Source organism: Perognathus longimembris, chromosome 4 (genome assembly GCF_023159225.1).
Source record: "Perognathus longimembris pacificus isolate PPM17 chromosome 4, ASM2315922v1, whole genome shotgun sequence".
In the NCBI taxonomy this organism is placed as follows: Eukaryota; Metazoa; Chordata; class Mammalia; order Rodentia; family Heteromyidae; genus Perognathus; species Perognathus longimembris.
In genome coordinates, this window is record NC_063164.1 from 29,193,033 (window position 1) to 29,746,817 (window position 553,785).

At 40.4% G+C, this 553,785-nt stretch overlaps 11 protein-coding genes and 2 long non-coding RNA genes across 34 annotated transcripts; 5 read left to right on the forward strand and 8 right to left on the reverse strand.

The window, feature by feature from the left end:
• Positions 1-891: 891 nt before the first annotated feature.
• Ndufb3 (NADH:ubiquinone oxidoreductase subunit B3) lies at positions 892-8,047 on the reverse strand. The gene is made up of 3 exons (XM_048344985.1): positions 7,850-8,047; positions 4,039-4,192; positions 892-1,158 (listed from the first exon to the last, which is right to left on the reverse strand). The coding sequence occupies exons 2-3, from the start codon at positions 4,188-4,190 to the stop codon at positions 1,002-1,004; spliced, it is 309 nt and encodes a 102-aa protein (XP_048200942.1). The 5' UTR covers positions 4,191-4,192; positions 7,850-8,047; the 3' UTR covers positions 892-1,001.
• Positions 8,048-8,193: 146 nt separating this feature from the next.
• Fam126b (family with sequence similarity 126 member B) lies at positions 8,194-58,758 on the forward strand. Of its 7 annotated transcripts, none has more exons than XM_048344980.1 (14): positions 8,248-8,299; positions 10,241-10,291; positions 18,179-18,273; positions 22,810-22,891; positions 24,355-24,456; positions 30,552-30,731; positions 35,861-35,941; positions 37,714-37,829; positions 39,561-39,656; positions 43,268-43,384; positions 44,333-44,420; positions 50,560-50,719; positions 51,423-51,590; positions 55,869-58,758. In XM_048344980.1, the coding sequence occupies exons 4-14, from the start codon at positions 22,841-22,843 to the stop codon at positions 56,468-56,470; spliced, it is 1,761 nt and encodes a 586-aa protein (XP_048200937.1). In that variant the 5' UTR covers positions 8,248-8,299; positions 10,241-10,291; positions 18,179-18,273; positions 22,810-22,840; the 3' UTR covers positions 56,471-58,758. The 7 variants fall into 7 exon arrangements, with proteins under 7 accessions (XP_048200935.1, XP_048200937.1, XP_048200939.1 ...); XM_048344982.1 differs by lacking the exon at positions 8,248-8,299 and adding an exon at positions 8,760-9,158 and having other exon boundaries at positions 18,179-18,276; positions 22,812-22,891; XM_048344979.1 differs by lacking the exon at positions 8,248-8,299 and adding an exon at positions 8,760-9,158.
• A 10,067-nt stretch (positions 58,759-68,825) lies between these two features.
• Positions 68,826-114,872, forward strand: Orc2 (origin recognition complex subunit 2). 2 transcript variants are annotated; one of them, XM_048344986.1, is made up of 19 exons: positions 68,826-69,062; positions 73,106-73,154; positions 75,282-75,385; positions 76,087-76,230; positions 81,438-81,527; positions 83,610-83,702; positions 85,452-85,483; positions 89,127-89,187; positions 92,049-92,242; positions 94,727-94,825; positions 98,062-98,171; positions 101,627-101,759; positions 102,596-102,692; positions 105,687-105,716; positions 107,117-107,263; positions 108,123-108,294; positions 111,562-111,623; positions 112,605-112,723; positions 113,763-114,872. In XM_048344986.1, exons 3-19 carry the CDS (start codon positions 75,289-75,291, stop codon positions 113,847-113,849), a joined length of 1,767 nt encoding a protein of 588 aa, XP_048200943.1. In that variant the 5' UTR covers positions 68,826-69,062; positions 73,106-73,154; positions 75,282-75,288; the 3' UTR covers positions 113,850-114,872. The 2 variants fall into 2 exon arrangements, with proteins under 2 accessions (XP_048200943.1, XP_048200945.1); XM_048344988.1 differs by lacking the exon at positions 105,687-105,716 and having other exon boundaries at positions 68,828-69,062.
• On the reverse strand, positions 111,685-112,280 carry LOC125350411. Its single transcript, XR_007210738.1, has 2 exons — positions 112,021-112,280; positions 111,685-111,780 (listed from the first exon to the last, which is right to left on the reverse strand). It is a non-coding gene; the product is annotated as an uncharacterized LOC125350411 (long non-coding RNA).
• A 2,404-nt stretch (positions 114,873-117,276) lies between the features above and the next one.
• Positions 117,277-133,680, reverse strand: Nif3l1 (NGG1 interacting factor 3 like 1). Of its 5 annotated transcripts, none has more exons than XM_048344990.1 (7): positions 133,578-133,617; positions 130,506-130,966; positions 128,891-129,053; positions 126,979-127,105; positions 124,699-124,837; positions 120,481-120,564; positions 117,277-117,800 (listed from the first exon to the last, which is right to left on the reverse strand). In XM_048344990.1, exons 2-7 carry the CDS (start codon positions 130,939-130,941, stop codon positions 117,616-117,618), a joined length of 1,134 nt encoding a protein of 377 aa, XP_048200947.1. In that variant the 5' UTR covers positions 130,942-130,966; positions 133,578-133,617; the 3' UTR covers positions 117,277-117,615. The 5 variants fall into 5 exon arrangements, with proteins under 5 accessions (XP_048200947.1, XP_048200946.1, XP_048200950.1 ...); XM_048344989.1 differs by lacking the exon at positions 133,578-133,617 and adding an exon at positions 133,264-133,559; XM_048344993.1 differs by having other exon boundaries at positions 117,278-117,800; positions 130,506-130,920; positions 133,581-133,680.
• A 260-nt stretch (positions 133,681-133,940) lies between these two features.
• On the forward strand, positions 133,941-146,117 carry Ppil3 (peptidylprolyl isomerase like 3). Of its 3 annotated transcripts, none has more exons than XM_048345001.1 (7): positions 133,941-133,983; positions 134,952-135,023; positions 136,061-136,135; positions 138,319-138,412; positions 139,440-139,507; positions 142,728-142,846; positions 144,897-146,117. In XM_048345001.1, exons 2-7 carry the CDS (start codon positions 135,021-135,023, stop codon positions 145,021-145,023), a joined length of 486 nt encoding a protein of 161 aa, XP_048200958.1. In that variant the 5' UTR covers positions 133,941-133,983; positions 134,952-135,020; the 3' UTR covers positions 145,024-146,117. The 3 variants fall into 3 exon arrangements, with proteins under 3 accessions (XP_048200958.1, XP_048200955.1, XP_048200956.1); XM_048344998.1 differs by lacking the exon at positions 133,941-133,983 and adding an exon at positions 134,183-134,367; XM_048344999.1 differs by lacking the exon at positions 133,941-133,983 and adding an exon at positions 134,218-134,313.
• Positions 146,118-152,237: 6,120 nt separating this feature from the next.
• On the forward strand, positions 152,238-161,060 carry Clk1 (CDC like kinase 1). 2 transcript variants are annotated; one of them, XM_048344994.1, is made up of 13 exons: positions 152,238-152,382; positions 153,367-153,527; positions 154,206-154,434; positions 155,372-155,462; positions 155,850-155,916; positions 156,841-156,957; positions 157,045-157,211; positions 158,158-158,252; positions 158,342-158,471; positions 159,055-159,137; positions 159,682-159,761; positions 160,121-160,211; positions 160,716-161,060. In XM_048344994.1, the coding sequence occupies exons 2-13, from the start codon at positions 153,367-153,369 to the stop codon at positions 160,857-160,859; spliced, it is 1,455 nt and encodes a 484-aa protein (XP_048200951.1). In that variant the 5' UTR covers positions 152,238-152,382; the 3' UTR covers positions 160,860-161,060. The 2 variants fall into 2 exon arrangements, with proteins under 2 accessions (XP_048200951.1, XP_048200952.1); XM_048344995.1 differs by lacking the exons at positions 152,238-152,382; positions 153,367-153,527; positions 155,372-155,462 and having other exon boundaries at positions 154,296-154,434.
• Bzw1 (basic leucine zipper and W2 domains 1) lies at positions 153,375-182,078 on the reverse strand. Of its 3 annotated transcripts, XR_007210739.1 has the most exons (13): positions 181,921-182,078; positions 180,665-180,738; positions 177,662-177,838; positions 174,427-174,521; positions 173,165-173,230; positions 172,543-172,678; positions 171,886-171,995; positions 171,506-171,676; positions 170,917-171,063; positions 169,874-170,012; positions 167,752-167,874; positions 166,032-167,427; positions 153,375-153,394 (listed from the first exon to the last, which is right to left on the reverse strand). XR_007210739.1 is itself a non-coding variant. In XM_048344996.1 (12 exons), exons 2-12 carry the CDS (start codon positions 180,726-180,728, stop codon positions 167,396-167,398), a joined length of 1,260 nt encoding a protein of 419 aa, XP_048200953.1. In that variant the 5' UTR covers positions 180,729-180,738; positions 181,921-182,078; the 3' UTR covers positions 164,987-167,395. The 3 variants fall into 3 exon arrangements, 2 of the variants coding, with proteins under 2 accessions (XP_048200953.1, XP_048200954.1); XM_048344996.1 differs by lacking the exon at positions 153,375-153,394 and having other exon boundaries at positions 164,987-167,427; XM_048344997.1 differs by lacking the exons at positions 153,375-153,394; positions 180,665-180,738; positions 181,921-182,078 and having other exon boundaries at positions 164,987-167,427; positions 174,516-174,521; positions 177,662-177,739.
• A 10,381-nt stretch (positions 182,079-192,459) lies between these two features.
• Positions 192,460-274,317, reverse strand: LOC125349936 (aldehyde oxidase 2). Its single transcript, XM_048344201.1, has 36 exons — positions 274,261-274,317; positions 271,819-271,876; positions 269,942-270,038; positions 269,013-269,121; positions 267,456-267,582; positions 265,013-265,074; positions 261,750-261,839; positions 258,114-258,194; positions 256,456-256,600; positions 254,435-254,527; positions 251,112-251,263; positions 248,896-248,989; positions 245,928-246,037; positions 244,278-244,462; positions 242,905-243,102; positions 240,730-240,817; positions 239,265-239,434; positions 238,529-238,643; positions 236,153-236,275; positions 233,933-234,029; positions 232,836-232,960; positions 231,974-232,107; positions 229,183-229,270; positions 225,497-225,583; positions 225,143-225,334; positions 222,638-222,865; positions 219,816-219,911; positions 215,838-215,966; positions 212,468-212,542; positions 211,311-211,363; positions 208,999-209,113; positions 206,028-206,093; positions 205,728-205,916; positions 204,391-204,558; positions 196,738-196,813; positions 192,460-193,073 (listed from the first exon to the last, which is right to left on the reverse strand). The coding sequence occupies exons 1-35, from the start codon at positions 274,315-274,317 to the stop codon at positions 196,760-196,762; spliced, it is 4,050 nt and encodes a 1,349-aa protein (XP_048200158.1). The 3' UTR covers positions 192,460-193,073; positions 196,738-196,759.
• A 9,582-nt stretch (positions 274,318-283,899) lies between these two features.
• On the reverse strand, positions 283,900-417,216 carry LOC125350417 (aldehyde oxidase 4-like). The gene is given in 62 exon segments (XM_048345002.1): positions 283,900-284,917; positions 286,121-286,288; positions 288,600-288,785; positions 289,491-289,556; positions 289,750-289,864; positions 290,262-290,314; positions 291,401-291,475; positions 293,188-293,316; positions 294,890-294,985; positions 297,805-298,032; positions 299,206-299,397; positions 299,595-299,681; positions 299,995-300,082; positions 301,215-301,348; positions 303,412-303,536; positions 307,469-307,565; positions 310,118-310,240; positions 310,756-310,870; positions 311,438-311,607; positions 312,309-312,401; positions 314,272-314,434; positions 316,276-316,460; positions 319,013-319,122; positions 320,353-320,446; positions 321,690-321,841; positions 324,142-324,234; positions 324,469-324,613; positions 325,998-326,078; positions 326,640-326,723; positions 329,412-329,473; positions 332,609-332,735; positions 335,083-335,191; positions 335,762-335,858; positions 341,442-341,499; positions 359,617-359,784; positions 362,897-363,085; positions 365,533-365,598; positions 370,832-370,946; positions 374,767-374,819; positions 376,232-376,306; positions 385,388-385,516; positions 386,268-386,363; positions 391,428-391,655; positions 392,186-392,377; positions 394,335-394,421; positions 394,786-394,873; positions 396,965-397,098; positions 398,527-398,651; positions 399,403-399,463; positions 399,465-399,500; positions 402,618-402,740; positions 403,125-403,239; positions 403,837-404,006; positions 405,768-405,806; positions 405,808-405,861; positions 406,166-406,328; positions 406,629-406,813; positions 408,719-408,828; positions 410,754-410,847; positions 412,839-412,985; positions 416,617-416,710; positions 417,162-417,216. Coding segments are annotated over 60 exon segments (6,855 nt in total). The 5' UTR covers positions 412,845-412,985; positions 416,617-416,710; positions 417,162-417,216; the 3' UTR covers positions 283,900-284,863.
• A 24,995-nt stretch (positions 417,217-442,211) lies between these two features.
• LOC125350418 (aldehyde oxidase) lies at positions 442,212-519,925 on the reverse strand. 2 transcript variants are annotated; one of them, XM_048345003.1, is made up of 35 exons: positions 519,785-519,923; positions 513,629-513,686; positions 512,154-512,250; positions 507,898-508,006; positions 505,758-505,884; positions 504,015-504,076; positions 502,053-502,142; positions 499,385-499,465; positions 498,705-498,849; positions 498,106-498,198; positions 497,124-497,275; positions 496,845-496,938; positions 493,271-493,380; positions 491,767-491,951; positions 490,181-490,343; positions 489,054-489,146; positions 484,845-485,014; positions 484,408-484,522; positions 481,784-481,906; positions 478,172-478,268; positions 468,382-468,506; positions 466,928-467,061; positions 465,775-465,862; positions 463,308-463,394; positions 462,558-462,749; positions 458,392-458,619; positions 456,235-456,330; positions 453,545-453,673; positions 452,837-452,911; positions 451,041-451,093; positions 449,724-449,838; positions 446,360-446,425; positions 444,400-444,588; positions 443,307-443,474; positions 442,212-442,642 (listed from the first exon to the last, which is right to left on the reverse strand). In XM_048345003.1, exons 1-35 carry the CDS (start codon positions 519,827-519,829, stop codon positions 442,592-442,594), a joined length of 4,005 nt encoding a protein of 1,334 aa, XP_048200960.1. In that variant the 5' UTR covers positions 519,830-519,923; the 3' UTR covers positions 442,212-442,591. The 2 variants fall into 2 exon arrangements, with proteins under 2 accessions (XP_048200960.1, XP_048200961.1); XM_048345004.1 differs by lacking the exons at positions 442,212-442,642; positions 443,307-443,474; positions 444,400-444,588; ... (1 more) ...; positions 449,724-449,838; positions 451,041-451,093 and adding an exon at positions 448,651-448,662 and having other exon boundaries at positions 452,760-452,911; positions 519,785-519,925.
• Positions 519,034-520,180, forward strand: LOC125350419. The gene is made up of 2 exons (XR_007210740.1): positions 519,034-519,154; positions 519,228-520,180. It is a non-coding gene; the product is annotated as an uncharacterized LOC125350419 (long non-coding RNA).
• An 8,022-nt stretch (positions 520,181-528,202) lies between these two features.
• Sgo2 (shugoshin 2) lies at positions 528,203-549,579 on the reverse strand. 5 transcript variants are annotated; one of them, XM_048345006.1, is made up of 10 exons: positions 549,471-549,579; positions 545,625-545,720; positions 544,376-544,504; positions 543,166-543,341; positions 542,188-542,265; positions 539,993-540,072; positions 539,456-539,730; positions 534,845-537,649; positions 533,676-533,826; positions 528,203-528,523 (listed from the first exon to the last, which is right to left on the reverse strand). In XM_048345006.1, exons 2-10 carry the CDS (start codon positions 545,647-545,649, stop codon positions 528,508-528,510), a joined length of 3,735 nt encoding a protein of 1,244 aa, XP_048200963.1. In that variant the 5' UTR covers positions 545,650-545,720; positions 549,471-549,579; the 3' UTR covers positions 528,203-528,507. The 5 variants fall into 5 exon arrangements, with proteins under 5 accessions (XP_048200963.1, XP_048200964.1, XP_048200966.1 ...); XM_048345007.1 differs by lacking the exon at positions 545,625-545,720; XM_048345009.1 differs by lacking the exon at positions 549,471-549,579 and having other exon boundaries at positions 545,534-545,712.
• Between the last annotated feature and the right edge of the window lie 4,206 nt (positions 549,580-553,785).

Below are 553,785 nucleotides of genomic sequence, written 5' to 3' on the forward strand. Positions count from 1 at the left end.
AAACTGTAAGTGGGGCTGTGGCTCAAAGTGGTAGAGAGCTAGCATTGAGAAAAAAAGCTCAGGGACAGCACCCAGGCCCAAAGTTCAAGCCCTAGGACTAGCAAAAACAAAAACAAAAACAAACACCCAAAAACCAGAAAAACAAAAAGCAAGTAGTAGAGTGCTTGCCTGGAGAAAAAGCACAGGGACAGTGCATAGGCCCTGAGTTCAAGCCCTACGATAGACCGAAAAAAAAAAAAAAAAAAGATACAACATGGGAACAATGAGGACTCAGGGAAGAATAGCTAACAGCATAATAAAGACAAATGAACATGACATATGAATGTCAACCAGAACTAGGCACTAAGGTGGCAAGGCCAATTCCAATTTAAAAATCTACTAGAAGACATCTGTTTGTTTAGTCAAATATATGATGGCTACTTGCTACATGCAGAATGCATTGCTGCTGTTATCCACCTACCACTCCCTTATGTTACAAGCAAAATCTGGCATAGCTTGAGGTACTTGGGCCTCTACTTTACATATCCAGTCCTGCTTTCTGCTGGTTTTACATACACATACACACACACACTTTACAACTGAGTCTTACAAACTTCATTCTGCCTAGGCTGGCCGTGAAGAGTAACTAAAATTACAAGTGTGAGCCACCATTGGCATCTACTTTTCTTTTTCTGAGTTGAGAGTCCTGTGACGTAGCTCAAGGTGGCCTCAAACTCATGATGCTTTTGTCTCAGATTCTGGAGTGCTTGGGATTACAGATGTGTACCCCCATGCCTAGCAATTTTTTTTAGAATTACAAAAACAGTGGTAGAATGAATACCTACCTAGTGAGCACAAGACCAAATGCAAACACAAATTCCACCAAAAAAGAATTATAAAAGCGGACTTGCATGTTTTTTACTACTTTATTAAGGAACAACCACAGAGATAAGCAGGCTTCAGTGAGGATATATTATTCTTATGAGAGTTATGAAGTCATAAGATACCCCCATGTATTATCTTTAGTGGTCATTGTTGTTGTTATTGTGAGATTCAAACAAATATTCAGCCCCAGCTGCTATCACGAATGCAGCAAATCCCAACTTGAAACCTTTAAATATCACACCAAGAAAGGAATAGGTGTTTGCAAAGCCACCCATGTATCTCCAAGCTTCATTGCTAGAAATAAAGGGAAAAAAAGATAATTATACATAATTCATGTGCATTCACTGAGTAAAACAAATTTAATTTTCATCTATATAAAACACTTAAATGTGACATTTGATAAGATAATCTAAGTAGATCACAATAGTAATCTTCATGTGGCAAAAGATAATTAAGAGTATTTTGACAAAGTTTCATATACAATTTTTTTGTTTTTGTGGCATGGAGTTTGAATTCAGGGCCATGTACTTCTAGGTAGACACTCTATCACTCCAGTCATACCTCCAATACTCATGAATAATTTAAAATTTTTAAAAAGTTGATTTCACACTTTGTTGTTATTTTATCTATGATTTTATAGAATTCTCAAAAGGATCAGCTTACTTTGATTTCACAGCCCAGCCAAGTGGCTAATCCAAACACCATTGAAATGGAAAGGTAAACTGAAGAGAACTAGACATTAATTTTTGCTCTGCTGAACATAATCATATAGGCTGGGAAAGATGCATAACTTCTCAGGATTTGCTTCCTCTTCTAGTGATTACTATCTACTTTATAGTGCCATAAAGATCAAATGTATAATATATATTTTGGCAGTTGAGGGTGTTAACAGTTAACATTAAAATATTACTATTGGGGCTGGGAATGTGGCTTAGTGGTAGAGTGCTTGCCTAGCATGCATGAAGCATTGGGTTCCATTCCTCGGCACTTTTTTTTTGGCCAGTCCTGGGCCTTGGACTCAGGGCCTGAGCACTGTCCCTGGCTACTTCCCGCTCAAGGCTAGCACTCTGCCACTTGAGCCACAGCGCTGCTTCTGGCCGTTTTCTGCATATGTGGTGCTGGGGAATCGAACCTAGGGCCTCGTGTATCCGAGGCAGGCACTCTTGCCACTAGGCTATATCCCCAGCCCCCACCTCCTTAGCACTTCTTGAGCCATGATAGCATTGAGCAAAAAGAAGCCAGGGACAATGCTCAGGCCCTGAGCCCAAGTCCCAGGACTGGCCAAAAAAAAATTGAAATCATTATTCAAGAAGATCACAGCTTTTCCTTGTCATAGAAGCTTGAACTTCAGAAGACTAATTTCCTGTTGTGGCAAACATTCTCTTGAGTAACCTGCTTAGAAGTTATGTTTGAGTAAAGAGAAGTCAGAGACCTACAGAAAAAAAATGTTCTCTTTCACAGGTAATGGTAAGTCAGTGAAAAAAATTGTTGTAAAATACAAAAAACATTTAACACTAAAAATATGCTCTACTAGAAAATATGAGAGCTAATCAAATCAATAATTTATCTAACAGACCCCTATAAAGGCGCTATAAGAAAACTACACAATATCCCTTATGAACACAGATGGAAATACTCATAACAAAATTTGAGAAAAACGGGGGGCTGGGAATATGGCCTAGTGGCAAGAGTGCTTGCCTCATATACATGAAGTCCCGGGTTGGGTTCCCCAGCACCACATGTATAGAAAATGGCCAGAAGTGGCGCTGTGGCTCAAGTGGCAGAGTGCTGGCCTTGACCAAAGAGAAGCCAGGGACAGTGCTCAGGCCCTGAGTCCAAGGCCCAGGACTGGCAAAAAAAAAAAAAAAAAAAAATTCTTTTTTGAGAAAAACGGAATCCAGCAATACACACACACCCTCTCCCTCTGCATTTCGTGTAATATTTGAAAGTCAATAAAAGTAATTCACTATACTAACAGAAAAAGAAAAAAAAGTCAGCATTTCAGTACAGAAAAGGAGCTGACAAAATTCAACAATCATGATTAATAATAACATGAGTAGGGTATAAAAGTGCAGTCCCTCCAGTTCCAGGATACTCAGGAGGCTGAGCTAGGAGAAGTGTTTGGGACCAGGAATGTGAGGTCAGCCTAGACAACCCTGCAGGACTCTGTTCCTTTAAACAAGTGCAATAACAAAAACAAACAAACAAAAAAACCTTTGTAGAACAGAACAGATATTCCTCATTTTGATAAAGAGTATCTAAGAAAATCCTATAACAGGCCAGGTATTGGTGGCTCATGCCTGTAATCCTAGCTACTCAGGAGGCTGAGATCTGAGGATAGCAGTTCAAAGCCAGTGCAATCAGCAAAGTCTGTGAGATTCTTAGCTGCAATTAACCACCAAAAAGCTGGAAGTGGAGCTTCAGGAAACTCTATGTCCCATGTGAGGGTGCAAGCCTGTTCTCCTAGCACTCATAAGTTCATATCCATAAAGAAGGCCATAAAGAAGGATTCTATTTTAAAAACAAAAACATAAGAGCTTCTAGAAGAAAGCACAGGTGAAACATATTAGGGTACAATAGGCACAAGCCACAAAAGATATCCATAAGCTAAATGAAAGAGGTCAGAATTAAAAACTATATACTTATGATTCCAATTGCCTAAAACTTGAAAGCTTAAGAGCGCGAAGAAGATTCCAGTGATAACACAATATTCTATATTATGATTTTGGTGGTGGCACCATAAGTGTGTATTTGTAAGAACTAGAAAAATTATTATATGAGTTACCTTTAAATTGGGTGATTTTTAGGGAATACAAAGACAATGTCAATACAACAGACTCTAAAACATTAATGTAAAAATCCACTTTTCATAATTTTGTTGTTGTTGTTGCCAGTCCTGGGGCTTGAATTCTGGGCCTGGGCGCTGTACCTGAGTTCCTGTTGTTCAAGGCCAGCACTCTACCACTTGAGCCACAGCTCCACGGTCTGGCTTTTCTGTCATTGTTTGGAGCTAAGCGTCTTACAGACTTTGTTGCCCAGGCTTGCTTTGAATTGGGATTTTCAGATCTCAGCTGTCCTGCCTTTTCATGATTCTTTAAGGAAAATATGCTGAAAAGGAACATAAATATTGGTTCTCCAAGCTCAATTCTATCTAAACTACTTAATTCATCTTACCGGGCCCATGGATCCCTTAGTCCTTGTTGAGCCAGCTTCTTCTGCATAGCTTCTAGTGGTGTCCCTTCTATTTTCCACTGTCTATGATCTGGAAGTTCAATTTTACTATGTCCATGTCCATGTCCAAGTCCATGTTCATGTCCAGAGCCCATTTCTATAGCAAAAGAGTAATGTAAGGGAGAAACACAGGTTGTTGACATCCAAAAGGAAAATTTAAGGTTTGCATTTTACATGAAATATTTATTTTTTTAAAAGACATACTTAAAAATAGTTAAAATATTTTCTGAAAATGCTAATTACATAACTGGCATATGTCCAGAATTAGGCAATATACATATACAAAACATAACAAAGATAACTATTACACAGACACAATCATAAACGCATGCTAAAATTACAACACTCACAACTTGGAAGACTTAATCTGCTACTTCACTGTTACTTTGGTGAAGTGAATAATATTAAAGTAAACCAGGTATGGAGGTACATGCTCATTGTTCCCAAGATGATCACTTGAGCCCGAAGGTTCCAGATTAGCCTGGGCAACATAGACCTTGTCTCAAAAAATACACACATACATAAATAATATGAAAAGTTACGGCATTATGATTCTAAAATGAAGCTGAGGCCCAATGGCTCACTCCTGTAATCCTAGCTACTCAGGGCTGAGATCTGAAGTTTGTGGTTTGAAGCAAGCCTGGGCAGAAAAATCTGAGACTCTCATCTCCAATAAGCTATTCAGAATAAGCCAGAAGTGGCACCGAAGCTCAGGTGGTACATACAGCCTTGGGTAAAAGAAGCTCAGGGAGAGAAGAAGCTCAGGGAGAGCGTCCAAGCCCAGAGTTCAGGCCCCACGACTGGCACAGGCATGCAAACACAAACACAAACAAACACACACACACACACACACACACACACACACATAGATTCTAGAATGACTTTTGAGATTTACTACATAATTGCCAAACTAAGGCTGTTACTATCTATATATTGAGTATAGCAACGAGGTGCTGGTGGCTCATGCCTGTAATCCTAATTACTCAGGAGGCTGAGATCTGAAGATCAAAGCCAGATCAGGGAAGGGAGGTCCATGAGACTCTTATCTACAATTAATAAACAGAAAACTGGAAGTGGTGCTGTGGCTCAAAGTGGTAGAGCTCTAGCCTTGAGCTAAAGAGCTCAGGGACAGAGCCCAGGGCCCGATTCAAACTCCATAATTGACAAATAAAAAATGATGGTAATGGCTTGTGTTCTTCATAGTATGTTTTCAAAACAATACATTTGTTTCCTTTTGGGGGTTTGAACTTGATAGGTAAACATTTTACCACTTGAGCCATACATTCAACTCTCAAAAAAAAACTTCATTAAAAATGTTTATACAATTATAAGAGAAGTCATTATTTTGTCAAATGTTATTCTAGAATATTAACTCTAGTTGACTGCCCTATAAAATGATGAGTCAAAATTTTCATAATATACTTTTTGAAAGTAAAAAATAGAAACTTTAGGATAAAACACTGTTATCACTGAATCTACACTATTATTTAAAATTTTATGTAATTTGGAATGTAAATCTTTGAAAGAAAACCTGAAAGTATACATATTCCTATTTCTCCTATACAAATTTCTTTTTAATAAAAGCATTGTTTTCTCTTCTACCTAATTACCATATTTCAGAAAGGATCCTTCTATAGGAATTTCTTAAGTATAAGGAGCAAAAAATTGGGGGAAATGGCACATGCTGATAGTCCCAGCTACTTTAGAAGCTGAAGGAGGAAGACTGCTTGACCCCACAAGTTCAAGACCAGCCTGGGCACAACAGCAAAACCAGTGTTAAAAACAAAACATACAAAAATTATTTTTATTTCAGAATTGCCATAAATCAGTAATAATCTGATCACTTGAAGGAAATTTGGAATTCTGTTTTATTCCATGAATAACTGTAAGTTCCCAAGAAATAACTTTTTCTCTTTGAGCTTCAATGTGTAGTTAAGTCTTCTTCATATGAGGTTAAAATCTATGTGGTGAAACTGTGAGAATTGGGGAAAACACATTGTGCTGTAGCTTCCATTTTCATACCCAGGTGTCAAAAATGTGACTGGGCACAATCACTCTGAAAAAATGTGTGACCTAGAAAAGTTGTACATTCAAGTAACTTATGGCCAGAATTCATAAGTTTATATACACTAAATCTGCAAAGTCTCATTCATTTAACAGCCACTAATATACAGGTAAAATGTGGTATATAAGAGGGGAAATGGGAATTTAAAATTCATCTTCAAAGTGGATTCTTAAATCAGTTACTAGAAAATATTAAAGTGTGATCGAAACTATTTGGGTATACAAATCTACTTTTCTTTTGTTTAAGATAGTCTTAGCTCAGGCTGGTTCAAATTCAAAATCCTCCTGCCTTAGCCTCCCAAGTCTTGTAGTTGTAAGAATGCAGTCCCATGCCCAGCTTTGAAATATAAGCAAAACCAATTGTTTATACTTACAAAACCAGCATATGAACAGATATCTTATAAGTGTAAGGTACATCAATTGTGAAAAACATATGGAAACATAAAATTATTTTAATAACAATACTGATGGCATTAAAATATTAGAGCTCTTAAGGTAGTGTTTTCAACAAATTTTAAGTTATTGTCTTTTTGAGGAGCCTTTTTAGTTCCTAAGCATACTCCCTCACCCTACTGAAACTTTATATCACTAATATTACAATATTGTACTGTATGTGCGTTCATGTCCTGTGGTTCTTTGGAAGGACAGAAAACACTCTAGCAATTCCCTCCCAGTTTCCTTGACCGATTTCATTCTTGAAAGATCTTCTTTATTGTGAATGTACATTCTAAATGCTTTATTATCTGAGTGGTGGTTAGGTGTTTGCCTATTTGTGTTTCTTCAAAATATCCTTTACATGTTATGTATCCTTGACAATAAAACATTAGGAAAAATGAGTTATATTGTGCTAAGACATAACAGATAGTAGTTCTACTTTCAGAACTGCTTAAGAACAGCAAGAAAAAATAGTTCAAAAAATAAAAAGCACGTAATTATGAAAAAAAATGTGTTGTGAACTTAGTAGTTTTGTGGAGATCAACATCCGCTCAGAGGTACACTTTCCACGAGAAGGCAGTAAGAAGATAATGCTACATCTACATGTTGTGATAACCAGCGGGGGAGGGGGGGAGCACACAGTCACACTGACGTCACAGCCACGCGGGCCAGGCTGCTAGAGAGGGCGGGGCATTATGGATGGAGATATATATATATATATACCTCATAAAAGTTGAGACTACTGTAAAAAAGATGGGAGGTAAACAAATGAACTGTAATGATATATTTAGTGCCTAGTCCCTGACCTTAGATGTATGCAATGGATAGATTCTGTAGCCCGTTCTTTTTCCTTTAATATGGCAACATAAGCATTTATACCAGGAAATTCTTACATTAAGCTATTCAAGCAGCGAGGCATATATTGCAGTAATTGCTTTTTATGCACTTAAGGTTTGAGGGCTGTTCTTTCGCCTCTATTCGATTCAAATGCAAACCAAAGATCACAGGATGAGGAGGGGATTGCTGTGGCAGAGACGGAAGCACCAGAATTTAGCAACCACTGTAACTGAGCATCCTTCCCCAACCTTCCCTTCCAATCCCAGTAGCAGAGCTACTTCCTCGACTGCCTTCCTTCCCTGAGCGGCCCCCCTCACATCCTCCTTTTCCTTTTCGTCTCTCTTTTCCTCATCTTCCACACAACAGATTCCACTTTTTAATCCTACCCCAGAAATCTCCCGCCAATTCGCTAATTTACCTGACAGCAATCTGACCTCTCAGGACACACACTATTCAACCTTCCAGCCGGAGCGAACCGGAAACGGAAGTTGCCATCTGGAGCTCTCCACCTCAAGAAAAGCCGAGGAGACGTTTAACGTTCCGGATGTGGGTCACCGGTTTCTGGGCCAGATTGCATAACATTAAGGAGTCTGAAAACATATATATAGAGATGTTTTTAAACCCCATATGTGCGTTCTAAAACTGTAGAGGGGAGAGGGATGGCGAAGAGATGGTTCATTCTACGAAGACGGAACCTTTAGGCAGTGCACAGGGGGGGCGGGCCAAAGGGCGCGCCGCAGCCACCAGAGGAGGCTGTTATTGAGAGCGCGGTCTCAGCCAATGAGAGAGCGTGTTGTTGCGCTGCAGTTGGCCAGAGGCTGCGAGAGGCGGTGGCGGTGGGAGCCGGAGGCAGCCAGCCGGGTGACAGGTACGCGGCGGCGCTGTGTCTGGGGGCCGCGCTGGGCTGAGAGAGGGCTTTCTCCTCACCTCATCTCAAGCTGTGAGAACAGTAGAGGGGAGCTGGCGGGGGGTGGCCGGGGACGGCGGGCGCGGGAGCCCTGACTGGTTCCGGAACCTCGTCCACCCGGCGACAGCCTGGAAGGGTCGTGAGTGGAAAGCGGCAGCCGGAGCGGGGGGCGGGGGGGGCGGGGGTCTGAGGCTTGCGGGGGCGACTGGGGACCGGCGTCGAGTGTGGGGGCTGCGGCGGCGCCGGCCGTGGAGGGAGGCGACCGGCGGGAGCCAGACGCTGGTTAGTGAGGGTTAGAGGGATTCCTTGCACGAAAAGGACGCGGCGTTGCAGACACCTGAGCGAAATCCTCGGAATTGCTTCTCAGGTTCATTTCCCGGGGCCGGAGGCAAGGACGGAGTGCGGGGTCGAATTTTAAAAAATGTATTTATTTTTCCTGGTGGCTAGATCCTGGAAACTGTTTGTAGCGAGCTGTACATTATGTAATCCTTGGCACGACGAGGTTGACCCCCTTGAAAGATGTCTCGCAGCCTGTTCCTGGTCGGAACACTTTTTCGTTCGTCTGGATGCACTTTCTACCCTGGCAGGCTTTTTTGTAGGCGAAGGGTTGGTAGCGGGAGGGATGGAGTAGTCACGAAGAGCTTATCCCAAATATGGACTTGGTTTTGAGAGATAACGCTGTTGGTTTTAGATGACTGCGGTCAGATTCGTGTTTCGTAGTTCATGAATTTATTTGTTTTGAGGATTAAAACTGATATCACACACATTAAAAAAAATTTTTAACCTTCAGAAAGAGAGCCATAAAAGCCTGTAGTAGGAGGTAAGGACACGTTGGAAGATTAAGATAGTTGACCTCCTCCCCACTCCGCCGCTCCATCCCCCTCTTCAGATATTGTATTAGGGACTGTGAAAATAAGGTAGAGGTCTGGATAATGGAGAAGGGGAGGGGTATCAACTTTGAAATAGTTTGCTCTGTAAGTCTGAGAAGGCGGGTATTTCTTAGGTTTTAAAAAGTGTGTGCTTTGAATCTCCTGAACTTAAGTGAAAACATGAAAAAAAAAACCCAACCCTTATAATTTATTGTTTGTACAATGAAATGGAGAATTAGCACAGCAATTCCAGTTTGCACGTCTGAAAAGACTAGAAAACGATTTTAAAGTAAGCATTGTAAATTGCTAAAATATACTGTTTATAGCTTAGAAGAAAAGAATAAATTTAGGACTGGCATGTGTAATGTTTTTACTGAATTTGTTTTAATACTGCCTGAAAACTTCCAAGGGTGATTTTCCCCCTATTATTATTGGCGCATATAAAGCCATATCAAAATTTTATTTTTTTCTTCTCAAAATATTATTTGGGGAGACAACTAGGATGTGTTCTGAAGTGTTCAGAATACTGAGATGTTTATCAATATTTTAATGAAATATTTAAAATGGTGCTTGGTGTTCAGTCTTTGATTTATCTATTAACAGAATAATGCTGTCTCACTCAAAGAAAACTTACCTTTCTGTTTTAGGTGAAGTTCTATAGTGGTTTTTTTTTTGGTACTGGGGATTGAACCCAGGACATTGCACTTGCTAGGCAAGCGCTTTGCCACTGAGCTACATCCCAGCCCTCTATAGTGTTTTGACACATCTTTGCCTTTTTGCAGTGTGGTGAGGGGCTGAGGTGTGTGTGTGTGTGTGTGTGTGTGTGTGTGTATATATATATATGTGTGTGTGTGTTATGTAATCACCCTACTTGAGCTGTCTTAGAGAAAGAATGGGTGGTTTCCAGTGGCCAGTAGGTGTCATTGTAGAATGCCATAAATTGAGCTTGGAGTGGGAAATTACCAAGTTGTTTAAGAAATATTAGTTCAAATTAGCATATAACCGTAATTAAACGATTGTTTATAAATTCTAGGAATCCTCTCATGGAGCTGTATATAAGAAATTGAAACAGTGGCAGTAAAAGGTATAATTATTTGCTTTATAATTGGATCTTGAAAGTTTATTTTTTAATCTAACTATATATTGCATTGCAATGTGGACTTAAGTTGATTTAGCTGTTTTAATCATACAATTTTGGCTCTTCTCTTCCCTCAGTAATAGGGATTGAACTCCAGTGCTTATAAGGCAGTTGTTCCTACTTGACCTATGCCTCCAGTCTTTTTGTTTTATTTTGTTTTGTGAAGTAGAGTCTGACCTCTTATTAACTTTTGATCTTCCTGTCTCTGCCTCCTGAGTAGCTGGGATTGCAGCCATTTTCTACCACTCCTGGCTCAGTTTTGGTATCATATAGTAATTTCTTAAGTTGTAGAATCATTAAGATCTTTAGCTAGATTGAGCTTTACTAGAGAAAAATGAAGTGCTTCATAATGAAAAATAAAGTAATAAGCTATAGACAAATCTTGAAACAGGTTATCAATTACATGATATAGTACTTTTTTTTAAAGGCCAGAACAGAATTTTTATGGTTCATCCGGTGGCTTCTGAAGTTTTCCCTCCTATTTGTTTAATTTTACATTTTATCTGGTTAATAGGCTATGCTTTTTTTCCCACAGGATAGTAAGCTGAACATTTGTCACTGTCTAAAATGTAGGAAGTAGAGAAGTAGAGCTGTATCTTAAGTGGTAGAGCACTACCTTTGAGTGAAAACATTGAGAGCATGAGGCCTTGAGTTCAAGCCCCAATATAATTTAGTGGATTTTAGGGGTAATTGGCATAAAATAATCTCTGAATGCTAGGCTGAGGACATGGCTCAAGGACATCTGGCTAGCAAGTACAAGGCCCTGAGTTCAATCCCCTCTATTGCAAATCACAACACACACACAGACACACACACATCTAAAGATGCTTTACAGCTTCTCTTAATGCCTCCATAGCCTTCTACTGAACTTTTGTCACTTTTTTAGCTCTTTTTCTTATATGCTTGCTATTGATACAGTGTTTAGTGTGTGTTCCCTAATTTGAAAATTCTTCATGAAAGCAGAGACAAAATAGATTACTTCAAAATAATTGAGTTGTTTATTTTAAAGGTGCTCATACATCTTTTATGTTACCTACACATTCTTTTATAATCTCAGTGATAATATGAAGGAGGCAGATGTATTTGGAAAAAGAATTACTTGGTCATTTGGTTCACTTCTGATTTTCACTTTAGAATGATTGACTTAATTCAAAGCTATGGCACTTATGACATGAACCAGTAACAGCAGTTTTAGCTTGCGAGAAAGGGCTGCCAAATGTACCAATATTTTATATCTCAACAAAGTGTCACTGTTTAATGTCATAGCTAAGACACCTTTTCTAGCCAAGAACTGAAGTTTCCAGAAATAAAAATTGTGCTGAAAGTTTTGGTTTGGATTAAGTTTTAGTTGGTCCTTAACTGCTTTCTGTTAAAGTAAGCTACTTCTCCTTTACAATTTGATCTTAGCTAATTCATTTGCAGAGATAATCACTTATAACCTGTTCTCGGGGTTTTGGAAAGCTTTCTTGTTCTAGAATTAAAATTGAAAATAAGAATTTGAAAGTGTTCCTAAGTAAAGATCTTTTTTAAAATAGTGGATAAATACATCCACTAGTATTTACATAAACAATTTATCCACTAATATTTATATAAGCATTAATTCAATAATATTATTAAAACCTGAATTGCAAATGTGTTGGCCTTGACATAGGTTGAGAAATTCATGGTTTGCTGGGTGCCCGTGTTTCATGCCTGTAATCCATAGCCACTCAGAAGGCTAGATCTCAGCCTAGGCAGTCCCTGAGACTCTTTTCTTCAATAAACTACTCAGAATAAATGGGAAGTGGTGCTATGGCACAAATGGTAGAGCACTAGCTAGCCTTAAGCACAAAGAGGCTCAGGGACAGCACCCAGGCCTTGAGTTCAATCCCCAGTACCAGCAAAAAAAACCAAACAAACAAAATTCATCCTCATGAATTTTAGGTTTTCTTCATGGTGATTTGGCTATTATAGAATCAATTATGAGAAAAAAATTAATGAGAAGACTTTGGAGAAAAGAAATGAAAACCACGTAATGTATTAGACTGATTATTTATAGAATTATGAAACAGCTGCTGTAGTAGTCAGAAAATGTGGTAAATGCCAATAACTTACTGAAATTGTGAAGTATGGGTTATAACTGGTCATTTTGGACACCAAAAATATTTAGATCAGATTTACCCAATCTTCTGAAACATCCTTTTTGTGTGTGTGGGGAGAACATTCAAAACCTTTTTGTTTAAACCCAGGCATTTTTGAAATAATACCTTTTCATTATGTGCAATAGAATGCCAGTACTGGGCTGGGAACGTGTCTTAGCAGTACAGTGCTTGCCTAGCATGTGTGAAGCCCTAGGTTCGATTCCTCAGCACCACATGCACAGAAAAACCCAGAAATGGCGCTGTGGCTCAAGTGGTAGAGTGCTAGCCTTGAGCAAAAAGAAGCCAGGGACAGGGCTCAGGCCTTGAGTTCAAGCCCCAAGACTGGCAAAAAAAAAAAAAAAGCCAGTATTTTATGCCTGTGAAAACTACAACTCAGTTATCTAAGCTTTCTCTATGCCTCCCTCCTGTTTTCCTGTATTATTAACTATACTTCAATGAATCAACTAATTAATTAATTAATGTTTTTTATTATCATTAGGCAGTTGTACAAAGGAGTTGTCATTTAACCAAGTAGTTGATGACTACAGTGCATCTTGATTAGTGAGTGTCACATCTTTCAACATTTCTCAGAGATCAACTATTTTAGATTCCACATATGAATAAGTTCACTCAGTATTTGTCTTTTTGTGCTTCATTCATGTCACTTAACATAATGCCCTCCAGGCGCATCCATTTTATTACAAATAACAGAATTTAATTTTTATCAGTAAAACTCAATATTCTATTGTGTACATTTACCACATTTTGTTTATTCATTCATCAGTATTTAGATTCTTGCTTTGGTTTTATTTCCTTGCTCATGTAAATAGAGCAATAAAAATAGAGTGCATCTGTTTCTTCTTAACTGAAGTCCTTTCTTTGTCTCTATATCCAGGAATGGAATTACTGGATTGCCAACTGATCTTTTAGTAAAGACATTGAAACTTTGTATTTGTAATCTGTAACATCAGATTATTTTTAAATGCAGATCTTTAGGATAAGCCACAGGAAGAACAGGTGTTTTCCATTTTTAAGGATGAAAACAGTTCAGTTACATGCGTGCTACTAGTAAATGCACTCACTTTTTTTCTCTTTTAGTCAGCATCAGGGCTTGGATTCAGGGCCTGGGCACTCTCCTTGCACTTTTGTGCTCAAGGCTAGCCACTCTATCACATTGAGCCACAACTCCACTTTTGGCTTTCTGGTAGTTAATTAAAAGATAAGAGTCTAAAGAGCTTTCCTGCCCAGGCTGGCTTCAAACCGCAATCCCCATATCTCAACCTCCTGAGTAGCTAGGATTACAGGTTTAAGCCACAGCGCCCGGCCTGCCTTGTCATCTTTTTAAAAGCCTTTTTAGAATTCCCATGTAGTGCTGGCACTGGTGGCTCACACCTGTAATCCTAGCTACTCAGGAGGCTGAATTCTGAGGATTACAATTCAAAGGCAGCCCTAGCCCTGGTAGGAAAATCTGTGAGACTCTTATCTCCAACTAATCACCAGAAAACTGGAAGTGGAAGTGGCACTGTAGCTCAAGTGGTAGAGCACTAGCCTTGAGCTGAAGAGCTTAGCAATAGTACCCATGCCCAGAGTTCAAGCCTCAGGACTGACCCCCCCCCCCCAAAAAAAAGGGAATTCCCATGTAGTACTTTTCTGATATCAGTGACCAGAATTTAGTAGTCATGTGTTTTACTTAGATGCAAGTAAAGATCAGATAGCTTTTATCTTCAGTGAAAAAAAGTGGAGATGGAGTGAGGATTAATCCCTTGTTTTCTATGCTGTGTCTGCCTCTGCAGCCCAGCTCTTCCTTTATTCACTACACATAAATTAAGTGTAGTGTGCTAGGTCCTTTTAAGGACTACTAACACAAGATATACATCCTTGTCTAGAGAAGTTATAGTTTATTAAGAGAACTAGTTTACTAATAGAACTAACAGGTTTCTGAAAGCAGAAGGTATTAGTACTAAAGATGGTTGGAAATTGCTACTACTGAGTTTGCTATATCCTAATTCTCAGATGGTAGCATATTTTATATTGTTAGCATTTGAGAATGCCTTTTCTTACCTAAGACACTATTTCAGCCAGCCACTTTATGGTTTATTCAGGAAATGAGGCAGAACAACACATTAATATATGGCTTATGTTATTTCTAGAGTTAAAACAGGCCCACCAGATACCACGCTTCTTTCCAAGTGGTGGTGATTGACTGAGCTATGGCAACTTATCCTTCATTTTGAAGGGAATATTTCAGCATAGTGCAGGCCACAGCACCTTAAAAATGTCAGCAGAGTGAGAGGCTTTTAAGATTTTCTGCAGTTCTACTACACTGTAGCATGCATGTACCTTTTACTACAATATCTGCTGACCAGGCAAAATAAGTAAGATGTTCTCAGTATAATGAATAAGTGTGGAATTCTGTAGAATAGTGTTCAGAGTCCTTTTAGTCTTTCTAGGCCTGGTGGTACATGCCCATAATCTCAGTGCTTGAGAAGCAGAAGGATTGCAAGTTCAAGTCCAGCCTAGGCTGCATATGAAGCCCTATCCCCCTCAATAAGAACTTGTACTCTAGCTTGACACAGACTTGACTTCACCACTTACTAGTTATGTGATGGCCTTGGACAAATGGTTTAACCTCTTAGTGCATATCTACAAACTAAGTATAATAACAGTATCTATCATATAGAGTTGCTATACGTGAGTGAATTATGTAAAATGTTTAAAATGTCAACATATAGTATATGTTATAAAAATATTCACTAACAGTCTGGGTGCTGGTGGCACATGTCTGCAATCATAGCTACTGCAAAGGCTGAGATATGAAGATCAAAGCCAGCTTGGGCAGAAAACTCTGTGAGACTCTTAACTGGAGAGTTAACCAGCAAAAAGCCAGATGTGGAAATGTAGCTCAGGTAGTAGAATACCAGCCTTGAGCACAAAAGACAAGTGAGAATGCAGGCCATGAGTCCAAACCCCGTCTCTCTCCCTCTATCTCCCCCCCTTCATATTTACACACATGCACTCTCTGTATATACACATATGTGTTATATATATATATATCACACATATATAGTAATAAAAATAAGACCTTTAAGCAAGGTGCTGGTGGCTCATACCTATAATCTTAGCTACTCCAGAGGCTGAGTCCTGAATGATCACTGTTCAAAGCCAGGCTGAGCAGAAAAGTCTGCAAGAGTCTCTCTTCATAAACTAGAGATGTGGCTTAGTGGTAGAGCGCTTGCCTAGCATGCATGAAACTCTAGGTTTGATTCCTCAGTACCACATATATAGAAAAAGCCAGAAGTGGTGCTGTGTCTCAGGTGGCTAGCCTTGAGCAAAAGAAGCTCAGGGATAGTGCCCAGGGCCCTAAGTTCAAGCCCCAGGACTGGCAAAACAAAACAAAACAAAAATGAGTCTCCTTCCAGTTAACCAGCAAAATTCCCAACTAGAGGCATGGCTCAAGTGGTATAGTGTCAACTGTGAGCAAGAAAGTTAAGCTTTTGTGCAAGGTCCATGTTTGAGAAACCTGGCACCAATAAAATAAAATAAAACAAAGGGAAGGAAGGAAAAAGATGGATGGTGGGAGGAAGGTCTATAATAATAAAACATCTTTAGAAGAAAATGCAAGTTGAGTATGTTAATATCCTTGGAATAGAGAAGGCATTTATTTGAAAACAAGCACAATATCCTAAAAAAACATTAATATATTTGACTATTTTCTGAATTTGTAAATCTTGTTTTAAAGATAAGTTGCCTTACATACATACACTTAATCGCATTTAAAATGAGAAAAAAAGTACATTAAAGCTTTTCTAACACTGTTTAAGAAGTAATAATGGCCTTGATAAGAAAAAAGAGGGATAAACATATTGGCACTTAGGTACTTGCTTGATTTACCCCCATCTATTAAGTTTCTTGCTTTATCTTTTTATTGATTACAGTTGTGGATTATAACTATGGTACCATCCATATATACCAAAAAGAATTGAAGCCAGGTGCCAGTGGCTTATACCTGTGATCCTAGATACTCAGATTTCAGCCTGGGCAGAAATGTCTGCTAAACTCTATCTCTGAAATCATTCTCAAAGAGAAGGGATGGAGGTGAGGCTCAAGTGGTAGAGTTCTAGCTGTGTGCAAGCCAGCCAAGTGAGGCCCTCAATTCAAACTCTAGTTTGAATTGAGAGCAGGATCTTCATGAGATTTGTATACTCATAACATAAGCATCATTCACAATACCTAAAACATGAAAAGTAACTCATACCTATTAACAGAAAAATTGGTAAGCAGAATGTATATAGATGCAATGGAATATTCTCCAGCCTTGAAAAGGAAGGACATCCTGCAGTATGTTGTAACTGGAATAAACCTTGAGGGCATTATGCTAAATGACATAAGACAGTCACTAGAAGACAGAGTAAGCTTGCCTTAGTCACAGATTTATGATACACAGTTTTGACCAAGTATGGTAAAAAAAAAAAAAAAAAAGCCTGGGGCTGGGGGTATAGCCTAGTGGCAATAGTGCCTGCCTCGAATACACGAGGCCCTAGGCTCGATTCCCCAGCACCACATATACAGAAAACGGCCAGAAGCGGCGCTGTGGCTCAAGTGGCAGAGTGCTAGCCTTAGCAAAAGGAAGCCAGGGACAGTGCTCAGGGCCTGAGTTCAAGGCCCAGGACTGGCCAAAAAAAAAAAAAAAAAAAGCCTGAAAAAGACATGCTGCCTTTCAGTAAATCTAAAATTTCACTTTATCACTTAAAATTAAGAACAATTAACTTTTACCTTGCTTTTTAGTCACCATTTGCCTTTAGGAAGGCATATTTCCACAAAACTAGGAGCAAATTGTACAATAATTTATAGCAATAACAGAGGACAGTAACACAGGACTGAGAGCTGCTACAAACTGAAGTACATAATGTGTAGATGGGACATTACAATTTTTGTGCTTAAAACTTTTTCAGACTTTTTTGAGACTTTCTACTTAAAAAATAATTTTTGCTGTTTGATAAAGGTATATAAGTGTGCTAGTTATAGAAAATTTTGCCTTTGTTTTGTGGTACTAGGGGTTATACTGGAGTCCTATATCACTTGAGCTATATGCCTCCAATCCCTTTTTGCTTTGGTTATTTTCCAGGTAAGGTATTGCTTTATGTCTGGGCCAGCCTGACCTATAATCCTTCTACTTGTGCTTCCCCACATTCCTAGGGATTGCAGGCATGTGCCATAGTGTAGTCATTGTGTCTCCTCCACAGATGGAATAACGATTATAGCCATTGGTTGAGGTGGAGTTGCACAAACTTTATTTTGGCCTGGCCTGGTCTTGAACCTTAATCCCACAATCTATGCCTTCCAAGTAGATAGGATTACAGGCTTTATAATTTTTTTTTTTTTTTTTTTTTTGCCAGTCCTGGGGCTTGGACTCAGGGCCTGAGCACTGTCCCGGGCTTTTTTTTTTTTTTTTGCTCAAGGCTAGCACTCTGCCACTTGAGCCACAGCGCCACTTCTGGCTGTTTTCTGTATATGTGGTGCTGGGGAATTGAACCCAGGGCCTCATGTATACGAGGCAAGCACTCTTGCCACTAGGCCATATCCCCAGCCCTATAATTTTTTAATTAGATGAGCTATAATTATAAATGCATCATCAAAACAATTCTTTGTATTATATATATTGTTGAGCATATTAGCTGAACATTTTATGGTTTTTCATTTTTATTTTTTATAGAGCTGGAAAACATTTAAGTATCAACAAATGAATTCCACACTTGAACTCTGCTGCATTCCTGTGCCGCCACCTCCTTTAGAAGACTGATCTTAAAACAGGTAAAATTATTATGTTAACTTTTTAAAGGATAAGGAATGAATTTCCCCTGTGGTTAGACTGTTTAAGAGTTTTTGGTGGTATTGAATGAATCGCTGCTATTATGTAATTTTACCTGATATGTTTACATTTTAATTATTGTCCTTGAGTTCGGTTTTTTTTTTTTTTTTTTTGGCCAGTCCTGGGGCTTGGACTCTGGGACTGAGCACTGTCCCTGGCTTCTTTTTGCTCAAGGCTAGCACTCTGCCACTTGAGCCACAGAGCCACAGTGGCAAGAGTGCTTGCCTCTCATACATGAAGCCCTATGTTCGATTCCCCAGCACCACGTATACAGAAAATGGCCAGAAGTGGCGCTGTGGCTCAAGTGGCAGAGTGCTAGCCTTGAGCAAAAAGAAGCCAGGGACAGTGCTCAGGCCCTGAGTCCAAGGCCCAGGACCGGCCAAAAAGAAAAAAAAACAAAAACGAAAAAAAAGTGAAGCTAGCTGGGTATTTTTTACCAGTCCAGGTATATAGAATATGTCTAGTCTCTTTCCTTCCCAGAGGAGAGGGAAATACATAAAGTTTAATCATTTAAAAAGCTACTGTAGGGGCTGGGAATATGGCCTAGTGGCAAGAGAGCTTGCCTTGCATACATGAAGCCCTGGGTTCGATTCCCCAGCACCACATATATAGAAAACGGCCAGAAGTGGCGCTGTGGCTCAAGTGGCAGAGTGCTAGCCTTAGCAAAAGGAAGCCAGGGACAGTGCTCAGGCCCTGAGTTCAAGGCCCAGGACTGGCCACCAAAAAAAAAAAAAAAGAAAAAATAAAGAAGCCAGGGACAGTGCTCAGGCCCTGAGTCCAAGGTCCAGAACTGGCAAAAAAAAAAAAAAAAAAAAAAAAAAAAAAGCTACTCTGGCTAGTAGTTACTGGATTAGTGAGAAAAGCTTTAAATTCTTCTTTGCAGAATTTGGTCTTCATAATAACAATATATTTTAACCTAAGTTTCATATAGTTTAAAATATCTTTATAATTTTTAAGAAAGTTAAAACTTTTTGTGCTAGTCCTGGGGCTTGAACTCAGGACCTGGGAGCTGTCCCTGAGCTTTTTTGCTCTAGGCTAGTGCACTACCACTTGAGCCACAGCTCTACTTTTAGCTTTTTGGTGGTTAATTGGAGAAGAGTCTCATGAACTTTCCTGCATGGGCTGGCTTTGAACCATGATCCTTACATCTCAACCTTCTGAGTAGTTGGGATTACAGATGTGAGGGAATTGAACTCAAGGCCTCAAATTTGCCTACCAAGCATTCTATCACTTGTGCTACATATGCCCTCAATAATAAAGTTTTTAATGTGAGAAGTTTTATAACATAAGAAAATTACAGGCTGCTGCTTTAAAGTCACTAGGTTTTATCACTAGGTTTTATTCCAAGTGAAATACAGAAAACATTTGTTATCAGACATGTTGACAGGCCCAACAGTAATTTGTTTTCTCACTGTTTTGTACCACATTTTAACATTCTGAAATCAAAATATTTTCTCATCAGAAGAAGCTTTTTATGGCAAATAAATGATGAGATAGCAGTTGTCATTTTTATTTGGTATTTCAAGAATTAGCTTTCTGGGGCTGGGGATATGGCCTAGTGGCAAGAGTGCCTGCTTCATATACATAAGGCCCTGGGTTCGATTCCCCAGCACCACATATACAGAAAATGGCTAGAAGTGGCGCTGTGGCTCAAGTGGCAGAGTGCTAGCCTTGAGCAAAAAGAAGCCAGGGACAGTGCTCAGGCCCTGAGTCCAAGCCCCAGGACTGGCCAAAAAAAAAAAAGAATTAGCTTTCTTTTTTTCCACTTATTTCCTTTGAGGTTATGGCAGATTTCTGGTAAAATGATAGTTAAACAGGAATTTAAAGTCAAATATCCTGGGTAGAAAGGTAGCGTGTGCCTATGGTTCCAGGTACTGCCTGAGGCTAACACAGAAGAATTGTTTGATCCCAGGAGTTTATAGCCAATCTAGGCATCATACTGAGACTTCTCAAACAAACAGATAAGAAATTTAGCTTGCATATGATGTTATTTTTTAAACGGAAGATGATCATTAGGATTACTCATATTTTGGACCTTATGTCAGATGGAGACTTTTATGCAGTATGTATTACATTAAAAGATTTGTGTTGATTTGTAAAAATGGTGTTTGGGTTTCTTTTAAAAACAGTTTGTGGGGCCGGGAATGTGGCTGATTGGTAGAGTGCTTGCCTAGCATACATGAAGCCCTGGGTTCAATTCCTCAGTACCACATAAACAAACAAACCAAAAAAAAACGGAAGTGGTGCTATGACTCAAGTGGTAGAGCAAAAAGAAGCCAGGGACAGTGCTCAGGCCCTGAGTTAAAACCCCTGGACTGGCGCGCGCGCGCGCACACACACACACACACACACACACAGTGAACAGCAACAACAAAAACAGTTTGTAAGATGGGTCCCTGTGGCACAAACCTGTAAACCTAGCTACTCTGGAGGCTGAGATCTGAGGATCATGGCTTAAAGCCTGCTTGGGTTGGAAAGTGCTTGAGATTCCTATCTCCAGTTAACTACCAAAAAGCTGGAAGTAGAGTTGTGGTTCAAGTGATAAAGTGGTAACCTTGAGCAGAAATGCTCAGGCCCTGAGTTCAAGCCCCAAGACACACACATTAAAAAATAATAATAATAACAGATGCTGTTGGCTCACAATTGTAATCCTAAGTGTCTCAGGGAGCTGATATCTGAGGGTTCCAGTTTGAAGTCAGCCGGGGCAGGAAAGTCTGTGAGACTGTTATCTCCACTAACCTATTTTTAAAAAAGCCAAAGTAGAGCTGTGTCTCAAGTGATAGAGCACTATCCTTGAGCTAAAGAAGCTCAGGGACAGCCCTAAGTTCAAGCCCCAGGACCTGCACCAAAAAAAAACCCAACACACACACACACACACACACACACACACACGCACACGCGCGCACGCCCACACATGCAAAGAAGCAGTTTGTGTTCTTTATTTTAAAAAATCTGCTAAAAACCATGATTAATTGTAGTTAATTTTTCTTGTCCTTTATGTAAGGTAGAATGCATTTAAATAATCTTTGAGTTGCTTAGCTAAAAGATGACTTACAAGTATACATATTCCCATAGTTCCAATGTTCTTTACGGAACATTTCAAACTTATAAGAATGTTGAGAGAATGGTGTAGTAAAATTTGTGTTATCAGTTACTAGGCTTCAATGGTTATCAACCTTTGATTAATCATTTTATCTATGTCTACTATACTCTTCCACACACCCCCAACATGTCAGATTTATGTGCCAGAATCAAAACAAAGTTTAAGGGAGGCATATTTTCAACAACACCTTGAGAAACCAACCAACTATGAAAAGGATCATCTATGATTTTAAAGCAAATCCCAGACATTATTTCACCAATAAATGTTTCAGTATGCATCTCTGAGACATAAGGACTATTTTGGAAAACATAATTATAGTGGTTACCAAATGTAAGCATAAGCAATGATAATTCCTTAATTTAATATTATCAAACTTTTTCCAGTTGTGTAATGTCAGTTATTTGAATCAGGTTCCAAATAAAATTCATACTTTGGTGTATACACACACATACTTTTTTTTTTGAGACAGTCTTGGTATGTAGCCAAGTTTGAAATTCAGCTCACTATGTAACCCAGGCTTGCTTGAAACTGCCTCAGCCTCCTAAGTGCTTATTACTGATGTAAGAGATGTAAGCTGCCACACTTAGCCATGACATGTATTTATGTATGTATAATATATTTTTATATCTTTTAATTTGAATTTCCTCATTATTTTCTTTTTTTTTGTTTTGTTTTTTTTGTTTTGTTTTTTTTTTGTTTTTTTTTTTTGGCCAGTCCTGGGCCTTGGACTCAGGGCCTGAGCACTGTCCCTGGCTTCCTTTAGCTCAAGGCTAGCACTCTGCCACTTGAGCCACAGCGCCACTTGTGGCCGTTTTCTGTATATGTGGTGCTGGGGAATCGAACCCAGGGCCTCATGTATACGAGACAAGCTCTCTTGCCACTGGGCCATATCCCCAGCCCTCATTATTTTCTTTTATCTTGCAATTTATTTAAAGAAATTCATCTATATCATAAGAGCAGAAAAAAATTCAAATTGCAGATTCCATTTAAAGTAAAGTGGCATGTTTTAATTTACTTTTGTATTTGCTTACATAGTACTTCAAAGCTGTGTGTGTGTGGGTGTGTGTTAGTTGGTACTGGCTTGTATTCAGGGCCTTGTGCTCTTTGTCATTTATAATCTATTACATGATTTGTTCTGTGATGTATAATGTACTCATTTGATAGACTGCATTTGACTATAATGTACAATTTGATTTCACTCAAGACATTTTCTTTGCCACTTTGAAGAGGGAGTATATCAAACCATTAGGATAATAGTTTCAAGTTGAGCTTCATCTAAATTATGAGCTAGATTAGTTTCTCCGTTAGTGAGAGGTATACATTATACCCCTTTGGTAGGATTTTATGCTATCTTGAGATTCAATTTTATTTTAGAGATAAGAGAAGACTAAAGCTAATAGAAGATGCTGGGATCTGACCGTGGTGTTGTGGAAGAATGGTTATCAGAATTCAAGGTAAATTGCCTTGGGGATAATAATACATGATTGTATATGGCAATAATTCAGTGACCTATGGATATATAACAAGTATACTGTGGAAATGGAAATGGAAATGCTTGGGCTGGGAATGTGGCTTAGTAGTAGAGTGCTTGCCTAGCATGAATGAAGCCCTTGGTTCTATTCCTCAGCACCACATAAACAGAAAAGGCCAGAAATGATGCTGTGGCTCAAGAGGTAGAATGCTAGCCTTGAGCAAAAAGAAGCCAGGGACAGTGCTCAGGCACAGAGTCCAAGCTCCAGGACTGGCAAAAGAGAAAAAAGAAAAAAAAAATGGAAATGTTTTAATATGAGATTTTTTTCTAGTTACAATTCTTTAAAGAACATTAATTGAATAAGAACTAGAGCTATTAGGTAAAAATGAACATAATTTTTAGGATTTTTTTCCATGCCAGCTTTATTAATACTTAACTCCATAGTTTAAGTGTTGTTAGGATTCATGAGATATTTTTGAAATATATTCAGTAGGATGCTTTGTAATCTTTAATAAGGCACAAAAATTTGGTTTGTACCTCATTTTTATTTTCTGTCATTAAGCCAAATAGTTTTGTTTTGTTTTGTTTTGTTTTGCCAGTCCTGAGGCACTGTCCTTGAGCTACTTTTGCTTAATCCTAGCACTCTACCACTTGAGCCACAGCACCACTTCTTCTGGCTTTTTCTGCTTATGTGGTACTGAGAACCCAGGACTTCATGCATGCTAGGCAAACACTTTACCACTAAGCTACATTCCCAGCCCATCAAATAGCTTTTATTGAAAATTATATGATTTATGAATACAACAAAAATGGTTTATTAGAACATAAGTGGAAGAATTGAAACGTGCTATTTTGTTAGATTGAATTAGTTTAATATAGCTCATTTCTTCAAATTTATCTGTGATAATATTTATATAATATGGGCTGGGGATATGGCCTAGTGGCAAGAGAGCTTGCTTCGTATACATGAGGCCCTGGGTTTGATTCCCCAGCACCACATATACAGAAAACGGCCAGAAGTGGCGCTGTGGCTCAAGTGGCAGAGTGCTAGCCTTGAGCAAAAAGAAGCCAGGGACAGTGCTCAGGCTCTGAGTCCAAGCCCCAGGACCGGCCAAAAAAAAAATTTTTTTTATATAATATAATACATATTACATAATATACATTATGGTATATATAGTATATTATGTATTATACATTTTTATATATTACACATAAATAATATCTGTGATAATAGGTTTTGTATTCAGTTTTCAGTGTATTTGTTTTCACTGTTGAGTAATTGGAAGAATTGCATAATTTGTTTTATTAACTCATGGTTATTTCCCATATTATTTTTTTCTCATTTGAGTCTTGAAAAGTTTTCAAGAGCACTTAGGAAAAAACAAAATAAAGTTCCTTATTTTCCAAATACTAAGTTCACTTTCTTTGTCTTCTGATTTCTTTTAGGCATTACCTGACACTCAGATCACCAATTATGCAGCAACTTTACACCGGAAAAAAACACTTGTACCAGCCCTCTATAAAGTTATTCAAGATTCAGATAATGAGGTAGGAAAACTTTTAAAAAATAATTTCTGCATAATGACATGTTAACATGTACTAAAACATATAAACTTAAGTTTTATAGTTTTCTGTCTTTACTGCAGATCTGGAAATTTTCTGCCTGCTATTTTTCATTCTGATGGTTGCTTTGGCGTTTCCAGTTCTCTCTTTCTATTTTCAAAAACATTTTAGTCATTTTATTTTTTCAGTTGAGCCGTATGTTTTGATTCTTGATTTGAGTGACCATCATCTCAATGGATTATTTATTTAATTTGAAACTTTCCTGTTCTTGTTCCTGCTCTGGAAAAGAGATTGTTAACAGTATGCTGATTCTGCTTTATTTATTTGACTATTGTTTACTGTTATTTTATTGATAATAAAGAGCTGTTTTGTAGTCACTCTGATCAGTAAAATCAAATTCATAATGCATAATCTGCTGCTATTTATTATGTTTACCCTCAAATCATAGGACACACTTTTTTGTCTAAACTCTTGACATCAATATACTTAGCATAACAGTTTACTGTTATTCAACTTTGTGACAGAGGGTAATAATGCATCGGTTGAATCTGTATGTAACTTATTTATGCCAAATACACACATTATCTTTCCATTAACACAGTAGTATGACATAGAGTTTTAGCCCACAGGATTCATGTATGCTTAAAATGAATATGAAAGGAACACACAGGAAAGTAGCTTCTTATCTTCCCAGATACAGCCTCCAAGAGTGCCTCAGCTGTGTACTGGAGTGAGTTTGAAGAAGTTCAGGTAATCGTCTTCTAACCAGCAGCTTAACTCAAAGTGCATCTTCAGTTTTGTCCTATCACTAAAGCTTGCTTATTGACCTCCTTCTTTCCTGTCTCTTGAATTTGAATTGGCTTGCACCTGTTGCTGTTTGTAGCAGCAATTGCAGGATTCATTTGTTTCTTTCTTCTTGCTTAATGTTTTAAAACTAGGTATGGGTAATGTATTATATATATATGTATATGTATCTTTCTTACTCTCAAGTTTTTGGAATTGTTTGAATAATACATGTGTGTATTTTCCTACCCATTGTCTTGTGCTGTCTTAACATTTAAGCTTTGCATATTAAAATCTATTTTATGCTTTCTCTTTAGATTGTAAGCTCTACATGGGCAGTGGTCATATATTCTATATTTTTACTTTTCTAGAATGTACTATTTTATTACGTGTACAGTGAACGTGTAATAAATACTGATAAAGCTGCGATATACTCCTTGTTAGAGTGCCTGCCCAACATATGAAAGGCCTCAGGTTCAATCTCTAGCATGCTATAATTAATAGATAGATAGATAGATAGATAGATAGATAGATAGATAGATAGATAATTGAAATTATCTTTTTGTGACACACAGAAAGATTCTAATATGCCTTCATTTCCATTAGGACTCATAAGAACTCATGAAATGTGTCTTTTTGCTTTTAAAAAGCACTTGAAAGCTATGACTTTTTAAAAGCTTTTATTTGTTGGCCATGGGGATTGAACTCAGGGCCTGGGTATTTTTTTTTTTTTTTTGAGCTCTTTTTGCTCAAGGCTAGAGCTCTACCACTTTGAGCCATAGTGCCACTTCTAGTTTTCTGGTAGTAGAGGTAAGAGTCTCGTGGACTTTCTTGCCTGGGCTGGCTTTGAACTGCAATTCTCAGATCTCAGCCTCCTGAGTAGCTAAGATTACAGCGTGAGCCACAAGTGCCCAGTTAAAAAAGTTATTCTTAATACTCGGTCATACTTCATAATATTAGTGTGAGAGACCTTATAGTCATGCCTAGAAATTGAAAAATTACAACTTATAATGTATTATTACAATCAGTATAATTATTAGAGCAGAGTTGAGTTTCCATCCTTTTTTTCTGTCAAATGAGAAGGTTCTAACCATGTTTTGGACTTCAAGAAGAAAAGAAAAGAATTAACTTTTGTATAACCTCAAAATAGTTCTGGACTTTAATTACTGAAGGGAGGGCCTCTTTTAAATCCTGATTTTGCTATATTCTAAAATGTAATCAATTGCATGATTTGATCAATAGAAGTTAGTTCATAAAATGATGATATACAATATTTATGAATTGGAAGTTATGACAATTTTACAATTTTTAAGGACCTAAACTTTCTTAAGAATACATACACACACACACACACACACACACACACACACACACACACTCATTTCCTAAGCAAGGCTTAGTGGTTTCATACCTGTAATCCTAGCTACTTATGAGACTGAGATTGAGAGGATAGCAATTGAAGCTAGCCCAGTCAAAAAGTTTGTGAGAACTTATCTCAATGAATGAGAAGCTCGGTGTTACGGTTTGTGCGTTATCAACCCAGCTACATAGAAAGCATAAAAAGAAGGATCACTGTCCAGACCAGCCTGGCCATAAAAATAAGACCCTTGAAAAATAATAATAAAAGTAAAATGGACTAGAGACATGGCTCAGGTGTCAGCACATGTCTAGCATGCACAAGGACTGACCTGCATTCTATCCCTATTACAGTCAGAAAAAGAATTCTGGAAGCTTATCTATTACATTGTCATAGACAACCTTGTTATATATTCAGTTTTATTATGAGCAATAATCTTTATCATTATTTTTTCCTCCTATCAGACTCCATTACTTTAGCCATTATTCCACTTTAAGGAATTCTCTAATCTGTAACCTATTGTGGTCTATTAAATCATGGCTTATCATTATAGTCATTCCTTTGTGAACATTCTTAGCTCTTTTGCCTCTTATTCTCTTAGTTCATTCTTTGGGCAAAATCTGGACAAAAGATGTCAATCTGTGTTCTTTATGCCTATACCCAAGCAGCTGAACATGCCCAGAAAAAGTTTTCTTGTGTTTCGACTCTTTAAATTCAGGACTACACATCTTAAATGAGTACATACTATGTAGCTTGCAGTCCTTCCTTCCTCTTTTGTTATACTGTTCCACTGTTGATTTTCTGTTCTCATATACTTATTTTCCTTCTTCGTTTTCAGCTTGCTTTTCTAGGTCATTAAATAACAAAATTGTTGACCATTCTCTTCTTTTCCCACTCATATTTACTACTCACGCAGCATCTCACTTACAGTATTGTTAGTTTTGCTATTCAGTAGCTGAAATAGTAAATATATATATATATATATTTTTTTTTTTGGTAAGTTGTGGGGCCTGAACTCTGGACTTGGGTGCTGTCCCTGAGCTTTTCAGCTCAAGGCTTGAGTCCCAGTGCCACTTCCAGTTTTCTGGTGGTTAACTGGAGATTAGAGTCTCACATACTTTCCTGCCTGGGCTGGCTTTGAGCTGAGATCCTCAGATCTTAGCCTCCTGAGTAGCTAGGATTACAGGCGTGAGCCTCCAGCGCCTGGCAATCTTCTTTAACCTTATTTCCTAATATCTACTCCATTCTTCTGTTCCTATTTATAGATGAACTTTGTGATTGCAGACTCTCTTCTGATCTCCATTTCTTCTTCTTTTTTTTTTTTTTTGCCAGTCCTGGGCCTTGGACTCAGGGCCTGAGCACTGTCCCTGGCTTCTTCCCGCTCAAGGCTAGCACTCTGCCACTTGAGCCACAGCGCCGCTTCTGGCCGTTTTCTGTATATGTGGTGCTGGGGAATCGAACCTAGGGCCTCGTGTATCCGAGGCAGGCACTCTTGCCACTAGGCTATATCCCCAGCCCTCCATTTCTTCTTATTACATTTTTTACCCTTAGGGCTCATTTTCACCCAAGATAGTCTCAGCTTGTCCATTATTAAATAGCATATCTCAGTAATTTAAAACAGTATTTGATTAATTTGGGAAAGGTGTCAGTTACTATTGAGCATCAGTCTTTCCCCAAAGAATATGATTTTTACTAATGTTGATGCAGATGATAGTACCATTTAGTGTAGGGTCAAGTCATTTTACTATCTTGAGCATTTGAAGAACATGGTGGCATGATACAAATGCTTAGAATGAAAGGTTTTAACATATATGTTGCCAATTTTTAATAGCCATATTTTATACTGGTATCTGAAGAAGAGTTTATTACTTGTTCACTATTGGTACTTAATAGAATATACTATTTGTAACTAAACAACTTTGACATCTATTTCAATACAGAAATGTGGTAGAGAGGATATATCAATTTCATGTCAACAAAACCTAAACTTAGCGTCTACCTCTACCACCAGTTTCTTTGACCTTTGACATAATCTAATTATAGCCTACACCTTAAGTCAGAGGACAGTTAGAGTGTTTCTTAAGGCTTTTAAGCTGTTATCTGGTACTGATTTCAAATAAAGAGTTTAGTATTTACAAGACTTGGATGGTGTGTGTGTGTGTGTATAAATGTAAAACTTCAAACTTTGGAGTTGTGCTTCAAGAACTCATTTTGACTTATCTAACATTAACAGTACAATTGGCATAGATTTGTTGGCTTAATTTACAGTTGTAAAAGCATAGTGCTTAACCGGGTGCTGGTGGCTCATACTTGTAATCCTAGCTATTCAGGAGACTGAGATCTGCGTGTCATGGTTCGGAGCTAGCAAGGGCAAGAAATTCCATGAGACTCAAATCTCCAATAAACTACTCAAAAAAAAAAAAAAAAAGCTGGAAGTGACCCTGTGGTTCAAGTGGTAGAGTGCTTGCTTTGAGCAAAGGAAGCAAGAAGCTCAGGGATAGAGTCCAGGCCCAGATTTCAAGCCCCAGGACCTGCAATAACAACAACAAAAAAAAAAAAAAAAGAAAAGGAAAGGAAAGAGAAAGAGAGAAAGAAAAGTATGGTGCCTTTACTCAGAGAGCTGGGTTACTAAAGGCATATCTAACTATATTTAAGCAGTTTCTAAATGTTAATTTGTTATTTTAGCCAGTTAGCTTAGATGTAAGAGTATGAAATGACTGCACTATTATTCATTTTTAAAAGAGGCTAAATTTTAACCTAAAAATATAGTTTCTAATCATTTTTATATACATAAATGCCACAGCTAGTTTTGTTTAGACTTTAGTTACGCCAGCCAAACCATGTTCAAGTAACAAAGTCCCTCAAAAGACATTTCTTGCGGTGGCATATGAACAAGTAGCCAATTAAACATTGAAAAACTATTTCAGCATACTTTGCTCCCTCTCAGAACCTTTCAGATAATTAATCTTTCATATAGTTAGAGTTTTAAAACATAAAGATAATAGTGTGCTTTACTTGTATATATTTGAGATATTAACTAGAACTTTGGATGCTCAATTAGGATGGCAAAATCTCTGGAATGTAATTTTTTAAATTATAATCTGACTTGAGAATTAAAATTTCATTTCCAATGAGAATGTTTAAAATTATGTTATTCCAATAGACACTTTTTTTTTTTTTTTTTTTGGCCAGTCCTGGGGCTTGGACTCGGCCTGAGCACTCACTGTTCCTGGCTTCTTTTTGCTCAAGGCTAGCACTCTTCCACTTGAGCCACAGCGCCACTTCTGGCCATTTTCTGTATATGTGGTGCTAGGAAATTGAGCCCAGGGCTTCATGTATGAGAGGCAAGCAAGCACTCTTGCCACTAGGCCATATTCCCAGCCCCCCAATAGACACCTTTAAAAATGGAAGATAGTAAGATTCATAAGAACAGAAAGGGAAATTCATGAAATATATATGTGGTATGTTGGCTAAAGGACTAATAATCAGACATTAAAAGGTATAGGAGGCTGGGGATATGGCCTAGTGGTAGAGTGCTTGCCTTGTATACATGAAGCCCTGGGTTTGATTCCTCAGCACCACATATATAGAAAAAGCCATAAGTGGCTCTGTGACTCAAGAGGTAGAGTGTTAGCCTTGAACAAAAAGAAGCCAGGGACAGTGCTCAGGCCCTGAGTCCAAGCCCCAGGACAGGCAAAACAAAAACAAACAAAAGGTATAGGAATATTATATAGCATAAAGTTCTTAAAGTTAGTGCATTGTTCAGGTTAGTATATGATGATATCTTTACATAAAGGCTTTGGTTGAATTAGCCCCAAATAAAGAAAAATTAACTTGAGGCGTTGTCTTTAAAATATTATAAAAGTATGTGTGTCTATAAAAAAATACAGTTCTAGCCAAAAGAATAGAAGTAACTAATGCACTTTTTTTTTCCTTTTAGCTCCTGGAGCCTGTCTGCCATCAGCTGTTTGAGCTCTATCGTAGTTCTGAAGTTCGACTTAAGAGGTTCACACTGCAGTTCTTGCCAGAATTAATGTGGGTTTATTTACGGCTTACAGTTAGCCGAGACAGACAGAGTAATGGCTGCATTGAAGCACTTCTCTTAGGAATTTATAACTTGGTAAGTTGAAAATGATAGTTTATGAAATTTAAAATATTTTTAAAGTCTTATGAAATAATACTTAAGATATATATCAAGAAAAATAAGTTGGTATGTCTGTTGAATAATTGCTTTTTGAATTAGTTGAATACAGATAGATATACTGATAAACATTTTATAAAGTCAGTGAAGCTATTGAAAATTGTAACACTTTCAATGTCTTAAGACATGTTCATGGGTTGGGAATGTGGCTTAGTGGTAAAGTGCTTGCCTAGCATGCCTGGGTTTGATTCATTGGTACCCCCAATTTTTTTTTAAAAAGTCATTAAATAAATCACATTAAAAAAAAAAAGACTTGGTTCTTCACAATATTATGGGTGCTTTCTGTATAAGATATGTTTTCTGTATAAGTTGTCATAAAAGCAAAAAGTTTCTGGTACAAAAAGCTTAATATGTGTTTGCTTGTATGACAGCTTATATTCTAGTAGAAAGACATGTTTATTATAATGACTAATCAAGGTTTTCATGGAAAGAGGGTTTCAGAGAAAAATGCAGAATATTAGCTAAAATTATGACAGCCTTTTTTGAGGAAACAGTATCTAAGCTATGCCTCAAAACATACAATTTTGACAGATTGAAATTATGAGTAGGCAAAGTAGACCCAAGCCTATCACCATGCACCAAGATCAACTCAAAATGGATCAAGGACCTCAATATCAGATCTGAGTCCTTGAAACTACTGAAGGACAGAGTAGGAAAGATGCTAGAACTTATAGGCACAGGAAGGAACTTCCTGAATAGAGTACCAGGGGCACAACAAATAGGGGAAAGACTCGACAAATGGGACTACTACAAATTAAAAAGGTTTTGCACAGCTAAGGACATAGCCACCAAAATAGAAAGACAGCCAACGATATGGGAAAGGATATTTACCAGCACAGCAACAGACAAAGGCCTGATATCTGTCATCTACAGAGAACTCAAAAAACTAAGCCCCTCCAAGCCCAATAAACCTATTAGGAAATGGGCAAAGGAGCTAAAGAGAGACTTCACAAGAGAAGATATAAAAATGGCAAAGAAACACATGAGGAAATGCTCAACATCCCTGCTAGTAAAGGAAATGCAAATAAAAACAACCCTGAGATACCACCTCACCCCAGTTAGAATGGCCTATACTCTGAACTCAGGCAACAACAAATGCTGGAGGGGGTGCGGGGAAAGAGGAACCCTTCTCCATTGTTGGTGGGAGTGCAAATTAGTACAACCACTTTGGAGAACAGTATGGAGGTTTCTCAAAAAGCTCAATATAGACCTACCCTATGACCCAGCCATACCACTCCTAGGCATCTATCCTAAACAGCAAACCCCAAGATATCAAAAAGACATTTGTACTTCCATGTTTATCGCGGCACAATTCACAATAGCCAAAATATGGAAACAACCCAGATGCCCCTCCACAGACGAATGGATCCAAAAAATATGGTACTTATACACAATGGAATACTATATAGCGATTAGGAATGGTGAAATATTGTTATTCACAGGGAAATGATCAGAACTCGAACAAATAATGTTGAGCAAGACAAGCCTAGAACACAGAAAACAGAGGGGCATGATCTCCCTGATATATGAATGTTAACAAAGGGAGACGGAGAGACAGTAGAGACCAAGTCTGTGAAACCAAAAACTGCTTGTCAAATAGTACTCCCCACAGGATTGGGGCAGCGACCCAACAGTATGTAACTAAAACCAAACAATTACTCAACATATAAAGGTCAAAAATTGACCTCTCAGGGGAATACAATAGCTCAAAAGCTATGTATGTACGTTCATGTAAGACTACTGTCGACATATGGTCTAATATCGAGATTACATTTAAAGCCCTAGGCGAACTTTCTTGGGGGTGGCCATGTGGCTACTGTGTATGTTCTTGATACATTGTATGTTGTATATATGACTACCTGACCTACAGAAGGGGTAGAAAAACAGGACGTAAGATATCACAAGAAATGTACACACTGCCCTACTATGTAACTGTACCCTTTTTGCACAACACCTTGTCAAAAAATTTGTGTTCAATTAATAAATTGAATTTAAAAAAAAAAGAAATTATGAGTAGGTAAGATTTCAGGAAGAATTAATCAAATCAGCATAAGCAAAGAAGCGGAAAACTCTAGTTGTGACCTGGGAAAAGGGAATGGTTCTGTGAAACACAAAAAATAAATATGCAAGCTAGGAAAGATTTTTTTTTATCAGTTTTAGAGAGTCTTTTTTTTAGAAGTGAAGAGTTTAGGTTTTATTTCATAAGCATTGGGTAACTAATTGGAGAGTTTAGAGCAGAAGAATTTTATTATGTATTAGGAACGTGAATCTATTTACTATTCAGAGACTGTTATAAGTAGAATATAATTATTTTGAAAGTTTAATGTGTAATTAAAATGAGAAGTAGAAATGAATTTGAAGACTGAGACTTGAGTACTTTAGTTTTTCTTTGTATGAAGACCTCAAATTCTTGTTTTCATTCACAGCAAGTTACTCTACCACTTGAGCCATGCTTCCAGTTCTGGCTTTTTGTAGTGTAATTAGGGATAAGAGTCTCTTGGATCTGCATCGGCTGGCTTCGAATTGTGATCGTTTCATTTCAGCCTCCTGAGTAATAACTAGGATTACATAGGAATGAGCCATCAGCACCTACCTTGATTATTTCTTTTTTTTATTATTATTATTATTTTTTTTTTTTTGGCCAGTCCTGGGCCTTGGACTCAGGGCCTGAGCACTGTCCCTGGCTTCTTCCCGCTCAAGGCTAGCACTCTGCCACTTGAGCCACAGCACCGCTTCTGGCCGTTTTCTGTATATGTGGTGCTGGGGAATCGAACCTAGGGCCTCGTGTATCCGAGGCAGGTACTCTTGCCACTAGGCTATATCCCCAGCCTGATTATTTCTTATAGATGGGAATGGTACTTTGAAAAGGAAGAACTTAAAAGATTACAAGGAAGCAAGGTTAAAGGTGGAGAGAATTTAGGAACATTCACACAAGACACTTGTGAAAATTTAGTCAGCAAGTGAATAAAATAGAACATTGTGATTATACTTTTACATACCTCTGTTCAGAAGTGAAGAGTTACCAGAACTCGCTGAATTATGACTTTCATGACTGTGTCATTGAGGAAAGCATGATTAACAAACCAGTTAAATAGGCTTCTATTGAATTTTAGGATATATGGTTTGCTTGTATAAAATTTCAATTCAATGATAGCATTTTGGGTCGGGAATGCTCAAATGGTAAAGAACTTGTGTAGTAAGACAAGACCCAGAGGTCAAACCCTAGTATGAACGATCCCACCTCCAAAAGTATAGTATTTTTTCAAAGTGTAGTTTGATCATAAAAATTTGACATAGCAATTTATAAACTAATAATTATATACTTGATACAATATTGCTTGAAATTTTCCTTCAGAAGATTTCTCTAATAACTTGGTTATATAAATGCCTTGATGTAAATCGACGTTTTTAATCTTAGCAAAACATTATTTGAGATACAGTGGTCCAGATGTAATAGTAACTAGTTTGACTACAAAGAAGCTGCATGAGCTCTCTAGAGACTTTTTTCTGCCAAAATTAGACATATGGTCACTGTTTACCTATAATTGGTACTCTCCTGTGACATAAAATGACCTCTGTTGGGAATTCTTTGAGGATTGTGTTTGGTGCTAATACTTGTTGTCCTTACTCTCTTTAAAATTTTTTTATCTGTGTAGCTACTCAGTCTCTTGACTGCCTACTTATCCAGGTCTACTAGGAGAAATCTCTGTATAAATTTTACTAACTTGAGTTGGAAAAGAAATACAAAAGTAAGGTAGTGGGGAAAATAAGAGTTGCAGTACTACTTTATTCCAGACTGATTTAGGCTGATACTTGCAATACATGAGCTAGACTAGAGGTTCAAGAGACTAGAGAAATGAATGCCTTTGATCTATTATGAAAAGAAAAAAAATGTTTTAAAAAGAAAAGGATTTCATTGTGATATTTCTGTACTTTCATGTTAATGTACCCCAATCAAGTCCCCTTCTCATTCACTCTTCCTTATCCCTCCTCCCTTTCTATTAAATAATTTCAACATGAAAAAAAAAAGATGCTTTAAAAAAAATCATAAGGAGCTGGTTGTGGTGTCACACACCACCTGTAATACCAGCAATCAAGAGGCTGAGGCCGAATGTGATTTTGAGGCCAGCCTAGCTACATAGTGAGATCTTGTCTCAAAATAACAAACACAAAAATCCCATCAGGAAAAAAAAATCACAAGAATTTTCCTTCAATTTAATAGAAATTATCTAGATATGAATTTACTTCAATCGCACAGACTAATTTTTTTTTGTATTAACATGTAGCTTATTTCAGGTCATGGTTTATTGCATCATGATTGTTAAGAGTTTATTTTATGCTGTGCACTAGTTAGCTTGATTATAATAATTTCATAAGTGTAAAAATACCACATTATACATTATAAGTACATGTAATTTGTGTTGATTATTTATGCTTCAGTAAACCTAGAATAAATTCATTGTATATTTGAATGTGTCTTCCTTGTTTTAGTAAGTATTGATATCTCGACTAAGTTATTTAATTGTAATGTTTTGCTCAATGATGCTTCCCTTAAAAGATCTAATCACAGGCTAGGAATATGGCTTAGCGGTAAAGTTCTTCCCTTGCATGCGTGAAGCCCTGGGTTCGATTCCTCAGCATCACGTAAACAGAAAAAGCCAGAAGTGGTACTATGGCTCAAGTGGTAGAGTGTTAGCCTGAAGCAAAAAAGAAGCCAGGGATAGTACTCAGGTCCTGAGTCCAAGCCCCAAGACTGGCAATAAAAGAAAAAAAAAAAGCTGATCATTTTCCATCTCCCTATTCTGTGTGTACATTTAACAAAAAAATTTTGTTTCTTTGGTGTCATATTACATTTGATTCAGTAATGTGTTCAACTTCTCTGGATTATAACTAAACTACCAAAGTACACAAATTTACTAAAGTTAGAAAATATTTATTTCTAAAAACCTTCCTTAATTAGCAACAATATATTCTGTAAATTAAGAAAGTAGTATTTTATAGTCTAGGTCTGAGATTATATCTTTATCTTTGTATATTTTTGACTGTAGGAAATTGCTGATAAAGATGGAAACAATAAAGTGCTGTCTTTCACTATTCCTTCCTTATCCAAGCCTTCAATATACCATGAAGTAAGTAGTATTAAATAAGTAATAAGAATAGTTCAAAATTATATTCAGTAAGGGATTAAAAAGTTAGCTTTTACTTGACTTATTTCTTAAAAGTAGATATTTGTTCTAGTAGTGATATCAGACTGCTTTGTGGCAGGAGAGGCTGAAAGTAATGCAATTTTTCTCTAGTTTTTGTTTCTTTCATTAACTTCCTTTTTATTATATATTATATAATTATTGCATAATTTGTGCTATAGAAATGTTAGAAAACAAAATCTGTCTTTTTAATGTATTTTTATTTTACTTGTCTATCAGTATCATTAACTTTTAAATTCATTTTTATGACTTTTCAAAGATATTTTTTATTTCCTTAGTCTTCTATATTACTTAGGAATTGCCTTTGTTAAAATAAAAAATGTTAATCTTTGTTAGACTTATTTCTTTTTATTATTCCTTAGAAAGAAGAATATAAACACTGATCTAATTGATACATGATAGCTGTTTAATAACATTATGCTTTCTTGGTTCATATTTACTTGACTGAAGAAAATGGGAACATTGATGATTATATAGGAAGGAAATGTGGTTAATCCAAACCCTTCCTTCTTACCTTCTCCAAGTAAAATGCAATGAGGAAATGTGATATGAACTTGTCTCTTGGTGGTCTTCAGTGCAGAAAGTTGTGAAGAAAGCATTAAGGAAGTTTACTCTAAAAATTGTATTCCATTTTCCCATGAGCACACAGTATCTTCTTTGTCTTAGCTCCATTCATCTTAAACATTTCTTGGGCTAGGAATGTGGCCTAGTGGTAGAGTGCTTGCCTCGTATACATGAAGCCGTGGGTTGAATTCCTCAGCACCACATATATGGAAAAAGCCATAAGTGGCGCTGTGGCTCAAGCCGCAGAGTGCTAGGCTAGCCTTGAGCTAAAAAGAAGCATGGGACAGTGCTCAGGCCCTGAGTCCAAGCCCCAGGACTGGCCCCCCCAAAAAAATCTTAATTAGTTCCCCTGGGACTTTGTTTTGTGTTAGAAATACGATGTTTCTTATTAGTAAGGACTCATTTTATCATAGTAAAAGATTTTGTATTATGAAATAAAATGGAAGCTAATAAAGCACTAATGAATAGATAATTCTTCTAACTTGAGAGGCATAACATCAATATTACATCAGCAATAAAGAGACTTTAGATAAAGTCTTCAATATTGTTTGTATTATGTGATTATAAACACTTATATTTTGTATTCCGAAATACAAATTAAAATTATTTACTTTAATCCTTAAGTCTGTTTTTTTTTTTGTTTTTTTTTTTGTTTTTTTTGCTGATCTTAAGACTTAAACTCAGGGCCTGGGCACTGTCCCTGAGCCTATTTGTGTTCAAGGCTAGTGCTCTACCATTTGAGCCACAGTACTGCTTCCAACTTTTTCTGAGTATTTTTTTTTAAGATAAGAGTCTCAAAGGCTTTCCTGCTTGGACTGGCTTCAAACCATGGTCCTCAGATCTCAGCCCTTAAGTAGTTAGATTACAGGCGTGAGCTACTGGCGCCGATCTTTAAGCATTTCAGCAAGTATTATTGTTTCCAGTGTACGCATAACCTTCTAAAAATAAGTATTATACGTATAACTTAATGCATTTTACCCACATAACTTCCAAAAAATCTGTGTGGTATAGTTTTAAAAAGAATTATTTGAAACTGCCTTTTATTTAAACAAAATTAAATATAACTACATGATACAGATTTTTATGTCATTTTAGAGAAATGATTTCACTGTTATTACACCTTATTTTTGTAGCCCTCAACAATTGGATCCATGGCTTTGACAGAAGGGGCATTGTGTCAGCATGATCTCATCAGAGTTGTTTATAGTGATCTTCATCCTCAGAGGGAAACATTCACTGCACAAAACCGGTAACAATCAAAACTGTAAAAAATAATAGTTTTGAATTTGTGCTTAATAGTTCTAATTACTTTAGTTCAAGTTTGATAATAAGAAGAAATCCAAGGTTGATAGTATGGCCTAGTGGCAAGAGTGCTTGCCTCGTATTCATGAAGCCCTGGGTTCGATTCCCCACACCCACATATATAGAAAACTGCCAGAAGTGGCGCTGTGGCTCAAGTGGCAGAGTGTTAGCCTTGAGCAAAAAAGAAGCCAGGGACAGTGTTCAGGCCCTGAGTCCAAGGCCCAGGACTGGCAAAAAACAAACAACAAACAAGAGATCCAGAGTTAAATATGTCATATTATAGTGAAATATAGTACAGATGCAGGTCCCTAATTTAAAAAATGTGAAGTCCAAAATGCTGAATTTTTGGCCTAAAGGCTAATAAGTGCTCTGCATCTTGAGCCAAAGCTCTACTTTGAGCTTTTGTTGTTTACTTGGAGATAAGAGACTCAGAAACTTTCCTGCCCAGGCTTCAAACCATGATCCTCAAATCTCAGCCTCCTGAGAAGCTATGATTACAGGTGTAAGTCTTTTACATAGCTAATGTGCAACCAGATTTAGAAGCCTTTTAGAATTTGTATGAAGAGTAAGAAAGCATTTATCCAATAAATACTTATTAAGCTGTTATGTTAGACATTGCTGGTCATTAACAATAGAGAAGGCAAAAAAAATCTCAGGATCTGGCTGGGAATATGGCCTAGTGGCAAGAGTGCTTGCCTGTATACATGAAGCTCTGGGTTCGATTCCTCAGCACCACATATATACAAAAAGGCCAGAAGTGGCGCTGTGGCTCAAGTGATAGAGTGTTGAGCAAAAAGAAGCCAGGGACAGTGCTCAGGCCCTGAGTCCAAGCCCCAGGACTGGCAAAACAAAAAAAGGAAAAAAATCTCAGGATCTGTGTTCTACAGTTATTTGCTACTAAGTGGTTGTAATGGAAGTGGAAGCAGCGAATTACAGTTCTGTGGGATAAATGTCCTTTTAGAGCTACACAAATAAGGGGACCAGTCCCTTTAGCTGGAATAACTGAAAATGGCTTTATAACTAAGTTAACAATTTGATCTTGGGAGTGTAGCTCAGTGGTAGAATGCTTACCAACAGGCACAAGACCCTGGTTTTATATCCCTAGCACTACCAATCCCTGTGGCTCACTGCAAAAAAAGAAAAATGAGGCTAGGACTTGAAACTTGAGCAGGAATTCCAAAAAAGAAAAATTATATTTTAATAGGAAGGAACGGCATTTATAAAAGCAAGAATTTACGAAAACTTACGGCATATTCATGAAATCCTAAGTAGAGTGATACTGTATGGTACTTGAGGTAGACAGTGGAGGGGGAATAAGGCTGGGAAGGTAGGTTGAGGGTAGAGTTTAAAGGACCTTACAATAAGGAGTTTATTATTTTAAAAGATTGTGGGAGAAGTTTGTATTGTATCTTGTAATTAATGGAATATAGTAGACTTCTGTTGTTGGGGAGGGAAGTCATCTGCTCAAGCATGATGATTTGTTAGAAGAAAATAATAGATGGCATCAGGGTTTATGACTTAAAATAAGAACAAAAACAGAAACCTTTGAGGAGGATGTGGTAATTTAATTGAGAAATCATGAAGGCAATATTATAACCACCCAGTGAATAAATAATTTACTATAGTTGCTAGTAAAAATAGTTTTTTTTTTGTAATTATTTTCCATTATTTTTCTTAGGTTTGAAGTCCTGAGTTTTCTCATGTTGTGTTATAATTCTGCCATTGTGTATATGCCAGCCTCATCATACCAGTCTCTTTGTCGAATGGGCTCCAGGTGAGAGAAATAATGATTGTTAAAGTTCATATACATTTAGTTAATTGACAAATATTTACTGACCATATTCATACTAGATACTGCTCTAGTGTTTTGTGATGTAATAGTAAATAAAACTCAGGGAGCTTACATTCTTATTGGACTCTGTTATCTCATGACTTCTTAAATTATTTTAGTATTAAAGGAGAATTTCCTAGCTGAACAAGAAATTAAATTATGATATCTAAGTTGTCAATTGCTTAGTGCTATATCTAATTACTTGATGATTGCCACATTTTATAACTCATTTTAGAGTTTTGAAAAATAGACTATTTGAGGACAGTCTTTTGGAATATGAGCCTTTTCTTTTAGATTTTACAAATAACTGTGGTGGAGAGAAAGTGAAGCAACTGAAGCAATTGTCTTTTTTGGTATAGGAGATATTCTGTGTATCTCATAGATTATAATCTTTATTAAATCAGAACTTGTAGATAAGCCTAGATAAAATTTAAAATTCCGTGATGGAATAAAATTTAAGTAATAATTTTGAGCCATAGAATTTGAATCCTGAGCTCATTTTTTTACTGGAGGAAACAAACCCCCCACCTAGAGTTAAATAATGTGTTTCTGTTGCTGCATGGTGAATCACCATAAATTTAGTGGCTAAATATCACACATTTATATCATTTTTTCTGTGGGCTAGAAATCTAGATCTGGCTCGGTCCTCTGCTTATGGTCTTTCATGGCTACAGTTAAGATATCCGATGCAGATATATGACACAGTCTTATCAGAGGCTCAGCCTTTTAGTTGTCAGACTTCTGTTCATAGGACTGAGGGTTTCAACTTGCTTTTTTTCCCAGTCCTTTTTTAAAAATTAGTATATATTATATAAAATAATGGGCTTCATCATTTTTATACACATACATGCAATATACTTTGATCATATTCATCCATGCTTTAGTTACTGATTGGCTCTCTGCTGGAGTCCATCTTCAGGTTTCTTTTGGGGGTGGGGGAGGTGGTAGGGTAGAGGGATTGGTCCTGAGGCTTGAATTCAGGACCTGAACAAAACCTTAGCAATAACTGAGCTCATGGCTACCACTCTACCACTTTAACCACAGCTCCACTTCCAGCTTTTTTGGTGCTTAATTGTAGATGAAAGTCTCACAGACTTTTCTGTGAGGCTGGCTTTGAACAACAGTCCTCAGATCTCAGCCTCCTGAGTGGCTAGAGCATCACAGGCATGAGCCACCAGCTACTCAGTTTTATGGCACCTGGTACCTACATGGGACTTCCAACATCGGCAGCTTATAACATGGCACCTTGCTTAGAATTCATCCCTTTTGCCTTATTCTTTTGGTTAGAAGCAAGTCACAGGTCCAGCCCCCAGATGACAAATGGAACATTCATACTAGAAAGAAGGGATCATAGGGATAATGGCGCTCCAGTGCTGTACTTTGCTGTTGTATTAGTGGGAGGAGAGTTCAGTCCTAATTATAACAAAATATTAATTTTGCTAATTGTTAGAAGTTTAGTCAAAATTAGTTATTTTGGTTTTTTAAAGTTATTCAGATAAGCCTATTAAATGACTATTTTGGTTCATTGAAAGAAATCTGCCATCTCTCTTATTAGCAAAATTATTATGGTATTGATAGAGTTTCTTAATAACAAAAATGGTGGCAGGGTTTTTAATAATCTTCAAACTTGATTATTTCATGGTGAATTTTGAAAAACTTAATATGTTAGGTACATTTTTAAGTTGAAATTTAATTTTTTTCTCCCATTTTAGTTAGTTGCAAAGGATAGAAGATCCAGTGGTTGAATACTGATAAAATTTAAAAATTGAAGCTGGGTGCCAGTGGCTCATGGTTGTAATCCTACCTACTCTATAGAAGGCTGAGATCAGGGGATTTTAGTTTGAAGCTAGTCTGGGAAGACAGGTCTGAGACTCTTACCAGAGTCTCCATTTAAGCAGCACAATCTGGAAATGGAGCTATGGCTCAAATGGTAAAATATCAACCTTGAATGAAAAAGAGGGAGCTCAAGGCCTTGAGTTCAAGCTCCATTACTGACATAGAACAATAAAATTAAAATTGGGTTATTTTATGTATGTAATGCAAATGCCACAGTGATTTGATAGATACTGTTATCCATTGAGGAATAAATGAGCCAGTCTATTCTTTAATAGTCTAATATTATACTTTATTTTGTCAGTCCTGAGGCTTGAACTCAGGGCCTGGCCATTGTCCCTGAGGTTTTTGGCTCAGGGATAATACTCTACCACTTTCAGCCAGCTCTACTTCCCTTTTTGATTTTTCTTTCTTTCTTTCTTTCTTTCTTTCTTTCTTTCTTTCTTTCTTTCTTTCTCTTTCTTTCTTTCTTTCCCTTCCTTCCTTCCTTCCTTCTTTCCTTCCTTCCTTCCTTCCTTCCTTCCTTCCTTCCTTCCTTCCTTTCTTTCTTTCTTTCTTTCTCTCTTTCTCTCTTTCTTTCTCTCTTTCTTTCTCTTTCCCTCCCTCCCTTCCTTTCTTGACAATCTTACTAGTCTCAAAAACTTAAATTTTTGGGAAGCATCTCACAGTTCTCTCTCTTCTTTGCCACCTACAAAGGTGGCAGCTTCTACTTTGCATCATGGCTACTTTTAGAGCTCTTGTGAAGTCTAAGATCCCCAAAAAGGGGACCAAGAAGTTCGTCTGGCATCAATGAGGCTGGTAACTGGCAGAAACCAGAGGGTTTTTGTTTATTTGTTTTGTGCTAGTCTTGGGGCTTGCATCTAGGGCCTGAGTACTGTCTCTGGGCCTTTGTACTCTAGGCTAGGGCTCTACCACTTGAGGCACAGCTCTACATCCAGGTTTTTGGTGGTTTTGTTGGAGATGAGAACCTTACAGACTCTCCTACCCAGGTTGGCTTTGAACTGTGATCCTTAGATCTCAGCCTTCTGAGTAGCGAGGATTACAGGTGTGAGCTCCTGATGCCTGGTGAAACCAGAGGTTTTATCAAAAGGTTAACTGTCTTTGAAGTCTCTTGAAAGGCCAGATCTTAGTTATGGGAGCAACAGGAAAATGAAGAACATGCTGTCTAGTAACTTCTGGATGGCTGTGGTCTATAGCATATGGAGCTGCTATATGCAAAAAATCTTCCTGTTTGAGATCATTCACAGTGTATTCATTATTGGAGGAACAGTCCAAATAGTCAATCCCAATGTTAGGCTTTACAACCAAGAATATTAATAGACAGCTCATATGTGTGTTTTATTTCACTTACATAAAATTATAAAACTGTCAAAGTAGTAATAGTCAACAGACATTAGTATTTTTAAATGTCATCTAGTAATTCATTCTTATAACTTGAGATGAATAAAATGTATGCTTTTGTGTATAGAAAGATGTTTGTGAAAGAGAAACAGTTATCTGAAAAAATAGTTTGTTTTATTGATATAACTCATTAGAGTGTATACTTTATGAATGGGGCAGAGATACATATGTTTGAAGCCTTTTATTTGTTTTTGAGTGTATTTGAGACCCAGAACAGTGACTAGTATTAGGTACTTGAATGAATGGAACAATGTAAGAAAGCAAAGCCTGCTATATTGAATGAACCAGGGAGTTACACATACTGTTTTATATTTTCCTAGGGTTTGTGTGAGTGGGTTTCCACGGCAACATGAAAAACCCTGGAAGGAAATCTGTGGTCGAATAGTAGTGGATCCTGAATTTATGGTGCAACTTCTCACTGGGGTTTATTATGCCATGTAAGTTTATAGAATCTGAAATTGCATGAATTTTTCCTAATGTTTGAAACCTTTAAAAAATTTTTTTCTTTCTGCCTTAGCTGACACAATACAGAATCTACTGTTCTGTTTATTTGTTTTGGTTTTGTTGCCAGTCTTGGGGCAAGGACTCAGGGCCTGGGCACTGTCTCTGGCTTCTTTTTTTTGCTCAAGGCTAGCACTCTACCTCATGAGCCACAGCGCCACTTCTGGCTTTTTTCTATGTATGTGGTGCTGAGGAATCAACCCCAGGGCTTCATGTATACAAGGCAAGCACTTTACCACTAGGCCATATTCCCAGCCCCAGAATCTACTGTTCTGCAATGAGCATGTTACTTTTTTTTTTTTTTTTTGCTGCCAGTATTTTAGAAATAGGCAGTATATTAACAGAACTCATCATTAGCTGGAATCATCTTAGAAATTTCCCGATTTTCCATATTGAAAACTATATGTCTATTTGGTTCATAATACAAGTTTTCATGAATGCATTAAATAGATTACTCTGAATACCAACACTTTTTATGAAGAAACATCTGTACCTAATTTAAACATAGTATTTGCAATTACCTTTAACTTGTTACTATAAACCAGGCCTTTTAAAAACAGATGTGAAATCTCATTTTACAACCAAAATAGTAGAATATTAAAGATGTTTACTAGCCAGGCATCAGTGGCTCATGCCTTTAATCCTGATTACTCAGAAATCTGAGATCTGAGGATCTTGGTTCAAAGCCAGCTCTGGCAAGTAAGTCTGGTCTCTTATCTCCAATTAACCACTCCCAAAATGGAAGTGGCACTGTGGCTCATAGTAGTAGAGCACAAGCCTTAAGTGAAATAGCTCAGGGGCAGGGTTCAAGCCCTGAGTTTAAGCCCCATGGGGGGGGGGGGGGGAAGATACTTACTAAAAACACACAATCTGCTTTTCCACAGGTATAATGGACAGTGGGACCTTGGCCAAGAAGTACTCGATGACATTATTTATAGAGCGCAATTAGAACTCTTTTCTCAACCACTATTGGTAAGTTATTTTATTTGCTCTTTTTTTGTGTTTCTGAGAGCTCATGCTCTCATTTGGCTTTTTCACTCACACCTCCACTTCTGGTTTTTTGGCTGGTTAATTGTCTCATTTGTCTGCTTGTGCTGGCTTTGAACTGCAATTCTCAGATCTCAGTCACCTGAGTAATTACGATTATATTCATGAGCAACTGGTGTCTGGCTTACTCTTTTTTTTTTTTTTTTTTTTGCCAGTACTGGGGCTTGAACTCAGGGCCTGGGCACTGTCCCTGAGTTTCTTTTGCTCAAAGCTAGCACTCTACCTCTTGAGCTATAGTGCCACTTGTGGCTTTTTCTGTTTATGTGGTACTAAGGAATTGAACCCAGGGCTTCATGCATGCTAGGCAAGCCCTCTACCAATAAGCCATATTCCTAGCCATAAAGATCAGAGGTTTAGCTGGGTATTGGTGAATCACACCTGTAATTCTAGCTACTCAGGAGGATGAGATCTGAGGATCGTGGTCCATAGGCAATTGGGGCAGAAAAGTTTTTTGTTTTGTTTTGTTTTCTGCCAGTCCTGGGGCTTGAACTCAGGGCCTGAGCACTGTCCCTGGCTTCTTTTTGCTCAGGGCTAGCACTCTGCTGCTTGAGCCACAGCACCACTTCTGGTTTTTTCTATATATGTGGTGCTGAGGAATCGAACCCAGGGTTTCATGTATACGAGGTGAGCACTTTACCACTAGGTCATATTCCCAGCCTGAGGCAGAAAACTTTGTGAGACTTTTCATTTTTTGTTTTGTTTTTTGCCAGTCCTGGGTCTTGAACTCAGGGCCTGAGCACTGTCCCTGGCTTCTTTTTGCTCAAGGCTAACACTCTGCCACTTGAGCCACAGTGCCTCTTCTGCTTTTTCTATATATGTGGTACTGAAGAATTGAACCCAGGGCTTCATGTATATGAGGCGAGCACTTGGCCACGAGGCCATATTCCCAGCTAGTTTGTGAGACTTTTAAAATTTCCAATTAACAGCCAGAAAACTGGAAATAGTGCTGAGACTCAAAGTGGTAGAGTGCTAGCCTACTACCTGCTCAGCCACCTGCTAGCTAGCTACCTGCTCAGGGACAGCTCCCAGGCCCTGAGTTCAAGTTCTATGACCAAAAAAAAAAAAAAAGAATAGAGGTTTATATTTCCGGAGGCTTATTTATTCTTCATTAAGCATATCCGTGCCTAAAAGTGGCACTAGTGTATTTAATAGAGAATAAAAGTAAAGTTCAGATAAACTAAAGAATTAATGTTGTTTGGTTTGGGGCTTTTTTTTTTTTTTTAATTGTTGTAGGGCTTGAACTCGGCCTGGGCACTGTCCTTGAGCTCTTTCGTTCAAGGCTAGTGTGCCCTGCGCTTGGAGCCACATTTCCACTTCCAGTTTTCTGATGGGTAATTGGAGATAATAATCATGGACTTTCCTGTCTGTTCTGTGTTTGAGCCATGCTCCTCAGATCTCAGCCTCCTTAGTAGCTAAGATTACAGACGTGAGCCACCAGTGTCCGGCTAAGAATTAATGTTTTGAAATATCTTAAGAAGTGAGAGGAAAAGGTAGTATTTTGTTTGAACAGGGTTTGAACTCAGGGCTTTGAATAACATGTTGCTTAGCTTTCCTGGCCCATGGCTAGCACTCTAACTTCCATTTGACCATTTTAGCCATGCTTCCAGTCTGAGAAATGGCTTTAAATATTTATACAAATCTCTAGAATAGTACAGACTTCCTAAGCTTAAATGATAGGACAAGTCACTAAAAATACACACTTAAACATACCCTTTAGATTATAAAGCAGTCTTTTTTTCTTTTTGGTGCTAGTCTTGGAGCTTGAATTCAAAGCCTGAGTGCTGTTCCTGAGCTTTTTTGGTGCAAGCTAATGCCCTACCACTTGAGCCACACCTGGCTTTTTTTTTTTCCTTTATTTTTTCGGTAGCTTATTAGAGATAAGAGTCTTGTGGACTTTCCTGTCCAGGTTGGCCTTTAACCACAATCCTCATATCTCAGACTCCTGAGTAGTTAGGATTATAGGCATATGCCACCAGCACCTGGTTTAAACCATTCATTTTTACAGCCAGTTATAACTTTATTCTTTATTAAAGGTTCATATTGCCCTATATAATTAAATGTCACAAATGTAAATGAAAAATTAAAAGACAAATGTAAACATCCAGTATGGATGTAAGGAAGGCATTGTTTGTGTTATGATCCCAACCCAGTTTTGGAATGGTTGCTTGTTTTCTTTGATTCTGTATTCTATATCTAGGAATGTATCCCAGGAAATGTTTTTAAATACAAAAGAGATACTATATGCACAACATTATACAGTACTGTTTTTTAATTGCAAAGAAATAAAAGTATTAAAAATTTTCCATAGCAGAGAATTATTAGAGTTTTATATTTGATGAAATCATACATTTGAGTGGCTTCGTTAAAGAAAAAAGCTAGTTTGTGTCAACTGGAGAAGTATTGTGCACCTATTTTAAATGGAATCCAAATAGTAGAAATATAAGAGGTTCACAGTTGTTTAGGTGATTTGACTGGATTTGTATTTTTTTTAGTTTGCTTTTGTTGTAAAGGTAATGTACAGAGGGATAACAGATACATAAATCAGGTAATGAGTACATGTCTTTATTTTTATTTTTTATTTTTTTGTCAGTCCTTGGCCTTGGACTCAGGGCCTGAGCACTGTCCCTGGCTTCTCTAGCACTCTGCCACTTGAGCCACAGCGCCACTTCTGGCCGTTTTCTATATGTGGTTCTGGGGAATCGAACCCAGGGCTTCATGTATACGAGTCAAGTACTCTTGCCACTAGGCCATGTTCCCAGCCCCTACATGTCTTTTTGAACAGTGTTACCTCTTCCTTTGCTCTCTCCTAGTTTTTCCCTCCTGTCCCCACCCACAAGTTGTATAGCTCATTTTCAACATAGTGTTTAGTGAGTCTCACTGCTGCATTTATTCACCCTTTGTCCCATCCTTTCTGTGCTGCCCCCATTGCTCTCCCTGAAGCAGATAAATTTACATATAAGACAAAAGGTACATAAATCAAAAACAGCAACAACAGAGAAAAAAAAACAAAAACATTTAAAAAAGCAAAGTAACAAAACTCATTTTCATTTCTTTTTTTTTTTTTTTTTTGGCCAGTCCTGGGCCTTGGACTCAGGGCCTGAGCACCATCCGTGGCTTCTTCCCGCTCAAGGCTAGTACTCTGCCACCTGAGCCACAGCGCCCCTTCTGGCCATTTTCCATATATGTGGTGCTGGGGAATCAAACCGAGAGCTTCATGTGTAGGAGGCAAGCACTCTTGCCACTAGGCCATATTCCCAGCCCTCATTTTCATTTCTTGACATTCATTTCAATAAACATAATTTTATATGTTCATAATCATATAGCTGTTGGGCCTTTGTGATCCTTTCCTAAGAATGTCCTCCATTGGTCTCACTGAATGTTTAATTAAATATTCAAGTGTAATTTTTTTGTCTTGTACCATCCATTGTATTTACTTGTAGACTTGTGGGCACATTCTAATTACCACAAATGAAGGAACCTATGCAACCTATGTTTTGGGGGGGTTGATTTCTGATGGGATGAGTAGAATTCCATTGTGTATATGTACCACATTTTCTTGATCAGTTAGTTCACTGAAGGGCATCTGAGTTGATTTTGTATCTTAGCTATGGTAAACATACAGCAACGAGCATGGTTGTGGTGGTTGCTTTAGTATGGTTTTGTTTGTGGCCTAGTGGACAAATGCCCATGAGAGTAATTTCTGGATCATAGGGAAGCTCTATGTTTTGAGAAACCCTCCATACTGCTTTACAGAGTGGCTGAAGAAGTTTACATTCCCACCAACAGTGTAGTAGAGTTCCCTTTTGGCCATATTCCTGCCAGTTTCTGTTACTGTTAGTTTTCTTGGTAGTGACCATTCCAACTGGGATGAGGTGGAATCTCAGTATTGTTTGGATTTGCATTTTTTATGGCCAGAGATGTTAAACATTTATCCATGTGTCTATTGGGTGTTCTTACAGCTTCTTCTGAGAAGTCTCTCTTTAAAGTCTTTAACCCATATGTTGAGGTGTTGTTTTTTTGAGGGTTTTTTGGTGGGGGTTAATTTTTTTGAGTTCTAAGTATATTTTACATATGAGGCCCTTGTCTGAGGCATAGCTAGTAAAGTCTTCTCCCATTCTGTGGGCTTTCTGTTTATCTCCTTAGCTATGTCCTTTGCCATGCAGAAACTTCAGTTTAATCTCATTTATTCCGATTGGATTAGTTTTTAATGTCTTACTTTCCTCCCCCCCTCCTGTTTCTCCCCCCTCCGAGCCCCCATCTGTTTCAATTTTTGAGTGAGGTTAACTTCATACTTGTGATCTTCTTTCCTTAGTCTTTCAAGTGCTGGGATTATAGGTATGCCTCACCATGCCTGACTAGATTTTTATTTCTGTCCAATTTTGTGATATAACTTATTTTAAAATATAGTTTATATACTTTCTACTGTAGGACTTTTATAAAAGACATTTTATATATATTTTAATATTTTAACCTTAATACAAGCTTATTGAAGTAGTATTTGTGATATTATTTAACACTTCAATTCCTGTTTTTCTCATCTCATTATCTAATTTTACCTTAAGGATTACATTGAGACAAATAGAAAGTAAGATAAAAATTACATCATCATAGGGAGTGGCACTGTGGCTCAAGTTATAGAGCACTAGCCTTGAGCAAAATAGAAGCTCAGGGACAGTACCCAGGTCTAGAGTTCAAGCTCCAGGACTGGCAAAAAAAAAAAAATTACATCATCATAAAAATACCCATATTTTTCTTTATAAATAAAGTAGGAGTGATCATTTCTTTGGCAATATAGATGAAGAGATAAGTAATCTTTTGTCCTAGAATATTCCTTTATTGTTAATGATCTCTGAGGTACATATTACATAATAAATAGCCTCACTATTCAAATCTTGAGCCACGTGTTAAGCAAAGTAGGTATTATTTATATTACTGATAAGGATAAAGTCAAACACTTCTTACCTGGTCATGGAAATCCCATGGGAGAAAAGATATGAGTGTACACCTCAAGTGCACCTCTCTAGGCAACTACATTCCAAATGTACTTGTTCAGATGAAAGATGAGAGAAGAAAATCCTCTCACTCAAGATCTATGCTACATTAATACTACCCAGTTTAACTACCAATTCAAATGGTAGTTGGATACTATCCAGGCTTCTTGATCTACTGGGGAACAGAAAGCAGTGAGACACAAAGCCAGAAAGATTTACGAAAAATTTCTCCTCATAGAAGCAGGTAGTACATAATAATTTGGTGATAATTAGAGGTTAAATTTCCTATGTTCTTTCTCATTTGCAGATATAAAAACTTATTCTAACTTCTTTTATATCAGGTAGCAAAATGCTAAGCATTCTTTCACTTTGGGAATTCTTTTTTTTTTTGCCAGTCCTGGGGCTGAACTCAGGGTCTAAGCACTATCTATGCCTGTCTTCTTTTGGCTCAAGGGTAGCACTCTGGCAGCTTGGGCCACAGCGCCACTTCTGGCTTTTTCTATATATGTGGTGATGAGGAATCGAACCTAGGGCTTCATGTATACGAGGCAAGCACTATTGCCATTCGGCCATATTTCCAGCCCCTGGGAATTTTTTTTCTCTTTGAATGACAACAACTTCAAGGGATCAGTGAGGTATATTTTAAAAATAAATTCCCCATTTGAAAAGTTTGTTCTTTTTAAAAGAATTCAGACTGTGGGAAATACAAAAAAATTTGTACCAGTACTGAGGCTTGAACTGAGGGCTTAAGTGTTTTATCCCTTAGCCATTTCACTCCAACCACAGCTCCATTTCTGGTCTTTTTATGGTGATTATTTGGAGAAAAGAGTTTCATGGACTTTCCTGCCTGGACTGGCTTCAAATTGTGATCCTCAGATCTTAGCCTTCTGAATAGGTAGGATTTCAAGCTTGAGCCACTGCTACCTGGCCAAGATATAAATGTTTCTGATACACTTGCACTTTTATGATACAAGTTTTAAGTAGCTATTTAAATAATTATGAAAACATGGTATATAATAAGCAAAACCTGTATGTTGTCTGTAAATTTGTATAGACTTATATTATCATTTTAGGTTGCCAATGCCATGAAAAACTCATTACCATTTGATGCTCCTGATTCTTCACAAGAAGGCCAGAAAGTACTTAAAGTAGAAGTCACTCCAACAGTACCGAGGATTTCTCGGACTGCAATTACAACTGCTTCCATCCGTCGTCATAGATGGAGAAGAGAAGGTGAGTACAAAATCCCAATAGTCTGCTTATGATCCGAGTAAACTTATCATTGTTTGTACTAAAAGTCTTAAACATCACATCATACTACTTGGTGTAATTGAAGTAAAATATTTTAATGTTTAAAACAGAATTAAAAATGTGCTTGTACGATTTTAAAATAAATATACTTTATAAAGTAGAAAGGTATTAGACTGCTCTATAAATGTTATAACAAAATAAAACCAAGTTAATTTTTGTTAATCTTTGTCACTTTAAGCCTGTTAAATGGGGGAAGAAAAGGTGCATGTATGAGCATTGTGGGAGAAAACTATACAACTGGCCAAACTAACAGTACAATACAAGATATCCATAAGAGAATTGATTCTTGTTTTTGTATTTTTATCTTGTTTTCCTTTTTGTGTAAGTGCTAAAAACAGCAGCATTTCATAGACATTTGGTACTTGAACAGCCAACCTGTCTTGCCTAAGAGATATTAATTGCCATTGTAATGATCCCTATATTTTTGTCCTATTCATTTGCAAACCTCACATTGTTCATCTGCTGCCTTATGTGTGTGCATGCTGTGCACACACATGTAACTATATAAATAGTATTTGTGTTAATATCATATCCATATATACATTCTCTTATCTGCCTGGGTCAAAATGCTCCGAAAAGAATAGAGCAGCACAAAAGCACTAAAATTTTATATGTTGAATCCCAGATGGCTTTGACTTCTCAAACGAGGCTGACTCGAGTATTCCTGGCTCCCCGATCCAACACGGCTCCACTGACCTAGGGATCAAACGTGTGCAAGAGGGGGAGGTGCTGGTGCGCAGGACCCCTGAGCATGGCTCGCCGGAGCCCAACTCAGCAGCAGCCACAACAGAGGGTAGGACAGAGATGAGGAGGCAGAAGTCAGTGAGGCAGTTACTGGAGAAGGATCCTGGCTCTCTGTCCCCAAGCAGAACTTCTTTCCATTCTAGTGTGTGTTTCCACTATCCCAGGGCATATTAGCTACTCCTTGCAAAGCACCCCTCCTCCCCATACGCCTAGCACCAGGTTAAATACAATCTCTAGTTGCCATTTGTGCTGGCCTGGAATCTGCATCCCTGTGTAATCAAAGAACAGCTTGGCATGGCTACTAACAAAGCAGGGTCCTGTATTAAAAGGTCTGCAAATGCTTGGAATTTTTTCATTACTGAGCATGTTTATTCTAACATTAGGAAAGAAAAAAATGCACCCAATGAACATAATCCTTTTTAGTCAATTTTAATGTATGTATATGATAATTCTTTAAAGATCTGTGAAGAAAGTTTTAAAACACTCTAGTGTATTTGGGAAATTGAAGTGGAGCTGGTCATTTATATATTGTCTAGAATATTCAGCTAATTAGAATTTCTTGTCTTTTACAGAGTATGTTGATTAACTTTTTATAATCTGTGGCTTAAGTTGCCTAGGTCCAACGAATGCTGACATCTTTATGAATATGCTATCCTGGTACCCAATGCATTTTGTAATTTATTGTAAATAATGGTTACAATATATAGCTCACAAGTAAAATTGAAATGTATTATGTAGAGGTAGGTATCTTAAAATGAGAATGCCAACCCTTCTGCTACTATCTAAAAAAACAAAACAAGACATCTCTCCGACAGGAAAATATTAATTTGCTATTTTGCATGTAATATCATAGAAATTAGCTATGTGAAAGAGGTAACTACAGTCAAATAGTAATGTCCTCTGTGGAATCTGCCACTGTTGAAGTTTCATACTAATTTATGAAATAAAATAAGTAACTGTAAAGGTGCTTACATTTTTTAATATATTTTAAAGATGAAGTGTACTTAAAACATTTAACTTCCACCTTAAGGGAGTCTCTTTCACTTTGGTGCATTAGAACTTTGAGCATGCTCAGTAAGACTCTAAGACCACCCTCTGTTCTTTGCCCATTTGTCCTAATTGGCCTTATTTTCTTTAACAGTGTTGCATGTGCATGACCTGGTAACCCAGAGAAGTTGGTATTAGTTTTAGAGATCCTTCTTTATATGCCCATGAAAGATATGCAGCCTTATTGGCCTTTTAAAAAATATTTTTGTATCTCCTGATGTCATCCCTAGCAGTTGGTTTCATCTTGTCTATATGTATAAGAAATAAGAATAGAGTATGTGGAGAACCCAGAGTTGACCTCGATTGAGTAATGGTCTATTTCTCAATATTCTGTGTGACTAAATGAACTACTTAATGTGTATCTATTACTTTTGTTAGAATTTTGGGAGTATTTGTGGAGAATTTAGCACAATGTTAATGGTTAATAGAATTCTAGATAGTGTGTAATTTATCTGAAGCATTGCTTCTAGTTCTTAGGAAGTTGCACATTTTGAACAAGAAACCAAAATAGTAACTTTTTAGTATCTTAGTATATCCTATTAAATATTAAAATTAACTGTTTCAATAATCTGTTAAGGGTATGTAGCCATAAGGAAAGGAGAATGTGTTTGGGTTTTCTAAAAAATATTTTACCTTTTATTAGTAGTAGCTAAATTTAGAGGAAAGTTAGCTGTTAAAAATTCATTGAGAATCAGTCTCAGTTTTTTTTTTTTTGGATCATAAATGATATTAAACTGTTAAGAAGAAAACTAGAAACAAAAACTGGGTGCTGGTGGCTCACATCTGTAATCCTAGCTACTCTGGATGCTGAGATCTGAGGATCACAATTCAAAGCTAGTCCAGGCAGGAAAGTTTGTGAAACTCCTATTTCCAGCTAACCAACCAGAAAACTGGAAGTAGTGCTGTAAGTTCAAGTGGTAGAGCACTAGCCTTGAGCAAAAGAGCTCAGGGACAGCACCCAGGCCATGAATTCAAGCCCCATGACTGACAGGGGAAAAAAAGCAACTAACAAAACTACAAACAAAAAATGTTATGAGGGCTGGGAATATGGCTGAGCTGTAGAGTGCTTGCCTTGCATGCATGAAGCCCTAGGTTCGATTCCTCTGCACCACATAAACAGAAAAAGCTGGAAGTGGCGCTGTGGCTCAAGAGGTAGAGTGCTAGCCTTGAGCAAAAAGAAGCCAGGGACAGTGCTCAGGCCCTGAGTCCAAGCCCCAGAACTGTCCAAAAAAACCCAAAAAAGTTATGAGACAATTGCCTTTTTTATTCATTGAAAAAAATTTTAAATGGAAGGAAATTACTAGAACCTATGAACAATTTTGGTAATTCTGTAGTTTGCTGCAAATTTTGAATTAATAGAAAAATGTCCTTTTTTTAAACAGAAAACATGTTTTATAGCACAGTGGTTTGGGTTTTATCATTAAAGTTATGTTTATTATGCTTGAAATTGAGAGGAGAATATAATCCCTATCACCTGTAACGAAACTAAAGGCAGGGGCTATGATTGGAGTATAGTCAGGATTCCATTAGCCTGAAATAGTCATTCCCATTGTATAAAATACCAGTACATTCTCTTGCATGGTGGCTTTTATGTTCATAGTGGCTTTTATGTTATCATCATCCCTTTGATGGCCATGTTGCTTGGGTATCTGATCTGCATGTAGCAAGATTCAGAGCTAGCACTAAATCTCTCAGTCTCTTTTCCTAATTAAATAGATGATAAGCCCAGTGTTAAATTTCTGCTTCCTCCCAGTTTTACATTACTAATACTACTTCTAACCAATAACTACTTATTCTTGGGCATTTTGGAGTACTTCATACTAATAATGGTAAATAAATTATTAAATAACAATATATGAACAATATAAGAATATACTCTAAAATTTTGAGTTATGTATACTTTTGAAGGGATGAGAGAAGTAGTGTCAGTTGCTATTACCATTTTAGTAAATGCATTTTTACATGGCTTTGCATGATGATTAAACATTATTAAACTGCTGGGTATATATATTCGTTTGTGTATATATACATATATATATACATATATATAACAGGATATCTTTTGCTTTAAGGATAGACTATTCTTTTCTAGAATGAAAGAAATAATCCATGGAAAAATATTCCTAAGAAAATATTTTTATTTTATATTCCTGAGAAAATATTTTTATTTTCCTAAGTACTGTGTTAAATAAAAGATTGTGTTTAAATATTTTGTATACATTTTTGTTTAGATAAACTGTATCTCAAAGTAATATTTTTATATTGTTTCCTAACATTGTACCTTAATTATAATGTTGATCTCTCTTTTACAGAATCCATTTTCTTTCAGTATTGGAAAAACATTTAATAATGTAGTAAACCAATGCCACTTTTTGAAAGAAAAAAATTACTTTTTAAGAGAATGTCTAATCATACTTTCAGTAAAATTTAGGCTATGTGAAAACCACAAGTTCAAAGTATCATATGCTTCTTTTCCCGGAAAACATCAGAATAATAGTTTTTTTTTGTTTTTTTTTTACTAACTGCAGTTTCTGAATAGGTATTATAGTAGTCTGTGAATATGACAATGATACATCTCATTGCTAGGAATCTAAAATATAGAAATATATAATATAAACAATGAAAGTTCTTAAAAATCCAACAGTTCTCTATTGCAGTTCTCTGATGATAAATTCTTCGTATTGATCAAGAAAATATGGAAAACAGTATATAGATTTAAAATTCCTAGAAGTAATATCATTTTATTTTGAGTGATAAAATGTATGCATTCCATATTACAAGTGTTTAAAGTATATAGATGTAGGTGGCTGTTGAGTAGATATAAGATTTTTATTATAGTTAATAAAAGAATTTGATGAGTAGGCCAAATAACTTGATATAATTCCAGATATCTGAAACTAGAAGAGAATCTCTTTTGCACGATCTATTATATGATGGATTACAGAAGATAAGAAGGAAAAGTTTGTTCATTTTTGAATGGGTCAAAAGATAACTTGTGTTTAGTTAATGTACTTAAATATTCATAATATGCTAGGTTTTGTTAAAATAGTTTTAGAAACTGGGCTTAAACAATTAAAACTAAATAAACACAATGAATAATAGAATATAGATTACTAGGATTCTGTATAGAAGTTTCTTTTCTTAAACTAGTTAGAAAAAGGATAGTAAGGCCATTATGAATCATTAGCAGACATTTGAGAGATTAGGTCATTTTTGTTAATTCACAACTGCCTTTTCACTTAATTGACCTATTTCTGAGCCTGTCTGGTTTGTGTTTTAGGTGCTGATGGTGTAAATGGAGGAGATGAGTCTGTAAACCTGAATGATGCAGATGAAGGATTTTCATCAGGGGCTTCCCTCAGCAGTCAGCCAATTGGAACCAAACCATCCTCCTCTTCTCAAAGGGGAAGCTTAAGGAAAGTAGCAGCTGGGCGTTCAGCCAAAGATAAAGAAATAGCATCTACCATCAAATCCAATGAGAGTCCTCGAGATTCAGTAGTTCACAAGCAGTATATACAGCAACCAACTGATCTTACTGTAGATTCAGTTGAGCTAACACCGATGAAGAAACACCTGAGCCTGCCTGCTGGCCAGGTGGTGCCAAAAACCAATAGCTTAAGTCTAATACGGACAGCCAGTGCTTCCTCAAGTAAATCATTTGACTATGTAAACGGCAGTCAAGCAAGTACCAGCATTGGAGTTGGCAATGAGGGAGTTACTAATTTAGCTACTAACAATGCTAATCGATATTCAACTATCAGTCTCCAGGAAGACCGGCTAGGTCAAGCTGGTGAAGGTAAAGAGCTCCTCAGCCCAGGAGCTCCTTTAACCAAGCAGTCTCGATCCCCAAGTTTCAATATGCAGCTAATATCCCAGGTGTAGTTCTGATGTCCTCTCTTTCTGCTTAACCTTTAAAACTGCACATTTCATTGTGCAAGAAGACACTTCATCCCATATTGTGAAAATATTGGTCATCATAATCAGATTTGATTTAGTTTAGGATTCTTCATACTGTATTTTGTATGGAAAAAGCAATAAGGTTTTCTTTTCCCTCTTCCTATATCTTCTCTTTACCTATTCTTTATAAATGTGTTTGTGAAACGGTATAAAACATTTGCCTTTTCCATGCCTTCCTTTCTCCTTGGGTGATGTGCAATCCATTGTAGGCTGATGGGTCCCATTTCAACACTGTGAGACTGAGGATATGTCAGAGGAAATGGTATATATGATCCCTATGAAATGATTCTTTGGCTTTCATTTAAAAACAAAACGGGTTTGTTCACATAATAAGAACTATGAAGACGGTTGGATCATATTTTTTTCTCTCTTAACCAGGAGTGCCTCAGAGATTCTGCTGTGACTTTGGGCTTCTCTGAGTCTGTGCAAACATGTTCTTGAGAAGCATGGGGAAAGAAGGTAGACTGCTGCACTTTTTCATTAAAATGAGGGTAGCTTTTTTTTTTCCTCTCCTGTTTTGTTTATCCCAAGGATGTAAATGTTCAATTACTGAGGCATTCAAATCTGTTTGTGATCACCTTCATTGGAGGGTGGAACTCTTAAATTGATTGTGTAATTGATAATGCACTTTCTCAATGGCTCTCTAGTCATTATTAACATGTCTTCCCTCTTCCCACAAGGACTTAGGTCATTCTGTCTTTCAAGTTTGAAGAACAAATCAGAGAATCCAAGGGGCATGTTCTATTTTCCAGGAATGATTGACACTTGGTGCTGGGGTTTTATGGGGGGAGGGGCAGTTTTTGTTTAGCTTGTGTGGGATTGTGTGTGAGGGGATGTTTTGATTTTTTTTTTCCTTTGTGCGCTGGTGATGACTGAACTGTAGTACTGTACGTCTTCAGGTAAAGAGAGGGATTTCTCAATCCACTTTCTATGATGTTAGACTATTGGAGAAACCCTTTCAGCTGCTTTCTAGATGTACCTAAATTCAGTCAAGATATTTTGGATTAAGACAAGTCCTGATGCATCATATATACTCCAAGGAAATACATCAGGGACAGATAATTGGCTGGAAACATTGACACTTCAATATGACACATTTTTATAGAACATTTCTACCAGGGGGTACTGACTTGATTTCTCTTATAAGGACCACACTGCCTTTGTGTTAATGTAATGCAATTTGTGTATCTTCTAGTCATATATTTGCAAAGTTTTTCATTTTTATAAAACTCCGGAATCATGCCAGTAAGCTAGATGTTGAATGTATGTAAGTAGCATTTGGTAACTGCTAAGAAGCTATAAAAGTATATTATTGGTTTAAGAATTTTTGTTCTGATTTGGTTATAACCTCTTCTGGGTCTCAGGCTCTAATGTTTGAAAAAGAAGGGATATATTGGGGTTTTGAAAATCAGTATTGTAACTTGAACTTCTGTAAATTATCTTTTCCACAACATACATACATGGGTTATACATGTCTTTGTACTTTTAGACATTTTTACTTTATTATTGTGCAAGAAAGAACACTCTGAGTTTATAGAAAGTATTCTCCTAATTAACCAAGTTAAAATTTTTATCTCTCTCAATTAAAATTACAGTAGATTTTGATAACCAGAAGATGCCTCTTGTTTTTTTCACACCTAAAATTCCCTTTTTCCTTCCCCACTTTTTTTTTTAATTATTAAGAGCATTTTTAAAAGAAGACCTTATCTTAGACTCTTCACAAGAAGAATGATTACGTTTAATGGTCTGTAACATTTTTCAGCTCTTACGAAAATGGGAAAGCAGAAGCTGAGCTAGTATCCACTTTGCCAAAGTCCAAGCTAAAGCTAAAAGTTGCTAGGTGACTTTAGTGATTTGTGTGTGTGTGTGTGTTTGTGCACGGATGCCATGTGTGTCAATGATCACAAAGGCATATTATAGATATCCCTTCTTTTCATTTTAACTAGGGATGTCAAGTAAATGAAAAGATTTTTTAAGAATACAGCCAGAATACATGAAGTAAATGTTTATAACATACTAAAGAGGACAGAGTCTCAAGTATGTAATGAAAGTAACATCATTCTTTCAGTGAGTGAAATCTCCACTACAGCTGGAGGTCATTCACTTTATGGTAGAAATAGCTGTCTTTATAGGAGCTAATGGACTGTTTTAACTTAAACAGGTTGTACATGTACTGGCATCTGAATCGAGCAGATTTTAAAGCACAAAGAAAATAACCAAAAGTTATAATAATCAATAAAATCAAATTACTTTGACTAGTAATCTTACACTGCACCTGAAAAAATAGCTTTATTTTTTTATTTTAGAATTTCCTTTATTTGTATATGTATGTATGCATATATTTTGTATGCATATGTACACATCCATTAATATTTTATGACCCTGTAACCTTTGTTTTCATTCTTTGAGTTATTGTGACTTGATCCCAGTAAAGAAATATTTCACATAGTTTAAGCTTTACCTTCAAGGTTTTGGAACCGATTTCCTGTATAACAAGGCAGTTGAAATGAGTTAGTTTAGCAAGCTATCAAAATTGAAAAAGTATATCCTTTTTTTTTTGGCCAGTCCTGGGCTTGGACTCAGGGCCTGAGCACTGTCCCTGGCTTCTTTTTGCTCAAGGGTAGCACTCTGCCACTTGAGCCACAGCTCCACTTCTGGCCGTTTTCCATATATGTGGTGCTGGGGAATCAAACCCAGGGCTTCATGTATAAGAAGCAAGCACTCTTGCCACTAGGCCATATTCCCAGCCCCAAGTATATCCTTTTTGTAGTTTTATTTCAGGTGTCCAGCAGCTGTTATAAATATATGCAAGCAATTTTTTAAGCTTTATCCTCTTAAGAACATTTTGTTTTTATATTTTATTAAAAAAGTTGTCCACTCATCTATGGAAAGTAATTTAGGGAGAAAATACTTTCTGTAGTAAAACAATTTGGTTCCATCTATTCCAGAGTGGATTAAAGAATACAAAGAAGTATCTGAAATTTTGGGAGCTCTTCTTATGACATTAATTCCACTACTAGAAAGCAAACTAAAATGTAAACTGAAAGTTTAACTTAGTAGTAAGATTTTTAAATATGAAGATAGTTTAGGTCAGGCACCAGGTAGCCATGCCTGTAGTCTGAGCTATTCCAGAGGTGGAGACCCAAAGTATCATGGTTCAAAGCCAGCCCACACAGAAGAGTCATTGAGACTCCATCTTCAGAAAAACTAGAGGAAAGTAGGGCTGGAGGCATGGCTCAAGTGGTAGAGCACTAGCCAAGCAAGAAAGTTGAGTGAACATGAGGCCTTGAGTTCAAGCCCCAGTACCATGTCCATGTCCCCTGTCCAGTGTCTATGCTAGGGAGAAAAATGGTTTCAATTTAAAATTCTGACCCCTTACCACTATTGTTAAATGTTCCTACTCTTCTGTACTGATTTATTATTGAGTCATAATTCTTGTTCTAGAAGAGTCCCTATAGATAATTTGTATAGTCTTTTCCTTTCCTCTCACCACTTAGCCATTCCTCCTCAGGAAGTTGAGACTCAAAGAGGTTGTGAAATAACAAGTCACAAAACTAAGAAGCAGAGCCAGAATCAATCTTACCCCCATCAAATATATTTTATCACACCACTGCCTTTCTTTGTCCATTACATGGTAATTGGTACATAATACTTTCCACTCTATAGTTTCTTTACATTTCTTGTCTAGTAGTTGGTGAATATTGCACATTAAGGAAAGTATTAAATCCAGAAATGTAGAGTAAAAAATATAGATGGGGGAACTGTTAAAAATTTAGGTATCCCTAGAGATATAAGGGTAGGTATATTAATTTATGCCTTAATAATTTTCTGCCACATAATAGTTATATGCTGCCATGTTGTTTATATCTGTGGGGATTTACTTAAATGAAAAATAAACCCAGTGGAATGGATTTCATCAGTGTTTCTAGCTATTTTTGAATCACTCAGCTTTCATTTAATTGTATTGCACAATGGAATATTGCAAAATAAAAGAAGTAAATCCCATTAATTTGTAATGTAGAGAGAGATTGGACCTTACTGTGCATAGAGCAGCTAAAAGCAATATTTCCATGTGTTTAAGAAAGGATCATAGTATAAAGCTTATTATTCCATAATGGAACAATGACCATAATGTGATTTAAGTGTATATACCATATAAAATGTCATTAAAGTGATAGTCTCAGCTATATAAGCTTAATATTTCCAACATGTATTCTCAAATTCTGCTTCATACCTTTAAATTTGTTATAACTATTTATTAGACACTGGAATACTGAGAATAAATTCAGATTGTTTTGTTTGCACTATTTTGTGAATATTTCAATGAAGTGTTTTTCTTCCCTCACTTTGTGAGGTTTGTATGAGTCCATTTTTAAGTACTTTAATTGTTGACCATCAGTTGTCTCATTTAATTCTCTGCATGTTCATTTGTAAATAAAATGTCTTTATGAGTAGCATACTGTACAAACACTGGAAGATCTCTCAATTTCTAATCTTGGATTACATCACAAAGTAAGTTTTGATTGTCTGAAACAAACCAGTATTTCAGTTATGTGTTTTGTTTTTCAGTTAAAAAAACTTCAATAGATCATAGCAGTGATCAGATAAACAGAATTTTTGAGAACTTCTCTATACTATGGCTATGTTAAACAGTTTGTACATGACTTTTTATCTTTCAAGTTGAATGGTTACTGTCATTGTTTGACCACCACGTTGGTTGAGACACATACATGTAATACTTTAATTTTTTAAAGTGCTTTTTGGGAAAAAATTGTTTGAAAACTAAATAGATATTGATAGTTTAGTCTTAAAATTTAGAGCATTTGTCAGATTATAATAATATGGAATGCAATGTAAAATTATTATGCTAATAAAATTATAACGCGTCCCCAGACTGGTACAGTTTTCATGCTAAAATGATCTTAATTGATAATATAAGACAAATTTTAATATTGCTTGAATTATGTGTATCTAAAGGATAGGATATATCATGCTGATTCTAATTTATAAGAAGTACTATTTGTAGGAGTCATCATCCAGTGATGTATACACATTTCTTCTAACCCCAACCACACAATCACAAAATTTTAGTCAAAATTTTGGTCATTTCTTCAGTATTTTTGTAATCTTAGCCATGAGAAATATACACAAAAGCAAATTTAACTTAGGATAGAAGTTAGCAGATAGCTAAGAAAGATGTGAAGTAACTGACAGCATAGTACAGAAATGTGGGTTCTGTGTTTTGCTTCTGAATTTTGAGAGTATGTATCCATAACATATTTAATGTTGGGCTGGGGATATGGCCTAGTGGCAAGAGAGCTTGCCTCTTATACATGAGGCCCCCAGCACCACATATACAGAAAACGGCCAGAAGTGGCGCTGTGGCTCAAGTGGCAGAGTGCTAGCCTTGAGCAAAAGGAAGCCAGGGACAGTGCTCAGGCCCTGAGTCCAAGCCCCAGGACTGGCCAAAAAAAAAACATATTTAATGTTTACAAATTTGTGGCATTATCTTGCTGTTATGTTTAATGCAGATTTTACAAAACACATAGAATTAGATGTGGCTTAAGGTATAAAGGAACCTTTTTAAAAAAGTATGTGGAGGTAGGTCTAATAAATAGATCTTTTTATTTTCAAGGAGAAATGCACTTCATTGGACAGTCCTCATCCACAGAATTGGTATTACTCTGGTTTGCTATATTTGAGTGTAACGAGCTCAGTGTTAATCATATCAGAGAAAAAAATTTAAATCTTTATTGATTACAAAATTTACCAAAGAAGATGTTATAAATCAGATACAATTTTAGAACACCTGTTATGGAAGAAATCCCCCCTCAATGTTAAGAATTGCTTTTTAACCCCAAGAGAAATAAAGATTAAAAGATTCTTTGCCTGAAAAATACCAATATATAAGCTACCAGATTCTACCTGATGTTTTTGTTAGGTAAGTAAGGCATCAACATTTCAGCAAAAGTACCAGTTAAAGAGTAAGTTCCACATGACACATTTTCATAGCTCCTTAACTAAAATTAATAGTTTTGCTCAACAGTATTGAATAAAAGGGAGAAATTGTTCTATTGTATAATAAAAATTAAATTGTGGGGGAAATTAAGGAAATGGACCTCTTTCAATGGTAGTGGCAATTTAAGTATGATATTGTTTGAACTGGTACTGTTTGTTTACATAATTTATATAATCTATGATCACTCCAGTGTTTTTGTCTTTGTATTAAAAACAGGGTTGGGTTAAGAAAAAATACATAGACTAAAAAGGAGTAAAAGTTTTACTTATTAAGTAATTGTTTAAATTATGGAACAAGCCAGGCAATGGAGGCTCACGACTGTAATCCTAGCTACTCAGAAGGCTGTGAGATCTGAGGACTGCAGTTCAAAACCAGCCTAGGCAGGAAAGTCTGAGACTCTGTCTCTCACTAGAAAACTAGAAGTGGAGCTGGGGATCAAAGTGGTAGAGTGCTAGCCTTGAGCAAAGAACTCAGAGACAGCACCTTGGCTTTGGGTTCAAGCCCTGTTACTGACAAAAATGCAATAAAACAAATCATAAAGCATAATTTGATGTTCCAAACATATTAATTTTTTCATTTCAAGTGGTAGTTAAAAAATGAATTAATGTATTGATCAGATGTTTTGGAAAGAGAAGACTGGCTTTCTAACAATCACTGATAAAGATTTGGGTTTATTTTTCCTAAGCTTTTATCTAAACTATATTAAGAGTTACATTCCATGTGGTGTCACAAAATGTTTGTTGTGAGTTTATCCATTATTTTACACTGAATCTTACTTATTCTTAACCAAAAAATATTCTTACACAAAAAATTTAGGCCTTACCCTCCATTTATTGGCTAAATGGAATTATTTTACAGTGCAGATTATTTTCCTACTGCCTTTCTCAATATAATTTGGCACTTCTGTGCTATGCAATTTCTGAAGGTTTTTTTTTAAATTTTACTACTTTGACTTTATGTAATCTTCTCTCTCTAACAATGGACACGAAAACAAATATCTGACTTTCATATATTTGTTTCATAACAGGACAGGGAGTATATACGTAAGCTTAAAAAAAACCAGCATTAAACTATAGCTTGGTATAAAACTCCTAGGTATTTGGAGAATGGTACTGGTGAAACTTTAGGGTAGGCATGTAGAAATTATGATCGCTATTGAGTGATCTCCTTTCAAATTCAGACTAGTGAGTATTTTTCTAGCGCTGAAGAAAAAACCTGCACATTTAAGATATTTCTTGGTGCATGTAAGCCATTATCCTGTCTTACTGAATTGATTAATGCCATTGATTGTTGAAATGTGAAATGTAGTCACTGTTGACATTGTAAATATCTGCCAGAGATTAAAAATATTTTAAGTCATTGTAAATAAAGATGTATAAAATTCAATATAAGTCTGCAATGCAGAAACGTATCTCAGATGTTAAATATTGTTTCTTGAGGGATGTGTAATTACCCCTATGTGTATCTAGTTAAGAATGTACATTTTCTTTTGTACAGTATAAAATATAGCTTTATTTGGCTTTTAATTGGATTTCCCTGAGTTGATTTTTCTGTACATAAATTTTTTATACTTTACAAATATTTTCATTATATTTTTCTAAAGCATGCCATTTTATGTATGTGTGAACTTTTAATTCATGCAGTACTGTACTGAAATGAAATAACACATAAAATAACATACTAGGTATAAGTGGTTAGGCTTAGTGGTAAAGTGCTTGCCTAGCATGCATGAAGCCCTGGATCCTGGATTCCTCAGTACTACATAAACAGAAAAGACCATAAATAGCACTGTGGCTAAAGTGGTAGAGTGCTAGCCTTGAGCAAAGAGGAATAGTGCCTAGGCCCTGAGTTCAAGCCCCAGGACTGGTAATTTTTTTTAATTTAATTGTTTTTTTTTTTTTGGTTTTTTTTTTTGGCCAGTCCTGGGGCTTGGACTCAGGGCCTGAGCACTGTCCTTGGCTTCTTCTTGCTCAAGGCTAGCACTCTGCCACTTAAGCCACAGCGCCACCTCTGGCCATTTTCTGTATATGTGGTGCTGGGGAATCCCAGGGCCTCATGTATACAAGGCAAGCACTCTTGTCACTAGGCCATATCCCCAGCCCTGGTAATTTTTTTTAAGCGTATACTATAAGTAACATAAAGGTGGTCATTATATTAATATATTTAAAAAGATTTCATACCTTTCTGTTTATTGTAGGGACACAAATTTAACACTGTACTAAAACTGGAAATTTGGACATAAAAAACCCTGCCTCTGGGGTTTTGGGGGGTGGGAGTTGGAAGTGTCTCAATTGGACTTTCCAACATATTAGTTGAAGAGATGAGATCTGTTGAATGGCAAAGATTTGATTGAGTTTGGCCTTGGGAACACACAGATACTCAGGAATACTAAATTGTCTTCAGGGTATTAACATAAAGTTTAGGTTTAAGTAAGGGAATTGTTGGGGCAGGGGCAGCATTATTTGTAATAGTCTTGGTCAAAGGTGTGCAGGAGGATATTCTGTTTGGTGTCCCTCAAGGTCACAATAAGACATTGTTTCTCTGGGGCCAGTTTCTGCTGTTGTCACAAAAATGTTTACTAATTGATTCTGTCCTTCCTGAAGTCTCAAGGAGCCTCAGTGAAAGCTGTTAATAGGGAGTTGTTGTGGGCTGGGAATATGGCCTAGTGGTAGAGTGCTTGCCTCACATACGTGAAGCCCTGGGTTCGATTCCTCACTACCATATATATAGAAAAAACCAGAAGTGATGCTGTGGCTCAAGTGGCAGAGTGCTAGCCTTGAGCAAAAAGAAGCCAGAGACAGTGCTTGGCAGGCCCTGAGTCCAAGGCCCAGGACTGGCAATAAACAAAAGAGTTGTTGGAGGCAGAGGAAGAGAAAGCATTTTATTCTAAGAAAAACATGTACATCTGAAATACTATAGTGAAACCCCATTTGTGCAGTTATGACATTAAAAACAATTGAAAAGTGACAAAAACAGATGGGAGGAGGATGGGCACTAGTAGGAGTAGGGATGGGATCATGATTGGAGAAACAAATAGGAAGACTTAGTCCAGGACAGCAGAAAATGAGACCCTATCTCAGAATTAACATAAAAAGAGGTTGGAAGCATGAGTCAAGTGGTAGAGGAGCTACCTGGCAAGTGCAAGGCCCTATTTGCAATGCCTGAATCATTAAAAGTGTGTGTGTGTGTGTGTGTGTGTGTGTGTGTGTGTTAAAGTTGATTGTAAACTTAGCCCACAGAGGCCAAACAAAATGTCTTTCATCTACTTGCTCTCCTACATACCCCAGTTCAATATTTCTTTCTTCACTTGTAACTCCTCTAGAAATTTCTCCATAACTTCTGTAAACTGTTCCTGTGTAAGTAGGTCAAGAGAATCCAAACTCTAATTTGTTTTTAGCAGCTAGTCCTCAGCTCCAAGTTAGATCCTTCTCCCTCTCCCCATTTGGGGAGGTTGTGTTTTGAATTCAAGGCCTGAGGCTTGCTTGCTAGGAAGGTGCTCTGGAGCCACACTTCTACCCTTTAAAAAAAAGATAGTCTCTAGACTATGATCTATTTTGGCTTCCCCTGTAGTTGGAATGACAGGCATGGGTTACTGCTGCAAACTTCTTGCCATTGAGATAGTCGCACATACCTGGAACCTTGATCCTTCCATTTCAGCCTCCCACCGAGCTGGGATGATGGATATGCACTGTGCCCAACTATTGGCTGAGAAGGTCTCGAGCTTTGTGTCCACACTGACCTTGAACAGCATTCCTCCCAATCTCAGCTTCCCAAGAAAGCTAGGAATGCCTGATGCTGTTGGCTCATGAGAATCTATGATCCTAATTATTCATGAATCTGAGCTCTTCAGATTAAACTTTGAAGCCAGGTATTCAGACAAGTCCATGTCTTTTATCTCCAGACAAGTCCAAGTCTTTTATCTCCAATTAACTAGGAAGAAGCCAGAACTGAAGGCATGGTTTGAGTAGTAACTAGAGCACCAACTATGAGCACAAAGCTAAGCAAGTGCACAAGACCCTAAGTTCAAGACCCAAAGTTCAAGACCCAATATTAGCTAGCACATATGAACTTGTGCACAGAAGCATGCGTGCACATACAATCTAAATGCAAAACTCAGCTCCTCACACAACTCACATCAGGCCTAATCTGTAGACAACTTAAAAGAGGTGGAACACAGTTGAACATATTCAATACTTTCACTGCCTAAGCACTCAAGTATTTCATGTAAATTGTTAGCCTGTTTTCTTTCTCAGTCTCATTGGTCTGATGTCCTACTTAAAATATTTGTGACTGCACAGAGTTGTCATTTATGGTCTCTTTTAGCATCAATTATTTTCTAACCTAGAAAATTACCTTTTAGATTTAGAACCCAGAGCTTTGCAATGCTAAACACAAATGTTATCCATTAAGTTACATGCACAGTCCTTTCATTTTCCTTCTTCCTCTCTCTTCTTTCATAGATCGTGGGGCTTGAACTCTGGGCCTGGATGCTGTCCCTGAGCTCTTCAGCTCAAGGCTAGCACTGAACCACTAGAACCATAGGCCACTTCCGATTTTCAGGCGATTAAATGGAGATAAGAATCTCAAAGACTTTCCTGCCTGGGCTGGCTTTGTAACGTGATCCTCTCAGCCTCCTGAGTAGCTAAGATTACAGGCGTGAGCCACCTTGCCTGACAATCCTTTCATTTTCTTGATACAAGCTAAATGGAATACTGGGGTAGAAAGAGTATCATTTCTTCTTTTCGTAACTAGATTGCCTAAACCACTTTAAAATAATGTGAGTCCATCTCTTCCCTATTTCATCCCACATATGTAGTAACTTAGTTTTTAGTGACAGTAGCATTTAAACTCAAGGCCTTATGCTTTTAAAATATATATACCTTATTGGCTCAAATAGGGTCCTGCTTTTTTGCCCCTCAGGTCTGGACCAGGATTCTCCTGTTTAGCAATTTTCTCGAGTTGTAGGTCATGGTGCTTGATATTTCATAATCTTTCCGTTCTAATTTGGCCATTGTCCTAAGAGCCAACCAGCCTTTCATAATGACAGACTAGACTCCTGCCATTTTGTTACCTGTCATAATAATCTGGACCTTCTACCTAGAAAACTTGATCTCTGGCTTACATCTATTCAATCCTCAGGTTTCGGTTTAGATATTTTTTCCTACAAGTCAATTGTTCCCCATTCTGTCTGGCTTTGAATTAGGCTCTTCTCCTACACACCTCCCATATTACAGCATTCTTTCTCAATGTTTTCCTTTCAGTGTTTTTCAGTGAAAGCAGACATCATGTTTGTCTAGTTCAGTACTATATCCTTACTATCAAGTATTCAGGTATTGCTCCAGTGTTCTGATTAGAACAAAGTTGGACTCAATTTTATTTGGGGCCAAATAAAATTCTATTAAAAATATTGTATGTGAGTCAGGCATTGGCGGCTCACAGCTGTAATCCTAGCTAATCAAGAGGCTGAGATCTGAGGATCATGGTTTGAAGCCAGCCTGGACAGTAAAGTCCATGGCACTCAATCGACCATCAAAAAGCCAGAAGTGGAGCTGCGGCTCAAGTGGCAGGGCATTAGCTTGGAGTGAAAAAGCTAAGGGACAGTGCTCAGGCCATGAGTTCAAACCCAAGCCTAGCAAGTGCGACACTGAGCGACACACACACACACACACACACATACACACACCCCTGAGTTCAAACCCATGCCTAGCAAGTGCGACACACACACACGGTATGTTTTCTCGCCAGGCTCATTCCTTCATTTTCTTTTTCTGCGTTAATCATTGTTTTCCTTGTCTCTTCATGAGTCGTTCAGCCCCCATCTCCGTTACTCCGTCCTGTGGCTACTTTTTTCTTTTATATAAAGGACAGTCTTCTCTCACTGTCCTCAGCCCTATATGAGACGCTACCTTTCATGCCACTTGAGGAAAAGTTTGAGGGGAAAAAAAATCCATTCTCATTATTTTTTCCCTCCAAAGTTAGAGAAAAGAACGGATACTAAGATTGCCACAAGACCAAGAGCGATCATCAGTTCAGCAGGCTACACGGTCACCGCCACCCGCTGACTCAAGTAACAGTTCTTTCTCCCTCACCCGGAAACGGAAGAAGGAAAAGGAAAGCGGCGGAAGCCCCCTTTTAGGGATTTGTTTCCCTCAGATTACCCGTTAGGTGCGTCCCACTGCCCGGCGCCGATTGGCCTTTAGAACCGTCGCTCTCGGCCTTCTCGGCTTCCCATTAGTCCTTTAGGGGCTCCGCCCCCTGAGCAGGGCGGGAGATTCCGTGTGTAGCGCGCGGCCTCCTAACCTCCAGCGGCGCTCCGCGAGCTCCGCGTCTATTCCCGCGGCGGCGCGGTTTATGAGAACTCGGCATCTCAGGTTCCAACTGAAGGTTCCTTCCCGGCAACCGACCGCGGCTCGGCAGGGCGGCAGGAAGAGCGCTCCGGGGAGACCTAGCCCTGGGGACACCTGCTTCTCTTTCTTGCCGTAGCTCAGGACTCGTGAGGTGAGCCCTGGCGGGCCGAGCCCTGCGTCCAAGCTGGGGTTCCCGCGTCCAGGGTCGCGAGTCTCAGGACCTCTCCGGGCGCTCGGCCGGGGAGGGTTGCGGTGCCTCCCTCCTTCCCCTTTGCTGGGCCCGAGTGGACAACAGCCAACTGGACCGCAGGAGGAGGCGTGGGGCCCGCAGTCCGTAAATAAGTGCAGGGGTGAGACGCTGGGTCTGCGAAGACCATTTGTCAGTTTGTCTGCCTAACGGGGCTAGGCCTTCTGGGCAAACGACCTGGTAGCAACCTGACTGCCCCTGGCTGGTAAGAGCAGTGTAGGGATCCTTGAGGCAAGGAGATTGCCCGTGAGAAGGGAGGAATCACGAACCAAGGCTGCCTTTGGGACTAGAACCTTTGCTGTCATCTCAGCCTGGATGCTCCAGACGAGTCCTGCCAATTCCACCCTTGATAAATGTTGATAAACCGGTATCTTTCGGTAGGGCTTTTTAAAATGAAGGGCATTGAAGCGTTGCTTTGCATTTTAAAGTTGAAATCCTAATAGAACCATTACAGTGGTTAAATTGCAATCTCAGGATAAGTAGCATGACCCTAAGTACTGCTGTGTAATGACATGAATGTTAGGTGTGGCATGAAATGTGGAGATGTATAAAAGATGCATTTGGTTATATAGAAAAGTGAAAAATGCCAATACTAGGGAACATTTAGTGAAAACATGAAGTCAGGAAATTGTCATTTTGTTGCTGTTTGAACAGAATCTGCTTTGTAGTCCAGGCTGACCTCAAACTTGATGTTCTCCAGACTCAGCACCTTGACTACTGGAATTACAAGCATGTACCACCACACTGGCTACACAGTCTTATTTGATCTTCATGACTTTGGACAAAGCCATACAGCTGTGCAGTTGAGATTACAACCCACGTTTATCTGATAGATGTTTAACTGCTAATCTATGCTGCCATTTTTTTCAAGGATTAGATTTAAAAAGTTGTATTTGCTTCCAGAGGAAAGTGTAGTCATCTACCATGTATTTAACTACTTAAAAGAGATTGACAGCAGTTGCCAGTGGCTCACACCTCTAATCCTAGCTACTCAGGAGGCTGATATCTGAGGATCAAGGTTTGAAGCCAGACCAGGCAGGCTTATCTCCAATTAATTACCAGAAAACCCAAAGTGGCCCTGTGGCCCAAAGTGGTACAACCATAGCCTTGAGTGAAAAAGTTCAGGGATAGTGCCCAGGCCCTGAGTTCAAGCCCCCAGGACTGACCAAAAAGAAGAAACTGACCTATAAACAATCATGGTATTATTTTGAAAGGTCATAGGTGTTCATGATGTATATTTGCATTGTGTGATTGTTCGGCAGTGCTTTTTCAGGACCTTTGGATTGTTCATGAGATTTCTCCAATTGTGATTTTTGGTTTTGCTACATAGTTAAGTGCCTTACATCCAAAAAAGATGTTGTATTAATTGCATTCAGCTACAAACAAGAACTGAGTTAGGCTGTCTCTGTCTAGGCATTTAGTATACTTCAGGGAAACTACTTGGGAGGCTGAGATCCAGAGGATTGTGATTCGAGGTCAGCTTGGGCAGAAGAGTCCAAAGACTCCTGTCTAAACTGAAAGTAAGTGGGTTTGGTGGTGGATACTTGTCATCCCAGCCACAGTGGGGATTGAAAAACAGGAGGATTGCTATCTAGACTTATGCCCTGTCAGAAATTGAGACCCTATCTCAAAAACTACAAGCATAGACAAAAGGCTGAAGGTCTTCCTGACTCTGCAGTAGAATGCCTGTTCTAGCAAGCAAAAGGCCCTGAGTTAACACACACACACACACACACACACACACACACACGCACACACACGCACACACACCCCCCCCCCCCCATATACCTCCAGGCCTGGTGGCATATACCTTAATACTAGCACTTGGGAGGCATAGGCAGGAGAATCTCTAGTTCCAGGGAAACCTGGGCTATGTAGTGAGACATGAAATAAATTATCTTAGGGAAATTGCCCAATACAGTATTCATTTGCCTAGAACATTTGTTTTAAAATATTTTCCTAAGAAACTCCAAGCTTTTGCTAATAAGTATTGACTGACCTTTTCTCTTGGATTACCACAAAGCTCAAGGCCCAAGTCCTGTGTAAAACTTTGGTTTGGGGGCTAGGAATGTGGCTTAGTGGCAGAGTGCTTGCCTACCATGCATGAAGCCCTGGGTTTTATTCCTCAGTACCACTAACAGAAAAAATGGGAAGTGGTGCTGTGGCTCACTCAAGTGGTCAAGTGCTAGCCTTGAGCGAAAAAGAATTTCAGGGCAAGGGGCTGGGAATATGGCCTACTGGCAAGAGTGCTTGCCTTGTATACATGAAGCCCCGTGTTCGATTTCCCCAGTACCACATATAGAAAACGGCCAGAACTGGCGCTGTGGCTCAAGTGGTAGAGTGCTAACCTTGAGCAAAAAGAAGCCAGGGACAGTGCTCAAGCCCTGAGTCCAAGGCCCAGGCCTGGTGCAAAAATAAATGCAAAAATAAATAAATAAATAAATAAATAAATAAATAAAAATTCAGGGACAAAACCCAGGCCCTGAGTTCAAGCCCCAGGACTGGCCAAACAAAAACAAAACACACTAGACTGAGACTGTTTTTTTGCTTTTCCAAAATGCTTTTCCTAATCAAACTCCCTATTAATATTTAGTTTGTTTACCATTGGTTTTGTTTCATTCATTGTTACTAATTCAAATTCTTTGTAGAACACAGCAGTATGTAATTTAAAAATAGTTCAATCTGGCGACTTTTAAAGTATGCCTGATAGAACTAGATGTTTAATTTTATGATGTGAAAATTAGAAGAACAATAAAAGTCTTTGTATATTTGAAATACTGACATGTGAGAAAACAAGTAGATATGTTTTTAATAGTTTCCAGAGGCCAAAAGAAGCAGGTAAAATAATAGGTTTCTGTTCTGTCTAATAGAACAATCAGGAATTTAGCAATCTGAGGCTGAGTTTCAACTGTAGCACACTTTCAAGTTGTGGTTTGTTTGGTTGTGTGTGTGTGTATGCACGCGCATGTGCCAGTCATGGGGCTTAAACTCAGCCTGGACACTGTCCCTGTGCTTCTTTTGCTCAAGGTTAGTGCTCTACCACTTGAGCCACAGATCCACTTACAGCTTTTTCGGTAGTTTGTGGAGATAAGAATTTTACAGACTTTTCTGCCTGGTCTGGCTTCAAACTGTGATCCTTAGATCTCAGTTTCCTGAGTAGGTAGGATTTTAGGCATAAGCCACTGGTGCCAGGCTAATTGTGTGAGTTTTGGTAAATAATGTTTAACTGCAGTTTACTTATGTGAAAATTGGGACATTATGTATACACACACATACTCAAATATACACATACCTGAAAGACTGAGGATGTAATGAGCTGGTGGGTCGAGATGTGTTCGTATAATACAGTGCTTAACATATGACCTTCACAAAACCTGTTTCTAAACAAATATAAAGCAATTGTTACTTTTATTTTATACAAATGCCATGTAGGTGCATTAAACTTTTTCTCATATATGTACAGATTCCTCATAATAGAAAGCAATATCATGACTAGAAAATGGCCCAAGGACATGTGTTACTCTGGTGGTTGTATAAATTGTGGATGAAGTGGTAGAGTGCTTGACTAGCAAGTGCAATACTCTTGAAATTGATCCTCAGTACTGCCAATAACAATAGAAAATTGTGGCTGGTGTGTTTCTTTTCTTCTTAATGACTCTCAGGCCTGTAAATAAATTAGAATACATGTAAAGTACTCAAAACTATGTATAGCACATAATAACTGATTAAGTTTTCTCTTCTCAGTGACTTCTTGCCTGGTCTGGATCTTCTCAGTTTCAGGGCTCTCTGGCCAAAACGGTAATGGTCATTTTGTCTTTTACTATGCCTTCATAACAACTTTAGCTTTGTAGAGATATTTACTGTGTTTATTAAAACTCATGAATTTCTGCATTTTACTCTGTTTTTTTTTTTTTAATTGACCCTGACGGTTCTTTTTCCAATTACAGGTGACCTTGTCTGAATTTTCCAGCTACAGAATGCCTAGCACCTTAAGAGGTAATGAAATCTAAATTTAAGTGTGGCAGTTGTCAAAACTGTTTATCTTCATGCAAGTAACTTAGGACAGATATTCAGTAATTTTGTTAAAAGAAAAGGCAAAATCATGATTTATAAGAAAGAATGAGCCAAAATTTCAGCAAAAACAACGAATCTTCATTTACATTTCTTGGGGTAAACTGATTAAATAGCTGTAGTTGGAATTGTTTATTAGTTTTAGGCCATTAACATAACAAGTTTTTTTTTCTTCTTTTATTTATTTATTTATATTTTTTATTTTTTGCCAGTCCTGGGGCTTGAACTCAGGGCCTGAGCACTGTCCCTGGCTTCTTTTTATTTGAGGCTAGCACTCTGCCACTTGAGCCACAGTGCCACTTCCGGCTTTTGCTGTGTTTGTGGTGCTCAAGAATCAAACCCAGGGCTTCATGTATATGAGGTGAGCACTTTACCACTAGGCCATATCCCCAGCCCTTTCCTTTTTTTTTTTTTTGCCAGTCCTGGGGCTTGAACTCAGGGCCTGAGCACTGTCCCTGGCTTCTTTTTTGCTCAAGGCTAGCACTCTTCCTCTTAAACCACAGCACCATGTCTGGCCTTTTCTGTATATGTGGTGCTGAGGAATTGAACTCTGGGCTTCATGTATGCAAGGCAAACACTCTACCACTAGGCCACATTCCCAGCCCCATAACAAGTTTTGTTGTTTTTTTTTTTTGTTTGTTTGTTTGTTTTTTGGCCAGTCCTGGGACCTGGGCTCAGGGCCTGAGCACTGTCCCTGGCTTCTTTTTGCTCAAGGCTAACACTCTGCCACTTGGGCCACAGCGCCCCTTCTGGCCATTTTCTGTATATGTGGTGCTGGGGAATTGAACCCAGGGCTTCATGTATACGACGACGCAAGCACTCTTGCCACTAGGCCATATCCCCAGCCCCCCATAACAAGTTTTGAAAGCAAATTTTGTCAGAATAAAGGACAAGAACAATGGAAGGGATGACATTGATCAAGATATATTGCACTCAGAAATTTGCATTTTGAATTCAAAATTCATTATACAACTATTTAAAAATATCTAAAAAATAAATTTAATATAAAAATGTGTTGTTAGAATAGACAGAGTTAATCAAACCTTTGCTTGTCTAATTCTGAAGTTTAATTGAGGAACTGACTGTCATGCTGTAGAGACTCATATTTACTATTTAGCTACCATGATGCCTAGAAAGCCACAATTATAATTATAAAATATTTGGCAAGCATGCAATAAAAGTATAGGGAAGGGGGCTGGGAATATGGCCTACTGGTAGAGTGCTTGCCGTGCATACATGAAGCCCTGGGTTTGATTCCTTAGCACCACATACATAGAAAAAGCCAAAAGTGGTGCTGTGGCTCAAGTGGTAGAGTGCTAGACTTGAACAAAAAGAAGCCAGGGACAATGCTCAGGTCCTGAGTTCAAGCCTAAGGACTGGCAAAAAGAAAAGTATAGGGAAGTGCTTGAGGGTTATCTGAGATAATAAATTATACCCAGTAAATTATAAATATTAAAAGCACTCAAACCACTATTTGGGTATTGCTGTTCTAAACTTTCACATTAATGACCCCATTTCTGTTAGTGTAGTTGTTAGATAGATTTGAACTTTCTTTAAAAGCAGAATGCTTTCTTGAGATAGTATATTAGTTACTTGATTGGATTTGACTCTCAAATTGCACACCTCTTTCCCCAGACTGTATTTTTAGAGAATTGAGTTGCCTACATTAAACATAACAATACAATCATGTATAATACTTTTCCTACTTTAAAATGTTATATAAATATACCAGCTGTTGGTGGCTCATGCCTGTAATCCTAGCTGATCTTAGGAGGCAAATCTGAGGATCACAGCTCAAAGCCAGCCCTGTTTAGGAAAGTTTGTGAGGTATTATCTTCAAATACTCACCAAATGGCCACATGGCTCAAAGGGTAGAGCACCAGCCTTGAGTGAAAAACCTAAGGGACCATATCCAGGCCCTAAGATCAAGCTCCAGTACCAGTACATAAACACACCAAAAAAGTTAAATGAACATATGAGTTCATTTTATGACTGTTTAAAATATGTAGTGATAGGAATAGATTCTTCATCACATTTATTACTTCTTTTTAGGTTGGCCATGATGAGTAAATTGGAATTAAAGGAAGATAAGATGCTGGAGGTTCAATTTGTGGGAGATGATGATGTTCTTAATCACATTCTTGACAGAGAAGGAGGTACTGAGAGATTGATTGTACAGTTGAAGAGATGCTTATGGATTCTTTCATTTTAGAAAATACTGTAATACTTTATTTTGGAAATATAACTATTTGTTTTTGGAAATATATAGTTAATACAGTAAGGCTAAATCAAAACTGGTTTTTAGTTTGCCTCTTTCAAATTTTAATTGAAATTTAAGCCCTTGTTAAAAATGAATTGTTGAATAGTAGTAATAAATAACTACTTCTCATTGTGATTTAAAATAATATAATTTTGAACCACTCAAAATACTTTCAAAATGTATGTATTTTAATTCATATATGTAAATTGTAGGAGAGTAGAATGATCACTACTTTTAGTCAAGGAGAAAACACTGACTTATTTTCCAGCTCAAAAAAAAAAGTACCTATAAGGGTACTGGTGGCTTATGCCTGTAATCGTAGCTCCTCAGGAGGCTGAGAGCTGAGGATTGGAGTTTGAAGCCAACCCTGGGCAGTATTGTCTGGGAGACTCTTATCTCCAGTTAACCACCGGAAAATGGAAAGTGGCGATGTGGCTCAAAGTGATAGAGTGCTAGCTTTGAAAGTAAAAGCTCAGGGACAGTGCGTAGGCCCTGAGTTCAAGCCCTATGACCAACAAAACAACAACCAACTAACCTATTCAATTCTTTATAAAGAATTTATATCTGCCATATTTTAATACTTGAATGTTCTTATAGGAGCTAAAGTAAAAAAGGAGAAAACCCAGCTTTTGGTTAACCCCAAGAAAATAATAAAGAAGCCAGAATGTGAACTGGAGGAAGGCGACCAGGAAGTCTTAAAAGACCAGAACTATGTGGAAGTTTTGGGAAGAAATGTTCAAGGTATTTGATGGTGTGGGTTAGGGGCGGACACACAAGTAAAACATTTCCTTCAGGCTTTTCTTTGTTTCATTTTTAGATAAGTAACTCTTGAGTTTTTTTATTTTTTTTTACCTTAGCCTCTAGAGTTAGGATTATAGATGTGTCACCACAGACCTGTAAATCCTCATGCCTGTAAATCCTAGCTACTCAGGAAGCTGAGATCTGAGGATTGAAGTTCAAAGCCAGCCCGGGCAAGAAAGTCCATGAGACTCCTGTCTCCAATTAGCCACTGGAAAACTGGAAGTGGAGCTGTGGCTCAAATAGTAGAGCATTAACCTTGAGCTGAAAACCTCAGGGACAGCCCAGGCCAGGCCCAGGCCCAGAGTTCAAGCCCCACAACTGACCAAAAAAAAAAAAAAAATTACATAGATGTGTGTTACCACATCCAGACGTGATATTTGTACTTTTAACCTACTGAAAATATATTCATAATGCAAGTTATTATTACCTTGACTTTCTTCAGAAACAGCAGAAATATTCTTGGAAATAATATTGTTCCAATCTAGGCAGGTTTATGTTGTGATTTTGTTGTTGTTAGTTGATATTAAAAAAATTATTTTAAGTAGTTGTACAAAAGGGTTTCAGTTTACCAAGTCAGATTATGAGTACAATGCATCTTGATCAATGTCACCCTTCCCAATGTTCTCCTCCATATTGTTGTTTTTGAAACTGAGTATAGTCACAGTTGGCCTTGAACTCCTGCTTCAATCTTTGATTGCTGGGTTGTAGGCATATAGCACTGTGAGCTGTGTTGACTTTTTTTGTTTTTTACTTAAATAACATTTCTTCCAGATTTTACTTTAAAAATATTTTTTAAGACTTGAATTTTAGGGCTGGGAATATGGCCTAGTGGCAAGAGTGCTTGCCTTGTATACAGGAAGCCCTGGGTTCGATTCCTCGGCACCACATATAGAAAACGGCCAGAAGTAGCACTGTGGCTCAAGTGGCAGAGTGCTTCCCTGAACAAAAAAAAAAAAAAAAAAAGAAGCCAAGGACAGTGCTCAGGCCCTGAGTTCAAGCTCCAGGACTGGCCAAAAAAAAAAAAGACTTGAATTTTAAACTTGAATTATATTTTAGATTGTTTTGAGTATAAGGACACATCAATTCCAGATTGCTGTAAAAAATAAAGATAAAGAAAACAAATCAGTATTTTTGAGATATTGAAGGTGGAGTGATAGGGAAAAAAAAAAAAAATGGAGGGTCTTATAGCCAGACATAGTGATACATCAAAGCTACTTTGGGAGACTGAAGTAAGAGGATTCTAGTTCATGGCCAGTCTGGATAATATAGTAAGAATCTATGTCAAAAGAACACAAAACAGGCTGGGAATGTGGTCTAGTAGCAAGAGTGCTTGCCTTGTATTCCTGAAGCCCTGGGTTCAGTTTCTCAGCACCACATATATAGAAAGGCCAGAAGTGGCACTGTGGCTAAAGTGGCAGAACAAAAGAAACAAAAAAAAAAGCCAAGGATAGAGTCTGAGTTCAAGCTCCAGGACTGGCAAAAAAAAAAAAAAGAGAGAGAGAGAGAGACAAAACAACCCCCCCCCCCCCCCCCGGTTTTCCTTCCTTCTTGGTGCATTGGTACTCTTCTATTAATGCCATCTATCTTCCTCATGTATATGTTCCTGATGGTCTCATTCTTGACTCATAAGTGACTATCATAGCTAATCTTTGATCTTTTTATCATTTAAGCCATAAGGCCTATTATGTTTTAATTCTCATGGTTAAATGATCTGGTTTTTTACTTCCTGATTCTAGATTCTCAAAAGTGGATTTAGATTAAGTTCGGCTGAATAGACTACTACTTCCCATTAGGCTTAGGGGGCAGGGTAGAGGCTCCTGACTACACTGTTGACCTTTTTAGTACAGGTTCTGAATAGAACTTTGTATTCTTAACTGTTTATGCTAGCCCTAAGAAGAGAGTGAAGACAGTATTCAGTGAGAGAAACTAGTTTTTTAAAAAACAGTAAAAAATAGGGCTGGGGATATGGCCTAGTGGCAAGAGCACTTGCCTTGTATACATGAAGCCGTCGGTTCGATTCCCCAGCACCACATATACAGAAAATGGCCAGAAGTGGCGCTGCGGTTCAAGTGGCAGAGTGCTAGCCTTGAGCAAAAAGAAGCCAGGGACATTGTTCAGGCCCTGAGTCCAAGGCCCAGGACTGGCAAAACAAAAACAAAACAAAAAACAGTAAAAAATAGAAAAATATTGTAACAACACAGTGTGTCTAACATTTTTCCATACAACAGCATACATGGCAGATAGGGTGTATCAGCCCTGAGACCATTGCTTTGAAGCTCTGATTCCGCTGTCACTGTAGGCACTAACTGGCAACCACAGAGCGGTAGGAGGATCAGTAATACTCTAGACAGATGGAGCCCATGTTTTTTTTTGTTTTTTGTTTTGTGCCAGTCCTGGGGCTTAGATTCAGGGCCTGCGCACTGTCCCTGGCTTCTTTTTGCTCACAGCTAGTACTCTACCACTTGAGCTATAGCGCCACTTCTGGCTTTTTCTGTTTTATGTGGTGCTAAGGAATTGAACCCAAGGCTTCATGTATACGAGGTGAGCACTCTACCACCAGGCCATATTCCCAGCCCTGAAGCCCATATTTTATTTCTGCATACTGACCTTATTTTTGTCATTATCCTCTATGTTTTTTAGCTTTTCTTTTTTGAATCAGTGTATTACTCTATAGCTTCAGGCTGGTCTCCTTCCTTACTCTCTAGTCCTTGAGTTACAGGTTTGTGCTACCATTCCTAGCTTCTTAATTAATTTTGTGCCAGTGCTGAAGCTTGAACTCAGGGTATGGGTACTGTCCTTTAGATTTTTTGCTCAAGGCTAGCATACTACCACTTTGAGTCACAGTTCCACTTCCGGTTTTCTGGTGGCTAATTAGAGATAAGAGTCTCAAGGACTTTATTACCCCAGCTAGCTTTAAACCATGATCCTCAGATCTCAGCTTCCTGAATAGCAAGGATTACAGATGTGAGCCACCGGTGCCCAGCAAAAACCAATTTTTATTCTGTTGAGTATACCTACTGTTGCTGGGCACTGGTGGCTCATGCCTTTAATTATAGGTATTCAGAAGATAGAGATATGTGGATAATGGCTCAAAGCCAGCCTGAGCAGAAAAGTCTGTTAAACCCTTATCTCCAGTTAACTGGCAAGAAGCCAGAAGTCCAGTTGTGGTTCAAGAGATAGAGTAACAGCCTTGAATATAAAAGCTAAGGGTATGGAGAGACAAAGAACAAAAAGACAAACCATTCAAAGAGCAACACTTAGAAAACATTTGGTGTAAACTAACTACACAACTCTTGAGGGGAGAGGGATGGGGGAGGAGAAATGAGGGAGGAGGTAACAAATAGAACAAGAAATGTACTCACTGCTTTTCATATGAATCTGTAACCCATCTGTATCACACTTTGACGATAAAAAAAAAAGTAAAAAAAAAAGCTAAGGGACAGTGCCTAGGCACTGAATTCAAGCCTTAGTGTAAACACAAAAAATAAACTTGTTGGCAAGGATGTCGTTGTATACACCCATGCATTGTGAACATTTTTTGTAAGTTTTAATCTGTATTGTCTTTATTGTGAAGTTTTTACAGTTTATAATCCTTAATCACAGTGTATCTTGAAGATTTGGTTTTATTTCCACGTTTTAAAAAAATTCTTTTTTTCTCTCCTCAGATTAGGGATTGAGGTACTTATTTTGAAATTGTTTGATTTCAAAAACAAGATATTATTTTCTTAATTTTTTTTGGTCAGTGGTACTCAGTAGACACTATGTTGAAAATAACTTGCAGCGGGCTGGGAATATGGCCTAGTGGCAAGAGTGCTTGCCTCCTACACATGAAGCTCTTGGTTCGATTCCCCAGCACCACATATGGAAAACGGCCAGAAGGGGCACTGTGGCTCAGGTGGCCTTGAGCGGGAAGAAGCCAGGGACGGTGCTCAGGCCCTGAGTCCAAAGGCCCAGGACTGGCCAAAAAAAAAAAATAATAATAACTTGCAGGTACAGACAGGAGGAAAAACTGGGACAGAGAGACAGAAGGTGTGACATTGTCCAAAAAGAAAGGTAATTGCTACCTGAACTGTAACCCCTCTGTACATCACCTTTATAATAACAAAAACATTCAAAAATTTTGTTTTGGTGGGACTAGGACTTGAACTCGAACTTGGGGCCTTGCACTTGCTAGGATGGCACTGTACCACTGAGCCTAATCTCTAGTTCCTAAAATAATTTTTGTTTTTTTGTCCTGGGGCATGGATTCAGGGCCTGAGCACTGTCCCTGGCTTCTTTTTGCTCAAGGCTAGCACTCTACCACTTGAGCCACAGCGCCACTTCTGGCCATTTTCTATATATGTGGTGCTGAGGAATTAAACCCAGGGCTTCATGCATGCAAGGCAAGCACTCTACCGCTAAGCCACATTCCCAGCCCCTAAAATAATTTTTTTTTTTTTTGGCCAGTCCTGGGCCTTGGACTCAGGGCCTGAGCACTGTCCCTGGCTTCTTCCCGCTCAAGGCTAGCACTCTGCCACTTGAGCCACAGCGCCGCTTCTGGCCGTTTTCTGTATATGTGGTGCTGGGGAATCGAACCTAGGGCCTCGTGTATTCAAGGCAGGCACTCTTGCCACTAGGCTATATCCCCAGCCCCCTAAAATAATTTTTAAGTAATATGTCCCATGTGAGAGGGGACAACACAGTGATAATCCTCCCATCCAAGCACATGCTGGTGCTGTGCCTGTGACTCTCCAGAACTGTATGCTAAATAAATTCTTTTATGTGTATTTTATAGTAACAGAAAACAGATGAAGAACACCTTTCCATTATTAATGCTTTTGCTTTGTGTTGAAGCATAACCAATGGGTCCTACTTAGCTTGACTCACTTGGCTTAATTCTCATAATTTTGACTCCATCTAATCTGGAAGAAAAAAAATCATTGTGTCTGAATAACAATTTTTTTGTGTGTTAAGATTTGTATAAACAGAATCAGTCTATTTTCTATTGTGTATTTTTAAATAGTATACGTATGTGTATATGTATTTTAACTCTTTAGGCAATGTAGTAGGGAGCATAAATTTAAGTTTTGTTAAAGATTTATTTGTTTATGTGAGTTCACTTTGCCCCTTTCTCTAAGCACATCTTGATCTTGCATTTTCTTTTTCAGAATCCTGGAAAAATGGTTCTGCTGCAGATGGTGGGAATAAAGTTTACTCTTTTCAGAATAGGAAACCTCCTGAAAAGATGGCTAAATTAGGTGTGTTACTTTTCTAGTATCTACAGTGATTATAGACTAACAAGAACCACATTCCTCATGATTTTCATCCCATTATATTCTCTAAAAGAAAGATTAAATGTTCCCTAAGATTTAGGGAATAATTGCTTAAAAATTATATTAAACTTATTTAAGTTTATTACATTTTATTTTATGCTCAGCTGTCTTCTGTTCTGAGCTGGAGCATAAGCTTCTCATTGTTGGAATCCATTCTTTGTTTTTCTTCTGACAGGATGTAAGCTTAGGTTCTAGACCAGGTTTTGTGAAGTAATGAGTGACTTTGAGTTCTTAAGAACTCAAATCTTTTTTTTTTTTTTTTTTTTTTTTTGGCCAGTCCTGGGCCTTGGACTCAGGGCCTGAGCACTGTCCCTGGCTTCCTTTTGCTCAAGGCTAGCACTCTGCCACTTGAGCCACAGCGCCACTTCTGGCCGTTTTCTGTATATGTGGTGCTGAGGAATCGAACCCAGGGCCTCATGTATACGAGGCAAGCTCTCTTGCCACTAGGCCATATCCCCAGCCCCAATAACTCAAATCTTAACTAAATCTTGTCTGTACCTTTTTCTTTTTCTTTTTTTCAACCTTACAGTACTGGGGCTTGAACTCAGGGTCTGGGCCCTGTGCCTGAGCTTTTTTGCTCTAGGCTAGCACTCTACCACTTGAGTCACAGCTCCACTTCCAGCTTTTTTGGTGGTTACTTGGAGATGAGAGTCTCAGAGACTTTCCTGCCCAGGCTGCCTTCAAACTGCAGTCTTCAGAATTCAGCCACCTAAGTAGGTAGTATTACACTTGTGAGCCACTGGCACCTAGCTACCCCTTTCTTTTAAGAGAAAAACATTTTGTGATTATTTAAGTGCTGCACACCTTTGTTCTCAGTGAACAGTGTCCCAACATGAAGGTTAACTTGGAAAATACACACCTGTTCCTTCACTTAAGCTCATTTCTCAGTGTGAATGTATAATGAGAATCATTCAGGTGAAAATTAGTTGTTTTTTTTTAACCTAAAAGGTTTCTTAAACAGAAGCTACCTATTTCTTCTGATGCTTAAACAAAGAAATTGCCATCTGTTTAACAAACCATATTATGTTGTACTCATTACTAACTTGTATTGAAGAATTTTAGACCCAAAATTTTATGGGAAATATGGGCTTTGGGCTTGCTAGGCACTACTGCTTAAGCTATACCTAGCCTTTTCTACTTTAGTTGTTTTCGGGTTAGATTCTTATATTTGCCCAGGCCATGGACCACAGTCCTATTTACAATTTTGGTGTAGCTGGGATAACCAGTGTGTTCTGTCATGTCCAGATATTGGTTGAGATGAGAGTTTCATTCACATTTTGCCTGGGCTGGCCTTGAGCCACATTCCTTACCTCTTCCTCCTAAGTAGCTAGGAGTATACTATACCAGCCATTGAAGCTTATTTTAACTATGCAGTTTCTGCTTTTTTTGTTTTGTTTTTGTGCCAGTCCTGGGCTTGAACTTAACCTGGACACTGTCTCTGATCTTTTGTGCTCAAGGTTAGCTCTCTACCACCTTGAGCCACGGCTTCTCTGGCCTTTTTTGGTAGTTAATTGGAGATTTAAAAACATCTCAGACTTTCTTGCCTGGCCTGGCTTTGAATTGTGATCTTCAGAACTCAGTTTCCCGAGTAGCTAGGATTACAGGTATGAGCCACTGGTGCTTGACTTTCCTTTGTTTTAGATTCTACTTTCTGGCCTTTCTACACTTTCTGGCCCTTCTATTCACTCGTGATAGTTTGCCTCCAGCATATATGATGACATGTGGAAGCAATATAATTTGTTGATGGAGGAGAATATGATAATTAGAGAAAAAAGCAATGTTGAAGTTATTTGTATTTTGTTGAGAAATTTGTGCATAATTGGAGCCTGAAAGGTGCTGTGGAAAGATAAATGGTAAAAGTAGTACTCAGTATGGCTTGATTTATTTATGTTTTTGGTCAGTGCTAATTTTCTGTTTTTAAAAACTTACATAAGTGAAATAAAGTTGCTTCCCATTATAACTTCTTTTGTTTATTAAGAAACAATATATTTTGTGGTCTTGTTACAGCTTCAGAACTTGCAAAAACTCCAAGGAAAAGTGTTTCATTGAGTTTGAAGAATGAGTCTGAAATTACAATAAATGTTCCTCAAAGTAGCAAGGGTAAGATTTTTACTGTAATTTGTTAAAAAATTTCATAGGGCTGAGAATATGGCCTAGTAGCAAAAGTGCTTGCTCGTATACATGAAGCTCTGGGTTCAATTCGCAGCACCACATATATATATATGTAAAAAGGCCAGAAGTGGTGCTGTGGCTCAAGCAGCAGAGTGCTAGCCTTGAGCAAAAAGAAGCCAGGGACTGTGCTCGGGCCCCCAGTCCAAGCCCCAGGACTGGCAAAAAATAAAAATAAAAATCATAGTTGCTTCATATGAAATTATGTTATTTTTTTCTTATCTGAGTGTATTTTCATCTATCCTGGAAATAAATTGAACAAAATATAGCTAATGCTCCAACCTGCCTATGCTCATACTTACCAGTCAATGTGCTCTGTGCTAACTACAGTTAGTTTACAGGGCTATCTAGAAATAGTCATTGAGGCCCTCTGTCTTTTTTGAGTTAGTCAGTTGCTCATGGAAGATTTGACTTTGGCATATATGGTAAAATAAGACTTAAGGGATTTAGAAATGTATGGATTATGTAGCAGATTTGTTGTTGTTAGGTGTGCATTTTTTTTCCTTTTTTCTGTCTTTTGGCTTATGTATGAGGTGGGGGGGGGTTTCAACTAAAGACCTTGCTCTTCCTAGGCAAACTGACCACTTGAATCACACCCCCAACTCTTTTTGCTTCCATTTGTTTTCAGATAGAGAACTGAGTTTTTGCCCATCCCAGTCTTGGACTACAATCCTTCCACTTCCAGAGTAGCTGGAAAAATACCATACAGAACTTGTCTTTTATTTTTTCCTTCTATACTGGGGTTTGTACTCAAGGCCTTGTACTTGGTAAGCTGGCATTCTACTGCAGAACCATGCCCCCAGCCCAAGGTTTTGCTAGTTATTTGCCCAATACATGCCTAAGTTATGATCCACCTACTTGCAGCTTCCCTACGTGTTCAAGTCCAAGGATTGCAGCACCTCATCCAGACTCCCTCTGTGGAGATGGAGTCTTTTGGACTTTTCTGCCCAAACTGGCTTGGAACTTTCCTCCTCTCAATCTCAGCCTTCCATGTAGCTTGTGATGACAGGCATACTTCTATTCCCTTCTGTGTGTTGAGAAGGGGTCTCATAAACTTTTCTTCCCTGGATGGTCTCTAATCACAGTCCTCTAGGAACTGAACTCAAGGCCTGAGCCCTCTCTGCCTGAGCTTTTTCACTTAATGCTAGAGCTCTACCACTTGAGTCAGAGTTCCACATCCAGCCTTTGGAGGGAGATTAACTGAATGTAAGAGTCTTATGGAACTTCTTATCCTGGCTTGCTTTGAACAGCAGTTCTCAGATCTGAGCCTCCTGAATAGCTAAGATCCACTGATGCCTGGTAAACCCTGCATTCTGAAGCTTTTCCTCACTTTTTACCAGGGCTGGCCATCCTAAATAAGTTCGATTGAAAATAAGTGAGAAAGGTAAATAAGTGAGATTGCACCATTGTACCCTAGCCCTAAGAAGATTATGTTCTAATAATCAAAAAGGAAAAAAAATAGTTTCTTTTTTTTTCTTGTTAGAATGCTATAAAGATACAGAAAATAGCTATTACTAATAGGAGTAGCCATGAAATACTGTTATTTAGCCTATAGGGGAGATGGAATTAATCAAGAACTCAAGTACGTGAAACAAGGTTCTGTGCAGAAACTACTTTAAATGAAATTAGATTATGATTAAAAAATGAAATACTTGTAGTAAATATGGCTTTTTGTTTCAGAATATTCTGCATCAGACAGAGTTCAACAGAAGGTAAGAAATTACCTAAAAACAAGCAAAAACTTTAGTCTTAAGAATTAGACATAATGGAGGGCTGGGGATATAGCCTAGTGGCAAGAGTGCCTGCCTCGGATACACGAGGCCCTAGGTTCGATTCCCCAGCACCACATATACAGAAAAAACGGCCAGAAGCGGCGCTGTGGCTCATGTGACAGAGTGCTAGACTTGAGCGGGAAGAAGCCAGGGACAGTGCTCAGGCCCTGAGTCCAAGGCCCAGGACTGGCCAAAAAAAAAAGAATTAGACATAATGAAAATAGCTATCTCTTAGTTTATATAGTATTTTAAAAAATAATTTATAAGCATTTACCAGTTATATACACTTGGCTTACAGGTAAAGAATTTAAGGTTTGGATCACAAGAAATGTACACACTGCCCTATTATGTAACTGTACCCCTTTTGCACAACACCGTGTCAAAAAATTTTTTTAGTTAATAAAAAGAATTTAAGGTTTGGAGAGGTGGAATGACTCTCTTAATTTTACCTAACTTAGAAGGAATAAAGATGAAAATGAACCAGTTCTTTAGCCAAAGGTTAGATTTTTTTTTTCTGATGTGCCAACTATCTCTGGGTATTTTTTACTTAGTAGAGCTGGTCTGGGAAATTTATGAATTTTGTTACACTTTTATGTATCATGCTAGGTTGTTTGTTTATGTATGTATTTAGCCAGTCCCGGGGCTTGAACTCTGGGTCTGGGTTCTATCCATGAGCTGCTTTTTGCTCAAGGCTAGTGCTCTACTGCTTGAGCCACAGCACTACTTCTAGCTTTTTCCCCAGTAGAGTCTCATGGACTTTCCTGCCTGGGCTGGCTCCAAACCGGAATCCTCAGATCTCAGTCTCCTGAGTAGGTAGGATTATAGGCATGAGGCACCAGTGCCCAGCTCTAGGTTTTTGTTGTTGTTTGTTTGTTTGTTCTTTTTTTAAATAATCTTAATTTTTTAAGAGTTGACCATTAAATTCATTACTCTATCCTCCTATTATTTATATTTGAAAACTAAGTTCATTGAGACAGATGAATTTCAGAGTAGCTAAAAGAAATTAACAGTTCTTCCCTCTTGCGTTAGTGATTTAGTTTTTCACTCTGCCTTATCAGAGTGAAAAGCAAGCTCAGATGGTCAGGGGGACATCCACAGCATTGGGTATGTGAGTGATGTATTCAGCTCTTTTTGAGTACAGAGTTTTTTTTTTTGTTGTTTTTTTTTTGCCAGTCCTGGGGCTTGAACTCAGGGCCTGAGCACAGTCCCTGGCTTCTTTTTGCTCAAGGCTAGCACTCTACCACTGGAGCCACGGCTCCAATTCCAGCCTTTTCTGTTTATGTGGTGCTGAGGAATTGAACCCAGGGCTTCATTCATGCAAGGCGAGCACTCTACCACTAAGCCACATTCCCAGCCCCTGAGTATAGATTTTGACATGTCTGGGCTTTGTTAAGGATACCCTTAGGTAAGAAGTTAAGTATTGACTTTCAAGACCATGATTTTAGCCTTGGCAACAATGCACTATTTAGACAAGTATAGGTATAAAATTAGACATGCCTTTAATAATTAACCTTCTCTTTATTGTTGTATCTCATGTTATATCACTACTAAAGAGTTATAATCTAAGCAAGAATTAAGATATATTAGAATGTTATTTTTTACATTGTCTGATCAGTCAGGGTCTTAGTGTGCTGTTTTAGAAAACGCAGGTCAATAGAGAGTATATGTAGGACTTAATTAGAGCTCAGGTGGCCTAACTACTTGACTAGGTAAGTGGCAAACCTCTCAAGTGGTGCTTATTTCAAGACGGAGAGTTGATTTTCTGCAAAGTTGGGGACATGATAGTTTCCAAGTGGTGAACAAAGAAAAGAGGATCTTCATTAAGATGTACTTCATCTTATCTTGATGATAAGATGAACAAGGTGTTTCCCTTTGAGCCTATGCTTTTGTCCTTGTGGGAAAACAGTTGGTTCAAATGAACAAACTGCAAATGTACATAGTTTGCAAAAATTTCCAGCAGCAAACAATAAAGTATAGTATTTTTTTTTTTTTTTGGCCAGTCCTGGGCCTTGGACTCAGGGCCTGAGCACTGTCCCTGGCTTCTTCCCGCTCAAGGCTAGCACTCTGCCTCTTGAGCCACAGCGCCACTTCTGGCCGTTTTCTGTATATGTGGTGCTGAGGAATCGAACCTAGGGCCTCGTGTATCCGAGGCAGGCACTCTTGCCACTAGGCTATATCCCCAGCCCAAAGTATAGTATTTTTGAAGGTAAAAATTTTCTGAAGCATTTATTTTGATATGATTATTCTGAATTTGCAAACTTGATAATTATGTAGATGTAATTTATCTCAATTCTTTATTTTAAAATCAGTTTAGGGCCCGGGAATATGGCCTAGTGGCGAAAGTGCTTGCCTCATATTCATGAAGCCCTGGGTTCGATTTCCCAACACCACATATATAGAAAACGGCCAGAAGTATTGCTGTGGCTCAAGTGGCAGAGTGTTAGCCTTGAGCAAAAAGAAGCCAAGGACAGTGCTCAGGCCCTGAGTCCAAGGCCCAGGTCTGGCAAAAAATAAATAAATAAAATCAGTTTAGTAAGACATACCCATATTTTAAAAATGAATTAGAAGCTTGCACTGATGGCTCACACCTGTAATCCTAGCTACTCAGAAGGCTGTGATCTGAGGATCACCATTCAAAGCCAGCCTAGGCAGGAAATGTCTGTGAGACTCTTATCTCCAAAAAACACAAAACAAAAGAACCAGAAAACTGGAAGTGAAGTTGTGGCTAAGTTGTGGCTCAAAGTGGTAGTGTACTAGCCTTGAGTAAAAAGAGCTCAAGGACAGTGCACAGGCCCTGAGTTCAAGCCCTTCACCCAACAAACATAAAAATAAAAAGTGAGCAAGAAGGGCACTGGTGGCTCATACCTGTAATCCTAGGTCCTCAGGAGGCTGAGATCTGAGGATTGCAGTTCAAAGCTAGCCCGTCAGCAAAGTCCATTAGACTGTATCTCCAATTAACCACTGGAAAACTGGAAGTGGTGCTGTGGCTCAAAGTGGTGGAGCTCTAGCTTTGAGCAGAAATGCTTAGGGATAGTACCCAGGCACTGACTTCAAGCCCCATGACCTAAGCTAACATGTAAAATAGTAGACTTTATATGTGTTAAAATTTTGATGGCATTTAAGTATTCTGTGACACTTAATACTTTGTAGAAATGTTGAGTCAGGTGTGCTGGTACATGTCTGTAATTCGGACAGGAGAATCGTGAGTTTGGGCCCTGCCAGATTTAGATAGTGAGACCTTCTCTCAAAAAAAATTTAAAAAATAAAAAAAGCCAAGGGTGGGGGGAGAAGAAAAGGTTAATATGTTCATGTGATAGCAGAGTACATACATACTTTACAACTGTCAGGAATTCAATTTCTATAAATACTGCAGTAGCACTGTAAACTTCTGTACAATGTTTTTGTTATATACTTTGTTTCAGCAAATTCATTCTCATTGTCTGCTAGTATTAGTAACTGGCTCATCTAGTTCTAATGTTGTCTGTTGAAAGCAAAATATTTTTATTTTTTAGCCTTTTTCTCACAGGTCATTGACTTCCATTGTATTATTTATTTGTTTATTGTACTTTTTATTGTTAAACAGAAAAATGATAAAAATGAACTTCTCTCAACACCACCTCGTAATCTAAGGAAAAGATTAATAGGTATGTATTTCTTTTTATGTGAAGTCTTTATAAAAGTTAACATTCAAGTAGAGTCCACAATGGTTAAGTACACAGATTCTAAACTTGAACTGCTTAGATTTTTAATCTTGGGCCTGCTACTTCTAGGTCCTCCCTAGGGCTTCATGCTTGCTAAGTAAGCACTCTGCCACTCTACCATACTCCGAGTCCTTTAGTTTGTTTTGAGCTACCTTGAAAGTGCTTCTTTTGCTTTACTGGGAAATTATATAATGAAATATACAAAATATTCAAAATTGTACTAAATGTTAGTGAAAATCAAATACACAGACATGCATCTTGCCTTTTGGGAAGTTGCAAATGGTTTCAGATATTTGAGTAGTTGATTTCAGGGCAAATGATTTGTTGGCTGTTATATTTCAGAAAGGTGCAATCCTTTTTGTTAGTGTTGATTGCTTGGTAATAATCATCATCTTATTTAAAATAAAATCTTCATGTTCTAGCTCTTTTTAAAATTTGGGTTTCATAGAGCTCATACTCTTTTTCATAAGCATTGAAATAATAATGCTGAATGATTAGCTATCTGAAGTCATAGAAAGTAATATATACAATTATCATTATTACTATTTTATTTGGAACATAGTCTGTGTCCAGTATTTTCTCCTTACTCCAAAGAAGAACGCTCTTTAGAAAGAAGGGAAATACTTCCTTCTCAGTCACGGCCATAAACACCTACTCTTACATATACATACGAGACATTTCCTGGTATGTGTTGCTGCTCTTAGCCTGCACATATGCAATGAGCAACATCAATGGAAAATGGAATACCTACAAAATGAAGTCTTTTTTTTTTGTAATTTATTTATTAATTAAACACAAATTTTTTGACAAGGCGTTGTGCAAAAAGGGTACAGTTACATAGTAGGGCAGTGTGTACATTTCTTGTGATATCCAAAATGAAGTCTTTTTAAAAAATTAGTTATTTTTAATATGTTGGCTTTGTATAATCCTTCAGAAGTCATCCATTGTTAAAAATGTACTGAGTTGGTTAAAGTTATTTCACTAATATTTTGAAAGCTAACTTAAAAAGTTAGTTTATAGCCTGGGGCTTGTGGCTCATGCCTGTAATACCAGCTGCTTAGGAGGCTGAAATCTGAGGATCACAGTTCAAAGCCAGCTTGGGCAGGAAGGTCCATGAGACTCTTATTTCTAATTAACCACCAGAAAACGAAGTGGCACTGTGGCTCCAAGTGGTAGAGTGCTAGCCTTAAGCTGAAGAGCTCAGGGACAGTGCCCAGGCCCACAGTTCAAGCCCCATGACTGACCCCCCCCCCCCAAAAAAAAAATTATCTCATACGTTGGGTGCTGGTGGCTCATACCTGTAATCCTAACTACTTAGGAGGCTTAGCTCTGAGGATTGTGGTTTGAAGCTAGCCCAACCAGAAAGTATGAGACTCTTATCTACCAATTAACCAACAGAGAGCCAGAAGTGGAGTTGTGGCTCAAGTGGTAGAGCACTAACCTTGAGCAAAAAAAGCACAGGGGCATTACCCAGGCCCTGAGTTCAAGCCCCAGGTCCTACACACATAAAAAGGAAAAAAAGTTTTTCTTGAGTGAAATCTCTTCTTCAGTATAAAATTAGTTATGTCTTTATCTGGTAAGTATAAAACTAGGTTTATTGTTTCTGAATATTGGTGGCAGTAGTTGTGATATCCTTGAAAATATTAATTCTTGAGTTAATTATGGGATGGAGTAGTGTATGTATGTATTAGTAGTACGTGCTAGCTTCTGTTTACTGAATACTAGGTCAATTAGGATGACACTTTTGGTAGGCAGCAATAGAAAAATCCTGTAGTAATGGCTTAAGCTGGACATTTAAGCAACTCCGGTCACTACAAAAAATCTGAAAGTGGGGCTGGGGATATGGCCTAGTGGCAAGAGTGCTTGCCTTGTATACATGAGGCCCTGGGCTCGATTCCTCAGCACCACATTTACAGAAAATGGCCAGAAGGGGTGCTGTGGCTCAAGTGGCAGAGTGCTAGCCTTGAGCAAAAAAGAAGCCAGGGACAGTGCTCAGGCCCTGAGTTCACGGCCTAGGACTGGCAAAAAAAAAAAAAAAAATTTGAAGGTACAAGTTCCATGGATGAGGTAGCAACTCAGCAGTGCCATTATCTTTTGTGCTTCCACTAGCATTTTTTGTCTGTATATTTTGTACTGAATAATAGCTTCTAGGCACTAGTGGCTCATGCCTATAATCCTAGCTACTCAGGAAGCTGAGATGAAAAGGTTCAAAGCCAGCCAGGGCAGGCAAGTCCATGGCCGACCAAAAAAAAAAAAAAAAAAAAAAAGAATAGCTTCAGTAGCTTTAAGTTATAGATATAAATAGAGGATTTCCTTCCATAAGTGAGGAAAATCTTTCCCAGAAACTTTCAGCAAATCTCCCTTCAAATCCTGTTAGCAGGTTACACAGCCAATGTAGTTGCAAGGGAGGCTGGCAGAGAGAAAGGATTACCATAATTGACTCCCTAGGGTTGGGGCTCATTGCTACATGAGCATGATGGTAGGTATGGTTGACAGTTTCTACTACAGGTCCTATACATCATATTTTATTAGTTGCTTTACATATGTTTCTCTCTCTCTATATATATATGTATGTATATATATATTCTTCCCAAGGGCTTTTTAAGTTAGTAACAACTAGCCTCATTTGATAAATGAGGGAAATGGTGTTCAGAGAATTTATGTAAGTAGCTCTGACTAAATCATGAGCAAATAATGACAAAACTAGAATTAAAAGGCTGTTACTTTCAAGCCCACACGCTTCAGTACTCCATCATGACTCTTGTCAAACTGTCAAATCTTCCTATTGCTTTTTTCTTCCACAGTGCCACAGTCCAATTCTGACAGTGAAAGTGACTATTCTGCTTCCAACTCAGAGGATGATGAAGGTGTTGCAAAGGAATGTGAAGAAGACACAAATACAGTCACATTGAACCGAAGGATGCAAGCTCAGTCGAGAGTAGTTTCAGAAACTGTTTGCAAAAGAACACCTCCTAAGAAAATGAAGAGAGATAAAACAGTAAGTGAAGAGTGATTTTAATTTTTTTATTGTTATTATAAAGGTAATGTTCAGAGGAGTTACAATTACATAAGTCAGGTAAAGAATACATTTCTTTTTGGACAATGTTACCCCTTCTCTCTAGCTGTCTCCCAGTTTTTTCCCTCCAATCCCCACCCACCAATTGTAGAGTTCATTTTCAACATAAGGTAGTTACCACTGCTGCATTTGTTTATCATTTGTCCCTCCATCTTTGTGCCTCTCCTTACACTCTCAAAGACATAAATGAACAAATAAGACAAAAAAAAAATGAGAACAGCAACAAAGAAAAAAAACCTGTTTCCATTTCCTAGAGGTCATTTCAATAAATACTACTTTGTATGATCAGATGCACATAGATGAGAGTGATTTTAGTAATACCTCTTAAGATAGGCTACACTAAGAGAATAAGTTACAAAATGGATCAACATAGTCTTTTTCTTCACTTTCCTAGATTTTCTCATCCTTACTTATAAATTCCCAATTTGTTTCTTTTTGAGCTTTCTATTCTGACCTATCTTCATATTCATTAATCTACCATAATATGTACTAAGCATCATAGCCCAATTCAATTGTACGACAATGAACTTTTAACTATTAGTTGAACAATTGGTGGCAAGACTTCTCAGCCTATCTGTTTTCATACAGTTTTATTTTTGTGACTTTGTTGATGTGTTCAGATTAGTGTAAATAATACATGAAGTGACTGCTGATCCATGTTGCATTTGGAAAAATATTGCAGACAGCCTGGTTTAGTTATCCTGGTGCTTTCTATAAAGCTTTGGAACGGTCTTAGAAGCATGCATGCTGCTTAAGTAGCTTTCTCTTTCAACCGATCACATCAGATGTTATTTGGTCTCAAGCCAAAAGAACCAGTAGTGGTCATTTTACTAGAGTGGTAGGCAAATATTTGTGTTTTTTAAACTTGCTGTTGGTTTCCCCATCATTTATAGGTATTTTATCTGAACTAGTATTAAAGGGTTTGCTAGGATTGCTTGAGAAGAATGGAAGTTCTTTTTAGTATAAACAGAAATTTTTTTTTGAAAAAACAAAATTATCTGTTGTAATTTAGGAATCATTTTCTAAGAACAGAATGCTTGAATTAGTTATTTTTAAATTTATATGATTCTAAGAGTTATTCAGTTTTATTATTGGACATAAATATCCTTAGTTCTTAACTTATATTATTGTAAAAAGAAAATAATATCAAACAGATAAATTTAGCCAGGCATGGTGGTGTACTACTATAGTCTCATCTACTTGTGAGGCTATCAAGAGGGACACTTGATGGGGCTGGGAATGTGGCATAGTGGTAAACAGAGTGCTTGCCTAAAACGCATAAAGCCCTGTGTTCTATTTCTCAGTACCACATAAACAGAAAAAAGCCGGAAGTGGGGCTGTGGCTCAAGTGGTAGAGTGCTAGCCTTGAGCAAAAGAAGCTCAGGGACAGTGTCCAGGTCCTGAGTTCAAGCCCCAGGACTGGCAAAAAAAAAAAAGAAAGAGGGACATTTGAGCCTGGCGCTGGTGGCTCAAGCCTGTAATCCTAGCTACTCAGGAGGCTGAGATCTGAGGATCACATTTCAAGCCATCCAGGCAGGAATGTCCATGAGACTCATATCCAATTAACCACCTGAAAACTGGACATAAAGTTGTGGCTCAAAGTGGTAGAGTACTAGCCTTGAGTGAAAGAGGTCAGGAACAGCTCCCAGGCCCTGAGTTCAAGCCCCATGAGTGACACAGCAAAGGGACACTTGAACACACAGTTTTGAGACTAACTTGGACAGCATTCTGAAATATAATTTCCACCTCCACAACAAATAATTTTACGTGTGCTATTCTATATTGATATTACTATTTAAAGTGAGTGTGTGTGAGTGTGCACACTCATATGCATGCATATCAGTACTAGGACTTCAACTCAAGGTCTGTGTGTTGTCCCTTAGTTTTTTTTGCCTAAGGCTGGCATTCTACCAATTGAGTCACAGTTCTGTTTCCAGCTTTTTGCTGATTAATTGGATATGCCCAACCTTATCAAGATCTTAGAAACTTTCCTTCCTGGGCTGGCATTGAGCAATGATCATCATATCTCAGTCTTCTGAGTAGCTTGGATTATAGGCATGAGTCACCAGAGGCCAGCTCACTATCTAATTTTGATAGATTACAAATATTTGAGAAACTTTTTTTTTCTAGTCAGTCATGGAGCTTAAACTCAGGGCCTGGGTGCTGTCTCTGAGCCTTTTTGTGCTCAAGGCTAGCACTCTACTACTTGAGCTACAGCTCCACTTCTGGTTTTTGAGTGGTTAATTGGAGGTAAGAGTCTCACCGGGACTTTTCTGCCTGGGCTGGCTTTGAACCACAGTCCTGAGATGTCAGTCTCCTGAATAGCTAGGATTACAAGCATGAGCTACCAGTGCCCAGCTTATTTGAGATACTTTAGAACTTACTTATTCTTTTGTCTACTTTCAGAGTGACTTAGTGGAAGAATATTTTGAAGCTCATAGCAGCTCAAAAGTCTTAACCTCAGATAAAACTCTGCAGAAGCTAAAAAGACCTAAACTGGATCAGGTATGTAACAAAGATGCAATGTCTATAAAATACACTAAATTAGCAACAGGCATAAGCCTGTACAAGTAGAATTACTGCTCTGACCAAATAAAAACACAAATTAATGTGATGTAAGTATTACTTATTTATTATTAAATGTTAAATAACTTGCAGGAGTAGAATTTATTTGGTATAACATAGATATACATTTTTCTATTTTAGTATAGTGTTGTTTCTTTTTCTTTTTCTTTCTTTTTTTTTTTTTTTGCCAGTTCTGGGGCTTGAACTCAGGGCCTGAGCACTGTCCCTGGCTTCTTCCCGCTCAAGGCTAGCACTCTGCCACCTGAGCCACAGCGCCTCTTCTGGCCGTTTTCCATATATGTGGTGCTGGGGAATCGAACTGAGAGCTTCATGTGTAGGAGGCAAGCACTCTTGCCACTAGGCCATATTCCCAGACCCCTTGGCTTCTTTTAGCTCAAGGCTAGTACTCTACCACTTGAGCCACAGCACCACTTCTGGCTTTTTCTATATATGTGGTGTTGAGGAATTGAACCCAGGGCTTCATGTACCACTAGGCCCATGTTCCCAGCCCCTAGTATAGTTTTATTTCTTCCGGATTTATAATTATCATATTTCCCTGATGGTACCCATGTACCATGTATCTGTTTTTCATTTTACCCATATATTAATTGAACTTCACAGTAATTAAAAAATAACATCTCCAACCCGACTTTTCTTGTTAAAAGCTTTCCAGAAAGTAGTGGATGTTTTTGAATTTACTATGGGAAACTGGTATAGGGCAGTAAGGTAACAAGACTGCTTTGTACTATGCATCTAGTAGCTCATTTTACAAAAATATATCATATAACTATGCTTGTTAGAGTTTTGATGGCCTAAGATTGATTACCTAAGAGCTCTCTGAGTGAAAAAGCATCTAAGTGAAGAAGAGATTGTTACTGTCTCAAAGATGAGCAACATTTTACTATACTGATTTATCGTCCTTTCTCTAAAATGTTTGGGACCAGAAGTGTTGCAGATTTTGAATGGAGTTTTTAAAATTGTTAATATAAAAGTGATGTACTTCTGTACAGTTACAGTTCCATAAGTCAGGCAATGAGTACTTTTCTTTTTAAACACTGTCACCCCCCTCTTCCCTTACTTTCCCAGGTTTTCCTTTCCATTCCTACCTGCATGTTGAATAGTTCATTTTCAGCATAGTGTCTAATGAATGCCACTGCTGTATTTGTTCACCCTTTGTACTTCCATTTTGGTGCCCCACCCTTACCTTCCCAAAGACATAAATGAACAAAGAAGATAAAAAGAAAACAACAAAGAAAAAACTTTTTTCCATGTCTTAGAATCATTTTGATAAATATTATTTTGTATGATCAGATGCACATAGGCATTGCGCCTTTGTGTGTTCCTCTCCTAAAGTATCCTCCTTTGGTCTCACTGTGTATGAATGTCTAGAGTCCTGTAATTTACCATATTCCAGTGTATATTAGGTCTAGCTTCCACATGAGAAAACACATTAGCTGTTTGTCTCTCTGAGTTTGGCTTCCCTTATTTAAATTGATTTGTTCTAGGTCTATCAATTTCCCTACAAATGACATTTTTTTTTCTAATGGCTATGTAAAATTCCAATGTATATAGGTACCACATTTTTTGACCCACTTGTCTATTGTAGGGCATCTGGGCTGTTTCCACAACTTGACTATTGTGAATAATGCAGCAATTAACATGGATGTACAAGTGTTTTTATGGTATCCTGGCTTATGTTGTTCTGGGTAGATACCCAGCAGTGGTATGGCTGGGCCATAGGGAAAATTTATGTTTAGTTTTTTGAGGAATCTCCAGACTGCTGTCCAGAGTGGTTGTACTAGTGTACATTCCTACCAACAGTACAGTAGGGCTCCTTTTACCCAGTGGGATAGATTTTTTTGTTGTTGTTGCCAGTTCTGGGGCTTGAACTCAGGGCCTGAGCACTGTCCCTGGCTTCTTTTTGCTCAAGGTTAGCCCTTTACCACTTGAGTCACAATGCTACTTATGACTTTTTTTTATGAAAGAAATACTTGTTAACCATATGAAGGAAGGGAAGGCCTTTTATTGATTGTTGACATAGCATAGCTCACCAATACAGTAAGTCATAAAGCATTTATTTCTCATGTTCGGATGTTGGCTGATGTAGGATTTGCCCCATGTTCTCTCCCATATTGGACCCGTGGGCCTCCTGAGATATGTTCTTGTTGCTGAAGCTTTTGAGAAGTGAGAAAACATGACCATTTTGTGTGTGTGTGTGTGTGTGTGTGTGTGTGTGTGTGTGTGTGTGTGTGTGTGTTATTGGGCTTAAACTTGGGGCCTCAAACTCACACTCTACCCCTTGAGCCACTCCTTAAGTTCAGCTTTTCTTTTAGTTAATTGGGAATAGAGACTTGTGGACTTTTCTGACTAGTCTATCTTTGACCTTTAAGATCCTTAAATCTCAGCCACCTGAGTAGCTAGGATTAACATGGGCCACTTGTGCCTGGTTAACACATGACTTCTTTGTACTAAACGCTAATGCTCTGCCATTTGAGCCACAGCGCCGCTTCTGGCTTTTTCTGAGTAGTTTATTGGAGATAAGAGAGAGTCTCATGGACTTTTTTTTTTTTGGCCAGTCCTGGGCCTTGGACTCAGGGCCTGAGTACTGTCCCTGGCTTCTTTTTTTTGCTCAAGGCTAGCACTCTGCCACTTGAGCCACAGCGCCACTTCTGGCCGTTTTCTGTATATGTGGTGCTGGGGAATCGAACCCAGGGCCTCATGTATACGAGGCAAGCTCTCTTGCCACTAGGCCATATCCCCAGCCCTCATGGACTTTTCTTATTGGCTGGCTTCAAACCATAATCCTCAGATCTCAGCCTCGAGAGTAAGCTACGATTATAGGCGCAAGCCACTGATACCCAGCTTGAAACTGACTTTACATTTGAAATTTATAGTCTTAAATTTTGAAATGATTCTGGACAAAACTAAGCACATTTCCTTTAGTTCATATTTTGTAGCAAAGAGAATAGTAAAGAATTTAAGAAATCAAATATTTGAGTCATATTTGAAGTAGAGTGTTAATTCAGTTGCTTTAGTCATTTCTAAGCCTGGTTAAAGTAGTACTTTGTTACTTCCAGTAACAATCTCTTCCAACCCCAACCTCTAAGGAAGTAGTTTTAGTTTGGGTTTATTTGATGTACTTGGTTTGAGAATGATTTCTGTTTTCTTTTTTTAAGCAAACTCTGCATAACTTATTGAGCAAGTTTTCTCCTTCCTTTTCTGCTGAAATTGAACAATTAAATCAGCAACATGAAAAATTATTTCACAAATGGATGCTGCAGTTACAGTAAGTATTAATTTCAAACCCTTCTAAAATAGAGAATAATTATGTATGTGTCTTTACATTAAGCCAAATAGTTTAATAAGTTGTAGTAAACCTCAAAATTGAGATTTTCCAAATTTTATGACTGAAATATAAAAATGTCTTTTTTTAATGACTTCTCAGAAATTCAATAGTTTTGGTTTTATAAAGATTAATAAATGTATGCCAGGCATTGGTGACTCATGCCTGTAATCCTAGCTACTCAGGAGGCTGAGATCTGTGGATCAAGGTTCAAAGCCAGCCTGAGAAGACTCTTTTCTTCAAATAGCAACCAAAAAATCATAACTATAGAACTGTGGCTGAAGTGGTAAAGTACCAGCCTTGAGTGAAGAAACTAAGAGACAATTCAGGCCCTGAGTTGAAGCCCCGGTACTGACCATGCATATGTATTCAGGTGTGCAAGTGTGTGTACACATGCACACACACACAGATTCATAAATATATCACCTAGATTTTACTTGTTATCCACAGCAAAGTTTCTAAAATGAAATAATACAACAACAACAAAAAAGAAATAATATATATTACTGTATTACTTTTTTTTTAAGTCAGTAGCTCCCACTTTTTTTTTTTTGCCAGTCCTGGGGTTTGGACTCAGGGTTTGAGCACGGTCTCTGGCTTCTTTTTGCTCATGGCTAGTACTCTACCTCTTGATCCACAGTGCCACTTCCGCCTTTTTCTGTTTATGCAGTGCTGAGAAATCGAACCCAGGGCTTCATGCATGCTTGACAAGTGCTCTACCACTTTGCCCCAGGACCTCCCACTTTCTAAGCAAGTACTCTGCCACTTGATGCCCCAGTCTGGGCATATATACTTTCTTTTAATGTAATGTTAATACATGTACTTTCAAAATTCCATGAGATTTTTTTTCTCATAAATATTCTGCATTTAAAAATACTGATTAGAATATTTCTTCAATTTTATTTTTTGTTGAATGTACCTCAGATTAAAATTTAAGTTTGCATAAAAGTACCTAGAAGAGTAATTAAAATCAAATCATAAGCCAGGCACCCTCACACCTGTAATTCTAGGAGGCTGAGATCTGACGGTCGCCCTTTGAAGCCAGCCTGGGCAAGAAAGTCTATGAGACTCATATCTCCAATAAACTACTCAGCAAAAGCTGGAAGTGGCAGTGTGGCTTAAGTGGTAGAACACTAGCCTTGAACAAAAGTAGTTCAGAAACTGCCCAAACCCTGAGCTCAAACCCCAGGACCAGCAGAAGAAAAAAAAAAAAATCATAGTACTTTTTCACTTATATGAAAAAGGACCTAATATACAAAAATATTTATAGCGTACCCTGATGTAAATGTATCCTCACATTCACAGTTACAGAGACACTGGGGTAAAATAAGAATGTTGATAGTATGCCCCAGAGTTATGCTAGGAAGAGAATGATTATCTTTCCTGCAAGAAAAGCTTTTCTCAGTAACTCCTTATGGATTTCAGATTTAAAAAGTTATTTGGCAGCTCTTTGATCCCAAATTCCATTCTCTAGCTTGCCAGTTAATTCCTTCTTCCAGTGTGTAAACTCAGATTGTTTTTACTTGCTTGCTTCCCAGTTTACACCTTAGCTACTTCAGTTAGGTTGTTAGCTGTCTGAATTCCTTTCCTCTTTTTGATATTTACTTCGCTAATCCCTTGTTCTGGGCTATCACTTTTCTGTTCTTCTTTTTTTTGGCCAGTCCTGGGTCTTGGACTCAGGGTTTGAGCACTGTCCCTGGCTTCTTCCCACTCAAGGCTAGCACTCTACCACCTGAGCCACAGCGCCCCCTCTGGCCGTTTTCCATATATGTGGTGCTGGGGAATCGAACCGAGAGCTTCATGTGTAGGAGGCAAGCACTCTTGCCACTAGGCCATATTCCCAGCCCACACTTTTCTGTTCTTCTATTCCTAGACTATCCTATAGGTACAAAGTCTTCACAGTAATACTGATATCTGACCTGTGTAAACAATCATGGATTTGAATTTAGCTTGGTTTTCTGGGTGATCTCATTCAAGTTCTTGCCTTCTGTTGCTCTTTGTTTTTAGTTTACTTATTTATGTATGTACTTATTCACCGTTTATTTTATGTGATGACTTTCTTCATAACTCTAATCTCCATCGCAGACTTAGCAGCAAACATGAATTCCTGAGCATATGTTGAAATGTTTCAATATATGTAGATAATTTAACATACATAAAGTCGAATTCATTTACTATTCATCACCTGCCTCTCATCTAGCTCCATGACATTCAGTCACCTCATTTATGTATTTGCCTATAGCAGTTGACTGTTTTGTTTTGGTTTTGGTAGTACTGGGGTTAAAACTTAGGGCCTTGTGCTTCTTGGAAGTGCTCTACCATGTGATCCATACCTCCAAGAGACTTTGGATGTATCACACTCTTCTTCCCATCATTGAATTGGGAATCTTATTTTTGATTCTGAATTTTAGTTTTCCTTCCTATCCATTTCCTTAAAGCAGCCAGTGTCATTTGCCTGGAAAGAATATGCCTCGTGTAGTGGCTGTCACCTGAGATCCTCACTAGTTGTGAGGTGGAGATTAGGGGATCACAGTTCAAGATCAACTCAGGCAAAAAAAAGTTAAGGAGACTCCATCTCAACTAATGGCTGGTGGTGATGAGGATTGCAGTCCAAACCAGGACAGGCATTAAGAAAGAACCTGTCTTAACAAATAACTGGTGCAAAAGGGGTTGGGGGTATACCCAAATAGTAGAGCACCTGACTGGCAAATGTGGAACCTTGAATTCAAAGTCCAGTACTATACTTGCAGAAAAATTAAAATTTTTTTTAAAAGATCATGCTATTTTTCTACTAAAACACCTCAGTTAACACCTTGTTACTTTTAATGCCCATTATCCTTATAATAAAGGTCAGTTAACATCTTAGTATGATTTAATAATCTTTCCAATTGGTCAATTTCAACCTGCTTTAGTCTGTTAAACCACTTTAGTATCTTATCTCCAGGCATTTTTCACTCAAAGGTAATAAGAATTAAAAAGAAGTTGGGGGGCTGGGGATATAGCCTAGTGGCAAGAGTGCCTGCCTCGGATACACGAGGCCCTAGGTTCAATTCCCCAGCGCCACATATACAGAAAACGGCCAGAAGCGGCGCGGTGGCTCAAGTGGCAGAGTGCTAGCCTTGAGCGGGAAGAAGCCAGGGACAGTGCTCAGGCCCTGAGTCCAAGGCCCAGGACTGGCCAAAAAAAAAAAAGAAGTTGGAACTATAAACTTTTATATACATAATAAAATAGTGTTATTTGTATAAGTTGGGGATCAGTAATTTAATTATTTAAATGTCTTTGTTCTTTTATGCTTTCCTTTCTGTATTCTTTGTAAACTCAAAAGACATCGGTTGATAATAAAATTGGTAATGAAAGGTTTTAAGCTTGAATTTTATAAATACCGTGTTTCCTAACAGGCTTGGGTTCAACATTGTGCTTTACGGTTTGGGTTCTAAGAGGGATTTACTAGAAAAGTTTCGAACTACTGTGCTGCAAAATTCCATTCATATGGTCATCAATGGGTTCTTTCCTGGAATTGGCGTGAAATCAGTAAGTTTCCAAATGTTAAAGGAAGTAACATTCTGTCCCTGGCTCTCTCTACCGTCCGCATTAATGTGAATGCTGCTTCTCATTCTGGAACATTATATTTAAGGAGAGTTTGTTTCAGGTTTCATGCCAGTTGGATTGCATAGTGTTAAAGATCATGTTTTGGGGAGTCAGAAAAATTTTAGCTTTTGAATTTCCTAATTTGAGGCTAATATGTATTAAACCTCAGGAAATTTTAGCTTTGTTTACTATACCATATCAGTGGAATTCTCTGAAGGACAAGATTATGGGATTTGCAATTTTATTATACTTTTATGTCACTTTGATACTGTAAAAATAATAAAAGTTTGAATAATAGCCTGTAGTTTTACAATACATTTTTAGTGGATCATTTTTATTTCACATGCTCTTATTTCTTCTTCATCATTTGAGAATTAATTTAAAGCTTTTGGATGATAGTAAATGTAATATTCTGTTTTTAGTTTCATTGGTATTTCTATCCTGAATCCTTTGATAAATTTAGTTTTCTAATATTTTCCAGGGATGAGAATTTTTGTTTTTGTTGGCCTCTTAGATTATATTTACATTTTTGGTATTCTTCCCTGCTTCCTTTAAGCCATGACTCATATGCCCCACCCCTACCCCCCACCCCCCCCAAAAAAAAGAAAAAAAGAATGAAATATGTTTAAGTACCCAATAGAATTTTTAAGTGATTTTTTCAAACAATATAAGAAATAATTTTTAATTTACTTAAAAAAAAGGATTGATTTTCTGGTTGTATTTATCCTATTTACAGAATAAATTGTCATTGATTTGGTACTTGTGCTTTGATGATGTAGATCCTGAATTCTATAACACAGGAAGTCCTCAGTCATATGGGCACCTTCCGAAGTACACTGGATCAGCTTGACTGGATAACAAACAGATTTAAAGAAGGTAATATAAAGTAGGTGGTCTGTATTTTCATGGTGGCGTTAAACATTCTTCTATGTAATTCTGTAACTGTATATGAAGATCTGGATTATTTTAATATGAGCACCTAATTAGGGCTGATTTAGCTTTCTAATTTAGTAAAATGATTTTTTTTTTTTTTTTTTTTTTTGTGGTTGTTGGTCCTGGGGCTTGAACTCTGGGCCTGGGCGCAGTCCCTGAGCTCTTTAGCTCAAGGCTAGCACTCTACTACTTGAGCCACAGCGCCACTTCCTGCTTTCTGGTGGTTAATTGGAGATAAGATTCTCAGGGACTTTCTTGTCCAGGCTGGCTTTGAACCATGATCCTCAGATCTCAGCCTCCTGAGTAGCTAGGATTACAGGTGTGAGCCACTGGCACCCAGCAAGTTTTACTTTTTTATGAGATTGTTTTGTGAATGTCACTTAGCCGAAAAAACTTAAGAAATTTTTAGAATTTTTTTTTTTGGGGGGGGGTTGTTCTGTCACTTTGAAGTATCTCTAGTTGAGACTAGTACCTGGCCAAAACAAAAATCTAAATTTCTACTTATGCATTATGCAGTTCAGTTGATGCAGAGATGGATGGCATCAGTCATGCTGTGCTATCAGTTGTGTTTGAATTGTACTTTTGTGAAAATCTAGCTCCCCAAAATGAATGGTATCCCAAAAGCAAGGTAAAAGTTAACGTGTATAACTTAAATGATAGAGACTTGTTGAAAGTCAGCATGGTTTTTGTGGAAGTTGGGCTACAATATGGAAAAAAATGAATCAAGTATCTACAGCTCAGCACTGATTTGATGCATCCTGAGCATTCCTCTTTTTTTTTTTTTTTTTGCCAGTCCTGGGCCTTGGACTCAGGGCCTGAGCACTGTCCCTGGCTTCCTTTTGCTCAAGGCTAGCACTCTGCCACTTGAGCCACAGCGCCACTTTTGGCCGTTTTCTATATATGTGGTGCTGGGGAATCAAACCCAAGAATGATTCATGAATACGAGGCAAGCTCTCTTGCCACTAGGCCATATTCCCAGCCCCTGAGCATTCCTAAGGTTTCCAAAATGGAAGTCTCCTTGGATCTCCAAAGGATATGAAGGCTCTAATGTATTGGCGAGAAAAAGTCTGTTCATGTACAGTACAGGTACAATTTTTAATCTAACATTTCTGTTTGTTTGAAACATGGAGATAGAGCCAGTCAAGTATATTTTAAAATATACTTACTAATGCTTATGTGTGATCTCTCCCCGCCAGTGTTTTTGTCATTATGGCAGTCTTGTGTGGACATGCACAGAGCAGAGAAATTTGAGTGCACACATTGCCAGCTGTACTCACACATGGAAGTGTTTGGTGGTGGTTCAGCTCTTACACTATAAACTAAGTGTCTTTTTTGCAGTCTCTCTAGTGTCCCATTTTTCAGGTTTGTGATTTGATAATGTTTTGGATTTTAATATAGCTCCCAATGATAATGTGAAATATCTAGTGTTCCTAAACACGAGGCAACTAATAAGTGCCTGTGAGGTGGAAAAATCCTGTTACATAAGCCTCCTTTGGTTATTCCTTTGAGTTGCAGTGCTATTGACTGTGATTTCTTCCTCTTTTTTTCCCCCCAGCCTAGGGGGGAAATGTAGGGCCTGGGCACTGCCCCTTAACTTCTTTTTGCTCATGGCTAGCACTCTATCACTTGAGCCACAGCGCCGCTTTCAGCTTTTCTGTTTATGTGGTGCTGAGGAATTGAACCCAGGGCTTCAAGTATGCTAGAGAAGCCCTCTCCTGCTGAGCCACTGTCCCAGCCCCTTGACTGTGATTCCTATGTTAAAGGATCATCACTGTGTATTGCCAATAAAAGTGTAGTTGGGCATCATGGCATATGCTTATAAGCCCAGCACTTGGAAGATGGGGGAAGGAGGATTTGAAGCCATCCTGGACTACATAACAAAACAAAACCAAACAAAAATGAGGTGTCTAAACAGAAACACCGTTACTTATTGATTGGTTGCTAAAAATATTGTGAGCTGAAGCTCACAGGATCCTAACTCTATATTTGTTTTCTAAACAATAGTTGAAGATTCACTAATTTTGTTTGTTCATAGAACAAGAGTCAAATACATATTGGACTGAAACCCCAAATTAGCCACTTACACAAACATTCCTTACAAGTTTATAGCATAAACGAAGTCTGTTTAGTTTCAGTTCTTTCAGCCTATGGGTTTTTTTGTGTGTGTGTTTTTTGTATTTTTTTTATTTTTTTTTTGTGCCAGTCTCTGGGCTTGGTCTCAGGGCCTAAGCACTGTCCCTGGCTTCTTTTTGCTCAAGGCTAGTGCTCTGCCACTTGAGCCACAGCGCCACTTCTGGCCATTTTCTATATATGTGGTGCTAGGGAATCGAACCCAGGGCTTCATGTATACGAGGCAAGGGCTCTTGCCACTAGGCCATATTTCCAGCCCTGGTTTTTTTTTGTTTGTTTGTTTTTTGTTTTTTTGATGCTGGTCCTGGGGCTTGAACTCAGGGTGTGGGGGTTCTGTTCCTGAGCTTTTGTGCTCAAGGCTAGCATTCTACCACTTGAGCTACATACAGCTCTACATCCTGCTGTTTTGGTTGTTAAATGGAGATAACAGTCTCATGGACTTTTATGCTTGGGCTGCTTTTAAACCGTGATGTTCACATATCAGCCTCTTGAGCCACTGGTACCCTGCTTTCAGTCTTGTTATTTAAAAAGTCAGTTACTGGAATATATTGCTCCCTATAATAATTTTGTCTTAATTTTCTGGACTCTGTGATTTATAACATCTGTTTTAATGTCAAAATATCCCACTTGCAAAATATATTTTTATCCTTTTATCAAAGATCATGTAAGACATCCAAGAAAGATTGCTTATGTTATTGTTAAAAAATAGGTGCATGAGTCATTGTGTCTGTGTCATTGATATGAAATCTGGGATTTTTCTTAGACTCTTGTCACTATCTTATATTTTGTTTGTTTCTGTGGTGCTAGGTATTGAGCCTAGGGCTTTCTGCATGCCAGGCAAGTACTTTACCACTGCACTGTATTTTCAGATCCTGTTGTCTGTTGTTCCTCCTGTTCTGTTCATCTCCAGTGGAAGAGTCTCCCTGAAAGAATTGCTTTTCACCAAAACTCCTGAGAGACATAACAATATATGCATAGAAGAAAATTAACTGATTTCTGCAACACTCCATACTATTTTCCTTCCTTTCTCAGAATTTAGGAGTTTTAAAAAACAGTTCCACCAACTTTTTACTATGTGTTTCTTCATATACCTGAACCTGTGTGCTTGTTGATTACCTGTAATTTATTTTTTACTAGTAAGCTCATTGACGTTGGCTCATTTATTCGATGGTAGGTTTGGTGGCTTTGACAGCTCTATTCTATGTCCTTTCTTCAATGACTCCTACATTTAGTTCCCTGAACTTCCTGATGCTTTAAGCAGTTAGTAGCATATTGTTTTCTTGTGTCTTTTGTCTTTTGTGATAATTAGGTGGTTGTTGTTTTAAACATAGTCTGTCATTGTTTAGGGAAAATTCTTTATTGTGTCCTTCCCACCTTGCAATGCAACCTGCACCAGTTCATTGTAGTTCATTATATGTATCTTGTTTATTAAGACTGCTTGTTTAGAACTTGGTTTAAGCACTAATCATAATGCCTTGCTTACTTTATGAGTAAATGGCAGATCTTCAAATAAAATGGTATACCTCTAAGCAGTTCTTTTTTTCTAAAACGGGTCTCACAGTACTGCCCTGCTGACCTCAAACTCCTGGGCTCAAGTGGTTCTCTGGCCTCAGCCTGTTGAGTAGCTGGAAGTGTACGTACAAGCAGCCACACTTGGCTAGCTGTCATTCGTTTTTCCTGTACTACTTGTCTTTTTGTTTTGCCACTACCAACGCTTAAACCCAAGGGTCCCATGTTCATTCAGCTTGTTTGCTTATGGATGGTACTTTTTTTTTTTTTTGGCCAGTCCTGGGCCTTGGACTCAGGGCCTGAACACTGTCCCTGGCTTCTTCCCGCTCAAGCCTAGCACTCTGCCACCTGAGCCACAGCACCCCTTCTGGCCGTTTCCCATATATGTGGTGCTGGGGAATTGAACCAAGAGCTTCATGTGTAGGAGGCAAGCACTCTTGCCACTAGGCCATATTCCCAGCCCTATGGATGGTACTTTGCCACTTCAGTCATACCTTCAGCTCAGCTATTTACTAGCTAACTGGAGATGGAGTTTTTCAGACTTTCTGCCTGGGCTGGCTTGGAACCGTGATTCTCCAGGTTTCAGCCTCTTGTGTAGCTTGGATGACAGGCATGAACCTGTCCAGTGCCTAGCTTACTTTGATATATTCTTTAATATCTAGGCTTTCATGTGGTAGGACTTTACAAGTACTTACTAAAAGTAAACATTGGATTTCCTTTCTTTTCAGATTCTTCTTTAGAACTCTTCCTTCTTATCCACAATTTGGATAGCCAAATGTTGAGAGGAGACAGTAGCCAGCAAATTATTGGACAGTTGTCATCTTTGCACAACATACACCTTATAGCCTCTATTGATCACCTCAATGCTCCTCTCAGTAAGTTCAATATTATTGGTTTGGGGTTTTATTTTGAGAGATCTTCTTAGCTGCTTTTCGGTGTACTTTTCCTTTATCAGATGTTTAAAGACATAGTTTGCCAAGAACATAAGTATACTCAGTTTGATTTAGAAAGTTATTTATTCATTTGTTTATTTGTTTATTTATTTATTTATTTTCTGGTCCTGGGGCTTGACCTCAGGGTCTGAGCACTGTCCCTGAGCTTTTCTGTGCCCAAGGCTAGCACTCTGCCACTTAAGTCACAGCGCCACTTCCACTTTTTTCAGTTTATGTGGTACTGATGAATCGAACCCAGGCTTCATGCACCACTAAGCCACAATCCCAGCTCTGAAAGTAACTCTTGAAAATAAAACTTCTTATAGTGATAAATGGTATTTTCCCCTGAAAGAGGAAACCACATATTATTTTGTTCTTTCTACTCTTTGTATTATAACATTTATTGTATAAACTTCATTGACTGGGGCTGGGAATGTGGTTTAGTGGCAGAGTGCTTGCCTACCATGCATGAAGCCCTGAGTTTGATTCCTCAGTATTACATAAACAGAAAAAGCTAGAAATGACGCTGTGGCTCAGGTGGTATATCTGTATATGTTGTACAATTAAAAGTTCAGATGTTGCTTGACAATGCAATCAGATTGTGAATTTCTGATTTGGATAGCAAGGGACAAAAATGAGAAAGTTTAGGATGTTTTTGTATCTTTTTAATGTGGTACTGAGTATTAAGCCAGGGATTCATCTTTTAAAATTTGATATTTTCTCATTCTTTTTTGAAAGAAAATCTAGTAACATGATAGTATGAAAATAATTTGTAGTTGTTTTTGTTGATCATATATCATAGTGTGGGATCATGCAAAGCAGAGTCTTTATAATTGGCTGTGGTATGAAACTACTACATACAGTCCTTATAGTGAAGAAACCTCCTATGAGAATTCTCTTCTGGTTAAACAGTCTGGATCTCTACCACTTAGTTCTCTGATTCATGTCTTACGGAGCCTTACCCCTAACGCAAGGTAAGAATGAAAGCCAAATTTATTTTTGAAAAACTATGCACTTGAGGACTATGGGTATAATTCAGTGGTAGTATACTTACCTAGCATGCATGCATAAAGCCCTGGGTTTAATTCCCAACTCACAAAAAAATGAAACAAATAAAAAAATACTGTACATTTAAAGAGCAATGAGGCATACTTCTTTCAAGAGAGCAAAATTCTTTTACAGGAGCGGTTCTGAAATTTGAACTTAGAGCCTCATGCTTGCTTAGGTAGGCACTCTACCAATTGAATCATACCTCCAGCCCTGCAAAATATGTTTCACACTTAAATTTATCCCTTTTGCTCCAAACACATAGAATAATAGAAAAAAATGTATAAAACAAAAAATTAAAGCCTGTGGTCCCAGGTATTTGGGAGGCATAGGTAGGATGACTGTAGTCCAGGGTTAGCCGGCTGGGCAAAATGTATAAGACCATATTTGAAAGATAACTTGAAATAAAAAGGGCTGAAGATGTGGCTTAAGAGGCAGAAGGCCTGCCTAGGAAGTGTGAGACACTGAGTTCAAAACCCATTATAACCAAATGCATGTGTGTTCACAAACATACATATACCCACACACTTGAATGTAACAGAATTATGAGTCATTGAGCAGAGTTGAAGTCATAGCCCAGCGACATTCTGGGTAACTAGAAATTTATGTGGGATGACTGGGGTGTTACTATACGAGGACAAAGACATTTTGGGGACAGATGCTATATTGAGCAGGTTTATCATGTAAGCAATATTGCATACTATGCAAATTTTGTACTATTATGAATAAAGTTTAAAAATATGTGGAAATGAAAAATACTCAAGATCTTGAATAATAATCACTATCTTGAAATGAAATCTAATAACATGATAGTATTATTTTCATGAGGATGGGGGATACAGGGACCTTTAGGTATACAGATACACATATACATAATATATAATATATAGTATGTATAGCATATATATAAATCTAGCAATTTCTGTTCTATGTTATTTTTTTCTTTTGAAATATTTACAGATTCACAAGATGTTATGAAATAATTATACAGGGAAGTTTCATGACTTCTTTTCACAACTACTGCCCACAATATTTTACACAACCCCCATATACTATCAAAACCAAGTAATTCAGCCAGGTGTGGTGGCTCAAGCTTGTAATCCCCGCACTCAGGAGGCTTAGACAGGAAGACTAGAGGTTTACGGCCAGCCTAGACTACATAGCAAGATCCTAGCTTAAAAAAAAAAAGAAAGAAAGAAAGAAAGAAAGAAATCCAGGATGTTACTGTACTATGTGTGGTGTTTGTGTGTGTGTAGTTCTGCAGTTTGTGTGACTTGGCACACAGCTAACACAACACCACTGTGTACCCTACTGTACAAAATTTTCTTGTTAACTTTTAGATGCTAATTTTAATGAGCTTTGTGACTCTTATGAAGCTTTTTGGACAGCTCGTGGTTTCACATGTTTCAGTTGGTAGAGCAATTGCTTAGCATGAGTTCTTGGGCTCAATCCCCAGCACTTAAAAATGCTGAAGATAAGATTAGCATCATAGGGCTTGGAATGTGGCTTTGTGGTAGAGTGCTTGCCTAGCATGCATGGAGTCCTGGGTTTGATTCCTCAGTACCACATAAACAGAAAAAGGTGGAAGTGGCTCAAATGGTAGCATGCTAGCCTTGAGCAAAAGAAGTTCAGGGGAACAGTGCCCAGGCCCTGAGTTCAAGTCCCAGTAGTGGCAAAAAAAAAAAAGATTAGCATCATATTAATGTTAAAATATTCTTTAAATGCTTATCTGATCACTTTAGAAACAGAAAAGTTCTTTATCTTATTTTTCTATTACACTTACTGCTAAAGGATTATTGCAAATTGATATGCATAAAATTGGGGTCCATGCAATATAACCTACTACATTAAATATGCATTAAATATGGCACTGACTACTCTTAATACAAATATATCTTAGTTTGACATAAATGTTTGCATTCTGGCCTCCAACACATTTTTTAAAAGTATTTTGTCATTTTGATTCATTCTGTAAACTCAGTATTATCTAGTCTTTACTTGGAATGAACATGATTGATCAAAAATCTTAATCAAAAGTTGGGCACTAGTTGTTCGCAACCTGTAATCCTAGCTTCTCAAGTGGCTGAGACCTGAACATCATAGTTCGAAGCCTGGGCAGGAAAGTCTATGAGACTCTTAACTCCATTTGAAAAAAAAAAAAAAAGCCGGGGGGGGGGGGGCGGGTGGCGCAGAAATAAGAAGCAGTTCAGAAACAGTGCCCAGGCCCTGAGTTGAAGCCCTAGGACCAGCACAAATAAAAATAGAAGTTCAGCACAGAGGTCAATAGCAATACTGAGTTACAAAGCAATCGTTAGGTGATCTAAAATGCGATTTAAGTAATTGTTCTGTATGTACAAGGCAGAGTGAAAATATGGAGGTTTATTTTTGGCTTTTTTGTTTCCTTCCTTCCATCTGTCTTTCCGTCCATCTGTCCTTCCTTCCATCCATCTGTCCGTCCTTCCTTCCATCCTCCTCCCTCCTATTCATGTATACAAGGCAGCACTCTTGCCACTAGGCCATATTCTCAGCTCCCATTAAAACTTGTGTAGTAAGTTTTTGAAGACACAGTAAAAATTCATGAGTGAAAAGGTAAGGTATTAAATGGTCTAACAGTATATAAATGTGGGATTGTTTTGGTACTAGCACTGTGACATAGGGCCTCACTCTTGCTTAGCTTTTTTGCTTAAGGCTGGTGCTATACCACTTGAGCCATATATCCACTTTCAGCTTTTTACTGGTTAATTGGAGATAAAAGTAGAACACTTATTTGCCTTGGAAGGCTTTGAATTGTAATCATCAGATCTCAGCATCCTGAATAGCTAGGATTACTGGCGTGAGACACCAAGAAAAACATTTGATCATGTATTTCTACACTGTCTCATTCCACAAAGATTTTCTGCAGCAGCATATACAATATGGTCTCAATACTTAGTGTTAGTGGTTGTTATTGTAGGATTATGAGATTGAGATTTTCCTTTTTAGACATTACAGTATTATCTAAATTTTCATTAAAAGGATGACTAATTTGCAGTCAGAGGGAAAAAAATCTAACCGGCCCAAAACACTCTTTATAAGTAGACAAAGATAGTATGTTCCTTGGAGAAAGGAACAGAAGATATCCAGACCTCATATTTGACATTCTTACTATTTTCTCTTGAGGTTAACGTCCTTGACTTGTTTTTTTGTTTCCTTAGGGGGATTTTCAGGCTACTAATAAAGTATCAGCTGGATAACCAGGACAACCCTTCCTACATTGGTATGCAACATTTATGATATTAAATTGTGTGAGTTGTTTTACCCCCCTACATTCCTTTTTCTGAAATTGAATGAGCACTGCAATTTCTCACAGCAGTGATAAGCTTTGAGATGGTGTTTCTACCACATAGCACATTTGAAAGCAGGAATACAGCTTACTTTTTTTTTTTTTTTTTTTTCAGCCAGTCCTGGGCCTTGGACTCAGGGCCTGAGCACTGTCCCTGGCTTCCTTTTGCTCAAGGCTAGCACTCTGCCATTTGAGCCACAGCGCCACTTCTGGCTGTTTTCTGTATATGTGGTGCTGGGAAATCGAACCCAGGGCCTCATGTATACGAGGCAAGCTCTCTTGCCACTAGGCCATATCCCCAGCCCCCAGCTTACTTTTTTTTAATAGATACTCTGCTGAACAGGTTGTTTGCCAATAGGAATTGAAAGACAAACCCACTTGTAGAATTTCCTGTGCTGTCAGGCTGTTTATATTTTATTTGGGTGGGAAAAATATGTGTGTGCGCATGCCAGGAGGGTTATGTAATCCTTGGTCACAATTGACTACCTTCAGCAATCTGTCCTCTTTATAAGCTGTAAAGCACAATGTGTGATACCTGGGTTTTCACTAGTTTTACTTTTAGAATATTTTTATTTTATTTTTTTTGCCAGTACTGGGTCTTGAACTCAGGGCCTGAGCACTGTCCCTGGCTTCTTTTTGCTCAAGGCTGGCACTCTGACTCTTGAGCCACAACACCACTTCTGGCCTTTTCCACATATGTGGTATTGAGTTGAACCCAGAGCTTCATGTATGCAAGCAAGCACTCTACCATTAGGCCATATTCCCAGCCCCATGTGTATGTTTTTTAATCACCACTTACTGATAGCTTTGGTATAATATGCCAGCAGCACCTTTGTTCTGTGTTCTTTGATATAGGTATGTACAGCTGGGTTATAAATGGTGACTTAATGTTGATATTTCTTTTGAATTCTCCAGGACTTTCTTTTCAAGATTTTTACCAGCAGTGTCGAGAAGCATTCCTTGTTAATAGTGATCTGACACTCCGAGCTCAATTAACTGAATTTAGGGACCACAAACTTATAAGAACAAAGAAGGTAAGAATGCTATTTTAGCATTATATGCCAAGAATAGTTTGTATTATTTATTTCTGAAGCACAAAAATACTTTTGACTCAGTCAGACCTGAGTATAAAACTGAAGTCCCAGCTGGGGATATGGCCTAGTGGCAAGAGTGCCTGCCTCATATACATGAGGCCCTGGGTTTGATTCCCCAGCACCACATATACAGAAAATGGCCAGAAGTGGTGCTGTGGCTCAAGTGGCAGAGTGCTAGCCTTGAGCAAAAAAAAAGAAGCCATGGACAGTGCTCAGGCCCTGAGTCCAAAGCCCCAGGACTGGCCAAAAAATAAAAAATAAAATAAAACTGAAGTCCCACAATGGGTCACAAGGATCCAGTTAGGGGAATTTGCCACTGGAGGTTTATAGGAAGAGTTCTCTGCTTCTGACAAGAGCAAAATACTCCTTATAAATAAAACAAATGTGTGCTGGTACCTCATGCCTATAATCCTAGCTACTCAGAAGGCTGAGATCTAAGGTTTGAGGTTTGAAGCCAGCCCAGGCAGGAAAGTTGGTGAGACTCTTACCTCCAGTTAACCTTTAGCAAAGAGCTAGAAATAGAGGTGTGGCTCAATGGATAAGAATCCTAGCCTTGAATGAAAAGGCCTGGTGAGACCATGAGGCCCTGAATTTCACACACACACACACACACACACACATAAAAGAGCTGTAGTCAGAGTGTGGGCCAGGTGCCAGTGATTCATAGCCATGTCTAAAGTAAATAGGGGAAAAACCAACAAAGAAATCAAGTGTCAGATTTGAAATAGAGCAGAAGGAAGGATCTAAAGCACAGTGAAGAAAGTAAATTATTTCTCTACCTACCCTCTACTTAAGTTTTTTCTGCTGTGAAGTGGCTCTACTATATATAGCTCACTTTAAAAATACATATACTCTGTGCCCTTTGCTCTAATTTGTATATTAAAGGCATTTATTTAAAATTCTGCACCAAAGAAATCAAATTAGGAGGATTCAAATATTTTCCTTACAAAGACTAAGAATTTGTTCTTTCACTTTTCAGGGAACAGATGGAGTAGAATATTTATTTATTCCTGTTGACAATGCAACACTGACTGACTTCTTGGAAAAGGAAGACGAGGAGGCTTGAAGCTGTCCTTCACTCTAGAACCTTCCATGGGTTTTTGTACTCCAACTGCCACTCCTCTAGTCAAGCGTGGGGTTTACACCCAACATTATTTTCTCAGTTTATAAGATTTAGTATTTCGAGGGGTGCTTTCATCAATTAGAAAATTTAATTAGCCAGATTGGTGCACCATCTCTAGTACTATGCAGTGGTCCTCAAGTTGGAAAAAAAAAACAACGTGCCTTTCATTCATTACCTCTCTGGAGGCTTCTTGCTGCGATGAACAGTGTGCTCAGGGACTATTTGGAACTGGAAGTTTTTGAATTTTTTTATATTAGAGATATTATTTCTAATTTTCTGAGGGCCTTTTAACACTCTGGGGCTGATTGCAAATATGCTTGTTCCAGAATGTAGAAGTACAAGGACAGGAATTTCATAAATGTGTTCTATGTATCGGAACTGATGAGTGAATTAAGCAGACCATCTCTGTTTTTGAAAGGATAAGAAAAGGCTGATGGAAAAGCAGTAGGTGATCTAGCTTTGTCCTTTTGGATTTAGGCTCCACATTGAGGTGGGAGTGGGAGAAGTACCAGGTGTCTACAGGGTATACACCTGTTCTGAAAGCACATAGACCATGAGTGTGGTGACGCTGTCCCAGGATCTGGCTTTCATGATAGAAGTGAGAAGCCAAGCTAGAAAAAATAATCTTGAATTGCATTTTAGTTTTCAGAATGGAAAATAAAAACATGTCATTATTGTAAAAGGACACATTTCTTTTCCAAATTACATGCAGGTGGGTAGAATAGTAATGGCTGGCTGAAAAATCTTGATTTCTTTTGTCAATGGCCATAAAAATGACTGAAAAATACTTCCATTTTGCTCTTAAAGTAACTATTTCAAGTCTTCTAAATATGTGAGCCTTTTTTCTTATAAAAGGCTGAGCTTGGCCATTGTCATCAGCTTATAGTCTACACATACCCCCTGAAGTCATTCACATTTGGAAATGAAATTGGTCAAAATGTCACCAACAAAATCTGTATGACATCAGCTTTTCTCACTTGTTTATATGATTTTTTGAAAGTTTTTGTTAGTACCAAGACACTCAAGGTGAATTTCCTTCCCATTGGCTGGCCATTAGGTAGCACTAATAGTAGCTTTGTAAGTATTCTGCTGAAGACAGTCCATGCACATGTAATAATATCTGTCCTTTTCCTTTTAGAAACACAAAAGTAACATGAAACTGGCTGATCTGTACCTTTTTGCTTAATATATCTAGTTTATAACTTATAAAAATATATAAAACCTCTGATGATCTAATGTGCAAATTTCTGCATTTGCCCTTAAATATTTAGTTTTATTTTTATAACTTTTGTCTATCTGCAAGCAGTATGTGTCACTAAGCTACTATTTAAAAATAAAAAGCCAATTTGGATAGAACCAGTTTTTAAATTTATAATGCTGTTTTATTTTGGGGTGGGGGGTGTAGAGGGATGCTAGTCCTGAGGTTGGAATTCAGGGCCTGGACCCTGAGAATTTTTGCTCAAGATTAGTCTTCTACTCGAGCCACAGCTCCACCTCTGGCATTTTAGTGGCTAAGTGGAGTTAAGGATCTCACAGACTTTCCTGCCTAGGCTGGTTTTGAACCACAAACCTCAGATTTCAGCCTTCTGAGCTGCTAGAATTGGAGGCATTAGCCACCAGTGCCCAGCTATAGGATTTGTTTTTAACTAAAAATACCTTGAAGTGCTTCAAAAGAAATTTTATGAGTGCACTTTACAAATCTGGTGAAGACTGACAGAATTAGTGTGCTTCCCTCCACCTCTCACCCTAGTCCTGGGGCTTGAACTCAGGGCCTTGGTGCTGTCCCTGCGCCTCTTTGTGCTCAAAGCTAATGCTCTTACCATTTGAACCACAACGCCACTTCTAGATTTTTCTGAGTAGTTTATTGGAGGTAAGTGTCTCACAGACTTTACTGCCTGGGCTGGCTTCAAATTATGATCCTCAGATCTCAGCTTCCTGAGTAGCTAGGATTAAAAGCATGAGCCACTAGTGCCTAGCTTATACTTTTTTTTTTTAAAGCAAGTACCAGGGTTTGAACTCGGTGCCTTGCAACTGCTCAGCTAGGACTCTATTCCATCCATGCTTCCAGGCTTACTTTTTGTTATTTTGGAAATGGAGTAGTGACTTTTCTGCCCAGGCTGACTTTGAACCACTGTCTTCCAGAATAGCTAGGATTACAGGTATGAGCCAACCCCCATTTCTACCCCCTGGCTTAGAATTACCAATAGTCTTCACTAACTTGTCAATAATATTGTTCTTTCAGGTTGGGCAGTTAGGTCTTGACTTCTAAAACTAATGTCTTTTGTAGTGCCTACTTGTTTCTGACAAGATTAAAGGCCTGAAGCGAGAATATATCTTAGTAATAAGAGCACTTGCCTAGTTGGAGCAAGGCCCCGACTTCAATCCTCAGTACCACAAAACCAAGAAATAAAGTTATAGCAATACGCTGAGCCTATGTGGCTCACACCTATAATCCTAGCTACTCAGGAGGCTGAGATCTGAGAATCAAGGTTCAAAGCTAGACCTGGCAGACAAATCTGAGTCTCTTATCTCTAACCAGCAAAAAAGCTCAAAGTGAGCATGGCTCAAATGGTAGAGCATCAGCCATGAGCAAAAATGTTGAGCCCTGAGTTCAAGCCCCAGTAGTGGCACCAAAAAATTTTGTTACAGCAGTACAATAAAGGCTGCAGGTGTGGCCCAAGTAGTCAGCACCAGCCTAACATGCTGGAGCCCCCAATTGAAAACTCCAGTACTGCAAAAAATGAAAACAACAACAACAACAACAAAAAAAAACACCTTTGGACAACACAAAACTTTGGCAATATGTATATCCCATCATAAATTCTTTGAACCATTAACCTCTTCTTGAACTCTGAAGGAATCAATGTACAACATCCAAATTTAGAAGATCCTTAATGCTGTGAGTCAGAGTGAAGTGTCACAACACACCTTAAATGTGAGGTCAGTCACTGGCCCCAGCCTTTGTTCAACATCATCCATGGCCACAGGGCTGTACCTTTTCTGCCACCTGCTTTCCACTGTGACAATAATGAACTAGTAACTTGAGGTTTTTCATTTTTTGTGCCATCTCTGTTGAATAATTTGTTCAAGCTATGTCCCTTGTGACATTTTTTTCTCCCCAGAAAACCTATATATACCCCATGCTTGTCCTGAGTTACTTAAAACAGCTCACTGTATCACCACGCACATATCTATACTTTTCTTTCCATATCTCTCAGCCCAGCACAAAGAACAATGAGTAAATAACCCAATACCCTTGTCACTAGAAGGTGTCTACTAGTTCATTTACTCCATTTTTGACTGGAACCACTCTTTGAAGGTTTCAAAACTTTCTGCACTTGACTCCAACTATAATGGGGCACTTCAAAAACCAAAAAATGTAAAGCATGTTTTTAAATAGATCAGTGACAGAGATAGATTGGCACATCCCATCTCTAAGAGAAAATTACTTGAGCTACTTCCCCAAAATGTTTAGTCAACAGTTCAGTTAATTCTTCCTAAGATTTGTAGTGAATATTCATTCTTTAATGTTAAATTACATTTTTTTTAACTTTATGAGCAATAAAACAGGTTAACAAATAAAAAATGATAATACACCCTTGGACACTTCCCTGGAAGAATATCATCGCTATGTACTCATGTTAGGAATTCAAGTTCAGATCCACATGATATCGTCCTTATGTTCTGTATCCTTATGTTCATGTGTGTGTTAGACCACACAGAGAGGGTCCCGGTCAGTCTCAGACAGGATAATATTAATCTTATTCTCCAAGTGTGCACCCAGCATATCTCGAAGGTCAGAAAGAAAGCCTCGTTCAGTGTTGCTGTGTTCACAGAGGACCACGTTTATTCCCTGGGAAGCAGCATCCAGAATATCATGATGTGACATTTCACCTGACAAATAGGAAGGAACAAATACTTTAATAATAGACTGCTAAGCCCAAAATGCCAAGTCTGTATTCTTCAGGAAGTATTTGTAGTACTGTAGAATTACTTTAACAGAAACCTAAAAAACTGTGTATCATTCATGTCCTGTAACAGCAACAGACCATCCCACAGAGAATTCTAACATACTTCCTTTGGGCAGATTTAGGTTTCTTTTTTCGGTAGATGGGGAGACTTGGACACCTGTGAGCTCTTTGTTCAAGGTTAGTGCTCTACCACTTTGAGCCACAGTACTACTGGTTTTCTTATTAATTGAAGAGAAGAGTCTCATGGGGACTTTTCAACCCAGGCTGGCTTTGAACCATTATTCCCAGATCTCAGCCTCCTGAGTAGCCAGCACTACAGGAATGAGTCACCGGCACCAGGCAAAAGTTTAGATTTTAAGGCATAGCAGCACATACTTATAATCCCAACTACTTGAGAGGAAGAGTTGGGAGAATCACAAGATCAAGGGTAGCCTTGGCTACATAGTAAGACCCTATCTCAAAACACTCAAAATTCAGATTTTGGAGTATTTTTGGCATTTCAGCATTTTATCTGTAATCCTAACACTTAGGAGACTAGGATTGAGAGTACTAGGCCAGCCTGTACTATGTCAGAAAAAATTAAACATCTCAAAACCTAAATATCTCAAAATCTCATTTTGAGTGCTGCTTGACAATGCCACAAATGAAAAGTCCAATAGCTGGCCCCTCATGTAAAGGGTCACAACCAAAATAGACACACTAAGAATACCACATAAAATTACCTCAGGTTACGTGTACAAGCTGTATATGAAACATTCATATTAAGATTTAGGCCCCATCTCCTGAGATAGTTTCATTATACATACATAAAATTCCAAATTCCAACATACTTCTGGTCCCAAGCATTTGAGATAAGCATTCAAACAAGGGATAGTCTGTATATACATATATGCACATATAAGAATATATGCACATATAAACATATAGAATGTACTAATGTGGCAAACCATTAGTAGTCTAGGTGAAGGGCATATAGGAATTAATTGCATTGTTTATAAGTCTGAAATTCCTTTGAAGTAAAATATTTAAATTGTTTTCCTTTTTTTTTCTTCCACCATACTGGGGATCAAAGCCAAGGCTTTGCCTATTCCAGACAAGTGCTCCACTACTCCCTACCCTGCTAAGATTAGTTTTGAAGGTAACAAGCATGTCATGATATATTCAAACTGCTTACACACTGCACGATTACTTCACTGTGCTATAAATTTAAAAGATAATAAAAATAATCCATGCAACACAGGTAATGTGATGTACATTTTCAATTTCCTGGTTCCCAATCACTACACTGGGCTCACTCAGATGTGTCTACTTTGGGAAATCACAAAGCTTCTGAGTACAAGAAAGAAAGATATTAGCCAGTATATTTTTTGTTGTGTTCTTAAGTACAGTGTGGAAGCCTTAACAGCTGGCAAAATAATCATATACTCTCCAACAGAAATGCACAATCAGAGGTCAGAGACAAAGGCACAGAGATGAGGGTTCCAGAGGGGCAGGAAAATGGTGGTGCCAGAAAAGTCGTGTGAGTGGGTAGAGCAGATGATCTTTAAGCAGAGCAAAGAAAGGCAATGCAACCTGAGAAGAGCGGACACAAAGACTCCATGGAAAGTATTCAGGTACCATCTGCACAGAAGGAAGCACCGATGACTATTGAACCACATAGTGACACTATCATATTTTCAAAAGTTAATTCCCACAAAGAAGGTTAACATGGTCCCAAACCCATTAGCAAAGCATTCCATGTTTTTTTTTAAAGAGTTAATTGACAGAAATGGACAGAGGGTGAACAAATGCAGCAGTGGTACTCACTCACCAGATACTCTGTTGAAAATGAACTATACAATTGTAGGTGGGGATGGAAGGAAAAAACTGGGAGACAGCGAAGAAAGGAGTGACATTATTCAGAAGGTACTATTTACGTGACATGTAACTATAACTCCTCTATATTACCTCTCATAATAACAATAAAAATAAAACAAAAAAGTTAATTTTGGAGAATTACATGGAAAACAAAGATTAGAGGCATGATGCAGTACTTTGGGTAGAACATGATACCCAGATAGGTTAAGGGAAAAGGTTTAGGGAAGATTTGGGAGCTGAAGACCAGGAACTTAAGACGTCATTTTTGTTTTGTTTAAACAGGTATTCAGTTTATTATGCGTAACCTTTATGACACTTTAAAACGTGGGTATGCACTTTAATCATATTTACAGCCCATTACCTTCTTTCTCCCACTGGTCCTGTTCCTCTTCCAAAGTAGTGCCTCTTTAATTTTTTTTTCTACATGTAAGACTAGCCATTTTTGCATTTAAAAAAAGTAAACCTAGGGCCAGAGGTGTGTGCCTGTAATCCTAGCTACTCAGGAGGCTGAGATCTAAGGATAATGGTTTGAAGCCAGCTCATGCAGGAAAGTCCATGAGACTCTTACATTCAGTTAACCATCAAAAAGCTGACATGGATCTGTGGCTCAAATGATAGAGCACTAGCATTGAGCAGAAAAGCTCAGGGACAGGGCCCAGGTCCTAAATTCAAGCCCCAGAACCAGGACAACAAACAAACAAAAACCAGTTAACCAAGGCTGAGAACGCTGCACCAATGGCTGTTACCTGTGAGGTAGAGGTCGGCCTGGACCCCTTGTAGAACACTGCTTCCGGACCCAGCACACAGGGCCACCACTTCCACTCTGGACTCTTCAAGAAAAAGGAAACAATATTTTGTAATTGCCTTTTGGTTTAATACTACAATTTGACCAAGAATTCTAAACAGAATTTATGCCTTCTCTTCACCGCCATACATTTATGCTTACTTGACTTAAAAATATTTGTTTTTGAGATCAACCTAGGATTATAGGCATATACCACCCCACCCAGCTCTAAAAAGCATTTCCCCGAAAACTTACATGCAAATATACCTTTGGGGCTGCCTAAGGCAAGGGACTTACTGCTTTGGATGAGGCTGAGACACCCACAGTCCTCCCAATAATACTAATGCAGTTCTACGCATTATCCTGCTGCTAGGTAACCTCACTTAGCTTTCTAGTCAATGGAGGTAGTAGGCAGGTTCTGTCTATTCTCAGGTGACAAAGAAGAGGAATTAAGTAAGAACAACTTAGAAAGATGAGTGCTATAATTAGATTTAGTTTTTGTGGCTGTGTTTTTCTGAGATAGGGTCCTACTATGTAACCTGTAAGGACTAACCTGAAGACCTTAGTGTCTAACTGTAGTAAGTTTCAGTGTTAACATTATAACAGCCTCTAAGCCCTGGTGATGACTCCATGCTGGAGGGCTGCACCCCCACCCGTGAGACTAGTTTCTTGTAGTTTGACATTTAAAAATATAGGGAGCCCTTGTTCCCCTCTGTACCTAGGTAGCAACTATGTACATTACTATGGTAATGGACAGTAAAAAATGATCATAGTCATAGACTACAGAAATAAACATAGTAGTAGAAATGTCATGGTAACTTGGATTGGTTTACTTATGATTGAATACTTGATTGTTTTAGCCCATTCATGCTTGCTAAGTGGTAATGGGAAGCACGGTAGCAATTGTTAAAATAAAGTTGTTACTAGGTCAGCCTGACCGCAAAATTCTGCTTCTGTAAATGGGTTGCTTAACCCATTTGTGACTTGCTCTACCCCCTGCATTAACCCCCTGCACCAGTGCTACGTGACCACCTGCTGTCAGTTACTGATACTGAGGCCAGTTCCCAATATCAAAGTCAAAATAGGTAACAGTAAGGGTAGTCAATCAGGAAAACCCAAGCTGGAATTTCTCTAGTGTGAGCCAATGGTGTTAAAGGGCAGCTGTTGACATTGCAGTTTGCAGTTACTTTGCTTTAAAAGTAGCCTGTGAGATCAGGGAAGGGTGGCTCTCCAAGGAGAGGCCCTGGCCGGACAACTAGTGATCTAGATGGCTGACGCAAAATAAGCTTTGTTATACTTTTGCATTGAGTCAGTCTTGTTCCTTTGATCACGGACCCTATCATAACCCAAGCTGGCTTTGAACTTATGATCCTCTTGCCTCAGTCTCCTAAACGTCATATCTCTTAATACAGTATTTAGCTCTGAAAAGTAACAGAAACTTTGAAATTCAAATACCAATCCAAATAATTCGCATTTAGGCTCCCATTAATAATGGAGAGCAGCACAGTGTGCTAAACAGAGGCTCTGGACTTGATTCAGAGTCAAATCTTGATTCGAACACAAATTTGCTTTGAAACTACTGTGATTTGTTTAATTATATATTTCTAGATAATGTACTGATCTCTCTGAACTTGTTTTTCGCCTATTAATAAAGGGAGTGATTGGGGCTGGGAATGTGGCTAGTGGTAGAGTGCTTGGCTAGTGGTAGAGTGCTTGCCTAGCATGTAGGAAGCCCTGGATTTGATTCCTCAGCATGACATAAACAGAAAAAGCCAGAAGTGGTGGTGTGGCTCAAGAGGTAGGGTGCTAGCCTTGAGCAAAAAGAAGCCAGGGCCCTGAATTCAAGCCCCAGAACTGGCAAAAAAAAAAAAAAAAAAAAAAAAAAAGAATTATTGACAAGAAATGTGCTCATTACCTTATATATGTAACTGTGACCCCTCGGTACATCACCTTGACAATAAATTTTTTTTTAATTTTAAGAAGGAGTGATTAGCCAGGTGCTAGTGGTTCTATATAGTCCAAGCTACTCAAAAGGCTGAAATCTAAAAATTGAGGTTGGGGGCCAGCCAGGCAGACGAGTATAACACTCTTATTTCCAACTGACCAGCAAAAAGCTAGACACTCCAGCCATGAGTATAAAACCAGAGCAGTGCAATGGTCTAAATCACACCCCAGTACTAACTGAAACCAAGAAAAAGTTATCAGATCAAACCTAACAACTGTGAGCATCTACAGTAAAATGTGCCAGGCACTTACAACATTACATGAGCTGTACCTTGACCCCTGTGAATTAGTCAAGCTTTAGTAGTAAGGTACGTTTTACAGGTGAGGCAGTAACACCAGGATATCCAGGACACAGATGTGTTAAATACCTTGTCACAGTCATGCGGCAAATAGGACAGACAAATCTGACCCCAGGCTGCCTGACTTCAGAATCCACAAACCTAACCACTGTGCCTTGCTTTTACAGTGGAGGATACAGTTAAGATAGACACTGAGTACAGTGCTCACTGCAGCTATATAACATATGTATCCTTGTTCTTTCTACTAGCAAAAGCCCTAGTTTTAAAAAGGCATCAGGTACAACACTTAGTGACTGCACTGGATCAGATCATTTAGTAACATCTCACTATAAAACATCAAGTGTGGGGCTGGGGATATGGCCTGGTGGCAAGAGTGCTTGCCTTGTATACATGAGGCCCTGGGTTCAATTCCCCAGCACCACATATACAGAAAACGGCCAGAAGTGGCGCTGTGGCTCAAGTGGCAGAGTGCTAGCCTTGAGCAAAAAAAAAAAAAAAAAGAAGCCAGGGACAGTGCTCAGGCCCTGAGTCCAAGCCCCAGGACTGGCCAAAAAAAAAAAAAAAAAAAAAACCATCAAGTGCTAGGCTGGGAATATGGCCTAGTGGTAAAGTGCTCGTCTTGCAAAAATGAAGCCCTGGGTTCGATTCCTCAGTACCACATATATAGAAAAAGTTGGAAGTGGCGCTGTGGCTCAAGTGGCAGAGTGCTAGCCTTGAGCAAAAAGAAGCCGGGGACAGTGCTCAGGCCCTGAGTTCAAGCCCCAGGACTGGCAAAAAACAAAACCAAACAAAAGGGGGCTGGGAATATGGCCTAGTGGCAAGAGTGCTTGCCTCGTATACATGAGGCCCTGGGTTCCATTCCTCAGCACCACATATACAGAAAATGGCTAGAAGTGGCGCTGTGGCTCAAGTGGCAGAGTGCTAGCCTTGAGCAAAAAAGAAGCCAGGGACAGTGCTCAGGCCCTGAGTTCACAGCCTAGGACTGGCCAAAAAAACCAAACAAAAAAAAAAAAACACAAACAAAAATTTGGGTTGGGAATATGGCTTAGCGGTAGAGTGCTTGCCTAGCATGCATTAAGCCCTGGGTTCAATTCCTCAGAACCACATAAACAGAAAAGGCCAGAAGTGGTGCTGTGGCTCAAGTGGTAGGGTGCTAGCCTTGAGCAAAAAGGAAGCCAGGGACAGTGCTCAGGCCATGAGTCTAAGCCCCAGGACTGGCAAAAAAATAAATAAAACAAAAAAAAAACCCACAAAAAAACCAACATCATGTGCCAAATTCCAGCTCTCACTGCAGTACATGCTAGGACTGTACTTTATGCCCTTAGAATGAGTGAAGACACTAATTCTGGACACTGAGTCAAGGTGAAATTTTTACCTGGAATTTTTACCTGATGATTTAACACCTGACAATCTACATCAGTACCAAGTTTATATTGAACATACTTCTCTGACTTAAGATGAATAAAGACAATGGCTAAGAAATAAAAAATCATTCTTGTTGGTTAAGACAGAAAAGCTGGACACCGATGGCTCATGCCTGTCCTAGCAACTCAGGAAGCTGAGATCTGAGAATTGTAGTTTGAAGCCAGTCTGGGCAGGAATGTCCGTGAGAATCCAGTTAATCATCAAAAAAGCCAGAGGTAGAGCTATGGATCAAGTGGTAGGTTGCAGCCTTGAGCCAAAAAGCTATCGGCCAGTGCCCAGGCTCTGAGTTCAAGCCCAGGACCAGCATAAAAAGAAACAAAAGGACAATGAGATGTATTCCAAAATGTGAACCAATCATCCCCTGTGGACAGCTAAAACAATCTCTATAACTTATATTAAGAAAACTGAGAATATGAAGGCTAATTCCAAGGTAATTAAGGAGGCATATTTACCTAAGGTCTTCCCTACTCCCAGAGCTAAACGAAGGTGAGGTAGTTTTAGGTGTCTTTTGATTCGCTCAATCATGGTTGCCAGGGACACAGGTTCATCCAGTGTGCATAATCGTCCCATTCCAGTGTGGAGAAGCAAAGGCTGAAGAAAAACTGAAGTTAGAAATAGTATCTATCATCCATCCTAAAAATAAAACCTACAGAACAAACAATAAGTGCTGAAATTAATAAAATATGTATGCTGTACATTTACTATAGCAAGCTTCAGGCTAATGTTTGAGGATGCAAAGGTGAAGGAAACATTTTGTTCAAAAAGTTCACAGCCTCCAAGACAGATGTTTAATTGTAACAGGTAGGTGTTACTGCCAGAGGAGCACAAAGGATGACAAAGTAAATGAGCCGAGTCTTGGGGTGTGTGTATAAAATGAGAAAGTACAATTAAAGAAAGTTGTACATGGATTTGTATTTTACAGAACAATCAGAAAGGAATTTAAAAGGGTGAAGGTAAGTGCAGTGTGGCAGGAGAGGGGTAGATAAGACGTAGAAGAGCACTCTAAATGGAGAGTACCAAGGTATCCGCACACTGGGGGAGCAGAACAAAAAGTGACAGGAGGGATGACATGCAGAGCAGATGACAGGGAGAGCAAGGCTGCAGGTGTGGGCTGTTCATGGCATGGGCTGCCCCCTGGGGACAAGAGAGGGAACATGTGTGCTCCAACTCCAGAGCTCACAGGAAGGGGAAACACCACAGCTATAGGGATGGAAGTCGTAGATGCAGATAGGCACTGCAGAAACTTGAAACATAAAGGGAGATGATGCTAACACCAATGAAACTGAAAAGGACTTAAAGATATAACCTGGAGATAAGATCAATATTTTTATATAATGGATATTTCTTGAATACTTACAAGATTTAGAAATGGAAAATGTCCAGAAAACAGTTGGATATATGGGCTTTAAAAAAAATTTTTTTTTATTACATTCCTATCCCCTTTTCCCTTCTTTCTTGGTTTGTGCTTTAAAAAGGCTTTCTGGGCCAGGTGCTGGTGGCTCATACCTGTAATCTCAGGAGGCTGAGATCAGAGGGCTTGAAGCTCGCTTGGACATGAAAATCCATGAGACTTTTATCTCCAACAAACTACTCAGAAAAAGCCAGAAGTGGCGCTGAGGTTCAAGTGGTAGAGTGCTAATCATAAGCACAAGCTTAGGGACAGCGCCCAGGCCCTGAGTTCAAGCCCTGGACCAGCAAAAGAAAAAAAAAAACTTTCTGGGCCAGGCACAATGGCTCTTACCCATAACCCCAGCTACTCTAGAAGGGGAGAATGGGAAGGTGGTGGTCAAGGCCAGCCCAGGAAAAATCTTAGCAAGATCTCATCTCAATAGACAAGCTAGGAATGACAGTGCACACTTGAGATCCAGCTACAGAAGAGGTTCAATGCCTGAGGCCAGCCCAGGCAAAAAAATAAGGACCCTATATGGGGAAAAAAAGCACCTAAAGCAAAAGGGTCACAGCTCAAGTAATACAGTATCTGCCAGTAAGCATAGGATCCTGAGCTCAAACCCCAGTACCACCACCAAAAAAGGAACATTCTTCCTAGAAGGAAAAGATACAGCAACCATCATTATGTGAATGTCTATGAAGGGAGCAGAATGAAAAATAGTTCATCAGAGGATAACAGGAGGTAATAAATCTGTAACCTTATCTATAACCTAAGTCTATAACACTAAAGAAGTCCCAACATTTTATTTGGAGAGTACCTCTCCTTCTTAATAACTTTTCCAGGGTTTATTATGGCCGCATTACTGGTTTGTACTTCACAGTTTTTTTATTGCTGTTGTTACTTGTTTTGGTGCAAGTGCTGGGGTTTGAACTCCGGGCCTCACTCTTGCTCAGGTTTTTTGCTCACAGCTGGCACTCTGCCACTTGAGCCACACTTGCACTTCTGGCTTTTTGTTCGTTAACTGGAGATAACAAGTCTGCCCAAGCTAGCTTCAAACCATGATCCTCAAATGTCATTCTCCTGAGTAACTGGGATTATATGCATGAACCATGGTGCTCTGCCACCTCATCCTGCAGCCCTCTGACTTTGGACTGCCTTAGGTTAACTAATGTCCTGTTAAATGTTAACAGTTTACAAATTAATTTGCTGAACAAAAACAAAGACTAATACAATTAATCAGATTATACTAGGAAATATGTACAATTGATGTAACAATCTTAAATCTATAAACTTGTTAAAAATGCAGAATAATCTAAGGTTAAATATAAAATATTTTTATTACCTTCTCCAGTAATAGAATTTCAGTCTTCTGATACAGTTGTCTATTCTGGGACAGGAAAGCCACAACCTGCATCAAAGCCTTCTGAGAGCAATTCAAACTGATCCTGGTTTGTTCCTCATTATCAACCCTGGCAAGGCATAATATAACCTAAATATATTTTAAATCATCTGTAAAAAAATTAGCCTTACATGAAACTAAGGATCTGACCAGCATGATTTATTTAATCCCAAACCAATCTAACTTTCTGTGTTTCTCAAAGTGTAGCATGCATCAGAATCACCTACAAGACTTGATTACTAGCTTCTTAAATGGCAGCGGCTGAATCCTGCCACAGATCACAACAAAACAGAACATCTAGGAAAAGGGCTGGAACAAAGTGAATTTTTGGGTGGTGTTAGCATCGGAACTCAGAGCCTTAAGTTGGCTAGGCCGGCACTCTAGTACTTGAGTCATGCCATTGCTTCCTTGCTTTAGTTATTTTTCATATTTTTGCCTGGGACTGGCCCTCAGATCAAGACTGTTCTACCTACAACCTTGCAAATAACTTTAAAATCATAGACCTGTGCCATCAAGCTCAGCTCATTTATTGAGGTGAACGTCTCACTCACTTTTTTATCATCGGGCTTCAAACCTCAGTCTCTGGATTTCCACCTCCCAAGCAGCTAAGATTACAAGCATAAACCACCAGGCTCAGCCCACCAAATTGAATGTTTTGGTAGTTCTGGGGTTTGAACTCAGGGCTTTGTGCCAAATGGAACTTTTTTAAAGCATAGGACAGGGTAATTTTCAACTACCACTGAATATGAGAATCTCCTGGATGGTCTAAAGCAAATCTCATTCTAATTACATAGATCTGGGAATCAACCCAAGCCTGCATTTTCAAAAGTGCCTCATTAAAATGATTGAGGGTACTTGAATAACTTTCCGAGTAGCAATCCCCTCAAGCAGGAGGGAGCCATGTCTGGCCTGGGGGTACAAGATGGGACAGACTCATATGCTTCTTCTCCTCACTGCCAGTATTAATAATTTTGCATACACCATAATAATGTTATAAGTATCTAAATAATGCATGGCAGGAAAAAAAGTTCCTAACCCTGACTCTTGCATTCTTCTGCCAAGGAGCCTAGATTTGTACATTATACCTTTCAAACACACATACATACACACTCTTTTTTTCTTTAGTGGTATTAGGAATCAACCCTGGACCCTCACGGCACGTGCTAGTCAAGCACTCTTTTTATAAATCTTAAATTCTTTTGATTATTTGTTTTGTTTTTGTTGCCAGTCCTGGGGTGTGGACTCAGGGCCTGAGCACTGTCCCTGGCTTCTTTTTGCTCAAGGCTAGCACTCTGCCACTTGAGCCACACCACCACTTCTGGCTTTTTCTAGATATGTGGTGCTGAGGAATTGAACCCAGGGCTTCATGTATATGAGGCGAGCACTTTACCACTAGACCACATTCCCAGCCCCGATAAATTTTAAATTTTATTCTTTTAATTTTTAATAAGACAGGTAGAGTACATTTCTTTTTGGACAATGTCACCCTTGCCCTCACTGTCTCCTAGTCAAGCTCCTGCCTTATCTTTACTGATGCTCCTATGGATATTAGGAAAAATTAGCCCAAAAGAAAATCTCCTACCCCTGGCCTAGTTAACTAAGTAGACATTTTAAGAGAAATACATTTTTATTTTAAAGTGCTTGGGAATCCTTTCCTGGGAACTGATCAAAGTAAGATTTATCACTAGGATGTGTCTGAATTCTCTACAGTAAAATTTGCAATATTACCAGAAAGATGAAAAATAATGCATAAAATATATGCTACATTCCCTCCTACATACAAAGGAATAAGTGGTACCTATAAATATGAAAAACTCTTAGGAATAAATATCACAACAAGAAAACTGTATTGTACCTAGCAGAAAAAGAAGTGAGAGAAATATCTTCAATTCTTTTCACTTCAGAAATAACTCTGTCCAGGTCCTGGGTATGGTTAACACTGAATTCTACTCGGTGAGTTCCATCTGTGGGGCAGTTGGGAGCTTGGGATGGATGAATGGGCCTGGAGGTGCAAGGTCCTATAGACAAAATTATAAGAGAATGTAAATTTTTGTGATGTTTTAAAAGTTAGAATATAGAGTATTATATTCAATATTTGTAAGAGTAACTATTTTTAAGTTATATAACATACATATATATACATATATATACACACACACACACACACACATCATACACACACACACACATCATACACACACACACACCTTTTACAAGTTTCGACTTTTTTTTTTGCCAGTCCTGGGCCTTGGACTCAGGGCCTGAGCTCTGTCCCTGGCTTCCTTTTGCTCAAGGCTAGCACTCTGCCACTTGAGCCACAGCGCCACTTTTGGCCGTTTTCTGTATATGTGGTGCTGGGGAATTGAACCCAGGGCCTCATGTATACGAGGCAAGCTCTCTTGCCACTAGGCCACATCCCCAGCCCCTTTTACAAGTTTATCATGAGTTCCCACAATCTAACAGTTGGTGTGGACATACAAAACCATCATTTTCAAAAGTATTTCCCAGAAATTCTAACATTCAGTAAAACTTGGATATAAAAGACATACATTATATTACATATATATATACATATATAATATATAGTTTGCCAGTCCTGGGCTTGACCTCAGGGTCTGGGCACTGTCCCTGAGCTTCTTTTGCTCAAGGGAGCACTCTACCATTTTGAACACCACTTCTGGCCTTTTCTGTTTGTGGTACAGAGGAATTGAACCCAGAGCTTCATGCATGCCAGGCAAGCACTCTACCTCTAAGCCAAATTCCCAGCCCTGAATTTTTTTTTTTAAGGTGACGTACAGAAATCTCTACTTGGTAAATCACAGTTCTAGTTACAAATATTTATAATCTGCTGCCAAATTAATAGACATCATGTCATCATAAAAGTTTTAGCCAGGGACTGGGAATGTGGCTTAGTGGCAGAGTGCTTGCCTACCATGCATGAAGGCCTGGGTTCGATTCCTCAGTACCACATATACAGAAAAAGCCAGAAGTGGCACTGTGGCTCAATTGGTAGAGTGCTACCCTTGAGCAAAAGAAGCCAGGGACAGTGCTCAGGTCCTCAGTCTCAAGCCCCACAACTGGTTTAAAAAAAAAAAAATCTTTAGCCAAAATCAGCACTAAAATGACTTACTGAAAGTTAAAACCTACATGCTCAATTTGCTCATTAAATGCCTAAGTATTCAATAAAATTTTGATATTGCTGGGCATAATAATGCATTCCTGTAATTCAGCACTTGGGAGGCTGGGGCAGGAAGATGTAGTCCAAGCTACAGAGCAAATAAACATCTTAAAAAATTATTATTATAAGTTGATATACAGAGGGTTACAGTTACATACTTCAGGTAATAAGTACATTTGTGTTGGACAATGTCACCCCTTCCCTCACTCTCTCCCAATCGCTTACCCCCCCCACCCCCCTCCACCCCCACAAGGGAAAAATATTACATAGGAAAAAACAAGAGGCTTCTCACCAAGCCCTTTGGCCAACCAGTTGTTCACTCCCTGGGGAGCTGCGTCATAGGCTGTGTGAGGAGAATAAATGCCAACTCGGTTCTCCAGAGCCCGAATCACCAAGCGTTCCTTCCAAGTTTTCCAAGTTATATGCTTCATAGGACGGAAAATCGGTGGGTGGTAGGAGAGGATGAGATCTGCCTTCTTTTGCAGTGCCTCTTCCATTACCTCCTCAGTCAAGTCATTGGTTAGGAACAGTGTGTTTACAGTATGCGGTGGGCTGGGTTCCACCAGCAGTCCAACATTGTCCCAGCTCTCAGCAAAGGAAAGGGATGCAAAGTCATTCAAGGAGGAGAGGAGAGCCTTTAAATCCATGGAGGAACGGGAAGAACTGCGGATCTGGGAATGAACAAGCCGGACTAGCATAGGAACCAGGTGTAGAGAAGATGACAACATACAGAGACCAGGTAAAACTGAATGCCTAAAGTCAAAACACAAGAAATGGCACTTAGGTAAACCTGAGGCTTCAAAGCATGTGGGCAAAAGAGCTCTCACCATATAGACTGGGTTCACTCAACAAAGTCAACTGACCTCTGGTAGTTTATTCACATGCACAAAATGCAGACACAATAACCTATCTCACAGCTATCTAGAGGAGCTAATAAATTAATGTACCACCTAGCAAAGCCTGAAATAATATACAACATTAATTCCCTTAGCTTTCACCCTCCTCATACCCTTGTTTTTAGTCTCTCATTCTGGTTTCAATCACCTTTCTCCCTTCTCCATTTCTCTAAATAGTTAGGGAATATTAGTATTCTCTATTAAATACTCTCTAAATATTCTTCCAAGTCTCTTCAATGTTCTAATAATGGTTTTCTTTTTCAGGGTTTTGTTTTTGGTGCCAGTCCTGGGCCTTGAACTCAGGGCCTGGGTGCTATCGCTTATCTTTTGTGCTGAAGGCTAGCACTCTACCACTTGAGCCACAGCCCTACTTCTGACTTCTTGGCAGTTAATTGGAGATAAGTCTCACAGACTTTCCTGCTGGGAATGGCTTTAAACTATGATCCTCAGATCCTAAGTGGTTATGATTACATGCATGAGCCACTGGTACCCATCCTTAATGATGCTTTTCTTGACATCTTTTTCAGTGTCTTTCCTCAGCCTCTTCCAACCTAATATTCTCAACATGTTATAGTGAGGATGGTCTATATACCCTACTATGCTGAAGTTACTGGAGAATAGGAACGATTTTTAATGAATCTCAGTATCACCAGCATAAGCCAGCATTAATATTTACTGTTCAGAATGACCCAGTCCCCTCCCCCAACCACAGCATAATTTGGAGCTAGGATGGTAAACCTTGGCATAAAGAAGTACATTATCAAGCTGAGCATGGAAGCTAATGTCTGTAATCTTACCTACCCAAGAGTCTGAGATGTGAGAATTATGGTCCAAAGCTAGCCCAGGCAAGAAAGCCAGTAAGACTCTTATATCCAATTAACCAGCAAAAAGCTAAATTGGAGCTGTGGCTCAAGTAGTAGAGTGCTAGCCTTGAGGGGAAAAAGGTAAGGGACAGCACCCAGGCCCTGAGCTCAAGCCCCAGTACACACACACACAGAGTTTATTATCAGCTGAGTTCCAGTGGCTCATGCCTATAAGTCCAGCTACTCAGAAGACTGATATCTGAGGATCAAGAGTGATGCCAAATTGTGAAAACATATATCCAATTATGCAGTAAAAAGCTGTAAGTGAAGGTGTGGCGTAGGGGTTGAATGTCAGCCTTGAGCAGAAAAAGCCCAGCCAGGGCCCAAGAGTGGAAGACCTAAAGTTCAAGCTCAAGTATAGGAAAAAAAAAATAAGTGCTTTTATAAAATATATACATATATTTATACTATTAAAATTTCAAAATGCTTTACTATCAACAAAGAAAAAGAAAAACATGCATGGGTCACTGTACAAATGGGCAGGGTCAAGGCAGGCTGCTGTCCCTGACAGCACTACCTGGTACACCAAAGGCAGGTTCAAGAGATGGGAGAGGTAAAGATGCAGGGCACTTTGCCTGCACAGCCTGTAACATCTGTATCTAACAAAGGGACTAGAAAAGCTTGCCCCCTCCCCCAACAAAGGTGGGAAGACAATGGGGGAGCTACAAATTGTTGCCTTTAAAACATGAAAACTGAAAAGATAGTACAGGATGAACACATTACAACTATGCAGAATTATTAAGAAAACACAGCCAAACAGGATGTAAGGTGCGTGCCTATAATCCCAGTACTGGGGGTGTGTAGGGTTGACAAAAAGAGGCCAGCTGGGGCTGCACAGTAAGACACTACCACAAGGTGGAGGGAACACTTATGTAGAAAAGTAATGTGGAACTCTTACTTAATATGTTATTTGGAGTGATATGGGGTCCCTGAAAAAAAATCACCAAAGTCTAAGGTATAGCTTCTACGTTCTGTTACTACTCCACTTCCCTGGCTTCTAAATCGGCAAGGTGAAAAGTGAAGCTTATGCAAGTAACCACGCCGAATCTGGAGTTACTTAATGCAAGAACTGAAAATATAACATGGTAGAACACATCCCATGTCACAGAAAATAGCCAACTGACCCTACAAAACTTCAAAGCCACCGTTAGGGAAGACGACGGGAGGTGGCAGAACACTGTGGTTAAGAGCACTGACTTAAGCTACAGTAAATCCCAAAGCCACAGCTTTACTTGACCCCTCGTGCAGTTTTCCCCTCCGAAGCCCATGTCACGAGACTCAAGGGCAGTACCTGTCCTAGAAGAAGCAGCAGGCCATCGTTAGGTAGCTTTAGAACCTGCAAATTGCTCGTTCGACGTTAGCACAGCTCCTTTTAATTCTGGATCACCTCAGGCCTTTCCTGGGACAATGAAGGCAGGTGGCACAGCCAGTCATTGGCACTGCGAGTCAGGACCGTGGGCCCACGTGCTGCAGGGCAGTTTCCAAACTCATTCCCTTTCCGAACTTCTTTCTCTAAGACACCAAGAAAAACACGACGGCCTCCAAACAGGACAAGCTGTCAAAGCCACCCTTTCCTCACGGGTCTTCAAATAGCCCACTACTCACCCGTCCCGGAAACCTTTCTCGCAGGACACTTCCGGTCTCGCACGGAAGTTCCCAGCACCGAGGGAGTAGGAAGGCGGGGACAAGGCTCTAGACGGAAATGGTCCTTCCCGGTTTTTTGTCCGCCCGACTCCAAAGCATTGCATGCGATTTCCCAGTAGTTCGAGCGATGCTTCTTGTCCAATTTTATTTTTCTTAGTATGAATCCCTCTCTCGATCCCATTTCTTCGCGGTGGCGGGATAAGTTTCACCGTTCCCTTTGGTTTGGTACAGGAGGAGTGAGCGGAGAAGGTGGAGAGGTGGGGGTGGGCGTCCTCCATAATGGGTTCGGCACTCGACTTCCGGTGGCGGCGAGGAGAATCGCTACCAGCGCGCGGGCTAGCTTTGGCGTCTTATTCTCACCCCGGCGGTGCGTACGGGGACATGGCCGAGTGGGGAGTAACGCTCTTTCATTTACTGATTCCGTGCTAGCGAAGCTCTCCGTTGGTGTGCATTCCTGGTCACCTGGGTTTGGCAGGAACGTCGGACTAAATAAGGCATGTAGTGTCTTTGTGACCAGTACTCGGGAAATGCGGTGGGCCAGTCCTAGGGAAGTTGTCAGTGTTGTAACCCAACCAGCGAGAAAATAAAGCACTCCACAATTAATAAGCCAAATTATGGGAGTTTTTATTTGCAAAGGCCAGCGACTGCACGAGGTGGCGTAGGCTTCCCAAATCATGCAGCCCGGAGACTGCTCAGAGTTAGTCTTTTAAAGACAAAAGCCACATCTTTTCTTGGCAAGCAGTGTGTGGAGGTTTCTTTTCTTTTTTCTTCGCACAGCATGCACATAAGCGAAAATGAGCATTGGTAGTAAGTCTAGACTTGTTTCCTGACTACTGGGAGGGTGGAACATTTTTTTTGGGGGGGGGGGTTCTCACTGCCCGCTGAACATAACGACTGGTGGTTTCTTGTAGAACCCTCTAAGCAGACTGTAGCTCTGGGGTCAGGGGCCTTCTTCCTTGGGGGATAAATGACGTTACTTCTGTTAGGCTTCAGGCTTAAGGACATACCCTACTTCATCGGGTCACTTAAGACCTGACATTTGAACAGTGACTTGAAAGGGCAGATGTTCCAAGTAAAGGCAGCACCCACGGTCTCAACGGTAAGGTAGAAATGCATCTGGCTTAGTTGGAGGACTTGGAAAGAGGGTCTTCAGGAAATATGAGCAGGCCAAGTAGGAGATTGAGAGGCTTGAATTGGGTGCTGTCTCATTACTGCTGTAGTCAGATTTTTACTACATAGAGGCGGCTATTCGACACATTTTCTTTTAAATATACAGGTAAAGGTGAGTGGGAGTGAGTGAAGAAGATCGAGTAAAGTCAAATATTTCTCTTTTAGGAATAAAAGCTTTCCTCTGTAAGGTTTTGAGAATTGAAATAGCACTTCCTGGAAGCATCAAGGAGAGAAATGGTAAGTGTAGAAATCTTGCATGTCATTCATTGTAAGTAGGTGTTTAGAAATTCAGTCACGAGAAATAAAGCTGCAAGGAAAATCAGTAGTAAGATGAATAAATTATAGGTGTACACAATGTAGGATGATTTAAAAAACAAATAAGTAAAATTACTGTTGAGTGTGTTAATATCTTCAATTACAACACATAAAACTCACCATTTTTGAAAAAATAATTGTTAATGAGATAAAGATGGAAAGGAGTTTGAGAAGCAGAATAAGAAAGAAGCAAGTGGGAACATTTAAATGATGTACCTTTGCCCTAGATCTAAGGATAGTAACGAGAACTTGAAGTAGAAGAAAAAGACTAGTTGCCCTTCTACCCAACTCACATCCTACCTTCTTCAGTATGGCTATACATTGACTACTAGATGACTTATGAGTGAGGTCAAATAGTTTTCTTTCTCTGTCTGGACTAGTAAATGAAAGAACAAATAGTTTTCTTTCTCTGTCTGGACTAGTAAATGAAAGAACAAATAGTTTTCTTTCTCTGTCTGGACTAGTAAATGAAAGAACAAATAGTTTTCTTTCTCTGTCTGGACTAGTAAATGAAAGAATATAAAAACTGTGAAAACAATAGGTATTTTTTAAAAAAAAATTGTAATTACCTCTCTAAGTTTTAGACATATGGGGGGTGTTGGTGACACATAACCAGTCTCTAGAAGTTAGTGACACATTAACTGAGTTTTCCAAAATTGGTCACTCTTATATACACAGACCCCAATAAAAGCTTGAAGTATTGGGTCCTCCAGCATAATGCTCCTTCTTAACACTGTCTTGTCTGAAGAGTGCATGTTTGCTTTGCTTTCACTTAGCTATGCTAATGAACACCAAGAACTTTCCATTTCCCCTCAAGTCTCCCAAGCCTGATGACAGAATCCAGAATGGAGAGTGCAGTCTTTATGTACTCATCTTGACCATACAGTTAGGGAACTGATACAGTGCTTATAGTCACCTGAGGAAATTGTATTTATTCTTAAATTGTCTTTCCTTTTTAGTCTGTCACACTGCATACAGATGTAGGTGATATTAAAATAGAAGTCTTCTGTGAGAGGACACCCAGGACATGTGAGGTAAGTGCCATTGTTTACATTTTACACATCAGCTCTTATAACACAATAACCATTTTGAAATCAACTTTCTGTAAAACCACTGTCAGATTTGGCTCCTGCCCATAATCCTAGCTACTCAAGAGGATGTAGTGTGAGATCAGTCAGACAGAGAACTTCACTAATTTCCATCTCCAAAATAACTGGCAAAATCCAGAACTGAGGCATGGTTCAAGTGGTAGAACACCAGCCTAGCAAGTAAAAGGTCTTAAATTCAATCTCTAGTTCTACCTCCCCCCCCCAAAAAAACCCAGTAATTTCGATTTTTTTCTGATGTCTAAAGTAGATCAAAGAGACAGTAGATATTTTTTCAATAATTGCACAGAATGTCCATGATCTTTCTTTTGCTCATTTTCTTCAGTAAATTATTAAGATATTATATATGTGTAAGAGAACTTATGTATAAATAGTTCACCTGGTGAAGTGATAGAATGAAAGGAAGAAGACGCTATCTATATTGAAATAGATAGATAGACAGACAGACAGAACTGTCCATATGTAGCTATCAATATTTGTAAAAGGTGTAGAATTAACCAGAGACATACTTTCTTATAGAGCTAATATTCTGGCTGGGAAAATATTGGGATTGAAAAATTAACACTAAAAGGTGGTAATACCTTGAAGGAAATAAAGTATTGAAAAAAGGAAAACAAAAAGCATTACTTAAAAAAAGAAGGTAGTCAGGTGCCGGTAGCTTACAACTATAATCCTAGCTGAGATCTGAGGATCTCAGTTTGAAAGCCAGTCTGGGGAGGAAAAGTCCATGAAACTGATCTCCACCAAAAAGCGGGAAGTGGAACTATGGTTCAGGTGGTAGATAGAGCATTAGCCTTTTTTTTTTTTTTTCCCCAATCTGGGCCTTGGGCTCTGGGCCTTGGCTTGAGCATTGTCCCTGGCTTCTTTTTTTTTGCTCAAGGCTAGCACTCCACTTCTTGAGCCACAGCGCCACTTCTGGCCATTTTCTATATATGTGGTGCTGGGGAATTGAACCCAGGGCTTCATGTATACAAGGCAAGTACTCTTGCCACTAGGCCATATTCCCAGCCCCAGAGTATTAGCCTTGAGAAAAGGAAAAAAAAAAAAAAAAAAGCTCAGGGACTGTACCCAGGCCTGAGTTTAAGCCATAGGACTGGCTGGCGCGCACACACACACACAAGGCCAATTCTACTCAAAGTATCATACATTCAGTTTAAATATTATTGAAGTATTTAAGCATTACTTATGCATTTACTTTTATTTAAGTATCTTTAAATTTTACTTGCACACTTAAACTGAATGTATGAAAATGTAATACAGAAGATAGGAAGGCATTTCTTTGGAAAGAAACATAAAAAACATTCTAAGCCACGTACTGGTGTCTCACGCCTATAATCCTAGTTGCTCAGGAGGCTGAGATCTGAGGATCATGTTCAAAGACAGCCTGGGCAGGAAAGTCTGGGAGTCCCTTATTTCCAGTGAACCAGCAGAAAAGCAGAAGTGGCTCTGTGACTCAAATGGTAGAGAACTAGCCTTGAGCTGAAGAGCTCAGGGACAGCACCCAGGCCCAGAGTTCAAGCCTCATGACCAATAAAAAAGAACATTCTAGGGCACCAGTGGCTCATGCATATAATCCTAGCTTGCTGCCTAGGAGGGTGAGATCTGGATGATTGTGCTTAGAGGCAAGCCTGGACAGAAAACTTTGTTAGGCGCTATCTGCAAAATTAACCAGCAAAAAGCAGCACTAGAGTTATGACTTAAGTGGTAGAACACTTGCCTACTAAATGTGAGGAGGACAGAGGGAGAGGGGATGTAGGGAGGAAAGGAGGAGGGAGAAGAAAGAAAAGAAATAGAAGCTTCAAAGAAAACCTTCACCTTTTGGATAAATTGTTAAAATGTTGATGAGGTCAACATAGCAAGCAACAGAGAAGGGGTTATAATCTTATGAGATTTAGAGGGGCCTAGGTCATGCAAGGTTTGTTAATTCTTGTTGAAGATATCGTATTTTATTCCAAAACAGAAGAATGCTTTTGAAGGAGTTTTTAGGTAGAAAAATAACATTATCTAAAATAATGCCTAAAATTCATAGTTTAATATGCTGCTGTAGTTTTCAGTTGTTTACCTTAAGTCTGTTTCTACCATTTCTCAATCAGCATTTTTACTCTCTCTAGAACTTCTTGGCTCTTTGTGCCAGTAATTACTACAATGGCTGTATATTTCATAGAAATATCAAGGGTTTCATGGTTCAAACAGGAGATCCAACAGGTAAGTTTTTTCATTAACTAAAATCAAGATCTATTATATGATATATTATATGAAGAGGATAAAAGGATTAAAAAAAATAAAGCATGTGTTGTCTTTATAACAGGCTACCTTACAATAGCAAGAAAACTACAAGCAGAAGTTACTAGCACTTATCCTTAAAATGTTAACTATTAGTAAGGAGGAATTTATTTATTTATTTATTTTTGCTAGTCCTGGGCCTTGGACTCGGGGCCCAAGCACTGTCCCTGGCTTCTTTTTGCTCAAGGCTAGCACTCTACCACTTGAGCCATAGCGCCACTTGTGCTGGCTGTTTTCTGTATATGTGGTGCTGGGGAATTGAACCCAGGGCAAGCACTCTTGCCACTAGGCCATATTCCCAGCCCTGAGGAATTTCTTTTTTTTTTTTTTAATATATTTTTTATTTTAATTGTCTCAGTGAAGAACAGAGGAGTTACATATGTTAGGTAGTGAGTACATTACTTTTCCAACTTGTTACCTCCTCCCTCATTTTTCTCCCACCTTCCCTCCTCCTTTATTACTCCCTCCGAGTTGTACTGTTTACAACATATTGCTGTTGCATTGGTTTGTTCTTTATCCTTTGACTCACAATTTTAATGTTCCCCTTTCCTTCCCTAATTCAGAAAGACATATATAAGATACCCAGGGTACCAGAATCAAATACAGTGACAACAAGAGCTAAATTATAGGGAAGATGAACAGAAGAAAAAAGAAATAATTTCACATCATACTTTTTATGAAGGTGTTTTATCTTTCTAGTCCTTACAATTAAGTTTTGCGCAGTATTTGAGGCCATAACAACTTTTATTTGTACTTCAGACTTATGCTAGGGTCAGAAATATAGTTGTGGTAGAGAACTTGCCTAGCATATGTGAGGCCCTTGGTTTGATATCCCTACAACTGCAATCAGTCATAAAGAGTTATGGCATACAGTGCTCATTAACTTAGAAATTGGACCATTTCTCAAGTTTAATTAAATCTTTTTTGTTTTTCTTGTTTTATAATATAGGTACTGGAAGAGGAGGTAGCAGTATCTGGGGCAAGAAGTTTGAGGATGAGTACAGTGAATACCTTAAGGTATATATATATCTCAGTGCTTCAGAAGGTCATTTTCTGTTGTCTAATTATACTTGGAAATTAATACACATGTTATAATGACATTATTACTAAGTGGGTATAATTTTTTATAGTGCTTCACACTCAATAAAATGACGCCAGGGAGAAAATGTAAATGGCATATTTACCCCAAGATATGTACCATCACCTGGATCTTGATACTAAAGTGAGCTCTTGAGTCTAACCTGAAATTTTAGTAATGAATCACTGGCCTTCTTTGAAAGGCAGGGGAGAAACGACTCTTTCCTACCTCCTGGTTGCAGTATTTATTGCCCAGGCAGTTAGTGTGACATCCTCACTGGAAAACAGTCTAAGAAAAGTGACTGGGGACCTGGTTTAAGTAGTGGAGCACTTGCTAGGTCCCACATTCAGTACTGTACCCCTCCCCCCACTCTAAAAGGAAAGAATTAAGCAGCTAGGCACTGGTGGCTCATGCCTATAATCTAACTACTTGGTGGGCTAAGATCCAAGAATCACCCATTCAAGGCTTATCTGAGCAGAAAATGGTTAAGACTCTAATCTCCATTAACCATCAAAAAGTCAGACATGTAGGTGTGGCTCAAGTGGTACAACACCAGCCTAAGTGAAACAAAGAGACTCAGTTCTAGGCCCAGCTCGACACACATGCCCGCACCAAAAAAGGCCAAGGCTTCTGTGGCTCACACCTTAATCATTGCTATTCAGTATGCTAAGATCTGAGGATTGCAATTCAAAGCCAGCACGCAAGCTCATAAGATGCTTATCTCTAATTAACTACACACACACAATATGAAATGGAGCTCTAGCTCAAGTGGTAGAGTTCCAGCTTTGAGCTGAAAAAGCTAAAGGATAACACTCAGGCCCTGAGTTCAAGCCCTAGAAATGGCAGGGAAAAAAAAAGTAGCAACTATTACGAGGCAAATGAATCTCGAAACATAATAGTATTAAATGTAAGAAGCATTTACCAGAAGATGAAAATTGTATTGAATTTTGAATTATTCAGAAATTACCTAAAGAAAATAAGTCATTTCTAGGCAGGTATAACTGTTATAAAGGGTTATATCTTGACAGTGCTGAGCTAATAAAGAGGAATCAATATACATACCCAACAATTTAGTAAATATTATTGTTTTTTTCTTTCTGTTTATGTGGTATTAAGGAATAGAACCCAACGCTTCATGCCTGCTAGGCAAGCACACTACCACTAAGCCACTTCCCAGCCCTGTTAATTCTTTTTTCCTGTGCCAATCCCAGGGCTTAAACTCAAGGTCTCATACTCCTTCAGCTTGCTTGCTTGCTTGGCAGGTGCTCTGCCCCTTGAGCCATGTCTCTAGCTCTGATTTTTGTTTTGTTTCGGTTCGTTTTGCCAGTCCTGGGGCTTGAACTCAGGGCCTGAGCACTATCCCTGGCTTCTTTTGCTCAAGGCTAACACTCTACCACTTGAGCCACAGCGCCACTTCTGGCTTTTCCTATATATGTGGTGCTGAGGAATTGCACCCAGGGCTTCAAGTATGTAAGGCAAGCACTCTACCACTAGGCCATATTCCCAGCCCTTTTAAACTCAGGGTCTTGCACTCTTGCTTGGCAATTTTGTGTGTGTGTGTGTGTGTGTGTGTGTGTGTGTGTGTGTGTGTGTCAAGGCTGGTGATCGCCACACCTCGCCTTCTGGCTTTTTGTTGGTGAATTGAAGAATCTTCTGGACTTTTCTGTTTGAGCTAGCTTCAAACTGCAATCTTCAGATCTCAGCCTCCTGAGTAGCTACTAGTACCCAGCATATGCATGTATGTATATATGTATATGTGTGTGTGTGCGTGTATAACATTTGATTGGTAGTCATGTTTTTATTTATTTAGAGATGGGGTCTTATTGTGTAGCTTAGGTTGATCTCAGTCTCATAGTCCTCCTTCATCAGCCTCCCAAATGATGGGATTACAAGAATGCACTACCACACCCAACTAGTAATCATCTTTTAGGGAAATACCGAAACACTGATCTTTGTTGTTGCTCCACCTCTGTAATTTGTGCAGTTAGTGTCACCTAATGAACAACTAACAGCAAAGTAATCAGTGGAGTCACATTTATTTTTATTTGGCCATGTCTATATCACAGCTCAATTATGCCTTCAGTCAGTAAAGTCCTTTAGTACACAGTTCCTTATAAACAGGTTGTGTCATAATATTAAGGATAAATAAGATGGCTGGGTGCTAGTGGCTCACACCTGGCAATCCTAGCTACTCAGGACACTGAAATTTGAGGATTACAGTTCAAAGCCAGTTTGGGCAGAAAAGTCCTTGTGACTTTTTTCCAAGTAATCACCTAAAAACCAGAAATGGAGCTATGGCTCAAAGTGGTAAAGCTCTAGCTTTGAATAAAAAAGCTTAGGGACAGTGTCTAAGTCCTGAGTTCAAGCCCCAGTATCAACTAAAAAATAATAGATAAACTCATGTAAAATAGGTGTGATATAAGACCTTCCTTAGATCTTCTAGGTCTGAGGTTATAAAACTAAACTGATTGTGTATGAGAGGGAAAAACAGGTACATTCTCTGGCTCTTAATTAAGAAAAATGTTCTGATATCATTGGACGAGATACCCTATTGACATTGCTAGAATCCAACTCTGCCCAGTGTTTATATTTTGTCAGTTGTTAGTTTACTGTTATGTGGATGAACATCTTCATCCACATAGACTCCTGAAGTAGCCCAACCTCCCTTGTTTTTCAGATAAAGAAACTAGCAAGAGTCCAGTATATGAGACGAGATTATGGGAATATTGATTTTGTTGCCTGATGGTTTTATGCCAGCACACTATTCCTTAATAAAAATGTAAGGATTGTTTCTGTTATACATTGGTATTGCTACAAGTGTTTGGCTGTACTTCTCTAAAGTGGAAATGCAATTTATAGTATTTAATATGTAAACAATTTACGCACAAGTTTTTCAGGTATAAAAGACAATACAGACACTGAATATTTGGGGTTTTGTTTTTGGTTTGTTTTCTGTTTTGGTTTTGGTGCTGGGTATTGAACCCAGGGCCTCGCACATGCTATGCAAGTGCTTTTACCACTGAGTGACCTCAGCCCAAAGAGAAGCTAGCTGAATGTTTTCTTGATTCCTTAAATATTGGGAAGGTAAAATGCATGTCCTTGTTTCATTCCTAAATTGGGAAACATAGTTAAATTGATGCTTTGGTCTGTCTTTTTCAGCACAATGTAAGAGGGGTTGTATCTATGGCAAATAATGGCCCAAATACCAATGGATCTCAGTTTTTCATCACCTATGGCAAACAGCCACATTTGGATATGAAATATACAGTATTTGGAAAGTGAGTATTTCACTTATGGTTTCTTTGGTATGTCACTGCATATACACGGTGGTAGTATTGAAAAGAGGAGTATAAATACGTTCCTGGTGTTTGAGAGCAACACTTCTCAGCCTTGTGGCCATGAGGAAGTTATAACCTTGGCACCTCATTTTCTTGTTTTACAATCAGTAGTAATACATGCTTTCATTAAGAATAGCATTTGGTCCGGGAGCCAGTGTCTTATTCCTGTATGCCTAGCTACTCAGGAGGCTGAGATCTCTGAGTATAGAGGTTGGAAGCCAGCCCAGGCAGGAAAGTCGCTTATCTCCAATTAACCACCAAAAAGCCAGAAATGGAGTTGGCCTTTAGTACTAAAGCTCAGGGTAAGCACCCAGCCTGAGTTCAATCCCCAGGACTAGCACACGCATAAAAAATTGCATTTGGCCTAGATATAGGGATTGATTTACATCTGTAATTCCAGATCCTCATAAGGAAAGATTGGAAAGACTGTTGTTCAAGGTCAGCCAGGGCAAAATAAATGAATAAAAAGTTAATGAGAATACTTCCTTTAAAGTAACAGTTGGTTGAGGTGACATGCCTGTAATACAGCTGCATGGGAAGTATAGTGGGAGAAATAGTGCTGGCTCTGGCTCAGACAAAAACCACCAGACCAGAACGAAACAGTAACTAGGGGCTAGGGGCTTAAGTGGCTAAGTATTTGACTAACAGCAGGCCCTTAATGTAGCCACACCTTGCCCACAAGGAAGGAAAGGATATGATGTTTTTCTCACATAGATACACTGCACCCTCAATAAAATCAGGGTTATGGGAGTAAGAAAGAATGGATTTTAGGGAGATGTTCCACAATCTCTGCCAAATTTTACATTGAAAGCATTCTTCCTGAGAGCTGTTTTTCTCAAATTACGGGAAGTAAATATGTTCAATAAATACTAGTCCTCCTCAGTAATCCCAAAAAACACAATTCTATGGAATGGGTTTTTTGAAACGGGCTCTGACTATGTAGCCTACATTGGTTTTAAACTCAGTTCTAGGCCTGTGTCTGGCTAGAGTTTGTTTAATTTAGATGTTAAAGTAGCTTAAAGAAATCTAGCTTTTAAAATTGTTCCATATAAATACGTTATACATTATTATTAATAAATTAAGAAAATATTAGCACAACTAATAATCTATTTTTGGCAGGTGCCAGTCCTAGGACTTGAACTCAGGGCCTGGGTGCTAACACTAGTGCTATACCTCATAACCCATAGCTCCACTTCCAGCTTTTTGGTAGTTTTTATTGGACATAAGAGTGCCATAGACTTTCCTAACTGGCTGGCAAGCCTTTGTCCTCAGATCTCAGCCTCCTGAGTAGCTAGGATTATAGACTTGAACCACCCATGCCCACCCTAAAAATCTTATGTGTATGCTGATAATCCCTGTTCTCTTTCATTTTCTCCTGGCCAATTCTGGCAAAGTTAGCCAGACCCTATCTTAAAAACCACATAATTGAACAAGGGGACTGGGAACATTCTCAAGTGGCAGGGTACTTTCCTCTAGCTGGCTATTTCGCTACCGTTTGTAGCTTCTGTTACTATATGGATGCTACAGAGTACAATTTTAGCACTTTGGTGGGAATGTTGCTACCTCTTCATGACTAATGGTATAAATAGGAAGTTTTAATTTCTGAATTTTAACCCATGTCTGTGGCAGAAACTCCAATCATTATGTTGTATATTCAACTGGAGAATTCAAAGAACAGAAAGACATGGTCCTTTCTTTTTGAAACTATAATTTCTTCTATAGTTGCTTTTAAACTTTTTATTAAGTAGTTGTATAAAGAGGTTACCGTTCTATAAGTCAGATTATGAGTACAGTGCATCCTGATCAGTGCTACTCCTTCCATCATTTTCCTCCATTTCCCCCTCCCGTCCCTACCCTCAAGTTACACAATTCAATTTTTAGGTAATGTGCAGTGAATATAATGACAGCATTTGTTCCCCCTTCATCCCTTTTTTTCGTATTATATTTCAGTCTGAGAAAATTGTCATATTTTGCACTGCTTCTCTTTCAGAGTGATAGATGGTCTGGAGACTCTGGATGAGTTAGAGAAGTTACCAGTAAATGAGAAGACATACCGACCTCTTAATGATGTGCACATTAAGGATATAACCATTCATGCCAACCCATTTGCTCAGTAGCTGGAATAGCCAGGGCAATGCCTGGCAAACTGTTCCTGGGAACACACCCATTGTGGTTTACCCAGTTTGAAGCATGTCAGAGACATGTCATCATGCTCATTTATAGGGAAGATCATCTGTAAGCTGTTTCATACCAGAGGGCGCCCAACAGCTTCTTTCCTTATTCTTTTTTTTTTTTTTTCAATGGTGCTGGTCCTGGGGCTTGCCTGAGCTCTGGGCCTGGCTGCTGTCCTTTGAGCTTTTGTGCTCAAGGCTAGGGCTCTACCACTAGAGCCACAGCTCCCTTTCTGGTTTTTGGTGGCTAACTGGAGATAAGAAACTTTTCTGCCTGGAACAGAACACTTTCAAAGAGTTTATACTTAAGGCCTTTACCTTGCCAGACTAGTTCTATACCGCTTGAACCATGCCTCCAGCTCTGCTTTTTGTTGGTTATTTTTGGAGGGAATTCTCTTGGGTTTTTCTACTTGGATTGGCCTTGGACTTTGCTCTTCTAGATTGCTGTCTCCTGATAGGATTACAGATGTGAGCCAACAGTACCCAGCCTAATTAATGTTTTGGTTCTTTTATCTCCAGTCTGAGATAGCTTGTGTCCTCTTGTTACCATTTATACTTTCCACTAAACTAAAGTCCTTGTTAGACCAATGACTTCACATTTTGTTTCATCATGCTAGTCATTTTGGTTTGTAAAATTATAGCTACTTTTTGGCCAAAGTTTGTCTTGCCAGTTCTTATAACTCATCTTCTCTAAACAGCTTTTGTTGTTTTGTTTTAACTGCCAATACAGGTGCTTCAACTAAGGGCCCTCAAGCTCTTGCTCAGTTTGCTTTACCACTTGCTCTACTAACTTGAGCCATCCCACCAGCCTTGGCTTTTTGCTGGTTAATTGGAGGTTAATTGGAGTCTTGTGTAATTTGCTACCTGAGCTGACTTCAAACCACATTCCTCAGCCTGCTGAGTATATAGGATTACTGGTATAAGCTCCTGGAACCTAGCTAGTGTCTTTTTGAGATCATTCTTGAGGGGCCTTTACCAGTGTTTTTGTATTTACTGGCATTTCCCCAAATTTTATTCTAAACTCTTCCGTGTGTGTGTGTGTGTGTATTTTATTCTAAACTCTTCCGTGTGTGTGTGTGTGTGTGTGTGTGTGTGTGTGTGTGTGTTCCCTGTCCCTGTCCATCTATCCCCCAATCCTGGGGCTTGAATAAGGGCCTGGGTGCTGTCCCTGAGCTTTTTTGCTCAAGGCTGGTGGTTTAGCTCTTGAGCCCAGCTTTACTTCCTGCTTTTTGTAGCTAATAGGAAGTGAGAATCACTTGACTTTCCTGCCTGGGCTTGCTTCAAACAGCAATCCTCAGATTTCAGCATCCTGAGTATATAGGTTTACAGGCATATAAGCCACTAGTACCCAGCTCCATTTCTTTTTTTCATGGTGCCAATATGATGACTTGTGTAGGTTCTTTAGAGCTTATTCCTACAAGGTCTTCCTTAGAGTTGCATGGCTGCCATTTGTTTTGCTCTAGCCACCACCCTAGTGCTTTCTCCTTTAGTCTTTACAATCATTATCAGCTTGGGCCACCTGGCCTGGCTGAGGGATATGTCCTTAATACCTTGTAGCAACTTGTCATGTGCCCAAACCACAAAAAGTTTCCTCCTCCCAAACAGCCCTCTCAGTATTTTTCCATTGATGCACCAAAAAAGCCTCTGTAAGCAGTGATGAACTCTAGCTTCTCTTGGAGAAACCTCTGCAGATTTCTCTTCCCAAAAGACCTGTGCTGACCTTGAACCTTCTCTCTTTCTCTCCATGCCCTTTTCAGTGTGATGTTCTGCTCAGCTAAAGGAAGGTGTACTGGTTGCCCATATTGGGCTTAGTGCTGTGTTCAGGAAGGTCCAGGTCCAGATCAATGATTTCTCACTGCTTAGAGTTGTCTGGTTCACGTGTAGAACACTAGTGATTGGGTGTTAATACTTTACTCTGTATAAATTAACAGAAGGTGTAACTACTAAAAAAACTAAAATGATGAGAAGCCTGTTTTTCTTCTCTTTGTAAGGAGCATAATATAATTACATATCTAGGCCATAACCCTCCGGCTGGCCACCTTTTTGTTGAGTAAGCCTGTTTATTTTTATATATATATTTTTTTTGCCAGTTCTGGGGCTTGAACTCAGGGCCTGAGCACTGTCCCTGGCTTCTTTTTGCTCAAGGCTGGCACTCTGCCACTTGAGCCACAGTGCCACTTCCGGCTTTTTCTATATATGTGGTGCTGATGAATCGAACCCAGGGCTTCATGTATACGAGGTGGCACTTTACCACTAGGCCATATTCCCAGCCCAGTAATCCTGTTTATATTTACATGTTGTCTCTATTTTCTCTTGACTTCTTTACCCCGCAACTGAGGGACAAGAGACCCAATGGCCTACATGTCTTAAAATATTTATTCTCATAAGAGAATTTAAGAAAAGAGTTGATTTAGAGTAAATTCTCAAGTTGCCAGGTAAGAGCTGGGAGTATAACTTAAAGAGGGAACACATGTGTCCGAGCTGCATGATAGTCATGGTTTCACACGACCTGCCCACCCTTATTTTTATTATGTGTGCTAATAAAATATCTTTAAAATAAGCAAAGAAAACTGGGCTCTTGCCTGTAATTCCAAGACTGAAGAGGCTGAAGCTGACTCAGGGTACTCACACACACTGTTACAGGGTTTGAGGGAGGGGAGTCCCCGTCCCTCCAAGAGTCTATCACTCAGAGACAGTCTTAAGCAAAAAGATGGATTTATTGGGGAAGTAAAAAGTGAATTGACCAGCCAGGGACACAGCACAGACTTGGGAGCTGAACTGCGACAGTGAAAAGTGGGCTGACTGGCCAGGGACACAGTGCAGACACAGGAGCTGCCACCGTGACCCCGAGCAGTCCTCAAATTGGGGTTTATAAAGGTAAAAGCATAGCACAGATGTAGGGGGTTGACAGGGGGTAGAGCAAGCAACAAACAAGTTAAGCCACTTACAGAAGCAGAATTTTGGGGGTCAGGTTGACATAATAATCAAGATGCAGTCAGCTCTACTCCCCCCCAACATTTCCTACTATGTTTCCCTAATCAAGATGGAGTCAGCTGTAGTCCCTACAACAACACTAAGTATTCTACCAAAAGACACATCCCCAGTCCCTAGTGTATGATTTTATATATTTTCTACTACATTTGGAATTAATACGTGAGAATGTTTTTTAAAAATAAATTATTATAAGGGTGATTTACAGAGGGGGTTACAGTTACATAAATCAGGCAATGAATACTTTTTAAAATTTCTTCCAGTCCTGAGAACTCTCGGCCTGTGCTCCTGAGTTTTTGCTCAAGAGTAGCACTGAATCAATTGAACCATCACATCGCACCACTCCTGGCTCTTTCTGTGATGAATTGAAGAGTCTCAGACTTTCATGCCCAGCCTGGCCTCGAACCATGATCCTCAGGTCTCAGCCTCCCTGCCTAGTTTACCTTTTTTCCCTCCTGTCCCTACCCATAAGTTGTGGCTTGTGAGCATAATGTCTAGTGACTACCACTGCCCACTGCTACTGAGGATTTTTTTTTTCTTGTCAGTCATGGGCCTTGAACTCAGGATTTTCTTTTTCTTTCTTTTTTTTTGCCAGTCTTGGGGCTTGGACTCAGGGCCTGAGCACTGTCCCTGGCTTCCTTTTTGCTCAAGGCTAGTACTCTACCACTTGAGCCACAGCTCCCTTCTGGACTTTTCTATTTATGTGTTTCTAAGGAACCAACCCAGGGCTTCATGCATGTGAGGCAAGCACTCTACCGCTAAGCCATATTCCCTGTCCTACTCAGGATTTTTTTTTTTTTTTTTTTTTTGGCCAGTCCTGGGGCTTGGACTCAGGGCCTGAGCACTGTCCCTGGCTTCTTTTTGCTCAAGGCTAGCACTCTACCACTTGAGCCACAGCGCCACTTCTGGCCATTTTCTGTATATGTGGTGCTGGGGAATCAAACCCAGGGCCTCATGCATATGAGGCAAGCACTCTTGCCACTAGGCCATATCCCCAGCCCTCAGGATTATTATTTTTTTTTAAGTGACCAAGTAGATAAGGTGTCAGGATCAGCAATTTGTTAAGTCAGATGGTTATTATTCAAAAGTTGTTTCCTGAATATGCTTGTTCCTTCTTAAGGATCTCCAATTTTTTCACTGTTAAAAAGCAAAAATAGCTGGGTATGTGTGGTTCTTGCCTGTAATCTACTACCCTAACTCAGTAAATTGGAATGTCCTGTTCCACCTGTAGACCTGAGATTTCATGGTTCCAAAACAGTGCAGGCAGACAAATGCCAGGTGCTAACCAGTAAAAATCTGTAAGTGGAGGTGGCTCAGGTGGCAGAACACTATCCTTGGACAAAAAACTGAACAAGAGCTTCAAATCCCTGAGTTTGAGCCTCAGAACTAGTACAAAAAAACCAACAAAATTCAGATTTTGGGTTTTTCTGCGGACTCAAATGGATTTTAGTGTCTTGAAAGATGATATTAGGATGTGGAAAGTTGCTGGTTAGAACATCACTTTTGGTGGCTCAAACCTTAATCCCGACTTCTTAAAACTATAAACTGAGGATCTGAGTATAGATGAAACCAGCCCTGGGCAGAAAAACCGAGGAGAATCCATATCCAATTAACCAGTAAAAAGGTTGGAGGTGTGACTTGTAGTAGAGTGCTACCTGTGAGCAAAAAAAGCAGAGCAAGAGCCTGAGGCTGTGAGTTCAAGCCTTGATACCAGTACAAAAATCAAACACTATTCAAGGGCTAACACCTGGACGATAGGAGAAAATTATATCCCCCAAATAAAGACTACCCTAGGCAGCTCAGGATTCAGAGGCACTATGGAAAGAAATGTAGATGCAGGAGACAGTGTTCACGAAAGCAATGTGCTGAGTGTATTTTTGTCATCCATTGTCTGTTTTCTTCCTTGGGGTAGCAATCTGTTTGTTAATTCCTGTAATTCTTTAGACAAACATAGCATTTCCCTACAGATTAAACATTCCACTTAATTTTTTGGACATTTTTTGGCTTGTCTTTTAAAAGTATACAAGAGAAAATGTAATTAAAATATTAAGATATTCCTAAATTCTCTTCTGAATTCAATCTTGTAATGGCCTTTTTTTTTTCTTTTGCTGGTCCTGGGGCTTGAACTCTGGGCCTGGGTGCTGTCCCAGAGCTTTTGTGCTCAAGGCTTGAGCCACAGTTCCATTTCTGGCTTTTTTTGTAATTTATCAGAGATCAGGGCCTTCCCAACTTTCCCACCTGGGCTGACTTCCAACAGCAATCCTCAGATCTCAGCTTCCAGAGTAGCTAGGATTAAAGGTGGGAACCATCCCACCCCCACCGCCCTAGTAATGCCTTTTGAGTCATTTTCCCACACTCCTACCTTTAAGTAAATAACAGGCCAACCCTTGCTCACATTTGATGCTATCTGAACACCAGCTAGGTGTCTCTAGCTCTGAAAAAAATACCTAAAGATTACTGATGAAGTGTGTCAGAGCATCAGTGTTTACTAGTTCCTTTTCCTTAAACTGATTTAAGTTAGTGTATTAGCCTTCAAGTGGTTTTCTTTTGAATTAACACGTGAAACCTGTGGCTCAAGCTCGTAAGGTACTCTAGAGGCTAAAGTCAGATTATCAAGGTTTAAAGCCAAGCAGAGCAGGAAAAGCCCTTGAGATTCTGATCTCCAATTAACCCCAAAAAGCCTGAAGAGGAGCTGAGGCTCTATAGCTGGAGTGCTGGATAAGCACTGTGCAGGATAAGCCCCTGTGCTGGATAAGGGCCCAGGCTTGGGAATACCCGTAGGCATCGGGGGGAAAACAACTTTCCCAGGAGCAATTTGCAAAGTAAATGAAGGGTTAAATGAAAACGACTCTGTTCTGAGGTGTTAGCCTGTTTGTGTCTACATCAAAATATAAATGACCCTGAGCATGCTTAAGATTCAGGAAATGGTTTGTTTGTGCTAAAGCTGTTGAGCTGCCAATTCTTTAACAACCCTAAAGCCAGACTCCCTACAGCGCTTGTAAATTCCTAGAACAAAGCTGTCTTCAAGTCAAGCTACTCTGTGCTGTGCAGGGCCTTGGGAAGGACTGCACTAAGTATGAGATAAAAGGACATTAAAAACAGAGCCAGACTGTCAATCACCCCACTTGGCAGGACGTCCAGCTTGTGGGAACCCAGACAGCCAGGAAACTTCCTTGATAACCTTTGACTCCCCTAGGACGCCCCTAGCCCCGAGCCAATCAGCCTTCAGTCCATACCCTAATTCTGCCCAAACACTTGGTTGCTGTAAATTTCGTAGTTTTTGCCTTTATAAGCCCTGTAGGAATCCAGCTCAGGGCTTCCTCCCTATCTCCACTGCGTCGGTGTAAGGGACGAGGCCCGAGTTGCAGCTCGCCTGAATAAAGCCTTGCTTTTGCATTTCGAAAGGTCGGGCTCTTGGTGGTCTTCTTGGTGGGTCTCTCTCGACTTGGGCATTACTCAGTTTAAAATACGTTAAGAGCTACATTTGCAGCTTTACATCGTTTCTCATAAATGACTGTTTTGGGTCCGATCTGATTGGGCCCCTGACAAGAAAAATGGCCCTGTTTTTAACAGTTCACTTCCTCTTAGCCATAAATGGTGAAATGCTGCTTAAGTCTATAATACAATTTCCTACTACAATCACTTCTTCAACTTTTAAAACCTTCGGAAAGTCTTTATAATCTAATTTCTGTGCACGAGATACGCAGCCATGAAAAACCAGTTTTAAGGTCTTAGTAAAAGCCGAAACCAAGCCTTTATTAACTGGGAGCGACTTGATCCCGGAAGTGCCATCTTGCCTCCGAATTCCCGCATTTTTCCTGGCTTCTGGCATTCAGAGATTCCGTCTTCGGTGAGCGTGGGCGAACCCCGAGCTTATGACTAGTTAGTTGCCATCAGCCCGGACTAAACCTGGGTTTCTTTTCCTCTCGGTTCCCCACGCCCAGGACCTGCTGTTTGTGCACACAGGCCCCGACCCTGGCTGCCTGCGCGCGCGCGCACACTGCGCCAAGTGCAGCTGGGGGCTCCGCCCCGCCCCTGCGCAAGGCTCGCCCCGCCCTCGGCTGCTTGCGCGCGTGCACACTGGGCCAAGCCAGGCCAGCCCCACTCCTAGCTGCACCGCACATTGGGCAGTGTGCAGATAGGCCCCGCCCCTCTGCGGAGACGCGCTTTGACGTCATCAGCGTATTCCGGGTGGGTCCCGTCGCTAAAGCTGTCAACTCCATTTTGCACCCAGAGACCGTCACGGATACCCGTGCGCTTCTCGAGGTTGCGTTACCAGCTTTGTCCCCTCGGCTTGGAGCCCTTGCCAGGACGGTAAGACGCGGGAGTCGCGGTCTCCGCTTCCCTGCCTTTGAGGCCGGCGTTGCTTTCCCCCTTCCCCTTTTGCTTTCCCGGTCGTGCTAGACGCGGCCTCTCCCCATCCTGGATCCGCAGCGGCGGCTGCGGTTAGCCCGGCCCGGCCGCCCCGCTGCGCTGCCGCCTGCGGGTCTGGGGGTGGCGCTCGCTGCGCCGGGCGCCCCGCTGCGCTGTCGCTCCTCCGAGCTAGCAGCCTGCGGGCGCCATGTTGTCTACCGCGGCCGAGCTCTGCAAGATGGCGGCGGGGCGGGGGCCGCGCTTTGCCCTGTGGCGAGAGGGACGCGGCTGTCGAGGATGGCGTTTGCTTGGCTTCTAGAACGTTCTTGATCTTGTCAGCGATAAACTCCGCGCTCCTTGGAGTCTTAAAGAGTCTAGTACTAGATACAGGAACACCGAGGAAAGGAACGACGTAGCTAGGAGGTGTCTTGTTTTCCTGTGTTTTTTTGGGGGGACGCGGCCTCTCCGCGTTGCCCGTGGCCTGGAATTGTAGCATCCATCCTCCTCTCCCCAGTCTTCCGACCCAACCCGGGGAGGAGTAGCCGGAACTACAAGCAGAGCCTCGCGGCACTGTACTTGAAGGAGCGAGGTGGGAGAAAGAAAGCCCATAGCTGTGCAGCTGATGAAAACTCACAAAGAGTGACCGCTTTTGAGTTGGAAGCTAGCTTTCCTGGGGAAAGTTGACACGTTAGACCTACTGTTCTCTGCGGTCCTGGTTGGGTGCAAGGGTAAAAGGATAGTGAGAAAATAGGGATTCTCTCCCCAGTTTTCTTTTTCCATTGACAATAAGTCTGGGTGCGACGTGGACACCCAGAATATAGGACAATGCAGTAACTATATTTTACCATCGATTTCAGATTGTATGAAAACCATTTTTGAGTCTTAATTTAGAAGAGTAATGTAACCAAACTCTTGTCCTTTTTTTTTTTTTTAAATCTTATGTAGATGAGACACTCAAGGAGAACTTACTGTCCTGACTGGGATGAGAGAGATTGGGATTGTGGAAAATGGAGAAGCAGCAGCAGTTACAAGAGAAAAAGGAGTTCGCATAGCAGTGCTCGGGAGAGCAAGCGCTGCAAATACAATCACTCTAAAACATCTGATAGGTAAGAAAGAATATTTAGTCGCAGTACTATTATAGTTGTTTTCTGATGGGTGTATGCCCGAGTTTCAAATTCCAGTACTGCCCCTCTCCCCTTTCCCCCATAAAAAATTGACCTGTGGATTTAGGTCAGGTTGGCTTGTCTGCCAAAGGACAAGAAGCCCTAGACTCTGGCCCCAGTTCTGGGAGAATGATAAAAGCTAGTATCAAGATAAATAACTATGATTCGTTCCGTTTCCAATGACCGGTTTTGATGTGTGATATTTGAAAACTTCTGGGGGTGGTATAAAATCTTCAAGAGTGGGGCTGGAAGTGTGGCTTGGTTGTAGAGTGTTTACCATGCATAAAGCCCTGAGTTTGATTCCTCAGTATCACATAAACAGAAAAGGTTGGAAGTGGCACTGTGGCTCAAGTGGTAGAGTCCTAGCCTTGAGCAAAAAGAAGCCCAGGGACAGTAGCCAGGCCCTAAGTTCAAGCCCCAGGACTAGCAAAAGAAAAAAAAAATCTTGAAGAGTACATGTATTTTTCAGGAGGTTACCGAAAGTCTAGAGGTGTGGCTCACTAGAAGAGAAACCTGTCTTATGTGAAACCTACCTCCCAACAACAAAAGTTTACTGAAAAGTTGGTGAATATTTAGCATTTATTTTTATATTTCTATAAAACAAAATATTTTTCTCTCTAGCTATTATATGGATAGCAGATCTATAAATGAGAGAGATTACTATAGTCGTCGCTACATTGATGAATATAGAAATGACTACAGTCAAGGATATGAACCAGGACATCACCATGGAGACCATGAAAGCAGATATCAGAACCATAGTAGCAAATCCTCTGGTAGAAGTGGACGAAGTAGTTATAAAAGTAAACATAGGACTCACCACAGTACTTCGCATCATCATTCACATGGGGTATGCAAACTTATTTAAAATTTTTTGAAAGTTTGATTTCTCATATAGAACAGGAAATTTAATTTGGGAAACTTCTGATTAAGATACAAATCATCTCAACTTTAACTTGCAGGGTTCTGTGTTTGTGCAATGGATAGGAAATTTGAAATTGGGTACATATTTAGTTACATAACTAAATAATTTAATTTACTAATTGTCATTCCACTGGAATAGTGGAGTAACAGAGTTGAAATGTTGAAAGGTTTTTAATGATACTAAAAGCCTGTTTGTCATGCCTTATCACTGAAGTGAAACATTTAATTTTATGATTGAGGATTAGTGTGTCTGTTTAACTACTATGTTTTCTAATCCCTTTCTCACTAAGCAAACTCAACAGATTTGAACTGAGTCATGAATTAATTTGGAGATCAGATAATATTTAAAATGTTACAGTATTACAGTGTACCAAATGTCTTTTCCTCCCGAAAACTAGTAGGACTATGATTTTATTTACTGTCTTAATATTTGTTTTCTTACATTAAGTGGGAAATCTTAATTTGGCCACAGTCTACTTTGATGAGTAAATAGTACATCCTACAATTTTGCAGCATTAAATTTGGGACACTAGAAACTTAAAATTATGGTTCAGTAAATGCTACAGCTAAGCATTTTTTTTAAAAAGAAAAACAATTGTATTTATGTTTTGTTGACTTACACTTTGAGTATCTTATCTGAAAATCTGTTCCTTGCCATGTTTTTCTCCTGTTAACATAAACTATGTGCCCTGTGAATTTCTGGGGACTGAATTTGAAATTGCTCCTGCCAACCGTTTGTGGCCTGGCGCGTATCTGAATGCCTGAATATCTCCCCGCTGAATGAATTTCGTATTCTGCCCTGAATTCACTCGGGTATATTGATTGGCTGGATGATCTTGGTGCCGCCCACTTGACGTTTCCAGAAGAGTCACCGAAGGAAAAGAACCAGGAGTGTAGAGGATGATGAGGAGGGTCACCTGATCTGTCAGAGTGGAGACGTACTAAGTGCAAGATGTATAGAATATTTTTCAACACTTATTAACTTTTCAGATAACATTATATATAGATTAAGATTTCAGGGATTTGGAAATCTTTTCTTTCTCTGTTCTTTTGTTTTGTTTTTCCCTTTCTTTTGGTGGGGGGATTGTGTTTTTTGCTTTCTTTAGAATGTTAATGTTATACAGACTTCCAGAATAGTAAGTCAAGTTAATGAACTTAGCCTAAGAATGAAATTAGACCTAAAAATAGTAATGTTTTTTGATGGTGTTGACCAATAGAATAAATACCTAGTTGATAGGAAAAGTATAGCATCGCCTAGAATAATCTACATTGATAGCATTTGATATGATTAAGTACATTGTTTCCACTTCTTAAGATAACTGAGTTTTAATTCTCTTTTAGATGAAATTGTTGACACTTTAGGTGAAGGAGCTTTTGGGAAAGTCGTGGAATGCATCGATCATAAAGCGTAAGTTTGTTGTTTTTTATAAAGCGTAAGTTTTAAATAGTTGCAGTAAGTGGTGCATATAGCTTCTGGGATGCATTTTAAGGCAGAGGCCCTAGGATTAATCCCCAACTTCAGAAATTGGCAAGGAGGTGGTTATGCCATTGTTTTTATGCTTTCAGTATTTTAAAAGCAATTTTTTTTTTTTTTTGGCCTGTCCCTGGGGCTTGAACTCTGGGTCTGGGTGTTGTCCTTTGCCCAAGGTGAACGTTCTACCACTTAAGTCACAGCTCCACTTGCAGCTTTTTTGAGTTGTTTATTGGAGATAAGAGTCTCAGGGTGTTTCAGGCTTTGAGCCACATCCTCCTGTGTGAACCACCAATGCCAGCTCTAAATTTCTATATCTCATCAATGAATGCCTCACATCTGTGATCTTAGCTACTTAAGAGACTGATTGAGGATCATGGTTTGAAGCCAGTCCTGGCAGAAAAGTCTTGAGACTACCTCTAATCAGGAAAAGGAAGAACTGGAGATGTGGCTCAAGTGGTAGAGGATCTACCTAGGTCAAGAAAGTCCCTCTACTATCAAAAATTGCAAATTGTATTATCCTAGCATGGTTGTTAAATTCAAACTTGTCATATATTATTTAGTAGAAGGACCACTCACTTAAGTGATGATTGTCATTTGTTTTTGGGTTTTTGAGACAGGGTCTCTGGGGAACCCAGACTGCTTCCAAACTTGTAATCTATTTTTAAATTGCAGCAACTTTTTCTGTTTTTCAGTTTTGCACAGTAACAAGTTGACTTTAGTTAGGAGAGAGTACCCCAAAGGTGAACCATAACTTTTAGAAAACACGATAGATCAACAGTAGTAGAAGAAAGTGGTAGAAAAATGGAATTTGATATTACATTTGCCATTTTTAACAGATAGATGTATTTTATTTAACAGGGGAGGTAAACATGTAGCAGTGAAAATAGTTAAAAATGTGGATAGATATTGTGAGGCTGCTCGCTCAGAAATTCAAGTTCTAGAACACTTAAATACAACGGACCCTCACAGTACTTTGTAAGTATCCAATTGTAATTTCTAAAATAGCCTTAGGTAGATGAGAAGTGTGAGAGACTATACTCAATTATTTTCCTGTGTTTGTAGTCGCTGTGTCCAGATGTTGGAGTGGTTTGAACATCATGGTCACATTTGCATCGTGTTTGAACTGCTGGGACTTAGTACTTATGACTTCATTAAGGAAAATGGTTTTCTGCCATTTCGACTGGATCATATCAGGAAGATGGCATATCAAATATGCAAATCTGTAAATTGTAAGTTTGAGACTTGTGTCAGAATAATTCAAATCTCTGAAAAAGAAAAACCAGTATGTCTGGGGCTGTAGCTCATTGGTACAACATATGCAAGACCCTGGCTTGCATGGACACTAGTGGTGTAACTCAGTAGTAGAGTACTTGCCTTGCATGTATAGGCCCTGTCTTCAGGCCTCATCACTGAAAAATAAAACATGTATAAAGGGCTGGGAATGTGCCTTAGTGGTAGAGTACTTGCCTAGCATGCATGCATGAAGCCCTGGGTTCGATTCCTTGGTACCACATACACAGCTGGAAGTGTCTATACTGGTATGTTTGAAGAAGGGAAAAAATGGTGAGATGAGTGTGGATCTCCCCAAGAGAGTGCCTGCCTAATAAACTCAAGACTCTTGAGTTCAAATACTTGGATCACCAGATGATAACAAGGTGTTGGATGATCTTTAGTATTTCAGTCAGCAGTCTATTCAACACACAAAAACATTAAAGATGACAACCTTTGTTTTCCAAGATTTTTCATCTCTGCTTAGTTTTCAGTGGACATCGTAGGGTATTTTGGTTTTGTTATCCTTTTGAAATACTGTTTGAACTCACTGGCACTTTCTGTTCAGGCATTTTACCATTTGAGTCAGTATCCCACCTGTTTTTGCTTGAGTTATTTTTTTTAGGTAGGGTCTTCTTGTTTGGAATATCCTCTGCTTACTCCTACCTTTGTGTCCCAATAGCTTGAATTACAGATAGGAGACACCTGTGGACTTTTCAAGGCAGGTATTAGATCTTACTCCTTGGTGGTTTTCTGTAAGAATGATGTTATTAAGAAGTATCATGTTTTGTTTTTTCCTTCTTGTAGCTTTTGGCGGTTATTTGATTTTCAGTTTTTAGGATAGGGTCTCTCTTTGGAACACAGACTGCTTTCTGGATAACAGCAACTTTTTGTTTCATTTTTCAGTTTTGCACAGTAACAAATTGACTCATACAGACTTAAAGCCTGAAAACATCTTATTTGTGCAATCTGACTATACAGAGTCATATAACCCCAAAATGGTAAGTCTTCAATGATAGGACCTCAAGTGAATATTTAGTGCTTTTGTCTTTATATTTTGTCTTTATAACCACGATTTATGGTTTTTCAGAAACGTGATGAACGTACTCTAATTAATCCAGATATTAAAGTTGTTGACTTTGGAAGTGCAACATATGATGATGAACATCACAGCACCTTAGTATCTACAAGACATTATAGAGCACCTGAAGTTATTTTAGGTTAGTATTCATAAATGGTCTTGAGAATCTTCATTTACTATAAACAGGTAAAATTTATAGGTTTAGGGATTTTTTTGTGTGGTAGTAGTATGTTTAAATCTCCCTTTTTAAAATGAGTCCAAAGAAACTCTGGGACCTGAGAAAAGTGGGTTAAGTTTTCTAGGACAGTTCGCATATTTTAATTCAGTAATTCATTGTTTAACTCTGAAATGTGTTCTAAGAGATGAGATAACATGAGCCATGCCTCGAATAATGGTTTTCTGCTTGTAGTAGTTCACACTTTAATCCCAGCTACATATCCCAGATATTTGATGTACATTTAGTTTTTCCACAGTATAGTTCTTACTTTGTAGGTTAGGACATTGGGACTTGCATAACAAAATTTCCAGTGTCACTGGTCCCAAAATTAAACCAGACTTGAACCCAGATATTTCAGTAGTCGTATTACAAAACTACTGTGCTGCGTTTTATCTGATTCCTTTAGGACCCCTCTACCTAATAAATAGGATGCTTTTTTGTTAACTGTTAAAGTCTGTAAGAAGTACTTAGAATTTTTGACTTAACATTGTAATTTGTTTTGCAGCCCTAGGGTGGTCCCAGCCCTGTGATGTATGGAGTATAGGGTGCATTCTTATTGAATATTATCTTGGATTTACAGTATTTCCAGTAAGTTATATATCTGTCTTAATGGTTTTCAACAACAGAATTGCTTTATTATGAATGCTTTAATTCAAGGTATAAATACATACACTTACTATAGGTTTTATATTTTTAGTTCAGATAAAGGTAAGTATAAAGTAAAAAGCATGTTACGTATATATTCTGAATTATTTCATGTACATTACATGTAGAGTCTATTTGTATAGAGAGAGCTTGTTCTATTTTTTTTCAGTTGTGGGACTTGAACTCAGGGCTTTGGGCGCTATCCCTGAGCTCTTTTTGCTCAAGACTAGTGTGTTCGCACTTTGAGCCACAGCACCACTTTGGGTTTTTTAGTGGTTAATTGGATGTAAGTCTCACGGACTTTTATGCCTGGGCTGGCTTGGAATCACGATCCTCAGATCTAAACATCCTTAATAGTCACTTTTTTTTAAAGTAGTCACCTTCTTATGAGTTCTAAGTTTTTTGCCCTGATAATTGGAACTGATGTTAAATGAGAATGATGTACAGAGATAACAGTTAAGAAAGTTCTTTTTTTTTTTTTCTGTAGACCCATGACAGTAAGGAACACTTAGCAATGATGGAACGAATTCTTGGACCTCTACCAAAACATATGGTACAGAAAACAAGGTATATTTATTTTAAAACGTAATGCTACGCTTAATTCTGTGGTAATGATTAGAATTTTTTGTATCTAGTTGTAGTGATACGCACACATTTTTACTCCCAGCACAGGGAGGATTTCTGATTCAACACATAGTGGGACCTTAGTTCAAAAAAATTTTTTTTTACAAAGACCATTATATAAAAAGTTTCTTAAGGTAAGTAACAAACTTTCTGGGAAGTAGATAACTTACATTTTAATCTCTAGTATAGTATTAATGTATGATCTCTAAAAGTACAGTAACCTATACAACCAGTCACCTTTACTAAACGTTAGAAATGCTGGGGATCAGTGTTATGAACGTGAGTGAATATTAACTTTTTAGGAAACGTAAATATTTCCACCATGATCGACTAGACTGGGATGAACACAGTTCTGCTGGAAGATACGTTTCACGGCGCTGTAAACCTCTAAAGGTAAGCCTAGAATATTGCCTGAATAATAATAGACCTTGATTGCCCTAGGGTTTTTTGTGCACATTAGTTGCAGAGAGAGGGGTTTTTATTGTGAAATTTCCATCTATGCATACAATGAACACCATCAGGGACATTCTCCTTATTTTTACATATGCATAGAAAGTACTTCTCTTCCCTCATTGGGGCTTGAACCCAAGACATAGCAGTTTATGGATAACCTTCTTTCCTGTTTTTCTTTTTGTTAATTTTTTGCCAGTCCTGGGGCTTAGATTCAAGGCCTGAGCACTGTCCCTGGCTTCTTTTTGCCCAAGGCTAATGCTCTGCCACTTAAGGCACAGCACCATTTCTGGCTTTTTCTCTATATATGGTGCTGAGGAATTGAATCCAGGGCTTCATGTATGCAAGGCAAGCACTCTACCACTAGGCCATATTCTCAGTCCATGAGAACTAATAACAGTAAAAGATAGGAAAGGCTGTTAAATGTGCTTCTCTTTTTCCTTTCAGGAATTCATGCTTTCTCAGGATGCTGAACATGAGCTTCTTTTTGACCTTATTCAGAAAATGTTAGAGTATGATCCAGCCAGAAGAATTACTCTCAAAGAAGCTCTAAAGCATCCTTTTTTTTACCCGCTAAAAAAACATGCATAAGTTTGTAATTATATATATAGTTCTCTTGAAGAGATTGTATAGACTGCATCAGTCTGGTTTTTGAGTTTTGTACAGCTTTGTGAATTTCTAACTTTTTTCTATTGTGTTTATTTTGGATAATTCGGTATGTTATATGTACATAGCTAAGTAATCTTTCAGTAATTATGATTTCCTCAGAATAAATTATGTTTATGAAATTTATATGAATCTGTTTGGTTTTTGTAACAATTTTTATTCCTAGCCCTTCTCACTAAAGGATGAATGTAATTTTGGGGGAAAAAATGGAATTAGGACTTCTTATGACATATGAAATCACAATAAAGGTGACAAAGGTTTAGCCAAGAATATTTCCTTTCTTGATTCTTGGTAAGGTTGAATATCATGTGCACATCTCTTCAGTGGGATTCTACAAATAACTGTTCTTGGGTTTTTTTTTCTTTTGTTGTGAGGGTTGAACTCAGAGCCTGGATTTTTTTTTCTTTTCTTTTTTTTTTTTTTTTGCCAGTCCTGGGGCTTGTACTCAGGGCCTGAGCACTGTCCCTGGCTGCTTCTTTTGCTCAAGGCTAGCACTCTACCACTTGAGCCACAGCGCCACTTCTGGCCATTTTCTGTATCTGCTGAGGAAATCAAACCCAGGGCTTCATGTATACAAGGCACTCTTGCCACTAGGCCATATTCCCAGCCCTCTATAGTCATTTTTTGGCTCTTGTGTTTTGTTTTTAAAAAAATTAAAATGCAGTTAAGCCTGTGAGGTTTTTGTGTTTTATTTTTTGCCAGTCCTTGGGCTTGGAACTTGGGCCCTGAGCACTGTCCCTGGTTTCTTTTGCTCAAGACTAGCACTCATTGAATTATATCACCCCTTCTTGCTTTTTCTCTTTAGGTGGTGCTAAGAATTGAACCCAGGGCTTCATACATACTAGGCAAGCATTCTACCACTAAGCCACATTCTGAGCCCCAAACCTAAGATTTTAAGCATATTTGTAGACCCCTTGAGAAATCCTCTCATTGCCAAGATAAGGATAACTAGAACTACAGTACCAACACTAAAATTTTAGCCTTTACTGCAAGTGAATTTGCAGGATTATTTCCTTGCTTGCCTCCGTAAAACCAATGAGAGCTGGGCATTAGTGGCTCATGAAGCTAAAATTTTAAGGTGGAGATTCAAAGTCAGCCTAGGCAGAAAAATCCAAAACCCAGCAAAAATGCTAGAGTAGAGAGGTTTGGGCCAAGTAGAACATAAGTCGTGAGTTAAGAAGCCAAGTGAGGGCTGGGCATGTGGCTTAGAGAGTACTTGCCTAGCGTGCATGAAGCCCTGGGTTCGATTCCTCAGCACCACATAAACAGAAAGCCACAGGTAGTGCTATGTGTGGCCCAAGTGGTTGAGTGCCAGCCATAAGCAAAAAAGCTCAGAGATAGTGCCCAGGTCCTGAGGTCAAGCCCAAGGACTCGCAAAAAATAAAAGCTTAGCATCAGTGGTCAGTGGCTCATGCCTTTAATCCTAGCTACCCAGGAGGCTGAGACTTGAGGATTGTGGTTTGAAGCCAGACCTGATAGGAAACAGACAATCTCCAATAAAGCAGGAAGTGGCTGGTACTGTGGCTCAATGGTAGAGTGCTAGCCTTGAGGAAAAGAAGCTTTGGGACAGCACCTACAGTCCTGAACTCAAACCCTGGGAGTTGAAAAGAAAAAAGCCAAGGGGAACACAGTGGCCGAGTTCAACCCCCAGTAGCACACACAGAGAAAAGATAACTATTGGAAAGTTACATAATATGTTAGTATATAAAAATGTTTGAATATAGCCTAGAGTGTCTACATGAATTATTCTGTGATAAGGGCAAATATATCCTAACTAGTCTTTGATTTCCAGTCATTTTCATATATAATTAACTGCTATAAGATTTGGTATATTCATAATCCCATTTATCAGTAAATTTTATCATTAAAGTTGGTTATAATTGTAATTTTTTTTTCGTAAAAAATACCGGTTACGTTTTGAAATGTTTAAATGGATGATTTAAACCTTCTTAGGGAGCTGGGGATATGGCCTAGTGGCAAGTGCTTGCCTCATATACATGAGGCCCTGGGTTCGATTCCCAAGCACTACATATACAGAAAATGGCCAGAAGTGGCGCTGTGGCTCAAGTGGCAGAGTGCTAGCCTTGAGCAAAAAGAAGCCAGGGACAGTGCTCAGGCCGAGTCCAAGCCCCAGGACTGGCCCCCCCCCCAAAAAAAAAAAAAACCTTCTTAGGTTGCAAGAGATGGCAAACTTAAAATATTTGTTATAAAGGTGATGTACAGAGGGGTTAGATAAATCAGATAAGGACTAGATTGCAGACTAAAGAGTTTGCTTCACTCTGGAATTCCAGAGGAAGTCTGTAAAGAGGAATACTCCCTTATAGAGAGTACCTATAACGATAGGTGATAAAGGGAGTGGAGAATATGGGCCATCAATGCAGCAGTGTGTTAAAACTCATTTTGCCAGGCTAGGAATATGAATATGGCCTAGTGGCAAAAGTGCTTGCCTGGTATACATGAAGCCCTGGGTTCGATTCCCCACCACCACATATATAGAAAACGGCCAGAAGTGGCGCTGTGGCTCAAGTGGCAGAGTGCTAGCCTTGAGCAAAAAGAAGCCAGGGACAGTGCTCAGGCTCTGAGACCAAGCCCAAGGACTGGCAAAAAAAACAACAAAACCAAGCTCATTTTGTCCAGGCACCTGTGGCTCACACCTGTGATCCTAGCTCCTCAGGAGGCTGAGATCTAAGTATGGGTCACAGCTAGCCTGGGCAGAAAAGTCTGTGGGACGCATCTCCAATTATTCACCAAAAAGTGGGAAATGGAGCTGTGGCTTAAGTGGTGGAACACTAGCTTTTAGCTTATAAAGCTAGTGGAAAGCACCAAGAACCCTGAGTTAAGCCATAGTACTGGCATACAAAGAAAAAATGCTTCCATGTGTATATATATGCATAAAATACTTTCAAAAAGTTACCTTTAGTAAAATCTACAATATATGCTATGCCATCATTTCTCAGGACATGGGCAAGCTACCTTCTCAGATCGTTAGTCCTCACACCCACCAGATACAATCCATCTTAGGTCAGATTCCCTCCTAAGTGATGATTCATTACCATGAGGTCATTCCATTATCTACTTAACATTTCAACAGCCTCTTTCATATAGTTTTACTTTGTATCAGTGTGACAAAATAACTTTTAAGATCTTAAAAAGTCTATTATAAATACTTCTTACAGATTCTGTGGTTCAAGTGGTAAAGTGCCAGACTTGAGTGACTGCATATTCAAGCTATTACATGCAAGTCCACCTACACACACACACACACACATACTCCTTTCCTTAGTATTATACTTCATGATACTGAAAGATAATCAAAAATTAAAACATCCTATCAAGGCCATACAGGAATGTATGTACTGACCTCCTTGACATGATTAGCAACAGTATATGAGAAAAATTTAACTCCAAACTTTGGCATCTATTTTACAACTGAGTTTTAGTTCCCATTAAGAACTCTGGTGTTGGGCTGGGGATATAGCCTAGTGGCAAGAGTGCCTGCCTCAGATACACGAGGCCCTAGGTTCGATTCCCCAGCACCACATATACAGAAAACGGCCAGAAGCGGCGCTGTGGCTCAAGTGGCGGAGTGCTAGCCTTGAGCGGGAAGAAGCCAGGGACAGTGCTCAGGCCCTGAGTCCAAGGCCCAGGACTGGCCAAAAAAAAAAAAAAAAAAAAAAAACAACTCTGGTGTTCACTAGTAAAAATTCTGGTGAGTCTTCAATGGTTTTTTTTAGATTAGGAGAAACCCAAATGATTCTTCCTAATGACAAACTTAAAATCAAACAATCCATAAGTGGTCCAAAGCCAATGGTGAATGTCTGGCCTATGGTGGGATATGGTACTAAGCCTAAGGTGGAAAGATCCTAATATGCAGAAAAATTTCTTGTGATCCTTACAGAAAAATATTGTCTTACACCAGAGGCATCAAAGCATGTCAGTAGTACTTCCCGTTTTAACAAGATATAAATGATAGAATGCATTGTTATTGCTAACTTCACAGAGGCCAAAAACGCTTCTTGCATGTACAAAGCAGACACTACATACACAGCATATCTCTATTAAAATTTATTGGAGGTTCTATTAGGGAAAATAAAAAGGTTTCTTGGAGTACTGATAATGGAAAAAGCTCGAGAAACACTGAATTATAAATTAGTATTTGGTCACATGCAGTCCTCCTCACCAACACCATTATGCTACGTTGATCTGTTCTGTTGCATTTCTGCTATATGGAATTTTTAAACTATCTCTAGGATAATACTCCCAGTGTAAGATGAAGAAATTTATGATCAGCTCTAAATACATTATAATATCCAAGAGGTTCCATTAGGAAAATTAATGAACATTTACCCAATCATAATTAAAAGTACAGTCTTAATGTCTATATTAAGAATTACATATCGAAGGCAAAGGTTGGCAATGGCAGCCAACTTCTAAAATTATCACTTAAAATTTAAAATGAAAATCATTTTATAAAGCATTCTTTCTTTACATTGTAATAGGTGATGTATCCATTTACTAAATACTGTAGTAAGTAAATATTACTGTGTCACGAAGAAAAGAAATCATGATCAAAGATCATTGTGTAGTTCTGGAAGACTATACACAGTATATAATAAGACGGCACACCTTGGACGGCAGCAACATGCAATGAATTGGCTGTAGAAATGTCAAGGTAGTTGTGGCTACATCATAATTCTGTGTAGGTGGTTTACAGTTTGGAGTTACAGGATGAAAGGAGTTGTTCTTTAATGATTATAAAGACATCTGGCCATTCAACATACAATACACCATTAGGTCTTAAAACGAAATTTATGTTAAAAAGAAAAAGACTGATGTAAAAAACCTAAATGTAAGGATGGACTTTATTTAAAAAAAAAAAGTCTTTTGAGGACTACAAATTACAAAGTAAAAGCAGATTACTACATAGAAATCTAGTAAATACATTTTGCCTGTGCATGAAAACTTTATCAAAGTTATTCACTTAACAAATTCACCCCAGTCACAATGTTATCAATTAAAATTCTCTTAAGATACCGTATCTTTATTTCAAATTATATTACACGTTATTCCCTCAAGGTGAACTTTTAAACACCAAACTAATGAATGGTACCTTCAAAGGGGCAATTTCCACTACGTCCCTGGATGGCATTATTCTAGGCTATTTTTCTCTTTTTTGCCAATTAAAAACCTTCAAAAAAATTTAGCATGCCTTTAACACGCAAATATTTGGCTAGATTTCCCCCCATATTGACTACATTTACAGATAGATAACAAGAAGAGATGAAAATTAAAAGGCAACCATTAAAATAAATGGATCCATTATTTAGAAGATATATTTGGCTGTGGCAATAAAAAAAATGGCAATGAGAGGGTATGTTAATAACCAGGTGCTTGAGGCATTATTGAAAATGGTAATAGAATGAAGCCTGTCCAGGAAGACCAAGTGGGAATACATAGTTACATTGCACTTCATTCTTTACAAATATTCTAAACCAATAGGAAATACAAGTCATATTTAGATCCTCAATTAGAACATGCTGATCCTTAGCATTTAACAATTTTTACTGGCGTTTAATACAGCAGTCATTTCCTTACAACCCTTTACAGGTTCTTTCATATCAATTTAAGTATATTCTGAGCATAAAATATTTTAACTGATAAAGACTTCTCTAATGTATATATTTGAAAATGCTTATATGAAAAGAATAGCCATTTGCTTTGCCTGAACGATTTAAGCTGAATGCAGAAGTTTCTCAGCGGGAAAAAGCTCAACTTTCTCTTCTTCCCATCACCTCTGCCACATATGATTTCTCAAACTTCTCAAGTTTGTTCTCTATACCTTCACTGAGGATAAAAACCAGAGAGCAAACAACCTAGGGGCACCTGGGGTTCAAAAGACAAGAATATGGTAACACACAGCAATGGTCCCAATATTCAGGGATCATATTAATATGGGTTCACTTATCATGTAGATTTTCCTTGATGAACAGGGCTCTGGGCATACCAAATTATCACACAAATCATTGCCTTTTGAGACTTTGGATACTTTTATAGTTTAATTTGCAAAACAGAATTTTTCTAACAAATTATTTTTAACCAAATCATATCTTGAAAACTGTTGTATAGAAAAACCCAGGGAATAAAGAAGTCTTCATTGTGGAAGGCCTTAAATTACATTATTACAGTAGAAAATACAGGAGGTAGAAGATAACTGAAAAAAAAAAAAAAACTGAAGCAACATTAGATTCAAATCTACAGCTCCTGTAGCTACTTAAAACATGGTTTTAGAAACTAAATCCAACATTTCCAGTAACCATAGAAACAGTTAAAATAAATTTGCCATGAAAGCCCTTATATCATGCTTGATATAGGGAGGTAGGAAGATGTAAGAACCAGGACACATGAGACGTGACATTTATCTACAACTCCTGTTTGCTTTACTGAGGATGGAGTTTCAAAATTCAGTCACCTTCTTCAGCTTCAGACTCAGACTCTAGAAAAAAGGAAAAAGGTAGTCAAGCATTATCTATCTGAACATAAAAGTTGCCAAGGTTAGTTTATATTTGTCAAAATAAAGTCTCAGCCAGTATGAAGCCAGCCCAGGACCCCTGGCAGCAAGTCCTGTGAAAATGCTAAGGGACAGCATTTAGGCCCTACGTTCAAGCAGAAGTAATGGTGTGTGCACACACGCGCGCACGCACACACAGTCTCTACTGTGTGCAAAAAGTGGTTGACAAGCCCAAAGTACACAGCTTGTGTGGGCACACATCCAGCACATTAAAATGTTTCCAGTCACTGCACAAATGACAACACTCACCTTCTTCAGCGTTTTTGAGCCATTCTACGAACTTTTTCATTTGCTCGAGGAAGACACTTTTCCCCTTGGCAACGTGTGCGTCTTTATACCACTTCAGAATCGGCTCTTCACTCAGGACTTCCGCTACGAAGAAGAGCAAACCACGACACTGGTGAGTTTTAACTCATTTCTTCACCTCAGGAAACTTACAACTTCTAAGGTACTAAGTCCTGCTCTGCTTGGCAAATATCCTCTTGGAAAACAAATTTTAGTTTCTTCAACAACTTATTTCAAGAAGAGAAACAAAATCCGTATGAAACTTACAAAATCAAAACAAAGTCTTGCTATTTCCTATGATAGTACAGACTAGCCTCAAACTTACAATTCTTGCCTCGGCATCTGAGTCATTTGAGATTTGACTTTCAACTTTTATCAACTTGTTACCAATGCATGAACCTAAACTAATTAAAGGGAAAATGTAATAAACAAATGAAGTATTTCTTCCAAGTCCATTGTCTTTGCCTTCATCCTCCACTCCCCCCAACCCCCCCAGGAGACCGCTCACAGGCCTGGAGACACTCTTTGTTTTTACTGGAGAGAAATGGTACTGACATCTTCTGGACAGAAACCCAAAATGCTGTTATATTACAGTCTATGAAAACTACAGAGCAGGCACAAAGGGCTCGCTGGTTCCATGTTTGTAATGGTAAGGTTGAGAAACCTTGTATTAAACCAGTAGGGATATCAGACAGATTATACCTAACATTTTTAGGTAGAAAAATTAAACTTTTTGATTTTCAAAACCCTTTTACTTTACAATAACTGGTATGTGGACTTTCTGAGTTAATAACCCAATTTAAAAAATAATTTGGGGCAGTACTTGAGTTTGAACTTAAGACCTTGTACTTGCTACTAAGCCTTTCTTTTTCTTTTTTTTTTTTGGCCAGTCCTGGGCCTTGGACTCAGGGCCTGAGCACTGTCCCTGGCTTCTTCCCGCTCAAGGCTAGCACTCTGCCACTTGAGCCACAGCGCCGCTTCTGGCCGTTTTCTGTATATGTGGTGCTGGGGAATCGAACCTAGGGCCTCGTGTATCCGAGGCAGGCACTCTTGCCGCTAGGCCATATTCCCAGCCCCTTTCTTTTTATTTTTGTGCTCTGCTCAGGCATGTGCCTGTACGTAGCTAGATGACAAGCATGTACTAACATGCTTGGCTTCTGCCTTTGAGATGGAACTTCACTAACTTTTCTACATAGGCTGGCCTTGAACCAATCTTCTTAATCTAAGCTTTCTTGCCATGCAGCTCAGATTACAGATTAATACCAGCACTTGGCTCATAACCCAATTTTCTTTTAAAGAAAAAGTTGAAAATGGACGGTAAACTCCTAATCAGTTCAGAATACAAACACAGTTATCTTTCAAAACGAGAAGGGGTAGGGGCTGGGAATATGGCTTAGGATAGGGCTTAGGGTAGAGTGCCTGCCTAGCATGCATGAAGCCCTGGGTTCCATTCCTCAGCATCACATAAACAGAAAAAGCAGGAAGTGGTGCTGTGGCTCAGAGGTAAGAGTGCTAGCTTTGAGCAAAAAGAAGCAGGGACCAGTGCTCAGGCCCTGAGTCCTAAGCCCCAGGACTGGCAAAAAACAAAAACAAAAAAAACTACAGAGGGTAGAATACATGTATACATCATCCACACTCGCTGGCATGACTAAGGCACAATTTTTAAATGCTCTATTACCAATCAAAGTAAGCAGAGGCGTGGTTTCTGAAGGTTCCCCCCCCCCCCTCTAAATCAGGCAAGGGAGCAATAATGAAACAGCGTGTTCCGTGGTCCTGAAGCTCCACTATGAGGAGCGGGACAACGTGAAGGGAACAGGCTCTAGAGGATCTGACATGGCAACAATGAAGGAGCCAATATTTGGGCTTTGGATTTTACTTTGTGAGTAGGGGCCAAGAGACTTGATAGTAATATACTTAACAAACAAACAAAACACAGCCAATTTAATCACAGATTTCATCTTGTGACAAGAAATACAGTATATTTCAGGGACCTGATGTTGAGATAATCATCCGAACTAAAAGTATTCAAGTAATTTTAATAAAGCATTCACAAAACTCAAGATTTAGACTGTAAGATTTAGATTACCTTTATAAAAAAGCACCACTATTTTCTGGAAGGCTTTCATGAAATGAATGTTGTCATAGCAATACTCCTGAATCTTCAGCAACAGAGTCAGCTCAGATTGACCTTGAGTAGTAAAGGCAGCAAGTAGAGGGCTGTATTGCTTTTAAAAAGAAGCAAAAACTTAGTTATCCTCACAATGACCATCTGTTACAAAATTCATACAACACAAAAAGACTCATTTTTTAAAAAAATACTTCTTTTTGTGCTGGTACTAGGGCTTCACTTCAACTCAGGGTCTCATGCTCTCACTTGGCTTTTCTGCTTAAGGCTGGTGCTATTACCACTTGAGTCACACTTCTTTCTTTTTTTGTTGGTTAATTGGAAGTAAGAGTGTCTTGGACTTTTCTCTCAGGGCTGGATTTAACACTCAGATCTCAGCATTCTCAGCAGCTCAGATTATAGACATAAGGCACTGGTGCCCAGTCTAACTCATTTTCAGTCACTGTGAACTATAATCTATATATTAGGCATCAAGAACAAACCAAAGGCTGATGTCTGTAATCGTAGCTACTCGGTAAAGTTGACTTTGAAGCCAAATCAAGTCAGGAAAAGTCTGCGACTTTTTTTTATCTCCAACAACCATCAAAAAGCTGGAAGTGGAGCTATGGCTTAAGTAGTAGAGTGCTAGCCTTAAGCAAAAATCTCAGGAATGAGTTCAAGATCCAGGACCAGTACAAAACAAAACAACAAAAAACCCAGTAAAGTAGAAAAAAAAAAAAAAGCATCTAAATCAAATAAGTAAAACCCACAAGTATTCAGCTGTCCAACAATGTTGTTTTTAACATTGTTAAAAAAAAAAGAGCCTTCCTGTTTTCCAATACACCCCCAGAAGTGCCACTTTTAAACATGGTCTTGTTTTAAATCTAAGTAAAGCCCATGTCAGCCTTCAAAGTGTTACTGTCAATAGCTAATGCCCTGTCTAATAACTGGTGAGTCATCCGAAGAACGGAAGGAAGTACACTGACAGTGCTCTTACGCCTACTTAACGCACACAGCTTTACTACCTTCAAGTGCTTGATGGCTTGCTCTGCTACAAGCTCCTCTTTTTTGTTCCACTCCACGGTGCTCATCACACTTGACCAGACTATCCCAATGACAACTGGTTCTGGGATGTTGTTTTTTTTCATCTCCTCCTTGACATATAAAATGATCTGCAAAAAAAATCCAAATTTAGTACTGTCAGTTTTGATGTGTTCATCTTCACACACCAAATTTACATTCCTTTACAAAAGCGTAATAATACTTCTCTTTGAAACTGGCAACCACCAGGCATGCAGCACACTCGAACAACTCTAGAATTGAAAGGGGCCTAAGTCTCAGTCTCACTTTCCATATAGACAATTGGCTAAGAAAGGGATCAAGAAACAGCTATGTCCACTGCACTGCATCCTATGTACAAAAGTCTCTAAGAGTTATTTCTGGGCTTCAGTAAATCACTAAGTAAGCAAGCCTAAAATAATGGCTGGAAGTACAACATTGCACCATTACTAATTTAGACTCATTCTGATGAAACATTACGATTTCTCAAATGCATGGAAATTTCTACTCCAGAAGTTTACCCATAAAAAGATGGTTTAAACAAAAATATCTTACATCCTTAAATGGATCACCACGGGACATCTGTTCTTGAAGTTCTTTCTGGAGCTCCTTGCGAGCTCCTATGGTTTGCTGATTCCGAACATACTCCGAAAGCTCTTTTAAGCCTGCCTCAGTAAAATACTTCGTGAAGTGTTCCACGCTTTGCTTATTGGCTGGAAAAAGTTCCTGAAAGGGGAATTCAATTTAAATCCTTTTAAATAACATCCAAGAAAAACTGCAAGAGTCTAAGGCCCAGAGTTCAAGTCCCAATACTAGCACACGCATGGGCATGTGCAAACAACACACAAAGAAAAGGAGTAAAAAATACCTTCTCATTACATTTCATTACACTTGCGTTAAGAATCAGCAGGAATGAGAAGAAAAAAGTTACAAACCATCAGTCTATTATCCATGCTGACTTTCCGAAGACTTGCAGCCACTGCATTGATGTCTTTTTCGTTTATCCATGATTTAAAGAGCTTTACAGCAAAAGCTGCTGAAACCCCTGCGAAAGCAGAAAAAAGAAAGAAGAAAAAAGAATTGTGACACTCAGACCTCAGCTCCCTAAGTAATTATGACTATAGGTGTAAGATACCTAAGCATGCCGCCTTTAAGCCTGTCTTTGTTTATTTTATTATGCAAGTTGAAGTTGACAATTTGTACAGTATACATGGCTATTCTGAAGATGAAAATGAAGTAAGTAAGAGTAGGGGAAAAAAGCTTTTGCCAGGATTATAGCTTTCCTACATTATATTCTCCATTAAAGATGTTTCCCAATCAGCATGAATCTTCTTTTGGGCACCCAAAGTATTTTTTACTTTCATTACATTTATTCATATTTTGTGTAAATTCTAGACATTTGTTGTATGCAAAATAAAGCCATTAACTTGGATACCAGTATTATTCAATAAATGTCACTAAGTTGGACTGTCTCTCAATAAACAGTAAGCCATACACCCCCTAAGGTTTCCATCAGTTCTGACTTTCACTCATTTATTCCACCTTCACCAAACAAACAAAACGAAGACCACCCTTTACTAGAAGTCAATTACCTTCTTTAACCAAATTCTCATTATAAAGGCTATTAAGAATGGATGCATTAAGTGTTCCATTAGCCAGAAGAACACCAGTCAACATAGCCAGCTTGTTCCTCTCCGACTCTGAAAAACCCTTTAAGAACAGCAACAGCTGTAAAAGTAAATAAAGAATTAGGAGAACAATTGCATTGTATTAAGAGAAGCAGAAAAAGCGTGGAACTGGTTAAATGGATGGCTCTGGAACCTAACCATCCATGTTTGTGTCGCAGTTATATGTTCATTAATTAACTGAATGATCTTGGACAAGTTACTCAGTCTCAAAGCCTCAGTTTCCCAATACATAAAATGTGGACAGCCCTAACAGGATTTTTATGAAAATCACATAAGTTAAATTAGAAGAGTGCTTGACACTATGGAGATGTTAATATTGCCAGAATTTTTGTACATCTTTGAGACATCGGGTACACAGCAAGTCACAAATAATTGAACAAGTAAATGACAGCCTACTTAAGAACCTAAAATTTCATCACAACTATGGTAGAATTAGGATTTAGGCTACCCCTTTCTGAAGTGGATTGACTCTAAAGCCTCTTCCAAGCGAACCACTACCACTGAGCCAACCCCAGGTTCCTCCTACCTTTTTTACTTCATCTTCAAAACCTTTCTCCAGGTATTTGTAGCGCCTGATTAACTTGTTGAAAACCTATGAGGAACAACAAAGTCATTTCTGAACCGAAAAGAAGGGAACTTTCCACTGGATATAATCGTTTACATGCTTTAAGTCAAGTTAAGATAAATTCAGTAAACTCTACAAATACTATTTTTTTTAATTATTATTTTTTTTTTAATTTTTTTTTTTTGACAGTCCTGGGGCTTGGACTCAGGGCCTAAGCACTGTCCCTGGCTTCCTTTTTGCTCAAGGCTAGCAATCTGCCACTTGAGCCACAGCGCCACTTCTGGCCGTTTTCTATATATGTGGTGCTGGGGAATCGAACCCAGGGCTTCATGTATACGAGGCGAGCTCTCTTGCCACTAGGCCATATTCCCAGCCCCTCTACAAATACTATTAACACAAGCCTCAAACACCCAGTTCTCAGTCTCCTGAGTAGTTATCTACCACAAACACCCAGCCCATTAAAACACTATTAGTACTTAAAACTCTTTGCTTATAGTAATGAGAATATAATTAATAAACCTGAACCCTTCAAATGAATTATTTTTTTTTGGCTGTAGGGCTTGAACTCTGAGGCTGGGCGCTGTCCCTGAGCTCTTCAGCTCAAGGCTAGTGCTCTACCACTTTGAGCCACAGCACCACTTCCACCTTTCAGGTGGTTTATTGGAGATAAGAGTCTCACAGACTTTCCTGCCCGGGCTGGCTTTGAACTGAGTAGCTAGGATTACATTCGTGAATGTCAAATGAGATCTTAATAAGCTGTCTGTAACTTACTTTCCTTTAAAAACCAGTAATGTGCAGAAAAGCTCAACTATGGAAATCATAATACAGGAAGCTGATTTTTCTTTTGGGCTTAACACTTTTTTTTTTTCACTTCCTTAGACAGGGTCTTGCTATGCAACAGCCTAGACTAGACCTTAACTTAAACTTGTGTATTGTCCTTGCTCAGAGTGCTAGGACTGCAATAATGTACCACCAGGCCCACAATGACACTTCTTAAACACATGAGAAATTCCACACAAATAGGAAAGAAAAACTAACTTTTCTATTTTATTCTCCTAATACATCTGAAGTCCCTAATCATATTGAACTAAGAACAGTATCCCTAAAACTTAAAATCAACTCTTTCAACTTCCTACCTGAAATCTTTTCAAAGCAGAACATCCCCTAAACACAAGTCAAAGGGACAGTAGCTAACAAACTGAACACAGTGGAATTTCACTTACCTGAGCAAATGCTTGCATGGTCTCTAAGTCTTCTTGTGCTGCAAACACGCAGACATCGGTACGCATCATGTCATCTGCCAGTGTACCACCTGGGGCTAAGGTTTATTTCAAGGAAAGTTATAGAACCAAAACAAAAAAAACAAAAAAAAAAGGAGGGAAAAATCTATTATTTCAATCTTGCTCTTTAAATACGGATTTTCAACATTTTTTAAAGAAAACAATAGTAAAATTCTAAAAGATAAATTAAAAAGCTTAATGCTTGCTGGTTCTGTAAATATGGGGAAAATATTTCAGAATCAATCAACTGCAACCCCACAAACCTTAGTGAACCACTTAATAGTGCTAAATTGATTAACTGAAGATGCTCAGATGGTTTTCATTACATGTACCTTTCCACTCAGGGCTGGAGGCGTGGTTCAACTAGCAGAGCATCTATCTGCCTTAGGAAACATGAAGCAGGCCCTGAGTTCAAACTTTAGTACTGCACCTCCCAAAAAACAAATACCCTAGGAACTCCCAGCCCCCACCATTAAATTCAAATAAGTTCTTAGTACTCTTCATACAGCTTAAGTTTTACAGGAATATACAGTTGTTAAGGGTGGCTAAGAGATCAAATGTTCATTACATGATTCACTTTAGAATGTTTGAACATCCAGGCATGGTAACACACACCTATAATCCCAGCTTCTCAGGAATTGCAAACACGTTTAAGCATAAGTCTGAGGCCAGATTGGGAGATGTTAAGGAAACTTAATTTCAAAAACAGATCTGAGCTAGGAAATGGTGGCTCACACCTATAATCCAAGCTACTTATTAGGAGGCGGAGATCGGAGCTTCACAGTTGTGAGAAAAACTGAACTTTCTGTCAAAGTGCAGAGCTTTGTCCCAGTGGTTAGGATCTTGTTTAGGAAGGAGGACTCACTTTGGGATAAGAAGGAATTTATAAAATTAAGGTTTTGTCTTAAACTTGTTTCTTTTCAAGATGGGAGTACTACAACACATCCCGGACTGTTCAAAGAGTAGCAGTGGGTATGGGTATATTTTGAGATTACTTGTGAACTTAACCTAATTTCAAATTCATCTTACGTGAATAAATTTTACCCTATGCAAACAAGCCAATCAAGAGCAGATTGTGAACCCTGAGCTCAATCAATTTGAGCAGAGCCAGGGCCTGCTATGCTAGGAATATCAGAGCAGACTGCCTGCTCTGTGTGCTTGTTCGCCAAATTTTTGGCTGATGGCACGCTTTACTGCAGCCAGGTAAATCTTGCCTAACTGAGACAATTCCTTATTTTTCTGTCTTTTGTTGTGATTCCAGTGGTAATTGGAAAGCATATTTGTAAACAGTTTAAAGCCAGCCCAGGCAGACAAATCTGAGACTCTTATCTCCAATTAACCAGCAAAAAGTCAGACCTAGAGGCGTGGCTCAACTTGTAGAGTGCCAGCTACAAACAAAGTAAGTTGAGCAAGAGTCAGAAGTCCTAAATTAAAGCTCTAGCACTAATACAAACCCTCCCCCACAAAGAAAAAAAAATAACAAACACAGGAGAAATATATGGCTTAAGTATTAAAGTTCTTGCCCAGCAAGTGTGAAATCGAGTTTAACCCTAAACATGGCACGAATAAACCCATTGAATGAAAAGTAAAATAGAAAAAAATCTGTGAGTGACATCTATAGGACCTAAAAAGATTGTGTTAATTGTGAAGTTAAGCAAATAGTAAGAATGTCTAGGATTTTCTTTAGCTAAGCCACAGTGGTACAAGTCTGTAATCCCAGCTACTTAGTAGGTGGTGGTACAATAGTGAGGGGTTCAAGGCTCACTGGGCAAGTCAGGGAGACCTCATCTCAGAAACAAAAGGGCTGAGGGGATAAGTCAAGTGGTAGAGTGCTTGCCCAGCAAGTGAGAGGCCCCGAGCTTAGACCCCAGTATTGTCAGAAAACAAGAATTAAGAGGCATAGCTCAAAAGTAGAGTGTTTGCCTAGTAAGAGCCCGTCACTAGGTTCAACAACCCTCCGGCCCCCACTCATTACCACAGTAAAAAAAAAATTCCTTAGTAAACTGGTGATCTGCCCTGTGATCTGAGCTACTTAGGAGACCAAGATCCGAAGGATCACAGTTTGAAGCCAGTCAGGACAGAAAAGTCAGAAGAACTCCATTTCCAAAAAGAACCAACAAAGAGCTGGAATAGAAGTGTGGCTCAAACAGAAGACTGCCAGCCCAGCAAGGACCATGCCCTGAGTATATAAATATTGGAATGAAAAAAAAACAACAAAAAAACCTTGTTTGAAGGAGGTAACAAGTTTGACAAGAAATGTACTCACTACCTTATAAATGTAACTGTTAACTCCTGTACATCACCTTGACAATAAAATTTAAAAAACAAAACAAACCTCATTGCAGGGCGCTTGGTGGCTCAGGCCTACAATCCTAGCTACTAGGACATGAGAATGGTAGATCGAAACTATCTGGGCAGGAAAGTCTGTGAGATTCTTATCTCCAATTAACCACTAGAAAACTAGAAGTGAAGTGCCAAGCAAGTCTTTCCAAAGTTCCATTCTCCATGTATTCACACGGAGTTCTGACTCCCTCAAGCTAATTACTCAGGGTGACATATTACATCTCTGAAAATATTCTGAAATACTTATTCAAGCCCCATGGCCAGCAACAAAATAAATAAAAAATAAAAATGAACAGAACCTCAGTGATCTGTGAAACCCTAACCGGAATCTAACCCTAATTGGAATTCCAGGGAAGAGTAGAAAGGAAAAAAAATGGTCTAAAATTTCCCAGATTTGCTGGAAAAAAATTTTTTTTTAAATTTAACATGCATTTGATATATCTCAATTTCGACTGACTTCATTCCAAGACTATAATCACCACATGTGGCTAGAAGCTACTGTACTGAAGGACCCCAGTACTCAAGGCATATATAAGCATTTCACAGGGCAGAGTAAGAGATCAGAATTTTTCACGTAACTGAGTTTAAACACAAGCTAGAAAAATCCTTCATTGAGGATAGTTGTAGGAATGAATGAACATCAGACAAAATTCATCCCCAAGGATTCTGTACAGACTTCAAACATGATGCTGGACAGAATAGAACAATTTGATAACTTAATTACTTAGGAGGAAGAAGGAAAGCCTATGAAACAAAATACAATTCTGAATTCTCTTTAATTTCCACATGTTACATGTCCGTAAATTACTAAATCCCACAAAACCCAGATACCTACCCAGCATTCCACCGGCCACCAGAATGTCAAAGAGCGTTTCTGCATAGCGGCGGTAGTCAAGTTTTGCTCCAGAAGCATCAAGAAACTTAGCTACTGCTTCCAAATCAGTACCAGTTTCAGTTAAGCCTTGAATAATACAGTCTTGAAACTGAGTAGGGTCAAACCTCTCCTTTTCATCTGCGGGGGAAAAATCCAAAATACTTAGTTTTAAGAGGCTCACCAATATGTCATGAATCATGACCTTCTGAAGTTGCAATGCTTCAAGGTTTCTCATTATAAAGGCAATAAAAGAAAACAAACAAGTTACAGAACCCAACAAGCAAACAAGATAGGGGAAGAGACTAAATACACATCTTTGCAAGGTCCTCTCTGCAATAACAATGGTGTGGCTATTCTATGACTTTTCCAGACAAATCCGGGCTAGTGGTTCCTTTTAACCACAGCCACAAGGCAATTTCTAACATCTTTTGGGTTGCTTCAAACCTAGGCAATCCTTTATACCTTAGGTAAATTTTCTTCCTCTGAAAATTTGCCAAAATACAGAAGCTCTTGGATCTTTTTGTTAAATGTTCCTAACGTTAAAAAGAAAAATTAACCACTTGGTATTTACTAAGGTAATCTTTTTCTGTGCCAGTACTGGGCTTGGGCACTGTTTCTGAGCTTTTTTACTTGAGACTACAGCTCTACCACTTGAGCCACAGATCCACTTCCAGCTTTTTTGTGTAGTTAATTGGGGATAAGCGTCTTATGGACTTTCCTGCTCCATCTGATTTTGAACCATGATGCTCAGATTTCAGCCTCCTTTACAGCCATAAACCAATGGTGCTGGAGCCTAAGGTAATCTTTGTATAGTATATGGAATGACTGCCAGAGAGGTGTGATACTAGCTGCTTTGCTTTAATTCTTACAACTTTACTAGGTCTAACTTTGTTTCCATTAATAAGAAGGGAAACCAAGAAATTGTAATCAAGGGATTGGGTGCAAGCTGGGTACCAGTGGCTCACACTTGTAATGATGAGATCTAAAGGATGGCAGTTCAAAGCCAACACTGGCAGAAAAGCTCACTAAATTCCATCTTCAAAATAATATCAAGAAAAAAAAGCTGAGCTGCAGGTGTGACTCAAGTGGTTCACAGCTAGTCCAAGTTCAAACCTCAGTACCAAGGAGATACTGGTGTCTTAATTTTTACACTGCACTGTAATGAAAAAAATCTCAGCCTAGGCTTTCCTGGTTTTAGCATTTAAAGTCCCTTCTCTCCTCCCCTGGTCTCACAAGGGAATAGATTACAATAATTTTTAAACTGTTAGAGCATCAGGTTAATTGGGATACACTGTATACTTGTATGAAATGTCACAATGAAATTCTTGTTCCATTAATGTACACAGACAGTGAAAAAGATCATAAATGACATTATGTCTCTTAAGCTATGCAAATGACTGACCAGTAGCTGCTTAGTTCTCTATCTCCTTAAGACTTATTTTGAAGGGGTTGTGAATATGGACTAGTGGCAAGAGTGCTTGCCTTGTATACATGAAGCCCTGGGTTCAATTTCTTAGCACTACATATAAGAAAAGACCAGAAGTGGCACTGTGGCTCAAGTGGCAGAGTGCTAGCCTTGAGCAAAAAGAAGCCAGGGACTGTGCTCAGGCCCTGAATTCAAGCTCCAGGACTGGCAAAAAAGAAAAAAAAAAAGGTATTGTGGAAGAATAGTAAATTTAGTTCAGAATATATCGGCTTGCCTAGCATGCACGAAGCCCTGGGTTGGATTCCTCAGTACCACATAAACAGAAAAAGCAGGAAGTGGCACTGGGCTCAAGATGTAGAGTAGCTAGCCTTGAGCAAAAAAAAAAAAAGAAGCAGCTAGGGACAGTACTCAGGCCCTGAGTACAAGCCCCAGGACTGGCAAAAAATAAAAAATAAAATAAAATAAAATCTGACAAAACCTTATTCTGCTCTATCCTACCAGCAGAATGCCTTGCTAACTGAATTTAATATTTGCTTAATTACCCATTAATAGAAAAGAGTAGCTGGAACTAGTCTAATACATTTCCTAATAAACTTAAGACAAGCACTTGATTTCAAAAAACATTATAGCCAGGGACTGGTGGCTGAGGCTTGTAAACCTAGCTACTCAAGAAGCTGGGATCTGAGGATCACAGTTCAAAACCAACAAGGACAGAAAAGTCCATGAGAATCTTATGTTCAATTAACCCTAAAGCCAGAACTGAGGTGTGGCTCAAGTGGTAGAGCACAAGCCTTAAGTGCAAATGCCAAATGAGAGTGTGAGGCCCCAAGTTCAAACCCCAGTACCAACACATTAAAAGAAAAAGAAAAACATATTACAATGTGAATCCTACTCTATAATTAACTTGCAGAAGTAAAGTCTGATTTTTCTCACACATCTTTCCAGGACATTCTACATGTTAAGGAACTGTTCTACCACAGCACTAGGCTACATACTCCACAAAATAGATGGCAACTCATGATCCCACTAAAATAACCTCTTCGCTCAAGCGAAACTTAGCTAGCAAGAACACCGACCTTATTATTATTTTTTTTTTGGTCAGTCCTGGGCCTTGGATTCAGGGCGTGAGCACTGTCCGTCCCTGGCTTCTTTTTTGCTCAAGGCTAGCACTCTGCCACTTGAGCCACAGCGCCAATGCTGGCCGTTTTCTGTATATGTGGTGCTGGGGAATCGAACCCAGGGCCTCATGTATACAAGGCAAGCACTCTTGCCACTAGGCCATATCCCCAGCCCCGACCTTATTTTTTTTAAGGTACCTGTCACAGTATGGTACACAGCAATCCTAAAAAGGAAAGGTTTGAGAAAACGGTAGAAATAATAAGGATATATCTGAAATGGCAAAATGGCAGTTAAGTAAAAACTCAGCTCCAGGCATTCTCTTTCAAGATTTTAGTATCAGGCAACTGACTTTGTTAAGAGGAACCTGGATAGAAAAAGAAGAGACTGGAGATGTGAAATGACAAATAAAGCATATTTACCTCTTTTTCTGGTTTTAAAACGCTGGCCTGATAGCGTTGGCTTTTGCTGCTTTTGATTATTCATAAAAGACACCCTAGGAAAAAGAGAAATACTGCCTTAAAAGTACCTATGGCATACCATAAACATTTACTTTTTAAATCAAAGCATCAACTTTTAGTCCTGATACAGCTAAATCAAATGGAGCCTATTTTCAGCTTGGTAATATACCTGCTGCAGGCAAGTCTCTCCAAGAAACCTTGTAAGGAAGTGCTGGAAAGCACACCTTGAGATGACTTTACAGTTGTCACAGTGACTGGTGGCAAACCACCCATCACAAACATAATTGTTTGGTCTCTTCTACATTACACTTTAAATTCACCAATATCTTCCACTACTTTTAAGCACTACAGAACGCTGGATCACCACTTCTTAACCGGGAGATATTCCAAGAGTAAATGTCAATATCATAGACACCTGGTGCCGAAAGGAGAAATCCCTTCTTTAAAAAGCCCAAAACAAAACAAACAAAAAAAAAACACCAGCCCACTCTATCCCCAAAGGCGCGCGTGTAACCGCAGCGGCCGCCTGCACCATTCCAGCTTGCAAAAACTGAACGCCGATGGAGCCTCCACGGCCTGGAACGCTCCAGTCCACGCACGTGTCTCCCCTTCTACACCCTGCCCGAGTCCCCCGGCAGGAGCGGCAACCACGCCGCCGCCCCGGCCTCAGACAACCTCCCCGAGGCCGCAGCCGGGCGCCTAGAAGGTGCCCGGCTCCCTCCTTACACTGACCCTGTCGCCTGCGGTGTCGGCCGCCGCAAAGAGCGGACCACAGGCGCCGAGGCGCTCCGCGCCGGGGCCCCCGCCGCCCCGTACATCCGCCCGCCCTCCAGCGAAAGCAGCGGCGGAGGAGGCGGCCGCTGCGGTGGTGGCCGCTCCCCCGCCCCGCCCGCCGGAACCCCCACGCGTACATCACCCAACAGAGGCCGCCGTGGCTTTGTTACCCAGGCCGGGCAAGGCCGGGCAGGGCAGGGCAGGGCCGGGCCGGGCGCAGAGCGGGCCCGCTTCGCCCGCGACGCCGCCGCGAGCACCTCGGGTTCCCCTGCCCACCCGATCCGCAGGCTGTCGGCTTCCCGGGCCCAATCCAGGCCCCGGATCCGCCCGGCCTCCGCTGGGTCTCATCCCTGCGGCGCCGCACCAAGCCAGCCTCTGCCCTGAGGTCGTGCGCCGGCGGCCTCGGCCCCGGCCCCGCGGCCCCTGGGGGCGTCGCGTCTCACCGAATTTAAGGCGAAGAGAAAAGAGCCAGAAATCCCCGAGGTGGCGGCAACTGCGGCGGTGTCTCCTCTGCGACCGGAACTAACGCGAGGAGGAGGAGGTGGAGGAGGAGGGAGGAAGGGCCGCCCCCGCCCGGCCTCCCTGTTATCGCGAGACTTCCCCCACTCCCCGCCCCCTTGCACCACCCAGCCGGGATCGCGCTTCTGAGCCGCCTTCTGAGCCTCTCTGCCTGGCGGCGCGGGGTGAAGACAAGGAAGACGGGCGAGCCGGGGTTTCTATTCTCCTCTAGACCCCAGCCTGCCGGGACGTCTGTCCTAGAACCGCCTTCTCTCCTCCACCCCACGTCCTGCGGCCTCCTAGCGCACCGTGGGGAGAGGAGGACGGAGTCAGGCCCACCAGTCTCGAAGTGGGGCTCAACGTCCCCGCCGACCTCCTCCAACCCCCTCGCCATCCCCCCCCCCCCCCCCCCCGGCTCTCCACCCCACCTTCTTCCCCCTGCCCCCCACCCCTTCCTCGGGCCGGAAGTCGGGGCTTGGGCGGCCGCTCCGGGCCCCGCGTGGGCGGAGGCCGGGGCGGAGCCCCGCGGCCCGACCTTATGCCGGAAGCCACACCTGGCCTCCGTCGGGCCCGGGTTCTAAGAACTGGCTCGGGCTGCATCCCGGCCCTGGCCGGCAGGGTCGGGCGCATGGCCTCCCCGGCCTTCCTGCTTCGGAGCTGGACCTAGACCCTGAGCTCCGCCGGGAGGGCTCTGATCCCCGCTAGCGCCAGGCGTTGGACAAGTGGGGGGCCCTCAGTTTCTCCTGAGGGACCCAAGAATGCACCTTTTATTAAAAAATAAATAAATTCTCTGGGCTGCAGGAATTGCTGGGCTTTTAGAGAAACACTCAGCGATATATGCCATTAGTGTGGCTGTTACCCTAGTGTAGCACAGACTCCCCGGGACGAGGCTTCCTGGGGTTTGCCTGTGTTTGGATTTTGAGATACATGGGGGACGGAAGTCTCACAATTTAGCCCAGATTAGGTTGGAACTTGTTTGTCTCCCAGGCTGGATTTAAACTGGAGATGTTCCCATCCCAGCCTCCCAAGTGCTGGCCTTACAGGCGTGCACTTACACGCCTGGCTAGCCTTATGCTTTCGTTTTCAGAAGGGGTTTCCTTCTGCTTCCTCATTCTCCTACCTGGAAAAACTTGAGGATTTATTCCCCGAAATCACCGTTGAACCCAGCTTATCTTAATTATCGGACACACATATTGGTAAATACACTGGTTTCTCTTCAAATCATAAATATTTCACCTATTACTAAAAAATAAAAATACTGGTAAAAAAATAATGTACTAGGGGATTTGTTTTGTTTTATTTAGGAGACAGGGTCTCCCTCTAGTTCAGGATGACTTGCAACTCCCCTAATACTAGGATTACAGGAACTCATCACTAAACCTACCCTGGACTTTTTTGTGATTCTCTCCTTCCCCTGACTCTGGGAACATTATGCTTTCTATGAAGTAGAGTGGGGGTTCGCTACAATGAAACAGGGTCCCCCCAAGGGAGGGGATTCCTGGTTCCCCCGAGTCCACCACACAGTCTCCAGCTACAAGATGACAAAAAGACAGATTTATTGGGGAAGTAGAAACTGCTGACGAGTGCAGGATCAGGGACCAGACGGGAGCTGGGACTGCATGTCCATGAGTGGCCTTCCAGCCTGGTTATGAGGTAAACATCACAGTCAAACTTGCCACACGCAGGTGACCAATGAAGATACAACACTTATAGAGCATGCTAGGCCGCACGCAGGTGGCCAATAGAGTTACAGTCTGTCTCATAATATCTATTTGAACTAACCTATCATTCTAGTTAGAATTGACGCATGGATTTGGCGGGGCTCACATGATGCAGGTGGATATACCTACTCATAGCAGGTTCCCTTGAAGCTCCCAGGCCTCAGGTGGTCAATCTACATATCATAATAAAGGGGAGCTTCCCTGAATAGGGTGGGGGAAGGCAGATGGAGTTGGCTTCTGCTCTTACCTGAGCTGGAGTCAACCTGCAGTCCTTCCACAGTTAATGATGGCACTGGCCAGATCTGACCTCCCTGTTACACTTTTCATTTTTTTTTACATTAATTTTAACTGCTTTGCCAAATACAGTCATTCTTCTCTGTCCCCCCCTCCTTGTGGCCTCAGCTTTTAGCTTGTTAACCCATCTCCTGAAAACTTTGCTCCAGATAGTTACTCTTAGTAATTTGTAACTTTGCTGACTCCTTTCCTACACTCCCACCCCCATCTTCTTTCTTCACACTCTCCCATGACTGTGTCTTATAATCTGAAGATTTAATATTTACTTCTTTTAAAGGAGTTCCACATTCACCTACTGAATCATTAAACCAATATTTCTAGTGTGTATACTCAGTGCCCTTCCAAACAGAAGGAAGAGCAGTGGGAAGGGCCTTAGGCAGGAAAGAGTCTGCTGTGTTGAAGATACTATTTGGTGAGGCCAGTGTGACTGCATCTCAGCAGCATATAGGAGAGCTGGGGTGAAGGGAGTCTAGAGTTCTTAAGTTTCAACCCCCTTTTTTTTTTTCTACCTACCCTCAGTCCACACAGCATTTCTTACCGGACAGCCATATGTAACATACTCCATTCTATGGATTAGTCATCTCCTGGAACGATTTTGTGTTTCTCGAGTTTTATTAAAGGATCAATGCTTCACTATATTTCACATATATATCAAGTATTTTCTATGTTAATCTCATGTAATACTCCAGACTACCCTGAAGTCTAGACATTATATTTTACCCATGGGAAAACAAGGCATCTTGCACAGGGTCAGTAGACATATTACAGGTAGACAGGCTACACTGTAATATGCTAACAAGTCACAAAGGTGGGAAAAAGCAATCTTTTCTGTCAAACTAAAATATAATCAGTCACTATTCTGTACAGATATTTCCTGGAATTATTAGCTTCTTGGCTTCAGTTATAACTACCCATCTGTGTTGTTTGTAACCAGCCAGCCATGTCAAGGGTATGAGTCTTTACCAATAGAGTTAAAATGACACCCCCCTCCCACCAGTGAGTGAGTGGTACAGTGCTTGCTTAGCATTCATGAAGCCTTGGGTTTGATTCCTCAGGACCACATAAACAGAATAAAGGCCAGAAGTGGCTCTGTGGCTCAAGTGATAGAGTACTAGTCTTGAACGAAAGAAGCTCAGGAGCAGTGCCCAGACCCTGAGTTCAAGACCCAGGACTGGTGCCCTCCCCCCCTCCCCGCAAAGCCCCCAAACACTGTGCCCAGTGTGCTTGCCTCCCTCTGAGGAGAGGACCACCCTTCTGTATGGAAGAAAAAATACTTTGAGGAAATCTAGCTTCTGTGTATGTATTCATTTTCCAACACTGGAGGGTTGTGGGTTTCCAACACCCAGATCATTTGTTTGTTCAACAAATGTTTATGGAGACCACTAGAAAGATGCAGAGGTGACAGAACTTGGGCCCTCACAGATCTTTTATATTTGCTATAGTTCTCGTCTATCTTTCTAATGCTGTCTTGATTTAAGTTTGTTTTTTTTTTTTGTCTTATTTTTCTGAGACCAGGTCTCAGAAAATTATATAGCTCAGGCTACATAAATTTGGTATGTGGCCCAGGTTGGCCTCAAAATCTTCATAAATTTAGTATGTAGCCCAAGCTACATAAATTTGATATGTGGACCAGGCTGGCCTCAAAACCTTCATAAATTTGTTATATAGCCTAGGCTCAAAACCTTCAAAAATTTGGTATATAGCCCAGACCACATAAATTTGGTATATGGCCCAGGCTGGCCTCCCTTTGTCCTCTTCTACAACCTCTAAGTGTTGGGATTATAATCCTACACCATCAGGCCTGATCTGCTTGTGAAATATTCTATTAAACTCACCAATGAATCCATCTGGGCCTAGGCTTTTCTTTGTGGGCAGGTTTTTAATTGATTTCATCTAAATTGTTTAATTGGTATAAAGCACATAACTTTATCATTTTCATTAATTTAAGATGAATAAGATGGACCTAGAATAAGCCATGTTAAGTGAGGTAAGCCAAGCTCAGAGAAACAAATAGCCAAGCCAAGCTCATAGAGACAGATGGTGTATGTTTTCTGTCATATGCAGAAGCTAGATCTGAAATACACTGGGACATGATAAATTAGACAGAACTTTAGCCATTCACCCACAGTGAAACTAAAAAAGGAGGAGTAAGACTTTGGGGAGGAACCAAAAGATGCAATCTTGGGCTGGGGATTTAGTTCTGGGGAAGAGTACCAATACTTTCCTGCCCAGGCTGGCTTTGAGCCCAGATCTTCAGATATCAGCCTCCTGAGTTGCTAGGATTATAGTTATGAGCCACCAGCTCCAGGCTTGTTTCCTTTTCTTTTTGTCTTGTTTGGTTATCTGTCTTGGGGAGGGTAAGGGGAGCACAGAAATGGAGGGACAAAGGGTGAGCAAATGCAGCAGCAGTGGTACTGGACACTTGAAAATGAACTGCACAATGTGTGGGTGGTGATGGGAGGGAAAATTGGGAGAGAGCTAGGGAAGGGGTGTCCTGGTCCAAAAAGACTACCTGACTTATGAAACTGTAATCCCTCTGCAGATCACCTTATAATAACAATAAAAACAAAAGTTTAAAAAAAGAGTAGTAATTTCTTTCTTTCCTGACTTTGGGACTTTGGTCACTTGTGTCATTTTTTTATTCTTGGCCACTCAAGCTAAAGGTTTATCAATTTTATTTGTATTTTCAAAGCAGTCAAATGCTCTCTCTACCCCTGAGCTATACCCCCACACCCTAAAGCAATAGTATCTTTGTCATGGCTCCATTATAACTGGCATTCTACCATATGACTCACACCTCCACTTCTGTTTTTTTGCTGGTTAATTAGATATGATTTGTCTCACCTTCCTCAGCAGCAAGGACTATGGGAATGATCCAACAGCTCATGGCTATTCTCTTTAAGTTCCTCCAGTTTTTACTGTAATCTTTGTCGCTTCCGTCTAGACAAGAATGCCACAGACCCTTGTTTATTCCTTTAAGATGAGAAGTTTTCCATTAATAAACACTTGCCAATTTGTAGTTTGCCTTAGTCGATTTCCAGAGTTTTGAAATAGTGCTTTGGGACATTTTGCCTAGTTCTTTAGTAGTTTTTACAAGAGAATCTGAGAACTTCTCCCTTTGCTTTTGATGCAACTGCCACCCTGCCATTCTGCCTCCTCACTGCCATTGTCCTGTGAGCCACAGGGCAAACCAGCTCTTTGACATCTCCAAAGTCATGAGCCAAAATGAACCTTGTGGGATTGTTTTCTTTCTTTCTTTCTTTCTTTCTTTCTTTCTTTCTTTCTTTCTTTCTTTCTTTCTTTCTTTCTTTTTTTTTTGCCAACTCAGGGCCTCCTCTTTGCTCAGCTCACTTGCTGAACTGGTGCTTTACCACTTGAGCCATGCTTGCATCCTGGCTTTTTGCTGGTTATTTTGGGGATGGAGTCTAGTGAACTTTTCTGCCGTGCCTCGCCTCGAACTATCATCTTCTGGCTCTTAGCCTGCTGAATACCTAGGATTATCGGCATGAACCACCATGAGCCACCAGTGAACCTTTTACCTATCAGCTTGGTTTATTGCCAGTACTTCCTTGCAACAGAAGGCTAATACACAGCCACAGAAATTGTACTGCTACTTGCAGTACATGACTTTTTTTTCCCTGGTGCTGAGGACTGAACTTAAGACTTAGGGCCTTGCACTTGCTAGACAAGTGTTCTTCTACTGAATGAAATCCCCAATACCAGTACCTGACTATTGTTTGGCTGACAGAATGGTCACAGTAGAGTTTACATTGATCGAGGAAGTTACCACTTAGAGTATTTCTTGCATATTTTCTATAATTTGGTAAGTAGGGCTGCCTTACTCTCAATGTAAGCTAACTACAATATAATAGATTACTATTTTTCAAAAAAAAAAAGGTAACAGTCTACCTAAACATACAACATTAAGTACATTTAATGCCAACTTTTCTGATGAGAAAAAGTAGAACACTTGTTTTTTTGCTGGTCTTGGGGCTTGAACTCAGGGCCTGGTGCTGTCTCTGAGTCTCTTTGTACTCAAGGCTAGCGTTCTACCTCTAGAGCTACAATGTCTCTCCTGGCTTTTTCTGAGTAGTTTATTGGAGATAAGCGTCTCATGGACAGTTTTGCTCTGGCTGGTTTTGAACTCTGATCCTCAGGTCTCAGCCTCCTAAGTAGCTAGGATTACAGGTGTGAGCCACTGGTGCCTGGCTGTTTCCCAGATCTTTGTGGGGATAAAGTTAATTTTCTTTTGAGACACACTTTCTTTTTTCAGAATGTGACAGTGTAGAAGGCTGTGGCATACAGAGGACACAATAAAAAGGCTTACCTAGAAGCAAGTGACTAGTGATAGTAAGTGCTGAAATGAAATTAGTTTTCTGAACCTATTATTTTGAATCTATTTCACATCTCCCTTCCCTTCCCTTCCCTTCCCTTCCCTTCCCTTCCCTTCCCTTCCCTTCCCTTCCCTTCCCTTCCCTTCCCTTCCCTTCCCTTCCTTTCCCTTCCCTTCCCTTCCTTTCCCTTCCCTTCCTTTCCCTCCCCTCCCCTCCCCTCCCCTCCCCTCCCCTCCCCTCCCCTCCCCTCCCCTTCCCTCCCCTTCCCTTCCCTCTCTTCCTTCCTTTCTTTCCGCCCCCCTCTTGTGCTGCTACAAGGCCTTGAACTCAGGAACTCATGCTGTTGCTTGGCTTTTACAGCTCAAGACTGGCAAAATTTGCCATTTGAACCATACCTCCACTTCCAACTATGTTTTTCTGCCAGTCATGGGGCTGAATCTCAGGGCCTGGGTGCTGTCCTTGACCTGCTTTTGCTCAAGGATAGTGCTCTACCACCTGAGCCACAGCTCTACTTCTGGCTTTTTTTTTTTTGGCAATTTTTTGGAGATAAGAGTCTCACCTACTTTTCCTGCCTGGGCTGGCTTTGAACTGTGATTCTCAGATCTCAGCTTCCTGAGTTCTAGGCTTCCAGACATGAGCCACTGGTGCCTGGCATGGCTACCAAATGGTAAGATCAAGGAGCAGCTTGCCATATGTGGTGTAGCATATGTGTGTGAGTGGGGAGGAATGAGAGGAGAGATGGAGTTAGGGTTATCTTGAAAAGGAGTAGGAAGGGGCTGGGAATATGGCCTAGTGGCATGAGTGCTTGCCTCTTATACATAAAGCCCTGGGTTTGATTCCCCAGCACCACATATACAGAAAATGGCCAGAGGTGGCGCTGTGGCTCAAGTGGCAGAGTGCTTGCCTTGAGCAAAAAGAAGCCAGGGACAGTGCTCAGGCCCTGAGTCCAAGCCCCAGCACTAGCTAAATAAATAAATAAAAATAAATTAAAAAGAAAAGGAGTAGGAGGACATCTTAAGGGGTTTGGCCTTAACCATGTTCTGTTTCACCTCCAAAGCCTCAGCAAGGCTTACACTGGTTGAGTAGTGTCCTCCCCAAATTCATGTCTACCTGGAAACTCAGAATATGATCTTATTTGGAAGCAAGGTTTTGGTAGATGTAATTCAGTTCATACAGAACTAATGTGGACCCTAAAGCCAATGCCTATAGCTGACTGCTGTCGTGTCCACAAGCAGAGTAGCTTAAGCAGTGATTCTCTCTCAGTTCTAATGGCTGTTAGCAAGCTGTCAGCCAACCTTGGGTTTTCAGGAAGGATTTCCTGGCTCCTGGCATGTCTTGGCTTACGGATGTATCACTTCACTGATGCATCTGTACCCTTTACTCCATTTCCCCTACCCCCTTGCCCCTTGTATCTGAGCCCAATTTGTTTCTTTTCTCATTGGTGTGGGTCACATACAGAGTTAACAATAAAGTTCTTTCACAGTAAGTTGTCTGTTTGACTGCTACTCTTTTACCCAGTGACAGTGGATGATTACAGATGTTGAAAAAGATATCCTGGCAGTTATGTGCAGAATGTCTGGACAGCTAGCCAGCCATTGACATCATCAAATTACAGGAGCATGAGAGAACTTGTCCTGCTGTGGTGGTTTTGCAAAGGAATGAATGTCACCGGGTCATAATCAGAGACAACATGACATTGACTCTCCAAGCACAACTTTCTGCAATTATGTCTGCTTAATATTTTTGACATTTTAAACTTTGTCTGCCCCATTCTATAAGACAGATCAGGTGCTAATTTTTACTGTTCTGGAGTAGAGCTGGGAGCAGGCTGTTCTATGTTGGAGAGAACCTAGGCTCAGAAAGTTAAGAGTAGAGGGCTAGAGGGCTGGGAATGTGGCTTAGTGGTAGAGTGCTTGCCTAGCATGCATGAAGCTCTGGGTTCAATTCCTCAATGTCTTGAGCAAAAGAAGTTCAGGAAGCTCAGGGACAGTGGCCGGAGTTAAAGCCCCAGGACTGGCAAAAAAAGAAAAAAGCAAAAAAAAAAAGCAAGTTAAAGTAGAATGCCTCTTGTGCTTCCAAGAGCCAGGAGCAAAGAAATTGGAGACTCTGGAGAAGAGCATTACAATTGACAGTTCCTCATTAATAGGGTGCTCCTGGGGCAAGTGGTAGAGTATTCCCCTTGCAAGCATAAAGTCCTGGGTTTGATTTCTCAGCACCACATAAACAGAAAAAGCTGGAAGTGGCGCTGTGGCTCAAGTAGTAGAGTGCTAGCTTTGAGCAAAAAGGAAGCTCAGGGACAGTGCTCAGGCCCTGAGTCCAAGCCCAAGGACTAGCAAAATAATAATAAAAAAAAATAAAAAGAGGGTGCTGCCAGTTGTACTGAAGAGGAACAAAGGAAAGGGAAGAGCAAGTATAATGACGGGCAGGTTATGTGCTTGTTACCTTAGATTTTCTTCATATTCTGACATTAGCTATGTGTCCCATGCCATGACATATAATTTATAATTTTGGTCTTGACGTGTGTGTGTGTGTGTGTGTGTGTGTGTGAATGTATTTAACAAAAAAAAAACCATTAATGTCATTCTTTAATAGTGCTTATTGAATTTATAGAATTGGTTTTAAGAATGTGGCTTTTTTTTTTTTTGGCCAGTCCTGGGCCTTGAACTCAGGGCCTGAGCACTGTCTCTGGCTTCTTTTTGCTCAAGGCTAATGCTCTGCCACTTAAGGCACAGCACCACTTCTGGCTTTTTCTATATATGTGGTGCTGAGGAATTGAACCTAGGGCTTCATGTATACGAGGCAAACACTTTTGCCACTAGGCCATATTCCCAGCCCCAAATGTGGCTTCTTTTAAGAAAGGATATTAATGATCATGCCATCTGGATTTTAGTGCAACTCACAGGAATTACTTGTGTTCAGACTCCTTTATTTTTAGCTTAGCAGTATTCACCCATGCCAAAGAAAATAAATTCCCAGTAAGCATCATTACTAGCCTAACAGAACAAACTTAGCAACAAAATCACCTATTTTTCATCATTTAGGTTGATGCAAATTGAAAGCATAGGTCCGGGCCATCCCAGAGGACCATGCGGAGATAATCACAGACAGGAGAAAAGGTTCATAAGGAGGTTTATTAGTGGGGCCATAGTTCCCACGGGCGAGGGAGCTACATGGGGCCTGCACCTTATCCAGGTGGCAGCTTCTCTCTTTGGGGATAAAGGGGAAATGGTTAGGTAGTGAGTAGGAGTGGCTCATTAGGTTTGGGTGGATCTGGGGGCTATGGGAGGAGCTGAGGACCTGAGGCTAGGGAAATGCTAACACAAATGAAAACAAAACCTCAGATTCTTTAGCTTTTTATTTTCTATTTCCCCAAACTGTAGATTAAATTCAGAGACCCGCACCTGCTAGGCAAGCTCTGTATCCCTTGAGCCACCTCTGCCCCGTATTCTTCACATTTTGATTAGATGACACAGATAAAGATTTTATTTTCAAAAGAGCTTTACAATTAAAGAAAATAATCACTTTCAAGTTATTTCACCCCAACCACTCTCACAATGTTCTTTTGCCCATGTGTCTTGCATCATTTTCCTCCAGCCTCTGGCCCCACCCCTCTGGCTCCTTTCTCTTTGTGTTCCAGTCTTGCTTCCTCCCTTGGGTTCCTGTGGCCCAGGGAACCTCCAAAGTCAGCAGCTAAGCCCTAGGACAGCTAGCTGTGCCCTAGTTCCCTCAAGCCAATGTGTGCATGGCCTCCAGTGACCTGCAGCTGCCTCCAGTGACCTGCAGCTGCCTCCACCCGCTCCCGCACACCATGGCTGCACTAAGATCTGGTCCTGTGAATTCTGGCTTGTGGAATGAGTGTCAGTTTCTCCCTGATTATCTGGTTAAATGAGGCCTAATTTGTATGCCCCTGAAACTTGGATGAATGGAATTTGTTAGATCCCATGGGTTTTTATTTATTTTTTAATAAGTGAATTAAGTAGCTGGCTAGCAAGCTAGTTAGTTACTGTGTGAGGTGGAAGTTAGCACCAAGAGTATACCATGCAAACCCTCCACCCCTGAGAAATACCTCCAACCCCTGTGTATCTTTTCTATCACAATTATAGGGGTGATTACAATTTATGGCTCACAGCTCTGGGTTTCTTACTTCAGTGTGCAGGAAACTGAGTCATGTAGTATAATTTGCTAACTCGGTTAGCAAATTATGTTTTTTTATCCACAAATCAAAAAAAATTAAACCAAAGCATTTTGTGATAATGTTTTACACTGTTCCCTCCCCGCTCCATATTCCAAAGAAATGTTGAGCAGTCACATAGTCCATGTACATGAGGTAAATAGCACACCTTTGCTGTCAAATATACATATCCAGACTCTGTTCCCAGTCCTCAGTGAAAACAGAAGAAAAACTTGCAGAACTCTTATGGTGTTGCTGCTCTGTGGGTATCTGATCAAATATGTCATGGGGAAAAGTCATTGTATATTAATCTTCTAGGAAACATCTTTCATTCAATGATCATGACCTGTATGAGCCTTTGATACAACATTCACATGATATTTTCAAAACAAATCAGCATTATAGATGCTTGCTTTAGGTATTGCAATGTTTGGTGGTTCTAGGCTGAGTCCAAGTATATAATTTGTCATGATTCATTTTTGCTAATGTAATACAACTAGGATAATGTGTCCAGAATTACCAGTCTAGAATCTAACTAGAATTAGCAAGCTGTTTTTCCTCTTGCAACAGTGAAATATCTGGAAAAAAAAAAAAGAAGAGAGAACAGTCATAAAACAAAGTGTATAAATCCTTCAAGTTTTATGTTTGGAGAAGAACAATAAATAGTTGGAAATTGGATTGCTAAACTTTGCAGTTATTGGGGTCATTATTTTACCTTGGCCTGTGTGTCTTTATTTATAAAATAAGAAGCTAGATCAGATCAGACTTTTAAAAAATTAGCAGAGGATTAAAATGTTATAGGAGCTGGGAATATGGCCTAGTGGCAAGAGTGCTCGCCTCGTATACATGAAGCCCTGGGTTCGATTCCCCAGCACCACATATATAGAAAATGGCCAGAAGTGGCGCTGTGGCTCAAGTTGGCAGAGCGCTAGCCTTGAGCAAAAAGAAGCCAGGGACAGTGCTCAGGCCCTGAGTCCAAGACCCAAGACTGGCCAAAAAAAAAAAAAAAAAAAAAAGTTATAGGACACACATATGCATATGATTTAGTGTTCTATAAATTTAATCTATAAAGTCAAGTGTTATCATTTGATTATAATACAAATATGAGATTAATTATGCTATTTTGAGTAATTAAAAAAGTTGAAACTTTAGACTAAATATGATAGTCACAGACTCAAAATTTGTATTCTTTATTCTTTTTTTTTTGCCAGTCCTGGGGCTTGAACTCAGGGCCTGAACACTGTACTTGGCTTCTTTTTACTCAAGGCTAACACTCTACCACTTGAGCTATAGTGCCATTTCCAGCTTTTTCTGCTTATGTGGTACTGAGGAATCAAACTCAGGGCTTCATGCATGCAAGGCAAGCACTCTACTGCTAAGCCATATTCCTAGGCCCTGTATCTTTTTTTGTGTGCTGATACTGGGGCTTGAACTCAGAGCCTGGAGCTCTTACTTGGCTTTTATGTTCAAGACTGGTGCATTACTATGTAAACCACCCCTTCACTTTGAGCTTTTGGTTTTTGGCCAGTCCTGGGGCTTGAACTCAGGGATTGAGCACAGCCCCTGGCTTCTTTTTGCTCAAGGCTGGCACTCTACCCCTTGAGCCTCAGTGCCACGTCTGGCTTTTTTATATATGTGGTGCTGAGGAATCGAACCCAGGGATTCATGTATGTGAGGCAAGTACTTTACCACTAGGCCATATTCCCAGCCCACCACTTTGAGCTTTTTGCTGGCAAATTGGAGATAAAGAGTCTCACAGATGTTTCTGCCTGGACTAGTTTTGGACTATGATCCTCAGATCTCAGTGTCATGAGTGGTTAGAATTATAGGAATCAGCCTCTAGTTCCTGGCTCTTAAATTTTTTTTTTTTTTTGCCAGTCCTGGGGCTTGGACTCAGGGCCTGAGCACTGTTCCTGGCTTCCTTTTCGCTCAAGGCTAGCACTCTGCTACTTGAATCACAGCTCCACTTCTGGCCTTTTCTGTTTATGTGGTGCAGGCAAGGTGAGCACTTTACCACTAAGCCAGCCCTTAATTTTGTTTTGATTGCATGCAATGAAGAAAATTCTGACATAAAGTAATCATTGTAAGCAGTAAAATAGCAAGTTTCTCTTCCTTTTTCCTCTCATCTGTTTGTCTGTTTCTTTCTGAGTCTCTCATAGTGTTGAGAATTGAATTTAAGATATTATGCTAGACAAATATGGTATCATTGAGTTATATCTCCAATTTAAGGATAATCTGATTTTAAAGACTACACAAAACTTTGGTGAACTAGTTCATTTATTGGTAGTTTCTAATTTATCATAATTTAGCATTTAGCATACCTGCGCATGTATTTGTTGCTGCTACTCTATTTTTTTTTTTTTTTTTTGCCAGTCCTGGGCCTTGGACTCAGGGCCTGAGCACTGTCTCTGGCTTCTTTTTGCTCAAGGCTAGCACTCTGCCACTTGAGCCACAGCGTCACTTCTGGCCATTTTCTATATATGTGGTGCTGGGGAATCGAACCCAGGGCTTCATGTATACAAGGCAAGCACTCTTGCCACTAGGCCATATTCTCAGTCCCCCCAGCTACTCTATTTTTATTTTGCTGGGCCTGGGCCTGGTGCTGTTCTTAAAGCTCCTTTTGCTCAAGGCTATCGCTCTACCACTTGAGCTATAGAGCCACTCCCAGCCTTTTCTGTGATTAATTGGAGATTAGAGTTGACTTTCCTGCCTGGGCTGGCTTCGAACTGTGATCCTCAGATTTCAGCGTCCTGAGTAACTAGGGTTACAGGTATGAGCCACAAGCACTCAGCTGTCCCTGAGCTTTTGTGTTCGAGGTTAATTCTCTACCACTTGAGATCTTGCCTGGCTCTACTACTCTTATCGAGATGTGGTGTCATGCATTATGCTACTTATTTATATGCTTTGTCTTATGCAGAAATTAGAGCTGATGTGTCAGCATATTACATTTAATCTTAATACTTAGACAAGCAGACAGAAGCCTGCTGCTATTGGCTCTTGCCTGTAATCTTAGCTGCTCAGGAGGCTGAGATTTAAAGCCAGCCCAGGTAGGAAAGTCCATGAGAATCTTATCTCCAATTAACCACCAGAAAACCAGACGTGGGGGTGTGGCTCAAAGTGATAGAGTGCTAGACTTGAGCAAAAGAGTTCAGGGACAGGACCTAGGCACTGAGTTCAAGTCCTACAAATAACAACAACAACAACAAAAGAAAAGTACATAGAGAGAATGATTAAAGATTGGACTATTTCTTCCTATATCCTCTATGTGTGTGTGTGTGTGTGTGTGTGTGTGTGTGTGTGTGTGTGTCTTTTTTATGGGGGTTCAGTACTGGAGTTTGAACTCAGGGTCTTAAACTTGCCAACAAGCTATTCTTTAGCTTAGACCTCCAGCCTTCAGTGTTTGTTTTTAAATTTCTCTTTTGCAAAAATGTAAGGTATAATTTTGAGTGCTACCTATTTTGTTTTTTTGTTGTAAAGAAGCAACAAATGAGCTGTAGATGAGTTAAAGAATCTGCCTAGCAAGTACAAGGCCCTGAATTCAAAACCTAGTACCCTCAAAAAGATATTAAAAAAAGCAAATATTCATTAATTACTTAGTAAAATATCAATACAAGATTTTCATGATAACACACAAAATTAAACACATATATAAGTATTAATATTAATGGTTACTTTAGATACTTACTTAGGATATTCAATGTTAATGAAAAACTACTCATTCTCCCAGGATGAATTCAGCTTTTCTGGTGTTACTAAGTGTGTAGAAAAGCAGACACTTGATTTTCTAACAAATGACAATGTATTTGTTCTTATCAGGGAGTCCCTGTGGCCCTCCCCAAAGCCTTCAGTGTGTTTTGAAGTTTGTGTCAGATATCAGCACAAAACTAAAGCAGTTGAATATGATGGAATACAAAATAGATAACTCTCCCAACATAAATTCAGAAAACAATCGTTTTCAATTTGTTGTTGTGCATTCAAGTTGCAAGGAATTCTCAAACAAGTACTTTACTACCTTCTGATTTATTTTATTTTAAGAGAAAAAAACATGGCAATGTTGGCTCTATCACCCATTTTCCACTGTTATTCTGGAAAAACTTGAAATGTTGGATAAAATATTGATTTGATCATTGGGCAATTCTAGAGTTCCATGGAATACATACTGAAAACCATGGATTGGCTGACCTTCGACCCTTCCCTTCCCCTCTCCCTCTGAGGCATTAGCTTTTAACTTACTGGCCTTACCTTTTAAGAAATGACAGCAGGGTTATGCTATGGGTATAGACCAAGGCTTAAATGTCTTAGGGTCATCTCTTGGAATCTAAGGAAGAAAGCAAATCAAACACTTAATACCAATGCCAGGAAAATTATATCAAGTCTTTAGAGTTTTGAAAAATTCCCCAATGAATGAGATCGTAACATTCTTTTTATTTTATTTTTTACTTGTTGCCAGTCCTGAGGTTTGAACTCAGGGCCTGAGCACTATCCCTGGTTTCTTTTTGCTCAAGGCTAGCACTCTACCCCTTGAGTCACAGCGCCACTATTTATGTGGTGATGAGGAATCGGACCCAGGGCTTCATACATGCTAGGTAAACATTCTTGCTAAACCACACTCCCAGAACCAATGACATTTTTTTTTTTCAATGAGATTTTTTTTTTTTTTTTTTCAGTACCAGAGACCCTAAGTTCAAACTTCGGGTCTTGTGTCACTTGCTGGCTCAGCTGGCACTTAAGCTATGCCTCTAGCCCAGCTTTTTGGTGGTTATTTTAGAGATAAGTCTTAGCGAATTTTTCTGCCCCAGGTGGCTTCAAACTGTGATCCTCTAAATCTCAGCATCTTGAGTAGCCGGAAAAATAGGTGTGAGCCACTGGTGCCTGGCTTCAAATGATAACTCTTGAAAGACAGTGGGCTAAAATAAAAATAGAGGGCTGGGAATGTGGCTTTGTGGTAGAGTGCTTGCCTAGCATGCATGAAGCTCTGGATTCGATTCCTCAGTACCTCATAAACAGAATAAGCTGGAAATGGCACTGTGGCTCAAGTGGTATATCGCTAGCCTTTAGCACAGAGAGGCTCAGGGACAGAGCCTAGGCCCTGAGTTCAAGCTCCACGACTGACAAAATAAATAAATAAAATAGAAAGAGACAAACAACAAAAACAAAAGCAAGCTAGCTGGATGTGTGGCACACAACTGTGACCATAGCACTTCAGAGGCTAAGCCTAGAGGATCATAAGTTTGAGGCCAGTCTGGGTTACAAAGCAAGCTCGTCTCAAAACCAAGCCAAACAAAACCAAACCGAAACCAAACTAATAGTAGATGGATGTGATTTCTGCTCCGATTAATGCTGCTAAGTAAGAGGCAGGCACTCTGAGGAGGATTGTCCTGAGTACTACCATCTACTTCTGTGTTATGCCTCAGAGAACCTACTTACCTGAGGCTTGCCATGCTTAGTCTAAAGCCCTACCAATTATCTGGCTGAAATGTTAGCTTAACACTCTGGAGACTGTATGTTTCTATGCATTGTGGGATATGAACCACAGGAAACTAGCCTTATAGGACTAGTAGCAGGTCTCTCCATTTTAGAGAAATCCTAAGCTGTGTGTAGGATGGGAGTCAAGCATTCCTCATGCAGACTAGTATTTGTGGGGTGAAACAGATGCTCCATGTATGTAAATCAGGATCTACTTCCTGAACAATGTGATGTGCTCATGTGCCTTTCTCCCATCATCTGAGAGGATGGGCTCCCTTTACTGAACTAGTCAGTGGCACCTTTAGTGCTGCTAACTCTCACTGAATTTTTGGACATCTGGAACCACAAGAGAAGCAGGGGGAAATGGGACATGGAGATGGCCGGAGCAAGTGCTGTAAAAGCAGGAGAATTGGTGGTGAATGGAGATAGTGGTAGGGTTGATAGGGGATGATGAAGGTCTTCAGCAACAAAGCCAGACTGGAGACTAGCAGGAATAAGCCAGACCCAGCCATCTGGGAAGACTAATGTAGCAATGAAAGGCCTTTTCCCATGGTTTTAACAGGAGGCTTCAGATGGACTTCGCATAGCCCCAGGTGGAAGCTGAGAGGATTCCTTATGAGTCAGCATTGGTAGAAGGCTGCTGAACTCCTGGGAGACAAACCTGTTTGCAAACTTGTTTTTAAGCTCAGGTGTTTGATTTAACTTTCAAGAGATAGAAACAACTTCCTCATTGGCTTTCCATGACCCTCTACTATGGCAGCCCTCCTATACCACACTTTTCTTTTTCCTGTCCTTGAACTTCCAAGCTCCACATGTCTACATCCTTTAGTCCTTCAACAAATTTGTTTTTTATCTATTAGTGATAACAAGACAAGAGAGATTTTTGTTTTTATTTGTCTTACTGTCAAGTAGTGTGAGGCAGTAATTTACTCACTTTGAAGGCTGGGAAATCCTTCATGCCTCTGAATCCTGAAGATTACACACACACAAACACACACACACACACACACACACTACAGTCATTGTTTCTAAGGCGAAACACTCACACTTTGACTGTGCTAATTATGTAATTATATTTCTTTTTGTATATCTTTAAGGGAAATTGACTTTCTGTTTGTGAGTTACAAATAATTGCACAAAGTACAATTTCCAAGAAAGGCATTTTTGCTGGCATCGGTAGTTCACTCCTGTAATCCTAGATGCTCAGGAGGCTGAGATCTGAGGATGGTGATTCAAAGCCAGCCCTGTCAGGAAAAACAATGACAATCTTATCTCTAATTAACCACCAGAAAACCAGAGGTGGCACTGTGGCTCAAAGTGGTAGAGCGCTAGCCTTGAGCAGAAAAAGCTCAGGGACAGGGCCCAGGCCCAGAGGTTAAGCCCTATCACCAAAAAGAGAGAGAAAAAATTTTTTTTTCTTCTCTCTCACAACCAAAATAGGAAATGGCATAGCAATGATGTTTCTGACCATGTCTGTCTAAGCTAGTTTGCTTTGTTGGGCTTAGACCAGAAATCTTCTCCAGCAACAATGTTTCCCTAGAAATTAACCCCATGAGAGAGGACCCATTTTTGTAAAATTACCAGTCAAATTAGGTGCTAAGGCTGAGATGTGAGGATCTTGGCTCAAGCCCAGCCTGGGCAGGAAAGTTCTTGAGACTATCTAACCACCAAAAAGTTGGAGTGGAACTAACTGTAGCTCAAGTGGTAGAGCACTAGCCTTGAGTGAAAAAGTTCAAGGATGGCACCCAAATCCTGAGTTCAAGCCCCAGGACTGGCACCAAAAAGAATCAGTCAACAACTCAGATATCAGATTGATGAAATTCAAATGCATAAATAATACATAATATAATGTATAATAAATTCTTGTTCAAATAGATTTTTTTGGGTAACAAAATTGCCCTATGTTTTTGCATCAACCCTTGCTTTTTGTGGGAGTCAAATTTACCCATGAAATGTGGGTTTTAGTTATGAGTTGTTATTTGTTCTGCCCTTAGCAGGTCAGCTTGACTTAATGTGGAAGTACTTTTCCAGCTTTGTGGGAGAGGCGTGTTTTGAAGAAGGTCATTAAGAGTTATAGTGATTTAGGGAAAATCTTAACTCTTATATTGACAGAGTGAATCATAACTTAGGCAGTATTTTCACATGTATTATTTAATTCCAAGGGGAAAGTACTGAGAGTTTTACTACCATTTAAGAACTAGATCTACAGTTGGTGGTAAGGCTAAAGTAGTAGGATGCCCAGAGAAAGAGACACAAATATATGTATACACATACACACACACCTATATAACAATATAACATGTAGTATACATAATATGCTATAAAATAACATAAAATACATAATATATGTGTAATATATAATAGATAAATCATATAATACAATAATATACAATATATGTACATATATGAAAGTATAGATAATAAACATAAATTAAACACACATATTTAAATATCACAACGAATATATAAACATTGTATTACATACATTATATTGTATATATATAAATTGGTTGTTGTTTTGTTTTCCTTTGCTTTGTGCCAGTACCAGCCTTTCCTTGACCAGTCTGCCCTTGATCCTCACATTTCAGCCTCCAGAGTAGTTAAGATTATAGGTATGGGGGCTGGGGATATGGCCTAGTGGCAAGCGTGTTTGCCTCACATACACGAGGCCCTCGGTTCAATTCCCCAGCACCACATATACAGAAAATGGCCAGAAGTGGCGCTGTGGCTCAAGTGGCAGAGTGCTAACCTTGAGCAAAAGAGAAGCCAGGGACAGTGCTCAGGCCCTGAGTCCAAGCCCCAGGACTGGCAAAAAAAAAAAAAAAGATTATAGGTATGTTAACGAGGTAATGTGATGTCTTGGTACATATATGTTGTATGATGTTTAAGTCAGGTTACGCATATCTATCTTTGAAGCATTCATGATGAAAAAAGTAAACAATTCCTTTGTTATTACAAAAAAAAGATTATAGGTAGGCATGAGTCATTGATGCCTGGTCAAATTATATATATATATACATATATATATACATATATATATATTTCCAATGTATAAAGGAAAAAATTATTTGGGCTCAAAACTTTGGAGAATTTTGTCTGTAATCACTGGAGGTTCCTGTTTCTTTTGCACCTCTAGCAAAGGTACCACATCAGTGCTTGGCAGAGCTCAGTTCTTATCTCTTGCCAGAACACGAGAGAAAGGGAAAGGAAGGAGCTGGGGAATTATTACCCCTTCTAGTGTCAATGTCTCCAATGATCTCAAGACCTTCCATTAGGATATGTCTCCTAAAGGTTCTACCACTTCCCAATGGCACTGAGCTGAAGAGCATGTCTTTCACACCTGGGACTTTGGGGAATGCCTCAGATCTAAATTACAGTATTATGCATGTTAACAAACTTCTGTTCATTGAGATAAAAGGCCAAGAGGAGATAACACTGGCTTGTAGAAGGAATATAATTATTCTCATTCTTCTTGTGTCAACAAGATAGAAAACCATTACCAATTTCTCCTCTTTCCTTTCTTGTCACAGTCAAATTATATTTTAATAACAATTCAAGATAAAATCTCGAGTATCTATGTGTTTCTGATTAAGATACAATATATGTATATGAGAAATAGCATGGTGAGACACTTGATACAATTAATACACACTAAAAAGAATGAATAAGGAGAAAGCCAAACAGGCTGTGTTGGGGGTGGGTAGCAGGGAGAGGTGGGGAGGTCAAATGGAGAGGTGAATATGCTCAAAGTACTTTATATGAATATATAGAAATAGAATAAGAAATTTCTTGAAATTTTGAGAAGGGAGGAGGAGGGAGATGAGGGAGAGTGATGGGGGTTAGGTATAATCACTATAACTTCAAATTTTAGTAACACATATGGAAATATCACAAAGAAACCCCTTATCCCATGTACAACAAATATATGTTAGCAACAATATTAATTTAAAAAAGACAGCATTAGCCAGGCACCAGTGGCTCATGTCTGCAATCCTAGCTACTCAGGAGGCTGAGATTTGAGAATCAAGGTTCATAGCCCACCCAAGCAGAAAAGTCCCCGTGAGACTCTTATCTTCAATTAACCACTCAAAACCTGGAAGTGGCACTGTGGCTCAAGTGGTAGAGTGCTAGCTTTGAGCACAAAGAGGCTCAGGGACAGTGCCCAGGACCTGATTTCAAGCCCTACAAGCAACAACAACAAAAAGGTCAACACTGAGTGCCAATGTGTATGACATATTCTCTTTGTTTCCTCCCCACCCCCACCCTCCATGCTGGGAAGCAACTCAGGACTGCATATTCTAAACAACTATTCTACCACTGAGCTGCACCCTCAGCCCTGAATCATCATATATTTAAATTCAAAGCTGTTTGTCATTACATAAGTGAAATCTGATAAGCGGCAGAAGACTTAAAGGGAAAGTGCTGAATGATTGGTGTAATAGGACTACAAGCAATGTTGCTGAGTTAGATTTACAGAGGAAAAAGAGAAGTAGATTATGGGAAAGGAAATGAGTAGTTATGATACCTTCCCTTCAGCATAATTTCTATATTATTCTTTTGTCTCTCTGGCTTGCTGTTTCAAACCACTTTTTAAGTATTTGAGGTTTTTTTTTTTTTTAATATAAATTGGAAAACATACATTTCCTTTTAGGGGACAGAAAGTTTATTCTTTCCTCTCTTAGAGGCAATGTACTGGACTGGAGTCTACCAGCCTGGATTTGAATTTTAGCTTACTTGCTAGCTATGTGATCTTGGGCAAGCTAATACATTTCAGTTTCCCCAATATTAAAATAACAAAAACAAGAATTATCTGATAGAGTTGTGGTAATGACTAATGGGAAATATGTTAAAATATTCAATACGTATTCAGTCAATGTGAGATGCTAGTAGTAATATTATTGTCATTGTTATTATTATTGGCACACCTGATGGGGATTTGATCTTAGGGCTTAATGCTTGCCAGGTCATGTATTTTTACCACTTGAGCTACACCTCCAGCTCTTATTTATTTATTTGTTGTTATCGGTCATGGGGCTTGAACTCCAGGTCTGGGCATTGTCCCTAAGCTCTTTTGGTCAAGGTTAGTGCTCTGCCACTTTGAGTCACAGTATCACTTCCAGTTTTCTGGTGACTAATTGCAGATAAAACTCTCCAGGGCTTTCCTGCCTGGGATAGCTTTAAACTGCAACCCTCAGGTCTCAGCCTCCTGAGTAGCTAAGATTACAGGTATGAGCCACTGGCACCTAACTGTTTTAGTTATTTTAAAAACAGGGTCTTGTAGTCCTGGAATGTGATCTTCTCATATATGCTTCCTGCATAGATGAGATGTCTGGCAACTACTGCTATGCCCAGCTGTATATTTGTTGATATGTGTTCTTAAGATTTTTTTTTGCCCAGGGTTGGCTGCGGTTCTTCTCATGTCCTTTTCCCCAATAGCTAGGATTATAGGTATGAGCTACCATATCCAGCCTAGTTGCGCTTATTTCAATTAAGATGTTTAGAAAATTAGCAAAGCATGGCCTCAATGACCTCTCCAGTGATGCTTACTAGCCAGCAGGTTTGGGATTGCCATGGATGGTCTGGAAAGATACTTTCCAATGCTATCTCCTGAGAACTGATAACTGTGAAATGCACTGCAGAAGGAAAGGAGGGCTTGCTAATGACACAGTGTTCCTCAATGATGGGCAGACTCGATTGTTTGCATAGGGAACAGGCAAAGAGACATTACTAAAAATACTTGCTTAATATGCGGCTTGTATTCTATGTTTGTTTTTCCTTTGGGGTACAAATATTTTCGGCAGATTGGGAAAATCAATAACTTGTTCCTATTTATTTATTTTATGCAAGTTCTTGTGCTGTGTTGCTCAAGTTGGTTTAGAACTCTCCATTCTCTTTCTATCTCTCTAGTTCTGGGCTTACAGGTGTATAGCACCTTGTCTAGTTTGTCTATTAAATTTTTTTTTACCAGTCCTGGGGCTTGAACTCAGGGCCTGAGCACTGTCCCTGGCTTCTTTTTGCTCAAGGCTAGCACTCTACCACTTGAGCTACAGTGCCACTTCCAGCTTTTTCTATGTATGTGGTGCTGAGGTATCGAACCTAGGGCTTCATGTATACACGGCGAGTACTTTATCACTAGGCTATAGTCCCAGCCCCTTGTCTATTAATTTTTAAAGCTTGAATACATTCTTCTACTTTAAAACAACTGAGATGGTCAAATTAAATAGCATATGGGGAAATGCTTTTTAAAAAGTTACAACTACTGCATCTATACAAGGTATAGTTGTGAGATTTTATCCCTTTAAAATTTGATCAGCCTGACTGATTAGTGTAATTCTATAATTAGATACAGATTAAATCATAAACTCACCCAAGAGGTCTGAGAAACAAAAAACAGAAAAGTCACCTTGTAGGGAAATAGTAATTCCATACCATTTCTGTGAACCAGTCTGTGCAGGCCATTCGAACCCGCTCTGGTGTGGCTGGGCTCTTGACTGTGAAGTCTGCAGTTATGTCTCTTTGTCTGCGGGCCGCTGCAACAGCATCACCAATGGCAAAGAACACAGATGACCCCAGGAACATTCCAGACTCTCCAAGGCCCTGAAAGAAAGTGTGTTTGTTCTAGCCATTTCTACATAGACTACAAAAGGACTATTGTATCCTCAACATTTGGCATAATTGGTTCACAATTACTGTTTGTTGACTGCATAAAGTTAGGGTACTCTTAAAAATCCAATATGTAGGGCTGGGAATATGGCCTAGCGGCAAGAGTGCTTGCATCCTATACATGAAGCCCTGGGTTCGATTCCACAGCACCACATATACAGAAAATGGCCAGAAGTGGTGCTGTGGCTCAAGTGGCAGAGTGCTAGCCTTGAGCAAAAAGAAGCCAGGGACAGTGCTCAGGCGCTGAGTCCAAGGCCCAGGACTGACCAAAACAAAAACAAACAAAAATCCAATATGTAGAAGTGGTGCTAAGGCTCAAGTAGTGTGCCCAGCTTAATAAAATCTTTGATCTGGGCTGGGAATATGGCCTAGTGGCAAGAGTGCTTGCCTCATATACATGAAGCCCTGGGTTCCATTCCCCAGCACCACATATATAGAAAGTGGCCAGAAGTGGCGCTGTGGCTCAAGTGGCAGAGTGCTAGCCTTGAGCAAAAAGAAGCCTGGGACAGTGAGTGCTCAGGCCCTGAGTCCAAGGCCCAGGACTGGCAAAAACAAACAAACAACAACAACAAAAACAACAATGCAAAAAAAACCCACTTTGATCTATGATTGTCATTGCATGGCTCATTTATCTTTGGTGAATCTTAGTGTTACCTATGTGATTTGTCTTCAGGTGGTTTGGTATGAATAATCACATGTATGTATGTATGTATGTATGTATGTATGTATGTATGTATGTATATATATATGTATGTATGTATGTGTGTATCCGTCTATTTATCTAGCCAGTCCTAGGGATTGAACTCAGGGCCTGGCCTCTATCCCTGAGCTTTTTTGCTTCAGGTTACCACTCTATCATTTGAGCCACAGCTCCACTTCGATCTTTTTGCTGGCTAATTGGATATAAGTCTCTCGTGGATTTTCCTTCCTTGAGCTGTCTTTGAACTGAAATCCTCAGGTCTCAGCTTCCTGAGTTGATAGTATTACAGGCATGAGGTACTGATGCCTGGCTTATTTTTCTTTTTTTAAATTTGTCTATGGTCTTCTACTATTCACACTACCCGGTCCGTGGCAGCATACATAGTGGCAGGGTTGGTACTTACCTTGGATGAGTAAATGGTTAGTGGAGTTTGAGATGATGGCAACAAGGAGACGTTGAACTGCTCAGGGACATCAGTGATGGTTGGAATTTTATACTCATCTGGGCTCCTAGAGTACAGGACACCCTCTGGGGAATAGTGCAGCTCTTCTGTGGTATAAAGGCCCATGCCCTGAATAAATGAACCTTCTATCTGAAAAGGGACAAGGGCAAGCTTTGTGATATTATATTCTTTAAAGAAGAACTTTACCTACACTGCAACCACTCTTAGGAAGGGGCATCCACTCCATAGACCAGCACCTACCTGCCCAATGTCAATGGCCGGATTTAGACTGCAACATGCATCCATGACGATGTCTGTTCTGATTTTCTGCACAAAATAAAAATAACCTCTCCATAAAAACGTGACTCAACAAATACTCTCTTAAGGCATATTCAAAGAATCTCTAGATATTCCAGAACAAGTCTTGCTTGGTGATTTAATACTGGACTATGCCCTAGCAACATAAGAACTGGTAAAACATCTGCTGAACTCTTTGACTTGAGTGTCACGAATATCCATGACACTGGATGATCTTTGCAATTCACAGTTTTGATTCCTACTAGGTGACTTCAAAGTCCACAGTATGTGGGTGTGTATGTGAGTCACCAGACAAATAATTGAGCCTGGTTGTGTATCCAATTCTCAACCTAGCTTCCTTGCTCTAAGTTCTGAGCTCCTTTAGTCTTCAGGACAGGTTAATACAGGTGACATTGTTGCCATTTTATTGAGGAAACCATAAGGACAGAGTGCTGTGTGAGAGTGTAGGGATTTGCAAGAACTTGGGACTTATCAAGGGCCAATGCTGAGATCAAATTTGACTTTACTAATCTACTTCCTTCTTGACACAATAACCTGACATTTCCATGTTGGCACAAGGTATGTGCATTTAGGTTGTTAGGGAACAAGAGAGCTCCTATGGATTATCTCTGGGGTTTCTTTCTGCCCCCAATTTCCCCAGAGTTTATTCTGGTAATATCATTCTCAGTTTAAACTCAATATCTGGGCTCATTGTTTCTAGCAGCTTTTTAAATTTGGCAATTCACTTTTTAAATTCCCTTGGCCTCAGGCACTGAGACCTGTTTGGATAAGAAGGGAGATTACCCAAGTTCCGTGGCTCACATCTGTAATCCTTGTCCATTCAGAAGGCTGAGATTTGAGGATCATGGTTGGATACTGGCTTGGGCAGGAAAGTCTGTGAGACTATTATTTCCAATCAAACACCAGAAAACTAGAAGTGGCACAAAGTAGTATAACTCAGCCTTGAGCAATAAAACTCAGAGACAGTGCCCAGATCCTGAGATCAAGCCTCACAACTGATGAAAAAAAAAAAAAAAAAGATTACTGCCAGTTCCGTGTGGGTCTTCAATTTCCTTTTATTATGGGAACTTGGTATGTTTTGCTTCATGGATTCTGAACAGTGCAAAGATACGACAGTTGTGCCTTAGTATGGAGTGATTTAGTTCTTCAAACCTCAGTGAACAGCAGTAACATGTCATCTAACTGGCCCAATTCAGCCATATTCAGTTTCTCTGACTTCTCTTTAATTAAAAGAAATTTGCCTATTCAAAGAATAAATTGTTTTCTAACTAAAGTTATACAGAAATGACTGAACCTTTCATCTAAATCTAAATCAAATTTGAACTTTTGTGGTATCACTGTAAATTCTGGAAGAGACCTTTCCCTTGCTATTTGTTTCTTTAGGGATTTATTCCCAGGCCTTAAGATAGAATTGACAGATAAGTATGTTTCCAATGTTGTTTATCTGAAATTCAAAGGTACCCTGTCAGCCTGGACTTTTGTTTGCTAAGTCTGGCAACAGAACTGTCATGGTGATCACAGCTTCCTGTATGGAGAAGAGCCTGAAACTGGTTCTAAGTGTGCAGGGACCGAGACACCTGAGCTTTAAAGAGGATTGGGACAGGGCCTGCAGGCTGGTCTTCTGCCATACTATTCTGTATCTTTATCTATGTGTGCCATGGTATCACAAATACTAGAAAATAAAGTTCTTTTTTTTTTTTTGCCAGTCCTGGGGCTTGAACTCAGGGCCTGGGCACTGTCCCTGGCTTCTTTTTGTTCAAGGCTAGCACTCTGCTACTTGAGCCATAGCGCCACTTCTGGCCGTTTTCTATATATGTGGTGCTGGGGAATCGAACCAAGGGCTTCATGTATATGAGGCGAACACTCTTACCACTAGGCCATATTCCCAGCCCCGAAAACAAAGTTCTAAAATGATTACATGAGCAATCTGCTATGAACTTGTCTCCTCAAATGATCTAATGTATCCTAGGGAGAAATCTCAATGAGATGAGAGAGTGATTGTTTTGCACAGGTCCCTCTACTCAGTGTTAACTTCAAATATCTTACTCATGTAATATTTAACTGATAGGAAAGTTAACCACCATGGACAATAAAAAGGGCTTTGATATGATTTACGTGTTAGTATTTGTAAAGCCTTATGCACAAATTGACGGTTCTTATTTAAGGGAGACAAGGGGACTAAAGATAACATTAATTTATATGTGGAGTTCAAATGTATCATTGGTGCATCTCATAACTTTGCTAGCAATTTAGTATATGTTGGTTGTGCTATATTTTAGTTAGGACTTCGGTGATCTCTGTTCCCAGAATGGTATCTGGGGTATATTCATGGATTTATCTTTTACGATGTAAGTTGTTACCTTTGGGTTAAATGTGACTCTGACTCTGATTATTGCTTTCTTGGATGCTCAAATAACAAGCACAAAAAGTAACTTTTATTATTCTTCCCAAATCTATTTCTTTACAGGTCAGTAGTACCCTTCGGGTAATTGACCTTGGAGAAAGTACACATTGATGTGTGTGTTGAAACATTTGCTCAAGATTATTTGCTAAATGACCTCTTCTTCCTTTAGGAATGGAACTTTTTTTTTTCACGGTAAAACTTGGAAAAGTGATTTTGTTGTCTAAAATAAATGGATTGAAAAATATAATAAATTTAGACTGTCATTAGCAGCTCCTTTTTGGCCACTACCTTGCTGGATTCCTGGAAATTTGCATGGAATTCTTGTTATTTTTTGCCAGCACTAGGGTTTGAAGTCAGGGCCTCATGGACTTTTCTGCTATGATTACAGATGTGAGTCACTGGCACCTGGCTGAAAGAACCCTTGTTTAATATAACACTTGCTGTTGGGCTACTTTAAGGTACAGTTTTGTCATTTGTCACTGGCTACAAGGAACATTAGACTTGACTTACCTTGTGAGCACCTGTCAGACAGTCAACTTCAACCTCAGAACAGGCAGCTCCATAGACGTAGTATGGAAATGGGTCTCCCTCCCCTTTCTCCCAGTCCATGAAGGCCTTGTAGCCTCTGAGGGAAGAAATAAAGTTCTTGAGCTTGGTGGCGGAAGACACAAACAGGGTTGACTCATCTTAGAAATTACCAAAGGTTCGTGATAGTGTTTCATTAATTTATGTTCCTTTAAACTGACTTTTAACTCATTGACATTGCTGACTTGAATTTACAACTGGGTAGGCTATTATTTGACTCTTTTTAAAAGAGGATACTCCTTGTCGCACAGAAAGTATATCAAAGAGAAAGAAGCCAATGGACTGTTTAGGCCCAGACTCACAGCATGTCTCTATACTGGTAGTCTGCTAATGGAGCATCAGCTCTCTGCAACTTGAGAAACTCTACTGCTTTTGGTTGATATTCCTAGAGGGACCCCCATATACCCTACTAAATAATGAAACTTGGAGCTGGTAAAAGAAGGCCAGTCATTCAATGCATGATTTATAGTGCAAGAAGAATTTGTATCAGTGGCTCATGCCTATAATCCTAGCTACTCAAGAGGCTGAGATGTGAAGGACCAAGGTTCAAGACTAGTCTGGGCTGAACAGTTTAATAGGCTCCATCTCTGAAATAACAGGTTTAGAGGTGCAGCTCAACTGGTCGAGCTCCAATCTAGTAAGTACCTAATAATGCCAAAAAAAGAAGTTTTAATATTGGATTTTTTTTGGCAAATTAACTCAGGCATTTGGAATTCATTATGTGCAATAGGTGGGCAGTTAACTCTATTTTATTTTTCCTGTCCTGGGGTTTGAACTCAGGGCCTGGGCACTATTCCTAAGCTGTTTGACTCAAGGCCAGCGTACTGCCAATTGAGCCACAGTTCCACTTCCAGCTTTTTTGGAGATAAGACTCTTACAGACTTTCCTGCCTGAGCTGGCTTCTAACCTGGATCATCAGATCTCAGCCTCCTGAGTACCAAGGATTACAGGTGTGAGCCACTAGCACCTGGCTAGTCACTCTTTTTCATGAAGAACATTTCCTTTTATGTGTTCATAGGTAGTTCTGTTGATTTATTTTATTAAATTGTTAAAGAAATGTCACATACCTTGAATTTGACAATCAGCTCTTCTCTGTTTGATTTATTTAATAAACATAAATTTGCTGAACTGCCTCCCCATTTCCCTCACCAACAGGCACTGCATAGATGATTAGTGAGTATCACCCTCCTACCCTCCTGCTGCCTAGGGAGTTTTAAAAAGATGACTTTCTGACAAGAAAGGGAAATTAGTATAATTGAGTGCAAATCAGTTCTAATGATACCTTTTTACTACTTACAATAAATAATGATTTAGTGTTTTGTACCTTATATGTATAATTTTTTATTTAATCTCTCTCTCTCTCTCTCTCTCTCTCTCTCTCTCTCTCTCTCTCTCTCTCTCTCTCTCTCTCTCTTTCTCTTTTTCTGGTGTTGGTCCTGGAGCTTAAACTCAAAGTCTGGGCATTCACTGTCCTTGAGCTTTTGTGCTCAAGGCTAGTGCTCTACTATTTGAGCCACAGCTGTATTTCTGACTTTTTCGGTAGCAAGTTGGAGATGAGAGTCTCACAGCTTTATTTCCCAGCCTGTCTTCAAACCACAGTATTTTTTAGATCTCAGCCTTTTGAGAAGCTAGGAATACACGCATGAGCTACTGGTGCCTGGTTATTATGTATTATTTCTTTAGGTATAACTAGATATAGGTCTCAAAGACCGATGTGAAGTTACAGAATTTTCACCAAAAAAGAGTCCAGCAACTATATAACACAATCTTTCCTTCCTTCCTTCCTCCCTCCCTCCCTCCCTCCCTCCCTCCCTCCCTCCCTCCCTCCCTCCCTCCCCTCCCTCCCTCCCTCCTCCTCCTCCTCCTCCTCCTCTTCCTTCTTCTTCTTCTTCTTCTTCATCTTTTTTTTTGGGGGGGGGGGTCAGATATGGGGCTTGAACTCAGGGTCTGGGTGCCGTCCCTGAGCTTTTTCATTCAAGGCTGGTGCTCTACCATTTTGAGCCACAGCGCTACTTCCAGTTTTCTGGTGGTTATTTAGAGATACAAGTTTCAGGGACTTTCCTGCCCATACTGGCTTAGAACTGAGACCCTCACATCTTAGCCTCCTGAATTGCTAGGCTTATAGGTGTGAGCCACCAGTGCCTGGCTTACAATTTTACTTATAAATGAGAGAAATGAGGCTGATGACAAATTGTTTCATTTTTTCAGCTAAATCAAGGTTTTGTTTAAATTTTTACCTGAAATATCCAGTGGCAGAGAGACTGATTCTTTGTTCAAATGCTGCTTGTATCTGTGGAATGAGTATATTCAGTAAAATAAGATAAATAAGAAAAAATGAGAATATTCTGTGTATCAGAATTGCCATCTCTTCGCTATGGGCTGTAACACTGGAAATTTCTTTCTGATGGGGTTTACAAGTCTGGATGGAACAAAGTACTAATAGAATCCTGCTGTATGTCCATGGTACAGAGGGTAAGTTCAAAATTTTTGTGGAGGTACATTTCTAATTGTTAAAACTCTAGTAAGAGCATGTGTGTGAGAGAGTGAGAGTTGTTCTAATGAAAAAGATGGGAGGTATTGTTAGGTTGAGTTATATCCAATAGCAACTAGGCCTTTTAGTTTTCCTCTTCTCTACTGAAAGCATCCATTTTTTTTATTTTGTTCTTTCTTGCAATTTTATTAATGATCTATACATGGTTAATAGACAGGCATCACTGACTTGACTGACCTACCTTGGCTAGCCTGAGGGAAAAGCATTTTATATAGTATCTAGTTTACCCAACAATTGCTCATAAGATGGTTGAAAAGTACCATCCTGTACCCAAGTGTATACAATAAATAAATGCAATTTACATAATTGGCCATTATGTCTTCTTAAGAAAAACAGACAAAAAGTTAAAACAATATCACGTTTTCTCCAACGTTTAAAACACTCACCCAAATTTCTAATTGGGAGTAGAAGATACTTAACAAGAAATATGAGATAAAAGGTATCTGTGAAACTGTCCATCATTGTTTGCATCAATGTCTTTGAGTGGATTAAGAAGGATCAGTCCTTCCTCTCTTTTTTCTTTTTCTTTTTTTGTCCTTCAGCAGAGAGGGGAAGCCTGGGTATTCTTCATAGGTGCCCCTTCTTCTCCCCAGTAACTGTTATTTCTTGTGTGCTCTCTCCAATCAGATTTGGTTTAACTCCTACAGTGGCCTTTTCAAGCTACCCTATCCTCTCACAGAATTCCACTCAGTCAGGGAACTTCTCCAAAGTTGGGGAAAGCATGCAGTCTCACTCTGACAGAGATTTTGTAGGGTGTCTGGACACTGCCACTGTGCGCTCTCAGCAATGACTTAGATTGTTTTTCCATTTGTAGGAACAAATACAGAGGAATCTAACACTCACCCAGTCTTCCCATCTACCTTCTGGATTTTTCTTAATGATGGGCTCAAGGCGTTTCAGTAGGATCTGACAAGCATTCTTGAAGAAATGGAAAAATCCTCATTAAAAAAGAGCCTAGTGATTAGTCTTTGTGTGGAAGAATATTGACCAGAGGTCAGCATGTGCTTATGAGCTGCCTGTTCCTGATACTCGGGAACACAAAGATAATACAGTTCCTGCCCTTGAGAACAGTATTCCTTACTAGATAAAGGCTTTGTTTTTTTAATCCCTAGTATGTGAACCAAGGCCTTGCACTTCTAGGTTGGTGTTCTACCACTGAGCCAAGTCTCCAGTGGTTACTGGAAGGCTCACTTCCATGGGAATCTGCTTTGTCTCATAATGCCAGTCATGCCCACCCTCCCCTGGGGGACCTTCCTGGTTCTCAGGAAAACTTCACCCCTGAACTTATCTGAAAGTGCATAAAACCTGCCAAACTGGACAGCTCGGAGAATAAATCCCCAACAGGACAAAGAAATTCCAAAGAAGGTAATCACCCTAGAATGTATGAAAACCTACACCTCACCCCTCACCCCCTTTGTCTCCCTGCTCCTGCTCCACATCACATGGAGTCTCTCTGCAGCCACCAGGAAAACCTGCTCTGATCTGCTGAGGTCTCTGCCTTCTTTCTCTCCCAATATCTGTTTGCTCCTTCCTAACACTCTGGGCTCAGCTTCCGAATGGCCCCTCCCCCCACTGCCTGATTCACTTCCTTTGAAAATATCATTCAGCTGAGATTCTACTTTTAGACTTTTGTGTGTGTGTGTGGAATATTTCAGGATTTTAATCCTCTCCTTTCTTCTCTTCGTTCTTTTTTTTAATGCCAGTCCTGGGGCTTGAACTCAGGGTTTGGGCGTTGTCCCTGAGCTCTTTTGCTCAAGGTTGTCACTCCACCACTTGAGCTACTACTTCTATTTCTGGCTTTTTGGTTGGTTAATTGGAATAAGAGTCTCATAGACTTAACTGCCCAGGCTGGCTTCAAACCATGTTCCTCAGGTATCAGTCTTTTGAGTAGCTAGGATTACAGGTGTGAGCTACCAGTACTGACTTAATTCCTTCTTTTCTTTATCTCTAAAATATGCTTCTTTTTGCATTTTCCAGCCATGAATACAAATGGGACATTCTATTTCTATTAAGCTTTGTGCTTTCCAGTCTGTAACAATGGCATGTCAGAATCCCTCTAGGTATGAAACATTCACTCTGCCACTCTCCATCTATTTATCCATTCTCTTTCAAACTACTACATTGATAGCTTGACTCTGGGTTCCTGATAAGAGAATTTGCTTTATAATAACTCACATGCACAAAGTTTCTGATCTTTAAACAAAAACCTAATACTTGATACTATTGCCACCTAATTTGGACAGCTAAATGCCCATACTCACTGAACTGTGCCTTGTTTGTGTTTGGACTTACCCCAGAGGTGACCTCATAAATTTGAAGTTTTTCACAAAAAAAAGTCTCTACTTTTTGATTACTAAAAGGTGTCAACTAGATAAGATTAATTTAAAAGCAGTTCATCTTTCTGGGCATGGTGGTACAGACCTTTAATTCACTCAGGAGGTAGAGGTAGGAGAAATTCCACTTCTAAGCCAACCTCATGAAAAGTTAGAAAGACTATCTTAAGAACAAAATACAAATAAAAGAGCTTTGGGAATGGTTGGAGTAGCACTGGCCTAGCATGCACAGGGCTCGAGGTCTAACCTTTTATTGTGTGTGTGTGACAACCACACCACACAGTATACTGGGAAAATACGCTTCTTCCCAATATCCCAATGGAAAAAAAGAAATGGCTTGTAATAGAAACAAGACAAATGCAGTAGATATTTTCAAAAGGACATGCAACCAGATATCGGACTTAAGGACTGTGAAGTCATAATTCTATGATGAGATAGTGAAAATTTAGTGCTTTTAAAAATGGTAACTAGGAGGTAAGTGTAAAAGAAAGCTCTTGTGTGCTCTGGTAGAAAGCCAGTGATGATAAAAGTGTAACTGCACCACTGTACCTGCTAGTCCAGGATTTGGCCTGCCTGCCCAAAGGACATGGTGTGCCAGGGGAATCTGGCATGCTCCCTAATCCTTTGTACTGAAAGTGCTTGTGAGTTCCCCAGGAATATAGATTTCTAGTTCACTAAAGCCCACTCCTTTTCCCACAGTATATGGTTATACATTGCACAACCTCCCTTAAGATTAGTTTCGCTGCCTGGTGGGGTGGCTCATGCCTGTAATCCTAACGGCTCAGCTGAGATCTGAGGTGGTGATTCAAAATCAGAGTGGGCAGAACCATAACTGAAAGGTGTCCTCCAGCCAGCATAGACCGCAAACATAGATTAGGCATGAACAGCCCCGTTCTGTACCTCAACAATCTATAGAGCTGCAGCTGGAAAGAGCCAGAAACAAAATAGGATGCCTGTGGAGGGAGATACCAAATTGTTTATGGCTTGAAAGATCGTAAAAGGGTCTTTAGGTCAGTCCCTGGCGCCGTTATGGCTTGAGTACTGGAGAGATCGTGAAGGGGTCTTCAGGTCAGTTCCTGACCCCTTCCTGAACCCTGTCCCTTGCCTTATTTAGGCTGTCCAATCAGAATCCTGTAACTATGCCTTTAGCTTCTGTAAACCCGCTTCTGCAACCCCCATAAAAACCCCTAGAAACCGAGCCCCGGGCGCGCGCCATCCCTGCGAGGACTTGGACGCCCGGGTACCCGTCCCATAATAAACCTCTTGCTTTTGCATCCATCGTGTGTCTCGCTGTTCCTTGGAGGGGTCTCTCTGACTGATCGACTTCCCCAAACTCGGGGGGGGGTCTTTCATAACCAGAAAACAAACAAACAAACCTGGAAGAGGAGTTGTGGAAAAGCACACTAGACTTGAGCCAAAAAGCTAAAGGATAGTGGCCAGGTGTTGAGTTCAAATCCCAGTTGTTAAGTGGTACCCCCCCCTTCCCCTGCCCCAACCCCTGTCCACTAGCTCTACTAATGTGTTATGAGTGACAAGTGACTTGTCTCACTTTGCTATCTGGCCTGCAATTGTCCTCCTGGGCTTCTTCATGCTGTTTGGAAAGCAATGTGTTGATGAATTAGAACTGCCTATCAATCTGGGTGTTTGAATGGCAGAAGAAGCATTCCCTCTAGGCCAAACATGTGGTAATATTGGAGCCAGTACATTCTGGGTTTGTCTGTTACCTCAGTTATGTCTACCCCAACGGATACTCTTCTGACATTTTCATTATCTCCAATAACAAATGACTTCTCTGAGGGCAACTAGGATAGCTGTATCCATCTCAGAACACCAGAAATGTGGGGAAAGCACAGCAGGGAAAGACAGACCCAAGGATTCACCTGCACAGCTCTGCCGTTGACATCGGCGCCGATGGATGCTGCTGTAGCAATTGTATTAGGCACTGTGGCTGTGCTTGTTTCACAGATGTGCATATAGGACATGGGTAGTTTTAATTCTCGGCTGGCCACCTATGGGAAAAGATACATTCCAATTCTCACAAAAACTTCTGTGAAGATTGAAGTCATTTTTTTCTCTTAATAATTACTATTTCAATTATTGTACCTGTGAAACCATTTAAACCTTAAAATATTTTATAGGCTTTGTAGTAGGGTCTCATATTGGCTCTTTTTTGGGGGGTTTGTTCTTTTGCCAGTCCTGGGCCTTGAACTCTGAGTCTGGGCACTGTCCCTAATCTCATTTTGCTCAAGCATAGCACTTTTACTACTTGAGGTACAGCACCACTTTCCAATTTTTCTGTGATTAATTGGAGATAAGCCTGGGCTGGCTTCGAACAGTGGTCCTCAGATTCTCAGCCTCCTGAATAGCTAGGATTCATGCTGGCTTTCAAGTGGTTTTTTTTTTTTTTTTTTTGTACTGTTTCCAAGTGACTCTTTTTTTTTTTTTGGCCAGTCCTGGGCCTTGGACTCAGGGCCTGAGCACTGTCCCTGGCTTCTTCCCGCTCAAGGCTAGCACTCTGCCACCTGAGCCACAGCGCCCCTTCTGGCCGTTTTCCATATATGTGGTGCTGGGGAATCGAACCTAGGGCCTCGTGTATCCGAGGCAGGCACTCTTGCCACTAGGCTATATCCCCAGCCCCCAAGTGACTCTTTTTAAATTCTGTTCCTTTAAGATATAAGAATTCCTTTTTTTTTTCTCTAGGTCTTACATATGTAAGCCAAGTTAAGATTTTTGGGATATTTATTTATTTATTTATTTATTTATTTATTTATTTATTTATTTATTTTTGCCAGTCCTGGGCTTGAACTCAGGGCCTGAGCACTGTCCCTGGCTTCTTTTTGCTCAAGGCTAGCACTCTACCACTTGAGCCACAGCACCACTTCTGGCCTTCTCTATATATGTGTTGCTGAGGAATCGAACCCTGGCCTTCATATATATGAGGTAAGCACTTTACCACTAGGCCATATTCCCAGCCCTTGGATACTTATTTTGTTACAATAGTAGAGGACGGAGGGAAGAAGTGAAAAGAAAGAGAGAGAAAGAGAGACGGGGGGGAGAGGGAGAGAGAGAAAGTGAGATAAGGTGAGAAAGAGAAAGAGAGACAGGAGGGAGAGAGAAAGAAAGGCGGGGGGGGGGGGTGAGGGAAGGAAGGAGGGAGAGAACCAGAAGGAAAGAATTAGACTGATCTAAAATCTGAAGATCATAGACACTGCTCACACCTGTAATCCTAGCTACCCAAGACGCTGAGATCTGAGGATGTGCTTCAAAGCCAGCCTGGCAGGAAAGCCTGTCAGACTCTTACCTCTAATAAATACCAGAAAAGCCAGAAGTGGAGCTGTGGCTCAAGTGGTAGAGTGCTAGCCTTGAATGAATGAAACATGGAAATAGTGCCTAGTCCCTGAGTTTAAGCCCCAGGACTGAGGTGGGCAGGGGGCTGGGTGGGGTTAGGGGTGGGGTTAGGGGTGGGAGTGGGGGGAGTAAATCTGAATATCCTGAAAGTCTGTCTTGTTCCCAGCCCTCCTCTCTTCTCCTCTCCTCTCCTCTCCTTTCATGTCCTCTCATTATCATCTTTAGCTTCTTTCCCTTACTCCTGTTGATTCCAGGTTGTTCATGTTTTTCTAGTATTTGCTGTTCACTTTAACAGTGCTTGCTTTTTTTTTCTAGCTTCTCTAGGAAACATAGAAAATAAGATGCTTAGTAAAAAGGATAGAAGAAAAAAATAGAAAAGAAATAAGGAAGGAAAAAGCATAGTATTATACTGGCTGTTGTGATCTTTTAGTTTTTGCAAAAATACTTTCTCAAGTGTTTCTGTTCATAAATACCAATTTTCAGAATAATGATACTAAATATCAAGTTTCCTGAGAAAGATGAACTACTATAATAAAGGAACAATGCCATTGTTTCTTAGAGATGAAAACCTAGAAGCACTTTATTGGGTCCTACAACTGGGAAGGGCAGATGTAATTAGGTTGATAACTAGGATTTGATGCCATGAGGGTCATCTCTCAGCCTCTTGTATTTGCCCTTCCTTCCTTCCTTCGTTCCTTCCTTCGTTCCTTCCTTCGTTCCTTCCTTCGTTCCTTCCTTCGTTCCTTCCTTCCTTCCTTCCTTCCTTCCTTCCTTTCTTTTTTTGCCAGTCCTGGGCCTTGGACTCAGGGCCTGAGCACTGTCCCTAGCTTCTTTTTGCTCAAGGCTAGCACTCTGCCACTTGAGCCAAAGTGCCACTTCTGGCCTTTGTATATATGTGGTGCTGGGGAATCGAACCCAGGGCTTCATGTATACGAGGCAAGCACTCTACCACTAGACCGTATTCCAAGCTCCATATTTGCTTTTCTTAATCATCTTTAATAGTTGTACAAAAGGATTTCAATTCAACATATCAATTTATGAGTACAAGGAATCTGTGATTGTTTTTCTTTCTACCTGGCTGTGCTCTGTACAACAGTAAACAGGCTGTGTTCCTGGAACGACATTGCTAGCATCCCCTGGCCTCTAGCTTGGTTTCTGAACACCCACTGGGAGAGAGAATTCCTTTCTTCCAACATCTGCACAGCTGTCTGGGAAAAAGACCCTGTGGTTTTGTGTGACCACAAACATTTTCCTGCAGCCAATGGGGTTTAGAATTGGTCAGGTTGGATCATGTGTGACAGGACTAGGAGCAAGGAGGGGGATGGGGCTCAAAGGCACCTGAAAAGAGGAATCCTTTAAGCACATGGAATGTGGGAGGTCAGTATTCTGAAGGAATTTAGGGGCTGGAAAAAGAGAAGCTATGGATTTATATCATAACATCTAACACATGTGTCGTAAAGTTAAATCTGTTCAAGTTAAAAGATTATTATTTTCTTTTCCTTTTGCGGTCACGCTGTTCTTTATGTGTATGTATATGTAAAGTTGTCCTTTAAAAATGACAGGTAGAGTGCCAGCCTTGAGTAAAAAAGCTAAGTGGAAGCATTTAGACCCCGAGTTCAAGCCCTAGTACAGATACACACATACATACATGCATGCACACACACACAAACACACAAGATAGGATGATGACAGTGGGTCAAATACTTGTTCTTATGTGTCAAAATAAGACATCAGCAACCTAATATTGTTTAAAATTCCAAAACTTTATCTATTAGTGTCAAAACAGGAAAGCTGGGCTGGGAATGTGGCTTAGCGGTGGAGTGCTTGCCTAGCATGCATGAAGCCCTGAGTTTGATTCCTCAGCACCACATAAACAATAACAACAAAAAAAGCCGGAAGTGGTGCTGTGGCTCAAGAGGGAAAATAAAGCCAGGGGCAGTGCCCAGGCCTTGAGTCCAAGCCCCCGGACAGGCAAAAACAGGAAAGCTAAGAAACTCCTTCTCTTGTTAGTCTGCATGGAACACCCACCTTGGTGTCCATGGACTTAGGAAGATAGATAGTGCCTCATTAACAACCCCTTTTACCCCTAAATGCTGGCCAGGCTCCAGGAGGATTTGTACCCCAATGAGATCTCCACCATCTCAAGAAGTACACTTTGTAGGTAGGAAGCTTTTCAACTAAGTAGTCAAGGTCTATATCATTTACCTTAAAAGATGGATTCTAAATTTTAGTCAAGCCAACAAAAACTAGTGAGATTGTGGTGGGAAGGTGGCTTAGTGGTAGAGTGCTTGCCTAGCATGCATGAAGCCCTGGGTTCGATTCCTCAGTACCACATAAACAGAAGAAGCTGCAAGTGGCGCTGTGGCAGAGTGCTAGCCTTGAGCAAAAGAAGCTCAGGGACAGTGCCCAGGCCCTGAGTTCAAGCCCCAGGACTGGCAAAACAACAACAATAGCAGCAACAACAATAACAAACCCTAGTGAGATTAATCATTTAATTTTATTTCTCTTACCTGTAACATTTTGGTATGAATACCTTGTCCCAGTTCATTGCCACCATGTGTGACCAAGACAGACCCATCGGTATAGATATGAACAAGTGCAGCTGCCTGTAAGATAGCATGGAAGAAAGAGCTCAGGGCAAGCTGGAAGAAGTTGGAAGTGTACTTTGTGAAGTTCAGTACAAGAAAGGAGGTATTGAGGCAAGTGTGGGGGTGCATGTTTATAATCCCAGCTACTGGAGAGGCAGACATCAGGAGGATTTCAACTCAAGGCCAGCCAGGGCAAAAAGTTAGCAATATCCCTACCCATCTCGACAAACAAGCTGCGTGTGGTGTTATGTGCCTGCAATTCTAGCTGTGATAAAGGTTGTAGGGAGGAGGCGGCTCTAGGAGGATTTCAGTTAAAGGCTATACCTGAGCTTAAAATTCAAGACCCTATCTGAAAAATAACCAGAGCCCAAAAGTGCTGAGGGTATGCTCAATTAGTAGAGTTCATGACTAGCAAACATGAAGGCTTCAGTTCAAAATTTAGAACCTCTCCACTACCCACTCCTGCAGCCCCCAATAATAGGAAAGAAAGAAAAGAAAAGGAGATAGTAAAACACACTGTAATGGAGCAAGGAAGGTCAGACTGGGCAAGGTTTTCTGGTAGGATTCTGATGTTCTGTGCTACTAAGTCACTTGTAAAGTGCTTTCTTACTTAGGAATCTGGCTTTAGTAGAAGTTCCTTCAGATAGCTCAGGAGTTGCGAGTATTGATTCTGCCTGTCTGTCTATCTGTCTGTTTCTATCATCTGTCATTCATATTATGTGATGTTATTTGTTATTGTTATATTAGCATAAATTAGTTTTACAATGGGGGGGTCATTGTAACATTTCCATCCATGTAAAACTATTCATTGATTCCAGCTGTTTGAAAGTTAGCTCCCTGCTTGAAATTACTGACTGCAATGAATGAAGCAATTTTTTTCCCAACCTGTGCCAGCTCTGGATACTATAAAGAAGAACTGATGTAGTTCTATGCCAGTAGGTCACAAGGCAGTGGGGATAGAGGCTGGTCACCCAGTCCTTGTCACGCAGACTAGTAACTGAGGGCTGGTAATGTGGGTCAGTGGTTGAGTTGGGGGTGGGAGGGTGACAGAGACAGGAAAGTGAATCAGCTCCTTCTGAAGGCTCCAGGTTTGAAGCTACCAGATTTGGAGATTAAATACTCTCCACAAACTAATACAGAGGAAGCAAGGGCTTCTCTGAGAGTCTCACCAAAGAAAAGGTACCTGGTACTTGGGCATCTCTGTGTCCTGTAGAAAATGTCAAGCAGATCTCAATTGTAGAGACATGGTGTAAATGTCAGCAAGGTAATATTTTTCTTCCCAGGAGGAGGAGACGTTAGGACTTGGGTCTGTTCTTGCCTGGAAGAGATGCCTGGGTGGTGTGGGAGGCTAGGAGCATCAAGGGTGTTGGAGGTAATAGTGGTATCTACTCACTTGGGGCTGGTGACACACTCTGAGGACAGTGTTGCCACCATCAGTGGTAGGTGTTGCAGCTGTGTGAGTCATCGGCTGACCTGGCATAATGCTCTTCACTGCCTAGCCAAGTGGTTCCAGTGTGTGTTGGTTTAGAGCTCAGTGGGGAAGGAAGCTGGAGGCCTTTCAAAGGGAGACTTACAGTCAATGGTTGACTTAAGGCTTTAGATTATGGCTGATTTATTTACTTTTTTTTTCTTTTTGGTGGTGAGATGAGAAGTTGCCTCTCATAGATAATAGCAGAGAGGCTGTGATTTAGATAAGAAGTGGCCTTACATGGAAAGGGAAGGGAGGTAAAATAATGAATAAATATTTACTGGTTCTTGGTACACAACTCCTAAAACTGTGAAATGTATTGTCATTTGTTGTCTGCTAATAAGCTGACTCATGAGGGGCATAGATAGCTGCAGGATAAAGGTATGTGTGTGTGTGTTTGTGTGTGAGAGAGAGAGAGAGAGAGAGGGAAGAAAAAGATGGGGGAGGCAATATCTATCTACTTGTCAGTAGCTGGGTGCATGTGAAAGAATGTTTTCAATGGCATACATACAAGGTGACCTAATGAGTATATGGTTTTTCTCAGTTCCTGGCTGTTCTGATTTTGGAGGGCAGGAATAAGAAGGCAAGAATCAGTCCCAGTTTTCTAAACAGCTTTCCTGTCCACCAGCCCTTGGAATTCAAGGAGGACTCTGTTTCAGTCCTTGCACTGTTTAAAGGACTTATCTATATGCTACCCCTTTCTCACCATGAGGCCTGTGAATGACACACTTCTTTCTCTCACAAATTTGTACAGAGGATTTCTGGACTTCACTCCCTTTCCCCTAGGAGAACCGACACAGATTCCCAGAGAAGCAGCTTGAAATGCCATCTGCTTAGGGCAAACTAGAATGACTTCCATCACGGACCATAAGTCTTTCTCTTCCCCAAGTCCTGAAGCCACAGGGTCTGAGATCAGGAGCAGAAATCCCTGCCTGGTGGCCCTGTGAGTTTCTATTCCTTTGAGTAGTGGAGTCAGTGGGGTGCATTATTCTACCCCACAGCCTGTGGATTGGACACTTGCTCATGCTGTTTCTTGTCAGTATAACTTTTCCCTACAGCACTGGGTTAGAAGTGCTTGCAGATCAGAGTTGCTGTGGAGATTTTTGGACATTTCCAATAGGTGCAGGCAAGGAGGGGTCCATTGCTCTGGCAAGTATGACATTTAAAAAAATTTTTTTAAACATTTTTTTTTTAACCTGAGTACAAACTGATTGGGCTGTTTGGGCCAGGGGTGTGATGTGAGGATTACTTACTATATGCTATGTTTGAATTCTACCTGGTGATAGCTTGTTGCACCGAAGCCCACTGAAAACTTCATGGGGACAATAGCAATGCCTTTCTTCTTCCAGTAATTCTTCTTATTGAACTCTTCCACCTGCATTCTTCTACTGTGAAAGGAAGACTTGTCCAGACATTCATTCCAACATCTTATCAGGGGCTCAGGATTGAATGCTTGTTTGTAGATGGTTTTATCAACTGTTTTGTACATGTTTTTCTCCCTAATCTGAAATGAGTGGGAAATAAAGTTAATAGGTAGATGGAAACAGATTATCAAATACAGGCTTGAAAAATCTTTACTGTAAATCATAAACTTTGGTGGGGGACCAACAGTTTCTTTCTTTAAGGGATTTGTCACATATAACAACAGCAACAATAAAAGTTTTTTTTTTTTCATTAAGGTACCAATCATGTCTCTCCCTGCCAGAATGGAGAGTAGTCATTAGGGATGTGAAAGGTAATGGGATGAGGGCATAGAAAGGTGGGTTTTCTTCCTTTTTCTTTTCCTACAAGGTTTAGAAGATGGAGCAGATATGGTAGGCAGTATATTAAATTCAAAATTTATTGTCATAATAGAAGATTTGTTTTGCTTTAGAAAAATAGCACCGCAGATAATGCTAAATAGCAGATTTCCTCTAAGTCTTCCAATTGCTTTTGAAATGTGTGGTTAATTCTCTTATAATTTTTATCTTAATACATCCAAGGAAAATGTAGGCTGCATAGGAGAGGCTGCTGAGAAATTCCCAGAGGGTTTTAAGTTTTTTCTTCTACCATTTTCATCTTATTCTAATAAAAAAAATTATTATTGTCTTATTATCTACTTTATGGAAACAACTTTGTTTTTGTGGTACTGGGGCTAGAACCAAGGGCTTTGTGTGTGCTAGGTGAATACTCGATCACTGAGCTATACCTCCAGCCCAATGGAATACTATTTTAAGGAAAATTCACTTGGTTCTCAGGAACTCTGGGATGAATCATCTTGTTCTTCAGTTTAGAGATAAGGAAATGAAATCCCAAAGATGTCAACTGTGTTTGTTCCTGCTGGTCCACTTACCTAGATTACCTTTCCACTCGTCACTGTTCAAGGCATAGCTGAAATGTCATCTCATTCAGGAAGTTCTTCCTGATCCCCTCCCTGGGACCCCTGCAACATATTCTCCTTTTGTGCCCATGGCACACTTTGTATGGCTTCTGTGGGAAATCTACCCTTGGTACAGGATGTGAAGGAAGCAGCCTGACAATTACAAACCACAAACCTGGAGTTTCCTGTTGAATTTAGGGACCAAAGTTTGAGAGACAGTGCCTTGAATGTCCTTGCTAGAGCAGAGGGTTGGTACTGGGGAAACAGGATAAAATGAAAAAAAGTGTCCTGGGGTTTGATTAGAACGTGGAAGTATAAGAGTGTTACGAGCAATCATCTCATCTCAGGAGGCTGCCTGTCCCTGGTCTAGCATCTGTATCTTCTAGGATGTTGCACAAGTGATTTTGGAGGTGGGGTGAAGGCTATTGGGGTTTGAACTTATTTCCTTGTTTTTATTAAGCAGGCAGTCTACCACTAGAGCCATGTTCCCAGCCCTCAAAATAATTTTTTTCAGAGGGGTTTCCATTTGACCCTATCCCTCAAGACCTTTCAAGACCACCCACAGTTGCACTTCTCTAAGTTTACCCTGTAGATAGACCTATACAACAGAACAAAGATGTGACCTTGGTACCTATGTACCAGGGCATTATAACAACATCAGTTTAACAGCCCTGAATGTGGGTGATGGGTAGACTGGCTACAAATTATAGAACATTCATATCAATAAGTCATGAAAAAATGAAGTGGATCATTGTACTAATGTGGAAAAGTGGTTTGTGGCATACTCTCAAAGGGAAAAAGGGAGGTACAGAATAATAAGTATGTCATGGTCCCATTTCTGGCCAATAACTATATGTGTACATATGTCACTGTTTATGTGTGGGTGTATGAATACTAGTGGAAGAAGAGGAAAAGAGAACAATGAATATAGTTATCCTTGACCAACAGGAATGGGAGATGAAAAAGGGAATGTGTACTTAAGTGTGGGTTGTATTTTTGAATAGATAGAGAGATAGGGGTGGGGAGGACAGGAAGGGAGGAAAAGAGGGAGGGGGGAGAGAGAGTCTTTTGCATAATTAGGGAAGAAGTACAGGACCTGGACATTGTCCCTTAGCAAAGCTAGCACTCTACCACTTTGGCCCTATATCCACTTTTGCATTTTGGGGGGTTAATTGGAGATTCTATCTGGGTTGGCTTTGAACCATGATCCTCAGATCTCAACCTCCTGAGTAGCTAGGATTAAAGGTGTGAGCCACTGGTGCTCCTCAAGGTGATGAGTTCTTTTAGATAGTTCTTAATCATCTTGATTTCTAAGCCAGAGCTAATTGATGTGGTTCTTCTGGTGTATTTGCTTGGGTGAGCTAACTTCCCATCCCTGTTTCTTCATCAGTCTTGGTCATGTGACTTTGCTTATAACCTTACCTTTTCGGGAGGGAGCCCACATTTGGCTGCCACAGCAGTGATGCAAGATTCGGTCACTAGGGTTCCTTGTGGGAAGCCAAACCCACGAAAAGCTGTGTTCGATGGTAAATTTGTCATGCATGCGCGGCCTCGGAATCTGAGGTTGCGGATTTTATAGGCATTTTCCAGCTTCAGTATAAGAAATTCTATTACCTAAAGTGAAAGGGTATACATATAGATTGGACATGACACTCCTTCTCCTCAGCCTTCTGCATGTGGGATTTTATTTGAGGAAACAGGCTTCTTAAAGACTCATCTAGAAACTTTGCATTCTATTCCTAATCAAGGATGCATGCTTGTTTCTGATGCACTTACCAGCTCCGAGTCATCCAGCACACATCCTCCATTGATGTAGCACTTGATATCTAGAGCTTTGATGCGCCCGCTGTTCATGAACCCCACCTGTTAGCAAAAGATGGACATTTTACCGATATGTGTGAGCCACGAGTCTAGTCTCTCTAATGGGCAGGACTGAAACAGATTTTGCTCCCTGTTTGCTCTGTGGTGTGTACCCTTGCCTGCCATTGCCTGGTTTTTCAGTGCTTGATTGGAGAAGATCTCTTCAGACCGAGTTTTGCTGAGTCCTTTCCTTTACCATGCAATTTTCTGGTTTCATACTCAGAATGAAATTCTCAAGTTCTTGCTCACCTCTCAGTACATAATTGCCACCCTCATCTTCCTTAGCCTTGGAAGCTTCTCTTTTAATATATATATGATATTTATATGAAAAATATTTTTATTTATATTATATATATGTATATATATATGTTTTCTTACTGGCTTTTTTCTAAGTTAGCCTGAGGTTCTTTCTACCCTGTGGGAAAGTCTCTGGGATTCTAGAACACATGAGGATGAATCATGGTGCCTCATTCTGGGAAGGTCTCTGGAGCTGATATCTGCGAGTTTATGTGCACAAGTGGTTATGATGATCTTATTAAAGGGGTAGGTGCTTTGGAATAGTTAGGATGGAACAAGCAGGAGCTAGTGCTGCCCTAACTGTCAGGCAGGAAGTTAGGGCAGCCTACAGTATTCCAAAGTTGCTAGTCCCCTCCCACCCACCTGTACCACTTTCATGTAGTTCTACCAAAAGAGGAATGGACTGGTTCCTTTCTGTTTGTTTATTTACTTACTTATTTATTTTTTTGGCCAGTCTTGGGGGTTGGACTCAGGGCCTGAGCATTGTCCCTGCCTTCTTTTTGCTAAAAAGCTAGCACTCTACCACTTGAGCCACAGAACCACTTCCGGCCTTTTCTATATATGTGGTGCTGAGGAATGGAACCCAGGGCTTCGTGTATACGAGGCAAGCACTCTTGCCACTAGGCCATATTCCCGGCCCTTATTTACTTATTTTTAATGTTGGCATTGGGTCTTGAATTCAGGGTCTATGTGATGTTCCTTAGCTTTTTTGCTCAAGGCTTGTGTTCCACCACTTGAGCCACAGCTCTACTTCTACTTATAAAAGTCTCAAGGACTTCACTGCCCGGGCTGGCTTTGAATTATAATCCTTACATCTCAGCCTCCTGAGTAGCTAGGATTTCAGGCATGAGGACTGGAGTGTAGCCCTCTGCCTTTCTGAAAACAAGGATAAGTATACTGGAAAGAACTGTAGCTTCCATTATCTACTGCAAGGGCCATATTGGTTCATAAGCCACAGTGAAGTTATGAAGTATAGGAAAATCCACAAATTCAGTTTATGGTAATCCTGACAAATACTAGGCTAATGTAAGCCTTTGACATTTCATGAAGAAAGGAAAGGTATGCCAAATAGTGTTTTCAATAAGGAAGCAGAGAGAATTCTTTAACTAATATTAATGTCCCAAGAATTTGGGAAGAACCTATATACACATGATCATCCCTTAGCTAATTTATAAATAGTTCTGAATGATTAAGTAAAACTTTGTTAGCATGTTTGAATAAGATTATATATATGTGTGTGTATATCCTCATATTTACATATGCATATATATTATATTGTAAGTGAAATTACATTTCTTGAAAAATAAAACAAAATTTGGGTCAAGAGTGGTAGAGCATGGGAGACAGGGTCAGGAGGATTGTGAGTTTGAATTTTGCCTGGCGTCATAGCAAAACTGTGTCAAAAAACATAAATAAAGAGAGAAAGACAACATATTTGAATTTTCCAAGTCTAACCCTCTCTTTTAGTTATACCTAATTATAAAAAATATTGGCAATTAGCTATTGATAATCTAGAACCTCCTCAGTAAGTATTATTACTAAAGCAGGCTCATCAGTGTGATAAAAAACTTAATTTATAATCCTGGCCAAGACCAAAGAACTCAACAACAACTACTGCAACACAGCAACCCTGTTCCCAGCTGTTCCCCTCTACGTGGCCATTGGTCTTAAAAGATACAAAGAGTAGCCAGGCCCAGTGGCTCATGCCTATAATCCTAGCTACTCAGGAGGCTGAGATCTGAGGATCACAGTTGCAAGCCAGCCCAGGCAGAAAAGTCTGTAAGACACTCATCTCCAATTAACCAGTGGAAAACCAGAAGTGGAGCTGTGGCTCAAACTAAGTAGAGTGCTAGCCTTGAATGAAAAAACTGAGCAACAGGGCCCAAGCCCTGAGTTCAAGCCAGGCTCATAATCATCAGCAACAACAACAACAACAGCAACAACAATGATACAAAGAATAGCCCAGATTTTTCATTTCTCTACCTTTGAAGAGAAAGAAAAGTTTACCGACTAACTATGGTCACTAATTATAAAAATTACTAATGGCAATTGTTGCTGTGGTATGGAAAGCTGTAACTTAAAAAATATAGATGATGTAATAACTTAATAATCTAATGCCATGACAAAATCAGATAGGAGACCTAACTGTGTCTGTAATAAGAAAGCTGGGAATTAAATAAAGCATGATTGATATGTTTTATATTATATTACAACTGTCCTAACAATTCAATCATAGATTAAAAAGATAGCATCATAACCTAGACGCCAGCAAATATTTTTTAGTAGTGTTGTTGTAATATAGTTCATAAAAGAATGCAGTGAATGTGGTTTGAAGTAATTTTAAATTGACTACTTACTGAAATCCTAATTGGTTCACAATCAATTAGTATCAATTAGTAGAAACATATAAAATGATCGTATAGTTAAAATGCTTAAATTGTTGCCAAATATTTTTACTAAAATAATATTTTTATAGTCAAGTAGTTTTTTTATAACAATGTTTGTAGCTTCTTTAAGGGCTGTTTTAGTTGTGAAACATTAATGTAAGTCCTTATTCCTTCAAACAGTATGTCTTTTTTTTTTTTTTGCTTTGTGTGTTTGTATTGTGTGTGTGTGTATGCATGCATGCACGTGCCCATGAGTGTGCATGTGCTGCCAAGCCTGTCCTTTATGATTATGATTTCTTTTTTTATTTTATTTTCTTTTTCTTTTATTTTTTTAATTTTTTTATTTTTTATTAATTGAACATAATTTTTTTTACAAGGTGTTGTGCAAAGAGGGTGCAGTTACATAGTAGGGCAGTGTGTACATTTCTTGTGATATCTTACAACCTGTTTTTCCATCCCTTGTCTAGGTCAGGTAGACACATATGCAATATACAATGTATCAAGCACATATACAGTGTTCACAGACTTGGTCAAACAGTATGTCTTTTAAAATGAGTATTCCAAATTAGGTTTCCATAATTGAATTTCTTCATAATCACACATAAGAAGTTCCTTGCAAAATGCCACAACTATTCAAATATATACATGCTCCTTTAATAATTTAGATGCTAAAATTGTGTTTGTAATTTAGCAAAATCAAAATAACAGAACAGGGAACTGGCACTGTGGCTCAAGTGGCAAAGTGCTAGCCTTGAGCAAAAAGAGGAACAGGGGCAGTACCCCAGGCCCTGAGTTCAAGCCCCAGGACCCAAACCACACCAGCCAGACAACAAACAAACAACCCTGCCCCCCCAAATAACATAACCGGATAAAGTCATTCAAATAAAATAAGATGTTTAAGTAATCTTTAATACTCACTTTATATTTTCCAAATAATGGGTGTCTTCCCCCAGTAATTAGCATATCATCCTCACGATCCAGAACAAGACAAATGGGACGACCAGTTCTAGAGAAAACAAATGTCTGATTCTTTATCCATCTCATCCACCTGTCTATCCACCCACCCATCTGTTCAATCCCCACCCACCCACGTATCCATTTCCCTATTTAACTCCTCCATCCATATATCTACACACTATCTAGGCTTTATACTATTCATTTAACTACTCATTTATCAGTTTCATGTAGACTTATTAATTCTATGGGATCTGCTGGGCATGGATGTAAAGAAATGCTAAATTACTACTGTCTCTATGGGCTGTAACTCAGTGGTTGGAAATTTGTCTAAAGAGATTAATACCATAGGGTAGTTAAATTGTATTCTTATGGCTTTAAATTTGACCTGTATACAGCTCTAGTTATTGCACATATTCTTACCACTAGTTAGAAATGAGAAATTAGAGTGTGAACAGACAAATGAACACAACACTAGCAGAAAAATGTTAAATAGATGTACAGTTTCTGGACCCATTATCTGGTAATTCTGAATCAGTGAGGCTATTTTTCAGGTAGAAAGCAAGAGTTTCTTCTTTTTAAAAAAGTTGTTATTATAAAAGTGATATACAAAGGGGTTATAGTTATATAAGTCAAGTAAAGAGTACATTTCTTTTTGGACAATGTCACTCCTTCCCTTTCTCTCTACCGGTTTTTCCCTCCTGTCCCAACCCACAAGTTGTGTAGTTCATTTTTGACATAGTTTCTAGTGAGTACCACTGCTGCTGCATTTGTTTGCCTCTTGTCCCTACATTTCTGTGCCCCCCACCTTCCCAAAGACATATAGATGGACAAACAAGAAAAAAGGAAAGAAAACAGGAACAAACAAAAACCCTCTTCTTTCCATTTCCTGGAGTTTGTTTCAATAAATATTATTTTATATGATCAGATGCATAGAGTTTCTTCTTTTTAAAAAAGATTGTGGTGTGTGTGTGTGTGTGTGTGTGTGTGTGTGTGTGTGTGTGTGTGTGTGTGTTGGTTCTGGGGCTTGAATTCATGGCCTAGGTGTTGTTCTTTAGCTTTTTTACTCCAGGCTAGCACTCTAGCAATTGAACCACAGTTCCATTTTTAGCCTTTTACTGGTTAACTTGGAGATAAGAGTCTCAAATTTTCAAATTTTCTTGCCTTGGCTGGCATCGAGCCCCAACCTCAGATCTCAGTCTCTTGAGTAGCTAGGATTACAGACATGAGCCACCATGCCCCCTTATTTACCTGTTTTGTTTTGTTTTTGTTTGTTTTTTTGCCAGTCCTGGGGCTTGGACTCAGGGCCTGAGCACTGTCCCTGGCTTCTCTTTGCTCAAGGCTAGCACTCTGCCACTTGAGCCACAGCGCCACTTCTGGCCATTTTCTGTATATGTGGTGCTGGGGAATTGAACCCAGGGTCTCATGTATACAAGGTGAGCACTCTTGCCACTAGGCCATATCCCCAGCCCGTTATTTACCTGTTTTTGAGGCAGACATTTCCATGACTTTTCAGGAGGTTCAATCTCTGAAAACATTACTGTGGGATTACTTAGTGCGTGGCTGTCCTTTGCTAAGTAAGGCAGAGTTGCATTTGAAGGCCTTGGTTTCCACAGGTGGCTGCATGGTAGATCTATTGGGCAAGTTTAAAAAATGTTCTGATGCTGGGGGTCAGTAACCAGCTGCTGAGGTATTGAGATGTAAATGTTCCTTTTGACTCTAATGTGTAGTCAGATTTGACAGGACTAGAGGCATAAGGCCTGGTGGGAAAACAAGAATTAGCTGTCTGTTAATCATTTGAGTTCCTGATGGGTGTTTTAGAGAGGAATTAATTATAGGAAGAACTAGATATTGGGATTCTTGCTTTCCCCACCACTCACTATACTGAACAACAACCCAGTCATAGAAGCAAAGTCCTGTCATAGAAAATAAGTATGGAATAACCAGCACTAGTTAGATATGAATGCTGAAGCTTAAAGATCAAAGAAGTGATCCTTCCCTTCCATTGTAGTTAGCCCAGGAGTCCTCTTGGGGGATAGTCATCTATCCATAGAGGATACTTAGAGAAGGTAGAGGATGGAGAACCTTTGTTTCCTCATCCAATTCTGCTCTGGGGATGAAAGTAGGAGCAAAGTCAGGGGGGCAGTGAATTGGGCAGGATACCTTGCCCCACCCTGAAAGGGGCCATTTTCCTGAAGTTGAAGAATGGCCTAGTCCCAGTCCTGGAGCTAGTCAACCAACCATCCCAACCTTTAAATTTAATGCCTATTACCTTACTCAAAGTCCTCTCTAAAGCTCACTTTTACAATAACTCTTAAATGGTGGGGGTTAAGAGGGTGGGTGTAAAGAAATTTGGTGAAGAAATAGAAACGGCACCAGCGCTGGTGGCCTGTAATAATAACTTCTCAGGAGGCTGAGATCTGAGGATGGAGGCTCAAAGCCTTTCTGCGCAGGAAAGTCTGTGAGACTAATCTCCAACTGACCACCTAAATACTGGAAGTGGAGCTGTGGCTCAAAGTGGTAGAGTGCTAGCTTAGAACAACAAAAACTCAGGGACAGTGCCCAAGCCCTGAGTTCAATCCCTACAAAGGACAAAAAGAAAGAAAGAAAGAAGAGAGAAAGAAAGAAATAGAAACTGGAGGCCGATTCACCCAGGGACATGAAAGTGGCTCTGATAGCAGCCAGAATGACTGACCATCTACTGCTTGCCCTCAGCTCTGTTCTCGATACCCTCTGTCTCCCCAGGCGTACTCACTTGATAGCGCCCACTGCAGCAAGTGCCCCAAATACAGCAGGCCTTCCTACTTTCCCTCCAAAACCTCCACCCACTCGTTTTACATGGCAGGTGATCCTGTTGATGGGGATGTTTAGAGTGGAAGACACTGTTTTCTGTAAGTGTGACAGAATAGGAAGTTTTATGAGTGAAATGAATGGCAGTGAAACAGCAATGAGATTCAATACCACAGCAGGATTCATTCATGTCTACCTTCTGTGAAAAAGTGGAGATAGTCTAACTCTGTTTTGCAGGGCTCTGTTTTGTTCATAAACATCATTAACATCCACAGAACAGCTCTTCCAGAAGAAAAATGGTATTCACCAGAAGGGAAACTGTCAAAGTTGTGGATGCTCGTCAGATTCCAACTCCTAGCCAAATGCGTGGGCCTACACATCAAGGACATAAAAACCAGGAAACTCCTGACAATTTATTTAACAAGGTGACATGTTTACAGCTAAAGCCAAGAGTAATTCTTGACTGGGGAAGTAAAAATGGGCTATACTTTTTGTCTATATAAACTTGTTTATTATGATTAGGAAAAAAATCAAGTGTAGGAATCATTTAGTAATGCCATTCCGTCACAGAGTTCATGTAAGCCTGATGCAAATAAACTTTCTCTTTCAATCCAGAGTGACCATGGCTGTCCTTACATTACTTGAAATGATCAGAAAAAAGAAAACAAAAAGCTTCTTGGTTAACTATTTATTTCATGGATGTCCAATACTTTGATTCTAAATTTCTGTAGGTAAAATGACTACCATCTAGGAAGTTATGGGAACTGACCACTATGATGGGCCTTAGGAAAGTAAGGGTGGGTGGGGGGGGAAATCCTGTGGCTGACCTGCACATGGGCCGGATCCTGTGTGGACACATAAATCTCCAGTTCTTTGTCCTCTGTCTTGGGAATAACAAGGACTCTTTGTGTTTCCATGTAAAAATGTTCTTGTCCTCCAACGTGGACTTCTCCTGGTAAGCACAAGCACAGAAAACTCATGGAAGTATGGACTGGCTGGAACCTACCATCTTGGGGAACCCAAAAGCAATTAGGATGTGCATTAGCTGGCCTGCATTTGTCCTGACTGAGAACCAGGCATCTCTGCCTTGTGGCATCCAAGTAGAACTTGTGTCAGAGATCATAATTCTGCAAGTTCTGAATTTCTGGAAGTGCTAAATTCTTTTCTTTTTTCTGTTCTTGAGAGCTTGTTTGGAGGTTCTAGCAGGGGAGCCCAGCTACTCGAATACCCTTGACTGAAGACCGCTCCTCCTCTATCAGGGATGGTGGTCCTCTTCCACTGAGCACACAGCTTCAGGAGGGACGCACATGGAGCGGTGAGGAAGGAAGGGGACACCCGCCTAGCCAGCCAGATCAGCCGAATCAACCCTGGCGATCAATGGGGTGACAGATGTAGCAGCCAGATCGTCCTCACATCCTTATACTGTTCTTTTTTTTTTTTTTTTTTGGCCAGTCCTGGGCCTTGGACTCAGGGCCTGAGCACTGTCCCTGGCTTCTTTTTGCTCAAGGCTAGCACTCTGCCACTTGAGCCACAGCGCCACTTCTGGCCGTTTTCTGTATATGTGGTGCTGGGGAATTGAACCCAGGGCCTCATGTATACGAGGCAAGCACTCTTGCCACTAGGCCATATCCCCAGCCCCTTATACTGTTCTTAACTAGTCAAAATATTAGAAATTTCTCCCCCGTGTATTCTGTTGCTCTGTATGCCTCGCCATAAATACAACACAACGTGCCTACATTCATATGTGTACACACACACACACACACACACACACACGCATTAAGAGAGGAAGTACATACACATTTGGCAAAGCCTCAAAGCTTCTAAGAATGATCTTTCAGAGGGGAAATTACATATTCTCAACATCTGGGCCAGAACGTAATTAGGGACAGAGTCCATAAACTCTCCTGAGAGATTCGTGTACCTTCAACAATTTGATCCACCATTTCAAATGCCTCCTCAATGTTTCCTTGCTCAAGCTTTTTTTCAGGGCACAAGAATGAACCATGTTTTATGGCATCCTGAATAACAGAGGAAAAGCACAAAAGCCAGTTAGTTCTGCATTTGCTCCCACTAATGTTTTTTAAAAAATATTTAACAAAACTTAGCATACCTCTCCCAATCTCTATATTCTGGGACACATGAAAGGTGTCAAGCAGTCAAGCAAGCCCTAGAGCAGTAGCTCACCAACAGAGGTTAGATGGAAAGGAAAATATCTTCTTTTATTTATTTATTTATTTTTCATTGTGGGGCTTGAACTCAGGGCCTGGGTGCTCTCTCCTGAGTCTCTTTGTGCCAATGGTATAGCACTGTACCACTTGAGCCACAGCACCACTTCTGTTTTTGAGTGGTTAATTGGAGATAAGAGTCTCACTGAGACTTTTCTGCCTGGGCTGGCTTGGAACCATGATCCTCACATCTCAGCCTTCTGACTAGCTTACCAAACCATTAAGATATAGTAAATGCAATGCTAAGAGGAAAGCTTGTGTCTATAAGTTTATGGCCTATAGATAGATAAACAGACATCACAATGAAACCCACCAAACAAAAGCTTGAGAAAGGGGAAGAGAAAAGTAGCAAATAGAATACAATAAAAGGGTTACTATGTTCAAAGTGTACTCTACAAGCTGGGTATGATAGTACATGTCTGATATCTTAGCTTCCAGGGAGGTTGCTGTCAGGAGGGTTGTGTTTCCAAAAATCTCAAGAGACACTTTTCTCTATAGAAAATGTTGCTCTAAAGTTGGAACACACCTGCTATTTATGCTGTCTCATGAAGCATACACAGGAGGATCACAGGCACAACACAAGACCCTATCTCTTGCAAACTTGGCCAATGGGGATTTGGAACAGAGTTGATTCAGTTTAGAAAGGTCAAGATACATGTTTTTTTTTTGCCAGTCTTGGGGCTTGAACTCAGGGCCTGAGCACGATCCCTGGCTTCTTTTTGCTCAAGGCTAGCATTCTACCTCTTGAGCCACAGTGCCACTTCTGGCTTTTTCTATATACGTGGTGCTGAGGAATTGAACCCAGGGCTTCATGTATACAAGATGAGCACTTTACCACTAGGCCATATTCCCAGCCCCAAGATACATGTAAATACTTGAAATACTGAGCAATTTATACCTTTTAGGCACATTTAAAAATGTTCAATCTCAGGACAAGTGGTTCACTCCTGGATTTCTAGCTACTTGGGAAGATCAGTGTTTGAGGCTAGTGCAAGCACACAAGTGAGATCCCTTCTCAATCAATAGCTGGGGCCTGGTGACAGTACAGCTGTCATTCCAGCTTTGTGAGGGGCTGAGATCTGGAGGATCATACTTCCAGGCTAGCTTGGGCAGAAAAGTCTGTAAGACTCTATCTCAAAAGAAGGAGCTGCTGGTGGGACTTGTCATCACAGCTATGATGGGAAATATAAAATTGGCAGATCACAATCCAGACAAGCCTAGGCAAAAGCAAGACTTTATCTCAAATTAAGTACAAAAGAAAGGAAGTGGCATTGTGGCTCAAGTGGTAGAGTACTAGCTTTGAGCAAAAGAAGCTCAGGAACAGTGCCCAGGCCCAGAGTTCAATCCCCAGGACCAGGAAAAAAAAAGCACAAAAAGTGCTAACGGTGTAGCTCAGTAGTAGAATACCTGCTTAGCAGGGTCCTGAATTTCAACTCTAGGACCATCAAAAAGGAAAGTATAGCCAGGTGCTGGTGGCTCACTCCTGTAATCCTAGCTACTCTGGAGGCTGAGATCTGAGGATCATGGTTAGAAGTCAGCTTGGGCAAGAAAGTTCATGAAATTCTTATCTCCAATGAACCACCCTAAAAGCCATAAGTGGAGCTGTGGTTCAAGTGGTAGAGCACTAGCCTTGAGAAAAAACACTGAGAGCCTGGGTTCTGAGTTCAAGCCACAGGACTGGCACAAAAAACAAAATTAATAAAATATTCAAATGGTTTACTATTTCTATTCCTTGTTCCAAAGATAATGTCAACTCATACGAGTAATTCATAGAAAGCTGATTTTTCCAGAGCAAGCCAATGCCAAAGGGGGGAAAATGGATTCTCTAATGAGCCTTGCATTTACAGTACTTATGCAAGTACTTTTGACTCTCCAACCTGGTGGTGGGGGAGTTCGGTCCTGGGCAACTCTCTCACCTCAATGGTGAAAATGACAGGTTCCAGGTCTTCATAGGTGATCTTTATCTTTTCAGTGGCTCGTTTTGCCTGTACGTCGGTATCTGCAACCACAGCACAGATGATCTGGCCCACACAAAGTACCTGAGGAAAGCATGAGCAGAAAGGAGATGGGACATTGCAGAGGGAACTAGGCTTAGCTCAGCCCTCACTCTGGCTGCTGTCATAGGTGTCATCACTGAGCAAGAACAACCACGTTGGATTCACATTTAACTTCAAGTGCTTGCATAAGCTTTACTTAAAAATTTAGACATATGTATATCTATCTATCTATCTATCTATCTATCTATCTATCTATCTATCTATCTATCTATCTATACTGGTTCAGTGATTTAAGCCTGTGGTCCTAGCTACTTGAGTGGTAGAGATCAACTCACTGAAGTTTGAGGACAGCACTATATAAAAATGTGTGAGGTTTCATCTTAACCAATGGCTGAGGGCAGTGGTGCACACCTGTTGTTATCCTAGCTGTGTAGGAAACACAATGATCGGTCATAATGATATGAGCCCGTCTTCCTAGTAACACAGGGAAACACAAATAGGAGGATCACAGTCCAGGCTTATCTGGGCATAAAGTAACCAATACAAAAGTAACCAATACAAAAAGAGACTGAAAGTGTGGCTCAAGTAGTAGAATGCCTGCCTCCCAAGTGGTGGGCCCTGAGTTCAATTCCCAATACCACAAAAATTAAAAAAAGAAATTGAGGGTCTCTCTGTAGCCCAGGCAGGCCTGGGATTCACTGTATAACCTAGGCTGACCTTGAGCTTGAGATCTTCCTGGCTCAATCTCCTGAGTGTTAGTATTATAGACATGTGCCACTGTGACTACTGCTTAATTTTCTTTGACGGTAATGAGGTCTAATTTCAGGGTCTTGAGTTCAATTTGTTTTTTTAATGAAAAAGAAAAAAAGCATGGAAACAATCCAGCCAGCTCCAGGGTCCATTTCAAACAAGGCATGGATGTGAGATTGGCTACAACTGGAATCGATTTTTCCTCTGCTGAACTGGGCTCACACTCATCTCCTTCATGATATCACTTTATAGTGAAAGGGCATGCATCCTCATTTTGTATTTATGGTCCTTGTGGTGGACTGAAGAACATCTCTATATTCATATGTGGAAGCTGGAGCCATAAAGCAACCGTTGAATGAGGTCTTAAGGAATAGTGTGATTGGCAACCTTAGTAGAGAGGTGAGAGGCACCATAAGAATCTATGAACAGAGAAAAGGCTGCATGAGAAAGTGGCCATTTGCAAGCCAAGAAAAGATGCTTCAGGAGAAACCAAACCTACTGGCCAACACTTTGATCTTTGACTCAGATCTCAGATCTATGAAGTAATAACTTTCTATTGCTTAAGACTCCCAGTCAGTACTTTATTGTGTCAGTCCATGCTAATTCGGTTCTTACCTGACAGCCAAACTCTTCAGCTAGTGTTCAACTAAAAGAACATCATTCTTCTCCATAGCTGGAGAAGAAACTGTGGAACTCAAGGAGAGGGGACAATAATGGCTCTTCATGAACAATCACACTTTATTTATGGGTACTCGTTTAACTCCTGTAACAACACAGTGAAGTGGGAGCTGTGATCATTCCCCTTTTACAGATGATGAAACCCAAGGATATATAGGTATTTTGTGGAAGAGCTAGAACAGGAAACCAGGTACCTGAGAGTGGGGAAGCTGGGGTACAAGGAGAGGCTTTATTAAAGAAAGGAGAGAATTCAGTGTGAAGAAGAGGAAGTGGCAGTGTTTTATTTTGTAATCTTTCTAGATCTTTCGGGCGTGTTCCATCTTGATATAGACCAGTAGTTCCTTGCATTTACTTTTCAGATGAGGATAGATGAACTGAAGAGCATGTAGTGGGTGAATTAGGATGGTAATGAGTTTTCTTTTAGTTTGTCATTTTCTGACTCCAATAAAGCAAGGCTAAATAACCTAGAGGGGAGCCAGTAGCTACTTCTTCCTCCCAGAGATAGAAAGAGCTGGAAGGCAATGGACAGGTGGCTAGGCAAGCAATCTACCACTAAACCATATTCTCAGCCTTTTTCTCTTTTGTAACCGTCCTGGGGCTTGAATTCAGGACATGGACTCTGTCCTTGAGCTTTTTTGCTCCAAACTAGTGCTCTACCACTTGATCCACAGCCGCATTTCTGGCCTTTTCTGGTAGTTAATTGGAGATAAGAGTCTCACAGGCTCTTTTGCCCAGGCTTGCTTTGAACTGTAATCCTCAGATCCCAGACTCCTGAGTAGCTAGGATTATAGATGTGAGCCACCAGTGCTTGGTTTGTCTAGTACTTATTCATTCTGGATCATTTTGGACATTAATTCCCACACATACCTCATCGATGGCCAGCAATTTGTCATCATCAGTACCATTGGTGCCTGGGATGTCTTCAGCTGTAACCACATCAACCACCCCAGGTAGTTGAAGGGCCTCAGATGGATCAATTGATCTGCACATGAGAGATATTTAAGAAGTAGAAACCAACACACGTTAAGGGCCCACACTTGAGGGAGGGACTGAACAGCAGTCAAAACACAAAAACATGTAACAGCAAATCTACCCTGACCAATTAGAATAATGGGCCTGCCCTGGAGTAGGGTCCAGGAGATCCAGGAAGTAACACTGGCCAGGAAGGAACACTTCTTTTGCTGAGGGTGGTACTGTGGTGATGTTAGGGTGCTGGAGGTTGGGAGATCTCAAGGGACATTCTTTGGAAATTTAGAACAAAGGCCAATTACCATTCAGTCAAGAAGTTGGTATTTCAATGTCTTATCACCAGCTGGGTGTCAGCCCTGGGTTAGAATGTCTCCATTGAGCCCACCCAGGCTACAGCAGGAAGATAAAGTGGAACAGAGGGACTACAGCTATGATTTTAAATAATTCTTCCATGCAGGTCATTTCTAGATATTCTCCCTTCCTTCCTCCTCCTAGGCTGGCGACTTTTTCTTTATTTTTTTCCATTTTCGGTCCTTTAGACATTATAGGAGAAGTTGGCACATTACTATCACATTTCAGGGAACCTCTGGCAAGCTTCCAAAAGGCTTTTTAGGAAAGCTTCTGGTTTACTCACATGATTTTTGCATGGGCCCTGGTACTGGTCACCAAAGCCATGAAAAGTTCTTTATCCACTCTGGGGATGTCATCACAAAATATGGCTTCACCTGTGGCATGTTTAAGACCTGATAGGTGCATGATAGGGCGTCCGACAGGATCTTGGAGGGGTTGGTGAGAATCCACTCTCTACAGAGAAAGACAAAAGATGCCCTGCAAACTTTTTGTATCTGTAAGTGGCCTGGCCAATCACCAGCTCTTCTGGCTCCGGATATTAAGGCAACACACACTGCATGGGGTCAGAGAATGAGCATGGTGATTTGAATGGTGTCACTAGAATGGCAAGTTGCCCTTCCTGTTATGTGGCAATGTCTCAGAAATAGCCAAATGGTGAAGGTGGTGAAAGGGCACCCCGCCTCCTTCTCTTATGGTGTCTCTGCATTTCTTTTGTTTTCTTTCTTTTTTTTTTTTTTTTTTGGCATTTAGAGGAACTCACTGCCCTGCTTGCTTAGTTTTCCAATGAGACCTGTTCACACTCAAAGGATTATTTCTGGGCTGTGGTGGCTCATGCTTGTAATCCTAGCTACTTAAGAGGCTGAGATCTGAGGCTTAAGATTTGAAGCCAACTTGGGCAGAAAAGCCCATGAGACTTTGATCGCCACTGAACTAGCAAAAAGCCAGAAATGGAGGTATGGTACAAGTGGTAGAGCACCAGCCTTGAGACAAAAAAAAGCAAGAGTTCAAGCCCCTAGTACTAGTACAAAGAAGAAGAAGAAAAAAACCCCAATAAAAAAAGGCTCACTATAAAAAAGATCATTATGATGAGGCCTATATGATACTGCTTTTTGATAGTGAAGTGTCAAAATCTGTCAGAAACCTGAGTACTAATTTGAATAGAATTGAATGGAATTCTCCAGATCTAGTTTAAGGTGTCCAAGCTAGCTCTGTAGGTGCACAGAAACATCAGTAGGAGTATAAGGAGATGAGGAAAGAGTTTGTGTTGGAGCACTCTTGCCAGTAGAGGGGTGTGTGTGTGTGTGTGTGTGTGTGTGTGTGTGTGTGTGTGTGTGTAGGGGGTGCAGAAGGAGCTGTTCCGCTAGCAATAGTAGCTCATTTCTAAATTGTCCTTCCAGAAGGGTAAATGCAGTCACTGGAAGGCTCTTGGCTGACTGGAGATTAAACATTTGCAATCAGTGCTGGAGGCTCAACCTTCAGGCTCAACTGCTCTTCTGAGTAAATATCAAACAAATGTCCAAAGAATATCACTTTGAAGAGACTATAATGATTAATCTGTAATCAGTCAGATGCTTCAACCTTGAGTCCACCCCACGCCAACTCAGGTCTGACCTTGGATTCCAGCATCTCTCTGACTTGGATGAGGTGCAGCTAAAAAAATCACCGCCCTGAAAAGCTGGCTTGTTCCTTCAGCACAGTTTTTGTTTATCTCTTAGTGTTTAGGTTTCCATGAAATTAAACTCACTGACCTGGTATGTTTGAACTCCCTCTGGTATTGTGCCAGGGAAATCTCTCAGAGTGCTTAGGGACGAGGGTGCAATTTCAGGATAACGACGGGTGCCCTAAGACAATTCAACACAGTAAAGAGAAGTTGGTTAGTCTGGATTAAATTGGGCTTGGTTTTATGTGTGCAGGACTCCAGTAATGTACTCGGATGGCGGGGATAACCAAAGTCCACATTACCTCCCAGGGTTTCATTTTTTCACAAATGTCCCTCTGCCCTTTGTCCTCTCCCAGCCAGGGAGGACCTGCACTGAGGACGACTTCCAATCAGAACCCTACATAAGATAGCATTTCCACAGCAGCCTGTCAGGGGGCTGGGGGCTGGGTAGAGGGATTCTGGGTTAGTTAATCATGCCAATAGTCCTACTGTTCACAAAAGGGGTCAAATCTGGCATACGTTCTCAAGAGCTCAGCTTTTCTGGGAGAGAGCAGTAGAACGGGAAAGGCTGCTCTGAGTGTCAAGTGTCTTGACTCAGAAACCGAATGACAGGTCATCATTAGAATCAAGAGCATGCAGACATTTTAGGAACAGTGAAGCATTGGGGTGTGGGGGTGGCTGGGGAGCTGGGGTACAAGTTAGAGTGAGAGTTATAACTGTGGTCAGAGTAGACAGGGGTGTGTGTAGTGGCAGGGAAGGATATTTTACTTTGTTTTTAGTCCAAGAAATTTACCACAAAAACTCTAGAGAGCAATTTTAAATATTAGTGTATATATATCACGTAGATGATATCTATTACCTTTATGATATGTATCACGTAAGTGATAATACACTATATCACATATATCACATGTATGATATTGACACATATATATGATATGTATCATATATATGACATATACTATAGACACGTATCATACATACAATGTGTGATATATACTATCAGATACAGATATGTGATATCTATATCATATATATGATAGATGATTATATATCAGTTTTGTCTTTTCTAAAAATAAATTTTTATCTTATTTTTATTTGTTATGGTTTGAATATGAAATATCCCCCACAAGTTCATGTACTGACAGGTTGGTCCCAGTTGGTGGTGCTAGCAGGAGGAAGTAGGCCACTGAAGATGGGGCCTCGAGGTATCTTGTCCCTGGCTGTCTCCACCCCACCTGCTTCGTGGCTGCTGTCATGTGAGTTGCTCTGCTCCATCATGCCATCCTCATCATGACAGAGGGACCTCTCAAAAACCATGAACCCCTACAAGAAATCTCTCCTCTTTCTTGGATAGTCACAGTGATGCAAAAGTCTAATTAATACATGATTCAAATTGGGTGGAAAGTTCTAGTTCCACAAAGCAGAATGGTGGCAGACCCCTGCCTGGGCAGGGGTCTGATGATGACAGTAGAGACACAAGGTCACTCTATGGGGTGATGGAGATGTTTTATATGTAGAACATTTATATGATAGCTATAGAGGTCTACACATTTGTCAATGCACTCAATTTAATTAGGTGCAATTTGTTGACTGTATATTATACTTCAATAAAGTGTATTTGTAAAGAAGAACATCACACACGGGAGGTAGGGACAGCAAGTTTCAGTGCTCTGTGTGCACAGTGAACATGTGTGGGCTGAAGATAGTTTGGCACCTGATGCTTCGTGTAGGCCTTCAGGCCTGAGTCACACAGGAAGGCTGGGAACCAACAAGGCCTGACTCAGTAGGTGACAGGTAATGGCATAGGCTGCCCACAAGACAGTTTGCAAAAGCAGTGGGAAAGCTGGGACCTTATGGCTGCAAGGAGCTCATAAAAGCCAGATTATGGGTTGAGTTGTGTCCTCCCAAATTTATATGTTGCAGTCCTAACCCTAAGGTGGGGCCCTTATTACAGAGGTGAATAAGTTAAATAAGGTCATTAGGACAAGCCCTACTCTAACATGGCTGGTGTCCTTGTAAGCACGGAAAATTTGGACATAGACATGCACATAAGAATGTCATGTGGAGGAAGACACTTGTACAAGCTAAGAAGCCCCAAAGACTTCCAGTGAACAGCCAGAAATTAGGCAAGAAGCATGGAACAGATTCTTTCTCACTGTTCTCAGGAAGAATCAGCCCTGCTGATACCGTGATCAAGGTCTGCTAGGCCTCAGCACTGGCGGATAATGACTACTTATTATAGTAACTCTAGCAAAGTCATCTGTGAAGACTTACAGGCACAGAGAAGAGCTTTACTTGTGTCTTCAGTTCCTGTGAAACCTCTAGGTAGAACTTGAAGAAGAAGCTGACTAGCAGAGTTCTCTTGAACTCCACCTTGCCCCCGGGAGCTGAACCTGGGAGGGAGACTTCATCCAGAAGCAGCCTGCAAGCCTCATCCATCATTCGCTCATTCCAGTGCCTGGCAGGTTGGAGGCAGAAGAAACCAGTTAACGAACAGTCTTCATTGGGTGGTGAGATACACACACACACACACACACACACACACACACACACACACACACACGGTTTTATATATATATTTGCCAGTCCTGGGGCTTGAACTCAGGGCCTGAGCATGGTCCCTGGCTTCTTTTTGCTCAAGGCTAGCACTCCGCCACTTAAGCCACAGTGCTACTTCTGGCCTTGTTCTATATATGTGGTGCGGAGGAATTGACCCCAGAGCTTTATGTATACGCGGCAAGCACCCTTGCTACTAGGCCATATTCCCAGCCCCCAGATGGTGTTATATTAAAGATCCCAGAGTTTCCTTTAATTGAGCTAGAGGAAACTTTGAAATCCTCTTATTTCCTCTTGGAAAATGAAGGTATGGGAAGGCTGCTTTAAGAGTCCAAAGGGTCATAGCAGGGTGAAAATGGATCCTTTTCCATTGCAACAAAGATCAACCATGCTTGGGGCTGGGAATATGGCCTAGTGGTAAAGTGCTCGCCTCGTATATGTTCGATTCCTCAGCATCACATATATAGAAAAAGCCAGAAGTGGCACTCTGGCTCAAGGGCTAGAGTGCTAGCCTTGAGCAAAAAGAAGCCAGGGACAGTGCTCAGGCCCTGAGTTCAAGCCCCAGGACTGGCAAGAAACAAAACAAAACAAAATAAAGATCAAGCATGCTAGAAGTAGGTACTAAATAAATGCACCAGTAGGGCTAATGTTGCGGGGACTAAGGAATCCTGTATCCGGAGCAATAATTGGCTGCTACCTGTCTCCAGGAAGAAGTGGAGTGCACTCTGAGGCAGAAATGTGGGGTGTTGCTTGGACCCTGCCCAGTATGGCATTGCTGAGCGTTGATCTGCAGAAGGCATTGGGAGCCAGGTGGGGAACCCCACCTGCTAGCTGAACTAAGGCTGGGCTACTTTCACTGGGTTCCTCAACCTGGAGAGAAGCAGGCAATTCACTGAAGTCAATGAAGAATTAATTCATTCTGGAAATTTACGGAAAAAAAAGCCATGATTTTTTAAAGTCTGAGTTTCCATTTTCCATGGCTTTCTCAACATCCTACCACAGCCCAATTCCCACTTGTTTGTTTTTGTTTCTCAAACCATCAAGACACACATTCTGGGCGCAGGGCCCACCCCTTACCTGCCAAGAAGCTGACGGCAGGATTTGTGTGCACTGACGGTGGACACGCCCACTCCGCCATAGATGATGCCCAGGTCCTCAATGGTGTCAGTGCCTTCTGTGAACAGGACCCGCATGCCAGCGTTCACATCTGGCAGGGCATTTTGTTGGCACTGCGCCTGTCGGAAGGCGGCCACAAATTCCCACTGTGGAGGCAAAAGCCATTTGGGTTATCTCATATGTCAGAAGAAGAGCGCGGTTTCTGTTGTGTGCTTCTTGGAATTTTAATTAACCACTTAGATGTCCTCTCAAAGTGCGGCTAGTACAATTAGAGGGCACCTCGGCTGCCTACTTGTTCAAAGTCAGAAAGGTGTCCTCTCAAAGACCTGTCTCCCGAGCCCCAGACCCAATAGGGATCGGGGCTCATGGACAGGATGGCTGCATGAGGAATGCGGTGGACTCGCTGTCTGGCAGCACTGTGGTGGGCTTGTATTTCAGAAACTGTTCCTTCTTGTCTTTGTGTGAGGATGGCTGAACTGAGCCCTCTGAACACCAGGGCGTTGAAAGTTCCAAAGAGATTCACACCTTTTCTTGGGCTGTAGAAAGGATCATTTTTCTGTTTGACAAAACTCAAAAGGAAGTGAGATAGAACTTTCAGGATAGAACTTTGGTCTAAGGAATTCTGTGTCAGGAGCAGGAGTTGGGGGGCAATGGCAGCCCTTGCATTCTCTTGCCATCATGATTTCTGGCATAGCCAAGATGGTGCCAGAAGATGGCCTTGTGCCCTGTGCATATCCCTCCGTGCTGCCTTCAGACACTTGCACTTCATCTTCCTGCTTTCACTTTACTCCTTTGCTGCCTTTATATAGATGCACTTTTTTTTTTTTTTTGCCAATCCTGGGGCTTGAACTCAGAGCCTGGGAGCTGTCCCTGAGCATCTTTCGCTCAAGGCTAGCACTCTACCACTTGAGCCACAGTGACACTTCCAGCTTTTCCTGTTTATGTGGTGCTGAGCAATCGAACCCAGTGCTTCATGCGTGCTAGGCAAGCACTCTACCACGAAGCCACATTTCCAGCCCTCACTTACAGTTTTTGAGTGCTTAATTGGAGATAAGAGTCTCATAGGGACTTTTCTGCCCTGGCTGGCTTCGAACCACAATCCTTAGATCTCAGCCTCTTGAGTAGCTAAGATTATAGGCATGAGCTACCAGCATAGCTTTGGAGAGAGGCATAGGAAGTGGGAGTGACACAGAAGGCCACTCCATAGCAAGTGGGGTGGCCACACCAACCCCAGGGGTCCTGGAATAGCAAATATCTGAAAGCCTTCCTATTCCTATTGGGGCTAGCAAAAGTGGGGAGTAGAGAGGCCTGGACTTTGTCTTCCTGTGCCTCAGTCCCATCCACAGCCAGAGAGCTTTAACTCATGGAAAGGAGGGGCAGGAAGGAAGTAAGGCCTCACCCAACAGCTGCAACAACAAGCCAAGCCCACATTGCTGCTTGGTTGTGGATATCGAGGGGCCTCGGTGTAGACCCAACCCACAGGGGGAACAGAAAACAGGTTCTCAGGGCACAGATCTTTCCAACTTCCATCTGTTTTCAGTGTCCTAAAGATGACTGCGTTTGGTAAGCACAAGGGAAAAGCAACCTGGGAGCAAATAATGGGATTCTTACCTTTTGGGAATGAGGGATGAATACAGATTCCAAAATCTCTTCTGGCTTAAGGTCTGCACTCACCACCCCAGCAAGAAAATGATCATTGAGGGGAATCTGCCGTGGACCACCTGTGGAAGAAAAAATGGCATTTTGGCACAGTCCCAGCAAGAAACACAAGGTGGTTCTGTACATTTAAATGCTGCTCAGAAGACAAGGCTTGCTTGCAGCACAAGCCATGCAGGGGTCTGTTTCCTCCCTTGCTTATGGTGACACTTGTTCTCTTAGCAGTGCCCGTGCCCTGTACAGGGAGGCAACCTCCACTGGGCAGCCTGCTAGGCCTATGGTTTTCATCTTACAGCAGACTCTGGCTAACTAATTAGAACCCACTCCTGGTTCAGATGGAGCTGCAGGCACAACCTCAGTGGACACAGGGTTTGTTATCCATCATGAACAGAAATGCAGATGATTGGATTTGCTTTTGGTCCTTGCTGCTTGGGGAGCTCCTGTCTCAGGAGCCAAGTGATGTCTCTAAAGCCTCCTTCCTGCTCAGCTCTTAGCAGCTGGTGGTCAGAGCTGTGGCTTCAGGCTCCAAAACATGTGCTCTTTCAGGCACATGGCACAGAATGGTTCCTGATGAGTTAGAGCATGAGGTATAGGTTTCTTTGTTTTTGGTGGTGGTGGTGTGGAACCTAAAGGAGTCCATGTTGATCTTGGCCCACTTGCCATGCAGCTTATCTATGGATCAGCAGATCTACTGCCCTGGCTGAAGTACAGACAGGTGCTCACTTGGATAGAGTTGGCTTTGCAGGAAAAGTAGAGACTGTAAGCCAAAGGCAACAACTGTCATCCAGCAGAGCAACATGGCTACTGCTACAGTAGCAGCAGGCCCTGGACAGGGACAGGGACAAGGCGCCACTCCATCCTGGGGCCCCAGAATCTTGGTTTCTTCTCCTCTCCTGGTCTTTGGGGGCAGAGCAGGGTTATCCCAGGTCACAGGTCTGGGGCACTCTGTGGAAAGCCTGGCTTAGTCAGCAACTTGAGCCTTTCATTCCCTCCATTGCAAAACTGAATAGGGTGAGAGCTGTGGGGATAAATGTTCCCTTTCTGTCTCCAATCCTCTCCTCACCCTGCGTCAACTCCCGATGGTGAGAGGTAGGCTTTTCCTAGCAGCAGACATCTCAGAGAGACCAGTGGCCCTGGGTAGACAAAGCCTGGGGGCCCACATGAGCAGAGATTGTGGTTGCTCCCCTCAGATGCCTTTTGTCTGGGGCGCTGTTAGCTCCCAGGAGGGGCCAGTGAGCCAGTGACCTGCTGGAGGGATGGGTGAGAAAGAGTGGGCATTGGATGGGTGAGGGAAACAGTGCAGCACTTTTGAGCTAGAGGCACTTGGGCTAGGACAGAATGGTCTGTGGTGAAGCAGCAGCACACGCAATGGGAAATTCGATGGACTTGAGTCATGCTACTGTTTGAATTATGGTTATATCTGAAACTCCTTTGATTCATAAATGATTCTTTTTCCAGTACCCAGGTTTGAACTGAAAGGTTTGAACTCTACTACTTGAGCCATGCCTCCAGTTCCAGTTTATGAAACTTCATTGCCCCTTGAGATGAGAATGTAGTTTAGTGGTAGAATATTTGCTTAGCATGTAAGCATGGTCTTGGAGGGAGGCAGGAGGTTTCTAGAATGGGGTAGAGAGAGCAGGGGGATGAGACTCAGGTGATTGTTGCCTCCATATTATCTCTGACCTCATAGGTTTGATTATGCTGTGATAATAGGATAACTGTGGCTTCTGTTTGCTCCCCCTTGCCTTTCTGGCTTGCCTCAGGGGATAATGCAGCAAGGGTCTCAACAGAGACTACTACCTTGAGTTTGAACTTCTTCTTCTTTTTTTTTTTTTTTGCCAGTCCTGGGGCTTGGACTCAGGGCCTGAGCACTATCCCTGGTTTTTTTTTTTTGCTCAAGGCTTGTACTCTACCACTTGAGCCACAGAGCCACTTCTGGCCATTTTCTATATATGTGGTGCTGGGGAATTGAACCCAGGGCTTCATGTATACGAGGCAAGCACTCTTGCCACTAGGCCATATTCCCAGCCCAAAGTTTGAACTTCTTTAGCCTCTAGAATGATGAGATATACATTGTGCATCTTTATAAATTATCTAGCCTCAGAATTTGGGTATAGCAGCACAAGGATAGCATCTCATCTCTCTGGAGACAAGTGATCTGTGTGGACGCTCAGCTGGATGGAGATGAGATACATGCAGTGTCCAGCATAGGCTGAAGTATTGTTAGCCTTTGGTCAAGGGTGTGTTAGTGTCCCCCAGAGGCAGTATGAATGCACAGGTCCTTAAGGGAGCTGGAAGAGTGGTTTCACTGGGAGTTGCTCCAAAGGAATATTCTGCTCAGCTATAATTAAAATGAATCACTGTCTCCTTCCTGCTCTGTCTCCAGAGGCCCACAGTGTTTGGATGTCTGCTCTATGTCCTCACCAGCCTTGCGGCTTCTTACACAGCAGCTGAGGTGGGAGGATGGCTTGGGGTACGGGATGGGGGATGGGGGAAATCTCTGATAGGGTGTTGGTGGGGGGAGGTGTATGAGGAGCAGGAGGGGAAAAGCCAGGAGCGGCTCCCTAGACCACAGGGAGGGAACACTCACTGAGGTCTTGTTCCCACACCTGCCTCTGCTCCACCACTATTGGTATTTGCTGGCCAGGCAGGAACATGTGTTAACACATGGGTTATTTGAGTTTATGGCCTCCACTTGTGTGCATGTGTGTGTATGTGTGTGTACATGTGTGTGCTGTCAGAGGAAGCACTTTCATCTCTGCATTGACATGCCTTCCCCTTGACAGGTGCTCCCTAAGGTGAATGGAAACACAGCCACCTGGGCTCTGACTTAAAGTAATTCCTTTAAAAAATTCTAAAAACAATTAATAAAAGACAAAACCAAATCTTTGGGCAGTTTCCAGAATGTTCTGAGGGAGCTTACCTTCTGATAGCAGATTGAGGATAGCATTACCCACAGCGAGAACTGGATTCAGGTCCGAATAGCAGTGCCGGCTTATAATATGTCCTCCCAAGGACTAAGGAGCAAGAGTTTACAGCTCAGTCAGTTTCTCTCTCAAGTCCCCGCCTCCCTCCCCCCAGGGGTTTGTTATGATTTCAGTGCTATGGAAGGGTCAGGAAAGGGCTTGGTCAGATCCTAGAGTGTCAGGGAGACCCTCTCCACAACTCCTCTCCACTGGAAGTGGAGGAGTGGGGGTTGCTTTACAAAGGCCCTTCCCTGGCATTTGACATGATATACATGCCATCTGACCTCTGACACGTCTGCTTGCAACAAACCTCACAAAGACCCAGTGAAGTGGAAGCTGTTAGCCCTAATTTCATGGGGCAAGACAATATGGCATAGAGAAATGGTGCAACTTGACCAAGGTTCTACCAGATAGATGTGACGCTCAATGGCCAAGATGGCCAAGGCCGCCAGCCACAGAGATCCCATGATGCCTTGGTATATAGTACATAGTGTCTCAGCCTCTTCTCTCACATACTCGGAAAATGATCAGGCTTCACGTGGGCCATGTCAAAGTGCTAGCCATTAACACTGTGGTAGAAAGATGCTTCTACCATCTCTGAACTTGTGAGATAAACAACAGGACACTCAACTTGGTGCTGTCCTCATGAAAGGAAGGATCTGTGGTGAGCTGCTACTTGCTGTCTGGGCTGGAATGTTGGGAAGGCCAGAGGACCACCAGCTTCATTTTAAAGTTCTTTGGTTCACACTAAGTGGAAGTCTGTCTGCATGGACTCTCACCTATGGACCATTCTTCCACCCTGTATAGTAACCCATCTGTCCGCAGGAGTCTATGCTCGATGGAAGACGCCTCTAAGCTCCCCTTGACTGCTTCTCCTATTCCTTCTTTTGATGTGCATCCACCCCCTTATGCTTATGCCACCACCTCTCCAAAGGGGTTTGATCAGAGGCCTTCCTTCCTTCCTTCCTTCCTTCCTTCCTTCCTTCCTTCCTTCCTTCCTTCCTTCCTTCCTTCCTCCCTCCCTCCCTCCCTCCCTCCCTCCCTCCCTCCCTCCCTCCCTCCCTCCCTCCCTCCCTCCCTCCCTCCCTCCCTCCCTCCCCTCCTCCTCCTCCTCCTCCTCCTCCTCCTCCTCCTCCTCCTCCTCCTCCTCCTCCTCTCTTTTTTCCCCATGCCAGTACGAGGGCTTGAACTCAGGGCCTGGGCATGGTTCCTTAGCTTTTTTTTGCTCAAAGCTGGTGATCTATTATTTGAGCCACAGCTTAATTTCTAGTGCTTTGGTGGTTAGTTGGTGATAAGAGTCTCACAGACTTTTCTGCCTGGGCTGGCTTTGAACCATGATCTTCAGATCTCAGCCTGTTGGTTACAGTGGCATGATCCACTGGAACCTGGCTTGATCTGTGCTCTTTTTTTTTTTTTCTTTCCAGTTGTGGGGCTTGAACTCTGGGCCTGGGCACTGTCTCAGCTCTTCAGCTTAAGGACAGCGCTCTACCACTTGAGCCACAGCGCCACTTCTGGTTTTCTGATGGTTAATTGGAAATAAGAGTCTCATGGACTTTCCTGCCCTGGGCTGACTTTGAACTGTGATCCTCAGATCTCAGCCTCTTGAGTAGCTAGGATTAGAGGCGTGAGCTCTGGTGCCCCACTGGTCTGAGCTCTTGATTTCAGAGAACATTTGAAATGATCCTTGAGAGCAATTCTTCAGACCCCAAAGGTTTCCAATACAGCATTTAGGGTATGCAGCCAAAGAGCAGGTAAATTTTGGCAATCTAATCATGACCATCTTTCTTTCTTTTGTTCATTATTCCCCAGCGGTGGTCTCAACAATCCAGATTACAGAAGGCTACCCTTCTTCTTTTAGATGGTATACTCACATGAATGTAGCCCAAGATTATATTAGATTCTTCAGCAGGCTTTCCATGAAATGAGCAAAACCAACATGGCTTTTTTCACCTGTGCAGCTGCTTAGCTACTCTGTTGAATTTGACATTGACGTCTCTGTTAAATATTCTATTAACTAACATTTGTTCATTTAAAATATTTATTCACTGTGCCTGTTGTTTCGACCTGCTGAATCCTTTTACAATACTGTTTCTGCCAACACTTATATTTTAACTTTTTAAGCAAGATCAAGAAAAAAGCACAGTGTACTCGGTGATTGACATGTAGGACCTACTGCCATATTCCGGATCTGCTGGCCTGCCAGGCTCTGCAGGTGCTTCAGGAGGGCCTGGTAGGTCCGAGTTTTCTCCTCTGGGAGCTCGGAGATGCTCTCAGCCAAGATGTCCTTCACTTGTGCCAGGCTGCAACCAGCACCAATAGTCAGACCTGGAAAGCAAATTGTTTTTGTGGGTGACATGTGAGTGGGGGGGCAGCAGTAGAACTGTCATCATGGTACTGAGCCATGTTGGGTAAGAGTTCAACTAGGGTGGTGCTCTTGGCTTCTCAGAGAATTACGAGGACTCAAAAAGCATGGTTCTTTGTTCTCAGATCAACTATGTCAAGAGTCTTAAAGTCCCAAGTGTGGGGTCAGTTCTGTGAGGAGCATTGGCCAATCAGAATAAAGATGGCCCAAGCAAGCAGCCCCAAGCATTCTGTAGGTGTCATTGGGTGTGGTGAAGTTGGAGGTGGGGGGCAGGGAGGGAGCAATGAGAGAGCTTCTAGGAAGACAGGGACAAAGCTATTTGCTAACTCGCCATAAAGTGATTTAACATTTGGACACTTGTTTCAGCCAAACTTGCCAGGATTGTTGGGACATTAGCAAGAACACTAGAGTTTCAACTTTATCCTTAAAAGGAAAGTGGTTTGGTAGGCACTGGTGGGGCACAGCTGGGCGCTTGTAGCTCATGTTTGTAATGTTAGCTATTCAGGAGGCTGAAATCTGAGGATCTTGGTTTGAAGCCAGCCCAAGCAGACAATTAACCAGGAAAAAATGCTGGAAGCCTGGTGCTGGTGGCTCATGCTGTAACCCTAGCTACTCAGGAGGTTGTGATCTGAGGATGATGGTTTGAAGCCATCCTGAGCAGGAAAGCTTGTTAGACTCTTATCTCCATGTAGCGACCAAAAAGCCAGGAGTGGAGCTGTGACTTACATGGAAGAGTGCTAGCCTTGAGCAAAAAATAAGTCCTACCTTTGATGGTCTGCTGTTTTTCCATCTCCACGTGTTCTATCAGTCTGGTCTTTAACTTTGGCAAAAACCCTGACTTTATTTTGTCTTGTGGATCACAGGACTTTTAAGTATGGAAATCTCCTGCTAGCCACTAGAGGGCACTCAGGCTCTACTCTTAAGAGGCCCAGGAGCAGGTCCCAAGTTGCTTACATTTCACAAATCTGGCTTTACTTTGGTTCTGGGAGCCAAACTGAACAGGAAAAGCAAATAGCCATGGGATAGGTGGGGTTGGTCTTTGGGGGTGGCAGCGGCAGTAATTTTTCTGAGCTGGGAGAAGGAATCCTAATATCTTCAACACTGGCCAGTCTGGGGGTGTTTTGCCAGTCTACTTTTATTTTTACCTCTGAGTTTCTTCATCTAAAAAATTAAAGCTTGGGGTGCTGCGAATTTGGCCTAGTGGTAAAGTGCTCATCTCGTATATATGAAGCCCTGGGTTTGATTCCTCAGCACCACATATATAGAAAAAACTAAAAGTGGCACTGTGGCTCAAGTGGCAGAGTGCTAGCCTTGAAGGAAAAAAAAAATGAAGCCAGGGACAGTGTTCAAGCCCCAAGTTCAAGCCCCAGGACTGGCAAAAAAAAAAAAAATCCTGGTGAAAAAATTAAAGCTTGGGTTATATTGAAAACTTAAAGTAGTTCTCTGAAAGGCTCTTCTGGGGATAGAAATAGTGGACTTTATTTTTCTTCTTTTATTTTGTGGTATTGGGGCTTAAACTCATGACTTTGTGCTTGCACAGACAGGCTCTCTACTGCTCAAGCCATGACCCCAGTCCTCTACATTTTAGTTGTTTTTCAGATAGGTTTCCATGCTTTTGTTTGAGACCTCACCTGGAACTGTGAGCCTCCTACCACTGCCTCCTGCTTGGCTCCTGTTTTCCTTTATTTGTTTTAAGACTTGGGGACAGGGTTGTGGTTTTGCCTTCCTTTTGAGACAGAGTCTTGCTTTGCAGTACGTGCTGGCTTTGAGCTTGAAATCTTCCTGCTTTAGTCTCCTGAGTGCTGGGATTATAGTTATGTGCCACTGTACTTGGCAAGGTCAAGGTATTGAAGGGAAGCTTGAAAACAGGAAGGTTAACTAGAGCCTGGAGAAGACCATCAAAATCTTCCTGACTTAACTTTCTGCTTAGACTGGTGGTGTGTACCCTAGTCTACCCACTTATCTACCTCTTCCTCTATTCTCCCTTTGGCTCACACCAGGTATGAGCAATTCACACTTGAATTGCTCCAAGATTGAAGCTGGGAAAAATTCAAGGAAAGCTACCTCCCTTGTCAGTGGGTGGAGCCAGGCTAGGGAAGAATAGGCTTGCTGGTCTGCAGTGTAATCTGATTGGCTGCTGTTGGTTGGAGGCCAGGAAGCGGGATTCACTTGTGGTAGACTCCCTTCTTTGGCCACCACTGAACTTCCCTAAAACATACCTGATGACCTACAAGCCATTCTCGACTAAAGCTTTTCGTCTATCAACCTCCTTGCTACCTAATTAAAAGCCATCATTACCACTGCATCTCATTACATTCAAGTTCCATATCCATTTGCCATTTTTTCCCCTATGCACTCATTGATCAGCTATGGACTGAGCACTTACATGTTTGCACAGGACTAGGAGCTCTATGGAACAAAAAAGGGGAAAGAAAATGGATCCACTAGGTAAAGGGGTTGCCATTCATCTTGAATAAGAATTCTTATATATGTTGTGCTACTTTGTGACTCCCACCTTGCCTGACAATTCTCTACTCTTGTGGGTTCTTAAGGGGTTTGTAAGCCACTGGGGGTGATTGCCTGCAGACTTTTGTTCCATTTGTCCTTTTACCATTGTTCCTGTGAGACAAACAGCATGTAAATGCAGGATAATATTTCTCTCACTTTTCCCCTGGGGCTTGAACTCAGGGCTTGGGCACCGTCCCTGAGCTTGTTTTTGTTCGAGGCTAGCACTCTACCATGTTGAGCCATAGCTCCACTTGCAGTTTTCTGGTGGGTAATTTGGAAGTAAGAGTCTCATGGATTTTCTTGCCCAGGCTGGCTTTGAACTGTGATCCTCAGATCTCAGTCTCCTGGGTAGCTAGGATTATAGGTGTGAGCCACCAGCGCTGGGCTCACTATAGCATTTTATAAGCAAGAATCCTACAAGTGGGCCTAAGGTCTTGAGTGATAGCACTTGGATGTCTCATATCAGAGCAAAGCATTTGGATAATGGAGCTTTACATTAGGCAAATGATGAAGAGCTAGAAACAGGCCACACAAGACAAATGGATGCTGAAGTATGACTTACTCTGTGAGTGTAAGGTTAGGGTGAGGATCGTTCACTGACTTTGCTACAGTCACTGGGCACTCACCATCACTGGTCTTAGTGACCATCTTCAGCTCAGAAATCCTGCCAGGGGAGAGGAGAATCGGGTGAAAGTGTCCTCTGGATTTCATTGCAGGTCCTGAGGAGTACATATGTTTTTAGAGGCTGTTAGGGAAGAGAAAATGCCTCTACTTTGGCAAATATTTTCATAAAAAAACCTCAGATACAAATTTTTAATATTTGACAATAAACAGAAAACAATGAGCATATACCCTTGCCAAGCAAATTTATAGAGCGTGCTGTCCCACTATATGAACTCACTTATTTATACATATATTACACTTACATAGAAATAGGAAATAAAAAGGGTGAAAAGGTCTTGAAAGCTCTCACTCAGGGGCACCAGACCATGCTGTATATTGATATTTGAGGGGATGGACATGTTGCTTAGTGCTAGTATGAACAAGTCCCTGGATTTGATCTCCAGCACTGTGAGAAAGAAGAAGTAGGAGAAGAGACACACACAAAAAATTGTAGTAGCCCAGACTTGGAAATATCTGGAGCTATTAGCTTCCTTTCCATTAGGGGCAAATTGTTCTATGTTCAAGCAGTGGAATACACTACAGCTGCGTGCAGCAACAGAGGTTAATTATAAGTCAAGTATATTGAATGCGGGCTGGGATGTAGCTCAGTGGCAAAGCACTTGCCTAGCAAGCGCAGTGTCCTGGGTTTGATCCCCAGTAAAAAAGAAAAGAAAAGAAAATACAGTTAACCCCCCCCAAAAACAAACAAAAGAGCAAGTTAAAAAAAAGAACCTTAAAAAAGCTGTGTGCTGTTGGTTTCCATCAATAATCCTCGTTACTCAGGAGGCTGAGATCTGAGGATTGTGGTTCAAAGCCAGTCTGGGCAGGAAAGGTCTGTGAGATTCTTAGCTCTAATTAATCACCAGAAAACCAGAATTGGTGCTGTAGCTCAGAGTGGTAAAGTGTTAGCCTTGAGTGAAAAAGTTCAGGGACAGTGCCCAGGCCCCGAGTTCAAGCCCCATGACCAACGAAAAAAAGTACATACCTGTATGTATATATATATATATACATACACATATATGTACCTATACATATATGTACACACATATATAAAATGAAGCTGAATACAGTGGCTCAAGTCTGTAATCCTAGCTACTTTGGAGGTGGAGATTGGAGGATCACAGGCCAAGGCTCACACAGACATGAGAGTAATTTGGGAGACTCCATCTCAGGATGGGTGCAGGAGTACACGCCTGTTATTCCAGCTATAGGGGAAACACAGGCACAGTGACATATGCTTGTCATTCTGGTAATGAAGGGAAACACAAAGAAGAGGATCCCAGTCCAGGCTGACATCATGTAGAGACCCTATCTTGAAAGTAACTATTACAGAGAAAACTACTAACAGAGTGGCTCAAGGGGTAGACCACCAGCTTAGCAAGTAGGAGGCCCAGAGTTCAAACTCTAATACTCAAAATAAATGTTGACTGAACAACACAAATTGTATAATCATAAAACCAACAATAACAAAATAATGATAATGTTTGTGTGAAACTTACACATGTGCAAAACTAAATGACTTCTTGTTAAAAGATTCACATATATGTGGTAAATATGAAAACAAAGGGGAGATGGACAAACACAGAATTAGTGAAGGACTGTCTTCAAGAGGGATGGGGACAGAAGGGCAAGTTTAGGAGGGCCCACAGGCTTCAGAGACCTGGTAAAGCTTAAGTTCTTAACTAGGTGGGCAGTCAGCAAGTGTGTGGTGCGTTGTTACTATATCTACAGATACTTCAACACAATTCTATGATGTCTTCTCAATATTTAACAAAATCAAAATGAAAAGGGACAAGATAAATTAATTAGAAAACCTCTCTAATACTTCCACCCACTCTTCAAGGGTACCAGGGTACATGTCCATCTGGCTTTGGGGAGCCCTGCCGTGGGACGGGGGTGAAGTCTTCATTGATAGTCTAGTACAGAGTAGCATAGAGGCCCGGAGTCCAGCCTGGTATTCATGAGAACCACTGACATCGCTTACCCAGGGAGGTGTTTCCCAGGACGAGGGGGGCTTCAGGGTGCTTCACTTTCAGCTCCAAGAGATCCTGCAGCGTCCCTGGGGAGATCCAGGTAACCCTCTCTCCGGAAAATGTCAGGGTCCGTTTTTCTGGATTCTCCGCCATCCTCTAAGATAGGTGACAAATTCATGAACTCGTGGGCCTAGCCATTCTCCTGGGTTATGCCAGGCCCACGTGGGGTAGGTTGTTCTACAAAGATGTCAGATCTGTGCTGAAGGCCTCTGACCTCCTCTTGCTCACTCTGTTCCAGCCAGGCCTGCCTCCTCTCTGCCCCAGATCAGACCTCGGCTCTCTCAGCCCTAGGGCCTTTGCAGTTGCTGTTCCTACTGACTGGATTTTTCCTGTCCCACAGATCTTCTTTGGGAATGGCTCTCTCACTTCCAGATTTTCTTCAAATGTAACCTCTTAGAGAAGTCTTCTCTGGCTAGTATATTTCAAATGTAGCCATCAGCCTCTCTGCACAGTAACTGATTAAAGTTGTTTTTTTCTTTCTACTTAACAGTTCCGACTTGTTAAACTATTTTCTTGTTTTGCCACTACCAGGGCTTGAACTCAGGGCTTGCTCACAGCTGGCACTCTACCACTTGAGCCAGGCCCCCAGCCTGTTTTTTTTTTTTTTGGAGATAAAGTCTAACAGACTTTTGTATCTGAACCGAGTTCAAATTGTGATCCTCCAGATCTCAGCCTGCTGTGTAGCTGGGAGGACAGGAGTGACCCTCTGGCACACAGCTTCTCTATATTTTATTATTTATCTTTCTTACCAAATCACAAGCTTCCGGTACGTAGGGATGTTTTTTGTAATTCGAATCTCCTGGTGTAGATGTAGCACCTAGAACAGCGCTGGGTGTTGCTGATTGGGTATGTATGTTTGCATGAATGAATAAACAGGTCAGAACTCCATCAGCAAAAAGAGCCTCAGAGAATGGACCCTTGATATCGGAGATGAAGGATGGAGAGGCTGATGGGATAGGAGAGGAGTAGGAGTGTTTCTGAAGTGCTCCTGGGGTCACTACAGTGAGTGGCTGGGAACGCCCACTAGGAGCACAGAAACCACCTGAGCTAGTTGACAGGGACACGCTCCTGAGGACGATCATGTCAGGAGCTGTGAACTCAAGGTTTGAAAAACTACAGCTGAGAGCTAGGTGTGGTGGCTCATGCCTGTAATCCCAGCTATCACGGGAGGCTATGCAGAGAGGACCAACGTTCCAGGACCACCTGGGGAGCGAGGGAGGCACATTACACTATGTCAACCAATAAAAAGCTGGAGACTGTGGCATGTGCCTGCCATCTCAGCTATGCAGGAAGCAGAAATAGAGTGGGCTGAGTCCAGGCTGGACTAAGACCTTATTTGAAAAGTAATGAAGACCAAAAGGGCTAGGGGCATGGCTCAAGTGGTAGGGCATCTATCTAGAAGATCCAAAGCCCGGGATACACTCCCCCACAAAAACAACAAACCCCACAAAGAAACATATTGAATGTGTATGTGTCCCCGGGGTCAGCCAGGGCTGGGTGAGCTGGGGGCTGGGAGCTGGGGAGGAAGCAGGCATCTTGATTTCCCCTACTTTCCATGTCACAGGAAGGACATGGATGGATTTCAAATATATCAGCCAAGTCATCTTACCAAAAGTTCTGGGGGAAATATGAGCTCCTGGGTTGGGTCCAAGGGCTGGAACTCTTCTTCTGCAAATAACTCCGTGCATATCTTTATAGAAGGAAGCAGTGAAACGGCCTTGTCAGCTCAGGCCTGCAGGAAACAGTGTAGGAAGGACTGCCTTTCCCACTCTTCCTTGTTCAGGAAATAACTCAAGCCAGATGACCCCAAACAAGAATTTTAAGAGAATTGCTGATTTGCTACTTCTAAAGGGGAGTGCTACAATGTACTCCCACAAAGAGGCCTGGGAAAGTTCATGCTCTATGAAACATGATGAGACTTGAAGTTTGGGAAATCCTTGCTGCTGTGCTCCAAACACTGTCCTCGGCCCAGCTAAGTCAGGATTCACAGCGCGAAGGGTCTGTGAACTCCTGTAGTTTAAGTAAAAATGATTCTAAATACACATGCCCATGCCTAAGTGCAAACACACACACACACACACAAAATCTGATTTTTGTAACAGTGAACACTTACTGAGTACTTGGACATATATTGATAATTCATCGAACCATCAAGATAACTGTATACAGGAAGTAAATTATCTATTTTGTGCATCAGGAAAAAAAGCACAGTGACAATTTACCTAATAACAGAATTTGAAGGTGAGAGAGGGAGGGAGAGAATGCTGTCAACAGTTCATTGTATTTACCACGAAATTAAGAAAAATAAGGGGGGCTGGGGATATGGCCTAGTGGCAAGAGTGCCTGCCTCATATACATGAGGCCCTGGGTTCGATTCCCCAGCACCACATATACAGAAAATGGCCAGAAGTGGCGCTGTGGCTCAAGTGGCAGAGTGCTAGCCTTGAGCAAAAAAGAAGCCAGGGACAGTGCTCAGGCCCTGAGCCCAAGCCCCAGGACTGGCCAAAAAAAAAAAAAATAAGGGAAGGGGTGGGTGGAAGGGGGGTGAAAATGTTGAAGGGGTGACACAGATCAAGAGGCATTATACACATACATTACTCTGATAAATGGCAGAAAAAAATCAATGCAAATCCTACAAAATTAAGAAAAGTAAGGGAAGGGGTGGGTTGGAAGGGATGGGTGGGAATGTTGAAAGGGTGACATTGAAAGTGCACTGGATTCATAAAGTGCTTTGTTGAATGGCAACTCCTTTGTACAACTATTTAAAGATAATACAAGTATTTAAAACATTTACCTAATAAAATGACCGAGTCCTACCTGACTCAGATCTTCTTTGCTTTGGAAAATGCCTGTGAGAGATAATATCCCTGCAGAGGAAAAGGGGACCTAGGAGAGAGAGGAGGTTGGGGTGCAGGGTGGAGGCAGAGGCCGGAAAGAAGAGAACACAGACACCAGTGCAGTAAGTGCTTCCTTCTCGCTTGTCTCTCTGACTTCTAGAGAGGTACTTAACCTTTCTAAAGATGAAACGGAGCTAATGTTTATTTTGAAGGACACTTATGCTAATTAGACAAAATGGCCTGACATTTGTCTGACCCTCTCTATACTTTTTCTGTCTTTCTGAGACCTTTCCAAACTCTAGAAGAAAATGTAGAACTGTCGCTTGTAAAGGCTGCCCACCGGCCCACCGATTGAGGGGATGCAGGGTCAGCATGGGACGATGGGGATCTGGGTTAGAATTAGGAGCTTCGCCAGTACCTGAGAACAGAGGAGTGGTATCTCTCTAAAACCCAGAAATAAACACGGTACCAGAGAATTGAGATGTGAAATGAATATAACAAATCAGAGCTGAGAAATGAAAAGTTCCCCTACACAAGTTCGAGGCCCAGCCTTAACAGTTGCCCAATTGGAGGATGTGAGCCTTTTGGGAAGCAGAGACACTGGGGAGGCACCAGCCATCCAGCAAAGCCACCCTGGTTAAGATGGTCCTGTGTCCTCACTCAGCACCTGGGCTTCTCAGTAGAAGGTAGTGTTCTATGTATGTTTTCCTGTAGGAAGGAATGTGGGGTTCATAGATCCCAAGTTCTATGTAGTTATAGTTAATTATGGTTAACTCTCTACAATTGTGTTTCTTTTATGAATGAATACCAGGGTACATTTTAGTTTAAAAATCATATTCTTAGCTGGGCACAGTGGCTCACATCTGCTATTCAGGCAGGCTAGCAAGTCTGAGGGACTCTTATCTCCAAGCAGCAAGCAAAAAGCTGGAAGTGGAGGTGTGGCTCAAGTGGGTAGAACATCAGCCTTAAGCAAAGAAACTAAGTGGGACCACGAGGCCTTGAGTCATGGTTTTTTTTTTTTTTTTTTTTTTTGTATTTGGTTAATGTTAATATAAGACTGGAAATGTGAGCATTGACTTTCCAATGCTTGGACTTCTCCACGGCACTGATTGTGATTGTCTGAGGGCACGTGGCATGCCACAGCCCATCTCCCAGAGCAGCAGCCCATGGTCCCACTGCAGTTTCTTTGGACTTAAATAAGCAGACAGTGTGAGGCAAGGGTGGGAAGAAGTTAGGCGTGAAGGAGAGAAGTGGATAGAGCAGAAGATATTGGGCACACGGTGGTCTGAGGCCTGCTCTGGGCTCTTAGGTCTCCTTGCACGAGGGAGGCAGTTCTCTATTTTATCCTGCATAAAGAATCCCTTTAATATTTCAATAACACAGTAGGTGCTGGTGGCTCAGGTGAGTAATTGTAGCTACTCAGGAAGCTGAGATCTGAGGATTGCAGTTCAAAGCCAGCCCAGGCAGAAAAGTCCGTGTGAGACTCATATCCAATTAACCACTAAAAAACTGAAAGTGGAGCTGTGGCTCAAAGTGCTAGAGCACTAGCCTTGAACTGAAGAGCACAGGGACAGTGCCCAAGCTCAGAGTTCAAGCCCAACAACTGGAAAAAAAAAAAGATTTCAATAACCCAATTGCTTAATGAAGCATATCAACATGAACTCCAAGATATGTAAACAAGAGCTTCCTATTATGTCCTGTATAAAAGATTATTTGATCAGTGGAAGGGAAAGGGAATCACAGAAACAGCAGGACAAAGGATGAACCAATGCAACACTGACACTCACTTGCCACTATGTTGGATATGAACTTTACAAATTGGGGAGGTGGGGTAAGCCGGAGAAAATGAGGGAGGGGGTAACAGTGCTTAAAAACAAATGTACTCATTTCCTTACTTATGTAACTGTAACCCCCCTGCTCATCACCTTTTCAATCAAAAAGAAACAGAATGCCCTTAAGAACCTGGCACTGGGTCCTTAATAGGAAGGAATATTATTCAGAGAGCAAAGCTAGTGGCCGGAAGACTTCTGGCTGGACTCCCAGGTGAGGAGGCCCGTTGTGTGCTTCTTTGCTCTCCCGAGGTGGCAGGGTCTGCCTCCGCAAAGGAGGAGGTATGAAGGTGCAGGGTGGCTCTATGTGAGCAGAGGAAGCTGGAGAAGTCCATTTTACCTGAGGATGTGGTTCATCCTCAGTGGATTTTGTTTTCCCTTTGTCCTAGCCTTTTGGATGATGAAGGAGACAAGGAGCTCATGGCTGTTGGGTCACCACTCTTCCTAGCTGACTTGGGCGTGCTGGGATAGTTGTAAGTGGAATGCAGAATGACCCAGAAGACACCCACCCACCTAGTTTTACAACCAAACTAGCATTCAGTAGTACAGCACGAGGACAAAAGAAGCAAAGAAACTCACGTCATTTTTGCTGCTAAGTGAGGGGCAATTGTTTTCTCTCTGATCCAGACAGCATTGTCCTGTTCCTTGCTGCTGACAGCCATCTGCTTCCTAAGAAGGTGAAATGCCTTACATTAAACTTGTGTGTGTGTGCGCGCACACACACACACGTGCGCGTGTGCATGAGTGTGCTGGTCCTGGGGCTTGAATTCAGGGCCTGGGCTCTGTTCCTGAGCTACTTTGTGCTCAAGGCTAGTGCTTGCTCTACCACTTAAGCCACAGAAAGACCTCTGGCTTTTCCTGAGTGGTTTATAGTCTCATGGACTTTCCTGCTGGGGCTGGCTTCGAACCATTGTCCTCAGATCTCAGTCTCCTGAGTAGGTAGGATTGCAGGCTGTGAGCCATCAGCCCATGTCCTTGAGGTTTTTGTTTTTGGTTTTTTAGCTCAAGGCTAGTGCTCTACCATTTGAGCCACAGCTCTATTTTCAGCGTGCGTGCGTGTGTGTGTGTGTGTGTGTGCTTAATTGGAGCTAAGAGTCTCATGAACTATCCTGCCTGGGCTGGCTTTGAACCTTGATCCTTCAATCTTAGCCTCCTGGTTAGATAGGATTATACGCATGAGCCCCTGATGCTGGCACATTGAACTTTTTGTAAGTATCTGTGTATGTTCCCTAGAGGATCTATGAATTCATAGGAGACTTTAGACTTCTAAAGCCCTTTTGGTAGTTCCTATTGGGACAAGAATAATCATAAAAGAAGACATTTCTTCTTTTGCTTTATATTTAAATCAAATGGCATATCATATATATCACAAAACATACACTATATAATATAAATTAACAGAACATACAGGAGTATAAAAGAGATAAACTACCATTAACCTATTCTACTGATATTTTGACATAATACATTATTTGTGATTGAACTATATTTATATAGTATGTATTTATGTCTACTGTAGAAATGAATGTTCATATACGGAATACATTAGAAGTTTAGCTTTGTGTACATGTGTGAATTCTTTTCTTTTGTTGTTGTTTGTGGGGCTTGAATTCAGGGCTGGGTGCTGTCCCTGAGGTCTTTTTGCTCAAGGCTAGTTCTCTACTATTTTGAGCCACACTTCTACGTCAGGGTTTTGAGTGGCTAATTGGAGATAAGAGTCCAATGGGTACTTTTCTGCCCTTGCTGGCTTCAAACCATGATCCTCAGATCTCAGCCTTCTGAGTAGCTAGGATCACAGGCATGAACCACTGGCATCCAGCTCTGTAAAGTCTTTAAGATGAATTCTTAGGGTGAAATTAATTTTAAAGATACTATAATTTATCTCTTTCCTAGCATGCATATGTAAGATTCAAAACATTGCTCATTGTAACTCATACAATATCTTTAAGAAAGGGAAAACAAGAAGAAGAAAAAAGGAAAAAGCAAAGAAAAAAAGATGTGAAAGAAAACCACTGAGGTCACGGATTGGCAGCCTTTGGGGTCTGTGCAGGGCTGTCTGGGGATGAGTTGACAGTGACATTTCAAGCAGGCTTCCATTTGTAGCTCTTTCATGTCCATTTCTTCTAAATTTCAATTCTGTATCATCTCCCAAGGGTTTAGCAAGATACTCTCTCTCAGATGCTTCAGTTCCCTGTCTCTGCTCCAGTGTCTCAAGCTGCCATCTTGCCACTTCTGCCTAAGAACTAACTACAGCTGGGCGAAGTCAGCAGCAATCCCTCCCTTCCTCAATGCTCCTAGAGCTTCCATGATAGACCATGAATCAGTGATAAAAGGGAAAAGGCAAATTTGTTTTTGCCATATGTGTGTATGTCTCTCTTCTGGTGCATCCTTTCTGGGCTTGGGCTGCTTTCAAGCATTGAAGTTCCATGCTTATTGATGGTGGGTGGGGTGTCTGGTCACATTTATGTCTTTGTTTCCCCACAGTCTGTGTGCCAGGACTGGGGAGGCCATCTGCACCCATCAGGAAAGAGGTTTCCTTTAGCTTCTTTTGCATCACACAAGTGCTTTTCAGTTTCTACAAGCTGGGCTTTCACCCATCAGGCTACTCATGAGGCAGTAGAAGTAGGGACACACATGGAAGGGACACCTGCTTGGCTTTGGGTAGGGGACACACCTGCTGGCCCATCTTTACTGTTTGTGGAGATGAGGCAAGAATACAAATAGAGGGCCTCAAACTATGACCTGAAACTTTTTCTTCCTACATGGCTCCTGCACAGAGAGGGGCCTCAGACACCTGTGAGCACCCCGCCTGAGTGTCTACACATACTTGCTCATTGGCTGCCCTTTTATGTGGATGTGGGGTGCAGATGCTAAGATCTGTGCTTCATCATCTTAGGAAAGAGTTTTGTGTCTGGTTTGCATAGAGTCAAGACCATGTGTGGAGAATTGTCTACAAAAGGAGTGAAAGTTCTAGATAGGTAAATCACCTATAGCCCTAGGGGAGTAGGGCTCCCTAATATTCAGTGCTGAGGGCTGCATGCTCAGATCCATCCTGACCTGAAGGGTCACCAAATGTGCCTGTCTGATGTCTCTGTCAAACACTATTCATAACTTCAACAGCATTCTTGAAAATTGCTCTTACTATGCATTAAGAAAAATTCATTTGTTTTTTTCAGAATAGCCCTGCACATTGGCAGGAGTTGGTAGCTCATACCTGTAATCCTAACTACTCAGGAGGCTGAGATCTGAGGATTGAGGTCCAAGACTATCTTGGACAGGAAAATCCAATTATTTCTAATTAATCACCAAAAACCTGGAAGTGGAGAAAGTGTAAGTGGTAGAGTGTTAGCCTTGAGCAAAACACCTCAGGAACAGTGCCCAGGCCCTGAGTTCAAGCCCCAGGAACTTGTGTGTGCTTTTGGAGTGAATGTGGGTTCTACACTATGCATTCAGCTTTGTTGTGTGCTCGCACCTTTTTAGCTGGTTGTGTTGTTGGGAGGAATCTTGCCTTGTCAAAACAAACTTCATCCTTTGCTTGTCTCCTTGATTTGCCGAAGACCCCTTACCTGTCTTGCCTAGATGTCTTGGTACCTGATGGAAAATGTCTGGGTGCTGTTCAGGTCACCTGACTTCCCTCTGTGGTTTTGATAACATCAGAGGTCTCACTCCATCCTCAGGAATTAGCTCAAATGCCCATGAGTCAGTTGAAGTTGACTCACCCTGGCTAGTCTGCTGTAGTAATCTATAACCCGCCTCCCCTCAATTCCTGCATGCCTGGCCTTGACTAGGTGTCTCTGCCATCCGTCCTTGCTCTGTAGGGTGTCTCAGCAGTCACTACTCACCTTGCAGAAAGTCCTGCCACTCTGGAGAATTGGTCGATATCCGGTGCAGCGGCATAGATTACCTAGTCAGAAGAGAAGCAAGCAGAGTAGTCAGTGGGCTTGTTTCTACTGGCTTCTTTCAAACACTGAAATAGATTTTTTTTTTTGGCTCTCATGAGTGATCCAATACAAAGCCTTGGGTAAGCACTGCCACTGGGCAATACCCAGAGCCAGCTCCCTACCTCTTTCTTAAGACAGCCTCAGTATGCAGCCTAGGCTGCCCTCAAACTAAGATCCTCTCGCTTCTGCTTCTCCTGTGCTGGGATTACAGCACACCTGGCTTTCTCTAAACTCATTTAAAAAAGAGTATTTTGATATTTGCCAAATTGTTTATTGTTTAGTATTGTTTTCTCTGTCTTTCCTAACTCCTCAGTTCCTGAATCCCTCAGTCTTATTCTGTCCTGAAGAAGGTGGCAGGCCAGTTGGTGAGTGTACTTTTCATCTATTAACTTACCTATGAAATGTCTCCCTTCCCTTCTTTCCTCCCTCCCTTCTCCCCTCCCTCTCTCTTTTCTTCTCTCTTTCTCTCTCCTTCCTTCCTTCCTTCCTTCCTTCCTTCCTTCCTTCCTTCCTTCCTTCCTTCCTTCCTTCCTTCCTTCCTTCCTTCCTTCCTTCCTTCCTTGTGGTGCTAGGGCTAGGACCCAAGGCTTCATACTTGCTAGGCAAGCACTATACTACTGAGCTATAGCTCCAGCTCCAATGTGTGTCTATTGACAAGAACTATATTTTGGACTATGTAAGGTAGACTCTTCCCAGGAATTACAAGCACTAGATGAACAAAGCACCTGCCTTGGACAGTGTATCAGGAGTGCTTCTCAGTAGTGGCCTGGGGATACTTAGAGGCATTTGTTAATAGCAGGGATCAGAACCTCTGAGGGAGGGCCCCTGAGAAGCGTGCAGGTCATTCTATTACACAACATCAGAAAGCCTCGGGTACCTGAGGATGAAGGCTTAGGGTGGGGTGGAGGAGGGCGAGTATGCATGCATAGAGGTCGTGTGGGTTGGTTTCATTGAGAAGCTTGAGCTGGAGGGATGAGCTATGGGTTGCTGGGGAGTGGATGGAGTTCTCAGACCATCATGAGCAAGGTGCTGAGAAAAGTGCAGAGGAGATTGACCTGAAGGGAGTGGAGACCAAGGAAGAAAGTGCGAGAATGAGAGGCCTGTTCCAGGATTTAGGGCTAAGGAGCTGCTGAAAGGACTCAGATAATTTTGGAGGGGCTGGAATTTAAACTCTGCTCTGTATGTGCTAGGCAGGGGCTCTACCACTTGAGCCATATACTCAGCCTTTTTTGCTTTACTTTTTGAAGAGGGTCGCCCATTTTTGTTTGGGTCTGCAGAGGTGGGCCGAAAGCTACGTGCCAACACACCCAGTTTATTGGTTGGGATGGGATCTTGCTAACTTTTTGCCTAGACTGGCCTTGAATTGATATCTTCCCAATCTTTGCCTGCTGAGTAGCTGGGATTATAAGTATGAGCCCCTGTACATAGCTCAAGAAGATGGGGATTTTAGATGACTACAATTTTAGATTCAGTATTGGAGGAGAGAAAGGGAGAGTGATAACAAGAGAGAGTTCAGCCATAGCTGGCTGGACTTTGGTCTATCAGACTTCAGTCTAAGAATTCTAAGAATTGATGACTTGTTTAGGAATATTGGCATCTGAAGATAAGGTTTATCAGTCATATAAAAGTGATGGGTTTATGAACTTTTGTGTGGTCATTTAAACCTAATGCAAACTCTGAGGGGTTCTCTTAGTATGTGAAGAGTCTTATTAGAGATTGAACTGTGTCCCTCAAAAAGATGTTTTGGTGGCCTAACTTCTGGAACCTGTGAACATAACTTTATTTGGAAATAAGATCTCTGCAAATAACAGTTTGGATGACACTGTACTGGGCTCTAATCCAATGACTGAATCCTAAGAAAGACACAGAAATAGAAGGAGAAGGGTTTGGGGACAGAGACACAGATTGGAGTGATATGCCTATCAATCAAGAAAGGCTCAAAACTGTCAACTATCAAGCTAGGAAGAGGCTAGGATGGATTCTTCTCCGAGTCTTGAATTAGAGTGCTGCTTGTTGATACCTTCATTTCAGACTTAAAGCCTTCAGGATGGCAGGAGGCTGAAGTTCTGCTGTTTTATCTCATCTAATTTATGGGTCTCTGTTCATGAGGTTCTAGCAAGCTGATGCTACTGACTCCTGACTCACTGGATAGAGAAGTGCTGTGGTCACGTGATGGGTAATGTCTGATGTCTGATGTCTGTGTGCTACTGTCTCTGTACTTGGGTGAACCATGGCTACTTTAGAAACAACTGAAGTAGGGGCCTAAGCCAGGCAGGAGTGATGCTGAAGATGGTGTGGAGTGGCCTGAAGCCTACTTCCCACCTGGTCTTAGAGTGAGGCCTACCTCCAAGGGCTTCCATGAGCTGCCCCTCTGAGGGCTGTGGATGGTTCCTGAGCAGGGCATACATAGACATCACCATCCCAGGGGTACAGAATCCACACTGTGTGCCATGGCTCTTGGCAATTCTCTCCTGAAAAGATACATTCATGGTCACAGCCCTGCCTTCCTGCTGCCACTAGCTCTCACCGGAGCCTACAAACCGGAATCTCCTTTGCCATGGTGGAACCCACTCTGAGCCCTGTGCCCATCCTTTTAAGTCATTCTTTTCCCTTTTCCTAGGCTGTTCCCAGTAACAGTGACTCAGAAGCTGTAGGCTATCATTGTAACCACTACTGGAAAAATCTCCAGGAATCAATGCTTAAAAAATTGATTATATACACTATATACACTTACAGATTGTGTATAATGGACTTGGGAGACTATTTAATGTAATCTCCCCCCCTCCTCCTTTTCCTCCTCCTCTTCCTATTTCTCTTCTTCCTTTGAGACAAAGATCCTGTTATAGCCCAGACTCTCCAATCTCCTGACTTGACTCCCTAAATTCTGGGATTAGTAGTATATATTACCATACCCAGCCTTCTGTTGCTCAAAGGAAGCTGCTCTATAAAGGCCAAGATCTTGATCTGAGCTTTAGAGCCTTGTTATTTAAAGTGTGATCTATTGTCTGGTGGTACTGGTTTCTCCTGGGAGCTTTTAGGAAGTATACGACTTGGGGCTCCTGCTCCAAACTTCCTGACTCAGAATCTGAATTTTTAACAAGTCCTCAGTGAATCTTGGAAACATTCAAGCTTGAGCTCTATTGTAGATCTTAACTTTGTGGGGAGCATTTTGTCTGATCTAGAAGATACTGCTGGATCTGTCACATTTTCTGACCTCCTTGGAATTGAGTCTCATGTGATGGAGCTCAGAAACTCCTAAATTGCCCTAGCCCCTGTGACAAAGGCCGAGAAATTGATGTGGTGTCTGCCATCACATGTCATATTACTCTTAAATCCTATCTCTTTGCTCTGACTTTATGTTAAAATTTGGAGAAATTCAATCGTTCTAATGTTATGTTCAGGCTCCACTCATCTTCGGTTCTGATTTTATTCCTAAGACATCAACACCACAAGGAATTATCCTGGCTTTTATCTTTTTAGCTTCAGAGACATTTTTATTATAATAAATGTTATATTTGTTTCATATCAATCTCTACTCCAGTTCCATCATTGTAACCACTACTCATTGTTAAGTGATCAAACCCTTCTAGTTGGGAATTTGTAGTGTGCACCCTACACACTTCCTACAATCTCTACTCCAGATCATGGTCCAATAGGTATCCGTCAATGTTTTGATAATCCCAGCATCACTCAAGTAGAAAAAGTAACAAAACAAGATGACCCTCTAATAAAATGTGGAAGCATTTCTAGCTTTCTCTGGAATCACTTAACACATGTCATTCCCCTGACCAGCATGTATCCTAAAGTTTCTGCTTACCTAGTCACAACCCAGCCAGCTCTGGCAGTATAGTCAATGCAGCATTTGATGAAAAGGGAGTTTAGAAGTGAGACATTATCTTACCTGCACGGGGTGAAGTCTGGTTTTGATACTTCCGACACCTTCCACTGTAGTGACTGCTGCCCCATACAGAGAGCAGATGGGCACCAGACATGCAGCGACAGAGAAGTGTCTGAACAAGAAACAAAGGGAAAACCAAGGGGAGCCACATAGTCTTGCCTCATGGGGAACCCCAGAACAAGAAGAGCAGCAGAAGTGGGTAAGAGAGCTATCACTCAGCCTAGGATCTGGGTGATAGGGAAGAGCAGGTTGGGATCTTAACCTGCTATCTGTAGGTACTGGAGGTCTGTTAAGGTGACTATAGATACTCTGAATTTCAGAGAAACTAAGGAGTGGGGTGTGTGGTTGGACTTTAGTGACTATTTATTGGAACACTGACCTCCTAAGAAACCAAAGGCATACCAAAGTCTATCATTCATCGCTATATACCTGGGAACTTTTTTTTTTCTTGTTAATTAAAAATCTCTGGATAAAGTCACTTAACAGTGCTGGATAACTTGTGTTTTGAAGCCATCTCCTGATTTGGGCTAATGGATTTGGATGAATCTGGTCCTCAGTTAAAGGGTGAAATCAAGTTCCAAATCCTTGCTCTGCCAAATTGGTAAAAATCTGGAGTAGAGGGAACATTTGTTTCAGGGCCAGAAAACATGGGTTTGAGTCCTTCTTCTATAGATTACTATTTGTATGATCTTGAAGAAGCCACTTCATCTTTTCAAGCCTAAATTGGGGTTTCCTAATCTGTGGTTCCCAGATAGGCCTTGGGAGGCTCATGATCTCTCTGAAATGAAATGCAAACTTGAATTCGCTTACACATTAACTGAATAGATGACCCACAGTGTTTATGGGCATTTTCAGAGGGATCTAAGATCCAGAGACAGTAAGAATCTACAATTATTTCTTAGTTGTGAGATGAGAATGAAAGCCAGGGCTACCTTATCTTCTTGGACACTGGGTCATGCTTAGACACCATCACAGTGCAGGCACCGCAGCCTCCTCTTCCACAGGCGTACTTGGTACCAGTGAGGCATACTGGAAGGGGTGGTCAAGGTCAAGGTGCCAGGCAGACACTTTGTCTCTAGTATAGTATAGTTACTTCTCTAATGTCTACTGTCTAAATGAGGAAGTTGGGTGTGGGGTGAGGTGTATGTCTGAGAAATCATTCATCTTCTTCCAGATCTTACTTAAGGCCACTCCTTATTGGCGCAGGACCTTGTGTAGTCATCTCTCCCTATTTTCTCACCTGTAAAGAAGGAGGAGTAATACCTACTTTATCATCGCAGGCTATTACAAGCATCTTATAAATCCTGTTTCATTATAGAGTTATTTACATCTTCCTCTGGGTTCCAATCATGTAATTGGAAGAAAAGAGCTGTATTTTTAGGGACTTGATGTATAAGTTTTTGCCTGATAATAAGCCAGGCAATGAAACAGCCCTCTTGGGGCTGGGGATATGGCCTAGTGGCAAGAGTGCTTGCCTCTTATACATGAGGCCCTGGGTTCAATTCCCCTGCACCACATATACAGAAAACGGCCAGAAGTGGCGCTGTGGCTCAAGTGGCAGAGTGCTAGCCTTGAGCACAAAGAAGCCAGGGACAGTGCTCAGGCCCTGAGTCCAAGCCCCAGGACTGGCCAAAAAAAAAAAAAAAAAAAAGAGAAACAGCCCTCTTCTGGCTTGTATTGTTTTTTGAAAGCAAGGTAGTGCATCTTTAGAGAAATCTCTTGTTCTTATTTTCAGATCCCATCTTGAGCATTCCTCTGCTCTCATTGATGCAGAGTCAATCCTGCAGAGAGGCTCAGCCTCGGCCCATTCTCTGTTTCTCTTCTTCTCAGTCATGATGCATTTCCACACACCTTTATGGGATTGGATGTAATTAACTAAGCTGGCTACCAAGATGTCAGTGACTCTTTAGTACTATTATTTGTCTTTTTTTCCCCACTAATAATAGGGATTATTCATCTGACCTAATTGTAATCTCAGATGTTTATCAGAAAGGTTACATAAATGAAACGCAGGTGAGTGTGATTGGAAGTCTTGCCCTCACCGTAGAGAGAAGACGAGGGATAGACAGACCTTCCTCAGCTCTAGGCAAGAGGGCTAGCTTCCCATTTGTCAGGAAAGGGTGAAAACTCTTGATTTTTGTGAAAATGTGAAATTGCCTAATTTAAAAATATTGACAACTAATTAGACATCAGGAGAGCTTTTAAACAAAACTTGTCAAGAAGCCAATTTCAATGATTTGTAACTTCTGCCATTTTTTTGGCTTCTCTGAGGGAGTTAGCAGATTTACTAATTAACATTTACTAATTAAAATAATGTTTGCCCTTATGAAGCTCTGTTTATATTCCAGAATATAAAATGGGGAGGGAAATCTAATGTCAATAAAACCCAACAAAAACCAAACAAAAAATAGATGTAGGGAAAAAGAATCTTTTCCTCTGACACATGATCTCACACAGATTCTGGAGAATCTGGTTTCATGAAATGTCAGGAGACAAAGCCCTAGCCTCTATTACATAACCCCTGGGCAGACTCGTAGGAGTCTGCAGGGAATAGAGAGATTAAGGAAAGAGTTTAGCTTCTATTTCACCCTATTAAATCAGATAAAGGCAACTTTGGGGGAAACTTCCTCTTCTCCAAAGTAGCCCAATTAATCTGATATACTTAAATCCAGGCTAAAAGTAAATAGCAAGGGCTGAGCAGCTGACTGTTTGGAAAGAGTGATCAGTTGTCCTAAACATTGGCTTAAGTTTGAAGGTAAACATAGACATGGCCAGGACTTTGTTTTTTTTTTTTTTTTAAAAAGGATCCAGTTCTTTCGCAAGAAGGCCAGGAGGGTCACTTCTGGGTCCACATTCTTCTCCGTCACCTGAGTTGGAAACAGAGGAGAGATTATTGTGGGATTGAAATCAGTGACCAGTGGAATGTCTGTTGTGGTCTGATTTAGCGATTGGATTCCAGCTGCCCCTGAACTTTTGTGCAAACAACTCTCTCTCTCTCTCTCTCTCTCTCTCTCTCCTTCTCTCTTTCTCTCTCTCTCTCACACACACACACACTCTCTCTTATAGGGCAGAGGTCTCGAAGTAAATGTGGCAGAGCTGCTCTTCTGTGTGACAAGAGCTGGGGGCTACTCTTGTATTTAGATGTCCCTGGACTCATATTGTTCATATTTGCTCTACTATCTACCTTTGAAGACCCTTCCACAGTAGTTCTTTATACTCTGGAAATATTTCAAATCTTGGGAAGATTTGGACTGCCGTGTGTGCAGTAAAGGGGTCATGTAGGGCGGAAGACTGGGTGAAGTTTCTTGCACCTCTTAAATACTTCCTGGAAAAAAAATACCAAACATCTGAGGACCTAAGGGTTCTCAGAGTTTGTGGCAGAATAGGGAGTGGGGAGAGTTGCTGTCATCTTGGAAAGGCTTTGGGACCTTCTGGTCCCCCTCAACGGCAGAGTGGCTCCATGGTAAGCCTCGATGCTTATAGGTTGAAGTGGCTCAGATATGACACTGCTATGCCTTCATCCTCCCCCTTGAAAAGTGGGAGGGTTTGTGCTCAAAGTCATGAGGAAACTTCTCTGGTGCCTCTTCCTTGTGTATTTGCAGAGATTCCCTTTGGCTCTGACTTGAGATGGCTTGAAGACACCCCCAAGCTCTATTATATTAGAGGAAAGAAAGACCCAGTGGGTTAACAATGTTAGTTAAGGTGGTTTCTTTCTTCCCAGAAAAATTAAAAAAAATTGTAGGAAGATGGTTATCAGTTGAAATATTAAAATTCAACTGCTTTCTGGGTCTCTGGGGTCTACTTCATGGAAAAGAAAAATGACTCTCTTTATCCTCTGATGGATGTTAACACACAGACTTGTTTTTCCTGAAGCTCTTGATTCATGCTGTTTTGACTGCAGCCATGTCATTCCAGGCTCATGACTTAGAAGGGACAAGGGACAGAGAGTGAAAGAAGAAATCTCCTCTGGGCTGACTCTTTGGAGCCTATGCCAGTGAGCAAGCAAGTAGGGACTCATCTTGTAAACAATGCTTTGGGAGAGCATGGTGGCCGTTGGTTGGGGAGACTGGCCACAGGCAAGAAGGTTAGGAGGCAAGTGAGGGCATCTCGAGACTACGTTCTACCTGCTTTCAAGAAAGCAGGATCAAAACAGGTGCTGATGATTCCTGCATAGAATCCTAGCCACTCAGGAGACAGATCTGAAGATTGCAGTTCAAAACGAAATTCGAGATACTGTTATCTCCAATTAACCAGCCCAAATGCCAAACATGGAGGTGTGGCTCAAGTGGCAGAGCCCTAGCAGTGAGTAGAAAAAGATCCTGAGTTCAAGTTTCAGTATTGGTACATGCACGTGTCCCCCCACCCTCCCCACACAAAGGAGAGTAAGGTTTGGTCAGCTAAGTTCATGGAATTGGAGCAATGTGAGGCTCTTCAGAGAAGTGACAAGACCCCAAAGCACTCACGTGCTCTTAAGAGATGGAGCTCATGATAGGAAGGGGCTGGCAAAGGGCAATGAGGTACCAGTGACCTGTGCCTATGGCTGGTGAGGACAGGAGGGAGAAGTGGAAGCTGAGAGGTCCTGTCCTTGTCACATTGATTCCCCTTGGAACTTAGCTATAACTGAGAGAGAGGAAGACGGGAGGGGGGGAGAGAGAAAGAGAGGGAGAGAGAGTGTTCAAACTGACCATGTCTATGTCTCGTCTTGTAGAATGAGCAGAGAGGGGGTAGAGAGAGAGAAAGAGAGAGAGAGTATTCAAACTGACAATGTCTATGTCTCGTCTTGTAGAATGAGCAGAGAAATGAAGTTATTACATAGAAAAGCAAAGAAATCTTTACTTCTCATCTTCCTGAGGATCAAGCTGTGTTACCACTACTGTGCTCCTGTGTCTCAGGCCCAGTTTTGTAAGCATGTTGAGGCCCCCCATCAATGCAGAGAGCATCTTTCTTACTGTCTATATATTAGCCCAGGAAAGAGATTGAGCCCTAGGCTCGGGGAGGTGAAGTGACTTACACAAGGATGCACAGTCCGTGGCAGAGCTAGGCTGAACCCACAGACACCAAGGCTTTGCTGCCTCCTCACATTGCTAGGGGCTGAGCCCTGACTGAGGGGCACAGACCAAATTTGGATGGACTTCTAGTTCTGAGTATCTTGTTCCTGACTGGGCTCAACTCAGATGGCTACAAGAGCTCCCCTTGAGCCAGGGGGCTTCCTCCTGCCTTAGAGAGCCACCAAGGAATTTCCAACACTTACCTTCTTCCCATTCACAAAGAAAACCAGCTCATCGGATTCCGTCAATGGGCAAGGCATGGTGGCTATGAGGAAGCTGTTCTTCTGGATCGAGACAGAATGCTCTCTAGTACTAGCTGCAGATGTGGCTAGTGGAAAGATCGATGTCCAAGCATCTGGATTCTGTGAGTGGAAACAAGTCTGCCTGGAGCCTCAGAGAGGAGGGCAAAGAGGTGGAGACTTCTTGCTTTGTGTCTTTTTAAGCCTAGGGCCTTGTGTGGGTCAGGTTCTGATCTCAGTCTCATTTCCACCAATCCTGGCTTTGTACTTGGCTCAGGATGCAAAACACACCTCTTCTTTTCTTTTGTTTTTTTTTTTTTCTCTGAAAATTAAGGGTATCAGTTAAATAAAAAAAAAAACCAAACAAAACCCTAAACAACCATCTCAGTTTAACCCATTCTTCACAGTGCCTGGGAATGTATCCTGGATGGATTTCATTCTTCTCTAAGACAGAAGTCCTCCTATTTGTTCTTACTTGTTTTTTATTCTAGCTGTGGAAATGTCCCCCGGTGGGAAAGCAAACATCCTTTCAGTTCAGTGCATGGCTCAGATGAAGGACTTCCTCCTCCCTATTTCCTTCTAAAGCCCACAGTCATTTTGTTAGATATCAGTGATCTAGTCAAGGCAACCACTGTTCAGAGGGATAAACTGAGGTCCATGAGATGAGATTTGCACCTCAGGGTCCTTCAGAAGGAAGTGACAGAGTAGGAACCAAAACCAAGATCTGGTGGAAGTGCCTCTCAGTGCACAGATTCTAGATGAGAAGAAAATATTCACTGGGCATAGATGGCTCATGTCTCTAATCCTAGCTACTCAGGAGGCTGACATCTGAGGATCAAAGTCAGCCCAGGCAGGAAGGTCCATGAGACACTTATTTCAATTAACTAGCAAAATGCTGGAAATAGAGCTATGGCTCAAGTGATAGAGCATCAGCTGTGAGGGAAAAAGCTAAGGACTAGTACCCCAAACCTGAGTTCAATCTCTAGTACTTGCACACAAAAGATAGAAAGAAAAAGAAGAAAAAAAGTAAGAAAATATGCTCGAATATCTTAAATTAGATATCTACCAATAAAACACAGGTCTTATTCTGTTAGCTAAAGTACTGCTTAGAACTTGGGATCAAATATGGGTAAAATGGGTGGCTGCTTATAAAGTGTGGTTTCAAGAGAGTTGATAAGACATCTCTGGGCTCCATCACTTCCAGTATGAGCCCAGAGAGGCCTGGCATTGTCCTGAGAGTGGACACTTTATGTTCAGGCAGGCAGATGGCTTTCACGTTTCTTCCCAGTTTTGAAGTCTAGCTCCTCCATCATAGTCTTTGTGGACCTGTGGGTATGAGTGGGCTCAAAGGTATATGTGGGTGAGTCCCATGTAAGAAGTGGCTGCATACATTGACAGCAGCAGGAGACATCTCTGTAAATTAGCAAGCGCCTTCAAGTCAGGCTTTTTTTTTTTTTTTTTTTTTTTTTTTTTTTTTTGGCCAGTCCTGGGCCTTGGACTCAGGGCCCGAGCACCGTCCCTGGCTTCTTCCAGCTCAAGGCTAGCACTCTGCCACTTGAGCCACAGCGCCGCTTCTGGCCGTTTTCTGTATATGTGGTGCTGGGGAATCGAACCTAGGGCCTCGTGTATCCGAGGCAGGCACTCTTGCCACTAGGCTATATCCCCAGCCCAAGTCAGGCTTTTTTGATCAAGTCTTCTCTGCCTCCCAATAGCTCTCCAGGGCCTGGAACATCGGGTCCAAATTTGGCCCACTCAGATAGATGTTCTTGCAATGGTGGAAGAAAAATCTCCTGCCTAGCCAACTGGTTCTCGTGATTGGAACTTTTTGGATAATCCTGTATCTCTCTGCCCACAATCTTCTAGTGGTTTCCCATTGTATTTGGAAAAACCCCACATGCCCACATGGGGACCTCTGATGAGATGGGCTCTACCTATCTCTCTGAGTATACTATCAACCACTCTCTCCTTTGTTCATCCTTGCTATCACTGTGGCCTCTCTCCTGCTTTTGGAAGGTGCTAAGGCTTTTCTGCCTGAGGTATATTCCTGCCTTGGTATATTAGTTACTTTACCTCAACTTTTCTCAGACCAGCATGGCCAGTGTGTGTGTGTGTGTGTGTGTGTGTGTGTGTGTGTGTGAGAGAGAGAGAGAGAGAGAGAGAGAGAGTTTGAACTCAGGGTCTGGAATCTGTTCCTTAGTCCTTAGTTATTTTTTCCCTCTCAAGGCTGGTGCTCTACTACTTGAGTCACAGCTCCACTTTCAGCTTCTTGGTACTTAGAGATAAGAGTCTCATGGACTTTCCTGCTTGGGTTGACTTTGAATCATGATTTTCATATGTCAGCCTCTTGAACAGAAAAAATGACAGATACGGACCACCAGATTGTGAGTCCTGTGTTTTGTTTTCCAATTAAGTGATAAACTCTTGGCAGCTAGTTGTATCCCGAGGATGGTCAGCATGAATGACATTATCTTTATTTCAGGGGCTAATAAATACTTGGCCAGTGACCTAAACTACTACTATCACCACCACCACCACTACTACTTATTATTATTATCTTTTAAAAATGGTTATTGTACTAAGGGCAAATGTACTGTATTAAATATGTAAGGTCTTATCTATGTGGGTTTGATTACAGAAACTAATAAAGAATTCTCTAAATAATGAAAAAAATTGTTATCATAAAGGTGGTATATAAAGAGGTTACAGTTACATAGTGAGATGAAGAGTACATTTCTTTTTGAACATTGTCACCCCTTCCCTCTCTTTCATCCAGTTTTTTCCTCTTAGCCCCTCCCCCACAAGTTGTAGAGTTCATTTTCAACATAGTGTCTATCATCACTGCTGCTTTTGTTCACCCTTTGTCCCTCCATTTCTATGCTTCCTCTTTCCCCTCTCCCAAACAGATAAACATACAAGACAAAAGGTACAAGAAACAAAAACAGTGACAAGGAGAAAACAAAAACAAAAAACCAAAAGAATTTCTTGTTTCCTATTCTTGGAGTTCATTTTGATAAGCATCATTTTGTAGGATCACATGCACACAGCTATTGAGCCTTTGTGATCCTCTCCTAAGGATATGCTCCTTTGGTGCCACTATGTGAGTGTCTAGAGTCCTGTATAATTTATCATGTCCAAGTGCATGTTTTTGTCTTTTACTATACAGTGATTTATAGGCACATTCTAGTTACAACAAATGGGGAAACCACACAACCTATGTTTCTTTGGGTCTGGCTTAGCTTTACAAAGGGGTTTCAATTCAACGTGTCAGTTTAGGAGTACAATACATCTTGATCAACGTTACCCCTTTCATAATTCTTCTTTATCTTTCCCAATACCAGCCATCCCATCAATTTTTCTACTAAACTACTCAGTTTTCCTACTAAACCTGCATTCATCCATGTATCCATGATCCCCGCATGCATCCATCTGCTCTGCACTTGGCTCTGTGCAAGTGGTAAGGATGCAGTGGAAAACAGCTCTACACATTTTCATTCTCGGAGGTGTTTTATCAGACAGCAAGCGATTAAACATGTCTGCCTTTGACAAGCACAGAACAGAGATAGTAACCCCGTTTAGAGGACAAGGATCAAGGAAGTTCTGAGACAGAAACATTGAGGCCTGAAGGAAGCAGAGGAGTTGATTCCTCATGAACTGAGAATGGAAGGGAGCAGGCTGAGGGAGAGAGGAAGGCACATGGGGAGACACAGGCCCTGTCTCCATTTCAGAGCCCACGATCTGCTCTTTCCGTGTGTGTGTGTGTGTGTGTGTATGTGTGAGTGGGTGCACACAACTCACACATGTTTACTATCTGTAGGAGCAAGATACTGCCTATGACTGAAAGATGAGTTAGGTGTCTCCAAAGTATTTATTGGCATACACCCTTCAATACTGACATTGAGGATAAGCCTTTAAAACAGAAAACCAGCTTTACATTTGGATTATGGTATTAGATTATTGTGTTATTAAAGTACTTTGGATTAGGAAACCAAAGCATTCATTAATTGCAGGGAAACTGAAAACCAACCTTTATGGCTCTCAAGAAGTATTTTTTCAGACTTGTTCTTCAGGTTTTGTTTGCATGCCATCTCGAAAAGGATAAACAAGTTAAACAAAAAGCTACCACTGCAACCACAGGCCTGGGAGTGAAGTATGGAGTCCTGCTATGTTTTCTCCTCCTCCGGGGTTCCAGGAGCTCACTTTGGGAACCCACTCCTTGAGGGTGAACAAAGGATTGTGATGGGGAGAAGACATTGCAGGACTGCCAAGGTTTTTTCTCACTCTCAGGTTTTATTCCAGACAGTGGGAAAAGCCAAACACTTTTGTTCTCACTCTCAATTTTCTTTAATAAAAAAGGAGTATTAAATTTCTTCATTTTTTTTGATACTGGGGATTGAACTCCAGGCTATCACACATACTAGATGAGCTCTGCTACCACTGAGCTATACCCTTGATACCTAACCTTCTTCACTTTGAAATGAATTGTTCTAGTGGGTGGGAGAAGCTACACAGATCGACTCAGGTTGCTTATATGTCTGTTATATAAAGAAAAATCTTAGGATCTACATCAAAGAATTCTATGTTCTGGGTTGGATAGAAAATGTCCCCTGCAGGCTCATGTGACAAGGGAAGGTTTGGTGCCAGAGCTGGTGGTGCTCTTGAGGGGTTGTGGGAACCGAGTGAAAAGTGGAAAGAAGCAGGCCTAGGCAGAGTAGTGGGCCTGGGGAAGGGCAAACTTAGGCTGGATGGCAGGAACATGTTCTGGTAAATGTCACCCAAGCCCTTATGGAAACTGAACAATGGGAGAACGTGGAAGGTGGTTTTTCTACTAACCTCCTAACTTTGCTTCTGTAACTATGTGCTTTCTTGAATGGGAATAGCAGCTTTGATGTAATGACCTTTGTGACTAAAAGGAAAACTGCAAAATTTCCGGAGAAGCTGATCTGGGAAGCACAGTAAAAATGCTAAAAGTTGAGTTAATATTCTGCTAGCCTAGCCATAAAATTCCCCTTCTGTAAATGGCTTGCTTAACAGACCCAAAGAAACATGGACTCTATGATTTCCCTCATAGGGAATAATTAGTACAGGTTTGGGTTAGTCACAGCAGAAGATCACAAGAGCCCAACAGCTATGCCCTTATGAACACATAAGATGATGCTAAGTGAAATGAACTCCATGTTATGGAAACGAGTGTTATATCACTGTTGTAATTATTTTCAACATGCCATGTGAAACCATAGCTTTTGTTGTTGATCCTCTTGTATCCCCTTCCTGTGGTTGTCCCCGTGCTATCACTGTATCTCATCTGAGTACCCTGGATACCGTATATACTTGTATTAGAACTAGGCAAGGGAAAGAATATCAAAATTGAGAGACAAAGGATAAAAAGGCAACTCTAAAAGCAATACCTACAAAACCATTTGGTGTAAACCAAGTGAACAGCTCATGGGGGGAGAGGGAAAAGGGGGGGGTATAGAGGGGAGAGTGAGGGAGGAGGTAACAAATTGTACAAGAAATGTACCCACTGCCTTACATATGAAACTGTAACCCCTCTGTACATCACTTTGACAATAAATAAATAATTATTCAGAAAAAAGATTCATTAGCAGCAGAGTCAGGAAAAGCAGGATGGGGAGCAGATTGATTAGAAAACTAATCTGAAGTCAAATGAATAAATGGCAATATTCCTAAAAAAAATGGCTTGCTTAACCTGTTTTTAACTTTCTTTCATGATCTGAATGTGGTACCTGTGCTTTTTGTGCTTAAATACCCTGTTCTGTAGAGACTTGGAGCTGCATTCTAGATCCTGACTCTAAGATTCATCGCCCCCCGTACAGTGGAATACATTTTTCTTTCCCTTTTTAGGGTCTGGCTATCTCTTACTTGGCTGTCAGGATACAACAGGGTGACTGGATCATGACCACGCTAACTCCATCAGCTAGTTGGTCCATTGATAAGGTCGGTGCAGTGGACGACCCATAGGCAGGGCCTGGGTGGGGGAAGCCAATCACTGGGGGTGCTTTCAGTTGTCCTGAGGAGAATGGCTTTGGTCTACTCTGAACTCCCTCACCAGAGGGACATGACCAGGGACTGAGACCTCTGGAACAATGAACCAGTGAAATCTTTCTTCTTTTAAGTTGATGTTGTCTAGTATTACATCACTGCATCAGAAAGCTGACTAATATATCCCATGGCCCAATGCAAGAATGGCTATTGGAAATCACACCATCCTCCCCTACATTTAAACAAAACTTTTTATAGAAAAAAAAGGTAACACATCATGCTCCCTGGGGTGTTGGCTTTGATGTCCCTGGAGTGCTGCTGTGTTCTGGGCTCTTTAAAATCCAGAAAATGGCCTAGCATGGTCCTGAGTTCAAACTCTAGTACCACAAAAAAGGATAAGAAAACAAATGAAGAAACCTCCAGAGATGGAACGCAGATAGGCACACTGAGAGAGGGCAACTTTTTGGACACCAGGAGTCTGGATGGATCATTAATATTCACAGCCCAGATTTTTTGTTCCCAGGTTTTTAGACTATGAGGTCCTTTTCTTGTCTTAGCTCCAATCTTTTGCTTCTACTGAGCCTGATGGACTTGTGGGAAGCTGAGTGTCAGCAGTGCTGTGAGCTTTGCAGGAGAGGGGTCCTCTTCTTCCACAGGCTGGGGGTAATGTCTGGAGATCAGCACCCTGAAATTCTGGATCTGGAAATGAGCTTGGTCCTTGAGTGGGAGTGGATATGAGGGAAAAAAAATCCCTTAAGTGCATAGGAGGTTAGGTCTATCAGAGGGATAGTGAACCCTTCTAGTCCCCAAGTCTGGGTAAATGTGAAAAGTCAGAACTGTTAAGCCTCTTGCCTCTGCAGGACTCAGGCTACCTTCCAGCTTCTACCCTGTCAGGGTGTGAGATGGATGAGGTTCCTTTTGCTTTGTGTACGTGTGCTTGGTACCTGTGGTTGAAACACCTGGTAAGGTATTTCAACATCTAAGCTGGAGCCCGGTGATTTGACTGATGAAAAAAAAAGTTAAAGGGGCTTATAGGTTGAGCTGTGTTCCCAGTATATTCTTACTCAGGAATTGGATCTTTGTGGATAAAGTCAAGTTAAGACAACATTTGTAAGGTTAGGTTGGCTCCTAGATCCAATGGCTGGTATCATACAAAGAGAGGAAGGTTTGGAGACAGACAGATACACATGAAGGGAGAATCATGTGAAGGTGGAGGAGATTGGAGTGTTCCCTCTACAATTGAAAGAATGCAAAGAATTACTGGTAAAGACTACAAAGAAAGAAGATGGAGGGAATGAAGATTAGAGGAAGCATGGCCCTGCTGACTGTTAGAAAACCAGTTTCTATCATTTTAAGCCATGCTGTGTGTGGTGTTTTATGACGGCATCCCAGGGAAATTGAGGTAGACTCAAGAACCAGAGAAATCATGCTAACTAGACAGAATACACACCCAGCAGAAGAGAATTTCTGGAAGAGACAACTGCCAATTTAAATATAAAAAGAGAACATTAAGTGGAAGCCCGTAAAACCATTTTCTAGATCATCTAAAGAACAATTCAGTAGAGGAGGATGGTTATGGCAGAAACCCAAAAGAGTGATGTGGGAAACCAAGTGAAGTAAATCTATCTCTGCACAGAGCAGACACATAGAAGCAGAAACCACAAAAGGCAGGATCAAAGTCCAGGAAGCTACATGTATGACATCTCTTGTAAGACTAGGAGAAAGAGGCCGGGTAAAGAGAAACAGTCATTAAATACTGAGAAATTTCCTCTGAATCTAGAGACTAAAATCTTCTTCAATTTCTAGGCTGGCTTGAAGGTTTGGGACTCCCATCTGGTGTTATCTGATGCCAGATTTGATATCTGAAGGTGTTAGGCAGAAAGATTGTTTTCTAGAAATGGAATCGGCTTTGCCATGCAGTGAACACCAGGGGGCAGCACCTATGAATGTTGACAGCCAGGAAGGGCAACTGGAAATGCAGAGGAAGATGAACAACACTCTTATTTGAGGAGTAATTGTCCAACAAAAAGCAACTCAGGTAAGAAAGGTGAAGAGGACAGTAAGCCTAAAAGACTAGGAGCCACCATGTGGAAGGGAGAAAAAGTAAAAGGGCTGCCAGAGCATTATCTTATTGGAGCCAGGGGTGGAAATATGGGAACAGATTAGAACAGAAGACGAGGAAGAGCATACTTTTTTTTTTTCTGTGAGGATGGTTGGTGTCTTGTTTTCAAATGTTAGTGAGAAATATAGTGTTTTGGAGGTGAGTGGAAAATAGTGTTTGGTAGGTAAGAGGATATGAATAATGCTACAGCTGGACTTACAAATTAATGAGACGAAATGGAATTAATCATGGCTTGAACAGAGCAGCAAAATGGAAGGGGAGGGTGCTGGTGGCTTATGCCTGTAATCCTAGCTACCAGGAGACTGAGATTGGAGGATTGTGGTTCAAAGCCAGCCCCAGTAGGAAACTCTGTAAGACTCTTATCTCCAATTAACCACCAGAAAATTGGAAGTAGCTCTGTGGGTCAAAGTGATAGAGTGCTAGCCTTGAGCAAAAGGAGCTCAAGCGCCACAAGTTCAAGCTCTATGACTGACACACACAAAAATGACAATAGTAGTGAGGCTCAAGTGGTAGAGCACTAGCCTTGACTGAAAAAACAAGGGAGAATGTGAGGGCTTGAGTTCAGCCTCACTATTGGCACAAAAAGGGTGGGTGGGGGGAGGAAATCTAGAAATAATGTAAAATCTATTATGTATATGGTATCTTATTTAAATCATACATGGATGCATATAAAATAAATATAATAGGTATGAAGAAAAAAACTGAAAACTTTAATCATTATAAGAAATGTGAGCAAAATTAATTATGTCACTTAAAAATAGTGATTAAAGATTGCATTAGAACAAAAGAAGCTAAACCTAAATTCATGTTACTTTTTTTTTTAAATCAGTTGTGGGGCTTGAACTCTGGGCCTGGGTGCTACCCCTGAGCTCTTCAGCTCAAGGCTAGTGCTCTATGCCTTGAGCCACAGCATTGCAGTCTTTGGTGGTTAATTGGAGATAAGAGTCTTATGGACTTTCTTGTCCTGGCTGGTTTTGAACTGTGATCCTCAGATCTCAGCCTCTCGAGTAGCTAAGATTGCAGGCATGAGCCACCCGTGCCAACAGTTCATGTTATTTCTAAGAAAAACATTTGAACTGAGTGTCAGTAGTTTACACCTATAATCCTAGCTACTCAGGAGACTGAGATATGAGGATCACAGTTTGAAGTCAACCTAGACAGCAAAGTCTGTGAAAATCTTTAACTAATTGCCAAGTGGAGCTGTGGCTCAAATGGTAGAGCACTATCCTCGAGCACAAAAGCTCAGAGTTAGTACCCAGGCTCTGAGTTCAAGCTCCAGGACAGACACAAAAAATAAACAAACAAACTGGTCAAATATGCAGATGTTGTTAAATTATTTGAAAAACTCAACAGCTATTCCTAGAACAGTGATTTCAAAATCAAAGAGAACAGGAAGGGTTTTGGAAGTGTTTGGGAGCTTTGAACAATGCCTTGATCTATTTTGTGTTGCCATACAAATAAACATGAAGCTGGGAACTTCAAAGAGGAAAGAGGTTTATTTTAGCTCCCAATACAGAAGGCTAGGTCAGATGACTGTACTCAATGAGGCCTCTGCGGCATCCCAGCAAGGATGATAGCATCACGTACTGGAAGTATGTGCAAGGGACCAAGAGAAGAGTAGGAACCAGGCTCACACTTTTATAAGAACCAACGCTTGGGAGAACAAGTCCATTTCTGTAAAACCAGATCCACTCTGAGACCAGCATCAATCCCTTGACAAGAGTGGTCATGCCTCCGTTATCTCACTAGACCCTACCTCTGACAGACTAGAGACCCAGCCTCCGGCATATAACCCTCTGAGAACAAACCCTATCTGAACTGTAGCAGATGCTTACTTCCTAAACCCTTTCTTAATGAATTGCTGGACCAGGAGTGTCAAGGCTGTGGTGGATTGCTGTACTGGAGGCAGCTCTTACAGAGCGGACTGTAAGCATCCCTCCCTAACTCGTGTTCAGCATCCTCAAAGTAGTGAGTGCCTTGGATTTTGCCAGTGTGGGGACACTTATGCCATGAGAATTGGCAAGCACTGTCAGTTGGGGATTTTTTCCAGGCAAGTCAATCATTGTAAGCAATATTGGGGGTTTTGAGAGAATGAATCTAGAGAGTTTTGAGGGTGGACAATTTCACTGAACTTTGAGCAAATCTCTAGAGAACAAAGTACAAGTAGGCTCTTGACTTGTTTCAGGAAATGGGAAACTGTACCATTTAAAAAAATCATGAGGATGTAGGTTTTAGGCAAACTAAAATTAGAATTTCAGATCCAAAGTTTTATTATATTGTTCAGTAAAAATTTACATTCTAAAATATGGTTATACAGTAACCTATGCCACATAGAACAATTAAAAATGACTTTATCATTGATAATTGGGAGCCAACCTATATTTGGTCTTGTTTGAGACTTTTAATGCTAGTCCTGTCTTCTTTCATTTTCTAAAAAACACAGGACTACGACACATGGATGGACCAAGGAATAAATGTTGAAGGGTCATCTCTGGGAATCTAAAGAAAAATCAAAGGAAGGAAGAGAATTGTTAATGAAGTGTTTTATATGAAAAATAATTTTTAAGATGTAAATTTTTATCAAAATTATAGAATTTTCATATTTGTTTTGGTAGAAACTTCTTTATTTGCATAAGTGCGCGCGTGCGCGTGCGCACACACACACACACACACACACACACACACCACCTTTGTTTTTTGAGGCAGGGTATTGCTATGTAGCCCAGAATGGTCTTGAATTTGTAATTCTTCTACCTCAGTCTCCCAAGTGCTGGGATATCAGGCATGCACTCCATAACAGGCTCTGGTTTGTTTCTATTTAGGTGACAGGAACTGAGCCTAGAGCCTTTCTAATCGGAAGCATAAGCTCTACCACCGAGCCACACCTTTCACCCCCATCTGATAAATTTATGCTTGGGAAAAGAGGCATCTTACCCAGAAACTTTGTAGTTTTCAAGGCAAAGCTAATTTTACATTCAACATTCACTTATGGCTACAGTATGCATTTTAATAGAGGCATGTTTTCTGATGGTATTTATAGATGTATTTTCAACATCTGGCAAATGGAAATATGTTCTATTAGTGTATGATTTTTTTTACAATCCCTATCAGGGTGTGTCCAGAAAACAGATATAGTCATTCAAATGATTCTTACTAGATTGTTTAGCAAATATTTTTTGCATAATTTGCCAGGTCAGATTATTTTTTTTTGTTAAACATTCTAGTACTTGAGCAACATTTCTATCCTTCTTCTTTCCCTACTCCTCCAATTTTGGTTGATTTTCAGATCGAATCTGGATTTTCAGAAAGGTCTAGACTTCACTCAGACCACAATCCTCCTACCTATGCCTTCTGTGTAGCTGGGATTATAGGCACTAATACTGTGTCTCGTGTTGCTAACTTTTTTGCAGTCTGGCCTTGAACTGAGATCTGCCTGATCTCTGCCTCCCAAATAGCTCTGATGATAAACGCTCCCTGGTGGATCTGGTCTCATTGTAAATTTTAAGCGGAGTCTAAAACCAAACAGCATCTGAAGAGGCTTGTTTACTTGGCAGTTGCTTTGAGGCATTCAGGAAGTGGTGAGTGGAGGCAAATAAGACATTTCATCGACAAAGGTTCATCTTAATTATGTCATGGTATCAAATCTACAGCAAGAACCTTCAAGTCCGTATAAAGGACGATTAGAGCAGGGACTTCCCTTACCATGTTAGTAAACTGATCCACACAAGCCATGCGGATCAGTTCAGGAGTTGCTGGGCTGCTCAGGGGAAAGGTCTTGTCCAGGCCCCTCTCTCCGCGGGCAGCGGTCACTGCATCATATATGGCGAACAATACAGAGGATCCTAAGAACATTCCAGCCTCACCCAATCCCTGAGAGAGGCATAAAACATGGTCACTAACACAAGATCCTTTCAGGATTAATTTACACATGCATACATGCACACACACACACACACAGATATACACATGACCCTACACCTTTATCATCTCCAGAATGGGGAGCATCTGCATTAGCAGAATTGAATCTACTCAGTGATTTGTGTGTAGAGTCTTCCTAAATGAGATTAAATTGTGAACGTGCCCTACAGATACCCCAAGCCTGAATCCAGATCTTTGGGGTGTGTGTGTGTGTGTGTGTGTGTGCTTGTACTGGGGCTTGAACGCTCATATTCTTGCTTGGCTTTTTTGTCAAGGCTGGTATCTACCACTTGAGTCATAACTCCAGTTCTTGCTTTTTGCTGGTTAATTGGAGATAATAGTTTCTCAGATTTGTCTGTCTGGGTTGGCTTTGAACTTTGATCGTCAGATCTCAGTCTTCTGAGTAGCTAGGATTACAGATGTGAGTACCAGTGCTGGGAAGGCGCTGTGTGTGTGTGTGTGTGTGTGTGTGTGTGTGTGTGTGTGTGTGTGTGTCTTATTCAGAGGTTCTGGGCATGGACCCCAGGGCTTCACACATGCTAGACAAGTGCTTTCCCACTGAGCAATACCCTTAGCAGCTGGACCATTTGTCTTTACTTCACAATAAGAAAGATGACCACTATGTTGGCAGTGGAGCTGAAGGACAGTGAAGCAGTTGCTTTTTTCCCCAGTGCTCACTCGCCCCTGTTTTGTAAGCATGTGAGTGAAGGTGACTTTATATTCTGAGTAATTCACCAATCACCGCAGTAATATTTCTCTTCTTCCCTCAAGGTTATCTGGGTGGGGCCTTGATGAGGAATAAGAGAGAGAGAGAGAGAGAGAGAGAGAGAGAGAGAGAGAGAGAGAGAGAGAGAGAGAGAGAGAGAGAGAGAGATCCTCTGGGCAAGGAGAAAAGGCTTGAGTCCTATTTGGCCTAAATGATGGGGAGGCTGCTAGACCTTAAGCCAGCAGGGTTGTGTCCTGGCTATTAGACACTGAATTCTGGTCAGAGTGGAGGTAGGCCATGTAAAAAGCAAGTCAGCTCTTTCTCCCATTGGTGACCCACTCCCAGGAAAGACAGAGAAGCCCCAAATCTCTGAAAGAAAATGGGTCTGGCCAGACATGGGCATGGAACAAAACTTATGAAGGGGAAGTTGTGGTTTGTTTGTTTGCATTTGTACTTGAGAACCCTGTGTGTTGTTGGTCAGTTAAATACCATGTGCTCCAGGGCACCCGGACATCTCAAAGCAAACAGTTATGGAGAAAGCTGCTGAAAAACCATTCTGATTAGGGGAAGGTATGCATATCTAAGGGAGCCATGAACAAGAATTGAGTTTTGGGGACAAGTAGGAAGGGGCAGAAAAGTGAGCACTGGGCTATTCACATACAGGATGAGTTTATCTCCTGGTGGTCTTTATTTAGCCCAATGTATGGAAGTGTTCAGCAACTCTTTCCTCCTTGATTTTGATCTGGTGTTTTTGATTTTGTGCCAGTCCTAGGACTTGAACTCAGAGCCTGGGCACTTCCCCCAAGCTTTCTCACTCAAGGCTGGTCCCTACCAGTTGAGCCATAGTTCCACTTCTGGCTTTTAGGGAGGAGGGTAATTAATTGGAGATAATTGTCTCACGGACTTTCCTGACTGGGCTGACTTTGAACCATGACCCTCAGATCTCAGTTTCCCGAGTAGCTAAGATTACAGGTGTGAGCTACCAGCATTCAGCTTGACTTACATCTGTTTTATGTCTCCTTCAACAGTGAAGATCTTACTCAGGTTTCAGAAGCAGCAAATACCACTCTGCTATATGCTTGCTTTTCTTCTCCCCTTCTCCTCTTGGGACTTGACCGTTAAAGGAGGAGGAATATTTCATAAACTTTTGAGAGCACAAATTGCAGTAGAATAAATTTTGCCCTTCCTTAATTTCATTTTGTTGAAGTGGAACCCCAGTGCCTTGGAATGTGACTGCATTTGGAGATAAGTGCTTAAAAAGGGTAATTCAATGTTTGAAAAGGTCTTCAGTTAAAATGAGCTCAGTGTGTAGGCCGTGCTCTAATGGTGACTGGTGTCCTCAGAAGAGATGATGAAGACACAGAGAGTGGAGTGAAGAGTCAGTGAAGAAATAGGGAGAAGATGACCTTCTAAAGGCAACCAATTCTGTCAATATCTCCATCTCAGACTTTCAGGAACTAGAATTGTGAGAAAATAAATCTCTATTTCAGCTACCCAGTTTGTGGTACTTTGTTACAGCATCTCAAGCAGACTAATACAGAGGCCCTGTATTCTTACCTTGGATGAGTAGATGGCTATAGGATTTCTTGAGTGCACCAAAGTGACATAGAATTCTTCTGGTATCTCAGTGACGGTGGGGATTTTGTAGTCATCTGGACCCCGAGAGTAAAGTACACCTTCTGGGGAGTACTTCAGTTCTTCTATGGTATAAAACCCCATGCCTTGGATAAATGCTCCCTCAATCTATGGCAAAAAAATAATAGCACAGGCAAGAAGTGGAGGACCCTCCTTGAATAAGTTTCCGTGAGTGGAAGTCATTCTTGGAGTGATTACAGTAGATGTTATGAGAGCCGTCCAGGAACTGGCGCCTGCTCCCTGTCTGGCCCTATCCTTTAGGCACCTCATGTTCCTGATGCGCGTCAAGTCAAATTTCCAAATCTGCCAGGTTTTTCCTCATCTCAAAGTCTTTGTAAACCCAATTTCTTCTGATTCTCTTCACCCTTGCCTACCTCAGCTTGGTTACCTGGCAAACTCCTATGCACTCTCCAGGCTTCCGATGAAGAATGACCACTTCTTTGAAACCTTATGGATGTTCGCAATTGCCTGGAATACACATCTCATGTGGGGGCCCTTGGAAGGCATTTTTCCTTGTTGAACCTCCCTCTCATGTCCTGATTATGAACATAATTCTCATTGAAGAAATATTAGAAGGTATAAAGAATGTGGAATAAGTCACAGATGTCCTTATATGTTCTTTCAGTAGTTTATCTGTGTGCATGTGTGCATGTGTACATGTACATACACAGTATCTATGTATGGAATCTATGCAGAGCGTTCTGCATGAGGCATGGATAAGGTTTGGAGGATGCTGGAAAACAGCATTTGGAAAGACTAGCTGAGAAATAGGATGGGCCAGAGCCCCCATGGGAAGGTTCTGGAATTACGTACCTGTCCAATGTCCAGGGCTGGGTTTATGCTAAAAGCAGCATCCATGAAGATGTCAGTCCTGAGGTGCTGCGCCAAGAGGAAAAAAATATCATGGACAATCCTATTTATTTAAAATAGATGTTTCTGAAACTATATATCTCGCTATATATATCCCAGTTCTTTCATGGGGAAGATCACATTCATTATTATTTACAGTGGAGAAGCCACATCTGTGCTTGCGTGGACCTGGTGAAGGTGGTATATACAAATGTCACTCTACCTTATGAGCCCCAGTCAGACAGTCCACCTCAACCTCAGAACAGGAGGCTCCATAAACGAAATAGGGGTACGGGTTGCCTTCCTCCTTCTCCCAGTCCATGTATGTCTGATAGCCCCTGAGAAGAGAAGTCAGCAGTGGGAAGAAAGACTTTACCCCCACTAGAGGTCTTCTCACCTATGTGTGGGGCCCTAGAGAAGGGCTGCAGGCAGAATCCCCCCTTATGGTTGGAGGCCTGCTCCCCTTTTCTCTGGAGGTATTTTGGGACCAGAGATATAAGAGGACCACAGCAAACTTGGAAGAAGCTAGAGCTGGGCACCCCCAGTGGGCAGGTGCTGGGATGGGGAGAGTGGTGTAGGTAGTTATCATCTCTTTTGGCTGATAAATGGCTGCTGCCACAGAAGGCTCTGGATTGTTCCTCTCCCCTTCCCCCTTGTCTTCCTTCCTCATTTCCTCCCCCACTCCAAGGGACCCAATGATCACCCCTGCTCAAGTATGATACGAACAGTCCTTACTTGAAATATCCAGTAGCTGAGAGGCTGATGGATTCTTGAAAGGCTTTTGCAATCTAAAAGAGATGATTCGTTATGAAGGTACAGAAATTCAGCTAAAGTAATAAAAAAAAGCCTTCCATGCTGGGCTTGCTTCTTGATCACCCCCAGTTCTGTAGCCTGTCTCTGAGCTATAGGACCTGCTTTGCAAGGAAGGTCTTCAGGGTAGCTGCTGGCTTGCTTGGGGACTCTATGTATTGAGTTGCATAGTGTAAAATGTTCACTACATTGCCCATTGTGGAGCTTTTAAATTAGGGAGAGGGCTGAGACACATTCACATATGTGTATGTTTTCACCCTACTTTGGTTTCCACCCATCTTATCTGCTGTTTCACTATGGATTGTGGCTGAGTAGTGGGAGTAATAATAAATTACAAGAAATGCAATATAACAGTAATGTATAATATTATATACAAATATAGCATGTGCTATTATGTATATATGTAATTATATAAAATTACACATTTATAATATATATAATTACATATAAAATAATTGTATATAATATAGTTTATATAGACTATAAATGTATAACGACAGTAAATGTAACATAATAAAATAGTGTAATCCTGTGAACTTAGGACTGCTATTATCACCATTGTACAGACAGGAATACAAAAACCTGAGGCTCTTGTCCTATAGCAAGCACAGGGGCGCAGGCGTAGGTGGGAAGGGCCCAAGAACACCATTCTCTAGCTCTGTGAGCTCAAGCTCTGAAATAAATCAGATATCAATAAACATAGGCTTCTCTCTTACTTTTCTGGGGAAATTATCAGTAACTGCTATTACATGAGCCATCTTGAATGGACTCTGTCCATCAAACTGTCTTCCTTCCTTCCTTTTGTTATTCCTTCCTACCCTCCCTTCCCCTATCCTCCTCTCTCCTCCCTTTGCTTTTCCCTTTCCTATCGCTCTCCTTCTATTTCCTTCCCATTTTCTTATTCTCCTTCTCTGCCTTCCTCCTCCCCTCTCTCTTTTTCTGTTTATTCTTCTTGTAGAACTGAGATTTGAACTCATGGCCTTGTGTTTGCCATGCAAGCATTTAATGTTCAAGCCACACAGCCAGCCCTGCTTTTCCTGGCTGGGGGGAAAACAGGCACTCACCCATTCCTCCCATTTTCCTTTAGGATTTTTCCTGATGATGGGCTGAAGACGGTCCTTAAGAATCTTGCAGGCATCCTAAAAATAAATATTTGGTGACATCAAACACACAAGCACAAGGAGCAGAGAAATATTAATGATCTGAATTTGCTTTCCTGAGGGTTATCATTTTTGTGGATGTCTACGGGATTTCTTAAACTTGAGTCATGTGTGGACTCTTTTCAAAGGAAAGAATAACCACCTTCTTGTGGATTCTGCAGCTTTGGCTTCCTGTTTTTTTTTTATTACATTGTTGTTCAAATATATGCTACTAAAGCTAAGTAGATTCTCCTTAGAGTTATAGCAGCTCCTTTGCAACTATAAAAACCAAAATGACAGACTGTGCACACCAATGTATATCCCAATAAAATTCATAGTGACAACATTAATTTAATTGAGAGATGGTGCTGCTTTCATTACCCCCAACTAGAAAAATCTATAACCATTAAATAATAAATTTCCACTTGTAACCCCCTCCCTCCCCAGCTCCCTCAAAGGACTCTGCTAAGCAGAGCTTCTTGCAAGGTGTCAGGTGCCTCAGAAGAAAGTGACTGGAGGTGGCCTGCGGCTCAGGCTGGGGCCGCAACAGGTCAAAAAAGCTGCAGCCACAGGAGAGCCACTGCTTATGTCAGAGCTGCCCAGACACCGTCTCGAAGGCATGCCTTAGAGCAGCCATGGGGAAAGTTTGGAAGCAATGTGGCCAGACCACATCAAATGCCAGTCAGATTACATGGATGCCAGCCAAGTGAGACCTGGGCTGGCTCTTTTCTGCATAGTCCCCTTTCTCTGGCTCTGTAGGGGGGCTGAAGTGCTGGTTAGAAGGCTGGGGCTGAGGGAAACAAGCTCTTCCATCCTCTTTCTACTGGCCAGAGCTGGCAAGGTGCAGACATTGCAATTGGAAGCACATTTTGGAATTTAATTACTGAAGAACAATAAGATGGCTCCTGTGAATAAGGGTAATTAATGGACTTCGAGAAGCCATTTAAACACATCCCATTATTAAGAACAAAATCATCCTATGAGCCAGGTGCTAGTGGCTCACGCCTATAATCCGACCTACTCTGGGCAGAAAAAGCCATACAGCCAAACACTTATCTCTAATAAACTACTTAGAAAAAGCTGGAAGTGGCACTGTGGCTCAAGTGGTAGAGCACTGGCTTCAAGCATAAAGAGGCTCAGGGACAGTGCCCAGGCCCTGAGTTCAAGCCCTAGGAGCAGCAAAACAAAAATCATCCTGTGAAACAGACACAGTTGCAACAGGCATGTATGGCAGGCTGAAAGCTCCCCCGTTTCTCCCGTATTGGTCATTTTATTGCTGGGTTTCTGAAGTTTGTAGGGTTGGGAAGGGAAGTAATGGCAGTGACTTCACTTCACCATTTCTCTGACCTACCTATAGATCTCTAGGTGGGTGAAACATGGACCCCTAGTTTTTCAGGGGAGGACAACTGGATTTCCAGAGTGGTAAGCTGCCTGGCTCAGGCTCCTTGTGGAGCCTGAATGGGATCTCCTGTACCTCTTACCAAGGACAAGGGGTGCTGTTGACAGAATGCAGATTACACACAGCCTCATGCAGCCAAAGCACCAACTAGAGCTTCAGTAAATTTGGCCTGGCACCTGAGTTTTACCAGCAATTAGCAAGGGACCTAGAACTTGGTCTCTCATGGCCTCTGTTTTGTCTTCCATAGAAGAGGAAAGGGTGGGTGGGATAAAGTCATTGTCCTTGAGTGAGTGAAAACAGAAAGGAAGGTCACCTGCACAGCCCTCCCATTGATGTCGGTCCCCATGGAGCCCGCTGTGAACACGGCATTGGGCACGGTGGTGGTGTTGGTTTCCGACAGGTGTATGTACGATGAGGGGATGTTCAGTTCTCGACTCGCCACCTGCCGATGCCAAGGGAAAACTCTATTCACATCATGGGCTTTAAACTCCTTTCTACATGGAAAGTTTCTATTTCTCTTTAGAACCGAGTAGGAAGCCTACTCGCTACAGGCAAACACTGAAGCTGGATTTTAAATGCCACACTCCTTTTTGGAGACAGGTGTCAGGCCCAACAGCCTCTCTGTGCTTCCTCTAATGCAGGTTTCATGGAAGTTGTGTGACAGTATGGCCACTAGGGGATGCATGGTTTGGGGGACACATGCAGGCAAACTTGAGGTTTTGGTCTCATGGCTCTACTTCATGTCCTTCCAGTGGTTACAGCCAATTGAACAGATGTGGCCCTCAAGGGAAAATTTATAGGCATGGGGGTTTGGGCATAAGGAAGTAAGACATGTGCAAACTAGTCCCTGGGGGAGGTGTTGTGGCTTTTGGTGTGTGCTGCTACTGGGACTTGAACCCAGGGCCTCTTGCATGGATTTTCTGCTCAAGGATTGGGCTCTGTCACTTGAGCCACACCTCTACTCCCTGCTTTTTGCTGCTTAAGTGGAGACAAGATTCTCATGGATTTGTCAACCCAGGCTGGCTTCAAACTGTGATCCTCAGATCTCAGTCTCCAGAGTAGCCAGGACTATAGGCTCGAGCAATTGATGTTCAGCTTTTCTGTAGAATTTTGTGGCTTTTAAATTCCAAGAATCCTGTTGAATAATGTTCTGTCTCTCACTAAGACAGAGGCTTTTCTTTCCTACCAATATCATCTTACACAAATTCTTATTTCATATTAAAGAAGGGAAATTTTGTGCTGCAGTAACCTTTTGTTATTTCAGCAGAATTAGGGACATACTTCTTTGAATTAATATACATAATGGCCAGTCTTGTTAATGAACTCTTAAACAGATTATGAAGCTTGAGAGCTTAGGTTTTCATCCTGTTATACAAATTCATTTCTTTTCATTTCCGGAGTAGTACTAGGGGGCTGGATACTGGGTCACATGCTTGTACTTGAGCACCACCCCTGGCCTCATTTTGCTTATTTTATTTTATTTTTCCATATAGGATCATGTGCCTTTGCCGAGGCCACAAACTGTGACATTTCTACTTCTACTCTCTGAGTAGCAGGGATTACAGGCATGAGCCACCCCACCTTGCTTGTTCTGTGAGATAGAATTTAGTTAACCTTCTTCCTGAGCTGGCCTTGACCATAATCCTACTGTTTCTGCCTCCTAAAGTAGATGGGATTACAGACATAAGCCCACCATGCCCGGCCAGACACATTTATTTCTAATTGAGGAGTTCAAGTTATTGCTTTGAGATAAATGTTTTATCTTTGAAAACTGGAATTATGTTTTTCAGCAGACTTATGGACCTGGTTCTTTCATAAGCAGAGAAAACAATATAGCATATTTCCTCAATTCTAACTCCATTTCCCTCACCTGTTCCCTGTAATTTTGCATTCCTAAAAACCAGGATGAGTCTACCACCTGAATTGTGCATTCAATGTGATGGCATTTCTCCTGCTCAGCAAGAAAACAAGCTGGCACACCACTTCCACAGTGAAGGCACGTACACTTGTCTCACCTGAATCATTTTGGTGTGCAGGCCTTGTCCCAGCTCACAGCCACCATGAGTCAGCAAGACAGAGCCATCCAAATAGATGTGGACTAGAGCTGCTGCCTGGAGAAGTAATTGTAATTGCAACATCAGTTTGGAAACTGAGATAGCCAAATACTGCTGGGAGTTGAGCCGAGGTTGCTGGGTGAATAATTTTGCTTCATTGAACCAATCTCTTGTTTGTAATTCTGGAGGACAGTGCTATTATTGTTGGTTACAGAAACCCCAGACTTGACAACCATCAAGGTACCTATATGAATGTAGTCGTATTCCTTCTTATTGTCTCCTGGATTTCTCATGGTTGTCTGGGAAATTGCCTGCTCAGAACCCCAAACTGCATGGCACTTTATTGTTCTTTCTTCCCTAGACATGAAATTAATTGAAAGCAAATGGAACCTGCACAAGTAAATCCCTAGGCACAAGTTCTAAATTCTAGAGGATCTGGAAGAATCTTGAGATGTTTTATAGTTTCTAGACACTGTTTTGTCAGAATCATGGTGTGTGTGTGTGTGTGTGTGTGTGTGTGTGTGTGTGTGTGTGTGTGTGTGTCTATTTCATTCTAAAAATTGGAATTCAGTGACAGGCTGGAGGTGGAGTCTGAAGGGTACTGGGGCTTGAACTCAGCCTGTGCTCGTGAGGCAGGTACTCTACCACTTGACCCATGCCTCCAGTCCTTTTTGCTTTAGTTATTTTTCAGATAGGGTCTTAAGGTTTTACCTGGGACCAGCCTTATACCTCCTATTTATTCTATCCAGGAGCTGAGATCACAGACATATAACAGTATATCTGACTTGTTGGTTGAGATGTGGTCTAGTTAACTTTTTCTCCAGACTGGCCTTGATCCATGATCTTGCCAGTCTCTGCTTCCTGAGCTGCTGGGATTTCATGAATCACCAAGCTCAGATAAAATACCCATTTTTTAAAGTCCACAGGTGATTTTGATAGTTGGTCAGGTTTGAGATCCACTGATTTTGTCAAAATTGTTTGCTTTGTATATGGGAGACTAGACACCTAGCAAGGGAAGAAGGTTAAACTCAACTTCCTGGTGTGTGATGATAAGAGTAGAAGCTCCAGTTTATAACTTGAGCCCAGTTCTTGAATATGATGTCAGGCTGCCTTTGCCTGTAACTGCTGTTGTCTATCTTTTAGGCTGCTATCTCCTTGAAGAAGTCATAGAACACGCATGTGGCTCTACGGACCAGACCACAGGAAAGAGATGGCTGGATTACAGAAGGTGGTTCTATAAATTGGTAGAATTTCTTTAAAAGTGTAATCTACATGACACTCATGCATGTGGTATGGAACTCTACTGCTGTATTAATGCCTAGGCTCCCTGATACGTATCAACTAACTCAGCTCTTCCAGTGTTCTAGGTATGACTAACTTATCCATAGGAACTTCTTTTTTCTTAATCTCCAGTGGTACTTGAGTTTGAACTCAGAGATTCACATTTGCTTGCTTAGCTCGTGCTCCTGTGCCACTCGAGTCATGCTTTTAACCTGGCTTTTTGCTGGCTATTTTGGAGGCAGATTCTCACAGCCTTTTCATCCCAGACTGGCTTTGAACTATCCTTTTCTGGGTCTCAGTCTCTTGTGCAGCTAGAATTATAGGCACGGACCACCGGTGTTCAGCTCTATGAGAACTTTTTTTAAAATAAAATTTTATTCAGGTGTTCTATACAGGGCTTGCCGTTTCACAATTCAGGTAATATGTACATATCTCTTTCAGATAATGTTACTTACCCCTTCCTGTTTTGCATTCCTGCTCCTGCCCACAAGTTATTATTCCTTCCTTCCTTCCTTCCTTCCTTCCTTCCTTCCTTCCTTCCTTCCTTCCTTCCTTCCTTCCTTCCTTCTTTCTTTCTTTAGTCAGTTGTGGAGCTTGAATGCAGGGCCTGGGTACTGTCCCTGCGATTTTTGTTTTTCTTCTCAAGGCTAGCATTCTACCACTTTGAGTCAAAGCTCTACTTCTGTGTTTTTGGTAATTAATTGGAGATAAGAGTCTCAAGGGCTTTCCTGTCTGGGATGTCTTTGAACCACAATCCTCAGATTTCAGTCTCCTGAGTAGCAAGAATTACAGGTGTGAGCCATGAGCCGCTGACAGTTACAGTAAAAATTTGAAAGAGGACCAGTAGTCCCTGAGCCTCAATCTAGAAACTCTAGGATCTGGTGTGTATCAGGGAGCCCTATCTGTTCAGGGAGCTCTAATGTGCTTAATGGCCCTGTCTTCAAATCACACTTCTCCCCTCACTAAGAAACTAAGAAAGTGAGAAGAGATCCCTCTCTCACTCCTATTACTTCCAGCTCTCTCGTTAACTTGAAATTTGGCTTCATTCTCCAGTGTCCATGCTTGGGCCCACCTGAGCCAGAACTTCACTGTTGATTGATGCCTGAGGCCCTTAATATTGACCCCCGCCACGTCTGTTCTGATACCTGTGGTCCCCAATACTTGCTTACACCTACTCTATGTCTCAGTAAAGGGAATTACCCCTTTTTCTTTTGAGTTCTCAGAGGCTATGGCTCTAGTGGCACACAATTGCCATTTCCTTCCTTCCTTCCTTCCTTCCTTCCTTCCTTCCTTCCTTCCTTCCTTCCTTCCTTCCTTCCTTCCTTCCTTCCTTCCTCCTTCCCTCCCTCCCTCCCTCTCTCCCTCCTCCCCTCCTCCCTCCCTCTCTCCCTCCTCCCCTCCTCCCTCCCTTCCTTCCCTCATCCCTCTCTCTCTCCCTCTCTTTTTTTTGTGTAGTGTTGGGGATGGAACCTAGGACCTTGTGCATGCTAGGCAAGTGCTCTACCGCTGAGCAACACCCCTAGCCCATGCTTGTTTTGATCAGAGTTAGCCATTTGAAAAGAGCTCCTGAGAGGAGACCTCTCTCCCCACCTCACCTGATTATAGAAGGCCACGGGAAGCCCAATGGTATACTTCATGGGAATGATTGCAAGCCCCCTCTTCTTCCAGTAATTCTTCTTGTTAAATTCCTCTGCAGCCTGTTTCCTAGCATAAAATGAAGATTTCTCCAGACAATCTTTCCAGCATCTTCTCAGGGGCTCTGGATTAAATGTCTGATTGTAGGATGTTTTGCTAGGTTTCTTATACATGTTTATTTCTCTGACCTGAAAGGTAGAAAATAAAAAAGATTTTTAAAGGGTGGCTACATATGAAGCATGCATTTTTGTTAAATGTTTGAAAGCAGCTATTCAGTTGGCCACAAATATGCCAGCACAAGTGGACAAGTCTAACAGTGAAATTATAACAAGAGTAGCAACCAAAACTACTACTAAATGTTTAGGTAGTTTGTATGTTCTTGGGTATAGATGAAGTGTGTTTATTTTAATTAATAATAAGACGGGGAGATATCAGGAGTGATTATTAGCTCTAATAATGGTAAGACATAATTCTCTGGATTCAACATATTTTTTTTCTATTTATTTTTCTTTTTCTTTTTGGTGCCTGTACTTAGGCTTGAATTCAGGGCCTCTTTCTCCTGCCTGGCTTTTTCACTCAAGGATAGTGCTCTACTACTTGAGCCATACCTCCACTTCTGGCTTTTTACTATTTAATTGGAGATAAGAGTCTCATGAACTTCTCTGCCTGGGCTGGCTTTGACAGAGATCTTCAGGTCTCAGCCTGAGTAGCAAGATTACTGGCATGGGCTGCTCATGTGCAGCTTCAAAATCCTTTTCTTCAGAGGCATTTTCAAATTAGCTTTTCAAAGTCTTGAATTGTGGTGAAATGTTTGTATCAATGACTGTAACTTCCCCTCTCTTTCTGTCCTAGAATAGTTTCATACTAATTCTGTGACTAGTCTCGTGACTTAGCCCTGCCACCCTACTGAGTAATACACACAGAGGCTTGAAAAGTGCTTGTGCCTTTAGGTATGCCACGTTCTTGCCGCTCTTGGGGACGTTGACCCTCACCATGATAGTGAGTCTAGGCCAGCATCTTGGAGGATGAGAGTTGCAGTGAAACAGACTTCTTTCTAGCTGAGGTATCCCCAGATAACTACCAGAAACATCAGTGAAGCCATCTTAAACCAGAACGTTCCAGTGGAGCAAGCGCAGACCACAAGAGTGCTCCAGCTGAGCCACAGACCCATAAGAGATATTACAGGTGAAACTATGAGGCTTGGTGGTTGACTTTACTACAACAGCAAAGACTAATAATGTCACTGTATTTTTTTTCCCTTTGAAACGGCAGAGAGGCAGATATAATACTCTGTGTAGGAGCTGAAGATGTGTGAACTGATGATGATACCAGTGTTCCATCCGGGCATTCTGACTGTTTACCTCTTCTGGGGGTAGGTTACACCGTGCTGCCACAGCAGTTATGTAAGCTTCGACCACTACTGTGGCTTGAGGGAAGCCAAATCCTCGAAAGGCCGTGTTGGATGGCAGATTGGTTTTGCAAGCCCTGCCTCGGCAGCGGAAATTAGGAATACTGTAACAATTTTCAGATTTCAGCACAATAAACTGCATCACCTGGATTAAAGCAAAAATAAAACAAAGCTTCATCTCCATCTGATATTCAAAATATGTAGCTGAAATGTAGCCCAAACCCTTCATAGCACTTCTCTAACTTATATGATAAAGTTCATAAAATCCCGTGATCAAATTAGTAAAAAGGATGTCACATAACTCCCTGGGTAAGGCCTGGAAAATACATATTTCTTATTTACCAAGTCTGATTCATCAGGTGTGCAGCCACCATTGATGTAGTACTCAATATCAGCAGCTTTGATCTCTCCATTGTTCATGAACCCGATCTGCCAAGAGATCACAGGAAGACAATGCTCTCAGTGGTTGTTATGTGTAACCCGCTGTGCAGTGTACACACACACACACACACACACACACACACACACACACACATCTGATGATTATCGTGAACCCATACTTAACATAAGAATATGACTGGATGTGACATCAATAGAGGAGCACTGAGGGCAATGCCCAGCAGAAGGCTCTGCCTGGTTTTAGGCAGTATCCAAACATCCCATTCAAGAAGTGTGACGTGTAGTAACTGTCTTTACTATGGACTTTCAAAGGAGGGCTAGATGTCTTGCTGGCAGCACTCACTTTGTATTTTCCCAGGAGTGGGTGGCGGCCAGCGGTTATCAGCATGTCATCACCACGTTCTAGGATGAAGCGGATTGGGCGGCCAGTCCTATTAGAAATGACTCTGTTAAGATGCTGCATGCGTCATAATATTGTCCAAACATGGCACCGGGAGAAGTGATTTAGTTTTGTGGCTCTCGTGCCTTACCTTTGGAAAGCTGCATGATATTAAATTTAAGAAAATAACTAATTTTCTAGTTTAGTCATGCCGGAATATTTACATGGTTCAATGGTACATTATTTGGTTACAATCCCTTTTTTATTTATTTTTACATTGCATTATGGAGTTTCACGGAGATTTTGCAGTAGAAATAGGGTCTCTTACTTTGAATTTTACTTTGAAACAGTAGATGGAGAATTAATATGTTACCAGAAAGGGAATCTTCTTGTTGTATGTGTGTGTGCCTGCGTGTGTGTGTGTGTGTGTGTGTGTGTGTGTGTGTGTGTGTGTGTGTGTGTACTGGAGCTTGAACTCATGGCCTCTCTCTCATACATGGCTGTTTGACTCAAGGCTGGAGGTATACCACTTGAGCCATACCTCCACTACTGGACTTTTGGTGGTTAATTGGAGATAAAAGTCTCATAGACTTTCTTTTGTCCGGGCTGGCTCTAAACTGTGATCCTCAGATCTTAGCCTACTGAGTAGCTAGGATTACAGGCATGAGTGACCAGTATCCTGTAGAAAAGGGACTTAAGGCTAGACCCAATTTTCTGTTGAGCTCAACCCCTCCCATTTCAGATCTCTCTGATGGAATGGTCTCAGTCTCTGCAAACCAGCTGCCTACAAGGGCAGCCTTTTCTATTGTTGGCAAGTGTCTACACAGTGTTTACTTTGTGTTGCAGTAGACTGGGCAAAGTTAAGTTTACCCTCAGTGTACCTTAGTGCACTTTGGTAGATTAGTTACAAAGTTTATCAGTCATGACCATGCTAGCATCTAGATATCCCTCCTGGATGAGAAGGAGGACAGGGCATCAGAGTCAGGCAGCAGTAGAGCCCCCAGTTTATTTCAAAACATAGTATTACTTTCTAGGAGAGGCTGAGGTTTTGGCCTTTCTTTCACACAGCCATCTGGAGCTGGATGGAAGGCTGAGATCAGAGCTGGGAGGTTGGGCTGGGGAGACTCACATGCCATCTATGCTGCTCAGTCCACTGACACGTCAGTGGTCACTGTGATTCTTACTTGTGGGCTGCCACGGCACTGACGGCTCCCAGCAGAGCAGGCTTGGTCACTTTCCCTCCAAATGCTCCTCCAGCTCTTTTCATGTGGCAGGCAATTCTACTCCTGGGGATCTTCAGTGCTGCAGACACGTACTCCTAACACAGGGAAGTCCCCGAAGCCGCATCAGTGGAAGTTCACAGCTGACTTGCTTTCCATTTACCCAGGAAAAGAAACTCAGAGCTCAAGGATCTAAAACCTAATTGTCAATATCCCCTAAAGAAGCTTTGCAGTTGTGAAGCAAAGGTCCTCACCCCTGTCAGCCTCCCAGCACTTGGCAACCCAGAATCTACACTGTGTCTCTATAGAGCTGCTTGTTCTAGACAAATCATATGGATGGAACAATGAAATATGTTGTCCTTGTGACATCATGTTGTAGCATATATGACTATTCTTTACAAATTGCTCCTTTCCTTTCTTTTCCTTCCCTTCCCTTCCCTCCCTTCCCTCCCTTCTCCCTCTCTTTCCCTCCCTCCTTCATTCCCTCCCTCCCTCCCTCTCTTTCTTTCTTTTTCTTTCTTTCTCCCTCTCTCCCTCTCTTTCTCTTTCTCTCTCTCTTTCTTTCTTTCTTTCTCTCTTCCTTTCTCTCTCTTTCTCTCTCTCTTTCTTTCTCTTTCTCCCTCCTCCTTTCTTTTCCTTTCTTTCCCTTTCTTTCCTTTCTTTCCTTTCTTTCTTTCTCTCTCTCTCCCTCTCCCTCCCTCCCTCCCTCCCTCCCTCCCTCCCTCTCTCTCTCTCTCTCTCTCTTTCTTTCTTTCTTTCTTTCTTTCTTTCTTTCTTTCTTTCTTTCTTTCTTTCTTTCTTTCTTTCTTTCTCTCTGTGCCAGTACTTGGGCTTGAACTCAGGGCCTGGGCACTGTCCCTGAGCTTTATTGCACAACAGTAGCATACTATCACTTGAGCCACAGTTCCATTTCTGGCTTATGATAGTTAATTTTTCTCTCACAGACTTTCCTGCTTGGGCTGGATTCTCAGATCTCAGCCTCCTGAGTAGCTAGGATTACAGGTATGAACCAGCAGCGCCCAGCTTCACTGTGGTTTTTAAGTTGCATTTTTCCTGGTGATGGATGATAGTAAACATCTTATCACTTGCTTTATTAGTCATTTATATTTCTTCTTTGGAGAAATGTCTACTCAACTCCTTTAGAGGAATTGCTTTCCATATGGTCCTAGGTTCTGGCATATGGCAGGCTGTGGGTACCCAGTGTATGATACTAGACCCTACTCTTGCATGGAGTGGACTACCTTGGAAGATGGTAGGGGCAGGTGGTGGGGGGACTTGGGCACATACATCTTATCCTGTGGCGCCCAGAGCCACAGACCCTCTGCCACAAGGATCCTTACAGGTGATCCTTATCACTCCTTCAATTGACAGAAAATGATTTCATTGCTCAGTAACTTGCAAGAAGTCACACAACTGCTTAATTTGACAGTTCCACTCTTCTCACTCCTCCTATTACTACTTCAAAACTTGTAAAAACGTCACCCACATCCCAGCTCTGAATCAGCTACCTCAGCCTTCCATTTTGTCCTGAAAGGCAGCGGGTAGCTTCCCTCTTCCATAGAGTTGTCCCTTCAGCATCTCATGGCATCTCCTCAAAGCTTGGGGAACGCTTTCCCCTTCAGTGATGTATGTCACTATTCCTCTCCTGAATATAGTTTTTAAACAACCCCCAGGTTCTTGGCATCATTCTAGGGCCAATGCCTCCCTATTTTGAAAAAGAGGAATATGAGTGGATTTCCATCACTGGCCTAGGTGCGATGATGCTTTAGATCTCAAGCACTAGAAAGGGCTGGAATCTCCATGACTGAGCCCGGCTGAAGATGTCTTGGACATGCAATTGCTTTATATATACACAACTGTACAGAAAAACATTCATAGAGAGCAGCAATACAAATGAGCCACAAAGAGAAACCAAAGGGTAATCTTAAGGCTTTCAGTTTTATGCTATCAACTGTTATATGAAAAAGATGAACTTTGTATTGTGTTTTAGAAAGTAACAACATTTCCAGGTCACTTGGAAACGTCTTTTTTTTATTACTGCATCATTTTGTCCATGCTGGTCTTTAGCTAGTGTCAAGTATGAATGGAGTTCAAGGCGCAGGATTGGGAGAAATACCATCACATGACCACCTATCATCTCCTTTCCAAAATATCCTGTTACCTGAACATGGGTTGGAAACTGTGTCCCAAGGTGTAACACCATTTCTTTGTCTTCTGCTTTGGGGATAGCCAGGATAGTTTGTGTTTCCATGTAGAAATGTTCCTGTCCCTCTACATGTACCTCACCTGTAAAGAACAAGCAAAGGGCAATGCTTAGTCAAGGTCTCATCATGGGAGCTCCGGTGGTGTTTTGTGTGTGAAAAAGGAGCTCTTTTAGTTTATGGAGAACTGGACTTGATATCACCTCACAACACTTTTCTAATCCTGTCTGTGCTGTGCTGGGCTTCCCACCTCATCCTCACCCCCAAGTCCTATGCGGCCTCAGTTTCCCTGTCTGTGTAGTGAGGTGCTACGCTGAACCTAAGAGCACAGGTAATCTGACTATTTATGCAGGCTCAGCCACCTCTGTTCAGTGAATTTGGCTAGCTTGTTAACCCCAGTGTCCACAACCGTAAAACAAGGTGGAGAACAGTCACGTATACCTCCATTTGGTGATGCTGATGATTAATGAGACAGAAGGAATAAGTAACTTGCTCATGGACATGAAAGTATAAAGCGGCACAGTTGAAGTTGATCTTGACCTTAAAAGCAGCCTGCTCTTCTGGCTTTGTTCGGTACCTTCTTATCACTTTATAGGATACACTAAGGGAGGCATTTGGCCCTAGTTTAATTATTAAAAGATGGTATTTTTACTTGATAATCACCTGAAAGAACCATATTCTGTTAAAAGAAGTTGTTCTATTAAACAAGTTATATTAAAAGAAGTTGTTTTGCTACAAATAAAAAAAATTATCGGGCTGGGAATATGGCCTAGTGGCAAGAGAGCTTGCCTCATATACATGAAGCCCTGGGTTTGATTCCCCAGCACCACATATGTAGAAAACGGCCAGAAGTGGCGCTGTGGCTCAAGTGGCAGAGTGCTAGCCTTGAGCAAGAGGAAGCCAGGGACAGTGCTCAGGCCCTGAGTCCAAGGGCCAGGACTGGCAAAAAAAAAAAAAAAAATTATCTTCTAGCTCAGCTTTCTTGCTCACAGTTGGTGCTCTGCCACTTGAGCCATGTCCCCAGCCCATTTTTTCCTGGTTAACTGGAGATGGAGTCTTAGAGTCTTTTATGCACAGGCTGGCTTTCAGCTACCATTTTCCAGGTCTAAGCTTCCTGACTAGTTAGGATTAGAGGGTGAGCCACCAGTGCTTAGCTCACTTAAACATTTAGTTAGTTATTTAATTGTTATTTTAAAGTTGATGTACAGAGGGGTTACAGTTACATAAGTCAGGTAATAAGTACATTTCTTTTTGGACAATGTCACTCCTTCCCTCACTCTCTCCTAGTTTTCCCCTCCCATTCCTACCCACAATTGCACAGTTCATCATCAACTGAGTGTCTAGTGAGTACCACTGCTGCATTTGTTCACCCTTTGTCTCTCTAAAGGACAGATAAACCAACAAATAAGACAAAAAGGAAGTAAAAGAAAAACGACAAGGAAAAAACACTCTTGTTTCCATTCCCTGGAGTATTAAAAACAAAAAACAACAGGAGAAACGGTTTTATTGCATATACTTTGGGGGGATGAGCACTCACAGAAATGAAATAAAATCCCTAAGAGGCAGTGGGCTGGAAGCACATATGCCATTTTAACAAAATACTATTTACAGAAGTGACAAGCTCAATGAAATATGTTTGATCACCTTTGATAGGTGGTAAAATATGAGAAGATAAATATATGGGAGAAACTTCTGGAAGATAAGGTTTATTTTAGCAAGGTTTATTATGTGGCTTCCTTTCAATGCCATCTCCAGGCTGATAAGAATGTACGATTGTCTCTTATTCTGACCTTCCTGCCATGAGAGAGGGAAGGGTGGGTATCTGCACACAGGGGAATTTGTATCCTTTAAAGACACAAAAAGAAAGGTGGTCTTTTTCCCTGAATTTGCTCTTTCTCAATTGCCTCAGCTCACAATAATCCTTATGGGGGCTGGGGATATGGCCTAGTGGCGAGAGAGCTTGCCTCGTATACATGAGGCCCTGGGTTCGATTCCCCAGCACCACATATACAGAAAACGGCCAGAAGTGGCGCTGTGGCTCAAGTGGCAGAGTGCTAGCCTTGAGCAAAAAAAGAAGCCAGGGACAGTGCTCAGGCCCTGAGTCCAAGGCCCAGGACTGGCCAAAAAAAAAAAAAAAATCCTTATGCTAAAGTAGCATATTTCAAATTCAATTTTAAATTCAAATTTACCTATTTAACAACCCCATAAGGTTTATAAAATATTAGGTATTTTCTCAGGCGAAGCACGTTACTGACAGTTTAGTCCCCATGCCTCCTCTCATGAGACACAGAAGAAGTTAACTAAGCAGCCCAAGGTCACACAGGTAGGAACCTTCAGGGTTGGGCTTCAATCTCAGGTCACCTAATTCTTAGCCTTTGCCTTGCACTTTGTGTTGATGTGCTCTGTGGCTTGTGGTCACTACTGCCACGGTTCCCTTCGTGTTTCACATTTATTACTGTGCTAAAATTCTGGACTTCCACATTGGCGAAAATCTCAAATGGCATCCTGTCAATATGCTGCCCTTTGAATGAGAATAAAAACAAACAGAAAATACACCAGAGTGCTTCAAAGCCCAGGCTAGGGTTTGAAAAGAATCTACCAATCAATCAATAAACCAGCTAAATATTTATATGAGTAATTACACTAATATTCATTATATAATTATGTTATATAATTGTATTACTGATTATAATCAACTTTTACTTATAAACATTATGAAACAGCTAGGTGCTGGTGGCTCACACCTGTAATCATAGCTACTCAGGAGATTGAGATCTGAGAATTGCAGTTCAAAGCCAGTTTCAGGCAGGAAAATCCATAATAATCTTATCTCCACCAATGGTGAATATTTTCTCTCATATGCAGAAGCTAGATCTAAAATACATGGGGTCATAATAACTTATACAGGTCCTAGGCATTCAGATGTAGTGAGACCAAAGGAGGATACTCTTAGAAGAGGAACAGAAAGGCATAATGCCTTTGTATACATGATCATACAAAATAATATTTATCAAAATGAACTCCAGGAAATAGAAACAAGAAGTTTGATGCTTTTGTTTTCTTTCATTTTTATTCTGTTTGTTCATTTATATGTCTCTGAGAGTATAAGGGGAGGAACAGAAATGGAGGGCCAAAGAGTGAACAAATGCAGCAATGGTACTGGACATTATGTAGAAAATGAATTATATAACTGTGAGTGGGGATAGGAGGGAAAGACTAGGAGATAGAAATGTACTCTTTAGAAAAATGTACTCTTTAGACTTATGTAACTATAATCTTTATAGTAACAACAAATATAAGAAAAGAATATTATCTCCAATAAAATCTACTAAAAAGCTGAAATTGGAAATGTGGCTCAAGTGGTCAAACACTAGCCTTGAGAAAAATAAGCTCAGGCACAATGCCTAGGCCCTGAGTTCAGGCCCTAGGATGGGCACATGAACACACAAAAAATTAACACTGAATACTAAAGCTAGCCACATAAATATGCTATTACTTAGCAATTAATTTCTGGATATATTTCTTTTCAAATAAGTTATTTTCACTAAAGTAATAGGGATCATAAAAACAATTCCATTCCATATCTATTCAGCAGTAACAATGGATATCTAAATTGTGGAATATTTGTATTGTGAAATATTACCAAACAATAAAAAAAGAAATATCTATGCAAGAAATAATGCCATGTAAGAAATCACTTATATGATTTCAAAGTATGTCAAGCTAATCCACAATAATAAAAGTTAGAACACTGCTTTGCAGTTAGAGGATGCAAGAAGGATTTCTGAGTGCTGGAAATATTCTATACTTCAAATTGGGCTATACTTACATAGGCTTATGCATATGCCAAAATTCATCAAGCTGTAGACTTATCATGCATTTTATACTGTTACTTAACAATTATATTAGGATAGAGAGGTACTGTCTACTTCATTTCTTTTTTCAAGATTGATGACTGAATTTAGAGCCTTTGGCTTGAGAAAGCTTTTTCTTTTCTGGCTCAAGACTTGCACTTACCTTCAATGATTTGATCCACATGTTTTAATGCATGATCTACATTTCCTTGCTCAATTTTTCTCTCATCAGATAGAAAGGAATTATGCTTTAGGGCTTGCTGTAGTAGAACAAACAAAAACAAAATCATTATTTTTTTCATTCTAATAAACTATGTATTCTTCTATTGTAATTCCATGTTCCTGTTCTATCAGAGCTTCACACACAAAGTCAATCACATCCTAAGTCAGTGTGAGGAAAGGGAAGAGGTCAGATTCAAGTGGATTATAGTCATGGGTGGCTCATGAATTTTGTTCAAGACTGAGGTGGACATAAGAACAAATACAGCCCTGCCTCTAGATTTCTAAGTGGCTACCTGAGGCACTTTTTTTATTAAGGTGCCAAATCTGGGGTGAGGAATATATATGACACAGTAAAGACAGATTAAGAAGGAGGGGGTTGGTGGGGTCTGAAATGCCAAGAAATGGCCTGGAATTGGCTACCTGAACTGGATCCTGAACCATTTCAAGCCAAGGGCACATGATCAAATAATAGTTTTAAGGCAAAGGAATAAAGGGTAGATGAATAAAGAGGTGAAGGGTGGAGAATTTAGACAAGAATCCAATGTATACCCTACAACATTAAGAAGAGTGAGGGAAGAGGTGGGTTGAAGTGGGATGAGTGAGAATGTTGAAAGGGATGAAGGGATGATCAGGATATAATATTCATAAACATCTCTGTTAAATGGAAACTCCTTTGTACAACTACTTGAATATAATAATAATAATGATGATGGTGATAATAATAATAATAAAAGAACAAAAACTATAGTTTGAGGGTGAACTCAAGTGAGGGCCCAAATGAGGACAAATCTAGGCTGGCTGGAGTAGGGGTTTTCTATCAAGAAACAGTAGATAGAAAATGAGTTTGCAAATGTAGATTGTGGCTGATCTGTGGGAGACTGTTTCTCTATACCAACTTTGGACCTTAACTAAGAGGACATGGCTGATAGGAGAGATGGCCGGAAGAACTTGGTGACTTATAAGTTAAGATGGTGGGTAGATGAGCTGAAATGAGCAAGACCCACTTTTTCTCCCCTTTCTGTTGTGGGGGGATAGTACTGGAGTTCAAACTTTGGGCTCTGTACTTTCCAGACAGGCCTTCTACCACTTGAGCCACACTTGCAGCTCTTTGGGTTTAGATATTTTCAAATAGGTTCTGGGATTTATTTTGAAGCTGGTCTGTACTGTGATCCTCCTATTTATACTTCTTGCACAGGCAGGATGACAGGCACATGGCACCAAACTCAGGTTTTTATATTGGATAAGATGAAGTCTCACAATTTCGTTTCTTTTCTTTGTTTTTTTTGATCTGGGATGGCCTCGAGCTTCAACTCTTCCACTCTCTTCCTTCTGTGTAGCTGGAATTATGGACACAACTATGCCAGCCTGGCAAGAGTCTCTTTAAATGATTATTTTGAACACAAAGTGCTATTGATCAGATTGAAAGGTAGAGTGAATGTGAGGATGAAAAGGAGATTTAAGGGAATTTAAAGCATAATCAGGAAAGTTTTGAACTTGGCAACTGTTGGGAAAGACAGGAGAGTCAAAGAGGATGCTCAAGGCTGCCTCCTACTTATACATCTCTCTATCCCTCCATCACCTTCAGGACACACTCTAGGTAAAGCACTTTGGTTGGTACTGGAGGTTTAAACCAAAACCCAACATATCCTCACCATCATCAATAACAGTGCTATCAAAACAAAATGATAACTAAAACTTACTGAATACATTCCTGGTCTCAGGTTCCAGTCTAAGCATTTAACCTAAAATTTCTTATTTAAACCTCACAGTGACCTTTGGGTATGATACTTTAAGGTTCCCGCTTTACAGATGAGGAAACTGATGTATGTGGAGCGTAAGAAACCTGGATAAAGTTGTCACTGCTATTAAGAAGCTATTGAATGGCAGAGTCACATTAAGATTTTAAACAGTCCATCTCAATAGCTTGTGTAGTGGAAGCAGTGAGTGAATGGGAGACAGAGGGCCCAATAGTCTATAATACAGTAAATGCTATAACTTTGTTGTTGTTGTTATTGTACAGGGGGCTTGAACGCAGGGCCTGAGCACTGTGCCTGAGCTTTTATGCTCAACACTAGTGCTCTACTACTTTGAGCCACAGCTCCACTTGTGGTGTTCTGGTGGTTCATTGAGGATAAGTCTCGTGGACTTTCCTGCCGGGTCTGGCTTCAAACTGTGATCCTTAGCTCTCAGCCTCTTGAATAGCTAGGATTGCAGATGTAAGCCATCGGCTCCTGGCATGGATACAACGTTCATAAGTTTCCAGGCAATGCTCTAGTCTTTTCCACTGACTGATTTTCTATATGATCTCATAAAGACATTTCTCTGGGGTAATTTATCTTTTATTATTATTATTTTTTGCCTGGTTTTGGCAGATTCCTCAAGGAAACAGGCCCAGGATACCTCATTCCCCCAGGTTCTGGAAGAGGCTTTGGTGAGAAGATAGGGGTTCAATAGGAAAGATCTTAGTGTTCTATCATGAAGTACAGTTTCCTGGAGGCTTTACTCTCAAAGTGTGGCGCTGGATGAAGTGAAGAGGGAGGCTGACATATAGTTTTGTCAACGCATACCACATTATTCCTGGTCTAACTACCTCTATGGTGATGATCTTCGGCTCCATGTCTTCATAGGCAATCTTCACTCTTTTGGCTGCCTCTTTTGCATGTGCGTAAGTATCTGCAGCCACAGTGCAGACGATCTGACCCACGCAAATTACCTGTGGAGAAGCCACATGTTGTCAGTTAGCTAAACCATAGCATCATCAAGAAGAAATTATGACTCCAACATCCTTAATTTTACCTACTGCATTTTTGTGGCTCAAAAGAAGACTATTTGAAAATAGAGTTAAGACAAGGGCTTGAGTAGGGACTTGAGAGACACAAAATCCAGAAGACAGCTTGATTATCTGACTTTACTGATGTGCCTTCTGTTGCCTCTGCTTGTACTCCTCACTCTCATGGCACAAGCCATGATCCAATCAACCTGGTATTCTGCTCTGCAGTGCTTCTCTGACTTTCTCAGCTACTTGGGAGGAATCTCCCTTGAGAGAACTTCCGGCTTTTTATCAGAATTTCAATGGGATCCATGATTTCTGAAGGGAGTGGAAAACCTACTCAGAGTCATCAGCTTCTAGTAAGTCTCTGTGACCTGACCATGCTGGATGTCATAGGCCTGACCAATAATCTTGTTGAACAAAGTATTGAAATAATAAGCCATTGGTCTATCACATACCTGATGCTGTGCATATAAAATCTCCCCCTTATGGTTATTATCCCCTGGGACATCCTCTGCCATGATCACATCAACCACACCTGGAAGTGACATGGCTTCTGAAGTATCAATTGATCTAGGAGGGAAAATATGAAGGCAAGTATGAAAGTTGCAGGGGTAAGGTCTCTACAATTTTCTTTAGATAGGGAAAACAATAATGGGATCTATAACCAAATCATAGATTGAGTCAATGGGTTCCAAAATAGTCTATTTTGGAAAAAATGGTATTCATCAGGTGTTCTGATTCTTGGGCATAGAATCTTTTTGGTACTAAGGTTTGAACTCAGGGGCTTGTGTTCTTTCTCTTGTTTGGATTCTTTTTTGTTCAAGGTTGCTTCTCTAGCACTCAACTTATATCTCTATTGCCAAGTTTTTGCTGGTTCACTGGAGATGAGAATCTTTTGGATTTGTCAGCTTGGGCTGGCTTTGAACCTTGATCCTCAGATCTCAGCAACCTGAGTAGCTAGGATCACAGGAGTGAACCACCAGGGCCCAGGCAATAAAACTATTTCTAAATGTGTTTGCAAAATGATTCTCCTTGAGAAGAGGAGCTGACTTAAAGAGATGGCTGTAATTAGCTCTCAATTTGAACATGAAACTCTGGATGCATTGCAGTAACATAGGTAGATCACTTAGTTCCTACATGATCTTCGCATGAGCCTTGGTGCTGGTGACCACCGCCAGGAAGAGCTCTTGGCTGATGGGTGGAATGTCATCAACAAACACAGCTTCCCCTGTGGTGTGTTTAATGGCTGACTGGTGCATGACTGGATGTCCAACTGGATCTTGTGAGGATTGATGAGGATCCACACACTGTTAATGAAGAAAACAGGTTACTTTTCACCAGAAGTTCTCAAGCTCTAAAAACTGGGTCTGCTATATGTAGCTTATTCACAAATCAAGACTAAGTTTAGGTAATTGGATAGTTGTTTCTGTGAACCCAGGTTAGTAACTATTCCTTGAGTACTATGGTAGGGGATCTATTATGGTTTCAATGCATTTTCCCCTAGAAAAAAAGAAAAAAACATAGAAGACATGGTTTTTGTCCTCAAGATTGCAGTCTCTCTGAGGAAGCAGAACACACAAAGACATATTAAAGTAATGTGGTGTATAGCAATAGAGAATGATTATTTTTCTTTATATAATTGCTATAAATCAGTGGAAATACACTAGTTTCTGGGAAAGCTCTTAGAATCAAGCAATGAATACTTCCCAAAGGCAGAAATATTGAGTCAGACTTAAAGGAAGGACATTGTCCAAGAAAAGTTTTAGGCTATAAAACTAAAAATAAACAGAGAAGGAAGATTCTGCGGTCTAGTTCTTTGTGTAGCCTTAAGTAAAAGCAAAGGAGCTAAACTAAGGAAATTGTCTATAATAGGTAACATTGGTTTCTTTTTTAAATAGACTTATTTATTGTTACTAGTAATACATTGTTAAAGAAAAGAAGGAGATGTATACATGCAAATATCTTAGAGCAAAGACAGATTAAAAAACCCCAAACCCTACCCACTGACCTGGAACATCTGAATTCCTTGAGGTGTTTCTATGGGGAAATCGTCTAGAGCACTCACAAACTTTCCTGGGATATCAGGGAATTTGTGAGGATCCTGAAAAGAAGATATTACGTTACGTTTAATTTTACAATCTGAGCTACGAGCTTGGAAAATTGTGTAGAAATAGGGCTAACCAACCTATTTTCCCATCTGTTCTCTAAGCTGGCAAGACTTGAAGCCTTGAGTTTTAAGTTTCCTAGACTAGATAGTAGCTGTTTGAAGAATAACGATGACATCTGTTTATGCAAATAGAAAAAAATAAAAGGTATTTCCAGGAAGTGAAGCCTTCCCTCCTTAGCAAGCTCCTGTTTTTGAATGAATGGAAATATGTTCATTTCTAGACAGAGGCTGTGCTTTCCTACCCAGACCAATCTTCCAGGTACATGTCTCAGAAAAACCATCAAGAAGTAAGAAAATAATTTACAAGGATGTTTGATTACAGATTGTTCACAACAGCAAGTAAGACAGAATTAAGCTAAATATTTAACCACAGGGAAATGGTTAAATTATGATATATTTAGAAGCAAAATTCTTCAATCATAAAAATTATTTTGAAGAAGGATATTTATAAGCACTGAAAAAATATAGTTAAGTTTGGACTTGGGCAGGACTTAAGTGGCAGAGTGTTTGCCAGGCAAACACAAGGCCTTGAGTTCAATCACCAGTAGTACCACCCTCCCAATATACATAAAACATGTATATCTATATGTATACTTCCACACACATATATTGGAATATAGCTAAATAAAAGATTATATTTTCATAAGAAATAAATATACTTATATAAATATAAAAAAGCACATAAAAGTATATATTTCAAAATGTTAGTATTTATTAGAGTATGACCACTAGATTATAATTGATTTAAAACTCTTTTGCTTCTGTCTGAATTTTCTATAATGATGGGATATGTAATATAATAGAATATATGTTATACAAGACAATTATAATACTATAAAACATAAAAATGATACTTAGTGGATTATATGTTACAGGTGCCTGATTATATATTTATATACTGAATGTGCTATACAGTACATAATGGGATAAATAATAATATATAATTGAATAGAATAATGGCAATGATAATAAATAACGTTAATAAAATAATGAAGAAGACTGGCTGAGCTAGCAGAACAAAGTTCTTAGTCATTGAATAAACATGGGTGTGTAGTCTTTCATCTGCTATACTTGGATCCATTTGTGGATTAAGTTTATCAAAGGAACTCATAGGCAGGGATTATATTCTAAGAAACACTCTGGAAGATATTTTCCTTTAGGCTAGGTAAAAAAAATACAGTTAGCAGAAGACTGGAAACAATTTAATGTCTGAAAACAAAAAACATATTAAATGGTGGTACATCTCTCCATAAATAGACTATGAGACTTTTATGTCATGATGGTATTGATGTGTGTGATCTTAAGCATTTATGAATATAATATATACATATGAACATGTCTATAAGGAAGGGCTTAGAAGGATGCACACTGAGATATTAATAGTGGTTGGTTGTGGGTGGGGGGATTACAAGTGACCATTCCCCTCCTTTGGGGCCCAATTCACATTTTCTAAATATGAAGCTATTACTTTAATATGGAAGTTGTTTAAAATAGGAAAGGGTACAATTTACTTCTTAATGACTTTTTCCTCCTATGCTTGGTCAACCTTATATTGCATTCTAATATTTGTCCTACAGATTATAAGGCAAAGGGAATGACAAAGCTCTCTGCTTCTGATCCCAGGATTGAAAGAAGAAGGGAATAAAGAACCCTACAGGGGAGCTGCTGGGGGGCGGGACGCTCCATTCTGAGACCCTATCTCAGGTACATTCAATGGATTATCCAAACCAGACAGTGAACCTTCATCCAGTGCAGACTCATGGCCATAATATCAAGGCACCCAGACACCCAGCAAAGTCATTACCATTTCATTCAGTCCTTGACGCACTTGGAGGTAGAACTTGAAGAGTAAGCTGATGATGAGGGTGCGCCGGAATTCCACCATGCCGCCCTTGGCTGTGGGTGGGATCTGAATCTCCTCCAGCACCCATCGACATGCATCACTCAGCATTTGGTCATCCCATTGCCTGGTAGGGAAGAATGGGAGCATTTCACAGTGTATGACAGTCTGTCCTCTCATGTGGAAATATGGTTGTGGTCAAGTTGTGTTGGAGGTAGGCCTTCCACTTTTTCTATGGGCTGAAACACGCCCATGCTCTGCCACCAAAGAGGCTTTTGCTGAAAGCATGCTCTTGGCTTTCCAACTTCCAGAATCATGAGCTAAAGTAAAACTTCTTTTCTTATGCATTACCCACTCTTGGGCATTTTGTTACAGTAGCAGAGAGTATACTAAGACACTAAACTGGTAGGACAAGGAAAGGTGGGTTTTAACTGTAGCCACCTTTGAAGTCTAAACAAAAGACCTTCAAGTATTTACTTTGTTTTTTTCAGCAAAGGATGCAGTGGCTCACAAATATTCCTTACTGACTGCACTTTATTATTGTTTACAATAAATGAGTTAGGAATATGAATTAACTCAAATAACTTGGGTTAAAAAACAAACAAACAAACAAACAAACAAAAAAACAAACAAACATGGGCTGGGAATGTGGCTCAGTGGTAGAGTGCTTGCCTAGCATGGATGAAACCCTGCGTTTGATTCCTCAGTACCACACCACATACAGAAAAACCCAGAAGCAATGCTGTGGCTCAAGTGGTAGAGTGCTAGTGTTGAACAGAAAGAAGCTCAGGGACCGTGCCCAGGCCCTGAATTCAAACTCCAGGACTGGCACAAAACAAACAAAGAAAAAACCCCAAACAAATCCCTCAAACCAATTAGGAACCCACTAAAATCAAAGCTTTCTGAGATGTGTAACTTTTACAGTTTGGTTGCTTGCTTTATCTCAACAAGATATGTCCCCCCCTCCCCCAGTTAGCCAATGACCAAGTTATTGTAGATAGTTGCAAAACAGTACACAAATGAAAGTTTCTACATAACTTTTTTAGCAAGCATGGTTTTATTTCAGCATTGGAGGTAAAACTTGCATTACGTTCCAGATAATGAGCATAAATGAGCAAATAAAATTATTATAATATCTCTAGCTAGAGGAATTTTAAAAATACCTATTTCTCAAATGTTTCAGGTAATGAGAGGGATGGGAGGAAGGCTCTGTAACCTTCATGACTATGTCATCTTCATTAAAAGGATATTTCAGATTTCTTCATTTGCAAGATCCAATGTGGGGGACACTCAGTTACATTTCAAGTTAATTACTTAAAAGTAAGATCTACTCAAGCCATGTGATTTATGAATTAATCTTACTACAGAAGCCTGTGAAAAAACAGTTATTGTATCTTGAAGGGGTTGGCTTTTGGAGAGCTTATACTACATACACACACACACACGTGTGTGTATATATAATATACATATATACACACATATTCACACACAACATATATACAGCATACATATGCTTCATGTGTATATACACACATATATTTGTATATATTTCTGCAGTGCTTAAGTTTTGTGGATAAACATACATATTTCTGTGTGTGTGTGTGTGTGTGTGTGTGTGTGTGTGTGTGTGTGTGTGTGTGTGTGGTCCTGGGGCTTGAACTCAGGGCCTAGGCACGGTCCCTGAGCTTTTTTGCTCAAAGATAGCACTCTACCACTTTGAGCACCACTTCTGGTTTTCTGGTGGTTAAATGGGGATAAGAGACTCATGGACTTTTCCTGCCCAGGCTGGCTTCAAACCTCAATCCTCAGATTTCAGCCTCCTGAGTAGCTAGGAATACAGGTGTGAGCCACCATGCCCAGAGTAAATGTACATATTTTTTAAAAACTAGAAAAAATTTGTAAGAATAATTATATGAAGGAATTAAAAACATAAGGGTCTGTTTTTTGCCCCAGATTCTTATGGCATACCTTGCAATGAGCTGGCTGCAGGTGTAGCTTGCAGACACAACAGTGGGGCCCACATTTCCATAGAATATTTGAAGGTCCTTGATGATGTTTGTGCCATCTTCAAACATCACGCTCATGCCAGCATTGACTATGGCAAAGGCGTTTTCTTGGCGCTGAGCCATCCGGAGCCCTGACACAAAGTGCCACTAAAGACAGAAAAATAGAATTTTTAGTGCTTATCTCTGATAATTGTCATACAGCAGCAACTCTGATGATTTTTTTTTTTTTGGTTGTATGGATTGAACTCTGGGCCTGGGTGCTGTCCCTGAGCTCTTCAGCTCAAGGCTAGCACTGTACCATTTGAGCCACAGTGCCACTTCCTCTGATGACTATAGATATAGGTAGATATATGAATACATATATTTTTTGGCCAGTCCTGGGGCTTGAACTCAGGGCCCGAGCACTGTTCCTGGCTTCCTTTTGCTCAAGGCTAGCCCTCTACCACTTGAGCCACAGTGCTGCTTCCGCCTTTTCTGTTTATGTGGTGCTGCGGTATCAAACCCAGGGCTTCATGCATGCTAGACAAGCACTCTACCACTAAGCCACATTCCCAGCACTATCTGATGAATATTTTTGACAAAAAGGATCCTGTGAATGATTTTAGTAATCTTACGAGCTGTGACTATCATTTGAATGTTAGTATTGTCTGTCTAATGTACTCCGAGTTTAATCTCAGCTGTTCTACTCATTTCCAAGTTTCCAGTGAGAAAACAGATAGATAGTAGTGACTTGTACAAGGTTCACATTGAAACTGACAGAGCTGGGGTTCAAACCCAAGCTGTGTGGTTCCAGAGTCTAGACTTGAACCCCACCCTCATGGCCATTCAGCTCTGAATCACAGGTAAGTGACTTGAACTGTTTAGATCTTTATGTTCTTTAAAATAAGAGATTGGGTTGGATAGGATGGTGCCTCAGGGGCTGCTGAGTGGGCTGAAAGGAAGAGTAGGAGATGAAGTGCCTTTAAGGGCTACCACAATCTTACCTATATCTTAACTTTATATTCTATGTAAATGCCATTTGAATGAAGAGTTGAAGAATTCATACTGTTATTATTATTTTTTTAAAGGTGAAAACCACTGGAACACGTGGTCTCCAAAGCTCTAAGTCTGCACCTGCTGTTCCAGGTGGAATCTCACCACTGAAGAACACTAGAGTGAGTTAGTGAAGAACACTGGCTCATGGTCAACACAATGGTGGGGGTGGGAGAGAGAATCAGTCCAACTAACTGGGCCCTAGCCGGCACGACTATTTTGGTATAGGAAACACTAGTGATAAAAGGCATTGGAAACACTGCACTGTTTCCTCTCCTCTCCTGCTCCTACTATGCCGCCTGAATTGATGCATCAGCCATCTACCAATCTTTTCACCTTCTGTCCTCCTTAATAAATACATTTTATTTGCCTATGAGATCAACTTTTTAAAGTACCTCCTTCATTTAGATTTGGACTTGTTTGAAGCCTAAAATGGTGGCTCTCTGCTAACAGGTGAAACAGACACCTCATAGCAGTGATTATGCTTGTGCTTGGTGATGGAGGCAGCCACCGTGCTGGCTTCACTGTACCTGGCTGCTCCAGCTGCCCTCATCTGCTCTTTGGTCCATCACAATGTAATCATCCTGCCCGGAAGGCCATCTGTTCTCTCCACAGATTCAGAGGCTGTCCCCTTCAATGCTGGACCCAAGCTGCTGCAACATTCCCTTCATGACTCCAATGCAGGTTTTCCCCCATCCTTGGATCTTCTAGCCCAGAACTATTGTAGTTCTTTCTCTAGTCATTTCTTGTTCTAGGTGATTAAACTTTGCTTCCTCTTTCAGACCCTTCCTGTTACATTTGGAGAGCTAGGTGGACAGGATATCAGGCATTAATACCCTTCTTAAAAAATTAGTTTTCAGTAACATATATTAGTATCTTATTAACACTTGTAGGCTATTCCAGATGTAACACTGCTTTGTGAGCTAAAGTGGTAGATAGATGGTAAATGCATAAATAATTTTTCCCCAGTTCCAGGGATCAACCTTGGCCTCATACTTGCTTGCTCACACTGACATATTTGCTTGGCTTGTTTGTTCATGGCTGGTGTTCTACCATTGAGCCACACTTCTAGCCTGGCTTTTTGCTGGTGAATTAGCAATGGAATCTTGAGGACTTTTCTGCTCTAGAACACTTTGAACCTTGAGCCTCTCGATCTTAGCCTACCAGCACTTAGGGTATAAGTATTTTATTTCAGTTATTTGGTTAATAAATCTTGACTTTGGAAATACATGTATGTTAATAAACTTTCAGTTTAAGAGACCAGATGTTGACTGTAAATTCATGGAATCTTGACTATGATGCATATTTGTCTAAAGCCTAAAATTCCTTTTCCATAAAAAGTTGTTTTTTCACAGGGTTAGTATACCTTTGAGAGAGGGGGGCGGGGAGAGAGAGAGAAGCTATATTCATTTCTATACAAACACAATTGTATTACCTATTTGATTTTTTATGGAGAAAGAGAGCCATGTAGGCAAAAATGCCCACAAAAGTCATACTATGGTCCTGATATGACAGCAAATCAAATGGTTATTTGGGGGAATTTGTCCTTCCCTGGGAACAGCCCTGAGAAGATATCTGAAGCAATTAGGTAGGAGTAGAGTGGGGGCATTTCTTCTCAAAGTCTGTGTGTGATTTCCTTGGCTGGGAGGTGGGTCTGGGAGTCTCACCTGAGAAGAGTGAGGAATATAAATGGACAAAACCACCTCGCCTGGTCTCAGGTTGGCCTCAGGTGATCCCTCAAGGAAAGGGCCATTTAAAGGAATCTGCCGGTCTCCTTCTGCAGAGGAAATGGATTAGGACAAGCTTAACAAACAGCAGAACATGGTACAAGTGCCGGATGTATCAGGTGGGAAGAGGGCATGTAGGCTGGGAGCTGGGAGGGAACACGGGTTCCAGCTTCCAGCTTGGGCCACCCCAGGGAAGTCCCAGGAGCTCTGGAGGCTTAGTCTGCATGATGACAGGGTGGGACCAGAATAGCTGAAGAGTCTTTTCAGGTTTTCCTAGTCAATCATATGTCACTTATAGATTGGGGCTTGAAGTTTTATACAGTTATTTGGAAACACCTCTGTAATGTTACTATTTCACAAATTGAAAGACTAAGATCCAGCGACTTCAAATGACCTTTTTGAAGTTCCAGAGATGACACTAGTGGAAGAAATGGTCTCTTCACATGCATATGTACACATGCACTTTTCTTAAGAAGTTTACCACATTATCTTGTGTAGCATTTCTTCTTAGAATGTGATTGGAATCAAAGAGAAAATATGGACCATATCAACTTGCTTCTATTTCTTTAAGCTTAAATTTTTTTCTCCTGCACAGTGCTCAAACTGTGTTTGAATAAGAGAGAAATACAGACTAATATGTCCCACAAATTTGATTTAGTTTAAAGTGAAAAATCCTGTAAGAAAAACTGCCATCTTTAGGAAACTGTGCAATAAATATATCATAACTTTTTTTTTTTTGGTGCCAGTCTTGGGGCTTAAACTCAGGGTCTGGGTGCTGTACTGAGCTTGTTTTGCTCAAGGCTAGCACTCTATCACTTGAGCCACAGCTCCATTTTGGCTTTCTTTAGTGATAAGATTCTTTGGTCTCATGGATTTTTTTTTTTGCCTGGGTATCTTGGAACTGTGATTCTCAGATCTCAGACTCCCGAGTAGCTAGGATTATAGACATGAGCCACTGGCTCCCAGATATATAGTAGCAAAGTCACAGGGAGACGTCTCATTAATTGTTTTCAGGTTCTTTGACATTACAATTTGGACTAAATGAATATACATGAGTCAAACACTTAAGAACTTGTTAGGCATAATGAGGTATCTGATCAATAATATAGAACAATTGGAAAGCAGGACCGTTGATCAGTTTCTTCCATAGGTCTAGGGTAATGCAATTATAGTATCTACCAAGGTAGATATACCTGGGTTCTACTTCATAATTTATAGCAGAAGCCACATAACTGACAGTGGTCCATGTGAAATAGAATGCCTAAAGCTTGGTCTCTTACCTTTTGATACCAGATTGATGATTGCATTTCCTGCTGCTAAAATGGGATTTAGGTCAGAAAAATTAGGCCGACTCACCACATGCCCTCCTAAAGTCTAAAGAAAAAATGACATTTAAAAAGCTGCATTTAGTTATTTGACAAGAAACTACATAGAAAGATACTTGCATATGTTTTTAATTCTCTGTTTTATTTTACAGAAGGATCTGGCAGAGTTGGTGAGGAGGTAGCTAAATAGACTCAGACAACTTATCATGCTGGATTCCCAGTCTTAACCCTGTCTCAGGGTTATTTCTCTTCTACATGCAACAAGGAGGTTTAATGATTTCTTAGAGACTGAGGCTCATCTGCATTTGCATTTGTGGGAAAGCATTTTTTGGGGTAAATGTATTTATTTATGAAGATAGACAGTGAGATAAATGAATAAGAGTTTGGGGGCTGGTACAGCAGATTAGGGCAAGAGAAGAGAGTCAGAAAGTCCGGCCAAATGTGAAACAAATTTCTCAGCCCCCTGGGGGAGGTGGTAAGCCTGCAACCAGAGTAAACTCAAAAGAACTGGGATCCAGGGTATGTGCATTTGAATGGGTGCATGCTAGTGTGGAATAAAATGCTTCTCTGTGGCTGTATACCTGTAGTAAGGGCTGCTTCACATAGATTCAAACAAGGGATCTTTGGAGGACTTACGGGGACAGGTTGATATTGAGAGGAGTACATCAGTCAGGCAATGGTGAGAACACCTGGCAGGAGTGCCAGAGACAATCAAGGAGAAATGTATTGCCAATGGAACCATACCAAATCCATCTTGGATGGAACAGGTAAGTAGTGATGAAACCTCAATTAGCTAAACAACTAAATAGCTGGTGGACTCCAAGAACGCACATGTGGGAAACTCATGTTTAGTAACTGACCCTGGTATGAAGGTCTAAGAGGAAAACAAGCTACGAATATTTGGGAAGCGTGGGCTCTCACTATCTGTACCATCCCTATGGCCCTTTGAGCTGGATTGGACCTTAGAGACAGTCCGCTGTTTGGTTTGCCCTTAATTTCCAAAATCAAGAGGCAACGATTTAGAGATGAAATGGCTTCTCCAGTATCATAAAATTCACACACGATGGATTCCAATTTGAGAGTCTTTTGTTTTTTAGTATGAGAGTCTTGTTAAGGCACTTTGGACTCAACACACATACAATGTGACACCTATCACTTTGAACAGACACACATAAATACGCACACTCATACTTATATTGTAGAGACCTTTTCAAAATGTTATTTGCTAAATGAGCAGAAGTGAAGGATTGTCCACAGCTGTGGCTTGTTTTATGAAACAATAGTGAACTCACAGCCATATTCCTAATCTGGGCCCCTGCAAGAGTCCTCAGATGCTTCAGGAGAGCATGATGGGTCTTGGTCTTCTCCTGTGGTTGCTCCGAAACAATGAAATGTAAGATGTCATTCAGCTGGGCCAGGCTGCAACCTGCTCCTATTGTCACCCCTGACAGCAAGAGTGGAACATAAGTTTAAAGTGAACTTTAACAAGATAAGGTTGCATGGAATAGTCTTCTTAAATATCTCCTCTTACTATGTTTATTTAGAATGGCAACAATCAAATATAATGAGAGATATTTCTGGAAATTTACTTTTTTTTTTTTTTTGGTAACCTTAATTGGATTGAGAAGTGTGTAGGAGATTAATGTGTCTGTGAACAGATTTCCAGAAACAATTAATTACCTAAGGGGAATGTGAGTGGAACCTACTGTAGATCAGGGCGCTGCATGGGATAAAAAGAGAGAAAAGAAAAAGCTGGCTAGTGCAGACATATGCTTATCTCTCTGTGTCTCCCTCCCTCTCTCTTCCTCCATCTCCTTTCCTTCTTCCTTCCTCCTTCCTCCTTGCTTTGTCTGTCCGTCTTTCTTTCTCTCTCTGACCTGGCTGTCATGTTAGCTGCTCTGCTCTTTCACATCTTTTCTGCTGCTATGGATGGGAGCTTCTGAAACTGAGCCCCAATTTGCCCTCCTTTTCAATTCTTTCTCCCAAGTATTTTGACACAGTGACAAAAACAAACACAAACTTTGCATATTAAGAACCAGTGTTCCCTCCCTCAGTCACACATGTCAGAGATTTTAGCAGACTACAACTGAAGATAACTGAAATTTGGAACTTAACTGAATTTCCCTGAATAAGTCAATTAAATAATACATTGGTAATCTTGTAAGATATTTTTGTTTCTGAGACAGGGTTTTGCTATGTAGCCCAAGCTAGCCTCCAATTTGTAGGAATGTGACACTATACCTGGCCTTGTAATTTTTTTTCAACATTAAAAAAAAGATGAGTGGGGATTGATTTGAAAATTTTCCCTTGCCTTTTGACATTCTTCCCCAACAACCTTCATCTCTTCCTATTTCTCCTTTGTCAAAAATATAGTGAAGAACGGGGTGACCTTGTCTAAAGAAAGCAATGTACTCATTATCTGACTTATGAAGTACTGCTCTGTGTATCACTTTAATAATATAGACACCAGCCCCTTCCTTGGGTCAGTTTTATTTGAAGATATGCCCACAGGGTAAGATTTGAATAGTGATGTCATACACCTTCAGCAACAGGCAGATTTTTCTTGAGAGAATGAAAAAAAGTCTTAACTTATTTTGTGTATAAATCACCAATACACATCCTGTACATAAAAACACACAGTTTACCTGTGGTATTAAAATTTTATGGGTGGCTGGTTAGAGAAATTGTCTATTGTTCCTTAGAGGGATGACAATGAAGAAAAGGTTGAGCAATATTGTTCTGGTTCTATAGCTCCCTATCTTATTTTATCCTCACTATACCCTAACCAAACACCGTCCTAAACTTTCTTTGAACCCTCTCCTCAATCTGGCTGACTTCCCTTACTCTGTCTTTTCTCGTGAATCCATTCATAGAAACCTTCCAACAGGCAAAAAGTGAATGGACCAACTGCCTTAAGATAGGCAGATCATGGGGGATAACACATTATCCACTTGATTCCTGTTTATTCATTTTGGGGAATCCCGTTTCATGTTGTTTTTTAGCTTCTATAGCCTATTATCTATTCATATTCTTGATATGAACAGAGACTGAGGGGACATGTTTTCAAAGAGCATTATTCAGTTGGCTGTATATGCACTAAGGAGACTAAAGGTAGATTCTTGTCTTGGCCTCACATTAGCTGTGTGATGTTGGGAGGTTACTTAGGCCCTGTGGTTCTGCATCTTCTGTAGGATAATGGAAATCCCAAGGCTACCCATTCTGCTTGTCCCCAGGACTGTCATAAAATTCAACTTGTCAGGAAGGTAAATTATGAAAAGAGTACAAAAATAAGAAAAGATGGTTGTTCGTAGTTGCTTTTCAAATCTCGTGGCCAAGATTGATCTATCCTTTTTTTTGTTTTGTTATGTGTGGGTGTGCATATGTGTAGATGTGGGGTGAGGCATGAGAAAATTTGTGAATTAAGAAGTTAAAATGTGTCAAGACCCATTCCTATTGGTCAGCAACTGCCTTTCCATACCTGGCTGTGCAACATGGTGTCTTCTTACTATTATGGCTCTCTGACAACATCATAATCAGTGATAGCACCACTCAGTGGTGCAGCTGAGGGAGTCAGTTGGAAAATGCTCACTGAGGACACACAGTAGGTGACCAGTCAATCACTTTGAACGAATAAATGAAGTCAGATTTATGAAATGTTCAAAAATCTCCCAAAGCATCTCATAGATGACTAAAGGCCCTCAACAGTCAGTGGTCATGTGTTACTGGAAAAAACAAAATGCTTACCATCATCTGTGGTGTTTACAAAATACAGTTCTGGAAGCCCAAGTGGAGATAGAAAAACTGGATGAAATTCATCTTCAAATTTCATGTTGGGTCCTTAAGGGGGAAGATCACATAAGGTAATTAGAAAAAGAAGACAACAGATATAATAGAAGTTACTCACTGATAAGCTAGAGTGAAAACCATAATGTATACAACTTATTTGCAAAAGGAAACTACAAAGCCTTGTAAAGGACCATAAATATTAATAAAAATGAAGAGTCTAAGAAGAGACATGAATGTTTAGATTCCCTAATCTAAATGAATATAAAATGTGTAATGACCACCTACCCACTGTAGTGTTCCCCATGATGAGTGGAGCTTTAGGGAAACTGGCTGTCAGCTCTAGAAGGTCATCCAAGGTCACAGGGGTAATCCAGGTAGTCCTTTCACCTTGGAATGTCAGTCTTCTTTTATTTGGATCTTCTGCCATTCTCTGTAGAGAAATCAAGCCAATGTGATTTCAAGGAAGGTTTTTGAAGAAGCCATGAGTGTAGCCTCTGCCTTGAGTGTCTGGGTAGTCTGCTAGTCATTGTAGCTTTCTGACGAGATTCACTTTTATGGGCCAGGAAAGAGTGGACTGTATAAATACTAGCACAAACTCTCTTTGTGTTTGTGAAGCTGGTGTGTGAAGAAAGTTTCTTAGTCTGGAATTAAAATGCCAGGCTTCTTGTTTACAGTTATGTCATGTAGTGACTCAGAGGGGACCCATCTGTGGGGATTACAACAAAAATGGCTTATAGGTATAACTTGTCTTGCAAAACATCCATTAAATCATTCAACAAGTAGAGTATAAATGGAGGATTTTTTTACACTACTGTATATGTCTATATCTATCTATGTGAATCTGTTTTTATATACATTTTTTTTGTGTGCCAGTCCTGGGGCTTGAATTCAGGATCTGGACACTGTTCCTGTTTTTCTGCTCAAGGCTAATTCTCTACAATTTGAGCCACAATTTGAGTCTCATGGACTTTCCTGCTAAGAGTGGCTTTGAACCATGATTCTCAGATCCGAAGTATGAACTACTGGCATTCAGTTTATACATACTTTTAGAATACTAGTCATACTTAAAATGCTCAACTTCTCAGATTCTGAGAGGCCCAGGGGACTGAGAGCTTCTGAGATACCATCAGAATCATCTCTCTCCTCTCCTTGTCTCTCTGGGATATGACAATGGAATAGGGTGTACTTTTTCTATTCACGTTCTCCCTACTGTGTTGACCTAGAAGTTAAAAGTAAGAACATTGTGATTCCATGATTGTAAATATCACTTGATTCCTACTTTACTGGGCTTACAAGTAGGACCTTGGGTAGCTGTGTGACCTTGGGTGAGTCATCTATATTCTGACTCAAAATCTTTAGCTGATGGGATTTAACCAAAGTGTCTCTGAAGTCCAGTCATTTTTTTTATTATTTATTTATTTATTTATTTTGCCAGTCCTGGGCCTTGGACTCAGGGCCTGAGCACTGTCCCTGGCTTCTTTTTGCTCAAGGCTAGCACTCTGCCACTTGAGCCACAATGCCACTTCTGGTCATTTTCTATATATGTGGTGCTGGGGAATTGAACCCAGGGCTTCATGTATATGAGGCAAGCACTTTTGCCACTAGGCCATATCACTAGCCCCTGAAGTCCAGTCATCACCACACTTCCATCCTCAGATCTCTAGGAGAGTGGAGCAAGTCACTAGATATGGATCCATTATCTCAGTGGACACTGTTCCAATTTTTAATGCCTACAGCTCAGTAATCCCATAGCATACCCCAAGAAGCTGAATTAGCACACAGTGTTATGAAACAACCAAAGTCAAGGATCTTACTATCAGTTCAGGAGGGAATATTGGCTCCTGGGATGGATCCAAGGGCTGGAATTCAGCTTCATTATACAGTTTGGTACATATCTCAACAAAACAAAACAGAAAAGGAACTTCAGACTTATGGAGAAGGATATAGGAATCATTCATTATGAGACTTCAGAATCAAGACTTTTTCCCCTCTGACACCCCTGAGACAAAGTGAGGTGCCAGAGCCCCAGGGTGAAAATTTCCATGCCCTCCTAGAGTGGTGGGGTAGCTTCTATCTTCTATAGCACATTTATTGGGCTTTGAGTTGTTTTCTACAGTGTCAGAACTGTGCTTTGACTTTTACAGTGAGTCTCATGCATTATTTGCATGTTGAACTGAGCATGAAGGTACACTGCTGGTTTGGTCCCCCTTACTGTTTGTTGTGGAGCTGGCAGACCCAGACTAAGGCACAGAGTTGCAATTCTGCTGTTCAAAAGCAGCCTGTGTACCGCCCTTGTGGAGGCCATAGTCCCCCCCATCTGTGGAGCTCTATGAAGCTTTTGATAACCAGAATTCACTTCATTTGCATGTTATTACTAATGAGATTTTTAAAAAGTATGAATGCATTCAGATTCATGTTAGTGAGTTTTAGAAATTACTAGAAAATCGGATACTTACTTTTTCCTGTCTGCTCACCAGAGATTCTTTATCTTGATCCATGCAACATTTTCCTGATCCTTTCAGTTGACAAAGAGTTGATTCCTTAGGAAGCAATAGAGCTCAAATCAGTTTCCTTGGCTGGTTCTTCAAATACCCACCTGAGTATTCTGGTAATGTGCTATTCCAAAACTGAATAATTAGAGAAAATTAGAGGGAATGTGCAACTATGCTCATGGTTCAGGCTTGCCAACAGTGTCACTCTAGTGTCCTAGAAAGACAAAGGAGATTGGAGCGGGTGGGGTCAGCCAGCAGAAACTACACACAGTAGTACAGTGAGAATGTGCCAATCAATCCAAATAGATTGCTTCTCTCTCTCCCTCTCCATTTTCCTTGTGGAACTGGGGATTGAACAAGGGCCTTGTACATATTAGGCCAGTGCTCTACCACTGAGCTACCTCTCTATTTCCCAGATTGTCTCTCTTTATCATAATGATGAGACAGCATATATATTTAGTAAAGTTCTGGGAAGAAAAACTACATCTTAGATTTTCTATATGCAAACAGAGCACTAATGACTCATGCTGTAATCCTAGCTACTTGGGAGGCTGAGATCTGAGGATTTCCATTTGAAGCCAGCCTAAGCAGACAAATACAAGAGACTCTTATCTCCAGTTAACAAGCAAAAAGCTAGAAGGGAACCTGTGTTTTAAGTGATAGAGCACCAGCCGTAGGCAGAAAAGGAGACTGACTATCCTTGTTTGTCTCTTTTAGCGTGAAATCCTGCGCAGGGTGAGTGGCAGTGTGGAGATGCTGTATGTCTCCAAATACAGATCATATAGAAGGCCAAGGTGACCTGGCTCTAACTCCTGCTCTTCCCCTCAGAAGCCAGGTTGAGCTTGTTAAATTAGAATAATAAGACCCATCCCAGACACACTGCTTAGATTAAGTATGACAAAATCTCTGTAGAGTATCTGATGCATGGAAACTACTGTAGAAGAGATAGCTGGAATTTTCTCCTCATAAGAATTAAAATTTAGATTTTGTAACAATGCTGTGGCTAGGCACAATAAAAGATCTAAAGCTATAATGTGGAGCCCAAAATAAGAGAAGAAAAGTATGTACTTTTGATAATACCTTTGTTTTCTTATTTCTTGCAGGGCTGAGTTTTCAATTCAGGACATACCAGGCAGGCATGCTACCAATGAGCTACATCCTCAGTCATAATTTTTGTCTATATCTTTTCATTGATGTATGCCTACTGAAAATTATCTTCTAGTATTAGTTTGAGTCCTATGAAGAAACTACTGTTTCTACAGATCAAAAATGGTAGACTATTGACTATATATGATCCAAGATAAATAGCATCTTAGTCAAGAATTAAAATAAACTAGCTTCCACTTTGTAAAACCTCTTGAAAACGGAGAGACAAAGGATAAAATGACAAACCATTTCAAAAGCAATACTTACAAAGCCATTTGGTGTAAGCGACTGTACAACTCATGGGGGGAAGAGGGAGAGGGGGAGGGAGGAGGCAGGGGAAAATGAGGGAGGAGGTAACAAGTTGGGTAAGAAATGTACTCACTGCCTTACATATGAAACTGTAACCCCTCTCTACTTCACTTTGACAATAAAGAAAAAATAAATAAACTCAGATGAATTATGCTAAATAACCTTTTAAAAAATTTTCAATAATGGCACAAAAATATATTCTTTAATGATTTTATATCACTTATAGAAATGAATTGGTATACCTGAATTGCTTTTGATAAATAAAAATTATATCTAATTTTAGCATAAAATGGCTCCTGGGAAAACATTATACTAATATTTTGACATTTAACTACCCCCAAATAATTCATTTCCAAATGACCCCCATGCCATAAATCATTTTTTTCAATTTCCTTTGTCTTTATGTGGTTCCTCAGTTTCTTATCTTTGAAGACAGTTTAGATCATTTCTGACTATTCATTGTCTGCTGGTTATAAGCCCAGAAGTCTCTTTCTCAAAAGCTATCTGTATGTTTTGTGTATGCTACACCACTGTAGGATACATGGCACACTGCCTGCATCAATCTATATGTATTTTCACTTCCCACCATGCCTCTCCAGGTTTGCCCTTTTTCCAGGTGGGTATCAAGAAATTTCCTTCAGAAATATTGTTCTCATTGTATTAGTCCTGGTTTGGGAATAGACAATGAGTGCACATTTCTTATTAGCTTTAAGTTTACATTGTTTCACCCCAAAGATTACTTTTCAATATCTCAGTCACATCAATTTCTTCTCTCTACTTAGAAATTTCTGTTACCTCTATCCAGATTCATTTCTACACATTCTTTTAGGACTAAGCTCAAAACTTCCTTTCTCAGCCAAGTTACCTGTCTTTTCTCTTTCTACCCTTTCATTCTTTTTAGTTCCTGTTCCTTTGAAATTTGTATGCATGTGTACAGGATATATTGAGCTATTAATATCTTGCCTTCTATTGTGCTTTTATTGTTTCTGCACTTCATTTTCTTCAATAGAATACTCAGTTATTGAAGTTATGGACTAAATTATATATGCCTTAGGAAAGTGACAAGTTTAGAGATATAAACAGATAAACATTTAGATGTAAACATATAGATATAAAGAGATAAACTATATATGATTTAAACATGATAAACAGTGGACATTTAATAGCATTTGATAGTTAGAAAGGGCATCACAGGGTTGTTTTAGAGGTTGTTGAAAGCACTAATTATTTCATACAAAAATTTATTAACATAGTCAACAGAGTGGGTAATTTTTTTCTTACCTTACAGAACGTTTTTCCACTTTCCACAATGGGTCGGTATCCAGTACATCGGCACAAATTACCTGAATGGTAATGGATAAAGTTTTAGGGAATAATATAGAAATAAATAAAATATCTGTGCCTAATGCTTTTAGTGGAATAACTATCTTAGCAATCAGATTTTTTTTGTGGTACTGGGGTTTGAACTCAGAATCCTGTGCTTATCAGGCAAGTACTCTATGGCTTGAGCCAATAGATTATGGACTAGAATTCTAAAACTATGAACTAAAAGAAACTGAACATAGACTATGTTATTTAATAAGTAGCTGGAAATGTTTTGGCCCAACAACATTGCCTAAGTCTGGCAGAAAAGATGAGGAAAACCAGCATTTTTAAAAAAGTGTATTCCAATTTTGTAGCCACTATGAATGATATTTATGAAGAGAATTTAATGATAGAAAAATTTCTTATGCTATACTGTTAAAATTGTTCCTTGTTTTGTCTTGTTTTTGGCAAGTCCTGAGGGTTTGGAAATCAGGGCCTGAGCACTGTCCCTGGCTTCTTTTTGCTCAAGGCTAGCACTCTACCTATTGAGCCACAGCACCACTTCTGGCTTTTTCTGTTTATATGGTGCTGAGGAATCAAACCCAGGCTTTCATGAATGCTAGGCAAGCACTCTACCACTAAGTCACATTCTCAGCTCCAAATTGTTCTTGTAATAAAAATTGCATATAATAATAGTTGCAAGTATTTAAACTAAACAAAACCTATGCAGAAAAGAGATAGACGGATGTATGGAAGTAGTAAGTGTGGTTGCCTGATGGTGGCAGAATTATATGTGAGTTGCTCCTTGTCGTTTTTGGGTGGGTGTTTTGGAAAATCACTTTTATATTATGCAGTATATTTCAAATGGTTTTGTTCAACTTTAGTTAAGCAATTTCCGAAGCCATATGTATATGAGGTTTGGGCAGGTTGGAACACCTGCAAGGAAAGTGTTGCGTGGAACCATTGACCCTGAGTCCTTTGGAGCACTGGGCTGTGGGCATGCTCTTTCCTTTTTATTCCCATGTGAAGGTTAGGAGGAAACTAGACACAGAAATGGTGACAGACTCCATGAACTCTCATTCCTCCTGAGAGTTCAGGGAAGAAGCTGAAATTTCTAGAACCTAACTACAAGATAAGAAAACGAAGTGTTCCAGAGGCAATGAATGCCTTCTCTGATAAAACGAACATTAAAGGCTTGTGTGAGACAGTACCAGGTTTTTGTTGTCATCAGCGCTGAGTCTACAAACTCTACTAAAGATCTACCAAAGAAGGACAATGTCTCCTTACTACTTTCTTCTAATTGTAAGAAAAATAGCTAGAAATAAACAATTACCCGTGAAAAGGAGAGACTACTTAACACAAAGCAGAGGCTTATACCAGCTGCCCATTTGAGAATTTGTGGGCCTACCATGAACACATTTCTTTGAACTTTATTTTATATGACTGCTTGTTATTAGAATATAAACATAGAAGTTGTCAATGTGGCCAATATTTTTAAGTCTAGAAAGATTACAAGTAAATAGCCTACAGCTAACATACACGCTTCAAGTTATCTACATCTAGAATACCGTTATCTGTCTCAAGCTGCTGAACTCAACAATACCATCTCTTTCTTGGTGATTGTTATATGAATTTTAGGCACAGAATCTTGGAGGAAATAAAATTTGTACCTAAGGCTCTCTGTATATAATCAGACAAGCAAGCCATAAAGATATCTCATTAATTGCTCATTACTTCACTGAGAAAAGATGATCAATTCCTCCATCCACTTGGGTTTGACTAAAATTTGAATAGTACTTAGTCAGAAACTAAAAAAATTTTTGAGTGAAGTTGTTGAGTAATAAAGGAAAGTGTTAGAGGATACGTATTTGCCAGTTCCACAAATACTTAAGTTGAATTTTTACTTAGCTTTATTTTGCAGCTTTTCACAATACTTTTGAGTTCCTTTCCAGATTTCTTCATAGAGAGGTAGAGAGTTTTTCCATAATATTTAGAGTCTGAATTAAAAGTTTGCCTCTAATAACTAGTGGTGAGTTGTCTTGAAACTAGCTAAGGGGGTCATGGAAAACATTATTAACATGGCTTCCTTTGGATAGAAAATTGTATATATATATTTTTTTTCCACTTAAATTTGCTTAGCTTAGCCAGGCACTGGTAGTTCATGCCTATAATCCCAACTACTCAAGAGATTGAGGTCTGAGGATTGCAGGTTGAAGCCAGCCCAGACAGCAAAGTCTGTGAGACTCTTATCTCCAATTAGTCACACATACACACACACACACACACACTCACACACACACACACACACACACACTGAAGTGGTGGTGTGGTTCAAGTGATAGAGTGCTAGCCTAGAGCAAAAGTTGCTCAAGGACAGTGCCTAAGCCTAGAGTTCAAACCTAGGATGGGCAAAAACAAACAAAATCGATAGACACAGAAATGTCTATAAGACATTGAATCATTCACTAAATTTGCTTATGAGAACAGATTATTATTTATGATCTCCCTGACTGTAATGCAATGATCAGCCAGGACATAAGTGTAAAGTATCTGAAAGTCTTTTCTCTGCAAAATTAATTTTAGTAAATAATGTTAATGGATGACACTAACAGATTAAGAACCCAACAGCAAAATGTTCTTTCACCTGATCTGAATTTCCACCTTTGGACAAGGTTGTGGTGATAGCTTTCAAAAAAACCCACTGAGGGGCTGGGGATATGGCCTAGTGGCAAGAGTGCCTGCCTCGGATACATGAGGCCCTAGGTTCGATTCCCCATGCACCACATATGCAGAAAACGGCCAGAAGTGGCGCTGTGGCTCAAGTGGCAGAGTGCTAGCCTTGAGCGGGAAGAAGCCAGGGACAGTGCTCAAGCCCTGAGTCCAAGGCCCAGGACTGGCAAAAAAAAAAAAAAAAAAAAACCCACTGAAGTGTCTTTGCAGGGAGACAAAGGGCCAGGAAAAGGGAAGGCTTTGTAAGGGAACTAATATTGCCCCAAGTCCTATCATCATTGCTGCTAAAATGAAGACAGGCCATTGAGGGAAAGCCTTGCTACAGACAGGTACCAAGGAGTCATCCACACAGCTCTTTCATCATGAGCTGAGAGGGGTGGAGGCTTTCCAGATCCCTGTATTCCTTCCACCCAGGCTGGCTGCACAGGGCTGAGGAGGCTCACCTCCAAGAGCTTCGGTGATCTGTTCAGGTGTAGGCTCTGGGTGGTTCCTGAGCAGTGTGTAGATGGACATCACCATTCCCGGGCTGCAGAATCCACACTGTGTGCCATGACACTTGGCAAGTCGTTCCTAGGAGACAACCATATACTCTCTATACTTAAGGCCACTTGCCTCCCTGCTTTGCACACCAACTAGCAGCACAACATAGGAAACTTAAGCTTTGCACAACACTTTAGTTTTGGAAATCCGACGCATAGTGTGTGTGTGTGTGTGTGTGTGTGTGTGTGTGTGTGTGTGTGTGTGTGTGGTATGCTGGCCCTGGGACTTGAACTCAGGGCTTTATGCTCTTGCTTGGCATGCACTCTACCACTTGAACCATAGCTCCACTTCTGACTTTTTTTGGCCGGTTAATTGGAGATAAAAGTCTCACAGACTTTTGTGCCCTGGCTGGCCTTGAAATTTGATCCTCAGATCTCAGCCTCCTGAGTAGTGAGGATTACAATTGTAAGCCATCAGTGCCTGGAAGACTTATATTATTTTGGCCCCCAAGAAAGACTAGAGGGATTAAGATACTTCTCTATACATTCTGATTTCCTTCCCTGTGAAATGGGAAAGATAATTTAGAGGAATTAATCAACAACAAAAAAACCTTGGAGTCATTTTCTGGTGACGTTTGGTTCTTCCTGTGGCTGGTTTGTTATTTCACTTTGGATGATCTGCTTGACTTTTCTTCATTTTAAAAATTAGTGTAGCAATGGTTATGAAGGAATGAATGTGCACACATCATTTAGTATTTTGGCAAGTTATTTTAATCTGCATCTATACTCTAGAATATTAGACTATAGAATTTTTGATGGATAAAATGACATCATCTATATAAATGCTTTGGAAATTAGGAAGTGCTGCTTAGTATTATTGGGCTCCTCCACATAAAGCTAGGTGTTAATGTGCTGGTGGAGTTAACAGCTGGTCTCTGAAGTGGGGGCAAAAACCCTGGTTAAGATCCTCATTTCCAACTTGTACAAATACTACTGCTACTGTGGCTGACATAATTTAATCCATTAAAGAATTATAAATAGATATAGTTTAATTCTAACAACAGATACGTTTAAAGACTAACTTGAGAATCTCTGCAAATTTTACAATGAGCTCTTTATTACAAGCCAAAGCAACAGGAAAAGCCTGCTCCAGGGCATAGGGAACATTCTAGCTTTTACTAACAAGATTTGAGAGGAACTAATCAGACAAGTTGAGCAGGAAGTATATATGTAGTTACAGTGATAATCCAAGTGCAGGTTAAGATGGTAAAGAGAAGACAGTCATAACGTTTTTAACAAGTGTCAATCAAAGGTAAGGAGTAGCTATTCTAACCTGCTAAGAGGAACAGTCTCAAGAGAAAAAGATTATCTTTTCCCTCCTACCCTCTCTCCCTCAGCGTTCTCTCTCTCTCTTTCTCTCTCCCTCTCTGTCTCTCTCTTCTCCTGTCTGTCATTTTTATTTTTATTTTTTTTGCCAGTCCTGGCCTCAGGGCCCTGGCTTCCTTTTGCTCAAGGCTAGCACTCTACCATTTGAGCCACAGCACCCCTTCTGGCTTTTTCTGTCTATGTGGTACTGAGGAATCAAACCTATTCCCAGCTCCCTCTCCCCGTCTTTTGAGACAGGATTTTTTTTTTTTTTTTTTTTTTTGCCAGTCCTGGGCCTTGGACTCAGGGCCTGAGCACTGTCCCTGGCTTCTTTTTGCTCAAGGCTAGCACTCTGCCACTTGAGCCACAGCGCCGCTTCTGGCCGTTTTCTGTATATGTGGTGCTGGGGAATCGAACCTAGGGCCTCGTGTATCCGAGGCAGGCACTCTTGCCACTAGGCTATATCCCCAGCCCTGAGACAGGATTTTGATATGCAGCTCAGGTTGGTCTTGAACTCTTAGTCCCCTTCTTCCTGGTTTTCTCTATGTTCTATGTTCTTTCTATGCTTCTATGTTCTGCCTTTAAAACTCACTCAAAGTAGAAGTTCCTATTCTGGTATATTAATGTAACATTGTCATTTCTTTAGCAAACTTTAGCAATGCCTTGCTAAGCCAGCTGTGTTTTGTTGTAGCCAGTATGACGTTACATGTCAGACTTTTGGAGGGCACTGGACGGGTTCCTACACATAACTGGCTTTGCTGTCAGAGTTCAATGAGTTTGAAATGTGAGGGTTGTTTTGTGATTTCTTGTTTGCTTTTATTCTCTTGTCAGACTAGACAATTATTTTAGTTTAGGGCAAATATAGAGACAGGACTGAGAAGATCTCTTGAAGTTATGATACATCAAAATAAATGAAAGAATATCTGAAAAGACCCCCAGTTATGAAGCATGGAACCTTACAAAACCGAAATTGAAAACATAAAGGATTTCAAGTTTGGTGACTTGAGGGGAGCATACCAGTCTTATAGGGGATGCCCATTCTAGTTCCTGCCTTCAGTCATGTGATTTCTTACCTGCACAGGATGAATTCTGGTTTTGATGCTTCCTACACCTTCCACGGTGGTGACAGCAGCCCCGTGCAGAGAGCAGATAGGCACCAGGCAGGCTGTTGCTGGGTAGTGACTGCAATGGGATTATGTAAGGAGAACATATTGGAATCCTGGGAAGTGGGCGACATAACTCACAGTTATTTTAGTCTAAAAAAAAAATCACAGGATGTTACTTTCCTAAGCACAGAGAAGACTAGCTATAAAACTACAAACTGTAAAACTAAAACTATAAAACAAAAATGAGGAAGACTTTCATGTGAGACCTCTCAGAGATCCTCACTCCCCATTGTTTATTTCCCATTCTAGGTCAAGAAAGCCATTCTAGGTCAAAGTGATACTTGCTCAGTTCTGCAGCAGAATCAGCTCTTGGGGGCCAGTAATTCTTCTTAGCACATGACGAAGAACAAAATCTCCCACCGAGACTAGCACTTGCTTGCCATTCTGTTTTTACCTGACACGCACACTGGAAAGTCCCATTCATTTTGTGGCAATAGGGAGGAGAGCCCTAAGAGCTCAGCATGAGGACAGTTAGGTTCTTCCGGGAAGAACATCCGTGGGAGAAACTTGGAGGTAGTCTCTGCCTGGAGGCTCTCTTCCCTTCCCAGATGTGCCCAGAGCAAGGCCACACTACTACAAAGGATACTGGATCTTCTTGGTCTTGGGGTTGTACCTCGAGAGCATCACTGTGCAGGCGCCACAGCCGCCTCCCCCACAGGCATATTTAGTGCCTGTGAGATGTACTGGAAGGAAGAGAGTCAAGGCAAAGGGCTCAGTAGCTTTGGTTTGCTTTCGTTTCTCTCTGGTGGGCAACACCGATAATAAGCAACACATTTTCTTGAGTCTTGTACCAAGTTGGCTACCATTGTTTGCTTAGAGAGATGGCCTGGCCTTTTGCTTGTACATGAACTCATTAATGAAAATGAAGAGACATCCTTAAGATTCCTCAACTTACCTGAAAACAAAATCTCAGGTCCAGAGAGGCATTTCTGAATATAAAAATACATTCCGAGTTTAGAAAGGTATTGATATTTACTGCATTTCCTTGTGAATGAAAGAATTGGGGCAAAACCTTGTATTCAAGCACATCACAATTTCTACAGTGAACTGGATGGATATTCACAGTAAGTAGGATCTGCAAAGTCTTCCTGTGCCTCAGGTCTGTTGAGTCAGGGCTTGCATCCAAATGTGTTTTGTAAAAGCTCATGAGTTTCAACAGAACTCAGCGTGGTTGGCAGGGAATTCGGTGTCTATGTAATGTTACTCCTGTGAGGGTGGTGGGAGGTGGGTTGCCAGCTAAAGCCCCTGAGGCTTAACTTTGTCTGGAAGAGCAATTAGTACTTTTATCTTCTTATGGGATTAGAAAGATTAATTTAAAAAAATATGGTTCTCAAGCATGTCAATAATCTCCATGTATTTTTATTCCTTTAAGACTACATTTGCATTTTTTTTTCACAAAGGGGGGATAAATAATACATGCAAAGACTTTGCTTTAGGCTCCACTGGAATTACATTTAAGAATCTACCAGAATTTGCTTGGGACCTTTGCTGGGTGAAGTTTCAAAAAGATTTCATGGGTAGAGTTCATCTTTGGCTTATGGGGAGGCTGAGATTCCATTTCTTTTTGGAGATTGCTACCTGTGAAGAGGATGATACAGGGTCAAGATTCTCCCTGTTGCTGGAATAAAGAATTGGGCCTCCATTCTGTTCAGCTGCCCCAAAGGGCTCTATACCACTCTGTTCTCTAGTTCCCAGTCTGAGTCAGTTGAAGCAGGTCAGGGCTGATGAATGCTAAGGCCAGGTAGATGTTTGAAAGTAGTGGGAGTCTGGCCTCCCTTGATTAGGATGTGAAAGGCAGGGAATCCTTTGCTTCTGTTTTTGGTGTCCTGCAATTTCCAAATTAAGAATCCAATCCGAGTGGTGTCTGGCTCAAAAATGAAGGTCACTGTTCACATTGTCAGAACTTAAAACAGCTCTGTGATGTGCATTTTTAAAGCAGCTCTGAATGAAAAGTGAAAAACAAAAAAAGGATTCCACTGGCGATTTGGACCTCTGAGATCCCAGCTAGTTTGCTGCTCTACCTTCCACTCTCTATAGACAGGCAGACTCAGTTCCTTTTGCATTCTGTGGGCTCACTGTGAGCTTAGGTGGCTTAGGCCAGCAAAGGTAGAGGATCCTCAGTTAAATTTGAATTTCAGATAAACATACTTTACTGTATGTGTGTTATCTGCATTCAAATTTAAATTTAACTGGGTATACTTTAACTTTATAAGCTAAGTTCAGGATTCATACTTAGACTGAGTAAAAACAATATAAGTTACGAGTTTTGTTTGTGGTCCTTTCTGTAGAAGAGCTCTGTGAGTGTTGCTGAGGCACACAATTTGGCAGTACAGAAGTTCCACTTTAAATGAGCAGCCAACAAGTGCAGTCCTGATCCCTGGCTTCATTGTTTATTTCTCCTTCCTTTCCTGTTACATCCTCCTTCTTACTTTCAGCTTTTATTATCCATAGGGATAAATTTCTTTTAGCTTCTCAGAAGCAATGTATTCTCGTGAGTGTGTGTGTGTGTGTGTGTGTGTGTGTGTGTGTGTATATGTGTGTTTGCACACATCCTAGTACTGGGGCTTGAACTGAGGGTCTGAGTGTTGTCCTTGAGTTTTGTGCTCAAGGCTACCGCTCTACCACTTGAGTCATAGCTCCACTTCCTGCTTCTTGGCTAAGTGGAGTTTTATAGACTTTCCTGCCTTAGCTGGCTTCAAACTACTATCCTCAGATCTCAGCTTCTGAAGCAGCTAGGGTTACAGGTATAAGCCATCGGGGATCAGCTAGCAATATATTCTTTTGCCTCTGGCCCCTGTGCTGGTGACTGAAACTCACTTGATTCAAATTTCATTTTACCTTGAAAACTCTTATTCGTCTCTTGTGTTTCCTCCCTCCTATGTTTGCCAAGTGCCCCAGCAGGGCACTTATTACACTTCCCCTGCGTTCCTGGTCAGGGCTGCCCTTCTGAGAGGACAGAGGCCCTGCCTATCTAGCTCACTTCTGAGTACCCAGTGCCTGATAGGATTTGTTGGTTGATTGGAATAGTTGTTTTGAGAATTGCATGAAAGGTCAGGGTTGTGGTGAAGGTTATGTGAATGCCAGGTGTTTGGGGATCCTTCTGAGACATCCTTAACACTGTTTTATCAAAAGCCAGCATCTCCCAGGAATTATACAACTATATCATGCCACACCTTCCTTGCCCTAATGTTTTGTGGTACATCATTTGGTTCTGCTGATCAGAATGCTGAAAATCAGAATGATGAAGATCAAGCTGTGGAATGTTGTGGATCAAGTGGAGCAGGCCTTGCAGAGCTTCTGGGAGGGGGTAGTGACTCAGTGGGATGCTAGAGCCTCTGAAGGACCCTCTGGCCTTGGGCAGGGAGGGAGTAGAACAGTAGAAGGGAGATGAAGATGTCCCCAAACAAGTTTGCTCTTTGTGTGACTATGTCCTCCTCTGCCAGGGACACCTAGCCAGCTCCCAAGTCAGCAATAAACTAATGTTTTGTGGGAACCTGGTGTTTTTATGGTATGGAGACAGAAATGAAGGGAAAATTATAAAATTATGAATAGGAGCCTATGTACAGGGTTTTATAAAGGGTCACAAGAGTTGAGTGCTGGTGGCACATGCCTGTAATCCTAGATGCTCAGGAGACTGAAATCTGAGGTTCTAGGTTCAAAGCCAGCCCAGGCAGGAAAGTCTGTGTGACTCTTACTTCCAATTAACTACTAGAAAACTAGCAGTGGCGCTATGGTTTAAAGTGGTAGAGCATTAGCCTTGAGCAAAAGAGCTCAGGAACAGTGCCCAGGCCCTGAGTTCAAGCCCTATGACAACCACCACCAGCAACCAAAAAGAAATGGTCACAGGAGTCCTGTGAAAGTACAGTAGTCTTTTTAGTAGAAAAAAATCTGTGGTTATTTGCAAATATTCATCTCTTATATTGGCCATTCATCGGAACCACCCAGTTCAGGAGAAATATATGGAAACTAATACCACCTTCCCCACTTCAGAACTCTAATTACAATTTGGGATCTGGAAGTGTCAGGAGAGTCTGATTTATGCAGACTTGTACATTTATACATGGCAAGGAATGTACAGAGGTGGGTGCTGAGGAGATGGAGTGCTCTAGTAACTATGTAGGGCTGGTTGGGGCCACGTTTACTTGGGAGTCTATGAGTTTTCAGCTAGCCCCTAAGAGAGATGAATTTCTTCACTTTAGGACGTGTAAAGAAAGCAGGGTGGCATGTGTGAGGAGTTTGGGAATGATATGAAAGAGGAAAGGTAAGGCTTGCTGACTCATAGTGAGATCCTGAATCTGGAAGAGGATGGAAGGTCCAGTGAAGGAACGTGGATTGTCTGGAATTGGAGTGGAGTAGGGGTTTAGGAGGCTGTACTGACCACAGGGACAGTGATCCAGGGAGGAAAACACATTATGAGGATCAAGTAGAGGTGACAGAGTTTGTACAGAAGACAAGGTACCAAGTAGAAATTATTTCTTAGATAAGTTTATCAAGACAAGAATAGAGAGTCATGAAGTAGTACTTTTACATGTGATCCCAGGAGACAAAAGGGTTAGTATTATCTTGTTCTCTCGGTCATCTCTGGATCCCTAGGGCCTAACATAGTTCCTGGCATTTCCTAGATTCTCTGTGAGTATATATTTTAATGCATATGCATATGCGTGTGTGCGTGCGTGTGTGTCTCTGTGTGTGTGTGTGTGTCTGCTGGTACTAGGATTTAAACTCAGAGCCTGGATCTTGTCCCTTACCTTTTTTGTTCAAGGATGTCACTTTATTACTTGAGCCAAATCTCTATTTCTGGCGTTCTCATCTTTTTAGAGATCAGAATCTCACAGACTTTTTTTTTGCCCCAACTGGCTTTAAATTTGCAACCTTCAGACTCAGACTTCTGAGTAGGCAGGAATACAAGTGTGAGCCAACAGTGCCTGGCTAATTTTAATGTTCTTTTTCTTTTCTTTTAAAGCTAATTACAGTCTTATTGGAAGTTTTGAAGTAGTAAGTTCCCTAACTAATGGCAGAACAACATTGAAACCAGCAAACTGATATCAGTACGATATTGATAATTAAATACATGCATTTATATTCGAGTGTAGTACTTGATCCAATTTTATCTCATACAGATAATCATTGACACAATTTCTTCTTTTTACCATCCCTTTATAAGTGCACCAAAACTGAAGCAATTTATTCTTGAATAATTATTTACCAAAGATTATTAAAGGTCGTGGAGGGTGGGGAGTCAGGATCAGAGGTGGAGAGCTTGGAATACATTAGCTACTGTCTGTATAGGGCTCAAGCTTACTAGAAAGCTCTGAACTACTTAAGCTATCATATAACCCTTAGATTTTATCTTTTTTTTTTTTTTGCCAGTCTTGGGGCTTGGGATTCAAGGCCTGAGCACTGTCCCTGGCTTCTGTTTGTTCAAGGCTAGCGCTCTACCTCTTGAGCCACAGCACCACTTCCAGCCTTTTCTGTTTATGTGGTGTTGAGGAACCAAACCCAGGGTTGCATGCTAGGCAAACACTCTACCACTAAGCCACATTCCCAGCCCAGATTTTATCATTTTCAAATATGTTAATTAAACTTTGATAAGGATGTTGCAAGGGTGTAGGATAAATCAGTAAAATGTCTTATGGTATAGTATTGTCAGTAATGTGCATTCCTGAATATTTGGCTAGACAGATTTAGGTTTTTAGTGTGTGTGTGTGTGTGTGTGTGTGTGTGTGTGTGTGTGTGTGTGTGTGTACCAGTCCTGGCTTGAGCTCAGGACCTCACACTCTTGCTTGCTTTTTTCACTCAAGGTTGGTGCTCTACCACTTGAGCCATACCCCTATTTGTGTCTTTTGAGCTGGTTAATTGGAGACAAGAATCTCATGGACTTTTCTGCATGGCTAGCTTTGAACCCAAATCCTCAAATCTTAGCCTTATGAGTAGCTAAGATTACAGGCATGAGCCACCACATGGCTAAACATGTATATATAAATATTCCTGAGTATGACATTAACATTACCCTGGGGCTCAAAAGGCATCAATTATTTCCTAAGTGGGCATGCTCACGGTTTGCTGGAGGTTTCTTTTATTTTTTGGTAAAAATTTTAACATAAAAAAACATGGATAGATAGATTTGTTCTCTGAACTCCAATGGGATTCTGCAATGAAACAACGTTATTATCTAGGGTGAGCCCAAGTGGCCTTCTTGATAATTTCTAGCATGGTGACATTTTCCCCACCCGATTCAGATTGATGAAAGTAAAATGAAAGGATACAGACGTCCCTCAGGTAGATCAGTAGATTGACTTCTGGATCAGCATTCTTCTCTATGACCTACATTGTGAAACAGAGGAAGGAATTGTAGAAAGGTAGAATCAACATATTACAGCAATTCTATTCATTACCTGAAGACATGTTTTTGATGGGGGCAGCTGTTTAGGGCTAAAAATACCAAAGGTATCCTTTAGCACAACTTGGAACCAGAATTTTGAAGAAATAGACAGTGAAGCATTATTTCAATGTCCGAGTTTTCTAATATGTATGACAGTCATTCACCTGACTCACCTGGAAGGGACCCAGGTGGAGAATAGATGCAAAGAGCCCCTGCCTCATCTACTGGTCTTGGAGGGACCCAGGCAGGATTAGGGAAAGTCAGAAAACAACTTAACTGGAAGGGAAGCAACACTGAACTCAGAGAAAGGAACACCATTGTAGTAAAGTGTTGAATTTTAAAAAGAAAATTCTTATCACCTCAGAACAAGGCAACAAACCACACATTATTTCTTCATAGGATGCCTCCTACTTCCAAATTCTATTCTGAGTACTCAGAAGAAGATTTGCTAAGCTAGAAATAAGCTCAGCACCCACGTGCTGGACATTGATGGGTTATAGGACTACTGGTAGAGAAACCACAGAAGTAAAGCATTCACGTTCTTTAATATTGGGATTAGGTGGTTATGGAGATTATTTCCTAGGTGGGGCAAGAAGAATTACCATGCCTCTGCCAGTCTCCCTGGCACTGGGGGAGCAAAATCTGTTGGCACTAAACACTTGGATTTCTAAGTCAATAGTAAACACTTCTCAGTCACTCAGGAAACCCAATGGGGTCACACTTAGTTTACTCCCATTAGTCCTACAGCACAAATTATGACAAGCTTCCAAAAGAAGCAGGAGAAAGGCAAGATTTGACTTGTAAGAAATTAATCAAGGCTGCCAGTATAGTTTTGTTAGAGTAAATAGCTGGTATTCATAGATGTTTAAATATTTCAGGGATCACATGAAGAAATAAATCTCCCTTACCTTAATAAATAATCTATTTATGATACTAATCAGAGAGGTGTAAATGAGGCCAACAATGAATTAGAAAGCATTTTGCATCCAGAGACAAACAAGGTGTAGAAAGTCTGGTTTGTAGCAAGTATTGGTATATCTATATTGACAAATCATGTCTTTGCAAAGGAACAGCACTCATTATTTTGTTAACTGTGGGGAATATTACTTGTACTGCTTTCTCCAAAGTTGCCTGGCAGGACCCGTGAAGTCATCTTGCTCCAATTTCACACAGAGTCACTTCCTAGTGTTGGTGAAGAGGTACATTGAGGGTGTTCATGGAACATTTTGGGGTTGGTGAGGAATTGGAGGCAACCATTGTGCTCATCACCATGGTAGTGTGTTAGGAAGGATATACACACCTTGGATAACTATGCCTTTCAAGCATGGCCTGCATAGATCTCAGAAACTGTAGTGAGTCACAAACAAACAAAAGGAGAGTTACAGCTTATGACACCATTTGTGTAAATTAAGAATACACACATTCATGGACACATAAGACATACATTTCAAGAATATATCTATATGTAGAGGGAAGCATCTAGATCTTAAATGCACAAGAGTGAAAACACAGGGGAGAAAAGAGAAAACATAAAAAGACAAAATGAAATAGTGTGAAACACAAGGAAAGCTGTGTGTAGCTGTGTACAGGTGTGGTCATTATGTGCATTGATGGCAGGTGTGTTTCAGCTGACCTGCACTCCCAGGTCTAAAGGAAAAAACAACCACAGCATCTTCAAACAGGGGTGAATATCACTTCCTTTTATAATCTCTATCTTACCTTAGAAACTTGTGAATTTAAAAAGGCTAAAACTACCAAAGCAAAAGCTTTGAATCCAGAAGGCTGGAATCTCAGAGAGAAGACTGATCATTCTAGCCCAACATATAAGGATAAACATTTTTTCCCCCTCAGCAGGCAGAGCAGTGAAGGCATTCCCTCACACAAAGAAGATTTCTTAGCTTTGACCTTGCTACAAATTGTTCTTTAGCAATGATTTCTCTGATGTTCCATTTGGGGTTCAGGTCATCCAAGCTGGCCAAACCCTGGCTTTCTTCGTACTTTTGACTTTCTTTTTCATTTTATGTTTATAAGTCCATAGATTTGGGCTTTCTTTTCTTTTTTCTTTTCAGAAATGATCATTGATTGCTATTGATGGTCAAAACCACCAAGAATTTTAGCCTCTATTTGTTTCATTTCCTCCTCCAGAAATTCATTTTATTATTTTACTTTTTTTTCTAATTGCTCCCAAATCAACTCAACATTTATTATGACATTTATTATCCTGCGTTGGGTTTGCTCATGAAGCACAGCATTGAGAACAAATGTCATCTCTGGAGAACACAATCACTCACTGACTGCACAGCCCTGGCAGGAACGTTTCTGCCTCCAGGCTGAGGGAACTTTCAAAAAGGTGAAATGGCATCACTGTAGTGCTCCATATCCCCTCCATTGAAATCGCACTGGCGAGCTCAAGGACAGCTGGCACTTGAATCTAGGGAATCATGTTGTCTTCTGCACCTATATGCAGAGCCAGCTTTCAGAATTCATTCTCATGGTAGCATAACAAGTAAAATAGGAGCTAAAAAACCCCACAAAACAAAACAGATCCCAAAAGAAAGGTAAAAATCAAGCAGAGACCACCCCCCCAAGATCTCATAATTTGGCAGAAAATCGTAAACTAATGACTCATGTCCAAATTCTCACCACTACATATGACTTGAAAAAAAGACTGAAGAGAGAAACAGAGATAGAGAAAGAGAGAGACAGAGACAGAGACAGAGACAGAGAAACAGAGAGAAAAGAAGTGAGAATAGTATCATAGTAAAAAAAATCCTTGGCTTTTATCCTTGATTTATAAAGTCATATTAATCATGTCATAAACTTACCTTTCTTCCATTCACAAAGAAAATCAACTCATCAGAATTGGAAAGGGAAGGCATTGTGCCAGCTAACAGAACAAAACAAAACAAAACAAAACAAAAAACAAAAAACAAATGCCCACACTGGGATAGGCTTTTTTTTTTTCTTAAGCAGAGGTGATAGGGCACTAACTTGGATGCCTGTAGGCCTGGAGGAAGCCCAAGCTGATGTTACAGACACATTCAAAGTGTTTTATAGTTATAGTGTCAGCTGACAAGCACCAACCAACCAGGGCTCTCCAACTGCTGGGCACATGGAAGCTCAGACGTGCCCTTGGCAACAGCAGAGCGTCCTTCTCTTCCATCAGTGAGTCAAGTCAGCATGTCTGTGTGCTGCCTTTGAAGTCTATGACTAGTTTTCTTCTCACAGCCTGCCACTGAAGTCACATCCTCTATTCCCAAAACAGGTTTAAAGCCAGAGTCGACCAAATAAAAAGTGAATTTTAAACAGGCTGTTTTTTTTTTTTAACCTAACAAGCTATAGATCTATACAATTCAGTAACAAGCCTTCAATTCTCAAAGACTTTAATTCTCAGGGCTTTTGGAGCGTGTGTGTGTGTGTGTGTGTGTGTGTGTGTGTGTGTGTGTGTGTTTTAAAAGGCAAAGGAGATATCATGTTGCACATAAAAAGATTTCATAGAGATAATGTCTTTAGAACTTGCTTGTCAAGGACTTGGGATATAGCTGAGTGGGAGAAAGCTTGCTCAGCATGTGGAAGGCCCTGGGTCAGATCCTCAGGCTTGAGGATGACAATCTACAAGTACATTCTCTTTCCTTAGTTGGGTTATTTTTTGTATTCACTTTTTTTTTTACAAATTTAAATTTTCACAACATGAAAAATTGTTTTAAACTGATAACATGTACACAGGCTTGGCATAAATCGGAGGCTGATCTCAGGGACTCAGGAAAGTATTAGCAACATCATCATTCTTTTCCTGATGATGAAACTGAGGCACAGAGCCAATGAGTGGCAGGACTGCGCTGGGGTCTGTGTCTGTAACCTCCTTTCTGGGCTCTCGATGAAAGGAAGTGAGGCTAAAGTGGAGGTAGTGGTTGGAATACAGAGGGTTTTGCTGGGGCTTCTAAGCGGAATGTAAAGCCATGAAAGAAGGTTTTGAGCACAGGATGACAGCTTTGGCTGCTGTGGAGAATAAAAGGGCTGAGGCAAGTGTGAGCAAGAAAACGGCAAGTTATGACAGAAGCACAATTAAGAGCTGGGGAGGTATGGCCTGGGGTGGAGTGGGGAGGTGGCAGGTCAGAGGCCAGATGTGTGGCAGATTGGACATGATGAATGTGCATGGTGTATGCATGTGTGAGTCAAGCTTTAGTGTGGAACTGCTTGGTGAATGTGGCTATTGGGACATATTAAGTTTGAGCTATTAAACAATTGTTCAGGCTGCTGGATTGTCCTGGCTGTCTTCTTTACTTTCTGGCTTGAGGGAAGCAAGGGTTCCAGGCTTTGGGCAGGATTTCAACCCATTCTTCCATCAAGTTCCTACTTCTAACCTCCCCAGCTGGCTGCATACTCCTCTGTCCTGCTGCCCCAATCATTCTCAGCCTCATCCCCTTTCAGTGCTCATTGCTGGAACAGGATTCTGAAGGATGAGCAAGCACTCACAAGAAAAACAAAGGAAGGAAGTTTCCAGTAGAGTTTCCATCATCTGCATGAGGACGAGAGAAAGTGCACATTGTGATTCAGAGAGGTGCAGATTATAGTTAGCTTTATTCTTGCACATGAATTGCATGGGGATGCTTAACAGGACTTTGACTGTCAAATTAAAGCATTCATTTGAAAGTATTTATTGTTGCTTAACAAGATCCATTTTCCATGGGGCTGAGGTGTGTGTGTGTGTGTGTGTGTGTGTGTGTGTGTGTGTCCTATGGAAACTGTAAAGTACTAGATAAAATGTCATTTATTTCTAATGTGACCAGATGGCAAACACCTGGAGAAACAAAATCTAAAAAACAAACAACAAACCAAATCAAGATATGGTTATTCATGTAGTCAGATGGGTCGTTTGGTAGAAAGTGACTTAAGTTCAAGTTTAGGTAACTGGTGCTGGGGCACATCTGTGCAATGTCCTAAAGGGAGAACTCCCCCCAAGAGAAGGTTTGGAACCAGAGCATTTCCCTAAGGAAGAAATGAACTAGGCTATGGAAATGGCAGAAGGAACAAACAACATAGCTCTCTGTGTGTGTGTGTGTGTGTGTGTGTGTGTGTGTGTGTGTGTGTGTGTGTGTGGGAGTAGGAGTAAGGTGATGTGGGAGAAAGTCAGGGACCACAGGGCCAGAAAAAAAGGCTTGAAGCCCTAGGTTTCCAGCTAGGATATAAGAGGATGTGATTTAAACTTGAGTAGTCCATTGGATAGAAAATGAATTACTCTTGGTATCCTGGAGACTAAATCTGGAGAGGACAGCCTTGGTATGAGTTGTGCACGTAAATCCAGCAGGACTAGTTGACAGGTAGCTCTGCAATGGGATAATGGGAAGAGGACTCAGGATGAGTCCCAGTGATCTGACTTGAGCAACTGCGTTGAGTAGTGATGCCATTCACTGAGATGAGAAGACTGGTGATGCGATGTTGGCATCAGAAGCAAAGGGAGTCAAACTTTCTTTGATTTGCACAATTAAATCTGCCTTTGATTTCTAAGTGCACAAGTGATCTGGATGTAGAAAGCTGGAGGTCAGGGGAGGACCTAGACTGGAGACGTCAATCTGACTGTGATCAAATTGATGACACAAGCACAAACTGCACAAGAATTGTAAAGTGCTAGGGTTCTGTTGTGCTGAGAGAACATTCTGAACTGTTAGTGCATGTACCCTCCTATAACCACTTTGCCCACTCTTCAGACATTAGTGAGGGCAGTCCAGCTGTCTGCCTTCAGAGTACAGCTCTACAGCAGAAATGCAGGAAAGACTAGATGATGCCTAGGTGCTTTTCTTTCCTTTCCTCTCCCCCTCCTCTCCTCTTCTTCCTCTTCTTTCCTCCTTCTCCTCCCTCTCCCACTCTTCCTTCTCCTTCCCTTCCTTCTTCCCCCTCCTCCTTCTTTGTCTCTCTGTCTCATTGTCCTCTCTCTCTCTCTCTCTCTCTCCTTCCTCTCTCTCTCTCTCCTTTCTCTCTCTCTCTCCCTTATCCTGGGGCTTGAGCTCAGGACTTAAAGCTCTCTCTTGGCTTCTTTTATCTTAAGGCTGACACTCTACCACTTGAGTTACACCTGCACTTTTGGCATTTGCTGATTAATTGGAGATTAAGAATCTTACATCCGTCTCTGTCTGGGCTGGCTTAGAATCATTATCCTCAGATGTCAACCTCCTGAGTAGTTAGGATTTATAGGTGTAAGCCACCAGGGCCTAGCTATCAAGGCTTTTTCAAAACAGGCTTAGAAATCTTGGAAGAAATTCTAAAAAACAGACAGGTGAGCCTGTAGACATTCTCCTGATGTCTGGGAGGGTGTCCAGAACCCTGAGTCTGCGGCAGGGTTTTCACACGGCTGGGTTTCATCTCATTCGAGTAGGGCTGGGTTTTTCTGCACCTAGTGGAATGCAGTTTGAGAGTGGAATGGAGTTTGAGATAAAAATTAAATATGCATGCATGTGTTTAAATTTGTATAATAGCTAACTTTTGCTCTGTATTCAAGCACATGCTGGATAAAATGCCTCCCTATGTTAGTCCATGTACTCTTTATAAACTTTGAGGAAAAATAGATCTTTCCTTTTGCAAGGGAGAAATCAGAAACACTTGAAAAATAGTGACAAGTTTTACCAGTCTGAGTCTGAGCCCTATGGAGTTCCTATTTACAATTTCACTTGACTTGTTTCTTTAGCCACTTGGTAAGACAGTGACTGATTTTCAGCTTCCCTGGAGGGCTAGAATAGTCTACTCTAACAGAGTAATAAAGCTTCCATGGCACATGAAATAGAAACTATTGCAGCTTTAAAAATGTCAGAGCAATTTATCGCCCACCTTTCATCCATCACATTTTCTAAAATTGGAGTGTGTGACCCTGAACACTTCTAGGCACTGACTGAGCTGGCTTGGTTTTGCCACTGATGAGAACGTAGCTGGTGGGCAAACCCAGTGTGAACCTCTGAGATGTGTTGACAAGTCTGAATCCAGGCTATTTTGATGGTTTCCTTTTGAGGCAGATGGAGTGGCAGAGCCTCCCTGGTGAACAGAAATGTGTATATAGAGAACACCAGCTGTTCTGGAAAATTGAAGAGTATGGAGACCCTGCCAGAGCCTTGGGGCTCTTTGCCCAAGCTTGCAATCATAAGGATGACCTGGTCACTCCTAGCATATGAAATCTGCAATTACCCCTTGGATTTTGATATGTATTGAGATCTTGTGTTATCAGTAGGTTTAGATCTCATTTGTCCATTTTTTGGGTGAAATTAGGGACTCCCCATTGTCCTGCTGGGGAAGCCCATACTCCCTGGAAACAAAGGTTGTTCTGAGAGCCCAGTAGCCTTGTCCTCTGGGGACTTCCACAAGGGAACATCCATTGCTTAAATACTTCGCAATTCTCCACACGTGACAAATAGAATGTGCAGGTGAAAATTAGATTTCCTGTAATAGAATTAAGGGATAATACTTCCCTCAAATATTCCCATAGCTCATAGGGATACCTTACAGTCTATACTTGATTTGAGTGTTTCTCAATTCTCGTTGAGAATGGAGTCTTCCATTCTGCTCCAAACGGATGGAGACTTCTCTTGGGTGCTTGCTGCCATGCAACTATTTAACCCAAGAATAGAAATCCTCCGCATGGATGGCTGAGGATGGGGGTTCAGCCCTGTTCTCTTTATCCCAAGCCAAGTCCTCTCCCAGCAGGTCTCTGTGGGTGTATCAGCCTGAGAAGCAGTGCAGAAAATTCTAGCACTTCTGTTCTCCCATGGTCCAGCTACTCCACAGCTCCCCACATGAGCTGAGCTCAGCCAAGGGAATTTCTAGCAGGACATGGTCTCTTGTCAGTGGACCAAAAATGTTTCTTAAAATTTTTTTTCAGTGTGTAATTATTGCAGTTGTGACCAGGTGGACTGGGGAAATGTGTTCTGTCTTCCTTTCTCTTTCTCTCTTTCTTCACACAGAGAGATTTCTTCTTCTCAGACTGATCCTGTGCTTTCTTTTGATGAAAGCAAGCTGGGTGATGGTTTGGAGACAACACAAAGAAGGCAAAGACAAGGAAATACTGGCAGATAAACTGGACTTGGGCTAGCGTCTGGTGGATTTTGGAGAAACGGAAGTCACAGGGATTGAGACATTTAGAAGAAACTTAAAAAAATTTAAATTACATTTTTTATTCTCTAAGTAATTGTACAAAGGAGTTACCACCTAACAAATCATTTTTATAAGTACAATACATCTTGATTGATATCATCCCTTTTGTCATTCTTCCCATTCCTCCCCAGCTAACCCCTGGCCCTCAATTTTCTTAGTTTTATAGGTATGCATTGAATATCATGAGAACATTCTCTACTCTCCCACTTTGAGGAAAATTTTAGTAGTCCTAAAAAGAGCTGTGATGAGTTATAAATTAGATTTCAAGTTAATATTATTTGAGAGACATGAAGCCAGAAAAATACAATAACATCATTTTGTTTTGTTTTCCAGACTATTCTTCTTGGTGAAGCTTAGTACATAGATGAGTAGGAACAAAGACCTGTTTAGACATGAGTCTGGCCTCTTATAGCCTGCACATTTAATAGAGTCCTTGTTTCTTTTTTTTTGGCGGGGGGTGCAAAATCTAACACTAAGTTGCTGCCTCAGGTGCAACACAAGCACTACAGAGTAAGAAGATAGCAAGGAATGGTTTACCAGTAGAGTGCAACTACACCTCAAGATCAGAAAGTTCAAATAAGGACCAACTGCCTCAAGCTGTTGGGTTGGGGCTACTAGAAGGTATGAAACTAAGCCTTTCCTGGGAGCTCCTGCCTACAAATGACTGCAAATGGCTGCTTTAGCATAAAAAATTACCTACTTGTGCTTTTGAGAGGGTGAAGGTAGGCATCTGTGAATTTGATCCTTTGGGTCTTCTTGGTGGCATTGCCAATGGATGGCCAGAGTGGCAATTACACCTCTTACACACATACATAGCCTTGGTATAGAAAAATAATATTCTTAAAAATGACTGACTCCATACTGTAGTAATAACTTTAATACTAAAGGTCTCAGTATTTGTCATCAAGTTATTTTTGTTCTTCCTTCCTTCCTTCCTTCCTTCCTTCCTTCCTTCCTTTCTTCCTTCCTTCCTTCCTTCCTTCCTTCCTTCCTTCCTTCCTTCCTTCCTTCCTTCCTTCCTTCCTTCCTTCCTTCCTTCCTTCCTTCCTCTCTCTCTCTTTCTTATAAACCTAATCAATGTGGCCTAGAGAAAAGTTTGTGTTCTTTCTAGGCCTTTTTCTAGGTGGTTCATATTGTGATAAGTATTTTCTATGAATCCCTCTAATCACATTAGGGAGCCTTGTGTTCCTCAGAGGAAGTGAAAATGTTTGAAACTGGAAAATGACATGAAGTTGTTAGTATTAGCTTTATGATCGTAGTTCTAGCCACAACTCACAAGAACCTCCATAGTATATATATTGCCTCCCTAATTTACTACTTCTAGCTAGGCTACCATTCTTTGCCTCCCTAATTTACTATTCCTAGTTAGGCTACCATTCTTCATTCTTTTCGTTTGACCCTCAAACAAACTGCTCATGTATTAGAAATGGGAGTGGAGAGGGGAAAGAAATGAATAAATATCCTAAAAGGATTAACTGGGTTGAGTGGATTTATGGTGATGCTGTGTATAAAATCATCTTGATGAAAATCATGGCTACTAAAAATTCTGTATATATAAAAATTAGACAAAAAGAAGTCTGTGTCTGTTCTTGTGTATTTTTTCCACATCTGGAATTAGTATTAGAATATTTTCAGCTGGACAGCATTTGAATATGCTTTGGATACTGAAATATTGAGTGTTCATGCATTTTGAACTTAACCTAAAGGCATATTTACTACTGACTGGCCTCTTTCACAGGTTTATCTTGTACAATCAAATACAACTAATCTTCATTTTGAACACAGAGATGGTGGGAAATTCAACAAATAGAATTAAGCTCAACACTGCCTCGTTGATGTTATGGTAGCAAATATTTTTATTGTTTCATGACACTATCTTCCCAGTTTCCCAATTGCCCTCCAACAAATCATGGTAGGAGGTGACTATCTTGTTCAACAACTCATTGAGTAAATTAATAATTCTTTGATAAAGGAGATCCTTCACACATTAAGTGAATTTTTAGCAAATGTATGCAATAAAATAAGCAAGTGAATACTCACTTTGTAGGCACTATGGATATCACTTATGATACACCAGTATTTAATGCAGACTGTCATCTTTTTTTCTTTTTAGTGGTTCCTATTTATTTCACTTAAAAATTAAATTTGGTATATTTGATTTAGACCTAAGTTGCATTTTCAAAATAATCTAGTTGAATTCAGCCAATTCACTCAAGATACTGTTAGACTGTCATCTTAAATAAGAAACTTCACAAGCTGCCAGCAATCAACCATCCTGATTTCTTATTTTCTCTCAGAACAAGATCATTGTAGATTAGGCCTTTATCTTGTCTGAATCAGAATAGAAGAACAGTTCACAACTGAAAAATGCTATGCTGATTACACTGAACCAAAGTTGAGGTTTCAGAAACATCTTGCTTATACATGTATAACTGGGGATTACAAGATATTTTGTAAATATGAAATAGGAAGGTGTAAGAATTGCTCCCAATTTCTTATGTAAAAATTTTCTGGGGGCTGGGGATATAGCCTAGTGGCAAGAGTGCCTGCCTCGGATACACGAGGCCCTAGGTTCGATTCCCCAGCACCACATATACAGAAAACGGCCAGAAGCGGCGCTGTGGCTCAAGTGGCAGAGTGCTAGCCTTGAGCAGGAAGAAGCCAGGGACAGTGCTCAGGCCCTGAGTCAAAGGCCCAGGACTGGCCAAAAAAAAAAAAAAAAAAAAAAATTTTCTTACATAAAGCTTCCAATTTCTTGTATAAAGAATTTCTTATATAAAGCAATTGTATCTTTTAGATAAAGATGCTTACACTAGTGACCGGTGAGTCTTAAAACCCATCAGAAAATTAATGTCTCTTCTTGAACACAAAACATTAGGCAACAGATATGGACCATGGTTTACCGCCTTTAGAATCAATTTGCGGAATCTAAAAGAAAAATTCAGAAAAGATTAAGGAATATGCTTGAAAAACAAAAAAATTTAAATTACTTATATAATTAACAGCAACATAGTTTCTTTAAGTAAATATTTAATCATTACATTATTAAATTATTACATTATCTAATATAAATATGATAATATAAATTCTTGAGCTTAAATAGGGAGTAGAATTTTTGAAACAAGAAGGTATGAAGAACAGAAAATACTCTTCAGGTACTTAATATCTCTGCATCTGATTATTTATAATTTGGTAGACTTTTAGAAAACTGTATATAAAATGAAGGGTAAGCTCACTGAATTCACCATGTTTTCAATGTTAGTTTTTTGCTCTAAGATTGAGGTTTTTTTTTTAATTGTCCAAGGTTTTTTGCTAAGGAAAAAATAACATAAAATTAAATGACCCTAATATAATTTTAACTTTAAATAAATTTAAATTTAGCTTCTAGGTTTTAAAAACTCAGAAGGTATGCAAGTAAAAACTAAGCACTCACTTGGATATGGAAACTGAGAAATGATTAAATGTGTAATAAGTGGGGGAAAAGCTAAACATACCTAGCAAAATAGAATTTCTATTTAGGCAATCAAATTTTTCTTCAGTCTTTCATTTAGTAAACTGTGTGCATATACGGAAATGCCACAATGAAAACCCCAATGCTACAAAATACATTAATTCAAAAATAAAATAGAAGTAATTTTTTTATCTAAGTAAGAAAAAAATTGCAGATGAGTAACTGGAATTCACTAATGTTCAGTAGTGTTTATCTAAATTTATCTAATTGTTTAAATTTATCTAAAAAGAAAATTTATACTTGTTGCACAAAATAGAATTCCCCAAATCTTTTTAGTCTGTTTGATAAACCCAAATCCCCTGTGGAAAGTTTCATAGCATAATGAATTGGAAAGATATTTTCTTTTTTTAAATCTTTCCTAAATTGAGGAGCATAATAAAGAAGCCATGCACAGACATTTATCATGTTGTCATCTTGGTTTACGTCAGGGGAGAATCATTAAATTTAAAGAAAGTATAATACATTTGCAAAGTTTCAACTGATCAAATTCTCCTTTTCTTGCACTTTGTAGCTGACAAACACAGGCAGTTTTCCTTTTTTGTGATATGTGTGGAAAATTATAGCAGACACACCAAGACTAGAATTTTGTTGCCCCGCCTATATGCTCTTGGTGTATTCCAAGAATGAGGATTTGATTTTACCTTTCTAAATTTGTTTTTCTGATGCCATAGAAAGAGAGGTGAAAGTAATCTGAATGCTGATATCTCATGGTGGTAGATGCACATATATATCATAGGGCTTATTCAGCTTCTGGGGCTAGAAAAATAATTCTCACCATGTAGGCAATTAACCAGTCCAGTCCACTGGGGCTTACCATCTTCAGGGGATCTTCCTCATAGCAGATCATTTCCCTCCATATTCTCTCAACTCATTTTCAGGGTCCTGTCCACTTCTATTCTTAGCCTAGCATAGCAACACTCTAGAAAGGAGGACAGTCCTTTCAATGATGACTTCCTGGTCACTGATACTCAGGAACGTTAGGCAGCTGGTGATAAAGTCCTCAAAAGAACACAAGTAATTTTTGCTTCTGTTTAGTTTCAAGGACAGCATCATCATTCATTCTGCTCTTTGGGAAATGGGTCTCTGCTTCAGTTACACTCTTTTACCTGCACAGAGCAAGCAGCAGAGGAAGAGACATTCATTTCTTTTTCTTTTTCCTTTTTTTGGCCAGTCCTGGGGCTGAACTCAGGGCCTGAGCACTGTCTCTGAGCTCTTTTGCTCAAATCTAGCTAGTGCTCTACTATTGGAGTCACAGCTTCATTTCCAGAATTTTTTTTTTGGGGGGGGGGCCAGTCCTGGGGCTTGGACTCAGGGCTTGAGCACTGTCCCTGGCTTCTTTTTGCTCAAGGCTAGCACTCTTCCACTTGAGCCACAGTGCCACCTCTGGCCTTTTCTATATATGTGGTGCTGAGAAATCAAACCTAGGGCTTCATGTATAAGAAACAAGCACTCTTGTCACTAGGCCATATTCCCAGCCCGAGACATACATTTCTTTGAAAGCAGAATGCCCATCCATTCATTTGTACTTGCATTAAGACCATGTGAGTGCACGTGCTGCTATGATACTGGGACTTGAACTCAGGGCTTTGCACTCTCATCTGGCTTTTTTTTTTTTAAGCTCAACATTGGTGCTCTACCTCTTGAGCCACAGCTCCACTTCCTACATGAAGATATTTACTGACTGTGTTGAAACCAGTGGGTGACAAAGCATCAAGTTACTTGAAACCATATTTAGTGTGCTTTTCTTTCCAGATGAATTCTTTAAAATGTTCCATCTCTTGCTTTCTGAGAACACTGGGCCTAGTGGAGAAAATAGCTGGAATGGCCTGAACATGTTTTGTACATATTCTCTTCTGCTGTCATCAGGTGACCACCAGCTTGGGTGGGGACAGCTGAGGCTGCTCCTAGAGTCTTGTTATTGTCCATGCCCTGGTCCCCGGCCTCTCCAGGACTGTGAGGCAGTGCTGGTGCTTCAACCTTGCCGGCCACTGGGTCCCAGAGATCATAGCAAGGAAGGGTCACCACATGCGGGCCTATGAGAGGCTGAGCGGGCCTCCTGGAGAAGAGGACCCGGTTGCCCTCCTCAGCTGGGCATCTCCCCAAAGCTCTCTCTGGGGTTAGAGTGGTGGGAGGGGATGATGTGACCTTGAGAAAGAAGAACCTTCCAGTCTCCTCATGGAATGGATCCTGTCAGTGGCACAGAGCACGGGCACATGATATTCTTACAAGTTCAGATTTACTGGGTGGAGTGAGGTTGGGGCACCAGAAGACTTGGATCAAAATGGCCAGCTGCTTCTGCCTAGGGCTGAGTTCACAAACAATGACCGGTTCCTGACAATGACCTTCCAAGGAGGCAAACAGTTTGAGATGGCGCACAGTTCATCTTCAAAATCGCCAGATGTCTCCACAGCCCACCGCACCCACACACCGCCAAGGTTTCCACCTCCTGTTCCTGTCAGTGTGGCTGTGAAAGGAAGAAAGGGCCAGTGCAACCTGGAAGGGATGGCCTCCTGTCTCCACTCAAACACTGGGAATTGATGGAGATTTGGGGACACTGTAACAGGAGGCCTCTTGGAGTTTGGGGTGCCTTCCTCCATGGCAAAGTTGTGTGTTGATGGAGTGGTCTTCAGGTGAGTGGAATTTGTTGTTTAGGTAGGTGTAGGTGTAGGTGGGGGATGACTGGCACCCTCTAAATCCTGCTGTGTCATTGTAACCGCTTTCCCATGCAGATGGTCAGTCCTATCTGAAGGTGCCTCAGGCCTAGGGTACAGGTGTTAAGGTGTTGAGAGTTTTCTGTCTTCTCTTCTCTGTCATTCCGTGTCTGTCTTCCCATTTCTTGGCTCATCCCTGCCTTGCTTTCCATCATTCTTCTCTTTTCCTTCCCCTCCTTCCATTTACATCTTGATCCTTCTTCCCTCTATGTAAGTTCACCCTTTGGTGAGGTTTATCCAGTTTCATGAGCTGTAATTACTGCTTTGTACTAATGACTCATAAATCTGTCTGCAACCTAGTTCTCTTGCCAATCCTGCATTAACTGCCTGTTGGATAAATCCCTTGACTAACTACCACGCTATAGAGCTAAAAGCAACTTCACCATCCGCCCTTTGAAACTGGATCCTCTGTTGCCCTTGAGCACCCACTTCCTCCTCTATCACCCTGAACACAAATTGTACTTACCTTTCACTCCTCTGCTTGTTCTAGCCAATCATATGACAGGCAGTATGGCTTGACTATGTCTTCTATGCCCCTCATATGGACATGCCCATGCTTTTGTCACCTCTGAACTATTATAGCAGCTAATTCTCACCCAAGATAATTTGTTACACAATCTGAAGATTGGTCTTCCCAATTATGTCATTCTTATCATTTCATTATCTTCAAAGTTCTGCCGTGTCTATGGAATAAAACCCATAGGCTTTAATTTACTTTGAAGACAATCTGTGTTCTATTCCAGACTATTTTTCTGGTTTAATCACCACAGGTTCCCTTTCAGACTCTGTCCACTAGCCAAACCAAATGATCTGTGTTCTGAGACATAACTGATGTCTTTCTACCCTTCTTCACCAATGCCTTTGTCTTAGCTTTTTCCTCCAGCAGGAATTCCTTTTCCTTTATGTCTAATTTTCTAGAACTCTCCCCCTAGCTGGATACTTTCCTTCTTGTCAGTTTGAAGGGCTGGTTTTGGGCTGTGTTTGGTAACTGTGCTCATACCACTTTCACGTAAAGATCCTATATCATTAATTTACAAAAATTCCCTGAATTAGCTCCTTTATGATTTCTTTTGACCATTTCTTAAGTTCTAGCCAGTTTTTAAGTGCACCATAAAATTTGTTTTTGAGCACTCACTGGTGGCTCCTGCCTGTATTTCAAACTACTTAGGGGGCTGAGATCTGAGGACCATGGTTCAAAGGAAAGTCTGTGAGACTCTTACCTCCAATTAATCACAAAAAATAGCTGGGACTCATGTGGTTGAGTGTTAGCCTTGAGCAAAAGCAGCTCAGGGACAAAGCCCAGGTCCTTAGTTCAAGCCCCAGGGCTAGCATAAAAACCACAATAACAACAATAACAACACAAAAGTCATAAGTATTGACTGCCATATGCTGTCTTTAGTGTAGAACTATAATAGTCTTTTCACATGCATTTTAGAATATATTACTATTTAATCAGGTCTGTCAGGGAAGTTTCAGCTGACCCAAGTTAGCATAATAGGTCAGTAGCACCCTTACTAAACCCCAGATACTTATCTCCTTCTGTCACTCACTATGATTCTCACTTGGCTCAGTTTTCCATTAAAGTGTGCAGCAGGTTAAGAAAAATCAGAAAACATATGGCTGGATACCCACGATTTGGTTGTGGTGTAATAATAGTTGTCATTACAATGGCCATCACTAACATTGATTCAGAGGTTAATAGATGCCAACACTACATTAAGCACTCTTAGAACTAAGCCTATTTAACACTCACTTAATATAAGTAAGAAGGTATTTTCTCTATATGAAAGATAAAAAATTATGGGTCAAAACTTGTCCAAAGTCCCACTTCTAGCTAGTAAATGTCTGAGCTGGAATTTGAGTCCAGTTATCTCAATTCAAGGCCTGGGTATCACTCTGTTCTTTTCTAAGCAGTCAGCATTTTATGAAGCTCATTGATGAAAGAAAAGAAAATAACATGCGGCTTGCCATCTAGCTAGAGACAGAGAGAGAATTAGGAAATCCTGTGAAGGAGTTCACAGCTCCCCATTGCTTATGCTGTCTTGGTGTCCTACCATTGGATGGTTTGGATGGTGGTCATTGGTTTTCATGTCTGTCTCTGGCTAGACTTTGGACTTCTTTGGAGAGCAACTTGCATTGTGCTTCTGATTCAGCCCAGTACAATGCTTTGGACATAGTGGGTACATGGAGTGTACTTGGAGAGCTGAGTCATACAGGTTAATGGGGAGTTGTTGAGAAGTGAAATGTAATAACAGGACAGATGGACAGATGCAGGCTGGTCTGTTGGAATGGAGTCTTTGGAAGGGTTCAGAGAGGAAGGCGACTTGATGGATGAAGAAATTTTAAGAGTCTTTGCTCCACGATTTCCTTCTCTCATCCTTGTTTCTCCTCCTTGGTATGTATTTTTAAATTTGGAACTGGGTGAAACGTTATTTTTTTTAAGCAATTAAAAGGTTGATCTCCTCCCCTGCTCCTGACAGGTCTTAAGTCAGTCCCAAGTGCCCATACCTGTAAGTCTTACCACTTTTTCTGTCTTGTTAAGAGGTAAAAAGACTGTTCACAGCAGAAACAGTCTGATAGAATTGTGATAAAAGCCACACTTAAAGGAGTGTGTGTGTGTGTGTGTGTGTGTGTGTGTGTGTGTGTGTGTGTGTGTCCAGTACCAGAGCTTGAACTCATGGCCTGGGTGCTGGCCTTTTCTTGAGCTTTTTCCATTCAAGGTTAGGACTTTATCACTTCACCCACAGCTCCACATTTGGCTTTTTGGTGGTTAGCTGGAGAGAGAGGTTTTGTGGACTTTCTTATCTGGGCTAGATCCTAAGATCCTGACTTCCTGAGTAGCTAGGACTTCAGTTGTGAGGCACTAGTACCTGGATCAACACTTAGGCTTTTAAGCCCTCTTGAAGCTACATTGAAGAGTAAAATATGTTGCTATAGATGGCATGTAGATTGATGGCAGGGCAGTGGGAAATGGTGGGCAAACTTAGGTGCAAGCCTTTAGGTTAAATTAATTTTAATAATTATTATTCTACATTCTGATGTATGTACAATTATTAACAAAGACTTTTTATATTCTTTTTTAATAATTTATCTTCAAAATGCAGAATGCATTTGGCACTTACTGCATATATGATTTATGAAAGTGATTTTAGCACAGGTTTGGGGCCACAGGTAGGCTTTCCAAAGTGTTTGGAGTCATGCCACACATTCCAATTATTCTAAGAAATAATTTTATGGTAAATAGAGGAGGTGGGCTGTGGCTGGATGTAGCTATACAGCTACACAGCTTACAGCTTACAGCTATACAGCTGTAAGGCCAATGGCCAGTCCACTGTTGCCATTGCAGGACCTAGATGGAAAAGATCTTTTTGTTTGTTTGTTTGTGACAGGGTCTTGCTATAAGACCTGTCAGCTCAGGACAGACCAACCTTGAACCTTCTAAGTATTAAGATTACAGTGTGGACCACCATGCCTGGCTACTTCTTAGCCCTTTTTAACATCTATATTCCCTATATTAAGGATAAAAGTCCTATAGCTTACCATTTGAAAACTCACAGTAACTATCATTTTTGAGTGAAGACATTATGCTTGCTGGGTTTGTGAATTTTCTTTTGGATTGATGTGTGTGCCCCAACTTCACATGCACAAGAACCACTGAAGTGGATACAGGCATTCACAGACAAGACAGAGGAGTCCCATACCAGCTCTGTAAACTGATTCACACAGGCCATTCTAATCTGTTCTGGTGTGGCTGGGCTGTTCATGGCCAAAAGTGGGGCCAGGCCCCTCTCCCTGCAAGCTGCTGCCACAGCATCAGCTATGGTGAAAAACACTGAAGACCCCAGAAACATTCCCGACTCGCCTAGACCCTGGGGATGGAGGAGACAAAAAGAATTTTTAGAAACCTAGCCTAGGAGAGTCATCCCATAGGGGTAGGTAGGAGTGGGCATACTAACTACTGACATGAGCTGATTTGGAAGAATACCCAGAGGGCCTCTATTCTCTTCCATTCCCACCACACCTAGCTGGCAGCTCACTGTATCCTTGGGTGTTCCAATGGCTGATTCATACAGGGGCTCAGTGAATGTTACACAATTCTACCACTGCCTGAACATGGGTCAACTGTGGCTGATAGCTTCTTGTTTCTTCTAGTTCCTTGCCTATAGAAGCTCATTCTGTTCTCAAGGTGATGGTCTTTGTAACTATCCTTCAGGACTAGCTCTAGGACAGCTTTGAGTTCTCCTAGAGCACTTACTTTCTATTTGTTTGGGGGTACTGGCTGGGCCCCAAAGGTGATTTTCTCTAGAGCAGGGCAGGCCCAGGTACTAATCCCCAACGCTGGAAATGCTAATGAGATGGCAAGATTCTTGGTTGAGGCCTGGCATACTTCTACGTAAGAAGACCATGTGGGTGTGGTTGCTGAAACTAGCCACGATTCCAGATATTACCCATAGTGCCACCAAATGGGCAATTAAAGGATGAGGAGAGTAGAGAAACATCTTCCTAGTAGCTGACACTCCTAGCTGGGCCCATGCCAAACACTTATCCTTCTCACTTTGAATTTTAAACAATAATGAGTCCAAAAGCTTTACCAAACTAAAACATGAGAATAATATAATGAGTCCAAACTTTTTTTCAAGGCCCATGTGGCTTTTCCAGGAGATTTTGGTGTCATTCATGTCACTGAGGGTCTCTGAGGGAAAACCCAAGCACCCCAGCTCCTGGGCCCTGCAACACTGTAAGGAAGGGACAACTCATGCATTCTGTCCTACATGGAAGGTACAATCTAAGTTACTGCTGGAATTCTGCCTGGTTATATCAGCAGACACCTGACTCCTCTGTCAAAAACGGAGAGTGACATCCTGCTTACAGGTCCTGATCTGCAAGGGGTGCCTCCACCTGGAGATCATAAGTCTTACTTTGGTGTGCCTAAGGGTGATCTATGGGTTTGAACAGCCCTTATGTGGCCATCAGAGCCTGCCTGGCCTTGATCACATAGAGCTTAGATCTGAGTAGAAGAGGGATGCACAAGGAAATAAGCACACACATGGGTGCAAGAAAAATGTCACAAGACAGGACACCAGGGGGCACTGACATAATTGTGGGGACTGGACTGGCTTCCTGAGGAGGTGACATTTATAGTGGCATCAGTCAGGTGAGGAAAGGGTGGGAGGGTAGGTCCCAGGCAGAAGTAGCACAGTAGTGATGGGCATATGGCAGCATAGTGAGCGCCATGACATCCAGTTATTTGATCAAACACCAGTGAAGCTGTTTCTGTGAAAGTTACATTGTAGAGGCAATTAACACAATTAACATTGTAGAGGCAAGATAACCTTGATGATGTGAGTGAGTCTTCTTCAGTCATGAGTCTTCTTCAGTCAGTTGAAGTCCTTAAGAGTTTCCTTGAGAAGGAATTATTCTACCTCAAGGCTTCAACATAGAAATGGTACTCAAGTGTGTAGTACACAAGTGTGTACTCAAGTGTGACCTGACCTAGAGACTTTGAACTTGTACCCCTCTAATTGTGTGAGCCAGTTCTTTAATATACAGCTTCTACACTCTATGTATACATACATACATACATATACACACGTGTACATAGCATACATATATATACACATATATGCACATAGAGATAGGCATTCCATTTGACTTAAAAATACACACATACGATATATGTATAGGTGTCTACAGATATATGCCAATGGCTGTTTCTCTGAAGAACTCTGTCAAATGCAAGTGACGTGCAAAGTTGTCAAGGAAGGAAAAGCTGGACTCATCCAAGTAGGAAAAGAAGGCTGTGCAGAAATAATGGCACAAGGAGCTTTGGGAAAGGTTGGTAGGACAGATTATGCAAGGTGTCAGAAACAATGTTAAGAACCATGCCTCTTAATCATGTTTTATTGTGATTATATAACATTATCTCTATTGTACTTCTAGTAAATCTGATCCTTAACAGATTAATCATGCCTTAATGCATAGTATGTCTAAGAAATCCCTCAAGTGGCGACTAATGCTGGAAATGAGAAGAAAGCTGATGGAGTGATTTTTGATCTGGGGAGGCTTCATGGACTTAGAAAGATATCATCTAGACTCTCTGCTCCACCTACACTGGTCCAGCGAGGTCCTCCAGGCCTGTCCTTACTCGCATCTGGCTCTCCTTGGCAGCTGGAGGTTCATCTCACCAACCTTCTCCCTTCAGCATGCTGGAGTCCCGGAGATTGCGTGACAAGAATTCTGGGGCTGTGGTTCTTGTTTGGGCTGAATAAGGAGGTTATATGTCTCTCATCTTGTTTATTAGACACTGGGATTACATCTGACTTGGATAAAGATATACATTTGAAAGCAGTGTTTCTCCAAATCAGTGTTTTGTTGATCATACACTACTGTCAGAGCTACATGTCACGTGTTCCCAGTACATAGATGTGTATGTGTCTGCACACATACAAACACTTGAAAAATCAAGTCCTGGCTGCTTTTGAGTCTCAGGTTGGAAAGATCATAGTTTAAGACAAGACTGGGCAAAAAGTTTGCAAGATGCCTTTTTCAACTAACAGTAGGGCACAGTAATGCTTGCTGTTACTCCAGCTACAAGGGAGGTTGAAAGGGGGGAGGATAGCAGTTCCAGGCCACCCTAGTGAAAACAAAAAATGTGTGTATTCATCTCAGTGAAGAATTGGGTATGGTAGAACCCATCTATGGTGAGAAGCATAGAATAAGAGGATCATGAGCAGTTCTTCACCTTTCAGATCCTGGCACCATTGAATATAATCTTTCCATCTGTATTCTCTTATTTCTGTATCTTTGGGCTTTCTTCTTGGTGAATTCCTCAGTGTGATTGTTTTTATCCTGATAGATATATAGGTAGGTCCATCTGTCCATCCATCCATATATCCATCCATCCATCAACCTAACCACTCATCTATTAGAAGAAAAATCCCTAAATGCATTCTGTCAGATCTACAGACCATAGATGCTTACCTTGGAGGAGTAGATTACTTTTGGATTTTGGGTTGTTGTCAGCAGGGACACATGGAGTTCCTCTGGGATGTCAGTGACTGAAGGGATCTTATACTGTGTTGGACCACGAGTATAGAGGACTCCCTCTGGAGAACATTTCAGCTCCTCCAGGGTATAAAGTCCAAGACCTTGAACAAAGGCCCCTTCAATCTACAACACAGAAAGAAATAATCTTACTCTTTCATGCTACCTTAAGACCTTCCAAGCATCACTTGAAGAAATCAGTTTTATTATTATAACTTTTTTATCATTAAATAACTGTACAAAGGGGTTTCAACATGTCAAAGACATTCTTTTAAGTGAATGATTGCCTCTGGAGTCCAGTACTCCATTTTTAACTTCCAGATGTGCCTAATGACTTGGGGAAATCCCTGAGTAGGTTTTAGAGAAATGTTTGGACTTGCTTGTAAAAACAAATAATGTTTATTTTCAATGGCTTGATGAATCATTTACATAATGGTGATTTTTGAAACAGATGCCCAAATCTCTTGTGGGGACTTGTTCCACCTCTGGAACAAGGTCTTTTTTCACCACCAAGTCATCTGACCAGTGAAAGGATAACACATTAGCTACTCTTCCAGGTACCAGAATATCCCTTCTGAGGGCATTGTCAAGGTCTTGGATCTGTTCTTTCTCAGAGAGAATGTCTTTAGCCATGGGCTCACATGCCAGTATCTGTTCCTCTTCTTTCCTCATTTCAAGGACTAACTTCTAACGAATCTAACTAAGTAACTTCAATCTAATCTGATTGTATTCTACACTCAGTGGCTATTTAAGTAGACTTTAGCCACACAAAAATTAGATTCAAGAAAAACCAGTGGTAGCAAATATGAATGTTATACTGGAAGAAACTTTCATTTTTTTCTCTCCAGACCGCTGGGGCTTGGACTCAGAGCCTGAGCACTGTCCCTGGCTTCTTTTTGCTCAAGGCTAGCACTCTGCCACTTGAGCCACAACGTCTTTTCTATATATGGGGTGCTGAGCAATTGAACCCAGGGCTTCATTTATACGAGGCAAGTACTCTTGCCACTAGGCCATATTTCCAGCCCTGAAAGAAACTTTTAAACTTTCTATTTGCTCACATTTGTAATGCGCTAAAATATTTGGGTTTATTAAAATGCGATGCATATACTTCTGTTATTCTTCTTTGGGGAGTTTTTCTTAAAGCCCCTGAATTCATATTTCTCTTAAATTCTCTCACACCCTCTCCCCTTCCTTCACTGTCATGATCCTGATTCTTAGGTGGTTTCAATAACCACTTCTACGTAGATCACTCTAGAACATGCATCTTTAGCTCAGGTCTCAAGGTTTAGACTGGGACATCCATTGTTCTAGCTGCTTCTACCTAAATCTTTTTTTTTTCTTTCTTTTGATGCTCATCCTGAGCTTGAACTCAGGGCCTGGAGCTGTCCTTGAGCTTCTAGCAAGTGCAAGGCTAGCACTATACTACTTGAGCCACAGCACCACTTCAGGCTTTTTTGGTAGTTTGGCGGAGGTAAGAGTCTCAGAGACCTTCTTGGCTGGGCTGGATTCAAATTATGATCCTCAGATATCAGCCTCCTGAGCAGCTAGGATTATAGGCATGAACCATCAGCATCCGGCTTTCTACCTGGATCTTTTATAGGCAACTTGAAGTCAACAAACTCAAGTTGAGCTCAGACTCCTCTATCTGAGGTGTTAAATTGCATTGACCATATCTAGGCCCTCATATCGGAAAGTTGGGATCTAGTCCTTTTTAAATTTTTCGCCTACTACCTCTTTCTACCAACCGTGGTCAATTTCTGATTTTATTTTCCAAGTGTGTATGGACATATGCTTCTTCTTCTTCATTCGTCTTCTCATTATGTAGTATCTGCCTCTTTTACTTCTTGTCTGACTATAATGAGTCAGACAAGATATTCTTACTGAATATCAGGAATCATCACTGATGTGTATAATACCATATATGCCTGAACAATTTATTGAAAATACAGATTCCGGGGCTGGGGATATGGCCTAGTGGCAAGAGTGCCTGCCTCATATACATGAGGCCCTGGGTTCCATTCCCCAGCACCACATATACAGAGGCCAGAAGTGGCGCTGTGGCTCAAGTGGCAGAGTGCTAGCCTTGAGCAAAAAGAAGCCAGGGACAGTGCTCAGGCCCAGAGTCCAAGCCCCAGGACTGGCCAAAAAAAAAAAAAGAAAGAAAGAAAATACAGATTCCAGGCTCCACTAGATTCAGTGCATTTGGCAGGGGCATCTGTGTAATTCATAGATGTTTGTTGAATGAATAAATAACATTTAAGGATTCTCCTTCCATATCATCATACATATAAGGACAGGAAAATAATCTTAACTAATAGAACAAACTACTTAACGACATCCAGCATAAAGAAGAAAGAGTTGATTCTTCCTAACGTATGAAACTGTAACCTTTCTGTACATCAGTTTGATAATAAAAATTTGAAAAAAAAGTGATATATATTTAGCTTATTAAATGATTTCAAACATTCAAAAAAAAAGAGTTGATTCTTTTAACCCATATCTAGAATAGGTAAAATATCAGCGATCAGTGCATGAAATATTCAGTGATAACTTGGAATTAGGTGTGTACATACCTGTCCTATATCCACAGCAGGATTTATACTCAAAGAAGAATCCATTACAATGTCAGTTCTAATGTTCTATAGAGAATAAAAAGCAAACCAATGGTTATAGCACCTACTCCCTTCGATGAACATTAATATTTTTTTAATGGAGATTTCCAGTGTGGTTATAAAATGATCCTGCAAAGTGGTTGACAGTAAAGTCCATATAAATAGCAACTATTAGCGTTAAAACATCTTATTTGGAATAAATAAAATCAGAGGCTATTGAGTAATAATTGTGGAATTATTAATGTGGAATCCACTACAATTTTGGAAGTTTATAAATATGTAATACCGGTTTATCTTTCTATAAAATTGCAAATTTTGACCTTAATCACTCCTGATATTACCAACCCATTTACAATAATAATTATAGAAATAAGTAATAATGTGGGAACTGGTATGGCAGCATATCAAGTGAATGAAAACAGGTTATTAAATGACACACATACATACCTATATACATGAAAAATATATTTAAAGTATGTACCAGAAGATCTTTAGTCTCAGGATTAATAAGCATAGTTTACATTGGATATGACATGTTATGAGCACAGTACCACACTGTTTTAGTGTCCATTTCTCTTTGTAATAAGAGTTTTGCTACTTATATTCCATTTCTTTTCCCAGCTTCTTTCCAACAAGACTAGTGGCTGATAAATTCTCTTAGTTTCTGACAAAAAAGGTTATGGAAATCTAGGTTGGAAATGATCTCCTTTTGAAGACATTTCACCATTATTTTTTTCTGAGCCTGAACTTCTCAAAATAAGTTTGGTATCAGTCTCTTTGAAGAGATCATGGCTTTTTATACTCACAGCTTCTTAATATTTTCTGTATCTCATATGTATTACTATAATGTGTCTAGATGTGGATTTATTTTTAACTATCTTGCTTAGTATTTGGAATACACTTTTTATTTTGTATCTTCCAATTCTGAAAATTCTCAGCTACCATCTGTGATAGTTAATATTTTATTTTGTACAAGTCCTGAGGCTTGAACTCAGTTTCTGGGGGCTGTCTCTGAGCTTTCTTGCTTAAGGCTTGTGCTCTACCACTTGAGACACAGAACTACTTCTGGCTCTTTGATGCTTAAATGGGTATAAGAGTCTCATGGCTGATTCCATATTTTGGCTATGGTAAATAATGCTGCAACGAACACAATGCAGTTCTACTCATCCATCAGAGAGAATGATATTGTACCATTCATAAGGAAATGGAGAGATGGAAAAAATTATATTAAGTGAAGTAAGCCAGCCTCAGAGAAACATGGGTTGTATGGTTTCCTTCATTTGCGGTAGGTAGACTGTATCTATAAACTTATAAGTAAACACACTGGGTAGTAAGCAAGTGGTTACAAATTAATTAACTGAGTGTAATAGAATCTGAGAGCCAGAAAATAGTGTAATTCTTAAACAACAACAAAATTAAGTCAAAGCCTAACAAAATAAGTACCAGGAAATAGAAGAATGAAGTGGGGAGAATGCAGGCAAGAATTCATTTGAATACTGTACCACAGAATTGAGAAATACAAGGGAGGGAGTGGGTCAAAGAGGGCTGAAGATTTTTATGTGATGACACAGATCAAAATGCATTGCACACATAAACTGCTTTGTTAAATGGCAAAAAAAAATAAATGCATAACCTAAAATTAAGATAAGTAAGGAAAGGGATGGGTTGGAAGGGTGGGTGAAAATGTTGAAAGGGGTGACATTGATCAAGATGCACTGTATTCATAAACTGCTTTGGTGAATGGCAACTCCTCTGTACAACTACTTAAAGATAATAAAAATATTTTTTTTACAAAAAGGGTTTCACTAAATGGGGATGGGGAAGCAGAGGAAAATGAGGGAGGAGGTAACAAGTTGGATAAGAAATGTACTCACTGCCTTACATATGAAACTGTAACTCCTCTGTACTTCACTTTGACAATAAAGAAAAAAATGATTAAAAGAAAAGAGTTTCACTAACTTTCCTGTCAGGGCTGGCTTTGAATCATGATCCTCAGATATCATCCTCTTGTGTAATTAGGATTGTAGGTATGAGCCACCAGTTCCCAGCTGTGATGTTTAATCTTAATTGTCAACTTATTTGAATTGAAAAATACATAGTAGATTAGCAAAACCCCTGGGGATGTCTTTGATGGTATTTCCGGAGACAATTAGATCATCAGGGCTCTGGCCTATGAGTGCATTAATCCTTTTATAGATCCATAGCATGAGACCTTAATGGAAAAATAGTGAAGGCTAAAAAGTAGGCCTAGTTGAAGGAAGCAGACCACTGAGGGTATGTCCCTGAGGCCTGTATCTTGCCCTGGCCTCTTCCTGTATCCCTTTCCCTTTTTCCTGTTGCCATGAGGGGAAGAAGCTCCTCTGTCAGAGGCTTTCATCACCACCACCACCACCATGTTCTGCCCAAAGTGTAAGAGGAAAAACAACGACAGACTCAGTCTCTGAAACTGTGAGCTAAGTAAATCTCTCCTCCTTCATATCAAGTTATTTTTGTCACTGCAATGAAAATCTACTAAATATATCATCAATATTCCATTCCTTGCATGTTATACTTCTCAAACTTCTATTGGACATATGCCAAGACATTTCAATTTTTCCTTCATATCTGCTACTTTTTAAATTTTCTTTGTCTCTGTATCTTCTTACTGGTTATATTCTCAGTGAATTCCTCACTATAAGTTTTTTGATACACTAATTCTGTTTTTCACTAGTTCTGGCCTCCTCAGCCTTTTCTAGGTGCCATGACTGTCTATTTTATTATAATCATATTTTGTTAGTTTTTTCATACACACTTATTTTTGATTCATAATTATCAACTTTGTATATCCTCCTGCTTTTGAAAACAAGACACTTTTCTTTTGAGTATCTTAAATACAGAGACAGAATCTGATGATGTAGCCCAGGCTGATCTTGGATTCATGATCATCTTTTCTCTTCACCCCAATTGCTATGATTGTAGGCATTCATTGTCACACCTAGTCCTTAAATATATTCATCTTGAAACCATTTCAATTTGCTGGATCCATCCCATGGTGATTAAACCCCCCATGCAGTATATCTTATAGTAGTACTTTTTCCTTGTGTGCTTCAAAATTTTAATTTGCAAGTTCTTCTGTGGAATATCTTTTGTTTTTTCTTCCCCCACTGTTCAGCTCTGGTGGCTTTGTGTTTGCTTTGGTCTGGTTCTTTAGTTTATAACCATGTCTTCCATTAGCAGCTCTGAACTCTCTTCTGTGGGGCTAGTTGGGCCATTTCCTAGTTTCCAAGCAGCAACTGTAGCTTTTCTTGGACTTAGGAATGGTCAAGAAGCTCTGCCTGAGCCCTTGTTTGTTCATAGTTGACAAATTGCTGTCTTTCCTCTGTGATGAGTGGTTTTTAGTTTCATGGAAGGAGATAAATTCTTGGCTACTTTTTTTCTTTTTCCATTTAGAGTTTTATGGACAGAAGGCTTTGACACCTATCCTCTGTGAAGTCCATTCCACCATAGAGGAAATGAAGGTTTAGCAAATAATGTTACTATCCCAAGGTCACTTGCCAAATGCACGTCATCTTAGTACAGACCATGTAAATTAGATTTCATAGCCTGGGAGAAGGTGTTCAGGGCTCAGAATACAAATGCTGACATAATCTGAATTATCAGAGATTTGGGGGGAAATTTCCAAATTTCTATCATGACACTGGATTATTAGACAGTGGCCCTATTTTACCACTCATAAAGATAGATTTTATCCAACTCTCTAGTAACTTACCCTTTTTGAACATTAGTATATTATAGATGAGAATTTACCATTTTAGGTAATTTGTTTTTTATTTAATTTTGTTTGAGATCTGAAACTGCTATGGTATGTTGAGGATTATGGGATTTAGTGTCTGAATCTCCGATATTTGAGTGTTTGTTGGGTAGGTATAACTTTGACAGGGTGATTTAACCTCAGTGAGCCTGAGTCTTCTGTTCTATATATGGGGAATACCAATAACATCCAGCTCATGAAATTGTTATGGAGATTAATGAGGTAATTTACTGGAGAGGTCTTTCTATTGCCAAAGGTACATAAAAACAAACTTGTGGTATATAATTACTATCGCAATACAATATGGATATGCTACAAACAAAGTTAAAGTTTGACTAATTCAATGACCATTTGTTGAACCTACTGGGCCAGGTTCTGGAAAAATAAAGCTGAGTGAAACATGGATCCAGTCCCCCAAGGTAGGAGTGGCCACTGCTTTTCCTTTTTTTTTTTTTTTTTTACCATTTTATCACCAAGTGCCTCATTTATTTTCCATCCAAAGTTTACATTGCATGTGATTCCTCCTTCCAGTTTCTATAACTGCTCTTTTGGCTTGGACACTCATTGTCCCTTGCTTAGTTTATTGCAACAACCTCTAAAGTGATCGTCTTGCCTTCTGTTTCTGTGGTTGACCCAACTTTCCACCAAACTCATCTTCTAAACAGGCCCCAAATTGACCTATCTAAATCACAGGCTTAACCATGACTTTCTTCTGCCGAAAATCTCTTATTGGCTTCTTACTGTTGAAAGTGCTGAAAGATAAATACCACATGTATCAGCGATTTGGCATATGGCCACGATCCTTGATTCTCAGCTTTGTCTCTTAGATTTCCTTAGTTATCCTTTCTGAGTGGTTCCACCTGAGTTACCCAAGCAGAGCACTGTTAATGTTGTTTGCTCTGGATTAAAAAAAATTACTATCTGTCAGATCTTCTGACTGTATGATTTATCTTCTAAATCACTTGCTCTACTGGCCACCTTTCAAGCTCTTGCTTTCAAATTGAGAAAAATGCTTAATAGTAAATTCCTGACTTCAGTTGTTTACATAAGGTGAAGATGTTTGATGTATTATTTCAAGAAAGATTATACCACTTGAATAAATCAGGAGCAAAACTGGGTGAGATTATTCATTTTTCCACTAGCTTGCTAGTATCCCATATTTGCTATGTGATGGGAAAACAAAGGTAAGTCTCATGATTTTTTTTTTTTTTTTTTGCCAGTGCTGGCTGGGACTTGGACTCAGGGCCTGAGCACTGTCCCTGGATTCTATTTGTTCAAGGCTAGCACTCTGCCACTTGAGCCACAGCGCCCTTTCTGGCCATTTTCTGTATATGTGGTGCTGGGGAATTGAACCCAGGGCTTCATGTATACAAGGCAAGCGCTCTTGCCACTAGGCCATATCCCCAGCCCCAAGTCTCATGATTTTTTATTACAAATTTACCTATCAGTGGTTTGGTATTTTCTCCTTACCTTGTGAGCACCTGTCAGACAGTCAATTTCAACTTCTGAACAAGCAGCTCCAAAAACAAAGTAAGGATAAATGTCACCTTCTCCCTTCTCCCAGTCCATATGAGCTTCATAGCCCCTGAAAAGACAAAGTACAATCTGTGGTCAGGTTTGTGGGATTTGCAGGGGACCATCTTTAAGAATGTTAGAATGAGAGAAATGAGGTTGGTTTATAGATAAGCTATGCCACACACCCAGAATGCCATGCTCATCAAAGTTTTACTAAGAACTTAGAGCAGAGAAGGGACATTGTCCCATCATGAGGTGTACGATCCATTTCACATTCAACAAAAGAGGTGTCACTTTTAACTTGAAGCAAGAGTGAACATTGTGAATCTATTCCATTATATGCCTGTGTTTTTCAAATAGCCAACATCATGTTAATGGTTACAATTGAATAAAGGAAGGAAATAGAAAATAATCTATGTTCCCTCTCTCCCTCCCTCTCTTCTTCCCTTCCACCCTCCCTCCTTCCCTTCCTTCCCCCTACTCTCTCTTTTGTGACTTAAACAACAGCAATTTATTTTCTCACAACTCTGAGTAACAAAAACCAAGATCAAAGTGCTAGCAGGTTGTTCTGGGTTGGGTCTCTGCCTTCTTGCTATTACCTCTCATAGTCTTTTCTTTGTGCTTATTCATCCCTGTTGTTTCTTCTGATAAGGATACCAGTCCTATTGAATTATGGATCATCTATATATTATTGGTTAACCTTAGTTATCTTCTTAAACTCTCTCTCTAAATACAGATAAATTTAGGGCTATGCCTTCAAACCATGAATTTTAGGGAGGCTTTTTTTTTTGCTTGTTAATTCATTACTGTTTTTTTTTTCAGCTTCCAGAGTAATGAGACATAATGAACCTTCATTAATGTTAATAAAGTGGGTAGAACATAGAAACCAGTATTTGTGAGAGAAATCAAGATCTGGCTTTTCACGCTTTCTCTTAAATTTACTTCAAGATTTCAAATAATTGCTTTCTCCTAAGTTTACTTTGAGATTTCAAATAATTGCTTGGTTCCACTGATTTCTGGCATTTTCTACAATAGAATAAAGAAAGCCAACATGGAAAGAAGAGAAGGAAAGCAAATGGAATGACTTAAACATCTTTAATGAGCTGTCTTACTCTGCTCCTGAGTCCTCCTGTCTTCTTTAGATGGGTACCTTCTCACTTAATAGTTTTTCAGAGCCCCTCTAAACTTTGAAACTATCCACGCTTCCCTGGTAGAGAAAACATGGAAGTGCTACATGACATGTTATAGTATTTGCTGCATGAAGACTCAACTTTAAGGCTGGTCTGCACCAATTTAAAACATTATTATTATTGTTGTTGTTGTTGTTATTTTCACAGAGATGGTCTTAGCTCTTTGACTCTCAGTGCCTGTTTCTGTGACACTAGTCTAAAACTAGACAAGTCATCTCATGAGCCCTTGACAGTTATTGTAATAAGTATCTTTCCTTCATCCTTAAGCATGAGCCTGATCCTGAGTTGCAAGTCCAGTCACTGAGCCTCTGTTTTATGAGTCTTTCTCAGTCACTAGTCATGCCTTCTATCTGCCATGGCCTTTTAATTTCCAAGACTCTAGTTTCTTTTGTTGCTAACCTAGCTCCTACTAGTATGGCCACCTGTCTCCCTAGAATTCCATTCTTGTGTGACAGGATGGCTTTCCAATTTCTCCTTCTAGGAGAGATTTCACCTTTCTTAGTAAAAATAAAGCTCAGAACTTTAGGACTGTCACTGGGTAAATCATATGGCCTTAGCTTCAAGGTCACAGACACCTCTAGGGGTTCTGTTTAATCTTACTATTGCCAAATTGGCCCCAGGGTACATTATTTCTCCTTTTTTCCTTACGTAGGACAGAGGATTCTGGGTTGACTTTTCATGGCTCAAGACTTGGATAGATGGTAGAAGAAAGCCACAGGTAAACAAAAGGAGATTATTTCGAAGTTGTTGTTTAGATCTTCAACTGTTGGGCCAGTGTATGGATATCTTTCTCTCTGGTTCTTGGTCTCCCTCTTTGTAATGTAATGATTTCCATCCTTTATATCCACCCAACCAGTAGTATATTTGCCTTCCAGGGACATGTCAGATTAGTGGAAATTGGGCCCTCTTAGTTGTAGTTATCTAAATTCACATTCTATCTCTCTCTGAACAATTGGCATTAGAGATGTCCTTCAAATCCTCCCTACCTCTAATGGGAATTGTGACTCTAGAGGCATCATTCAGATACAGTACTACCTTCCCTGAGAGATGGGCTGGATCTATAAGAATAGAGTTTGCTTTTTTTGTTTGTTTGTAAAATCTTTCTGTTGCTGTTAGACAAATTCCCTTTTTCTTATGTCTTTTGCTTAATTCCTTATGCTATTTGTTTGGACTATCTGGTCATCTCTAGCTTAACTAACAGTTCTAGCAATGAAACCTCCATTTGTCAAGAGAAGCGAGCTGTCATTACAATTCAATACACAGTATATAAAAATTGAACTGCATAACTATTTCTTTTCTAGTCCTGGGGCTTGACCTCAGGGCCTGAGCACTGTCCCTGGCTTCCTTTTGCTCAAGGCTAGCACTCTGCCACTTGAGCCACAGTGCCACTTCCAGCTTTTCTGTATACGTAGTGCTGAGGAATCAAACCCAGGGATTCATGTATGCTAGGCAAGTACTCCACCTCTAAGCCACCTTCGAGCCCTGAAGTGCATAACTTGAGGGTAGGGATGGGATGGAGACAAATAGGGAGACTGATAGAAGGGGTGACATTGATCAAGATGTACTGCACTCATAACCTGACTTATGAAATTGTAACCTCTTTGTGCAATTACTTAACAATACATTTTAAAAATGACATTTATTTTTTCATATTATCTTTGCGTAGTTGCACAAAGATGTTTTAATTCATTTGTGAGTATAATTCATCTTGATCAGTATCCCTTTAACAATTTCCAGAGAGCTGTGTAGAAGCAATTGTCTTCTTGTCAGCATTATGCCCTCAAAGTTTCTATTCACTTCTGCCTCTTGAGCCTCAGTCTCTGCCCTCACATCTACCTCAGCAAGGCTAGGATGGCTCTGTCAGACATATTCCTTGCAGTTCCATCTGGAAAGCCACAGGAAAAAAGTCACAAAGACCTCATGCCTTCCTTCATTTATTTCTCTTTCTTCCAGGGTAGCAGCCCTGTGCAGCCTCTTTTCCAGTATATGGAAACCTCCACCTTGTGTTTTTCTTTTTCTTTTTTTTTTCTTCCAGTCCTGGGCCTTGAACTCAGGGCCGGAGCACTGTCCCTGGCTTCTTCCCGCTCAAGGCTAGCACTCTGCCAACTTGAGCCACAGCGCCACTTCTGGCCATTTTCTATATAAGTGGTGCTGGGGAATCGAACCCAGGGCTTCATGTATATGAGGCAAGCACTCTTGCCACTAGGCCATATTTCCAGCCCCCACCTTGTGTTTTTCAACAATTAATATTTTAAACAACTTTTAAAAAGAGAGAAGAAAGCTGAAAGTGGCAAGATATAAGGTAAGACTTTTTAGAAAGCAATAACTGTTAAGAAGCAACAAATGCTACATCTTATTAAGTACCAGAGCTGAAACACATCAGTGCTAAATCATACTGGGCAGCACTAAAAGCTTTGCAAAAAAATCTCTTCACTTTGAGCTGTCCACACTTTGTACAGGGACATTAATCGGAAACGTGTAACCTGGGGTTGTTTTATGTGTAATAAGATATTAGTTATATGAAGGAAGTTAGGGATCTATCTTCCTGTCATGACATAATACCTCCCCCCCTTTCAATAAAAATAAAATAAAAAATAATAGACTTAATATTGAAAATGTAAACAACCAAGCACACCTTTCCAAAAACCCTTGTCTATTTTTAGGGCTAATAACTTTAGGACAACATCAGATACTCCTTACCTAAAATATCCAGTGGCAGAGAGACTAATACTTTGTGTAAAAGCTTCATTGACCTGTAAAAGAAGAAGAATATTCAAGGAGAAATATACAACTGGACAAAAAGAAGAAGGACACAGGGAAATAGCTACTTTTTGGCTGTCATACTCTCCCTTCTAATTGGGAATACAATTTTGATGAAGGGTTGTCCCCTGTGGGTTTTGATACATGCTCCTGAAGTCTGATTGGCTTGTCTGACTTCCCCTGAGGAGATAAAGTCACTGTTTGGGCGAATCAATTTGTAGAACAAATGGAGAAGCAAAGAAAATAAATGTCTATGGCAGAATTCTAAATTCAGGTCCCCAAGCAAAATATGACACAGGATCTCCATCTTCCTTTCCCCACCCCAGGGGGGTGGGCTAGTGCTGGAGCTAGAGCTATGGTCAGAACCATGAGAAGAAGTAAGTTGGTTGGATCAATAAAGTAGGACCATCCTTTGGTTCCATCCATCATTGCTCCCTGTAGGTTTCCCAGGAAACTTCAAAATCACTTTCCAACAGCACGAATTAAGCACTCTTAGAATTGAAGAAACTCTGCCCCCATAATTTCTTATCTGGGTCATGTTCAAATGTGAACCCTCTATTCTGAAAGAAAAGCAACCGCTAATTCTTAAGGATTCTTATCTTTTTTTCCATGAATTCCTGAAATAGACATATCAAATTAGTAATTGGAGCTTTCAGTGGAGGTGATTTTTTCAAAACTTGATCCAATATTGAAGCAAGAACTCTTTTTTTTTTTTTTTAAACTCTGTGCCTTGGCACTATCCCTGTGCTCTTTAGCTTGAGCCACAGTGCCACTTCCAGTTTTCCGGTTTTCCAGTGGTTTGGACATAAGAGTCTCATGGACTTTCCTGCCTGGGCTGGCTTTGAACTTCCATCCTCAGATCTCAGCCTCCTGAGTAGCTAGGACTACAGGTGTGAGCCACTGGTGCATAGCTAAGAACTCCTCTTAAATGTATAGCTTTGTTTCTGTTCACATATTTAAAAGTGAAATAGATGGCACAGACTCTACCTTCCTTAGTAATTAATTAATCAGCTATAGGTGCATTTACCTAAGAACATCATTTACCTAAGAACAGCATTCTCAGGTAAACCAGAAATTTCGGTCCAATAAGATCTGGTTGCAAGATGCACTGTGGATCTACATCTGTTCTTTACTCTCTTGCTATTAAAAGTGTGGTCTGGCAGTTTAAGTGTTACCTGGGAACTTTATGGAAATGCAGCATCTGAGGCCTACCCCAAGCCCACCAAATCAGAATCTGAGGTTTCATAGGATGCCCAGTGATCTGTCAATCCCTTGAGGATAGGGAATCACTCACTGCCCTGTGCTGAGCAAGGAGGAGGAAGCCATGCAGGATGCAACACACCAAGCACTTGCTTCCACCAAGTGGTTCTAAAGAGCTCTGTAGGCTTCAGCTATGCCTACTCACCCACTCTTTCCAGGTGCCTTTAGGGTTCTGGCTGACGATGGGTTCCAGGCGTTTCATGAGAGTCTGACAGGCATTCTGCAAGACAGACAGGACACAGAGCAATATTAGAAGGGAGGACTAACAAACATCATTTTCTCACTCTGTGTCATTCATCATGTTCCCCTTACCCTTCAGATACCCCCCATCAGGTTTGTCTCCACATCTGGACAATGGTCAGGCCCTGGTGCCCCCTGTGGGAGTGGCACTAAGGGTAGAGTGTTGGGAGTCAGATGAGGAAGTGAGAAAAGAAACCAAGGGGAGGGAGGAAGATGGCGCTGCCACAGTAGGGAGGCACCCCAATTCGCTCCAACTGAATAGCGAGCTGGGAACTCCAGCACCCAACACCCCATCAAGAACCCAGCAAACCCAGCAGCCAGAAGCAGTGGAGAAACACAGGAAACAAAAAGAAGAGCCTATAACCTGCACGGAGCTGGAGAATCTCTGGGGTACCCTCCCCCCACGCGCTGACCCTGGCCCGAACAGGGCCAGGTTGGGAAAGGGGACCTGGCAAATGGCAGACCGACTGCTGAAAACTCACGCCGGGAGCGCAGAGTCCAGTCAGCAGGACTCCACGGACCCCAGGGAGAGCACACGGCGACAACAGGAAGTTCGGGATTGCACGGCCGGGATCGGACGTGAGCGGTGGGGAAACCGAGCGGTGCAGAAGGGGAGAGCCGGGGTCGCCACCACCAAATGACTGTTCGCCACACCCCAGCACCCCACCCCCGAAGGGCCAAGGGTGGCACGGGACACACACACAATTCAGGACCAGTGAATTCCCCATTGCCCCCTCCCCCAACGTGAGACCAGCTATCAGAGACCCAAACCCTACAAAGAAGCTAGAGATCCCTCCCTCCCCTCCCCACCCCGAAGGAACAAAGAACCCCCAAATCAGGCAGCAAGGTCCCCTCAGGCTCTGGGAGGACACAGGAGCTAGCAGGGGAAGGGCGGAGCAGCGACAAGGCAGCAGAGGAGCCTGAACCAGCCGCACAGGCCCCGCCCGCTTCCTAACAGGGGCCTGGGGACGGGTAGACATTGGAAGCCCCACCTGAGGCGCCTGGGCCTCGCGCAAAGGTTACAGGCATGCTGGTGGGTAATACCAGCCCAGCAGGAACACCTGGGCCCAATCACGTGCCCCCCTTGCAGCGGAGGCACAGTCTGTGGGCGCTAACTGGAGCCCGGACACTTGATCCCACTGGGGCCCACACATACTGCCCCCCACAGAGGACGCGCAGGAGGGAGCAAGCACAACCCAACAACCCAGGGCTTGCTCTGGTAGTCGTGCCCCACACAGGTGGGCAGGGCCCCCCAGCGGCAGCACCCGCTGTGGTAGGCGCACGTCGCACAGGTGGGCGGGGTCCCCCTCCCCCGGCGGCAGCGCCCGCTCTGGTAAGTGCGCCTGCATAGGAGGGCAGAACCCCCCAGCGGTGGCACCCACTCAGTTTGGCGCATTTCGCACAAGTGGGTGGGCCGCCCCTCAACAACACCGGCCCGGGAGCGGTCCACACAGGAGGACGAACCGCCTGAGAGGTGAGCTCCTCTGACCAAGATACAGAGTGGAAAAAAGAACCAAAGAAGAGAAAAGCCTCCACGCCATGCTGAATCAGCGACCAGCAAACCCCCACCAGGGGCACGCTAGGGTCAGCACAACACAGCGGCAGGACACTGTCCCGCAGAGAAAGACACAGAACCTACCCACCCCCAAGTGCAGGAAGGGTGACCACCCTGGCAGCAACTGAGACGGTCACGCTCACCCATTGCGCAGCAAGGTTCAACAGCCAAACTCAAACCCAGAGCCAGAACACAGACAAGTCTCCCACTGACAGACCAGCGGGAACCAGCACAAAGCCAAACCAGGGAAGCCACCCCACAGATCTCCAGATGCACAAATCACAAAGAAATATAACACAGTTCATCAAAGGGCAAGCCAACTCGCCAGCTCCAAGGAGCAGCATGACTGAAGAGGAGATGGAGAATAAAAAAACAACTGAGGCCATGTTAGCAGAAATGATGGAAAGTGTCAGAAACAAAATCAGAAAACACTTCCAGGAGTTTAGAGTGGAAGTCTATAAGGACATCCAAGAAGCCAAGAAAGACATGGAAGCAAAAATGGATACAGTGTAAACCCCCGTTAAAGAAGACCTTAACATCCTGAGAAGTGAAATGCATGAAAAAATAGATTTAAAATACAACTCTTTAAAGGAAGAAATTTCCACAATCAGAGCTGATCTGGCAACCATAAATAGCTCTGACATCCATAAACTCCGCAATTGAATCCACAGCACAAAGAATTGACCATATGGAATCCAGAATCTCTCTCTTGGATGATGATGCAGCCGAGAAGAACCAGAAAATTACCACACTACAAGAAACTGTAAAGCTCCAGGGCAGACTAATCCAGGAGCTACTGGACAAAGACAAGAGATATAATCTGCGCATAATTGGAATAGAAGAAGGAGCTGAATACCAGAGCAGAGGGCTTCAACATATTTTCAATAAAGTTATTGCAGAAAACTTCCCCAATCTCACAAGGGACCCCATCCAGGTAACTGAAGCCTATAGGACACCTGGCAGACCAGACCCCAGAAAAGCCACACCAAGGCACATAATATTCAAGACTTCAGATCTCAAGAATAAAGAGCAAATTTTGAATGCAGCCAAAGTGAAGAAAGAAATTTATTACAATGGGAAGAGGATCCGAATAACAGCAGACCTCTCCACACAAACCTACCACGTGCGAAGAGAATGGAAGAACACCATCCAAGTTCTACAGGCCAACAACTGCCAACCTAGAATAAAATATTCAGAGAAGCTAGAGTTCATATTCGGGGGGAAAACCAGATCTTTCCATAGCAAAGAGGATCTAAAGGAGTATGTGAATAAAAAACCAGCCCTACAGCGAATTCTAAGAGGGGAATCCCACCCAAGAGAAATCGTACAGGACACACAGACAGAAACAGAAAGAAACTACAATAGCCAGAGCCCAACAGAAAGAGCAGCTCACTAAAGACAAGAAAAAAAAAGAGGAAAAACAGCCCAACAAGAAAATGGAAGGAGAAAAAACACTCTTATCCTTGATCTCTTTGAATATAAACGGTATAAACTCTCTGATAAAGAGGAGCAGACTGGCAGAATGGATCCGCAAACAAAAAGTTGCCATCTGTTGTCTACAAGAGACCTACCTTACAGCAAGGGATAAAAACAGACCCCGAATGAAAGGATGGAGCAAGATCTTCCAAGCAAACACACCTACCAACATGGCAGGAGTAGCCATCCTGATCTCAGACAAGCTGGACTTCTCATTAAAATCAACTCAAAAAGACAAAGAAGGTCACTACATTTTAATACAAAGAAAAATCCAGAATCAAGACATCACGGTGATAAATGTATACTCACTGAACAAAAGAGGCTCTACATATGTCAAGCAAATTCTCACAGAACTACAGAACAAGATAGACCCAAACACAATCATAGTAGGTGACTTAAAAACCCCACTCTCTCCAAGAGACAGATCCAACACCCAGAGGATTAGCAAGGGAGCTGAGGACCTAAGTAACACCATATCCCAAATGGATCTGACAGATCTATACAGAATCTTCCACCCTACAGAGACCCAATACACCTTCTTCTCAGCAGCACATGGATCATACTCCAAAATAGACCATGTCATAGCCCACACAAAGAACCTCAGCAAATACAAAAGTATTGACATCATCCCATGTATTATATCTGACCACAGTGGATTAAAGGTAACCCTCAATAACAACGGTTACCACAGAGGCTATACACATTCTTGGAGGCTAAACCCCACACTGTTATCCAACACTTGGGCCACAGACCAAATTAAAGATGAAATCAACGAATTCATAAGCCACAATGACAATGAAAATACATCACAAAGAAACCTATGGGACACAGCTAAGGCAGTACTGAGGGGCAAGATCATTGCCCTCAGCACTCACATTAAAAGAATGGAAGCAGAGCAGGTGAATAACCTCACGATGAAACTAAAACAACTGGAGAAACAAGAAATGATCGAACCTAAAATGACTAGGAGGAGAGAGATCACAAAGATTAAAGAAGAGATAAATCTGATTGAAAATAGAAAGACCATTCAACAAATAAATAAGACTAAAAGCTGGTTCTTTGAGAAAATAAATAAAATTGACAGATCCCTCACAAGACTTACAAAAAAAAGAAGAGAAGAGACTCATATACATAAAATCAGGGACTCCACCAGAAAAATTACAACAAGTACACACGATATTTAAACAATCATAAGGAACTATTTCCAGAACCTCTACTCACTAAAAAACAATAGTTTTACAGAAATGGATCAATTCTTAGAGAAGTATAAACTGCCCAAACTGAACCAAGAAGAAATAAATCAACTAAATAAACCAATAACTTACAGCGAGATACAGGGGGTAATCAAGAACCTCCCAACAAAGAAAAGCCCAGGCCCAGATGGATTCACCAATGAATTCTATAAAACCTTTAGTGAGGAGCTAATACCAATACTCCTCAAACTCTTCAGCGAAATAGAAACAGAGGGAAAAATCCCAAACTCATTCTATGAAGCTAATATCATACTCATTCCCAAACCAGGCAAAGACCCAACAAAAAAAGAGAACTACAGACTAATGAACACAGACGCAAAGCTCCTCAATAAAATATTAGCTAACAGGATCCAGAAACTGATCAAGAAAATTATACATCATGACCAAGTAGGCTTCATCCCACAGTCACAAGGATGGTTCAACATCCGTAAATCAATCAATGTAATTCACCACATAAACAGAACTAAAATCAAGAATCACATTCTTATCTCAGTCGATACCCAAAAAGTCTTTGACAAAATACAACATCCATACTTATTAAAAGCTCTGGAGAGAACAGGAATAGATGGAACATTCCTCAAAACAATAAAAGCCATATACAACAGACCAACTGCTAACATCATATTAAATGGAGAGAAACTTAAATCATTCCCCATGAACTCAGGAACAAGACAAGGATGCCCACTCTCCCCACTTCTTTTCAACATAGTGCTGGAATCCCTAGCCATAGCAATAAGGCAAGAGGAGGACATCAAAGGGATCCACATAGGCAAGGAAGAAATCAAGCTATCCCTATTCGCAGACGACATGATCTTATATCTGAAGGACCCAAAAAACTCAGTCCCCAAACTCCTACACCTAATAAACCATTTTGGCAAAGGAGCAGGATACAAAATCAATCCACAAAAGTCAGCAGCTTTTTTGTACACCAGCAATGTACAAGCAGAAAAGGAAATTATGGAAACAATTCCATTTACAATAGCCAAAAAAAGAATAAAGTACCTAGGGATCAACCTAACCAAGGAAGTGACGAACCTATTTAATGAGAACTATAAAAATGTAATAAGGGAAATCAAAGAAGACACAAGGAGATGGAAAGACCTCCAATGCTCATGGGTAGGCAGAATCAATATAGTGAAAATGGCCATATTGCCCAAATTGTTATACAAATTCAATGCAATCCCTATCAAAATCCCAGTTACATTCTTCACTGAAATAGAGAAAGCAATCCGTAAATTCATATGGAACAGAAAAAGACCTAGAATAGCCAAAGCAATTCTAGGCAAAAAAAGCAATGCAGGAGGTATCACAATACCAGACTTCAAGCTCTACTATAGGGCCATCATAACAAAAACAGCCTGGTATTGGTATAAATACAGACCGGAAGACCAATGGATTAGAATTGAAGATCCAGAAATAAAACCGCACTCTTACAGTCAGCTGATATTCGACAAAGGAGCTAAAGACATACAATGGAATAAACAGAGCCTCTTCAACTACTGGTGCTAGGAGAACTGGGCAGCCATATGCAGAAAACTCAAAGTAGACCCAAGCCTATCACCATGCACCAAGATCAACTCAAAATGGATCAAGGACCTCAATATCAGACCTGAATCCTTGAAACTACTGAAGGACAGAGTAGGAAAGACACTAGAACTTATAGGCACAGGAAGGAACTTCCTGAATAAAGTCCCAGGGGCACAACAAATAGGGGAGAGACTCGACAAATGGGAATACTACAAATTAAAAAGTTTCTGCACAGCTAAGGACATAGCCACCAAAATAGAAAGCAGCCAACCATATGGGAAAGGATATTTACCAGCACAGCAACAGACAAAGGCCTAATATCTGTCATCTACAGAGAACTCAAAAAACTAAGCCCCTCCAAACCCAATAAACCAATTAGGAAATGGGCAAAGGAGCTAAAGAGAGACTTCACAAGAGAAGAGATAAAAATGGCAAAGAAACATATGAGGAAATGTTCAACATCCCTGGTAGTAAAGGAAATGCAAATAAAAACAACCCTGAGATACCACCTCACTCCAGTTAGAATGGCCTATACTCTGAACTCAGGAAACAACAAATGCTGGAGGGGGTGTGGGGAAAGAGGAACCCTTCTCCATTGTTGGTGGGAGTGCAAATTAGTACAACCACTTTGGAGAACAGTATGGAGGTTTCTCAAATAGCTCAATATAGACCTACCCTATGACCCAGCCATACCACTCCTAGGCATCTATCCTGGACAACAGGTCCCAAGATATCAAAAAGACATTTGCACTTCCATGTTTATCATGGCACAATTCACAATAGCCAAAATATGGAAACAACCCAGATGCCCCTCCACAGATGAATGGATCAAAAAAATATGGTACCTATACACAATGGAATACTCCATAGCAATTAGGAATGGTGAAATATTGTTATTCGCAGGGAAATGGTCAGAACTTGAACAAATAATGTTGAGCGAGACAAGCCTAGAACACAGAAAACAGAGGGGCATGATCTCCCTGATATATGACTGTTAAGATGGGGTGACGGAGAGACAGCAGAGACCAGGTCTGTGAAACCAAAATCTGCTTGTCAAATGGTATTTCCCACAGGATTGGGTCAGGGACCCAACATTATGTAACTAAAACCAAACTACTCAACATATAAAGGTCAAAAATTGACCTCTCAGTGGAATACAATAGCTCAAAAGCTATGTATCTTATCTAAGTATATTGGAAACCGTGTATACTGGTATTAGAACTAGAAAATTGAAAGGGAATACCAAAATCGAGAGACACAGGGTAAAAAATGACAAACAACTACAAAAGCAATACTTGCAAAAATGTTCGGTGTCAGTGAAATGAACACCTCATGGGGGGGAAAGGGAAAGGGGGAGGAGGTAGGAGGGTATGAGGGACAAGGTAAGAAACAGTACAAGAAATGTATCCAATGCCTAACATATGAAACTGTAACCTCTCTGTACATAAGTTTGATAATAAAAATTTGAAAAAAAAAAGACTACTGTCGACATATTATCTAATGTCAACATTACATTTAAAGCCCTAGGCGAATTTTCTTGGGCGTAGGCCACATGGCTACTGTATATGTTCTTGGTACATTGTGTATTGTATATATGTCTACCTGACCTAGGGAAGGGAAAGAAAAACAGGGTGTAAGATAGCACAAGAAAAGTACACACTGCCCTACTATGTAATTGTACCCTTTTTGCACAACACCTTGTCAAAAAAATTTGTGTTTAATTAAATAAATTACACAAAAAAAACCCCAAGGGAATCCACAAAGAATACAAACTCTACTTTCCAGGTTTAGCCAAAGCAACTCCATTTTTATTTGTTTTATGTCAGAGTTTCATGTAAAAATTTTTGCCAAATATTTAACAAAACTATGAAAACCACTGCCAAGGGCAGAGAATGCAAGAGCTTTTCCAAGATCAGGCATAGAAAAAGGCAGCCTGGTGTAGAGAAAGGTGTAGTTTTGAGTTGAACGTCCCTTGGACCAAATAACTCTGCTTGTTCTCACTATTTAAGTAATATTTACTCCCCACACCTTGGAAATTTTGTTTGTGACCTGAAGATATCAGCACTAGGTGAGCACATCCTCTAATTTTCTCAGGTCAATCCCATGAACACTTGCTATCTTTGTGTTAACAGCAATGACTTTTTTCGCTTTCCAAAGTGTCTTGGTTTGACATTGTCACTAAAAATAAAACCTACTTGGAAGGTTTTATAAATAGCCACAGCTCTCACTGCTTTCTCTTACTTTACTCTGGAAGTACTCATTAAAGTTGTGTGGAGGAAGAGTCTATAACCCAAATGGTTACAGAGCCTTTAAGTTATTCTTGTCAGCTGATCAAACCAAGGAAATCTGACCCTTTCAAAGTGGGCATTGCACTTGCCCTATTCCAGATAGCAGCCACTTGGCCCATAAAAACCTTTGCCCTCACCAGGTGCCAGTGGCTCCTGCCTGTAATCTCAGCTCCTCAGGAGGTCTGAGATCTGAGGATCAGAGTTTGAAGTCAGCTTGGGCAGAAAAGTCTGCGTAACTCTTTTCTCCAGTTAACCAACAAAAAGCCAGTTGTGGAGCTGTGACTCATGTGGTAGAGGGCCAGCCTTGAGCAATAAAGCTAAGGGACAGCACTCAAGCCATGACTTCAAGCCCCAGTACTAGCATACACACAGAGACACCCCCACACACTCACACCAAATTAAAGACTGGCTTGCCAAGAAGGCAGTTTGTGTTGATCTTTGTTGTCATGTAAGGAAGTCTTTTAGGTAGAGACTTGTCACTTTGTCCTACTCATGCATAGTAAAACGGCAAGGCTACAAAAGAGGAACCATTCAAAGACTTCTAAGAGATGCCTCTTAGCTTTCACACCAAGCTCAAGATACAGCAATCTCCTATCATTCTCCCTGAGCCCAGCCTTCTGTAAGTGCTCAGAGGGAAGAAAGACTGATCACACACTCCATGCTTTAGATAAAGCTCCCAGAAAAGAGGCCAAGTTGCACACCTTTGTGATATTAGAGTCTTAGAAGTTCTTAACATAGATTAGAGGGAAAAACAGAATTTATGCTTCAAAAACAATACTCAGGTGCCCACTCTGTTGGGTGGCACAGAGAAATACTAGGGGGTGGTGTTTTACTCAGTTCTTTCCAAAACTCACGAAAAAGGAGCAGGAGCCATTTTTCCACATTAGAGAAGTTATTTCTCAGGGCTCCTTGGGAAAAGGGTTTGGGGACACACAGAAGGCCAGAAGCTTGTGAATCAATACCTGCACAACCTTTCCATTGACATCTGCCCCAGTGGAGGCTGCCGTGGCGATTGTGTTGGGCACAGTCATGGTGTTCATCTCACCCACGTGTATGCGAGACATGGGGATCTGAAACTCGTGGCTGGCCACCTGCCCAGGAAAACAGAGACAGATGTACCGGTCCAGGGTGAAACTGGGGAAACAATTTAAGCCTACCAAGTTTGTTCTATTTAATACAATGATAGGGAGATTTCATCATCTGTAGTTTGGATAGATATAGTCAAGTCCCGTTCCTTAAAATGTTTCTCTCTACTCTAAACCTCTCAGGTGTTAGAGGTTAGGAAAATACTCCTTGATGTTACATGGCAAGGTTGGAAGGAGTTTTTTTCCTGAAAGAGAGGGAAATCACACAAAGACAAAGCACACATCTGCCATCTTTGCACCACCCACAGACAGGCCTGCTGGATGGATGGCCTGGAGGAAGGAACCAGATTTATCACAGGTGCCTGTTCTACAAAGTGCGCTTGAGAAAGTGGGTTCATTAATGGAGAAGGAAAATGCACCAGAAAGTGTGAGTTCATTGTGTTGATTATGTACAGGAATTATCTGAGAACACTGGCTGCCTGCAATTGAGCTTCAGAGACCATGAGAAATTCTAGCTGTTGCATTCACAAGAAAGGAGCCACTTACTGATCTCTGGGGAAGCTAAGTTTTGGTGAAATGTCTACCACTAAAGAAGAGAGGGAAAGCCTTCTTCCTAAGTACCAGCTGGCTCATTTCCATATCACCGGAACAGGCAACATTGTGGGTATCTGATCCTTGCATCACAAAGCCTAGAGTCTAGGAATATTTTCTACAGTCTAATTTTGGCTGATTGTAAAATTGAAACAATTTCTCTCACCTGCATCATTTTGGTGTCGATACCTTGTCCCAATTCAACTCCACCATGAGCAATGAATACAGACCCATCTGTGTATATGTGAACCAGAGCAGCAGCCTGAAAATAAAACCAGAAATCTGTTACCATGCCATCTGGACTTGGTGTGTGTGTGTGAGTGTGTGTGTGAGTGTGTGTGTGTGTGTGTGTGTATGTGTGTGATGTTGGAGGTAGAATCCATGACTTTACATATCCTCAGCCCAGTATTTGAATGTTTCATAGTTAAGCAGTCACAAATGAAGTAGCCAAAGCTCCTGAAACAAAGCCACAGTTTGACGGTTACAAGATCAATGTTTTCATCAAAAGATGTGTGCTGCCAGGCACTGGTGGCTTGTGCCTATAATCCCAGCTACTCAGGAGGCTGAGATCTGAGGATCATAGACGCCAGCCTGGGCAGGGAAGTCTATGAAATTCTTATCTCCAATGAACTACCAAAAAGCTGGAAGCAGAGCTGTGATTGATGTTGTAGAGCATTAGTCTTGAGCAAAAATGTTCAGAGACAGTGCCCTGCCCCTGAATTCAAGTCCCAGGACAGTCATACATATGCATACACAGAGATACACCACACACACACACACACACACATCTGACTTAGTGATTCAGGTTATCTACAATCCAAGTGCTTAGGAGGTTGAGGTAGGAGGATCTAGGGTTGAGACTAGCTTGGGACACATAACAAGACTTTTGCCTTAAAAATACAGAAAGAAAACCAAGCCAAGTCTTACTTAGTTTGAACAATTATATACTTCACAGAAGACATTTTCCTGTTCTTGAATATGGTGTATTTCTGGAGATTGCCCAAGATTATGTGTAATAAATAGTATACAGTGCATGGTCTTTTATACATGGTTTCAGAGGTTCCATTGGAGGGATATTAAACATGTGCATGTGCCTAGTTAAGAAATCAAACACTCTGAAAGTTACAACACAAGGAATGACTGTTCTTCCTACATGGCTGGGGATGTTGAATATTTCTTTATATATTTATTGGCCTTTCATACTTCTTCATCTGAAACATAACTATTTAGCTTCTTTGTATATTTATTAATTGGGTTATTGAATTTTTGAAGGCTTAGGTTTTTGAGTTCATTGTATATTCTAGTTATTAGGCCCTAGTTAGATATATAACTGGCAAAGTTGGCCCATTCTGAAAGCTACTTTTTAAAAATGATTAGATCTTTTGTTGTGTAGAAGTTTTGTAGTTTGATTCAATTCTATTTACCAATTCTTTCTTACTTGTTGTGCCCTTGAAATTCATTTCAGGAAGTTTCTTTCCTGTGCCAATAAGTTCCAGTGTTTAATCTTTGCTGTGGTAGTTTCAAGGCTTCAAATCTTACATGAGATCTTTGATTCACTTTGAGTTGGTATTAGTACAAGATAAGAGACAGGGATCCAGAGTCAGTCTTCCACATATAGACATATAGTTTTCCCAGTACTATTGGTTGAAGAGGCTATCTCTCCCTCAACATTTATTTTTAGCTACATAGTTGAAAAAAATCATATGGCTGTAGGTATGTATGTTCTTTTCTTGGTTTTCAAGTTTGTTCTATTGGTCTTTAGGGCTGCTGCTTTGTTTTGTTGTCAGTACCAAGCTGCATTTGTAACAATAGCTCTATAGTATAGTTTGAAAACTGTAATTGTGATTCCTTGATTTTCTTTGCACAGAATGGCTTTGGCTATTTGGGGCCTTTTGTGCTTCCGTATACATTTTGGGATTTTCTCATTTCTGAGAAGAATGACACTGGGATTTTGATGAGTAGTGTATTGAATTTGTACATTGCTTTGGCAGTATGGCCAATTTATGACAGTAATTGGTATGATAATAAGCATATACTATAGATAATCACAAAGCAGTAAGTCTATTTTCCTCCCTTCTTTCTTTTTTCCTTCCTTCCTTCCTTCCTTCCTTCCTTCCTTCCTTCCTTCCTTCCTTCCTTTCTTCCTTCCTTCCTTCCTTCCTTCCTTGCCTCAACTGGATTTGAATTCAGAGCTTCATGTATGATTATGAAGCTTGGCTGGTGCTCTATCACTCGAGCTACACGCTCTACACCCCTACCCCTTGCACCCGTCTGGCTTATAGCTGGCAACTTCAGAGAGATGGAGTTTGCAAGACTTTCTGCCAAGATTGATTTTCAACTGTGATTTTCTGGATCTCAGCTCCCTGATTAATTAGAATGGTAAGTGTGGAGCACAGCAATTTTTGGTGTGGTTAATCACCTGAAAGAAATGTATTTACAAAGAAATATGTTTCCAAATCACCCGTTGGCAAAGTGCAAATAGAACAATAGAATTGCTGAAGGTGACTCATGGCCAAGCTGGCTAGCGACTTAATGCACTCTCTCTAAGAGCTTGTGAAAGTGGTTGCTACAAGCAATAGGAGGACTTCATCATAGCCTTAGCTCCTAGACAAGGAGCCCAGGAATGTCCAGGGTAGCAATACGTACATGGTTTCACCTGTTTTAATTTGAATGTAAGCCTACAAAACTCAATTCTTGTAAAATAATATTTTTTTAAATCCCACTAAGAATATTATAACAGGTAGTTAGGATCCATTTTTGTTTTTGTTTTTTTTATAGGACTGACTCTCATCTGGGCCTGCAAATGTCCAGAGGGTAACTAAAAACAGGATAAAAGCTTGGTATCCCTGCCTCTATGTTATATCTGTCTTCTTTGGGTCTCTCTCTTGCATTCACAGTGGAAGAACAGGCCTAACATCTTATGACAATAGTTGAATTCACCCCAGCAACAATGGCTTTCTTATTCACATTGCTCCATTTGGGTGATGGAAGCAATAACCAATTCTCTTGGACCCTTTGATAATGATTAGGCATGCCCCACTTTTTCTGGGACTGGGAATTACACAGGAATTACCTCTCACCCTTTGCCTCAATCTTATCTAAGCTTAAAGCTCAACTCTGTGCCTCTTCATGCAATGTGCCTGACCACACAATAAATGTCCTTCTCTGCCCTTCACTACAACTAGTCTCTTTATTTGATGTATTGTGGCCAGTCTTGGCATGTGGAATCCTGGAATTGAGTCCCTGTCCTAGAACTCCTGGTTACAATACTTTTTAGGGAATTTGTCTTTGCCCAAACTTGATGGTACTGATTTTGAAAGACTTATTAGCTTCTGGCTATTTCTGTAGTCCAGAGTTGAAATATTTGGAAAATTTACAGATAACAATAAGGAATCACTGGCAGACATGTTAGCTTTTTCTGTGTAATAGAACCAGTGATTCCTTTGTTTGTCTTGGAAAACCATAGATCTAGTGTTTGTCCTAGAATTTGCAGAGCAGTTTTAAGAAGGTTATAAAGTGAAATGAAGTGTGAGCATGGATCTCTAAGTTGCCCTAGGACTGGGATGCCTGGAGTGTTAGTGTTTGAAATATAGTAGTTTCTAAACCAGCACCCTTCTCGGAATGGCTGCACCTATCCTATTCATGCCTTGCTTTTGGGGAATTTTAAAATTATAACTCCTGCAAACACTAGGCAGACACCAGGGCCTCCTGATTTATCATTTACCAAATCGCCTTCTGGGAATCCACCTCCCCAATGACTGATAGATTGCAGCTGCACCACAAAAGGAGAAAAACAGGAGATGGCCATACCTGTTCTTGGTTAAGATAAGGCTAACTACAACCTTTTGGCTTCTGGAAACGTGCTTGCTTGCTTGCTTTAAACAATAACTGCTAAATTATGCTTTTGTGAATCAGCTTGTTTGCCTTTATAAACCCCCTGCTACTGAGGTTCAGGGCTACTCACTCCTTAGCTGAGTTAGCCCCAGCAAGTCATTTCTCTCAATAATCCAACCTTGGTTTGAGACAAAACATGGTCTGGTTGCTTTTTGTGGATCACCCCATTTCAAAAGAAACACCCAACATTCACAGAAATTCTTTCACTTCTTAACCATATAACAACGGATTCACCCATCTATCCATCCATCCAACCATAAACTCATCCTTCCTTCTTTCTTTCTTTGCACATATCTGTGTCTTGTGCTAGGCTGGTCAGTAAATGGATTACCATGACAAGGGGCTGTCTTGTGAGGGCTTACTAAAGAGAAATCAATAATTTGGGCATAGTAGGCCTGGGGATATGGCCTAGTGGTAAGAGTGCTTGCCTCATATAAATGAGACCCTGGGTTCAATTCCCCAGCACCACATATACAGAAAATGGCCAGAAGTGGCGCTGTGGCTCAAGTGGCAGAGTGCTAGCCTTGAGCAAAAAGAAGCCAGGGACAGTGCTCAGGTCCTGAGTCTAAGCCCCAGGACTGGTAATAATAATAATAATAATAATAATAATAATAATAATAATTTGGGCATAGTGTCACCATAAGAATTAAGAATCAAGAATGGGTGGTACAGGGCAGGCATTGCAGGTCAGAAATTGCTTCCAGAAGGAATGTTCAAGGGTTACATAAAATCATAACAAATGGTAAATGAGATGGTGATTTAAGGAAGTCTTCAAATGATCTATAAATTAGAACTGTGGTACTTGCCTTGCAGACAATGATTTTATAATAAGCTTTCTGCCCCACTATGTCCTTTATTCAAGGCTACTCAGTCCTGTGAAAAGAAAGCACCTAGCCAATTCCAGAAAACCAGCACAGGTGCAATCACACATCTGTTACAGAAACTCTACCTGCCAATCAAACTGTCCTTCAGAGTTCAAGCCAAGTGAAGAGTTTCCCAAATGCCACCTAATGGCTCCATCTAAAATGATTGTCTAACCATTAAGAGTTGTTAAGCAACACGACCTTGTGTATCTGCCCAGCTCATATAAATAGGAACCTCAGTTTTGAGTCTTTAACTTTCATTTCCTTCATGGGGAACAGTAGATGTTTCTCCCTACTTTATCCTGTTATATTAAAGTAAATCATTAGTAAAACTTTCACCTTATGAGACTCTCCTCTTCATGAGACCCCTTATAATGATTTTCATATGTGGATTTGAAAGACCTGTGATCTTGCACAGAAACTGAGAAGCTGAGGGAAACCTCCACCTAGCATCAGTATCACAACCTCTAGAGTTCCCAAGGCATTCTTTACAAGTTAGTACCCACAGATCTTTCATGATAAGCTCTTGATTTTTTTTTTTCAGACTGGGAAGCATTTCTAAAAATTACTTGATAATAAAATGTCTTTGGGTATCCAACTGAGAATTTCATGGGGATAATGGAGATTCCTCTCTTCTTCCAAAAACTCTGTTGGTTAAATTCTTCTACAGCTTTTCTTCTATTTGAGTATGAAGAATTTTCCATGCATTTGTCCCAGCATCTTATAAGGTTCTTCGGATCAAATTCTTGCTTGTGAATTGCCTTATCAATTGTTTTGTACATGTTTAACTCTCTAACCTGGTAGGTTAGAAACAACAACTTCACAACAAAATCTTCAGCGAGTGGAGTCAGTGTGAAAATAAGCCATTATGACACAATGTTATAAAAAATACTTAAACAAAAAAAGACACAATGTTATTTGTGGAATGGAGAATTTTTGTACAACTACTTTAAAAGAGAGAGAAAGACAATGTCAGCCAGGAACCAGTCACTCATACCTAATATTAGCTACTTAGGAGGATGGGATCCTAGAATCTTGGTTTGAAGCTAGCTCCAAGGAGAAAAGTCCCTGACATTCTCTCCAATTAAACAGTAAAAATGTCAGACTGGAGGTATGGCTCAAGTGGTAGAGAAACAGCTGTGAGCAAGTACTCTGAGAGCCCAAGGCCCTGGGCTCAGTATTAGCACAACAAAGGAAAGAAAGAAGGGAGGAAGGGAAGGAGAAGAGATGAGAAGGGAAAGAAAGAGAAGGGAAGAAAGGAGACAGAAGAGGAGACAGTGTACTTCCACCTATTTAAAGATTGTTTTTGATAATCAATTCATGTTACCATCTCTGGTGGCAAGTAGCATTTAGATGCTACTGCTGTTATCCAGGTCTCTGTTACAAATGCTCCTTGTGGAAAACCAAACCCTCTGAAGGCTGTGTTGGATGGTAAATTGGTCTTGCAAGCTCGGCCTCGCACTTGCAGGTTTGGGATCTTATAAGCATTTTCCAATTTGAGCAAGGCATATTCTATTACCTGAAAAGTGTTCCAAGGTAAAGAATACATTTCATGTAATGAAATAGGAGAACATGGATCAAATTGTTCATCCACATGAGAGAAATGCCAGCCCTACAGGGATGTTATTTCTTAACTTAATTCTTAGCCCCACCGTTGTGAGCAATCTCAAAGTTTCTTGGCTATTTACTTCAGTGACCTACTTTACTTTAAATTATATATATTCTACTTATACATACATGTATCCATAATTATATGTATAAGTAAAAGACTGGGAGTATAGCTCTGTGAACTAAGCATATATCAGGCCATTGGGAAGTGCCAACACAAAAAGGAAAACAAAAGCATTTCTGTAATATATGTTTTGTATCTAGTAGAAATGGAAACTTCTTTATATTAGCTTTAAAAGTTTTTTGATACCCTTAAGATGCCATGAGTAGTATGTATAATGACACTACTACATTTTCTCATTAGTTTGAAACCTTCAACTGCTTTAATTTTTCCTGAGGTCTTTTTCCGTTGCTCCCCTAAATACTTAAAACATGAAATCTCAGCAAAGTCCAAAGTTTCTGACGATCTGACAAAATTCTAGATTTCTGTTATCTGAAGATTCAACCGACCTCAGACCAAATGCAGTCAAAGAAATTGTAACTGTACTGAACAAATGTAGTTATTTTCATTTTTTGCTCATTGTTTCCTATACAATTCAGTGTTACATCTATTTATGCAGTATTTACATTGCCTTAGGTTTAGTAAAGAATCTAGGAATGATTTAAAGTATAGAGCGGCTATGCATAGTTTATCTGCAAAACCCATGGCATTTCACCTAAGAAATTTGACCATCTGCTAATCTTAGTATCTATAGGGGAGCCTGTCCACCCTGGGTAAGAAAGACCAGCTCTAGGATTGCAGTATGATGGCATAATGTGTCAGTCATCCTGAGACACAGAGTCTTTCAATCACAAGATTGGAAAGCCCAGCATTCCAGATGGGTCATCATTCCCAACTTTTTGTGGAAGTGAGCCAACAACAGTTATCTGGGTCTATGGAGAGCACTTCCTCCTCCAAAGAACAACAGCAATATTTCATGTCGAGCCAGAATCCATTTATTCTAAGGGCAAAAACAAGTAACTTTATGAGTCATGGGAATTTCATAAATATTCGTAATAGTTGCAGGCTGTGGATTTTATCCTAGGGCTCATTAGGAAGCAAAAGCATTGAGCAAATAGGAGAAAAAAAAGAGAGAAGCTCTGAAGCTTCTAGAATAGACAGAAACATTGATTGAGAATAGGGGAAAAATCAAATAGGATGAGGATGTCCTTTGACCTACTGGTGAAGGATTAGACTGTGAGTGACAGTGGCCATGTGATTTTAAGAACATGAGACATTGCAGAGGTAGCTGGGCCTAGACAAGGTTGTCCTTCTCTTGATAATTTCCATGAGAAGAATCAAGATGCATCACTTTCATCCAACTTTTACAAAGTAACATCATCAATGAAGGCAGGCACAATATAGCTAACGCTCCCTTGATCAAAAAGGGACTTAAGAACCTAGGGAGTGAATAGGTAAAAGATTTCCCAAAAGCCAGAAGAGATTCGCCTGAGATGGACCCAATGCCCTGCCCTTCTTCAGGAGCCAAGTATGCTCTTTCCTGACATACCCATCCATCTTGTCGAGGGGAGTGGTGTTAGAAAGGGAGAAGGAATGAAAGCTGTATTGTGCAAGTTCTTGGGGCGGGGGAAACCTAAGGATTTTATCAAAGTGATCACTGGGTAGGCTTCTTAACAGAAGGTCTTAGAGCTACCCAGGGGCCAAAGCTCCCTCACAGACAGAGGGAGGTGGAGATCCAGAAGTATATTTGAGTCATCAGCATTGCTTATAATTCATATTCTATGCCAAATGGGTGTGGGCTCCCATGAAGATGTATCCATCTCATCACAGACAACCAGAATCCCAGGTGCTTATGAAAGTCACATACCAGTTCAGAGTCATCTGGTGTGCAGCCTCCATTGATGTGATATTCTACGTCTGCAGCCTCAATTTTTCCATTGTTCATAAAGCCAATCTGTGAGCAGAGAACAGCATGTGCACTGCGTGTGAGGTGGGTGCACGCATCCTAAGTGCAAGTGATGGATTGTAGTTCTCTCAAATCCCAACACATGTGTCTGGAGAGTGAGCTTGACTAGGCTCGCCCTGGGAATGCTACAATTTGCATTGGGCTGCCTTCGCACCCCCCCCCCCCCCCCCGCCCCATGCTAGGCCTTTCTACTCTCATGTGTAACAATGGGAACAAAAGTGTCACCTACCCCTATGATTCTCAAAGCTTCATGTATATTAGTCATTTGGAGAGCTTGATAAATCAAAAGCTACTAGGCCCCACCTCCCAGTGTCTGATTCCATACATACTAGATTTTTTCCTCTCCACTCACCTTGTATTTCCCCAGCAGTGGGTGGCGACCACTGGTTATCAACATGTCATCCCCACACTCTAGAATAAAGCAAACTGGGCAGCCAGTTCTAGAGAGGAGAAATTGAAATTTTAAGTGATATGAAATTCGAGTTCAGGTTAATGGAATGTTCTGGAAACCATTGTCTCCTACCTGCCAGACAACAAAGAGTCAGAGAACAGATACTCTGAAAAGAGAAGGAAGGTGTGGGTTTCTTTATTTTTCAAGACCAATGAGGCAGCCAGGAAGCTATCTGTTCAACAAGAATCTACCTAGTTAAGAAGTTTCTTTCCTATAACTCTTAGGAGTCATGGATGAGTATTTACAGGTGGGGAAGAGGGAGAGGCTAACTCACAGTTTTATTTTGAGAGTTTTACTTTTTAAATTAACTAATTAATTTTTGTTTTGTACTGGTCCTGGGCTTGAACTCAGAGCCTATGAGCTATCCCTGACCTGACCTTTTTCACCTGGAGGCTAATGTTCTAACCCGTGAATCACAGCTTCCACTCTGGGCTTTTTGGTCATTAACTGGCGATAAGTATCTCACAGACTTTCCTGCCCCAGCTGGATTATTTGAACCACAGTCTTCAGATCTCAGCCTCCTGAGTACCTAGGATTACAGGTGTGAGCCCACTGGTGCCTGGCTATGAATTTTATGGTTTAAGGGTGCTTTTCTCAGGCATGTTGTTGGTATAGTGGTGAGTATAGTTGTTGCCTTCCAAGATTGCTTTTCTCCACTCACAAAGGAAAAATCTGAGTGGGTTTTCCCTCCAGAGAAATTTTGGAATTTAAAAAATCTCTGAAGTTTGATGTTTGTGTTTCCCTTACTATTACCTTTTGTGGCTACTTCATTTGTATTAATGGCACCAATTCTTTCTTAATCTGAAAGTTTAAAGTCTTCATTTCTTACATTTGTCATCCAAATACCAGTTCATGCTAAAGCTTACTATTTCTTTCTTTCTTCTATAACATTTCTGGGATCTAGCTCTACTCTTCTAAAAAGAATCTCCCCTGTCTGAGCTTGAATTTCATCATATACAGATGACAAAAGCAGCTGTTGGAATTCCAGAATCTCCTCTGGTTATCTCATTTTTACTCCTAGAAATACAGCAATAATCTCCGAAGAAAACATGACTTTAGTCATGATTGATATACACTTGCTGACATCCCTCAGTGTAGTGACCCAACCTTCCCTTCTTTCAGTGTTTCACTGAAGGGTATCTAATATATTACACCCTTATAAGCACTCAATGAACTGTGGTTGGGATTATTAAATTCATCATGTGTTGTGTCTTTGTTCTTATGTGCTTTTCTAAAGTGTGTATGTGTGTGTGTGTGTGCGTGTGTGCATGTGTAACAGTTCATAATCCCGGGATACTCTCCTAGATGCTTGGATATATGAGAACATGATGTCTAATTTGCTTTAGAGAAAGAATTTATGATCTGATCTTTCTAGTATTGTATCAGCATTCTTTACTAGCAGTGTGCTTCAATAATGGCTATAAATATTTTATTTCTTTGAATAGGTAATGCATGTACAATTCACAAAGTTCAAAAGGTTGCTCAGTGCAAAGTGTCTCTCCTGCTCCTGTCCCCAGCCAGCAATTCCAGAAAACACAACTGTCAGCAGTTTCTTGAGAGTCCTTCTAAACACATTAAAATTTTAATGTGCAGCCAGGTACATCTTCCTTTCAGAAATGATAGCCATCCTTGGGTAAAAGTCTTATTTTTCTTTTCTTTTCTTTGTGTGTGTGTGTGTGTGTGTGTGTGTGTGTGTGTGTGTGTGTGTGTGTGTGTGTATGGTGTTTTTCTTTTGGCCTGTCTTCTATATCTATGGAGTTTCATTCATGTCTTAATGAATGCAGTTGATAAATCACACTGTCAGTTTCACTTATTACTTCCTTTACTGGTGAGAGGCAGGGAGGATTTTCAGCTGAAGATACAGGAAGTGCATTAGATCACACCCACCCCACACTGCCAAATCAGCTAGAAATCACAAAGGCAAATGTGTCTTGTTCTGTGCCTTCCCCATGTGGCCCTTGGTAATTAGGCTGGAATCAGCAGACTCTTGGCAGACTCTTGGTCTTTCTCCTCTTTGAAAAGCTCCTTGGATTTATGAGGAATGAAACTGCTAAGAACTGTGGCTCACAGATCCACTCACTTGTGTGCTGTCACAGCTGCCACTGCTGCCAGTTGTCCAGACTTGCTTGCTTTTCCTCCGAAGACACCGCCAACTCTTTTCACATGGCAATTGATCCTGTTCTTTGGAATGCTCAAGGTACAAGCCACCATTTCCTTGAGTCCGGGGTTGGTTCCAAGTCCCCCCCAAGGGGATACACAGAACACACATGATAAGTAAGAGGTCCATTCACTGACAAAGCAATTTCCTCTCATATTCCCATTGTCCTGTATAAAAATATATTATCTATCTTGGGAGACTCATTGCAGAAAATGCTCTAGATGTTTTCAATGGTCCAGTTGAAGGAATAAAGTGTGATTGCTTTTGAAAATTAACTCATGATAGATGATGTTACAAAATGACTCCACTAAACTCCTCATTCTTCTCTGGCTCAGTCACCCCAATAGTTCTGCAAAGAGCTGCCCTAGACTTCCTACTCTTAGATGCTGGCATTAATGCTGGCAGAATAGACAAAGAGTTATGTACCATCCAGAAGGAAATAATGGAAAAGATCTCAAGTTAGGCAAGTAGAGCTATTTAGCAGGCCACGAAACAGGAAGCTAAATCTTGGCTTGCTGTGAGTCAGGGGAGAGGCAGAGATAGAGGAGGTGGGCTGGTAGGATGTTGGTAATAACATAGGCTGCAGCAGGTGCAAATGAGGCAGGGTGAAAGAAAGTTTAAAGAAAGGAAACTCTCCTTTACATAATGTGTGTTGCTGCTCAACAGAGGATCCATATGTAACTCAGACGTCCATATTTAACTCAGATGTCAGGAAATGATTTCCTGCCACTCTGGGAAGGAGTAGTTATACTCATATACCTCAAAGTAGACTTCAAATAAAAATTAGTCATAGAAGACAAAGAAAGTCACCTCATATTAAGGGAACTCTTTATCAAGAAGACACAATTCTTAACATCCATGTACCAAATGTCAGGGCACTCAACTTTGTGGTTAGGGTTATTTCTAGGTGTTTTAAGTTTTTGAGGCCATTGTGAACAGAATTGTTCTTCTGATTTTCATCTCCATCTGCACATTGTTGATATACAGAAAAGTTACTGCGTTTTTGTGTCTTGATTTTATGTCCTGTTCCTTTGCCAAAGGTGCTTTATCAGCTCTGGAAATTCTTTAGATATCTTTAGATACAGCATCATCTCTTCTGTAAATTAGGAAATTTGACTTCTTTTCTTTCCCTATTTAGATTTCTTTTATATATTTATGTATTTTATTGTCTGGCTCTGGAGAAGAGGAAGGACCTCTCACCTGAGAGACAATGCTTGTAACGGGGCTGGGGACTGGAAATATTTGTTCTTATGGCTTCAATTTTTTCCTAATGAAGTAGTAGGCAGTTATCATCTGAGACAAAGAAGACTTCGAATTTTGTAGAAGACTAATGGAAAGAAGGAAACTTTGGGACTAGGTTTTGCTACTGTTTTGATGTTCAAACATTGTTACTTTGTGTTCACAACTTAAATTGATAATGAAAATTGATAATGTCACATATATCACAAGTATGACACAGACTACAGGACTAGAAAGCAACCCACCTGGGTAAATGCTGCATCCTGGCTTGACACATAAATGTCTATTTCCTTATCCTCTTCCTTGGGTACCACACAGACACTCTGAGTTTCCATATAAAAATGTTCCTGTCCTCCAAGCTGCACTTCCCCTTTTGGATACATCAAACACAAGAGGCTTTTAGAAACAATTAAATTAAACGTATTCAAAATAGGATCTTATACAGTTTATTAAGTGTTATTAGTCCTATTTTAAGGTGAGGAGTATAATATTTGGTGTCCTGTCTCAATTTCCAAGAATGTCCGGATCTAGAATTACTCACAGCAATGCAATTCCTTTACAGTCGCCAGTGGACAGGCCCTCAAATGCCTCTGGTCCCTTAGTTCCATTATCTTCTAGCTGCCTCCACACAAGTCACAATTTCCTCCACATTACTAATATCCCACTTCTCCCGTTTAAACAAATCTTTATCTTAAGAATACTTTTGGACTCTTCTTTGCTTGTCACACCTAGACAGTGCCTAAATATTATACCTACATTCTCTTTACTCCATTGTAACTGCCATCATTTTCACCTGGTATGTTGTTATGACCTTTGACCTTGGGTCTGGTAGACACTCTGTTCCTCTTTCTATCAGATTCACTAAGGGATGAATATGAGTCTTTTGCCTGACTATTAAAACAAATCTCAAATATTTTCTGTTGTCAATGGAACCAGTGCACTTTTATTTTTTTGCTAAGAAATCAAGTTTCTTCATAAAACACCTCCTCTTTGAGACTTATGTTCATGTCCCTCTTCTTAAATTCCCATAAGCACAAACTAATTTTATCCAGCTTTTCTAGAATTAAGTCATAGTCAATATATTCAATGCTCTCCTGATAAGAAGGGACATAAGAGTTCACCTTCAATGATTTGATCAACACACTGAAACACCTCTTCAACATTTCCTTGTTCTAGTTTTTTTCTCAGGTCCAATGAATGACTGGTGTTGTATTGCATCCTATAAAAGTAACAAATTAAAAATGTCACTAATATTCCCCAACTCAAAATTTCTGACTGGTCACTGCCACCACCCTCACATTGAAAACCACCTGTGATGTTAATAATGGACCTTAGATTTCCATAAGGTATCACGGATTTCAGACATAACTTCCTAGAGCTTCAGTGTACTCAGCTCCATCTTTCAGATCATATCTCCTGAGCAGACACATTTTAGAATATGACGTAGAATGGTGGTTAGGTGTTATTGACCATCACAGGCATATTTAATTTACCTATAAATGTCAACCTTCACTGAAATGGGAACTTCTCTATCTCTACTAATCCTCAGAACCAACCTATTGTGGAGGTTTAATATTCCACTAGCATAAACCTTTAGACTATTTAGAATTCCTCTTACCCCCTATTTCTAGCTATGAATTTTGATAGGAATGTTACAGAAGAATGATTTAAATACCCAGACAAGTATAGAGACACAGCCTTTGTTCCTTAATGTATTCAAGCTGTTCTTAAACATTAGTCTATGTATGTTCTATACTTTATGAATGATTTCAAAGTTGTATTGAAAACTTCCTTTCAAAATATGATAATGAATTCCAATGGTTTTTAAAATAAAATAATCCGAATGTATTTGATGAAGAATCCTGCCCCTACAAGGTCCCTCTTTCTAGTTCCCATCCCTTCCTCCAAGTAACTACCATCATTAGCTTCCAGAGCTTCTAAATGCAAGTGCAAACAATTGTGAGTTGATACTCTCCAATTTGTACATTTATTTTCATTTTTCCTTTCACTTATAACCTGGAGTTATTTCTATTGCAGTGCACAGGGAATATCCTCATTCAAAAAGTATGTCTACGGTGACATAGAATTCCATTAGATGTGTTTTTTTTAATTTTAATTTTTTGCAGTGCTGATAGTTGAAACTAGAACTTCCCACATGTTAGGTCAGAGCTCTACCACTGAGCTACAACCTGAAGCCCAAATTCCTTTTTTTTTTTGCCAGTCCTGGGGCTTGAACTCAGGGCCTGAACACTGTCCTTGGCTTCTTTTTGCTTAAGGCTAGTACTCTACCACTTGAGCCACAGTGCCCCTTCTGGCCTTTTCTTTATATGTGGTGCTGAGGAATCGAACTCAAGGCTTCATGTATGCTAAGCAAGCACTCTACCACTAGGCCATATTCCCACCCTCCAAATTCCATTTTTATAGGTAGATGAACACTTTAGTTAGCTTCTGGTATTTAACTATTGTGAACAAAGGTGTAAACAATAGTTTTGGAAACTGTATTACTCAGGTTTTTCATGGCTGTGGCCAAATACCTGACAGAAACAACTTAAAGGAAGAAAGGTTTATTTTGGCTCACAGTTTCAGGAATGTGAGTTTACAGTCTTTGGCTCCATTGAGTCTGAGCCAAGTGTGAGGCAGAATATCAAGTGATAGTCACATGGTAAACAGAAGAAGAAAGTTGAAGTAGAAAGAGGAGGGAACTGGGGAGCAGCCATAATCTTTGAAGACACACAGCCATTGACTCATTTTCTCCATCTACTCCCTACTTGTAAAGTCTCCACCAACTCCTTAATTAGTGACACTAGCTTATTGTCTATGGTACAGTTTACAGTGTTTTTCCAGTTGATGTTTATCATTCAACTGCTTATTATGTTTTTCTTCATTTTAATTTATGTAATTAAATGTATTAATCTTTTGTGTTCTGGCATTTAGAATTCTAGTTATAGTCAGGAATACAAATACAGTTTACCATGTGTTCTTTGCTTTCTGCATTTCACTTTTTGGACTTCTAATTATAACTTTTTTAAAAAAAAATCGTGCTTCTTTGTGGAGTAGGATGATCTGTGAAGTTTGATCCTTGTCATTCCTTATTTTAGATGAGGAACTTAGAACCTAGTCTCAAGTGAGACGTAGTCCACAGGATTTACTTGTGGGAAAGTTTTCAGTTTCTGTCTTGCAGCAGAGCAGCAGAGGTTGTTATCTAATAGACTACACAGCCTTGCCACATTATGCCAATGACCTGTGACTGTCTCTCCTCTAGGCAAAGTGGACACTTCCTTTTTAGTGAATCTATCACCCAATGCACAAAAGGGATCACTGTGACTTTATCTTGGAACCTGGCAAATAGTGAAGAAAAGCTCAGGAAAAAAACACACAACTTGCACTCTTTCCACATTCAGTGAGGCAAGAGTTGGCTCCATGTGTGGCAAGAGAAAACTTAAGAACAGTGAAGGATTGGAAGTTGGAACATGGGACAGGAACGAAGGGGAAGAAATTTCAGATTTACAAATGTTTAGATCTACCTAGGAGGCAAAGGCTTGAACTTTCAAAGATCAAATGTCAAGTTGGGGATTTGGGATTCTCCCTTTAGGAAAATCAGAGACATTTCAGGTGTATTTAGTGGCAATGGTCATGATTAAAGATCCGTTGTGGGTTAAGAAAACATATTTCCAGATAGAAGAAACTGGTGGTGAGAGCAAGGAAGATCAACATTTGTAGAAGAAAGTCCATTTTCTTTTCTTTTCTTTCTTTCTTTCTTTCTTTCTTTCTTTTCTCTCTCTCTTTCTCTCTCTTTCTCTCTCTTTCTCTCTCTTTCTCTCTCTCTTTCTCTCTCTCTTTCTCTCTTTCTTTCTCTCTCTCTCTTTCTTTCTCTCTTTCTTTCTTTCTCTTTCTTTCTTTCTCTCTTTCTTTCTTTCTTTCTTTCTCTCTTTCTCTCTTTCTCTTTCTTTCTCTCTTTCTCTCTTTCTCTCTTTCTCTCTTTCTCTCTTTCTTTCTTTCTTTTTTTTTTTGCTAGTCCTGGGCCTTGGACTCAGGGCTGAACACTGTCCCTAGCTTCTTTTTGCTCAAGGCTCTACCACTTGAACCACAGCGCCACTTCAGACCGTTTTCTATATATGTGGTGCTGGGGAATTGAATTCAGGGCTTCATGTATAAGAGGCAAGCACTCTTGCCACTAGTCTATATTCCCAGCCCCAGAAAGTCTTATTTTCTAATCTATGATCTCCATTTTATTAGAGAGAAGGTTAAACTTTTCCACAAATACTGTGGTAACTATATCTTTCCCGCAACAACCCACTGCCAAATGGCCCAAGGATAGGGCAAACAATGACATTACCTGAATGGTCACAATGACAGGCTCCAAGTCTTGGTACACAATTTTTACTTGTTTTGTGGCCCACTTTGCACGGGCATATGAATCGGCAGCCACAGCACAGACAATCTGCCCCACACAAATCACCTGTGGAAAGAGCAGACCAAGCAACAGGGCGGAAGGGAATGAAAACATGACCAGCAAGTCCTGGATCAGCCTAGCATGCTGTGTGGGATAACTTGTGGCAGAAATCATGGGGCTTGGGTTGAATACTGCCTGCTGCCATGATCTCTCTAACTAACTAAAATCATGTAAACTTCAGTGTCTTCATCTTAAGATAGCAAAAACAGTGCCAGGGATCTTAGCGCCCTTAAATCTGTTCCCAAATAAGACAGTACAAATAAGCAGTCTGCAGTTGGTGGAACCACATGGGATTCTATGGATAAAGTCTGTTGGAAAAATAATTGGTACCAGAGAAGAACAGCTATTATTGATACACTGTGAGAGAGGAAGCCACATTTATGCCACTACCTCATCCTGCGCGTACAACCTTTCTTCTTCACTACCATTGTCACCAGGAACATCTTGAGCAGTTATCACATCAGCCACCCTGGGCAATGTCAGGGCCACAGAGGCATCAATGGAACTGAGGAGGAGACAAGACCATAAATGTGCCACAGGATAAGGTAAGGATAAAGATAAGGAGACGGTCCCCTTCCATGAGAACATGCAAAGTCCACAACCCCATTGTTTCACCGGAGCATCATAGGTAAGTCCACAAAGGGCAGTGTGCAAACACTAGGTCAGCACTATGGGAAGAAGAGGATACTGATTTTTCTAGATGCAAGGGGAGACAAAAAGGGATGTTCAGGAGAGCATGTGTTATTCTCTTCTTCCGGAAGTCTCTATAAACCTGTATTCAATCCTTGGCACTTTGACAAGCTCCAGTTTCTCAGATGGCAGACGTTCATAAAAAAGGGTAGAGAGAAACAGAGCTCTTTGGGAATCTTTTGTGCTGAGGAAATTGAATGAAGAGTTGCTACTTTCCATGGCTACTTCTTTCTTTCAACACTAGCTCTCTAACTAGATAAGAACTTAGTCTTTTCTCTACTTCCAACTCCAGAGTTTCTCTTATCAAGATACATGCTGAGATTGTTTCATTATTGTTTTTTGGTGAAATAGTTCAATATATTGAGTTGGGTCTGTACTTCGCCAGCTTTCCAACTTCACCCTTACTACTTACATGATTCTAGCATGTGGCTTGGTGCTGGTTACCACAGCCAGGAAGAGTTCCTCTGCCAAAGCAGGCATGTCATCACAAAATACAGATTCTCCTGTGGCATGTTTAATGCCAGACTGATGCATGATGGGACGGCCCACTGGGTCCTCAGGGGGCTGCTGGGGATCTACACACTGTGTTAAACAATGGAAATAAATCGATCAATCACAGCTGTAGTTGCTGGTACTTGCTTAGACATGCAAATAAGAATTTCTGGAAGTGACAGTTTTGCTTCTTTCATTGTTCTCCCCTGCCTAGTTGATTGACATTGGAAAGGATCACTATTGTAAAACTGGAACAAGAAACGCAGAGGCAGCAAAGGAGGTCTCTGCTGCCCCCTATTGCTAGGTTCCCTCCTAACCTGGCCATTTAATGAATAGGCTATTCAGTATCTATTATTTTATTATAAGAAGGAGTATGCATGTAGAAAATAAAAAGGGATTCCAACTCTATCAGTCCTGGGTACTACCAAAAACTCCAAATTGTTGCCAATAGGCTAGGTGAAAATGATATTTGATTTCTATCGTAATTGGCATTTTCAAAATCCCAAGTGAAACTCTACAGTTAATGTTTTTATTTTTCCTGTGCTCTGCCAGGTGGTATACTTGGCTTATTTTATTTCTCTTAATGATTTATAAAAGTTTTGTTGGAAATATTTCTCCTTTTGCACTTTCTCTTTTATACAGTCAAAGTTATCAGTCTTTTCCTTTATGGCTTCTGGATTTCAAATTCTACGTAAAAAGGATATACCAAACACATTTTTATAGTAATTTCATGTCTCATTGGTAAGTCTTTAATCAATCTGTAATTCATTCTCACTGTACAGTGGCAAATAGAAGTACCATTTTATGTTTCTTTCTCTGTTTATAACATGGCTAGCTAGTTGTTATCTTTTCTAAAGCCTCTGTTTTATTACAGAGGCTTGGTTGTAGGGCGTTGATTGCTTGGCTTTTTTCACTGAGAGCTGCTGGCATTTTACCCTTTGAGCCATGGCTCTAGACCAGCTTTCTGCTTGTTAATTGGAGGTAAAATCTCACAGAATTTTCTGACCAAGCTGTTTTGATCCTGGATCCTCAGATCTCAGCCTCCTGAGCAGCTGGAATTATGGGTGTGTGCTACTTGTACCTGGCTGCATTATTTTTTCTAATGATACCCCATCTTCTAGTTTCTTTGTTGACTCTATAATGTTCTATTTGTCTTTTAGTGTCTTCTAGTATCAGTATCTATTGCGCTTAATTACTAGAAATATACATTGTTTTTTGTTTGTTTTGTTTTATTTTGTTTTGCTAGTCCTGGGGCTTGAAGGGCCTGAGCACTGTCCCTGGTTTCTTTTTACTCAAGGCTAGTACTCTACCACTTGAGCCACAGCACCACTTTTGGCTTTTTCTATGTATGTGGTGCTGAGGAATCGAATCCAGGGCTTCATGTATACAAGGTGAGCACTTTACCACTAGACCATATTCCCAGCCCTACACTGGTATTATATAGGGTTAGTTTTCCTGAATTATTAATTTAAAAATCAGTTTCCTAAAATATCACCTTGGCATTTTCATTGGGAATGCATTTAAGGTAATAATAGAAACTTGATGTCTTTACATCTTATGTCTTTTTAAAGACTACATCATTCCCTATATTTAAGTATTTTTTCTACTTTGCCATGTGTTTAAGAATTCCTTTCTTGTATTCCTTGAAATTTCGTAGTGATTTTATCCCTAAAGATTTGCTTTTCGTTTGCTATTTCCAGTGGGATTTGTTACTCTCTCACATTTTCTAACAGATTAATGCTCATACTCAAATATTCTACAGCTGATCCTTTGCAAAAAGTAATTCAAGAGCAAAGCCAGGTTACAAGACAGTTTCAATTCTGCTACTGGTCATTTGGAAAATGAACTGACCTCGAATGATTGCATCCCCTGGGGAATGCCCAAAGGAAAAGTCTTCTAGGATGCTGAAGTCTGTTTTAGCGAGACCAGGATATCCACGGGGGTCCTGAAGCAAAAATACTTCTATTATTTTAATGAAAAAGAATAATTATGATGACACAATTGCTCGATATAAGGAAAAAAACTACACTTCTGAATAGGCTCCACACTTTTATTTTCATTGCTGTAGGGAAGTTTATGTGAGTTTTGGAGGCTCTTCAGGTTCAGTCCATTATGGGCCCTCAGAAACATAAATAGAAAGTCAAACTATGGTCAGGTCAACATATGGTGCCCCTTAAGCTTTCCAGCAGGAAAAGTTGACAGAATCTGGAACAAACTGCCTTCCTGGAGAATCGTAAATACATTTTTACCCTCATCTTCAACTGCTGCAAAACATCCAAGTAGAATTTGAAGAGGAAACTGATGGTGAGAGTCCTTTGATATTCCATCATTCCTCCAGGGGCGGATGGGGGAAGGGTGATTTCTTCTAGAACCAGTCTGCAAGCATCATTCAACATTCCTTCATCCCAGAATCTACACATAGGGAAAAGGAATCCAATCAATTTAGCACAAGGAGAGACAAACCAATGTGTAACATGTACCAGAAAATTTAGGTTTAGAAACTATAAACAGGTTGCTAAAATCTATTTTTTCCAATAGGAATATGATAGCACTCACTTACGTCTCTTTGTGCACACTGATTTAAAATCTTGCTTTAAATGATCACATGGACTTACTCTACAAAATGCTAAGATGCAGTAGAGAATGATGTCAATTGTCATCCTCAAAGGGGCAATAGACTTATTCTGTATCAAATATAAGTTGATAAATTACCTTCCGATTAGCTGTTGGCAGGATTTGTTTGCACTGACTGTTGTAGGGCCAACTCCTCCATACAAGATGTTAAGGTCCACAATGGTGGTTGTGTCCTCTTTGAAAAGGACTCTCATCCCCGTGTTTACAACTGCAAGGGCATTTTGTTTACAGGGAGCTTGTCTGAAAGCTGACACAAACTCCCACAATGACTAATCCTTTTGAAAATTTGTGAACATAGGGAAGTCTCCAGAGCAGTACAATAAATACCTACCTCTCATTCACCTAGATTTGCTTATATATCAACCTTATTCACCAACCTTATACTTGGTATGAGCGTGCACACACACACACACACTCATTCACTCACATACTCATGCTTTCAGTCTTAGTTGAAACATCTGAAAGTTAATCAGACATAATGACATTTCATCATTAAACATTTCCACAAGCTGGGCATTGGTGGCTCACGCCTATAATCCTAGCTACTCATGATTTGAAGCCAGCCTCAGTGGAAAGCTTGTCAGACTCTTATCTCCAACTAACTACCAAAAAACTCATTAAGTGGAGCTGTGGCTAAAGCGGTAGAGTGCTAACCTTGAGCACAAAAGTTCAAGGACAGTGCCCAAGCCCAGAGTTCAAGCCCCAGGACCAGTACAAAAGAAAAAAATTCCACTGATAACTCCTAAAATACATGGGATTTCTCCTTTATAACTATTGAGACTGTTATGATAATGAGTCTTATTAACAGTTAATGATATAATACAAAACTATCATTTAAGCATAATTCATACTCAAATTTATTGAAGAACACAAGTGAGAGCCTTATATCTCTCCTACCTTCATGAAAACCATGAAGGTGTCATCTTTATAGCCTCTTAGCTTCTTTATTCTACAGGAGTTCTAGAATAAACTTTTATTTATGACATAGAAATTTCTGCATGTGTGTCCCAGTCCTGGGGCTTGATCTCAGGTTCTGGGCACTGTCTCGGAGCTCTTTTGCTCAAATCTAGCTAGTAGTGCTCTACTATTGGAGTCACAGCTCCATTTCCAGACTTTTTTTTTTTTTTGGCCAGTCATAGGGCTTGGACTCAGGGTCTGAGCACTGCCCCTGGCTTCTTTTTGCTCAAGGCTAGCACTCTGCCACTTGAGCCACAGCACCACTTCTGGCCGTTTTCTGTATATGTGGTGCTGGGGAATTGAACCCAGGGCCTCATGTATACGAGGCAAGCTCTCTTGCCACTAGGCCATATCCCCAGCCCTGACATTGACATTTTTGAGAGTCATTTTTTTACATCATGAATTGATGTTGGTTAAACTCTAGCAAACAGATATTGTCATGAAGCTCTCACCAGCCAAGGCTGTATTTTGCCCAATAACAAACACATGAACTCCTCATATGCTAACAGTATCTTCATACAATCAGAACACAATTGGTTCTTTATGTACTTCTGTATAGTTCTCACTAATTTAAAGAAAACATTAATTTGGGACAGTGAGGCAAAAATGGAAGAGTTTGTAAATTTTTCTTTTCTTTGTTCTTTATTTATTCCAGTTAACTATTTTGATGGAGAGGTTGGGTCTTTGTTCTGCCACCCATTCAAAATGAAACTTTGTTGAAATGCAGTACAGTCATTGGACCTTCTTACTTACATGATTTGTGACTATAGAAATCTTAGAGGTTTTGGAGAAGGAAGATATGAAAATAAACCCATGTCCCAAAGTTCTCCATTGAAGCTGATTGACATCTAAGCTTTCATTGTTGTTTATACTGATGTAAAATATTTTCTATATAGTCTATCTTTTCTTTTGAACAGTACAGGAGCTTGAATTCAAGAGCTTTACACTTGTTGGACAATTGCTCAAGCCATGCCTTCAGCCTGTCTTGCTTTTGCCTAGCTTTAGTTTTCAAATTGGGCCTCAGTTTTGCTTGAGGCTGACCTCAGACCTTGGCCCTCCTACCTTAATCTCCTGTGTAGGTGGGATTACAGATGTGGGATACCACATCTAGCTCCAAATTCTATGTTTTTACTATGCTGAGTGTAAATCAAGATAAAAATAAAGCAACTAAACAGGTAAAAGTGAGTATTGCAAGGATCATAATCTCATACCTTCTCAGAGACTGGAATGCAAATAGAAACTAGGACTTGGTCTGGCTTCAGACTTGCATTTGTTGCTCCAGACAGAAAATGATCATTTAATAGAATTTGCTGCGTTCTTTCTGTTAGAAGAAAATAAAGGCATCTTATTCAAAGGTTATGTACTATTGAAACTATTTTATACTTTATTAAATTATAGAAATTAAATTAATTCTATAATGTTGAATTATAGAAATCAAATGGGAACAATAGCCACAAACAATATTCTGACTGTCCCTTGATCTGACTGTATCCAGATGTGTTTGACCTCTGTCTTGGAAAACATTTCCTATGTGTTCTAACAGGCTCACACTCCTCGGGTTTATAACACTATAACCTCCACGCAGGTTATAATGTGTGGTTTACAAGGTAGATTGATGGAAACCAGTGTGGAAATGTGAGTGTCTGATAGTCGGTGTGCTGTGGGGGACACCTATGAAAGAATGTGAAGAGTTGGGATGTTTGGAGCCAGATGCTGGTGAACATGGTACTTGTGAGGACTGTGACATCAACGAAATAAAATTCCCATGCAGCAGGAATGCCAATACGTGAAACAACACGAAGCTCTTATGAGGATTTCAAACCCACATGCTAAGCAATGCAAAGAAATGCCACAGTCCTTGGATGGGGCTGACCAATTTATCGGAAGGATGCTCTTCTCCTCATGCCATTTTGTGGAATTTTTTTAGGGGAATCTTCTTTTAGGACCTGGGCGGCATTACATCTTTATCCTTTGAAGGTGGGTTTGATTTGTACTGAGAGGTGAAAGATTCAGATGCCAGCTTGTCAGAAAAAGCCATGGGTTGAAAAGACTGGTTTTGCTTGTGTGGTTTGTAAATCAGGGGGGATTTTGCTGTCTTCTGTTTTAGTTCCCTAGACTGATCCTGTTGAAACTTCCCTCCCAACTATGTTTACATGCTTGGTCAGTGTAAAATTCATGCTTTTATATCCAACAGGCTCTTACACCATGAGAAACAGTTCATGCTATGGATTCCACTATACTTATACATTTTACCATAAAAGGGGCCAATGAATTTAGAAAGGGGCCTGCAATTTTATGAAATAATAAGAAATATGCACACTGGTTTCTGACATAGAGTTCCTTACATTGAGTTTCTAAAACCCTTGTAGGCAGAAACACTGGGGAGAATTGTTTGATCTAATATTTAGGTTTGGGTCCCAGTTGCTGATATATAGTTCCTAAGAACTCTGCGATTTCCTGAGTGGCAGATGCATCTGACACAAATCCTATTCCTGATTGATAGGAGCATCTTTTGAACTGACAGTGTAACTCTTGATGGACATTTGGATAGCCTCAGGGAGATAACTGGTTGTCATGGTAACCAATCATGTGATTAGAGGACTGCCACTTTCTGCAAAGTGAGAGTAGGAAATAAAGTATAGTTTTTCTTTTAGAATACTGAAGTATAAAAAATGAGCCTGGATACATGGCTTATGTCTATAATCCCAGTTACTCAGCAGACAGAATTTGAAAGACTAGTAATTCAAGACCAGCTCAGGCATAAAGTTACCAAAGATCCTCCTCAACAAATAAGCTAGATTTGATGGTACAGGATTTTCGTATCTGAAACTCAGGAGGACTAGGTGGGAGGATTGTTGTCTGAGGTCAGCCCAGGCACCAATAATTAAAGTAAAAAGAGGCTGGGGACATAGATCAAGTGGCAGAGCTCCTGCCTGGGAAGCATGAAGCCCTGCATTAAAATCATTGTATCATCAAAGAAGGAGAAAGAGGAGAAGAAGAGAGAGAAGAGAAGAGGCAGAGGAGAAGAGGAGGAAGAGGTCTCTTAAGGACCTAAACATATAAGTGCATGACATACTGTAGGTATAAAGTCACTAAAACAAAACTGTCACTAAAATGAACCTCTGTGTTCTATTATAGACTAGCACTGCATCCAATGTCATAAACGAGGATTAATGGTATCCCATGGTCTCTGTTCAGTGAGGATGAAGCCGGCATCATGCCCTATGAGAGAATTCAGTAGCTCACCTTTAGAAGCAACGTTGAGACTGCATTTGCCTACCCCCAACATGGGGTTGAGATCAGAGATTGACTGTCTGCTAACAATATGACCACCTAAGGACTAAAAGAAAGATTAATAAGCAACTTTGGAGTTATTATTGTAAGTGTTGAATTTAACACAGATGGCATTTCTTTTCAGCCTAATGTAGTAATTAGATTAAAATGTCATCCTGCTGAAGAGACTGTCTTGCACATCTTGAAATGTTTTCTAGGAATGACTCATCTTTTACTTATTTATTGAATAGAAACCATGAAGAGAGTGAAGAGCACTTTAACACCACCCCCTTCCCAGGTCTACTTAGAAGAGGAATTCTAATGGATGGAGAACTCTCAATGGGTGGAGAACAGATTCTGTGAATGAAAGTATTCATGTGTAGTTTTCATGGTAACTGACAAGAAATGGTGATGCAAAGTTACCTCTGCTCTTCCTGGCTCACAGTGGAAGGGTGGGGCAATTAGAGGGTGTATGGGGAGCATGGGAGGGAACATGGGCTGTGTGGGCTGATGTGTGGGGTGTAAGGAAGTTGCTGAGGCAGAGTGTTTGAAAGAAGGACCAACGCCTGCAAGATAGGAAGAACTGATGTTCCCTAGCCTGGCCCTATTGAATAGGGCCTATTGAATCTGCCTATTGTGATAGGCAGACGTGACACATCCCCATGTGATAGGTGAGATATGATCTGTGTGGTCTAGGGAAGCTGTGTCTTGGGGCTTTCCCCCATTGATGAAGGGCTGGGAATATGGCCTAGTGGCAAGAGTGCTTGCCTCATATACAGGAAGCCCTGGGTTCGATTCCTCAGCACCACATACATAGAAAATGGCTAGAAGTGGCGCTGTGACTCAAGTGGCAGAGTGCTAGCCTTGAGCAAAAAGAAGCCAGGGACAGTACTCAGGCCCTGAGTCCAAGCCCCAGGACTGGCAAAAAACAAAAACAAAAACCCATTGATGAAGATTCCATCAGTCATGAATACACTTCCAACAATGAATTGTACAGAATGACTGAGATTACATTGGCTGGCTAAAGACCCCCATCTAAAGGCAGAACAACTAACTATACTAAGTCATGCAGCCTAAATGTGCATGACATAGGATCTAGAAGAGGCCAGCAGAAACACAGAGCTTCAGTCATTAAAGAAGAGGATTTCAAATGGACCACAGAAACACTGCAGCAGTTCTGTTGTTCTTGTCATACTGGCAACCCAATCCAGGGACTCACAACATGATAGGTAAGTGTTCCACCATTGAGCTGTATCCCTGGCTCCCAATAACTCTTTTGCAAAGAGAGATTAAGAGTTAAAGATAACAATGTACATTATGAATGGTTTATATTTTATATGTCTCTGTATTGTTTACAGTTAGTATTTCAATAGCTAGATTACAATTGTAATATAGAATTACCCAAAATGTCAACTAAATTGGGTGGTCCTCATTCATATGTCACTAGGCCAGTTATTTTCAACAAACCTATTAATTATCTTGAAAAAATAACAAGTCAAAAGCCCCCTTTGAAGGGCTGTTAAAGATATATCATTCACCAGGGGCCGGTGGTTCACACCTGTAATTCTAGCTACCCAGGAGGCTGAGATCTGAGGATCACAGTTCAAAGCTAGTCTGGCAGAAAATTCCAGATGACTCTTATCTATAATAAACTACTCAGAAAAATCTTGAAGTAGGGCTGTATGTGGCTCAAGTGGTAGAGTGCTAGCTTTGAACACAAAGAGACTCAAAGATAGTGCTCAGGCTATGATTTCAAGCCCCAGGACTGGCCAAAAAAAAAAAAAGGATAGATCCTTCTCAACAAGATAGATCTGCAGTAGGCAACTGCACACAAAAGTCAAGCCCTGGGTGGGTGGTCCAGCATGATAATAGTACTTCCCAACCCAACCTGGTCACCAAAGTAGCTTATGCTACAAAGGTATGAAATCAGGTAGCACATGACTTAGCCCTATGAAAAATGCAGATGAATACAGCAGGAAATGGTATGAACAGTGACTATTCAGCTTTTCCTTCATCAGGGCGCCACCCCCATGGGGGGGGGGGAAACGGAGAACCTACTGCCATGTTCCTGATCTGTTGTCCAGCCAGGGTTTGCGGATGTTTTAGCACGGTATGTCCGTGTCTTCTCCTCCGGGAGCTTGGTGACTGCCTGGGCCAGTGTGTTCTTCACCTGTTCCAGACTGAGGCCAGCACCCAGAATCAGCCCTGGAAGTGAGACAGTGCCATCAGTATTCTAAACCTGGTAAAGCAGAGGGTGAGTGGGGAAGGCACGCAGGCCACAGGCAGTGTGCAGTGTCACCTTGCTCTCTCATAAATGTTTTACTTTCTGATTATCCAAGTAACACTCATTTCAGACCAGCCCATAAATATAGGAAAGTAGGGGTAAAAAAGCAACAGTAATGTGGGGTTCTGCAAATACAATAAAAACTATTCAAGCTGTTTCCTGTTTTCACCATTCTTCTCTCACCAGGTGCTATGTGTCCCACCTCCTGCCTTCTTCTTCACTCTGCAGGTGATGCCTGCAGACCTTTGTATCTCCATTCCCACCTTCTCTACCAGGCATGTCCCACCTTCCCTTTGATCTCAGCTGGGAGCAGGCATTCCAAGTTCCTATAAGGTTGGATCACCCTGCTATCTGCTCCGCTGCCTTCCTGTACTTCTCCTGTGTGCAAGGGAGGTCACAACTGCAATTTTGTGTGTTGTTTGTGTGACCATCAGGTTATAAGCATCATGAAGGCAGGCTCCTGGCTTTTTTATTTTCAGCCTTCATATCCTCCATAACGTGTACCACATCTGTCTCCTTGTCTAACTTCAAGCCTTCTCCATTGGAAAGTTGAGAATCATCTATCATCATGCATTCCTTCATGCTCTCTATATTTCCACTCATTCATACCGGCTCCATGTGATTAGCACCAAATGATTCTCTGATTGAGCCACAACACCAAGCAATACTGTGAGTAAATGTGGACCTTTGACACACCCTTGCCCACTAGACAAAGGTTTCTTAGCATCTACTGTGTCCCAGGACCAGCTCTGGAGGTTAAGAGCACAGACAAGCTCTTCTCTTCAGACAAATGAACAAATGATATGATTGCAGCTATGGAGCACCAAAGCCTGGAACTCAGGTGAGTATGAGAACAGGGACAAGTATGAGACCATGGGCTTGCAAAGTCTAGAGATTCATTGTGGTGATGGTACAGAATTGCCAGACTGGAAGTCATGCTTAGTAAATAAAAAATGAATCTCTTTCTTGCAAGTTTCTTTTCTTAGTCTTCCTGTTTCACTTTGTATTGTAGTCATGAGCTTGTTTTAAAAAAGAATTTCAAATAATTTGCCATTGTTTATGTTTCTAAGAACTTAGGGCCTAATAGGCAACATACCAATGTTTTAGATTCTGTTTTGAGGACGTACACTCAGCAGAGGGAGCTCTGGCACTAATGTTGGGAAATGGGATAGAGAACTCTGCAGTACTTCCTGGAGCTCAGACCATTTGAGAAGAAAGGCTTGGTTTTCATGGGGGCAAATAGGGTTCTTTTGTTAGCCTAATAGACTACCTGAAAGGAGGTATCTCAACTCAAGAGTCCAAAAGATTCATCTAGAGAGGGGTTGATTCCCTACTCTACCATATAAAAAGCCAAAGGGCTTTTTTTTTTTTTCTCAAATTTTTATTATCAAACTGATGTACAGAGAGGTTACAGTATCATACGTTGGGCATTGGATACATTTCTTGTACTGTTTGTTGCCTTGTCCCTCATGCCCCCCTCCCTCCCCCCCTTTACCTCCCCCCCCCCAGGTGTTCAGTTCACTTACACCAAACAGTTTTGTAAGTATTGCTTTTGTAGTTATTTCTCTTTTTTTACCCTGTGTCTCTCAAATTTGGTATTCCCCAAAGGGCTTTTTATACTGCTAAGATCTACTATTGAACAGAGGTTTCTGCTCTTAGAGATTACAAAATAAGTGTTTGTGTAGCCCCAAATCATGTTAATGATAAGACAATCAAGTTCAAGACCAAATAAGTAAAGATTTTGAGAAAATGAGTTGATTCTTCAGAAACTCAGAACTGTGAAGGTGACTCACTAAATGGCGGTGAAACCACAGGTGAAATCATCAGTCAGTACTAACAGATTATGTGTGTATCTGTGTGTCTCCATGTGTGTGTCTGTATGCTTCTGTATATGTGTATGTCAGCCTGTGTGTGTTGTGTGTGTGTATTGTGTGTGTATTGTGTATATGTGTGGTTTCCCAACACCATGTATCTTTGTGCTATACTGGGTACTTCTATATTTTAAAATCCACTTTTTCTCCTTATTATCAAGTAAGACTTTTTAGTAGGAAAAAACACATAAGTAAGTGTTAAGAACTTAAGCAACAAATTGTTTTACCTAGTGCTTGCAACTTTATATCTGGCCATAAGATGAATATGGGCAGCATCTTGAGTGGGCATTTGCCTTTGTCTTTTCTTCCCTTAAAAGTGCCAGATTCTCCATAATTTAAAAAAAATTAAATCATTATAATTGGATTAATCTAAATAAAAAACCCCCACCATTTTGAAAGCACTCCTTAGGTTGTGGAGGAAAATTCCATAGATGATACAAGAAAGTATTAATGACAATGCATTGGTGACATGCTCCTATACCAATCCCCTTAAATCTAACATTTCCACAATATAATCAGGTCTCAGGGAAGAAATTGTTTCTTCTAGAAAACTTCATTGGAAGCAGGGGGGCCAGTGCCTGGCACATGAAAGAAGTCTAATAATTTTAATAAACAAAAAGTTCAGCATGGTTTCATTCCATCTACACTTTTTATAGAATAATGTTGACTTAATGAACAAAGTCAGGTGTGGTGATGCATATTGATCCCCTGAGCATTTGGGAGACCATGGCTGGGGGACTCTTAATTTTAAGGTCATCCTGTGTTATGTAGGGAGATTGTGTCTTAAAAACTATAACAAGCCAGGTGCCAGTGGCTCATGCCTTAATCCTAGCTACTCGGGAGGTTGAGATCTGAGGATCACAGTTCAAAGTCAGCCCAAGAAAGGAAAGTCTATGAGACTCTTATCTCCAATAAATTAGCTTTAAAAAAGCTAGAAATGGAGCTGTGGCTCATATGGTAGAGCATTAGCCTTGAACAGGTTTTCTTTCTTGAGCAAGCTATGCAGAAATCTCCTCTGTGTCACCAAATTGCCATCAAATGGCCATTATCCCTGGACAATGATCAATTACAATACAATACAATAAAATACAATACAATAAAATACAATTACATTGTGTTTTATCTCTTAATCTTCTGCATAAACTGCAGTTTGGTGGGGGAAGGAGGAGGAGCAGCAGCAGCAGCAGCAGCAGCAGCAGCAGCAGCAGCAGGAGGGACCATGCCTAGGTCCTGAGTTCAACAAAAAAAATGATAACAAACAAAGCACTGAGTCTTAAATTGTGTGTGTGTGTTTGTGTGTGTGTGTGTGTGTGTGTGTGTGTGTTGGAGGATTTATGATCCTTCTTGTCTCATAGCTTTGGGGCAGTCTGCCGAGTTGGAGAAGGAATAGCTCACCTGCCAGTGAAAATGCTTCTGAGGTTTTAGAGGGAAGACACAGCTTAGACACATCTGTAGCTGGGCCTGAAAACATCTGTTGAGCGCTAAACTTGTGCAACAAACTGAGTCTCTAGAGAGGATGTATGGTCTTTAATGGGATTTGTTGTATTTAGAGGATATTCTTTTTTTTTTTTAAATCAGTGGTCTAGTCTAACAGTGCCAAATATGATTTCCTCCAGGCATATGATTTGGTAAGCAAACCATTTGTAACATACAGACCTTGTTGTAACAAATGAGAACACACCTTCTTTTTGTCTTTGATATTGCTGTCAATTCTGCGATCCTTGTAGGGGAGATGATAATTGGATAGAAAACACCTTTGAACTTCATGTCAGGCCCTAAAAAACGGAAGAAAAATTATGATTAGTAGGAAAGAATCCAACTAGACTTTATTTTGAAAACAAAGCTGTGACTGAGAGGTAATGACTATAGTCCTAATAAATGAAATAAAATTATGGCAAAGGAAGGTTGCCTTCCTCCATATTGGGACTTACTAATCCTTTTTGGATTTTGGTCCTGTAGAAACATCTGCTTTACTTGAAGAAACAGAAAAATTAACCCCAGAAATCAACTTACATTCTACCATGGGAATGACAGGCCAAACTACTCATTAAGAGCCAGGGAAATTACATGACAAACCAGCCAGTCACTAGATAAGAGTGAGGCGGGGATTTGGATTACATAGTAAGGATTTTGATTTGTGAATAGATGCCTCAGCTTCCACCCCAGTTTAGGAATTTAGTTTTCAGTATGGAAGTAGAATGGGAGTCTGTTTGCTACGCACAGCACCGAGAACAGTGTTCCCTATCACAAGAGGAGCATTGGGGTACTCTGTTTTTAGTTCCAGGAGGTCCCTTAGGGTTCCTGGAGTGATTCAGGTAATCCACTCCCCATGGAATGTCAGAACTTTCTTTTGGGGATTGTCCAACATCCTCTGCAGTACTTATATTGAGGCACAATGTTATATCAATGACAAAGCACATAGATTTCACTACAACCCACAAAACAAACCCAAATGAACAGGACTCGCTATAGCTAAAGCAAAGACACTTGTACAATGTCAACCTAGTTGATTCATAATTAAATCCCTTGCATTGTATATGTCTCTTCTCCTGAGGCTCTTACAACTTACCGTCTATTTCAATTAAGTCTTAACTTAGAAATAAGTAGGAAATAAATATGTTTAGGGGTGAGATTTCTAATGTCAAATTCCCAACTGAAGAAATAAGTATTGCAAACATTACAAATAACAATAGAATATCCATGGAAAATTAACTACTTGTGCCCTGAAGGCCTTGTGCTAAGTGTGTAGTATATGCTACTACATATGCTCAAAACACAGATGACCCATGTTTTAATCCCAGCCAGATCACTAAGTTGACAGATGAGTTCTGAAAAATGCTTGAACCTTGTTAGATCTGGTATATTTTATTTGAAAATTAGAATTTTAGCTAGATGACTTGTTTTTTGGCTCTCAGAGTTTATTGAAACATGTGATTAGGAAACAGTTAAACACATAGAATGTTCAACTTATCAAAGCCAGTAGGACCTTTTCTCACAGATTTTACTGTTTACTAAACAAGACTGAAAGGTTTCAGAAGTGAAACTTACAGTTGGACTTTTCTCAATGAGCAAAAATAGCTAATGGCTGGAATTTCTTTATATGTTTCTCTCATCAGTTCCTCTTAAACCAACCACTGTGATAGGTAGCCATAAGATGCCATAAACAAGCATGAAATAAATATTTATGAAGGTAATTTGCAAATATTGACCATACTCAGTAGAGCAAATTTTTTCATCTCTCTTCTTTTCTTTCTTCTTTTTCTTCCCTCCCTCCCTCTCCCTCCCTCCCTCCCTCCCTCTCTTCCTCCCTCCCTCCCTCCCTCCCTCCCTCCCTCCCTCTCTCCCTCCCTCCCTCCTTCTCTCCCTCCCTCCCTCCCTCCCTCCCTCCCTCCCTCCCTCCCTCCCTCCCTCCCTCCCTCCCTCCCTCCCTTCCTCTCTCCCTTCCTCCTTTTCTTTCTCTTTTTCTGTGCTGGTCCTGAGGTTTAAACTCAAGGCTTGGACTGAGTTTTGTTTGTTCAAGAATAGTACTCTACCACTTGAACCACAGTTCCACTTCTGGATTTTTGTTGGTAGGTTATTGGAGATAAGAGTCTCACAAACTTTCCTTTCTGGGCTGGCTTTGAACTAAGAGCCAGATCTCAGCTTCCTGAGTAGCTAGGGTTACAGGGGTGAGCCACGGGTGCTTGGTGTCTTCTTTTTTGGACTTCTGTGCTTTCCATTTTGATTCAATTTAGGGTCATTTAATACTCTAATACTTTCTTATGTCTCAAATTTGTTCCTATTCCACTAAAGATAATAAAAGTTGTCACTATATATGGTGGTAAGGAAAGAATACAACATTTGAGGAAAAACTGACATTTAGGTGCTCTTTCATATGAACTAATCTACTAAGTCTACAGGAAATGAAAAAAAACAAACACTTCTCAAATTGGGACAGTAACCTGGTCAAGGTGCCACAGATGGCTAATGTGAACAGGACAATGAACCCTAAGAGCACAAGGTTCCTTGCCTGGAGTTCTCTGAAATTGAAATGGTAGCATGTAACTGGAAGATACATGACTAAGCAATTTCTATCAGTTAATAATAAACAAGAGACCATTTCTCAAGCAGGAACTGAATTGCTTAATGGGGTTGAAATTCACTTCAATAGCACTTTTGCTATTGTAAAAACTATTTTGTTCTCTGTGGGAGCATCCAAAGGGCAAATATTTTGGTAGAATTTCCAGATTTCTGTAGACTGAGTGATTTCACTGTTGGCCAAAAGTCATGGCAAAGGCTGCTGGAAATAAGCAGAAGCTGAAGGTAGCTTGGCTAAAATGCACATTTCATTTTCCATGAAGATTCAGTAAAGGTTACATTAGGTCATGAGAGATGGGAGACCTTGAGAATGGATGAACTCTGATTAATAAAATAATTCATGTGTTTTCATTAGGTGAGGACAGCACTTCTCAAAATACAGCCCAAGGATTCCTGGAGGTCCCTCAAATCCTTTTCAGGAGCCCCAAGGTCAAAGCTATTTTATAATTAATAACATTAATTGCGTTCTTCCTGCTTAGTCTCTCCTGAGCCTAATAGTGGAGTTTTACAAAGGCTAATGCAGCCCGAGGAATTCAGAAGCAGATATGTGCATCCTGTTGCCTTCTCTTATGCCAGTGTTAAAGAGATTGACAAAAACCTAAAACAGTGCCACTTTCCCACTGATTTTTCTTTGGAAAAATACAGTTACTATTCATGAACATATGTCATTTAGTCTAATGAGTTTATTTTTATTTCTAAAGAAATAAGGAAATGCAGGCTGGACACGGAGGCCCCTTCCAATAATCCCAGCTATTCAGGAGAATTGTGGTTGGAGATTAAACCTGACAAAAAGCTGCTAATACCTCCATCTCAACAAACAAGGTGACTTGAGGCTCATGATGCTAATCCTGGACATGCTAGAGGCACAAATAGGGTGATCAAGGTCCAGGCTGACCTGGGCAAAAATGCAAGATGCTACAGAAAAAAGGTCTGGGGATGCAGCTCAAGTGGTAGAGTATCTGCATAGCAAGCACAAGACACTGACTTCAAAGCCTAGTGGTGCACAAAAAAGAAAAGACAAAAAGGAATGGATAAATGATCATTTAGCTTATTTATATATTTTTTCAATTTAATTTCAAATACTCCAAGTCTCAGTAGATATAACCCACATGAGCAAAGCTCTTTAGGATTATTATAGATTTTAAGGTATAATGGGCTCTGAGAATCACAAGATTCTCTGGGTGAGCCAACAGTGACAGAACTGGCTTTCAGCCCCTCCCTCACAGAGTGAGCTAAGAGGCAGCCCAGGGGCTGGCAGAGCCAAGGGGCATGGGGAAACTCTACAAGGGGTAGGCAGAGTTCATGAGAGAAAAGGACTGTGGTTCAATGTGGTTCATCTTGTCTTCATGCCAAATACAAGTGACTCCAAGGGAGGCCTAGAGGATTTTTTAAAAATGATTAATGTTTAACCTGTGCTGGCTGTTAGAGAACAAAAGACTGGGAACTTGGAGCTGCCCTGTTGACTTTACTCTATGTCCTGAATTTTCCTTGGAACTTAATAAAGACACTTTGGCCAAGGGAAGGGAGGGAATGAAGAAAGGGTGGATACTGATCAAGATGCATTTGTACAACTACTTAAATTAAAAACAAAACTTCTGGTATAGTACACACACACACACACACACACACACACACACACACACACACACATTTGTGCCAGAATGATCATGTGACTTCTTGCCCTGTATAGGGACTGAGTCTACCTGGAGACAGGGTCTTTAAAATGTGCCTTCACAGGTCTCTGAGGGTGACAGTAATGCAAAGTTACTCATGAAGGAAGGTGGTGGCCATAGTCTAATGGGGTGAACTGAGGAGCCCCTCCATGTCCTCACAAGTGCCCTAAGGAAAGCAGAGGGCCAGGAGAAGGAGAAGAAACCATTAGCTCCGGTGGAAATATAAACTCCTGGGTTGGATCCAATGGTTGAAATTCTTCTTTTTCATACAATTTGGTACAAACCTTAAGAAATAAAATTATGTTTTAGTCTTTACAAAAAAACAAAGACAACCATATTGGTGCTTAGTAACTAAGCATTGAATAGTGCTTCCTTGAAAGGCTTAGTCTGGGGACTGGGGATGAAGGCAATGAGACAGGCCAATCCTTTAGTTCCTGGCAAAGCCTGGAGAAGGCTGGGTCAGGGAGCAGAAAGAAAGTGGCAGCTATGTGCTTGATCCTGTGCCTAGCTGGAAAGTGAATCACCCCAAGGGGCAGTGGAAGCCAAATGTCCTGGAGTGTCACAAAGAGCAAGCTCCCTGGCCATAAGGACCAGTGTCTACAGAAACTCCTGAAAAGCATAGATGCAGATGGGAGACTATTCATGGAGTGCAGAAAGAGGTCAGGAAAATTCCCTTGAATCCAGGGGAGAAACAAATAGGAGGAGTGGGAGGTGGGACATACTGGACTGTGGGAAGCCTTTCAAGCAGGCTTTAACTCTGGGATGGCATTTGGGAGCCAGCAGGAGCCACTCAGAAATTTCTGAGCCAGTATTTCCGGGAGATTAATTTTTTTGTGGTCTACAGTACTTTCTAATTCCAAGCCTGCAGATTGGCTGCCTCTACCTGCTGGGGAGGTTTGTAAAAGCTCAGAGCTAGTCCTAGGCCACTTCACAGGAACCTCTAATTCAGAAAAACCAAGAGAAAATCTCAATCAAAACTTTTTTTTAAATAAAAAGTGTGTGTGTGTGTGTGTGTGTGTGTGTGTGTGTGTGTGTGTGTGTGTGTGTGTGTGTGTAGAAGACCTGGGTGATGTTCTTAGCTTTTTTGGTCAAGAGTAGCAAGCTACCATTTGAGCCCCAGCTCAACATTTTGCTGGTTAATTAGAGAGGTTAGAGTCTCATTGACTTTCCTGCCTGGGCTGACTCTGAACCACAATCCTCATATATCAGCCTCCCAAGTAGCTAGGATTATATGCATGAGCCACTGACGCCCAATTCATAAGTAATTTGGGGGAAACTTGGGAACCTTGCCATGACTTGGGTTGGAGGAGGAACTCAGGATCAATTTCAGAAAAGAGAGTAGAAGAAGAAAGGATATGAGATTCATTTATGGAGCTGTGACCTGGAGTCTCAGGAGCAGGAAAGCATTAGGGAAGGCAAGGGCAGAGGGAGAGCTTTGCTAGAAAGGAGACAGAGGGAAGATACAGAGACAGGCCACAGCAAGCTCTCTCTATGGGAAAAGCTGTCTCCCAGATGAAGGACAGATCCAGCCCATGCTAGTTTACATAGGGAGCTTACAGGACAGCACATGTCAGCTCAGAACAAAACAAGGCTTTCTAACATGTCTTCCCCAGGACCAAGGCCAGTTCTAACCACAGTTCTTAGAAGTTTTGCCCATTCATTTACCAGTTCTCAGGGGAATTCAATGTGACAGACCAACAAAGTAGCTGAAGAATCAACAATATGGTAGCAATAGCTTGAAGAACTATGCTAAGCACTCCATCAAACCTTTTCTAATATCATTTGTTAGAAACTGCATCTGAGAAATCAGAGGCCTACCATCCTGGAGCATATTCTCCTTTGCATTTCTATGGTTGTCAGAGCATGAAGTGGGGCTTCAAGGAACTCTTCCCATATTTCCACTGGGCTCCAGGTCACTGAGGTCCTTGTTCTGGTCCCATCTTCCCATGTCACTCTCAGAGTCAAAGACCACTCCTGTCCTGCACATCACATCATCTTTTAGCCACGCTGTGAGCACTATATTCTCAGAATTCTCTGCCCCAAATGCCCCCAATCCACTCCCAGGACCCTCTGCTCCAGTCTCACCTCTCAGAGAGGAGAAATGCGTGAGCTTAAGTCAAGGGGCAGATGATTGTGAAATGGAGAGAATTCAGACATGTGAGCTGGGTGTTAGTCTGTGATTCCAGCCACATAGGACAGAGCTAGGTAAGAAGAGAGAAGAACTGGAATAATCCACTTGTATTCTTGCTTTGTGTCTGTAAATGTCAAGGGCAGGCCTGACCTTTCCTGTCAATCCAGGTAAAGATAGTTGGTAGCCACTAAGTAAACAGCTCATACCAGTCTTTCAAGTTTTTACTTTTTCTTTGCCCTCTAAACTAGGAATCAAGTTGACCTGGCTGTGTTTTGCTGAGATTACAATACCATCCATAGGATTTGAATACATTTTTATGTGTTTTATGTGTGTGCATTTACTAAAAAAAAAAAAAAGTAATCTCTAGCTGGGCCATGGTGACTCATGCCTATAATTCTAGCACTTGGGAGGTTGAGAACAGGAGCACTGTGGTTCGAGGCAGAAAAGTTTGGGAAACCTATTTTCTACCCAGATCTGGGTGTAGTGGTATGCACTGGTCATCCTAAGATTCATGGGAGTCTGAGAGCTGAGATTAGGAGGATTGTGGTACCAGGCAAGTCCAGACAGAAATGTTCATTAGACTCCATCTACATGGAGGTGACTGTGACCCCAGTGACAGAGAAGCCTAAGTTAATGCCTAGTTTGGAAGCAAAAACCTATCCTAAAAAATAACCAGTGGAAAAAAGAGTTGGAGGCATAGATCAGCAGTATTGTGTCAGCCTAGTAAACATGAATCTTTGAGCTCAAACCCTAGTACCACAAGAAAAAAGAAAAGAAAATCATGTCTAGCTACTGAAAATTTTACAGAAATAAGTAAAAGTTCCTACTAATGTAACTGTGCAAAGATAACCACCATTAGTTTATATCTATCTGTCTGATAGACCTATATATATATATATCTTTCTATATATATTCATTCTTAATTTGAACCCTTTATATATGTGCTTATATTATGTCTACTGATAATATTTTTCAATTTGTACCCACATAACAAAGTTTCATAGTATAATTATGCCATGATAGATTAGGCAATCCCCTACTGTTAAAACATTTAGGTTATCTGCATTTTGTTATTATAAAAGCATTTTGACAAATAATAAAGATTTTTCCGTAGTTCTGATTATGCTTCTGGGGTAGATTTCTGGTAGCTGGGTCAAAGACTGTGAATATAGAAAAATGTAAATCTCAAACACTAACTCTATTTTCTTGGTGAACTATCTCTTGCCAAATTGGCTAAACAGATGCTTCTGAACCACAGTCAATAGGAGAAATGAACACTTAATAAGAAATTGCTATGTGGGCTGGGGATATGGCCTAGTGGCAAGAGTGCTTGCCTCATATACATGAGGCCCTGGGTTCAATTCCCCAGCACCACATATACAGAAAACGGCCAGAAGTGGCGCTGTGGCTCAAGTGGCAGAGTGCTAGCCTTGAGCACAAAGAAGCCAGGGACAGTGCTCAGGCCCTGAGTCCAAGCCCCAGGACTGGCCAAAAAAAAAAAAAGAAAAGAAAAGAAAAGAAAAGAAATTGCTATGTGTTTAACAGTGGACTTTGGACTTTATGTACATGATCAGCCTATCATTTACGTTTCCCAAACTCAAAACTTCTGGGAGTATTATCTTAATTAGGCTGGAGAAAACCTTGAATGGGAAGTTACAGCTAGGATTTGAGCCATGCCCTTTTTTCCAAAGGAATTATCCCCATGCTGGTACTGTCTTCGAGAATTTATTATTTCCTGAAGACCCTTGTTTCTAGATAAATGTGGGTGTGCAGTGAAAGCAATGGGAAGAAAGAAGTAGAAGGACTGGGACAAAGACAACTGTTTTTTTTAGAAACTCCTGTGTTTCTGACACTAGCCTCTTGTTTGATGGATGAGATGGACTGGGACAAAACATGAGTTGGATGTAAATAAAAGAGGGAAGAAAAAGAAAGACTTACATTGGATTGGTTCTCAGGGTTGCTTTCTTCTTGATTCAAGCAACATCTCCCTTTTTCATTCATTTGGCAGCAAGATGAACTCTATGAAAGAAAAGAAGGATGGAAAAATCAGAGAACCATAGGGTTGTGAATTATAATTTATAAGACACCTTAACAGTGTCCAGAGAGTTGGTATCAGAAGTGTTCTGGTGGAATGTGGGAAAACACTGTGTATCCTGAGCGAAGGGACTTCAGAGGGCAGGGGTAGGGAGGGGGTTAAGGCTGATGTTCTGCGCAGGTTGCTGGTTGCCTGGTGGAGATTGATTCCAAGCAATGTGAAAGATGGAAATGGCTTCTCTGCTCTCCCCCATCAACCAGCAGTGTATTAATCAATGGGAAGCACATTCAGAGAGAACATAGCATTTATTTGCTGAAAAAGTTCCACTTTGGCTATGATTCAACAAAATGTGCTTGCTGAAATGACAGTATGAGAAATAGACTCTTCTTGGCTTTTCCCTATCATAAAGTAAGATGTTAGGAGGATGGGGTCTAATCTATTTTCACTTAGAATGTGCTATTTTATAAACTCTTCTTCAAAAAATAGATTACACGGCTGCTACCTGTCTACATGTCTAGAAAAAAAACAACCCTAGTTATGTTTACCAAGATGGGCAACATGGCAGACCATTCTTCTTGATTGCTCAGCACTATGTTTTCCTTAGAAACCAATGCTAGGGGTTGGGGAGGATTTAGAAGGGGGGCTTGATGCTTTGCTACTAAACTAGAGCTGCTGGCTCAGCAGTTGCTAGTCATTTCATACTCACAGAAATAAAACTTTTCCCACTCTCCACAATGGGTCTGTATCCAGTACAGCGGCATAAATTACCTGGGTGGAAATACACAGTACTTTAAATGAAAAGCAACTTCTCTGCATTTGAAATGTCTGTCTCATTCATTGCTCCACTCACCCCTCAATCATGTGAAAATCACAGTAGTTTTTCTACACTGACCTAAGGTCATCAGAAGTTATTTTGGGTATATTTCTGGGGTATACCCTTTATTTTTGGGTGTTGGTACAGAGGCTTGAATTCAGCCCTTGAGCTCTTGAGCTCTCACTTTCCTTTTAGTGTAAGTCTGGGCACTGTCCCACTTGAGTCCCATCTCTACTTCCAGAGTTTTGCTGGTTAATTGGGGAAAAGAATCTCGTGGGTTTTTTTCTGCCTGAGCTAGCTGTGAACCTTGATCCTCAGATCTCAGCCTCCTGTGTAGCAAGGAGTACAGTGTCTGGCTGAGATGTAATCTTAGAAAGCAAAAAGAAAAGAAAAAACAGTGAAAAGAAGACAGAGGAAAAACCTCTGTAAAGGGAGCCAAGTCATGTGTACATCTTGTGAGTAGTGTACTGATGGCTTTTGGCCCAGAACTTTCTGTTTAAGGACGCTCATAGAGTGAAGAACCTGGGAAGATAGGCAGTGCCTTCATGAAGATTAATGAGCAGGAGTGCTTATTTCTAGGATTAAAATAGATTCATTCACCTCTGAGAGACTTGCCACACATTTTACAGGACAAGTTCTTTGAAGTCAGGGTTCCTCTCCTGTAAACATAGCCCAATGCACAGGTAGGCATCAGCTGGCTCTCTTTACATTGCCTTAAAGGAGCTGTGACAAATGCTACTACTATTGCTATACTAGTGGGATACATAATAAAGTCCTTTGTTTCTGATCCAGGGATCTTATGTCTCCAGTCAGAAGCTATCAGACTGTACCAGACTTACTTGTTAGCTTGTAAGTAGGATGAAATCTCAACTCCTTTGCAGTTCTTGACAGGCACTACATGGTGTTAATGTAGCTTACAATATCAAAGGAACTGGTGTTGACACTGATGGAACACTGCTTACAGAGACTTGGAAAGCACGTCCAAGGCACAAGACCTTTATCTAATCTCTCATTATTTCTGTGCCCTTTTATCCTATTGGCTCTACTAAGAGAGAGGGGGGTCATAAGTTATTTGAGTATCTGATGATGATATTTCTTTTCTGTGAACACACACACACACACACACACACACACACACACACACACACAGAGACACACACGCACGGACTCCCTAAAGACACTAGCCAATCCTGAATTAGAATCTCTGTTCACGACCAATTTTCCTCAAGTTGAAGGCCCATAGGGTTACTTAGAATACAGTTAGCAGTCATTAATGCCTGTGAAAGGGAACATGATTAAATTAGAGAAAGAAAGAGTTAGAAAACTAAATCACTCACAGATGACTATGAAACCAAAGGGGATAGTCTTTATATTGGGAAAAAGGAATGATGGTAAGAGAAGTCTTGGTAAGTCTTCAGAAAAAATGACTAGAAAAAAATGGTCTTAGAATAGTAAATATTTCATATAAGGTAGATAAGAACATGGATTCTATAGCCAGATTGTCAGGTTTTGAATCTTGACTCTTTCACTCATTGGTTACATGATCTTGGGCAGTAATTTTACAAGTCTGTAATCATGTTCTCTCTTTCTACAACTAGCATATACCTAGTAATTACCATACAGCGATGCTCTTAAGGAGAATAGCTATCATGGTGGTGTCTAGACATCCAGGCACAAACTTTTAAACAGAAGACTTGCCATCCATTCTGGTGCAATAAGGCTACTGATGTCTAACACACATCCCCAAAGCTTTGAGAGGTAAGATCTAATCACGGGACCTGGCAAGGTTCAAAGAAGAAAAAGAACAAAAGAGACAGAGGCCAACTAGAAATCCAGGAACTCACAGGAAAGAAAAGGGGACCATTTTGGTGAGAAGTTAAAGAAAAACAGAAATTGGCCTGTGGCTCTCTTATTCATCACTCATGGACTGCAATGCTTGCTGCAGGTAATTGTCCAGATTCACTCTTACTTTACCTAAACTTACTATTTGTGCGCATGTGTGGAGGTGAGGAGTGTGGGGCTTGAGTTCAGGGACTTATCATCTTGCTTGTTTTTGTTTTTGCTTTACTAAGTCGAGGGCTTTACTACTCAAGCTTCCTTCACTTCCATCATTTTGCTGGTTAATTGGAGATGTGTCTCTCAGATTTAACTGCCTAGGCTGGCCTTCAACTATAATCCTCAGATCTCAGTCTTTTGAGGAGCTAATATTGCCAGCCTACACATGCTTACTTTCTTTATTAATTACTTTTTCATTTTAGATTTATTTTCTAGTAGCTATGCAAAGGGATTTCAATTCAATATGTCAGTTTGTGAGTACAATGTACTTGATATCTGTCCCAACCCTGTCCATCCTGTCAAATTACCTGGTTCCATTCTCACGTAAGTACATTGCATAGTATGATTTGATTCAACCACCCTCCCTCTCTCCGTTCATCTGTCCCCCTTTCCTTGACCTCACCTACTTCTAACAAAATATGCTTCAGTTCAAAGAAGGTGCTGAAAGAAGTTACACCATTGGAATCCTTCTCTGTGTAAACTTTTATCAATTTGCCAAACTTATCTGAATCTCTGGTTCTTAACCTTCTTTGACTTTTGATATCTGCTTCTAGTCTCTCCATTTTCAAGAAAATGCTAAAATTTCTTGCTCCCTGAATCCCCCTTCCTCTTTGGCTCCTGGGTCTGTTCCAACAGACCCAGTTCAAACTGAGCTTCAGCCTAGATAAGGGAAAGACTTTGTTTCTCAACTCCACCCTACCAGTTGGACTAGCATCTAATTCCTGGAAGGGGTTGGACATCACAGGCCACCAGCCTCAACCAAAGGTGTGACTGAAGCTTCTTTAGAGAAAGATGGTTACACGTGGAAACAGAGGTAGACTACAGCTGAGAAAGTATCGTGTAAGGATTCAGGCAAGAAAATTCCACCTTTTTTATGAGAAGAAAGCCAAAAATACAGGCAAAAAAAAAAAAAAAACCTTCTCAAAATTAAGATGATGCAACAATAAGCAAGGCTATCAGGCAGATCACTTGGCCTTGATATGAAAATAGCAGAATGTTGGAGCAGAGTGTCTCCCTGAAGAATTCTGGCTCTACTTCAAGGACAAAGTGTGCGAGAAGCTAACTTTTACAAAAACAGTAAGTGCAGAAAGAAAACAGTATGAAGAGCATGGGAGGCTCAGAGATGAGGTTTGGAGGATAGAACTTCAGAAAAGGAAGAGATAAAAGGAAGGGTAGCAATCAGGTAAGTTGCTTTCTCACCAGCAAAAATGAAGAAGCAAGATGAAGAAATGATGGAAATCATGAAACAGAACTTGAGACAAAGAGAACAGTATGGCCCAGAGCAGTGGCAGATTGGCTAAGTGCCAGGTTGAGATTTTGTACAAAATACAATCAATGAGAAAATGTATATTTAAGAAAAAGGAACAAATCCACTGTTCAGTGAAGACAGAAGACAGAACTACTTCACTCCTATTTTAAAGGACTGCCTAGTGAACTAAAAGCATCAGATAAGCCTAGTTAAAAAGCTCTGAAGTTCAAGATACATGGAGGTTTAAAAAATTACTTATAGCCTTTCAAAATTTGCTAAAGGGGTCAGATGATCACAGAAAATTATGTCCCATGACATGAAAATAACTTGAGACAGATTATCAATAATCTTTTTTAGATATCATAGTAAACAAAACTAGTCCCATAATGATTTGGGTAGATTTTGTTTTGTGCCGGTCCTGGGACCTGAACTCAGAGCCTGGGCATTGTCCCTGAGCTTTTGTGCTCAGCTAGCACTCTATCATTTGAACCACAGCCCCACCTCTGGCATTTTGGTAGTTTCTTAGAGATAACATTCTCATAGACTTTATTGCCCAAGGTGTCTTTGGACTGTGATACTCAGATCTCAGCCTCTTGAGTATCTAGGATTATAGGCATGAGCCACCAGCACCTGGATTGATTCTGTGTTTTGTTTTTTGTTTTTTTTAAAAGATGGATAGTAGGCAAAGTGCAGTGTCTTATGACACTCTAAGTTTCTTGTGAGGTAAGATTAAGAAGACTGAGATTCGAGGACATACTGAACAGTAAACTAGGACTGGTGGTGTACATCTCTAATCCCAGTTTCTTAAGAGGCACAGATAGAAAGATCACAATCCCAGTCTAGTCCCAGGAAAAAGCTAGAGCCTTTCCTGAAAAAATAACCAACGCAAAAAAAAAGAGATTGGGATGTAGCTAAAATTGTAGACTCCTTTCCTAACAAGCATAAGGCCCTGCATTCAAATCCCAGTACCACCAAAAACCAAACAAACAGGTAGATAAATAAGGTGAAGTTAACCTCTCTCCAGAAATGTTTTGGATATGTTCTGAATTGGATTACTGAAGACAGAAAGAACCTAGGAACAGTGGTCCATAAAAAGAAATTGGGTTCTCAAGAAAGCTATCCACTTTCCGTTTGGGATGAGAAACCTAGATGGACAATCTGCTCAAAAGCAATCAGCACAATCAGCACCTCATTACTCCACTGTGGAGATGTGTGATTCTTGATTAAGCAATAGTTCAGTGTTAATAGCATTGATTAATTTTCTCATAATTCTTTGCTTGACCTACCCTATTTAATATTTCAGCTGACAACTTGCATAAAGACAAAAGGTAATGTTTACCAGATTTCCAAATGGCAGAATAGAAATCAATTTCCTTAGCAAGCTAGAATGACTACTTATGTAAAATTTTAAAAGAATAAAGATGTTCCAAAAAAGACAAAGAAGAAATACTACTTTTAAAGTCTTGAAGCACTTCAAATCCTTCCAAGTGTATGAGTCACAAGTGATTTCCCTCTTAATTCTAAGGGTCTGTGATTTTGTGAGAATTTATTATACTTGAATAACAACTGCAGCAGCAATAGCACAACAACAAATACAAATGCACCCCAAGGTCACTGCTTCTTTGGGCTAAATTCTAAATTATAACTGAAGTCCTAATATTTCCAAACATCATTTTAATATAATTGCAGGTGCATCAAAGACACCTACGCAGACATTTTCAATTAAGTATTTGCTACCCAATTATACATGATATAACAGTTACCAGAAACAACAGATATCATGCCAACCATGTAATCTCCATATGTAAACTCACTTTACTTCCGTACTGAGGCTGGATGCCTCAGTTTCTCCTGCTAAAAAGGGATAGACAACACTTGGAGACTACATAAGAAGTATAGATCATAAGAGTCAACAAGCATATCTGAGGCATAGCCTCTGGCCCAATTCCTTATGTGAAAGGCTCTAACATTCGGGATCCTCTTTTAGGGATGGGAAAAGCCATTCTACAATTAAGGAGGTTAGTGACTTAGCACTCAAGGATTCCATTAGCTGCTCTGTAGAGGGCTGTGGGTGGTTCCTTAGGAGAGTGTAGATACTCATCACCGTGCCTGGGGTGCAGAATCCACACTGGGTGCCATGGCCTTTGGCAATCCTTTCCTAAAGAATATGAAAGTTCAGGTGTAGAAACCCCCAGAAAGGAAACAGAGCCTTTGCTCTAAGTCCAGGCAGGTATGAGGCCTGTCAGGTAGTAGCCAGCAGTGCTGTGATTGATCACATTTGTGAGGCAGAGGGAAGCTTTCTGTGCAAAGACTTTATTGAGATAGCTGAAGAAGGAAGTCCTCAATGACAGCCCATTACTTCCAAGGGTACAGCTTGAAGCCAATCAAAACCATAGAAACAGAAATGATCTACCTTTGTGGGGGAGGGTTAGGAGTAGGGGTGTTGTGGGGCTTGAACTCAGGGGCCTGGGTGCTGCCTCTGAGCTCTTTTGCTCAAGGCTAGCACTCTACCACTTTGAACCACAGCTCCACTTCTGGTTTTCTGGTGGTTAATTGGAAATAAGCATCTCAGACTTTCCTCCGTGGGCTGGCTCTGAACATCAATCCTCAGATCTCAGCCTCCTGAGTAGCAATGATTAGAGGCCTGAACCATGGGCACACAGCTGGAATGACCTACTTTTATCTGGTCCTGCCCTCATTCAGCTACCACTTGTTACTCATCTCTGACACACACACATAACAATATGGAGAACTTCACTGCCCTCATTCAGCTACCACTTGTTACTCATCTCTGACACATACAACATAACAATATGGAGAGCTTCACTGTTTAGGCTTGTCTCCATAAATAGAGCTCCATCTTTTATTCTTACTTTTTGTTCTGACCTTAGCAGGTGACCTTGACAGGTAACTGAGTTTCACTTATGTTTGGACATTTTTACTATTGAGTTAGTAGTATATGTGTTTAGAACCCCTGTTAAAAACTTGGTTCTGAGACCTCAATGTATTCCTTTGAGATTCTGGGGACTTCCCAGGAGGCAGAAGGTAACCAGGCCTCCCCTCTGGATTGTTACTCAGTGATCTTTCAGTCATCTCTATAAAACCCCACTTCTTTTCTGGTATTTTACAGTAACACACAACCCTTGCCCTCAAAGAGTTTGTACCCTAATTTTGAGATAGGTATCATATCTGACTAGACTTTGCAGCCTGGCTATTAGCATAGACAAAATATTAAAAGCACATCCTTACATTTTTCCTTTTTATTGCAGAAACAAAAAGAAATTTATATCTTTGTGATTGGACCCAAAGCAGTCCTGGATAGAGAATTCTTTCCCGATGTCATGGTGGGAGTAGATGGAGACCTGCCAGGAGTCACTTCTTCCTGAACCACTTCGTTTTTTACAACAGTTTAATAAACTTCAAGGCCTAAGAAAGCTGTAGAAGAAAACTAAATTAAGAAAAGGGTAATATTTATTCTTCTGAAGAGGACAGAGACTTCCCCTGCCATTTTGTTCTTTAAAATTATAAGCTAAGGACAACCAAAGAAGACACCTAAGTCTCAATTTTACTTGTACATGTTAAAAATATGTTCTCACCTGGACGGGGTGAATCCTGGTCTTAGTGTTTCCTATTCCTTCTACAGTGGTGATAGCAGCCCCATAAAGAGAGCAGATGGGCACCAGGCAGACAGTGACAGAGAAGTGACTTCATCGTTCACACACAGGAGAGCAGGAAGAATTTGCATTGATCACAACAATGTGAGGGGGAAAATAGATGGTTATAATTGTGATTACTTTGACATAACCATAACTGAATACACATTAAAGCTGAATCATCGCATACAAGATTGTGAATGTGAATGTGCTGCTTAAATATTCAAATTAAGAATTCCATTTTTCCATCCAGACAATCCTGTTAAAAATGTAAGAGCAGCCAGGAGTGGGTGGCCATATGTCTATAATCCTAGGAGCTGTACTCAGGAGGTTGAGATCTAAGGATTGAGGTTTAAAGGTAGCCTATGAGATACATATCTCCAATTAACCACCAAAAAAACCCCAACCAAACAACCCTGAAAGTGGAGCTATCTCTCCAGTGGAAGAACATCAGAGCTAAGGGACGGTGCCCAGGCCTTGAGTTCAGTCCCCAGTGGGGTGTGTGTGTGTGTGTGTGTGTGTGTGTGTGTGTGTGTGTGTGTGTGTGAAATCATATAATGAGCTGCTTACCCTTCGGTTTAGGTTACCTGTGATCTTACAAACAGCCTGGAGGGCTGGGGAAGATGTTAAATGGGACGTAAGGCAAATCCTTTAATAATTTTACTTGTTCCATGAGTACAGGTACCTTTGTTTGGTACCTGGTGGTTTCTTAGGGCAAAAGTGTATCAAAAGATATGGTGAAATCAGTAATGAGGGTAATTGGGCTTTTCCCAGTTGCTAAAAACATTCAGTGTATATGAGGTTCATTGTTCCTCTCTGGAGTTCTGTGGCAATGAAAGAGTTGAGCTTGGCTCTGAAGTTGGTCATCCCATCAAGAGGGATACAAGGAAGAAAGGAATTGCCACAGCTTTCCAAGGTCTCCTGGGTGGAAATTATTCATAATAAGAATCCAGGTTTAGGAACTGATAGGCTGGAACTGGTGCTCTGATACTCACTAGTTCTATGCCCTTGGTAAAAGTACAAATTCTCTTAGAACCTCAGTTTCCTTCATTTGTAAAATGAAATTCAGAGCAACCATGGGCTTCTTCAAGTATCAACCTACAAGATTATTCATTTTGGTTCTAGCTCCGAAAAACCAAGGTAGCTCAGCTTCCTCTGCTGAATGGGCTGAGAAAATCCTGTGGGAAATCAACATGGAGTCAGTCTTGGAGGAGACTACCTGATCTTCTTGGAGATGGGGTCGTATCTTGAGATCATCACTGTGCAAGCCCCACAGTTCCCACCACCACAGCTATCTTTGGTCCCCGTGAGTCGGACTTGGGAGAGAGAGTTAGTGTCAAAGGAAAACATGATTTGAACTCTTTCAGACTTTAGGCTGAAATTTTCTCACTTGGGAAAAATGACTTTAGGACAGCATAGCCTTTCTTGAACTAGCTTGCTTAACCAACAAATGATTTGGTGCCTGGAGTAAATCAGTCAGAGTTCAACTATTACAGTATACTAGGAACCAGTGGATGACAGCCACCTGTCAATGGGGAAACTATTTTGCAAGTTTGAAATCTGGATCATTCCTGCTTTCGAAAGAGTTCAAGTTTGTCTTCAGGTCAGTGCCCTCATTGCTTTAATTCATGCAAAATCTTAAGAGAGGAGGGCATCCAAAATTCATGCCAGTCATTGAGAATGGAAAGTTTCCAACATAATTGGAGACTCCATAACACTACTTATTTTAATGAAGGAAACATACAATTGTTGGAGAAGAACATAATACAGCTTTGGGTGCTTGGACTGAAAAAGGGAGAAAAAAATCTATAGTCATCTAATAAAAATGTTCTTTCAGTTTAACCCTTAAATTGGTAATGAGGAAGACACAGGGATGTAGTGAATAAGCAATGGAATGTCAGAAATACCCCAATGCTACCACAGTACCTTGTCCACTGATAGGAGTGTTGAATTGAACAGTAGGAAGAATGTGCATAATTGGGTATGGTGGCTAATGACTAAAATCTCAGCTACATGGAACATGTTGGTAATCAGAGATTCAAGGCCAGCTGGACAAAGCTAATGAGATCCTATCACAAAGAACAGGTGTAGTAATAATAATAACAACAATAACAACAACAACAACAACAATGTGGCACACATCTGTTAATCCAGGTACTGCTGAGGCCTAGAAATACCTAGAAAAAAGGATTGAAATTGGGGGGGGAGGGGCAACCTTAGGCAAAAAGTATGGGGCCAAGTTAAATATGATGCTGACCAAGAAACTAACAACTCCATAAGCTGACATTCTTCAGACTGATTTTGGGACTCTGGAAGTCGGAAAATCCAGTTTCAATAATAACCCTAGGTGATCATTGTCTTTGTTTGGTTTTTTTTCCAAATTTTTATTATCAAACTGATGTACAGAGAGGTTACAGTTTCATACGTTAGGCATTCTTTGTTTAAACAGAAAGCTCTTGTGATACCTCATCCCATTTGTGATGCAAGCAAGCTACTTTGTTCCACTCCTACACAATAAAAATGTTTGCACTGAAGCATACTGTTAGGCAGCAGTTTGATAAATTCAAAAGAAGTCATCATTTTCAGAGTCATAAAATGTGCTTTGTTTTCTCAAATGAAAGGATACGAGTTTTTCTCAGATAGAACAATAAATTCACTTCAGGGTCTGCATTCTTTTCAATGACCTGCACAGAGGAAATGATTATAGATGGCTGCAATTTTCCTGGGGCCTACTATTATTTCTAAATAGTAAGACAAAAAAAATCACTTAGTGTATGTTTGTTGATCATGTTTGCCTGACTTAGCCAAATATTGCTCTTTGCAATTATGAAATTATGTAACACTGTATTATCTTTGAGTTTATTTTGAAAGAACAAGTATTTGGCTTTGTTCCAGCAGATATCCAACAAGATGGCATATTAACACAACACTGGTTGCAGGAAAATAATAATAAGGTATGAAATATTGTAGAGTATTTTAAATCTCAAATCTATGCAGAGAGATAAAAGCCATGGAAAAAATGAACTGAGGTTTTAGGTCTTATAACCACTTGCAAAACCAATTCTTGGAAAACCTACGGTTTTGAAAAGTTCAGTAAACAGGATCTTGGCTTGGGCAGACAAATAGCATTCTTTCAGCCACTAACACTCCATTTTAGTGCAGGGCTCCTCAGGAGATGGGGGACAGGAAGAAGGATATAAATTTTAGGAGCTGACAGATAAAAGCCAACCAATCCTCTCCCACCAATATTTGTTAGCTCAGTAATCTTGGTACATTGTGTGACTTTGCTTGACATTCACTTATTTTCACAGCTGCATTCGTACTACACAACACATAGTGCCCAGTTTGAATTTTAAGCTCAGTTTGAACTTTACCCCTTCTCTGCTAATAGTAATGAAAGCAAGAGCATTGGGTTTCGTGTCACACACATGTCAAGGTCAGTGGGAAACAAAGAGCACATTCCAGTCTCAGATTATGCCTTAGCCCAATCTGAAGAATGCAAAACAAAATAGGACCAGAAAGGAGTAAAATTATCACTATGAAAACCAAGAAACGTATCTCTAGCTTTCTCATAGGACTTCTCTTCCAGTTTTCTGCGGCTCGTACTTGAACTATTACTTTTGCAAACAATTTGAAGACTTTAGAGGCGTGTGTGTGTGTGTGTGTGTGTGTGTGTGTGTGTGTGCATGTGAACAGAGGTAGGGTGGTGAAGTTAGAATCAGAGCTGGGGCAGGAGGCAGGGAAGAGGAAAGACACAGAGAATCCTAATAAAAAGAAACTGCGTCCTAACACTCGGATGAATACAAATGCAATCACACAATGTAGTTTTAAGTTGTCAACATAATCAAGTGGTTTTCCTTGTAGCAATTCTAGTACATTTTACACGTATTCGTCTCTCTTTCTGCCTCCCTGTCCCTCCCTCTCTCTCAAGACCTAGAAATACTGATTACTATTAGGTTATCACCTAATAGAGAAAATCAGCCATTCACATGCTACTCATTTGCATGAAATGCTTTTTTTTTTTTTACAAAGTTAATAAAAAGCCTACTTCAACCAGAGTCTCATTGCTTGTATACTTTTAGTAATAACAATGGAGAAACTTACTTTTCTTCCATTCACAAAGAAAACAAGTTCGTCTGACTCCTTAGACTGAGGCATTTTGCAAAGACAGTTAGTTGGCTGAGGTTTGGAAAGTTGTGTCAAAAGCACTTGTCACCTTCTCTCTTGCCAGACTTGCCCAAGAGCACCCTGGAGGAGATTGAAGAGCTGAAGGGATGGTGAGTGGAGTATGCGTTTTCAATCCAGTCCTGTCTCTATGCTTCCAATCTCCTCCCTCTGCTTCTCACACTCCTCCGCTTCCTCAAGCCACTTTGGAAATTCAGTATTATTTAGTTCTTACCCAGGGCACACTTCCTGCCCTGAGGACAATCCACTGCAATGCACTTCCCAGCAAGAAGAACCTTCTGTGGTCAGTGAAATGAGTCTGAATTATGCAAACAAACACACTGCATGCAGATTGAATTTCTTGATGCTTATATGTACTGGCATGCTCATTTGACTTGAAAGAATAAGCCAGGCACCTTTGGCTCTCATCTGTAATCCTAGCTACTCAAGAGGCTAAGAACTAAGGATTGTAGTTCAAAGTTAGCCCCGGCAGGAAAGTCTGTGAGACTCTTCTCTCCAATAAACTACTCAGAAAAAGCTGGAAGTAGCACTGTGGCTCAAGTGGTAGAGCACTAGCATTGAGCACAAAGGGGCTCAGGAACAACACCCAGGCCCTGAGTTGGAGCCCCGGGACCAGCAAAACCCCCACAATGTTTATTTAGAAAACCTAAACCACACAGAAGTACATAAAGCATGAAGTCCACCAAGCTAAGGTATTTCAGTTGACTATTCCAGGTTCCTGTGGAGCCTCATTTACAGCCTTACATACATGTGTCAATGCACACATACATGCACACACTGTTTTTGTTACTTCCTAAAATGTGAGGTGGGAGTATCTATAACATTTCAAAAGTTGCTTTTCACAGGTTACTTAGGCTCTCTGAACTTTCATGGCCTGACCTGTGAAATGACCTTGTATACAGTGTCTCCTTGGAGGTTGTCATGGGGATTCAATCCGCTAATGAAATCAGCTTTAATTTAAAATCCAGTGAGCCAGACCCAAAGAAACATGGACTTTATGGTCTCCCTTATTGGGAATAATTAGCACAGGATTAGGCAAGCCACAGCAGAGGATCACAAGAGCCCAATAGCTATACCCTTATGATCACATAAGATGATGCTAAGTGAAATGAACTCCATTTTATGGAAATGATTGTTATGTCACAGTTGTAACTACTTTCAACATCCCATGTGTATCTGTAGTTTATACTGTTGATGATGTTCATGTATCACCTTCTTGGATTGTACCTACACTATCTCTGTAATCGTATCTGAGTATATTGGAAACCGTGTATACTGGTATTAGAATTAGGAAATTGAGAGGGAATACCAAAATTGAGAGACAAAGGGTAAATAAGAGAAACAACAACAAAAGCAATACTTGCAAAACTGTATGGTGTAAGCAAACTGAACACCTCAGGGGGGGAAAGGGGGAGGGGGGAGGGGGTATGAGGGACAAGGTAACAAACAGTACAAGAAATGTATCCAATGCCTAAAGTATGAAACTGTAACCTCTCTGTACATCAGTTTTATAATAAAAAATTAAAAAAAACAACAAACAAACAAAAAAATAAAATCCAGTGAAAGCAACAGCACCTGGCAGGGTAAGTTCTCAGTTAATATTCACTACTTTTATTATTGCTATAATGCATGAAATAGTCACCTATTGATTTACATTATAAACTTTTCGATTTTCCACTATTATAAATAGGTTGCAAATGGCAGTCCTTGGGTTTTACATTGGCACATTTAAGCGATATTGTTTTTTTTAGACAAATTCTTAGAACAGGGACTCCTGGCTTTGAAGTCATGTGTGAGAGGGTGTATCTTCCCCCTCCCCTCCTCCATCGCCAGTCCTCTCCAACACTGAGCATTACGCACACCATCCCCTTTCCCAATATAGAGTGATAGCTCACGATTGGCATTTCTCTCCTGTTGTGAGATGATGTACCCTACTACACATTTTGCACAGATTCATATTTATTCTTTTGCCTTTTGTCTTCTTTTGTTAGGTTTTGTACTTTATTAGCTATTTGGACAATTTTTATATGTAAAGGGTATTAATCATCATCTGCTATCAATGTCTAATTATTTCCTGCCAGCTCAGTAATTGTCTCTGGGACACAGCATGGTATAGAGTAGTTCAACTTCAAATATTCTGCACCCTGGAGGCCTTGGCCTAGCAGCAGAGGCCTCTTGTAGCAGCTGCATAGTCAGAAGGAGCCTGTACTGCTGACCATGAATGGCCTCCACCCCTGACATCAGGACTTTTCTCATTCTCTGAGTCAGCACTGTTCTGACCAATGAGACTGTCAAATAGTCATGCCATTTTCTATTGGTTGTTTGGCATCTCATTATAGGATCTTTAATTATAGAATTGTTCTGCTGGGTGCTAACCTGGTGTGAAACTGCTCACACATGTAGCCCACTCCCATCTACCCATTCACACAACTCATGCTTCCAATCTTTCCCTCACATGCTGCTGACCCCCTGTTCCAATCATTTGTTGTGCCATGATTATTGTAAGCTTGGACCTCTCTGCTTCTCACAGAAAGTAGATAACCACACGCATGTGCTCATGCCACTTGCTGGCTTGCTCCTCCCATTCCTGCTTGAGCTCAACTCTGGATGGGCTTCTGTATTTTCATGCTCTATGGCTTGTACTTTAACACAACCCTCCATTTACATAAATGCATGTAACACATAAAGCATTGCATACATGCTAGCATAGAGACAAAGAGAGGGATGGGAGTGAAAGCATCCTACAGTCAGAGGACAGAGGCAAAGGCTTCTAAGTACGAAATCCAGGAAGTTCAGATGGTAGAGAAGATGCTGAGACAAAATGGGGAGAAAGGAAAGAGTGATGTCACCAGCACACATACATTTCTACCTTAGGAACATGGGACATGATCCTGGTGGGATAAGTAGAAAACCACCAAAGGATTTGTGTGTATGTATGCGTGTGCATGTATAACCATAAAGTTTGGCTTCAATGGAGAAATTGTTTAGAAGGGAAACAAAATATCTACAGTAAATGAAGAGACTATTCTAGTAGTCTGAGTGTGGAGAAAAGCCATGTCTGGAGTAACAACACTAATGGGAATAGTAGGAGTAAGATTTTTCGTTTGGGTTTTTGTCAGTTGTAGGGCTTGAGCTCAGGGCCTAAGTAGTATCCTTGAGCTTTTTTTGCTCAATGCTGGTGCTCTACCACTTTGAGCCACAGTGTCATTTATGATTTTTTGGTGGCTAATTGGAGATCATTAATGGGCTTTCCTACCTGGACTGGCTTTGAACCACGATCTTAAGATCTCAGACTCCTGATTAGTAGGATTACAGACATGAGCCACCAGCACCCAGCTGGGTAGAGGATTTAAGAACTGTCCCTTACAAAGAGAAGGACAGAAGCATAACATAAGTTAAAATATATTGATATGTGGATATTGAATTGAATCCACCTTTATAACTACTTTAAAATAATAAAAAATAAAATAATCAAAAAAGAATTGTCTCCAAGGCAGAACTGCCACATTTCATGTCTGCATGATGAGTGTGCAAAGACAGTTGAGCATCTGAGATCACTCCCCTTTCTGGGTGAGAAACCAGGTATATTGCACTGATCAAGACATGTGTGGAAGAGGAGGAACTTACAGCCCGACAGAAAGGAGGCCCAGGCCAAAGAGAGGGGAGAGAAAGCAACGAGAACTGTATCTACCTTTCTCCCTTTGCCCTCCTAGCACCTATGTCAATGCAGTCTCCACTGTGGTCCTTTAAAGTAGAAGTACATTCATGCCAACTGCTCTGCTTTCACTGGGATCCCAACCCCACATCCTCATGATGGTGCCAACTTCTATCAGTCTTTGGCCACTGAAGAAGTGTTGAAAACACACCCTGAGCCCCTGGGACAGCGGGAGACATCTAATCCATCTTCTCTAGCATCTCCTGTCTTGGTGCAGATGGTTCTCAGTGGTTGGTGGAGACAAGGGTCTTAGAAGATCATGTCTTGCTATTACTCTTTGAGAGCTCCAGGCCTCTGAAGGTCAGTGGTATAGATTTCCCTGGGCTTCACAATGTATCAATCTTTCCCAAAGGTTTCTATTTATCTCCACAAATTGTTTTTTGATTTTTGGAGATACAGTCCATGTGCGTACAACAAGCGTGCCTTTTTAAAGTGGATGATTCAGTGGGTTTTCATGTAGTCACATAACGTGCAATCACTACCACAAATGCCAGCATGTTTTCATCACCTGCTGCCCCCAAAGGAGCAGTCACTTCCTCATACTTGTGTCCCCTCTATCCCTGGAAATCAGTAATCCACTTTGTCTTTACTGATGTGTCAAGTGTAGATGCTTTGTGTGGATGGGATCATATATGTAGTCTGTTTTCTTTCAAAGTTCATATATATTGTGTCATGTTAAAGAATGTTGATATATGTATGTGGGTATGTATGTATGTAGAATATTTTATTCAGCCTTGTAGAAAGGCTGAATAAAACTCTATGTGCAGAAGTGGTGCTGTGGCTCAAGTGGTAGAGTGCTAGCCTTGAGCAAAGAGAAGCCAGGGACAGTGCTCAGGCCCTGAGTCCAAGGCCCAGGACTGGCCAAAAAAAAAAAAAAAACAAAAAAACAAAACAAAACTCTATGTGAATATACCATATTTCATTTACCAAATCAGTTGATGGAAATTTATTTTGCATATGTGTTGCGGTGATCATGTGTTTTAAGTCTCTTGAAGGATCGTATGATGCATTTATGCTCTGTCTTTGGTGGTACTGGAGTTTGAACTCAAGCCTTTATGATTGCTAGGGAGACTCAGTGTTTATTTTGATGACTGCCAAGTTGTTTCCCACAGTGCCCGCACCATTTTTTTTTACATGTTTTTCAGCGTTGCAGAAGGGTTTGATTTTTTTCCACATGATTCTAACACTCATTATTGTCAGTCATTCTGATGACCTCCATCTTTATCCTAGCTGTGTGAAATGATATGGTTTGGGTATGTATTTCCTTAATGACTAGAGGCCGAACATGTTGCCATTGTGCTTAGTGATAAATTTGGAGAAATGTCTTTCAATTCCAATGCCCATTTATAGTTGACAAAAGGTATATCTATCATACAGATATGCCCTGGACCTTTATCAGATAAATGCATCCCTTGTCCTCAATCCCTTAGTGATTAGTAGTATCATTTAAAGCATGAATTTTTGTAGTTTGATGAACTCCCATTTGTCTCACCTTCATCCCACGTGGTCACACAGACTATTTCGATACAGAAATATTCTAATAAGAAAGGAGGGAGGGGGAAGTGCTGGGGTATATTTCAGTGGCAAAATGCTTGCCTAGAAGGTACAATACCCTGAGTTTGATATCCAGTACCATAAAAAAGAAAGGGGGGATAACAACAGATAAGGAACGAATAAAAAGATGACAAATTTACAGTTTGTACTAGTAACATAATTATTTATTAAACTACCTTTTCATTTGATAGCATAATTTCTGTTTACAGACATAAGGCAAGTATGAATCATATATATCTATTCCATTTAGCTGGATGAATCTAAGGGAGAGACTATCACTTCAGTGGAAACCACTTATTATTTATTCCATTTCAATTACAATTTATAAATTGTTGAAGTACACATGTCAAATTCAATGTGAAATTCCAAATTAGATCATAGAAAAGCTATATTCTGTGGAATGATTTCTGAGCGTGAAAATCTGTCTTTCCTATCTAGCGTTTTAGCGCATAGAGATTGGATAGATGACCCTAAGGGAAAGGTCATTCTGATTACTGCAGAAGATTGCATTTGATTCACACAGGCACATTCCAAGGAACATAGGCCCCAGGTTCATCTCTTGGAATCTGAATAAAAAGAATAAATTGTGACTTTGGTGAGAAATAGCAAAACATAAAATAGGCCAAAAGCTACCAGAGGCCAACCAGGGTAATGAGAGATCAGGGAGCAATGGCATGGAAGCCACTGTGATGTCCTCACAGACATGATTCAGCCGGGGGGGGGGGGGCTACCAGCTAGCACCTCACCCCTGAAAAGGGGGACATGGCATTTCCTTCCTTTCAGCATTAAAAATCTCACCACTGCAAGAAGAGCTGAGCTGTTTACTCAGTGGAAGGGTGCTGCAGTAGTGATTCCTGCCATCGCGCCTGTCTAGAGCCTGCTTGAGGGGAGAGTGGAGGTGGACCATTGGGATGGACAGTATTCTTGGTGAGGGTTCTAGGTTCAGAGTGTATTTCCTGAACACTTATTGCTGAGTTCAGGACATGTTCTAGCAAAGGAGCGAAACAAGGAAAGAACATGCACTAAGGGGAATGAGCCTTCGGATTTCCATGAGGTACAGAACAGCACTCCCAGTGCAGTTCACACAGGCCCAGGTGCAAAGGCCAGTCTACTCTTCTCTTGTACCCTCAGGGATTCTAGTCATCATGGGAAACTATAGTGATGGGTTAAAGACACATGAACAAAAACTCCGAATTTTGTAATTTTTTCTTTTTAGTGGGAATGGCGTACCATCTTGGTGAACTTGTCTTCACAGGCCATTCGAATCTTCTCTGGAGTCAGAGGGCTAGTGAGCTGCCACCGTCCCAGCAAGCCTCTCTCCTGCCGTGCTGCGGTCACGGCGTCATGGATGGCAAAAAACACCGAACACCCCAGGAACAGCCCAGACTCGCCCAGACCCTTGAGGAAAACAAGTCCTCTGGATTATGACACACATTCTCTCTCCCTCGATGTATATACGTGCATATACATATCTGCATATATACATAGCATATACATGCCTATATAGCATCTATGTGAATATATGTATGTGTGTGTATAAATATACATTACTCTGTATGTATCTATATTATGAAAGTAATCTTTTGATCCAATATTCCCATCCCTAGAATTCTAACCTAGACAAATGATTGTAAATAAAGCAAACACAGGCATGAAGGTAATTATTACAACACAAAAGGCCAAATATGATACATGATAATAGCAGTTCATGTGAGATTCCAAGATTTGGAATGATGAAAACATTTGTTAAGCTGAGTGCAGTGACTTAAGCCTGTAATCCTAACGACTTGGGAGGTAGAGATTGGGGGATTGTGGTTTAAGACCAACCTGGGCCCCAAAAAGAAGTTTAAGACAACATCTCAACCAATGATGGGGAGCTGTGGCACGTGCCTGTTATTGCAGCTACTCAAGAGAAACACAACAGCTGGGTCCAGTCATCCAGGCCTATCATCCCCAGCAACACAGAGAAACACAGTCCTGGATGTCCCCCACATAAAGCAAGATCCTATCTTGGAAACAACCAATGGAAAAAGGGACTGGAGGTGAGGGTTTCCGTAGCAGAGCGCATGCCTAGCACTGAGAGGCTCTGAGTTCAAACTCCAGAAGTGCAAAAATGAATAAAAACAAGAAAAACCCTCAACCAATCAAACAAAAAACAGTTTTAAAAAATCATATTGTTAAACTAGTTTGTAAGAAAAATGCCTAAAAGGTGTTTTCTTCAAAACCCTGGTAAAAACACTGAACAATGAGGAAATGAAAGCAACCTTCCCTCTACCCCACAGACATGATACGAGCATGCATCTATTCATGGAATATTGCTTACCTTAGATGAATACAGGGTATTTGAATTTTCAGATGGAGGCAAAAAGGAAATGTGCATCTCAGTGGGGATGTCACAGATGGCAGGGATTTTATATTGGTTTGGACCTCGGGTGTACAGAACACCCTGAGGAGAATAATTCAGTTCCTCCATTGTATAAAGTCCCATGCCTTGAATAAATGCGCCTTCAACCTGCCACAAAAATAAAAGGAATTTATGCGTCTGAGAAGATACAGTCAATGGGAGGTATCATTTCAACTTCACGCTGGGAGTTTTTTGAATTTTAAAATTGCAGTTGAAGAGGATTTCTGGGGTGTCTTGGAGCATGTCCCTGACGGCCTTCCTAAAAGCATTTGTTCCCATCGCATTTGGTGCTACATTCAAAATCAAATGATGTGGGTTCTGATCTTGGTGTAGTCATTAAAACAATTACTTTAGAAGAGGTCTCACATATGATCTAAATACCCTCATCTTTAATGCAGACAAGGTGCCCAGGGCTCTCGCTGACTGATTTGCCATCATATGAGGTTTCAGGATAAGGGTCCCATCACCTTGTCCATCGTCCTCACTCACAAGCTGGCTGGCCTTGCAGCAAATCAAATCTTGCCACTCAAGTGAAGGAATACACCAGGCCCTCTCTAAGCATTCTCCATTGCTTCAAAATGCTCCAGGCTCCTGGACATAAGCCTGAAGCAAAAGTGCATTTCCAACCCTTTTTCTGATTTGGGAGTTTCTTCTTAGTTTACTTCCTTCCTGTGACCACATCTCCATCTCTCACTTCTAACTATAGGTAAGGAGTTACCATGATGTTTTTTAGGTGAATCATCCTAAAACTCTAGGCCATTCCTACATTACCTTCACATATGAAGCTAAGTAGCTGTTTTTTGGAGACCCTCCATCAACAAGAGCATCATCCACTCTGTGGATTGCAGGTGTGCTGTAATTTGGGTCTTTCTTCAGGTTGGTTTTCTTTACTCTTCCTCTTCCCAGTTGGTCTTTCATGACTATCTGGTCCATCCTCACTTCTTCCCTGAAGCCTTGGTTATTTCTCCACTCTACAGATTCATCATCTCATTCTCCAATGACACAAAGCTGTGACTGGAGAGAGGATATATTTTGCTCCAAATTGGAGCTGGGGAACTGAGTCTCCACAGGTGGAGGCAGCTCAAGCAGGTCTGTGAGGTTTCCAGGTGGGTCCCCTGTCATTGGTGAGTGTGTGACTCTTCAAAGATACCACCAACTTTGGCTTCATGGAAAAATGCAAGTCCAGAGTTGGCAATTTTTCTGCTAGACATTGCAATTTTTCAAATCTGAATATAAAGATGACTATGAGAGTCAAGTGCTGGTGGTTCATGCATGTAATCCTAGCTCCTCAGAAGGCTAAGATTTGAGAATCATGGTTCAAAGCCAATCCAGGTCCCCCTCACCCCCCCAAGAAAATCCATGAGACTTTTATCTTCAATTAGCCACCAAAAAACTAGAAGTGGAGGTGTAGCTCAAGTAGTTTAGCATTAGTCTTGAGCTAAAAAACTAAGGGACACTTCCCAAGCCCTGAATTCAAGCCCCAGGAATGGCACCAAGAAAATGACTATGGGTAAGAACATTCTCCCACTGGCTCTTTTATCAGTAACCGAAATATGGATTCTGACCCAACTTCAAATTCCTGTTGTGTGCCCCAACTCAGCACTTGGCACTAATTTACTTAAACCCAGAGGTTTGGGGCCTACTGGTCCCCTCTAGCTTGGTCTTGTTTCAGTCCAGTTCTCAACTGCAGATTGTATGTAAAAAACGACCTAAATAACTATGCTTCCAACTCCATTCTAAACAGTAAGACATTTGAGTTCTGTAGCTGGTCTGATTAGAGAAGATTTCGTTCAGCAGGCAGAATAAGATGATTAATAAGCAGAATGGAATGTTTTTCCTGCAGATTTCACAGCAGTTTGAGTAAGTTAGTTACACATACCTGGCCTATGTCCAGGGCTGGGTTTATACTGTTGCCAACATCCATGACGATGTCTGTTCTGATGTTCTAGTAATTAAAAAAAATCATCTGCTTATTTTAGTGTAAATAATGTAGGGAGAAGCTGACAAGAAACTTCCTGCTAGGCTGGCATTGGCATAAAGCTTCTTTTCCCATTTTTTCTTTTGGACCATGTTATATCAGGAGAAAAGAACAAATTTTATTTGTGTAAAACTTTTTGGTCATACTGGGGATTGAACTCAGGGATTCCTACTTTCTAGACAGGTCCCAAGTACTTTTTGCTTTAGTTAGTTTTCAGATAGTGCCCAAGCTTTTTGTCTCAGGCTGGCCTTGAACCACAATCCTCCTGGCTCTCTACCTCCTGAGTAGCTGGGATTATGGGTATTTGCCACCATACTCAGCTATTATGAAAAGCATTTAAGTGAATATGAATATTCTTAACGAGTTTACACCACTGGGTTGGTTTTTTTTCTTGGAAATAATCTGGTTTTTATTTCCTGGAAATAATAAGAAAATAACAAATTTGATTGATTTTTATTTAAGCTGTGGGTACATACAATAGATTGAGTTTAATCCACCACAAGAAACCTAATAAATAACACAATAAGAGAAAATATCTATGCTCATTATGAGCCCTGATGCAACACTTTGTGTCTAAAACTCAACACAACATGCAGAATCCAACTGGCTCAGTGATATCTACCAAAGTCTAGAGTTCAGGAACCCTCACAGACAGGTCTTTGAACTGCCCTCTGTTTGTCTAGAATTTCCATTGGGGGGGGGGGAATGTGTGGAAAAAAATGAAAGCAGAAGGGAGCAGGCCGAACCAGGCTGCTGGCAGTACCTTCAAGTCGATTCCTTTTTGATGAGACGTGATGGTCTCCGCCATGACTTGCAGATTTTATTTACAATTAATAAATTTTAAGAAGAAAATTGAACAATGATCTAGCATGTTTGACTATTAAATAAAACATTACGTCAGGTGCGGTGGCTTCCATCCTTGCAATCAATAGCTGGGCGTGGTGGCACATGTCTATCACCCCAGCTTCTCAGGAAGTAGTAAATAGAAGGAATGTGGCCCAAGCAGGCTCAGGTAAAAATAAAAATAAAAATAATAAATAAAACAAAACATGAGACCTATCCCAAATACTGTCCAAGTGGTACAGTGACTGCATAAGACCCTGAGTTCAACCCACAGTACCACAAACTAAAGAAATAAAATTGAAATTAGAACTTCAGGCACTCTCATTTCTCACTGTAAGACACAACACACTATAAAGTTATTTTGGACACCAGTTAGCAAGACTTTCTTACAGGTGACAAGTGACCAACACTGGAAGTGAGTGGAGGTATGCTAAAGTTAGCGAATGCTTACTGGATTTTGATAGGGCTGGAACATAGGTCTGGGCCTTGGTAGCCTCTCTCGATGAGCCTTACCATCTGTTATTCATGGCTTTTGTACTCCTTTCCCACAAGACTCTACCAGGGTGTCAGTTTTTGTGGCCAATGGGATACAGAAAGAATGATGATATATTACTCTAGGATTAGATCATCAAAGACTGTAGCCTCTGTCTTAGGCACCTTCTTTTTGCTCATACTCTCTTTTCGACTACCACCACTGGGGAAACCCAGCTGTTATCTCCTGAGTACAATCTAGTAGCATACACACATGTCTTTGCAAAGAATAAAGACATCTGGCCAACAGCTGGGAAGAAACTGAGGCCTTCTCCCACAATAATGTGGTGGAGCTTAGAAGTTGACTCTAGTCTCTACAGATCCTGCTGGAAGCTTGACTGTGGCCTCAGGAGAAATCCTGAGCCAAAACCACCCAGATAAGCCACTTCTAGATATCTGACCCTCAGAAGTAGCATGAACAGTTTTCAACTGCTAAATTTGGAAGTAATTTGTTGCACAGTAATAAGTAATATATAGGTATGTGTTCAAGGTGAAGACAAATTTTCAGGAATAAGGGAAATTCTACTAACATAAGGAGATGCAGGCCCCCAGGGGAAGGCTTCTAAGAGAATGTCACATGATGGTCTTTTGCCTACCACGAATTCCTAAGCTGAATCTCAGCTCTAGCTTCTATATTAGATTACTTATCACATCTCCTAATATTGTTCAAGTAAGTTTTGAGAAAATAGTTTTTCCCTTTTCTTTTTCCTTCCTTCATTCATCTCTCATTCTTTTTGTTTCTCTCTTTCTCTTCTTTCTTTCTCTCATTCCTTCCTTCCTCCTACTTCCTTTCTTCTTTCTCTCTCTCTTTCCCTCCCCCTCCTTCTTTCCTTCCTTCCTTCCTTCCTTCCTTCCTTTCTGTCTTTTCTTGGCAAGGTCTCCCTATAGCCTAAACTAGCCTCAAATTCTTCGCTCTCATGCCTCATCTCTCAAGTGCTGGGATTTCAGAGTATACCTTCACACCCAGTGCAGAGGATTAATTACCACCTCATTCTTAGATCCTAATAAAACCAAGGTATATACAAGATATAGGAGAACTCAAATACATTTTTACTAACTTTTTAAAAAGATATTGGAATTTAGAAATCAGTGAGAGAACTCTCTCTGTTTAAATGGGATAGCTACTCAAACTAGAGAGCTATGTTTACCATGACCTTGCTTTTCCCTTGTCCAAAGTTCCCTGAAATAAATCTAGACTGAATTAGAATCCAGACAATCCAGGTATTTGAACATGCAGGCTCAATAAAGCTATGCACCACTTCAAATATCAGGCTGATTGCCATTTTGAGGAAAAACACCATGAGAAGACTCTGTAAGTGAAAACTTTTTACAATCTAAGATGTAGAAACAAAGAATATATATATATATATATATATATATATGTCAAGAACTAGAATTTGCTTTGAGGTATGTTTTGGGACTAAATTATTACTAAACTAATAGTCTGGCCACAAAACATGTGTGAAGGTCATTGAAGTTCTATTAATTATTAATCATTCTTTATTATTAGACAGGATAAGTAGGTAACTTCTATTATTGCTAAAGCCCAGGTACAAGACAAAAAACTGAATCCCTAAAGCTATCTACACAGAAGGACCTATCTGGGTAAAGGATTTCCCAGTCTGGCTATTGCCTACTGTCGGTGATTATGGGTGCCTATGAAATCATTCAAGACTACCATGTGATGACCTTTCTCATCAGAGGTCACATTTGGTTTCATAGAAAAAGATTGGGGAAACTTAGAAGAAAGGCTACCCATTGTCTGAAAGGTAAATTGGTATGACTATTTGCTCCAAGTAATATAGAGAAATCGCATTTTCCTCCAATAAATGTTAAGTGTAGACTTCGGGTGCATGCAAGTATACTGGAAGACATTTTCAGTAGTACTGACCTTATGATCTCCTGTCAGGCAATCAATTTCAACCTCTGAACAGACAGCTCCATAGACACAATATTCGAAGGGATGACCCTCCCCTTTCTCCCAGTTCATATCTGCCTCATAACCCCTGAAACAAACACATTCTTGAGGAACATCATTAAGTGATCAAGTCCTATACTCACAGGTCATGACGACTGAACAGACCCATAGGAGCTGTGCAAGTCAAAGGAATACATTTGCATGGAGATGTGCATACTCATAACATGTACTGAGTAAATGTATTGAAAAAACAAATATTTGCTTCTTTCTTATTCATCTTGCATTGTTGAATAAAAATACCAGTTATTCCTGACCAGTAAATCCTTATCCTAAAGGTTTATATACTGATTTTGTAACTATTTGTCCTTTTGCCGATATCCAATGTAATGGAATCTTACTATCATCAGATCGGAGGCAGGCAACCTCTATCTCACATCAAACACTATTTCAGAGGCATGTACTTGCTTGATTTGTTTGATTTTTCTGACTCCGGGATTCACCTCTGTCTGAGGGGCTGGTCCCTTGGTCTCAGTCTATGTCCCTACTACCAGGCTTTGTGGCCTATTCGGTCTATACACTTCTTTCTTTAAGGGTTCCAGGTGAATGTCAATGCCAAAGGGAAACAGATGTCAGCAGCTTGAGAGCCCCCTCTACCATCTCTCATCTGTTTCCCAAACCTGGAGATATCCATTAAAAAATGCTTCCAATGCCTATTTCTGATAATCAGTCAGTGGCCCAAGAATGCCACAACAAAATCAGGTTAAGACCCTCTGTTATCACCCTATTCGCTGATGGCACCCACTCTTCATTAAAATAATTTGATAAATTATTCTCCAAAGTATGCCATTTCTCATTGATCAATATCTTGACACCACATAGTTATCACCAAATTTCCTTCTGCCAGTCTAGGAGGCATGATAGCTCCTGTCGTAAGTGCAGTTTAATTTGTACCCCTCTATGTTTGTTTCTTAACTCAAGGGGACCACAGGTGTTTCCCACAGATTCAACCACTGCTGTGGATTCCACACAATCCCCAGAGAATCTTATCATACCACCCACTAGGATTTGAATGATCATTCAACTGGTTTTAATTTATATGCCTGTTTTTTTTTTTCTAGCAGCCTATCTGGACACTTGGATGAATTAGTAGCTAACTACTCTTTATAACAGCAGGTTAATTGAAGGCACAAAAACCAATGTTTACCAAATTGCAAACAGAACTAAAAACTCTTCCTCAAGATAGCACTGTTATTTTCCCTAACATGAAACTGAATTGGAAGAATCACTTACCTGAAGTATCCAACAGCTGAAAGGCTAATGCTTTCATCAAAAGCAGTCTGTGCCTGTGAAGAAAGGAAAGAGGGTGTTTGCAAAGAGATTTCCTCAAGACTTCAATTTTAACTTTGATCAAGTGTTAAACTATCAGTGGCAAGAACTAGGAAGGACCAAGATGAGTCCATTCCTTTCAGCACTATCCATCCCCATAAGCATTTGTGGTTCACTGAATGTAGTAACAGTATTTTTTCAGTGCATATGATTACAGTAAATGACCACCAGAGTATGTTAAACTTACAGACTTGATGATAGTGGTCAACACATGTTCTGCTTATGAGTAAATTCCTTCAGTCATCTGGAAAGACTTAGCCTATTAGCACAGGCCATTTCAGGAAACAATGGCTGGTTGTGTGTTCAATTTTGATATTATGTATCTGTAGCCATTTCAGTAGAGGGAAGTAATTTTGCTAAATTGTACCATTTACAGCAAATGGTTCCCTGACTCTGCAAGTGCATTCAACTGAGTACTAAATGGAAAAATGACTCTTAGGGCCAAGTCCTCAGGTCTAGGAGAGAAGGTAAGAAATGTAACCATTACAGAAGGCCAAGGGTGTGTTGAATGTCAGCACTGTGCCATGGGTGGTGGAGAACAGACTCTCCTACACCTTCCTGTAGCCAGCCACTTTCAGCCTCTTGGGGATTACACAGCATAGGGCAAAGGAAGAAACAAAGATGCCCAGAAAATCTGGAGAGCTTTCATAAATATGAACTATAGAATGAGTCTTTGTGGAAAGATAGAAAACTTTTGGGGGTGATGGGGATTGAACCCAGGGTCTCTAAGCTAAGTGCATGTTCTACTACTGGGGTACTCCACTCCTCAGACCTGGAATCATTTTGAAGTGAAACTCACTAAATAATATTTAGATAGGCCTGTCTGTGTGTGTGGTGGGGAAGAGGGGTGTATGCCAATCTTAGGGCTTTGACTTGGGGGCTAGGAACTGTCTTTGAGCATTTATTCCTCAAGGCTAGCTCTTTAGCACTTCAACCACAGCTTCACTTGCAGCTTTATTATTATTATTTTTTGGATAGCTAATAAGAGTCTCACAGACTTTGCTGCCTGGGCCTGCTTTCATCAGCAATCCTCAGATCTCAGCCTCCTGAGTAGCTAGGATTACAGGCGTGAGTCACCAGTGCCCAGCTACACTTGGATTTTAACCACACAAAACTAATACTCTATAGTAGTTGTCATGACACATGGTCTCAGACTACAAATATTGATTCTACACCATCTGGTACTTATACTATTACTTTAAAATGTTTGCTAGTTGACCTCAGAATGTGTAACTTCTCTTCCAACTAGAGTGTGAGTGTTCCAGAGGAAGAAGGCGTCTCCATGTCAAGGCCTGCCACAGGTTGCACACACACTCAGGGGTGTGTTTTCTATTTATATCTGAGTGCCTGCATGATTTTTACCTTTGTAGAAGTGATTCCACTGTTGCTTTCCTATGTTAGGAGCAATGGAATCTAAAGAACCAACAGAAAGTATCTAGGTTTTACAGGATGCAACATTCACTAGTTCTAGCTTCAATCAGGAGTTATGACAGAAATAATTTTTGTTTTCTGTAACAGAAACACTTTTCAGGTGCAAGAGTTTGTTCACTATATTCTGATAGGATTTTTACATGAAGACCTCTCTCTGATTCTCAATTTGCAACTATTTTCTCTCTACTTAACTTTAATATTTAATTCACACATCTCTCACTCTCCTTCTTCCTTTCTAACACAAAATGCGGAGAATCTGCAATTCTCACCCAGTCTTTCCACGTTCCTCCAGGATTCTTGTTGATGATGGGTTCAAGGCGTTTCATTAGAGTTTGACAAGCATCCTAGGGATTAGGGATTATGTTGTAATTTCAAATCATAATCACAATTTCCTGCAGATGCCAGTTTCAAAACAACATGGAATGTCCTCCCATGGGCTATGTAAGAGGGGAAACCAAGCAGGAGACTACCCTGGAAGAGGGTGATGTGGAAGTGCCCTGTGGTGCAGGCATTCATGTGCACACATCTGGTGAGAGCAAGTCTTAAAGACTTGGCCTTGGAAGCCATGCTAAGTCAGGAATTAATAGAAAAATGGTGGACAAATCACAAACCACTGTTTTCAAACCTAGTCTTATGTTACAGGGAAGCTAGCTGGGGTAGCCAGAAGCCAGGGTAGAAGACAGCAGAGCCAAGATGGAAAGACAGAAACTATTCCAAAGCTAGCTTAAGAGCCTGAATCAAGGTGAAAGCAACATAACATGGCAGTGGAAAGATTAAGAGATTTCTGACAGAATCAGGACTTGCTGACCAGTAAAATGTCAGGAGGGAGAGAGAAATAGAACTGCTGGATGCTGTATCCCTGATTGAGCCTGACACTGGGAGAGGAAGGCAAGAGAAGGGTAAATGCTACATCTGAGCCCAATCTACAGATTGGCTGGAAACGTGAAGGAGTTTGATGCCACTGAAGAGGTTTTTACCTTTACTGCCAGCCCATTAAGGTCTGCCACCACAGACCCTCCAGCAATACTTGTGTTAGCCACCGTTTCTGTGCTTGTCCCGCGCAGATGGACATTTGACATCGGCATCTTTAATTCACGGCTGGCCACCTGGGTTTTTGAAGAGAGTTTATTTTCTAACACTATGGTTACTTGTAGACTCATGCACATGTGCACATTGTACAAAGGACAGGGAGAGACTGTAGAACTATGAGTTCCCGAAGGCACAGAAAGCTCTCCCAACTTTTTTTTTGCAGGTATCACTTCTGATTTATTATACTAACTTTCTGAATCTACAAAATGAAATTCATATAAAATGAACACCTCAAAAGAAAAGCACAATTCTTGGTATGTATCCCTGGGGATTAGTAGAGCTCCTCTGTCTCTAAAAACAATGTAGTAGAGAAAGGTTGGTAACCCTCCTATAGAGAGGCTTTTAGGGCAGCAATGAACCACCTGAACATTTGGGAACATTTTTTTTGGACAGTGCTAGGGCTTGAACGAAGAAACTTAGGCACTGTACTTCAGCTTTTTCACTCTACCACTTGAGCCACAGCTTCACTTGTGGACTTGTGGTAGTTCGAGATAAGAATCACAGACTTTCCTGCCCGGGATGGCTTTGAACCACAATCCACAGATCTCAGTCACCTGAGTAGCTAGGATTACAGGCTTGAGCCACCAGCACCAGGCAGAAACTTTCTCTTTTTCTAAAATCCCTGTCAAGTGTGGCACACACTTTCTTTTGCTTTTACTTTCTTATGCATAAGAGCCTCCAGGAGAGGAGGGAGGGCCCCAGGCCAAGGCAGGAAGAAATATTGCATTTGCATCTTTATAATCACTTCTCCATACCCCAACTATTCTTGCTACACCCACCGCCATCCTCTGCAAAATTCTAGCAAAGTCCACATTGCCAAAGCAAAAATTGATGCTTATCTCCTGTGTACATTTCTGGAGATGCCCCAGAAATGAGCTTCTCCTGTGAGAAAGGATAGCAGCCTTAGTAAACACGAGCACCTAGAAGGGGGACGTGGTGCTGGTGTTGAGTGCCACCAGCACAAGGGCTTAGAAGCCCGCTTTGCTCTTATTTTTATTTATTTATTTTTATTTTTGCTTTTTTGTTTTCTTTGTTTTTTGCCAGTCCTGGGGCTTGGACTCAGGACCTGAGCATTGTCCCTGTCTTCTTTTTGCTCAAGGCTAGTACTCTGCCACTTGAGCCACAGAGCCACTTCTGGCCTTTTCTATATATGTGGTGCTGAGGAATCGAACCCAGGGCTTCATATATACGAGGCAAGCATTCTTGCCACTAGGCCATATTCCCAGCCCTGCTCTTATTTTTAATACCAGAACAAATCACTTTGGCAACTTCATTTGCCCAAAATACTCCTCTTTCCTGGTAGAAGTGTGGCTTGCCAGAGTTTGCCCATAACTTGTCCAAGAACATGAGTATACTGTGCCCTTTTCCAAATGCTTGGAAGAAAGCATCTAGCAGAGTATGTAGGTTCTCAACATGAATGTCTTATAAAGGAAACACTGCGAACTCCCAGAGATGGAAACAGGATTTTGTTGTTGTTGTTTTGTTTAATGTACTAGGTGAATTTCCTATGGCATACCCCTTGTGGTCACTGTATATGATTTTGGTACACTGGATATTGTATATATGTTTATCTGAGCTAGAGAAGGAAAAGAAAAATGAGGGTGTAACAAATACGACAATAAATGTACTCACTACCTTATTATGTAACTGTAACCCCTCTGTAATCACCTTGACAATAAATTTTTAAAAAAGGAAACTGCATCTCACCCCCCAAGTGAAGAAAGGGAAGGGAAGGAACGGAAAAAGAAAGGAAAAGAAAGGGAAAAAGTTATTATTGATAATTCTCTTTTCGTAGGGTTAGAGATCAAATTTAGGGCTTTATATGTGCTAAACATGAACTTCCACCACTGAGCTACAGCTCAACCCCCAGAATTCTTAATGGCAGGATGAAGTGGTCACCTTGGTAAGATTAGATGGGAAAAGGCCATGAAGTTATACAAATGACATGTTAGCCTTTGTTTTTCTGAGAAAGGACAAGATGGAAAGACATCAAGGTAATAAATACTGTTAAATTGTGGAATCCTGTCCTTTTATTTTTCCTCCTTTAATTTTCTGCCTCTTTTGAATGCGTTATAGCTTGTGGAGTTACTACCAATGATTAGCAAAGCAGAAGCAGTAGTTTATATTAAAATAAATGAGCTCAAAGGAACCTAGGAAAACTAGCAGTGTTTAACTACAAGAATCAATCATGATTTGTTTTTGAGGGTTCAAGCCTTTAATATGAAAGGGCAAGAAATAGTGTACTACATATTATTTTACATATTATTTACATAATTTACAAAATTTACATATTATTTTATTGTTCAAGAACAAGAAATTTTTTAAAATATTACTCAGTTAATATATTTAAAGGAGAGAAGCAAGTAATACCTTACGGCTACCTTCTTTAGCAATAAAAACATGACACTTCTGGTGCTCAGTTTTAAACTTGGCTTGTTTACAAAGTTTCTTCTCCCAGTGTGGCCTGGGAAAACTAGTCTTCTATTCTTTAAAATTAGAAAGTATACATTCATAGTTTTTACCTCATGATCATATCAGCAAGAAAACACCAATAGAATCCAGCGATTTGCATTCTTACCTGAATCATTTTGGTGTGGACACCCTGCCCCATTTCGATGCCACCATGAGTGACCAGAGCTGAGCCATCTAGGTAAATATGGACCAGGGCAGCAGCCTAAGCAGAGAGAGATAGAGAGAGAACACAGAAATTCTCTTTTTCTGTGGTTGATAGGATCACATTTATATCCATTAAAATGCTTTCCTTAAAAATAATATTTTCCCTTCCATCTCTCCCCTGGCCCACCTGGCTCTTGCCCTAAACACATATAACCCAAGCTGAGCCAAGGCAGTGTGAGTTCTGCCTTGAGGTCACCCCACAAGGGACCACACTGTCCCTGGAGTTGTGCATAAGGTGCCAAGTGATGCCAGAAGCAAGGGAGTGGGGGGTGATGCTAGCTTCTGTGTGGTTGCACTTTACCACCCTCTCGTAACGTGACACAGAGTTTCACATGTAGTAAGTGCTCAAGAAATATTTAATAGATGAATTTGCCACAACATTATGATCTGATCTGTTTAAGTTTGCAAGCTTGATGTTTTCTGAGAGTGGGTGAGATCGTCTATTCATCCCTGAGTAAGGCTTTTAAACAAAGAAAGACCCTGGTAAAGCTTCTTAGTAGCTTCTGAGGATGAATGTGTCCTGCTGGCTCTTGCCTAGTTCGCTTTTTGCTATGCTGAATCCCTCAGCTCCCATCAAAGGGTGGTTTGAGAACAGAACTATGGGAAGTTCCCAGATCTGAATTCTAACCTTGACCTAACTTCTGCCAGCTATGGGACTTAGAGGCAGCTTAGTGAAATGTTTTGAGCCTCAGTTTTCTCACGACTAAGAAGAGGGAGATAAAATTTAATTGTTATTTTTATCATTTTTTTTGAGAAATTTTGGATGAGGGAATGGGACTGGTCTGATCTTGACAGTAGAAACCAGATATTAAGCAATGGCAGCATTTTGAGACAACTTGCCATGTTTACTTAGCCTCATGGTCAAGATTTCCAGATGTTCCTTACAAAACAGAGATGATCTTCTCCAAGATCTTAACCACTGTGCTTTATAGGGCAGATGGCCTTTACTGACCTCTTTCCTAGCTGCCAGCAAATAGGTTTATTACAAAAGTGTATAACAAAAGTCACTGCTTACAAAGCCCTTTCCCAGTAGGAGCTCCCCTGACCCTGCTTTCTTTTGAAATAATGGCATTTGGTTATATAATCATATTTCCCCTTGTTTCTCAGCCATGGTCTCTTGACTCTTTCTCCACATCTGAGTAAATATTATGCAGATGGCTAAATGTCTCTGTGTTTGTTTTTACTGTCATAAGCAGGCAAGGAGTGGCAAGGTTAGGATATAATAACTACTTGTCATACTCAATCAAAATTGCATGTAAACATTGTAAATATAGCACCACAGCTCTGCTACGTTCATTGTTCAATGGATGGATATGGAATGGAGGCAGGATCTACCTTTGCACTGGATATTTACATCTATTTACATATATGTATCCAGGCAAATCCTTGCATGTATACACTCAAGAGCACAGATAAAGGAGTTCCCAACACAGCTATGCAATGATCTAGAACACAGCCACCCGTCACTAGCTGTTAGGGTTACGTTTCATTCGAGAATAAAGAGGTAGAAACAGCAAATGGGATTTAGCAGCAAGGGGTTTGGTTTAATCAATGACAGCAGCTGTAGAGCAGATTCCCAGTCTTCCCTTTCATGCCTCTATTAGCATTGTGGTGAACAAATTCCTAAAGTCGTGTTAAAAAAAGTTCAATGCTTTCCTTTTCTGAGTTTAGTTTATCCAATCCTCCTAAAATCCTTGCAGGCTCCTGGAAGAGGAGTTTGGAAGCTATGGGTTCCTCCCACCCTCCTATTTCACACAAGAGCAGTCCAGGCCTAGGACAGTTGTCTCAGCTGTTTATTGCCAGCACCAAGAGTGAACTTCAGATCTCTAATTTACCATCAAGAATTATATTTCACCACATGTAGAAATGTAGAAATGTGGACAGAGGAGCCCTTTTCTTCTCTGGAGTAAAGCTAGCTTTGTTAACAATGCTGGTGACATTTAGGAAGTTGATATTGTAAGCCAATGGCTAATCCCACGCAGTGGAAACCTTTTTCCAACTCCTTGGCTTTGTCTAAGCAGATTCTAGCTCTATTCCCACATGAGTATGGAGAACTGACCTGACCAATGGGAGTGGAGCCAACTCCAACAGGATATTTCATTGGGACTATGGCCAGTCCTTTCTTCTTCCAGTAATTCTCTGTGTTGAACTTATCCACTGCAGCTCTTCTCAGGGAGAAGGACGACTTAGCCATACATTTTCTCCAACACTGGATGAGGCCCTCAGCATTAATCTCTTGTTTGTAGGGTGTTTGATCAATTCCCTTGTACATATTTATTGTTCGAACCTATGAAAGAAGAAAAGACATTAAAGGCAAAGAGCAATCCAACAAATTAGTTTCGTCTATGTATTGTTCTTCCAGTCTAGTTCTGTCCAGCTACTAAGTTCCAAGCTGGTTTCTACCTAGTTCTTACTGAAACCTTTCCCAAGGAACAGAGTTCTCATCTTGCACTCTGAAAATGGTTAGCATGTACTTAACATGGATCAGTGCTGCTATTGTGTAAGTTTAAAGGAAGGAATCCTTGGCTTATCTTCCTTTAAAAAAATACTACTTATTTATTGTCAAAGTGATGTACAGAGGGGTTACAGTTATATATGTTAGGCCTTGGGTACATTTCTTGTATTGTTTGTTACCTCCTCCCTCATTACCCCCTCCCCCTTCTCCTCTCCCCCAAAGAGTTGTTCAGTTGGTTTACACTAAATAGTTTTGCAAGTATTGCTTTTGGAGTCATTTGTCTTTTTATCCTTTCTCAATTTTGATATTCCCTTTCCCTTCCCTAGTTCTAATACATACCAGTATATACAGTATACAGGGTACTCAGATGAGATGCAGTGATAGTGCGGGTACAACCACAGGAAGGGGATACAAGAGGATCATCAACAAAAGAAGCTACTGTTTCACATGGCATATTGAAAGTAATTATAACACTCGTTTCCATAACATGGAATTCATTTCACTTAGCATCATCTTATGCGTTCATAATGGCATAGATATTAGGCTCTTGTGATCCTCTGCTGTGATTAGCCTAAACCTGTGCTAATTATTCGCTATGAGGGAAACCATAGAGTCCATGTTTCTTTGGGTCTGGCTCACTTCATTTAGTATAATTTTTTCTGTTTGTCTTTTGTTTTTTGGTACTGGGGATCGAACCCAGGACGTTGCACTTGCTAGGCAAGCACTTTGCCACTGAGCTACATCCCAGCCCACTTAGTATAATTTTTTCCAAGTTTTTCCATTTTCTTACGAATGGGGCAATGCCATTCTTTCTGATAGAGACATAAAATTCCATTGTGTATATGTAACACATTTTCCTGATCCATTTGTCTACTGAGGGGCATCTGGGTTGGTTTCATATTTTAGCTATGACAAATTGTGCTGCGATGAACATTGTTGTGCTGGTGGCTTTAGTGTGTTCTTGTTTGTGGTCTTTTGGGTAGATGCCCAAAAGTGGGGCTGCTGGGTCATAAGGGAGCTCTATGTTTAGCCTTCTGAGGAATCTCCATACAGCTTTCCAGAGTGGCTGAACCAGTTTACATTCCCATCAACAATGAAGTAGGGTTCCCTTTTGGCCACATCCCCTCCAACATTTGTTATTGTTAGTTTTCTTGATAAAGGACAGGGATGTCCACTCTCTCCTCTCCTCCTCAACATAGTACTAGAATTCCTAGCCAGAGCAATTAGGCAAGAAGAAAACATAAAGGGGAACCAAATAGGAAAAGATGGAAGCTAAACTTTCTCTCTTCGCAGATGACATGATCCTATATCTAAAGAATCCCATAGACTCTACTCCCAAGCTACTAGAGCTGATCCAAAACTTTGGCAAAGTAGCAGGATATAAAATAAACCCTCAAAAAACAATGGCCTTGGGGCTGGGGATATGGCCTAGTGGCAAGAGTGCTTGCCCCATATACATGAGGCTCTGGGCTCAATTCCCCAGCACCACATATATAGAAAATGGCCAGAAGTGGCACTGTGACTCAAGTGGCAGAGTGCTAGCCTTGAGCAAAAAGAAGCCAGGGACAGTGCTCAGGCCCTGAGTCCAAGCCCCAGGACTGGCAAAAAAAAAAAAAAAAAAAAAAAAAAAAAAATCAATGGCCTTTCTATATGCCAATGACCCAAAAACGGAGACCAAAATCAGGAAAGCAACTCCTTTTGCAATAGCCTCAAAAAACATAAAATACCTAGGAATAACCTTAACCAAAGAAGTGAAAGACCTCTATGATGAGAACTTTAAAAACAAGAAAAACGAAATTAAGGCAGAACTAAGGAAATGGTAAAACCTCCCATGCTCCTGGATTGGGAGGATTAATATAGTCAAAATGGCAATCTTGTCAAAGGCTATCAACAAATTCAATGCAATACCCATTAATATCCCAACACCATTTTTTTAATGAAATAGAGGAAGCAATCCAGAAATTCATATGGAACAATAAAAGACTATGAATAGCAAAAACAATCCTAAGCAGAAAGAACAGTGCTGGAGGAATTACAATACCAAACTGCAAGCTGTATTATAAAGCTATAGTAATAAAAACAGCTTGGTATTGGCACCGGAACAGGCCTGAAGACCAGTAGAACAGAACTGAAGACCCAGAAATAAACCCACGGAACCATGCCTACTTAATCTTTGATAAAGGAGCTAAAAAAAAAATAGGATGGAAGAAAGATAGCCTCTTTAGCAAATGGTGCTGGCAAAACTGGTTCAACACATGCAACAAACTAAAACTAGATCCTTACATATCACCCTGCACCAAAATCAATTCCAAATGGATCAAAGACCTCGAAATTAAAACAGATACCCTGAAAACACTACAAGAAGGAGTAGGAGAAACAATTGGGCTCCTTGGCATAGGACGGAACTTCCTTAACAAAGACCCAGAAAGGCTACAAATCAAAGAAAGGTTGGACAAATGGGAGTGCATCAAACTGCAGAGCTTCTGCAGGGCAAAGGACATAGCTCGCAAGAAAAACAGAAAGTCCACAGATTGGGAGAAGATCTTTACTGGCCATTCAACGGACAAAGGGCTCATATCTAAAATATATGCAGAACTAAAAAACTTACATTCCTCCAAAACATAACCACAAAGAACCAGAGCCCCCTCAACAAGTGGGCTAAAGACTTAAAAAAAGAGACTTATCTGATGAGGAAATGAGAATGGCCAAGAGATGTATGAAAAAGTGCTCTATGTCACTGGCCATAAAAGAAATGCAAATCAAAACAACATTAAGATTCCACCTCACCCCAGTAAGAATGTCCTTTATCTTCCTATATAGGTCAGCACAGCTCTGCCGACTCTTAGTGCTAGTTGCATTTGTGGCCATCTGTTGAAAGGTATCCAGGCTAGATTATTTGGATTATTCAGATGCTATGGCAAAATGAGGCCCCTTACAAACTAAGCACCATTGCCTCATGACTGTAATCTTAGCTACTCAGGAAGCTGAGGTCTATGGACTGTGGTTTGAAGCCAGCTAGGGCAGGAAAGTCCTTGAGATTCTTATCTCTGATTAACCACCAAAAAACCAGGGTGGAATTGTGGCTCATGTGATAGAGCACTAGGCCTTGAACTACAACAACAAAAAAGCTCAAGTTCAATGCTCAGGCCCTGGGTTGAAGCCCCAGGACCTGCATGTACGTGCACGTGTGTGCTCATGTGCGCGCGTGCGCGCGCACACACACACATACACACACTCACAAAGAGCCCTTACTTCCCATAAAAAGAGGAAAGAATAAGTCCAACTGATGCCAAGTAAGACAAAGAAATTAGAAGACTCTACCCCAAGATAGTTGAGAAGAATTCTTGTTTCCTGAACTGACAACCACATTCTCTAGCTATACAGTCCTCACCAGAGCCAAACAGAATCCAGCCCCATTCTCCTGGACTCCCAGCACTGTGAGCAAACAGACTTCTTACATGCTATCCAGCCAGGGATATTTTGTTATTGTGATGGAAAAATGAACAAATACAAACCCAAGCCATTAGAAATTTCTCATTAAACAGACAAGAATTCAGTGTTTGCCCCCTCAAAATCCTATTTCCAGGGTTTTTGAGAAGTCTGAGTAAGACAGTATCACTAAACTTCAATGTATGTATTAACTAGCTAAGTAGATGACCTGGGACAAACCTTTATCCCATTGGATTTCAATTTCTTCAGCCTAAATGACCCCCAGCAGTCCTCCCATGTCAGACAGTTGGCATCTTTTACAGTGAAATTGATGATGTTACCTGCTCAGGGGACAGACCACATTTGGCTGCCACTTCTATAATACAGGATTCAGTGATCAGCCCTGTCTGAGGAAAGCCAAACCCACGAAGACTTGTGTTGGATGGCAGGTTGGTTCTGCACGCCAAACCCCGACAGCGCAGGTTGGGAAACAGATAAGCATTGTCCATTTTCAGAAGTCCCATTTCTATCACCTGGAGACATCCAGAGACAATGTGGTAAGACCCTTATCCTTCCATACCTGTTTTGCATCCTGAGACCTTTCCATAGCTCCTTTCCATGTCCCATCAGACATATTAAAATACATCATTCCCCCAGTTAAATGGCTAGGTGATTTTTAAGAACCTAAGCAAGTTGCCCTTTGAAACCATTCTTTCCACCTTATGGTGATATCTGGCAATATTTGGCAGTACTTTTGGTTGTTAGGACTGGAAGGTAGGGTGCTATACTGACAAGGATTCTGCTAAACAGTGTGTTGTTCAAAATTTCAGGAAGGCCAGCACTGAGAAAGTCTAGTCTAATGCTTGCAACTGAGAGCAGAATTCTAAGCATTAAAAGCATGGCAATAACACAGGGTCAGCCAAGATTTCTGGGCTCCACTTGTGATTACCAGTCACATTTGGCTAATCCTGCATGTGATTTCTATGCTTTTACAATCAAATATTGTTTAAAATTGAACATTTTATGTCTTGGACCATCTTATACGAAGTTCTTTAAAGAAAGTGAACTTGGAACTTGCTTTTCATACTTACCAGTAATGATTCATCCAAGGTGCAGCCTCCATTGCAGTAGTGCTCCATTTCCAGGGCCAAGATTCTGCCATCATTCATGAACCCAGCCTAGAGGAAGAGAAATGGCCTTTGAAACTAGCACTGGCGGGGGGGGGGGGGGCAAGTCTCTCTGAAGTTTGCTTTGCCCCTTGGGAATCCTCCACACACAGAAAAAGGGGTTTTGATAGATTTTTTTTGCAGTTATTTCTTGACATATAGCTATATAAGCTAGCTCAGTGGTTTTTAGCAAAGCTGTATAATCTCTCTGGCTCTCTATGAAATGAAAATGACTAAGGTTATACATGGACAATATAGACACACAACTGATCCAGGGCAATCTAGATATAAATCATTAATATTACTATTATAAATAGTGTTATCATCTCCTCTCCTCACACTATTCTCCAGCAGAAAACAATTTCTCCTAGTATGAATCATCACCAGATGGCTTTGGTAACCATAATACAGTGTCTTCCATAAAGGACATTTCTGCTTCAATGTTCAGCTGTCACTTCTACTTAATGCAAATGATGTCATCATTGTCCTTCCTTCCACAAGGATCTCTCCCTCCAACTGGTTTCTTTCTTCCAGAAATCTCCAAGCCATGTTTATGATTTTATTCTCCATTGAATTTTGCCAAGCTTTTATATGCTGTTGAGCTCAGGCCCAACTGCTTCATGTCTAAATGGATCTATTGGCCCAGCCCTTGCCCCTCTGTTGGTCAGCCTTCTCGTGGTCATCATGTAAACCTCTGCAAACACCCACATTCAGTGATGGCACTGGACTGATCAAGTCATCTTTCATTTTCTCACACTAGATCAAGCTAACTTCCCATTCTGTGTCTCTAGGCCTCTCAATCTATCATCAACTCACATAGCCAGTCTTATTTTCATTAGCTTCTGTGTTCTACTTCTTCTATCCCCTTACCCTTCCATATCAAATGTGCCATGATCATTCTATGTATGTATATTTTTGCTCTTATTCATCCTACTACTTGCTATTTGTTCTTTCTATCCCTATATTCTTGAAGGTCCATTTATGTATCACTTTGTCTTAGAAATCTTCTGAACATACTCCAACTTATATGCATCTCTTCCTGTAGATTTACTTTGTGTACTTTATCTTTTACCCTGCAGTTACTGTTTCCATACCAATATCATATGTGTAAACCTTATTCTTAAGTGGAAGTCATTCCTTCCCCAACTTCTCCCACAAAATAATTTTCTCAGGACAAAGTTCACCTTAATAAATCTTTTTCAACCACACTCAAAATTCAGCTTAATGTGAAAGAGATGCATTTGTTAGCTTCTATAAATATGTATTTAGGTATACCTGCTGTGGTAGAGACCATGTTAGCCATTCAACAAATCCAGTGGTCTTATCCTGGACACACAGAAAGAGTGTGCTTCCTAACCAACCTTGCAAATAGGTGGCAAAGTTTTTGCCAAGGATATTTAAATTCAAGTAAGGTCCACCACTCACAGGTCTGGTGCCTGAAATTCATCTCCCATGACACCATCTCCTCCCTCTTCCTTTGTCTGCTGCCTGCTGTACATGATCCTGCGGAAAACTCAGTCTCTGGGCAGAACTATCCAATAGAATTTTCTATGGTAGTGGCAGTGTTTTCTGTCTTCTTTGTCAAATATAGTAGCCATTAGCCACATGTAGACATTAAGCACTTAAAATACAGCTGATACAACTGTGTAACAGAATTTTAACTTTCTTTAATTAAGTTAATTTAAATATAAACTAATAGTCATATATGCCTAGTGGCTGTTGCTGTGTATTAGACTGTGCAGTCTGAAGGGACAGGTTGCCTCTAGATGAAGAAAGCTTGGATCCCTGAATGATTTGGGGGGGATAAGTCTCCCTCACCTCCCTGGGGACATTAGGCTGTTATTTGAATAAGAAATTACATAATACATGTTTAAAATCTCAAGAGTCTTTAGTTTGTCAAAACAGTTAACCCACTCTGGCAAGTAGAATTATCTCTTCTAAAGCAAAAGAATCATTATTTGCTACATGGAATTGCTAGGATATAGTTTTATAAGAATACTCCTGATACATTAAAAATGGAAAACCAGTTTTCAAATAATTACAATTTCACATAATCTTGTTATCAGAATTATTCTATTTTACCTCTCATATATGTGAAAATAAATACAATTATCAGATCTACCTTCAAAAATTGATATACACACAGGTTTTCCAATTATTCATTCTATAATGAGCAATGCTTGCTAGGGCTTTTTCTCTGACACATTTAAACAAAGCAGAAAAAGCTTCCTTAAGCCAGTCAGTAATTAAACAGCACAAGGAACACAGAGTTCAGTAGGAGTGCTGCTTGTTCATCTGCCCATTGTTACTCCCCATTTGATTAGCCAAAATATTTCCCTCTGAATGTTCTATTTGCAACCTCAGACCTGCCCTGGCCCATTCTTCTACTCACTTTGTACTTTCCAAGATAAGGGTGGCGGCCTCCAGTTATTAACATGTCTTCTCCTCGTTCCAGAATACAGCGGACTGCACGACCATGTCTAAAACAGAAAAAAAAAAAGACAAGGGAAGTAAATTCCTATCAAGTAGTTATTACCTGGCATTATACAGAGCCTAGGGAGAGCTTGAGTGGTGTCCATCCACACAACAGAACAGCAAACCTACTCCCCACACAGCCTCTGCTGACTGCAGGCATACTCAGTGCCCTCCTAGCTTCAGGTCAGGGCATATGCCTGACATTAGCTGCTTTTGGAGAGAGGCTCTTGGGTACCAGAAGCTCCAGGGTATTGCTATGGGCAAATAAATGATCCTAAGGCCACACATTAGACTAGTTATAAATGGAGGAGCACAAGTGTTATCTGACTTTTAAGTATTCCTGATAAGACAAGTCTAGAATCAGGGTCTTCTTGTTTCTCAAGATAAAGGAACTGACCAACATTTCTCAGTAAAGAAATCAAGTCTTCTAGTTGTGCCTGTGACAAAAGAAATTTCCTATGGTAATGTTTTTATATCCTCAAAGGGAAACAGCACTACAAGTAAATGTAAACCTAAAAAAGCAAATGTTCCATTTAAATTAAGAAACTATATAATATGCTTATGCATATACACACACTTATATATGCTTCAAAGAGTCATATACATGATCTACACATATACTGGTCCTTTTAAGGGGTAGTGTCAAATAACCTCACCTGTTTGGGATAGATTTCAGTCAACTTTGCAGGAGTTCTAATACTTATTATTTCATTTTTCCATAATTGATTTTAATTTGGTTCTAACTGTATATAGATAGACAATAGAAAGCAAAAAAACTTGTGATAAGCTGGTTGCTTGTTTCTGTTTAATATCACGCATGGTTTTAAATAATCTTGACCCGGGAGGAGGGAGGGGGGTATGAGGGACAAGGTAACAAACAGTACAAGAAATGTATCCAATGCCTAACGTATGAAACTGTAACCTCTCTGTATATCAGTTTGATAATAAAAATTTGAAAAATAAATAAATAAGTAAATAATCTTGACCCAGATGATCCTTCACCCCAAATTCTGATATTCACTGTGACTTGATTTTTTGTCTTAATTATATAGCAGACTACCTCTACTTACTTGCCAGCAGCAAATGCAGTGATGGCTGCCAGAATGGCAGTTTTGCCTATCTTTCCCCCAAATGCTCCACCGACACGTCTTACATGACACATGACCTTGTTAGCTGAGAGTTTCAAGGTTGAGGCAACAATCTCCTGTGAATTACAATAGTTTACCTTAATCTGACTCATCTTCAGTAAGGACTGTCATAATCCACAACCTTAACAAAACCTGTTATGGGCACATGAGTATGATGTGATGGGCACTATACATGTAATTCTGTAATGCTATACCTGATACACAAGTCCTATTGTTATGCTAAATAGCAGAACAAAAACACCAATAACTCTTTCACGCACCTCAACTGATCTTACCATATTTGACTTTAATATTATGTCCAGAACTATTGTTAATATTAAGTAGTCCATCAATAGCTGGAAGATAACTCTGTGCAAGCATTTCTTTTCCTGTGAACAACACCCCATGTGTCCTTTTACACAAACCCCTAGAAATACATTTACTGAAGCAAAAGGATTTTCTGGCTTTCCAAGCCTCTTCAACTTATTTTTCCCCATGAATTCTATTCTGTTTCCACTAAGAAAAGAGCACTTCTTCCCTTTTTATTGCATGACTTATGAAATCAGTTTGTTTTCCCTGAATGCCATGCTAATGATCATTTACTTTTAACAACTGAGAGATTTTAACAATAGATTGCTCAAGACAATGAACCTAAGGTCTTGCAGGGAGTGAAGAGCAAAACAGGACTGGGATGGGGTTCATCTGGTCCTTCTTATTGCCCTACCATCTCCAATGCCTTATTTATCTCATTGTCATATCCCTCATCTTCTGTTTCCAAGACGGAATCTAAATAACCTTCTAAATTAAAACTCCTCTGCTTTGCCTCCCTAACGTTCAACCTGATGCTTAAACCTTAAGCCACTCCAGTTTAGGTAGTCATTATGCTAGTCATGGGACAAGCCAGGATGTGAAGGAATGAGTGGATTTAGACCTTTCTGTGGAATTGTCTGGAAATATCCTTTCTTCTCCTACCATCTTGACCAACCCTTTTCTGACTATAAAGCCAAATTTCAGGCTTTTTCATGGGAATTTCTGACTACACTTTTTCTAATATTGTCTTCTATCTGCTTCCTGTGAGTTAAGTGCTATACACTTTGGAGAGCAGACTTTCCTCTTTTGTTTTTTTCTTTCTTCTCAATGCCAAGAACAGAGTAAAAGATATGTGTTGATTGCATACATTTTAATGTCACAGATCCACAAACAAAAGCCTTTGCTTCAATAAAATTCTTCCAGAGATTTGGAAATTATATGACTATTAATAACCAAATCAATATAGCTAATTTTATTCCATATTACTTTTGTTCCTTAAGAAATAAAATTTTTATCTGTAAATGATTTTGGTATGTTTTGCTGACAGAATTCATGTAGCCATTTCCCTCCACAATGAGCGATGTTACCTGTATGTATCTGGGAAACTGTGTGGACACATAGATATCCATTTCTTGGTCCTCTCCTTTGGGAACAACAAGCATGCTTTGGGTTTCCATATAAAAATGTTCTTGACCTCCCATATGTATTTCACCTGTTATAGGAAAATACTAGAAAGTTAAGGAAGTCATCAGAAGGAATGGTAGTTGTCCCTACTGTAACGTTATTACACAGAAACTTTATTGACCTTGCCCCAGGCCACACAGTGGGTTACAAAACACAGTGTTTAGCTTTCAGTTTTTTAGTGTTTTGCAGACTTGAAGGAGAGTTGTATAGGGGAATGTGCAAGGACACTATAAGAGGCCACAGAGCCCTAGGGAAAGTTGTGTGAGGAGTTTCTAGACTTTAAAAAAATACTATAACAAGGAGATTTCCAGTTCCAAGAAAAGATGAAAAAGTACTTCTCCCTGTTCCTCCTGTTAAATACAAGAAGGGCAAGGGTTGATCACAGAAAATGGAGTCACTATGTCATACTAAAAAATGGTGTCAACATGTATAGGGGAAAATCCCTCAGGTTGTATACATTTCCAAAACTGTCTTACAAGCCCAATTCAAACTACAAGGGCCTAACCCTAACTTCAAGAAAACAAGGCCTACAAAGTTTGTATTTGCTAGTGAGATCATAACAGCTGCTAGTGCCAGTGGGGACTCAATGGGTGGGCTCAGCAGCACCATAGGAACAGCAGAGGAAATGACTAATGAACAAGAACATGTAATAGAAACTGGCCAGTCTGAACAATGGAAGTAAATACACTGGAAAAAAGTGAGCTGACTCTTATAGCCTATGTGACAATATTTTTTTCAATCTAGCATTTGTTTCGCTGAAGAAAAATATTTGAAGAAATAATGGTCATATTATTTCCCAAATTTGGCAAAACACAAACCTACACATTCAAGAAGCTGAGTGAGGAGGAGAAAGATGGCGCCGAGACAATAGGGAGGCACCCCGACTCGCACCAACTGAATAGCGAGCTGGGAACTCCAACACCCAACACTCCACCAAGAACCCAGCAAAACCAGCATCCAGAAGCAGTGGAGAAACGCAGGAAAACAAAAAGGAGCAAAAAAGAAGAACCGAAAACCTACACGGAGCCGGAGATTAATCGGGGCACCCTCCCCCCACCAGCCGGCCCTGGCCCAAACAGGGTCAGGCTGGGAAAGGGAAACCCGGCGATCGGCAGACAGGTTGCCAGGAGCGCAGAATCCATATAGCGGGAGACCCCACGGACACAAAGCAGGGTGCGGACCAAGACACACCCAGCAGCGACGAGAAGTTCGGGTCCACACCGGATTCGGACAAGGGAACCCAGCGCGGCAGAAAGAGGGAACGGGGGAGCCACCACGACACTTCGCCAACCCCTGAAGGGCCAACGGCGGTGCGGGACACGCACACAAAGCAGCAAAAGTGAGTCCCCCATAATCCCTTCCCCCAACGGGAGACCCAAGCCCGACAAAGACGATATATCTCCCTCCCTCCCCCTCCCCACTCCCGTGGGAACAAAGATTCCCCAAATCAGGCGGGAAGCTCCCAGCAGGCACTGGGAAGCCAGTCTAGCAGGGGAAGGGCGGAACAGCCCCAAGCCCCCAAAGGTTCCTGAACTGGCAGAACCGGCCCCGTCCCCTTCCCAACAGGGGCCAGGGACGGCCGGCAGGGCAAGCCCCACCCGAGGCGCCTAGACCTTGCGGACTCTTACAACTAAAATCACAGGCGCTGGTGGGCAATACCAGCCCAGCAGGGTCACCTGAGCCTGATCTCGTTCCCCCTCCTCGAAGCGGAGGCGAGGTCTGAGGGTGCCAAGCCACACCCGGACAGTCGATCCCACTGGGCCCCACACATACTGCTTCCCCCCCCCAACGGACTCGCGGGAGGGCGCAAGCACAACCCAACAACCCAGGGCTCGCTCTGGGAGGCAGACCCCACTTAAGTGCCTGTTGTAGGGGACTCACAGTGCACAGGAGGGCGGGGCCCCGGCGAAAGCGCCCGCTCTGATAGGCGTGCCCTGCACTGGTGGGCGGGGCCACAGCGACAGCACCTGCTGACGCAGACACGCCTACACAGAAGGGAGGGAAGAACTACACAGACTTCCAGATGTGCAAATCACAAAGAAACATAACTCAGTTCATCAAAGGACAAGCCAACTCGCCAGCTCCAAAAAGCAGCACGACTGGAGAGGAGATGGAGAATAAAAAAGCAAATGAGGACATGTTAACAGGAATGATCGAAACCGTCAGAAATGAAATCAGAAAACAATTCCAGGAGTTTAGAGCGGAAATCTGGAAGGACACCCAGGAAGCCAAGAAAGAAATGGAAGCAAAACTGGATACAATGCAAGCCTCGTTTAAAGAAATGGAAGCAAAAATGGATATAATGCAAGCCGCCTTTAAAGAAAATCTCCACACCCTGAGAATTGAAATGCATGAAAAAATAGATTTAAAATACAACTCTTTAAAGGAAGAAATTTCCACGATCAGAGCTGATATGACAACCATGAATAGCTCTCTGACATCCATAAACTCCGCAATTGAAACCATAACACAAAGAGTGGACCATATGGAATCCAGAATCTCTCGCCTGGACGATGAAGCAGCTGACAACAACCAGAAAATGACCACACTCCAAGAAAAGGTGAAGCTTCAGGGAAGATTACTCCAGGAACTAATGGACAAAGACAAGAGATATAATCTGCGTATAATTGGAATAGAAGAAGGAGCCGAATATCAGAGCAGAGGGCTTAATCATGTTCTCAATAAAGTTATTGCAGAAAACTTCCCCAATCTCACAGGGGACCCCATCCAGGTAACCGAAGCCTATAGGACACCTGGCAGGCCAGACCCCAGGAAAACCACCCCAAGGCACATAATATTCAAGACTACAGACCTCAAGATTAAAGAGCAAATTCTGAATTCAGCCAAAGCGAAGAAGGAAACTTTTTTCAATGGGAAGAGGATTCGAATAACATCCGACTTATCCACACAAACTTACCAAGCTCGAAGTGAGTGGAAGAACACCATCCAAGTACTTCAGAATAACAATTTACAACCTCGGATCAAATATCCAGCGAAACTGGAGTTCACATTCGAAGGGAGAACCAGATCTTTCCACACCAAAGAGGAGCTAAAGGAGTATGTGAATAAAAAACCAGCCCTACAGCGAATATTAAGAGGGGAAGCCCACCCAACAGAGATCGTAAAAGACACACAGACAGATTCAGAAAGAAACTTCAATAGCCAAAGTCCAGCAGAAACACAAGCTCACTAAAGACAAGAAGAAAAAAAAAAAACAACAGGAAAAAACAGCCCAACAAGAAAATGGAAGGAGAAAAAACACCCTTATCCTTGATCTCTTTAAATATAAATGGCTTAAACTCCCCGATCAAGAGGAGCAGACTGGCAGAATGGATCCGCAAGCAAAAAGTTGACATCTGTTGTCTACAAGAGACCCACCTTACAGCAAGGGACAAAAACAGGCTTCGAATGAAAGGATGGAGCAAGATCTACCAAGCAAATGCACCCACCAAAACGGCAGGTGTAGCCATCCTGATCTCAGACAAGCTGGATTTCTCTTTAAAGTCCACTCAAAAAGACAAAGAAGGACACTACATATTGATACAAGGAAAAATCCAGAATCAAGACATCACGGTGATAAATGTATACTCACCGAACAAAAGAGGCCCGACATATGTCAAGCAAATTCTCACAGAATTACAGAGCAAGATAGATGCAAACACAATCATAGTGGGTGACTTTAATACTCCTCTCTCTCCAAGAGACAGATCCAACACCCAGAGGATTAGTAAGGGAGCTGAGGACCTAAATAACACCATTGCCCAAATGGATCTAACAGACCTATATAGAACCTTCCACCCTACAGAGACCCAATACACCTTCTTTTCAGCAGCCCATGGATCATATTCCAAAATAGACCACGTCATAGCCCACACAAAGAACCTCAGCAAATACAAAAGAATTGACATCATCCCATGTATTATATCTGATCACAGTGGATTAAAGGTAACCCTCAACAACAAAGGATACCACAGAGCCTATACACACTCTTGGAGGCTAAACCCCACGCTGCTATCCAACACTTGGGCCACAGATCAAATTAAAGATGAAATCAACGAATTCATAAGCCACAATGACAAAGAAAACACATCACAAAGAAACCTATGGGACACAGCTAAGGCAGTACTGAGGGGCAAGATCATTGCACTCAGTACCCACATTAAAAGAATGGAAGCAGAGCAGGTGAATACCCTCACGATGAAACTAAAACAACTGGAGAAACAAGAAATGACAGAATCTAAAACGACTAGGAGGGGAGAGATTACAAAGATTAAAGAAGAGATAAATCTGATTGAAAATAGAAAGACCATTCAACAAATAAATAAGACTAAAAGCTGGTTCTTTGAGAAAATAAACAAAATTGACAGACCCCTTGCAAGACTCACAAAAAAAAGAAGAGAAGAGACTCATATACGTAAAATCAGGGACTCCACAGGAAAAATTACAACAAATACACACGATATTCAAACAATCATAAGGAGCTATTTCCAAAACCTCTACTCAACAAAAAACAATAATTTTACAGAAATGGATCAATTCTTAGAGAAGTACAAACTGCCCAAACTGAACCAAGAAGAAATAAATCAACTAAATAAACCAATAACTTACGGTGAGATACAGGAGGTAATCAAGAACCTCCCTACTAAGAAAAGCCCAGGCCCAGATGGATTCACCAATGAATTCTACAAAACCTTTAGTGAGGAGCTAATTCCAATACTCCTCAAACTCTTCCGCGAAATAGAAACGGAGGGAAAAATCCCGAACTCATTCTACGAAGCTAATATCATACTCATCCCCAAACCAGGCAAAGATCCAACAAAAAAAGAGAACTACAGACCAATATCACTAATGAACACAGATGCAAAGCTCCTCAATAAAATATTAGCTAACAGGATCCAGAAAGTGATCAAGAATATCATACATCATGACCAAGTAGGCTTCATCCCTCAGTCACAAGGATGGTTCAACATCCGTAAATCAATCAATGTAATTCACCACATAAACAGAACTAAAATCAAGAATCACATTGTTATCTCAGTCGATGCCCAAAAAGCCTTTGACAAAATACAACATCCATACCTATTAAAAGCTTTGGAGAGAACAGGAATAGATGGAACATTCCTCAAAACAATAAAAGCCATATACAACAGACCAACTGCTAATATCATATTAAATGGAGAGAAACTTAAATCATTCCCCCTAAACACAGGAACAAGACAAGGATGCCCACTCTCCCCACTTCTGTTCAACATAGTACTGGAATCCCTAGCCATAGCAATAAGGCAAGAGGAGGACATCAAAGGGATCCACATCGGCAAGGAAGAAATCAAGTTATCCCTATTCGCAGACGACATGATCTTATATCTCAAGGACCCAAAAAACTCAGTACCCAAACTCCTACATCTAATAAACCAATTTGGCAAAGTAGCAGGATACAAAATCAATCCACAAAAGTCAGCAGCTTTTCTGTACACCAGCAATAGACAAACAGAAAAGGAAATTATGGAAACGATTCCATTTACAGTAGCCAAAAAAAGAATAAAGTACCTAGGGATCAACTTAACCAAGGACGTGACGGACCTATTCAATGAAAACTACAAAAATCTAATAAGGGAAATCAAAGAAGACACAAGGAGATGGAAAGACCTCCCATGCTCATGGGTAGGCAGAATCAATATAGTGAAAATGGCCATACTGCCCAAATTGTTATACAAATTCAATGCAATACCTATCAAAATCCCAGCCACATTCTTCACTGAAATAGAGAAACCAATCCATAAGTTCATATGGAACAGCAAAAAACCTAGAATAGCCAAAGCAATTCTAGGCAAAAAACATAGTGCAGGAGGTATCACCATACCAGACTTCAAGCTCTACTACAAGGCCATCATAACAAAAACAGCATGGTATTGGTATAAAAACAGATCGGAAGACCAGTGGATTAGAATTGAAGACCCAGAAATAAAACCGCACTCTTACAGCCAACTGATATTCGACAAAGGAGCTAAAGACATACAATGGAATAAACATAGCCTCTTCAACTACTGGTGCTGGGAGAACTGGGCAGCCATATGCAGAAAACTCAAAGTAGACCCAAGCCTATCACCATGCACCAAGATCAACTCAAAATGGATCAAGGACCTCAACATCAGACCTGAATCCTTGAAACTACTGAAGGACAGAGTAGGAAAGACACTAGAACTTATAGGCACAGGAAGGAACTTCCTGAATAGAGTCCCAGGCGCACAACAAATAGGGGAAAGACTCAACAAATGGGACTACTACAAATTAAAAAGTTTCTGCACAGCTAAGGTCATAGCCACCAAAATAGAAAGACAGCCAACGATATGGGAAAGGATATTTACCAGCACAGCAACAGACAAAGGCCTGATATCTGTCATCTACAGAGAACTCAAAAAACTAAGCCCCTCCAAGCCCAATAAACCTATTAGGAAATGGGCAAAAGAGCTAAAGAGAGACTTCACAAGAGAAGATATAAAAATGGCAAAGAAACACATGAGGAAATGCTCAACATCCCTGCTAGTAAAGGAAATGCAAATAAAAACAACCCTGAGATACCACCTCACCCCAGTTAGAATGGCCTATACTCTGAACTCAGGAAACAACAAATGCTGGAGGGGCTGTGGGGAAAGAGGAACCCTTCTCCATTGTTGGTGGGAGTGCAAATTAGTACAGCCACTTTGGAGAACAGTATGGAGGTTTCTCAAAAAGCTCAATATAGACCTACCCTATGACCCAGCCATACCACTCCTAGGCATCTATCCTAAACAGCAAAACCCAAGATATCAAAAGAACATTTGTACTTCCATGTTTATCGCAGCACAATTCACAATAGCCAAAATTTGGAAACAACCCAGATGCCCCTCCACAGATGAATGGATCCAAAAAATATGGTACTTATACACAATGGAATACTACATAGCGATTAGGAATGGTGAAATATTGTTATTTGCAGGGAAATGGTCAGAACTCGAACAAATAATGTTGAGTGAGACAAGCCTAGAACACAGAAAACAAAGGGGCATGATCTCCCTGATATATGACTGTTAACAAAGGGAGATGGAGAGACAGTAGAGACCAAGTCTGTGAACACTGTATATGTGCTTGATACATTGTATACTGCATATGGGTCTACCTGACCTAGACAAGGGATGGGAAAACAGGTTGTAAGATATCACAAGAAATGTACACAATGCCCTACTATGTAACTGCACCCTCTTTGCACAGCACCTTGTAAAAAAAAAAAAATTTATGTTCAATTGATAATTAAAAAAAAAATAAATAAATAAAAAATAAAAAAAAAATAATAAAAAAAAAAAAAAAAGAAGCTGAGTGAATTCAAATTGTGTAAAACCAAAGAAATCCATGTCAAGACACATCATAGTTAAATTTCAGAAAACTATCTTGAAAACACAAACTATTTTCAGGCAGAGAAAAACACCATCTCATCTGTGGTTAAAAAATACTGCAGAAAGCAGCAGATTTCTCTTACATAGCCATGGTGACTAATCAAAGTGGTACAAAGCCTTCAACTCAGAAATCTATATCCAGTGAAAAAGATCTTCAGGAACAAAAGGGAAATTATGTTCTCCTCAGCTGAAGGAAAACCAGCAGAGTTTATTTTCAACAGACCTACCCTAAAATATGAATAAGAGGAAAATTGGAAACAAACAATGGTTTAAAACACAAAACAATCTTAGATTGTTTCAATATTATTCTTTCTTCCAGTAAGGAAGAACAAAAATACAGATAAGTGTAATAGACTCTTGTCTTAAGTTTTCTAAATTGTGCTAAAACAAAATTATAAGCTGGGCACTGGTGGCTCACACCTTAATCCTAGCAACTCAGGAGAATAAAATGAAAATTGTGATTTGAAGCCAGCCTGAGCAAGGAAGTCCATGAAACTCTTATTTCCAGCTAATCACCACCAAAAAGCCGAACATGGAACTGTGGCTCAAGTGGTAGAGTGCTAGTTTTGAGCACAAAAAGTGCAGGCCCTGACTTAAAGCCCCAGGACTGTGTATACACACACACACACACACACACACACACACACACACACACACACACACACTTGTAGTTTGATTTCTAAAGTAGTACAGGAAATAGTTGAGAAAATTATTAATAGTTAAGAAAAGTATTAAGGATCTTATAAATGGAGATGAGTAATGGAAAGGAAGAGTTTTGGCTTGACACTCTACATGAATTGGCCAAGTATAGACAGACACACAGACAGACAGATAGAAAGACAGATACACACATAGATAATAAACTGTTTATATATAAGTACATTATATATGTTTTTAAATGTTATATATAAGGACTTTTTAAAAGTTTATATAAGGAAAAAGATTTTAAAAGACTACAGATAAATCAAAATGAAATCTCAAAAATGTCCTAGTAATCCCCAAGAAAGTAGGGAAATAGCGAAAAGCAGAGGGAACCAACACAGTATAAGGGAACAAACAAGTGTGGGCGGCTGTCATATTAAGTGGAGGCAGAACTTTAAAAAATTGCTCAATAATAACTATTTTCAAATTGTCTAAGGTATATTACCAGAAATGTATATTGCATTGGACATTTGACTTCCCATCTCTTTTCAAAATCAGCATGAAGGAAGAAAAAAATATAACATATAGGAAATATTACTCAAAAAGACAAACAGAAAAATGAACAGTTTGCTCTGTTTATAAAATATAAATGTCAAATGTTTAAGATCTGAGATTTTGACTTTACGTTAAGTTTTTGCCAAAATCTAAAAAACCACATTGTTATAACTAGGCTCAAATTCAGAGCTTGAATTATTATTTTATTAAATATTCATTTGTTGTTTTATTTTCTTAATGTCATTATTAAATATCTTATGTAATCATAAATTTTTATTAAATATTCATCTTATTTAAAATGTACAGATCTTAAAAAATATTGGATAGGACCATTCCTGTGCCATCAGCAAAACTGTGTCATCAGCAGAGCTTAGTGCCCTATGACATTGCATTGCCCATTTCTGCAACCTCTTCTCTCCACCACACAGTGCCTTCTCTTCACTCTCGTGGATTTTGTTTCATTTTTAGAAGTTTTTCTTCTACTTAATATGACTGCCACTCACACTTGTTTGTTCCCTCATACAGTGTTCCCTCTGCTTCTTATTATTTCCCTACCTTCGTAGGGGTTACTTGGACATTTTGGGAAATTTCAATTTGATTTATCTGTAGTCCTTTTGAACATATCTCCTTATATAAACTTTTTAAAAAGCCTCTCTATATATCTCAACTCTCTATAAAAGCTAAAAACAATTTGACCAATTAATCTCTGAAATATAATTTTCTCTCAGTATGAGATTAGGAATGATTCCCTAGGCATTTTCATTTTAATAGAGACCCTTAAAGACCAAAGAGCCACTTACATATGAACATTTCTATCGGTACTACTGCCCAACAGTCAGGTTGCAGGAGCAGTAACCTATTTCAGAGTTCCCTGAGTCTCTAGCAAAACTCACACTAGAGACATGTGGAGATGAATTTGTGAATGAGGTACCTACTCCTAAACAGAAAAACATACTGAGATGGTCAGATGATTTCTAGAAGGCAAAGGAAGACTTCAACCAGAAAACTTTCTCAGGAGACTTACTGGGTTGTTTACCCTTCCATCAGTTTTTGCACATAATTTTACCTTCAAGAATTTGGTCAACCATATTAAATGCTTCATCAACATTTCCACATTCCAGTTTCCTTTCTTTCTCAAAGAAGGAATTGTGTTGTATAGCATCCTAGAAAGAGGGTAGAAAGGAGAAGCAGCCTGAGTAAGAGGCCCAGCCCTATGGCAATAGCCACAGATCCTGAGCAGTGTTTCTCTTCTTGCTCTGGAATTCATGCACTATTTCTGTGGCCCTGGGGAGCTGAGCTCAGGAGACTTCAGAGATTCTCAGGGATTAAATACAAAATTTGCCCACTGAGTCCAAAGAAACTAAGCATGCTCACAACACAACACAACAAAACAAAACTGGTATGAAGGTGATCCTAGACTCAGCTAGTATTTTCTGGGCCGATTATTTTCTTTGACTGAAAACCCATTTAAGGTAGTCAAGGCTAGTAAGGGTAAGGGTTCAGAACTGGGATTTTCCTTACTCTGGATGCTTTTGGTCACCAGTACCTGCCTACACCTATCCAAACCAGACACCTTGCAGCAATGCTCTACTGTGATCCTGCCATTTCAACCATTGAAAAGGTGAGTTTGAGCTAGTGCAGTGGCTCACATTGTACCTATTTTGATAACATTCTTCCTACTGGAATCAATTCCTGAGTTTATGTTTTTATTAATCAAAGCTCAGATATCCCTCAGGTTGAAACAGGAACTAAATCATTTAAATTCCATTAAAAAATTTTAATCATTTTCAGCTACACTAGCTGCTTGCTCTTTGAACCAATTCCCTGGAGATATGCCTGGAAATATACCATAGCTCTTCACTACTGATGTTGACTTAATCTATTCTGCTTCAGGTGATTGGCCTTGAAGAGCTTAGCTTCTGATTATCTTGTGATCTATGAAAGGTAATTATTTCCACAGTGTCAAATTTAGGTACTTGATACTGGTATTCTCTGTCAGGCAATTAGGAATTTGCTGGGGTTTCAGTGTGGGAAGTCAGGAGGAAATGATATTGATTTGTTTATTTGGACTTTTATTTGTCTGGAGGGTGGAGAAAGGAAGAGAGAATATTTAAGCTACCATATTGAGCAAAGAATTGCATGCAAACTTCTAAGGCCAGTCCTGGAGCTTGAACTCGGGTCCTGGGCTCTGTCCCTGAGAGTTTGTGCTCAAGGATAGCAGTCTATCACTTGGGTCACAGCTCCATTTCTAGCTTTTTGGTGCTTAATTGGAGATGAGAATCTCACAGACTTTCCTGCCTGAGCTGGTTTCAAACTGGTAACTTCAGATCTCATCCTCCTGAGTAGCTAGGGTTACAGCATGAGCCACCAGTGGCCAGTTGGCACACAAACTTTTGATCAAGGTTTTTATAAATAATTTCTTTGTTAGAAGTATTTCTAACTCACAGTATTTGGAGAGAGGAATATATAAAGTAAGAGCATTGGCAACAAATGGATGGAAGGTCCTGAGAAGAAAAAAAGAATTGGAATTTGAAACTGTCCAGGGAAATTTGTGATGTTTAATCACACTTTAACTCAACCAAACTTCTGTATTTTGTATTAAAAATACAATAAAAATTTACTTTTATTTAAAGATACTAGCTGGGTATGGTGTCATATGCCTATAATCCCAGCACTGGGAAAGCTGAAGCAGTAAATCATGAGTTCAAGGCTAATCTGGACCACACAGGACGTTGTCTCTAAAATAAAATAAATAATTAAAAATACCAAGGGAATTTTCCAGAAACAAACACAATGTTCCTTGGCATAAACTATCTAATAGGAAACAGATCCAAGGCCAAATTCTCATGATGATTCTAATCTTTTTTTTTGGCCAGTCCTGGGCCATCAACTCAGGGCCTGAGCACTGTCCCTGGCTTCTTTTTGCTCAAGGCTAGCACTCTGCCACTTGAGCCACAGTGCCACTTCTGGCCATTTTCTGTATATGTGGTGCTGAGGAATCGAACCCAGGGCCTCATGTATACGAGGCAAGCACTCTTGCCACTAGGCCTTATTCCCAGCCCCAAGCTTTTTTTCTTTTTTGGCCAGTCCTGGGCCTTGGACTCAGGGCCTGAGCACTGTCCCTGGCTTCTTTTTGCTCAAAAGGCTAGCACTCTGCCACTTGAGCCACAGCGCCACTTCTGGCAATTTTCTATATATGTGGTGCATGAGGAATCGAACCCAGGGCTTCATGTATATGAGGCAAGCACTCTTGCCACTAGGCCATATTCCCAGCCCTATGATTGTAATCTTGACCGAGTCAAGTCCCCATTTTCTGTCTGAGGTCACACTAATCTAGTAGTTATTCATTATGTTGTGAGATCTTATTGTTCCCAGAAGACACAGAGGCTGTATGTATTGAATCTAGTTAGTCAGTAATTTTATTCTTTTGTTTTGTTTTGTTTTTTTGGTCAGTCATAGGGATGGAACTCAGGGCCTGGATGCTGTCCCTGAGCTTCCTCAGCTCAAGGCTAGTGTTCTACCACTTGAGCCACAGGGCCACTTCCAGTGGTTTTATTCTTTACGTCCTTATTAAAGTATAAGAACCAATTAAATGTCTACATAAGAACATTTCACGGAAATGAATCTATAAATTTCCAATTTTCTTTCTGAAAATTAGCAAAAAATAGGATTTTCCACAAGGGCACACTGCCTGTGTGCATCTGATCATAGGTATAATAAAATAATATTTATCAAAATGAACTCCAGGAAATGGAAACAAGAAGTTTTTTTGGTTGCTATTGCGTTTTCTTTTCTTTTGTCTTGTTTGTTCACTTATCTGTCTTTGGGAAGGTAGGGGGGACACAGGAATGGAGAGACAAATGGTAAACAAATGCAGCAGTGATACTAACTAGACACTACTTTGAAAATGAACTATATGACTTGTGGTTGGGGATAGGATGAAAAAACTGGGCAAGAGCAAGGGAAGGGGTGACATTGTCCAAAAAGAGACGTACTTACTACCTGACTTAATGTAACTGTAACCCCTCTGTATGTCACCTATATAATAACAATTTTAAAAAATTTAAAAGAAAATACAACTCTCTAATTTGTTTCAGTTGCCAAACTACCCAGTGGCATTATATGATCCAGGCCTCATACTCATTTGAGACATGCAATAAAATCTAAATGTAGTGTCTTCAGATTTTGCTGAATAGTCCAGTTTATCTGTATCCAGTCTGGGCCTGTCAGAGCCTAAGAGAAAGAATGTTAGCTAGAGCTGTAGGGTAGCTATTGTCATAGACATTGTTGGCTGTCTAGTACTCTTCTTCTTTTCCCCAGCCCAGGGGACAAATTTTGTTTAGGTCTCTACAGTCCAGGTGCTTAAAAAGAAAACCAAAACCGACTTCACTTTCAGCCTCAGGTGACCAACAGTTCCTCCATTCTTCTGGCTACTCATTAATGCTGAGATGGACATGGGACCTAACTAGGCTGGATCTCAGGATTTCTGCTTGGAATTCTGGGGCAATATTGTGTTTTCACTCATTGAACATGAAGAAGGAAGCCAAGAATTCTGGATGCTGTCTATGAGCAGCATGTGGATTTGGAAGTTGCCTTGAGTCAGGAGATGCCAACAGCATTTCACTGATACATCACTGGCCTTGTGGCCTCTAAACTGGCACTACTTTATTCTCATTACCTCAATTGTTAGGATCAGTGGCTTCAAGTCTTGGTAGACAATCTTCACTCGCTTAGCAGCTCGTTTTGCCTGAATCTCAGACTCTGCAAGCACGGCACAGATAAGATGACCCACACAAAATACCTACGACACAGAAAGACCTTTGTGGTCAAGGAAGGCAGAGGACAGACACACTCCCAGAACAGGGTGCACAGACATGCACAGTAAATGACCCCATCACATCTGTCTGTGACTATAGCCACAGTTGGCCTGCTGAACTTAAGAGTATGATGTAGGTGAAATCTGTGCATTGTACCATTAGCATGGATGGCAGAGGCATGACAGATGTTGCCTTAAGAACAGCATTTTTAGGCTCCAGGCCCAGCAAGGAGGCTGCTGAAGGGTAACTGGACTGTGAGAGCCAATTCTATAGCTTGACCTGTGCTGGCCTTGTTGCTTCTGCCTTTATAGACAAGGCATGTGGGGTGTGTGTGTGGGTGTGTGGGTGTGTATGTGTGTGTGTGTGTATGTGTGTGTGTGTGTGTGTGTTGGGGCAGGGGGTAGCTGACCTTAAGCCCCAGCTGATCTCAACCAGAGAGAGAATGTCTGTGACTTGTGAGGGAGAGTTCTCATGTGATGTTATAATACTGCTGATGAGAAGTCTCTGCCATAAACTACACCACAGCCCAGTGCTGTCTCTGAGCTCTTTTTTTGCTCAAGGTTAGCACTCTTGAGCCATAGCTCTACTTCTGGATTTTTTTTATTGATTAGTTGGAGATAAGAGTCTTACAGACTTTCCTGCCCAGGCTGGCTTACAACAGCAACCCTCACACCTCAGCCTCTTGAGTAGCTACGATTACAGGTGTGAGCCACCAGCACCCAGATCTTCTTCTGAAGAGGTGACAGTCTTACTAGCCAAGACAGGATCAAACGCAGAGCATCTCTTACCCAGAGGGCTGCACTCAATACCATTTTCCCATGGGTAGTGTTGGTCTAAGGAGCTCTCATGGGAGCCAAAGCAGAAGGTTGGATGGAGAAGAACAACTAAGACTCTAGAAAAGTATAACAGTTTGAATGGAGGGCAATATTACTATGAGAATTTTGTTCCTTCTCCCACAATGGGCCATGTTACCCTTATTCACTCATCTAAAAAGTTATTTTAGAAGGAAAAGAATGGTATTTAAAACATTAAATCCCCCCCCCCCCACATAAAGACATTATGCCATTGGATGGGCTGTATAGGAACAACTGGAGAAAGGAAAATGGAACAAGAAAAAAAATTAATAACATGTTGATAATTCTTGAAGCTGAGTAGTGCCTTGATGAAGTGTGTTGTACTTGAGTTCTCTATATTTTTAAAAAATAATGTCTGCATTGAAAAGACTTTTAAAACCCATTGAGTGCTATAAGTGGATGTTTAAAGGGAATTAAACAAACAGGTAATCATTTGCAATCGTCCTGTTCTTGTCTCTCCCCTGACACCTCGTACAGCCCTCTGTGACCCAGCACTTAGATGTGGCTCCTGAGACACTCATAATCTACATTAACATGCTTTGGAGCAAGTACTTTCACACAACCAGGGAGTCTTGCTTATTTAGTTAACATTCACGCAAAGGCCATGGTTTTCATTTTCTCCACCAATAAGACATAGCCTTGCCTTAGGGTTTAGACCCCGAGTTCAGACTTCATCAAGTAAATCAGCAAGTAGGAACTATTTCAAATTATGAAACCCTTGTGTGTAAACATTGACCTGAAAAGTCTTGAGTTATACAGAAAACTTGCTGAACACTCATTGTGCTGAGCATGTGTGTGTGCACACCTGAACTCCCAGCCCTCAGGAGGCTGAGGCCGGGGGATTGAGAGTTCAAATGTAGCCCAAACTACATATTCAAGGCCCTGTGTCAGAAATAAAAAACAAAACCAAATGCTTTCTTCACTATATTTTTTCATAATCTGAGATATAGTAGCCAAAGAACATTCGGATGAATCAGGCATGAGATCTCGCTCAAGGAATTAGTGTAGGTGGGAGAAATATAAAAATATACAAATAATTAAGCATAATGCCAGGGAAAATGTACATTTAAGAACCACAATGTCTTGCCCTGGAGGCTTTAAGTCCAGCGAGGGCAGGGGTCACACATGTCATGTTCAGCTCTTGTAATGAAACATAAGAAAGGCTTGCTTTAAAATGTCCCTAGGGTGCATGAAAGGATGAGTCATTGAGTCAGAATGAGATCAGAAACAACTCAGAATATCAGGAGGAAGGGATAAGGAAAGGGCTTATGGTTGGAGAGTCTACCAGAACTTGGATTTGAGCTTCCCAGCCTTTGTGATTCTCAGGGGAGAAGTTTACAAATGAAAGTTCATTCATTATTTTATACTTGTTAATAGTGCTCAATGCCAGTATCAGAAAATATAAAACACCAAAGCAGCTCTTCTATAACTAGTCAACTTCTCTACTTACACAGCATATCAATATATTATAATAGATCTAATACCTATTAAAATATTAATGTTTTGTAGGAGGTATATTTTTTAAAACCAGAGTATTTTATGATGCTACAAATTAGATGCTACATTTAAGAAAATTCCAAGTGCTATTAGCTGAGAAAGTGATTTTTCAGATAGAGAGCAAAGGTATATACCTCATCTATTGCCAGAAGTGTCTCTTCAGCAAAGGAGTTCACATCCTTTAGGTGTTCTGCAGTCACGATGTCCACTACACCTGGCAGGCTAAGAGCTTCAGACAGATCAATGGACCTAGGTGACAATACACAGCACAGGGCTCCTCAGAGAGGTTACACACACACAGCCCACAGAGCATTGAGAGCAGTCACAAAAGAAGACATAGGTCAGCTATGTCAAAGGACTATTCAAGTCATTCTCTGCCAGATAGCTGGGAAGAAATCTAGGGGATAAGGAAATTATTCTATGAAAGGAAATTTTGTAATAAATTCTCTATTTCAAACTCATTTCACCTTTAGTCTGCCTTGGATATGGTCAAAAGGTATATCATCACTTTCCAGTTATTGACTGAACCAGCCAAGGAGGCCATCATGAGTGCCTAGGGTAGAACACTTACACAATCTTAGCATGAGCTCTTGAGCTAGTTACAAATGTCAGGAAAAGCTCCTGGTCCACAGCAGGCATGTCGTCGCAGTAGATGGCTTCCCCAGTGGCATGCTTAATACCAGACAGATGCATCAGGGGCCGCCCAATTGGGTCTTGAGGAAGCTGCCTTGGGTCAACATTCTGTTTAATAAACAACCAACATGTAATTTTTATATTTCTGTTTGAGAGAATAGGGATACATATGTAATGTATATCTCCCCTAAGAAAATAGTTACACAATTTTCCCCCAAGCCAGGACATGTTTGAGAAAACAAAACAATCATAACTCATAATAACACCGGGATAACAAGTCTTTTTTATAATAATTCAACAGCCAATTAGACTATATAGCTATTGTGCAAGGGTTTTCCCTCCCTTTCCTGGAAATTCTATTTTCATAAGAAAATGAACTTAAATCTCCCTTCTGGGAAGGAATGTAAAATTACAATCTCTTGCTAATTTTCATATATTTTGCATATAGGGATTTGAAGCAGCTCAACACATACCAGATCCATTGATATAGCATAGTGCTACTATGTTCTCATGACCAGAGCTCTTGGCAATTCTCTTCTCCCTTTCCTCTTGATCAGGTGGTGATCAAAAGAAAAGCTGCTTTGGGGGCTCTGTCTGGTACATTTTTTCATATAGTAGGAATTGATTCCTTTGTGCAACATCCGCCAAAGTGTGGAACTGTGACATTATGTTCAGCTCTCAGCTTCTACAATACTTGAGTAAAAATTACCCCCATATTTTTTCTTAATCCTAAGAGATTTTTAGGTTTATTTTTCTACACTGAAAGGCAAAATTCTATCTAACTCAGTCTTGTTCCTGGAGGTTTCTGTTGCTAACACTTTTTTTTTTTTTTTTTTTGCCAGTCCTGGGCCTTGGACTCAGGGCCTGAGCACTGTCCCTGGCTTCTTCTCGCTCAAGGTTAGCACTCTGCCGCTTGAGCCACAGCACCGCTTCTGGCGGTTTTCTGTATATGTGGTGCTGGGGAATCGAACCTAGGGCCTCGTGTATCCGAGGCAGGCACTCTTGCCACTAGGCCATATCCCCAGCCCTGTTGCTAACACTTTTAATGCAAATAATGAAACATATCATAATATTGACAAAGTCTTTGAATTTTTTTACTGTGTGGGTCTGCCAAAAGATTGCAGAAAACTTCCAAAAGATGTCTTCTTCCTATTGAGTAAGAAAATATGAAAGTGATTACATGTATACTGCAGTCAGCTGTAAGAACTCTGTTAGTGAAAGTATCTGAATGCTTTCTGCATGCTCTGTGACTAAAGACACAGTTCTATTGTCTTACAGCTGATGATCTGAAGCTACATGGTAGAGTGTAGATCATGAATGTCCCCAAAGATCTGTGTGTTACAGGCTTTATCCCCAGTAGGCTGATCTTAAGAAGTAGTAAAAATCTTAAGAGATAAGGCCTACTGAGGAATTTTACATCATTGTGGGAGTTCCCTTAAAGAGGTTTGTCTCTTCTTTCTCCTTTTCACTTCCTGGCCATGAAGCAAAGTTTTCTCCACTCTGAACTCGCCATGTTTGCCATACAGCTGCCCTACCAGAGGCCTAAAAGCAATAAGTTTAATCATGCACTAGACTTTCTCCCAAACGGTAAGCCAACATAAGAACTGGGCATTAGTGGCTCATGTCTATAATCCTAACTATTCAGCAAGCTGAGGTCAGGGGATCTAAGCCATCTCAGGCAGAAATTTCCCCAATACTTCATCTCCAAAAGAGTCAGCAAAAAGCTAGGGTAGAGGAGTGACTCAAGTGGTAGAACACCAGCCACACAAGCATGAGGTTCTAAGTTCAAACTTTAGTACTAGCAAAAAAGAAATTCTTTTCAAGTTGGTTATCTCAGGTATTGTTTCTAATGATGTAAAGTTAACTGAGCCACTAGGGTCAAAATCCTTTCAGGTTAATAAAGGGAGGGAAAATGCTCATTGTGAAGGTGTTCTAGCAACTTAAACATTTGTGTATGTCTGGAAGAAGACACAGGCAAAACAAAAACAAAACTCATCCATGTGGAAGATAAGCTCATCCCAAATGTCGTCTTGAGATCTATAATAACAACTCCCTCTGCTTAGACGACGTGAATGCCCACTGATTTGTTGCTATTCCTTTTAGAAATGCATTCCTTTGCCAAGGTGCTGTTAGGGTACTTATAAGTGGAAGACTGTGAATTCTATATTTTACAACATGCTAAGGAAGATGGAAGCTGCTTTTAATGTTCAAAATGCTCATTTCCAAGTAAGTTTTGGCATATTAGAAATTTTTGAACATCTTGAACTTCAAACTTCAAGGGGTATATAGCAATTTGAATGTTCATTATAACACACTGTAAGCCTTTATAACTAAATCCAACAACAGATTCAATGAACCAGTGTTTCAAAAACTCTCTTCCTATTCTTGACTTGCTAAGACTCTCTATCAAGCTTCTTAATACTAATTCCAAGGAGAAACACACCAAATTTTATCTAGTTTGGGATGTACTTTATGACGTTGTGACAGAAAATTCCATTTGAAGGTTATGAGAGGGTTTTGTTCCTTTCAATAGCCTTCGTTTGGAAGGCTGGTAAACAGCTCTCAGAAGTCATGTTTGCTTCATCTCTAAACAATAACTCACAGAAAAACCACTAGAACTAGGAGAGACTTGGGGTAACATCTTGAGTCAATCACTGGTAAACTATGTCCACATTTGAGCAAAACAAATCAGCAGCTCTCATATAAAAGTGTTACTTGTCAACTGCTGGTGGCTCACAGCAATGTACCATTCTCAAGGTGTCTAACTTGGATTTTACTCAAAAATCCTTAGCTGGCTGGGCTGGTTGGGCGCAGTTGTACATCTCTGTCATTTCCTCACTAGGGAGGCTGAGGCAGGAGAATTGAGAATTCAATTCAGATGGCAGAGATCTAAGGATCACAGAGTAAGCTTGCACAGGCAGGAAAGTTTGTGAGACTTTTATCTCCAACTAGCTACCAAAAAGCAAGAGGTGGAGCTGTGGTTCAAGTGATAGAGCACCAGCCTTGAATGAAAAAGCTAAGGGACAGTGTTCAGGTCCTGAGTTCAAGCCCCAGTGCTAGCATATAAAGATAGATAGATAGGTTATTGCATTTTCATTAGCCTTTCAGTAGGAACTGTCTGGATCCTCAAAGGCAGCCAGAGCAACCCAAGGCCTGATTTAGACACAACTCTGTACTTTGACAATCACAAAGCTAAGGGCAGAAAACATAGCAAATTAGGTAGATCCTTTATGTTAATGGCACAAGTCCATAGTACAAAACAAATGACTTCTAAGATCAAAACAGATATTGTTGTTTAAAATTATCATTGCTACTTTTGTTTTTCTTTATGAATCTTCACTGGTTTTGAAGGGTTTGTGTGTGTGCATGTGTATCTGTGTGTGTGTGCTGCTAGAGGTTAAACCTAGGGCCTTGAATATGCTAAGCAAATGTTCTATCAACCTACACTTCCAGCTTAGTTTTGAACTTTTCCTTCCTTCCTTCCTTCCTTCCTTCCTTCCTCCCTCCCTCCCTCCCTCCCTCCCTCCCTTCCTTCCTTCCTTTCTTCCTTCCTTCCTTCCTTCCTTTTTCTTTCTTTCTTCTTGGCAGTACTAGGGACTGAATCGGGCCTTATGCTTGGTAGGCAGGCACTCCAATGCTTGAATCACACCTCCAGCTTGATTTAAGGCAGGGTCTTCTTTGTGTTCAGGCTGGCCTGGGACACAATCCTACTATGTATTCCCACATTGACTAGAATGAACTGCCCAGCAGTGGGAATCTTGTGGGTCACTCTTCGACCAGGCTGACCTGGAACCTCAATCTTCTGATCCCTGCCCACTCTCCCCACACACATAAGTAGCATTATAGGCTTCAGCCAGCATACCTAGCTTTGATTCCCCACCCCCACCCCCACCCCCCACAGAAGAGAGAACTTTATTCAGCCGGAACAGCTGGTCTGCTGCTAAATCCAAGTCACGTGTTGCAGGCTCTCCTGGCTTTGATTTTAAACTTTTAATTTACACTGAAGGGGACTGTGAGCTCATGAGAAGGGATACTTGGGTCTCTTAGGCTTGAGAGTCACTGTGAGAGGCAGTGGGATGTCCAGGTGAAGGTTTCATAGCCTAGAATCTTTGGAGTAACAAAAACGCAAAGACAAAAAGCTTCCTACCTGGTAGTTTAACGTTTGCCAGTGGTGTCTGGAGTGGAGATCTTCTAAAGCACTCTCATAGTTGTCTGCCAGGCTAGGACAGTGAGCTGGGTCCTGAAAAAAGGAGAAGCTTGGTAGATATTTAACTATTACAAGACTATGAAGTAGAAATTTTCAATAGTAGCATTTGACTCACTAGGAAATGGTCTTAGTTCATTTGGCAAAAAGTCTGCCATTAGCTATTTTTATTTTTGCTTCTAATGACCTGGTGAAAGTATTTCGCTTATCTGTGATTTCAAGACTCTATCCTTAAATGTTTGTTCTAGTTCTTAGTTGTTCCCCTCTATGCTGAGAAGATACTTTCTTTCAAAGTGATAATAAGCTAGACAGACACCAGTGGCTTAGGCCTATAACTCCAGCTTCTCAGGGTGGCTGAGAACTGAGAATCTTCATCCAGAGCCAGTCTACGCAGACAAATCTATAATACCCTTATCTCCAATTAACCAGAAAAATGCTACAAGTTGAGGCATGACTCCAGTGGTAGAGGCACTAGCCTTGAGCAAAAAAGCCCAGTGACAATCAAATCCCACTACTGGCAGAATAAAAATAATAGATAAATGAAGACTTTGTGATACTTACTTAAAATTACTACAAAACAAGTTACAGGCTAATAATAGCTTCTAGTCTAGTGTGGTTGGCTGCCTGGCTAGTTGTGGCATGAGGTGTGGCATGAAGCCATGACCCAAGTTTCTTTTGGGTCAAACAAAAGGAATTCAGAGAATTCTTTCTTTCAGTCTGTCCTCCCTAGCCAACCATCTTGTTACTTGAGTTGTCATGATGGAGACCAGGCATAAGAACGTCCTATTACTGCTGTGGTTCTGACTATTAGTAAACAGGAGCTCTGAAGCATTAGGGCCCCCATGCAGCTCTTTCCTAGACTGACCATGCAGTGTGTGCCACCATCATTTCCTGCTTGAGAGAAAAGTACAGAGCCCAGAGAGGAAAGCCACACATGAGAAAGCAGCCCTCTTCAAGTAGAAGAAAAGAGTTAGGGTAATTATATTCCAAGCAACTCAGCAAGGTTGGGGCCTTCACTGTGGGTATCCCCCCAACACTGAGAGAACAAATACATGACCAGTTCCATTTACCATTCTCTTCAAAATCTGTGACACTTCCAGGTAGAACCTGAAGAGGAAGCTGATGATGAGGGTCCTTTTGAACTCCACCTTCCCTCCTGGAGCCCAGCCTGGAAGTAAGACTTCATCTAGAACCAGCCTGCAAGCTACATCCAGCATCTCTTCATTCCAGGGCCTGTGAGAAACAAAGGAGGGGACCAGTAGCCTGGCAGGACTAATAGTTATACAATTTCCATAAATATGTAAGACAACTAGCTTCTGTGTAATGTAAGAGATAGGAATAAAGTACTGGTGTCAAGCAAGCCGTATTCACAGTAGTGTACCATTCTCAAGGTGTTTAGCTTGGTGTTTCATTCCAAAAATCTTTAGCTGTCTGGGATGGCTGGGCATGGTGGTACATCCTTGTAATTCTAGCACTAGGCAGAAGAATTGAGAATTCAAAGCCATCTTGGGTTACATAGTAAGAGTCTGTCTCAAAGACAAACTAACAAAACCAAAATGAAACAGTTGATACTTCAGGGGAATCTATCCTGTCTGTTGCTAGGATGTTTACTGAATGTCCTGTCTTACTTTAAGCACTGTGAAAGCATTCATTCATGTAATCCTCTCAATTGCCCTATGAATACTTAGAGTTGAGATGGCAACCGAAGTACTATTAAATTTAAGTGAGATCTCATAGTAATAACGTAGAGGCTGAACTGAGATTTTGGTCAAGCAGTCTGTCTCACTGAAGGCTTAAAGTTCATGTCTTTAATCACAATTCTCTATTAGTTTGTGTAGTAAATGCCCATGAGCTATTAGCTGCTATCATTACCCATAGACAGAGGAAGAAAGGTAAGTAAATAATCTAGCAATTAATTATAAAACAAACTTATATAATCTATTTTATGACCAAAACATATGGGATGATGGGCATTATCTCTTCTCTCTAACACATGTTCTCTCTCTCCTCTCTCTCTCTTTTGTGTGTATATATGCATATATAAAATATTAAAAATAATCACGATATTCTCCCAGAATTTCCTGCCATTAAATAGGTTACAAATGAATTCACTGAAGTGTAATAGACTCTATGAAGAGTACAAATAGTGTAACTCTTTAAAAAGACTAAGTCAAAGCCCAACAATATAAGTATCAGAAAATTGCAAGAGGGGAGGGTGGGGCCAAGGGGAGAGGGGTAGAAGAATGAAGGGGGAAGGGGGAGAATGCAGGCAAGAATTTATTGTAAATGCCACAGAATTGAGAAACATAAGGGAAGGAGTAAGTCAAAGGGGAGGAGTGGAGATATTGAAGTGATGACACAGATCAAGATTCATTCTACACGTAAATTGATTTGTTAAATGGCAAAAAGAATTGAATATATAACTTAAAATTTAGATGACTAAAGGAAGGACTGGGCTGGGAGGGGTGGGTAAGAATATCTAAAGGAGTGTCATTGATTGAGTTGCACTATATTCCTAAACTTTTTTGGTGAATGAATGGCAGCTCCTTTGTACAACCACTTAAAGACAATAAAATTTTTTTTGAAATATAGGAAAGTTCTAATAATTACATCTTGCAGGTTGCTGTTACTGGAGAGTAAGAACACAATGCTTTACCTTCCAATGAGTTTCTGGCAGGAATTCTTGGCACAGATGGTAGTTGGTCCGACACCTCCATACAAGATGGACATCTCTTTAATTATGCCATCTCCTTCTCCAAAAAAGACTCTCATTCCTGAGTTAACAGTGGCTAGTGCATTCTGTTGCCGTGGGGCTTGTCGGAAGGCGGACACAAATTCCCACTGCAATGAAGTTAGGAGATACATATGGAAACACAGAATGACAATGGAGTGCCAGCGTGTATACTATGTCACTGAATTCATGTTGCATCCTCTTTTATCTTATCCCCTCTGGTCTTCCAGGACTTCAGTACTTGGGACATGAATCTTTAGAGAAGTAATGTTAAAATGGGATTATTACTTTGACAATAAAATTAAATTTACAAAAATGGGATTAGTAGGCAGGGTCCCTTTAAGAAGAGGGACATAGATGTGAAGAGGGAAGACCACATGAAGGCCGGAGGAGACATGCAGGTCAGAGGGCTCACCTTGACATCAGACAACTAGCCTTTTGGAACTTCTAGAAAACAAATCTTTGTTGAATAAGCCATTAGTCTGTATTTATTTGCTCTGACAGCCCTAGAAAATGAGCATGTACAGATGAGGAATCAAAGGCTTGGAGTGATCTAGTAATTAGTTCAGGTCTTGACACCAGAACTCAAACTTGCTTTCCCCCACTAAGTTCTATTTTTAGCCCCATTCCAATCCCCAAGAAACAAGCAGAGGTATATTCTTGTGTCTCATTTAAGGAAAAGCCTTATGGGACAAATAATTTTATTTCTTTTTTGTTGTTGTTTTTTCTTTCAGTGCTGGAGTTTGAACTTGGGGCCTTTTGTTTTCTACCACAAACCACTCCTCCAGCCCCTTTGCACATTATTTTTTTTCATAGTTGCAGAGAATTTACCAGTATGCCTCCTCCATTATCCTCCCTGCCCTGATTTTTTACGAGGTACAGTCTCCCTTCCCACACACGCATGTGCACGTGTGTCTCACATGCATGCCCATGCTGGCCTGGAACCGTGGTCCTCCCAAACTCAGCCTTCTAGTAGTAGGATAACTAGTAGTGAGCCACTGACACACAACAAAATCCTATTTATGCCTCCAGTGTAGCTGAGATGACAAATGAACTCTTTCACATCCAGCTTATTGGTTGGGATAGAGGCTTGTCAACTTTTATTGCCCAAAACCATAAGCTCTGCTTTCCCAGGGGCTGAGATTACTGGTAGGAACCACCATGTCCACCTGGGAAAAAAGAATATTTTAAAAGTAACTTTAGAGTTTGTGGGGAAGGAGTGTGAGAAAGGTCTCCTGGTTCTAGGAATGCTAGGGAAGTGTGTAACACAAATGAAAACCAGCTAGGCATAAGACTGTGAAACACTGGCTTCACCTGCTCCTCCAGTGGAGTTTTATCTCCTCTGCAAACTCTCAACATTCTTTCTCAGCCTCTCTATGCTGGCATGAAGGCGTTGTGGACCCAGAAGTAAATCTGAAAGGATCTTTACCTTCCTGGAGTAGGGGATGTTCACCGAGACCAAGATTTCCTGAGGTTTAAGATCCACATCAGGACACTTGCTGAGAAATTGCTCATTTAAAGGGATCTGCCGTTCCCCTTCTGTGGAAAGAATTGACATTTTTCCCGAAATCGTCAGTCTATTACATAACTTCCCAAATGCAAGAAGTGATGTTTTCAAATTCATCAGAAACCTGGGTGTTTGGGGAGAAGAAGTATTATTTCTATGCTTACAAATCTTTTACCCTCTAATGTTATCTTGCAAAGTTTCTTGTAGTGTAGGACCCCTCCTTTCCCCATCTTTCCTTCTTTGCCTGCTTGTAGATAAGAATACCCAGCAAAGTAATAGTGAGTTTCAGGTACAGTAGGACTCTTGAAGTCCCTCTTCTTGAACAACATAATTCTCTCACAGCCTTGCCAGGTGTGGAGACTAGTATCACTTTTGATATCTGCTCAAGTTAGTCAACAAACACCCATTGAATAACCAGGAACCCAATGAGTATAGAAAAGAGTTAAAAAAATATTCCCTCCAATGAATTCATGTGCCAGTGAGCTGTTGTCTTATTCTTTTACGTCTTTTTCCAGCATCTGAGGAATTTCAGTTCTTTAATCAAGAAGGAAGAATCAACAAGGAAGACCTTAAAGCTATAAGAAAATATGACTTCAAGCATGCAAGCTAAGAAATCGGTTTTATGTGGGAGTTTTTTTGGTGCCAGTACTGGGGCTTGAACTCAGGGCCACTTTCACTCAAGGTTGGTGCTCTATCACTTGAGTCAGCTCCACTTCCAGCTTTTTTCTGCTGCTTAATTGGAGATAAGAGTCTCACAAACTTTCCTGCCTGTGCTGGCTTGGCACTTGATCCTCAGATCTCAGCCTCTTGATTAGTTAGGATTACGGGCATGAGCCACAGGCACCTAGCTTAAGAACATTTTGGTGTTTTCATCCTACTACAGAACGTGTTTTTCATTGCAAGACTTTCTATAAAAGGATATTATTCAAATTGAAAAATCTTTCTCCTGAATCAGTTGGAGTTGATATTAGTATAGGGAAAGACATAGAAATCTAATTTTAATCTTCTACATGTGGACATCCAGTTTTCTCAGCACCACTTGTTTTTTTTTATTTTTCACCTCTAATTTTATTTACCATTTCCTTTTTTAAAAAATTATTAAATATCACCCATTTGCAAAGCAGAATGTTCACTACTGAAAGAACACAAGGGAATAAATTAAAAATCATCTCACCCATACAGAGCTTATGGTTTAATGTCACTCTAACAGAAAGCAGAACAAAAATAAATGCTGTCACAGAAATAGGTGGAAAGATCAGCACCACTTGTTGAAGAAGCTGTATTTTTTTTTTTTGTGGCACCTTTATAGAAGTTCGCTGGCTTTTACTGTGTGGTCTTATTTCTGGGTCTTCTATTCTGTTCTGTTGTTCTATGTATTTATTTTTGTGCTGCTACCATGCTCGTTTTGTTACTAAGGCTCTATAGTTTAGTTTGAAATCAAGTATTCTGACATCTCCAGTATTGTCCTTTTTGTCCAGGATTACTTTTTCTAAGCAAGGTCTTTTATGTTTCAATATGAATTTTTTTATTTTTAAGCCTCTGTGAAGACTGTCACAGAGGTTAGAAGAATTTTGATAGAAATTGCTTTAGATATTATAGATTGCTTTTGGTAATATAACTGTTTTCACAACATTGATTCTGCCAATCCTTGAGCAAGGAAAGTCTTTCCACATCTTGGTGCCATCTTAGATTTCTTTCTCCAGTAATTTATAGTGTTTCTTATAGAGATCTTCTGCTTCCTTAGTTAAATTTATTTCTGCGTACTTTTTTGAGGCTAATGTGAATAGGATTGTTTTCCTGATTTCTTTCTCTGTTCATTGTTGGTATGTAGAAAAGCAACAGGGATTTTTATATTGATTTTTGTATCCTGCTACTTTGTTGAAGGAGTTTATGAAATCTAAGGGTTTTTTGTGACTTTTTTAGGGTCTTTTAGTCATAAAATTCTATCATCTGCAAATAGGGATAATTTGACCTCTTCCTTCCTTACTTGAGTCCCTTTTATTTCTTTCTCTTATTTTATTGCTCTAACCAGGATTTCTAGTATTGTATTAAAATAGGAGTTGGGAGAATAGATATCCTTGTGCTGTTCCTGACTTTAGAGGAAATGGCCAATACATACACTGACATATAAACACACAAACACATACACACACATAAAGGCTATAGTTGAATACAATCGTTATAATGTTGATGTACATTACTTTTATTCCTAATTCCTTTGGACAGTTTATCATAAAAGAAGGTTGGAATTTCTCAAGGAATCTATTTGCATCTATCAAGATACTCATATGATTTTTGTCCTTGATTCTGTTTGGTGTTAAAAAGAGTAGGTATTTAGCAATGTATTTAAGAGTATAAAAAGATAGTACATGTTTTTAAGTGGAAAAAATCCAAATTTACAGAGGATCATATAGAACTTCCTAATAATTGTTGGAGAAGTTGGAATAAGAGAAATAAAATTCTAGGACTTAGTTCAAAAACAAAACCAAGTAAATAAATGTATAGTGAAATCCAGGCATTGTTAAATAAAAAGTGTACCTGTAGGCATTCAATAAGCACAAATTAACTATGACACCAAAGTATGACATGGACATCAAAAACTCCTGGACTATGTGGGAAATATCTTCAACAAAGGGTCCCAAGAGTCCTCCTGACTTACAGTTACTTTCAACAGTTAGATCGCATTGGGACAAAAACCATTCCAAACATATTCAATGTAGGTGACCAGTATGAGAAAAAAATAGCTAGTGTAAGATCTCAAAAAGGAACAGATGATGAGATTAGAAATATGTGGCATTAAGATCAGACTGACCAATGTTCTGGCCTTCAGAAAGTGTCTACATTATTATTTGTTGTAAAAATTATATATTCACAATTCTCTCCAGCAGAGAAAATTTTCTCCAGTCAATAAAACTATTAATATTATAGAAATAAACATTTTTACAGTAAGTGAACACAATGAGGTATAGAGAACAGATTTAATAATAGCCAAGAAGTTATGAACCAATAAATAGCCAACAAACAATGAGAGCCTTATCAGAAAGAAATGCAAATTAAAACAGCAAAGAATCATTGTTTATCTATCAGAGTGGCAAATAGTACATTTTAAAAGCAAGCAAAAATCTTCCCTGTGGCTAAGGGAGAAATATTTATTCCCTATTGTCCCTTATGGTGATTTAGTGTTTCTGGACAACCTGATGAAATAAATTAATTCCCCGAAATGGTATATGTCTTTTTAACCAAATGTTCCATCTTTTAGGAATTAATCTGAAGATATAATAGTATGCATCTGAAAAGGTTTGCTGGCATGAATATTTTTGTTTACAATGTTTCTAATGGAGAAAATATTAGAAATAGATACTCCAAAATAAGTATTAGATATTATGGAATACCTATTGTGGATTAACACAGTCATTAAAAATTAAAACGCTATTGGAGAGCAATAAAATGCTATTATAGAACAAAAAAAAATCCTCAGGTAGGAGCTGTCACTTACCCTTTGATTGTAAGTTGAGAGTACAGTTAGCCACAGCCAAGAGAGGATTCAGATCTGAATCAAGGTGCCTGCTCACGATATGGCCCCCTAAAGACTTTAACAAAAAGATAGTGTCATTTCTGTTAAGTAATTGTAAAACACAAATGTTAAAATCCGGATTAAACAAGTTTCAGGGAGCTACTCCTTTTATACGTTCCAGAAGATAAAAAAAAAAAAATGATTCACTAAGGACAGTCACCCTCAGGATGCACACTGAGTTTACTTCTGTCAAAAGCATACCGCCATGTTCCTGATCTGTTGTCCAGCCAGAGTTCCCAGATGCTTCAGGAGAGCACGGTATGTCTGTGTCTTCTCTTCTGGGAGCTCCTGGACCACATCAGCCAGAATGTCCTTCACCTGGGCCAGGCTGAGGCCAGCACCCAAGGTCAGTCCTGAAATAAATAATACAGTGTGATAGCTTCTTAACTGAAAATTTCCACTAGACTGAAACTACAGGCATAGAATATTTATACTGGGTATTTGCTGTCCTGCTTACTGCTAGTAGTGATGGTGACAGGGTAGTGATAGTGTGATAGAGATGGAGGTGGTAATGGGATGGTGTGTGGGGTGGAGTGGGGTGGTATGGGGTGTGATACTAAGGATGGCTGGTAGTAGATGTGATGGAAGCACTGACGGCTAAATTCTTTGAACACTCATTCAGTCTATCAAGTAGTCTTCTGAATGCTTTACATAATCTCCATGAATTTAAATAAAACTCTGAATTATTAATGGACCTACTTCACAGACAACAAAACTGAGGTTAAGTTATTATATATGTATATGTAATGGTCAAGAAAAAATATATATTAGTCAAGAATTAGATTTCAGAAGCTGGATTCCAAAATCTATATTACAATTATGACTTCTCATATTTTCCATTAAATCAATTTCTTTTACAGGCATGGAAAGCCAGTCTGATAGCTACTTAATAAATTTTCCTTGCTTGCTCCTGGGCTTCTGGAGAGGCAGGGATTGGGCCCATTCATCTTCATGCTCTATTTCTCTTATAGTGCAGGAAAAGCTGTTTAGTAAAAATCTGACTAATGCAGGCAAATCATAATTAGTGTAACTTTAGGGGTTTCTTCCTAGAGCCAGAATGCCATGGCTCTTGTAGGAGGAGAATCTCTGTAGCTGGGAATATTGTAGCTGGGAATAATTCTCTTTCAGATTGTCTGTTAGACAAAATAAGTAAATTGGTGAACACAAGAACTTAAGAACTCACCATTATACGTTTGTTTTCTAACATTCAGCTCTTCAATTCTATCAGGAGAAATTATAACCGGGTGGAAGACACCTTTAAATTTCATTTCAGGACCTAAAATATTAGGGGGAAACCAAGATGAGTGGGATAACTAGGGAGTAATTGCGCTTTTAATTTGGAAATTATAATTTAATAGATGTCTTAAGCTGTATAGATATTTTTATTCTTGCTATTGGTCTATTTATTGTCAAATCATATACAGAAAGATCAGTGGGTGGATTTTCACTAAGCTTGGAGGATCCTTTGGAATTACCAAAACATTTGTTAATATAGCATATTTAGAATTCTCTTGGGTAACCTACTGGATGCACCAGGAATTGTCTGGTTTCTATAAAGCATATTATACCCATCAAGACATCAATGAGAGATGAAATAAAGAACACTGAACACACAGAGACTTGTTTGTGTACTGACAGAAAGTCTCTTGAGCAATACTCAAGATTAAAAGATTAAAATATGACCTTCGGCTGTATTTCCTGAGAATCTACATGTATCAAGCTATCTTCCCCGTTTGCCTTTCCCCTCAGTTTCCTCATAAGACTTCCCTGGGATCTACACACCTACAGAGGTGTTTCCCATAACCACAGGAGCCTGGGGATACTTGAATTTTGCTTCCAGAAGTCCTTGCAGAGTCATTGGTGAAATCCACATCATCCTCTCACCACTAAAAACCCTGGTCTTTTGTGGTTGTTTCTCAGCCATTATCTGTTGAAAAAGCAACAGGAATTCAAGATAGTTGTGACTAAACTGCCATCTGCTTCCACTCTGTTCTTGCAGTAAAAGATAAAGGAAATACTGATATGAAAAACAAAACTAGTGATCTAAAAGTAGAGCTTTGCCAAGCATTAGATTTCAGGTACAAGCATCCCAGAGTTTAATTCCTTCTAAAGGCTGCTCCATGTAGTGGTTGTATGTCATAAAGTTCATTTTGGTACTTAATGATATGCTCTACTTTGTCAAATCATCCTATGGAAAAATGAATGTCAGTATGTCAGTAAAACCGAAAATGAGAACCATGCCTGCATCTACATACATTGTACCTTCATGACTATATACATACCCCACCATCTGCCCACTTCTAGCTTGGGCCACACTCTTTAGGCCTTAGCATAAGAATGACAGATGTGTGTTACCTATTTGCTGATCAGCTTCTGAAAGAATTCAAAAGCATTCACCTCCCCTCACCACTGGATCTCACCGTCAATTCTTCTCTAAAATGAGCTCCACTCTCCTTCCTTACCATTAGCTCTGGAGGAAATATCAGCTCCTGGGTTGGATCCAAAGGTAGAAACTCCACTTCTGAGAAGAGTACTGAACTTGTCTTAAAAAAGAGAAAATACCAGGAATTACAGTAGTCTCCCTCACTCTTATTCTCAAGTGAATGCCTCAACCTATAGACAGTATGGAACTCCATTATGTATGGCATGGTTTTTGCTGTTCATTCTTTTTTTTTTTTTTTTTTTTGGCCAGTCCTGGGCCTTGAACTCAGGGCCTGAGCACTGTCCCTGGCTTCCTTTTGCTCAAGGCTAGCACTCTGCCACTTGAGCCACAGCGCCACTTCTGGCCATTTTCTGTATATGTGGTGCTGGGGAATTGAACCCAGGGCCTCATGTATACGAGGCAAGCTCTCTTGCCACTAGGCCATATCCCCAGCCCTGTTCATTCTTACTATCAATCTTAGCATGCATTTTTTCTTTCCTTATTTGTTTACAACTTTTACTTTTTCACTTAGAGGAAACACTCTACAGCTACCTTTGGCAAATATGATTTTCCAGAGTCATGTGTTCTGAGGACATTATTAAGTAAAATAAAGACTTGAGCTGAGCGTCAGAAGCTTACCCCTGTTATCCTAGCTAGTCAGGAGGCTAAGATCTGAGGATCGTGGTTCAAAGCCAGCCAAGGAAGGAAAGTCTGTGAGAGTCTTATCTCCAATAAACTACCGAAGCAGCCAGAAATAGAATTGTGACTCAAGTAGCCTTGAGCACAAAAACTCAGCAACAAAGCCCAGGCCCTGAGTTCAAGCCCCAGGAGAGATACATACACACAGAGTTGAACACAACATTGCAATATCCTGTCAACAACTAACTAACAAATAGGTGGGTATACGGTGTGGATAAACTGAACAAAGGGCTAATTCATATCTCAAGTGGAGCAGAAGGGAGCAGTGTGAGATTTCATCATACCACTCAGGATGGAATGCATTTTGAAACATATAATATCTGGAATTTTCTATTTGCTATTTTAGACCCATAGTGAGCCCAAATAACTGAAGCTACAGAAATTGAAAGTCTATATAAAGATTGCCTACAGTGTCACTGTCGAGCAACTCTAAATCCTTTGTAAAATGAGCTGGAAGCAGACAGATAGCAGAGTAGACCAAACTTCAGCCAGACACTGTCCCCGAGCTCCCAGTCAGGGTTCCAAGATCACTTTCTAACAACTCTGCAGATGTCCTTGGGGCTCTAATCCTCTCAAAACCCTGCATATTCTTGTTGGTCCCTGGGACAGTAAAGGAAATAAGCCAGGAGCCCACACCTGATAATGGGCACTTCCTCTATTGCCACCTCATTACTTCCGCTACCTGTTCTTCCACTTTCTCACATATCTATTTTGCTTCTGGCCCTTTAAAAAGTCCTCAAAAAGGGGCTGGGGATATAGCCTAGTGGCAAGAGTGCCTGCCTCGGATACACGAGGCCCTAGGTTCGATTCCCCAGCACCACATATACAGAAAACGGCCAGAAGCCGCGCTGTGGCTCAAGTGGCAGAGTGCTAGCCTTGAGCGGGAAGAAGCCAGGGACAGTGCTCAGGCCCTGAGTCCAAGGCCCAGGACTGGCAAAAAAAAAAAAAAAAAAGTCCTCAAAAATACTTTTGAATAAACTGAGAGACAGCGGGGGCTATGTGTCTTTCTATCTTATAGATAATTATATTTGAGTCCAGAATGAGAGACAAAGTTATCTCTCATTTTTAAAGTACTTTTAAATCTAGTTTTTTTTTTTTTTTTTTTTTGGCCAGTCCTGGGCCTTGGACTCAGGGCCTGAGCACTGTCCCTGGCTTCTTCCCGCTCAAGGCTAGCACTCTGCCACTTGAGCCACAGCGCCGCTTCTGGCCGTTTTCTGTATATGTGGTGCTGGGGAATCGAACCTAGGGTCTCGTGTATCCGAGGCAGGCACTCTTGCCACTAGGCTATATCCCCAGCCCTAAATCTAGTTTTTAATTGGAGATGATATCTCATAGTTGTCATTCTAGCTACTGAGGAGGGCTTGGGGTTCAAGGACTGCCTGGGCAAAAGGTTTGAGAGATCCTACCTCAATCTGTAAAAAGCTGGGTGTGGTGATGTCTGCCTATCATTCCTACTAAATGGGAAGCATAAATAGGAGACATAAATAAGAGACTCTGTTCAGAAAACACCTAAAGCAAAAAGGGCTTGGGACATAGCTCTAGGAGAGAGTCTGCCTAGAAAAGCAGAATGCCCTAAGTTCAAACCTTAGTCTGTGTGTATATATAGAGAGAGACATATATATTTTACTTTTAAATGACACATACATTGACATTGCAACATGTATATATGTGTAATTATATACAGGGTAACTGACCTGTTACCTCAGACATTTATGATTTGTTATTTGTGTTGGGGAGCAGTAAAGATCCTCTTTATTAGTTGTTATCTTACTGTGCTACAGAACAATTTGAAATTATTCTTTCTATCCAACTTCACCCTTGTATCTGTTAACCAACTTCTGTACATCTCCCGGAGTCCTTCCTAGGCTGGATTTTTTTCTATATAGAGCTGGTGTGAGAATGGGAGAGGGAACATTAGTAGCAGCTCAAATTGGCCAACTCAAGCAGCAAAAAATCATCTGCTGCCTATGTGCTGAGGAAACTTCATAACAACTTTACATTTCACTGACCTTATTTTCTTCCTCCAGTTCTGGTAATCCATTGACTCCTTGATCCAAACAGCAAACCCCATTTTCTTTACTTTGACAGCAGCCAGAAGTCTAATGGTTGAAAACAAATCAATAAAAATTTAATGGCAATTCTACCATTAAAGAAATGGAGTAGCAGCAATCTAAACATCATAATGTATAATCAGTAGGCATACTTAACTCCCGTGGACCTATTCTAACCAACCCCTGATAGCTCATAAATGAGATTTGTTTTTTTGGTTTTTTTTTGTTTTTTTGGCCAGTCCTGGGGCTTGGACTCAGGGCCTGAGCACTGTCCCTGGCTTCTTTTTGCTCAAGGCTAGCACTCTGCCACTTGAGCCACAGCTCCGCTTCTGGCCGTTTTCTGTATATGTGGTGCTGGGGAATCGAACCTAGGGCCTCATGTATACGAGGCAGGCACTCTTGCCACTAGGCTATATCCCCAGCCCCATGAGATTTGTTCTTAATGCATCTAATCTAGTGAAATTTAAACCTTAGCCTGCCCATATTACATTACTCTCAAGTTGGGAAAGATCTTCTAACATAATACCTCCTTTATAATAAAATGTTAAATAAACTTAAAAACAAAGAATAATTCAAACCAAGATTATTAGCAGTCATGAAAGAGAATCACTTATGTGTAAACATTCTAAACTACTCTACTGAAAACTCAAATTTAGGAGGGGGTTAGCATACCTGCAATCCCAGCTACTCAGGAAGTTAGAGATTGGGAGCATCACAGTTTGAGGCCAATTCAAAGAAAAAAATTACTAAGGCTCCATCTCAAAAACAAAACCAACAAACAAAAGAAAAACAAACATAAAAAACAAGCCTTGTAGCCTGACACTGGTGGCTTATGCCTGTAATCCTAGCCACTCAGAAGGCTGAGATCTGAGGATAGGGGTTCAAAGTCATCCCAGGCAAGAAGGTCCATAAGACTCTTATCTCCAATAAACTACTCAGAAAAAGCCAGAAGTGGAGCTGGGGATTAAAGTGGTAGAGGGCTAACCTTGAGTGAAAAAAAGCTCAGAGGCAGCACCCTGGCCATGAGTGGCATGAGTTGGAATGTCAGTTCCATGAGAGGCCTAGGTAGGAGGAGCTTGGAAAAGGATCAAGGAAATAGTACAAGATCCTATCTGAAAATTAAAAATAATGTTCCCCTAAGTAAAAATGGCCATGGCGTATCTCAAGTAGCAGAGTACCCTACAGTTCAATCCCCAGGACTGCTACAAACAAGAATTTTTAAATGAGTTTATTAGAAATCTTGGGTAACAGTAATTATTAAATAAGTTAAACTATGTAAAGATCTTACAACTAAGCCTGACATTCAATGATACATACTAGCCATGAATAATCATTAATATTAATGTTTGCCATTCTAAATGCTAACAACGAATATTAAAAAGTATTGGTATCATCACTCTGTTCTTATCTGTGATATGCTAATGTCATAATTTAACTTCCAAAAGGCAATCTTTGTATATGTCAAGGCTGTTTGTTGCTCATCTGCTCATTCATTCATTCAACACGTATTGATTGCAAAGCTCCTAGTGAGTGCATGGTGATGGGTCCTGCACATGGACAGCTCTGTTCAGGCGGCACAGAGTCTAGTGAACAAGGCAACATTGAGAAATGCATATCCCATGTTTGCAGAGAGCTACAGTAACACATGGACATCGTGCCTCTCCCTGATAGACAAATCAGGAGGAACCTCCTAGAAGCAATAACCTGTAGCCAATGTCAAAATGGTTAGGTACTCGAGATGAGACTCCCTAGGCAAGCTCACTGAATGAAGGGACGCCTCCCACTCAAGGTGAAAAAACAAAAAGCAGTGGCAGACTTAAGATCCTTGTTATTAGTAATGATGGCTGTGGCCTAATCACATCTAATAAGCCCTACCCATTTTTCATTGGGAAAACTATACCTGTGTGCCTTTCTACTTACTTTACAGAAAGTCTTGCATGCTTCAATTATGGGTCTGTATCCAGTACAACGGCACAGGTTACCTGAAGGAGAAAAGCCCGGCTGTTAATGGAGTGACCTAGACAGGTACAGGCTGCCAAGCACATGATGGAGGTAAGACCCCAGCCTACAAGGCAAGTATGCCTCATTTTTTGGTTCACTTCATCTAGAAAATCCTATTTGCACATCAGCAACTTGAGCTTTAGAGTTTGGAGCCCTGAAGTAGATTTTCACAGCTCAGCCATTTGTACTGTCTTCTACTAAACAATTTGTATGCCCTTCTTGTAATAGATGCTCAAATTACAATGGTTTTTAAGAAAAAAACTTGCTCTGTTGTCACATTGCAGAACCAAGTTTAATTTCAAGAAGCTACTTTACTGATGTAATTGCCCATATATAAAATGCTGTGCATATTATGTGTATACAATATGATATGTTTGGAGATAATAATACGCCTGCAAAGTTACTGTCCAAAAAATGTACTCATTCCCGGACTTATGAAATAGTTACTCCTCTGTGAAACATCATGATGACCACAATGAAATTATATATATATATATATTTTTTTTTTGGCCAGTCCTGGGCCTTGGACTCAGGGCCTGAGCACTGTCCCTGGCTTCTTTTTGCTCAAGGCTCAAGGCTAGCACTCTGCCACTTGAGCCACAGCACCGCTTCTGGCCGTTTTCTGTATATGTGGTGCTGGGGAATCGAACCTAGGGCCTCGTGTATCCGAGGCAGGCACTCTTGCCACTAGGCTATATCCCCAGCCCAAGAAATTATATTTTTAACAAAAGAATGCATCTGAAATTCTGTCCTCACAGTTGATGTTGTGTATATATCCATCACTTGAATTTCTTCATGGCATTTATATCTATCTATCTATCTATCTATCTATCTATCTATCTATCTATCTATCTTCAGTACTGGCTTTTGAATTCAGGACCTTGCAATTGCTTGTCTGACTTGCTTGTTAGGCTGGTGCTATACCACTTGAGTCATACCTCTAGCAAGCAATTATTTATTAACTTACCCATTTACTTAGTGACAAAGGTACTTAACAGAAAATCTACTCTCTTAGCAAATATTTCAGTACTTCCATATACAATACAGTACTGACAACTAATGGCACTTATAATTATGGGAGTATTAAAACTCAAATGACTTAGTTACTACACCAAAACATACATTTTGAAAAAGAAATGTATCAGTGAAATGTAATGTGTGAATCTGGTTTAGAGCTTGATTTCAATAAGCTAACATGTAGCTTGCATAACTTTGAACAAATAACTTGTCTTTAAACCTCAGTTTCCCTATGTAGGAAATGGGGATGATAATAATACCTATCTTACAAAATTATTGTTATGATATTCTTCAAATAGCTTCTAATCCAGTACATGGCATATGGTACCCAATTTATGTGGCATCATCACTTAAAAATAGAACCGTACAGCCAGATGCCAGTGGCTCACACCTATAATCCTAGTTTCTCAAGAGGATGAGATCTGAGATTCGTTATTTGAAGCCAGCCTAGGCAGGCTAGTCTATGAGACTTTAATCTACAATTCACAGCCAAAAAGCTGAAATGACCAAAGAGCTGTGGCTCAAGTGGTAGAGCATCAACCTTGAGGGCAAAAGCTCAGGGAAAGCTTCCAGGCCCCGAGTTCAAGCCCCAGGACCAGCACCAAAAACAAAGGGGGCGGTTAAAAAGAACCATGTATAACTTACCACCAAGGGCATCAGTTAACTGATCCAGAGTGGGCTCGGGGTGGTTCCTGAGCAACGTGTACATAGACATTACCATCCCGGGTGTGCAGAAGCCACACTGGGTGCCATGACACTTGGCAATCCTCTCCTGGAAGCACAGGAAGGTTAGAAATGCCAATTTTCAGCATGAAAAGATGCCTAGGAGAGTTCTCTGCTGGGGAAGACTCCCCTGGAAGCTCATTTCAAGGCTTCCTCACTAAGCTGGCTTGGCTGACTGTTGACTTTTCTTCTCCTTCAACCATGCTATGAGCTTCACTTTGGACAGTGGTTCTGGAATCACCAGAGAAGCTTGAAGCTTCTGGGGCCACAGGAGAACCCAGATCACTTGGTGTAGTGTCTCTGGGGAGATGTTTGAGGCACAGGCACATGTCTGTGAAAGATTACTGAGAGTGTCAATGTACAGTTCAAGTTGAGAATCACTGAAATAAAGGAAGTTCTGCAGAAAAAATGAGCCAAACTACACTCAAGTTGAGAAATTGTTTGAAAAATAATTTCCTAGTTTGTCATGATTGCCTTTTATCTGCCTATTATTATACCAATGCTATAATATGTACTTTATGAAGCACCAACCTTAATCCAGGAAAGAATCAAGGAAATACTATATTTCTTCCACACAGCCCTTTCCTCACCCCCTAAAATTTAATCTTTGGAGTCTAACTCCTTGGGAACAAGTGTACTTTGGAATCTGTCTTCTGACAACATTGTAACATTGGCAGAAAATGAGAGCATGTTTGATGCCTATGCGCATTGAGTACTATGGGTACATAGGCAGATTCTTCCTCATGAGCTACTGAGATTTCATAGAAAACAAAAAGAGCATGAGATTCTTTTACAGCCAGAGAATGTGAGGTTTTGCCATTTACTATGTTGAGTCTACCTTTCCCCTTTTCTATCCATTCTTTATAAATGACTTTCATTAACTTAGCTCAAAGCGGGTAGCAATGGCATCTAGGCAGGATGTATGCATAATCTAAGGAGTCTGAGCCTGAAAGCACCTTTTCCCTGAAGGGAAAATCTTCTTGTAGAAAGAAAGCCACAGAATCCACTGCAGTGCCAATCTGGTGTCTGTGCACACACACTGAGCTTGTCAAAGCTTTTGATGACTGAGATTTTCATTGATCTTTAAAATTCTGTTATTTTCTACTTTCCAAATGAAAAAGAAAGAAAAGAAGGAAGGAAGGAAGGAAGGAAGGAAAGAAAGAAGGAAGGAAGGAAGGAAGGAAGGAAGGAAGGAAGGAAGGAAGGAAGGAAGGAAGGAAGGAAGGGAAGGAGGGAGGGAGGGAAAGGGAAGAAAGGGAGAGAAGTAAAAGAAGGGAAGAAGGGAGAGAAAGAGATAGAGAGAGGAAGGAAGGAAGGAAGGAAGGAAGGAAGGAAGGAAGGAAGAAGGAAGGAAGGAAGGAAGGGAGGGAGGGAGGGAGGGAGGGAGGGAGGGAGGGAGGGAGGGAGGGAGGGAGGGAGGGAGGGAGGGAGAGAAAGAATGAGAGAGAGAAGTAGTATTCCAAAATCTACTTAGATTTCATTCCTTCTTGCTTTGGGGAGGTACAAGGTAGACAGGTTCCACATAATCAGAACATAGAGGAATAAAACCATGACAGTGTTTTCTTACAAAAGGAAAATTCCTCTAGTCTTCCAAAAACATCTTTTGAAGAAGTTAGACATGGGACACTCACGTATCTTAATATCAATATATTGGGTTTCATTCTTGGCTCCAGCTGGGATTTATCTGTTGGCAGTGATCAAGTAGCAGGCCCAGACTGCTCTACTCCCATAATCCCAGGAGCTCACAATGTCATTGGGGGATTCTGTTGTTGTTGTTGGTAGTGGTCATGGGGCTTGAACTCTGAGCCTGGGTGCTGTCCCTGAGCTCTTCAGCTTAAGGCTAGCAACTCTACCACTTGAGTCACAGCACCATTTCCTGCTTTCTTGTGGTTAATTGGAGATAAGAGTCTCCTGGACTTTCCTGCATAGGCTGGCTTTGAATAGCGATCCTTAGATCTCAGCCTCTTGAATAGCTAAGATTACAAGCATGAGCCATTGGCAACTGGCTCACCAATGGATTTTGAATCACAGAAACCTTACAGAGGAAGAGGTACAGCCTCACCTGAATAGGATGAATTCTGGTCTTGGTGCTTCCTATGCCTTCTACTGTGGTGACAGCCGTGCCATGTAGAGAACAGATGGGGGTCAGACAGGCGTTGATGGGATAATGCCTTCAGAATGCAGCAGAAAAGCACAAATTACAAATTACCTCATGTCCAGTGGGAAGGAGGAAGTACTGAGAGTCTCCTACAGGCAGGTTTTGTTTACGGTCTTCGGTCTTTTCCTCTTTATTTTGTTCTTACTGCAGACTCATATTACTTTATTTATTTATCTATCTATTTATTTATTTATTTATTGTAAAGGTGATGTACAGAGTTACAGTTACATAGATCAGGTAATGAGTATATTTCTTTTTGAACAGTGTCACCTCTTCCCTCCTTTTCTCCTAGTTTTTTTTCCTCCCAGTCCCCCTCCCCATAAGTAAAATTATATTTGAATATGATCAATTAAACATAACTCTAAACATTCACACAGTGAGACCAAAGAAGGATATTCTTAGGAGAAGATCACAAAGGCTCAATAGCCATGTACATATGATGATACAAAATGAAGTTTTTTGTAATGAGTGCCAAGAAATGAAACAAGAGGTTTTTTATTTTACTTTTTGTGAGTTTTGTCCTCTTTTGGTTGCTGGTTTTAATTTCCGTACTTTTTGTCTGGTATGTAATTTAATCTGTGTGAGGGAGGGGAAGGGGAAGAAAAGAAATAGTGGGACAAAGGGTGAACTAATTCAGCTGATACTCTTAGACACTATGTTGAAAATGAGCATACTCATTTTACAGAAGTAGAAACTGAGGATCAGAGTTAATTTACTCATCCACTCAGCTAGAGGATCAAATGGCAGGATTAAAATTAAACCTCTTAATTCCAATTCCAGACTAATCTTAAACAACTTAATTGAGTTTTCTTTGGATAAGGGCTGACATTGTCTAGTTGTTTGCAACTAACTCCCCCACCTAAATGCTATTTCATCTTCTGGGAAGATGCTGGGCTAAGGGTGGCTTAGCCAGAAGCTGAATTTGCTAATTTTTTTTGAAAAAGAAGTAAGGCATGGCATATGGAACTTGATCCCCCACCCCCCATACACAACACACATTGGGGAAAAAACTGCTAGAAAATATCCAATTCAAAATGACTCTTAAAAAACTCTCATTTACCAAACAAAACTACTGATATCTAAACAACTTAAGAGGTGAGTATTCAACTTCAAAAACAATTAGGGAGATTCAATTTAATCAATGAGAAATACCAGTTTGTCAAAGAAAAAACTTATTTTTAAGTTAAAATACTCATTACCAGCAAACGTTTGGGAAAGTAAGACACATATACTGCTTGCGGGAACATAAATAAGACTCATATACTGATTACAAGAAAGTAAACTAAATTGTTCTGACAGGCAATTCACAGAAGACAAAAAACTTTAAAATATGTATTATCTTTTACTCTGAAATTTCCCCTCTGAATGAATCATAAGGAAATATACTACAAGAATGCTCAAGAAAGTTCACTGATGTGCTTTTCATACCTATGAACACTAAAAATAGTCTAAATAATTACCACTTGCAGACTGGATTTGGTGCTTCAACATGACAGAATTTACTCAGCTGTTAAATATTTATTCATTTATTTCTTGTTCTAGTACTGAAGCTTGAACTCAACTCCTGCTCATCTTTTTTCCACTCACAGCTGGGACTCTGCAACTTGAGCTACACTTCTACTTCCAGGTTTTTGCTGATTAATAGGTGACATGAATCTCTCAGATTAGTCGGCCTGGACTAGCTTTGAACTATAATTCTAAGATCTCAGCCTCATGAGAATGAAAAGATATCCAAGTACCAGTGGCTCATATCTGCAATTCTAGATACTCAAGTAGAGATCTGAGGATCTCCAGTTCAAAACTGGCATGGGCAGAAAAAGTTCATGAGACTCTTATCTCTAATTAACCAGCAAAAAGCCAGAAGTGAAGCTGTGGCTCAAGGGGTAATAGAGCAACAGTGCTGAGCAGAAAAAGCTAAGGGACAGTGCCCAGGCCTTGACTTCAAATCTCAGTAACAGCATAAATAAGTATGTTAATTACATCAAATAAAAAAGTGCCTGCATCAAGTCATAGCAGAGCATCACAAGGGCCCAATAGCTATACCCTTATGATCACATAAGATGATGCTAAGTGAAATGAACTCCATGTTATGGAAACGATTGTTATATCACAGTTGTAACTACTTTCAACGTCCCATCTGTATCTGTAGCTTCTATTATTGATGATGTTCTTGTATCACCTTCCTGTGGTTGTACCTACACTATCTCTGTAATCTTATCTGAGTATATTGGAAACCGTGTATACTGGTATTAGAAGTAGGAAATTGAAAGGGAATATCAAAATTGAGAGACACAGGGTAAAAAAAAGACAAACAACTACAAAAGCAATACTTGCAAAACTGTTTGGTGTAAGTGAACTGAACACCTCAGGGGGGGAAAGGGAAAGTGGGAGGAGGGAGGGGGGGAAGGGACAAGGTAACAAACAGTACAAGAAATGTATCCAATGCCTAACGTTTGAAACTGTAACCTCTCTGTACATCAGTTTGATAATAAAAATTTGAAGAAAAAAAAAGCGCCTTCAATCCTAGCTACTCAGGAGGCTGAAATCTGAGGATCATGGTTTGAAGCTAGCCTAGGCAGGAAAATCTGTGGGACTTTTATTTCCAATAAACTATGCAGAAAAAGCTGGAAGTGGCACTGCGGCTCAAGTGGTAAAGTGCTAGCCTTGAGAGACTCCAGGGGAGTACCCAGGCCCTGAGTTCAAGCCCCACGATGAGAAAAAAAAAATCAAACAAAAAGAGAAAAGATAGAATTGTTCTTAACCCTAAAACAGTTATCTTCTTCTTGAAACGAGAGGAGGAAGTGAAGGAATATGCCTTAGGCAGAAGTGAGGAAACCACAGAGTTACTTTAAAGGACTATTAAATGGGCATATGTGGGTGGGCATAATAGATTAAAACACAAAGCTGGACTGCATCATCCCCTAACTCTTCCTTATCAGAGTACACTAAGTACTGGTGACAGGTTGGCAATGTCCCAAACTGGGAGCAGGGAAGGAAAGCTAGCAAGGACTCTCCAGGTACTTAGGTTCTCTAACAAGGAAGACTTGAGAGGAACAGGAGAACTGGAAGAAAACACTAGGCACTTAACCTTCAGAGAGCATGAGGTGGAGTACATGTGGTATAGGGCTACCCTTTACAGGCTAAAGAGAAGGAAACATGTCTTCCAAGAGACCTCTCAGAGCATGGAATGTAAAAACAGGAAGCCAAGAGCACTTCTAGTGACCCAAAAACTGGCATTCAGGCTGCAAAACAAGGGAGGATTCCCCAGAGTTCAGGAAGATAGTGGCTTGGCTATGGAACACAGGCATCATCAGAAGCCTCACTGCTCAGATGGTCAGCCTCCATTTGAGATCTGCTTAATGAGGGAAAATGGTCTAACATGTACAATTGGAGTCCTAGAAGGAGAGAAAAGGAGAGCTAGGAATGTGGCTTAATGGTAAAGTGCTTGCGTAGCATGCAGGAAGCCCTGGTTTGATTCTTCAGTACCACATAAACAGAAAAGGCCAGACATGGTGCTGTGGCTCAAGTGGTAGAGTGCTAGCCTTGAGCAAAAGCAGCTCAGGGACAGAGCCCAGACTCTGAGTTCAAGCCCAAGAACTGGCAAAAAAAAAAAAAAAAAAAAAAAAAAAAGGCAGGAGGAGACTGACACAAATAAATATGTGAAGATATTGTATCTTGAAAAGATTTCAAAGCTGATGGAAAGTATCCACCCACACATCCAAGAAACTTGGTAACCCTGAAGAAAGGTAAGTCACAAACACAGAGCAATGTTAAATATAACAGGTGGGCACTGGTGGATTCATACTTATTTGGAGAATATAAATATGAGAGCTAAGAGATGAGTGTGGTGATAACACTATTCTCCCCTCCAACTCAGCCCTGTCTTTCCTCCTGAGATAGTACAGCTAGTCAGGAAACATTTCACTTTTTGTCAGGGGCTTCTTTGATCATGTGATACCCTCATTAATAGTAAAAAAAAATTTTTTTTCAAACTCATTCTTATTTCTGGGACCATGTGTCTTCATCATTATTTGAATTCTCAGTGTTCAATACAGTTCCTTCTATATATTAGATGTTTGATCTATAATTCCCCATAAAGGCATAAAACAAGCTTCAAAACTGCAAGATATTAGCCATAGCTGGACTTAGCTACCAGTTACCTTATCTTCTTTGTTCTGGTGTTGTACTGTGATATCATCACTGTGCAAGCTCCACACCCGCCTCCTCCACAGCCATACTTTGTTCCCGTGAGTCGCACTGAAGAGTCATGGTTAAAGATAAAATAGTGTCCATAATTTTCTTTCTAGGCTAGCCCTGATCTTAGGAGGAACCACCATCATAGATTGCTAAGTGTATAATTATTCAACATATATATTTGTGAAATGATATATATATGTTTTCACTGATATCTATATTTTGTGAATTCTTGATTTCTTTTTGTGTGTTATAGTGCCCTTCCTCTCCCCCCAAAAGAAACTGGACCTCAGATTGCACCCTCTCATGTTCTCTCTGTCTCTGCCTCTGCCTCTCTCTCTCTTTTTCTCTCTCTCTCTCTCCCCTCTCTCTTTCTCTCCCTTTCTGTCGTCAGACTTTCATTGTGGTCTAAGAGCTCCCCAAGCCTCCCTGGCTCCTCCCTGGCTCCTTTCACAGAGACGTATCTCCTAATAAAACCCTTTCACGTCTTACTCCATTGAGGGAGAATAAGCTTCCTAAAGAATCCAAACTAACAAAATGAGAAAAAAATGAACATCTGTCTTCCACCTTGATTACTGTGTTGTAAACTAAACTTTAAATATTATACATAGGCACTCTACCTAAGTCAGAAATCAATGTCCACTGTTTTCATGTTCAAAAAATCTTCTGTGTATGAAGACACAGAAGGTATAAATACCTCAGGGTGGTATTTTTCCTGTTCCCTCCAGGAGAAAACATACAGACTCCAGTTTCTACTGAATTCTGCAGATCATTTTGTGGAGTCTTCAGGTCTCCAGGAGCCCATAGGCATTAACACACAGCGTGCTAAGAAAGATTTCCTACAGTGACATTTTTCAGGTTCAAGTTCTCTATAATATATATATATATTGACATGTTAAATGGAGATCTTTTGTACAATTACTTGAAGAAAAATATGTCAAATACTTTAAAAAGAAACTTCTGTATGTTCCTTTTACATTCACTTAGGAGATTTCTGTGCTGTCTTTTTTGCCTGTGCTTCAGGATGAGTCATTGAAGACAGTGTGTAAATATTATGATTCTAAATTCTAAAGGATGCTTCAATAGTCCCTTTTAACACCCACTGCTTTAATTCCCAATGCTAGTTTCCCTGATTTATATAATTGATTTTGTGTTAAAACAGAGAACAGAAAGAACTTGTTCTTCTGACAGCCACAGTTGTGAAACTAAGACGTAGGATTTTCTCAAAGAGGAGACACAGATGAATATAAAGTTGTCCAAGGATGAAACAGAGACTCAGTAGGGCTCTAAAAGGATATTTGAAATATTCTCTAATAAAGTCATTGGAACTAAACACACACATATTCTCTATCCAGATTTCTGTCTGTTGTCTGTCTGTCTGTCTGTCTGTCTCTCTCTCTCTCTCTCTCTCTCACACACACACACACACAGAGAAGGATACACTTCTTCCTCAGATATGGTAACAGCATTGTTTCAGGATCCACATTTTTTTCTATCACCTATACAAAAGAAAAGAAAAGTAGTTAGGCAAAAAAAAAAAAAATGAAGAGAGCTGGTGTGGCGTTCACATGGGCAGGATCGTGCTAACTTGAGGAAAATGCATATTAGCTAACCCCTCTACTTATATTTCCACATTGATTTCATGTTTATGGAACCTCTGTGATGCACACATCAATCTTTAAGTGCATAGTCTCATTCTTTAGCTTAGTTCCCCTGCCGTGTCTCTGGTGCTACTGTCCTTGGTCCTGAATTCTCACTGCCCCACTGAGGCAGTGCTGTTTCCGTTAACAAGACTACGAATGAGCCATGTTCAGGTTCTCCTAGAACACCTGATGTAGATGAGGGAGAGAATGGAATGTGAGGATGAAAAAAAAACAAAACAGAAACAGATAGAGAGGAGCTTCTGGACTAGAATAACTTTCTTAGAATCATGAGGTTATTATCAAATAAACATATGGCAATGAAATTTCAACTGTGAGACAAGCACACATGAGCAAATGGGAGGAAAGAATGGACAGATGTATAGCAGCAAGGGACTGTACTCAGGGCTGGGGCGATGGGAACATCATGACTCCTCTTGGTTCCTAAATGGAGACATTCTCTTTTCTGATTAACAATTTGAATTTTTTTTTTTTTTTTTTTTTTTTTTGCCAGTCCTGGGCCTTGGACTAAGGGCCTGAGCACTGTCCCTGGCTTCCTTTTGCTCAAGGCTAGCACTCTGCCACTTGAGCCACAGCGCCACTTCTGGCCGTTTTCTATATATGTGGTGCTGGGGAATCGAACCCAGGGCTTCATGTATACGAGGCAAGCACTCTTGCCACTAGGCCATATCCCCAGCCCCCACCTTTTTTTTTTTTTGGCCAGTCCTGGGCCTTGAACTCAGGGCCTGAGCACTGTCCCTGGCTTCCTTTTGCTCAAGGCTAGCACTCTGCCTCTTGAGCCACAGCGCCACTTCTGGCCATTTTCTGTATATGTGGTGCTGGGGAATCGAACCCAGGGCCTCATGTATACACTAGGCCATATCCCCAGCCCGACAATTTGAGATTTCTTTTGTATTCATAACACATATAGAAGCAAGATAAGCCTCACAAATTCCTAATCCAGATATCAGCTTTCACTAAGGAAAGGACATTTTCCCCTGCCAATTACTGTGATCAGATCAGAACCCTTCATCCATATGCAGTACAAGAAGAGATGTGAGTTAGTGTGTGTGTGTGAGAGAGTGTGTGTGTGTGTTGTTGTGTGCATAGGTGCATGTACACATTCTGTAATATAAGTAAGTATGTGGAACATATTCTAGGCATCCTCAGCTTACCCAAATTGAAGTCTTTTTTCCTGTACTTACTTCTTTCCTTCTTCTCTCCAACCTGTTTCATAGCCTCACTCTCTGCTAGATCATCTCAGCTTTAAAACCTGAGCTATTTTCAACCTTTCTTTGAATCTACTACAATCATGTGACTACATCCTGCCACATCCACTTGAAGAACCTGTACTTCTCCAGTCACTACCAGAACAAGCCCTTCACTTCATGCATGAATAGTTATAACTACTGTCCCCTGGGCCTGCCTGCTTGCACTCTTTGCCCCCCACATTGCCACCCACTACACCAAATCCAAGTCTGATCGTCTCACATGTCTGCACATGGCCAAATCACCTTGCTGGGAGTTCAGTGCTTATTAATATAAACCCCCTCTGGAATAAGGGAGACAGACACTCTGCATCTTTAATGAGCAAGCTGCTTGGGTTTCTGGGGAACACATACTCCAGGAATCCTGAAGTTCAGGAAGAAATTCAAAGTCCTTGGCAATGTGTCCTGGGTAAACTGCCTCCATCACTCCCTGATTGTTGCCTGGGAGGTTTGCCTGGGAGAAATGGTTGCTCCCAGCAGTGCATGGGCTTTGACTTTTCATTATATTTGCATGAAAGATCTGTCTGTATGCAAAGAACCTGTCCATACTTGGCAAAACAAGCTACATGCCATTCAATATTGTGCTCAAATGTTCTCTGTGGAGAACACTACCACTTAGTATACCCTTCCTTCCCTCCTCCCTGTATAGGAGGAAAACAAAGAAAATCAGAAAGGTTATTATTAGTGGTAAAAACATACTGACTGTTTATTCTAGCATGTCTATTCTCTTTCTTGCATGTGCCTGGAATAGAGATGAAATGACTAACCCCCAATAGCCATCTTAGACTATGCAACAGTGGAAAAAGAAAGAAGGAACTTGGGTCTTAGATAATAGGAGGAAAGATCTGGAGTATTCTCAACTTTTCTATTTTCAGCTGTGCTTTCTACAAAATGAAATGTTACTTAGGGCTTCAACAACTGTAAGTTTGTAACTATACCATTGCAGCTGAAGCTAAGGCTAATTAATAATATGGCAAGCACACTGAATCCCAGTTAATGGAAAGGCAGAATCTGAGTAGCCTACATAGTAAAGATGAACATATTAGGCTTAAAGGATAGTTATGTATTTTTGGAAGGAATTAACAGAAGAAGGAGGTCTTTCTCTTTTAGATATTTGATTCAGGATATGTTGCTAGAGATTAGAGTCTGTCTCAAAGGGATACTGGCTTGAAATTCACTTCTTTTTCTTGATTTGGTGGCTGTCATATTTGGGGGAGGGGAGTGGGAACAGAATTTAAGCAAGATTTCTATTCTGCAAGCTTTAGAGTAAAGCCAGAAGTTGGGACTAAGTTAAGGGTTGGGGATTGAAGAGAAGTGGTGAGGTAATGGGGAGTAGACTAGTTCTCATTGGCTCTGGACTGGAAATAGGATGCAAGAAGAACTTGGCTGCCCTGGGCAGAGGCCAAGTCATGTGGGTTGTAGGCACCCATCCCAGCACAAGTCAGGGGTCACAAGAGTTGACTCTTCCCTTTTGAGAATTCAAAGTATAGGAAAGATAAAAGAGTGGATTGAAGTCAGGGTCAGGCAAAAGAAGAAAGAAAGAGAGAGAGGGAGGGAGAGAAAGAAAGAGAGAAAGGAAGGAGAGCTGGGGGGGAATGCGAATGGCCACTGAGGGAGAAGGCAAAGCACCATGAAAGGGCCAGGCTGAGAGGGAGAAGGCGAGGGAAGAAAAAGGTGAACATTGCTGGGCATATTGTTGGCAGAAGACAACAACTCACCATACCTTGGGGGCCTGCCGATGGCTGCTGGGCTTCTGCCTGTGCTACAGGCTACTTCCAAATTAATCTGTTGGTTCTTCCAGCTTCTTGCCATGTTCACCTCCTCTATTTTTCTCTGAACCAATGTGGCCATCCTAATAGCCCAGAAATCTCCTTCTCTTCTTGAAGAAGCACTAAATTCCATCCTCCAAAGACAACTCTTTCCAGATTCTCCCACTAATACCAAACTATTCATGAGTACAGTGCTGGGTGATTGCTCCTCAGTCCTCTGAGGCTTGAGAAAATTCTGGCTACCAATGTAGGAATTTGTTTCCTGCCCAGCTGTTATCAATGGCCTCTATCTTCCCGATTCCTCTCTATGGAGTTTAAGTTTCACTCCTCAGGTCCAGGGTAAAGGTATGTTATTGGTTCCATTTTGTAGAGGGGAAGACTGAGGCTCCGTTTTAGTAAGCACTTTGCCTGAGCTGAGGCCGCTCAGTCACCAGGGCGTGGGAGCAGGGGTAGATAGTTCAGAATTTATGCCTTTGGACTCTAGACACAACTACTTTGTGGAATGACATGCTTCGGTGACCAACCTAATGTTATGGTATGCCTGATTTTTGGGGTTTTCCTCCTTCAACTCCATGTTTAATGGGCACCTTGTCCTTCTGAGGGGCCTTCAAAGAGTGGGTGAGAGGGCAGAAATTTCTCTATAACTGAGTCTCTGGCAATGACAGGGTTTGCTTGCTGATGACCTTAGCTCGACCTGAGATTTTGCAAAAAGCATAGACCAGAGACCATCCTGACTGGCCTCGAAGATTCCTTTAAAGACAAGTTGGTAATCCCAGAGGTCATATCTTACTACAATACACCTCTTCTCTCCTACTTTTGTAAACATTACTCTCAAACTAGAATGTTTATCCTAATTTCATTCATGTAGCAATCAGTAAAGTATAGGAAGGATAAGAGAAGGCTGACATAATTTTAATGGGGTAATTGCAAGACCGGAGTTTATCTCTAAAGTACACAAATGTTATAGGACATAAAATGGGCCTAACGATAAAAGCCAGCTTATCTATTCTATTTTAAAAAATCAATAGCGTGCAAAGTGGTGTTAGTCACTGTGTTAAAAAACAAATCCCTAGCCAGGCACCAGTGGCTCATGCCTGTAATCCTAGCTACTCAGGAGGCTGAGCTCTGAGGATCTCAGTTTTAAGCTCGTCCAGGCAGGAAAGTCAGTGAGACTGTTATCTCCAATTAACCACCAGAAAACCCAAGTGGCTCAAGGTGGTAGAGCACTAGCCTTGAATGAAAAAGCTCAGGGACAGGGCCCAGGCCCCAAGTGCAAGCCCCACAACTGACCAAAAAAATCCCCTATACAGTCTGTATAGGAAGCAGGGGAAGGAAAAAGAGAGAAAAGGTGTTATATTCAAAACATTTATTACCTCACTGAACGAAAATCCTTACTATAACCTACAAAAGTCTAGTAATCTAGTTTTGTTCAATTCTACTGATCTTTTCCCTACACACATAAGACCCATTTTGCCCCAGGATCTTTGCACCTGGAACTTCTCTTCTCAAAATGTTCCTTCCCTGAATGTTTGTTTGGCTCATTCCTACTTCACCACAGACACTGCTCACATGCTAGCCTAAGAGGCTATCATGTCCACCTCACCTAAAGCATCAGTCCTTGCCTATCTTCTGTCCCTTCATTTGGCTTTGTTTCTATACCAGCACTCATCACTACCTGACAGCATGCATTTCCACTGGTGTAGGCTTATTGGCTGTCTCCTCAGCACAGTGGGGACTCTGTCATGTCTGAAAATATGCCTAAGCACAGCCTGGCATAGATCCTTAACAAATGTACTGGGTGCTTAAGAGCACTCGGAAAGACTGAGTAGTGTTGTCCCCTTGTAGAAAAGGAATTGCATCTCTATTTGCAATGAAGAATTGGAATGTTATCCTTGATGGTTTTGGCAACAATAAAACCACATTGCTTACTGACTTCATTCTGTTATACCAAAAGAAAAAAGAAAAAAAGATGGCAGTACCAATCACTTCACCCTCCTAGGATCCCAGGAGGAGTCCTGACAGACTGGGGAAAACAAGCCAAGCAGAGACACAGGACGTTTTTTTTAATGGAGGCTTGAACAATTTGAGGGGTTCTCTTTAAAGAAGCAGATTGCGAAACCACAATGTGAAATTAAGCCTTGGGACTGGGCTCAGAAATGAGAGTTGACAGCTAAGCCTCTCCTGGCTTCCTGAAGGCCAGCCAGAGCCGTCTTGTGGACGAAGGCTGTGGCTGTTGTCAGCCAGAAGCAGAAGGCTCTAAATGGGCCAGCACTGGCACTGTGAAAGGCGTGTCTCTCGCCTTTCAGCCTTCCTGCCTCAGCTTCCCTTTTCCCAGCGGTGCCAGTCTGTGCTGAGCTCATCAGAGCAGATGCTGGGGTGCGAGCCTGCATCCAGGGAATGTTTTAAAGGATGTCCAGGGAGGTTTGTTGCCCTGCAAGCTCTGGACCTGTTTTGGAACCGTCGGGAGGTCTGTGAGACAGCAGCAGTGCAATCCCTGTGAGGCCCTGGGGGTCCCGCCCCCCCTCCCGGAGCCCGGCTTTGGTAAGCACTGCCAGGAGCTCCCTGCGATCCTCTGGGCACTGTGGTCCTGTCACCCCTGGAACCTGCTTTCTGCCCATCCAAACGGGCCAAGGAGAGGCTCGGCCACCCCTGGCTGCTCTCCATCTATGTGAAAAGGACCAGAGGTTCCGCTGAGGTTTTTTTTGACAAAGCCAGGGAAGACTCGGAAGTTCTGAGGACGAAAAGTCAGACTTGGAGACGTGCAAGGAGAGAGGACTCCGGAAAGGGAGAGACCGGAAGATCCCGCGGAGTCCCCGAAACATGCCCTGGCGTGGAGATAGGGACCCGAGGGCAAGGGACCCAAGGTTGGAGCTCTGCGCGCCGGGCCCTGCAGCGAGTCCCCGCTCCCCGGGGCGCTCACCTTGCGGCCGTTCACATAGAAGAGCAGCTCGGAGGCCGGTTCCATGGCGGCAGACGGGTCGGGTCCGGGCGGCCTGAGCTCCGGGGGCTGCGGGACAGGGCGTGGGGAGTTTTCAGTCCTCCCATACACACCTCAGGCTCTGGGGGGAAAACGTCTGCCCTCTTATACACCTGCGCTCCGGGTGGGTTGAGAAACTTTGGCAAATATGTAACTGGCTGGGGCGCGGTCCTCTCCAGGGCGCACAGGGTCCGGGCCACGCCCCTGCTGGCCACTGAGCCTCCAGGGTCAGCGCTGCAACACCGCCTGATCGGTTTCCTATGATTGCATTCTTTAAAGTCGCTTTTCAGCTCTTTGTGAGGTCCTCCCCGTCCATCAGACCTGCCACACTAAGTACCATTTTGGCTTGCTGTTGATGTTTTGGTGCCGGCCAATGTTAGGGCCTCATGCAGGCTAAGCGTGCACTCCTCCACTAAGCTACACCTCCAGCATTCCCGAGCTCTTCACAGCAAATATTCACATTTATTCCCTATCTGCAGGAAAGGAGCTTACGGACAACAAATGCATGTACTTCTTTCCGTTTTGAAAAAAAAAAACAAAAAACCCAGGTTTATTTTTAAAATCAAGAGCTACCCTTTATAGGGTATTAGCACTATGGATAATTTATCGAGTGATTGATGATAGTGTTTATTTGGTACACATCAAGAGATGTAAAACACCTTGGAAAACTTAAAAAAAAAAAGCTTGGAAAATACTAAAAGCTGGAATCACCTAGAAGACCACTTAGAATTTACCACTTTTTAACTTCTGGGATCTCTCTGTCTCTCTGTCTCTCTGTCTCTGTCTCTCTCTCTCTCTCCCTCTCCCTCTCCCTCTCCCTCCCCCCCCCCCCCCTGTGTGTGCCAGTCCTGGGAAGCCCCAGGACCTGGGTGTTGTCCCTTAAGCTTTAATACTCAAGGCTGGCACTTACCACTTGAGCTATAGTTCCACTTCTGGCTTTATTGGTGATTAATTGGAGATAAGAGTCTCACTGACTTTCCTGCTGGGGCTGGCTTCAAACCACAACTCTCAGATCTCAGCCACCTAAATAACTAGGATTACAGGTGTAATATTGTTTTCCAAACTTCTTCTTATGTAACATGCCTAGAACATTTTCTGATATTATCTGATTTATGTAAACACATTTTTGTGAAAAGTTCCAAAATTTGAATGTAAGAGGACAAATAGCATCTCACCTCTCAGAGCTATCAGCAATGAGCGCTTCCTTCTGAAGTGTTTTAAAGCCTGAAAAACACACACACACACACACACACACACACACACACACACACACATTCAACCACATTACTATTTCTAAATGTCAAAAATAAGGTGTTTTTACATTTGGTGTTTTTGAGATAAAGGCTACTTTATATTGTGGTCCACTTTCAATTTAGGTGTCCTTACTCTCTTCCTTTTCATTTTTAAAAATAATTTTTGTTCATTGGCTTATGATTGTATATATCAATGGGGTCCAATGTGATGTTTTGATTTATGCTTAGATTATATAATGGTCAATTCGAGTAATTAATGTATCTTATCAAGTTTTTTTGTGGAACTAGGGACTTTGAACTCAGGCCCTTGTGTGCCTCCAGCCTCTTTTTTTCTTTTTAAAAATTTTATTGTCAAGGTGATGTACAGAGGGGTTACAGTTACATGTGTAAAGTAGTGAGTTATTGTTACCTCCTCCCTCATTTTCCTCCCACTTTTCCTCCTCCCAACCCCTCCCCCCTGCCCAGTTGTAGAGTAGGTTTACTACATATTGTCTTGTAAGTATTGCTGCTGCATCGCCTTTTACCCTTTGTCTCACCATTTTGATGTTCCCCTTCCCTTCCTTAATTCAGATAAACATATTTACAATACCAAAGTGACAACAGGGGAAGAAAAACAAAAGAAAAAAGAAATAATTTCACATAGTGCATTAGAATTCCATAACTTGGAGCTCATTTCGCTTAGCTTTGTTTTATGTGATCATGTATATACCTATTGCGCTATTGTGACCTTCTGCTAGGACTATCCTAGACATATACTAATTATTACCAATGAGGGAAATCATAGAGTCTATGTTTTTTTTTCAAGTAAAAAGATGGATTTATTGGGGAAGTAAAAAGTATACTGACCGGCTAGGGTCACGGCCCAGACTGGGGAGCTGGAACAGCAATCGTAAAAAGCAGGCCGGCCAGCCAGGGCCACAGCCCAGACTCCGGAGCTGGGACCGCTGAGTCTATGTTTCTTTGGGTCTGGCTCACTTCACTTAGTAAAATTTTTTCCAAGCCTGTTTTCCATTGTTTGTTTGAGACAGGGTCTCACTTTCTAACAGGCATGCCTGAACTGTGATCTGCCTAGTTTCAGACTTCCTATCTTCTCTGGGATGACAAGCACACTGCATCAAGTCCAGCTCTCTTTCCATGGAGAGATTCTTTTAGATTTTTCTAGCTAGGCTGGCCTGGTGCCACAATGTAGTCACCACTCTCAATGATTGCATACCTTTTTATAATTTTATCACTTTCAGGCACTCACTTTGTTTAGATCCTGTCTCAGATTTTGAATCAGACATTTCTCCAAAGAGCCCTGGTTCCTATGAATGGGTTACATTATTAATGATCCATAATCTGAACAGTAGAGGTTATCACTGCCAATGAGTTATTATTTCTGGGCATGTTTGGTGGACATAGCTATGACATATAAAATTTTGTAATAGGGTGAAAAAATCCTAAGTTCATATCAACATTTCTAATTAAAATCCAAGATTGTGTTTAATAAATATATTGGATTTTGCCATTTGTCCCCATCAAAAACTTCATTGAAGCAGCAATGTTGCAAGTATTTTGGTTAAGGAGAGAAACTCTTATGAGTAGACTATTGCCTTTCTTCTGTGAGCTCTCAGTCTTGGACTGGGTTACCATAAAGCTGCTGCTCCTGTTTTATCTCTCTGCATATGCCAGGTTCCCTCCCATTTCCTGTGGTGAGTTCAAACAGCAAAAGGCCCTTATCAGAAGCAAGCAGAGGCTGGTGCCACCCATTTGGATTCTTGGCTTCCAGAGTTCTGGGCCAATATAAACCTTTTTTAAACTACCCAATCACTGATGTGTTTTATATAGCAAAAGACAAAAAGGTTTATAATTGTCATCATTTCCTTATGCCAACAATCTTGGTTCCCTAAAACAGGAACATTAATTGCTTTATCCTATTCACAGAACTATTTAAAACAAGCTTATCAGTCAGATGGCTTACACCTGTAATCCTAGCTACTCAGGAAGCTGAGATCTGAGGATCACAGTTCCAAGCCAGCCCAGGCAGGAGAGTTCCTGTGAGACTCTTATCTCCAAGTAATCACCAGAAAATCAAAAATGGAGGTGTGGCTTCAAGTGGTAGAGTGCTAGTCTTGAGCAAAATTGCTCAGGGACAGCACCCAGGCCTTGAGTTCAAGCCTCACAACCTATGAAAACAAACTCAAATAACAAAACCACCAATAACAATAGAATTGTGAAAGTCTTCTTTATAGTTCTTTTTATCCCTAAAGTACACCCTACTGAATATGTAAACTCAAGTGTTCTCCCTCAAGGTCATCTGTCTTTGTTTTCTGTCACCAACTTGGCAGGAAGTTATTTTGATATGGGGTTGCTTTCAAATAAACCTTCACCCTTTTCTACTTTTACTTATTGTTCTTTTTTGTTATTACAAACTATAACACAGTGTCATTCTTTTGCAAGAAGCTTTTGGTATGATTGACTAAAAGTGGAATTGCAGGGTCAAATGATAAATATGATTTTGTTGGGTATTGTCAAAATCTTTTCTAGAAACTTGCATAATTTTACATTCTTCCAGCAGTGTATAATAATCTCAAGTTCAAGTGGTAACACAGTAAAGGGGTTGGATTACTAGAAACTTTGGGGAACCTCTGAGAGAGAATAATGCACAGTCACTATTAACACCTCAGAAGCCAGGTAAAGGGCTATCAGAGGCCAAAACTGAGATGTCTAAGGAGATGCAAGGGCAGTGCTGGCATATTAGGAACTTAAAAGGATCTCCCTGAGAAAGCAACCCTGTGGCCTCTGATGGAGCACAGCCCCATAGGTGCTGGTACCTTGGAGAAAACAAACTGTGTGTTCTAGGAGTGTTCAATCAACAGGCAAGTGTAACCAACTGTTCTTGTCCTTGAGTGAAGTACATTCATGATTGAGGAGATACTGACAGGAAAAGCAAGCAAACACTATGGTGCAAGTTCAGTGTCTTTCCATCTCCTCGGGTGCCCCCTGTTGTCAGGAGTTAGAATAATTCCCGTAGCAAAGTAGAAATGTGATTTTTCTGAGTCCCTGAATCATAAGGCAAAATATATATATACTTAGGCCTAGAAAAGAGACAACAATGTTATGCATTAGAAGTGTAGAATTAGCCACGAAAAAGTGAATGGCAACAATTGATAAATGGGCAAAGGTGCTAGAGACTTCTCAGAAAAGATAAAAATGGCGAATAAACACAAGAGGAAATACTCAACATCTCTGGCCATAAAGGAAATGCAAATCAAAACAACACTGAGATCCCATCTTACCCCAGTAAGACTGGCCAGTATCAAGAATTTGAACAGGGCTGGGAATATGGCCTAGTGGCAAGTGCTTGCCTAGTATACATGAAGCCCTGGGTTGGATTCCTCAGTACTACATATATAGACAACAGCCAAAAGTGGCACTGTGGTTCAAGTGGTGGAGTGCTAGCCTTGAGCAAAAAGAAGCCAGGGACAGTGCTCAGGCCCTGAGTTCAAGCCCCAGGACTGGTAAAAAACAAAAACAAAAACAAAAACAAAAACAAATACAACTACACATACCATATACAGGGCTCAATGCATTTACACACAAACTAAAGGAGGGTATGATTAGGGGAAGAATCCAAAGTTGTAACTCCCTTGAACAACTAAAATACTGTTTATCAAAACAAGTACCAGTTTACATTCCCACCAACAATGAAGTAGGGTTCCCTTTTGGCCACATCCCCTCCAACAATTATTGTTGTTAGTTTTCTTGACATAGGACATTCTTACTGGGGTGAGATGGAATCTCAATGTTGTTTTGATTTGCATTTCTTTTATGGCCAGTGATGTAGAGTACTTTTTCATATGTCTCTTGGCCATTCTCATTTCCTCATCAGAGAAGTCTCTTTTTAAGTCTTTAGCCCACTTGTTGAGGGGGCTGTTGGTTCTCTGTGGTTTTGTTTTGGAGGAATTTAATTTTTTTAGTTCTGCATATACTTTAGACATGAGGCCTTTGTCCGTTGTATGGCCGGTAAAGATCTTCTCCCAATCTGTGGGCTTTCTGTTTATCTTGCGAGCTATGTCCTTTGTGTGCAGAAGCTCTGCAGTTTGGTGCACTCCCATTTGTCCATCCTTTCTTTGATTTGTAGCATTTCTGGGTCTTTGTTAAGGAAGTTCCGTCCTGTGCCAAGGAGCCCAAGTGTTTCTCCTACTCCTTCTTGTAGTGTTTTCAGGGTATCTGTTTTAATTTTGAGGTCTTTGATCCATTTGGAATTGGTTTTGGTGCAGGGTGATATGTAAGGATCTAGTTTTAGTTTGTTGCATGTGTTGAACCAGTTTTGCCAGCACCATTTGCTAAAGAGGCTATCTTTCTTCCATCCTAATTTTTTTTTTTTTTTAGCTCCATTATCAAAGATTAAGCAGGCATGGTTCCGTGGGTTCATTTCTGGGTCTTCAGTTCTGTTCCACTGGTCTTCAGGCCTGTTCCTGTGCCAATACCAAGCTGTTTTTATTACTATAGCTTTATAATACAGCTTGAAGTTTGGTATTGTAATTCCTCCAGCACTGTTCTGCTTAGGATTGTTTTTGCTATTCATAGTCTTTTATTGTTCCATATGAATTTCTAGGTTGTTTTCTCTATTTCATTAAAAAATGGTGTTGGGATATTAATGGGTATTGCATTGAATTTGTAGATAGCCTTTGGCAAGATTGCCATTTTGACTATATTAATCCTCCCAATCCAGGAGCATGGGAGGTTTTACCATTTCCTTAGTCCTTCCTTAATTTCATTTTTTATGTTTTTAAAGTTCTCATCATAGAGGTCTTTCAATTCTTTGGTTAAGGTTATTCCTAGGTATTTTATGTTTTTTGAGGCTATTGCAAAAGGAGTTGCTTTCCTGATTTTGGTCTTGGTCTTTGGGTCATTGGCATATAGAAAGGCCATTGATCTTTGAGGGTTTATTTTATATCCTGCTACTTTGCCAAAGTTTTGGATCAGCTCTAGTAGCTTGGGAGTAGAGTCTATGGGGTTCTTTAGGTATAGGATCATGTCATCTGCGAAGAGAGAAAGTTTAGCTTCCATCTTTTCCTCTTTGGGTCCCCGTTATGTTTTCTTCTTGCCTAATTGCTCTGGCTAGGAATTCTAGTACTATGTTGAGGAGGAGAGGAGAGAGTGGACATCCCTGTCCTTTATCAAGAAAACTAACAATAACAAATGTTGGAGGGGATGTGGCCAAAAGGGAACCCTACTTCATTGTTGATGGGAATGTAAACTGGTTCAGCCACTCTGGAAAGCTGTATGGAGACTCCTCAGAAGGCTAAACATAGAGCTCCCTTATGACCCAGCAGCCCCACTTTTGGGCATCTACCCAAAAGGCCACAAACAAGAACACACTAAAGCCACCAGCACAACAATGTTCATTGCAGCCCAATTTGTCATAGCTAAAATATGGAACCAATCCAGATGCCCCTTAGTAGACGAATGGATCAGGAAAATGTGGTACATATACACAATGGAATTTTATGCCTCTATCAGAAAGAATGGCATTGCCTCCTTCGTAAGGAAATGGGAGAACTTGGAAACATTATACTAAGTGAAGTGAGCCAGACCCAAAGAAACATGGACTCTATGGTCTCCCTTATTGGGAATAATTAGCACAGGTTTAGGCTACTCACAGCAGAGGATCACAAGAGCCTAATAGCTATGCCCCTATGAATGCATAAGATAATGCTAAGTGAAATGAACTCCATGTTATGGAAATGAGTGTTATATCACTGTTGGAATTACTTTCAACATGCCATGTGAAACTGTAGCTTCTATTGTTGATGATCCTCTTGTATCCCCTTCCTGTGGTTGTAACTGCACTATCACTGTATCTTATCTGAGTACATTGGAAACTGTATATACTGGTATTAGAACTAAGAAAGTGAAAGGGAATACCAAAATAGAGAGACACAGGATAAAAAGACAAACGACTACAAAAGCAATACTTGCAAAACTGTTTGGTGTAAACCAACTGAACAACTCATGGGGGGAGTGGGAAAAGGGGAGGAGGGTGTTGGGGTCAGCTGCACCTTTAAGGGGCCACAGCTGACCTCAGCCTGTCCCTCCCCTTCCTGTCTTTAACCGGAAGAGAAGGAAGTCTGACATCACTTGAGGGACAGCTCCTTGGGACCAATCAGGGGCCCCTCTCTTGTGCCCGCCTTTGGAGTATATCTGGGAGGTTCCTCATTTGAATAAACAGAAGCCCTGGAGGTTTTCTCCAGGGACCCACACGCCCGTGTCATTCTTGGCGGCTTTGGGGCACCCTGCTACCACAGGCCACGGAGGCTACCCGTGGCCATTGCTCCCTCCTGAGCGATAATGGGCCACCCAAGAAGGGGTGGACAAGCCCCTTCCCCCCCCCCAAGCGAGGGGAAGTAGAGAGAGAGAGAGAGAGAGGAGGCTACCTGTGGCCATTGCTCCCACGTGAGAGCGATAGAGGACCACCCAGGGAGGGGCGGGCAAGCCCCTTCCCCCCCCCAAAGGAGGGGAAGTCGAGAGAGAGAGCCCACGGGGGGGGGGGGGGGGGGAAATGAGGGAGGAGGTACAAACAGTACAAGAAATGTATCCAATGCCTAACATATGAAACTGTAATCTCTCTGTACATCACTTTGACAATAAAGAAGAAAAAAAAAAGGTACCAGGAAGTGGAAACATGCTTTGGGGAAGGAGCAATGGGGGAGGGGGGGACAGGAAAGCAGGGAGGAAGGGTGAGCAAATATATAGTCATTATATTCAATGTACATTATGTTAAAAATGAACTATATACTGAGGGTAGGGAAGGGGGGAAAAGGGGGAAACTGAAGGGAGGGGTGACATTGAGAGGGGGAAATGGGGGAAAGCAAAGGAAGAGGTGACACTGACCAAGGAAGGGGTAGCATTGTACTCATAACCTGACTTAGTATAACCCCTTGTATACTATTTAACAACAATGACAACAAGAAAGAATGAAGGATATGAGAAAAACTAAAGCTGGCCAAGATAGGAGAGAATTTTAAATTCTCTTAGATGGTTCACATATATTGAATGGTTCAAAAAAAGATACTCACATACACTAAATACAAAACAAGATAACCAATGTGTAGGTATTTAGCAATACATTTTATTCAGTTAAAAGGGTAACAGCTGTTTGGTTCAAGGATGTTATGCAGAAACTTAAATGAACAAGAACAATTACATAGTAACCAAAATTATTTTAAATGTTAGTATTATAAAAATAGTTATCTTATGTACATACATGTAAATACAGAAGTGGACAAACAAACATACATGAAAGTCCAATAAAGAAAGACACATACTTTTCTTCAAGTGTTTGTCGATCTCAATCCTAGCTGTACTTCTGTTCTGTTTTCATTGTACTTTTGAGAACTCAGAAGAAGTAGAATGCATAGGTTTACCTCATCTTCTCATCTTCCTGAAGAAGAGAAAACAAGGCAGATTAGTAACAACCCCAAACACTTTCTGCCATGGAGTAAGAAAACTATTTTCTTGTACTAGTAAAAAGACAGTCTCCTTAAAATCTGCTTTGCTCATAGTTGACATGCTCCATATCAGTGCTTTTCGTTATAGTGTTTATCCATGACTAACTCCGAAAATTTATATGATTTGGTTTTCTTAACATATGACCTTCATCTCAGTGGAATCATACTATGGGTACTTTTCTATGACTTGCTTTTCTACTCAGTATCTTTACTCATTTTCAAACTTCTCTTTTCTGAGAACACGAAACAAACTTGTTTTATATTCTAAACCTGATTCTGCCATCAGTTGTTTCTACTGGAACCATGGTGTGCACAACATGTGCTTTTCTTTACTGTAAGCTAGCTGTTCTTTTTCCTTAGAATTTGAGCTGTGGAAAATGTGCTGAGGTAGAAATGATGAGACAAGTGAACTAATTCAGCAGTGATACTCACTAGACAGACACTATGTTGAAAATGAATTATACAACTTGGCGGGGGCTGGGAGGGAAAAAACTGGGAGAAAAAGAGGGAAGATGTGACACTGTTCAGAAAGAAATGTACTCAATACCTGACTTATGTACCTGTAACCCCTCTGTATACCACCTTTACAATTAAAAAAGTATAAAGGGTGAACCAACCCAACAGAGATATTCACAGGATAATATGTTGGAAATTAACTGCACAACTGGGGAGGGGGAGAATGACTTGGGGGAAGGGAGGGTGGGAGAAAAATGAGAGAAGGGGTAACAAGTACGACAAGAAATTACTACTTTATATATGTAACTGTAACCCCTCTGTGTATCACCTTGAACAACAAACAAAATAAAATTTTAAAAAATATGCTGAGCTTTGAGATGAAGGAAGACTCCTGGAGAAAAAACTTGTATTAGTTTCTTAAAGACACAGGTGCACTACAATTCATGGATTCCTTACACTAAATCCTCAGCTTGAAGTTTTTGTGACTTCCAGTTATTAAGCATTCCAGTTATAATCCACATAAGAGCTCAATATTGGTTATAAGTTCTCAGAATACTTTCTTTTCTTCTAAATTCAGAAGTAGAGTTATTTCCTCAGGTTGAAGAGGCTAGGGAAGAGTTATTTTTAGCTTGCTGCACTACTGAGAGCAGCTCAACTTTACTGAAGAGAATCAGCTTTTAAGACTCTTCATTTCAGCTGGACTCTAGGATTTATGTCATGTATCCAAACTCACATGGCTGAGAATCTAGTAGCACTCTGCTTCACCTAGTTAGATAATTACCTTCAGGCAAAAGCCAATTTCAGGCTCCACTTACTCTTTTTGGGTTCACATTATCATTCAATCACAAACCTGAGCTTTTCTTACTTTCCTACTAGCTAGTAGGTGAATGAAAAAAAAATTACCCAGTAATTTTACTTTAAGAGAGACAATCAATCTGCCTAGTACCCTATGTTGCAAGAAGTAGCATTGTATTTATTCTCTCTATTTTACATATATGTATGCATGTTTTCATATGAAACATAGTACTCATGCTCCCAAATTTAAAACGTAGCAAAGCCTACATGGAGACTATAGTGGTCTTTGCTTTCTGCTGTATTCCTGCTTTGAATAAGTAGACTTGGAACCTTTACAAAAATATCACAACGCACATTCAGCATGCATACTAATGGCAACCCAGTTGCTACTTTTTTCTTTGTTTTAGATTAGATATGAAATATAGGCATATCAGAATTTTCTAATTGCTCCCAAAATTGAACATAAATATCATCTCTCTCCCTCACTTTTAAATAGTAAAAGCCATAATCCACAATAAAAAAGCATACTATGTAGAGCAGGGAGCAATTATCTTGTGACACAAAATTAGAGGAGATACATGGAGACACAGAAACTTAATTATATTAATATACCACTCTCAGTGCAAGACAAACCAAATGAAATCCTATACCATGATAACAGAGAATACATATTTCTCTCAAGTGCTCGCAGCACAGTTAAAAAAGGCTAGGTCACAAAGAAAACACTAATAGCGTCAATAAAGAAGAAATATTACAAAACAATCTGACCACCTGCAATAAAACTAGAATTTGCAAACAATAACAAAACAGACTCATTTATCTTTTAATTTCTCTTTTGTGCCAGTCCTGGGGCTTGAACTCTGGACCTGGGTTTTGTACCTGAGCTTTTTAGCTCAAGGCTAGAATTCTACCACATGAGCCACAGCTCCTCAGACTTTTTGGTGGTTAATTGGAAAAGGAGTCTTACAGACATTCCTGCCTGCTCTGGCTCCAAACTATGATACTTAAATCTCAGCCTTCTGAATAGCTACGATTACAGGTGCGTGCACTGGCACGCAGCCTATCTGCAAATTTTTTAATCAAGTAAGTCCTGAATAAAAAGAGCATATTATCATATAAAACGACATATAGTGAAGATGTAATAACAAAATCTGTAGGATACATCTGAAACACTAATCAAAAGAAAATTAATTGCACTAAACACTTTGGTAAGGGTGGGAGACATTTTTCTGCCAAGAGTCATTTGTATATTTATAATATCACTTAGGGGCCAAAGTTATCACAAAATTATCAATATAAGTAGAGGAGCCATAGGCAGCCAATGAGGGATGTCTGTCCCTACATGTTCCTTACTGCAGGCCTAATACAGCCCCTAAAGGCTAGACATCCCTTCCCCCGATATAAGTGAAGGGAGAAAACAGTATTTTCAGCTCTAAAGCCCAGGGAAGAAAAACTTAAATCAAATTAAAACACAATGTACATAATAAATATAAAGCAAGAATTAAACAGTAAATCAGATTTTTAGCAAAAGGTTAGTGAAAGACAGAACTATTACCTAATTTGATCAAGATAGAAAAAGCACAGTACTAAACAAATGAGGTTACCTAGTCATTGAAAGAAAAGACAGTTATTTTTTGTTTACATGTTCAGTTTCTAAGAAGTACTGTTGCATATTTTTAATGCAAATTAATCTGAAAATCTAGATTAAGTAATTTTAAAATCAAAATACAAACTCTGGATGAGTGTAAAAGCTTGTACAGACCAATTTCGCATTATTAATGGACAATTACCCAAAACCAAACCAAAGTATCCCACCTTCTCAAATGGTTCTTGATAGTAAAATTTAGCAAAACTTTTAAGAGAAGATAGTCCTAATATTCAATATATTGTTTCAGAACACTGTAAAGAAAGAATACTTTCATTTTCTTAATGAAGAAAAGTATGCCTAAGCTGACATGGTTCAAAAAAAGAAAACTATAAATAGGTCAAATCACAAATATTGTGATAGAAATCCTAAAGAAATTATTTTGGCAAATAATCCAATACTACATTATGAGAAAAAAAAATGCCATGATCAAGTGGGATTTAAGTTGATTCAGTCCTAGAAAGCCCATCATGGACCATGTTAATAAACCTAAGAAAATAAAACATCATCATCTCCAAACTTTAACATACAATCATAATAAAAACATGTAATAGGCATTCAGGGACAGTTCTTAATATAAGTTAGACAAACCTTAATCCAGTATCTTACTTGAGATATAATAACATTTCCATTTAAATCAAGAACAAACTAAGAATGTCTTCTACTTACTTGAAATATTATCCAAATAATTAGACAAGGGAAATCAATTCTAGATATATATATTGCGGGATAAAGAAGTAAAATTATGTCTGTTTTCAGAGGCTGTCATAATATACTTTGAAAATCCCAGAGAACTAGTGAGATTTAGTGATAGAATTAGTAAGATATAAATCAGACACAAAATTTAACAATCTTCATATACAGAAGCAATAAATACTAGGTATTATTTACATACCCATGATAGCAATAAGAAGACTAAAAATTTACAAATAAGGTTATCAAGAATGTGTAAGACCCACATGAGCAAAATATTTTCACAAGATCCACAAAGGAGAAGACTGATGGAACTAGTGACACTGAGCATGATACACTGCACTCCTAAATTGACATGTTGAATTACCCTTTGCACACCTATTTAAAATAACATTAATAACATTAAATTGAATCTTTATTACACGCAAGGTGGCTTGAATAAATAGAAAGACATATTCTAAGCAGAGTGCTGGTGGCTCACACCTGTAATTCTAGCTAGCTATCAGAAGGCTGAGATTTGGATTGTAGTTTTAAGTTAGCCTGAGGAGGAAGAGGGGGAAGAAAAAGAAGAGGAGGAGAAAGAAGAGGAAAAAGAAGAGGAAGAAAGAAAAGGAGGAAGAGGGAAAAAAGAGGAACAAAAAGAGGAAGAGAAGAGGAAAGGGAGGTGGAGGAGGAGGATGAAGAAGAGGAAGAGGAAGAAGAGAAAAGGATGGATTGGGCTGGGCTGGAGAGAGCAAATGAGAAGCTATGAGTTCAAACACATACTGGCAAAATAAGCAAATTGGTAGATTAATAAATAAAAACTAAAATAATATTAAAATAACAAAAGAAAAATTATTCTTTTTCTTTGAGATCAAAGAACATACAAACCACAGTAACTTCTATGGAACAAGGGGAATAAATAAGTGTTATCAGTAGATATGAAAAAGAGTAGTTTGTAAATCATAGACAGCCAATTTAAAAAGTTATAGTTATATTACAATGTTAATAATGACAGTAGTAGATGAAAGGTAAAGAAAATTAAGACTGAAAATTTTAAAGGTTTATTTTTAAAGGCCTATTTTTCTTTTCTTTCTTTTTTTTTATTTTTATAAATTTCTATCTATTGGTGTATTTATTTCACTGTTTATTTCTCTACCTACCTACCTATTTATTTAGTTGATACTGGGGTGTGAATCCAGGGCCCTGAAGTTTTCCTTGGCTTTTTCTCCTCAAGGCAGGTATTATACAATTTGAGCCACACCTCCTTCCACTGATTTTGTGTGTGTATTGGGGAAGCAGGGGAGGTAAATGGAGGTAAAAATCTCATAGCTTTGTAGGCTAGCTTTGAACTGAAATTCCTAGATCTCAGCCTCCTGAGTAGCTAGGATTACAGATGTGAGCCACAGGTACTTGGCTAAGAATACATGTCAACAATATGTATGTTTTACCAATTTTAGAGTATTCAAATACTAATTCAAGCAATAAACGCAGAGTGAAATAATGGAAATACTTGCCCTTTGAGGCCTGGCTCTTTTAAACTGAGAGGTGTACACCTTCTTTTTCTGCTTCCCAAGTCTGCAGGTAGATCTTTAAACTCATTTTCCAATTGAGCAGTGTTATGTGAAATAAAACAGGTATTTGTCAAGTCCTGCAATTTATTTTTACCTGAAATGAATTTTTAAAAATATTTGTATAGAGATATAAAAATAAATATGAAATATTAAGTCTGTAAATCACAAGGAACAAATTTTAAAACATTTAACTAAGCAAGGAAAAGAGGCTTAAAATATAAAACAAACCATCAAAGAAGCCTGCTCTGAAACACACATAGAATGTGAATAATTCTTCATGTTTCAAATCTTTCCACTGAACCACTCCAATTATTGGCTATTCATTCACTCAACACATACATTACTGGCTGGTTGCAAATTCTGTGAAAGGTACTATGAGTGATACAGAGGTAAGAAATGATTCATCAGTCTTCTAACAGACCTATGACTAAATCTTTGGACTTCTTTTGCTTCTAGTACGTTTTCCCTGGAATATCTTTATCCATCAACAACCTATATATACAATATATGCTATATATACATATATTTAAATGCTAGGTTTCTAGGAGGAAAGAATGATAAGGGAATTCTACTAAACAGTTTAACATGCTAATGATATGTTTGCAGATTTCTCTAATCAAAATTTCCCTTCATTATATTACTTAAAATAATTTGTCTGCTTTTATTTAAAAAATTTATCACACCTTTGTACTTTCACATACATGTGTCCTGAGGCTTACTTTTCACTCCTGTATAACACCTATAACAGCACTCTGATCACAATAAATGTATGTTGTTGGATAGACAGGCCCAGACTTAAGAAATCTGCAACTGTTTTTGATAAAATAAAGCAGAACACTTTCTTGAATACATTCAAAATGTTCAATTTCCTTCAAACATATGAAAAGGGAAATATCAGGATAAGATAACTGTGGCAAAGGCTGAAGATTTTTAGGTTAAAAATGTTCAAGATACTCTTATTGTCCCAAATTAATTTCTTCATGCTGCTTTTACAGACACTACATAGCTAAATACTATTTTAAAACTCCATAAAAATACCAGATTTAACAAGAGGTTCTTTACTACGTGAATAAAAGCACTTAAAAATGTGATTACTTTGGGCACTGACTTACCTATTTCTGATTGTTTTGTTCTCTGGTTAATTTTAAACGTCTCTACTTTTATCTTCTCATGCACATCATCTACTGAAAATATGGGTAAGCTCTCTAGGGCACAATTTTCTTGTATTAAATTTGTAGAAGAAATACTCAGAGGTAGTGAACAATCTTGAGCACTGTTAAAGAAAGAATTTTGTGTGTAAGATGAGTATTTCTCAGATAAAGGTGGTTTTAACTTCTCTGTGCAAAAGTCTGATTTAGTTTTGACAATGTTTTCACTCTCCAAGTAGTTTTCCTTATTGGCCTGTGCAGAGTCAACTGGCTTTCTGTGGTCAGTGTCAGGAATTATCTTTATCACTTCCTGTGTACCCGAAGGATTTAGGAGAGTCTTCCTTTTCTTTGATTTGGATGTCTTTTTGTTTACTTTACTGACTGAGTACTTTTCTTCTTCTACCACTTCAACAGATGGGATATCTCTTTTTGTATTCTGACTTAGAGTGCTTTGCTTTTGATTCTGAAATAGTTCAATCTGGTTTCCAGGTTCTGAATCTGCTTCCTTAGTAATATGTTTTAAACCAGATTCTAAGGACACAGTTGTCTGTGAAGAATCTGTTAACAGCAAAATAGATTTTTTCTTTTCTCTAGTCAAACTGTTCTTTGCCTTGGCTGATGACTTTTTTCCATGTTTTTTAACTACCTGGTAAGGATTTGGAATTTGATCACAACTTTCCTTTTCATTACTATTGACTTCTATATTGGATTCATTAATGTCTTGGCATTCAGGGTTTTGCTTAGATTGGTTTTTAAAATCATCTTTAAAATAGTTTTTATGGTCATCAGCATCATTATCCTCATATATTTGGTTTACTTTAGAAATTATTTCTGTCTTCCAATTTACTTTCGGTCTAAGTTTCTTATTTATTTTTAATTCATTTTGCTGAACAACTTGTTTATTAGTGACATGTTTTTCCAAATCCAATGTATTCTGGGTCTCATGGTCAAAAGAATTTCTACTCTGTTGGGTAGGAAGACCAGCTATTTGAAGTTCATTTGCAATTTCTAGATTTTCTGAAATGGTATCTTCTTTCTGGGTTAAAGACCCTATGTGATCTTTTTCTACGCCATGCTCTCCTTTGTTATCAATCTCATATGTCTGGTTGGCTTCAGAAATGACTTCTGTCTTTTGATATACCTTATGTCTAAGCCTCTTATCTATTCTTGAATCATTTTGATAAGCAGGTTGCTTATCACGGACATGAGTTTTCATTTCCAAAATACTCCGAGTCTCATAATCACAGAGCTTTCCACTGTCTTTGGTACAAAGATCAGGTGTTTGAAACTCCCTAGAGTCTTTTAGGTTTCCAAGAATGATTTCATTATCCTTTTGTAGGAAGAGAGTGTTATCCTTTTTTGAGCAATACAGACTTTCATAACTATCAAAATAATTCATTTCAGAAATTATGTTTGTCTTCTGATTTACTTTCTGTCTAAGCTTAACAATTTTTGATTTGTTTTGTGGAATAGTAATCTTTTGCAAACCAAACACGTTCTGTGTCTCATCATTATGCAAATTTCCATTATCGCTTGTGGAAAGAGTAGGTATTTGAAACTGTTCTGAAATTTCTAGGCTTTGAGATACAGTTTCTTTATTCACTTGGGTTTGGGAAAAATAGTTGCTTTTGTCTTGGTCAGATATTTGGTTCACTTCAGATATAATTTTCGTCCTCCGATTTACCTTCCGCCTAAGCTTATTTAGTTCTGACTCATTTTGTTTAGTAGGCTGAATATCAGTGACAGACTTTTTCAAATCAAGCATATTCTGAGTTTCATAGTCATATACTGTTCCATAATCTTTGGAGGCAAGATGAGCTATTTGAAATTCACCTGCTACATCTGGGTTTTGAGAAGTGATGTCTAAGTTATCTTTTTCAAACTTCTGAATCACAAATGTCTGTCTAGAAGCTTTACTTTTATTATAAGTTATGGAGTTCTGACCCGTATCAAGAGTATTCTCTTGTGGGACTATGTCTGAACTTTCAAAGAAAAAATGTGCTTCCTTTTGTTCGTCTGTTTCATGCATTCTTCTCTTCCTTGTATTATAGTGTGTATTTTGTCTGTTATCTGCATCAGAACTATTCTGAAGAGTTGTTTTCTTCAATATGTTTACCTCATTTGGTTTTTCAGTGTTGAAAACAAGATTTGGATCTTCCCTTTTGCCATCCAGAACAGATCTTCTTTCTGGTCTGCTTTTAATCTTTTCTTCAGTATCTACATCTGAACTACTTTTACATTTTCTCTTTGATCTTTCTCTCTTTTCTTCAGAACTTGGGATTCTTACTTTCCTGAAAGTTTCCACTCCACAACTTGTTTTTTTAATATTTTTATTTTTACTGCCTTTTGAAATGACAACAATTTTGCCTTCTTCACTAGCTGGTAAATCCATGTCAGGATCTTCAAGGACAGTTTTTTTCAACTGAAGATCATCATTACTCTGAACTTGATCCATGCACTTTACATTTGATTCACTGGCAGACTCAGAAGATAATGTATTTCTTTGCATTTTGTTGTTTTGTTCATTAGTATGATCATCTATCTCATTATTCCAGTTTGCTCCTGGATTTGAAATCTGCTGGTGATCTAAATCTACAGCACAGGAAATGTCTGTAATAGGATCTTTTGATTCCCAAGAAAACTGACGCTTCTTCCTTTCAGTCACATTACTAAGAGATGGATTTTCCCTTCTGTGGCTGGTAGATAAGTCATTTCTCATCTCACTCACCAAGGAACTCTTTGAAGTTTGGTCTGAGTGGCAATGACTTTCTATAAAATGAACAAAGAAAAGATCCAGTTCTAAGTAATCAAATAAGTAAGTTGCTTGAAACAAATTAAAAATCAAGCTACTATACAGTGTGTTCTGTTTAGATCCTAACATTATGTTAATAAAAATACATTAGAGGACTGGGAATGTGGCTTAGTGGTAGAGTGCTTGCCTCCTATGCATGAAACTCTGGGTTCGATTCCTCTTCAATACCACATAAACAGAAAAAGCTGGAAGTAGCACTATGGATCAACTGATAGAGTGTTAGCCGTGAGCAAAAAGAAGCCAGAGACAGTGCTCAGGTCCTTAGCCCAAGCCCCAGGATTGGAAGAAAAAAAAATGTGTGTGTGTACATATATATTATGTATATATACATAGAAACACATAATCAAGAGTACTCACAGTCATACTTAACATTTATCTGTGGAAAATACACACTACTGAAAATTTACTGTTTCAGTCCAATGGAAGAATGGAAAATAGACAATAGAAAAGTACACACACGCGCACATACATTATTAAGAGTTGAAGGAGGCCAACAAATGAACCACAACAATAGTGGTAGCCCTCATAAGGATACAACTTTTTTTTTTTTTTTTGGCCAGTCCTGGGGCTTGGACTCAGGGCCTGAGCACTGTCCCTGGTTTCTTTTTGCTCAAGGCTAGCACGCTGCCACTTGAGCCACAGCGCCACTTCTGGCCATTTTCTGTATATGTGGTGCTGGGGAATCGAACCCAGGGCCTCATGTATATGAGGCAGGCACTCTTGCCACTAGGCCATTTCCCCAGCCCCAAGGATACAATTTTTTAAAAGATGATTACATCATATATAATTGTAACAAGAAAAAGTGATTTTGAGCTCTAAGTTTAATGTCATAAACAAACTATACCACAGGATTATCATTTAGGAATGTGATGCAAATAAAATGTAAATACTATCATTTTTTTTCTCACTAATCATTATGCAGGATCAAGTTCTGCTTTAGAAATAATTATGTTCTCTATATAATCTATACCCATCTAGGGCCCCAATTTTCACAGGAAAAGGAGAAGGGATAGTAATATATGGTACTTTTTGAATAATAAGCTAAGTAAATCTCCTTAGGTACTGCCTGTTTCTAAACACTGCTTGCAAAAAAACAGATTAGGCCACTGTAGACCTGACATTTGTCAGCATGATTACTTTTTTTGTTTTTGCAGGTCCTGGGAGGAGCTTGAAATCAGGCTCAGGGTTCTGTTCAGAGCTGCTTTTTGCTCAAGGCTAGTGTTTTACCACTTGAACCAGAGTGCCACTTCCAGATTTTTTCTGAGTAGTTAATTGGAGATAAGTCTCATAGACTTTCCTGCCTGGGCTGGCTTTGAACCACAATCCTCAGATCTCAGCCTTCTAGGCAGCTAGGATTATAGGTGTGAGCCACCGGTGCCTCGACAGCATATTTAGTTTTATTAAAACCTTCAACAGTCATTTTAAATGGCAGAAGTCAGCAAATCTGTAACTTAACAATTTACTTTTCCCTCAAGAAAAATGTCTGGTGAATATAATTATTTGATACTGATACTTAAAATGACTTTTTAAGGGCTGGGGATATGGCCTAGTGGCAAGAGCGCTTGCCTCGTATACATGAGGCCCTGGGTTCAATTCCCCAGCACCACATATACAGAAAATGGCCAGAAGTGGCGCTGTGGCTCAAGCGGCAGAGTGCTAGCCTTGAGCAAAAAGAAGCCAGGGACAGTGCTCAGACCCTGAGTCCAAGCCCCAGGACTGGCCCCCCCCCCAAAAAAAAAAATGACTTTTTAAAGCAATTTTACCTGTTGGAAGTACACTGTCAATGGAAGAAATGTGTTCTGAATCATCTATATTATACCCATTCTGATTATGTTCTTTAAGATATAATGCTTTAAAATTACTTTGAGTTGATAGAGATTGTCTTGTTGATAGTGAAGATAAAATATTGGGTGATATCTCTGGTACAATATTGTCATGCAGTGTTCTCTCTTTACCATTATCATCAACACCATCATTATCATCAACACCATCATTATCATCATCATCATCATCATCATCATCTGAAGTTACTGGAACCCTAAAGGCAAGTGAGAATAAAATGAGAAAGTTTGTATTTTACAAAAATGATTTAGAAAGATTAACACACACAAAGTAGATAATGTTAGGATAAAAAAATTTTATGCCAGTAATTTGACCATTTAGATGCAAAAAAATGAACTAGTCTTTAAAATTTTTTAAAAATCCTAGCCAGGGGCAGGTGGCTTACTCCTATAATCTTAGCCACTCAGGAGGGTGAGATCTGGGGGATCAAAGTTTGAGACTGGCCCTTGATTGATTACCTTGCAAATGGAATCAACTTGCACTGTTTACTCATCTGTTTCTTCTGGCTTGCTGGCAGTAAGAAAGAACTTTGATGGAACTATTTTTTAAAAGAACAACAAAAATGGAATGAAACAGTTTTTAACCTTATTATGCCATACTTGTTATTGAAGTACCAAATTACACAAAGACATGAACAGTAATAAAATCATTCTTACATTATATTTCATAGTCGAATGAGAATGTTAAGCTGTTAAAAATTTATACCTAAACATAGCACCTAATGATAATCACTACTGATATTCTGTTAATCAGCTTTCCAAACTTTCTTCTTCAAATATATATTTGCATACACCCACACATCTAACATCTTCATGCTTCTATGCAATATATTAATATCTACATACATATTACATATACAAGTTAATTACATAGGATATGATTCATATTTAAAAGTTGAAGTCCAGGTGATTTCATTATATCTTTGCACTTCTGCATCCCTATACTTTCTAAATTTGACATGAATATTCTTATTGAATAATTTTGATAAAGGCTAGAAAATGAAACAGTATACATACTATAAAGGATGTCTCCCACCGAAACCATTGTCAGCAGAAGCTGAACAGGGAGCCTAAACTTTGACCCTTAGGTGGCAATAGAAAACACTTCCCCTACTGACAGTGCAGACTTGGAAGAGGTCTGCTAACATAAAAGATTTAAGAAGATACAGAATCTTATAACACAAAACACCTAAAATGTTCAAGCTGTAATAGAAAAATCACTCATCATGTGAAGAGTCAGAAAAACCAAAGTCTAAATAACAAAAAGACTATTCACAGACATCCACATGGAGATCACACAAATGTTAGAATTATCTGATAAGGATTTTAAAGAACCATCATAGAAATACTTTACTAACCAATTCCTAAGATGCTGAAAAAAATGAAATAGAAAGACTCAGTAAAGACAAAGTATCAGCAAAGCAATAGGATTTGTAAAACTCCAAATGGAAATTTAGAGCTTAAAAATACATTAACAAAACGAAACTGAATTCCACAGGGCTCCCCCCTCTTTTGAGGGGGAAAAAAACCCAATGACTTTAAAGATAGAATAATAGAATAATAGAAACAATCCAACTGAACAAGGAAAATTTAAAAAATTAAACAATTTATAGGGCCAGGAGATCTATCATATATTGTCAGAGTCCTAGGTAGAAAGAAAAAAGTTCAAGGATGAAAAGATTTGGAGCAATGATGGCTGAAATTTTCTCAAACTTGGCAAAAGGATCAGCCTTCAAATCTAACAAACTAAGTGAAACCCAAAAAAGATAAACATAAAGCAATTCACTCCAAATCACATCAAAGTCAAACTTTAAAATCTAAAAAAAAATGAAATTAGTACAAGAAAAATTACATCTTATTAAGAATAAAAAACTGAGCTGCTGTAGCTCATGCTTATAATCCTCAGTACTCAGAACCCAAGAGACTCATCTCCAATTAACCAGATATGGCTTTTTGTCCTTACACTGGCATGCACATGAGTACTGAGGTACGTACACACACACACACACACACTCACACACACACACACACAAAAGAATAAAAAATAAATAAGCATTGACTCAGTAGAAAAGTAACAAAAAGTAAACCACAAAAGGGCAACTTATCTTGTAAAAACAAAAACGAATAGGTTTGCAATGCTAAAACTCAACTCAAAATTAAAGAAAACCATTGTGTGTGTGTGTGTGTGTGTGTGTGTGTGTGTGTGTGTGTGTGTATTGATCTGGGGGTTTGAACTCAGGGCCCAGTCCCTGAGCTTCTATTGCTCAAGGCAAGTGGTCTACCACTTGAGCCATAGCTCTACCTATAGCATTTTGGGGGGTAGTTTTATTAGAGATAAGAGTCTCATGGACTTTTCCTGCCCTGGTCAGCTTTGAACCACGATCCTCAGATCTCAGCTTTCTGAGTAGTTAGGATTACAAATGTGAGCCACTGGTGCCCAGCTAATCCTATTGCTTTTAATAAAATTCTGACTTTTATGTAAGAATTTCAATAACCAGTTACATAGAACAGTAATATCCTATTTGTTAAATTGGACAAGATGATAATTTCTTTGTAAAAAAATGGAATATGAATATCCAACTTTGATATTATTTAATCTCAATTATCCTTAGTAATGCTGAAAAAAAACACTGCTCACAGATAAATTTACTTACCTCAGAAAGACTGCTCATTTCAATTGCAGTTATTAAGTTATTGTTCATGAGTGATTCTATTTCTATAAGCTTCTTATTCTGTATATGTAAAATAAAGACCTCTTTTAATTGGGTTAGATTTAGTTTAGTATAATATCATATATTTATGAATATATCAATATTAAAAGACTCTACTGAGATCATATTGAGCAAAAGGGTTTTATACTACACTGAGCAGTCCACACAAATAGCCATGGAAGGATACACATTTTGAATGCTTTTAAGATATTATGTTCCTATTGGCATGTACCTTTTAGCATATTATTACAGATTAATCACTTTCAATCTCAGGTTAGATAAAAGTACTTACTTGCAGACTTAATGGGTTTTGCAATTAAAAAAAAGATATCATGTTCCATTTTTCTGTCTTACAACAGACATATACGGCAACTAAACACAGTAGTCAGTCAGAAATTTAACTTTCAAGCAGTGCAAACCATTTGCAGACCATTTGCCCACATATATTGGATTTCTACTTTAGACTTAGATCTATAGATGTAAGTTAAATAATCATAGCTGAAAGTTTGAACGAAAAGCAAGGATTACAAATTTCATTCTATTTAGCTTGTGGAGAATGAATGCTAAGATTAAAAGAGAATACAAACTCTTTGGGAACTCCTTTCCTTTAAGTTCACTGTAAGAATTGCATTTATCTTTTTAATATGTAGTAATGTACCAAACTTCACTTATAATGGGCAATCGAATGTTAACACAATTGGAGGTATCATAGTGCTTTGTAGAGTACACAAGTACATATTTAGAATTAGATCTAAGATGTCGATCTTAATTACCCAACAGATGTTCGGCCTTCATCAGAAATTTGAATGGCACATTGACTTTCATTAATTCTTTACAATTGGAGGTTTGCAAAACATTTTCAGATGTTCTATAATGTAGCTTTAAAAGATTTTAGTCACAAAAACAATAAAGCTTCTATACCAAGTTATTTAGCTTTAGGCGGAGAAAGGTATTCTCAAAATTCAGTTTTTCCACTTCTTTTTGCAGTAGCATCTTTTCAGTTGTAATTCTTCTAGAAGTCTCTTTTTCTTTACTAAGAGCTTGAGCTAATGCTTTATTGTTGTGTTTTAGAGAGATTTTGAAAATAGAAGAATTGTCTGTAAAAAGATTTTTAAGAGTTAATACATAAACTTTCATTTTAATAACATTTCATATTCCTCAGCCTCCCAACTGTTAGGTTTATGCCAATATAGTCAGCTAAAATAAATTTTATAAAATGTAATATTTTTAGATGTTCAGAGAAAGGTCCTAAAAGTACTTTATCTATAGCACATAGCTTGAGACAGCTTTTCTTGGCACAGCCAATATAAACAGACTAGAAACAATTTAGGATTTCCAGAAACTAAAAAGTAGTAACATTTTTCTGTTGTACTTCCTAAACTCAGAATATCTTCTGGTAACCAAGGGTGTGTAATGATCAAACAGAGCAAAAAACAGCTTTTGTATGAGGGGGGTTAATTCAAAAGATGGCCCTCAAGAATAATAGGAGCAATAATATGACTTAAAGATTCCCAGAAAGCTTGGCTATACCATAAAGCAAAGGAGTTAGATTAGCAGGAAATAAGATAAGAATATACCTCCCACTTTTCAACTCTAGCTAAGATGAATATAAACCAGTGAATTAATTTGCAGATGTAATGAAAAGCTATCTTGGAGAATTTCCCTAACATTTTATATTTTGGTTTTTATTTTTATTTTTTTTTTGTACTCATTGCACCTTACCTCCAGAATTTACAAAATTCTATTCCAAACCTTAGTGTCTTCCTGGTGAGCTTTTTAGCTATACACAATCACCCACATTGGTGTCACACCTTTGCCAACTACCTGTAGATTACCCATCATCTAACTGCTATTGCATAGTAGAACAACCATTCCTATTTTTGCTCTTTTCTAGACAAGTTATAGGTAAGATAGCTTCCTTGGGCTACCCATCCCAAGGAATTCAGTTATCAAAATTACCCATCTAGGATTTAAAGGACATACAAAGGACCAAATGGAGGAAAAAGCATCAGCTAACAAAGCAGACATTTTAGTAATTTTCTACACTTGGTCAAATAAAGTAGCAAATATATTTTTTAAAGTAGGAAAAAAGTAAAATATGTGAATATACTTTATAACCAGTGGTACTTACTTAATATTTTTGTTTTGATTTTTGAAGCAAGGGAAACATTCAACTTAGTTTTTGAAATTATTTTGTCTTTCACACGTCTCTTAATTACTGAGGTAACTGAGTCAGCTTCCATCCTTGGATACTCCATCACTGAAGTGAAAGAAATGAAAAAGGGGGTGGGGTTGATTGCTTTATTGACTAATAACTGACAAAAATACATTCCAAAAAAGTGACAGTAAGCCAGACACTGATGGCTCATATCTGTAATACTAGCTATTCAAGAGGTTGAGATCTGAGGATCATGGTTAAGAGCTATCCTGGACAGGAAAGTCTGTGAAACTCTTATCTCCAATTAACCACCAAAAAGCCAGAAGTGGAGCTATGGCTCAAGTAGTAGAGTACTAGCCTTGAGCACAAAAGCTCAGGGTCATCCCGAAGGGCAAATTCAAAGCCTGGTACTGGCACGCTCCCCCCCCCCCCCCAAACAAAAGTGATAATCGTGACTTAGGATATGCTTCATTTGTATAAATTTGCAGAACTTTTTGTATAAAACCTGAAAGCACAATTTTAATAAAAATCTTAAATAAAATCCCCAAAAGATAAATGACATTGTTTCTTCATTCAAACCCATTTTAAGTCTATATGCATGCTCTATGCTACATATGAACAGAAAAGTTCAGATAAGTTTCCTATTTCAAGGAAAGGAAAGGATGCTGAACACGCACTGGTGGCTCATGCCTACAATCCTAGCTACTCAGGAGGCTGAGATGTGAGGACCACGGTTCAAAGCCAGCTCAGGCAGGAAAGTCTGTAAGACTCCTATTTCCAACAAACTACTCAAAAAAGGCTGAAAGTGGTGCTGCAGCCCAAGTGGTAGAGCACTAGCCTTGAGCTTCAGAAGCTCAGGGACAGTGCACAGTGGCTGAGTTCAAGCTCCAGGGCTGGCAAAAATAAAGAAATAAAGGCATGGAATAGTTCATGTCCATGCAAACACTGATTAGATACAATATAAATAATCTTAGAGACTTGCTAAAAGCACAAAAGAGCTATGCTAAACTCAAGGGAGGGGAGAAGGACTGAAAGGGTAAAAATTTTTAACTTGTTATTAGTTTATTAGCAATTAGATCTTAAAGCCTAATAGTGGAAATAGAAAATAATATTATAAATTTAACATATTACATTACAATTTGTTAAGAATAATGGTTCTAATACACAAGGAACAGGAGAAGTGGCTGTCTGGGTAGATGAAAAGAATCAAAAAGTATTTCACTAATAAAGGGTTTGTATTTAGCCATGTGCTTGAACAAAACCTATCTTCCAAGCCTCCATTCCTTCTCCATGCCTCCTTGCCTCAATATGGATAAGTCTAAAGAAGAAAAAAGGCTGTCAACTGCACTGCCTACTCCCAACATTCAGTCTCTTAATTACTGCCTGCCTAGTCTACAGATCATTCATCTTCCCTCCTCCTTAAAAATTCCTACCCTGGGGGCTGGGAATATGGCCTAGTGGCAAGAGTGCTTGCCTCATATACATGAAGCCCTGGGTTCGATTCCCCAGCACCACATATACATAAAATGACCAGAAGAGGCACTGTGGCTCAAGTGGCAGAGTGCTAGCCTTGAGCAAAAAAGAAGCCAGGGACAGTGCTCAGGCCCTGAGACCAAGGCCCAGGACTGGCCAAAAAAAAAAAAAAAATCCTACCCTGTTCTTTATAAATTATTCTCCTTGCTATTGTCTACTACCATCCTTTGGGGTACTTGTCTTTATTAATAATTTCATACCCTAGATTCTGAGAGCATTGAAACAACTACTGACATTTGTTTTTGCACACTGTTCTTCTTTGCTGTTGCTATGGATAAATAGATATCAATGTGTGCACCAGATCCTCTGCCGTCCTGCCTTCTCAAAGAAATTAATCCAATTGTTTTCTATCACTACTTTTTCTCCTTCCATTATGTCATCCTTATCAACACACAGCTATTTTCCTTATCTTAAATAGCACTATCTTCTTTTCACTTCATCTTCAAATTAGCACTTCTATTCTCTGCAGACCTTACAGTAAACCCCTTGGATGAATTATCTACTCAGGCAGAATTCTCTCATAAACCTATTTTAGTAAGGCGTTTATTCTGACTACCTTACCAAACTAACTTTGCTAAGGTCTCAAATGACCTCCATATTGCTAAATCTAACTTATGATTATTGGTCCTCATCCAGTTATATGGATCTAGCAGATCTACATAATTTTATATGGCTAATTTATCCTTCCTTAAAAACTATCTTCCCTTGGCTTCCTGAGCCATTGTCCTGGACTGTTTGTTTTCATAGGTTCCTCCAAACTATAATAGGCTCTCTTCTGGCCTGTTTGTCTACAGTATCTCATCGTCTCATAGCTTAATGCCACCCAGATGTCAAAACCTCCAAAATTCCTATCTTCAGTTTGTATTTCTTTCCTGAACTTTGCTGGACTTGAATAGTCAATTGACTATCCCATATTCCACTGGGATAAAATAAGTTTATCAAACTTAACCCATCCAAATTTTCTTCACCAGGAGCCTTTCCTATACTCAAGAGTTACTGGTAACTCAATCCTTCTAATTTCTCATGCCAAAACAAACTGTCACATTCAATTCATCTGCACAGTATATTTAGAATCTGACCACTTTTTAGTATGGTTACCAACCTAGCTTATCATTTCACCTGAATTTCTGCAAGCCTTGTTTTCTACTGCTTCCTTTCCTACAATATATTAGTTTATACAATGTAAAACTCTCCAATAGTTCCCACTTCTCCCTAAATTTCTTACAATTATCTTCTCCCCCCCCCCCCCCACAGGCACTCTAACTTGAACTTTTCCTTCTTTCTTTCTAGCTCATTCTGGTTATACCATATAGGTCACCACCATTTAGACATTCCTGGGATGTGCCAGGTATTCTTCAGCTGGAAGTCCTTTTTTATTTATCATTCTCTATTTAGAATAAGTATTCTATTTAGAAAGTCTTTCTCAAACACATCCACTGTTTCATCAGTTATGCTCTTACAATGTATCTAAATGTGACTTATGTCTGCTGCTAACACTCTGATCCAAGACAGAATTCTCTCATATATATTATTGCTACAGTTACCCAAATGGTATCACCACCTTACTAATGATTCTCAACCCAGTAACCAAAATGATACTTTTAAATTTAAGCAAATTTATATAACTCCTGTGTTAAAACCCTCTGGTGGACTTCCATTTCACTCAGTCTTTATGATAGCCTATAGAGTAATAACACAATTTGACATATTTCGCTTTCCCCAAATTTCCATCAGGGGATTTTTCTGACCTCTTCACTAACCATATTGGCTTTTTCTTTCTTTCTTTCTTTCTTTTTTTGGCCAGTTCTGTGGCTTGAACTCAGGGTCTGGGCACTGTCCCTGGGCTTCTTTTGCTCAAGGCTAGCATTCTACAACTTGAGCCACAGTGCCACTTCTGGCTTTTTCTGTTCATGTGATACTGAGGAATGGAACCCAGAGGTTCATTCATGCTAGGCAAGCACTCTATCACTAAGCCACATTCCCAGCCCCATATTGGCCACTTTTGAGACATAGGATCTTCACATACTTTTTTATCCTTTAACTCTTCCTTCAAATAACTACAAGATTTGCTCACTTCCTAAGTTTTTGATTAAATGCCACTTTCTTAATAAGCTTTTGCAGTTCAAACTACTTAAAATTATACACTTGCCCCAATTCTTCCTGTTTTATTTTTCTCCATTGATCAATGTCTAATAATAACACCCAAAACCTCTTAATTAATTTTCTTATTGTTTTCTCTGTCCACAGATTTTTGTCAAGGTTGTTTGCCACTGGCCTCTAATGCCTAGAACAGTGCCTGTCACATAGCCTGGGCTATGCCTGGGTAGATATGTGTGGGAAAAAGTGACTATGGTGAATGTAAGGACTTTCCAATTGTAAAGTTTGCCCAAAAAAGGAATGAGTCACCTTAGAAAACAGTGAACAGATATTAAGGAGGTGGGAGTGCTAACATATAATGAAAAGACAAGTTTTAGGAGGAATCTCTGTAGTGAGGAAAAAACCTGAACCTTGCAACATTAATGCTCAATGCTTCTACGATTTGCCTAAAAAAAAGTTAAAGTCAAAGCAGCTCACTCTTCTATAGACAGCAAAAGAGTGCACAGAAACTCCACACAAATTGTTGCATTTGTCACACTTGAAAGTAAATCTAACATCAAAGACTCCGGTGAAGAAAATCAAATTTCATTTCAGTAGTTAGGAAAGCGGTGCTGAAATGCCCTCTACAATAAGCTGAATCTTACAGTTTCCTCACTTAATAAATGTTCCTATCACCATTGCTCAAGCTAGGAACTAAGTTTTCCTTAGCCTGCTTGCCCTGTCACCTACCGCACCAATGAATTCAACCTGGGGCACAATAGAAGCCAGAACCATACCTTTGGTGAATGAGTGATTTACCATACAAACACTGAAACATCAACGCTGTGCGTTGGAGCCCCAGCTCCAACATTTTTAAAAATTTATATAACATCTCAATTTCCAGATTTGCAAAATTATGTAAGATAAAGGCATCATGATCTCCTTGTAGGAACGGGGCCAAAGGATGCTCAGTGCCTAGGAGAGGCTCTGTTGCCTAACATTCCACAACTATCACATACTGATTACGCTGCAGTTCTGGAACAACCAGCATGTAGTCGATCTCTGGGCGCTGTCAGGTTCTCTCGAGTCGGACCCCGGATCCCTCCGTCACCCTCACTCCCAAACAAGCGCTACAAAACTCCGCCCCGCGGGCCAGGCCAGCAGCCCGGATGGACCGTATTTCCCTGAGGCTCACGGGGAGCAAGAAATCCGCGCCGAAGGGGAGCACAGCGGCCTCGAGGGCAGAAATCCCGTCCCCTCCAGGGGCCGACCTCCTCACTAGAGCCCCTCGCCCAGCAGAGACCCCAACTGCCGGAGACCGGGGAGACGCCACTAGGTGCCGGGATGCGGCTGTGCCAGGGGAGGGGGGGGGGGACTGGTGTCGGAAGCTCTGGCTTAGAAAGGTACCGACTCCGCCCAACAGGGACGGTCACGCCAGTGTCACAGGTGACTGACTTACCGCTCTTGGCGCGAAGGGCACCGCTGCCCGCCGCCGGCAACTCCGCGCGTAGCCGCCGCTGCTCGGGCTTTGGGTTTAAACACCGCGGCCGTTAGCGGCTGCCATAGCAGCCAATCGGGTTCCGCGAGGGCATCGCAAAGGAGCCTGGTTACCCGGAAGTGGCAGGCGGAAGAGGCGGGACCTAGTTAGAGCGCTGGAAGTGGGTGTGGCTTCCCTCCAGGGAAGGAGCTACGGAGCGAGGAGGCACCCTGGGGGGCTAGTGGTGTCCCGCGGCTGGCTGCTAGCTGCCTCACGTACTGGTGGGAAAGGAAACGGCGCCTCCAACGAAATTACCCTCGTTAATCCGATGTCTAAGAGGCTTGAGAGAGCCTGTTCTGTTGTTTACATTCCTGAAAGTCTACCTGCTTACTTCCTGTAAGCTTATAGATGTCCCCCGGCCCATAAGCTCTGCCCTGGGCAATGCGACTCCGCCCCTGGCTACCTGAGGGGCAGACGGAGCACTTCCCACCATAGTTGCATGAGGGTATAAAGACACCGCAAAAGAGAGTTCAGGTGCCATTTTCCTCTCCTCTGTGGGAACTTGGCCTTGCCGGTCCTGCTGGCAATAAACTCTTTGCTCTACGTGACTTTGTCTATGGTCTGTGGTTCTTCTGGGACAATTTTTCTTTCACTTCCATCTTGCATCCTTGCCTTCACATTTTTGATAAAGGCCTTAGGCTTTCTTTTCTTTTTGTGAGCTCAGAGCTTCAGTTTCTCTTGGCTTTTTTGCCTGAGGCTGGCACTGTTACCACTGAGCCACATCTCTACTTCTAGGTTTTTGCTGGTCAGAGTCAGATCTATCTGTTCAGGCTAGCTTTGAACTTCAAGCCGCTGTTTTGGGCCTCCTGAGTATCCTGGATTACAGGTGTGAACTACCAGTGCTTGGCTAGTTTTCACTTGAAAGGCTTTCCCGCTTCCTTTTTAACTTTATGAGAGAAAGCAGCCATGACAATTTCATTCGTAACTCTGGAGCTCAGTCTTTCAGTCTGTTTTATTTCAATGTCCAAGGATTGTGTTCATCGCTGTCACACTTAGGTTTGTCTATGTACTATCCTCTTTATTTTTCAAGGCAATTAATTTAGGTCCCTTTCACATAACTTTCATAATGTGGTGGTTCACATCTGTAATGCCAACACTACAAGGTGGAAGCAGGAGGGCTGTAAATTAGTGGCCAGCCTGAGCTACATAGCAAACTCCAAACCAGCTCGGGCTATAAAGTGAGATCTTATCTAAAAGACAAATCAACTAAGGAACGAATAGAATGTATGAAAATAATTTGCAAAAAGTATAAAATCTTTCTGTGCCCCGGCCCGTGGGGTTTCATCAACAGGAGCCCGAGGGGGAATTGACCTGAATGAGAGACAAACCAGACACAAGGAGGGAGACCAAGACAGGATTCTGATCAAGGTCTCAAACTTTATTTTTGCAGGGCAGCTTATATAGTAATCAGCAAAGGGTAACTCACGTAGACAGGGTCATTAGGTTGCTAGGTTACAGAACCATGGGATGGTCTTTCTCAGGACAGGGACTGGGTAAAGTTTACAAGGTTGTTAATTAAAACTAGACAAGATGTTAGGCTTAACAGGCAAGGTTGTAAAAGCATCAAACATTCTTATCAGCTAAGACTTATAGTGTCTTCTTGTTAGAGCATGACAAACAGTGCCAGATTTTCTTATTAGTTAAGTTTTATAGTTTCTTTATGTTACATCCTGACAGCCATTTTGGCTCCTGGCATTTCTGTATTCCACTGGATGGAAAAATAAAAAAATAGTTTGTAAAATTTGTTTCAATTGATAATGCCAACTTCATATTCTTGTCAATGTTTCATTCCTTTGAGAATCATGTCTTGTATCTTTTTGGAGAAACTAAGTAAGTGATGCAAATGGTGCTTTTGATTTAAAGCCATTTAGTCTAATAATATGTTTCAAGATCAATCTTCAAACAGATTGGGTTGCATGATTCTTTGGAAAAGCATTTATTTATTGGCCAACTGCTGAAACTACAATATAATAAAAATTTCAATGATTGTGTTTTAGAATATAACTTGCTGCCTATAAAAAAAATCTCTGGTTACTTATGAGTTAAATAAAACTATGTCTTGTTTGCCTAGCCTAACACATTACATGCTCAATATCTATGCTTCCTTAAATGAACCTTGTCATATCTTTACCACCTAATGGTTATTTAATTCCTACCAAATCATTTAATCTCTGGGATTGTTTCCTCATTTATAAAATCATGGTTGATAATGACACCCAGTATATTTTTATGATGTTTGTGATCAACAGACCCTTTTGTTTCAATACATTAATATTGCTTTCTTCCGAACTGGCTTGTTTTATGGCTATAACTTCAGAACTAAAATAAATGGAAAGGGGAGACAGAGAAATTAGAGGTTGGAGAGATGTTAGACATTATTGGAGTAGAATACCAAAACATAGTTTTAATTACTATCTTTGCATATACCGTAGTACAGGTATTTTATAAATTGTAAAGAGCTTTCAATGTACCTTCCTATCACATCCAATCATGAACCTAAAACATAGCTGAATTTAACTAGATTTCAGTTTTCTTTCTGCCATTTGCCTCTTTGTATAATAGAAGCAGAGTCCTAGAAGAAAGTTCTAGACAGAGCCAGATGGAATAGTGCACACCTGTAAATGTAGTGCTGTGGAGGCTAGGGCAAGAGGGCTGCGAATCTCAAACAAGCTGGGGCTACATCAGTGAATCTCAAACTAGCCCGGGCTCTACATCATGAGCTCCTAGTTGTCCCAGGCTACATAGCCGGCCCTTGCCTCAAAAGTATCACACACACGCACGCAGGCACACACGCACATGCACACATGCACACACGCACATGATAAAGCCTTTACCTGTTCCTTGTTAAAACTGTAAGCTTTTCTTATGATCGGATCCTATATTAATTACTGATTTTGTTCTGCTCTGTTTTCCTATATTTTTATATTCATTAGATGCCTGATTTTCTCTACCTACAGTTGAATGTCAGGCAATTAAAAATTGAGTCACCTAAGCCACAACTCAGAAAAGGAGGGAAGAATAAAGAAATGTTGAGTGCTAATTAAAAAGAAACTACCATAAAAACCCCATTCTTTAACAGATCAGCATAACTGAAATAAAAATTTTCCAAGAAAAATGATCTTTGGCCAGAAGCCAAAAAAAGACACTGTAAATCAATAAGAAAATAAAACAAAGTAGAAACAGTCTTTTTTTTTTTTTTAACCTGTTGTGGGGCTCGAACTGTGGGCCTGGGCACTGCCCCCTGAGCTCCTTTTGCTCAAAGCTAGCATTCTACCACTTCAGCCACAGCACCACTTGCAGCTTTTTCTGAGTAGTTTATTGAAGATAAAGGTCTCACAGACTTTCCTGCCTGGGCTGACTTCGAACTGTGACCCTCAGATCTCAGCTTCCTGACTAGCTAGGATTATAGGCATGAGCCTTTAGTGCCCAGTGAAATAGTGTCCTTTTGTGAAATGTTTATCTAATCATTTGTACCTACCTGGCAGGTTGAGTTGTACCAAGAAAAATGAGCCAGGTTGATAGACGAGGAAAAGGATATTGGGAGAATTAAAGTATTTGTGGAGATGGTAGAGATAGGCGCTTAGAAAATGAGAGCAATAGCAACAGGCTAGGCTGCCGGGCTAGATTTACCTCCCCCAGTGCGGGGATGCTAAGCTTACTCCCTTATCAGTGCTCCCCTTTTCACCCTCTCCCCTGGGCACCTGACCAGCAGGCGGCCAAGGTGGAGTGAAGGGACACGGGCTAGACTAAGGTGCATGTGGCCGAATGAGATCCCCTTTTCCTCCCTCCTTACCCACCAAGGAAGCCAGGCGCAGATGGATCTCGGGGACGCTTCGGAGAGCAATCCAATTTAATCGGGAGGGACTCACAGTAATACAGTAGTGATGACAAGGATTGAGCATGAGCTGGCAATAGGCTGGCGAGCTTGTCCATCCAAGAGCAGCTCCCAAGGACCTCCCTCATGGGCTAACGTCACTTCCCATAGTACCGCCCTGTGGGCAAAGCCCACCGAAAAGGGAAAAGGGAGCACGCGTGCTCACTTGGGCAAGGTGGGGGATGGTCTCAAAGCTACCTGTTCTGGTTCCGGACCCAGAAGGAGATAGGTGTGGCTCAGTTCCACACTGCCCCAGGGCTGGGGGATGGGCGGCATCTCGGGAGCGATCTCCTCGCCCTTCCCCCCCTTAAGGCCAAGATGAATTCCCAACACTAGGCTGCTACTCAAACAGTCCTGTGAGGA

Excerpts from the sequence above, each read along its gene's own strand:
- Ndufb3 (XM_048344985.1), bottom strand. The coding sequence starts at position 4,190 with ATGGGCTCTGGACATGAACATGGACTTGGACATGGACATGGACATAGT. Across the intron at positions 1,159-4,038 it reads CTAAGGGATCCATGGGCCCG|CAATGAAGCTTGGAGATACA; the intron begins GTAAGATGAATT and ends CTTTATTTCTAG.
- Fam126b (XM_048344978.1), top strand. The coding sequence starts at position 22,841 with ATGCTGGGATCTGACCGTGGTGTTGTGGAAGAATGGTTATCAGAATTC. Across the intron at positions 35,942-37,713 it reads AGCCTTCAATATACCATGAA|CCCTCAACAATTGGATCCAT; the intron begins GTAAGTAGTATT and ends TTATTTTTGTAG. Across the intron at positions 37,830-39,560 it reads ACATTCACTGCACAAAACCG|GTTTGAAGTCCTGAGTTTTC; the intron begins GTAACAATCAAA and ends TATTTTTCTTAG.
- Orc2 (XM_048344986.1), top strand. The coding sequence starts at position 75,289 with ATGATGAGTAAATTGGAATTAAAGGAAGATAAGATGCTGGAGGTTCAA. Across the intron at positions 81,528-83,609 it reads TGAAAAGATGGCTAAATTAG|CTTCAGAACTTGCAAAAACT; the intron begins GTGTGTTACTTT and ends GTCTTGTTACAG. Across the intron at positions 102,693-105,686 it reads AACAAACAGATTTAAAGAAG|GTATTGAGCCTAGGGCTTTC; the intron begins GTAATATAAAGT and ends CTGTGGTGCTAG.
- Nif3l1 (XM_048344990.1), bottom strand. The coding sequence starts at position 130,941 with ATGTTGTCATCTTCTCTACACCTGGTTCCTATGCTAGTCCGGCTTGTT. Across the intron at positions 127,106-128,890 it reads CTCACTTCTTTTTCTGCTAG|GGTTGATAATGAGGAACAAA; the intron begins GTACAATACAGT and ends ATGCCTTGCCAG. Across the intron at positions 120,565-124,698 it reads GGGAGTAGGGAAGACCTTAG|AGTCCAGAGTGGAAGTGGTG; the intron begins GTAAATATGCCT and ends TTTTTCTTGAAG.
- Ppil3 (XM_048345001.1), top strand. Across the intron at positions 139,508-142,727 it reads AGTACAGTGAATACCTTAAG|CACAATGTAAGAGGGGTTGT; the intron begins GTATATATATAT and ends TGTCTTTTTCAG. Across the intron at positions 142,847-144,896 it reads AAATATACAGTATTTGGAAA|AGTGATAGATGGTCTGGAGA; the intron begins GTGAGTATTTCA and ends CTTCTCTTTCAG.
- Clk1 (XM_048344994.1), top strand. The coding sequence starts at position 153,367 with ATGAGACACTCAAGGAGAACTTACTGTCCTGACTGGGATGAGAGAGAT. Across the intron at positions 155,463-155,849 it reads AGACGTACTAAGTGCAAGAT|ATGAAATTGTTGACACTTTA; the intron begins GTATAGAATATT and ends ATTCTCTTTTAG. Across the intron at positions 158,253-158,341 it reads AGTCATATAACCCCAAAATG|AAACGTGATGAACGTACTCT; the intron begins GTAAGTCTTCAA and ends ATGGTTTTTCAG.
- Bzw1 (XM_048344996.1), bottom strand. The coding sequence starts at position 180,728 with ATGAATAATCAAAAGCAGCAAAAGCCAACGCTATCAGGCCAGCGTTTT. Across the intron at positions 173,231-174,426 it reads CCATGCAAGCATTTGCTCAG|GTTTTCAACAAGTTAATCAG; the intron begins GTAAGTGAAATT and ends TGTTCCTCATAG. Across the intron at positions 167,875-169,873 it reads AGTGGTGCTTTTTTATAAAG|CGGAAGTCCTGAGTGAAGAG; the intron begins GTAATCTAAATC and ends TCTTCTTCGTAG.
- LOC125349936 (XM_048344201.1), bottom strand. The coding sequence starts at position 274,317 with ATGCCTTGCCCATTGACGGAATCCGATGAGCTGGTTTTCTTTGTGAAT. Across the intron at positions 261,840-265,012 it reads GTGGCAGGACTTTCTGCAAG|GAAGCAGATGGCTGTCAGCA; the intron begins GTGAGTAGTGAC and ends TCACCTTCTTAG. Across the intron at positions 225,335-225,496 it reads TGCTGGATGACTCGGAGCTG|GTAATAGAATTTCTTATACT; the intron begins GTAAGTGCATCA and ends CTTTCACTTTAG.
- LOC125350418 (XM_048345003.1), bottom strand. The coding sequence starts at position 519,829 with ATGGAACCGGCCTCCGAGCTGCTCTTCTATGTGAACGGCCGCAAG. Across the intron at positions 451,094-452,836 it reads GAGGAACGTGGAAAGACTGG|GCACAGACTGCTTTTGATGA; the intron begins GTGAGAATTGCA and ends CTTTCTTCACAG. Across the intron at positions 446,426-449,723 it reads GCCTGACAGGAGATCATAAG|AACATCAGAACAGACATCGT; the intron begins GTCAGTACTACT and ends TTTAATTACTAG.
- Sgo2 (XM_048345005.1), bottom strand. The coding sequence starts at position 544,574 with ATGTATTTTTGTCAGTTATTAGTCAATAAAGCAATCAACCCCACCCCC. Across the intron at positions 542,266-543,165 it reads GCCTAAAGCTAAATAACTTG|AATAAGAAGCTTATAGAAAT; the intron begins GTATAGAAGCTT and ends TTACATATACAG. Across the intron at positions 533,827-534,844 it reads AACAAAACAATCAGAAATAG|GTAAAAATAAATTGCAGGAC; the intron begins GTAAGTCAGTGC and ends AATTCATTTCAG.